The 505,979-nt window shown below is 40.6% G+C and overlaps 4 protein-coding genes and 1 long non-coding RNA gene across 18 annotated transcripts; 3 read left to right on the top strand and 2 right to left on the bottom strand.

Annotated features, from left to right (window-relative positions):
* Positions 1-18,856: 18,856 nt before the first annotated feature.
* Positions 18,857-23,971, top strand: NKX1-1 (NK1 homeobox 1). The gene is made up of 3 exons (XM_038135543.1): positions 18,857-19,322; positions 23,175-23,303; positions 23,361-23,971. The coding sequence occupies exons 1-3, from the start codon at positions 18,857-18,859 to the stop codon at positions 23,969-23,971; spliced, it is 1,206 nt and encodes a 401-aa protein (XP_037991471.1).
* Positions 23,972-32,572: 8,601 nt separating this feature from the next.
* Positions 32,573-79,901, bottom strand: UVSSA (UV stimulated scaffold protein A). 2 transcript variants are annotated; one of them, XM_038135524.1, is made up of 13 exons: positions 79,645-79,901; positions 79,078-79,408; positions 75,462-75,582; positions 73,858-74,283; positions 72,668-72,777; positions 71,923-72,051; positions 59,345-59,462; positions 50,886-51,063; positions 49,824-49,973; positions 44,999-45,182; positions 44,057-44,168; positions 39,446-39,629; positions 32,573-36,333 (listed from the first exon to the last, which is right to left on the bottom strand). In XM_038135524.1, the coding sequence occupies exons 1-13, from the start codon at positions 79,740-79,742 to the stop codon at positions 36,240-36,242; spliced, it is 2,235 nt and encodes a 744-aa protein (XP_037991452.1). In that variant the 5' UTR covers positions 79,743-79,901; the 3' UTR covers positions 32,573-36,239. The 2 variants fall into 2 exon arrangements, with proteins under 2 accessions (XP_037991452.1, XP_037991451.1); XM_038135523.1 differs by lacking the exons at positions 32,573-36,333; positions 39,446-39,629 and having other exon boundaries at positions 41,124-44,168; positions 79,598-79,806.
* Positions 79,902-95,319: 15,418 nt separating this feature from the next.
* On the bottom strand, positions 95,320-144,521 carry MAEA (macrophage erythroblast attacher, E3 ubiquitin ligase). 4 transcript variants are annotated; one of them, XM_038134204.1, is made up of 10 exons: positions 144,356-144,451; positions 136,728-136,825; positions 126,640-126,822; positions 122,963-123,166; positions 109,868-109,990; positions 106,840-106,916; positions 100,808-100,916; positions 97,811-97,944; positions 96,931-97,126; positions 96,250-96,528 (listed from the first exon to the last, which is right to left on the bottom strand). In XM_038134204.1, the coding sequence occupies exons 3-10, from the start codon at positions 126,745-126,747 to the stop codon at positions 96,433-96,435; spliced, it is 1,047 nt and encodes a 348-aa protein (XP_037990132.1). In that variant the 5' UTR covers positions 126,748-126,822; positions 136,728-136,825; positions 144,356-144,451; the 3' UTR covers positions 96,250-96,432. The 4 variants fall into 4 exon arrangements, with proteins under 4 accessions (XP_037990130.1, XP_037990132.1, XP_037990133.1 ...); XM_038134202.1 differs by lacking the exon at positions 136,728-136,825 and having other exon boundaries at positions 95,320-96,528; positions 144,356-144,476; XM_038134205.1 differs by lacking the exons at positions 136,728-136,825; positions 144,356-144,451 and adding an exon at positions 144,503-144,521.
* A 635-nt stretch (positions 144,522-145,156) lies between these two features.
* CTBP1 (C-terminal binding protein 1) lies at positions 145,157-383,207 on the top strand. Of its 10 annotated transcripts, XM_038134196.1 has the most exons (11): positions 317,196-317,464; positions 340,939-341,027; positions 342,487-342,703; positions 346,045-346,199; positions 355,825-355,969; positions 359,885-360,091; positions 365,866-366,080; positions 369,734-369,864; positions 372,008-372,135; positions 375,403-375,520; positions 381,729-383,207. In XM_038134196.1, exons 3-11 carry the CDS (start codon positions 342,697-342,699, stop codon positions 381,913-381,915), a joined length of 1,293 nt encoding a protein of 430 aa, XP_037990124.1. In that variant the 5' UTR covers positions 317,196-317,464; positions 340,939-341,027; positions 342,487-342,696; the 3' UTR covers positions 381,916-383,207. The 10 variants fall into 10 exon arrangements, with proteins under 10 accessions (XP_037990121.1, XP_037990119.1, XP_037990120.1 ...); XM_038134193.1 differs by lacking the exons at positions 317,196-317,464; positions 340,939-341,027; positions 342,487-342,703 and adding exons at positions 145,157-145,289; positions 199,667-199,814 and having other exon boundaries at positions 381,732-383,207; XM_038134191.1 differs by lacking the exons at positions 317,196-317,464; positions 340,939-341,027; positions 342,487-342,703 and adding exons at positions 145,158-145,289; positions 199,667-199,814.
* Positions 383,208-419,911: 36,704 nt separating this feature from the next.
* LOC119700013 lies at positions 419,912-421,555 on the top strand. The gene is made up of 3 exons (XR_005256631.1): positions 419,912-420,076; positions 420,186-420,246; positions 420,393-421,555. It is a non-coding gene; the product is annotated as an uncharacterized LOC119700013 (long non-coding RNA).
* Positions 421,556-505,979: the final 84,424 nt, after the last annotated feature.

Genomic DNA, 505,979 nt, shown 5'->3' with positions numbered 1-505,979 from the left:
ACATTGCTGGGATGCAGCCCAGGGAATATTTGGTGTTCCAGGCTGTGAGCACAAACATGTAAAAGCAGAAATCAGTCCCAGCTCCACCCTTCAGGGCTGCCCTTTCTCCACACTCTGCCCTACTTGATCACCTATTGATCAATACCCATTATCAGGACTGTGGGGAGCACTCAGGGAACAGGGAACCTGCTCAGAGAGATCCTGGCTTTTGAAGTAAAAGGATGCAGATCCCCAAATGTTCAGGCTACTTATGGAGGGCATGCAAGGACTTGAGGTTGTAGCTCGTGTTTTAGGAATCACCTTGGATTCTGAACTGAATGAAGCCCAAATTAAAAGGAAAAAAAAATCTTCCATGCATGAGTTAGAGAGGAAACAACACAAATGTCATTTAATTTACATGACAAAGTGCTGCCATTATTTCAGTATGACAGAATGCCACTAAGGGCAATTTCTGAAAATTATTTAAACAACGTAATGAGTTAAATGTCAACATCAGCTAATTATGTTTATGCTAATTGTTAATTAGCCCCATAATGGAGACAGTCTTAATTAACAATAGTTATGTGTGCATATACGTGTGTGCAAAAAGGAGTGTGTGCTGTGAGAGGCTATGAAAAAATGTTGTAAGTAATTTCATTTCCTGTAATCATAAGTATTTGATTTCAGACACTAACAATAATTTTTCAATATACTTTGGAAAAGATATGATTAACTTACAATGTATCTGTAAGCAATCCATTCTATGCAGCATCTATTTTGACAGAATAACAGAATTTTTTTATCTTTTTTTTTTTTACCATGAATTGTGGAAAGCTGGTTGTGTTTCTGTGCTACAGATTTCTCCTGTGACAGGGGAAAGCATACACTTTGGAAATATAGTCAGGGTTATGACAGGTAGGTCAGCATAACTGAACCTCAGGACAAAGAAGATCACTAATTTCCAAGATAGCGAGAAATTCCTGTTATATTTCTCAGAGAAAAGGTCATAAACAGATTGATGTTCTTATCTCTATAAAGAGTTGACACTTTTATAACAAAAAGAAACTACCTACAAGGGCGTCTGTTCTAATAACAATGATCTAAATTTAAAAACCAGTAATTTTTTTTTTCTTATATAACATTGGAAAAAAACCACATCATGACACAGCTTGCACTCTCACAGCCTATGGGTTTAGAGCTCAGGCTGGTGAAATATTTAAATGCAGGTTTTGGCTTAAAGAAGATACTTCAACCTATCCCTACTCTGCCAAGCAATCTGGAGGATCTTAAAGGCTTTGTTGAGTTGAGACCTTCGTCCCCAGCCTCTCACTCCAGCTTCAGCTGGGGAAGATCACATCAAAATCTTCCAGAATTGTGTGTGTTTAGGATGCTTAGACAAGCCCAAATATGCCTTGGAGACACCTTATAGGAAAAGCATATACAGGAAAACTGGAAATATCCCTTCTGGAGTTTGCCAGTCCCACTTGGAAGTAGCTCTCCACCTCCACAGCAGTTCTGCCTGACCTTGGACAGGACTTTTGGAAAGGAGTCTTTTTGAACTGGAGAAGGTTGGACTAAACTAGGGGAGAGGGGCACCTGCTAGCTTGAAAGAATTTGCAAAAGAAATTTAACACATTAAACAGTCATTAAACAGCCCAGGCTGGAAAGGACCTTGAAAGATCACATGGTTCAAATCCAGCCTTTTGTGGGAGAAGAAGCCTAGATGCAACCCCAGCTGTCCTTTGGGATTGGTGTGAATTACAGGCTTTCTAGTGCTGAGAGGAGGTCATTGAAGTGATGGAGCCAAATGCTTTATAAAATTTTATGGTGGGAGGACGAGGGATAAAAGGCACAAGAGGAGACAAGATAGGCTGGAAATGATCAGGAAATTTTTAACACTCAAGCAGAGGGACAGATACCCTGTTAGGGAGATTGTGCCTCCATCCTTGGAAGTTCTCAAAACAAGTCTGGATAAAGCTGGGAGCAAACTGGCCAGATAGGGCTCTGATCAGGAGGTAGGACTAGAGACTTTACCAGGTCCATTCTAACCTGAATTACTCTACAAGCCTATGTTTTGCACAGCTCTACTCCACAGGCCACAACTTCCACTACTCTCTCCCAAATTAAACCTAACAGTGCATTTTTTAAATCTGAGTTTACGTGGAGCTGAATGACAAAACTCATCTGTGAAAAAAAAGAAGACAAACCCATCTGTCCTTGCAGAGCTGCCCAGGTGTAACTGAGAAGAGAGGCTGGCCCTGACTGTGTTTCTTGAATCCCATTAAATGTCCACGATGCTGTTAATAACGTCAGGGCTTTGATTTCACTTACACCACCACTAAATATAGACAGAGCCAGCAGTTCAGCGGCTCGCCAAAAAATAACAGTGGCCTATTAGTGACATTCCAGTTCCTCAGGGCTGGGAGAGCCTCTGGGAACAGGACACCAGTACCTACAAGCTACCCTCTTTGTACTCTGCAAATCTGTGTTTTGGATGGACCTTGCAGAGTCAGCAGCTCTTGGCTGTGTAAGGCTCCCCAAAAGGAAACTTAAAACATTTCTTCAACTCTTTAGGGGCTTTTGTAGGGGAAGGATTCTCACCCAGCCATGAGGGTGAAGTAAGAGTGCCTGGAACAAGCACAGGAGTCAAAGGGTCTGTGGAGCTGAGGGAAGCTTGTAAAGCCAAGGTCATCTACACAGCTGATCCATTGCCACAGCCATGGCTCTCTGTGCCCCTTCTCAAATTCATCATGTCCAGTCCCAGAAGAATCTCATTGAATTTGGCCCTGAGTAGTTCAAGACATATTTGCAAATGCATGACATAAAACTGTGAAAAAAAATAGTAATTTCCCACCCAACGTGCCAAATTGCTGCTTTGATGCCTTCATTCTGTGAGTGTGAGCGTGAGAAGATCAGTACTTTTAATGGGCTTAATTAGTGTCTGAAAAAATTACTGTTGCCTTAGAAATACGGTTCTGCACTTCAGTTCTGCCATATGTATGCAGTAATGAGTATAAATGCAAATGATTAAACCTAGGAGCCTGCAAAATTACCTTTGTAGCTACTTGTATATAACATAAAAGCAGCTTTCAGTCTCTGAGATATCAGTTTATAATTACATTCATAAAAATAAATTAAAAACATCAATTAATCCTACAATAGTTACATAAAAGAAACCAGACTTCCCTTTCACAATCACATTCTCCACTTTTTAGCCTGTACTCAAATAGTGGATGTTATAAGTTTGTACCTGAGCTTTTCTAACAGCAAACTCTCAGCCTGACCCCTGGCAAGGAAGTCAATGAGAAAATTCTCCAGTTCTGGGTGAGGTCAAGGCTAAAATGTGGGAAGAGAAGGTGGGAAATATGTATTATTAACTGATTAACACACATGTTGTGAGTCACACCTCACAAGTGCTTTGGTTCAAATTGAACATTTCATTGTATTTTCCCCTGTTTCTATTGTGTATAACATGACACTCACTTCTCAAAATGAACAATCATTTCAAAAGTAAACTTACAAATGAGGAAGTTCTGTGCAGGGATGCTACATTTCACCATTGCCAGGACATGGCTATCAGGAGATAACTCATACTGATGCTGTTTTGAAAAGCAGTTCAGCGGCAGTCAGCAACCTCCATCAACAGAAAAATGGATGTTTCCCTTACCTGTACACTACTTGCCCTTCAACACACCCATTAGCCTATGGATCAGTCTACTCCCAAATGAGTAATATGGTCCTCAGCTGGGTTTTTCAATCTTCACTTCTAAGATGTTCTGCAGTTCTTGAGCATCTTTCCAGTGCAGACTCAGGCACTGCTGACAGCCCAGGGAGTTTGCTTCAAGGGTAGGAGAGGTGCAGCTGAAGTACCTACACTGAGCCAGGGCAAGGAAAAGCCCAGGATACAAGTGCCTGTGATGGGGACCCTGTCATAATCACCTAGCATGACCCACTGGCCACAGTCTATCAGATCACAGAATCACAGAATTTCTAGGTTGGAAGAGACCTTTAAGATCATCGAGTCCAACCCATGTTCCAAGGCCTCAACTAGATCATGGCACCAAGTGCCACATCCAGTCTTTTTTTAAACACATCCAGGGATGGTGACTCCACCACCTCCCTGGGCAGATGGTTCCAGTATTTGACCACTCTTTCTGTGAAAAAAAGAAAGGCAGATCCTCAGCCCAGGCTATGGCACTAAAAAAGCTCCAAAATCTCCCTTTCTAACCCAAGGCCATGCTTGAGCATCAATTATGTGCAGCTGCGTGATGCTGGACAACTGAGTCACATCTGTATTTACACATCTGCAGCCCTGCGTGCTGTGGGTGCTGCTGGGGGAGCACAGCAAGCACTGGCCTGGGCTCTCCACAGAGGACATCTGCCAACACATCATTCCCAAAGGAAAAGAGAGACTCTTCCACATGTGCACACACAATCCAAGTGGCCTTTTCTATTCCAACACAGAGATTTAGTCACAACTTAGGGTACCTGGGGCAGATAGGAGAAATTGGTCTTAATTAGCTAAACACACTCTGTGTGCTATTGCTCCCCATTGATGTGGTTAAGGGAACATATGTCCAAGGAAACAATTTTGTTGTCGCTTCCTTTGTGCGTTGGTTTCTAAACAAGTGAGTTATTGTTTTATTAAGGCAGAGAATTCCCTGATTGATGGCTGCATTCACAGGATGACCTTGTCATTGTTTTCTCAAGTACTTGTAATTGTTACAGTGGAGAACATTGGGCTTTAATTATCTGTGCAAAAAAATTCATACACCCTGGTTACACTCTGCTGATTGTATTGGATTCACCACGATATTTATTTGCCTGAGAGGGAAAAATGGCAACGGCAAGTCAGTCTAAGGACTTTCACAAGAGAAAGTAATGGTGGATATTACAGGTTCCTAAAATACTGTAATAGCAAATAGTAATTCAGGCAAGCCTGGTAATCAGTTGACTCTCAGGTTCAGTACAGATTAGCTGCTATTATATCAGGCAGTCTCTCAATCTTGAGAAAATATCTGTTAAGGTATAAACATTTAAGCCAAGGAGGTACCGAATGTAAATACCGCGGGTTGGCAAACGGTGCCTGCTGCACAAACATCACCACTTCTTCCCCGTTTTTGAATATAATGTATTCATTTCACACCCCCAGCCAGTGGTTAGCATTACCTAATTACCAGGCATGCTCATTATAAATAATTTCATTCAGATAGCCCTTCAACAAAGTTCAGTCCCCTGGAGGGCTTCCCACCAGCAGCCTGAGACCAAACTTCTGAACTAAAGTCTGTCAGCAGCTACAGTGGGGACAAGACAAAGAGCAGAGCTATGAATCTGGGCTAAATACACTAAAAAACTTAGAAATATACATGGAAAAAAAGTCATCTGTTCAGAAAGACTTTGAAGAAATAAAAGTGTATATGTATAGATGGGTGTAAATTGGAGAAGTGCCATGCCAGACCCCCATTATTATAACAACACTAAAGCATCAAGGCTTCTGTCACCAACTTAATGCAGAAAACAGGCAGATAGTATTCAGAAACAATAATTCCATATAAAATATGCCATGAAAGTAAAGTTGAAGGAAAGTTGTCAGGTGCCAGAGACCCGTTTAGTCTAACAGAGAAAAAGAAAACCTGGGCCACTAGCTGGAACTGAGGCAAAAACACCTCAGGTCAGAAATAAGGTTGGCATTCCCTGCTCTTCTTCTAACAGAGGGTTGGCAACTCTTGGAAGGAGCTGCTACTTTGAGGAAGGACTCAGATGCCATTCTCAGAGACAGGCTTTAATCACACCCTAAAATATGTTATTTGTTCAGGGACCATTTTTCACAGAAAGTGGCATACAAAAGACTAAAAAATAAAAAAGTCCTCTAATGACTATCTTACTTTCATTGCTTTGAAATAATAAAGAGGATAAGTTTCTAAAGAACAGCGGGCTGTGGCTGAGAGCTGGTGGCTCTCTTTTAGAAAACCACATTCATGTGTATTTGTAACACCAGAACACAGCTTTTTTTTCTGTAAATCCAAAGCAATATAACCCATAAATCCAAAGAAATGTAACAGCCAGAACCAGCCAAGAAACACAGAGTTGTTATTACTGAACTGGGATGAAGTACAGAAATATTTCCACATGGAGACAGAGAATATGGAAAGATTTGGAGTGTGTTGAAAGATACACCAGCTCGAAGTCAAGCTCTGAAGCAGCTACAGTAAAACATCTCATGAAGGTGAGTCTCTACATAAAAAGACAAATTCTATGGCTGCATGTTCCCTCCATGGTGACTCATTACAGGGATATTCACAACCATAATATTATTGATGCTCTTTGCTATTTTTCAATAACTTTGAAGCCCGTTTAATTTTCATGTAATTTTCTGCTGCTTTTCATTATATTTGGTAGAGTTTTGAGCAATATAATGGGTTGGGTTGGAAGGGACATTTAATGACCCGTTAGTTCCAACTCCTTGCCAGGGGTAGGGACACCTTCCACTATCCCAGGTTGCTCCAAGCCCCATCCAGCCTGTCCTTGAACACTGCCAGGGATGGAGTATCCACAACTTCTCTGAGCAACCAGTTCCTGTGCTTCACCACCCTCAAGGTAAGAATTTTTCCTAATATCTGATTAAAACCAGCTTGCTTTCAGCTGGAAGCCATTCCCCCTTGTCCTGTCACTCCCTGCCCTTGTAAAAAGTCCCTCTCCCTCTTTCCTGTGGGCTCTCTTCAGGTACTGGAAGATCACAATTAGGTCACCCTGAAGCCTTCTCTTCTCCAGGCTGAACAACGCAATTCTCTCAGCCTTTCCTCACAGGAGAGGTGCTCCATGCCTCTGATCACCTTGGTGCTCTCCTCTGGAGTGGCTCCAGCACGTGGATATCACTCCTGTGCTGAGGAGCCCAGAGCTGGATGCAGCTCTGCAGCTCTGCAGGGGGAATCTCACAAAAGGGATGTAGGGAGGCAGAATCCCCCACCTTGCCCTGCTGCCCGTGTGCACCTGGCTCATTTAACAGCAGGTGCCACAGGGGTGTCATAGGTGAGCAGGAAACACATACCATGCTTTGGAGGAACCTAACTCCTGTTTGGATTTTATTACTGAGTTCATTTCTATCCTAATTCCTACATGTCTCCTATGACTGGGCCCTTTTCAAGTTCATCTCCCAAATACATGTATTGAATAAAAGATTAGTATTGTTTATGGTGTAAACATCATATTTTTTATTAAAAATTATTTCACAAGCCCACTTTAAAGTTGCTTCAATCCTCAGCTAATCCATCTAAACTTACATATATCTGCTAGGGATGACTTAAAAGCCATCATGTCAGCATTGTAGTAGAGAGAGAAATGTTTCACATACAAAAACACTGATGCAAAGTGACTTCATAGTTAATTCATTTCAGTTCTCAAAATACACATTCAATAGTGAGAAGTGATTTGGGAATAACTGGGTTTGTTATTAGGTTTAACATATTAAACAGTGGCAGTGTTAAATAAAGCACATATATTCAAGCTAATTCTTTTCATTTTAATTCCCTCAATTAAACTGAGGATGTATTACAGTGGGAACTGAGCAAAGCCACTTGTGCCAAATTCTCACCAAAAGCCCACGAAAAGACGATGCTTTTATTTTGCACCCCTTCCTATATCAGCCTGCCACCTCCAACTGTGGAAAGGAAAAAATAGCTGAAAGTTATTTAAAATGAAAAATAGGCATAGTCACTGCCAGTGTACACACTTCAGAGTGATCTGTATTTTTCTACTAATGTGACAGACACTTAAATGAAAGAAGTGAATTCACGGCTACAATAAAACAGTAGCCAAGTCTCCCTTACCCTTATTTTATTTCTAGCAACAGTAATAAAATGGCTGTTTATTGAGCTTTTCTTCACTCTTTCTTTTCTCTGTGTTTCACAACCATTTCACAAAATGTTGTTTTTGAGAAAATAAAGTAACTCATTTTATTAAATTATTTTTCTTGTGGCTCCACAGTAAGTGATGGCAAGATTTTATGTATTAACTGGTGCTGATAACAGCATTTTCTGCTTTGAGAAATGCTTGGATTCACCTAAAGGGCTGAGGTTTTGCTCAAGCATTTAGGATGAAAAGCAACACTGTAGAAGCACCATAATCACTGAGCACATGTTAATGATGACAAGGCTATGCTAGTTAGTTTAAAATACCCATGAAATCTGAAACACTAACCAAATAAATAAAGCATGTGCCTATGCACGGAGTTTAACATGGTTTGACAGTGTTTCTCCATCCTTGTGAAGGCATGCAAACAGCTTCAAATGCAAGACCAATATAGGTGCATACAGAATATATCTGTACACATCTGACTCCCTGGGGCTGCCAGAACTTGGGTGTCACTGAGAACCTACAAGCCCTCCCCAAAATCAGTGATGGAAACAGATGCTCAACGCTTTGCCCTGAAAGCCAGCCCAGGGCAGGCAGTGCCCCTCAGAGCTCCCAGCCACTGCAAACACACAGGGGCAGCCCCTCAGTGCAGCTGGTAGTTATTCAAGGACCAGGGGAGAAACTGTGTCCTCAGCAGTGTCATTCCAGGAACACCCTGGTCCCTCAGAGCTCTGTGTGTGTCCTTTGGCTGGACTGCACAGCTTTGTGGTCCTGGTGCTGGACCAAACGCTGCATCTCTGCTTCCCTCCCTCACGTGTGAATTCCCATCCCCTGCCTGAATCCCTACACGCATCAGCCGTGCACAACTCGACCCATTTCCACCAGAGCCCTCTTCCTTTAATCCTTCTGCAGAAAGTGTCGGCTCAGATATTTGTTTCAATAAAGTTATTGATTTCATATCTTCACCACTTTTGCTACAGTATTTTGGGTCAGTAGGCCATGTGGCCCTGCCTCATCCAATAGCTGCCTGGTCGATAACTTAAAAAACCTCAGTATTGACTGCTGGAAGAATGATCACACACAGAAATGGACCTGACATCAGTCAAACAGATTGTGTTTGGCAACCCAAGGGGGTACAAAGTGAACCTGTACTGATAACTGGGGCAGTCTAATAAAGATACATGTGTCATCAGCTTTACAGCAATTGATTCGCTTAAAAATTAAATGGGGATGTGAGGGAAAGAGTCTTTGAACTGAGCCTGTGTCCACTAACACCAAGATTCCCCTTGGTTTCAGTGAGCCTTAAAATCAGGGGGTAGGACACAACTGATGGCTCACTAAGAGGGACATGTATCTGGTACAAACCCATCATCTTCACAGTTTGGAAATAAAAGTAGGACTAAGGCAAAAAGAACGTGTCAGAAACATCAATTTCAAAAATACTCCTGCCCTTCACTCAGTCTCTCAAAACACCTGGGAAATGGTTATGTGTACCTGTGTGTTTAAACAGCAAGCTGTAACCAGAAACCTGGGCTGGTTTCTCTCCTGAAAAGGCAGAAGGAATGGTGTTTGTTATCACCTGCATGATTTTGCTGTGTGCCTTGGATCCTAAGGAATCCAAGACAGGTGGAATGAAATACCCCATGGGAATCTTTTCTTCTAATCAAGGTGGCAGCCTAGACAACTTTGTGGCACAGACAATTAAGTTTTGGACGGCAGAACTGAAAGATAAAACTTGTAATTTTGGGAATCTTTCCCATGTCAATCTATTCTGATGTACTTTTCATGCTAAGTTCATTATGAGAATCTGAGGGCTGGGAATTTTGTTCCCATTCCTTGTTCAACTACAGGTACAGATTGTTCTTCTTGTCTGTGTCTGCAGTTGTTTCAATAGCCAGAAAAATAGGAGTTACATCATTAATGGGAAAGAACCATTGTTCCAGACAAACGTATAGATCTATTTATGATTTCTTTTCCTTTGATGTATGATATGCTTATCAAAACAATGTTACATATAGAGCTGTAGTTATATTCCCATCATCCAGTGATAAAAACGAGTAAGTGCTGCTTTCCCTGAACAGATGTTAAACTGGAGCAAGGACTCCAGGTTTGACACACAGCTCTGCTTGGTGGAGAGTGATATCATTTACAGAATGATACTATTTTCTAAGCTAAGCCCAGTGCAGTGCCGTTATAAATAGCTGAGGGTATAGTTCTGTTTGTTATTTCTGTAACTGCAATTACTGTACTGGCTGACACTTGTTTTTAGTGTTCTGGGGATTGTTGATTCACTACAAAGTACAATAAATACTACTCTTTTAACTACTTTTTTTTTTTTTTTACATGTAGGCACAGGATCATTTGCTACTTTGAACTTCAAGCTGTTAGCTTTACATCTTTTCTGCAAATAATTTCCCTGATTCTCCCTAATCTTCACAAACTGATGCCCCACTGATATCAAAAAGGGTACATTCCAAAATGTCACATTATTATCAGCCACTGACTCACCATACTTTATGATGGTTTTTCTTCCCATTTAGGATTCCTGACCAATGGATTCCACAAATTTTTCATCCTGCAGGATTGACAATGCAGATATCATGTGTCAGGTGTCACTAATTTTCCCAACACATACACATTGTTTGGATCTTCTCCAGCAATCAATCCAACTGCTTGATGAACATTACAGCTTTTAATTTAAATAATTATTTTTAAATTAGTTTTTAATTTAAATAATTAATAAACTACAAATCAGTCTGATTCAGACTCCACAGTTCCTGGCTGAGAGTCCAGGTCCAAATTTTCGTGTTGAATAAACAGCTAAAATGTGAGTCCTAACTTGCATTTGGCATCCAAATGCCTAAATTAAGAAACATTTCTGTGTAGCACAGCAATTCTATTGCTTCTTACCTAATGCAGTTTTTTGCATCTGTTCTAAATGCAGAGAAAATGGTTGCAAAATGCCTCAATATACCCACTTGGTTTGGCTATAAATAAGAGAACATGTTTTCAATCTGCAGTTAGGCAGCCTAAAAAATTTCCTTCCCTCCTCCCCAGTATGGAACTGAATAGTGAATTACCACCACTCAGCTGGGACCACAGTGTGAGAGAGGAGTACCTGCATGCCAGGTATGCTTTAAACCACTCCAACTCAGTTACAAAAGCACCCTGGGTAGTGCCTTCAACACTCTAACTTGAATATGCAGGAAGTTTCTCAGTACTGACAGGAGCAGGATTTCAAATATCAACAAGGTCTCACAATAAAAGCATCAGGCAATTTTGCATTCAGCCCCTCCTGTGTAAATCAGCTGACACAGCCAGCCTAATTTGCACCAGTTTATAGAGCTGCCCCTTGACTTAACTCTCTAGATTAGATCTAAAAGGGTAATCTTTGTATTCTCAGTGTGTCTCATATCTTTATCACCTGCATTTCTAAATGCTTTAATAATAAAATCACAAGAGACAAGTGCTGCTCACCCATCTGAGGTTGTCTTTGACAAGAGGGATTCACTTCATAGCTGTGTGAACAACCTGTGGGCCTGCTGTGTCCCTTCTAAACCAAATCTCACCACAGGCAGTGTTTTGGGGACATCAGTGAAGTTCTGCAGCAGATGGGAGAATCCTGGGATGTTGCAGAACTCGGTCAGAAAACTGGGACCTGACTGTGTAAAGACCCTGGCACCATTTTCTGTAGCTCAGAGTATTGGCAACACAAGCACCCTGTCAATATGGGCAAATTAGGGATGTGGCAGCTGTCATGGAATTCACCAGGTTTATCCTACTGAGCAGTTAAGTTGTTGGGCTGCAGTTTTGGCTTCTTGCTCTGCTCCTGACCTCAGACACTTGGGCACTTAGTGCCAGCTCCCTCCGACTGCCCCATGCATGCTGCTCACACTTCCCAGACTCTGGCAGTGTTTGAAAATCACACAACCACTGACAAGAGCTGGAGACGTTTCCACAAACCCATCACAGCTGCTAGGTCCTGGCAGCATTGCTAACCTCTTCTATAAACATTAGGAGTAAACCTTTAGGTCTTCTTATTAGTTTACTCTTACACGTATGAAATAATAAAATAAATAGTAGGGTCTCTTTTTCTCCCTTCCCTTTTCAGACCTTCATCTGCCCTCAGGGCTGCTCCTGCCTGAGGAGCTGTGAGCAGTGCCTGCAGAAGCTGTTTCCCACGTCCATCTAGCAGCTTCTCAGTTTTGCCTTTGATCGGCACCTCATCATGCTATGACAGCCTTGGTTAGGCACTGGCTGAGGAAAAAGAGGGAAATATCCATGTTGGATGTAAAGGAGACAGGGCATCTTATTTAGACTTGGCTTTGGGATTCAACCAACAACAGAGGTAACTAGGGAAGGAGTGAATCCTGTGGAACTGTGTCAAACAGTTGCCCCAGAAAGATGTCTGCCATTGCAAGAGGTTTCTTTAATACTTAGGGGTTTCCAGTCCTCAGCAAGGACTACCTTATCAATAGAGTGGTGAGAAAAGTACAACTAAGAAAGGCCTATTGAAAATTATGGAATTAAGATGTAGGGAAAAGAAAGGATTAGTGCCCTAGCTAATCTAAGCATAACTAGAAAATGTGGTTTTCATCTTTCTGTACAAAAGGATGTTGTTCGACACATCCTCCTGTAACTAATAAGGGTAGAACTAATATGAAAAATAATACAGCCCTAGAAAAAGGATTATCGTAGCAGCAGAAGGAGCAATTTTTATAATCGATGTAAAATAGGTAAAGCCCTGAGTGTCACACCTAGAATATTGGTTAGTAACGCTGAGCAAGGAGTTAGTTTATAATGGACAGGGTCTGGCTTGAAGTTCGTTTGCAGAGAAGGGAATAAAGCCATTTTATGTTTGTGATGCAGGCAACACACATTAACACTTTGAGATAGAAAAATAGATGTATTTATAGATGTGCATTACAATGCAGTCAGTTTTTACTCCTTCTCATGTTTATTTTCTGTACATTCCTATATAAACTTCTGTATCTATAGAAAAAAAATCCATACATTATATTATATATCCCCATATAATATATTCACAGACACTGATATTTACCCACACACGGATGTGCCATTAGTGCCATTGGGATGTAGAGATACATCAGAAGCCACTGCTTGAAGGCTGTTTAGGTGCCAGGGATAATATCAGACCCCACCTGTGAGCAGGGGCAGAACAGTATTTGAAAGGAGGATTGCACTTCATGAGCTGCCTAAAGTGTCCCCACATCCCAATGTTAAGAGGAATTTGCTGCTAGGGGCAGGGGCAGGATGGACACAGATGACTTGTCAGATTGTTTGGGGTTTTTTTCTAGCATTAATTCCTTAATACACATCCAATCTTTTCCCTTCTCTGCCTTCCCAGGGAGCATCCCAGTGAGAGCCAGGCCTCTTCCAGGAGCGGTGGGTACCTGCATAAAGGAGCAGGGGGAGATGCTATCGGGGCAGCACCTCTGGCTGGGAGATGAGCAGAGCAGAGGTGTGTGCACTGAGTCTGCAGTAGCCCTTCTCCTTCCCTCTCGCTCTATCTGAAGTCTGTTGTATATTTGTTACTTCACGGCTCCTCGTCCTTAGATTAGATTTCTCCTTTCTCATTACCAACCTTAATAGACCCTTCAGACCTCATTCCAGCCCCAGATATTATCTGACCCGTATAATTAATTAATTATAGCCCAAATATTATAGATTATTAAAAATAGCATAACTAATAGTGTAATATCTCAAGCTGTCGACTTTAATAGTCAACATTGTCTTGGTCTCTCTTATCAGGCTGGGACACCCGGTGAGAATATTGATTTCTGGTAATTTTAACCATCATCTGCCATCCTGATGGGTAATTGTCAGATTTTCACCAGAGTCAGAGCTCATTTGAAATCGTTAAACCGTCGGCAAGGCTCACAGTTGATCTTAATGTTTCCTTTTTCTCCCCCTTCAATATGTTTCAGCAACAGAGAGGAAAATAAATAGAAAGAGAAAGAGAGAGCTGCGTGTGTGCCGGCCATCTGATTTCTCTTCTATTTTATTTTTCCCTTTACGTGTACAGCCCCCGCGATACAGAGGGGCTGTGTGTGCCCCTCCACCGCTGCTTCTCCCCCTTTTTCAATTTTCCCTTAGAAATAGTAGAAGTAGTAATAAAAATAATGTTAAATAACACTAATAATAATCGAGCTGCTTGTCCTCGCAGCGCCTGTGGGTCCCCGGTGCTGCAGCACCCGGCTCGGGAGATGGGGGCAGGATCGGGGGCGCTCCCCCAGCCGGGAAAGGCGCCTCCATCCTCGGCTGCTCTCCACGCGTGTCACGGCTGTGCCAGGGGCTGGAGCCGCGGGAATGGGAGCTGGGGTTGGTACCGGGGCGATCCCCCCCTCGTCCCCCCTCGCTGCCCCGCATCCCGCGGGCGGCCCGGGGATGCTCTCGGCGGCACCTCCAGCCTCCTGCCAGCAAAACGGATCGGCTCCCGCGAGGTGTGCGAAAAAGCCCCTGCAGAGCCGATCCCAGCCGCGATAAGCGACAACAAGGCACTTTATTAGTATTTTATATAAACTCCCGGGTGCTGGGAGATAAGCGCCCAAATTAGGAGGCGGGGGGGCGGGGAGGAGCGGCTGGTTAAACGGGGATCCACCGGGCTGAGGCTTGAAGGGCGAGGAGGGACCGTGAGTGCGCTGCCCCTCTCTCTGTCCCCGCGGTGACACTCGGGGGCATCTCCCCCTGCGTCCCCCTCCGGCAGCGCCCATCCTCAGCCGCCCCCGGGCTGTCGCGGAGCAGGGACGGAGCCGGAGAGAGAAAGAGAACTGTTTAATAGATCCTCCGAGGATTCCCCTAGAGCATTATTTAAACTTCTAATTATGATTCATGTGTGTGATAATATTAATTTAATAATCAAGGAGCTGTGCAGGAAGCATTAACCTCAATTAAGCTCATTACTACTCTAACCTGGAATCCCCAGGGCTTTTAAATCTTCTACTATGAGGACCTGACACCGCATTGATAGAGGGCGAGATCTGCTTCAGAATCTTTTTTTTCTCCCTAAATCATTTGCCTCCGTGGGTAGAGTTAATTAATTCCCTGATTTTAGCTCGGGGGTGTGTGTGGATGGATCCCCACTTTCCCGAGGAGAGACGGGCATCCCGAGGTGAGCGCTGCTCCTCGGTTCTGCCCTGTACCCGGGGGGCACAAAATCAGGATGAGACCGAGAGCCACGTGTGAGGCTCAGGGGCTGATCCCGCGCCTGCTTGCGGCCCCTGAAGCAAAGGCAGCGGTATATACTAGTAGTGGTAATAATAATAATAATAATAATAATAATAATAATAATAATAATAATAATAATAATAATAATAATAATAATAATAATAATGTAACCCGCTCAAAGCAAGATGAATCTTGGAGCCCGGTTGCTTTTGGAAACAATATGAGCAAGTCAAGGAGTCCAGGGGTCCAAGGGAGGTCCTGGCCCCCCCAGCCGGGCAGACACGGCCGTGGAACCCCCCCGCCCGCGGGACCCCGCTGCACTGGGGCTGCGGGCAGCGCCGAGCGCGGAGGGACGCGGAGCCTCCGCGCCTGGTGCAGCCACCGGAGTGACCTTCTCGGCTCACCGAGGGCTGCTAAATTGTTTTACCGCGGCGATAAATGCCTTTAATTACCCGGAGCTCCAAACCCCAAGGGACGGGGAGAGGGATGGCTGGAGAACAGTCAAAAAGAAAAAAAAAAATAAATAAAAAAAGGTTGTCCGTTGATCCGGAGGTCGCTGAAATATAATTTGAAAATCGGTATTAACTAGTAAAGTTAAAACAAGGGGGCACCCCGGAACCCGCAGAGTGCCCGGCCTGGCTCCCTCCTGGTGTGAAGGGTGACCAGACACCAAGGGCAGCGGGGACAGAGCCCTCGGGGGGTCTCACCTGCCCTGCCCTGCCCCACCAAGACATCGGGTCCCGTCCTCAAACGCGACACCCCGGGGACACACGGGGCTCGGGGTGGCCGAGGGGCTGGCGGCACCCGGGAGATGCTCTGGCCACCGGTGCCTTCAGGCTCTGGAAATATCACCTCCCCGCAGGTATAATTCAGCCTAACTACGGAGATAACCATCGCTGCGGCGGGGAGGCTCGTAAAAACGCGAGGGTGTTCCGTGTGATTCCCTATTCATTTCGGAGAAGGAAACGTTTCCGTGGGAGCTTTCCTCAGCAGGGCAAGGGATTCGGGCCCAAAATTCGCGGACCTGGCTGTGCACGGTGTCGATGCCGCCTGCCTGGGGGTGCCCTGGCAGCCCCTCGCCCCCAGCAGCCTCTGAGCTGGTCCCGCAGGACAGCGGCTCTCGGACGGGCGACTCAGGAGAGGCTGTCGCTCGTCCATCCCGCACGAAAAATGGAACGAGAGGAAGATGGGACCGGTCACCCGGCCCGACCACTGGCGAGATATTACATGTCACAACTCATCTAGGGCCCCATAATCAGCGCTAACTTTCTGGTGAACAGATAACCAGAGATGGCAGATGGATGGAGATTGCACAAATGAGGCTCTAATTGACAATCAATTGTGATTAGGAGCAATAGAACATCTTTATAACACTCGCTTTAAACCGCCGACAAACAAAAGCGCCGTGCGGGCCGGGGGGCCCGGCGGGCCCTGCCCAGCATCGCTGCGCACCCGCGGCTCCCGGGGCGGGGGTCGTGGCTGCCGGTGCCCGGCGGCGCCTGAGAGCCGTCGGGGCGAACAGGAGGGTGCTCTGCTCGGGGCTGCTCTCCAGGGATGTGGGTCCCTCTGCTCCCAGCAGCCAGCGCTAACCCGTGAATTCGAGCTGATGCCGCCGCTCTGGGCCCCGCACGCCGGGGAGCGGCCCCTGCCCGGGCACGGGAGGCAATTACAATTTGGATAGGGTTTTTTTGGTTTTTTTTTCCTAAGATGAATATATTAAAAAAAATATTCCTGCCACTGCTGCCCCCAAATAACCGCATTCTCTCTCCATACCAACACCCCCCTCCCCCCCCCCCCCCCCAAAAAAAAAGCTACAAATAATACAAATACAGTCGAGTACGACCGCGAATCTGATCCAGCCGAGTCACTGGCATCTACCTGAACCACCGTCTGTTTTTCATAAATAATATCCCAGCGCTGCGGGCAAGAGTGATGTGAGGAAATTTACCCGAAAGAAAAGATGGGACCAGGGGCACGGCTGGAGGAGGAGGAGGAGGGAGGAAAGAGAAGCTGTTAACAAACAAACAAACCAACAATCCCCAGGGTGTGGGCTCTGTGAGTGTGTGCACACGCAGATTAAAACTTCGCTCTCGCTGTGTGTTCGTGGCAGCCCCGTCGGTGAGGTCAGGACAAGGGGGAGAGGTAATTACCTACACATGATCGGAGATTATACATACCATTTCAGCCCAGGAGGTGATTTATAATTTAAAGATAAAGCATAATAAAGTCATAAAAGAGAAAGGACACTGTTGTGGTGTCTGATTAAAATCTAAGGGCTGGTGTATAATATATGAGCGGGGGCTGTGGTGGGCTCCGGCTCAGCGGGACTCCCCTGGGCCCAGCCCGCTGATGGACTAATCATGTCCAAGACCTACCAAAATTACAAGCTGATTGTTTTACCCATTATTTCTCCCAACTTTTAATTTCTGCTTTCTAAAGGATCATTGCCCGCGGTAATTGCAAAGGACCTGTCCTTGTATGTGTCACCAGCCTCAAAGACAAAAAAAAATCTAATTTTCCTTTTATGCTTTCTCTATTTTCCTACCGCCCCCCCCCACACCCTTTTTTTTCCCTTGGCAGCTAATTCAAACTGAGTAGCGACTGGAGCGTCCAAAACAAGAATGAAATTGATATGATCAAAGAACACACAACTATACACGAAAGGGAAGGAAATTAGGTAGGGGGTGGGAAAACGTGTTGTATAATTCACTGACAATTTTATTCCTATGTCTTAATTTTCTACAATTAAAACCGTTTACAATAAGAGTATTTTTCGAAAGTGGAACTTAGGTCTGGTTGTACCTTTACTCCTTGCATAGGAAGGAATAGACCTTTTCTCCCAGCTACTCAGGATTTATTTATCGTCGTGTTTTGTCTTGTGCCGTTTGAACGTATTAATTTTCTTCTGGCACTTTCCTGGCACTTACATTTGAGATTTAATTTTAATTAATTAGCTAAGGAGGAGAAATAAGCGTGTGAGGGTGTGTGCGTGTCCGCGGACACAAGCTTCGCTCCAACTGCTAAACCTCCGTCCATAATTTTCTCCTTTTGTTCTAATTTAATAAACCCAGCAGGGAAGGGAAACAGGTGCTGGGGGCTGACACCTCTGAGCCCACACACACACACACACACACACATAATCCCCTTTTGATCATCTAACTCCACTATTAGGGATGGAAGACCTTACGTTCCCATTTTCCGTGTATAATATCTTCTTTATATTGATCCCGCAATTATTTAAAAGAAAGCGTCATCTCCTCCCACTTCTCCAAATAAGGCTATTTAGATGCTTTCCAGATGAGTGGAGGTGTGCTGAAACAGAGCTGACAGCCAAGTATATCACAGCCAAGACCATCCTTCATTCGCTCTCTCCCTCTCTGCCCCCCTCCCCCCGGCACACACTTTCAGCGCGTCTCTCTTCCAGTGATGAAGATTACAGACTATTATGGGCAAGGGATTAATTTGTAGCCAATTACAATCCAGTGCTAAATATGAATGCATAAATAAGATACAGCCTTGCCTCTGCGTGTGTGAGCGAGAGAGAAGGGAGGGGGGGCAGGAGCGCCTGGGCAGCCTGGCGAGGATGATGAGAAGGAAGAAGGAGCAGCTGAGTGGAGGCTCTGAGCCGAGCATCACCTTGTGACTCCCTGCCTCCCCCGGAGGCTCCCGGCGGCTGGACCCAGCGCAGCCCCGGGGAGCTGAAGGCAGCGACTCGTCCTGAGCCGGAGCGGAGCCGGGGAGGAGTTTCCAGATCAACTTCACCGGAGGAAGGAGGGGGAGAGCGAGAGGGGAGGGCAGGGGGGAGAAGTTGCAACCGAGAGGGGCTCTGCAAAGAGTCATGAATGTGAGCAGAGACAAGGTCGGTGACATCTCCATCCCGGCAGCGGCAGCAGCGGCGGTGACAGCCCCCGCGGCCGGCATCGGCGGGGAGCCCCGCGGCTGCCACGGGGAAGGCATGGACAGCCGCGGGGAGCAGCGGCTCTCGGCCGGCGGCGAGCTGCCGCTCTACTGCCCTGCCAACCGGGACAGGCAAGGGGACAGCCAGAGCAACACCCCCGGACAAGAGGGGGCAGTGGCCGCGCTGCCCATGGTGCACAGAACCACCTCCTTCTCCGTGCTCGACATCCTGGACCCTAACAAGTTCAACAGCAAGCGGCGGCAGTGCGCGGGCTTGTACAAATCGGCGGGGAGCGAGTTCACGCTGGGGGCGGAGGATAAGCCCGAGGACTCAGGGACGGAGCTGGCCGAGCAAAAGGCTCTCGCCGAAGATTTCGACGCGTGTAAGAAGTCCGCAGAGCTGATCAGTAAGTAGGTCTGGGGGCTCGGAGCCCCTCCGAGCCGGGGGCTGCCCCGGGCTCCCCCAGCAGGGTCTGGCATGCTTTGACATCGCATCCTTCCCCCGCCGGCAGCCGGCTCCGGGAAGGGACAAACGCGCCCCGCGCTGCTGCTGCTGCATGTGGAGAGGTGGGATTCGGGGTCAGGATGCAGGGGGGGAGCCGGGCGCATCCTCCCGGGACAGGCCGGAGGCGGCGGCGGGCCCCGGGGCTCGGCACTGGCCGGGCTCCGCTCCCCGCGTCGCCGAGGAGCTCGGGGACACCCGGAGCTGTGCGTGCCGTGCACCCCCGGGAGCGGCAGGACAGAGCCCAGGGATGCCGGCCTGGCTGGGCTGGGGAGGAACCCCGCCATCCTCCTCCTCCTCCTCCTCCTCGCAGGGACGGCCAGCGCTGGCTGTGAGCTCCGGCTCAGGCAAACTTGGAAGCGGTTCCTCTGGCTTCGGAGGGCCGGAGTCCCGGCCCCGAGGGTGCGAAAAGCCTCCCTTGGTACTCCCACCTCGCCTGGCCCCCCCCAGGCGTTTATGACTTTGTGTCTCCTCTCCCCAGCCTCGGACCCTCTCCCGTCCTCCCCCCGCCGCTGCCGCCCGTTGCTCTGGGCGACAGATTCAATTTTCTCTCTCCCCTTGGCTTTTTTAGGACAAATCAGACTAATTGTGACAAAATGCTGGTTATCTCTGGAAAAACAATTAAATTCCTTCGATTACATTTAAGGTAAAATGTGCTTAGCAGCGTAAAGAGGCTGGATAATGGGGAAAATCGCCCCAGAGTGGCATGTAGGACTGCTTGGATCGATATCCTATTATCGAATTGTGCATATCTCTTTCAAGCACCTTGCAAACTCTTCCCTAACATCTAAATTATAGGGTCAAAATTCGGATAATTACTCGATTAAAACCTATTACACTTATTAGGGCTCGCTATTGATCGGGAATTGCATTCGACCCAAGCTCTAGATTGCTTTTTCTTTCTGGGTCCGAATATCCCAACTTTCTCACCTCTAAACACCGCGACTCTGGGGATCACGGAGGGTTTCCGGGGAAAGGCTGTCGTTGTGGAAAATATCTATAGTTATTCCATGTCCAGGGAGGGGAAAGAAGAGGCAGCGAGCTACAGGGGATAAACTTCTCGGCTTAGGAAAAATAGTTTGTGTGTCTGGGGAGAGAGAGGAGGACTCGGAGGTTTCCAACCCCGCTATAGCGGGACTCTGTCAAGTAAAATTAGGCAGCGAAAGAGGTCTGGAATCTGCTCCAGTCCGAGGCATGACGCATTTTCCACCTGTAAAACAAAAGCAGGAATGGGGCACTAATAGAATTCAAAAGAGATTTTTAAAAGCAGTGCGGAGCTGGAGTAATTATTCCTCTAAACTCATCTGACTTTCGCCATATTAAAGAGATCTGGGCGATCAGAAAGACTGACGAGGTTGACCTATCGCTAATCTCACACTTTTATCTCCAGACAAGGAGAGAAATGTAACCCCATCTCTTCTCTCAAAATAAATACGTTCGGAGGCATCGCGGCGCGGTGCGCTTCGCCCGCTGACAAGTTCCCCAGACACTCCACACATGGACTCCTTCGGTCACATCGCCTAAACGTTATGCCGGTGGCCAGAAATTGATCTGGGACTGCTCGAAAATCACGAAATTTAATTCTTCTCTTTCCCCATTGTAATTAATATTAGTTCAAGTGGTGGCTAAGTCTAGGAGAAGTGTTCTGAAAAGTAGCTCTGTCCAGAAAAGTACCGACCCCTGCGAGACAATGCAAAGGCTTTCCGGCCAAAGTAGAGTGAAAACAGCGCTCGTCAATTGACGCTCGTAAAACTATTTTAATGTTAAAAATAACAGTTTAAACTCCCCGTTAAATTACCATTTAACCTATACCCGAAAAAAAAAAACAAACCCAAACAACCAAAAAAAAACCACCAAGCCCGGCGTCCATCTCCCATCTCCGTCGCCAATTCTACTCGCGGTGCATTTTTTTTTATTTTTTTTTTTTTTTTTTTTTTTTTGTCTTAAAAAAATTTAGTTGACCAACGGCTGGGATTTCCTAGACGGAAAATTAAACTCCAAAATGCCAGCTGCAGGTTCCCGGTCCGGTCCGTGTGTGGGTGCTGCGGCTGCGCTCAGCCCCCGAGTCTGCCCGTCAGGCGCAGCCACGCGCACTTTTTATAAATCGTTGCTGTAAAAAATTACGCCCCGCAATTTCTAGCAGGTGCTACAGGTTGCAGGACGCTTGTCTGCACTCACTGGGTCGGGCTCGGAGAAAAGTGACCCGGTTCTTTTCTGCCCGGCGGCAATCCCCCGCGTTTTCCATGCTCCGGACTGAACAGGAAGCTGGAAAGGGTTCTTAATGAACCCTGAGTTATTAAGGGATATTTCCGGAGTGACAAGGACAACAATACTCTGCCCTTATTCTTCCTACTGAACCAGCCATATCCGAAATCGGCGCGTTGAACAAAACACACTTCTAAAACCATCCCTAATTTTACACGCGGGAGTTAGGGGGTCCGGCGTGAGGATACGGAGAAAATTTGAGGTGTGTTCAGGTGTGGGGGCGATTGAAAACAACTAAACTGCGGCCAGGATAGGGGTGACAGACCAGCGATTCATTTCCTATTTGCGTATCTCGGTTAACCAGGTTAAAGGAGTCCTTGACTAGGGGTTCCCGGAGCTACAGCCCCGTTGCAGAAGTGAGAGGAGGGAAGTTTAGGAGTGTCTGAAAGCACCGGCGAAGAAGGACGGTACCCACGGGCCTCTGCCCCCGACCTGCCCGCGGGGCCTCCCCCAGCCCCGTCCCGTGGAGAAGGATTCGCCTCTCGCTCCCCGAAGGAGCCCGGGCCCGGCCAGGATGAGGAGGAGCCGGTTCTCCGGAAAACACGATTTGCTTTCAGGCTTCATAATGACAGAATCGTCAGCAGAAGTCCAATAGCCTTAAATATCGGATAATTACCCTGTTCTCCGATGGAGACCCGTTAATTGGAGCGTAATATAAACCCAAATAAATTAAATGACCGTTAACTAGTTTGTACATTGCACAAAATGAGTTTAATTAAGTTTGTATCTGCTCTGCTAATCAATACAAGTATTTACTCCACTTTAATACTTCCATCTCGGGAAGTGACAAGAGGTCAAACCAGACGCAGGAAGGGTTAAAAATGCCAGAGCAAAACCCAGCAAATCGCCCATCGATTCGGAGATTCCCGTCACTAAAATTGTTAGAGGCTCTTTGACATCCCTGCTGCCCGCTCCCCAGGCACGGCTGGCTCAGCCCGGGCAGGGGCTTCTCCCGGGCCGCTCCTCGCCGCTGCCAGCGCCCCGCTGCCCCTCCGGGCACCACGGGACCCTCGCCCTGCTGCCCTCCCAAAGGCCCTTCCAGCCCAGGGTGTTTGGTGGGCGCGCTGGCCGCCGTGGGAAGGGGGGTACCTCCCCTATCCCGGCCACGTCTCGGTACCGGCTCTTGCCGAAGGTGGGTGGCTCGGAAGGGGCAGCGCTGGCACAGCCTCCCCTGGCTGGACAGCCCCTTCCCGGCCCCAGAGCTGCATTTCCGAGCCCCATCCCCACCGCTGCTGCCCTCGCCCTGTCCCGCAGCCCACCCCTGGCTCGGGGCGGCCGGAGCAGCCCCGCACCCGAGGGGCCCGGACCGGGCGCATCCCCGCGGAGGGCGGAGGGGCCGAGGGGGCCGGGAGGGGCGGCCGCGCTGCCCGGGCAGCCCTGTCCCAAGAGCAGCGGGGACTCCGGGTGGGGGAACCCCCAGGGCGGACCGGGGGGCTGGGGGCCGGGCCGGGCCGGGCGGCGAGCCCTAACAGCGGCTGTCGCTTGTCCGCAGAGGACGGGGAGCTCTACAAGGCCGAGGAGTGCGACCTGGACTACAGCAGCCGGCCGAGCCGCAGCCCCGACAGCGAGCTGCAGGACGACGAGGAGCTGTGCAGCGAGGAGAGCGGCAGCACCAGCGGCAGCAGCGGCAGCTCCGGCCCCGCGGCGCCCGGAGAGCCCGAGCCGGGCCCGCTCCGAGCCGAGGCGGCCGAGGCGGGGCTCGTCCCGGCCCCGGCGCCCCCTCCGCCGCCCCCGCCGCCGGCGCCCGTCGGGGCGCAGCCCCAGCCCGGCCCGCAGGCCAAGCCCAAGAGGAAGAGGACGGGCTCGGACTCCAAGTCGGGCAAGCCCCGGCGGGCGCGGACAGCCTTCACCTACGAGCAGCTGGTGGCGCTGGAAAACAAGTTCAAATCCACGCGGTACCTGTCGGTGTGCGAGCGCCTCAACCTGGCGCTGTCCCTCAGCCTCACCGAGACGCAGGTGAAGATCTGGTTCCAGAACCGCCGCACCAAGTGGAAGAAGCAGAACCCGGGCGCCGACACCAGCGCGCCCACGGGCGGCGGCGGCGGCGGCGGGGCGGGGGCCGGGCTGGGCGGCGGGGCGCTGCCGGGGGGGCTCAGCCCCCTCAGCCACTCGCCGCCCATGGGCGCCCCGCTCTCCATGCACGGCCCCGGCAGCTACGCCGGGCACCCGGCCGGAGGGCTGGTCTGCGCCGCCCAGCTGCCCTTCCTGCCCAGCCCCGCCGTCCTCTCGCCCTTCGTCCTGGGCTCCCAGACTTACGGCGCTCCGGCTTTCTACACCCCGCACCTATAAGCCCGACGCTCCTTCCTCCTTCTCCTCCTCGCTGCCGGCTCCTTCCCGCTGTGCCCGCCGCCCCTGCGAGGATCACCCGGCCGGGCCCTGGGGGCACCCGCGGCCGAGAGGCGACACCGAGAACCGAGCGGCAGCGACGCGGGGGAGAGGGGCAGCCCCGCGTTCCTGCGACCCACCCGGGCGATGAAAGGAGCGCCCAGAGGCTCCCCCGCCCTCGGGCCTTTCTACGACCCTTTTTGTACGCGATGTGTCCGGACTGCGCTGCTGAGGGAAGGAGGAGGAGAAACCTCCCTCCCCCGTGTACATACGAGTAGATGTAAATCATCGTTACCTGTATTTTTATTTTCACCGTCCCTCGTTGCTATGTGGGTTTAATTAATTTAATAATTATTATTAATATTATTTGCCTTTGTTTTTATTCTGGTCTGGCCACTAGCGAAAGACTTTAAATGAAAAAAAAAAAATTAAGGTTATGTACCCATTTGACTCAGGGTAAAACGGAGAACTATCGGTCCTGTCCCTCGACATCGCAGAAGCAAAGAGCGCCGCTCCCTTCCCGTGACCTCACGGTGACGAGGGATATTTTTTACAAACGTCACTGTCCATCGACCCCCGAGCGGGGCCGGGGGTCCCGCCCGGGAAGGGGCGGCGAGGGCGGCTCCTGGGGTGCAGGGCTGGTTTTTTACGTTAAACATTTCTGTATATTTCTGGTTGTTACAAAATTTTAAAAAAGTTTTAACTTTATAATTAATGTATAAGACGAGGGAGTAAGAGCAAGAGGTGATAAAGAGAGCACTTTGTTTGCTAAACACTTTAAATCAATCAATAAACTCTAAAGAAACGGCGCTTTCCGTGGTGGCGAGTCCCTGGTTTTCGGGTGAATCTCTGAAAGACAAGTTTCCTCTGGAAAACGCCTGCCTCATGAGACGCTCGGATGGATGTCTTGCATCATCCTTTTTTTCTTTTCGTTTACTCTGAGAGCGTATTTCTTATACGCAAATAAACTTTATTCTTCTTGTACGAGGGAGGGTATTTCCCTTCTTAGTTTCCTTGTTTGCATTTTCTTAATTGGCTTTGCCGATTTGCGCAATATTACGGACAAAATAAATATCATATATAGAGGGAATCCGACATCTCTGCCATGTTTCCCCCCATGGGAAGTCCGATATTTTTGATTTATGTAAATTTAATAAATCGGCTCCTCCATTCAGATTGCACAGCTTTAAAAATAAAAAAAAAAATCTTTTCATCGCCGTTCCTCTGATTACTTTTAAATTCGTATCAAAGTTGGTCTTTTATGATACTTTATTTTTTTCACTTTCAAAGAAAAAGTCTATAACTGCCGTCAGCACCCCGACGTGGCTCCGCCGGCCCAGCAGCTCCCAGCCCGCTGCCGCAGGGACGCGCGTTTCCCACTCCCTGCGTGCATCCAAAGCTCACGCCGGGGAAGAGCTTTCATTTTCCATTAATTTTAGGTGTGGGGGCTTTTTTTGTTGTTGTTGTTGTTTTGGGGTTTTTTGTTTGGTTTGGTTTGTTTTTGTGTTTGTTTTCCCCTCGGGGGCAATTCTAAGACCCCGCTATTTTTCGGAGGGATTTTTGGGCAGCAGAGCATCCTCCTCCTCTCGGCACCCGCCTCCGCATCGCTGCCCGGCCGGGTGCCGGGGCTCCCCGGGGTGTCCGGGCTCCTCTCCCCGCTCAGCTCCTTCCTCCAGCTCCCTCCCTGTCCCCTCAGCCTGGCTCCGATCTGGGATTGTGCACGGCCGGGCGCTCCGCAGCCTCATCCCGCTCCCTCGCACCGGCTCTCGAATGGAATCCGTGGAATCAGATGTTGCAGCCCTCCCGTGGAAACAAACTCTGCCGCGACCGCCGGTGTTGGAGACGGGGGCTGAGCTTTCCGTGCGGGGGCCGGCAGCCTGCGGGAGCCGCGGGGAGGATGCGGGATGCTCCAGGTAACGCGGGATGCTCCGGGGTCTCACTTCCCCGCGTGCCGAAGCGTACGAGCACCAGAAGTCTCTGACCAGACTCATTTGCATTTGTGGAAATAAGATCTTTTACGATGAAAGGTGTTCTGAAGTAATTTTTCAGGGAAAAACATGACAAGTGGTAGTGCTTGGAGTACTGCTCTGCACAGCTCTTACCGGTAGAAGAAAACCAGCTAAACTGGGAAACAGGCACTGGAGAGATTCTCTCACACTGCGCCGTTGTGCACCAGGTTCGAGTAAGTGCCCCTAGCAGCCAAACTGCTAGCTCAGGTGAGGCATGACACAGCTGAATAAAGAGATAACTCAACCCCTGCCTGCACTCCAGGAGCTCCAAGCTCCAAGCATGTGGGGAATAATTAGGCTCCAAAAGGAACTGCCCAGAGCTGCAGAGTGCACGATTGCCCCACTCCAGGCTGGTTAGTGTCCTGCCAGTGAAACCTGCTCATGTGAGTATTATTACTCACAGCTGCTGGATGAAGGAGTCAGTTAGCCTGAGATTCCCAGTCATTAAATGCAATTTAACAAGGCTTCTCACATTTTATGGCAGTGCTGAAAACAGAGCCGCAGGTATCTTTCTCAGCATAGTTTAGGAAGTTATTGATAACCCTTGCTCCAGTGCCTCATGCAGAGGTCTGAGATGATAAAATTCTAGAGCAGAGCTGCACAGCCTCAGCTCTAGTGTGTGTCTTCCCCAGCATGCAGCACCTGCAGTGGTGTAGGGCATGATTTACACTCTCCTCACAGGTACTGTCCGTGTCCAGTTGGAGCACCAACCCCAAAGAGCCAACTCAGATAAAGCTCCCTGGACCAGAACTCTGCAGCTGGCTCGTGGTGCTGGGTCAGTGTGGGGGTAAACTTGTCAGCGAGAAGCATGATGGTGTCGACACAGGGCAGCTGCTGAGGAACATCTCAGGTGTGAGTGCTCAGCCCCTGGTGCGCTAAAGCAAAATGCTCTCACCTGCCTGAACCTCCCCGCTCCATCCCCCTGTTCCTGCCCGCTGACACTCTGGCTCTGCAGGAGAGTCAAACAGGGCTTGATGCAGCATTTGAAGTTTCCCCATTAGGCAGTCACAGAAAGCCCCCAAAGCTCCCACAGTGAACCCCCAGCAAGGCCCAAAAGCCAATTCCCACGTGGTGCCTGTCTGGTGTCCTTGCTGCCCTGCACACCACGCCTGGTGCTCCTGCACGGGGCTCCTGGAGCCCATTGTCCATGAATCATCAAGGAGCCCTGGAGCAGAGCAAGAGGAACATTCTTACTGAGGGGATGAAGGTTATGACACAAGCAGGAGGTGTTTGCTCTGGTCCATTCTGTCAGTCAAATTGTATTTTTAATTACTTTGTTATTCACACATAAAATTTTAAGGTGTTAGGGGGTACAGGACACGGAACACATCCAAGGGGACATTGAGCAAAGCATTTGCCAGAGGGCAGAGTCTCAGCTCCGACAGACTGAGCAGCACATTCAAACCCCCATTCAGTGTGTTCAAGTGATGTCTTTGGCAGGTACCAGAGATGATCTGGGACATCAGCATATTTTTGAGTAATTCCCATGAAATCAATGTTAAATCCGAGGGTGCAAACCTGTATTAGCAAGAAAAGTTTCAGAAATTAAGTGCATCTTCCTATTGTAAGATAGATGCACTCACTTTGTGAGTGAATGAGGTGAAAAAAAAAGAAACTGCTCTATTTTACTTCATATACTTCAGCTTATACTGAACAAGTTCCAGTTGCTCAGTAAAATGTCTTATAATCAAAGCAACAGAAAGAAGCACATAAATACAGACAGTTACATTCCAAACAATTGAGATAGAACTGAAAAATATTTCAAAATATTTTGTCATTGATTTCACTCAGCAGTCAATGATGTTTCACAAAGTCATTGCAAACCAGTTCTGTACTATCACCTGCAGAAATTCCTTGAGTTGTTGCCACTTGAGCAGGATGCAGTGAGTTACTTTTCTAATTCTTAGAGATTTTTGACATGTATTTCAGACCTTCTGTTTCAGACTGAACTCAGTCATGTTACACATTTCTAGTCTTACACTACACAAGTGAAATGTTAAAAATAAAGCTTTGTCTATATAAACTTAAATCCATTTTCCAAAAACACACCATGATGTCTGCTTGTAGTCTGCTCTATTAACAAATATTAATTCCTGTATTACATGACAAAATAATTCTGCTCAAACACTTGAATTTAAATACTCAAAGGAAAATTATTTGACAAGGTTTGGGCATTTCTGGTCTTCAGGTTCTGTTTCAAAGATAACCAAGTAAATATGGTTGTTGTAGAGCCTTTCTTAAGAGCAAATAAAAGAAAGTTTTGGTGTTTTTTTTCTGATATTGGAAGATTTTGCAGACTCTGGGAGGTAAACCAAGGCAGAGAGCAGAGGGACGCTGGAGATGAAGGGGACAGACAAGTAAACAAAGAGGATCCTAATCAGTTTGTTGCTCAAAGTGGGCTCATAGAAATGGTTTACATAAACCACATTCTTCTCTATCTGGTGGGTTTTTCACTTCTTTTTCTCTTGCTCACACACTCAGGTTCTGTGCCACATGCTCACATTAAACAGACATCTCAGGTGGACAGAATGGGGCTGTCACAGTGAAAATAACCCTGACAGGAAGAGCTCCTTCTCCTTTCCTGATGCTGTCTGGCAGAGATGTGAATTCATGATACAGAATAAGCTTTAAAACAGGTTATCAAAGCCTTGGAAAACTACAGCTATGTGCCCACTCAGGAGAAATCCTGTTGATGCTGGAAATCCTATGGATGAGCCTTGTATCAATAGAGAAGCAGCCAGAGCATGGCCAGAACATAAAAGTCTGGACATGCAGGGTCAGGCAGTATCTGCATATGATTTACTAATTTATTCTTATGATGTGACACAGGTTCAGGTAGCTAAAACTAGCCAGGCTCGCCCAAAGTGATAGACTTTATTTTAGAATACATCTTCTAGATTTTCTTCTCTGCAATGACACAGAAATATTTTACAGTGACAATGAAGGAGAGATGACACCAGAGCAAAGAACTGAAATATTGTCACAGTAACATTTATGTGGGGTGATGGTTTACACTGTAAATATTCACCCCCTTCAGTAAACTGCTGCTTTTTCAAGAAAAGCAAAATAATTCTACTGAAGTTAGTACAAACAAATCGATTATTGCTCTTCTTCTTTCTTTGTAATTTTTTTTTCTCTGTAACCACACACATACAATACAAGAACTTATCCTGCACATACAGGGACTCTTTCCCGCCTTTTCACTGGAACACGGGTAGGGTGACAAGTTTATTTCCTGTTCCTTGGTTCCCAAAGTCTTCAGGAGGGGGGGAGAAGTGCAGGAAGAGACCATTTGAATGAGCAGACGGTTGGGCTCCTCTGACTCCTTGTGCTGACCAGGAGTTCATAGCACCATGCTGCACTCTCTGTGACCCGTTAAATGTTTTGAGACTTGTGATTAAGGATGCTCTTTGGGACTTCAAGCACCAGCATTATGCCTTGTAGGGGTGATTTGGAGTGAAAAACTGTGTTTGCCTTGAGCACTCTCTGCAGCACACCTGATCACACTCACCTCTGCTGCTTCTGCTCCAGCACTGAGGAAAATAAACTCTCCTGCACATCTGGAAGCAGCATTTAATTTCTGCCCTAGAGAAACCATGTGGCAGACTCTCCTGGTGGTGCTGTTAGCCTTCAGCTGCCAAAAATACTATTACAAAAATTCAAAGATATCCAAAAGCAATTTCCAAACAAGCAGGATCATATATTATATTTCCATATACCTTTTACAGCACATGAGGATAAGAGTGGCTCCATAATGGCATTATAAATACAGCAAATTAATGGTGGATGCACTGCCAACACCTTGTCATTATGCAAATTGGAATGTCGGCAGAAATGGTTATTCAACAGCCCCTTTCAAAGCCACCACAAGTCTAACGCTGCTCATTACATCTAAACTAATTAGCACCACATTTAAAAGAGTTTAATAAGATTTTCCTTAACCCCTTAACCCCTCAACAGAGAGGATTCCTCATGACAATGGAAAAGCATACGAGCACTTGGCACAGGAGAGCTGGGTTTTTGCTCAGGGCACTGGCAGGCAGAAAAGCAAGGGGAAGTCTACCCAGAAAGCCAAATGATGGAGAAATAGATTGTGCTGACATAAGCCTAGCTCACTTTGCCCAGGCTCTGATGCAGCCTGTCCCCAGCACAAACACCCCATGCCCTCCTCCATGGCAGATCCTGCTCCTCCACCACTCCCCTGAGCTGGCATTTAGGCTCTGGATTGCCCAGACCCAGCTGATAGGAAAGGCTCAGCAAGGACATTAATCCTTTTCTTTCTCCATTCAATCAGCTTTGAAGAAGAGGAGGGAAAGTATCAACTCAGAAACATGGGTAATTAGGGATCTTTCTCCTTTCTTTCCTTCAGGGGCAGCATCCCACTCCCACACCTGGAAGAACAACTTCATCCCACGGGTCACAATTTGTCTGGCTGCCTGGCAGCCCTAGCTCTCATCCACACGTACTTTCTAGGGGATGTGCTAAGTTTTGGGCTCTTTAGCATCTCTCCCAGCTGAAGGGGTGGGGAGGTGCTGCTGGATGGGGAGGGGTCAGACTGGTCTGACCTAGGCTATTGCTGGAGGCTTTTCCCTCTTTCTTAATTCCTTCAATTTCTGTAGAGGATTTTGGCAAAGGACCATCACCACATCCAGTAAGAGAGATGCTCCGAGGGCTCTGAATGTACCGGCAGGATCTAATTTCTCTCATTACCCTCTCACCACCTTTGCAATCCTCCTGCTGTCCCCATCCCACACCCCAGCAGGTGCTGAAGCTCTGCCCTGATGTGGCACTGCTGCAGCACCTTGGGTCAGGCTGCCATGAAAACAGCTGAGCTGGGAGAGAGCCAGCAGGAGCCTCCTCTTGAACCCTCCAGCTGGTGGTAGGGGAGCTGCATTTCAGTGGGGTCTTCTGCCTGTGCTGTGCTTTGCTTGGCTTTGTAGCTGACTCTCACCCTGATCTCTCCTTGCTGGCTTGGCTCCAGACCTGCCTTTTATCTTGGTGGGCCTTCAGGTAACTTGTGGCTGACTCTGTTCCTGTTATAAAGATTGTTTTCTTGTTTGGGGGTGTGTGATGGTGCCCCTGTCAGGAAGGACATTGCCCTGATTTTCACCTTCAGCTCCTGGCTCACCTCTCCCTGACACCTCCAGTCTCTCCTGTTTTTTTCTTTCTCACCTGGCTATGGACTAACTTCCCTCTGTACTCCCAGCACCATCGAGTTTTCCTTGGGCACAGCTTGGGGCAGAGCTTGATTGTTTGCAGATGCAAGTTCAAGTGTTATTTTCACCCAGGAGCAGAATGCTGTTACCTGCTTTGGGTATATTTGAATGCAGCTGTCCCAGAGCATCCTAGAACAGACAATGGAGAAATTGCTCTGCAGAAGTTACCAGAGTAAAACCCTTCTCCCTGGCTTTGGTGTCCATGGGGTCCTGAGGGTGGATCTAGCTGGTGATGGCATCCATGAGGAAGCTCTCTCCTGAATCCATGAAATTCAGTGGTGTTTTTCCTGGCAGGTGTCAAGGGAATAAGCAGATCTAGCCCTCCCTTGCCCCAGTCAGGGACTGTAATCTGCAGAGATCTTTTCCTCTCTGTCCAGTTTCCTACATGAAGCAGTTTTAGCCTCACGGGGGTTCAATTCCAGTCCCCACAGGAAGCAGGCGATGTGAGCAGTCTCCCACCAGCTCTCCTGCTTTTAAGTTGCCAGTGGCTCGGGCTGTCCCCTGAGCCAGGACACGGGACTGTCACCTCGATGCTGAGAAGGGACCTGGGCTCCACCTCCTGAACGTGTGCTCCAGCAGGAGAGCTGTTAAGTGCACCACGACTGCCACTGCCTGTGCAAAACCAGCGACTTTGCTGAAGGTGCGAGGCATTCCAAAAGGCGTGGCTTTAAATTCTCATCTCTAAAGGACTGCTGTAACATCCTTACCTCTTCTGGTGCACAACCTACAGAGACATTCACATCAGCTCTGAGTAAAAGCATTAATGTGGCTAACAGCACTGGATTAGCCCCACAGGCAGCCGCACCACAGCCAGGCATTTGCAGAACGAGGGAGACCACCAGGTGACCATCTGCCTCTGCCTGTGCTGTGACACACCTGAACTGGGTTTGTGCTGGCTGGGCTCCTGAGATTCAACACCTCTTGCTTCTGGCTGAAGGCTCCTTGTAACTAGTAACACCCTTATCACCCATTTCCACAGCCACTTTAAATGGAACAGGTTTTACTTTTTGTTTTCCACAAAACAAAGCTAGTTTCTTTGTTCTTTTTTTTTTTTTTTTTTCAATAATGCCCACTTTGATTAACTGAAGCCTTTCCCCAAAGTGCAAACTGTTCTGTGTGGTGTGATCTACTGTCCATGCAGAACTGCTCACAAATCCCATTTGTATGTTTTACATTTTCTTATTGCTTACCAATAAGAAAAGAACCACAAATAAGCATTTTAACCATGATTTCTAGGGACTTTTTAGTGTTACGGTTTTCTAATAGAAAAATTTCAGCCATACCTAGGTTGATAAAGCCAAGCCTCAAGTGAGTTTAGAGAAAATAGAGTCGCAAGGCATTGTGCAGAAGATGAGTATGGGCTCATCACCCTGCCCCAGAAACCTTGGATGTGCTGAAGGGTGGCTTTCATTCAGAAGCCCTGCCCACAAGGTCCATACCAAGCTCATTTATGCCACTAAATGCTCTGTGTTTGAGTGCCAGACTACATGCTGTGGTCTTTTTTCCTTCCAGGCTTTTATTCCCCAGGTGTAACTGTGTGCTCAGGTAAGAATAACCATGGAGAAGTCTGCTTACAGTTCTTGTTTTTCCCACTGACACAACCCTGGTTAAGACAGGATGATTGAGATGGACCAGCACGGCTCACTTCAGCTCAGAGCCCCTCCAGCCACACAATATTCAGCTGTATTAGAACAGTTCACCTTAACAACCCTCCAAGGGCCAAACCACCTCAAGGTGTGCAGGTACCTGGAAATCACACACAGCATCCCCAGTAAGCACAGGTACAATTGCAAAGGTGCTGGAGTGAGTTACAAGGACAAAGCCACACACAGAGATTATGTGAATGATGCCTGTATTTATTCTTTTCCCCCAGAAGCCCTGAGGACAGGAATAGAAAAGTTCCAGTAGAAATGTCAAAGGGACAGTTGAGGAACATTTGAACCAGTGAGCCCAGCACCTCAAATACGTAAACTGACACACAAAAAGTGTGATGTATCAAAAAAGCTGATTGATCTATTTTGTATTTTTGAACATAAAAGGATTTCTGTTTAGTGAAGATATACTGCATCTCTGGAGAGAGATGTCTTCTTAAATTTCTTCTTCCAGCACAGCTACAGGTAAACTCAGGAAAAGGAGAAAGCTCCCCCAAACCCTCTGGATTATGTCTGACCAGGTCTAACAAGAATGCTTAAGTGACAACATCCAAGACCTGTTGCATGCATACATGCTGAGTGGCTCTTGTAGAGAAATAATTGAATAAAAAGTGTCAGTAATAAACATGGGTTAAGGGAAGGGTTTGTCCCACACTGGACCAGGGGAACAGAAAGACAGTGCTACAGGGGATGTGCAATCCACACATTTTCCTATGAAGGGTCAATGGTTCATCTTGCCTCAAGGCAAAAAAATGAAGAAAAAGATGGAGAGGAAAAACACCAAAGAGCTTTAAAAGAAGTCATCACTGGCCATCAAGCTGTCCCAAAGTCCAGGAACCTCTGTCTGAGTTGGCCATTTCTGAGCCACCTGCCAGGGAACCTCAACTCTGAAAATTCTCCTTCTGCACAAAAGCAGCACTTCAGGAAAACTTTTTTTTTCTTTTTTTCCCCCCTCCAAGCATACATGATTTTAATAAAGGAAGGGGGAAAGCACAGATCATGTGATAGGATCAGGTTTAACTGATTAACTGTCTGGATCCAGATTGGACAATTGGGTCCAGACAGGAAGTTTTAGCTGATAATTCTAGAACTGATGTGACTGAGTATCATCATTAGAATCACAGCATGGTTTGGGTTAGGAGGGACCTTAAAGACCACCTATTTCCAGCCCTTCTGCCAGAGGAAGGGACACCTTCCACTAGACCAGGCTGCCCACAATGGAATGTAACTGACTAACCAAGCTTTTCTTTTTTTTTCCCGCTCAGATTTCTGCCATTTCCATTCCCAATCTTGGTCTTTGGGATCCTTATTAAAGGCCCACAATGGGAACTCCGTGGGGTCAAGTGCAGCTGCTGTTTGCTGGGGACTTTGTAGTGCTGACATTTCATGGCCCCAGCAAAGGAGGGCTAAGAGTCACTGCACAATATAAATTCCCTATTCTTCTTACAGGGAGAAAGCGTTTTATAAAGGAACACCTTCAGCCTGTGCAGGCTCAAGAATCTCTGGAATATTGGCACAATGACCTTTGTGGCTCTTTGAAGGTTAATCACCAAGTGTCAGTTAAGTTTGGACTGTCTGGGAATCCCAGCAGCCAGTGATTACTATCATATTCTAACGTGTGAGGTGGTGGAGTTGTTTGGTTTGTGTGATTTCTGTTTTGTGTATGTTTTCTATTTTGTGTGTGACTTTGTCCTTAGTATGAAATCAAATCAGTTTAGCAGTTGATTCCACTGACTTGGTGATGAACTTGGTTTGTCCTTATCCACATTTTCACCTGAAATCTTCACTGCCACATTAGCAAGACTAACAGCCAGTAGACATAGCTTTACTTTCCAGTGCAGTCAGTAGATATTACCTGAAATTCTGCCTCTTTATTGTTTTATTTTCAGTATTTCAGAAGTATATCAATTTGTGTTGAAGAACAAAGTATGTCTTCCAAATTACAGAGCTCTTGCAAGATAAATTATCAAAAGTCAGCATTAATTGTTTTCTATGCAGTACTTGTGCAAGAAGTATTTGGCAGAACTGTAAATTAGCTTTTGTCTGAGGCGGTCAGAAGCTACACTGAGTTGTTAAAATTTTCCCAATTTTTAATTCTTAGAGGCTCCTTATACATGAAGAAACACCTCCAACAGGTGAGTAACTAAACCCATGCTACAGAGAATCCATTCTACTCTGTAATGAGCACTTTATTGGAGACTTTTGCAGGCCACTTTGAAATTGATTTTCAAACACAACCCTCCTGATTCTCTGGATTTTCTTTACCCAGAAAGCTGTATGAAATCTTGCAAGAGCACAACTGGTCACTGTTTCATTCTTTCTCCTTAAGCTTGACTATAGCCAGCAAACAAGTTTGGGAGATTTGTTTAAGTACCCAGGCAAGAACTACAACCCACAGTGGATCCAGCTGCACATTAACTCTCTGGAGTAAGAAGATTCCAGATACTTGTGTTTATAGCTGGGTCCTTGGATCCACTCTGGGGCTTTAGCCTGATGCAATTTTATCTGTTCCAAGCCAGGCAGTTCACTTGTGCCACTTGAGTGATTTTCTTAAACTTCTTCTTTTCACCTCATACTGGAGCTTTTTTGAGTGCAGTTCAACTGGAGCACATCCTGTGTACATGTACAGACTTCCACAATGTGCTGTCCAGGAGCAGCTCTGAGAGATACTGGGATACCATCTTGGGAAGAAGCAGGCCAGGATGATCTTTGCCATTTCAGCTTTCCCATCTGTGCCACAGCTACCAAGACTGACTTAGCCCCTGGAATTCAGTTTGCAGAAATCAAACTCTACTCCATTTATCACTTGAAGGCACCAGCTGATTTGAATTTTTTACTGTGCACCAAGGTGTTTGTAGAGGTGCTGCAGGAGCTGCTGTGCTGCTGGTGTGGCTCAGTTTGTACAGTAGCAGGCTGAGAAAATGCTCTGTGCACTGCCATCCCTGGCACCAACCAAATTGTTTTTAAAGTATCTTTTTCCCTGAAGGCCTGAAAGTGGAAAATTAAACATACATACTGTCAAAGGAAGTATAAATTACATGAGTCCCTTAGGAAGGAAAAGAACCAAGCCCCAAAACATGAACAGTTTACCCAAATTATGTACAAGTCATGAAACATCTCTATTTCATGCACATTTCAAATAATTATCAACTTTTAAAATGCATTCAATTCCACACCACGACATCTTTTCCTAAATTAATCTTCATTATCAAATAAGTTAAACTTGGAAACAATTGAAAAATGGCACCTATAAAAATGTGCCTAGCAAAGTATTGTAGTGTAAATACAAATATCTTTGATTAAGGGTTTTGCAGTTGCACTCTTGTAATAAAGAAAGGCAGAGGTAATTAAATATTTAATTCAGTGCATAGTTAAACTGGTTGGCAAACTTCTCGTGCTTCCTTTGGTCCACCTGGTTCATGACTTTCATGACCCGTTTCATGGCCCCTCTGAAAGAGAAACAAAACAATAATAACATTTTTGTTGAGTCTACTCAATCTCAGAGAACATTTATGAATGTTGGGGAATTTGATTAATCACTACCAGGCTTCTGACTGTGGTATTGATGAGGCTGAACAAATTTGTCTTGTTAACTAAATTAGCTGCAGCAATATAAATAGCTTAATTCAGCAATGATTTTATTCACAGGAGTAAACAAATTCAAGTCTTTCAGTTTAATGGCTGTGTATTCCACCCTTCCAGCATTATTTCTTAGAGCCACATAGAGCAAAAGTTTGATTTTCAAAAGTACCTAAGTTCTTTTTTCAAAAGAACCTAAGTTCTCAGGGAAAAAAACCCCCTAAAAGTATCTAACAAGAACTTAAAAAATTAATACTCAGAAAGCCTTATGAAATCAAAGCCACAATCCAGAATGTTTCTGTGAGGGAAGGGTTGGCTGTTCAGTTCATGTGAACTTCCATAGGTTACAAAAACTCTGTTTCATCAGATGTGGGCTGAATTAGACGCTCTTGCTCACACCAGCAGCATCCCCATTCCTGAGCAGCAGCTTTTAATCCACAAGAAGAACTCTAGTTTAGGAAGACACCAGAGGTTATTGTGTATCTCTCCAGGACAGGCTTCTGCTGCAGAAGTGCTCAGAGTTCAGCACAGGCAGGACACTATGGCCAACACCTCACTCACACATCATGTGCAAATGGGATCTCTGCTGCCTTGGGATGGGCAAGCACCTGAGCCCTCTGCATCTCCAGCTGTGCCTGAGGAATGCTCTGGAACATCCTTCAGGTTCAAAAAGGAAGTGAGGGAATGAACTTCAGCACTGTTAAGCTTCCTGGCCCAATCCAGTGAGGGCCTGTCTGTCTCCCTGTTGCTGCTCCATTGGTGCCATTGCTTCCTGCCAGTAAAGATGTGCCCAGAGATTTCTCTAGGGAGGGGCTGCAATGCTTCTGGGCTGGGAAATTCAGACACCTCCTCTTTTTAGCCCTCCACAAACTTCTGAGTGAAGATTCCACAGCTAAGATTTTGAGGGTGAGGAAAATGATGAACAGCATGAACAGGAATAGGAGATTGTCATAAAAGGCAGAGAGAGAGAGAGCAGGCTCCTACATCCTCCAGCTGGTCAGGCAGAGGAATGGGTTCACAAACCCAGAACAGTAAGAAGCAGCAGAAGCAGTCAGGAAAATGTTCTGCTGTGAACATCTGCCCCCTCAGAAACTTAAAACAGCTGTTGTGCAGAGTTGAGGGCACCCTGCCTCAGGAATTTTGTTCCTCACTGGATTCTAAAGTTCCAGTTTTTACTGGTCTCTTCAGATGCCTCTGGAACAGAAGCTCAGCTGCCTGAGGCTGATGTTTGCAGGTGTTCTCAGCTGTCACCCTGCCTATGAAGGCTGTTATCTCCTCACACATCTCCAGGAAAACACCTGGCTGCTCTGCTGATGTGTGAGGTAGAACAGCTACAGGCTTGGTTTGAGGGACTGTCCCATTCAAAAGCAGGGCAATGACTGATGTGTCCTCTGACTTCTACAAATTTGGCAAGTTCCATCACACAAATAGATGGTTTCAAGGCCTGTGCTGTTAAGTCTCTACATTGTCACAGTCTGCATTTATCACTTCTGTGGATGTTCCCAACTGTGCAGGAAAATGCAGCTAAGACATGCACCTGGGCAGTGTTCCTCAGGATCAGCCCTTACACACTATTCCAGCTCTGCTTCCAGGGTTATCTCCAATAAACAAGCTGACTTCTGGCTTGGTAACTGTTCTCTGTAATGGTTTCATTTTCAAAGCCATTTTGAAACATCTGAAAGAGGTTTCTTCTTAATAACACTCTAAATGGTGGGATTAAAGATTTTCTCAGCAGCAACGGCAATGAAAACCAACATTCTGAAAAAACACCCTGGAAGAGGTATACTTTTAACAAAAGTCTGCCAATAAAGTTACCAGAGTAAGGAAAATGTGGTCATGGTTTTGCACTTCAAATATTACCTAATTGGTAGGAGAAAAGTGAGCCTTTAGCAGTGCAGAGTGGCCTTGCCACTTTCATGTCATGTAGGGTTTTACATTAGCACCAGTGGATTGTGTGATACTGTAAATGAAATGAGATCCCACTTTGATGATCTGTGTGCAATTTCACTTAGCTTTATTGGCAGACTAGAGCCTGGGTTTATCACCTATACATTTCAAGTAATTTGGGGTTGTTATAAGGAGCCAAGGTTATCATCTTGTTTAGTGCTGCAAAGCATGAAACCTATTAAAAACTTGACAGGTTTGATTCCCTATGCCTGGCACTAACACACACTCAAAATCATTAGCACAAACCACAGTAAACCATGATATGAAATTCTAATCACTAGAACTGTATGCCTCTGACTTCTAACTAAACCAGGTGACATGAGAAATTCACATAAAATGGGCTATTTCCATAGCCAAAAATAATGTGGATTTGGCTTTGTATTATAACCAGTACATCAGAGTAGGGAAAATTGAGTTTAAACAAACATTGTGTCCTCGATGCTGTTGAACTCATCCAGTATGCTTAGAGAATAACCCACCATTAATGATTTTACAATAATAATTTGACAACTTTCCTTTGACTACTTAATTTTTGACACGTGTAACTCTTTAAATAGCTGCAGCTGCTTCCCATTTGATAAAGACCAGAGCATGCTTAGGCAAATTTATGTTGTAGCCACATCTAAGCAAGAACAGGCATCAAAAATGGTGTTAATAGTGGACAGATGGAGCTACTGTATGTTTTAAAGAATATTTGGGAGTGGCTGGCAGGTTCCCACAGCCACCTGAGATGCTGTGCCTGGCCAATAAAAGATCATCCAGAGAAGCCAATCCAGCAATTAAAGTTTTAAAAAATTGAGACAGGATGAAAAAAGTCTTTCATAGGGAAATTTTGCAAATTAGTTAAAAATCACTCTCGAAGAAATAACCTTGTTTGTCAGTACCTGCTCTTTTTTACCCTCCAGACACATGGAAGATATTCTTCCTTGCAGTTAGCCAAAGAAGATGTTTAGTAAGTGTATGTTAATGTAGAAAGTACTGTTGAATCAAACAGAAATAGGAATTAACAGGCTTTAGAGAATGGAAGTATCTTACTTATTGAAGACTTTCTTCTCAAGCCGGGATCGAGACGTGTTAGCCTGCTGCTTCAGGTCTGTCAGATTTGGGTATTTTTGCTTCTTCCCTTTCTTCTTCTGTCCTTTTCCATTACTTTTAGAGGAACCAAGATCCAGTCCTGTCGCAGCTTCAACTTCTCTCACGAATTCTGGATCTCGCCACTCTGTTCCAAAGACAAAACATGAACTTTGAAAGCCCAAACCCAGGGAGGATTTGCAGTCCCCTAAGGAAGAGGTTCCTGTCACCAATGGGTGAGGGCAGAGCCACTGTGATCTAAGCTGCACACACAAAGGAAAGGGAAGATAAAGCAGTTTCCCAAAATGACAGATCTGGATGAAGAAGCCCTGCCAGTCTGGGTTAGTAGGTATGAGTAGCTGCTATGGATAAAACTGTTCTGCAGGAAGACCTAAGTCAAGGTTTTTCAGTGGCACAATTGCAAAGTTCCAAAGAAACTATTCCATGTAGGACAAGTGAATAAACACAAGTGATTATTATTTAGAAATGAAAATGCCAACAATGTAGCTGAGGAACTTATCTGCAGAAATAAATTCTGCATAAGCTTAAAAATAAACCAAAAGAATTGAATATATCAACCTTTTAGCAGAGTAGGGCTGGCAACATTGTGATTTCTTTCCATCAGTAATATTTACTTTAAAACATGAACTGTATCTGACATCTACATAAAATTCTTGAGTAGGACAACACAATCCTGTTGCCAAGACACCCATTTTGCATCTGGAAAAGATACTACTTTTTAAGTATCCCACATTGCCTCAGATTAATTATCTAAATCAAGTTTTTTCTCTTGACAATGGCACAAGTTAATTTATCTAAACAAAATCTTGTTTTACGTTTTTTCAAAACCTTAATGCTTCAGAATCCAGCCACACACTGTGAGTGAATCCTGATCCTAAATGCCACCAGAGGAAAAGGCATGAACAATTTAGACTGTGGACTGTTTGAGGAAGCCACAATTTTTCACCTTCAGTGTAGTCTTGTGTATCAAAACAAGGTAGCACAAAGTACAAAGTAAAAATGAGGCTGGAGGATGGACATCTGCCAAGGGGAAATTTAGAAAAATTTCATTTAATTGTAAAGACTTTGAGAATTTGGGTTGGAAAAAATTGTACGAAGTACTACTTCAAAAAGAACATGGTCCACACTCAGCAGAAATGCCAGAAGTCTGCATTTTAACAACAGTAATTGCCAGTCATTTGTCATAGTTTCCCTTATGTCAGTCAGCCTTTCTTGCCTGCAGAAATTCTAACACCAAATGTCTACTCCTCTTACATAACAACTTTGTAAATATAGAGAAATAAACAGTCCTAAAGGACTCTATAACTTCATTTATACAGCAAGATGGTCACTGAGTGTGACAAATGCTGCTAACAACATTTCAGGAAGGTCAGAGGCAATGTCCTCACTTAAGAACACGGTGTTAAGGAACAGCAGAGCAATTTTCCAAGGAAAGGTTAGATCTAAACTACCATCACATATGAAAGCAAGGACTGATTAAAATCCATCACACCAAAAAGCATGAGGAAAACCAAGCTGTTCAAGAGTTGCACAGGAGAGTTACAAAGGGAGAAAACAGAACACATATACTTGATAGATCATAAGACCTCATAGACTTGATTTTTTTTTTTTTTTTTTTGAGGTTAGGGAATACAGAACAGCACAATTCAGATACGGGAACGATTAATCCAAGATTAAGGAAAACTGTCTAAACAGTTTATCTCCCAGTAATAAGAAGGCGTCACAGTTTAGGAACCCCATGAATGGAGCAATTGTTTAAACACAACGAAAAAATGCCGGCATCCAGTAGAGATGAAATGAGCATTTGAGTAAAATGAAGGAGCAATTTAAAAGCTTTTGAGAAAAATCAATAGAATGCCAGGGAAGAGCAGGCTTTTTGAGCATTGATGGGCCCCTAAAGCTCTTCATACATTGTTACTGAGTTTAGCAGCAGGGAAAAGAAAATTACACAGTTTGCAAGGGTAGGCGGGAATCAATACTGTAGTTAGTAAAGAGATGCTATTTCACATCTGAGTGGCCAGCGGCCTGCCTTCACCAGCCTGTCCTGATACCTGTTTGTTAACAAGTCACTAAGGGCTGAAAAACCAGATACTCTTCAGGGTTGACACAAAAAATAGGCACTTAATTTGCTCCTGTGTGTGAACTATGGGAAAAGGATGAACGCTGCAGATTAGCGGGTCAGCGTAATCCCAACTGATTCCCTGTGCCAGGACTGAAGAGCCCAAAGCACCTTTCTGTGGACATTAGCTAGAGTTTAAAATTTTGTACTCAGATACCAAATGATCCATAATAACAACGACAGTGTTGTCAAAACACAGTCATTAGCACACAAAGCATATGACTTCTATCTACCTGTTTCCCCCTTAATCACACAAAGGTAGAAATAAATCTACCATTCAGTAGGAAAGAGATGCAAGAAGAATTTTGGTGCAATTTAACTATACAACTGATCCCCAAATTTAAGTGTTTTTTTTCCAGATTTTTTAAACTGCCATCATTAATGATGTTGTCAAACAGTTCCTGAGTGTCCACTAGGTTCCCAGTTGTGTATTTCCATAGCTGCACTGCTCAGAATTGCTTCAAGACCTTCGTAATCAAAAAAACCCCAAAACCAAATACCACTGAAAACCAACCAAACACACCCCTCCAAACCACAAGCCTCAAAACAAGCAAAAAAATTAAAAAGTTGATGAAAATACTCTAAAGCAAATATAAAAATACCAAGGCAGAGCAAAGAAGAAAGTGGATATAAGTATTTAGTGACATCTGGTATATGTATGGGTTAAGAAACATAGAGGATTTTGTCCAAATTAGGTGGCACAACTTGTGCAGTATGTCCCTAGCCAGATGGGATGGACCTTTGTGTGACATTTCAGCTTAACAACCACACTCAGTAACACAAGGAGCAATGCCAACACTGGTTTGGGACTAACAGACACATCCTTGTGGACCAGAGGTGAGAAGCCTCTAACAACACTGAGCTGACACTGTAATAAAAATAAATACTATGTCTAGCCTCAAGCAATGGCAATTTCACAGGAAAAGAAAATCAATATTTTTCAGTCCAAGTGATTTTTATACCAGAATATTGGTTTCCAGTTTGAGATTTCAACACCACCTATCAGTTTAATTTGCTAGTTTGAGTTTGTCATAACTAAGCTGGGAATTTTCCTTTTTAACACAACATCCACACTCCTGTCCTGGTTTCCCTGTGACAGTCCAACAGTGTCTGCTGGCTGAATGCCAGTTTAGAGCCCTAACTCTACCTGAACAGGGATGGAAACTACCTGCAAATGTAGCACTTTGACACCTGCAAATACCAGAAGGTGTTCAGTAATTGCTGCACTGCTGTGCTGCTGTAATCACCAAGCACTGTCACTCAAAGATGGTCAAACAAGTATTAAAGGACTCTGGGTGGGTCAATTCTATGTTTAAATGCACACTCATTCCACAGAGACCTTTTTGAATACAGATTCCTGTTCTGAATACAGGTAACTGCTCCTCAGGCTCTCAGAGAGGTTTCACTAAAGGTTTAGTAGCTTCTTTAACAATATGCATAACAGTCAAACACCAAGCCAGCCAAACCTGAAGAGAGAACTCCTGCAAGGGAATATAGTACAGGATATCCAAATGCTAATGCCTATGGGTAAGTTTAATTAGAATGCAGAATACTCACCTACAATAAATAGCTCAAACCAGAGAAAAATAAGACCTGTTGAAGGAAGCTAGCTTAAAGAAAAGCTGTTCCCTCCAATTATACACTGTGTCTTTGCTGGGTAAATTCCTCTCTCTCATCTTCCTCAGCAGTCCATCAGCTGCCAGTAGCATCCTGATTGTAGTCCACCTGCCCATCACTAATAGGGTTTAGTTGTACTGTTGCAAGAAAGTATTTTATTCCCCTTGGAAGTCTTCCTGCCTGTGTACTTCCTGCCTGCATTTCTCACCTACCAGTCCAGAGCTGAACCTTGGCTAAAAATGCCCAAATTATCTTGGGGAAGAAGGAGCCCTCCCCTCCACACCTGAAGGCTGCAGCCAGGATACAAGGGGAAGGCCAATAGTTTTGTTGCCCATTCCCAATTGTTTAAAAACAAAAATCTAGCATGCCCTCCCAAAACTGGTGGTAACACAGTGATCCTAATAATATTATCATTATATTGCATAAATCACAACTGTCAGGGAGCAGCAAGATTAGACATCTTCTTTGCAGAAGCACGGGAACAGTTACTGCCAAGCACTTCCCAGGGAACAGGTCCAACCATCCTTGATAAATATGCTCCTTAAGACAAAGGCTATAACTGGTCTGCCTGAGCAGTGTTGGAAACATTACAAAATCCACTGGAAATAAAGCACAAACACAACGTTAACATTATTCTGTCTACCCATGTATCCATATTTATCACATAAGCAAGAACCACTGCAAATGAGTTGTAATTTAAAATCAGTAGGAATGCAAATGGAGAACATGGTTAGAAGCAAAACAGGTAACAGGTATTTCCCACCTCTGCCTGGTATTTTTTTATTTTTATTTTTTTAAGATGCTATGCAGACACAGACCTGGCTGGGCTGCTTGCTTCTCAAACTTCATCTTTTCTTCTCTGGCTCTGTCCTCTGCATTTACAGGAATCCCAGAGTCATCCCGAGGAATTATCTTTCCATGGAAAGGGCACTTGAGAAAGAAAGAAGGGGAAAGAAAAAAAATCTCACAGTTTTTGAATGAAAAGAAAATTTTATTCAACACAGCTTAAAGCTGGAAGCTGGAACTGAGCAACAAAACTACACTTGACTCCCAGTCCTCTTTAGAAAGCATCAGAATCCTGTAAACATCATGTGTTTAATAATTCCAGAATGTCAAAGAAATAACTTGTTTTTGAAACAAATATCCAATTTCAAGAGACCAAGTCCTGTCAAGGCTGGATCTAGGGCACCAATGCTGCATCATATATTGCTGTTTATGCCATCTCCCTGTCCTGCAACAATCCCATTAAAAGTACTGAAGTGCATTCAGATCCTTCAATCTCAGATAATACAGGAAGAACAGAGATATTAGAACCAAGTATTTAAGCAAAATAGGTCTGCTCAACAGCACTCCTAATTTGAGGTTGTGCAGAGGTTAGGTTTCATAAAACTTAACTTGTAAATAAAATTTTTTTGCTCCTCAAACATGTTCTAGAAACAGTTAATATCAAATATGCCTCTGAGGAAAAATTTTCAGCAAAGAACTATCTCTGCCTTACTGCCAGGTTAAGAGTAAAAAATAAAATCCAGATAACCCACAATGAATGCCAAAAAAAATTTGACAGTTCTTTAAATGTTTACAGCTTCTTTACCAAAAGGATGTTTCCCTTACGAAGCACATATTAACAATGAACTTCTCCAACACAATGTTCTTCCACTCCCTGAGCTATACTTACAATATGAAATAAATTTTTATGGATGTTTTAAGGAGATCTTCTCCACAGAGCACAGATCTTGGAAGTGATGTAACTTGGTGCCTACCTTAAAGCGATCTTGTCTTTCACACAGAGTTCCATCAGGCATAGGTGCTCGACATTTATGTTTCACTGGCTCGAACTTGCCAGCAAATGTTATATACCTGGTTTTTAACATTTCTGTTATTTCTTTATTTTCCACCTCTTCCTCTACTTCACTGGGTGCCCAAAATCGATGCTCAGAGGTAAATCTGCGAAAAACAACAAATGAAAATAATTCACACACAAAATTGTAAGAAAACACGTGGAGGTGCCATTATCAACCTGTGCTAAACTCACATGTGAAAGGAAGGGAATTACTAGTGAATTTAAAACCCCTAGGAATCTACCAGTCTTTCTTATGGCTCCTGTATTATGAAGATATTTTTAAAATACCACCAAAGCCTGGCAAGTATTGATTTCCTGTTTAACCTGCTAAGCTATTTCAAGTCTTAGCTTTAGTTCATGATCTGACATCCAGAGTCAGTTATCCAATTTCCAGATTCAGTGAATAACTTTGTAATTCTGTACTTAACATTCTTCATAACAAAATACTTCTATGATTAAACACAGATCATGGAGGAAACAGCTTGATCTTAACATGTCTGATCTCATTCCTGATAGCTGGACTCCTGCAGCAGCAGAGGAGCAGAAGCTGGAATCAGAGGATGCTGCAATAAACTGAGACTATGGGAAAGAGCAAACAATCAGCTGAGCCTTACAGATTCTTTCTTCCAGGTTCTCCTACGCAGTGTCCATAAACCTGAGAAATTAGCAGGTGTTCCTCTAGGAAATTAAGCTAATCCATTGAAAAGCTATTTTAAAATTAGAGACCTTATCTACATTTACAAACAGGCAAACAAAGATTTTCTCAACAGCATTCATATAATTTCATATTAATATTCACATTATTTCCACCCTAAGCTGCCAACAGTCTGCAGTGAAAAACAGGCAACCCCAGAGAGCCATTACCTGACTCATTTTAAATACTAATCTTAGAAGACAATGACTGTCCCTCTGATGGTAAATGCTTCTTTCTCTTAACCATGAGAAGAAATTAAGGTAACCAGCTTAAGCTTAGGTATCTGACTTTTAAGATATCTGAAGTTAACAACAACAATCCCGCCCCAAACTTAAGGAAATATGAAGCTAAAGAGGAAAAAAATACAGCTAAACTAAGGGAAAAAATGTAGCCTGCATGTCAGTTGCTCATGACAAGCAAGATGAAGATACCTCGATGACAGATGTCTTGATAAGGACATAAAATTCCTAAAGGAAGCTTACAATCCCTTTCTTCCACATAGTTCTTCGACCCAATCAGTTCCAGAATTATTTGAGAGGATTTTCTCTATCCATATCCAATCCCTCTCACTCACTAATATCCTTGGGTGTCATTCCTGCTTTGCTTTCTGTGGACTGCAGAGCCGTACATACATGAACACTGGCTTCACTCATCACACCAGTCACAATTTGGCAAAGCACATAAACCAATACTTGAAAGAATTACTTTAGAGGGCCTGAAAAGTTTTGATTAATTTTATCTGACCAAGTTTTCAGTAGATGACAAAGGAAAAAAAAAAAGTAGAGGAAAATATCTGACCATAGCAACCGACGACATATCTAGCTGCTGGTTTTAATGCAATAGTTGGGCATTTAAACTATGTGAAGAGGTTAGAACTAGGTTAAAAAGGAATTAAGGGAGCTCTGAAACATCTCTGTGATTCGCCATCATCAGAAAAATGTTCAACAAAATTCTTGTTAAACAGAGTGATTCTATCTGTAATTTCTCCATCAAATACGCCTCACAAGTGCCAGAGAAATGCTAACCTGCCATAAAGGACCAATAACTTTCTTCTGGTAAATTAGGGGATAAAGGAAAAAGGGTTCCAGTGGAAGCTAGTTCAGCCATAAACACAGTAATGTATTTCCACAGTTTTTGGTTAAACAAAACATTTTTGATTACACACTTCTGCAAAAAATAGCAAAAAACCCCAAAAGTCCCGAGAGTCTTTCTAACAAATCCATATTATTTCAGCCCAATGTTTGAACAGTACAATACTTCAGCTTCAGAAATTATGGGGCAAGATTATACAATAGAGAGTAAATAAAATAATGACTTATTTGCTTATTTTAATGCAATGCTGAAAGCAAAACTGACTGGCAGCTCTGTGTCACTAATCTTGCAGCCACGTGGAGGGGAAAGCATTCCTAAAAAAGGCACCATACAGGATTTTCACATGCATGACAATCTTACAGAATCTCCTAGTAAAATTCTAGTGTCCTTTGGTGATCTGAACTCCCCTCCCCCTCTAAATTATCAAATTACAGTTACATGAGAGTGAAGAAGCTTTTAACAGTTTAACAGCATGTCAACCCTTCCAGTTAGAAATAGTTCTATTTAATAATTTCTCTGTCTCTCTTCCCTTAAATATGCACCTAACAAATGTCAAGAATATTAAAATTATGTTTTGTCCTATGTATAATTGACCAGTATTTGGGAACTGAACTTAAAATAGCATGATTCCTACAAATATATTAACCCATATTACTGTTTATTACAAGCAAGTAACTTATTTTCTCCCAACATGACTTAGAAGCAGGTGAGAGAAGAACAAAGCAATGGCAGTTCCCAAAGTTTTCTGATTTCTTGTTGTAAGTTAAGCAATATTATAAACAGGCAGATACTTGTTTGAAAAAATGATGCATGTGACAAGTAAAACCTGATTGTAAGATGGATCAGAAGAGGAACAGATAATCAACTAAAAGATGAAAAAGATCAACACCTCACTCACATTTAGAGTGCTCCTAATTCAGATAAATAACAGAGGGTTTAATGGCAATGGCACAGCAATGCATGAGGAGGAGGAGCAATAAAAGTCAAGTAATGGTTAACTGAAATCTAAGAGAAAGCTCTTGGAGAACTGCTGCACTCTTTCAATAAATTTATATCATCCTAATTTCTAATCCGACAGGAAACTTATAAAAACATTGTATAAATATAAATTCTAACCCCAGATGCTTGCAGAGATCCTGAAGCAAGTGCAAAAATGGGCTAATTCAAACATCCTAGTTATAGTGAGTGCTGCACCAGCTATTTCACTCTGCTCCTAAGAGTGAGCAGATTTAATTCAAGGAGGAGAGTAGATGAGTCTGGAAGGTCCATGCTATCCACAACGAGTCTGTTAAGCTGACATAGCAGATTCTACACCATTCAACACTGTGCAGCATACACTACCTTCTGCCCCCCCTCAAAAAACCCAACAAAACTTCTTTAGAAAATCTTCCTGGTAGATACATTTTCACTGTTAAAATCTTAATTGATTGTAAATGCTGTGATTAAGTAAACGCACTGCTAAATGAAACGGAAAGACTTTTCTCCTTCAGATTTTAAAAATTCAAATTCCATACATATCCCATATGTGTTGTCTATTTTTAAGTCTGCTTTTTTCCCCTAAGAATCTTACAGAGCCAGTATGAGTGCATACAGAAATGCTGAAGGAGTTGACTGATAACTACCTTAATTCTTCAGCAAGTCTATTTTATGCCTGGGGTCAATGGTATTGTGTGTGCAGAGTTACTTAAATTATCTTTAGTTAGACTGGCACATCTGTAGTTATAGACTGTATGGTTCAGAAGTGTGCCCTCTATTTTATGGGGAAGCATAAAAATAAAACAGTACAGCACGAGGCAGACAGGCAGTGAAATATGCTTCTGATTTCACTTATGACTTGAATAACTCATTTGCAATGTAAAATAAGGCCTTACTACCTTTTTGGCATTATCACAGACAAATACTTCTTAAAGCCCTGCTGAAAATCTCTTCATAGGCTTTGGAGAACCTATACCACATGAGATGGAATCCACAGCCTGGAGTGACTGTGCTAAAGACCTTTTATGCATCAAATTGCACCAGTTTTCAGTAATTTAACAGATATTCAGCATTTTATGAATCAGGTGTAGGGACAGAAATTTCCTTTTGTTCCTTTCTGCCAACACTGTTTTAGCACTGTGACTACAGGCTGGGTTTTTTTTCTGTTTTGGTAAGAAAACAAACTAAGTTAAAGTAGTACTTCTAAGACTATAATAGCTTCATTTGCAACCCAGCCAGCCAGTGATTTATGCCTTTTTCAAGCCAGGTATGGTACACACTGATACTAAAGTTCTGGTGGACTTAAATGAAATTTATACATAGAGGGAGGACTTTGCAACCCAACTTTCATTTTAAAATAGTAAAAAGGGTTTTAAAAACTGACTGGTAGAAATAATTCTGATGTGTACCTACCACCTCTTCTCCCCAGCAGTGCTAAAGCTTTCCCTAAGTCAGCATTACTGAAACACAAAACCTCCCAGAGAGCAATGGAAAGTGAAAGATCCAAATCCAAATCCTGGAACTGCCACCTTTCTCTTGTGTGACTGAATAAGCCTAGCAGTTTCCTCAGTTACCACTCTGAAGTCAGAAAAAACACTTCCCCAGCCTTTCTCCTACCTTGTCTGCTACTCATTTAGATCTTAAAAGTCTCCAGCTCAGGGAATGTCTATCACACACTTGGCAGAGCCCTTTGCATAATGAGGTACCAGCTTAAATTGGAGTAACTGATGCCATGCTGCAAACATAAAAAGAGCAGAAAAAAATGTGCTTTGAAGCATCAAAGGATATTTAATTAGTATCACATCTTCTCAAAACAAATAACATTAAAAGGTAGAATTTCTGACTTTGTTTATGGGTCCTACAACACAAGGTAAAGAAGAAAAGTAATTATCAGAAGAAATAGCAGTCACTCCACTGCATGACCTCTGAGCACAAGTAAATCTATTTATTTGTTTAATTTGTCTTAAAAGAAAAAGAGCATTACTTGAGAATCTTCCCAGCACTTGGCTGATCCTGTCCCCAGTAGTGAAGATCTAATCCAAAAGGCATGAGGGGAGCTTTAGCTCTTTCTTCTAGTTTTCTCCTTTTGCTGTCAGGATCTTCCAAGTTTTCTGTCTCAGAAGTTGCAGATTCACTGGAGAAAATTGATGAGAAGTCAATACAGAACACCAAAGACCACAGTAACTTTTTCTTTTTTTCTGTTTTCAGGAGATTTTTTTTAGACCAACACTAAACATTACCTCACATGTACAATTACAACCACTTTTCAAGGTTGTCCCTTTTTTTTTTTTTTTTTTAAGGAAGACCATAAGACACAACACCACACACTCCATGCAGCTCACTGCATGTTCAGCTAGTGCTGGCTAACACATACCAACTGTGGGGGCAAAAGCCCAGAGATGTGATGGGGGCAGCAGTGGATCATGCATACTGCACTCCCACAGGTGTGGTACTGGAAATCTCAGATTAATTCCAGTTTGCTAGGTTTTGGGAGGTTTCCTGGCCCATACACAAGAGTCTTTCCAGGAACATGCTGCTAAACAGATGACTCCAGCCTTATCCTCAAATGACAGCCAAATGCTAGGCAAGGCTGGAGTGTCACCAAACTTGGAGCAGGATTGATAACAGATATGTCTTTGGAAGCAATGTAACATGTCCAGGCAGCACTGACAGCATAAGTCACTGGGAACAATGAGATGTTGAACCTACTTGCTAACCGAACATTAGGATAAACTCTGTTCAGCTGCAAACAAAATTTACCCAAATAAATGGGGTAGGAGGTGTTGTTAGCAAAGAAGGAAACAGTGTCTTTTCATAAAGGCCATTTACACCAATTAAGATCTATATTAACTGAGCAGTAAAAGGTTCCCTAAGATCCTGATGCAATCACCAACAAAATCCCAAACATTAAGCAATGAATGTAACTTCAAAATGAGATCAAGTCAGCCTTGTCAGCTTTCCTGGCTCATGAATGCTTTTCTGTATGCTGTCATGACTAATAAACACAAGAGCAAGAGGTTTATACAAGAATTAAAACAAAGATGACCTGGCACGAGGAGATGGTAACTTTGGTAGTTTGTCTCTGAGAAGTTTCAGGGTGGCAGCTGCACAGGTTGGATCGAGCTCATCCTCGTTCCCTCGGAGCTGAGTGCGGGAGCTCAGCGGAGCCGCTCCTGTGGATGCCTTTGCCACCGGGGCTTTTGGAGGTGACTGGGGTTCAAGCCCTGCAAAAAACCCTGTGATGTTTAGGAGTGATTCACTTCTCCCACCCTCACAGTCCAGCCAAACAGTTCAGGGTGCTGTCTATGTCTTCCTGCTTTCAGTTTGCAGTTTTCAATCCCACTCAGAGTGAAACAGAATTTTAGAGCACATTTGTCTTTTGCAGATACTAAACCACACAATTTGCCAGGAGAAAATATCTAAGTGCTGGCAGAAGAAGGAAGTACACCCAGAGTCTGTTCCAGAGACAGGAAATGCCCGAGCTACACCTGAGGAACGAGCACTCTGCAAGGCAGGACCAGGCACTGATGTTCAGCACCAGCAGCTCAGTGGTGGGGTAACTTTGATTACTTTATACAGCCAGATTAGAGACTCAGCATGCACTGTAAGGATGCAATTAGATAGGCTGAGCTGTTGGACAGCACCTGCCTCTACTTGCTGAGCTGGAGGAGCAACTCTATTAGCCAGTAGTAGCTACAAGAACTTTTCAGCCAATGACAGCTAAAATTGGAAAGATACGATCCCTCACGCCAACATGATCTGTCCCCTCAGAAAGCCTTTTCATGAAATAATTTATTGAAATGCAAGGTCTCATTCTTCAAAAAAATCCCTACATTTTATACAAGTCATAGTTTTACCAACCTAAAATTTTCAGCAAATTATCTGAGCCTTCTTATGAAAAGTAATTAAAGTTTATGTAACATGTTTTGGCCATTACTTAATTGTAACTTTTAGTCTTTTGCCCAGTTCTAACCAGCACTGAAGCTGCATTCAGAAGCATTCTTGCTTTGCTAGTCATTAAATGTATCATAATATATTAAGAAGAAAAGGAAAAGCTAATGTTGTATCTGTGACCAGCCATCTGAGTAGGAAATTGCAAGACCCACAGTGGCAGGGAGACTTGGTACAAAAAATATTTTTATTTGAGAGAATAATGTATTTTCCAGGAAAAAAAAAAATAGAACAATTTGCTGTGACCCATCTCACCACCTTACAAGGTCTCCCAGTAATTCATCCTGACCTGGACTGGTTTGCATCACTCATTCCCTTTAAGCCATGGGGTGTCACTGCACAGATGGCACTGCCTGACCAGAACCACAGGCCAAGATGCTGAGGTGGCAACCCCTGAGATCCACCCCTGGGAAAACATTTTCCAAGTATCTACATCAGGAGCTGAGTCCTTGTGCAGGAAATGACATCCAAACCTGTTTTCCAAAGCTCCAAGCTCAGGTACTAAGAAGGACACCTGTTTAACCTAATTCCTGGACAGCCTCCCCCCAGAGACAGCAACAATCCTCATTCAAAATCCAGAGTCCATCCTGCTGCTGAGCACATCTGGCACTGCTGCTCCCTTACTCACTCCTGCACACACCATACACCAACAAAAGCTATGAAAACTCTACATTCTCCAAAGTCAACAAGCCTTTAAAGAACATTATCATTATCCAAAAAAAAAAACCAACAAAAAAAACCCCCAAAAAACCAAAAAAAACCCCCAAAACCAAACCAAACAAAAAAAAAAAAAAAAAAAAAAAACCAAAAAAAAAAAAACAAAACCCAAAAAACCCCAACCCCCCCAAAAAACCCCAAAACAAAAAACCAAAAAAAAACCCCACCCAAAACATTTAAAGGACCAATCTCTGCACTAGAAAACAGTCTGCAGAAGGACTAGGAATAAAAGAAATGATAATTAAATATAATAGGGTGGATTTGATCAGATATCTAGGTTGAATAGCAAAATAAATTATTTCATTACACTGATGCCTCCACAAAAATGTGCTTTTAAACAGTACTTCAGTGGCATAATAATGCAGGAATTTTGAATTTATGTCTCTGGAAAGGGGACAGGGCAGGACTCCATCTCAGTTCACATTACAGGCTAGAAAGGGAAAATGCCTTTCTCAGGTGCTTTTATCAAAGTGAAACAGAATTAACCAAAACCACTGCTGTAACCACACTTTAGAATCATCAGTATTTGGAGAAGTAAACTTCCTTTAATAATAGAAACAGTTACAAACAGGGACTTTGGCCCTTCTCAGTTAACCTGGTTAAGAATATATCATAAACTATCTGTAATGCAGAATTGCTCACGCTGTATTTAGCACTTAAACTGCTTTCTTTTTCCTTAAGGACCCTTTCTGAAAAGCATTATTTAAAGCAAATGTTTTTTCCATTTCTTTTCCTATGGTGTTTACAGGAAGCATGATTGCTTGCTCACAACACTGATTTAGTTGAGGAGGAGGGGAACAGCAGGGACAAGCAGTCAGCAAAAGACAGGAAAGGCAAGAGAGATGAATGGACAATGTGACATTTAGACAGATAAAAATCACACCTGGAAGATCAATATAGGAATTCTTAAGAGTTACAAGAACAAAATATTTTCTCATTGATTTCTTATTTTAAACTATTAAACAGAAAAATAGCTAAAAATAGATACACTGAGACATCAGTAACATCACCTCCACTGTGGAGTTTTTCAAAAGTATTTATGTATGACAGTAGGTTTTGCTAATGAGATAAAAAGACAAGAGTGACCAGGCAGCCCCAGCTGAATGGTGTCCAATGTCAGGGTGGGGTTGCTTTGTTTTGGTTTTAAAACATAGATGGGATTAAGTACAGTTTTAAAAGTAAAATTCCTCTTCAGAATTCTGCTGTTCTGTGTGGTTTATTTAACCAGTACAGTACCTGGGTTCAAATTGTGCCAATAGCAGCTTTGAGAAAGAATCATAAAAGTGTTTAAATCCCCCTTTTTGTTTAAATTGACCAAATGGCACCTATTGCCTGAAGCAATAAAGTAGCCCGTGTTCACAAGATAAATCTATAGCAGGAAAGAGAGAGGCTGGGGTTTCAGCTGAAGTTAGGCTGCTGAATGCTGACATTATTGATTTTAGCTAGTTCAGCTGGCCTTGTAATTAAAATGTAAATTTGAGAAAGAGATTATGTCCTGACAGAAACGGTGGGATTAGGGGGAGATAAAAGCCCCTCAGTGAAAATTCAGAGAAAAAGCAAGCCCAGGTTTCCTCAGCTGTGTGGATTTAGACGAAATCAAGCTACTTCAGATTCACTGAAGTTTAATTGAAAAAACAGAGATAGAATATAAACAAGTATTATGGACTTCACTTTTCCTGAAAAAAAAATTAATAATTTCTGCTCCCCATTTGTTGAATCTTAGTCAAGCCAAGTGGATGTGATTTATAATAGTACAGACACTGTCCTAGATTGTCAGGAAAATCCAGCAGCTCAGGTCCAATATTTCCCCTCTCACTCCACTGTGCTCACAATGCAAATGCCTGCTGGTATTTTACTCAGGAAGCACAATAAGCTTTGGACTTTGCAAAGCTTCCCAGTGCCTTTGAATGTAGCTATGCTCATTTATGTGAAATCTTGGAATCCCCCTTTGGAAATTCAAATTAAAGAAAAAAGATAACTGTGGTAGTTAAGGAGAAGAGTTCACCAGCATTACATAAACACTTTGGCTTACTGGAATTACAGAATATGTTGATATACTGTTACCTCTCATTAATTAACCCCACTTATTACTGCTTTACAATCATAGTTAAGAACAAGAAAAACACAAATATACAGCACTTATATCAAGCCCTTTCTATACCTTACACCCTCACCTTCTAAACTTCTTCCTTATGATTTTGCATCCCCTGGCCATTGCATAGATCCTCTGAGGGATACTGCTGTGGAAAACTACTCGAATGTGTACCATGTGTTAGATTTTCTGGGAAATTTTTATTTACATAGAAGGACCTCTCCTGAGAATGAGGAAAGTCTCCATGACCAGCTTATCAGGATGCATCAGAAGAAGTATCTACAGTCAATACTTTTACATGGATGTTGAAGAATTTTGTTGGAAGGGATAATCATGTTTTTTCATAAATGTGAAAAGTTAATCTTCATTCCAAATACTGCATTACAAACAGTTTTACTCATCTATTGTCCTAAGTGTAGCTAGGTCTCTGTAGGTTCAAGCCATGCTAAAGGAGGTTGAGGTTGGATATTAGGAAAAATTTCTTCACTGAAAAGAGCAGTTAAACACTGGAAGAGGCTCCCTGGGGAAGTACTGGAGTCACCATCCCTGAAGTATTCAAAAAATGAGTAGATGTGGCAACTTTGTGGTTTAGTGGGCATGGCAGTACTCAGTCAAAGGCTGAACCTGATGATTTTAGAGGTCTTTCCCAATCTTAATGATGATTCTGTGATTCCATACAGGACTTGTGTTTGTGCATATACAGGTGTGTCAAAACACACTAACATAACACAATCAAATACTTCTGGAGTTTTAGATCCTAAGAGAAATGGAGACCACACATGCATTTGATTACAGAAATTCTGGTCTGGGGTTTTAACTTCAATGCTGAATATCTGTTTTAATACACTTATGATAAACCAACACATGCTATTTACATCATTTAACAACTACCTCTGATTTTTTTAAAGGATTCATAGTATTACTAACAGAAAACCTATTCTAGATCCTAGACTAGTCAGGCTGAGAAATAACTGTGTGTTACTTGCATTTTCCAAATTTAGGAAAAAGGAACCTGAATTTCAAAGAGGTAAATAAGTAATTCTGCCTAACATTCCCCCTGTAAAACCTGATATGCTTTTTCCCCTTAGAGAAGTCAAGTAAAAGCCTTATTTAGCTTAGACAGTGTAATTCTAAGTCTCAAACTCACCCCCTGACAATGGTGCTTTACACACTCTGGAGTTTGCATGTTTGTTTCTGCTGGGGTCTCCACTGAGCTGTTTCTCTACATAAAACTGTTCTCTACATCCTTCACATGCAGGGATAATTCCCTCAGAAGTTCCTGAGGTATGAAGACCAGACAAATCAAGCCTGACTGAAAAGCTAGACTCAGACAAACTGAGAAATCACTGCAGGAAGGAAGGAAAAGACTTAGGTATAATTTTTAATTTCCATCTAGCCAGCACAGGTGTGTCTGTTCAAGGATTCAACAGCAGCTACTTAACACACAGGAAAGTATGAGTGAGATATCATCAGATTAGGAAAGGCAGTCTGGGGACATCTAACCCAGAAAAAGCACATCACATTGTGAGGAAAAGAGGGAAGAATTTCAGAAATGGATAGAACTAACTCTTGGGATTTTAAAACTGTAGCTTTGATTCCCATATGAAAAAAATCTCAAGCAGACTCTAAGATGCAACATAAACCTGTAAAGTAGCTATCAGAGACCTAAAAACATTCAGCTTAAGGCTCAAATACAAGAGAAGTAATCTTATTAACCAGAGTAGAAATAAAGGTTTGTGACTGCAGAGTCATTCCTAATATAATTTTGGATAAAGATGAAACTTGATAACCAAAAGATTGCTTTCATGCTAATAGTCCCAAGTCAGATGGTTTCCTCTATCACCTCCTGTAAAACAGCAATAGGACTCCCCTGTCCCCAAAGCACTACTGCATGGTAAGAAATGCTTGCAATGAGACCCAGACAAGAACTGCCAGCTAAAGGGGGTGCTTTGGACTAGAGCTGAGAACTGTTCCATTTTTGTGTGGGAAAGCACATCCCTCAGACAAGATCACTTCCCATGCGGGTCAGAGCTCAGCTGCAAGCCAGGCCAAGACCACCAAGGGCAGGAAGGAATCTCTCCTTCTTTGGCATCAGCCAAAAATTCTATTCTATGCAAGAAGAGCAATGGCAGGGGCTGCACAGTTCCATCCCTTTCCTCATCCACCCGAAGGCTTTACGCCAATGGAACCAACAGCTGACCAGCAAAGGCTGGAATGTGGAAAATCTCCAGTGGAAAGATTTTATTTCCCCCTAAAGTTTTCCTTTGAATGAATAATGGCTCCATTTTGCAGGGCTGAGCAATGCCAGCCATACAAGGGCAGGTCACTCAGCAGTGGTATCAGCAACATCAGTACCCAGTGATGAGATCTGAGCAACCGTACAAAAATTATTTCCAGTGTTGTTTCTTTTTCAGCCAAATATTCCTCTTTAGCACCACAGAGTATTTTAAACGACCCTGTGGTCCCACAGGAGAGCTGGCCTCTTGTCAGCTACAGACATCAGATGCAAGTGTAAATAAGGATTATACAAATGGGAGGTCATTAAAATTCTGGTAATGCTAATTTGGCATGACACCTCTAATGGGTTATATCTTCACACTTCAATTATCTAATCACCTAAATTCTTTTAACAAATTTACATTTCATTTTATACATCAAGATTCAAATTGGCTCGTTCAATTCTACCTCCACCCAAACTGCACCCATGCTCAATTCAATTTCTATATTTAATATCATCACCAATTTTGACATTGTAGTTATTAACCACATAAACACACAGATAATACAAGTGCATGTGTCTATAGACTTATGCACAGAACTTGTCTTTCTAAATAAATTTTCATTTTTAACAAGTTTTTCAGCTCTCAGGAGAAGCACAAAATTTACCTTGTTGGTAGGATACATCTTTGTGAGAGAAGTGAAAGGAAATAAAGTGACACTTAAATCAATAATTTACATGTCACATTTCAATCCATTTCCACAGTCATGTTTTACAGCTTTGTTTTCTGGTTTACTGTATCAAGTTAATCTGGCTTGTTCAGGAAAAGTAAGAACAAAAGGAAAAACAGCTTTTAACCATTTACACTTTCCATGTAACACTGGGATTTTATTTTACATGGGAGGTTTAATGTTCCAGTTAGAACATTCCACTCATGCAGACTTTCATTTTCTAAGCTGTGATTTTCAGGAATTCTGAGTTATTTTCAGATCATTTTCTAAACTGGGAACTTACATAACAGCTTTAAATGACAGTAAGTAAAGCTGAACATCTTCAGAAGCATCAGGAATGATTAATTTCTTTCAAAATGTTATTTTTTAATGAACACATCAGATAAAGAACAGCCAAGTGTGACCATTAGCTCCTACATAACCACAAGTATACAAAATGAGAGGTTTTGTCTTCTGATTGATTGACTTCTTCACTATAATGTCTTTTCCTATCAGTAATAGTTTAAATACAACTTGGAAATGTCTTAATCCATTTTGATTTTTTAAATATCCCTGAGTAGATAGCAGGCTTCTTTTATCCTTCCCAATAAGAAGGAATTCAAATAGCAGCCAAGTATTGTGTTAGTGTGATACAAAGGGTGGTAAGATGCTTTATTTTTGAAAAATATGTGTCCATGAAGAAGATGGGATAAAAGGGAAGAGGTGAATACATTTCACTTCCAGCAGAAGCTGGCAAGTACAAACAGAACTTGTGCATGTTAGAATTACTTAGGCTGCTGCTAAAGATATGAAAAACGAGTTCCAGGTGGTAGTGGCAGCCTGACTTTTGTGAGGTAAACTGCAGAAATGGGAGAAATAAGCATCAGGTTTGGAAGCATCACGGTAAGAATCCATTCCAGGATTGAAAAAGCCACAGCAACAGCACCAGTCTCACACAAATACTCACAGACAAATGCAGGAGCATAAGACACTGCTTACAGGTTTTTAACTTAAAGCTTTCTGATGGCAGCTACCCTTCTCTACAATGTACTGAAATCTCAGGAGTCCCCAGATATACTAAGTTACACAGAAGTAAAGCTGCAGATTTACTAAGCAAGAGGTACAAAGGACAAGGAGCAACGCACTCAAAGTTGAATTAAGATGAAGTTTCTTCAGTAACTCCACTCTCAATTTCACAAGAACACAAGTAAGTATAACTTCATTTAAAAATTATCTACTTTCACTATGAATGCAAAATTATAGTTTGTCATCTGGTATGTGCTCCATGGTTGTAATTCTGCACTTGAAGGCTGAGCTGCATTTAAAATCTTCTGACAGCAACACCTAAACAAAAAGAGCCACCCTGCAGGGCTCTAAGCTGGCCATTCTCTGGGAGGCAGTGGCTGTGCACATCCAGCTGCTACTAATGCAGGTGATGGAACAGCACCTTATCCCAGCTCGCCAGACTGGCACCAGCGTTTGTAATATTCAGGCTCACTGCCACCTTCACTTTGCAATCCCTTCACTCCAGTGTGTGTTCTGCACACTGACAAGCACACAGGGTGCTGCTCCTGGCTCTGAACTCCCGTGGAAGATGATGGAATGGAATAAGCTGCTCGTCTCAGTTGCTCTTGCTCCTAAAAGTATTTGTTTATCCAGAGCCAATCACTGCTCTGGCGTCCATGTAATGACTTCCTCAGAGCAGGCAGAGATTACCCACACTGCTGATCACTTTATTACTCGAGAATGGCTGTTTATTTACCTTGGTGCAGCAGCAACATGCAGGGATAAAGCTTGTCACAGCTGGGCAAACTCACCATATTCCTTACGCAGGTGGTCTGGAATGTGGGGCTCATAACCTTCCTTCTCAGGGACCTCCACAAACTCATCTTCATCCTCATCCTCATCATCATCATCATCATCCGAGGCTTTCATCTACAGAGGTATTTTTATAGGGGTTATTTTCTCTTTATTTTCATGTGAAGACTGTTTTTCATTTCCCTTCACACCGAAAATATTTTGCAAACATCCTGATAGCCCTACTGAGACTTCTCTATGTCAAATGTATTTCCCTAATTATGTATTTAATCTTTATCTAAGATTAGGCCTTTGCTTAACATTTTATCTCTAAAGCCATACTCTATCCTAAGGGCTTTTTTAAAGCCCCTTTTATCCATTAGAACACATCAGAACACAAACACAGTTGGGGAAGTCTGAGAAAGTGTGAAGCTATAGAATAAGACCAAAAAATCTTAAAATAACATCAAGATTTTGACTTAATGAGCAAATTACAGTCTTAACTCTTCTAATTTTGATGATTTTAGTTATTTACCAGCACTCAATCTGTGGCACGTTAAATGGCATCATAGATTGTTTAAGAGTTCAAAACCACAGCAGGCAAACAGGAGGGGAAGCTGAAGAATGGGTAAACTAATAGTGACCCAAATAAGAATATTCAGATCTGTTACTACAGTGGTTCAGTGTGTTTCTTCACAACAGCACTAAGAATAATTTCACACATTCATTCCTTAACTGATTTGGTCCCAACCATTTATACCACCAGACAGCACACACTACTCTGATAAAGACCAACAAAACAGGATTTTCTTAAGTGTGCACTTGGTCTGTCTTGCAGTCTGAAATTGAGGATCTATGAGTAGGTGGAAAAAAAAATGGAGTTCCAACTAACCAGTGTAATTCATCCACATAAGTGGCTTCCTATGTAGAATCTTAGCTAGCAACTGCTGTATATGTGCCATCAAATCTATACTTTTTCTAAGCTTGTTCCATACCTAAAAATGATTTTTATTTTTAAACTGCACATAAGCTAAAAGAATCTGTGTCACCAGACATGGCCTGCACTATCAGAGCTTTAAAAAAGCAAATGTCAAGTACCCTAAAAAGGCAACAATGATGGAGACTTTTCCTTTGCCCATGTTCAGAGTCACCTCATTCCCAACAACAGAATTAGCACTTTATTGTATGTTTGCCATGTGCTTTTACAAGGAAATAGTAAAAGGTATCCACTAAATCCAACCTTAGCACAGGCTATCACTTCTTCCACTTCACTGCAGCAACCCAAAGCAACAGACAAGGAATAGCATAAAATTCACTATTTGCAGCTGTGTTCTTTACTTCTATTAGTGCACCTGGCTTCTGTTAATATTCATACCAACTACTCATTGTTACAGGCACCAGAGGATACTGCAGGTTTTGCCTGCAGCAGAATTTTCCCAATCTAATTCACTACTCTAATCTTGTGTCACAGCTGAGTTCCTTTAAATCATGCATATACTCTGAAGCCAAAAATCTAGCAGCTAACTTTGGTTTATCAAATGTGGTTAAAAAATTAAAATAAACAATAACTTTAAAAAATCCCACAATTTCTTTTTGGCCATAATTAATTTTAAGTTGGATTGTATTGATTTCTAACAAAGAATGTTAATTGATATCAATACACAGATATACATTAACACATAATGGATGGATGGTACAAGTTAAAAGCAAAATTCTACAAGCAGGACATTATCCTAATTTTCATGTTCGGGTTCCATTTCTTACCTAGCCATTAAAAAAAGTTCTCACCAAGATAAAATTTGTCATAGATGATCTTAGTCTGCAACTCTGTGCCATAATGTACAAACTGAAAACCTTTCACATCATAAAACAGGGAAAGTAAATTCAGTGTATTTCCTTAGTTTTCACTCAGTCTGTAAACAAATAAAGAGCAACAGGTTCAAGGAACAGAGAAATAGTGTCAAACTAACAAGAGGAAAAAACTCAGTCCAGCCTGATCATTTAACTTAAATTGCCAGATTATACCTAAAATAGCAGGGATATAATACCAGCACTTCCTTGCATGTCATATCTGAGAGGACTAGAGGGAAAGCAGAGTACTATCTTTAATTGAAATTTCACCTAATTTGTTCATATCACTCGAGGCACATATCTCTCTGTATGGTAATATTCTCAAATTCAGTGGACTTCACTAATCCTCCACTTGAAAACTGCACTGGAAGCAACTTTGCTCTATTACCTGCATGATCTAAAACTTTAAAGCACATGAAAAGCCTGACAGAGAAAAGGCATAATCAGATGCAAATTCACTTTGTTTAGGTACAATCCATGAACTGTGCATTCAAGTACTATAGAAAACATTAATCATAGGAAACTGTAATTTTTGTTATCAGTCTAACACTAATCAAAAGGGAAACCTGTCACTACCACTGACCTGTGAAACGTCCCAATTATACTCTTCAGAAATGACAGGAGCACTTAACTTCCTCACTGGGTAAATGACGACAATCAATCAACTTTGAATAACAATGAGCCACGGAGCTGAAAATTATTTTTTGTATAGAATCTACCCAGGAATTTATGAAAGGTGAAAAGCAACCCAAGGTTTTAGGGGCATTATGGCTTTCAGCTAGTGCAGCACATATCAAACACTAAACAGAATTTATGTGTTTTAATTTTCTAAAAGGTAGATGTGGACTTGGTGCTACAATGCATAACATATAATGCCAGATTTTAAATATGGGGGTCATTTTCATAAAATATTATGCGTATTGTTCACACCCTTGAATCTCCCTGGAGTCTTCTATTAAATTTAGATTTCCTGAAAAAAAATTAACTGCTTAGCTAACTATCAGGAATTAAGCCTTCTTTTCCCTTCAAACAGACATAAAGTCTACCTTGATAAAATCCTTAACAAGTTAAATAAGTTATCTTTTTACTTTAAAATATTAAAGTTGTCACTGTTGGAAATTCAAGAAGTTGCACAGTAATAGCAGGTAGTTATACCTCTATTTACTTCATTCCAGTGGTACTTTATCAAAGCCATCCCATTTATGTATGTTTGCTCCTTTTCCTTGCTAGAGAAAGCGGGAGAGCTCACGGAAAAAAATTATTAGTTAGAAAAGTATGTTTTGTTTTTTTTAAAAGTTCCAAAAAGCAACTTCTACAGAGGTAGCAGGAAAGCTCAATCACCTCCTATCCATGTTTCCACTACAGGAAAACTTTTTCAGCCAATTAAAAAATAAAAATAAACAATCCACCATTAAATCAGGAGAACTAAATATTTAAGACAATCGTTTTAAGTGGCTGGTTAAGTAAATTACAATCCTTTTAGGAATGAGGGGTTAGGGTACTTGCAACCATGAAAAAGGAGACTAAGATAAAAACAAGCAATATGAAATTTCTAGTGTGCCATGGCAGAAGGGGAGTAAAGTACAAGAGCAAGTGATAAATACCACAATGTAAAGCTTCTCTTGTAGTGTGCAAGATTAAATACCTCGAAGATAGGTAGTCACAAAACTGCTTGTTTCTCAATCACCTGTCAAAGAATGTGAGAAAGAAGCTCCTGGTTTCAAATCCATTCTAATTATCAGGTGATAAGAGGAAACTCTCTAACACAGTCTTATCACAGATGGAGGGTGAAGGGCCCCTCTCTGTCACTAGAGAATGGTCCACCAGATCCCCAGACATCAGAGGCTGCTTGCACCACCACTGCTCCTCAAGTTCCCAGGGAAAGGGAATTTTTAGCCTATTAATCTGCCCTAAAATGCTGATATTTATTTTTGTATTTATTTATCTAAGTCATAGAACGATGCGTTTGCAAAACTATGTTGGTTGTTGGTTTCTTTAACGTGGTAGGATCACGGACTAGGTAGCTATGTTCCTGTGAAAAGAAATGGGATTTAGCTAGGCAGTTTTCAGATTCTTGAGCTGGACTTATTTACATATAAGAATATGGTTTAAAAAAAGACAGAAAACATATATGCATTATTTTCACTGTAATCCCTTAAACCATCTTCACAATTCTCCTGATTTTTCACTAAAAACTTAAAATAGTGCTGACTATTCCAACTAGACAAGTGCAATCAAACCATTTCCTCCCTAACTCATTTAAAAAACCTTGAAAAAACAGATGTTTCCTTATTACTCTGCATTATTTAAAAAACCTGGAAAAAAACACTGGATGCCCGTAGAAATGCAATTGTTTCTTTTACTTTGCAGTCAATGCTCCAACAGCCTCCATCTGTTAGTGCAGCTCAGTGCAACCAGAGCCCCAGTTAAAGGCCTTGTTCGCCCATCCCAACCAGTAATAAATGTGAAAAAAGCCTCCACCCACCACACAACACTTGGAAAGATGTGAAGAAAAGCCCTTGAGCCTTCGCTCACTTTTATACAAATTGACTGCTACATTCTGTTAAGAGGATTTAAAAACCCGAGCCTCTGCAATCATAATTAAAGCAAGCAATAAAATTACTGAAATATACAATGCAATCAGTTTATAGGACTAGATGTACAGCCACTACTAATTATTTTAGAAAAAGAAGGAAGAGAAAAGATAGCACGTGAAGAAGTCATATCTACTCACTAAAACACCACTTGCAAACTACAGCTGGGACCATTAAATAAATTTTGCATGGTCTAATTAACTTGGTTTGCAATCTCAATTACTTTTCACCCAAGAAATCACTTTTGTTCAGTTTTATGCGTGCCTGTTTCCCTTTTCTAAAAAAAAATGATGTAAGGCATCCTCAGACAAGTGAACTCTAAACTTCATTTGTCTTTCAGCAGGCTTGATGGCTATGCATTTAAAAACCCATTCTATCTTATAAACTAAAAATTAAATGTACTCAGCTGTGATGGTCGTCATTGCATCTGCTATTTATATGCTAATACCCTCCCTGAAAGATCTTGCAAATTATTCCACCATGCCAATATCTCATGTGCATCTACTCAAAGCCAACTAAATATTTTTCTAGAAGATTTTGGTTGGGGAACCAGAATATTTATTGCTGCAGAACCTAGTTAGAGGGGCAATCTTAAGCACATGCATTTTTTATTCAACCACAACACAAAACATACTTCAGTCACGTTAAATAAAATTTGGGGATATTCTATGTAAGGAAACAGTGACTGGGGTAAAAATCTTCAGTGCCAGTAACAGAAACTGAATAGTCAAACAGTGTATCTTTATATTAAAGACACATTCCTCCTTTTCCATTCTTTTATATCATCCAACACAGGGTGACATGGAAATAAATGCTGGCATTTGGACAGATTTTAGAACCATGCCTGAGTTTTCTCATGTGCAACACAAGGAAAACACAAACTACTAACAGAGCTGTATTTATAAGAACCTCCCACACAGCCTCCCTCCCCTTCACTTTGTGATATGAACATAAATTCAAACCCCATGACTGCAAATTAGATATGTGGTCCAGGCAAAGCACATTTTATGTTCACCCGTAAAAGTATCACCATTCATTCTATGTGTAGTTGCTCAACAGCACATAAGCATCTTGGCCAGGCTGACTTTTATTTAGGAATGCACTTTTCACAGTATTTCCTAATTTCCAGGAGTTAGTAAAAACGCTTGAAGGGTTCCAACCCAACACTTTGCCAAAGTACACTGGAAAATGAACATGCCTTGCTCCAAATTGCTTTAGCAATATAACAACTACCTGATGAACGAGTTTTTCCCTAAAGCAAGAGTCTGTGAGGATTCTCACAATCCTGGAGAGATAAGCTCAAAAACCAGTTCAAAAGACTCTGCATCTTTATGAATCCTTTCAAAAAAACCTGGTATGTCCAAGAGACCCAGTGGACCAGCGTGTGCCTTCACAGTTCCAGAGGACAGAAAATAAAAGCAGTCTAGAAAACTGGTACACTGGACAAAACTATAACCTCAGGAAGATATTACAAGTCAAGTTCAGTATTTCTTTAGCAATAACCACTCAAGATATGTCCTCAGTTCTATTTTCATACCTCACTACTTGAGCCTCTACCATCCTCAAAATCATGGTTGCATAAATCACCTTAATCCTTAAGTAGGTATATAAAAAAGGCCAAGTTCTCTTGCAATCCACATTTTTCAGAAAGTAAGTATCACATTCAGGGGAGATGTAGCAGTTTTAGTTAAACTAGGGAAGGTTTCCAAGTCTAACAATAACAGGTAAATACACATCTCAATTAAATAAACCTAATTTATTACAGATAGGTAAAAAATTCTCTGCAAATACACATAACATCACCTGTATTTCTGATTGTGTATTTCTGGTACAAAGACATTTTAGATGTGGATATATGTACTTCCATATTGCTCATCAGCTAAATTTAAATGCATTAATATATGCTTCAAGCCTAAAACTTTTCTTCCTTTTCCATTTTTATAAATACACATTTAGCAATGTACTTCTATGAACCTCACCAAAAAAATCACTTCAATACACTATTTCCCCTTGTAAGGTAGGACGGATAAAAAGCAGGAAGCAAATTTATACCTCCTACTTAGAGAGTACACACTGCTCAGTATTCACAGATGAATCAAGGGAGATGACCCTTGGGCCTGAAAAACTTAAGTATTTAACATAAGGGTTAACCTGATGATGGAGACATCCTCCTTTATTTTACACTCTATTAGAGGAGCTCCAAATTGCATTGTGCGACCTGCGAGTCACACAGGGCTCAGAGGTCGTCACAGTGACAACCCCAAGAATTCATGGCTAGATCTGCATAACAAGATATTTTTAATAACTTCATAGCAGTGGCAGGCTGCATGTCCAGGGCAAAGCATAAAACACACCACAGCAACATCCAGCTCTTGGGAAGAAACAAAACCAAGCGAACCCATCACCCAGCTGATCAGACACTTTAACAAGGGAGTGCTGTTCTGAGGGCTAATTTTACAGTGTTTTGTTTTATATCAGCCCTACATCCTAATAAAACTCAAAAAAATAGAAAGCTCTTTTAGCTGAAAAGTGATCCTTTAACAGAAATAATAGGAACATGACAAACATGACAATAAAAATAACACCAATTAAAATAGGAAGAAGAGAAGAGGGAGCATTAAGTATCTGCATGACCTATTTAATATTGTGCTTACTTTTACAGTTATGGTTGACCTGGCTTTTTTGATAAATATTACCTAGAAAATAATTTAAATGTTGCCTGGGCTACCAATTTGGGCTACCAATACAAAAAAAATAATACATTTTACTATTCTGACCACATTACATGCTAACAATGTATAAAATCTGGTAAAGAACATCTTTCAGTATAATGCTGATATAGTGATCACATATTCCTATATTTCTCTAGACAACAATCAACATCAAGTTATCATTTAAACCTTAAAATTAAATGCTTCCAGTTTTCATAGGGCAACTTCTTGTTAAGAGTTGGGGTTTTTGTTAAAAAGCAGCACCTGGGGAAAAGACTTCTCTACAAAGGTGTCTCTCTTGCTGCATGGGCTGAGCATGTTTTAGTAAATGTGCTTTCAGGCACTGTGAGGGATCACTGAGGACAATTACCTAACCCCCAGAAACAACTTCTCTAAAATGAACAAGAGAAAAAAACTGTAAGGATGTGAGTACAGGAAGCTGTTATAGAGAGCTGTCACCAGGACTGGATTCGCTATGGCTACAGAAGCAGAAAAAGAAATCTAAAATTCAAGTGCAGCTTTTTTTTTTTTTTTTTTTAACCTAAAGCAGGCACTAAATTAACAAAAAGACAGACTTGAAAAGAGCTGGTTATAAAGCTACAAAATTATTAGGTAGAAATAACTCATTAGAATTGCTAAAACACCAAACTGTAGTTGAAGACATGGGGAAAAAAAATCAGCAAGTGTTGTAACCAAGTAATTAGCAGAACTCTTAGCTTAATTTATACCATATTAAAATTTAAAGCTTTTAATGTATTTTAGGACTAAATAATTTGCAGCAAATATTTAAAGTGTAAATTTGTAACAATTTTCTGATATTAATCTTTCTGAAAAAAATCTTACTTGTATTATAATGAGGTTTGAGTATCTGGTTCTGGACAACACAAGGAAAGGCTCCTCCAAATCTAATTATTAATGGCATTATTGAGTTCAACCAGATGTTTCACATGGATAAAATTAAGTACACGAATAAATCAAGATCCAAGCACATGCTTAGATTTGACAGAAGGAAAGGTGAAACAAAAAGTAATGAATAGAGTTAATGAAAAACTATATATCCCTGGCTGTTAATGTAATTTGAAATTCAAAATTCAAAGTGTAACAGGTCTGTTAAATGATCCCTCTGCTGACAGACACATGAATGGGATGTTTCTCACATCTTTCCTCCTGGATTCTGTCTGCCCAAGTTTTAGCCAGCCTCAGTACTAAACCTTCCATGGCTTCCAAGCTAATCACATAAGACAAAAGCATACTTTGAGTGTACAAAATCCAGCTAATGAGCTGCATTTCCATTAACAATGCCAGGATTTCAAGTATTATCCTAATGGTAAGTCTTTATGGAAAGGATGTAAGTGAAAGGTAGCATGCATGATTTATAATACAATACATACTCGTGCTCTCTACAATTGCAAGATCATTTGCATCTAACCAGCAGCAAATCAGACATTAAACAGGAAAAAAAATTAAAATACAGTATTATAAGAAAAGGAAGAAGACATTGAGAAACAAACCTATATCTAACCAGAAAAAAAAAATTAAGAACAATTTGATGGCAAGTTATTCCTGCAAAACAATGAAAAGTCTACAGTAGTGTTTATTTAAACACCAACCTAAGCCATTATTGTACTTTTATAATAATTCATAGAGTCATGAATTAACTTGAAATGTCTCTGGTGTTGCTGTCATAGTAAGTTTACCTGAAAACACAGACTGAGCAGATGGCTGGCTCTGGATCAAGGTGGCACAGAGAAAAATGTGGAGCGTGCAGTTTGCACTCCCTCTACTGGGCACTGGAATTATCCTGAACAGGCACTCGGAGAAGAAAGGTTCCTGCCTGAGCACCCTGCTACCGTGAAATAAACGCCTTTTTACAGCTCTCTCTTCACCCAGATTCAGCCAAAACATAAATGCACAGAAAAATGAATTTCAAAACCCTCAAAATGCATTTCCTGTCAGAAACCTGACACTCCAAACAAGGATTTAACTACAGTGAACATAACCCATGTAAGCATAGAAAAACTTATTTGCCTTTGACCTATACAGGTAGTCTGTGATTTTTTTTGTCCACCCTCCACCCATTTGAAAAAGTTACAGCTTGAAAATGCCTTGACTTCTGATCTACTGGGGGCACAGCAGTGGGAATGGGGAATGTGTGGACTGGGCAACTGGGATGTATTAATAATTATAAAATCTGCTTCAAGGGATTTGTTTCTAGACAGTTAAAGCATAACCTTCGTTTTTTCTTTTCCCTCTCCTCCCACGTCTCCTGAGAGGCAAGCACAAAACACAGGCTGCTCATGCTGGCAGGGTGTAAGTGTCACATAGAAATGATGGCCCTCTTTGTAATTAAGACTCTCTGATGGTTTGTGTTCTTCACTCTCATGGAGGAGAAAAGTAGAAGTGGTTATAGCTCATGTCACTATAAACCATTTTAAGTCAAAGTGTCTCACTGTATAAAGTTCTGTGCTTTCCCTCAAGAGACTTTGTATAAGGGAAGTTCCCTAAACCTCCAGGAAGTTCTCCTGTGGTTTGAAAAGCAGTTTGACATTTTCATTTTTCAGTAAAGATATAGGTAAAAAAGAACTTCAGAGAAAGTAACTTGTGCTAATTGTGTAACAGGCTCTGACTGCCAAAGGCACCTGCCTTGGAGGCTTGTGCTCTGTGATATGGAAAATGAAATGAGAAACAATGGAAAGCATGGATGCAATAATAAGGATTGCCAAAAGCACACACCTTGTGAACCAAGCAAATATTTCTTCTGTGGAATCAGGCCAGGTAACCACCAATTTCTTGCTCTCAGTGTAATTTACATCAAGCTACACTGCTGGTACATTCATATTAAACAGCAGCATCAAGAATTACACCAGATATATACCATTATTTTCATTTCAGCCATATCCATGTGTAACTGATCAGCTAAAAAGAGAGTAGCAATGACACATGGCACCCCAGGACCTTCCCTCTTTGAAGTGGCAATTTAAACCTCTGTGGGATTGACAGTTATAGTAGAGTTCACAGTAATAAATCTCCAGTTTCATTGTCTCTCAATAAACACTTCTTTTTATCAACTTTCTTGATCTCAGTTTGAGGATGGGTAAAGCCTTTATCCCCTCTGTTCCCAGGCAGAAAAAAAACCAAAACACAGAATAGAACAGATGAAAAGGGGAGAAATCAGTGACCATAGAAGCATGGAGATTGAGCATAAAGAAAAGGCAAAAAGTCCCAAGAGAATGGGCAAGCCCAAGTCCCCAGCCAAGCTGCCAAGTCCCTGTCACTCTGTTTTATACTTGCTAATTAAATAAAACCCCTCCCTCCCTGAAAGAATGGCTTGCTGTGGTGCAGGATCATAATGCCAGTTGAAATGAGCAAGTACACAAACAATTCACCTTCCCATTCTCCAGTTAAGGATACAGCTACCTCAGAGGGCAGAACTGCCATCCTATCCAAACACAGAGATGGCACAGGCCCCCCACAAACCAATCTTCATGGGACCCTCTGCACTCAGCCATTGATCCACACTCTCTCTGCTCACTGAACACTCCCCTTCATCTCCAGCTGTGCTCATCTGCACACATGAGCAGGTCCAGCACTTGCTGGTCCCTTGTGCCAGCAAACCCCATCTGTAAAGCTCTGGAAGGACAGGGTAGCTGGGAGCCAGGGCTGTGCAGGACAGACAGGCTGTCACTACTGCTTCTCTTGGCTTCAGAGATACAGAAGACAGCAAAACTGGCATGGCAAGAGCTCCAAGGACACGAGGACACCTGGACAAAGCCACAACACCTAACACAGGCAGCAGTGCTCAGCTGAAGAGGAGATGTGTGCAGTGTTTCACATGCTGACACGTAAATACTTGACAGATGGGGATTCAATAACCAGGGCCTAAGAGATTCTGTTTATTTTGTTCTACTAGACTCCCAATTTGCCATGTTTTTATGTTTCAATAAAGTCATCTGACACATGAATAAAATATAATTTATGCAGTTTCCTTCTGCTGTACAAAGCTCTCTGTGTTCAGGTTATAAATTTAAAATAACTCAGCACAAACACTAAATTCAGTTCTTTTCCACTGGAGAGAAACCCTAGGAATATTTATATATTGTTTTCAATGCTTAAGTTAACTCAGTCTGCATTGCTTCATTTTGAAACTATTGTGAGCATTATGTGCTCCCTATCTTTTTGTCCTTTTAGCAATGGAATTTATTAGCTTTCAAATAATATAGGCAATAATTCTAAACATGCTGTATAAACATACAGACAGCACTGGTCACTCTCCTAAGAGGTAACCATACCACTCTAAACACACACATCACATTCACACACACACACACGAAAATCAAGGCTTGAATGTCTTTTATATCTTACAAGAAATATTACAACCAATATTCCATGCAGAGGTGCAGCAAATGAAGTCCTGTCAAGCAAATGGCAGGAATGACAGCAGATGTCTGGATTCCTTCATAGCTGGTTGCATAAAGGTAGCACACATATTTCACTGGAGACAAAAGCCTCTGACAAGACAGTCTTTCAGCACTTTTCATTCAGAGTTGGCATTTTTGACTGGTGTGGCACATCAGGAGGTGTTAAGATGATGAACCAGATTAATCTTGATTTAGCTTCATTTGTACAATGAAGGAAAGTCTACAACACTCAGTCATGGCTAAATGAGGCTACACAATTTAGCTCAAGGTGTTATGTCCAGATCAAATTCTTACAATCCAGTAAATCCAAACCAGACTCTAGTCTGGACTCTGACCCAAAGCACTTATTTTCATGTCAAGCTATGCAGTTATTTCATTTCATCACAGCCAACAGAAATTAGTATGATGTAGCTCTGCTTTTTATCTACATAAACAGGCCATAAACTCCTTTCTGGATCTGAATAATGTATTTGATTTTTCAGCCTCTGTATACTCACAAAGTCTACCTATTTCACGAGAATTGTCATAAGTAGTTAAACTCTGTGAGGTAAGTTTGATGCTCTAAACTTTCCCATGACAACCATAATCACATTACCTGCCCAGTACAGAGCAAATGTTACAAAGCAAAGAAGCTACTTTCCTGAACTGAGAGACTCTCAGAGTTTAGCAAGCTGTGAAAGAACATGAGCAGTACAGTGTCTAGTGAGAAATATGCACAAAAGAAGCTGAGGACTTAACAGTGTTATACATACAGCAACTAAGAGTAAATAAAATCTGCACTTACCCACTTCTCTATTCTAAACAACAACAGGGATGCCTTAAACAGTTTTGGTCTAATAACCAGGCCCCTGGAATATTATACAGGTGTTTACTGCCTCTTGAGGGAAGCTACAATCATCTGAATTAATGTACTTTATAATAAAACCTGCGTTGAAAAGTTTCCCAGGTTAAGAGCATTTTTCTGTATACAAGCTAAACTTTACTAATGGTCCTCTCTAGTAAAACAGAATTTTAAGAAACTCACCACTTTTCTTTTTCTTGCTTTAAAGGAAATGTGCATTTCCTTGTATTTCTTCATAGCAGTCTCCAATTTATTCTTGAGTTCAATGGCACATCTCAGCCGATCATCATTGACTCCTGCTCTGGTAAGCAACTGCAAACCAAGAAAACAACAACCTTATTCTCTTCTAGAAGTCTGAGCCAAAAAAAAAAAATATTTCCAGTTTTCCCTCATAATTAATGAAACAACATCACAAATTCCTTTGTTGTACAAGCGACAATTAGTGAAGCCAATTAATTTTTTACCTATAAAAATTAATAGCAACTAGTGAAGCCAAAACAGCTGTAACAAAGCTATAACAGCTATAACAAAGATCTTCTGAGAGTGCCCTCCAGTAGGCCAAATTCCATGCAGGAGGCTCCATGATATACTGCTAACCTGATAGAGAGCTGTCTAACAAAAATAAGCTGTGTTTTACTTCAAGACTTTGCAAAGAAGCCAAGTTTTACCTATCTTAAAAAAAAAAAAAAAAACAAAAACAAAGAATTGCCTGTAGGTACCACACCCAAGGCTGAGAGCTATCAAACAAGCTCCTGCAGTCTCCTTTACTCCACCCTTACCTGAAATGGAAATCTTCTCTAATTGTTCTTGTTTCTTCAACCTTCATTTCCTTTTGGTTCACTCTCCCTCAAGCTTTACTGTATCCCAGACCTTGTTTCACCATCTTTTTATTAAAAAATGAAAAAAAAAAAAAATCTCTTTATCCCACCTGAATCCAGGACTGCACAGAAGGCCAGAACTTATTTCTGAGAAGTTTGTGAGCGTCCATGACGCTGTTTATGATGGCAGTATTATCTTCATTCTCTTGCACTTTTATATCTGCTCAAAACAGGGGAAAAGAGTTAGTGCATGACATTTATGGTATCGTCACTACAGGAGCTAAAGAAGGCAAATTACTTTTTCTAAGACATTTAATCACTTCAGGGAGAGTTACAAACATCAGAATGCTTCTCTGCTCAGTATTAATTATTCTATTACTATCTCCGCACTCAAAAAATCTGAGGTAAATATGAAAAGCATTCAGTCTGACATGCCAGAAAGAGTTGTTAAGCCATCATTACTAAGGAATGACCAAATAAACCACAGACAGGTTCAGTCTTACTATTTTCATTACATCTCATCCCAAGTTCAAACAAACTGGGCGTTATTGTACCAATTTCTTCATAGTCAACACAAAATAATCCCTACCCTGGTAGTAATGGGGACTTGATTTCCAAAGAAGCCAAGTATGCCATTATCCAAGTGAAAGTTGTTGTCACCCACTGTTGTCAGCAAACAGAGCAGCAGATATCACCCTTACTGTCTGCACATGGAATTCCCTTAGGACAGGAATTGTAAGAAACTTCCAAAATACAAACCATCCTGATTTTTCTACAGGCAACTCACACTAGCAAAGTTATACAAAAATCATGTAATCACTTGCTAGCAAAACTACTTACTTTCTTGCAAGGAAAAAGTTTCAGACACACCCAATTGTAAGATTTTTAAACTAGCAGCTTATTCCCCAGCTACAGAGAGAAAGAGGCGAATAGCAAAGAGAAAGAAAACTATATTTGATGAACAGATTGTCTTTAAACACAAAAGACTCAATACAGATACCATGAATGGGCTATAAGCTATAATGGGCTTGCAACAACTATTACAAAAGTTCAGTCTTAGAAGGTAATTAATGAAATCTGCTAATCACACACAAGAACACCCAAAACTAAGAACAGTTACTAGAGGAACGAAAAGCAGAAAACTAAAAAATATAATAAAAAAAAATCAAAGTGGTGTCCAGGAATCTCAAAGCAAAATGAGGTCCAGTAACCCCAGCATTTAAATAGCACAAAACCACAAGCACAAAGCACTTCAGAGAAAGGCTGCCTCCAGCTACATGTCAGAAGTTTTTCCAGGTACCTGTGGAGATTTCAAGGTCTAGAGTATATTTATGTGAAATAAGCCCATGGTTCCTGACAAAAGCCTGGTAATCATCATCACTGAGATCAGGGCCACTGTATCGAACATCCAAGCGTGTGCCTCCATCCAGCTCCTCTTGCTCAGGCTTCTCATCTGCCTCTTTGCTTCCATCAGCTGGAACACACTGAGAAACAGGAAGGATGTCCTTGCTGCAGCATGGCTGCTCATCATCCATGCATCCCAAAAAGGATGGGTTAACTTCCCCCTGGGAGGACAAGGGGAATGCAGGTCCAGCCTCATCAGCAGATGTTTGTTTGCTGAGCTCCAGGTCAATCTCGTTCACCCCAAAATTGAAAGGATCTGGCATCAGCAGCTGGAAACAATTTTCCATCTCTGTCAGTGTATCAGCAATCTCTTGGGACATTTCTATCAAGACACAATTGTTTTATAAAATTGTTAGATACTGTAAAGTGCTAAAGTCTCCAGAGCAGACACAGAGGCACAAAGCAAATTTGACTGCCAAAGGGGGAATCCATTTCTCCAGTGACAAATGAGCCACACAGATCTTCCTCTTCTGCAGAAATTGTCCTTATAGAAGTGACAATCCCTAAGCAGGAAATCTAGAATTTCAGAATCTACATGCCAGACATGTAGAATCAGGGCTCCTCCTTTCCTCAGCCTCTCTAAAATTTGACTATGTAAAGAAGACTCAAGTGTTTCATAGAATTAGAAGGAAAACAAGATTCAATGAGATTCAAGATTCAATATTCTTAGTGATGTTGGTGGGTATTCATTTCACAGCCATGAATTTTATAGCTGTGTGTAGGAATAGCCATGAATGCATGTTATTGCTCAAACAGATGCTACTGATGCAAGTTACTTTAAAAAAGTTAAATCTCTTTAAAATTCCACTCTAGTGCAGGAAAACATTTCCAGCATGCAGAATAAATGCAGACACAATTGCATGCATTACACATACCAAAGTAATTTAATTAAATAACCCTTTAGAACTGCAGCACAATATACTTACTGTCTCTGTTGTTCTTTGGGTGACAGAAATCTGCCTGCTATGCAAAAATTGCTCAGAGAGTCAGGCCCCAGTTAGGTTTTCTAGCTGCACTGTGACACTTTTCACAGTTACCCTACACTGCATCCAGGATTCTCGTGCAGACCATTGCCTGTATTTCTGGAACACAAGGACTGTACACATAATATAATAATTCCATGGGCCAACAAGGCATTGGGAAGTCTGTGCCTAACAGAAATTAAGTCACCAGCTCCAAAAAGTCCCATGATTTGTTTACTTGGGGTGATGCACTCATACTTTACTGAATCAGAGACCAGATCTCTACTTGATAACATTTTCTTTCTTTTCCATCTCTTCCTACTGAACTCTCATGACAGTCACTTCTTTCCCCTGGTATTCTTTAGGTGAGAGAAAGGGAGGGTTGAGCTCCAACAAATGCAGTATTTCTGCTTTCTGTGGTCAGCTATTATCTGGATAGCTACTCCCTCAATTTATTTTGCATAACCCTAAAAAGGTTGCTTTAAAAATGAACAAAAAAACAAACCAAAAATGCACTAAAAGAAGCAAAGCAATTAACCTTCCATTTCTTTCTCAGTTCTTTTGACTTTTTCTTTGTAAATGTTCTCCAGTCTTTTTTGCTTCTCCTCTTCCCTCCTCCTTTCAGCCACAGTTCTGGCATGCACATCTTGAAAATCCACCTAAGGAGGAAATTAAGAAAAAAAGTGTAACATTCCTCGTAAGAAATATATAGAAAATCCATTTCCTAAGATCCTTATCTGTGGTGAAAAATCCTGTAACATCAGCCATCAGCCAGAAGCTGAGCAGCATTTCCTTTTATCTCTTCTCCCCCTTGAATCAATAACTGCAGCAATTGTGAACGGAGTTTTTACTCCTACTAATAAAGGACTGCTGAGAATCAATGGCTTTCAAAAGGAAATCATAAGGCAGAAAAACAAACCCCTGAAACTCCTTAGATTTTCACATCCAGAGTGCAGGAACAAACAGGGCTTTGGGAGACTTCTGTCACAGCACTGGAGACAAGGAGGTAGGGAGAATGAGCAGGAAGAGACTATGCAGGGGAGATATTAAGAGTATATGAAAACATCACACCGTGTCCACCAGGAAATTCAGGAAAATTTGTAAGCATTATAACAACTAGTGTGTATATATGTATATATATATATATATATATATGTGTGTGTGTGTGTGTGTGTGTATATATATGAGTGTGTATATATATATATATATGAGTGTGTATATATATATATATATATATATATTACTTACAAAAAGAACTTTGTAAGAAAGGAAAGTAAAAGAGAACACCTTCAAATTTATTAAGAAATACCTAATTTGTGATTTTACAATTACAGTGCTGGATTTTGATATTGAGGAAAAAAACCATTCAGTCTCACTTCCTTACGGCTGAATTATAAACATTAATCTGAACAACTCAAAATGCTGTTTCTTATTAACAGTATTTGGGTTTTTTTTTTTTAGTTTGGTCTTAGAAGGGATTGAAAACACACACAAAAAAAAATCACTCTTGTTTTAAAGAAGGGAGGCTTGATTGCATTAATGTGGAAGGAAAGCCTTTTGAAAAACACAGAATTTCCTTTGATTGCTTTTATGACTTTTATGAACTGCCAGACAAGCAATGCTGAGTAAGCCTGCACTTGGCTGATTCTGCAGCCCACAGACTCTCTTGCAATGCCTCCATCACAAGCATTCAGTGAAGATTTGCCATTCTTGCCACTGCTAGATATCAAGCATGTCAACATCCACGAGTGGCTCTCAACAACCTACAACAAAGTTCTGGAGTCGCACAAATGTTTTTATCTAAAAGCTGTCAGAGAACCTGGCATGGAGGGTCTCCATCAGTTTAGGCAAAAGGCACACTCACCAAGCTGGTTTTTCAGTAGGGAATGGATGGGCAGAAGGGTGGCAGGGAAAAGATTTGGTTTCACAACCTACTGCATCGTGCAGATCACCAGAATGAGCTTTCTTGGTTTTCAGGACCTGACTTTTCTACAGGTTTGCATAGCTCCCCACACAGAACTGGGAGAAACAGGCCCACCCAAAGAGCAACACTGCCCACAAAAGCAGAACAAAGATGCAGAACCCAGGAACTGCAGCCACCATTTGCTGCCAGTCAGACTGGACTGCACAGAAAACCAGGCACAGCTACAGCCTCCTAAAGCACAACTGCTGCCTCATGCCAGAGTACCTGCAGTGGAGTCGTCTGCCCATTCCTTCCCATTCTCTGCACCAAAAGCCACGAAGCCTTTTACTGCTGGTCTGCAATTATGGAAGTAAATGTCTGAGCAGCAAAAGAACTGCTCAACTGAAAGGATGCCAAGCAGCAGGCTGAGACAATTACTGCCACTTTTGTGGAAATATTGGAATACAGCAGTACCATACTCTGCGTGGATCTGCCTGAAATCCTGTTCTGTAATTCCATCCATGCATGCCTCAGCCACAAAGATACTGCAATATGAATCACGTGCCCAAATATGCAAACATTTGGAAATATATGAAATATTTTTCCTCGTTCTTCTTCTTTAAAACTTTAATATGGGAGTTTGAAAACAATTGCTTTTATGTATACTGAAGCATTATTTGTCCTTGAAGTCAAACATTTATAGAGGCACCTACTTGGTACCTATTACTATTGACTTAATAACAGAGTGGGGAGTTCTCTAGCCTTACACCCCAAAAGAGCAGCAGCTGTCATCTTCTGATTGTTTATAAAGTGATTTTGGTGATCACTAAGAAAAACCCAACCAAAACCCAACTGTGGGTCACACACAGAGCCAACACTCCACCCAAGTTGCCCCAAACTACTGTGCCAAACTAGTAAAACTCAACAATATTGTATTTTACTACCAAAAAAGTAGCAAAGGCCTCCTCAAAACGTTTGGTTGCTTCTCACACTTCAAGCATTAAGCTGGCAAAAGGCCAGCTGGCTCATATCAAGTCTTTGAGTACAAGAGTTACCAAACTACTTGAGATTGCTTCTGTTGATATTAATGTTTGTAGAGGAGCTCAAACCCAGCTGCTCTAGAAAATAACCACAGCTTGTTCAAAAGGGATCGAGAGGGATCCCCCAGTGGGGAGCAGCCACTGACCCCAGGAGCACAGACAGACCTGCCACACTCCAGCAGAGCTGTTGTACACTTGTGTTCAACTGGCTGAAACTGTATTACATGTTAAAGCCCCCTGGTCTCAGTCTCGCACTTCTCATCACTGTCATTTAGTTTTCTTCCTTTCTTAAACAAGATAAGAAAGGATAATTCAAAGACAATCATCTCTTGTGAGCAGATGCCAAAATCTGTATATAAGACCAGCACAGCACAGTTCAGTAGGGAACACCATTAGCTTACTATGGAAGCAGAACAACAGGAACACTTCACTTATCACAAAAGCTTTTCACCTGCTCTTAGGAATCTGAATCTGTCTTTCTAAAGAGAAGGAAAATCAGTATGTTTACTGAAAGCCTGTTATTATCATTGTAGTGAGAATGCTAGAACAGTGTTGCAGATTTCCCTGTTGCACCTCAGAAGACAGACTAAAGCAGTAGAGTGTTCCAAAGACTAAAGCAGTAGAGTGTTCCAAACACAGTAACTTGAAGTGACATCTAAAATCTAAGGTTTACATGAAATTTCTCTTTCATAAAAGCCCAATTCTGGCACAGCAATGCTGCAGCTGAGGGTGGCAGGAACATACACTTGCAAAGTTGTACAGTAAAGGGGACCTAGAACTGGGCAGCTCAGTACAGAAATCAAGCTAGTTTAAACTGGCATAGAAAGATATAACAGCTGTTTAAACTGTAAACTGTTTATCCTCAGTTTAATGCGTGACCATTACTGCCCTTCCCAAAAGAGCTAAACCTTGGGGCTCCAGTCAGGAGTCAGTGGGTGAAAGCCAGCTGGTGAGCTCTACTTGCACCCTGAAAAAGCCAGAGCCCAGCCATGAGTACAAGACCAGAGTTTTAAAAACCTACAGTACTGCAAGATGAACAGAAAGCCTGGGGTTTGTTTTCCAAAGGCCATGCTCAACAGGAGGTCTGCTACAGGCACCGTTGTTTCCTACAGCTTTCTCTTTTTTTTTACATTTATTGTTTTCCTTACTTTGAACATCTCCTGGTGATCACCACCTCATGCCAAAGAGTGGGGTAAAAAAACGCCGAGTACCTTCTTGTTCTGCTTTAGGAAGTGGTATCCCAGGGAAAGCTGCTTGTAGGCCTCGCCGTATTTCTCGTGCCAGTCCTGCACCGCCTTGATGGCCGCTTTCCTCAGCTTCTGCGCCACCTCCTTGGGCGGGGGAAGCGGCTGCTCGTGGTCTATCCCCACCGTCAGCTCCAGGAACTCCTGGAAGTTGGAGATAAGCAGCGTCCTGAACTGGTGGGACCTGGCGAACAGCTCCTGCACCACCTGGAAGGCGGAGAAGCGCATCTCGGCGTGCTCCTCCCGCAGCCGCGTCAGCAGCAGGTGGTACGCGTGGCCGATGTGCTCCTCCGACGACCTGAGCACGGAGAAAACGAAGCAAAAGGGAGGGGGAGATATTTAAAAAGACGCTCAGCACGTAAAGACGTAAGCTTGGGGACGTGATTTATTTTAAATTTTAAGCGAACAGCTTCTGTGCTGGCAGCAGCCAGTCCCCACAGTAGGCCCAGGAAGAGCGCTCGGGGCTGCTCCGCCCGGGACTGCCGACCTGGGGACAACAGCGGGGCCCGGCTCTGTCCCTCCCTCCGGCCGTACTTGCAGATCTTCTTCAGCTCCTTCATCCTGCCGGGCTCCAGCTGCGGCTCCCCCGACGTGGTGAGCTCCTCCACCAGCTCAGCCAGGCGCTGGTCCATGTCCGCCGGCACCGGAACTGTCGGGACAGCCGCCCCGAAGGTCCCTCAAGGCGGGGGAGCCCCGGCCGGGAGCCACCGGCACCGACGGGCCCGGCCGCGACTGCGCGGCGCCATCTTCCGGCCCTCAGCGGAGCCCCGCCCCCGGGAAAACCCCGCCCCTACCGGACACGCCTCTTGCGTAGACCCCGCCCCCAGGGGACACGCCCTCGCGGAGCAACGCCCACGTGGAGCCACGCCCACCGAGTACTGAGGCAGCGCCCCTCCCCGGAGACCACGCCCCCTGCGTGAGCCCCGCCCCTTTGGGGTGCTGCTCCCCCGCCCCGGCGGGTGGTACCTTCCTCCCCCCCTCCCGGCACCTACCATCTCCCCCGCCCACGTGACGTGCCGGCACCCGGAAGCGCGGCCGGGGAAGGGCGGGGGAAGCCTTAAAGGAGCCGCGGCCCGGTTTTGTGTGAGGGGATGCTGTGTTTAACCCGAGCCCGCCACACAGCGCCCTGCTTATCATAGAGTCAGTTACACCCCCGAGACCATCGGCACCAGTCTTTCCTTAAACACCTCCCGGGGCAGCCAGCCTTTCTGTGAAGAAATTCCTCCTAATGTCAACCTAAACCTCCCCTGGAGCGCCTTAAAGCTGTCCTGTCGTGCTGTCGCTGTTTGCCTGGCGGCACAGCCCGATCCCCTCATGGCCTCCAGCTCTTGAGAGGGAATTGCAGAGATCCAGACGCTCCCTCCGAGCTTCCTTCGAGCCCCCTCAGCCGCCCCTCACAGCTCCTGTGCTTCAGCCCCTTCCCCAGCTCCGTCCGAGCTCTGGACAGCCTCCAGCACCTCAGGGCCCTCCTCATGAGGGGGCCGACAAAAAAGTGTCACAAAAGTGTCCTTGTGTGCCACCCGCACAGGTGCGGTTCTGTTGCGGAGCATGGTGAGGGGTTCAACCCGGGGTCCCGGGGCTCTGCAGACCCCCGGCTCTGCAAGGGCTGCTTAACCCCTGGGAATGAACCAGACCTTGCAGGTGCCCCCGCTTTGAACGTCCTAAAGAAGGCAGAGATCTAGACTGTGTGTTCCCGTTTGAGGATGCCAGCTAATCGGCAGATATTTCCATTAATGCACGGTTCAGGCGCTGTGGGAAGGCGTTTATGTGGATCGGTGTCGCAGCTGTGCCTGCTGGCTCCTGGTCGGGAAAGATGGCACTGAACAATTTTCACTAGGAATGGGCTCACACCTTCAACCAGATTTACTGCTGTAAATGAATACATACATTCTGCAGTGGCTCTGCTGTTTCTGACTCAATGCATGAAACCAATGACATCCTACTTTTTAAATAATGTTTATCTTTTCCCCATTGCCTTCCACCAAGCACGGTGCATTTCCATGTGAAAGTCACACAGAGCAGCACAGCTCATCCGTAAAGTTTAGATCAGTTTACTCTTTCACTGTTTATATCTATTTCTTTTCTTCGTTTGATTGAAAGTGCCAGAACAACTGCTTTCTGTTAGGGTATGACTTGCAAAAGGAGCATTGCTGTGCTATCAGGAAATGGAATTTCAAAATGAGCCTCAAGCAACAGACTTAGCATCTACAAAGGCACTGATTTCATACTTTTGCATAATGTTTAAAGAAATCCCTGCAAGGAGCCATATGGTTTTGCAAAGAATCAGTTGATGAATGAGTGAATGAGTGCTGACTTGTGTAACTCATTCATGATAGTCCCTTAGGCAAATCCCAATGAGAGCCAGGCTATTTATTTATTTATTTATTTGTTAAAATCAAAGACAATTATATAAAATTGTGTTGGCTTAAGTTGCTGAGTCTCCTTTTCCCTTCTACTTTTTAATGAACATGGCAAACATCCACCATTCAGCCATTCCATACTCTCATCATCTGGACCAGCCTGAAGAGAGCCTGAACACTAAAAAATTCATTCAGCTGCAGAGGTCACAAACCTTGCACCTGCACTGATTTTCCTCAGCTGGTCTGGGCTGTTCCACAGAGGGGAACACAGAACACTGTGGAGTGCAGAGGCAGGGCTGAGCACAGAGTTCAGTGTTGTTTTTTTTTTTTTTTGTTTACACCTGCTTTCAGCAAAGCCTGGCTCTGTAGCTTCACGTTATGGGGATGGTTGAATCCAGGAGTTGCATTTCTTACATCTGTACTTAGACATCAGCAAGAGCAATGTGGTGACACTTTGTGAGTGCTCCAGAGTGAGTGACACCTTGCAGGAGCACAGACTCTTCAGAAGCACTGTCCTGTGCACCACCTCTCCAGGATACCCAGTGCTATCACTGTTGGCAGGAGGCATTTGCGATGGGGATGTTCTCCTACAGGAAGGTATCTCCAGACAGGACCATTTGTTCCATGCAGAGGTCATCTTCAGTTTGTCCAGTACCTTTAGCCAAACACACAGGCACAAAGAAAAACTCTGGAATTTTGTCCACTGGCAATGATTTGGGTCTGGGTGTTCTCACATTAAAGAAGAACCATTTGTTCCATCACAAATTTAAAAGGTAAACCTGTTGGCTCAAGGAATGATTATTTCAGACTTTGTGCAATACTAAATTATCTGGTTTAGGTTTTTTTTTGTAAAATAAGCATCTCAGTAGGATACAGTTCCACCATTTCACTGGATGATTCTTTGCCAAGGGTTGTTTTCCAGCTTTGCAATAAAGGAGAATGTCAGTCAAAAAGAACCCCCCCATAACTTTTAAGATAGCTGTATTCAGCTTAATTACATGAAATTAAAAAGGAGGATTTCTTTCCCTGCCAAAATGGAACTTAGGCAAAGAAAAGCTTCCCTATAAATAATTTGGAGCTAAAATAACTTTCATTTCGGGTCTGAAGATACAGAAACATGATAAACACTTACATTAAATTGTCACAGTTTGTGCCAATTGGGTTGTAAAGAAAATGACCTATGTGAGCTGAAGAGATGCTGAACCAGCAGTTTGAGTTGAGCAAAAGGGTGACAGATATTTCAGAGCTCTGAACTACCTTGTAAGGGGTAAAGAGTACATTTGAACAGATGTTCTCAAAGGAGAAATAGCCTATTCATGAAACCATCAATAATGCAAGGCCAAAGGTGCTTGGTGACCTCCTCTAATTATGTGAAATAGTGACTGTGACAACACTTCAGCCTACTGTAACATTTTATAATGCTGTCATAGGAGGAGATGAATGAACCTGCTCTCTGTGGTCTAGATCACTAATTAAATATCCACTTGTGGGTTGGATGGAGCAGCAATAGCTGTAGGAGAACCATCACAAATCAAGCAGCACCTTCCTACACATAGCTCGTATTCATCTCTTGAATAATTTTAAAAAATGATCCCACAGCAATTCCTGAAACTGCACACCAATGTGGATGCACTTGATCAGTATCAATGAAGGGAAATTGTTTCTTTCTTCACTGGAATATCTGTGCAGACTCAAAGTGGATCTCAATGAGCATTTGTCTGTGTTAGACAATATATATTCACACCAGGAGTTAACATTTGTATATGAATGCATCCAAAAAACACCAAGGCACAGCCCACTGCACTGCACAGGGGTGTCTGTGGGGGTCAGGGGGATACCAGCCTTTAAGGCAGGGCTCAGATCAGATGGTGCAGAAAAGAGCAGCTTGAAGGTTGTTAACAGGGAGAAAGGGAGACTGCAGAGGAAAAGAAGACACCCCCCCTCCCCCCAAGGCTACCAAAAGAGCAAGTCCAGCCCAAATTCTACATGAAGACCCTCTGATGCTAAATCACACAGAGACAAAAGTGACCTTTTCCTGCCTGTGTAAATACTGCTTTCAAACATTTGGTGTTAGCAGAAATTCCTTAAACAACCTGCAGAGACTGGTTTGGGTGGCAGTGGCTCGCTGATGGTGCTTTTAGAAGCTCCCTCAGCCTGGTGGATGCCAGAGCTGCACAGAGCTGCAGTCGCTCAAGCTGGTTTCTCCAAATGAGAGCCTGCATGGCGCAGTCTCAGATACCCAAATGAATTCCTTTTCTCTTTTTCCCCCAAGGATGTGGAGAGGAGAGAACTGCTCTGAAGCTGCTGGGAGCTGCAGTGCTGCCTCCAGCTCAAGGGGAGTGAATCCCATTCCCGATGAGGAGCTGCTGCTGCTGTTTCAGACAGGGATGGCTGCTGGGTCCGTGTGTGTCACCCACCACTGCTCAGGCACTGTCTGCTCTGGGCTTTGCTCTTGCAGGTTCCTCTGTCCTGCTCGTTCCCCAGGCTGGACCCACAGTGCCGCTGCAATCGCTGGCTCACAGCAGTGAGTCCTCAGCCATGCATCTCAATCCACTGTCCCCTCAGCACCAGGACAGTGCCCAAAGGAGCCTGCTCTCAGCCTTCAGCCCTGTTCAGCATTTCCATCATCTTTTATTTGTAGTGAGCAAGAAAGCCTCATGGATCAAAAGGAGCTTTTCCAGGGAATTTCTTTTACTGTTATGATAAAAGAATGTCTTGTGTCTATGGAGAGATTATTTATACAGGTCAGCTTTGGCAAGCAGGAGGAAAGTCCATGGCTCAAGATTATATGGTAGTTGGGACAAAAATAGAGTGCAAAGACCACATTTTGAGAGGGAAGGAAACGTTGAGGTATAACTAAAAGGAAGAAGAAAGTGTCTTGAAAAGAGGTGGCAAGTCTTGGGAAGCGTCTGTAGCTATTTCTTTATGCTTTTAAGGAGGTGTGTTGCACTTCTGTGGCTCAATACCTAAGCTGGAGCAGAATGGGAAAATATTTTTTCCTATTTCATGTATTGGACCCCTTTGCATGCTCTCAGTTTCTGCAGGAAGTGCGTCACGACAGTTCCACTGACCAACATTCTTTTAGATTTTGCACTGCTAGGATTCCTAAATGTTTCACAATTTTGGGAGCAATTGAACCTCGGTAGAGCTTGGAATGAGTCCTGCAGGTACAGCCAGCACATGTTATCCCATCCCTTGGGCAGCAGCACCTCCTGCAGGGTGACCTCAGCGTTGTTGCTCATGCAGCCACCCCCATCCTGTGTTTCAGCTTGTCTCACCTGAGTGCTAAAAAACCTCTTAAATTAATAATTCCCGCTTTTCCTCTTTGCACAAGTCATAGTGGTAAAATTGTAACAAATACTGGAAAAGCAGTATTTGTGGTGAACATTGAAACTGTACAAAAAAATTCTCTTGATATCCTTGTTCTGCTCCAGGTGATGGAACCTGAATTCTGGTTAGGTATGGGGTTTATTTTTTTTTTGAGCTGTAAACAAACCTGGCAGGCAGTAGTTTCAAGGTATATTTCTAGGGATAGTAGAGGAAACTGTACTGCCAGGGCTGCTCTGAGCTGGGTGGCTGTGAGAGCCTCTGCCCAGCTGAAATCACAGAAGATACCCTGTCACTGCCTTTGTCCCCGCATCCCTGCATGGCCACGAGAGGCACAGCCCCCGAGAGACACGGCCTCCTGCTGCTGGGGGGAAAAGCTCTACATTTATCGAGAAAATGTTTTATTTATTTAATAAAAAAAACCACAAAAATACCCGAACAAACAAAACCAACCAAAACCTTAAAACAACTCCAAAACCCCTAAAGCTGTGTCTTTTTTGGGGAAATGTGCCTAGTGAATGGCACACACCATAAACTCCATTTATTTCCCCCTCCAGGAGCAGCCCGGGCCACTTCTGCCGCTGTGGAGCCACCCGAGAGGGGCCACTGGAGACTCCTGCAGGAGGGGCTGCGAGGTGCGGGTGTCCCCGTGTCCCCGAGTCCCCTTGTCCCTGTGTCCCCTTGTGCCCGTGTCCCCATGTCCCTGTATCCCCGTGTCCCCGAGTCCCCTTGTCCCTGTGTCCCTGTATCCCCCTGTGCCCGTGTCCCTGAGTCCCTGTGTCCCCGTGTCCCCGTGTCCCTGTATCCCCCTGTGCCCGTGTCCCTGTGTCCCTGTGTCCCCATGTCCCCGTGTCCCCGTGTCCCTGTATCCCCTTGTGCCCCTGTCCCTGTATCCCCTGTGTCCCCTGTGTCCCTGTGTCCCCGTGTCCCTGTATCCCCTTGTGCCCGTGTCCCTGTGTCCCCGTGTCCCCGTGTCCCTGTATCCCCTTGTTCCCGTGTCCCTGTATCCCCTTGTGCCCGTGTCCCCGTTTCCCTGTGTCCCCGTGTCCCTGTATCCCCTTGTTCCCGTGTCCCTGTATCCCCTTGTGCCCGTGTCCCCGTGTCCCCGTGTCCCCGCCGGGGCCGCCCTGGCGCAGCCCCCAGCAGGTGGCAATGCAGGAACACCTGTGGCCCGTGCAGCCGGGAACGGCTGGGGCTGAGAGCGCTGTGCCCGGGAAAAGCCTCGCCTTGGAAATCCTGCTCCATGTTTTCAGCGTCAGCTCAAAATCCTTTCCACTGCCAGCGGGAGATTTTATTTTGCTTTTAACCTGAAGGATTTGAGCTTTGTAGCAGCAGCCTGTGGCAATGGGGTGGATGTGCCAAAACCTTGGGGGGGATCACCTGGGAAGATCGTGGAATGATTTATGTTGGAAAGGATCCCCAAGATCATCAAGTCCAGCCATTAATCCAGCATTATCAAGGCCACAAGTGACAGATATTTAAATGTGGCATGTTGTACTTATCTATAGATACGTACACACAGACACACAGACACACAGACACACAGACACACACACACATATATATATACACAAAATGTCTCTTAAGAACCCCACTCTCAACCCTTTTTCCCATATTCTGTTGCATCTTCCATCCCTGTGCAAAGCCACGCTGTTTCCAAGCCAGGAATAAATCTTGAAACACATCTGAACCTTTAAACATAACCACAGTCTCACAATAAAATAGGCAAAGAAGATATTTTGTTTGAACAAAGCATTCCTGAGTATCATATCATAGAAACAATTTTAATGACAGTTTAAAAGAGAACACATGTCTCTGAGAAAGCACTGAAGGTGGGGGCATTTTCCAAGAAGAATGACTGTGCTTGTAGAGGTAAATAAATTGAGTAAACCAAAATATAGAAACAGATAAATCCAGAAGCATTAAAAGCGTCTAGTGGTACTCTGCTACCCTGCCTTTTTTCTAAACACATATGCACACATGAAAATACCCACCCGAAAAAAATAAAACCAACCCCACCCCGCCCACAAAAAACCCAAGAAAAACACCCCCTCCTCCCCAAACTCTGAAGTCAGTTTAAAAAATCAATATGGAAGATATTTGAGCTTGTTAAGAAATAAATGCAAAAAGCTTAATTGCACCAAAAAGCTGCTGAAATAAATTATTCTCCCTTTTTATTATAACTGTGAAACCTGTTCCTGTCAGAGGAGTGACTCTGCCTTGAAAGGCCAGTGCTGGTGAACTGAAATCCCAACAGAGCTGCCAAGACACTGCCCTGGGCACCAGAACCACAGCTTGGTTAAAGTGGCTCCAGAGGAAACGATGGAAGTGCTGAGAGGTTCCATGGCATGTGTCAAACACAGTGTAACTTTGCTTACTACAAACAAGGAATCCAAATTATCTGCAGTCACTATGGTTTTCTCTCATCTCCAAATGCTCCTATCACTGCTTGGACTCTGTTTTAAATGCTGCAATAAAAACCCTAGGGTACAAAATCTATCTGACACAGAAATAGTCTTCATTGTCTCTTCAAAAGTATCACAAATCTTCAACCGCACAGGAATATTTTAATGTCAATCCATATTCTGCATTTGCTGCATAGAAAAGCAGCAGTTCTTGCTATTTCAGAACCATCAGCAAATTTCAACTAGGTCTCTATTGTACAGAATCACACTGTGGGAACAGCAGGGTTAAACAGTTTCAGAGCAGTAACAAAAAGCACTAAGCAGTTTAAGCTCTGTAAAATGTGTAAACAGCACAGCAAATACTAAAATAATATGCATTTTATAAAGTTCTTTAAAAAATTCTGTGACATATAGGGAGGGTACAAGAGCAAACAGCAGAAAAGAAATAGTTGCAATAGTGCCTACTAGTAAAGATTTAAATCAGTTTCCATTATTGCTGGGTAACTTGTTCATAAAATAAAATTATCTTCAGGGAAAAATATCACATTAAATGGTTCTGAGTATAGCAGTGAAAAACACAAGGAACAAAAGATGAATTCAAACTGGAAACCAGGCGCATATTTTACCAGTGAGGAAACAGATTCTCTGTGTCATGATGATGTTTTTCTGACAGATGTGCTCGAACCAAACAGCCCTGGATTGTAAATAGCTTTGAGACTCGACATCCAAAATCAGGACACTGGAGATCTGTTGCCACTGGCTCTTTTGGAAGGCATTACATTACAGAGAAGATTTTTTTCCAAAACAGAGATGGCAGGACATGAAACTCCTGGTGACTCAGACAGTAACCGTTAGAGCAGGACCTGGCTACTCGTGGAGTTATCAGTGGATCCTGGAGAGGGGGCAGCACAGAGGGACAATGTTGCACGAACAGAGTGTAAGAAAAAGGGTATTGTGTCTCTTTGGAGCATCCCTGATTTAAAAGTGACTACTGGAAGATTTCAAGAATGTTCCAAATTTCAGGACTCAATTACCCAAGGACAGAGAAGGGTGATAGAAAGGTTCCTCTAATGGTGGGAGCAGCCCCTCTAAGTGCTTGGAGCAGATGAAGCTGTCAGTTGGCATTTTTAGTCTTTGGTATTTTAACAGAACTGATCCATAGTGGTGTATTTAATGGGATTTGAACAGAGTTTTAGATCATTCCAGAAACTTGTTCTATGAAACTTCATGTTTTAGCCTAGATCTTTTAGTATCTCTTCACCTGAGCATGATCTTCACCTATACCTTGAGGTGTTATTTTGAAATAAGATTTTTTAAATAACCACCCAAAGTTTCAGTGTTACCTTCACCAGCCCAAAGATTCTTGGCTTCTTTGGCCAAGACAAAACTGACACCAGCACTCTGAGTTCTTTTCATGGTGTTCCTGCAAATAAAAGATGTGGAGGGAAAGAATTAAACCAAACACTTTATTCAGATAAAATTTTACTCCAGCATCTCACACCCAAATGCAGAGATCACAGGTGATGTTTTTATGGTTTCCCAGTGCAAAGAAAGCAGTCATTATCCTCTGCTAATTGGTTTAGAATAAGGGAGGTATTTCTGGATGTGGCAGCTGCTAATCTTACTTCAGTGAGGAACTCTTAATTTTACCTCCTCAGAAGAAAGTTCCAGAGACACAGGGAGTATGTTTTGGCCGAGGGTAGGATAATTTCTCTCTTAACAGGGCAGGTGACATTCTTTCCAATTATTATAAAAATGAGGTGTGTCAAAGAAGGTCTGTTACTCACTGAAAGAGCAAACCAGCAATTCAGCTGTAGCCTCTGGGCTGTTCTCTACACCTGGTATTAAACTGAATCATTAGCTGTCCTGTAACACCAGCACCCTGTTTACTCACTGTTTTTTGAAGTAGGATAATGCTGCACTGAAGGCAGAAAGCTGGCAATGGATGTGACAGTGACATTCAAAGAAAACAGATGCCACAAAGCCTGGATCATCAGAGGGTACGTACATCTGAGATCAACATTTGCAAAGTGCTGCTGGAAAAGAGAAGCCAGCAGATTTGCATCAGCAGCATCAATTCTCATCTATTCTTCCCTGTCTGACGAGATAGGATCACTCACTCCGTGGTATTTGTCCCACTCCAGGGCTGTTCCTCCTGGAGCTGGCTGTGGCTCAGCTCCCACACACCAAGGCTGGCAGCTCAGCTGCTCCAGGCACCTTCTGTACCCAGAGGAGGGGCAAGTTCAAATGCTCTGAGGCAAGATCCATTTACAGACTCCAAGTCTGTTTGGCTCAAGCCTCATGCTGACTCCAGGAAAGAGGCAGGAAGCGAGCTGGAATACTCCTGAGACAGGGATGTGACACTGCACTCAGCTGATCAGAGCTGGGGGATACCCTCCCCTCCATCACAGACCTCCCCATTCTGCTCGGGTGTCTGCAGCTGGCACAGACAGCACGAGATGCTGCTGCTGCTGCTTCCCTCGCTCCAGCAGCCACCCACAGAGATGCACCCCCAGTGCATCCCCCAGCACCCAGCCTGAATTCTTCTGCATTTCCTGGTGGAAGTCAGCCCTGTAAAGGGATGTTGCTTATGGCCACAAATAGGAACAAATAATTTCATGAGCTCCTGTGCACGAAGCAGGACAATGAGACAGCGCCTTGAGGGTGCAGGGTTAAAGACAGAAAATCGTGTCATGATCCTCATGGAGAAAGAGCCTCTTCCCCCATATAGCACTGAGCAAAACAGCTGCCACCAAGGAGCCACCTCAAGAGGAGGGGGACCAGCAACAAGCAGGGTTCAAACCCTGCCGTTGGGTTTCTGCTGTCCCAGAGCAGTTCTGCCAGCAGGGCACAGAGCTGGTTCCAGTGGAGGTGTTAGCTGGGCATTGCAGCACCATGCCAGGATGATGCCCTGCCTGGCAGGAATGAATACAAGGTTTTCCTTAATGACTGCATCCAGGGCAACTTGGGCTTCTCTAAGATAAATTTCCCCCTGACCCCTCTAGTATTTAATAAAATATTTCTCTGGTTTGCTTCTCTAAAGCTGCTACTTGAAAGAGGAGACATCTTCATAAGGGGCACGCGTGGGCACCCTGAGGAACTTCCCACAGCTCTGCTCCTGGCTCTTCTGAGCAATTCGTCTTGCTGTGGTTTGCAAAGAAAGAGAAGGAAATTGTCTACTGGTTTATTATCTGTTTATTTCCTTTTGGGGAATTTGTCTATATGATCCTGCTTAATCTCCATGGGTGGGGAACAAAATATTTAGGTTAGTTAAAGATCTTTTTATCCTGAAGTGAATAGACCTTATAATCTTTTTCTCCTCATTCTTCCTTCTAGCTCTGTCAGGAAAAAGTCCTGGCTGGGAATGCAGATGATCTCCCTGGGAAAATTTGCTCCTCTGCTCTGTGGGGTAGGGATAACTATTTCCTTAAATGCACAACATAAAATTTAATTTTATGGGATAGGAAATAGTGTCAAAGGAGTAGGTACAGATATTATCCCCCACTTAACCAGCTTTAGTTTTCCATTTTAGTTTGGGGAACTGAATAGCTCAGTGATTTCTCTGCTCCAGCTGCAGTGTAAGAGATAAGACCTGGACACCCAGGAGTGCTCCAGCATCCAGCACAGCAGCACCAGGCTCCTCTGCAGCCCCACCACCAGAAGTGCTGGAGCGAGGCCAGAGAGGGCCACAAAGGTGACCAGAGGGCTGGAGCCCCTCTGCTGTGGGGACAGGCTGAGACAGCTGGGGGGGCTCAGCTTGCAGAAGGCTTTGGGGAGACCTTCCCGCACCTTCTGGAACCTAAAGGGGTTACAAGGAAGCTGGAGAGGGACTTTTGACAAGGCCATGGAGTGACAGGACAAGGGGCAGTGGCTTCAAACCGGCAGAGGCAGGGTTAGATTGGATATAGGGAGGAAATTCTATACTGTGAGGGGGGGAGGCCCTGGCACAGGGTGCCCAGAGAAGCTGTGGCTGCCCCTGGGTCCCTGGCAGTGTCCAAGGCCGGGCTGGGCAGGGCTTGGAGCAACCTGGTCTAGTGGAAGGTGTCCCTGCTGATGGCAGGAGGTTGGAATGAGGTGATCTACAAGGTCACTTCCAACCCAAACCATTCTGATTCTACATGATCCAATTCCCAGACTGGACACTAGAGCAGCTTCTTTCCATTAGAGCTGAACAATTAACAATCCCCCGAGACTGATCACTTGGTTTCTATAAGAGGCACAGTCTTTTTTCTCTTCCATGTTGCTGAGTTATTTCTGGATTTCTGGTTTCCTCAGTGCATCTCCCTCTCCACGCCACCCACCGATGTCGCACATTCCCATCTTTATTAGGAGCAGGCAGCAAGGTGCTGGGTGCAGTTTTGTAACAAAGTCTGGACCTCTGTCACACAGTATTTCCATGTTAATTTTTTCTTCTTTCACTTTTAAGAGCTTCAGTTATTTTAATCTCTTTGAAAGGTAACTGGCTGATAACATTTCTTAGCTCTACCCTGATGCTTGACCTCATTTTTGATGAGTCAAACCAAACAGCTTTTCTTGTTCAGCAGTCCTTTCTGTTTCTTGTTCTGCTATTTCCTATTGTTCTTCTTGTGGTGCTTCTTATCCTACAGCTGATTTCCTCTAGCTTAGCATACAGATCTCTGGTGATTGTAACATGATCAAGTAGCAGGATTTTATGGTGTAGTTAAAAATACCTGATTCACAACTGTGAGCTCCTCAGTGAAATCAACTTGTTGCCAGCTAGCAATGAGGACTAATTTTATTTTTGATGTTAAGAACTCCCATGTACAGTTTTAGAACTTCAGTTCAAATTGAGATCAAGATTACATCTCTTAGGATTTTTTTTTTCAATGCCTAGTTCTCACACAACTTCTCACAAAAGCCAGCTGTAAGGTAGAATTGCTTTGTGCTGGCTCCACAGCTGCTGTGCCAAAAACATCTTCAGCCCTCACACCCAACAGTAACTGAACTGTAACTTCTTGCTCCCTCTTGCTGGCCTTGATTGCAAATTTCTTCCCCCTGACTGTGCCAGAGATACTTCTACATACAGAACCCACCTGGCTCTAAGAGGATGTGTTAGTAAAGAGTTAAGAAATTCTGCTGTCCTGCTCTGCCCATCCTACATCTCCTTCTAAAACAAAGAGAAAGTTGAGCTCCTGACTTCTCAGAGCTTAGCTAACAGGGACAAGTCTTTAAAATAAATTACTAAATTCAGAAAAATGCTGCCTTTCAGCGTGGCTGATGCATGATGCAAAACCAACCAGACACTGAATCTCTGGAAAAGCATAATGGCAGGGAGATCCTGGTGAATATCTGACCCCCCCCCATCATCAAACAAGGAATAGATTCAGTGACTAGAGGAAACCACTAGAAACTAGTTTATCTGTTCAAGGATGAGATGAAGATCACACTTGACCACCTGTCACGTGGATCTGGGCTGGGCTTTATTTCGTGTTTTGAATAATGAGTTCAGAATACCTCATTATGGAACATGAAAATGCAGGATGGAAAAGTTTTAAATACTCATTTTGTTGTATCAAGTGACCTCTATTGTGCAGCAGGACACCCAGCGCACATTGTCACAGTGTGGGTCTCAAAGCACCCTCAATAAAAGTGTTTAGTGTGCCTTCCAATACCCTCGGCTCAGGCTACCTGAGGCTGAAAAAAAAGCAAGTCAGAGTATTCCTTTTTTTTTTTTCTCTCTGAATAGTGGTCCATTATGCATGTTCAAAGGCTTCTTTTTGGCAGATTTCCAGCTGTAATTTTCTCATTCTTCCTGTCCCAAATAATATATTCTTTTGTCTTCCCAAGGAGTAATTTTATTACTGAGTAGAAAAGGCCATGCTTATATCAAAAAAAAAAAAAACAAACCAAAAAAAACCCCCAAAAAAACCCAAACCCTTACTACTGCATCAGTCTTTAAAGCTTGCAGGAAAATGTTTTGCCAGAGTTTGTTATCAGCTTTGCTATTTCCTACCTACAAAATGCTGTGACCTCAGCATCCTGAACCCTTCTCAGCCTGGAAGATAATGGAAGCTGAAACAGGTACCAAAAACCCCCAGGGCACTGTGAAGAGTTCTCTTCACCAGTATCTCTCTTTTGCAACACTGCAAAACCTTCAGCATTTAGAGCAGGGCTTCGGACCACAACAAACAGAAGGTTAAGGCAATTCTCATCCTTGGTGGAACTGTGGGAATAAGAGTAACCTGTCCTGATCACAACTGGGACAAACTGCTGCCTTCAAACAGGAGCACCACAACCAAAATCCAGAGCCTCATTATCTAGCAAGTCTAAAAAACATCCCAGTGAAGGATAGTGTTCATTTCCAGCTCAGCCAGATCTTGAGAGGAAAGAGTCTTTGCTTTACTAGAGAGCTTCTGCCATCTCAAATAACTATATACTTACTCTGAGTCACCTGCTGCTCTTGGATTGATGTCTGGGGCCACCTGTGAGATGAGCTGTGAACCAGCACCTCTGTTGGATCGGGAGCTCAAGGCTCAAGCAGGGAATGCAAACCAGAGCTCCAAGCTGCACCAAAGCAGAACAGACTGCCACCATTTCTGACCCTCAGACAGCTGTAGGCTCCCAGAGCCATGGCAGAGCAGGCCTTTGAGCAGCCCAGCAGTTCAGGAGGCCAGCCAGGAGGCTACAGCTGCCTGTGGCACTCGGGCCTCACTGCAGCCACAACGGGCTGTGTCTGCAGATTTCTAAAGAGAGCAATCAGAGCTAACCAACAGCTGAAGCTCCCCTGCGCTCCTTCTGGAACCCTCCCTACTAACAACCATCAGGGACTGAGTCCTCCTGTTGGCACCCGGCCCTCTGCAATCACACCTCCCAGAAACAGAGGCTCTCCTTGTAGGACAGCTGTTCTCTTCTCCTCCCATCCCAAACCAGTTTTTTTTGGAGAGTGTGGGTTTCTCCACCACTCTGCTCAGGTCACAGAAATCAAAAAAGGTTGGTCTCAGGAAACCACAGCTCTAACTGGTATTTAAGAGAAGCAAAACCAACAATTTCCATGCCCTACAATTGTTGCGCATTTACCACACATTCCCTCAGGTCCAACAGAAATCTACTGCTTCTTTCTTGCTTTGGTTTTTTATGAATTCCTGTGAAGTAGGGAAGTGAGGTTGCCATGCACAAAGCTATGCTTGCCCTTCTGCAACGCTGCTGTGAAGAGTGCCCCAAAGAAACAGAGGTACTGTTCCACGAGGGTTTGAGTAACACTGCTCCTCAGGGTGACATCCTCCCCCTCTCTGAGTTGAGGGCGCTCCAACTCTTGCCCCAGGAGAAGAGAGCAGTTACTGCATAACTGAAAGTAAATTACTCCAGTTACTAACCCAAGTTCTCTCAGTATCTCCACCTACTCTTGGTACACTGCATTTGTTCTAAGGATTTGTTCTAACTCTGCCACTTCAGAAAACGCCCAGAGAACAGACCCTTCCTTTGCAGCAGTGAGTGCAGAGCACTGCCCGTGCCAAGCTGGCAGCACTGCAGTGATCCAGACACAGCGGTTCTGAAGCATCAATAATTGATGCCCACCGAAAATGGAACCTTTTCAGACACACCTCCCTGGAAATCCCATGTATTTACAGTTTCACAGTGGCTAGTATCAGCAGTTTAGCAGGATCTGTGACCTTTAAGTGTTCAACATGAAAAGAAGTTGTGATCCTTTGTCTGTGCTTTGCTAGCATTCTTTAAAGCATGAAAAACCTACACCTAACATTACCCACAACATTTTATTAACAGGAAGGCTCTAGGACATGAGGCAGTATTCTAGGAAGAGACAAAAAAACCCCTGGAGTATACTGTACATATATGAAAAATTTCAACCAAAAATACTTAGACTGAAATGCTCTGAAGAATGACATTTATGGTTGCTGTGTGGCATTTTTTTGGTTTGCTGGGGAATTTTTGGGGTTTTTTGGTTTGGTTTTTTGTATGCGTGTGTGTTGTTAGTTTTCTTCTTTTTCTTTTAAATCTTGCAGAACACTGAAAACCAACACATGAAAGTTCCACTGCTTTGAAGAGAGGCCACTGAGAGTTAATTCTTTTTACATTTAAACACAAAACAGCTTTCTAATTTTATATAATCAAGAAATGGAAAACAATTTTTATTAACATGTCTTACATTTACAATCTTTTATTAGCTAATCAACATCAACATGCAAAAATAAGCGCTAAATACAAACCTCTACAATATGGTTTTGTTTAAACTACAATGGTTTAATTCTTTTGAAAAGTCATAAGGATGTGTTCTGCAGTTGTTAAAATTGAACTATTAGTTTCAGTAATGAATACTATTTAGACCCTAAAATTATGTAATCATCCTGCAAGGCATCTTCAGAAACTTCGCCCAACACTTAAGAATACCAGCTCATTGTCATGTGAGTACATTCTCAAAGCAAGAAATAAGGCAGTAGCACTAATGATTTCATATTGAACCCTATGCACATAACTAATAACTTTAGAAGGACTTTAACACTATGGTAGACTGGAAAAAGAACATTTAAACAAGCATTGGATTTTGCCTGAAATGTTCTCAGTTCTTCTTGATACTTATGCAACCTCCTTAAAAGATTTGGGTTTGGAAAAAGACTCGATACTCCTTGAAACCAGTCCCTATTTGATCCTCCAGAGAAGCCACCTTGTGTCAAAGACATCAAAAATATCTTCCCATGGAAATAAGTTACATCATTCATGTTCAGGATTACTTCACCAGAGGATCATAAAGAAGGCAGAGGAGCTTAAAGGAGAACACGTTGGTAGTACTGAGATCTTTGATAACAAAAGGGTCTTGGACAATTGTGAAAAAGAGGGAAGAAAAATGGATTTCATTTCAAATCTGTTGTAAGTTTTCCCCCAGTGCAAGTGTCCATCTTTAAAGAAAGCTATCCTTTAGAAGATGAAAGTACTTTTCTTTGAGAAGAGTCCAATTTTTGACCTTATGTTACAAAACCTTAACAATCAAAATTTGTTTTTGTGTTTTTTATTCAAGTACAAACTTAAGTCATAATTCCTCTCTTCTTTTTTTTTTTTTTTTTTTTCCTTTCAAGAGTGTTTATTGTTGCTCATTGATCTTTGGTCGCAAGAAACAATAATGCCACCGACAGGTCTGCTCCCCAAGGTGGCAGCTTTTGCTTCTTTGCCACACATTAAGGCCCCCCCCTTTACAGGGTATGCCAAGATACACTGTGTCAAAATTCCAGCGGCACTTCATCCTGTGGTTTACAGACCTACATGATGTAGACTTTCTCAGCTTGTGAGAAGTTGAAGACTTCTTTGGTTCTTGGGCAAATTACTTTGTCATCTTGACGAATAGAAAGCAGAGACTGAAAAACAGTGAAACCAAAAGATAATATTCACAACAGTTATTCAAAGCACTATTGAACTGGTTAGGAAATGAACTTTAAATTTAAAAAAATGTTGTGGTTTGAGGTCAAAATATCTTTGCCCCCAGAAGTTACTTATTCTACATTATTGCTCTCTGGAGGGAAAGATTTCCAATGCCATTTGATCTTGTGTTATAAATTCACATAGTTAGGTATGTGACCATTAATATGTCTTCATTAAGAGCAATTTAAGCAGCTAAATATACAGTCCTTAAAAAAACATTACCGCAAGAAGCATTCTTCTAGCTTCTGAGTGAGTTTATAAGCTCTAATTTTGATCTAGCAAGTTATTCTAACAGCTGCTATTTTAGCCTTCAGCAAGTCATTGACTCCAACACTTACATTGTATCCATAGACATATCCATTTGGTAACATCATAGGAGGATTATTTTCGTTCATTACATCCCCCGAAATCTTGCAGACTAGTCGGGAGTTGGCACAATGTGCCATGGGCAGGGGCTGAGCCAGCTTGTTCAGGGATTTGCTACACACAGGGCAGTCGGGGTTTTTTGAGCTCCCATCCTCTTTATAACACTGTCTGTTAACAGCAAGTTAGGGAACAATCGCCACAATGAAACCATAATTAGCTTCCCATTGTATGGGAAACCTTAAAATTAAAAGATCGTCAGCTGTGCCGGCAGAGCCCAGGTGACAGAATGCACAGGAACATTTAACTCAAGTTTAATGCCCACACAAAGGAATCAAGGGCTTGCTCTGTTTCAAGGAACAAGAGTGAATACAACGTATCTAGCACTGGAAAATCTTCCGAGGTGCAGCACTCCAGCAGCACCAGCCTTCCTCCAGCCCAACAAACCCCATGAAGTTTCAAAAGATGCAGCTATTTTTGAATATTCACATAAAACCTGGCAGGTTAGTTTGTGTTTAGGTGCTTAAAAACCAGTATTTTTGACCCAGCTCAGTAACCCTTGCAGGCATATTCACTAATTTCAAACATTAAAGACAGGCAAACAAACACAAGGTTACATTTTACCTTAAATTTTTTGTCTGGGCATGCCTTCTTTTTAAACCATAATGCTAGTTATTATAAGCTCCCCTTAATTTAATAGCGACCAATTTATACCCCATTTGAACAACTCGTGAGCAAAAATATTGAATTGTCATATATTTCTTATTTGAGCTCTCTGAAAAGCCTCTATAAACCAAAAATAAACCCCCACATGGCTTTTTTTCCACTCCCAGTAATATCTGCTTTAAAGGATACGGTGTTTTTATAGCTGAAAGGCCTGCCTGGAGTGTTATAGTAAAAACAGAATTGTTTCCCAGCTGATGTAGTCTGTAGTTATCATATCTAAACTGTTGGATCAGCATTCTCCATCGAGCAGGGTCCAAGAGATCCTGTTAAAAAACAACACAACTATAAGTTGCTTTCAATCTAATTGTCCCAGGGAGCAGAAGCCTGGGAGTGACAAATTGTGCCAAACTCACTTGTGCAAACCTATCACAAACCAGAAGTGGACACCACAATGCATAGGGCTTAAAAAGTACCTTTTAACACTACATTATTAGAACACGTGCTATTTAAAAGAGCTGGAGCAATATTCAATCTCCATCATCTACCAAATGTTCTAATCAAGGTATGTAAATCCTGGAGAGGTTACTTCTTCCATTTAGTTTCCTACAATGCTGGACTACATAGGAAACAACATTAGCACTGTGGAATGTTTCTTCTACAGCCTCTGAACCATTAATATAAAAAAGTCAGAAGTGTTTTTTAACTTAATAATCAATTGCAATACATAATATTTACAGAATTTTGTAAAAGGACTTCAGTTTCAACAAGATGCCACAACCCCGGGTTAGAGAAAGCTTGCATAAGCTACTCATTTAGAGACAAAATTCTTTAATGCTGTGTGTTACCTGAAAGACAGGATTTTTCTTTTCATGGATGTAAGAACTAAACCCACAGCTCAAGGATACACTAAGCTTTAAAAGTGATGCTGTTGAAGAGTCATGTAAGAAGTGAAGACCTTTTGAAAATATACATAGTGTCATCTATACAGGCAGACACCTAATCCTTTCCTTCTTACCCTTGTATCCATAACCTGCACTTTGGTCAGGAGGAGTGACAATAATTATTTATCTTTATATAATATTTATCATATAGATATTATATGTATGTATTATACTGATCATATTGCCATCTCTGCATGCTACACTTTGAGGGAACTGGGAGAAACAATTTGGGGACACCTTCCAGCACCTAAAGGTGCTGCACAAGATCTGCAGCAGGACGAGTGACAAGGTCATGGAATGACAGGACAAGGGGAATGGCTTCAAACAGGAAGAAAGCAGGGTTAGACTGGGCATAGCAAGAAGTTCTTTGCTGTCAGGGTGGTCAGACACTGGACCAGGCTGCCCAGGGAGGCTGTGGATGTCCCATGTGTGGAACTTTGCACAGCTGAGGCCACACCTCAAAGCCCTGTGTTCAGTTTTGGGCCTCCCACAAGGACATTGAGGGGCTGGAGTGGCTCCAGAGAAGGGCAGAGAGCTGGGGAAGGGTCTGGAGCACAAGTCTGATGAGGAGCAGCTGAGGGAACTGGGGGGTTTAGCCTGGAGAAAACCATGTGGGGATAGGGCAGATGGTTCTGGGTTGATGGTTGGTCTGGATGATCTCAGAGACCTTTTCCAACATTTACAGTTCAAAGATTCTACTGTTGGAGACCAGGATGGACTGGGCTGCAAGAAATCTGGTCTAGTGGAAGGCAAAGGGACATAAAATTGTTCAACTGATTACAAAGAAAACAGCTTGTTCTGCCACAAAAGTGAATGTTTTCCTTCAAGTCCTGACAGAGGAAAAGTCAGAGAAAGTTCTATTCATTGGTTATAGAAGATGCTTCTTTCCTTGGATTAATAAAATCAGTTGGTTAGAGATATGATCTCACAAACTTCATCACAGATTTAAAAAGAATTTACTTAAAATGCATTTTAGGAAGCCATTTATGCACAGAACTCATAGTCAAGATACTAAAGGTAACTCCAAACAACCATGTGCTGTAATTGTGGTGAACTAGGTAATTATTAGAGAATTCAAAACTTAACTTCCGTAAACTAGAATGTTTTATGTCATATCCATGAGTATTAGGGAATTTGCTCTCATTGTATGGTTGTATGTGGAACAATCCCAGATATTTCTCCTTGTTCTCCCTCACTGAAACACTCCATCCAAACCAGCCCTTAGAATAAAATACAGGATTCTTATTTCCTACCTATTTCTAACTACTAAAATATTGATAAATTCTATCTTACACCCCGTCTTCTAACACATCTATAATTTATATTCATAACTTAGATCAAATCTAGCATGTAAAATACCAGGATCCTTCCAGGACTCTGGGATGAGCAAAGAAATTCATACTGATTCTGTGGGTTGTTCATTTCAGGGTGTTTTTTGTGTGGTTGTTTTGTTAAACCATGATTTCATCATCATGTTTAGAAAATGTGTTTATACTGGCACTGCCACATATTGGCTTGGCATTTCATGGAAATCTTGTCTTGCTTTGACAACTCAGCTTTTCTCTACCTTCTGCCTCCAAAAGCAAGTTAAAAAGAAGTGAATTAGCACATGACCACAGAATTCAAGTCTGTAGAAACAGTAGCTATCTGTGAATTTTGCTTGATTTAAATTTAGATGTAAATATTACCACTAATATCTACATTAATTTGCATTAATTATCTACATAATTCAAATAAATGAAAACTTATTTTAAGGAACAAAAATACTGCTTTCACACCATTCGAATCATCCTTCATTTCTTCATCCCAACCTCTGCAACAACAGTAATGTGAGAAGAAGAATTAAGAACTGCTGCTGGTGTATTAAAGCCACGGTTTTGTATGTTGAACAAGATTCTATTTTTCTTTTCCCCCTTTGTACTTCCCCATCTTCTGCTCTTGCTGTACATTTAATTATTGTGCTTCCAGCCACACAGATCTCTAATGCTGGGTTTATGGTAAGCCTAACTCAGTGTGAATCCTTGTTACTATTACAATGCAACTGAAACAATACAAATACTTTCTGGATTAATGCGCAATGACTGGTTACTAAAATTAAGAACTCTTACAAAGGTGGAATTTAGGAAGTAAAATTAAAAAAAAACCCTGTATCTTGATATTATCAATGCATTTTCCTGTGCTGAAAAAAGAACTAACTGAAACATCTGTTTTAATATTGCGCTGCAGCACTGAATTCCAATGTTACCTTATAGGGAGAGATATGAGTGTCTGAAGGAAAGGCCAACATTCCCATCACCTGTCGAACCTCATCCAGCTGGCTTCCCTCAGCCTGACTGAAGTGCTTTCTTGCATGTCTGAAACAGAGAATTGATACTTTATTAGACAGCCTTGCTTGCAAACCAAGTAAATTCACTTCACTATGGAAGATTTCAGAGGAAACCTATAGATTCTGCTCTCAATATAGTGCTCTATGTACGCTTAAAGGACTTGAAAAAACGCATCCTGCAAATGGGAATGCAAGAATGACTAAAACTTAGTATTTTTACACTGCAATTTCTTAGAAACCAGAACCTTTTAACTGTAGTGTGAAGTCTTGCCTCACCTAGAACTAAAACAACCATGATTATTAGCAGAAATGTCTCTGCTCGTGCAGGCTCAATGTTTGACACTCCTCTGGCATACACTCACAAGTGAGATAAAGGTGGTCTGAAAGTCAGCTGTTCCAGACCCATTACACATCAAGAGTGTTCAAGTAACTGCAATGTTTATTTTGAATAAATGATTTTTTGGGGGGCAGGGGTAAAGGCCTGAAGACAGTATGACTTTCTGTGCAGACAACAAGAAATTGTAGGGCAATGTAACAGAAAACACCTTGTTAAGAACATCTTTTTTTAGCCAGGAAAATAAAAAATTAGTTAGAACTTCAGGATAAATTTTTGTACTTTAACACATACAGATTGTAAGGGATACACACATGGCTGAAAGCCTGGATATTTGAAATAAGTGAAAGAATTACCAGAAACATATTTAAATAAAAAATACAAACGTTACTGTTTTTCAGGAAGCAGTAAGAAACCACAAAATTATTACCAGATTACAAGGATATTCAACTACTTTAAAAGCCTATATGAAATTTCCCCTACTCTAGTCTTCCTAAGATCAGTAATTCTCAAGTTGAAGTGTAAGTGTGCAGGAAGACCCTTCAGCCTTTAAACTGGGTGATTAGTTCAGCATTTCTGCTAAAAGCTCCTGTTTTCAGTGGTGCACAGATGCAGCACAGCAGGCTGGCTATGGAACCAGCATTATACTGAATTTCTGGCATTGCATAAGAGTAGGAAAATTTTTCCTATGCTGTTACTTCTGCACAGTTTGTGTTGCAGGAAGGATACCAAGTCATCTTTCAAGTCCTCCACTAAGAGTTTGCTCTTTTTTAACTTTTGAAGAGTCTTTTATTAATTCCTAAATTACTATTAGGAATAGACAGTATTTCCAAAATGCCTATTTCATGGCTTGAACAAGAAAACCTAGGCAAGTTGTTTTGTTGTTTTTTTTCCCCCAATTCTGAATTTGACAACTACACTGAGGTCATCAATACCATGAGAACAGTCTCTTTAGCAGTGTTTCAGTACTCCCACTTCCTCTCCCACCCAAGCCAGGAAGCAATGGAAGTTATGTAGGACAGAATGTTTCCACCCAATTTCCTATGCTGGGTGAGCAATTCAGGAATGTAAACATTGTTCCCCAGGTGATTACTGTTACGAGGGCAGAAGCACAAACCCCCTGGCTCGAGAGAAGAGCCTGGACACACTGGAAGAAAGCTAAAATAACTGTGGAGAGCTGCAGATGAAATTGAGAGCTTTTGCAAACACAGATTAGGCAAACAAAAAAAAAATCAGATCTACCAGCTGAGATTATCTGTGCATGCATGAGAGAAAAACAGAGGGAAAAAAATCTTCTCACAAGAACTGATCAGAGTGCAGTTGTGTTCTGTGATGGCAAAACAGAAGTGACACTTCAGTTTGCACAGCCTGGTTAGGGTTGAGGTTCTCCTCCCTGCCAAGCCATCAGCCCTCCACCACATGCAAAGTGCTGAACACACTGGGATGTGGTGGCTGGTTTGGGTTCAGCCAGAATGAGTTACGTTTTCCAAAGTGACCTTGTTTAGTCTTTATCTCCTGACTTTCCCCCTCTCCTGTGTTCTTTACAAAAAAGAACAAAAAAAAAAAAAACAAAAACAAACCCAAGGAAGGTTTCCCACAAGGTCTGCATGCTGTGGTTGAACTTCACCCACTGAGAAATTAAAATGGAGCAAGATATCTTTCAAAGGTGAAGCAAGTTCATTAATTCATAGCACTCAAGTCTTTTTTAGATTGGGAAGGAAGACACAACACTCTTAAGTTATTTGGGAATACTCAACAGTGGAATTTGCCCTCATGCCATTTATTTGCCCCTTTCCTTGTCATTCCATCTCTGTGCAAGTGTTGGTTTGCTCCCGAGGTCTATGTGAACATTACAGAGCTTAATTGCAATGTTTTTACCACCATTAGCACATACGAGTCTCTATGGCTAAGGCAGGGGGCTAAATTTTTCAGGAAAATATTTTAAAAATCCTGACAACAGACCATCTCTGAAGCCACTAAATTCCTGTGACAGATCTAAGTAATAGAAAATTTTGTTTTTCAAACCCCAGAATGATCCTGTAAACTCTGCAAGGACAAAGTTCATCATCTTTTGTGTGTCCCTCCAGCCCACACAGGTACAGCTAACATATTTTACTTGGCAAGTATTTACAAATACTTACAGTTCACTAAGGGTATACACTAAATTGTTACAAAAGGATCCATATTTGCAACGTCCAGCTTATATGTCTACATATGCCTGAATATAAAAATGAACATATTTATTGGGCAGTAGCAATAACTGAACACCAATATAAAGTGTTACCAAGAGAGGACTCGTTTCTACACAGTTTTTTGGCCAATGCCTGAATGCCTTTATCGGGGACCCTTATGACAACCAGGAGAATTTATACTCAAATGGCTCAAAAGTGCATTTATACCCCTGTTCAACTGCCCTCCACTAAAAAAAATCAAGTGTTCATTCATCCTTGTAGGAGGGAAGTTGACTAAAATGATAGACTGTAGCCATTTTCTCCTAACTTTGCCCACCATCAGCTATTATTTACACCTTTTTGTCCTTCATATTCCCAGAACGAGAAGTGCACATCATGTTTTGTTAAGCTTTTAGCTGAAAACTTTGTGTATTTCTGGCATTGCATAAGAGCAAAATATCAAAATGCTGTCAGATTTCCCAGAATGAAATTAGTGAGAGCTCTGAAAGTGTGAAATTGGTGTCATCAGTCATTCATTGTTACTTTAGTAGGTACAAATTTGACAAAAAAGCCTTAGAGACTGAGAGTCAAAGGCTAATGATACTAGGCAAGAAACTGTGTTATATTTAAGGTTAAGAGATTTACTCTTTGTATTCAAGAACAGTTTTTTACATTCTTGAAACTTGCACTTTCAAGGCTACTCTGATAAAGTACCTTAGAGGAAAGTCTGTTTGTACTCATTCTAAAAAGCTACACTTATTAAATAAGATGTATAATTTTAAAGTTCACATCAATTTTAATGTAAAAGCAATGTCACTTCAGAGGTTCTCAGCAGGCAGCAAAAGCTTTCAAACTTATTTAAACACCAGCTGCGTTTCAACAAAATGTCAGTTCCCCCAGTTCCACTCATACAGGAAACTCCTTGGTAAACAGCCTCTTTCTCTGCTTTCTAATGGATGCCTGACCTATTTATTGCACCACAGACACAATACTGAAAGAATCCTGCTGCAGGCACTTAACAGAAGCAAGCTAATAAAACCACAAGTTGCAAGGGTTTGCTAGAAGCAATGAGATTTATGCCACACCTCTCCAAAGGTACTCCCTTATTCACTACTTATTTACTTTGAAACAAAGTGGAATGCCATGGTAAAAACTCACAGTTTTTAAGCCACATTAGTGAAAAGAAGCATTGAGATGCTGAAGTCCTAATGTACAAAATAATCAAAACTCATCCTCCTAGAAAGGAGTCTATTAAGATATAGAAAGACTTCCATAGCTCCTTTTCCTTTTACAATTGGTTATGAAGTTAAAGCAGCACTGCCGTGAGTGGCAACTTATAATTGCCAAGTGTAAAATGTATGTCAACCCTGAATTTCAGCAGGTATACAGAATATACACACTTCACCCCAACAACACTCAATATGGATGCCTTGTTTGCCATATAGACAGGAGCTTTAAGTTGTAAACCTCAGGTTACTCCACACAAAGCATGCTGTGTCCTCCTGAGGGCTGACAGCTTGCAAATTTTACCACTTCTGATGTGGAAAAGGGATGAGAGGGAAACAAATATCCAGTAACAATAAAATACAGAAGGATCTTATCTGCTCTGTCCCAGTTCTTATTCCAGCTCTGTGACTGTCCTCTGGTTTCCAAGCTACATAAGAAAGCTGTAGCTCAAAGAAAATAGTTTTTAGAGCATGGACTACTCATTGTTAAGATGCATGACTGCACACTTGGCAAAGAAACAAACTGAGAATAAAGCTAAAGGCACAGTATTCATTTGGTATAAAGAGCACCATGGGCTTCAGAAGACATAATGGAGTTGAGTCTCTTTCATCCTTTTCTTAAGTACTTGACAATTCCCTAGGATTTGATAATTCTATCAAAGGGTAAGTGCACATATCTAAATGCTAGCTTGTAGGTTTTGTTTTTAATTATGTTTGGTTTTAATTATTAACATTAAAATTAGCTGGAGTTTATCAGATTGCACATTGGCTGGGACCAGAGCAAAGATGATTTAAGTGTAAGTAGGGCAAAGCAGGAATGATATTAACGCAAAGCCAGCCCCACATCTGAATGAAATTAGAAATAAAACCTGAAAATAACCCTAAAACTTTGCCCTGCAGGAGAGCTTCTCCATCTAGATTGGGGAATATGCTAGAATGTTTTCAGTCTATGCATACATTATGATAGTTTTCTATCACACCTCTGTGCTGCTCTGACCAAAAAATCAGCTCTGCCACAAATAAAAGTTTCAGTTTCTGAAGCACCTAGTTTGGGTTTAAAGGCAGCAGAACTTGCAACTTCCTTAACACAGAAATACTACGTGGCAACAGTATTCTTATCAGGATATATCAGCAAAGCTTCAGGTTGGGCCATGAACTTCTCACGTCTCTTTTGGTTTAAATATTCGTACAAAACAGAACCTGCTGAGAGTTCTCCCTCCCTTGTGCAAATGTAAGCTCCAGTAGCTCTGCCACCTGCACCGTACTTGGGTACTGGCAAGGTCATTGCTTATCAAATTATTGATGCATTTCTTTCTCAGTATCAAAACTCTACTTATTTCAGCAGGACTAGTTTCCTGTGTTATCCTGGAACATTATTCCACCTTCAATCAGGACCATTAACTTGGATGTATAAATTGCTTCATGTGCTGGCACTGAAAGCATTGTCAAAAAACTCTCTTGTGGTTAAGTCAAGCAGTGCTGAGGTGTGACTGCACTTCTGTCACTGATTCACAACCCCACTGGGCATTGTTGCTTTCTCTCTGTAGTCCCCACTGAACTACTTCAGAACGGGTAAAAAATGGATATTGAGTTGGTTTCCTCATTTGGAGCCAGAAGAATGGAGTGAGGAAAACCTAACACAGCTCATCCCTCTCCCATGCACAACCACACAGAACTCTAAATTAGGCATCAATATAGGGGGTGAACACAGCCTTGCAGGTAACTTGCAGAACAAAAAGTTTAATGAAGATAGCAAAGGAGAATCAGTCAAAATTAAAATGTTAAAGCTTTAGATGAAGGTTTCATTAACCTTTTAGTATTTCTGGTGATTAAAACTGTCATGAATTGCCATGAGAAGCTGGCTGTACCTCTTGAAAATTAGTTAAGGGTGGATATATATTTAAATATTACACTGTATGCCACCAGAAAATCCATTTATTTTTAAAACAGGTTAATATTCTAAACCTTGATTTTGAAGAATAAGAAGACAGAGTTTCAGGGACAACATCAATTCTTTAAGAAGGTGCATCTGTGGAATGACACTTTGCCTTTAAAAAAAGTCCAAGCCCAGCTCAAATCCAAAGACTGATGACAATACCAGAGGAGACCCTTCAAGGCTTTACAGGGCTTCTGGGTGTTGCAACAATAATCACATGTTTCTAATGAAGCATAATACCATCTTGTTAAGAAAATTGTTTGGAAAGCATCCTAATTTCATACCTCACAGCATCCAGTCTCTTGTTCTGTCGAATGAGTTCAATGAACTCCTGAATCCTTAGGCTGAACTCCAGACAGCTCTGAGATTAAAGACAAGACAGGGTCTTAGATGGTGCCAAAGTTGCACCGCATGGTTTGTTAACGACTATGTGTGCACAACAAAAAAGAAAGTGTTAATAACATGCAACCTGGTTTGCTTGCTTTTAGGCATTCATGCAAAAAAAAGTTGAAATGCTGACTCTACAGACAAGATCAGCACAGAATTCCCTAAAAGCAAACAAAATCTTCCTCCTCTTGCCTCCTTTAAAACCTCGGCAGGGATGAACTTTTTCCTAATGACTGAAAGCCTTGTTCCTTGAGACACGAATGAGAGTAACGGGTGGTTTCCTTGTACTTTCTCACAATTTAAAGTAGTAGAGTCAGCAGGAGTTTGGGGCTATGTAATAATTTAGACAGGTCTACCCAGAAGACTGCAAGGAAGAAACAAGCCTTTGAATGCCTTTTGAAAAACCCCAGTATTACCAAAAACCAGCACAAAGTTTAAGTTGCTGCAATACCCTCCCTCCCTTTCTCCAAGCTTCTATCCCAGTCCTCTTGTCAAACATCTAAAAGCCATGCTGGAAACAAGTCTCAAACAAGAAAACCAAGTGGCATTTACCTGTTTATGGAAAAAGGTAAAATTTGAACTCTAACGAAGTTGAGAGTGTCCCTTTAAATCAAATTCCATCACCAGTTCACAAAATCTATAAAAAAACTTTGAATATGTGGAATTAAAAAGAAAAAGATCTCCCTCCACCCCATTAAAGAACAAATCACTATGCTTCTTTATAGGGACACAGTCAACTGGTTTATTACCTTATGAAAATAAGGAAACCCCAAAGTGCTCTGAATCATGTAAAGAACTCTATTCCCTGTGCTCCTCTACTCCACTTGCTGCGTGTTTTTTCTTCAACCATGTTTCTAATGAATAGTTGCCTTTTGTTTATTGTCCATCAGCGCAGTCATATCAAAATTCCTCAGTGGCTTCAGTAGGAATTTAGGCAACTCCAAATTTCTATCAGTTAGCTGCCTAGGGTGACTAATGCACACATTGCAACAACTGCTTATTAAAGACTTAAAGCCATAAGGCATTTGAACATAAAAATGATGCATTCTTTCATATGTTAAAACTAACTTGTTTAAGGAACAGAAAAATTATTTTCCAAATATGCATCTTCCTGTATTTGAGCCCAGATTTAGCAGAAAATAACAATTTCTCCTCTTGAGATTTTCAATAGGACTATTTTAAAATACCTTGTTAACCAAATCTACACAAACCCCTCATCTAGAATTTTAAATAAGCTTGTTTCCACTAAAAATCTGATCAAGCTTTTTAATTGTTAATGATACTAAATCCCAGGGCTTCCTCTTTTGCTAGGACGTTTCCATAGCAAAACCCACATGTTAAACAAATGAATTTTCAAGTAAGGTGCAAGCCAATGGCCCCAGGGGCTCTGCAGACAAGTGTAACTAGAAGCAGAGAGTCCTAGACAATCAGATGATGCACATTCCAACTCTGTGTACCTTCAAACCATCCCACAGCAGCTCTTCACAAGATTTCAGATAGCTCACATCTGTAAAGATTACATGACTGCTTTCCCAGGCCACTAAATAGTTTAGATTTTAGATAAGGCTTGCTTTCAGGTAGGTGGTGGCTGGGACTTTAGAACATTAATAGTGATGAGTAGCTAAGCAACTAGAAGCAGCAGAAGTGTTTGTGTTTCAAAAAGAAGCATAGTAATTTCTCTTCTTCCAACTCTGATCTCTCATAGCCTTAGCTTTGGTTTTTGTTTGATTAAAAAAGAAACAAAAAAGGAAATGAAAAAAGCATAGGGCTTGCAGAAATAAATTTTTGTTGCAGTTTGTTTTTCAAAAAGAGGATGGGGAAGAGTCTTCCTTATTTACTGCTTGCTGAAAATTGGTGATGCAAAAGTAAGACATTCAGATTATACTTCTTAACATATATATGTTCTTAACATTTTAAGATTACACATGGGGGGATTTTTTTAGCAGTGTAATTATGCAACGTGGTCTACATACCAATTCTGGTTTTCCTGTAATGGATTCCATAACAAGACCATCATTTTCTCTAGAGTAATCACTGGCTGATTGACTTTTGCATCCCCTCTTCAGCTCGTTCTCAGTTTGGCACCCGAGCGACAGGAAACGTCACTCTTTGCTTATTGTTGAGTGCACTCAAGCATCTTTGGTTAAAGAAAGTGTTAGTTTAAAAAAATAAGACAAAAACTTCTTTAAGGTAGTCAGGGATTTTGGTTAATATCAGTTAAAAACAGATTTCTGCAAGCCCTATAAAAGATTACAGCATGTTTTGAAATGCCTAAATTAAGAGACAAGAAAATTTAAACGGACTGCATAGCAACAAGTCCACAGCATGTTCAGCTCATGGTACTCGATGGCTTGAGAAGACTTTTTGTGTTTAATGCTTGATTAGATTCCAGCTTTTGTTTTTGTATTTTCTCACAGCAAGTGAATTCTTTACTCTCAAGTTCTGTCTTCTTATATTGGATAGTTAAAAATTACTAAAATCTGCATGAAATTTCTCTCAGACATTTTAAACCTGAGGGCAGAGATTACTAATTAATTTCATTCTTAAGACACCTTCACATATAAACTGAGTTAAAAGTCTCACCAGGATGCACAGAGTTAGAAATTTAAGTTTACATGCATCAAGACACTACATATTTCTGCCTTTGCTTTCAAAAGACACTAAAACCAACTGAGTATTGTACTTTATTTGAGCATAATTTGTTGAGACAACACTGAATCCAGAAGATGACCTGCCACTCACTTCCAGGTCTGACATTTGTGAGCCTGTTTAGCTCCAACTACCTATGCCTTTTAAGAACATTTTTATACTTACTGTCCTTACTTTTATACAAGACCTGTAATTTTAAACATACTGACCACATCCAGCATCCAAGTAGTTTAGACAACAGATTAAACAAAATGTGAACATGTTACATTTTCATACCTTCATTTTTCTGAGTCTGGATTTGTTGTCATGACACCAAGCCAAACAAGTCATAGTCTCTTGTCTTTCCAATGATTCTTCCACTTCTTTAGCAGTCAAAAACATCTCAATATTTACCAAATCCTTCAAAAAACAAAAAAGGAAGGAAGGTGTTGTTATATTGTACTCATACTTTACACAGCAATTCTTCAACTTAGCTGGAATACAGAGATACAAAAGACTTTGCTCTCAAGACTTCTGGATTTTAGAACTGTACTTTGCAAAAAGACATTACAGGATATTTCCATGGACTGGAATGTTCTGATAGTGACAATAGTTCTCTGAGTCTAGTTACATAACAGAACTAGAACAAAACAAAACCAAAACAAAACAAAAAAACCCCAAAACCAAAAACCAAAACCAAAACCTATTAAAGATTAAACCTAGAGTCTTGCAGACTTTTATACAATTGACATGCTTAATATCACAAATATTATCATAGCTCTAGTGAACAAAACCACTCTCAGAAATAGCTGGCATTTTCATCCGTCAGAAAGCTGAATATACTTAATCTTAGAAGTTCTACCTTGCAAGAGAAAAAGCTGAAAACTAGAACTAGCATCAGCTATATATCACATTCACATCTGGCATTTCATTAGCCAGCTTCTCCTTAGAAATACAGGAAGTCTAATACTACTGGGAAGTGAACTGAATCATGTTAGGGTTATCAGAATGGTTATTTACAGAAATTTAAACAAGCCACACATATTTCTAAAGTGCAGCAGAACTTGCAGCTTTTACTAAATCTTTCTCTCATTACTTGAATTTTAAAACCGAAACATTAACATTTATTTTATAGGTTGTATGACCAACAAAACCATTTACCATCCAAAGAATAAAGGGCCTCCTGCAGCTCAACTGGTATCAAATCCATGTAAGTCAGACTGAGCTCAGAATTCACACAGCTACAATTTTACAGAACAACACTGAAACTGGACTTTAATGGACTCTTCCCATACCCTTAGGGTTAAAAAAAAAAATAAAATCTATCTTATCAATGTGTTGGCAATGAACTGAAAGAATGACAACCTGTTCCACAACAGTATTTTTAAAGTATTCTTACAAGAACATGAGAATAATCTTTTTGCTGGTCTGAAGTTTTGCTGATTACATGCTCAAGTGGAAGGAAAGTGCATTACTCCCCTGTGCATGATACGGTGACCATATAAAAATCTCTTGCCCATTAACTCATCTGTGTAAGTAGCTTGACACATAATGCAGCCACATTAATTATCCTGCTTGCCTTCCATACAGCTGCTGAGTGGAAAGACAATTCCATTTAAGTTACAAACAATAACATCTCCATATAGCTCCTCAAGCTTGTTTGAGTTATGTGCTCTTAGTGAACAGCATTTGCTTTTACATCGAATTAAAACAAAAGCATTTGCTTTTACATCAAAAAAGGGGTGATCTGCTAAGCAGAAACAAATCACTGGTTTAATCTCCTTTGTTAGCTTTTTATAGTTTAAGCTTCATTACAAAAAAAAAAAAAAAAAAAAGCAGCATTTGTTATAATGCTGCTTATAAGGCAGCATTTGTTATAAGCCCATGAACTGGTGAGAGAATCCCAGCTATCTGTATTTATCAATCAGGTATAGCAGCCCTCTAATAGGAGCAAAAAGACTGCAATTGCTGCTGAGGCAGACAAAACTCTTAAATAAAAAGAAAATTTCTACACTGTGTTTGAAAATTTAAAATGAAACAGGTTCTATGTAAGAGAAATGCTAATTAGATTCGTGGCTGCCAAAAGAAGTCAAAGCTTGGCAGCCTTCTCTATTAAATAGACAGTATGTATCCAGAAAACAGAGGAGAACATTTTAAATTAAAAGAGTTTCTTTCAGAACCAACAATTACATTTAAATTGCACCAATAAATAGGATTTTCTTCTCTGTTGACTTGATAGAAAGTTAAGGAACAATATAAAAAAGGCATTAAGAAATTCTTTTGTAGAGACAGGAATAGCTTTTGCATTTGATTAAAAGTAGTTATAAGTCTTAATCATGCAGACTGATTACCACAAAAATACTAAGATACAATTAGGCAATAAACCTTTAAAAATCCCACATGCCACACAGTTTTTTTTTAATCCAATCATACTTTCCTATCTTTTCTGGTGGTGCCTGCTCTTGGTACTTATTCCTTAGCTAGGACTAAGGAAACAGAAGAAAGGAGTATCAGAGGATTTATCAAAACTAGCACAGCTCTTCTACACAGGCCAGTCAGGAGTACAACTTGTCTGCCTCATCTTGGATGGGCAGGAACCCGTTCAGCATCTGTAACAAGTTTTCTCATGTTCCAGTCAAAAAAAATCCCTGTTAAAATTCCAATCCTGAATAGCTTTCTGAAAGTACTCTGCAATTCCAAGATGTTCAGGCTGCAGACCATACAGAAACATTGTCTTTCTCAGCTCCCAAAACAGGATTAAGATTTCACAGGCTGCTACAAAGTGCCTCTCTTATATAATTTACATATAAAATTGAGTAAATGTAAATACACAATTTTAGAGAAATACTGCCACTTGATTTTGCAGGTGCAGAAAAAGCAGAAGCAAGAAATCTGTTGCCACACACTCCCCTTTGAAATGACACAGTATTCAGCACCATTGCAAATGTTTTCTGACTTGTATATAAACTAAAAAGGAATTCTAAACTCTTTAATTACCCTCTTTAGAACAGTAAAGTCTCCCTTCATTTCACACTTTCAGCTTTCACACTGAAATGGGGGCTGCAATACTTTCCTGCCAGTACTGCAGAACTAAGGAGAACCCTACCCCACACACTGATTATTTCAGTGCCAGATCAAACCATAACTCTTAGCACAGACTTTCCAGCCTCCTGTGCATTGTCATAACTTTGCCTAAATCCCTTGATTACAAATACACAATACCTGAGGTTGGGCAGGAAGACTGATTTACATGAAACTTTCATTTAATTCTGTACTGAAAAATAGCCTCAAATGTCTCAAGGAGGAGAACACACTCCATTAAGTATTAGCAACAATTATCCAGACTCTCAAGAGGGGGAGCACAGTACAAACCAGGGAGTACCACCTGGATTTTATAATCTCTGCTTTAAAAAACTGGCATTGCACTAAAGTGAACTAACTTTCCCTTCCATACAACAGTCACTAACCAGGTTTTAGAAGGGTAACTATCTCAACACTGGGTGAACTTGATAATAAAAAAACTATTTAAATCCATTACAACAGTGAAAACTCCAGAGAAAGACATTTATTATTAGAGAAAACTGCACACGAAGGCTGAAGACACTTCAGTGAAAGCAGAGATACTTATTTAAACAAGAATACAGCTATCCATCACCCTGTGCTCTGCCTGATTTACATATATATAGCTTTTAAAATATCACTGCTTCTTTTTAAGCTGCAAGTGCCTCCAGGGAGGGAGGTTACCAACCCTATGATTCTGCACAGAACTCCAATTATTAGGTATAAAATACTATGAAGAACGAGGATGCCTTCATGATGATGATTACTAGATACATACTCCTGGCCAACATAAAAGCTGGATCCCATTTGCTCAGCTGGGTTCTCAGTAAGAACATCCCAAGCATGTTTATGCACATCCCCTCCTCTGAACAGCTTCTGGGCTCTCTGGGGAGCGTGAGCAGGAGCTGATGGGCTGAACTCTCAGGGCACCTCATTCCTTGCCAGGCTGTCCTCCTCAGCAGGGCTGTGTTTTCTGGAGACGCCAGTGCCTGCCCTCACTGGAGGGAAAGACTGCAGCAAAAATTGAATAGTCTGAAACACCAAAACTAAGAGAACCAGGAAAATGGGCCCAGAACTTAATGAATTTACGTGGTTGTGTCCCATAAAAGTGATTCACAAAAATACAGTGAAGGTAGTAAAGAATAACAGCTGTGAAACAATGAGAAGGTATGTATAAAGACAGTTAATTTTGTTTAACTGACAGATATATAAGCTTCACATGAATTTAAAATTAAACACAGCTACATCTATTTTAAAGTTGTGAACCAAACTGGCAAATATATAAAAATGTGAATTTAAACTGAATTTAAAGCCAAACAAAGGCTGTAACTTTAGACTGTACACAATTAAGAGAATTCAGCAGTGAGCTGGAAAAAAAACAGAGCTCTACATGTGTGGCTCTAAACTCACCAGAAAGCTGCTCAGAATTTTCAGCATGCAACAAAAATAGCAGCTTTGCATTAGATTGTATGTGAAATTACTTAAAAAGAACAAAACCATCTTTTCTGCACTAGTAAAATAACTACAGAAATTCATGTAGTGTTCACATGAGGATTTTTATGTAACATTTTAAAATTTGGAGCAGTCAGGTCAAGTCATTCCTCTCCACTAGTCTCCACTATGCACATGAGCTGAAGTACTTTTACTTTATGAGATCTCCAGTCACAAGTCTGGAAAGCTATCAGAAGGAATGTGTGATAAAATCCCTTATAATATGAACATTTATGCATTAATATAACCCCCAGAATATTTCACATTAGAAATGTGAATCTTTAACAGGGCTCAAAAACAACCAGAAATGGGTACTAGAACACCCAATACTTGATATTTTCAAATCTCCTATAAGCTATTTTCAAAACAAGATTAATTCATCAAAAAAGAAATGTTAGGCTTAAACAAGATAAAATAAAATATTTGATTCAGTGAGAAAAGGCAGCATTTCATAGAAAAGTCAGTTTCCTCAGTGGAAAAAAGTATCATAAAATAGGCTATTTGTTGTATAAAATAAGCAATTCATAATATCATAAGATGCTGTTTATGGATTTTTTGAAAAATGCAAATTGTTTATTTTTAATTGCTTACTAGCTTCAATATGAAATTGAAAATAGGCCAGTATGCCTCAAGCTATCAGGGGCTCATTGCCAAGAGTATGTACCAATAACAGCTTTAATAAGATTGACTATCTATCTATCTATACACATTACATGCATAAGAGCACTACCCTCATAAAAAAGCCTTTGCTGATGCACTTCAGCGTTCAGCAGCATGGTAAACTACTTGTATATGAAATACAATAAACACTTAGATCACTCAAACAACAACTTCAGAAAAAGCTGTGTTAAGCTTTTAATGACTACTCTCATACTCTCCACAGCAACACAGCCTTCAGGATAATTTAGTTCTATGGAAGTGAAGTAGAAATGCACTAATGAACAGTTACAAACGAAGAGGTCAATTTAGTCTTCTATATTAATATAATATATTCATTTGTTAAAATTCCCCCTGTGATGAACACACAGCAAACGCAGGCATCGTGTCAGGCAGTGACTGCTGTTACACAACTCGGGGAGAAGGCAAACACAAGGATTTACAAGGTAAGACCACAGGAGCAGCTGGGAAAGAAGAGATCAGTGTATTTCCACAGCGGGAAACAGTGAAAGAGGCATCCCTTGGCAGGAGCAGGAAGCCTGGAGAACACCACAGTCACACTGCCTACTTGAAAACAAGTGCAGGAAGGAAAATTCAGGTGCAGGTGAAGGGGGGACAGTGCAAGTGGTTGAGATGGCAGGAACAGGAACTGGGACCACAATCCAATTCCTCTGCCCCTACACAAGGGCAGGAATAAAAGGCTGCTGGAGTAACAGTTTCTTCAAAGTCAACACAGGGTGTGTATGAACTGCACTAACATTGAAGGGAGACAGAAATTAAGAAAATAATGGCTTAGGTGGTGACAATACAGCAACACCACAATTACTGCAGACCAGTTAAAGTAGGGCACAAATTAACAGTAAGGGGCCTCCCTACTCTCTGCTCATAAAATAACATTGCCTGAAGATCATTAAGCTACTATTAAGTGTTATAATGTTACTCACATTTACAGGATTAGAGAGAAACTAAACAGAGTAACTGACAGAATGTCCTACTCAAAGCCAGCTGCAGAGCTAGTTATTGGGGAAAAATGCAAAAACAGACAGCCAAACCACAGATTCATCAACAGAAGAGCCAAAAATGTTTTTGTCTACAAAGTAAACAGAGTACCCATGGTGTACAGTCAAGCTTTCACATGACAGCATCTTCCATACCCTCAGCTTTTATTCTGCCTGGTTGTTTTTGAAGGATCCCAGTATTTTACATCTAGTGCCTGTCAGAAGAGCATGGTCTTTGTAAAACATTATAGGATACTGGTACTTTTGTTAATTAATTCTAGTGATTAATTCATGTTCTAAACTTGTGTCCATTTTTTCTGACTAGATTACAAAATTCCTTGGTATTTGACCTCTGCTTTCACACCTACCCAAAGCACCCACCCATAACACTTTCCAGTCATCCTCTCCCTCCATCCAGCTTTTTCAACAGCTCTCTAAAATGTGGTCACCAAAACTATACATATTCTGGCACTGGCTGCTCCAGAGCCAAGCACAAAGAAGTGTTTCATCCACCTCCTTTCACTCAAGGACACAAGCTGCTTGGAAGAGCCTCAGCGTTGGAGCAAGCACTGAGGTTGGTTATTAGCAATCTGTTTTCCCAATGCATCCTCTGCTCCTGCCTCAGCAATTTTTGTAGCTCAGCAAATGGCTGCACCTTTACCCATCAGCATATTATACCATGCTAAGTACAGTAATAAATGACTACACTACAGTAGTGTGACAAAGCTCTGAGCTTCAGATGCATCATTGGGCAGAAAAAAAGGGCCTCATTTTCTGTCATAGCCTCTTCCAGCAGAGGAAAGGCACCCAATCCTTTGCTAGTGGAGCACAAGCCCTGCAGCTTTTGTCCATGCAGGATCAGTCTGTCTTAGCAGCTACACACATTCTCTAACAAAACATTATCCTGTCATCTAATGTAGCAGTAAGAGTGAGTGTTAAATGTGAGGTAAGATTTATCCTTTGAAGGAATGTCTGGCAGGAAGAAAGGACAGTAAGAAGAGGCATAACTAAACCCAAACCTCTTCTGCTCCTGGGTAGTCTCCAGGTGATAACACCATTCCTCATTTTGATAAAGTTTCAATTCAAGAATTTTTCTTGCATCACCAGCCTTCCAGGGTAAGTATTTTGTAATAAATTAGCTCAGTTATGATACACTACAGGTAACCCACTTTGTCTAAATGGACTAAAAAAAACAAGACGTTCAACATCACAGCACAATTCATGTTGTTGGCTTTTGAAGTGTCAAATGATTTGTAATGAGGAAGTTTGTTATTCTGCTTCAATCTTGACTATTTCACATTTACATAATTCTAATTCCTCAAGATGCTTGAGACAAACTGCAGATGTAAGGCTGTGCAGGAATTGCAGCACTTTGAAATTCAGATGAACACACCCAGACATTCATTATACCAATCTACTCAAAGTTGCCATGCCTACACTAGGTACTGCCAAAACACATTTAAAGGAATTTCCAAGCAGCTCTCTACAGCCTGGTACTGCAGGTAATTCCAAGCAGCACAAGCTAAAATCCTGGCACCTTTAAATCAGTTATGCCAGTTTAGGAGTTCCTTCATACATAGTTTTCTTTTAACATCTCCAGTGTGGGAACAGCAAGTCACAGGAGAGGGACACAAATAGCTCCTGGCAAAAGACACCTTTTACCATTCAGCCTGCATCTGGAAAGTCAGCTTGGCTATGTTCTGCATGACAGCAAAGTAAATAATACATTCAAGCATCATGATGAATATTATTTACCTATTTGAAATTGAATTGTTATGAATATAAATGTGTTTTGATTAATTACTTTAATACATATGTGTGTGTTTGCCTACAAGCCATTCTCAGACTATGCATCTTAACAAGAAGGATTTCCAAAGGCGCATTTGTATGATTGTTAAAAAATGAGTTTATTTGGCTTTTAACTGAGTTTTTTGAGTTAAGACTTAATACTGCTCCTTTTTGCGATTCTCAAATGCGCAGGCTACTTTTCATCTCCCATTTTCTGAGAGAGTTATCAAGCAGAAACAGTTATTCAGGGAACGGATTACTTCAAAAAGAGCAGCTTCAGGAAGATTTTGCCCCGCAGCAGACAGAAATCCTTCAGCAGTATTCTACTGAGGTGTCAGCTGAAGGATCCATATCGCAGTGCTGAGGAACGCTTTTCTAAAGCAAGGAAAGAACATTCAGCTTTGGGGTTGAAAAAAGGAACACTGATATAGAATAGGAAAAAGAAGAGATCAGATACTTGGTCGAAAGCCATGAAGCTTGACTTTAAGAATTCAAGTTTCTCTTATACCACAGGACATCAAATAAGATTTCACAGCTTTCTGTAACAAAATTAAGAGAGTGGAACACGCTTGAATTTGTAGCATGTATCTTTTCTAGTTAGGCCAATCCCTCCACAAACAGTTTTACAAAAATTGAAGCTGCAATGATGCAGTAAAAAAGCCTAACTGGACCAAACGGGAGGGAGAGAAGAATGGAAGATAATCAGTTTTTCCAATGACTACTACTCCTTATTAAAAAAAATATTTTTTTAAAGAAATATATTTATTGTTTTGAAAGACAAACACTTTTAGAATAGCTTTTCAGTATCTGCCCTGTTTTGATATTCTCCAGTGAATAACCATTACCACAGATGTAGAAGTTCAGCTCAGGAAGGAAACCATTGAAAATAACTGGAGACCTGAACTCCCACTTCAAGAAAATTATTATCTTTTTGGGACTGTGTCAATTGTCAATACTTCAAGTGTCAAGAAGCCCTTCTAATACCAGTCAGTGTTGACAATGGTCATATGTCTAGACAAACTCCTCAAGTCAATGGAATACTCATTTCCCCCACCCCCAGCTCTCAAAAGCAAAAAGCACACTGTGGTATGAATGCAAAGGGCTAGTTAAGTTTCTTGAGGGATTATGCATGTACTTAATTACTGATCTAGGAACATTAATTGGCAGAATTTTAATTGATATACACAATCCCCAATTTAAGGTCAAATTAACAAGTTTTAAGCTATTTAAGAGTTTTTTCAACTCAAGCATCTAACTGCCCACATTACAGTGTCACTGCCCACCCTGCCCAGGGGTGCAGTAACTCTTCTGTTCCTCAGCAAATTATACATTTTTGAATAATTTGCTCCCTGCCCCAACATACTAAGAATTAGGTTGAATTTATGCAATCCTTCATGGAAAAAACATAGCCACTTGTACAGCTTTTGTACAGCTTGAGCAGTAAGGCAATGAGATACATTCTTTTACTAAAATAAGCTAAGCAAAGATGGAAAGAGGATTTACAGCATATGATAAGGGAGACTGGAATCTTCAGAATCTGGGTTTGTTTTCAATCCTACAGGCAAAAATCACTACAGCTATACATAATTAAGCAAAGAACGTAAAGACACTTAACATGTTTATTTTTTCTTCCTAGTCTATTAAGGAAAGGGCTGCAAAAACAAACAATTTTAAACCCCACCACCTCCAGGAACAGTAGACTAAGTACCACATACATAGCTTAATTATAAAATTTATCTACAAACAGAAACAAACTTCCTACTGGAACACCAATCTTCCTAAACTAGATTTGCATATCAATTAATGGCACAGAAATGAGATAGCAGTACAGCAGAACATGAAATAAAGTTGAAGTTAACAGACAACCTTGCCAGCTAGCTGAAAATATGAATCTGCAGATGGAAATAGGCATTTTTATATTGATGTGGTATTACACTGCAATAATGACCTTATTTTGATTCTATTTATTCCAATGAGCCTATACTGATGAGTTTTATTCATATGCAAGAAAAAACCCCATTACATCTAGTTTGTATCTTCAATGCAAAATGGTTTTCACATTGTTATGGAGCCAGAAGACATCAAGAAAAAAGTCCACAACAGAATCCCCTCTACCCCATATTTACTTTGGCACAAACATTTCTGTCTTTGAGTGTCAGCTTTTATTTTAATCTTACTCACATTCTGGTTTACTTTCCCAAGCAGCAATACTTTTCTTTAGAAACATATAACAAATTTTTAATGTTTGGATTTTATTTCTTCTATTGCTTGTATTTCTTATACAACTTTATGCTGTATAAATGCCTTATGCCCAAAGTTATTCCTTACTTGAACAAGTTCTTAACTGTGATATTTAAAATTTCCCTATGATTTTTTACATCCAGCATTGCTTTCTATTCTGTTTGCTTCCTAGTTCATAATCATGGTTTTTGAGCACTTATCTTCTATTACAAGATTTTATAGCCTATCATTCCTATGGAGGTAATTAGTTTAGAAAATAGCCTAAAATTTGTCACAGACCATCAAAAACTACTAGAATTGTACACTATGGCACACAGTCAATCTCTGCCAATAGCACACAGCAGCTTGCTCAAACACAGGGATGATTTAATGGTTTTCCCATTGGTCACCCATGAAGCACCTTGGCAGCTCCACAGGTCTCTCACATTCAGGAGCACACAAGAAACTTAAATCAGGCAGGTTGAGACTTGCTCCTAAGACTGGTCTAACAGCTCCTGGAAAGTGTTTCACCTGGGATCCCCAAGCTACAACTGAATTGGAAAAAGCTGCTTCCTTCAGCCTTCCCAGAGAGCAGCAAAAGGCACCTCAGCCATTTGCCCCACAGAGGAACAGAATCACAGAATGGCTGAGGTTCAAACCTCTGGAACTTGCGCAGTCTCCCGGCTCAAAGCAGGATCACCTCTAACAGGTTACTTGGGATCTTTCCCATTCCAGTCTGGTTTTGAGCATCTCCAAGTACAGGGAGACTCCACAAGTCCTTGTGTCTGCTGGGGAGCCCAGAACTGGGTACAACACTCCAGCTGGGTCTAACCAGTGTTGAGTAGAGAGGCTGGATGACCTCCCTTGTGCTGCTGCTGCTGCTTATCCCAGTGCAACCCAGAGTGCAGTTGAATTGTCTTTGCCACGAGAGTACATCAGTGGGCCATGCTTAACTTGTCCACCAGCCTCACCTGCGGCTGCTGGACAAGCTGAACACTAAACAGTACTTTTTTTCAGGTTCTTACTTAGGGTATAATGTCTACCCAGTGGTAAGAAAATTAAGACAAGAGTGGTGGTGGGGACATTAATCAAAATGCCAGGTGAGACCACAGTAAACAAAGATTACTTGGGATGAGAGAACGTGGTATTTTGTAATCTCTACAGCAAAGTTACATTAGTAAGCATTAGAGAACACTTCAACATTCACATCCTTTAGCAAGAAAGGAACAAAAAAAAACCAAAGCTGCTGTCTTACTAAACCAACAAAACCACAAATTGTGTTACAAACAAGTCCCAGTATCATACTCTGTAAAAGCTGTTCATGAAGAAGATTGCCATACAGTGAGACCAAGTGCAAAGCAGGGGAACTGAGGGAAGCTAAACCAAACCGTAACGCCGACCAAAATGCGTAATTTGAGTGAACTAGAACAAAAACAGCCTCAGTGCATTCAACACGCAACTATGTTCTGTGTTATTACTCTGATGTTATGCAAATTAAAAGAGTTAGGCTTGCAGGCAGAAGGTAAATAATCTTATTTAAAACTTCCTTTTTAACACAAAATTTTCTATTCAACTTACAGAATGGAAAGCTTTAAGTATGATGCTTTTACCATAGGGTCTTGCTGTATGTCATGAAGACTTCCACACTCATGTCCAAACCAAAGCTGAGCATTACTTAATCAGGCATAACAGAGCTTGCAATATTGAAAGTGAAAATATTTCCATAGTGCTTTTTCAGCAGACCTAGTAGGTACAGCAACATGATGATTCAGCAGAGATGAGCTCCTGCTCATAAGAGAGGGAAACATCTACCAGAAGTGGGAGAGCTGCTGACCAGTCAAGCTGCAGTTATCCCAGCTAATTGCCTTGGGTATTTTTGACTCACATGCACAGGCTATTTCACTGGTGAGGCACAACAGCCTCTTCAGTTGATTTTTTCAGGACTATTTCCTATTAATACTTTGTAACTCACTTCCCCTCTCACTTCAATTCAGCCTTTGCATACCATTTCCTATTTGGCATTTGCTGATATTGCTGCTGGCTGAACAGGATTAGACAGTAAAGCAGCCAAGGAATAAGAGACACATGACAAATAGGTCCCTGTTACAACGACAAAGAACAAGTACATATGCTCTAATTTGACATCAGTAAAAAAAAAAATCTTTTTTCCCCAACAAAATGAGAGAGATGTGTTCAACTATTCCACCTAAGAATGGCAAAGTACACAAGTCATGTAAGAGAATTCAACTTTCAGCTTCTTTATAAGAGTAAGATTTTAACTAGAAGAGTTGCATACCTTCTAGAATCAGGACTATCAAAAGAAGATTCAAGGATTACTCAGGATCAAATAGCAAAGGCTACCTAAAATCCGCAAAACATGATTTCTCTAAACAAAGAGCAAATTCTTAAAAAATCTGTTTTCATGTCCTCATGGCTGTCAGAGGAACACTACCAGGATTCACTGGTCTGCATAAAGTAGTTACACCAAAGTACACAAACTGCAAACACCTCACAACCCACTGGGAGCCCAAGCAAAACCAACTAGCTAACCAGTTAAAAGGAAAGCGACACTCACAAAATGGTGAAACAAGCAAACCAGCAAAATGTTCTTAGGATCATGCAAGATATAATGGCTACTAAAAAAACCATCATGCAAGATATAATGGCTACTAAAAAAAATTGTATCAAAATTTCTTTTCCCAAGTAAAAGCCAGCATTCCTCTCAGTGCATTAAACAGTCAGATGATACAACAGAACAGTTGTTCCTGCAATCAGCAAATGCTGTTCTGCTCAGTCTGGTCACCTACATGTATCAGCTGAGTGGAGCTAGACAGATGGGAACCTCCACCACCTGCTTAATCAGCAGCCTAAAGGCCTCTAACAAGAAATTTTGTATGACATTTGAGCATTAATCTGAGTTTTAACAGAGAAAGGTGTTTATCTAAAAGTATTTAATTTGTGACTAAAAATGATGCCTTCAATTTTGATTTAATACATTAAAACACAATTTATGCCAAGTAAGCAGAACAAACTCAAGCCTATTAACAGATAAACATTAGCCAGGAAGGCACACCAATACATAAAAACAACAGCTACAAGGCTAAAGCAGCTTATTCTCATTTTCCAACTTCCTCTCTACTACCATTTTGTTAGCAAGTTAGTCCACACTGGCACCCACCTCAATCCCACTCTGTCTGGCTAGTTTGACAGCTGTGTTGTAGTAGCCACAGCGTAGGAGATGCTCCACCATCATGCGATCCATGCGCTTCTTCTTCCACATGTTGGCAGCAGCTGGCTGGTCACTGCTGTGCTCCTTCAGATGCTCAATCCTGCGCTTGCAGAGCTTGGCACTTTCATCTTCAGCCTGGATTGACTCCACGGCCTGAAAAGTAAAAGCTAACAGTAAGAGCTACATGTTTTCAATCTCATTTTAAAGCAAAGCACAATAATTATTTGCAAGCATTCTTTATTATGCATATGTTATACAGCTACTCCCAGCAGTGTTTCTTTCGTTTAGAAATATTTCCTATGGCAGTGCATAAGCTTCTGCATGGCTGGTCCAGTTCTGAGATATTCTTGCACAGAAGTAAGTTTTGATATATTTGACACTATGAATATATACATTTTTCTGCTTAATTTGCAGTTTATCCAAAACCAGAAATGTATAAACTACAGCAGCAACTGCTGTAATGGCCTGCAAAGAGCTTTGTGAAGGTTTGCAGTCATCTGATCCAAACAGGTGAAAAGCAAAATTTTCACCTCTAACCTATGCATGGCTTCTTCCTCCAGCAGCTGTCCTGTTGGATTAGCTCTGCTGAGGAGAGATGCAGAGTAAACCCACATTACTTCTAACACACTGGAGCCATTTTCATCAGGCATGCAATAATGGAAATTTTACAAATGGTTGGCCTCTTGGCACCTGTAATTCAAGGATCTAAAGGCAGTTTTTCAAAATCATCAGTTTTGTTAAACTGGTATTATTTTATGTAACTCTGCTACTGTGGGAACGTGCATCCCTTGTTAAGGAGCTTTACTTAGGAAAACACATTTGTCCAGAGGAACTAAATTGATGATTTTAAACCAACATATTGGCATACCCAGCAAAAAAACACACACCAGTCCCCCGAGGAACTGCCACAATATTTTTTAATTAAAACCAAAACACTCAGCTCAGTTGCTTTCCTTCAACCTTAGAGCCATCATTCCAAGCCAGCTGACTCAGTACACAGCATGTGACAACTCTGGGCCAGGTCGGGCTACAGAACTCCAGAAAGCTGGCAGAACTTTTATGTGCCTGCTAAGGTGAAGGCAAACCAGCAGAGGATGGCTAGTACCTTTCCTATCTGCAACATATCACTGGTGATGCAATTGCAAGTTAGGCTGCCCTGTGGTGACTTTAAACTTGCTGGCTTGTGTTTGAATGACTGCACAGCTCTGGCAGCTGGAAGGCACAGGCAGAACCTGGCAGGCTTTTGGCAGCCCACTCTGCACTCCATGCTGACAGAGACCTTTCCAGAATTCAAACTGTAGTATCATATATGGTACAGCTCCAGCTCTGGAAGCACAGGTTGGCTCTAACTGCATTTACCATGCCTGCCCATAGACAGACTTCTTCTGGAAGGATCAGCATTTGAAAAGCAAAGTGAGAGAAAACTTGCAAGGAAAGCTCACTGAGCTTATTCCCCCCCACCCCCCATTAAGCCTGACTCTGATCTGGCTCTTGATACCAAATTCAAGTCTCTAAAACACTAGTCACTATACAAGAGTCTCTTAATAACATCCATGTAAACATCTGTAGCATAAGTTATTTTTATTACTGAAGTCAGAGTTACTTGTGCTGCCGACTTCAGCTTTATTTTGTAATGTAGTTTGGAGACAAGTATTTTGTTTAAGTTATAAACTGGGTTTCTTCCTATTCAGCAGGCAAACACTAACTCAAGACAAAACACACTTTCACTTTTTAGATATCTGCAGTATTATCAGATGCAAAGGCAACCTTAAGAAATATTCTGAATACAACTAAGAACTTGAGGCAACCAGGCACAAAGGTTAGACTCTTTCTGCTTCCAAAGGGCTTTTCTTATATGGCTTTGTATCTGGACCTATACAGCTCTCGCTGGTTTTTTGATCCTTCTAGTTTGTTCAGAAAGGCTACAGATTCTTTTCAAAACCCTCTGAAGCAAGTCTATCTGGACTTGCCCTGCTGGACGTTAACAGAACTCGAGGGAACAAGCATATTAAACAGGATACAAAAGGGAAAACAAAGACCTAGGTTTCCCCAGGATCATTTTCAGAACCTAAGAAACCTGCTGTGTTTTAAAGCTCTCTTTCAAGAGTGAGTAAGGTGTTAAATAAAGGAACCATCCAATTCTATTATGGCCATCTCAGCAGTTCATGAGATCCTTGTCTAAACACAGGAGGCAACAGAGATCCCACATGGGTCCAAAGGCTCTAAAGAAAACAATCATTTTGCTCGGGGCAGAGATTATAGAGAAGACAGTTGGTAGTTGAGGGTTTGGAGCAGAAACAAGACCTTTGTATTTCAGAGATCTTTTACTGTTAAATATTTTTTTTTGCCTTTTGTTCTTTCTGAGTAGCTATTCCCCAGATTCTTTCAGGCAGTCAAAACCAAATGAGCAATTAAACTAAAATGGAGCTTTGCACCCAAAACACTCAGCAATGCCTTCAGACACACCCCCACAGTCAGCAAAGCTTTAACAAGTAAATAACTTTTACTCCTCCACATCATTACCACACACCTACAAGCAACATACAACACCTCTTTCAGAGACAGCTCCTGTTTTTCTGTAAGTAACAGACAAGTGAAGAAAACATATCCTTTAAGACCTCTTTAGGTCTCACAATCCAAGGATGAAAAGAGCAATTAATTTATCAAGTCTTTTGCAGAACAGCTTTTCAACACCTAGCTAACTTGCTCAAGCAGAAAACCCCAAATCAACACACACGACAGCGTTATTTTCATGTTGCAAACCTCCAAGGTATTTTGATGCTTCAGATAGTACTGTCACAAGATTTATATCTGTTGGTTATTTCATTTAAGTTTCGATGAAATGACTCTGCTTCTATGTTCCATCTATTTATTTTTGGAGAAGCACTGCTCTCAAGTCAGGTGACAGAGCTATTTCCATTTTTCTGCAAGACTTGTTTCAAGTAAGTGCTCTGATGACTCTAGGGATGAGTAATATTCCCATCCAAAATAAGGATGGCTTATACTTCTTTTTCTGAGAACATATACATCTTTTTCTAAGAAAGATGTGGTAAAGGCATGAAAAGCTGGTTGTATTTTGTTCAAGCTTAACAGCTAGAAGCAGGTTATCCTGACAAATTTTGTTTTAAAAGCTCTTAGTATTCCCTAGGAATCTTTCAAATTGCAAGTTGATTGTTTATAAAAAATTTTCAAGTAACAATCCAGGACAACCTGCACTTTCTTCTGCAGAAGAAGTCTCAACACTGCATACAACTATTCCTGCACCAGGGGTTTCACATTTTTCAGCTTCATCTTCTACCTGTTTTGCTATTCCAGTGATAAATTAATTGAATTACACAAACCCTTCCATTAGACAAGCAGGAATTGATACAAATCAATTAATTCTGCTACTATTTCTTTTCTATTAGTAAAGAAAGACCTTTTCAGGGACTACAAATACATATTAATTTTACCTCTCAACAGAAGTTTGTTACACTTAGACAAGGATCGCCAAATTGTGTTTCTTAAGCACAGTGAAGCAAAGTTTCACTGTGCATTCCAAGGCTTTTCAAGAGCCAGTAATGCCTGGTATCTTGCAAAGAAAATCCAAGCCAACGGCACTGCAATGAGGGTAGACCAGCACTCACCTTGCGTTTCAGAACGCTGAGTTTTTCAACGACTCCATCCAGGAGACTGACAACTGAGTCCACAGCAGGACAGCTGCTCAGCGTCTTCTCCAGCTCCGCCACCACCATGGTCACGTGGCTGGTCTCCCGATCAATGTTCTTCTGGGCAGCTCGAAATCGTTTGTTCAGAGTTTCATATGGCACCTGAAGGAGAAAGAGCAAGTCATCAGAACTTCTGTACTTAAACAGTCAGGTCCTCTGGAGCTTAGAAAGACTGATGATTTCATCTGATGCGGCCCAAAGAGCACATTGGTTCCAGGGGGCTAGAGGTCAGTGATTGAACTTGAGTTCCCATACCAAAACTCTTGTTTACACTCTCTCAGCAAGGAGCTCACACTTCAAAGATTATGAAAAAACAACAGGAAAATTGCTGCAGTTTCTTGTCTGATAGCAGGTTCACCTATCCTGCTTTGACTGTAGGAAGCACTGATGGGAACAACCCAGGGACAACAGAATATAAAGACAAATTTGTACCTACAAAAGGGAAGCTACAAATTAAACCATTAAACCACAACTAAGAGATCACCCTTCAGACCATGACTTTCTAATTTTACATTTCTTCCCTTCACAAAGTCATTTAAAAAAGAGAAAGTTACCTTTGAGAGAAAGCATGTATAATGCATATTGGCTACTGAAAAATTTATACATAGCACACCAACAGTTATTCAGGAAATCCAACAAGTCTCCTACATACCTCTACCCATGAAAGATTACTTTTTAGGAAGTAATACTAAAAAGTAGTATATACTTTGTATATACAAGGACTATAAGGAATGCCAAGATAAACCCCATGGAAATTTTCTTTTAGTGATAAAAGCCTACAATATAGGACTAAACTGGTAATTTCCTCTAATGCTCCATTCCTGAGTTAAAGAGACTTGCCAGTCTTGAGGGTCTCCTGTCCTACTTGTCCCACACTTTTGTGGAACAGCTGAATCAAAACTACTACTGATGGCCATTAGGGACACATGGATGGGAGCTGTCTACAGCCTGGGGAATGATTTGGGGAAAGCTTACAGTACATGTTAAGCTGCTTCCACTACAGTGGCAGCAAAAACAATTTAGACAGGAAGTTCTATTACTTCAAGAAACAGGAATTTTTAAAAGCATCATAGTGCTATACACTTAATTCAGCCATATCTTTAATCTTTAAAAAGTCCATGAGAAGTTCTTTCAGGTAGTTATGATAATCTTGATTGCTTTTCCATTAATCAAAGGCATAATTTAGATAGCAATCAGATTATCCATGTTAAAGGTAAAACAGGAAGCACAAATCAGTGCTCTGTTTGGTACATATCACGTATATGTTTGATTACAAATCTTTCAAGCATATAACTTCTAATCAATTATATCAAGGTCTCAGTTTTCCTCCTTCTAATTATCCGCATGCAAGGAAGTATCCCCAGGGGTCACACCCCTTCTGGGCTCTCTTAGCAAAGAGGTTCCTACAGCACCACTGCAATTCCCCATCAGAGAACAGTTTGGTTCAGAGGAAGGAAGATGAGCCAAAGCATTTGCTTTCCAAGACTTTGCATTACCTACAAGAGGCTGTGCTTCTTTGTAGTAATAAAAGACAAGGAAAATCCTGATAAGACATGAATGGCCTCCTCTTCTCAAGACTGAAATGATCTATTTAATGGCTCCTGGTTCCTCAAACTAAGACCTAAACAAATGACAGGACAAGACTCTACCACGGAAGGCACCAAGCCAAAATAATTATTTTCCTTATACATTTTGCCCTAAAATCCCAGCAGTACACCCACCCAAAACTCAAGCCACATAAATCATGACAAATAATAGGCTTCAACACCTACTTAGTTGCCTATGTAACAACCTTTCATCTCCAACCCTCTTTTTTTTTTTTCATTTACACAAAAAAAGATTAAACATTTTAGACACCCACAGATAAAACGGATGTTCTAGGAGGCTATTATTTTGACATCTCGTGTTTTTGAACATGGAAACTTATTTCCAACTCTAAGACCTGATGCCAGACTGCATTAAGTCAACTTCTTCCCTTCTTTTTGCCCCGCTGCATCTTTCTTACTGTTCAACAAAAATTATTTCTGCAAGTATTTTGCTAATCAGCCTTCCATGCCATACTGAAAATCTGCATCAATAAAGACTTTCATAAGCTACTATTAATTTGAGGTACCTTTTTTAGTACAGAAAGTGCTTTTGTTAAATTTTGAACAGTCAGCTGGACACAGATCTAGTCAGTTGGGAAAAAAGTCTGTGTTTAACCTTCCTTTTCCCTAGCTCCTTATCTGCACTCAAGAGCAGTAACAGCACCCATTTCCTGTGCTCTGTCTCTTCAGCGTGCAGACTTCTGGCACAGTTTGTGTTCATATGACATTCAGAACAATAGAACTTTCAATTTCAGCTGGTAACACTATTTATCATTTAGAATTACTAGGTGCAATAGGTTTTTGAATCTTCTCTTATATTTTTTCCCCTACCATAAAAACAATCTGAATGCGTTCTGTGGAAGAGACTGAGTTGAAATGTTTCCACCATATACTCTGAAAGTAAATTAAAGTAAACATATTGAGAAACATAATTTAGTGTGTCATAACAAGGGAAATTAAAGGTACAATGAAATAATTTGCATAACTGGAGCTGACAGTAAATACACTTTACCAGAGATTTTTGTAATTTGCACAGGCACTTGTTTCTTACTATAGAGCCAGCAATTTTCATGAGAATATTTGTGAATCATATCTAGGTACAGATTTTACACTTACTTTACAGGGACAGAGGCTATGAATGCCAAAATTTAGAACTACATTCCTTACAAAGCAGGATTTTATCTTGAATTTTCATCTTGATCTGCCAGTTCTTTTATTACTCCTACAGCTCCAAAGCACCAAAAGACCCAGCTCCCCAGCACTAGCTTGCTTTACTGCAGAACCCTTCACAAGTTACAGGCACTGTACCAACAGGAGCATTTTTTTTCCACCAAAAATGAAAGTTAATGGAAGGAGAACATATAAGAAAGTGTTCTGAACAATGCAATTCTAAACATTTTTAATTATAATTCATTTTGATTTTCAGGTCGTTAGAATATTGTGAACATCGTTTGAACACTGTGAACACCAACGTTTTCAGACTAAGGGACAGATGCAAGATTTATATTTCATTAATTGCCATAAACCTACTAGAGACTTGGAATCTTTCCTGCCAGTACCATTCTGTGACCAAACCTGGATTACACATCATTATTTAGAGACAAGAGTAACCTACAGGACTCAGCCTAGGGAAGCATCACCTTAAGAAAAAAAGAATAAGCTTCTAGAAAATTTGAAATAAAGCAGCAAGTACTGACCAGAATGTATTCTGTATAAGCACAATACCAACTTGTCCTACTCGTTAGAGCTTGAAAAACCACACCCAGTTGGCTCATACCATGAGCATACAAGAGGATACAAAGGAGAGTTGTAAAATATTAGTGGGCAGCACATTTAAATCCAGTGGCACTAAATAGATTCTGCTCCTTTTGTTCACCAGCTTCCACAGCTGCAGACACATTATTCAACCTAAGCATGTACTAAACCAGGTCAAACTTAAACCTAGTGAAAAGGAATTTGACTGAAGTTAGATCAACCTACACAAGGGGTAAAATTCCAGTAACACAAGTTTTTCCAAGATCAGAATTTTGTTGTGATGTGAAGCAAAGTCTGCTTGGCTGGAGGCTTCTGCAACCGTAGCGTGACTGTTTCCAGGTGCTAAACACTAACAAAAAACCAGAGACAACTGATTAACCTGATCCCAACATTTTCTTCATTTCAGGAGTTACTTCACTCTGTTTTCAGAAAGCCAAAAAAGTGGTGTGCTGTCCCAGAACATGCTCCAACAACCTCTAGCTGTGAAGACAACACTCAGAAGAGGATTGTTCTGGGTGTACAAGCTTGAACTGGTAGAGGAAGAGGAGGAAGGGCTGCCAAGAGAGCTACACGTTGATCACTCAGCTGAGAGCAAGGAGTAGAAAACTGCAGAGCTAAGGATGTCGGGGGAGTTTTTAGTGCACACTTGGGAACTCAGCTGTGAAGTTTACTACCTGGCCTTCAGCCCAAACACAGTCCTCTTCCTGCTCATGAATGCAAATAAGGTACCAAAGCAAGGCAGAGCTCTCAAATCATGAAGTGGCTAAAACTACTCAAATTGGACAACTGTAGGCAATCTTTGTTTCCATAAGCCATACCAAATGTAACTCGAAATACCCTTAAGCAGAGTGAATTTAAATATATTTTCATAAAAATAAATTTTTCAATAAGCCATTCACTAAGTGATTCTATTTTCTTGAGTTTTTTGAAAACACTTTAAAAATAGAAAAAAACCCAACCAGTATTAAATGATTGCATATGTTGCAACCTGATATTTTGCAAACTGTATACACTTCTCAAGTGTTAATTATCATCCTGCAAATAAATATTTAAAGAAATATAAATAATTTTAAGCCAACTGTACACAGGGGTGCATCAAAACAAGTGTGAGCAGCAGGTGAAGGGAGGCAATCTTGCCCCTCTACTCTGCTCTTCTGAAGCCCCACCTGCAACGCTGGCCCCAGCTCTGAGGCACCCAAATAACAAGAAGGATCTGATCCTGCTGGAGCAAGTCCAGAGGAGGCCACCGAGGTGATCAGAGGGCTGGAGCCCCTCTGCTGTGGAGACAGGCTGAGACAGCTGGGGGTGTCCTGCCTGGAGAACAGAAGGCTCTGGGAAGACCTTATGGCACATTCCAGTACCTAATGGGGCTACAAGAGAGCTGGAAAGGGACTTTTCACAAGGGCATGGAGTGACAGGACAAGGGGGAATGGCTTCAAAATAGCAGAGGCAGGGTTAGATGAGATATGAGGAAGAAATTCTCTACTGTGAGGGCGATAAAGCTATCCAGGTTATCCAGAGAAGCTATGGATCCCATCCCTGGAAGTGTTCAAGACCAGGCTGGATGGGGCTTTCAGCAACCTGGTCTAATGAACATGGCAAGGAGGCTGGAATTAAATTATCTCCAAGTTCCCTTCAAAGTAAACCCTTCTGTGATTCTAAACCAGCTAATCCTTTACACAGAATCCTACAGTGCATATTGCTTTTACACTCATTATCGAGATTTTACTGAGATCAATTCTTTTTCTCAAGGTTTTCTGAATGTATCTACGTGTGCACACTTTGTACTCTCTCCACAAATCAAATATATAGAAACAGCTGCTGAACACTCCCACCTCAGCTCTTGCTTATCTCTACAGACTCACAGAAAAACGCCTTTAGAAAACCTGTGATAAGAGCATACCATCTATACAGCCTTTAACAATATGAAAAGGGAGAGGAGAATGCAGACCATTTGCCCCTCATAGAAGTTTATTAATTATAGTGATCAAAGCTTAAAAAGCTTTGCTACTTCAATGGCATTTATGCTGTTGGAAGTCAGACATTCAGACTGGACTTATGCTCATTGCAGCACCTTGAATTCTATTAAGCAGCTTAATGGCATTTTGAGAATGTGGCGAAGTTTCAGCCTCTTGCACACTTGAAGCTTCTGCAACAGACACAGTCACTCACTGAGCACCTGGGGTTTGCAAACAAATCCAATACAGACACTGCTGAAGGGCTCTCTGCTTGGGATAGAGCACAACATTACAAAACAAACATGAACTGTAGAAAGATCTTTGCAGAGGTGTTGTAGTTGTCTGGCCACAAAAGCCTTCTGAGTTACAGCTAGAAATGCAGCTCTCATTACCATCACAGCCAGCATATACATCCACTTAATTCAACTAGACTTTAAATAAGTAATTGCAATTACCAGGGCCTTACAGACACCAGCAGCTTAAGGAAGATGAAAAGCATCTACAGAATTGAGTTTGTGACCCAACTACCAAGGACAACAAGGTCTCACTTCTAAACGCCTTCTCTGGCTTTACTGGTAAGGTCTTCTCCTAAGCCTTCCTGATGATGTATGAGCAACTGAGTCTGGGGAGAGAGGGACTATTCACTCATGTAAGAAGCCCAAAGCAAGCTGAAGATACAGGAGCAGAAGAGAGGAGAGAGCTCTTGGATGACACTGCAAACCTGCTTCCATTGCTGGAATGTCACAGTGAACAAGAAAAGGTGTCTGTGACTGAAAAGGGCAAGTTTTGTGCCTCTACTCCAGAAAGAGAACCTGGAAGATCACAAAACATACAGGCTGGTCTGCCTCACCTCAGTTCTTGTGAAAGTTACAGAAAAAAAAACAACAAACAAACCAACAAATAACCCCAACCATTTCCAATCTTAAAGGTGACTAGGAACAACCAGCCCAGATTCATCATATGCAAATCAAGCCTGACAACATTGCTTGCTTTCAGTGATGAACTGTCTCTGAATGGCAGAAGCACACTGGCAGCCCCTCATGCCACTAGCAGTGAGGTTTTGGACATTGTCTCACTTGTGGCCAAACGGGAGACATGGACTCAATGGCTGAACACAAGACAGGTTAGGGACTGACTAGTCAGGCTCTAAGAATAATGGTCAGTGGTTCCAAACCTTCCTGGCGGCCAATTCAAGTACTGCTTGCCTCCCCAGGAATGTTACCAACTCCAACAAACATGTCATCCTCAACCATCTGCACTACAGAACATGCAGAAAGCTCACAGAGGGCAAACTGGGGGAGTGCTTGATAAATGGGTGACAGAGCTGCCATTCAGAAAAAATGACAAACTGGAGAAATACACCAAGAACTTTATGAAACATAATCAAGGCAAACACCAGGGCCAAATATCTGGCACAAAACCACTCCAGCCTGTAGCATTGGTTGTGGAACAACTGGCTAGGAGCACTACTGCAGCAAAAGATGCAGAGGTCCTGATGGATAGCAGGTGGGACACGAATCAGCAACAGGCTCTCATGGCAATGAAAGTTAACCCCATCCCAGGCTGCATTAGCAAGACTAAAGGCGGTGGGTTGAGAGCAGTGATTGTTCCTGCTCAGCACTCATGCAGACTCATCTGGAATACTGAGTCTGGTTTTCAGGTCACTCCCCCTCTCCCACTAAAAAAGAGATGCTGACAACCTGGAGAGAGTCCAGAAGGCTGCCACCATGACAGTGAGCTGGTTGGAGGATTAAAAAAAAACCCGAGAGAGGCTGAGAGGGACAGGCTTGTTCCCGTTGCAGAAGGGAAGGATACGGGGAGCTGGAAGCGGCACAATCTGATAGAAGCTTTCTGCCACCGAAAGGTGAAGGTCACAGATAAGAGCCAGCCAGACCTTCCGGAGTTACAGAGCAAAAAGGAAGGAGGCAGAGTTGACAACTGTCACTAAAGAAAATTCCAGCTGGACATAAAAAAATATTTCAATCAGAAGACTTGGTAAGCACTGGAACAACAGCCCAGAAAGGTGACAGAATCTCCACCCTCAAAAACTTTCAGAACTTGGCAGGACTCTGAGCAACTCAGATTAGCTTTGAAGTTAGCCAAAGTTCAAGCAGAAGCCTGAATTTAACACTGTCTGCAGAAGTACTCTCCTACCTTAATTTAATGAATTTATCTCTGCTAACTTAGCCATCAAATACATTTCCATATGAAGATCTGAATGACCATACCAGATAAGACCAAAAATCACCTCTCTGTCGCTATCTTTTCTCTGATGATATCCAGAAAGAGGATGGCACTTGAAAAAAGGCAAGAACAAAGTTACTAATCCCAAAGTCTCACTGGACTTCTTGAGCCAGAGATAGGAATTTAACAGTAGGTGTTTCTCACAGGGTGTTTCTCACTCATGAGCTCTGGTTGCTGCTGACCTGAGTTTTAGCACTGCAACATCCTGTTGAGATATTTCACAGGCTCACAACTATGTGAAGAAATATTCTTTGGCTTTGACTTTTCAACTGACTTGAAACCCTTTTGTTCTTGTTTTGGAAGCAAAAAAGGGAACCCTCTCCTTCTCCTACATATTTCTCACATATCTTGAGATTGGAGAGACTCTTTTTGAACCATTCCTTGAAGACAGACATTCCATCTCTCTAATCATTCTCGCCCTTCTGTAGCCATTTTCCAGTTCTACTGGAACTTTCTCAGGATGAGAGAAGGGATAAAATAACAGTAACTCATACTACTTGAGAGAAGAAGAAACCATGGATTTTAACCACTGTGTATTGAGTTCTCCATTCCTCCCTTTGCCAACACTTCTGTCCTGTGTTTGTTAACATTAACCTGGGCACTCACACAAAACATTCACTATTAGCCCTGAGATCCCACTGACCAATGATGATCACTTCCAACTCAGTTATTATACATATATATATAAGACTAGGATTCATTTTCTTTCCACCATACCTAAAAACTGTATCAAACTGCACTTGTCTATACTGAATTTAATAGATTTTAACACCCATTCAGTTTCTCACTATTTTTTCTCTAATGGTTCACACTCTGGCTACATCTGTAATACCTCAATTATTTTAGTATCATCAAGGAAACTGCTTCCTCTCAGCACTTACATTTTCTTCCAGGCTGTTCAAACAGCTGAATATCACCAGGATGCCAGCAGAATCCTAACACCAATCTTCCTCCATTAGTGAAGCTGACTACTAAATCTTGATGTTTGTTTTTTATCTTGCCCAGTTCCTTATCTGCGTAAGAACTTCAGTCTTTCTTGCAAGAGTTCCTGGTAAAGCTTATCTCCAAAAAACATTCAGTACTATGAATAAACTATCAACCTAGTCCACCTCGCTGCCCACTTCAGTTTTTTCAAAACAACTCCAATATCTTTATATGGAATGCACTTTGGAAAAGTCACATTAACTGATGTACATTATTGCATATTTGATTAGTCAGGATACTGTTTCAATGGCATCAATAAGCCATTGGCTGGAAGGAAAAAAATCAATTACATGTATTAAAAATCTCACTAAAATTTTACCTAAAGTAGAAGCATGGAAACAGTCTTCTACATTGTCTTTTTTCCACAGCTATCCACCAAAATCCCCAGACTAATTCAACATTTATCCGAGAATTAAGAGGACGACTCAACACAAGAGAGAGGGATTTCTCCCAAAACAAAACAGCTTTTTATAACAAGTGTTACATGCTGCATTTCTCCTCCTTTGGAGCTGCAGGATGTTAGGCCAAAGTCTAATGGCCATTGTGCAAAATTCCAAATATCACCATGATGCTGCCCACAAGTTTTTCTAACTGGTACAAACCAATACTGAAAGACTAAATGACACATTTCTTTCATGACTGAAGTTTTGAAAAAATACAAGCCCTTATTCTCCTCCATATCTTTAGCCTTACATTAGACTTTCAGCACACCAGTTCTCACACTACAACACTGGCCAAAATCCTTCTTTACTTATACAGATTCAACTCTAAGGAGCTCCAAATAAAAATGGAAACTAAGACACAATCACTTTCAGATCACAAGATTATTCCAAATGTTTCTAGCCCACAGGAAGTGCATGGATGAAACTAGTTCAGATGCAGCAGAATAAAAGTAAAAAACAGTTTGCATAGCTATCATTGGTTGTTGGAAATTACAGAGTAAAGGTGAGACTTCAAAAAAGTCAGTTGAAGGAACAAATTGAAGGAAAAAGTATTTGGTTATATAAGTACAGTCATTAGCTATTCTCCAGACTCCTGTTAACAGAAATTTCAAAGTTTCTAAAACCTCATTTTCATAGAAAACAGTATAGACAACAGAAACAAGCATCTTTTACATAGGTTTGCAATTCTGTAAAGAACATCCATTTTCTTTCTGTATTTGATATAAAGTAGTTAATTGGGTCTAACCGGTACAAATTCCTACAGAGGGAACTTTTAACTATATATCCTGACTTGACAGATCTCTGTGTGCATCCTCCGTGTTAAAGTATCTTGACTGAAAGTAACTCCTTCCCACATAAAATGTGATCTTTTAAAAAACATAAAAACCTACATTGTGCATCTTTTAAAATTAACTCAGTCATGAGCAGAAGGGAATTAAGAATGGATTTGTAAAAATCTTATCAAGTACATGAAGTCACAAAATTAGGGGGAAGAAAAAAAAAAGAGTTTCAAGAAATATAAAATAAAAGAGTCCTACCCGATTAGGTGGGGGGAACCATTACAGAACTATGCTCTCCTTTCAAGGGGCAGAAAAATGGTGTGCTTCCTCTCCTCAACTGTGTTAGCTTATAACACCTGAAAAGCACCAGAGATTTGTAAGAATCTACAGGTCTCCAAGGCAATTCTGTAGAAGACTCTGAGACATAAATAAGCTTTTTACAAATGCCCCTACATGAAATTTAGCCTGGCCAGACAGCTAGGGAAAACAGATGCAGTGATGAAATTGCCTCTCAAAAAACTAGAAGACAACTTAGCACCACTTTAGGCAAGAACAAGGAAATACAGGAACATGTAAGAAAAATTAAGCATCTCCAGAAGAGTTTTAATAAACAGTGTCAAGAGAAAAACTAAACCCCATAAAATCACCTTCAAGTATTCAGCTGTTTTCTTGAGACTAAATTAGAACACCACACTCATTGCTTCAACAAAACAGGAAAGTAGAGGACATCTACTACATATGATGCCATAGAAAAATGAGGCAGGGTACAATAAACTACTGAAAATTTTCCCTCAAAGAAGTAACAATTAAGAACTTCCATGCAGAATTACTGAAATTCTGTATTTTTATATGGTTCATTTTTTCCTCAACGATTCTTGGATTACTTTAGACCAGAGTCAGCATCATTATTTGTCACTGGACTTATCCAAAATGTAAATGATACCAGCACCTCTTCAGCGAGCTCTTCTGATGAGTAGCTCTTATCAATTCCTTAAAATAGGAATAGTTTTTCCATGTTCTAGGCAAAATCACAAAAGGAAAATAAAGTTAAAAGAGTAGGAATGGATGGGTTAAAATAATGTCTAGATTTCGGTTAATTAGGTAAAAGCATTAAAATAAAATCTTGGAGATATAGAGCCAAACAAAGTAATTTCATAAGCCTAAAAGCAGTTGGAGGTAAATTGGATTATTAAGAAACAGTTGTTTTTAAAAACAGTTTCCGTGTTTTGGAAGGGTAAAGCCTAGTAGCTTGCCTTAGTTACAAAGAAGTCAGTTTTCCAACTCAGGAAGACAGTACTGTGCATTCCAGAGCAGCTGTGTCTCGAAAGAAACCATCATTATATTATTCAAAGCTGCTACTTCAATACAGGAGAGAATGAGCAGCAAAAATTCTTGGGCTATCCATCTGCTACACACATACTTAGTCAACAGAAGCAATCACACTCCTTCAAAACATTACCCTGTTACACAAACTGCAAGTAACTTATTTCTGAATACATTATCAACTTTTGAACAAGGCTTCCTACAAGAAAATTAAGTGCTTTACAAAGCAATTTTACAGTTACAGAAAATTGCCTTACATCCATATATAAGGAAGTTGACAGCCATTTTAGAGCCCTGTCTAGAACCACCCTGAGGACATCAGTCCTTTTCAAAGCACTTGTTTATAGCTGCCACCCTGGATGTACACCTCAAAAGAAATGTCTTTGCTTTTCTTCTTTTAGTAGAAATACTGGAGTACTAACAAGAACCTGAGCATTGCTCTCTGGCCAAAGCTGAGTTGCAAAGCTAAGGTCACTCAGCAGTTTTGTGTCCTGAGCAAGTCCTTCCATTTGTTTTGATCCTTCTTTCTTCTCCAAATATTTGTTCATTTTAATCACAGCACCACCTCTTTACCTCTTTAAATGAAAGAGGTCGTTGTCCTTCTGTGTGTTTACACAGTCCAGACACCATGATACTGGCTAGAGATCCCATTTCTGATCAAATTCTCCCAAAATAACCTATTCCAGCCAAAGTGACAGCATTTCTTGTAAGACAATTAAGCATTATTGATTCAACTTAGCAAACCCATATCAGACTATATGAATGACCAAAGTTCTACTCAATGTATTATCTGTTTTACTTTCATTTTCACTGATTTACAAGTCCAGTTAATCCACAGAGCTCTTAAAAAAGCTGAAGTAAATCAAAAGAAATTGAGAAGTAGTTAAATTACCGAAAGTATTTTAAAAACGGCTTTATTTAAATCAAATATCACATATTTTAAGTAATCTAGTACATTGGCATATTTCACATTCTGGGTTAGGAAATACTTCCCACATAGTGTATCTTCAGGCTTTAAGTTGTGTACAATGCAGGCAGCTTTTTGACTTAACAAGGACTGATGGATGCTGTCAGTGTGCCCTTACAGCACATCTGCCAGATCAGTACTTCCCTGAACCTGAGAGCCCGAAAGGCACACTCTGATGCTGATTACACAGGATCTACTGATTTGAAAGACAATGGGAAGATGCTTAGGGAGCACACCAAGAAATCATTTTCCTCCTATCACAGCATCTAGGAAATGTTTGGAGCTCATCTTTACTTAGTTCCCAGCTCTTGAAAAACACTCACTAGGCTAAGACTCAGATCTTGTCTTATGGCAACATTTAAAGATCCCAATGTGCTAGCTACCATGCTAACATACTATTCCTACACCAAACATACACAAACCAAACTCACAAGATCACAGGCCACTGTCCTGTGAAAACACTACAAATCAAGTATGGTGCAACTAGCAATTGCAACATCAGGTGAGTGTTCACTTGGAAGATACTAACAGGAGATCTTCTGTAAGACGTTTGAGAATACCTTTCTTCAAGTATTATCCTACAGGCACAGTGGGGTACTAATAACCAAGCAACAGCTCTAGGTCATGACCACACAATGTTACTGCCTTTTACTGTGTTTTCTTCCTTTATTAATCACTTTAAAATGTATTTTATAGTGAGTGGGCAGGGGTGGAAAAGAGACCAATGAGCCAATTTCTTCAGCTGCTGTACAATGTCAAACTTCTTACAAAGTCCCACACTGTTAGCTTTTTCTTAAAAGAGTGTTTTTTAGAACAGAGTGCAATGCAGGAAAACAACAGCAGTAGGAAAGATTTCACACTTGTTTTCTGACACACACACACCATGTGTCAAAACAGGAAATGCATTATTCAGCAGCACAGGAACGCTGGGCATGGACACTGAACACACGGGTGAGTCAGAGCACCCAGGTTGAAGACGGATTTAGTGTGAGATAAGTGTTCATGACGAGTTAGTGCAGAGCTGTCACCAACATCCAGGCTTAGCTCATTTTGCCAACCTTCTGTCTGAAAAGCGCTTAGATAATCCAAAAAGGGGTCTATGAGAGAGCTGGAATGGGACTTTTTACAACAGCAGGTAGCGACAGAACAAGGGGGAACGGCTTCCAACTAAAAGAGGGCAAGCTTAGATTAGATAGGAGGAAGAAATTTTTTCATTGTGAGGATGCTAAAACACTGGCACAGGCTGCCCAGAAAGCTGTGGATGCCTCCCCCCTGGAAGTGTTCAAGGCCAGGCTGGATAAGCCTTTGAGCAACTTGGTCTAGTGAAAGGTGTCCCTGACCCTGGCAGGAGGGCTGGAACAAGATGATCTTTAATGTCCCTTCCAACTCAATTCAATTCTACTATTATTCGTATTTTCTTACATTGATGTACAGACAGTGAACTAAATGTTACAAGCTGTTACTTCTGTCTTAAGTTCTGCTTGAACCACTTTCCTGAACAACTACCTGATCAAAGTTTTGACAAAAGTACTCTTGACTCTTAAAATTAGGTTCAAAACCAACTTAGAGTAAAGCATATAAACATGGGAAAAAAATAAAGTACCACAACCAGTTATGCAAAAAATTAATTGTGCACTTCTTCTGCCTCACTGGGTAAAAAGTTGATTGTTCAGATGTTTGACATCTCCATTAGTGACGTGGATGATGGATCAGAGTGCACCTCCCCAGCCAGCAGAGGAATGAAACCAGGAGGAGCAGTTAACATGCCAGGTGCTTGTGGTGCCATTGCTACAGATCTCACTGGGCTGGAGAAATGGGCAAACAAGAACCTCATAAATTCAACAAAGGGGAATGTAAAGCCTTACACTTGAAAAAAAAAAACAACCCTTTGTACCAGGACAAGTTGGAGACAACAGCCTGGGAAGCAGCTTTGCAGAACAGAGCCTGGGGTCCTGCTGGACAAATTGCCCCTGACAGCAATGTGGCCCTGCAGCAAAGGCTACCAACAGCACCCCAGGCTGTGTTAGCAAAAACACTGCCAGGAGGTCAAGGAAGGTGATCCTTCCCCTCTACTCTAACTAGAATTTAGACCCACCCAAAACACCATGTCCAGTTTTGGCTCCCCAGTCCAACAGAAACATGGACACACTGGAATGAGTAAAGAGAGATCACGACCAGACTGGAGAATCTGACATGGGAAGAAGGGCTGAGAGGGCTGGGATTGCTCAACCTGGCCCAGGGGAAGCCTTGTCAAGTGTGGGAATACCTGACGGGGACAACAAAGAACATGGAGCCAGACTCCTCTCAGCAGTGCCCCACAGAAGTACAGCAGACTATGGGCACGAACTGAAATACAGAAAATTTCCTGTCAACAAAAGATTACATTCTTTTAGTACCACAACAGCAGTCAAACAGTGGAATAGCTTTGCCAAGAGAGGCTGGAATGCGCATCTCAGGAGACAATTGAGAACAGTCTGGCCATGGTGCTGAGCAACCTCTCCAGCTGACCCTGCTTGGAGGGCAGGCTACTGGACCAGACTGTCTGCAGAGGTCCTTTCCAACCTCAGCTGTTCTGTGGACTCAGGACAGAAACAACATGCACTTCATATAAACCCAGTCTCCTACATGTTTCCAAAAATTGCATTTCCATGAGAAATTAGTATCTTATAAAATCTGCTGCCAGTATTTTCCCTGACAGAGCTGCCAACAAAAGAAACCAAACAGTAGCTCTGAGAAGGCACTGACACGTCCTGTGCTTCTACAACTCTCCTGTTGCAACTTTTGTTTAAAGCAGCAGCAGAGCAGCTAACCCGAACTGCTTACCAGCAAACAGACCAGAATATTTTCAAAAGTGATCATTCATGCTTTTGGATCTTCCATCTTCCACTTTTGGGGTCTTAGCCTATACGGCTTGCTATCACTTTAATAATTATTCCTACTCTAAAGACATGGGTGAATTATCCAGCTTCCTGTCATCACTTGTTTATTATTTTCAGCAAAGAACTCTGATAACAATGTTTGCATTCATTCATTTTCAAATTGTCAGCTTTCATCTTACATGCTCTCATCTGAGACTAGCAGAATTCCCCATCAGTAGGATTAAAAAAAAAAAAATTCCACAGCAGTTTGGTAGAAGAATAGCTGACAACCTTCTTGTCCTTGAGAAGGGACCGGAGGGGGCGGGGGGGAATATTCAAGAATTATTTTACACTTAAAGAGCTTCTCCACATTCAGCTGAAGAACTGTATTTACTTCCCCTGAGCTGAACTGCTGAAGTATTTCCACTCCAGCAGCAACCACAATTTAGCTCTGGAGCAGGGATTTCCCTCTGCAGTCTGAAGCACTCTTTCACATGAAAAGCGCTCTGTGGAACACACTGCAAATGTAGAACTATTACACAACTATTATCTAGTGATGCTGGCATGAGGAAGCTAGAGGGAGGAAACAGGAAGGGTATAAATAAAAGTCTGCAATCTTTTATATTTTACTCACATAAGGGAAAATCACCAGTGTCCAGAGCTCCAAGAGATACATCTGAGCTACTGTGTTGATGAATTTAAAAAAGACCAGTGGTACACATTCATTTTACAAAGCATTTGAATAAACTGGAAATAAAAATTCAGATTCTAAGTCCCACAGAAACCTGTAGGCATCTGACTTCTAAAGATCAAATGAAGATTTCATATCAACTTACTTTAGCAGACTTTAGCCTTAGTGTTCATTTCTCTGTGCTGCTTTTTCACCTCCATCAGTAAAATGTTTTGATATATGACTCACAGCTGAGAACATTTCAGAGGACACATTCAAAAGATTTGAGCAGACACTGTCCTGGCAGGTTTTTTTAAACAATGAAAAATGTTACTAAAGATTACAGGAACAACCCAGAAGTTGAATGGCTGCTGGGAAGAGTCAATAAACATCACCTTTGCTTGGAAATTAAGAGTTTCAGTGCAAGGGTGTCTCACCCTCTTACTATTTACCTTGCTAACTTTACAAACAACATTCCATTCTGTTATGTATATTTTTGTTGAGATATTTTAGGGGAAAAGAATGCTTGTGAAAATAAAATAATTAGTCCAAAATATTTTCTACCTTTTAAATGGCTGGCACCTTGACAATTCATCTTAAGTCATAAGCACCAAAACAAAAAACTCACTGATCCTCACCGCCAGTAATTTCTCAGGAATGTAGCAACCAAATCTGTGGTAACAGCTGGAATACACCGAAAACACAGTCTTAAAACGATGTTCTTAATATCAAATGTCTTCACATTGTTCTGGCTATGGAAAGTGCCAGAGAGCTCTTTACAGCTATTTTAAAATTTAAGCCTGATGCTGTCAGGTTTGAAGTACTTGTGGGCGACAGAAAGGAGCTTTCACATGTAAAAGGGGAATCAACACTTGGTCCTTCTGCTTCGCAGACCCCAGCAGCGTGGAGCTGGTGGAGGAGGACATGCACAAGAAGAACATGGCCAGAGAACCTGCAGAACCAACACTGTAAAGAGCACACAATGCTCGGCGTGTGAAGGACAGCATGATCTCAGCACAACAAAGTTGACTTTGCATAAACATCGCCTATAGACGGCAAAATGTGGACACGCTGACACGAGAGATGTTTAAATAAGCATTTTGCAATAGAGATCCTTCTCCCGGGTCCCTTCCACACTTGCTGCTATTTATGTGGTAAACCTCCTGTATATACAACACGAGACTTCAAACAAAGGTTCCCGTTGATTCCTATGAGCATCATCCTCGCAGTTCAACAGTTCTCGGAGGCACTGAGCGTTAAGGTCATCGCTGAGTCCTTCACCTGCCTCAAAGCCCTCTTGGGCTCAAAGCCCAGGACCACCTAAGCAGCCCTGGGAGACCTCCATCCTGCAGGCAGACCCAGCACCTCAAGGAACAGCTTTGACCAAACTGCATTTTGCTTATTCGCCTCCACAGCCCTCCAGTACGTCTGTCCCTTTTTGTATTTTGAGCTCATCTCCATCTTCGGGGGACCAAGCAGCCAGGGAACCATATTATACTGCCACCTCCACTCCCTCCCCTTTAACACGTCTCCTAACAACGCCACGTAGATCCAGATAATCATCTGGGATGAGCACTTCAGGCAGTCCTCGGTGTTCCTGAGGGAGCACATTCCACTCACACGCCCCAACCCCTCTCCCCCAGCCCGGCTCCGTCCGAGCCCACTCCCCCCTCACACCACCCCGCGAGCACAAGGACCTCACTTCTCTCCCAGCTCCCTTGCAGCTCTTTTTGTGTCCCCAGCGTGGCCCGGGGGCCTCCCTCGTCCCCTCAGGGCACGGAGACACCAGGGAAGAGCCGCATATTCCAGGCACGTCCCTCTCCCTCCGCGGAGGGGGATGGGAAGAGCAGCAGCGGAACGGCACCAGCCGAGACGTCAAGCGGAGGAAAAAACGAGGACAGGCGGGAACTACGCGATAGGAATCGCTCCCAACCTCCATCCCACAGCCCCGGGGCTCCCGAGGCGGTGAGAACGGGAGGGGAGAAGGGGCTCCCCCTCAGCGCTGCTCGGGCGGGACGCTGAGGGCGTTAACGCGCTCCCCCCGCGCCGGGGGCGGCCCGGCACCCACCTTGAGAGTGGGGTACTCCTGCACCTTCAGAGTCATTGAGAGCTGAGCGGCTGATTCCTGCACCGCCATCTTGGATCGGGCACCGGCCTCCCCCCCTCCCTCCTCTCCCTCCCGCCCTCCTTCCCAGCGCGTCCCGGCGGGAGCTACCTACGGCGCGCGCGGCATGCCGGGAAACGGCGCGCGCCCCGCCCCGGCCCTCATGGACGCGGGCCGAACCAACGCCGCACACTCCCCCCGCACCACCCCGCGCCGCCGCGGCTTGGTACGCTCCGCGGGGGCGGTGACGGAGGGAGAGCGACGGCGCGGCGGCCAATGAGCGGCGCCCTTCCTCACGTTCCCCCGCCGTGAGTGTTGGCGCCGCCCCAGAGCTCGGGGAGCCGCGCCTGAATGGGCAGCGGTGTGGGGATGGGCGGGGCCGCGGCGACGCGCGGACAAATCAAATGGGATTACGGCATCGGGATAGGCGGGATTTGGGGGGGTTACGGACAGCGAGCCACTCAGTGGCGGCAGAGAGCGGCTTCCTACGGCCCAATCAGAACGTGCTCTGGGGCTCAGTGGGCGGGGCCTAAAAGTAAATTTTGCTGGTGACTTCAAACGGCCGTTTTAACACCCCCGAGGTGTCCGGGAAGGGAGGGGCGGGGCGCTGGGCGGGACGTTCTGTGATTGACAGCACCCCCAGCCAATGCTGTTGTGTCTCACGTTGACGGGCAGGCTGCTGAACCAATGGGCGGTGCGGCTGGGGCGGGCGGGCGGAGCGGCGGGCGGCGTGTGGCTGTGTGTACATCGGGAGGGGCGGGGCCGCCCCCGTGAGTTCCGCGGGGCGGAGGGAGCGAGTGGCAGCCAGTGAGGCGGAGACGGCGGGAAGCGGTTTAAATAGCGGAGACGGCGGCAGCCCCCTGCCCTTGGCTCCCCGGGCCGGCGCCGAGTTTCCCCGGTGAGCGGAGGCGCGGGGCGGGCGCAGCTCCCGCCGCAGCCGGGCCGGTCCCGCCCGCCCCGCGGGGGACGGGGTGGGGAGGGGGGCGACTCCGTTCGGCCGCCGGGGTCTCCGGTGGCCCGTTCATGGGTGCCGCTGCCCTCGCAGCCGCGCCGGGAGCGGAGCCGGCGCCGCCGGGCGCTACAGGTGCGCAGCCGGGGCCGCTCCGGCCGGTGCCGGGGGCGCGGGTCCCGGCGGGATCCCCGGCGGGCTGTGGATCTCCATGGCTGCGCTCAGAGGCTTTGCGTGACCCGCTGACCTCTGGCCGGTCCCTCTAAGGTGACAAGCACCGGTTTAGGCGAGCAGTAATTCCCCTGCGGGACGTACGTGAGTGTTTCCATTAAAAAAAAGAAAAGGGACGCGATCCTGCAGAGTTTCTACTTGAGTGCGCGAGGGAATAAAACCACTCTTGGCGGGTCAGTGCTAACACAACAGCTGCTTTCTGGGTAGTGCGTAGAGGGCAGTGTCTCGATGCTCGGCTCCTCGCTGTGGGCACCTCAGTGCGAGACACGGGGCACTGGGTCAGACCCTGATCGCAGCAGCAGCGGGGAAATGTGCCCATGGGACCCGCTGTGCCATAAATACAATCCTCATTCTGGTGCTGAAGTCCATGTCAAAAGTTGAGTTTCTTGATGCGCTGGCAGCAAATGTGCTTCAAGCAGTGTGCTGCTTGAGTTTGAAGCTTTAAAGAGACCCCAAACCCTGTATCTATCAATAACCACGATGTTTCTTTTCCTCTCTAAACATTGGGGTTATGTTTTTCCTGGTCTGCAGAAGACTAAGGAAAAATAATACTCCACCAATGCTTCCAGGAGGAGTGAACACATTTAACTTTGATGGTTTGAAAGAGCAAATGTGTTTCTGAGAATATTTGGTGGCATTATTTCTGATGTGCATAGACCTCATTGCACTGAAAGTATCTGTCCACCGCAAAGGCATGGGGATATATAAAAGGGAATGTGGGAAGTCAGGTAGTTGAGTATTAGATTCTCTTTGGCTCTCGACTCTTTTGACTGATATTTACTTACAGCTGCCCTAGCATTCAGCTTTATGCTGACCATAACCAGCAAATGTATGCCTGAACATAATTTACCAAGCCCACACCAGGTGCAAAGCCTTTGTTTGAGAAGTGTGTTAGTAAAACTTTTGTGTTAGTTACACCTGGGATTAGCATTCATGCCTAGACACGATCCTGGGACCAGATCCTGCAAGAGGATTTTTATAAGGGGGATTTTGACTCCATTAAGGCTCTGTGCCGGGAATGGTTCACCCTGAGCTGCTTGGGTGGAGGATCGAAAACTTTGCTCAATTGTTGCTGTATTTACAAACATAATTATGTGGCATTGTAAAATATTCCTGTTCTTCCTGTCTGTCTTAAGTATCCTGTAAGCTAATATTTAGAAGGAAATTTGCTCTTCAGTATTCTCCATGATTAATAGTACTGAGCAGCTTGAACCTGGCATACCTTAACTCTGTGAAGCTTACAGGGATTGAAGAAGTGTGACTTGCCATGTAATTGATCAAGTCATGTAATTGTCCAAGACACTTATTTGCAACGGGTTTTGTTTATATGTAATCTCTTAATGGTCCTTTCTGATCATCCAGTAGCTAGTTTAATGTAACACAGCTACTCTGTGGATACAGGTTAGGTTCTCAGACTGCATCTGTCTTTAAACTGGAGGGTTATTGGTGCAGCTTTGTTAGACATTAGTAGCCAGAGCTAAAGGGGTTGCTTGATGGAACAGATGGCCAAGCAACCATCGTGTCAGAGAAAACAGCATGCATTCGTGTATTCTTAGTTTAACACAAGAGGGAGCATGTCTAATCTTTAACCTTTAAATATTGCAACTTCAGGGAGAAAGCTTCAAGTGTTGAGTGTCAACTAATTTATGTTCAAGGCTCCATGTGCAAATATTGATACAACCTATGCATATTGCTGGCATGTTTTCAGCTTTGGGCTGCAGCTGTGGATTTACAGTGTAAATGTTGGCATGATAAATGTGGGGATGAGAGCTAAGCTAATGATCTTTTGATGTTGTTAAAATGTGTAGTTTCCTGCTAAATTAAACAAAATATTTATGGCTATTGTTATTCTTGGGTATGGTCATTAATGTACTAAGGCTGTACTTTTTTCTTAAATATTAGGTTAATATATGTCTTCTGCTTAACCTACCATACAAACTTATAAAACCAAGTCTTAATTTAATTAAATTTAGTTTAATTGCCTATATACCTTTGCTTTAAGAGTTCTTATAAATCCTACTACATCATTCTTCAATAGGAAGTATGAAGTTGCATCTACTAAGAAGTTTTGTACTGTATCTTCTTTATTTTTTCCTTGTCCCCTGGTGTCATAAAAGGAGGGTGAAAAATCAGCTTCCATTTTGTTTTTCTTGGTATTGTCCAGTTGAATCATAATGTGTTAATGTTTTTCCTCGCTCAGTGTCTTGTTAATGTGAATTAGCAATTAGTTTAACTTAAACAGTGTGCAGAGAATACTCCAAACCTTTAGGAGAGCTTCACTCATTTGTTTCCAGAAGCCTTCCACTTTGCTCCAGATTAATGATCAGAGAAAAACATCTGCCTGCCATTAAACACTGCATGCAAATGATGTATCTTTCAGGAACATAAACACCCTGTGTGTTATTTGGTGGAGCAGAGCAGAAACCTCAGTGCTCTGCTTCCATACACTGAAGAAAACTGCTGTGGATCGAGATTTTACCACGCTTGCTTCTCTTTCCTCTCCATGGCCATTATAGCCCCAGTGCCAGGTGGCAGAAGTGTGTGTGACCATCGTTTCTTGTGTTTGCAGTCCAGACTGGCCTGAATGTGAAGGCCTGTGCTGGGTCAGGTGGGAAGGAGCACAGGTTGTCCCACTGTTCAGTAGAGTTCTCTTCCTCCAAGCAGGTGGGTGTGGTAGTATTGTCAATTCTCATGGATTCTCCTCCTCCTCGGCTATTCCTTATCAGACAAGACTTATACTTTGGTTTTCTTGCCCAGCAGGCTTAGGCTGCTGCACAGACTTTACAATAAAGGTGTATTTGTACTTTAAAAGAAAGTAGTAATGTGACTGTATAGTTCATGGTTGGAGTTTTTTCCCTTCATTTTGTTATTGTAACTTTAAACATAACTGAAAAGCGTCTTAGTGTATGACTTGTGTGAAAGGTTTTATTTCTGTATCTGAGAGGAAATTGCCAAGAGTAAAAACCCAACAAACAAACAAAAGGAAAAGCCCCCACCACCAAAACCCTGCGACTGACAACAGCAGCAGCGATTGCCCTGATGTGTCACAGTTTAGAGCGTAGTTGTAAAGTAGTAAATGCAGATCAAACACTTTGTTTCCTTATTTTAACATGATTATAAGGACCCTTTCCTTATCCGGGGAAAATGCAGATGCCCTCAGCAGTCTGGGTTACCAAGTTATCATAATGAACTGGGGTTGAGACCTCAGTAGAGCCTGTGCTAGATCGTCTGTGGGAGCATTTTCGTATCTCTGGTACCAATCTGGCACCTTCCAGGCAATGTGCGTGTAGAACTTACTTAGAAATTATCCCATGTTTATATAAACCTGGTTTTGATGTAAAGGTATGTTTTATATTGCTTTTATAAAAAAAAAAAAAAAGGAGGGGGCAGTCACAATGTAGGTCAAATTCTTGTGAAACCTCTTTTAAAAAAAGACTTGCATTTGCATAAAAAAAGGCATGTGGGACTGCCTGATGAAGTGCACAGACTCCTGTAACTTTCTGAATGGTTTAAATGGATGATTTAAAATGCAAAGGGAAGGGGGTTTACCTGCTATATTTTTGGCCATAAGCATTTTTTTCTTTTTTTTCTTTTTTTTCTTTTTTTTTTTTTTTGTCCTTTCTGAATTACAGCCCCCTGAAAATGGGGGTGTTTAGAAAGAAAGTGCTGACACAGCCTTGACTACAGAGCAGTGCCCTGCTTGCTGCTGCAATAATTGTCCAGGCAGTGTTTTCTGCTTCCCTGCCATTTTGCTTTACATTCCTCCAACCCATTCCATTTTTAACTTTCCGAAAGTTTGGTTTTATTGCGAGCCCCCGGCGTGTGTGCAGCCGCCGGAGGAGCGAGGTTGGCAGAGTAGCATGGACTTGTTAATCTCAGCCTGATCTTGTCAGCAACAGCAGAGCAGAGGGAGAAGGGAGAGAGAGAGAGAGAGAGAACTCCGGCTGGGGCAGCGCTCCAAAGGTTCGTCTCGTGTTTTCCATGCCCGAATCGCGGCTCCGGGGGCAGGTGCGGGGTGTGCGGGGCGCGGGGGCTCCGCGGCGGGGCCGTGTGCGCCTTCGTGTGCCTTCGGCTCCGAGACCGCCGCTGTGTGTCTGTCTGTCTGTCTGTCTGTGTCTGCGTGTGTGTGTGTGTGTGTGTGTGCTACGGCCGCGGAGACGCCGAAGGAGGAGAAACCCTGTTGGTTCTCCATGCAAATGACCGCTTTGGTTGTAACAAAAGCCTTGATGTCGGGCTTGGAAAAATGATCTGACAGTGTAACAACCTCAGGCCACTTTCGCCATGTTTTTGTTTATTCATGTTTCATTCCGTTTTCCGTAGCTATCTCGCAGATGTTTCCAATTTGACTGTTTGTTGTTGGTTTGTTGGGTTTTTTTCTTTTTCTTTTTTTTTTCCCCCCTCTCTCTTTATTTACACCGTCGAGCCTTTTCGGAGTTAGCAAGAAAACGTGTGAAAGAATGTTAACAAAACAGAGAGGTGTTGCAGATGTTTATACTTTAGTTCTTGCGTCGCGCCTGGCGATTCTGGCAGAGGGATTCAGTGCATATGAAGGAACGTAAGAAGCATCTGTTTTACCCACCGAGCTGGTGCTTTCGAAATGTGCCCATTGTAACTTGAATATTTACATAAACAGATGAAGCGAGCACGTTCCCGGTGCAGATTCTCATTTGTTTGCTACTGTTTTTGAAGGGGGGGAGGAAAAGGGGGGGAATCCAAAAGAGCAAGGAAAGGAATATCTGTGACACACCATGTATGCTCCTAGATAAACTCCTGCCATCTCGGAGCGCCCTTAAATATTTGAACAGCTTCCGTTAAGCCAAATAAAATTGGTTACCATGAGAAACAAAAAAAGTCTAATGGAATAGTTGAGCACGCTAAAATCTGAATGTAACATTGTTTCAGAATCATTCAAAGAACTGGATTAGTCAGAAAACCTTGTCAGTAATGTGGCATTTCAACATTTTTGCTCCTGAGATCCTGGAAAACAGCAGTACACAGTACAGAAACAGCAGAGGTGGATGGTATGTTATCTTACAGTCACATAAATTGAAATGTAATCGTCTACTAACGATATTAAAATCAGTCTGGTTGTAGGATTCTATGCTTGATGAATGTATCGAGGCGTACACAAATAAAATCTGAAATCTTAAAGGACAATGATTCAATGTCCAGAGCCAGTGGTTAAATCAGATGTGGTAACTATGGTGAGAGGTAAAGTTACTTAGCTTCCCACAGACCGTGCATATGTGGGTTTCTTTTCATATAATGGAGATTAAGGAGAAAAGGATTAGAAAATCTAAACAGAAATTTTGAGTAGGAGACCTGTAGCCTTGCTCTGGGAATTAACACTGTGGAGGCTTTTAAAAGAGAGGCAGGGTGGAAGTAAACACCCTCGTGTAATATATATTGATGATAATTCTAGAAAGGAGTCTTTCTGGTTGGGAATATCAACAGCGGCTCATGCATACAGGAACAAAATCAATCCTCTGCATATTGAAATAATCCTCCTACTCCAGCAAAACAAAAGCAGAACCCTGCATAGATTTTCACATTACGAAGTGGCAGCACAAAATCAGGTAAAGTCTGCTATTCTGAGTGAATGAATTTTCGGTTTTTGCAGAATGAAGCAATATTGATTTATTTGGATCGCTTCGCATTCCTATTTTTAAGCATGTCTATGATACGTGTTTAGGATTTTTTTAAACTTCAAAAATGGTGGTCATAGGAAGTAGGAAACAAAATCAGAGCTTAGTGTTCTAGCTGGTAAATATTGGGGGAGTTTGGACTGCAGCCAGAGAGACTTGGACCACATTCCTGATTTTCCTTGAGTCGAGAGGCTTCAGTGTTATCCTGAGCTTCTCAGGGAAGAATTTGAGATTATGCTGATCAGCTCCAAGGGGCATGGGAAGGATTGTCATGCTTGCACATAAAACTCTGGTGTTGTGAGAGAGCCACCAGAGATGCTAATTAGTGATTAGCAATTTGAAAGCTTAGGAAACAGAAAGGGGAGAGGTCAGGTTCAATTTCCAGCATAGAGGGACCAGTTCCCTGTAATAGTAAAAAGTACATTTACTGTGGGAATGCCGAGACATCTGGGGGACATGAGGTGTGTTCAGCTTTCTAGTAATAGGTGCTAAAGCATACTGGGGTTTTGGCAATGCGTTAGACACATCTTTAATAAAATACTGTAAAGTTTTGGGTTTCCCCTCCTCCCTGCCCCCACTGAGGCTGTAAAACACTTGTTTTATGAGAAGTTGGCAGGGGAGCTGGTAGTTGAGCACAGCCTAGAAGCACGGTGTTGTGAGTTTTAAGCTGTTTGTGGATTTGCTAAGAAACACTTTGAGCTTTTTGTGGGTCATAATCCCTCAGTTTCCCTTCTCAGCTGCTCTAAGAGGGTGTTATCAGGTACCTGTTCAGGAGACTGGGTTCACTATCACTGTGCTGCACTGCTGGTTAAACCCATGAATGGAATGTATGCTTCTGGACTTCAGGCCAAATCATAAAAAATAGACCCAACAACAGTGAAGTTCACATTTGTTGCAAATTGTTTTCACCATAGGAATGGTCAACACATTTTACTGATTTTTCAGTTTAAAGTGTCACTTTTTCAAAGGTATTAAAAGTTCACTAATTGTATTCTCTGCTAATAAGGAGGAAGAGGAGGAAAAAGTATTGAATTGCTGCTATCAGTGGACAATATTTTGCTTTTTTCTTCATGTTGGAGTTGACATTTATGGAGTGGTACATTGTTATTGCATTAATAATGGATTATTATTTCACAGGAAAATTTTTATTTATATAGCGATTGCTATTTTAGATTGAAGCAGAAAGCTTCCATATCTAGAGCAAAACTCAGATATAGCTATTGATGTGTAACAATTAATTTCCTTTTCAGTGTATTTTGAAAGAGTTTTATCATCCTCCTTTATTAGGATGTATTATATTTAAGAGCAATCTACCTGATACTTCAGGCACAGGTTGCTGTATAACCTAATAGATAGGAATAGTGGGATTGGAAGAAATGTTTTTCTTTCTTTGCCATTGGATTAGGGCAGATCAATTCACCTTTCTGTTTTCCATCTACAAAACAGGTGTAATGGTAATTCCTTCAATATCTACTGATGAAATTTTGAGATAAGCAACATTTTGTCTTACAGCAGCACACATATCAGATACTGACATATTTGCATCAAAAGTCCTAAAACATTAAAATAATTAAAATATTAGTGATTTGATAATAAAATGTTTGCAGAAAAAAATCATAGTTAGTGCTGATGAGGCTTTTTCAGACACTTGTGACTAAGGTGGGGTTTTGGAGGGTAGCTGAATATCAGCTGGCTGGTTAGTACCTTGAGAGTGAGAATTGATAGATTGTACGTGTCTAGTTTAAATCTTGAACAAAAGGCAGCAGCTGACAGAACCAGAGGACACAGTCTCAAGCTGCACCAAGGGAAATATAGGTTCGCTATTTAAAAGTTTTTTACAGAAAGGGTGATAAAGTTCTGGAATGGTCTGCCCGGCGAGGAAGTCACCATCCCTGGATGTGTTCAAGAAAAAACTGGATGTGGCACTTGATGCCGGGGTTCATTTGAGGTGCCAGGGCATGGGTTGGACTCAATGATCTTTAAGATCTCTTCCAACCCAGTGTTTCTGTGAATTCTGTGAAAAGATGGGCTGTTATTTCTCTAATCTGATCAGTTTATTAAATTGACAGAGAAGAGCATTTACACATAAAACTTGGTGACAAAATTTAGGAAATCATAGTCTGAAGTACAAATTGCACCTTAAGTTTCCACAGCTTTCCTCCATGTGTGACCCTGCTTCAGTTATCTACTCATATCTTTATCTTTGTAGACAGCAGAGTCAGTATTTTGTTACTGAAAGTGATCACTTGTTATGGTTTGGTTTGGGACACTGGGGTTTTTTAATATAATTGAAATAATCTCTAACACTTTTAAAAATATACTTTTATTTTTCTATTGAAAGGACAGGATTGTATTCTAAAAAGAACTCTAATTTTAAAAAAAACCAATTTTTCCTACAGTATTCCCTTTGAAAGAAGCATTTTTCTTCATGTGCACAACAAGACAATATGGCTTAGTTTGTAAAATTTGTTTATACAATGGAATTTTCTGGGTACACAGTGCCTAGAATATGTCTTAGCACATAAAAAATAGAATAAATAAAAGCTTTTGTATCCAAACAGCTTCTGTTTATCTTTCTCAGTAAGAGGTGTGTATGTGGAGAAGCATTCTTGTAGCTTTGAGAAACTGAGTGTGTGCTTTGTCTTGTAAATTATGTCATTTGTTATCTTGGTAAATCTTAGAGCAGCAAGTACATGACAGTTTCCCTTTAGAACAGTAAAGATCAGGTGGTGTTTCTGTGGAAATCATTCTAACTTACGCTGTGTTCTTGAGGTATTTCTCTACCTTTCTCAGGTATCTGTAGAGGAAAGTTAACCAGGGATAATGTTGTGATCTAGTAATGCCTGTGCAAACTGGAATATATTCCCAGTGTTTTGCAAGGAGATAATGATGGTTTGAAAGCTTTTGCATGCCTTTATTTTTATTTTTTTTTTTGTAGATCTTTCATAAAATCCCTGCTTTGCTTACTGATATGCTTCCAAAAAGAGTATGGTGTGACATTTTCTCATATCCTCTTTCAAACTGTAAAATGTATGTGTATCTTTTCTGGTGCTTTGTTTATGCTGTGCTGTGACAGACAAGTAGAGATAGAAAATGCTATACTTAAGAATACTTAGAATAATATAGTCTTTAAATAACTTCTAAGATCCTCTCTTCTTTCTTCCTTCATTTCTGCAGTGAGGGAGTGGTATCAGGGAGAGATAGTCATTGTGACTTTTTCATATTAGTGATGTGAATTTGATCTAATGCACTTATTATATCATTCCTCAGGCCCTCTAGTACAAATAGATACAAAAAACATCCTTGATATCATGAGCTGAGAGGTGACCAGTGGAGTTCAGACTGTGAGAAGCAGGCAAAGAGATGTGTTACATTTAAATTGCTGTGCCCAGGATGATGTGCTTCCTTAAATGTTGGCACAGAAGTGAAAGAAAAGATCCTGTTTACTTTTAAGGTCAAAGTGTCTGGGAAGGATTCACTTGAGAAACAATTCACAAGAAACAATTGCCATTTCCCATTTTACTCTATGACTGTGGGACAGGAAATGGATTTTGCAGATTTTTACCTCCTGGGAAGTCAGCTTGAAGAAAGTAAAGATTGTGGTAGAATCGTTGGGCCATAAAAGTTAAGCAGATAAAACTATTTAATCTGTTTGGGATAGAATGTATTACTTTCAGCCCTATGTAGTTAGACTGCTGAAGATATCAAAAACCAGGGTGTGTTCATCCCTGTTGGAGCAATTACAAATGTAACTTTTCTAATCCTTATAGGACTATATCAAAATCAACCCACTTGCATCCTGGCTGTGTCAAGGTTTCTGCACCTTATTGACACTTAGTTTGAATAAGACTGAATTAAGTCTATGTCACATTGCTTTTAATTTGAGCATCTCTGCTCACCTAATTAAGGGAAAACTTAACCTGTGGAAATGCTGAAAACTTGTACAGAAAGGATTGTCTGCTCCTGCTTGACGGGGGGCAGCAGTATAAACCTAGAGAGGATAAGAAGTTAGCAGTAGAGTGCACAAGTTGAAGGAATAGATAGTTTCAAGTTTCTAATTAGCATTGCACACCAAAGTTAGTAGATGCATACGTAAGTAGGGCAGGTATTTCCAGCAGTCTTTAATAACATTCTAACTTTTATTATACTTGCACTTGATTTTGTTCTGTATTTGACTACATCTTTACCTCTGCTTTGCATTGTTAGTTTCAGTGTTTGAAGTTGATTGATAGTGTTTTGTCTTGCAGTAATGTGTCCCAAATGCATATACATCATTTTCTTTTTCTGATTTAGAGCCCATTGGCAGTTGCTCTGTCTAGTGCCAGTCATAGATTTCGCAGAACTGCAAGTGAGATTTTATGCTCCTTTAGATGTGTTTCTAGATGGAGCAATGTCAGAATTGGGTAAGGAAAGGCACAGCAGTCTGGTCTTGAGTCAGTTTGTAGATTGTGGTTGTTCAGATCCCTCTTGGGAGAGAGGGACAGTCTATTAGCAAGCCTGAAGATGTAACTGGGTGTTTTCTGTAGAGGTCTACAGGATAAAATGCTAAACTGACCCTTCTCCTAACATATGGGCAGCATGTTCTAATGAGAATGATGAGTACAGTCTGGGAAGTTCCTCAGTGTGTTTATGATTGCTTCTGCCTCAATAAACAACTCCTTGCCAGCTCTTTTCTATCCCGGTGCTTTGATTTTGTGGGCAATTTCCGTCTGCATAATATCGATGAGTCAGAGTATTGTCAGCTGGAGTACCTCAAATTATGTGAAAGGACATAGAGTACAAAATATTTTCTAGTGTTTTGAGAAGAGATGATGACATTCTGACAATTGGAAGGTAAGGCTGAAATGTGCAGGGCACCATGCTATGCATTTCTGATGTATGTTTTGGGAGCAATATCCTCAGCTGGTCTGGAGTCATTTTTGGGAAGCCACTTCTCTGGTTGACAGCCATTTCCACCATGTTATGTACAGGGATTCTGACACTGTCATAATTGGAAATTAATGTTTGATAAGAAGTGATCTGCACCTGGAACAGTAACTTTTTTAATACCTGGTGTCAATTTTCCAATGCTTCCTTAGAGTACCTCTCCTTCGTGATATTTTTAATAGCTTTTGTTATAAAAAGTGAGGGCTTTTGTGTAGAATCTCAGCTGTTGCTTTCTAATTGAGATGATTTTGTATCCTGAAAGGTGTTGTCTTAATGTCATAATTTAAATTGTAATTACTATTACTGTTAGTAATTACTATTACTATTAGTAATGTAGTTACCATTTACCATCCAGTAGATGCACTTTGATCTTTGTGGATCTCTTCCATCTCAGGGTATTGAATAATTCTGTGATCTTTCTTACCAAAAAGGTTCACAATGGGCATTTTTTAGGGGTGCAGGCACTAATTTTTGAGTGTGCTCACTGTAGTTTCAGTCTTCTTTTCCTAAGTTCATAATTGGTGTAAAATTGCTCCGAATTTGCAGTGACCGGGTTTGTATAGTTCTGGAAGAAATCTGTGTGCATTGCAGTCCAGGAAACCAGTGTACACCTGAAGCTGCTCCGAGGGCTTTCTGTGCACCCATGGTTATTTATTGTAACTGTAGAAGGTCTTTTATGTTAGTAGGCTGTTACCCAATGCTAATTAAAAATGACAGTCACTGTTGTTGCAAATGGTAACCATTGACTATGCAGTAAAAATATCTGAAGAAGCCTATTAACTGCAAAATGGCTAAAAAATATGCAGTGTGGATATTAATTTGCCCCATCATCCTGAGAAGTTTGCCTACAGTAAGGAACCTATCCAGTGTTTTTCTCTTAAATTAGTTTTTTTTGTTATTATCAGTCTTTGCATATGTTTTATAACCTTGAAATAAAAGGTGTGATGTAAACACTAGGTATTAAAAGTATCAGATAATTTTAATGTGATTTTAAGAGGTATTTGTGGAGTTCTAGCTTTGACTTGCTGCACTTTGATAGCAAAAATGTTACATATTTCATCAGCCTGAGACTGCAGTAAAATTTAAAGTTAGAAATAGTGTTATGCCCAGCTACTTGTTAAAATAATCCTGTGTATTGGTTTCAGTGCCATGAAAGTTTTACACAGTTTCCAGTGCAGTTCAGTATTTTTTCAGGTTGGTGTTCACATTGATGTCAAGACTGACAGTAAAAATGGGTCTCACAAAACGTAGGATAAGGCAGCAGATTGTAATTCAGCATTATATTTTTTTAGTTGTTCAGCATTGATACATACCACTGGATAGGACAGTTAACTTAAGATTAAATTAAAACTAAATTCAGTTCAAGTTCTAAATGAAATAAAATACTGGCACATTAGCTATCACTATGCAGTAAGAAAGAAATTGTCTTTTATTATGTGTGTGCTGAGTCTCTAAGGAAGAATATTGTTCTTTCATAAAACCATTATGAGTAATGGAACCGTTGTCTGTACAAAATGAGTCTATATGGGGTTTTAACAAAACAGTGATGTATCAAAGAAGGTGGTTTCCAGCAGTATTTTCTTGTCAAATGCAGTGCATCTCTTACGCTTTATGGGTCCAGCATGTCAGCAGAATAAACAAACATCCTGTGGCTGTTTAGTTATGCTAGCAAAATAAACAACATGACATTCAACCTAAAGTCTTGTGCATTGTCCAAGACAAACATCCACGGCAATTGGCAGTCTCACGTCCCAAAGCACACTCTGTGATGGAGGTTTCCCTCTTCAACACCGACTCGTAAGTGATTGGGAAGGTTATGCTGAACAAACATCAGGGGGAATTCCTGCTGCAGTTCTTTTGTGGGAAAAGAATTTGTCATGGTGTCAACTGCAAAACCTAGATCCAACAAGAATCTGAAATTTGAATTGACAAGCCAAAAGCTTCCATTGTTTGAATTTTCAGAGATCCTGGTACAATCCAAAAAAAGGGTCTTGAAATTTTTCTGTTGTCAGAAATGTGTGATAGAACTCTATGGGAGATTACCCAGCCTGGTTATAGTGCCTTATTAAACCAAGTTATAGACCAGTTTCCTATGGCACACTGTGTCAGTATGGGGGGAAAAAAAGTGTATCCTGAGGAGTCTGTCAGAGCATGGAACAGGAAACACAAGATGGATTCACACCAGCAGTAGTTAAAGAACTGTGAGAGTGAACAGAAAGTTCTCTGCAAGCCTGACCTGTGGTGCTGATGGATGCTGGTGATGCTTGAACAAACAGTAAAATGGCAGTGATGTGCTGAGCTGGTTGTAGTGAAAGGCTTTTGTGGGCTCTGAGGGATTAAGAGGTTGCAGGTAAGGTAATACACAGTGGTCTCAGAAATATCTACCATTTCTTTTGTCATATTGATGAGAAAGAAGGCTCAGATTCATCAATGTCTCTGTATCCTGCTCAAAGTGGAAGCTGCAGTGTATTTTTCTTCTCCTTCAGAGCAAAAAGTGTCCTACAGCAAGTTCTGTAGTCACCTGATGATCTAGATATGAGTTATCCTCTTCTAGAGAAAATATCTGGTATCTTTTCACCAACTGCACTTAGTGCTTAAACCACAACATTTACAGTCTTCATCTTCTCCTTTCTGTGTGGCGTGGGGATGGATTCTTTGCCAAGACCTAATACCCTATTCAAGCAGAGCAGAAAATTCACTGAACCTGGAAATAAAGTCATGCATTCAAAGAGTTGATAGAACCCACATCCTCTCCAGTGTGATAGAACCCACATCTCTCCAGTGAGAAGCCTTCCCTATTCATTATTTGCATTGCTTTTCCCTTATTAGTGATGGCTCTTTGATACCTTGTAAATCCCTTACCTGGGGAGGATTTGACAGAGTCATTTAGATTACAGTGCAAGAGGGAGTGTGAAATTGCCACCTTATTTTTGTGGCTGCTGTTTGTCAAAGTAGGCATGATTCCATTTTACTGTTCTTTTTGACTGGGGATTTGCTGTTGCAAGATCTGAAATAAACTACTTATCATTTGTATTTGCTCATTTTTGCTTTCCAAACTCAAGGTGTTGTAAGTCACAGGGCACTGTTTTTCTAAACACAGCAATACTTCCTGATGTAGGCTGTTTGGAGATGCATGTATTATAAGATGAATAATGTCATAAAGCATTTTAGACACGTTTAGGTTGTGTAATGAGAGATGTTATAACAGATGTTTCACAATTAGGTGTGTAAAAAAATTGGTGTTGACCCAAACTTTAAAAAAAATATTCTTGATTTGGGATGTGTGGGGTGCTGTGATAGCAACAAGACTGAACATAAGTACCTTTGTTACTTCATATGTGAAAGCACAAATAGCAAAAGAGGGGTGCTGTCAGATTTCAGTTCTCTCTGTTTCAAAGTGTGGCACCTTCATTGTGGGCTTGTGCATCCTTGAGAGTCAGGTGAAGAATTATGCTGTGATATTCAAATTATTAAGCAACTTTGTGCTTCAAGTGTTTGAATGAGCTTAGGAGAAAGAATCTGTTCCCTCCTCTACCTGGTTTTGGGGGATAAGGCTCACATGTGATTTTATAACATTTGAACAGCTGTTACATTTAGTTCTAATTCCAGTTAATTTTTAGGAAGATGGTTGGTTGTGGGCATGCACTTTAGGCAGAGGCACACTTCTGTGGGGGAGGTATTCTTTTTGTAGTGAGGAATTGATGCTGGAAATGCTTGGATTCTTTGGTCATTGAAAAAAAAAATCAGATGAACCCCAGGGTGTTCCAGAAATTTGTGTTAAAACAAGACTCTGATATTTCAGGCTTGTGTCTCCTGGGTGAAGTGGTTGCTGCTTTTCTGAATTATAGATCTCCACACTTCAAGGCAGCAGAAAGAAAATGTGTGATTTAAAGACGACGTAGAAACTTTTATTGCTCTAGATTCAATTTGTCGTATGGAACTATTGTTGTATCTGATGCTGATCAAGTCATAGGTTAAGGTGATGGTCACATTTATCCAGTGTTTGTAGCTCTCTGATAGTCTGATGTGGCTTTAATGGATTTGGATTATGGTCGATAAGCTACAAAGATGACGTAGGCTTGAAAGGTAAGGCAATAACCAGCACCTCTGTCTTGTGTCTTAGTCAGGTTTACAGCACAGCAAAACCCTGCCAAGCAATATAAAACCTTGTTAACATCTGTTGGGTATTAAAACAAATCACTGGTACTGTAATGCCTTGTTCCTCTTAAAGCTGAATATTGTTTCCTCCTTCCACCTGCATTGGAATCACTAGGGGGTAATCCTGGTGATATAGAAATGGGCTGCAAGTCATGGTATGGCCAAGCAATTACCAGGACAAAATTAAGATAATGCCTTTAGGATTCCTTTGCATTCCTTTTTGGTTTGTGTACTAGATTTTTTTGTTCATTACTTCTTGTTCTTTGTATACATTGCATTTTGAAATTGTCTGTTAGTGTCCAAAAATAAAAGGCTGAATATTGGTGAGAAATCAACAAATAATAAAAGTCTGTCTGACATAAAGTCCTTTTCTGAGCTAGAACAGGCAATAATGTTATTTAGAGACTGGATTTTCAATGTTGAAGACCTAAAGTTTGGAAATAATCTAAAAACCAAAAAATTTCACTTTCACTCTAAGGAAGCTTTGTGACTTTTTCTGTTTCTCTGTGATGGATTGCTGGAAGAATTCTCTTGGGAAAACAACAGCTGCTTTCAGCTTTTATTTGGGTCAGATGTTTTTGTAATGTAGCATGCTTAATATTGAGACAAAAATGAATCTGTAATTATAGAAATGCCTTTCTGTGAAGTGACACAAACTGATGCAGCCAGTGAGAGCAATGTGTGAGCTGCACACCAGTCTTGTGTTGTGGTCCTGGAGCTGCAGAGGTGATGACACAACTGTTCCTAGGTATTTGTTTTCCATCAATATGAGAACTGTAGGAAAAGGGAAGGCAAACAATCCAATAAGAAGGAATGTGCCAGTGTGATACTCATATGAGAAAAAGCATCTGGTTTGTCAGTTTGCTCATGGTTTTATCTGTGAAAGTTACTGATAAAATTGTGATGTATTACTTCACCTGCAGTGATACTGAGATTGGCTACAATATTGAGACCAAAGAAACCCTTTCATTTCTCACATTCAGCTTTTTAAAATGTTTGTTTGATGTGAGGCTGTTCTAGGATTATTTCAAGATTTTTTTGTTTGTTTGTTTCCCAGAACTTAATTTTATGCCAGATTTCATTGCCAAGATATGAAATTTTACTAAATTATATTATTTTTAAAATTGTATTAAATTGTCATGTAGACTTAAGTCTTGGAAAACCTGACTTGGAATGAAGAATAAAAGAACTAATTAAAGTTTAATCTGAAGAGAAGTTTGCTCAAGATCAATGTAACAGATTTTAGGTGTGCAAGAAGTATTTGCAGGGACATGATGGGAGAGTACAAGAAATACTGAACTTGGATCAAAGCAAGAGAGAGTCAGGCATTTTTATTACCATCTAACCAGAAGATATTTCTTGTTTTAAGCATAATGGTAGAGAAACTCTGGGGTGCTCTGCGTGGAAATTCTACACAGTCTCTGTTACCTGAGACCTTAATCTCCTGTTTAGACAACTCTGTGTGGATTGAGGGAAGATGATCTGGGCTAGGGAAAGGAGCAGGCCAGGTGACCTCTTGAGCTCTCCCTTCCAGTTACTTTTTCTACGAACCTAAGACTAGAATAGCAGCACAACTATGAGAAGTTTCAGTACCTCTCACTTTTATTTATTGTGCTTTTTGAAGAAGGGATCTAACTCTGTCTGCATGTTTTATTTGTTTTTTGGCATCCGTGTTCTGGGGCAGTCAGCTGTTGGCAATGACTACCATATTTAACCAATTTCCAGTGTGAAGCTATGAGTGCTATGAGCTATCAGTTAGAGATTCAATCTGTCCATTTAATTAAAGTGTTCTTCAACACTTCCTGGTGTGTGCAAGGACATGGGTAGGCAGTTCTTTAGGAGCACCAGGCAATGAGCTCGTGTGATCTGTGTTTTGGTTTTCATCCCTTTTCAAAAAATCTCTCTTCAGAGTGTGCCAGCTTTCTCTATTTCACAGTTTGGCTTTAAAGATATGAGATGCAGCTCTGGAACATTTTCATCCTGTGGTTTTATTTTTTTTTTTTTAATCTGATGTGGCCTGCTATTTTATGAACTCTCTGAGTGTGTTTGTGTAAATGCTTATTCAGCCCTCATGGGTTTATTCATGACTATATTGCTGAAGCATTTGGGAGTTCATTATGGTCCAAAGCTCCACATGAATTAAGTTGTTTTCTCATAAACTGGAGTTTTTAAAGAATTTTCTTCTTGATTTCCAGAGCTGTTTGGCCAACTGTTGTGTTATTGTGCCATTGCTGCTTGGGCAGTGAAAGCTCAGCATTTGCAGACCTTCTCCTTCTGCCCAGGCACTGATTCAGATGCTGAATTTCCTGAATTTCCAGCACAGGTGGGTGGGAATTGGGCTGCATGGGTCAGGCTCCACTCTCATTGTTTGCACCCCTTCATAGAGTCCTCTTCTGGAGACCCCCCTTCTGCCTTCCAAAGAAGAGATTTAATGAGAAAACCTTAATGTCCTCCTAGCACAGGCTTAGTCACACCAAATGAGTGAAGCTAATGAGCCTCTTGAGGAGAATGGTGTATTTACTGTTCCACCTGAAACCTGTGCCCAGCAATGTGATGATTAGATTTATGTGTTTGTCCTTAAGGGCAATTCTGTCTACAGTTTTAGGGCTGATGGAATTTTTTTTTTTGCCATCTCATATGTCTGGCCAGACAATTCAAAGTTATGCTGGAGAAACAGTAACTTTTCTTTTATTCTCATGGCTGGAGTGTTTAGTGAGATTTAATTATCTGGATCTTGAGAGTTCCACCTGGAGAAATAGTGGGATAAAATTGGTCAAATGAATTTTTAATTAGAGCACATACCCACTAATGACTGTATTTTTTAATTTTAGGTTTTATCTACTGCAAATTTGTACTCAAAGGACCTGAATTTTTTTCTTTTAGAGCTGATTTGTTTTAGTAGTGTCTGCATGGAACTGCATTCCCTTGCTATTTTAAGGGAAAAAAAATCAAACTTCTGATGTGGAAATACTTAAATGTTGTTAGACTGTGCAATTTGAACTGTTCATTAATCCAAAGGTTTAAGAAGGCTATTTCCCAGACTGTTTTCAATGGCTGATTGACAGAAAAATTCTTGAGCTTTACCATAGGACTGAATTTTTTTTTTTTTTTTTTTTTTTTACTTCCAAACCTGGTTCTTTTTGTCTGCCTCTTTCTCAGCATCAAGTTCTTGAAACTTCCTTTTGGATGATTTAAGAACTGTCTGCTTTGTGCTGCTGGAGCAGCCCATGGAAACATGGCAGTGCTTCATGTGGCTCTGAAATCAAGAGCAAGGCTGTTGGAATGTGCCATGTTGGTCTAGCAAGGACTGAGATTTGTTTGGTTGGTCCTAAATTAAACCTGATTTATGCCCACAGAGGTCACCAAATCTTCTCTCTTTTCCTCCCCTTCTTACTTTCAAATGTCTGTAGAAGAAAGTATGCTTCTGGATATTGAAACAGGTGGAACCACTTAGCCAAGGAACTATAAAAGTAAATTAGTAGAATATCTGGTATCTTCCCCTAGAATCATGTGGGTTTTCATTGCTGGAAAAGTCGGGTCAAGTTCAGAAAGGAATCTGGGCTTTTAATCTTGTATTCTGTTGAGGGTGAGTGTGTCCTATTGTTCTCCAGATCACCTTGAGTGGTGCTGTTGCTTGAAAATGGAGTTCTCATTGAGCCCTCTGTATTATGTTTTACATTTCTTTTGGGCCTCTTCCAGAAAATGGCTCCATGCTGTAGTAGTACATTTGTGATATTTATTAAAATAATTAGAAAATAAAGCATGTAAATAACACTATATCTGTTTATCTATGCAGAATTTCTCATGCTACTTTTGAAGTCGTTTGACTCACCAAAAGAGTCATGTTTGGCTATCAGAATGATTTCTGAAAATATCCCCTGTAGAAAGAATTCATATTAACTTGAACCTGTAGAAAGAATTCATATTAACTTGAACCACCATGGGTAGGTGGTATTACACTGTTGTTCTCTTTGCTTTTTCTGTTACTTTTTATGTTGCAGCTGAACCTCTCTAGTACACTAAAAATTAACAAAGAATATCTATGTAGTACCTAAATCTTAGATTATAGCCTATATGGTTTTACTTTTATTCTAGAGGAGTTGGAAAGAATTTTGCAGACTGTTTTGTAAATGTGCTTGCATATTGTAATTTAAAATAATGGTATCTCATTGTGTTACTAACATTACTCATAAATTTCCATTCCCTGTTCTTCATTCTCAGTGTGTACATTGATACAGGAAAATTGCAGGACCAAGTATGCTGATTCTCAGAAAAGTTTATTAAGTTTTCCTTTCTGCAATTAAAATTTGTCTCATTCCCAAGTGCTTTAAATTGAAGTTTGAAATTACATTTTAGTAAATATATTTTTGTGGGATTTTTGAGTAAATTAGGAGAATTTTAAAGAGCATACTAGAACTTTTTTGTAGTTTTAAGTGTTTGTAGTGTGCAAGTATTTGACACTAGAAACCCTGAGAGTTAGCTGTTTTTAAAGGTGAGGGGAAAGCAGGAAGGTAATAAAATGCTTTAATTTATCTTGAACTTTTCTCTCACTTTGAAATATTTAGGACGGTGACACTTCTATATGAGAATTACATTTTTTTTGCTAAAAAGGAATTAAGAAAATAAACTTATGGTATTTGAAAATGAGAAATAGAATTGCAGAATCTCTGATCTTTTGATCTTTTGGCTAGGAGCTGGTTAGAGTCAGCTCAGCACAACCAGGACAGAGAAGTTAAATACACCAGCTTGTCAAACTTTGCACTACACTTGCTGCTTTCTGGAAATACCTAGAGCATATGAAAAGCACTTGGATGTTTAGTTCTGTAAAAGCTGGCTAACAAGTTGTGTGTTTCATAATTTATTTTATTTGCAATACTTAAGTTACTGTTTGATTGCTCGTTATTTTAATTACAGCCAGTAAAGCAACAACAAACTGCCAAAAATTATACAGACTTGAATACTGTTTATTGATTGCCAGGCATGAGCATAGGAGCTGATCTGATTTGCAATACCAAAGGTGGAACAAAGAGATGGAAAGAGCAGAATAGAATTCTTTCCAGTATTTCAAACAAACATCTTTTGTTTGTAATATAGCTCAGTCAGGGATTTAGCTAGTTTAAAAAAGTAAATGAAAAAGGCTCAATTTGATTTAAAAAGAAGCTTTGCAATTTTCTCATTAATGTCATTTTAATATTGTTGGAACATGCAGTTTGTGACTAACAAATCCATCAAATGTATTAGCCAAGTGTTAATTTTATACTAGTGTGGGATGTTGCAAATAGAAAAATAAAGGCAACTTAAAAATTGGCATTAAAATGAAATTGCATGTAGCATTGAAAATCTCTACAATATTTTCAAGAATTCCATAGAGAAAGTTTTCTTCCATCTCAGAAAAGGTTAGGAAGAATTAAGTGGATCTCCAACTGGGGAACATTTGAAAAAGGAGGACAGTTATTCATGCTTTCCAATGGTTCTTGGAAATTTGGAAAGATCACACTTGGAATTTTATCTGGTTATTGGTTTATTGGAATTTGCTCCAAGTGTTTTCATCAAAACCTGAAAATAATCTCTGGATTGAAATAGAAACCTCAAAAAGTCAGTCAAAGAGGTTCTGGCTGTGAACCTGTAGTCCACAATAATGGCACTGCTGTCAAAATAAGAACAGAGGAGTTGAAAATGAAAATAACAATATGGACTATTGAATTCCTCAGTTGTTTAACCCTTCCTATTCCCAACGAGAAGATCACATGCTGAATTGAGACCAGGGGAAATGAATCACATGGTGGCAGGACAAATGAAACACTGTTCTGATGTGTCATATGTGAAAACACAGTTTGATATTCCCTCCTCCTTTATCCTCTCTTGAAGTCTAATTCCTTTTGGCTCTATAAACTTTACCAATGACGTAAACTGCGCTTTAAAGGTGGCTGGAATTCTTGTGGTCTTTTGTTTGATTGTTTGTTTTCTCTTGGATTAAAAAAACTCAACCATTTCAGCATTGTGTTGCGCTGTGCATTCCTGGGAACAGTTGCATCAGCATAGCTGGGAGTATTTATGGTGTGAAGCCCTAAGGCCTGGTCTTGTTGCCCAGAGACAATTTATATCTGTTTGTTTTGTAGTTCTCTGTCCATCATTGTCACTGCCCATGTGGCAGAGCTACTGTGGCAAATATGAAACTTTTCACTATCAGTAATGTTCCGTGTGACAGAATTTTTATTCCTTCCATTTAAAAAAGGGTGCTGGAGGGCTCAGTGGATGCATGGTGCATACTAAAATAAGTTACGAGGTTTCCAGAGTAAAGCCCTCAGAATGCGGTAAATGGATATGCTGTTCACTATGATGACATCTTTTATTATTTATCTATATATTCCGTTGTCAGCAGGGTTTCTGCTTGAGTCAGTGTGCCGGAGGTGTCATTTCTTGTTTGTGTTGATTTCTGGGCAGCCTGTTTTTGGCAGCCCAGCACTCCGGTGTGTGGATGGGTCAGTGCAAAACTATGCTAAGAGAAGTCATGGCTTATGAGCTCTTTTACCAGGTGATGCAAAACCAGGGATGTGTATGGTTTTCATGAAGTGGGTATTTTCCTGGATGGATCTGTTCCTTAGGATGCAGCAGTGGTGGGTATCAGTTAAAATCAGAAAAGCTCTTTTCAGGGGGAATGAGACAGATGTTTATTCTGTTCTTGCACTGCTAGAAAGGTTTGTGACGGCTGGTTTTTTTTTCTTGGGTAGTTGCCAGCTTTGGCAATCTGTTTTTGAGCCAGTCATTCAGCTGGGCACGATGTGTAACCTGATCCAACAAACAATTGCCTCCAAGAGGGGAAATCCCACTCCCCCTCCTGAAGCTGTCACTTTTCTTCCTTCACATCAAATCTCCTGCTTGCCAAACTGGTTTAGCTCACTAAGGCAGCAGAAGTCAGTAATTTTGTGGTTACCTTAGTATTATTTTTGTTCTCTGGGATATATTGACTTGCTGGATAATCAAATACCAAGCTGTACAAGTGAAGAATGAACTCTCTTGTCTGGGAGAATTGAAGGGAGACGCTTGAAAATGACCTTCCTTTAGCAGCTGTGGCTGACCATACCTTTGGGGTGGTGTGATGGACCTTAAGACAGGGCTTGCATATTTGGCTGCATGAATCATGGCCTTTGACAAGTCAGGTCTAACAATCTCATATTGGCTATTTGAGTCATTTAATACCTCTGAACTTAACCCTCTTGTGCCTTACTTTCATTATTTTGCAGATTGCAAAAGGTGCTTTCTTCACAATACATATCCTATGAAAATAAAGGGATGTATGAGTATTATCAGGTATTACAGTTGAAAGTGCCACAGAAAAACACACTAGGATTTTTGGTTTTGGGAGCAAGATTTGAATAGTGTGCAATAAACAAATTCTTGAGGAATAAGGTGGGATTTCTCTCATAGGGTTTCTTCCTATTTAGAAAAATGCAGAGCATGTTACTTTCTAATTTTAGTGTTTCCTAACTTTGACATGCCTGATTTTGCGCCCTTAATCATGTTAATTTAATCTGATTTAATTGTGTCAATTACATTTTCTGTACACTGAAATGTAACTGATAAGGCACTAAGAACAAGCCTTAAAAAGAGAATTTGGGATGCATGTACTAACCATGCTTTTTTGCTAGTTAGTAAGTTTAGCATTGATTTTAATATAAAATTACAGAAATATTTTTATTAAATTAAATTATTTTATTAATAAATATTATTTTATTTTATGAATAAATTTATTTTATTAATTAAAATTACAGAATTATTTTTAATATAAAGTTACAGAAAATACTGCTGGTTCTTTGGCTGAATATTAAGTGTTTACTGAGTCTTTAAACACCTTATTTCCCTCATATATAACTGCTAAATATGAGAGCTTTCAAAAAACTAACCAATATAAAACTAGAATTAATATAACTAAATATTTTTGCTATAACCAGTGGTAAAGTAATTTTAAGTAGACGTTTTATTATCAGGGAGCTATCTCTTGGTTGCTTACCAGAAATCATTTAAGAAGTTTTTAAAGGATTTTGTAATAGATGACAAAACTGACACTAAGTCGGAGAGAGAGTAAAACCACAATCAAATTTTGTGCTCACTCTCATTCTTTTAGCCCCTCTTTCCTGTTCCCTCACTGTAATTTTGATTCTCATGCTCTTAAACCTGGCACTTTTGCCTCTTTTCTGTTTGGGCTGAGCCAAGCTCCAGGCTGTAACCACAGCCTGGGATGCTCCTTCACATCCCCTGACCTGGCTGATGTGCAAGTGGCAGGCCTTGCATTTCTAGGAATCTGGAAGCCAGGGACAATCAGAGCTATTGCTGCTAACCAGATGTTTGCCAGCCTCTGAATGTTCTCTGGACAAGAAGTTGTCAGGAACCAACCAAAGCTGCTGCTTTGAAAAGTGACCCTAAACTGCCTTTTTGGGGGCTGAACTGCCTAGAATATTTTTGAGCAGCTTCAAGTCTATCAATAAAAGTTGTAACTTCCTACTTAGAATTGACTAAAGACATTTCCTGTTGCAAACAATAAGTTTAAAGAAAAATTAATTTCAGCTCTTGACTTTCTATGGTGTGTAACTGCTGTAACTGGAGACTACCAAGGGACATTGTAATAAAGAGAGGATTACAGCCAGGGAAAGCAAATGCTCACTCTCAATGCTGCTTTTTCTGCAGTGTTCTGAAGACAAATCTGTGTTTTCAGAGCCCACATATCTGGACAGTGGGAGGATGTTTGATCATGCTGAGAGTTTAAATTTAATTTTTACTTTATTCACTGGAGAAATTGTAATTCATGTTTGAGGTTGACAAAGTAAGAAATTTATATTGCTGGAAAGCATAACAGATAGACTGATACAGCAATTCAGGCATAAGAGATGGCTGAGTTTCAGGAATGGAATGAAAGTTGAAGTGAGATTATAAACTAGGCATAAAGTACATCCAAAGACCTGATGCAAGAGAAAATACTAAAAGCTGCTTCAAGGATCACTGTTGGGCACATTTAAGAGTTTGTTTTTTCAAGCTCTTTATAGTCATATGATGATTATTCTGTAATTGTATTCTGTGAGTTTAAACTGTATTGCTTTGTGCTGAGATCCTGGTTGGTATAAAACAGGTAATTAGTGAGAGGCTGGAGCACTGGTGGGCTCCCCTGCAAAGAGAAACAAGGTTTTCTGCCTTCAACTCTAATGCCTTCAGTGAGTTACAATATCATACTGTAAGTAGAAATACAATAATGAATTGTAGAGTAGAACAACAAAAAACATGTTTACATGGGGAATACTTTGAAATAGAAGTCCTTGACTAGCAATCCCAATTATTTTTTGCACAGCTGCTCACATTCCAGCAAACGAATGTCTTGTTTTGAATTTGCTTCGTGTAGTTCAACGGGGAGTCTTATTTATAGATCAAAAGTATTCACATGGATCTAATCAGGAATGACATAAATTAATGTCTCATCATAAACAAGTGCAGAGACTTGTAAAGTTTCCCTAATATTCTCTTTGCCAAGTTAGACAAGTAGTTTACAGCTTCTACACATGGCCCAAGCAGCTTTGCACTGCCCTCTGCACAGTGCTGGGAACAGTTGTCTCCTGTTTCTAGCAGGTGGCAACATGTATTTGTTTACTGGCTTAGTGGGATACTTTTATGAGAAATATTTCTGTAGCCTGAGAATAAGGCAGTAGGAATGCTGGCTTTACAGTAATTGTGTGCTGTGAAGCTGGGAAATGAACACTGCCTCTTTACCTTTAGCAGTGTAATCATCTTGAATAACCTGCTTTGGAAGTTGAGCTGACAAATTCGCCTTTTTTTTTTTTTTTAATATCTTGAGTGCTTTCTACTGAATGTTGAAATTAATTTCAAATGCAGATAACCAGACCTGAGGTCTGCCTCAGCTGGGTGTCCTTTTTTCTTACAGAATAACCTCTCGTACTTTCTGTCCCACCCCTTTCAGCTTTGGTTTCTCCCCTGTGCTGTGCCTCAGATGTAAGCAGATGGGTAGAAGACAGCCTATTCTAGACTTGCTTTGCCCTAAACACTTTTGGTAGGTGAGAGGTGTGGGTTTTAATCCTTCAGATAAAGTAAAGCATTTTGGAATGCTGTATAAAAAAAAGTGGATGGCGCTAAATCCTTCTCTACCTTTTTTTCTTGTGGAGCATCTGCTTTAATAGTTGATCTCTGAGGGTGCCTACTTGGGCATTTGAGGGGCTCTAGAGTTTGTTTGAATTGGTATCAAAGTTATGAACTGTCGGAACTCAGAATGTCCCTCAGACATTCTCGGACGTTCCAGACCCAGGTCAAAAGCATCTGAGACCCTGGCATGCAGCCAGAAACCCCTGTGGCTTTGAATCTGACCCATGGAACAGTTTACCAACTTTGCAAGAAGAACAAGAAGTCACACAAGTTTAGATATTGTAGTAGAAGTAGTCACGAAGTGAAGGGTAGGATTTCTGAGTGCTGTACAGGGGGGTTTTAAGCCTTGTACGCAGGGGTCCAAGTTTTGTACATGGGGGTCAGGAATTCTAAGATGGAGGGATTTGGGTGTGCCCTGTCCTCCTTCTTTCTCCTTCCTAGCCTCCATGTCTTTGGTGATGTTGGCACTCACAGATTGGTTTAGAGTAGAAAGTCACCATTCAATATAGATAGTAGGTATTGGAGAAAAGTATAAACATGGAGTACGTAATATATGATATAAAAGATGGCACCAGCCCCCTGGGAGGGCAGTGTGCCTTTGTCTGAGCTGCTGAACGGGCCATAGCAGTTCAGGGAGAAGAATCTTTTAGATAACCAACAATAAACTACCTTAAAAACAGACAACAGAAGACTACTGAGTCTTTCTTCGAAGGCACGGGTTAGAAGAGGGACTTTTCCATCTTTTGGGGTCACCCCAATCCAGGGGTGAAACCCCACAATGAACCACTGTAGCTCAATGAATTTGCTGATGTTTGTATGGGAACTTGTCTCAAGTGTTAGGGAGACATCTGACAGCAGAAGGCTCAGGGGGGCTTCCTTGAAAATGCCACAGGTGTTTTGGTAGAGTCTGGCTTCATAGGTTTGGGAAAACATAAGTTAATTCCTTTCTGTTGAGTGAGAGGCAGGAGTTGTCATTGGGAAGTTTTACAGAAGTCTGCAGAGTGCAGACTAGTAACTTGTGATCAGTGTAGTGGAGAAGTGGGGGCAAAAAGGGGGGAAATATTCAAAAGCTAAGCCAACTTTATGGTAGCATGGTGGAGGCTATGAGAAGGGAATGTATTTTCAGATCAGAAAAACCCACACAGTGAAATAATGGAAGTGTCTGTTCTAGCTGGGACTGGATTTTTAGTTACAGAGAATTCCAAACCTTGGAATCAGCGTTGTTTAGACTTTGTTTGAATGTGAACACCTGAAGAAGCCTGAGCCTCAAATTGGCTCCAGTGTCACAAATGTGATGGTGTCTACTGTGACCAAGACTTAATTTTGTCTTTCATATCAGACAGATACATACTAATGTTCAGCTAAAAAAACCCAAAAAACAACCAATCCTGCAGCCAAGGTTTGTCCTCAGGAGACTGAGATACTTTGCTGTGCCACAAGCCAATAAATCTATTAGTCTAAGGTCAGCCTTTCAGTTAATGCTAAAAATTCTCACAGACAGAAGCTTTAGGGGAGGATAAGGAAAATTTGCAGCTCCTCTTTTTTTGCTTGGGCACGGCAACTATCACAGACATTTCTTTCACCTAGCAGCAATATTGGTTTGGATTAGTTAGACCAATTTCTTAACCGTTGAAACCTGGAGGTATTTTTTCACAATAACAGTGCTTGAAACAGTTAACAAGTTTAGTTTTAGCAGAGGTTGATTGTACTTGCATGAGAAAAGCTCTTACTCTAGATAAATTAGATATGAAAATAGACTTCTCTTGGCTAATACAGAGAACCTTGCTGAGGGAAAATGTCTTAAGACAAGGAAGAATTTTTGTAAAGGGGTTCTTGTAGATTAGAATCACAAGCCTGTGTGCTTTCAGGGACTTCTGCAGGGTGTCTTGTCCAGCCTCTCCATGAGAGCAGAGCTCTTGACAGCACAAGGTTGTGCCAGCTCTGGCTTTGTCTGCCTCATTTTGGAGATCTCTAGGGTACAGCTTCTGTCATCTCTTTGGACACCCCATTCCACTGCTGCACTGCCTGTGCCCTGAGGAAAAGGTCTCAGACCAATGTGAACCTTGCAAGCTGCAGCTTTGCTTTTATCTCTGTTGTTCTCTCTGCTGCTGAGATGAGTTTGGCTCTGTGATAGGTTTTTGCCTGAGCTGACTCTTTCAGGACCTCTCCAGCAGGGCTGCAGTCTGTTCCCAGTCTGCACTGAGGTGTGGGGTCTCTCTGGTCCAGGTGTGCAATTTTCTACTTCTAATTGAAGTAGAAGTACTTCTAATTTTCTACTTCTACCCTTCTGCTGGCCCAGCCCCCTGGTTTATCAAGGTTCCATTGAGCTCAATCTCCATATTATATCAATCCTCCCGTTTGCAAACTTGATTCTGTACTGGATTTGCTGTATATGCATTGTTTCTTCCTCTGGTTTGCTGAAAAGGATTTCAAACATTCATAACTGCTTGGATTATTATGTGCCACCAGCCAAGGCACTGATTTAATCTGTTTGGGCTGAGTGGTGCAGCCAGTTTGCAGCTCCTGCTCCCTCCCCTCCCAGCTGAGACTGCTACAAGATGTGGGGCTTTGTCCTTCCTGTGGGCTTTTGCATTTGGGCAGGTCAAGCATGATGTGGTCAATCCATGTTCATGGTGCATAAATACCTTCTTCTTCTTCTGTTTTTGAGCTCCTGTGTGAGATGATTTCATATCACAGAATCAGTAAGTTGGAAGAGACCTTTAAGATCTTTGAGTCCAACCCATGCCCTGACACCTGAACTAAACCATGGCACCGAGTGCCACATCCAATCTTAGGAAATGCTGAAATAATCAGTGTGTATGTGTGTGTAAGATCTCTGCCATATTAAATTCCTTCTTGCACCAGTTCCCCTTCAGTATAAGTGTTTTGCTTGATTTTCTAGGGGAATTTAGAAAAACAACTAGAAATTTTCTTCTTTGTTTTGATAATAAAATATTTATATGAACTAAACTGTAACTGAAGCAGAATTCATACAGTAATTCAAAATTCTCCTGCAGAAAACTGCATGTTAGTATTGAGTAGCTTCAGTACTGAAGTGGTGCAGTTTGTGATGGTTTGTAAAAGCTTTCCCTGGGAAAAAAAACCACAACAAACCCAAGAATTGACTCAAACTTTGCATTCTCAGGAGCTGGAAGAAGATTTGTGTGTATAAAATACGTATTACTGTGTGGGGAAACATTTTGGTAAAACTTAAACTACAGTGCTATCTGGCTTGGCTGCCTATTGTTTTATTCCCACTAAAGCAACCTTGAAAATTAGAGGAAGGCAGGAATTACATGAAAAGAGAAAGAACAGAGTTTGCCTCTAGCAAAACATGTTTACAGTAACAGCTGCTCTCAGAGGAACTGCAGAATGTTCACAAAATAGTTTATTTTTGTGTTTATCTATATTGCCGGTAAAGAATCAAATCAATTGACTTAGATATATAGGAATGTAGTATGAATGTTCTGAAAAACAGCTACATTTTCCCACATGAGGGTTTTTCGAATAGTTTATGAATGCTTTTGAAGCAGAAAATGTAGCAATAGCTAACAGAAGTCATCAGGATGGTATTTTCCACATAGTTACAGGGAAGAAGATTTATTTTGTTGCATCATAGGCAGGCACTTACTTTTGGAGGCATTTGCATGATCCATCTTATTTTGGTGACCTTTATTCTGTCTTATAGGACAAAAGGTGTCAATGATTCAAGATCTTGAAAGTTTATTGGTTTGGATTTTTTTTTAGCCTCTGCTTTTTTTTTTTTTGCTGCACAATTTGTCTGTTGTACCTGTCCTGTGTAAATGCCATCAGCAAAAAGCTTAATCACAGGCAAAGATACAAAGCTTTTATAAGTCATGGATCTAGAAATGGCTAGCATTGTGCTTCAGAATGAGCAGAGCAACATAAAATAAGCAGAATTGAGTAAGTCCAGTTCTTTGAACTATACTAAATGTTGCATTTCAGTTAAAGGCACGTATAGTATAAAAAAAAAAACCAAACCAAATAAAAAATGTTCATGAGAAAACCTCCTGGATGCAGCAGTTGATGCATGGAGCATCCTTGTGGTTATGTTTTTCTCTTGAATTTCCAGTTCCAGCCCTTACACTGCTGCTAAGTTCATAAAGGCTGCTGTATTGCATTAATCTCTGCTATTTTAAACTCAATAAAGCTGCACCACTTGGTCATGACACAATCTAATATCTCTGAGAAGTAAAAAAAAAAAGCTCCCAAAGATACAACAGTCCAGTGGCAGCTTGAATTGAGGTTGTTTTTCCTTTTTTTTTTCTAGTTTGTATGATCTGATTTTGCTCGGTTTTGTTCAGTTTCTTTGTTGTTAGAGGTTAAATTTGTGAATCCCAAGCCTTTTGTCAGTTATTGAATAAGGGAAATATCAGTCTTTGAATATACATTAAAAGTTCTTGTTCATGATAATAATTCATGTATTTTCAAGAGGTTTCAGGCTAACAGATATTTGGAGTATTTGCACTTTCACTTCTTGGTAGCCTTTCAGTGTTTCCAGAGTTGCATTTAAGGGTGGCTTCTTTTGTCCATCACTGTGTGAGAGTGCCTTTAGTGGACAGAGTTTATCTTAGAAGTTTGAGGTGCATTCTTCACAAAGATGTAGTAATAAACTTGTTTTTTGATGGAACTTTTCTAATGCATGCGAGGTTTTTTTGGGCAAAGTCCCATTCCCTCTGTCAGCATTGAACAACTAATTTGGCATTAATTTTTTTTTTTTTTTTAGTCTCCTGCCATGGACGGAATGTTCCAGGGGTGTGTTTATCCTATCAACTTACAAAAAAGAAACATTTCTCAACATCAGTCTTTGCTCTTCATACTGAACACTGAATCTTGTGCTTTCCACAAATGTTATTCCACTTTGCTATAATATGTTCCAGTGATATGTACTGGCTGCTGTCTTAAAGTCTTTTGTTTTTAGGTTTGTATGCAGAAAAACAACTTAGATGTTCTGAGTACTGTACTTCTTGAATGTGATGTAAAAGCATATAATGGGTTTAGGACCAGATTAACAGTTATTTAACAGCTATTTAAATTAAGTTGTGACAAACTGCATATGAAATATAAATAAGAACATTCTGAGGAGGAGAAATAAGATGGAGCTCTCATGTATCACCTGCAGAGCCCCACGCTGGGTGTAAAATAGCTTAATGTACTGTGGCTTAAAATATTCCTAAAATCTATAATAAAAGTAAGGTATAGAGGTATTTATTGTGTTTTATGCTGTATTTAATGGTGTATTAGGTTTTGGTGCTGCAATGCTTTCAATTTTCTCTAATAAATTCAGAATGTACATTCAGTGCTACATTGCATATTTGTTGCTTCTGCTTATGACCCTTTTACTATCAGAGTCAATGAAATGTATCACTTGCAGAAGACACCCCAGGGACAAGTTCTCTATTAAGATGACTTAACAGGTCTTTCATGTCTCCTGGTGGTACAATAAGAACAAGTCTAAAGTCATCTTGGCTGGGATTTCTGGATGCAAAGGGTGTCTGAAAACATCTTTGGAATTTTTTTTTCTTTTGAGTTTAATGATTTAGTGTGTTCTAACTATGAGAGAGAAAAGTACTTGGAATGATTCTAATAAACACTTAAGGAATTGATGCCTAGAACAGAGATATGTGGATTAAATTACTTTTTACTCAGACTGGTAGTAGCTTTCTAGGTGCATATACACAACTACATGTCTCCAGAACTGATTTTTTTTTTTTGTTCATCCATCGAAAATTGTGTTTATATGTAATAGATGTTATTAATCCATTAATGTTTTTATCAGTGATGTACAGCTATAATCAGTTTTTACTAACTGCACTGCTCTATAAATTTTCTAAATACAGGAATATGTCACTTTCCCTGCAAAGTGTAATGACTTAATATGTGCAGCATTCCCTCCTGGGAGTAATCCATTCTTACCAAGTGATTTAATTGGAGTTGATTGAACGAGTCACAGAAGTTAAACATTACTTTGAAAGGCCTTTGCTATTTGAGAATAGCCCTGCAATGTCTTGGTTTTTTGCTGTAAACACCAAATAGAAATTATACGTGGAAAAGGAGGACACAGTAAATGTGCTAGAAATGCTTGAATCAATAACTGTTATAGCTGGGTTTTTGTTTTGTTTTGTTTTTTAATTAAGAAAAACATCTGTTAATGTAGAGATGCAGTTTCCTTTGACAAAAAGGAAGTACTACAGGCATTTTTGGAGTGCAGTGCAGTTGTGAGCAATATTCAGTGTACTTTATAATGGGAAGCAGTGAAGAAAATCCCATTTTAGTTTCACAGTTACAAATGATGCTTTCATTTGTTTGTAGCTGAGAACAGGACCAAGGGGAAGGAAGCTATAACAAAAGGTAAAAATTAAATGTGGCTAACCTTTTTTTCTGAAAGGGAGGGGAAAAAAAATCACTGAAAATATTACAAATACATTTCTGAGGTCTTTTCTGGGGGGAAAATACCCTGTTCTAGCAGGCACAAGTCTGACATGTTTTTCAATAGAAGACAGCTGAGTTAGTGTGGCTGTCACTAGGAGAGAAGACAGTCTCTATTTTGTCTTCAAGAAGAAACACTGTCCTTTGGAACAACTCTGAGAGAATCAATACCAAACTGTAAGGGCCTTTTTTTACTGCTTTACTTGCTTTTTTCTTTTTGTACACTGAGACAATTTATGCTGTGGGGAAGCAAAGTTCTAATCATTGCAGGATAATCATTGAACTGGTGACCTCCAAAGTTTTTCATGCCTTGAAGATTCAGTTTCCCTTGTTGACAGTAGGAGTATTATCACACTAATATTTGAACATAAATGCTTCTTCAAGGGTTTTTAATGCATCTTATATAGGTGTCTGAAGCTCAGAGTTTCACCATCTTTAAAAAAATAACTTGAACTCTCTCTCCAGAGATAGCGATATAAATAAAATGTCTTTGCTCTTTTGTAGAAGCATTTAAAGCAAAGAAGTAAAATTTTAATATTTGGCTTTGCTCAATTCAAATAAACTTAAATCAATGCTAGTAGATACTGATACAAGGGGGTTTTTTATTATATATTTGAGACCTTATGTCTTTACAAAGGTACTGATTTTATTTTCATTTGTATTAGTCTGCTGAAGGGCTTTAGTGTCAGACTCAAGGGCTGGGAAAAAGGTATCATCTTCATCTTGTTACTTGAAACTGAAGTAAGTGCTTTGGGAGGAGACCTCAAGGAATCACAGATCAGAGGGCTGGCTGTCACATTCTTCAGAGCTCTTTTTGCTGGATGGTGTGAAACCAAGGAGTCCTGTGGTGCCTGTACTCGTGTCTTTTTTGAGTCTCTTTTCCCCTCTGATTTCTTCTTCAGACAAAAATCTTTAAAACAGTTGGAAAGTAAGATGACTGTAAATTATTCTGAATCAGAAGCATGCAGGCAGAATCACTCGAATCTCATTTTGTTAGGTATGGTGCTCTGCTTTAAGCTTGTGCAATAAATGTGAGATCACTTGAAAATCCACTGTACTGAACATTTCTAGAGTGCAATTATGCCTCATTGCTGGTAGGAAAAAAGAGGGGAAGTTGTCTGAGTCGTGTTTTTTCATAAATGAGTAAAGCTGTTTTTCCTCTGAGATTTTGTGAGGTTTTATATAGATTTTAGTGCTGAAAGCTAGACCTAGTTCTGCAAGTAATTTGTGCTTCATGGTGTTTAGGGTGGGTTTTTTTGGTTGGTTTTGGTTTGGTTTTTTGTCCCAAAGGTGGGAATACCTGATCTCTTGAATTATAATTCTGACCTCTAGGAAAAGAAGTTTTTGTGGTGTTTCTGGAAGACTTTGCAGTTTGCCCAGTGACCTCTCTATGTTTGCACCTTCATTTTAAGGATGCAGATGTTCAGCTGCATTAAATTTTTGGCAGCAGGTTGGCAGAAGGCATTACAAAAATTTTCCAAGAAGTCACGCTCCTGGAGTATTGTTGTTAAAGCTGCTGTTTGCTATAAACATGGGACCAGCCTTATAGGTCTGTGCTGGGGGTCTGGAAACTGCAGATCTCACCTTTTGCTTAACCTGTTGCCAGGACTGAGATGCAGGTACACAGGCAGGTGTATTGAGATGGCAGAGGCTAAGAGGAAATGGCCTGAAGTTGAGTCAGGAAAGGTTTAAGTTGGATATTAGAAAGGTTCTTCACCCAGAGCGTGGTGAGGCACAGGTTGTCCAGAGAAGCTGTGGCTTCTCCATCCCTGGAAGTGTCCAAGGCCAGGTTGGATGGAGCTCTGAACAACCTGGTATAGCTGAAAGTGTCCCTGCCCACAGCTGGAGGGTTGGAACGAGATGATTTTTAAATCCAAATCTTCTGTGATTCTATGACAGTGGACTTCTGAATTTCATTGGAACATTCCCAGAGGAGTAGCCTAAAGAGCTTCAGTTAGATTATATTTGGAGCTGTACAAATGTACTTGAGATTTGAAGATCAAATAAATGTCAAAAATGAAGAGTTCCAGAAGTGTTCCATGCCTCTTGGGAAGACAGATCTGACCTGAAGTAATAGTTCACTTTGGGTATACAGAACTCCATAGGTTGTTTTATGACATAAAAGCAAATTGCTTGGATGGCTTTCCTGAGTTTTCCCTGTAGCTGCCAGAATGTTCAGGGTGTAGTTCTAGACATTGCCTAAGCCAGCTGTGGTTGTATAAAGTGACTTTATTCTGGGCTGTGGAGTCCTGCAGCCTCTGCTTGGCCAGCAGACCTTTGGGCATACCTGTGACAATAGGTGGGCAATGGTTTAATAGCTAAAAACTTGGGAATGATAGCAGCATGTCACAGAGCAAGGTTTTGAGCCATTTTGCCTTATTCATCTGCTTATTCATTCTTACATTTCCTCCCAGGTTATCGCAGGTGCAACCTCAGAGCAAGAAAGCCTCTCTGCTTCTGATTCTGTTTGTTATAATTTTTATTGTAAGGACTGCAATAAGATCACTCCAGATAGAAATTGATTGCCAAGCTTATTTTAGGTCTTAAAACCATGAGAGATGCTCTCTTGTACATTTGTCATTATATATTGGAGAATTAAAACACAAAATATGTGGAGGAGAGATGGTTGCTAGTTTGTAGCTACAGAAATTCCTTTCTAATTTCTGATACATATGCTTACTTAGAATCTATACGCAGTGTTTTTTTAATATCTGTTTTTAGAACATAGACATTGGTATAACTTTGTTCTACTGCTTCAGTAAAAGGGTTGGAACAGATGAATTAAATGAATGCCAACATTTCCTTACTGTAATTTTATAGCTGGTTATTCCAAGTTATTTTGGAATTGTGAATGGTTCATTCTAATTTAACTTTCAGAGTAAGCAGCAGGTATGATAAATTCTAATCCAGTATATAGATTCTTCTTTTTATTCTCAGAGGAGAAAAGCCTCCTGTGCCTTATATTTCAATATTCACTAATACCGAGTATATAATCTTTAAATCATTTTTTCCATATTTCATCGTTTCTTCCTGAAGTTTTCTTATGCTAATTGTGTTTATCCTGATTATTTGTTCTTGCATTTTTCATCTTCAGAATGTTGAAAGTTTGCTTTAATTATAAGCTTTTTTTGGTAAATATCAGTTTTGCTAAGTCTTTTCAGATACGTTCCATTTCAAAGGTTTTGAGCAGTGATTTCCAAAACCAGTAACAAGAACAGCTGTAGTCTTTAAAGATTTAAACAAAAAGGATGTTTATAAGGGTCAGAGTTTGATGAAAAGCCAAGAATAATGCATAAAGTAATACTCGATGTAATACAGATGGTCTAAATTTCTCATCCTTGTAGGGCCTAGATTTCTTGTCTTTGTAGTTAATCTTTAGTGTACACTTTCAGCTGTAAAAACTTCTGAGAAATTAATCTTCTTTATTTCATGGTCCCATTTTTTAAACTCAGTAATCATAAAGTGGCATTAGAGTGAGAACTGTCTAGATGAATTACTGTACGGTTCTTTTGATAACATAGGATTTTTACAGTTATATTTTATATGGAGGCTTTATTATTTTGTCTCTTTAAAAAAACTGAAAGCAATTATTAATCTTGCTGTAGGAAAGTCTTTTTTCCAAAATTCATTATAGGTTTGCCTTTGGTTTAAATTTCAATTTTGCAATGGAACTGGAGAACTTTCCTATTAATTCTGTATTCATTATTTGTACCTTTCTGTTAAGGGATGTGCTACCTTAAATGCTCACTTATTTCCATAATGATTGTCCAGTGTATTTTCAGATTAATGTCTAGTTTATAACTACACTTTCCAGCACTAAAGAGATTAATAGTTGTTCCTCAAGTAACTTCTGGAAGCTATATTCATTTTCCTGAAAACAGACTTGGTAAAAAAATTGAGCTTTTAAGGGAATTGCTCACTGAAGGAAAACAATAGTGTAAGTAGTACAAATTGAATATGGACTTGAAAAGCAGGTATCTGTTATTTGCTTTTGTTTTGGGGTTTTTTTTTCCTGTCCTGTCTCTTGTGAGTAGCAGGTGTAACTCTAGAAACATGAATATGTTTGAATGAACTTACGAGTCAGCTGGTCTTACATCAGAATTAGAATGACTCTGCATCTAAATGGCAGTCAGTTTTTTTAAAGTGCCTATTGCATCAGCACAGTGGGAAGTTTTTTATGAAGATATTTGAAGACTTAGACTGTTATGTACACACATATATAAAATAAATATAAAACTAGATTATTTTAGACTAATGCAATAACAGCTTGCTTTTAGACCATGAAAAACATAAGGTAGTCAAGAGTCTTATTTCCATTAGTTCTTGATTTTTAATTGAGTATTCAATCATTCAGGTTCTATTTTGTCAGTTTAACTGCCTTTTTATGTGATGTTTGATTGATATGTGTCAATTATCCTTGTTGCTGCCTAGTATCATTCACAAGCAGAATTTGTGCACAAGCAAGATGTGATCTGAGCAAAGACAGTGTGCAAAATTGGAACACAAATGTTTTATTGCCCAGTAGGATTTATAGAGGATATATAGATTGTATATGTATAAAAAGTATTATCTCTAAAATCATAGAATCATTAAGGTTGTAAAAAACCTCTAAGACCACTGAGTCCAACCACTAACCCAGCACAGCCATTAATGTCCCCAGGTGCCACAGCCCCAGGTGCCACAGCCACATGTCTTTTGAATGCTTCCAGGGATGGTGATTCTATCTCCTCCCTGGGCAGTCTGCTCCAGCACTTGACCACCCTCTAAGTGAAGAAATTTTTCCTTTGTTTCGTAATGGCAGAAACTCAATGTACACCTTTAGTTTAAAAAGGTTCACTTCATCACACAACCCTTTATTTTGTGTGGGGTACTTATTGCATTTGATGAAAGTCAAGTTTGAAAGGGATGATATTTTTAAAATATACTTTTAATAATGTAAAATCTGAAGTTCACAATTTTTTAATTTTTTTTTTAGTTTTCCTGTGCAGTGAGAAATCAGTTTTGCTATTGATGTTCATTGATCAGGAACTGCAGTGATAGAACAAGGAGTAATGGGTTCAAACTGAAAGCAGGGTAATTTAGGTTAGATATTAGAAAGAAATCCTGTACTGTGAGGGTGGTGAGGACTGGCATGGGTTGCCCAGAGAAGCTGTGGATGTCCCATCCCTGGAAATGTCCACGGCCAGGTTGGACAGGGCTTGGAGCAACCTGGTCTGGAGGAACCTCTCCTTGCCCATGGTAGAGAGTTGGCATGAGATGATCTTTAAGGTCCTTTTCAAACCCATTCCATGATTCACTTAGAAATTATAACAGTATGTTGCATTTAGAAATACATATTGTGCTAAATGCTTTGATTTTTTTTTATAATCTAGGAAGTTGAGTACTGAAGATTTACAGGGTTTTTAAAAATAAAATGTTTAAATATAAATAGCTCCTATTGCTCTTGAGATGTCAGAAAGATGCATTGAGTTCCATATTATGTATTTAATTTTGATGGAATGACAATTGAGAAGGAAATTTCTTTGTAATTGAGAGTACCAACAATAGTTCTTATAATTGGTTTTAGGCATGGCTTTTAGTGTATAATAGGGGTCAGATATTGATCTCAGTAAAATAAAACTTTCTATGGGGATCATTAAATCATTTATTCTGTGCTGGCATTGGCCTAAGTTACTACTTAACTTGTCATTGTTATAGCCAAAATTTCCTTTGAAATCATTTACTGCTCGATGGGATTTTTAGCTGTGCTAATTAATATGATTATTGGTTACTTCCTAGTAATTAAATATCTAGGAAGACTGTTGGGATCTCGTGCCTTTGTCCATTAATCTGTCATTTACTGTAATAATATCCAAGATGTCAGTATCAATTCAACCTTTATAGACTCGCTATTATTAATTTATGGCATTGTTCTTTCAGTCCTTGGGATCTGCAGTAAAAGGTATCCCACCCTCTGTGATCAAAATTTGCTCACTTGAGCCATAGGCAGCCATTTGTTCTCAGGATTATAGGATGTTTTAATGATTCTTAATTTTCTGTTGGTTTTTTTTTTCCTTCAGTGTTGTCAAATTTTCTACTTTTAATAAGCAATAGAGAATTAAGTTTTAGAATGGGTCACGTAATCACTTTGGGAGCAGTGGCAGATGCTTTGCTGCTTTCTGAGCCTGTTGTGTTCGTGCTGTGCACTTCTCCAGCTGTGCCCTCTGGGGCAAGCAGAGCCAGTTAGAAATGGCCATCTAACATCAAACAAAAGGCAAAGAAACAGCAATTTTATCCACTGCCAAGTCTGACCAATGTAACATCCAGAATGGCATCCTTAGCTTATGTTAAACATCAGATAACCGCTTCTGCGTGGATGGAAACCAAAAGGAAATGTGTCAAGAAGGATTTCTTTCAAAAGAGTGCATTCTTAAAAGGTGATTGTCGTACTAACTGGCCATTTAAATAAAGCACTTTTGTAAGTGTGACTTATAAATGAAGTGAAATACCTGTCAAGGCTTAGTTTAAAAGGTCTGAAGTTGCTATGTTTGCCTTATACTGAAGTCAATGATATTGCTACTATTTAAAAGCAAATCAATGTTCCATGGTGTTTCAGAACAGTGTTTGGATAGTTGTAAAATAAAGAAATTATAAAAGTTGGATTTCTGAGGTTAATATTTCCATTTCCTTCAGATATATCTTCTGGCTGTTAAATCTGTCATTGCATAGAAATACTTGAAAACTGCATACTCTTGTAAAATTTCATTTCTTTCTGTTAACAAAAAAAAGTAATTTTATCTTACATTTAAATATGTATTGTCAAGGCTGATTACTGCCTAATTGTATTTTTTTCAGGGAATGTGCATCTAATGGAAAGGGAAAGTTTATTTAGTGGTATATCATTTTTGCTTTCTAACATATGGTAATATTTTCAGAGTTTATAAATACCCAACTGTGTAATTGCCAACCCTTATGTGCTCTTGCATATAGATTCCAAAGCATCAGATAACAAACTGATGCTTCAGGAGGGAAAAATTTAGTTTCAAGTTCTTTGGGGAATTTCTCCTGGTGGTAACTGCTCGTGAGGGTCTCATCACCAATGTGAATGTGGACTGGCTTAGAGGAAGTGATTTGGGGGAATGGATTTCGACACAGAGGACATGCCAATGGAAAGAAAATACCAAGGAGAGAGGTTGTTGTCATTGTTGTTGTGTGGCTATTATTTGCTGTTTGGTTTTCCTCAGTTATAGGATAACTTTGATATGATTTAGAATGATCTTGAACTTAATGAGCACTACTGAATTTTATCTCTTTCAGGCATTTCACTTTTCTTCAGTTGATTGCAGTTCCAGAATCTGTTTGTGCCCGTTTAAGAAGTGGCATGGCACTCCTTCCCTCTTGCTGGGACCATTCCCAAGGCAGGAGTGTGACAGGGACATTTCTCTGGGTGCTGAAGCTGCCCTGAGCTTCCTGGGGCAATTTGTGGTGGACTAGAAAGTTAGACAAGATAAATGTTCTGTTTTCAGCTGCAAGAGGGAAGAGGAGATAGGGACATTCAGCAGTGGCCCACAGGCAGAGGCAGGTCCTGTGTGAAGGACAAGGACAAACTCAGCTTTGTGACAGAAATGATGAGTGAACTCCTGGCAAGCTCCAGTCTGTGGAGGAGGAGGACTGACTCTGGATATTCCTTTGCAGAGCAGAAGTAACAGCCTCCTGTCACCCTTCCTGTGACTTGCTTTCCAAAGCCAGGCTGTGGAAAGAAGAGGCTGAACATTTGCTATCTGAGCATCTTAAACTATAAAATATATCCTCACGTGAGGTGGAGGGGACAGGGTTGAGCATTTCTGCACCTGCCTACTGCCACTATTTACTAAAAGCAAGATCTGGGTCTTATTTAAACAACTGGGAGAGGAGGTTTTTTTCCCAACCTGGAATTTTATTAATCAGCCAGAATGGAAATTCTTGCATAAACAGAGAACAAGCTTTCTAAAACCTTTAGCCATGCATTTTCTAATTCTCTTTTTTTTTTTTGCCCGATGGGCATTTTATAGCAAAATAATAGTTCAAAATTCAGGCCCTTAATTAACAAGTAAAGAACTGACCCAATGCCAGCAACAACTGAATCACTAGTATTTAAGGCCATCTGTTGTAGAATTGTCAGATATTCAGAATTTGACATTTTACTCCCTCTATGCAGATAATTTTCATCTGATCTTGACACAGAGAAGCTAACAATCTCGGTCCAGATATGCAACACTCAGATAAAACAAAGGCACATGTTGTACTTTGGTCTATTTTAAGACTTGATTTTTCAGGGAACAGTTTTTTATTTGCTTTTGATATAATTGCAAATATACTCATCTTGGAGTCTTGAACTTCTGATGTTATTTATTCAAGCAAAATACTTTTATGTTTTCAAATCTAATTATGTGTAGGGAGAGCTGTTATTCAAACATTCAAGAAAAGATTGAAGGGTCTTTATATTCTGGAGGCAGCCTTTGAACTACTGAAGAAATAATACCAGCAACCAAAGCAAGATGAGTATTATTTGGGCCCTAGTTCTCATGCTTTTTTCCCCACATGCATATTTCATAATTATTATATTTTACTTGGTTTAAAATTCATTTATGTACAGTAAATTGAAACAAAAATTATGGTGTTTATAAGACCACTGAAGTTGTCGTTTGCATTCTTGGTTCTCTACATATGAAAATTCTATAGTCCTGTTGTAGACAACTGTTTGCTTTTTGTTTACATCTGCTTGTTTTAAGAATTTTTTTTGAAAACAATGACTTTTTTTGTTGCCTACTTGCTTACTTTTAGAGCCAGAGCATCTCTAACAGGATTTTTTTTGGCATTGCTGCAGTTCTAACCATACTCCAGATATGGTTTAGTAGAGTTGGGCAATCTCTCTTCAGATCATGGAGGAAAAGATTTTGTTTCTTAGTAAAACAAGCATCTCCTAGTATTTGTTTTATAAAGAACACCAGGACTGTCTCTTCTGAAGTTCGTTTTGAATTTGCTGTTTAAAAAAGTGGATTTTTTAGTTTTGTCTCTGTTTTCTCAAGACAGGACAATATCAGCTGGCTATTCAGGGTCTAATGCTAAGCTGTGAAACAGTTCCAAGTATTTTGGTGGAGATGCTAATGCTATGGAAGGAAAGCACAAGAGGCAGTTGATCCTGAGTCCCTTCCATACAGGCTCCTATATTCAAAAGGAGCCCAAGTTTCACTCAGTTCTCACGTAACTGAGGGGATAATCCAGGCAGTCTGCTGGGTTTAGGAGCTTTCCTGTCCTCACAGTGCAGCTGACACCTATGAAGGATCAAGGAGGAATAAGCAGTACATGCAGAGTTCAGGAGTCATCTGAGGAGGGGATCAGGAAGCTGTAGTGCAAAGAAGATATGACAGCAGGCACTGTGATGCTCCAAAAGTAGGGAAAACATGAAATACTAAGGATTCCCAGCTATGGAACAGATTCCAAGTGATTCCTGCAGGTCTGCTGATGAACACCCTTTGAGTGGAACTTTTGAAGTAGCTGGCCAGTGGAGGAGTTATGAACAACTTGGACTGCTGATATTTAAAAGTAGCACAGTGAGGTTTGCTTGGAAGACTTCTATTTTTCCTCCTGGGTGCAAGGCTGCAAAACTGCTTTTCTCCAGGTACTCTGATTCTAGCCAAATATAATTCCTTTGACATTATTGGAAGAGCTCATAGTATAGCAGAAATCAATGGGAAGTTGATCCACTTTATGTAAATTTTTATCTAGACCTTTTAAAAAGTCAACACTGTAGCAGAGTGTGCCTTGGAGAGCAGCACAGGCCAGTGCTGAGGGACTGGCTGATGGGTGGTGAGTGGATATCTCATCTCCTTCTTGGTGACAGTGTGACATTCTCACAGGCAAGAAATGCCATTCTTCTCTCTGACAGGAGATCAATACAGTCAAATGGTTCAAGGGTTTCTTAAAGAAGCATATTCAGTATATACTGACACAGTCAGACACCTCCACATCTCCTCTAGGAAGGAAAAATTCTTCATTTATAGTCATCTGCCTGATAAGGGGTTAAGAGCTTTGAGGATGTGGAGTGGTGGCTTGGGTGCTGCAGATAATGTGCAATGCTACTTCTCTTGGCTCACACCTCCAGCTTCCTTCCAAAATTAAGGAACACAGTTCTTGAGGCATGCAAACTACTTTGTCCATGTCTAACTTCCAGTCTTTTTACAATTTTTTGAAGTCTCTAGTTCGATCTTGAAGGAATATTATTCACAGCTTTGGCCACGTTTTCAAGATGTTATGAACTTAGGACAGTTTAAAACTTCTTGATTAAAACTGCACTCTTCAGTAACAGAAGCATTTTAAATAATCAAGAAGAATTAACTTAAAGTTAATATGGATTGGAAATTTTATTTCCTAGTGGTAGTGTAGGACTAAAATTAATTTCCATTGAAGACTATTATGGTCTTATCACTTTCCAGACCAGCTGCCAAGTGCATTTGCTTGATCTTTCTTCTGTAACAGATACAAACCCAGCATATATGTTCAAATAAGGGAACTAAAAATAATCTAGCTGCACACAGAGTTCTCTTCCCAGACATGAGAGAAAGTATAAACTGTGGTAATTTATAGTTACATCAGTTGAATTTCAGAAAGATATTGAGATGCTGTCATGAACGTAGTTGCACTAAAACCCTTCTGGAATAAAACAAAAGTTGTGTGCATTTGAACTGCCTTACACTGCCAGGTTATTGGTGTGTGTCATGGAGGGATCTTGCATTCTGACACGAGCATGGAGAAGCTTCCTGTGATTTCTCACACCTGCCTAAGGATTTCAGTGCCTGTTTGTCCCACTCTGCAAACTTCAGAATTGCTTTACCAAGTAGTTTTGCATAGAAGTGGGTCTCAAAAACTGAGCAAGCTGCTGCTCTGGCTGCTCTGTGATGTTTGAGAGCTCTTAAAGGTAACTTTTGAATGCAGAGATGAAGCACATAGGTCCCAGGTTTTTAAGGTCCTTTCTCTAGGCAGTGACATCTCAGCACTATGTGAACAGGAGAGAGGAAAATCTCGTTCAGAAACTGTGTATCTGAAAGCAAATTTTGCAGACCTTCAGCTAAGCAGCCTGCAGGGACTTTAATTCTCTCCTCTGCCTTCCTACTGAATAAAAGAATGAGTGGATGAGCTGAAATGATGAGTATAGACAAAACAAAATCAGTTTGGAAAATGAATGTGTTGGTTACAATATGTTATATCATAGCAAACAGTTTTCAGCCAGTTTCAGACACATGAGACTATCTAATTGTACTTTTAATTCTTTGTTTCCCCACATTCAGTTGTGTTAAAGGATTCAATATTCCAGCCACTAACATTAATCTTCTACGTAAGCAATGCCTGTAACTGCAACAAAGATTGTATATAGAATTTAGCAAGGTGTGAAAGTGCACTGTATTGCTGTGACTGAGATGGGAGTGTAGTTGGCTGGAAATTTCTTAATCAAATGTCATGTCAGGAGATGGAGATTGACACCAAAGTGTGGGGGAAAGAATTGCTAATGAAACGATTCCTCTAGTTGAGTATGAAAGTTGATTGTAGAAAGATGGTCAGTGATGCCTTTGAGGCTGGATACCTTTGAGCTGTTTCCAGGAGTCAAAGGGTGGGAGCCACAGTGAGAAATAAACTGGTAATTTAACTTGTAGATATTTTTTTTGTAGAATTCAGAAGTATCTTCTGTTTTGACAAACAGATGAGTTTCTAATAGTTGGGGTTTTTCTACCAACAATTCATAGCACTTGCAGACTGTTTTGGATATATAAAATGCAACATCTTGATGTGGTTGTGTGGTTGTGGAGGGATGCTCCATTATTGGAAGTGTTGGATGAGGCTTGGAGTGACCCCGTCTAGTCCAAGGTGTCCCTGACCATCCTGAAGGGGCAGGGGTTGAACTAAATGGTCTTTAAAGGTCCCTTCCAAAGCAAACGATTGTGTGGCTGATGGGACTGTGGGTAAAGGTGCAAAGCTTGACAAAGGTGGCTTAAATTAAACCGTAAGGGCTGTAAATGGAATTTATCACTTTTTTGGTCTCTTGTCTTCTATTGCCTTTTTGCTTAGCAAGGAGGGAAGACATTTTTTCAATATCTAGTGGTACACTGGAAAAATCTTTCTTAATGTAGTTATACCTGCTCATAAAGAAACTTAGGTCTTTTGATTCCACAAACTTCCAGAGGATTTATGTACCAGATATCAGTAGAATTACATTTCAGAAATGTCAGAGAAATGTAGAAATGCTATTGCTAAATGTTATCAATGATCGTGTATAAATTGCATAATTTATAATGTTTTAAATATTGATTTATGGAAAATGCAAAGTAGATCCACTTGATCTTTACCATTTTGGCATGTTTAGGTGATAGAAATTGTCTTCTCATTAAAGTGGCAGAAAGAAGTGGTCCAGCATTTTTAATGTATTTAACAAACCAAATCAAAACAAATGCAAACACATGTAATTCATAAATGGCAATGTAGAATTTAAAAAAAAATACACTTTTAATTCAGGTACTACTAAAAAATTTAGTTTTACCCAGTCACCTGAGCAAGCAATAGATAAATACCCAGACCAGGTATCTTTTGTTCTGACTGGAATGAATTGCTATACTCTGAAGAGTAGGAGCTAAGCTTTATCCTTGGTATTTTCTTTTTTCAACCACAACATAATTGGAAACAGTCTCTGGAAGTCTAATCATGCAAAATGATCAGTTTTTTCCTTCTTGCTTTTTCTTTCTCCTTCTAGTAACTGAGTAAAAATTACAGAGGTAGTAGTTAATGGGTGAAACAGTTAAACTTCCTTTATTAAAATCTTTAATGAGTATTTTAATTAGCACAAAATATTACAAAATTAATTGATACCAACTTTAGGCTTAGAGATTCCTTAAGTGGATGATGTTAGGTGTATCCAGTGCTGCAGTACTGTACATCTTGATATTTTGAAAAGATGTGATGTTAGCTTTCCATAGGAAAAAAAAAAATTCTAATGTTTGTGGTGTTGTGATACTGATCCTGCTGTGGTGCTATGTTGCTGTCACAGGGCAGTAATATGGGCAAACAAAAAATGTGACCAACAATTGTATTTGCCTTATTTGTAGAAAGTTATTTCACTGAAATATCTTCTTGGTATAAAAGTAATATTGAAGAAATAATGCACAATCATAACATTTAAATATTACTCAGTTTACTTTTTGAGTGGAAAGTAAAGTATTCAATCTCAAAAATGTTTTCCCAGTACTTGATGTTCTTTTCTTACAGCAGCAAGGATGCACATATCCATAGGATCATAAAATGCTTTGGGTTGGGATGCACCTTAAAGATCATCCAGTTCCACCCCTGGCCAGGGGCAGGGACACCTTCCACTGTCCCAGGCTGCTCTAAGCCCCGTCCAACCTGGCCTTGGGCACTCCAGGAATGGGACCTCCACAGCTTCTTGGGCACAGAATTCACAGAATCACTGGGTTGGAAGAGACGGTCAAGATCATCGAGTCCAACCCCTGCCTTAACACCTCAACTAAACCATGGCACCCAGTGCCACATCCAATCTTTCTTTAAACACATCCAGGGATGGTGACTCCACCGCCTCCCTGGGCAGGCCATTCCAGAACTTTATCACCCTTTCATAAAAAACTTCTTCCTAATATCCAACCTATATTTCCCTTGGTGCAGCTTAAGACTGTGTCCTCTCGTTCTGTCACTGCTGCCTGGTGAAAGAGACCAACCCCACCCGACTACAGCCACCTTTCAGGGAGTTGTAGAAAGTGACAAGGTCACCCCTGAAGCTCCTTTTCTCCAGGCTTTTCTCCAGGCAACTTATTCCAATGTCTCACCACCCTCACAGTAAAGAATTTCTTCCCTATATCTATTCTAACGCTGCCCTCTGTCAGTTTGAAGCCATCACCCCTTGTTCTGTCTCCCCATGGCCTTGTTAAAAGCCCCTCTCCAGCTCTCTTGTAGCCCCTTTAGGTACTGAATGGTGCTCCAAGGTCTCCCTGGAGCTTTCTCTTCTGCAGGCAGGAGACCCCCAGCTGTCTCAGCCTGAACCCACAGCAGAGGGGCTCCAGCCTCCCAACAGCTTGGAGGCTTCTTTTGGACTCGTGTTATCCACCATGAGACTTGGTGTAGGGAAAAAACCACCAGGCCCACAGGTCTTTGTCTAAACTTAATTAGCTGTAACTAAATTTCTAACCTAAATGTCTTTAGATGTGATTTCTTATTTACTTTCAGAATAGAGGTTTCTATTTTCTCCACTCTTTCTTTTTCCCCTACTCTTTCTTTTCTACTGCACAAGCATATCTTTTTTTAACCAGGACTTTTAAATTGTAAAGTGCAGGTTTCTGGACATCCATGGGCTACTTTTAATAGTAGATCTGTGACAGATGAATCAGTTTCACATGTGGAGGAGGCACACAGTCCATGTGCCTGGCATTTTGATGTGGGTTTGTGTCTTTCTTGGAGACAAAAAAAAAAGCGTCAATAAATCAATAAAAGGTTAAAAGTAATCTTTTCTCCTTGCTGGTTCAAATCCTTTCTAGCAATAGAAATTCATGAAGTTCATCAGTAATTGTTTCCTTTCTTAGAGAATTCATTAACCAAGGCATTAGCCTTTTTATTGTCATGAGTGCTGACTAATTCTTTGCATCCTGTTGTGCTTTCTCAGGTGCATTAAAATATTAAATACATATTATTCATTTGAGTTTCTGATTCAAATAATGATAATTTTCTGTTTTGAGTTAGAGGCAGTTCAGTTTCACTGCTATTGTCTCTCAAAGTCCCCGAGATTGTGTTTCATTCACTTACACAGTTGCTGTCTCTTCTATCCAAATCTCCAAAAAGGAGGAAGGCTTCCAGCTCTTCTGCCTGTTCAGAAAAAAAAGAAAAACCTGAATGGAGATTGATCTTCTTTCAGTGTAACTTTCTTTCTTTTCAGGCTTTGAAAAATGCAGAAGTGATTAACGCTGGTCTAACAGCTGACTTATTTGACATTTCTGGATGGTTTTTATTTGGATGTTCCAAAGTACTTTGTAAAGCAGTAGTTGTGACGGGGCACTGGGCTGTGGATCTGTGCTGCTTTACAAACCAAAGCAGCTGTGGGTGAGGTGAAGGATGATCAGGTTCAATTCCTCAGGTCAGGAGAGTAAGAGACAAAGCCAGGAATTCAACGTGTGAATGAATCAGGTTCATAATGTTAGACCACACCAATTTCTTCATTTTCCTTCCTTTAAATCTGTTTATGACTAAGACTGAGGATTGTTACAATGCTGGCCTTCCTGAAGGAGCTGGTTCTGAATACCTGAAATGGAAGTTTTTAGAGATATTGTTTGATGAGAATCGTAGCTGCAATATTGCTCAATGATATTTTTCTGACACTAAAGAAATCAGTTCAATTTTACTTTAAAATGTGCATGTCTTAGGTCGCTAGCCTTTAATAATTTTCTAATAGCTTGAGTTCTTCAATAAAGTTTAATTCATGACCTAGAAATCTGAGATAGCAAAGATGCTTCCCATCTGTCTGTAGTCCTACACATCTGCAGAAATTCATTTTCAGCAATGAGTCATTTTTGGCTTGTGGACAGATGTATAATTGAGAGAGAATGCTGCTAAAGGGGCAAAAAAAAAAAAAAAAAGCTCTGGGAAAAAGCCCTTATGGTGAAGACAAATACCTCATGAAAAGCTCGTAATGACAGAATTACTAGCACAAACTCTTCTACTGTTTTCACCATATTCCCTGTCAAAAAGGCCATTTTACAGTCCTGTGCCATAAAAATAAGGGCTTATGATTATCAAATTATTACACTAAATTTTGGAAGGCATTTTATTTGGTGCTAAAGTAATTAAAAAGAGAGACTAGTCCAAAAGGGAATTCAAAGTATTAAAAATTAGTGGACAATATGTCAAAAGCCCATAAGCCTTGGTTTTAGTTGTGTGTTGACAAAGAGACTTCTTGGCCTTATTTTGAATATTTTTATCAACAGGAAAAAACACTCTCATTCATAAATAGAGAAAAAAAAATGCTGGTGATACCGAAGTTCTCTTCCAACCTGGATGATTCTGTGAAATTGTATTCAAATTTTGGGTCATAAATACAGAAGGAGAGGCTGTTGGCTGTATACCTGGAGCAGAGATCCCCATCCTAAAAAACAACTGGCTTTGCACCAGTGATGAAAAAGCTACTGGAGTGAGTGCAAATACTTTTAATCTCAGATGTGGTCCCTGAATGTATTCAAGGACTGTGAAAGAGAGTGGTTAAATGTTCTTCTGCTTTGGATATTGATGTAACTGCTCCTGCAGTTACAAGGTTTTGTCTTGTTCTAGCACTCACTAGCCAGGATTTTAGTGACTTGCTCTTGAATTTAAGGATGCACAGGTTTGACACAATTTAGGATCAGAAATATGACTTCCTAGGAGGGTATCAGGGAGCCAGGTCTCTTCTGCAAGTAGACCAAGGGATGGCTTGGTGATACCTGAGAGGTGCCTGTGCAAAGAACACGAGGGAGTTCTTCCATCTACCAGGCAAAGCTGCAAGAAAGATCTAATTCCTGGGAGTTTAAGCCAAACTGACAAGCAGAACCAGCCAGTAATAAAGGACACCTACTGCTGGAAGAGCTTTCTGTGTGCTAGGGTGGAGTCTATGGCCCTGGCAGTTTTTAAATTATGATGATTTTCAGATGTCTCTTAGGCTTTACATTGGAGACATGGTCAGTTTGATGATTCCAGCAATACCTTTTGAGTCTGTGTTAGTCCTAACTTGTTAATAGTACTAATAAGTAATAACTTACTTCAGTTTTATTTTGCACTTAGGATGTTTTTTGTGCATCCCTGTGAGCTGTGAGCCTCACACTTCTGCATTTTGTAGGTTATCTCTCCATTTCCTAAGAATGTAAGGGGTGCCCACGTGTCAGAAGGGGCTGCAGCCCCATCCCTCCATGTTCTGGCTCCAGAAGTGGCCACTGGTTTGTGCTTGAAGAAGGGATCCTGTTTGTTCTGCTCTTGCTCTTTTAATTCAACACCTCATTTCTTGGCAAATGCTGGATGCTGAACTAAACAGACATTTGGTCAGTGGAACACAGTGCAGTCATTGCTGACTGTGAGAACAAAGCATGTGCTGACATTTTCCCTGCCTTTGGCATTTACCAGCTTATGGATTTCTGACCTGAGTTGGTGGTGTGGCTGTTATTATCAGTGGCCAGTGATGTATTTTCCATAAACTTGTCTTATCCCTTTTAATAACCACTTAAGGTTTTGGCATCCACAATACCTGTGACACCAGATGTTACAATTTAATTACATACTCCGTGACAAAGCTTCCTGTTGTTTTTAATATTCTGGCTTGCTATTTCACTGTGTGCTCTCCAGACACTGAGTTGAGACATGGAGTGCATTTTATATGCCTTTGTTGAATTCTACTCTGTCATACTGTCTTCAGGCTGGGGGAGTTTTTCAGCAAGCTGTTTCATGCTTTGGACCATGCTTACTGCCTCTTCAAGCACTTTTTCTAGTCCTCCATATTTTTGAGACAGATTTGCCTTAGATTTGGGTAATGTCATTGGAATGGTTGGGGTTTCAGTCCTTTTAGGAGTAGCTAATGTGTGTTTTGGTGTCTAATTTGGTAATGGCTTCATTTTTTGTGATTAATTTATTGATCTTGAAGCTCCCTGTACAATTTCTCTTAGACTGTACTGACATCTAATGGTAAGGCAAAGTGGCTTAGCCATACTTAATGGCAAGATAAATTGTCTGACAGGCAAATATAATTATATATTTCCTTCTTAATTCAGTATTAGGTTTCATAAGACAAGATGGAATAACTTCAATTTTTGCACAAAAAGGCTGACATATACTTTTTCTTCTGGCAATCAATCTCTTTTTGTTCTGCTTAATGTGCCATACTTATTTTTAAGTGTAACTTAAATCTTAGCAGGAATATTTTGAGCACAGTGATAGTAATGTGATGGTTCCATACTGCAGAAGATTTCAGTTTAAGTCACAGGATCTTCAGGAAAGGATGTAAGAACAAAAGCTGCCCTGCAGAACTTCCAAAGAGGATGCTCCAGTGTTGTTGTAGCAGTCCCTGCTGCATTTTGAAGAAAAAACCCAAACAAAAGTCTTTGTCCTCTTTTAGTCATCCTTCTTTTTGAGGTTCCTCCATATCTTTAATTGGACATTTTTCAAACACCAATGGATAAGTACTAAAATAATACTTTTAATATTAAGTAAATAATACTAAATAATACTTTTATAAATGGAAAATAGAAAGAAAAAAAGTTGAGGTGTTTCTCTGTTATATTCCATGTTTAGGTGTAGTACACTGTGTAATTTTGAGACAAAAGCATTACCTGACTTTCATTATGAAACACCAGTACTCTGGTCCAAAATTTCTGTTTTATACAGAACTGATACTGCTGCTACTGACATTAGAAGGGTTCAGCTATAAATTGTAGAGCTTTTTAAAGTAGAGTGTTTCTTTCTTACATCATAAACTTTATTTGTCCTTTTCACAGAGCCCATAACCTCAGAAAGTTGACTGCTTTACTGAGTAAATACATCTTTAAGTTAATGTTCAAATAAAAGAAAATTCTCTTAGCATTTTTATGTCATTTTACTTTTGTCTCTTCATCAACACAGTAAGATCCTATTTTTTTTTTTTTTTGCCAAACATAAAATATTTTGTTTTGTACCACGGAAATATTTTGAAATTTAGATACATTTCCATTTCTTAGTAATAATGTTGAAATATGGTTGCCTTGAATATACAGGTTTTTTTATAGTGAGGGTGATGAGACACTGGAACGATTGCTAGAGAAGTGTGGAGACTTCCTCACTGGAAGTGTTCAAGGCCATGTTGGATGGGATTTGAGCAACCTGCTCTAGTGGAAGTTGTCTCTGCCCGTGGCAGGAGGGTTGGACTAAATGATCTATTTACTAATCGAAGCAGTTACTGCAAAACAAAATGTATAGTTATTTAGGAAAATTAAAGTATTTTTAACACAAGGAAAACCACTATGATTATTTATTGCTTCCAGGGCTGTGCAGAATGGCATTTCAGGGCTTGTGAGGTGTGATGGAAAATAGAGATGTTGTCAGTTTGGGTGGGAAGGAAGGAAAAGGAAAGCATTAGTCTGGCTTGCCTTGGGAATTTATCTAATTTTTGATCATCAAAAGTGATGGCACTGGAATTTGGAAAGTAAACTTACAGTGTTTCTTTTGATAGCCTTACATTATACTTTTTCATAGTTATTAGTAGAAAGAAAAAATATTTGAACAACCCACTGTAGCTTCAGACAAAGGAGTGTAAGCTAGAATGGCTGAGTTAAGTGAAGGCTGAGATTCCCAAGGGTAACACAGATCTTCATGGCCTTATCCTCTAATGATCTGTCAGTCTGTTCTGGGAATTTAATTTCTGGTTTGGATTTCTTATGCTTCTTTCTTATGCTTGTGATTTGGGATCACCTACAAATCTATGCCTGCAGCTAACAGTGTGGCAAAGGCAGAAATCAGCCTTCTGCAGTTTGTATCCTGTGGGTGGAAGTCTGTGCTCAGGAGTTTATTCTCTGGATCCCTTTGAGAGTGATGTAACTCGTCAGAGGTGATAGAGATTTTTCTGTTCAGGTTTACTTCAAACTGGCCCATGCCAGCCTCCCCCATCAGACTGATGCAAAGGAAATGGTCCAACACTGCATGCTGCAACATTTTGGGTTTGAGGGGAGTCCTTCCCTGATCTTGTGGAATTGCTCACAACCCACACATACACAGGGTGGGTGTAATAAGCCTGCTGTTTTGCTCTCTTAAAAAAATTAATTTCTTATTTGCTTCCTTTTTATCCTTTTTCTCTGGAGAAGTCATGGTTTTTGAATGGGCCTTCCTTCAAATCTTCTCACTAACAGCAAATGTTTATCCCTCATTCATTACCAGTATTATCTGTTTTGAAAAGTAAATTCAAAGACTTACTTGTTTACCATTTCTGTTTCAGCCTGTAGGATTTGCCCTCTCTGCTGGAAATATGTTGGAGAATCACTTTTCCTTTTATCTTGAAGTCTCAGTTTCCTTTCCTAAGAAAGAGCTGAATGCTCCAGCAATACCCCAAGACTTATTCTCATTAAAAATGCACTGGAATCATCTGATTAACTGAAGGAAAAACTCTAATATTGTTTGCAGCAGTGTGTATTTTGATCTAAAATGTGTGCTGCTCAAAAGGGTTCTGTGCATTGATGGTTTCTCAGATGGCTTTGTAGATACTTGACATATATGATAAGCCCTATATGTTCTTAAATCACTTGGATTCTCACTTAATCTTAAAATATTGAGCTACAGAAGTCTGGTCTTAAATAGTATTTGGTATTTGGTGTTCAGGTTTTTAGATCATCAGGCACTGTGTGTGTATTTTTAGTGAATTTCTCAAATACAAATATTCATGTTGTGGTTTAGCAATTGCAGTAACTAACCCTTCCACAATTACAAGGCTTTTGTTTTGCTGGGAAGTGCTTCCCATACCATCATCTGCTCTTTCTGTTGGAACATGATGTGTAATAAAACTGTATGAGGCTTCAACTTAGAATGGTGTTAACATGTTAATTTATTTTTTGCTTCAATATTTTTTAAACTTATGACAACTTACTATCAATGAAATAATGTTAAAACAATGCTTGAAAGCAAAAAAAAAAATTACTTGATTTATATGACACACTTTGAAGCTACCGTAGACAGATAGAAAACATCTGGTGACACTTTCAGTGGTAGGTCCATCGTTGCAGATGGTCTGTTCTTCACAGCTGTCATCCAGCTTTGTATGCAGAGTGACTACAGTGGGAAAATCTTTTGCTGAATAAACAACACAGCACAAGGAGGCCAGCAGGCCTCTGTGTTACTACAAGATGGGAAATTAAATAAGCTAAATAAATTTAAACTAAGATTAGCGTTTAAAATGTTCATTATATTCTGGTTTGGGTTTTATGCTTTAGATCTTTCTATGTGACAACTGAAGGAAGTAGATTATAAAACAGAAATGATAAGCAAATAAATTAAAGACCAGTTTAAGGCTGATCCTGTGCACAGGTTTGGGGTGTTGGCTTAAGCCAAGGCTGGTGGTTATATAGTTCCATGCTTACATAGTTGGTTTATAAGATTATAAAATCTATGTTAGATTTGATGGAATGCTTGTGCAGTCTTATAACACAACCACATTCAATATTAAAGAACATTGTATTTTGGACGAATGCCAATGTTGAGAAATGTAAAAGTGAATTCCTAAAATGGCAACAGTCTTTGTTTTTTAAAAAGTAAAAAAAATGGCATTCTGCATTCCTCATCAGTTTTTCTTCTCCGTTTCATGATGGGATCTTATATTCAACTGGAATCTATGCAAAACAGCAGAAGAGTCTTGAATTTGAGGATGAAGAGATATGGAGGGGAAGTGAAGAGGACAATGAGGTGGATGAAGAGTTAAAAGCATGATGAATGTTGTACACTAACTCCATTTTAAATTTAAAAAATTTAAAAATCTAAATTAAAAAAAACAAACACAAAGAAGGAACTTTATTAAAAGTCCAAATGCACTGAGCAGGGCAGTACTGGTAAAGATACTTAGTTTAAATGCAAATGTGCAGTTCTTGATACTCAAAATATTTTTCTTTATAATTTCACTCACAGATCATGAATCTTGATGATATGTTAATGAAATGTGCCTATGTTTGGTTTTAGTGCAGTTCAGCCTCTAGAAGGAAACAAGCAGGTTTCTAGGTTCAGTCACTTGTAAGGCCATTTAATCCTTTCCACTGATGTTGAAAGCTGCTGGGCAGGAATAAAAAGGATCAGGGAGGTGGAGTATTTGGCTCATTTTTAGTGTGCACAGTGCTTGTACTACAGTGTGCTCTGTGTTTGTTTCTCAAAGTCCACTCAGATATTGAAAGGTGAATAAAAGTGCTGCTCTGATGATGCTTTTTAGAGCATCTGTATCCATAGTTTTACCACATCCACTTGCTCACGTGCATTTTATATTCTACTGCTATGATTAGGTTCTCATTGAGGGATTTTTTTCCTCCTCTCTCCCCATCCCCCCTTCTCACTTCTCAGCGGTTTGGCCTAAAATGCAGCCTGCTTGTTGCAATGCCCTTATGCTGCCTTGCCCAGCTCCACGGAATCTGAAAAGTGCCTGCCTGTATCTGCTGCCAAAGAGCTTTGCCTAGTCATGCATAAACCTGCTCCAAATGCCATTTGGTTGATGGAGATGTTGGCATTCCCTCTTGTCACCAGGATGTGTTTCCCTCTGTCTCTGCCCCTTGACTTGGTTTCCTTCAACTTCCAAGCTTAAACTCTGGATTTCATTATCATCAAGGGCCTGAAAGCTAAGAGTGAAAGAAGTATTTTCTCTCACTGTGAGCTTTGTGATGCAAAGTTGTGGCATTCCAATTTCATCTCAGGTGATCATGCTTCTGTCACCTTATGGAGCTGTGCCTGCCCAAGGTGCCTGCATTTGCTGGTGGTTTGTTCAGTGGAAGGGCAGAAAAGTGTTTGAAGTGAAAAGGCAGAGAACAGCAGCTGTCCTGGAACATTTCCACACTGATTGGTCTGAGTTGTGCCCTGTGCTTTGCATCTCTGTGCTTAGAAGACAGTTTGCTGTGAAATAAATACCAGTTTACCTAAAATGATTTAATAACTTTGTGGGTTTTTTTAATTCTTCAGATTACATACAGATCATCTCCAGATCATCTGGAAAAAGGTGCCAAAAGTGATGTATTTTAAAGTTTATCTTTCTGTTCACAGCTCATAAAAGACTGAGCATTTCTGCCTGGTGGCTGGTGTGAGAAGAGCATCACCAAGCTGTGTGGGGACGTTCTTTGAGCTTCCACTTTTGTGTCTCTAATGGACAAACACAAAGTGAAGCGGCAACGTCTGGATCGCATATTTGAAGGTTGGACATTTCAATTTCTAAGGTTAACTGTGTTAGTTTTGTGGAATACTAATGTTTTCTCTTGGTCATTAATTGTATTTTTAATTGAGTTGTAGTTCCTGTTGAGGTCATACTGAATGTGCACAAATGCTGGTTTTTGGGTGGACATGGATCGAGACAAATAAAAGCAGCTAGTCTGTGACCTATTCTATAGTTGAGTTGGCTTTCATCTCAGCATTTTACAGTATTCTACCCAAACACTGTAAAAAATTGTAGGCTTATATAAAACAACAATTGCAAAAGGGCAAGATGACCACATAGTGCTCTCAGGAGTCCTTCTCTACAGGCTTGCTTCATGTAGATTCATTTAACAGCTTGTATCTGATCCTTGAAAGAAAGTAAAAAGTCAGATGAAAACAAAACAAAAATTGCAGGAGACCCTCAAATGTTAAATGAGTATTAATAAAAATAGTGTGAATTCTAGTGAAAGGACTTGTAATCATTTGGGTCTGTCATTTTACCTCAGGTCACAAATGACAAATTGCATAATCCTGCTCTTTTCTCCAAAAGGGCTTTTAGGGCTGGTATGAAAGCAGCTTGAGGGATAAGTTGTACTGTTTTTAAGAATATACATGAATGGTCTGGACGAAATGAATTTTTATATTAAAATGTTAGTTTCTCACTAAAAGGCAAGGGAATAGTTAATTTCTTTTTGACACAATGGGAGACTGGTGGGCACATGGTCCCTGCATGTCTAATGATGTGAACTGGGGGTAAAACCTTTGCCTCCTCCACATGTTGGTCTTGAGACCCTTTTCCAGCAGCTGTGTGGTGTGAAGAGTCCCTGGCAGTGGATTTTTTACCCCTTTCTTTGGGCCAAGGTGAGTGTGGCTCTACCATGAGCTACGCTGAGAAGCTGACTCGTAGTAAAACCTTTTGTTGGCATATTTTCTATTTGGGAAAATTCCTCAGTCCAGGTCACTGCTCAGCTGACAGAGCAGTGGCATGGAAGGGGCAGTTGGAAAAGCTCAGTGGGGTTGCTGGGGCTGTTTAGCCTAACACAGCCAGAGAAAGGGACTTTTCATCCAAGTATCAAAGGCTCCACGTTTGGTTTGGGTGATTAATCTCCTTGTCAGTCTTCCAAAACTGGCCAAGCCCACCCATGGGTGCCAGGTCCAGACTGTTACTGTGTCCCACCTGGACTGCTCGGCCAAAGGGCCAGAACCTGCTCACTGGAGACTGAGCCCTGCTCAGAGAAATGGGGAACTGACTGCAGAGGATGATGAAATTGGGAAGGCTGCCCCACTTTCTGTGCATCTCTGCTCTTAGATCAGCTAGAACTGACCTAGGAGTGTGCATGCCCCTCTTTGCTCCCAGCCTCACTTCCCCATCCTAGAGTTTCTGTATCCAACTCTTCAATAAAAAATGGAGAATATTAACTTTTCTTTTTTTTGGCCTGTGTTAGTCAGCTGAATCAGCAAGGTGTGAAGAAGAATGACAAACCTGTCCCTTTTGATGGCAGCCAGCAGTTAGGGCAGCTCAGCCCACTCAGTGCAATCTCAGCCTCCTTATGGGCTTATTGTGTTGAGCAACAGAACAACCTGAGAGGCAAGAGGTCTGTGACGATGTGGGAACACTGCCAGGGACAGAGGTGACAGACCAGCAGCCACTGGGACTGGAATAGCAGTGGCTGCCCCAGGCTTCGTGCTCACATCCAGTGATGCTGTTTTGTCTGGCTTGTTTTTCCCTGCCCTGCACAATTCACTGCATCCATTCTGTGGTAAAATCTGCTTGGCCATGCAGTGGAGGGAATTGATGCACTTCAAAAGTGATGTAGGGAAAAAAAAAGGGTTTTTTTTTAGCCTCCTCTCTGCTTCCTTAATCCCATTTACCAAATAGGCAGGTTGGGAAAATAGAGTGGGAAGGCCAGGCAGAAAATGATCAGGAGGAGAAGGGGTAAAACAGGTATGGAAACATGCCTGACATTTTTTAGCTGTGGGAACCCAGTTTGAGCCCAGTTTGGCTCCCAAGTGTTGGAGCTGTGCTCTGCTCTGTGTCTGTATGTTCAAATGTTCTTTGAGGCTTGTAAACACATTTCCTGATGATGATTTCAAAGAGTGTAAAAAGGGATAAAAACTAGGGGGATTGCTTTGTTTTATAATGGCTTTCTTTCTACATATGGTCCTGTTCAGGTTTAAAAATTAAGTATGCAGAATTGTTCTCTAATATATGTGCCTTTCATGACACAACCTAAATATTTTATATTATAGAAATACGTGTGATGTTTTGCAAAGCTTAGGGAATGTAATGAGCTGTGGAACTATTATAGGTGGTTTATCTTCTTGGTCAGCTTTTCTGTCCATCAGTTTGTGCATTGCTTTCTTCTCTTGAACCTTCCCTTAGAAGAGAATATCTTAAAGATGCACTTTATTTCTATTGCAAGTTCCCTTAAAAATAGGCTGCAGTAACTTGATAACTACTACTAACTACATATTTTTAATGAATTCTTGAATATAATGAAGCTTAATGTAGCTCAGTAAATGATTGAGTCTCTGAGGTACCTATGATTCCCTTTGATGATTTCTTAAATATAAAATTGAATATTTGCTTTTAATCCCAAAGCTGTTTGCAATTATATATTTTTTTTTGCACATTTCAATGTTCTGCCATTGAAAGTTGTCCCTTAAAAAAGCCAGGTATTAAATTCTGGTTTCTAACTTTCACCAGTATCTGTGAATTATGCTTAGGCATAAGGACATGATTCGAGGCACTCTGAGATGCTAATATTAAACTCACTTAATAATTTGTAATATAACATTTAGGATTCTTCCCTTGGAGATAAATGGTACCACGACATGTGAAAGATTAATTAGTTACTGATTATATTGTTCTTTGTCCCCCTCTCCGGTGCTGCTGGTGATTGCAAAGCATAATTATAGTAGTATACATTTGGCAGAACAGTTGGAAGTGTCACAGTGCAAAAATAAAATGTGTTCATTTCGTGGGTAATTTGAAAAATTCAAAATGTTTTTGGCATTTTGAAAAGTTGTTATCTCTAATTAAGGTATTATTGTGCTTTATATTGTAACAGACTGTAAACAATGCTGTTTATTTGCTTATGTTCTAGAAATCCTTAATTAAATGCATGTATGTTTTACTGACCATTGCTTGGCAGTTACCTTGGGCTGTCTGACCCCTCCTGCATTTGCTGGGTGCTACAGATAAAGCAGAAACAGAAGGTGGCTGCAGGCAGGGGGAATGTCTGAATTGTCTGTGAAGGGGCTTGGTGAACACTGTGGATTATTTTTAAGTACATTACTTTAGCTGCTTGAGCACTATATATTTATTATACACTGCTTTTGGTGGGTTTCCAAGCTTTAGGGAACAGGGGTGGAGGAGGAAAGGGGCTTCCCTCATTTCTTCTTGCTTGTTTGCACAGGTACTAGGGATTAAAGTAGAGCACAATGCTGGAAATGTAACTGGAAAATTGAGAGGACTTTCCCAATGAGGTGATTTCTTCCCAGAACACCTCATGTGATATTTACACAGCAAAGACTGCAACATGTGCCAAGTACAAGTCTGTGAAGACCCTGTCTGTCCCCAGACAGTTGTGGATTGTTGGTTTTTTGATTTTTTTTGGTCTGGTTTTGATCAAGCAAAAAGCATCTTATCACTCAGAATGCTCACACAATAATTTCTTTTTTTTTATTTATTCTTTTTTTTGTGCAGCACTAGTGTTGATGTTATTCTTTATATGCATGTTGCTTCATCTTTTTAGAAAGTGCCCAGCAGAAAAGTTGCAATGGATTTTAGCTATTTTAACAGTGATGCTTTATTACCTAAGAAATGAAGAGTTGGCCAGGATCGTAAATTGGAAAAGAGAGTGCATATTAATGGAATGAATTTCTGAAATTTCAGATAAAATCTCTCATCTTTCCTTTTATGAAGGGCAGCCTTTCTTTGGGAAGGTTTGATTACTGGCAAATACCCAAGTGTGATGCACTCTGAAGGACAGTAAAAGTGCATGATAAATGAATTGTTTCATTTCAAGGATATGGCCTGGGCTTGCTTTCTTTATAAGGAAACATCTGTGTTTTTAGAGCTTCTTTTTGCTGCTTGGGATTTAATAAGATGAATCTTCAGTTTGTAGTTGATGTGGAATATGTTGATGGTTCCAGGAGGAATGCAGAGGGAAGAAAATCAGATCAGAATTGGATTGTCATCCCAAATTGATAGAGAAACCTTGTAATAAAGAGTGACTTAATTGAAAGAAAAATGCATTCACTTTCCTGATTTCTTTTTTTTGTGCATGTAATAGCTTGGCTTTTTAACTAGTGGGAAGTACCAGGTTGACAAATACCAAGTGTTTTTTCATGACCATTGATGGATCCTGTCTAGTTGGTGTAAGCTGGATTTGACCCCTTGCAGGGACAGTTGAGTTTTCTTATATTAATAAGATGGCCTTCTTTGGCAAGGTCTGGGCTTGCCCTGAATTTCCAAAAGGATTTTTTACTCAAGTTGGTCTGTACAAGGTAAGTTGATCTGTAAATGAGAGGAAGGAGGAATAAATGTTTCCAGGCAGTGAGGGCCCTTAGCTCTTTCTGTAAGTGGGAATTGCAGATGTCAGGTTCTTTGGAGAACAAGAGCTACAGTTTTCTTAACATCCAAATTTGAACGTGTTCTTCATTGTCTCACTTGCTACAGATACTGGGGAAGGAAAGGAAATAATAAAATGCACAGACAATGGTAAATCAAACAGTACTTTATAGAGTTTTCTTCCTGTGTACTGATATTTGTACTGAGCATACTTAATATTCCAAATGTTTCTTAAAAAGGAATTAATGGGCTGCCTCATTTCTTGGTGTCTTTGACAGACCTTAGAGGGTGGCTTAGTGAAGGATTAGGGCAGCAGAGGGAGCTAAAAGATTCCTAATATTTTACCATTTGTTTCCTAAGTCAAAGTAGCTCCTTTATAAAGTACCAATTAACCTTTGCAAAAATGTGATTTTCTAACCTTAAGTGCCTTTGGCAAATACATAAGGATTTGATCTGGAGTAAATTCCTTTTCTCTGTAGCAATCCAGTATAAATTAAATTAGGAATTAGATAGTTAAAGCTACCAAAATCTTTCTGCAGGAACAGCCATGAAATCTTTCAAGTGTAGCAAATGAAAGTGTTTAAGCAAGCAGAGTTTTCTATGAAAAACCTATAGAAGAATATTCTGTAAGTAAACCAATTTACATTCAGCTACAAGTGTTTTAACATAAAAATGCATACTTTGGTGCATTGCATACAAGCATGTTTTAACCATTCAACAGTATTTTTCTGCATTTTGCTTGTAAAAACTTTGAAAGCATTTTTGAACATGTGGTAATACAGAGAATTAAAGTTGCCTTCAGAGAATGGGGAGCATATTCTAAGGATTAAGATGAGTTGACTTTAAAATAATAAAATAACAAATGGTGCTACCAGGAATCTCAACATAACGAGATGTTTTGCCTCTTTCCAAAGGAAAATTATCTGTATATATGGGTTATATTAACCTACTGCAAAAGCATCCTTTATCTCATTAGAATTAGAATTGAAATGCTTATGCACAGGCTTGTGTTTGGTTTTTGGCTTTGTCCTTTATATCAGTATTTGCAGTGCAAAGTGGTTTTTAGCTTTCTTTTGGCTTCCTGCAGTAGCCTGCATCTCAGTCTTCACCTAGACAGGCTTTGGGTTGGCATCCAGTAAGTACTGCAATGTTGCAGAGGTATTACAGTAACAAAGCAAGTTGTATGAAAAGGGAATTGGCTTAGAAGCCCTTTTTCCTCTAAGTGACACTAAATAGTAGCTGCTAATGAAAAGCATTGCTTCAGTAAGAAAATATGAGGGGAAAAAATCTACAGAAAAAGAATCTGAGATTTTTAAATTTTTCTGAAATGTTCTTGTCACTGATTTACGTTATGAATGTTGTAAAGAAAAACTGCAATGTTGTGGTGTCCAGCATCATGCATTTTATCTGTGTTGTCACATTTTGATTGGTATATTGAAATAAAATACGCTTAAAATAAAATACACTTGGTTATGACAGCAGCTATGTTCAGCTGTGATCTATATAGAAAGTTGCATCTTGACACTGCAGTAAAATCAAAATAGTTTCCCTTAATGTTAGTGCCAAAGACAGTGTTAAATACAGAAAATAATACAGCATGACACTGGTTTTACAGGGTTATATTAATTGTATTTGTAGTATCAGATATTTGAGTCAGAATCCAGTATATAAACACACATCATCCTCTAATTCCTGAATAATCTCCAGAGAATTTATTCCTCCTTTTCTTCTATTAATAAAAATATTTTCAGGCTAGATATTTAGCTTTTATACTGTGCAGATGCGTGGCTGGTAAAAATTTTAGAAGCTTTAGAAGTCTGAAGTACTTGATGGTAATATGTGCTTATTTCTGCCTGGGGTCAGGGAAGATGCTCTGATGTTACTTTGCACTGTGCTCTGGAAAACTGAACTGTGCAAAGATTAAGTGTCTAGGTAAACATACTGAAAAATTTACGTAGTCATCTAATTAAAGCAGTCATGTTCAGCTTTCACAGAGGCAGTTCCCATCCTCAGGGAAGTACAGTCTGAGATGCAAAAAAAAGGATTGTGTTCTGTTTCCTCCCTTAGTGCAGTCAGGATGGGAGTGTGATTATGCAAGTGGAAACAAGAAAATAAAAGTGGAGACAGTCTTTTAGTGCTGGAGGCTTCTGCTGCTCCATCCTTGTGTCCTCATTCCAGGAGGTCAATACTGAACTTGAAGGGTTCCTCTCCTTGAACAGGAGGAATTGCGTGGAGGCTTTGCCAGGGAGGCAGTACCTAGCAGAGATGTCCCTCCTCATTAGAGAAGGCATTGTGGTCTGATGGACAGGTCATTTGGAGTTAGGAAACCTGGGTTTTGTCTTGTTGCTCTTCTGAAGTCAGGTACCAGATAGAAAAACAAAAAGCTGCCTCTGCCTCTTCTTTTTCTGCGACAGAAAACAGTCAGAGATGTTCTGGGATATAAATAGCAGCAGGCTCTTGTAATACTCTTGGAATTCCTTTAAAACACGAGGCTTTGCTAATTGTGAAAATACCTGGCACTTGCTGCAGGTGAGAACACACCCTTTGATACCACTGGAGATGCAGAACTCTGCAGTGGTTTGTGGCCCTGCTCAGATACCTAAATAAAAAGGTTCCTTCTTTCTCCCTTTCCTGTGAGAACTAAATTTAAATTGCTTGTGACTTTGAGCAGATGTATTTGGGATTTTTTTTTTAAGCCAGAAATTAGCTGTTAAAAATTATTCATGTTTCTCTTTCCCCTGATGCTTATTTTTCAAAGTATCCTCCCATGCACTGAATTTTCAAACCTTTCATTCTGCCAATTAACTGGAGACACAGCAAAAAAACACAACAAAAATTACAGGCAGTGGCAGTAGGAGAGCAAAAGATGAAGAGTAAAGACTCTTTATTCTTTTGATCCTACCTGTATTTTTCAGAAAGTTTCCTTGTGTGCTAGATAATGACACTCAAATACAATTAGACTATGACTCCTGCTAATAGGTAATCAAGAATAATTATAAGTTTTAATTAAATACACGATAAATGCCTCTTTTTGTCAAGGAGTGCACATTTGAAGAAATAAGTTTTATTAAGTGCTAAGAAAACTTTTTCCCAGGCAATTTTATCACTATTTCTTGTTCCCTGCTGTTCCTTTCTGTCTTGAAGATTGCATCAGTCACACGCATGTGGTTTTTTCCTGGGTATCAAATACCACTTAGGCAGGTGTTGCTTAATTTCCACAACATCTGCCAGTCAGTTTTGGTTGTTGTTGTTAGTTTAGCTAACCTGCAGATGGTCATGTTTGCCAGTTTGTGCAGTGCTCCACAGGCTCCCATGCTTGTTCCCCGAGTGCTGCCCTGCACTTCCGTGCAGGCATCATCAATTTATCAAACTCAAATAATTTAGTAACAGTTACTTCTTCTTGCAATCAACAAAAGCAGCTGCGCTCTAGCTATCCTTATCTGCATGAATGCATAGATTGTAAAGGGCTTTTCTGACAAACAAGGCAGAAGTTTAGAATTTCAAACTGGAATTTAGGGCATGTAAGTCAGAATGAGTCGACACTGATGTTTAGAAACAATATAATAATGCAGAGAATGAATTAGTTACCATAGTAACTGCTTTGTTTTTAATAATTTGGTGGGGCAATGAATAAAAGGAGCTCAGAAAGAAGTAGTATCACTCTTAATTACATGTGCAACGAGAGAGGTTTTGTTCATTAATAGTGGAAATTAATTTGATTTTATAACAGATTGAAAAATGAATGTATAACTTTTACTTTGGAAAGGCAATAAAAATGATTTACAGATTTTTTTATTCTTATTTTTCCTACCCCCTGGGAAAAACATAATCTCATTTTACATTTTATTATGGCAATGCAGATTATTGATTTCTTAACAATAAAACATGCTCGATATATTGCATTGTAAGCGTGGCTTCAATCTGTGTGCTGTGATTTGTTGCCTGGCAGTTGCTGGCCGCCTAGCAACATGCTTCAGTCCAGATCTGCAAAACGATGCAGACACCCAAAGTTAGGAGTTACAGGAAAGGCAGGTTTCTCAGTACTTGAAAACCCATCCAAAATCATCAGCACCTTGAAATCCCTTTGTACTTCATGGGTGAAATTCAAGTACACCGCACACTTTCAAGATCACAGAATGGCTTGGGAGGGACCTTAATGATCATCTCATTCCAACCCCTCTGCCACGGGCAGGGACACCTTCTGCTAGGCCAGGTTACTCCAAGTCCTGACCTTCTGAATTTTCTTTCCTCTTGCAGATTTGAGCAGTTTTGTGTGCATTTTGTGACAAATGCAGGACCCTCAAACAAAGACAAGGCAGGATCCCCAAACTGGACGAGCTCTTTTGGAGGCAGATGTGGAATGAGCAGAAGCCTCCTGTGCTCACAGGCAGCACGGGTCAGCTGGAGCCTGTTCTGCAGAAAGAGGGAGGCACAGAAAGAGGTGCTTTGCTGCAGAAATTCGTGTGCAGAGCGTGTCCCAGCACCTCTCACAGCTGCCTGTGTGCTGATGAGGCCGTGGCTGGAGACTGGCAGCTGTCATGGAAGAAGGGATTACTGCTGATGTCCTACCGGAGCCTTTCCCAGGGCACAGCCTCTAATTTGTGTCTGCCTTCTCATCTGCTGCCCTTCTTTTAATTCTCTTTGACTACTGGCAGCTTTTGGCTAAAATTTGCTGGTGAGTTAAAGATTTAATTATGGAGGGCCCAGTGGGTAGATGGACAGACACAATTAGGTGAGCCTGGCTTCCTTTGAAAATCTGTCTGAAAGGTGCTTAGATATTGCAGACAGAAATAAGAAATGCCACCTCATTACTCCTTGGCGAAGGAAGTGATGTCTATCACCAGACCCAAATCATGTTCCCTCCCTAGAGCAGGAAGCCTTCAAGTTGATTCTCCAAGCACTGCTCCTAACAGGGGCTCCTCAATAGGTGAAAATGTCTTCCCAGGAACAGGGAAACTTTCTGTTCCAGGTTATCATCAATCCAAAGCTGATTAGTGTTTTGAAGGGAGGTTTGTTACTCTTTCTGTGTTGTTTCCTGCTGTCTATGTAATGCAAACTCAACCACTGTGTCAGGGGAAAAAAAAAAGGGATAACTAAGCTCAGTAGTGACTCAGGAAGGGAAATTGAAGCTTCTCTGTTTCCAGTGCTCCTGTGTGTGTAAGTTTTGGAAGGATATTTAAAACTCTGGACTGTTTTTCCTCTTTGAGGTGAGTGGCCCCATCACTGGGCTGTTCATGTCCTTGACACCTCCTCTCTGGTCTCATGAGAAACTTGCCCTAAAATAAATATTTCTAAAGGCAGTGTATCATACCTCCAGACCATGTTTTCTTCCTTCTTCCCTTATTTCTCAGCCGTATCTGAATAAAATTAAATTGTGATGTTTTTGAAAGGAACACTATCTTGGTTTGAACTTTCCTTGGTACCTAATCCTTCACTAGAATTCTGAAATGTTTGTTAATATTATCTTAAAGTTTACAAAATCCTTTCCTGTTTAATTTTGTGTGTCAGTCTTTGAAACTTCTCAAAATGTCAGATGATTAGATGAGTTTTGCCCCCATCCAAGATGCTGATGGAGGGAAGTGAAAGGAAGTTCATTCCAGAGCTGCAAACCTTCAGTGAAGAATTTTTTAGTTTTTTAGTTTTAGTTTTTTAGTTTTAGTTTTTTAGTGCTTCCTTTTATCTGTGTTAACAACAAATCAGAGATTTTATAGGTTCCTTGTGATTACAGTAATCATCAACATGACTGTATCCTGAAATAGTTGGTGTAAGAAACTTCACAGCAGCTCCAGAAAGGCACTGGTGTACCAAGGTGATGGCACTGGTGCATCTGATAGTGTGGTCTTGCAGTCAAAAATGATCTTTAGCTGCCTTTTCCCCTGCAATTCTGAGTCTCATTTTCTTTGTTTTTCTGCTTCTCTTTTCTGATGAGGGAATAAAATAATTTTTGTTTCATTCCTGGTTTTCTGATGTTTCTTAAATTATTCTTTGTGATATGTTTTATTTTGCTTGGTGATACACAAGTGGATTTCCACTGAAATTCATTAGCATTAAATGTTATTTTTTAAATTTAATGTTCAGCTCTGTTCCATTCACTCTGATTTTATTTGCATTAGCCTTTTATGAATGGAAGCACCTGCAAATAAGTTCCTAAAAATCATAGCTTTCCACACAGTTTAAAATTATTTAACAGTTTTACTAAAGGATCACTCATGAAAAACTCTCCTGCCCTACCTTGAAGTTGTGGATTAATCCTTTTTAAAAGAAATACCAATGAGGTTTTCATGTCAGCTCCACTGGTGGTGCCAAAGGCTTGTTGGATACAAGCTGTGGTCCTTCCTGAGCCATAAAGTGCTCCAGAGGGATGATTGGCTTGTACCTCCTGGAAATTTCCATCAAATTGGAAAACATATTTGCTAAAGTTGGTTGGATTCTTCTAGATAAAAACCTTGCATTTTATGCAGTTTTTAAAGCTCTCTTTTAAAATTATTTACAAGGCAGATTTGTAACTTAGCTGAAGCTTGCTTTAACTTACGGGCAGGTTTATACTTTTGCATTGATAACATTTGTCAGATCTTTCTGATAGGAAGATGGAGTTCAAAGTTAAAGGAGGCAGCCTAGCCTCACTCTACACTAGTCAGTTATGAATGCTCATTTTAACAGGAAAGATTTGTACCAATAATTGTGTTAATTGAGCCCTGCTGGCACGTACAAGAAACCACTATTACCTTTTGGAGTACTTATTTTTAATAGCTTCATGCATCTCTTAACACTCCTTTTGAGTATATGTGCCTATATATACACAACATAGATCACTCAAAAATGCAATCAAATATTTTGTATCCAAAAATGAGATATTTAATTTAAAAATCATGTTTAAACAGGTAGTTAGGTTATTCCTGCCCCTGACTCCTCAGTCTTGGAGTAGCTGTGATCTTTAATTTGCTTCATGTTTGTGTCCATTCTGTCTTTTGTGTCCCTTGTGCAGTTCTTTGTCTGGATGCAGTTTGTGTCTGTTCTTTTTTTTCCTCTTGATGCCTGAGTGTGGCAGAGCTTGTTGTGTTATCAAAGCTGGACTCTGGTTCCTGGAATTCTTTGCCTGTTTGCAGCAATTCCATAGGCCAGAACTGCCACAAGGTACAGAAATTAAAGGCTTATCAGCTCTTCTCCATAGGAGCACAGAGGTGTATTTTCTGTTGAAAATCTTTCTTTAATTTGGTGTTACAATTGAACTACATTACATCCAGCATAAAAGGATGTTGATTTATTAGTTGCAGTTACTTTTAAAAGGCTGCTGAATACTCCCCCCTTCTTTCTGCAGTATAAGTGGCTTTTTTATTTTTTTGGTAAGTTTTCAAATGTAAGTAAAGCATGGGACAGACCCTGACTTAGGCTGCCAGGTTTACAGATGCCAGTGTTTTTATAAACCTTAAATTGTCTTTTAAATAAAGACTTCATAAAACAGTAGAAGCAGAGTTTTCATGATTTGTAGAAAGTCCATAAATTTATACTTAATGTAGCTGGGGTACTTTGCTGTTGATGTAAAGAGGTTTACAAATTCGAATTGCTGTAAAGAAGTTTACAAATTGGTACAAAGTTTTTTTGGCAAAACTGCTGGAACCTCATATTTTAAGTAAACACAGTACTGGAAACTGTAAAGTTCTAAAGAAGTTATTCTATGCAGAATTCCTAGGCTGTGAAGGACAGAGCAGGGGGAGGAAGGGAAAGCTAGGATTATACATAGAAGCACATTCAAGATATCATCATATCCTTGACATTAGGATTATAATCTGAGTTGTAGATTGGCAGTAATGCCTAATGATTTTGCATCCAAAACCAGATGACCTTGTTCCCCCCATTGATATATGCATAATGCGTATGATATATTGATATATGCATAATGCTTTTTTTGTGGTTTCTAATAATGATGTATTTCCTTTTTAATCAATTACATTTCAATTACATTATGTCCTTTCAGTAGCATTAAAGCATTATAGGTTGAGAAAATAAAAACGAATTTGGTAAGAGAATGTGAGCTGGAAAAAAGGAGTTGATTTCAAAAAACCCCGCTCCAATATTCATCTACTGATGACCATTTAAGAAACAGGAGATGCTGACACTGCTGCCAATATTTTGTCTTTCATGACACCTCAAATACCAGGTCCTTGAACCAGTTACCTTCAAACATTAGTTGAGTGTTTGGCTGCACCTGCTCCATAATCTTTTGTGACCTGTGGTGCTATTTTTGTTGTAAAAGATGTTGTCCACAACAACAGTCAAGTACAAAGAAATGTCTTTTAATATTTAGCTCAACTGAGCAACACTGGTTTGGTTCTGTTTTACTTGCTGAAAGGTTTTTCGTGTGGCCTCCATAGAAGGTAAGGGTAAGCTAAAGCTTTTTCTTTCTGGGTTTATTTAAGAATAATATTGGTCATATGATGTTATCAGCAAGAAGAGAATCAGCATAGCTGCTGCTAAGACAAAAATGTATGTAGACTTGAGGTTTCAGCAGTTGGTAAGGTTATTTTAAGATGCACTCACCATTTGAAGATGTTCCATTAATGCTTGAGATTAGCATATTTTTGAAATGGCATGAAATTTGATGGAAACATTTAGAGTATGCTGGATGGGATGTTTTCAGAACTCAGTTTCTGTGAAGCTTGGCTATAATCCTCCCCAGTTTTATGTTTTTCAAATATGACAGTGTCTTCTCTAAAAACATTTGTCTGGTTGAAAACATAGTGGGAGAAAAGATTGCGTGGTAAACCAGGGTGTCATTCACTGAATTTGGTGTTAGTCAATTCAGAAGTGGTGTGGAAAAAAATGCATTTACAGAAGTTTTATTATGCTGGATAATAAACTGCAAAATACCATAAAAGCTTTGTGTAGCAACTGAGCATAAGCATGGTGAGCTGTCAGCTGGATCAGGTCATTAGGAAACTCCTCAGCTCTCATTTTCTCTGGCTGCTTTATTTTCTTCTCGTTCTAATTTTCATATTTTTTACTGTATTTCATAATAAGGGAGAGACCATTCTAACCTCGTGTTTCAGTCACACAGCGATGGCCGTGATATCTTAATTAAATCATAAATTGCTGACAGCAGATTGATTATTGGTCTTGTAGCTGCAGCCTGCTTTGCCACTGTTGGGCTCTCTGTTGTGGCCTCCACCAGTCAAATGAGGGACACAAGAATTCAAACTGCTGGTGTGGTGTAAAGATGAGAACTCCTAACAGAAATAAGTTATGCACTCAGGATTTTTTAGGTTTGCTGATGTGATTTGAAGGTGCTTTCCTTGGGTACCCAAGTGGCATCCTGTAAAGACCTGGGAGGTTGGTGAGGGCTGTTGGAGCTGAAAGCAGGTGCCTTCAGGAGGCAGTTCAGGACTTGCCTGAAGTTTGTGATCTTCTCCATGGCTGTGTGTGGATCCAGCTGGCAAGCAGGAGCGGGGAGCACTAACATTTCTCCTTGCAAAAGTCTTGATGAGCTGCGTCTGAAAAGTACCTGCCTCAGAACTGCACTCTATGCTATTGATACTCAGAACATCAAGTCCCTTTCTGGGAATAAAGAAGAAGATTTTGACCTACTTTAATGGAAGTATAGCACTTAAAATATTCTCTTCAGCCCTAGGACTGAAAACAGTGTCCTGCTTCCTGCACAGGAGTCCAGAACCCCTCTCCTGTGATCTTTGCAAACCTGTTTCCATTCTCAAAGCCATAACCAGCAGGCACCAAGTGAAACTGCTGCATGTAGGTGTAGGAAACATTTCTCCACACATCAGGTGAGTTATGAAGCTCTACTGTAGGATATTTTAGGTTACTGAATTTTCACAAAGGTTGAAAGAGTGAATAGGTTTGTGGAAGAAAAATCCACTGGGTTTGCTGAAACAATTCTGATTGATAGAGCTCTTCAATGGCAAATTGCTGGTGGCAGGGAGAGATTCTGAAATACAAGTCTTGCCCTTTTTTCATCTTCTTTTTCTCACTGTTCTTTTCCTGAATCTTAGCAGCAGGGAAAAAAAAACCAACAAACCAAGCACTATTTAGCAAGAAAAATCTATGGTTTGAACCCATGACAAGCTTTTCTTGCACCCTTGGTTGTGGAAGGCTTCTATCTTCCTTGCCCAAACTTAGTAGAACTTTGGAGGGTCCTTCAGTTCTTTGAGGCTTCCAGCCTCATTATTAGAGTCAGAAATTAGAGCTGCACTGCCCACCTGTAGTGCACAGTCCATAACCCAGCACTTCAGTGTCTGCAGCCTCAGGTACCTGCTGCTGTGCATTTCTCATTCTTCCCCATTAGCCCTGGCAGCACAAGAAATAATCACAAATTCAAATATCCATTCTATAGGTGTTGTAAAAAAAGATTAATTTTACAGATTCAGGGGTTCAGGGTTCAGGTTACAGGTTCAGGGGTTTGGGTGGGTTTTTTTTTATTTGTTTGGTTTTGTTGTTTGTTTTTTTGGGGTTTTGGGGGGTTTTTTGTTGTTTTTTTGGGTTTTTTTTTTGTTTTTTGTTTTTTGTTTTTTTTGTCCAGCTCAGAATGGCTGAAATATTCAAAGACAGAGAAGCAGGATATAAACAAAATAAAAAGTAGCTCCTTGTACTTGCAGTAATGCACAACATGGGATTGATTCATGTAACACATCTGTGAGCAGATCCCTACGAGAGGTGTGGTGTGTGATTAGAGGTCCAGGAGATCAGAACAAGGAGCAGCCAGCTGTGCTCAGAGTCCTTGTGGCAGCAATTTCTCCCTGTAGTTGTTTCCTGATGTGTGAAAGGATGATAACACTCATCTGTCTGAGGCTTAACTCATTGCTGGTTTTATAGCAAGGTGAAAAGTCTACGTATAGTTTAATAAAACCCCCTACAAGTTATTATAGAACGGTGTTACTTAGTGTTTAATTATTTGCCTATTCAAGCAACTGTCTGTATAAAGGAATAATTGAAACATATTTACAGAGCAAATTTGAAAGAAAAATAATAGCATTATCAAGCTAAAAAGCTATAGCACATAATTATTACACACTTCATGATTCAGCAGCTGAGCTGTTTTTGTGCATGTAAATGATTTTTACCTAATGGATTATTGCAGCAGTGGTGAGTGAGCACACAGGACTCTCCGAAGGGCGTACCTTGAGGACACTGCAGCAGCAATATTTTGCTGTGTCACGAGATTTTATCATGCATAAAGGACAGATTCCTTCATCCTCGGGAGTTTCCAGATGAAAACCACAGATACATTTCTGCTGCCAGTGCACAGGAATGCAAAACGTTCTTAAAAACAAACTGGTTCTGTTAGTACAGGGCTTTTTTAAAATTTTTTTATTTTTTTATTTTTTTAATTTAAATATTATCTCATGAATTGTCTAACTTGTAGCAGCAGTTATATGAACTACATCCAAAAAATGAAAAAAACTTATGTCTAATTACAAGAATTTTATGAGTGGTGTCTTTTATTTCTTATTTTTAAGCAGGAGCAATAAAAATATAAGTGGATTTTAGTTTGCTGTTAAAATGCTCTACATTTGTCAAGTTCTGTTACTAAACAAATAGTAAAAATACTGTGTTGATTTTATTGCTTTAGTAACACAGTTACCAGAACCACTTTACTGCACTTCTCCATGATTTCCAACATGTTTGAGAGTGGGTACATAGAGTGAGTACATAGAAGTAATTTCTCAGGTTTGGACTGCATCCAGTACATTATGGAAGTGATCTTTCTACACAGCCAGAGGTTTGGGCACTAGATAAGGCAGGTATAGCTTCACTAAGATGAGATTTATCCCCAGAAAAAAAAATGAAAATGTAATTACCAGTAAATTGCGTTGAACTGGGGATCTGCCCCAAAATAAGGGCAGTGATGCAAACATTAACTAGCAGATATTAACTAACAGGAATCTACAAATAAAAGGGGGTGATGTGTCACTTCTAGAACAGTTTATTAGTCCTGGGGATGGTCTCAATTACAACTCTGTGTCTGTGCCAAGCATTCTTTATACCCCTAAATGTGTAAATTCTACATGATGTGTCTGTGGGCTGTGCAAATACAGTATTGTGTTGATTTGTGGTTTTTTTTTTTTTTTTTGAAGAACATCTTTCTACTGCACTGATAAAGTTGAGGAAAGAATGGGGAAATGTCTGGCAAACTTTGGCATTTCTGATGGAGCCTTTAATGTCAGTCCAAGAAGTAATAGAGAGCTACAGAGAGATGTGAAGATGCATAGAATGAAGCTGTTAAAGCTGTTTGCTTTGGCCTTCCCTCAAACATCTATGTGATAACAGGAAACTTTTTGTTGAACTTGAGAGTCAAATAAATTAAAACAAACATTCCTACTTAAAGGAACCTCCTCCCCAGCCAGTGAGTAACTTTCTGGTTTATTGAAATGTAATCTCTCAGGTTGTTGAAATATTACACTAATACAAAATTGGTTGAAAATTCGTTGTTGATAATATTACACTAATACACACTGAAATATTACACTGATGCAAAATTTTGTAATATTGAAATATTTCACTAATTCAAAATTTTGTAATATTGAAATATTTCACTAGAACAAAATTTTGTAATATTGAAATATTACACTAATACAAAATTTTGGGGTCTACCAAGATGCTGTTGATGCTGATGTCTGCATTGCCACAGCCATGTTACTGTTTGCACTACCCTTGGCAGTGGCTGAGGCAGTGAGGTGGCACTACCTGAGCACCCTTGGGCACAGAACCTTTTAACTCCCATCCACAGAAGAAGGTTTAACAAATGCTGTGGAGATTTGCTGGATAAACTTTTCATTTCTGGCCTGAATTCAGAGTTCTGTGCCTGAGTTTTGCAGCAATGTGATGAGCCACAGTTAAGCCAGCGAGATCATGAGTGGAAGAAGAAAGGTCATCTATAAATTGTCTAAGGTTTTCCTTGAGATGACATGATCTGGAAGTTTCTCTCATTTCTAGTCAAATGCAAAGGAACTTATACTTTGGATAACACGCCTCCTTTAGGTTCTTCAGGTGGTAGGAAGGATCTGAGCTTCAAGAGGATTCAGATCAACTTCCCTGGATCTGAGGTTTAGATGGGAGAGCTGTTATTCTTGAATCCTACCCTGTTGGCTCTGTTTCTGTATCTTTACAATAAAAGTCACTCATTCCTGATGAGAGAGCATTTAGAAGCTGAAATGTATCTCAGGCTGTCCACTGTGCAGTATTTTTAATATTGAGGACATTAGTTTCTGGAGCTCTGAATGCAACACTCCTTAAAAGCCATGTGCAGAGAGGGGCACAGAAAAATATGTTGTGGTTTTATGCCTGTGTACTGAAGTTGTACAGTTCTGTTGATCTCTGTGTCCATACTGCAAACAACTTTTCAAAATTTGGTGTTGAAGCTGAACTGCTTTATATTTTAATTTATATCCTTGTATGTTATGCATTAATTTTCTCTTGGAGCTCAGTCTCTTGTCTGGGGGGTACAATTGCAGGCTTCAGTTCTGGTTTCTATGCCCAAACATTCCTAAATACAAGAATGTCTCCAATTCTGAAATACTTTCCCTGTCAACATAAAGCCATTCTTGTGTGCCTGCCTACCCCTGTTCCCTTTAGAGTAAGTTGTGTATCAGATATTTTTGTTCCCATTTATCTCTGATATTTTGGTGCCCTTTCTTCCTCCGTGTATCAGAATCCACTTGCATCATCTCAGCTGATTTTACCAACATCCTCATTACTTATGCTCCTTCACACACTAAATTAGCATTGAATTATGTGTTGCATGAATTTACTTGACAGAGAAAAGGAAGAACATTTCTTGTGTCTTGAATGAGGAAATGAGTACAGTTAAAACATTGTGAAGGCTGGCCATCTGCAAAGAGGGACAGTGTCTGTTTTCTGTGAGAAAGTGAAAAACAATGCAGTGTGCATTGCCTATCAGAGCACTTGCATCCTTTATTCCAGGCACAAAAGAAGGGCTCCCGAGTATTCCTCAGTTTTTCAGATAGAGACTTCATTTATTAAATTGGCACAAATGAAAAAAAAAAAACACAGTGGTACAAAAAAATTGCATGTTTGAAGGTACATGTGAGCAAATGTACAGAAACAATTCTCTGATAATTCAGCTCCTACTTTGGTCCTTAACTCAGACTCCAGAGCTGCATTCCCCATGCCATTATTTCTTCAATTATGTCATATTTTATATACATTTTCATCTGTGTGCATCAATGAGGCAGAATGCCTGCTCTGAGTAAGCACTTTGGATTCCATCTCCAAGCTCTGCTTTAATCAATATTGTTTGCAGTGACAGAGTGCTGTGTATAATCTCCTTTTCTTGTCTAACCTCAGAAGGGAAATACAACAGATGGGTTTCACCGTGTGTTTTTGGCAAGGAATAGCATGAAAATAGAAATAAACCTTATTGCATATGTGCTTCTCAGCATGATGCTTGTAATCTGCAATAAATATCACTAAAAAAGTGCAAACTTATTGCCAGTTAACCATTAATCAGGGAAAAAAAGTTTAATAGAATGAGCTTGAGAGCACATGTATCTTAACCTTTACATAAAAAACTGGTGGTAGGGTGTTTTTCCATCTCAGGTGAGATGACAGGATAACTCAGTGTGCTGTCATGAGCTGAAAGAAGATGCACTTACATGTTTTTCCAGAAACAGCAAATCCATTGTTGTATGAGCAATATAAAAAAATATGTAAAATATAACAGACTAAAGGAAGGAATATAATTAGAAGACAAAACTGCATATCTTTAATTTTGTTTTCAACAGTACATATTTCCACAAATTGCCAATTAATATTTTAAGTCACCTGAATTCTATTATTATGTGTAAATAACCTAGGTTTGGTAGATACTCAATGTTTTCAAGAAAACCATAGCATGTGTTCTGAGCTCTGGATGATCTGTTATCAGGACATTTGAGATGATAAAGGGGTTAAATCTGTAAAATTCTTGGAGCTGGAATGGAGGTGGCAGAGGTTGTGTGTGGTTGCTGTTGTGGGGTGAGAGTCTGGGGTACCTTGGTGTCTGAGCTGTGCATCCTGTCTCAGTTCCAGTGATGCAGCTGCCCTGGAGGCTTTTTGGAGGTCATAGATGAGGATGTGTGTTTATGCAGGACTATCACCAAGATTTAATTTTAATAATGATTCATCCAGCCTCTTGTGGAGCTCAGCTCTTAGACTAGTTTCTCTGTGTTAGTACACAAAGTTATTTATTTTTTAAAAAATCCTATCAACCAGGATAAATAAAAGCTTAAAAATGTTTTTAAATTTAGGGATTAATGGTTGCTTGACTTCTCTAGATAAGGCTAGATCTCTGGACTCTCTATGAGATGCACTCTGGTTGTTTCTACTGAGGGCTGGACAGTATTTCCCTAACAGTGATTTCCTCTTCATGTTCTTCTTCAAATCTCTTCTTCAAGGAGATGTCAATCCCAGGGCCACCTAGAGGGTGTCATGAAATTCTAAACCTTTCAGGTTTTTCCATTATATGTAGTAATTATATCAATATTTGGTGATGATCCTGGTCATTCTGTATTCCCCAATGGCCAATGCCACCTTTTGTGACCCACCACAGACTCATCAGCCATGTCAGCTGTTCCCTGAAGAAACAAAATGTTCTCTTTAACTGAAGACTCTGAAGGAAAAATGGATGTCACCTGTTCATCCTTCCCATTCAATGTTTCCATTGTTTCACTGATGTCAGTTCTGTGCTTCTACTAAAAACAGTGAAGAAACAGTCAAGATTCAACTGCAGCAATTCATGTAAGCCCAGAGCAAGGGAAGCTTTTACTTCTTTCTGTCAGTCTGCACAAATGTGGATTTGATACACATATACAACACCTTCAATTAGATATTTTGATACTGGTTGGTTGAGTAATATCAAAAGAAATGTATCTGTTCAAACCTACAGTAAATCAATAAAAGTGTAGCAGTGAAAATGAAATAAAAATGTTTTCTGCCCATGTGGGACTTCACAGCCCTCAGCAGCTCAGGCTTCTGGGTTTCCTGAGTGTCAGAAGCCTTAAAGCATTTGAGACTGAGTTGGATTCCAGAGGACACCTTTCATTTTCACTCTCTTCCTCATCTCCCATGGTGCCTGAGGTGTGAGGTTCTTTACAGACACACCTTGCTGCTCCTGCACAGGCTTCCAGGGCAGAGGGGAACCTAAAATAGCTTTAATTAATTTATTGCAATCTCTGTTTGCTTTGACTTTTCCAATTCAGCAGTAGTGTTTTGTGTGAGTAATAGGTAATGTGAGGCAGTTTCTAATCTTCAGCTTCATAAAAACCAGACATTTTTTGGAAATGAGTATTTTCTTTTTTTTAATCAATAAGTTTCTTCACGTTGCTCTGTTGACAGTCCCTTGAAGACAATGTGTTGGCATGGCTAGATCACAATGAGATCACAATGAGCCATAGCAAGTTGGTTTACATATTTTATTGAGACCACAGATGTTATCTTAAACACAGGCTCTGCATTCTTATTCTCCTTCTCTGACATACAATTCTCTTCCCCCACTTTCTTCTTTTTGAAGAGCTTCAACTGCACTAAAGAAAATTATAGGCAGATATTTCCATTGTAACAATATCTAGCTCATGAATAAAAAATTGCAAATCAGCATAGTAAACCTCAGATATTTTCATGTGACATTCCTATTGCTTCATGCCATGACTGTCTGCTCTTGTTCCCCCATCCCTTTTGGCTGACTCTTCAAATATGGAAAACCTACTCCTCTGTATCCTTGTAAAATCCCATTTCTCTGCAGTGTTATGTGCTCTAGTGAGCCATTTAATGTACACCTCAGTTGGTTTTGTTTACTGACGCTGTAAATTTTAGGCATTTCACTCTTCCTCACCCCAAAAGCCCAGTGGACCAAAAGGACAGTTTGATCTTTTCGGATACAGTCACTTCTAGAGAATGAATTTACCCTTTTGGTGATGGGATTTCCTCTTGTGGGGGTTGGGGAAATGTCAGATTCAAAACATACTGCACTCAGCAAAGGGAGTAACTGAACAATTTTAAAATGAGAATTTGACTAAAACTAGTTTGAGGAAAATAAGGGGGATAGCTTAACTTCTGACATTTTTAGTATCTCTTGATTTATCTGTTGCTGTATAACCAAATGACAGGTCTTAAATATTGGGATATAGAATTTTTTATTTTTATTGCACCCATTTTGTCTTTTTAAAAAAGAAAATACTGAAGTCCAGTTTTTGTAGCCACAATTATTTAGACACAATATTCATAAAATTTCATAATGGAAATAAAATTCCATTTTTTTGTATATTAATGCTAGCCTATTATCACTGACAGCAACACTGTTATTGTTTCTGGATACCTGAAGGATATCCATGGATATCTGATATTTATAGTAGGAAGAGTTAGTGCTGCATTTAAGAGAATGGAAAAGGTTCTTAGCAAGGCACTGTGGATGTCAGTTTGGGAAGAATTTGGTACTGTATGGTGCTCTGCAAAGATTTTTCCAAAACATTTTCTTTTCAGTGGTTAGTTTTTATTTTTGCATCATCACCCCTGTCATTAATAAATTCTTTATCTTTTAATTTTTGTGCATGTTTTAGGGTTAAATCTGATTTTTTTTTAATGACTCCTGCTTTCTTTTTCTGACATGTCCAACACTTTCTATGATTAAATGACTGTTCAAATGGCTGTGTAGTAGTTCTGTACACTTGGTGAAGTTTGTATGTTTGGAGACAAGTTATGTGGACCTTCTCATGGGTCTAAAATTTTATTTCTAGATTCTTCACTGGTGCAAAATAGGAAATAATACTTCCTAGTGCTCCCCAGAAAATTCTGGGCGCCCCAGACATGACAATGCTATGAAATGAAGCAACATTGTTGAAAATGTTTGTTTGCTTTGTTACTTTGGCTTCAAGTATTTGGGTTATTAAAGGGATGAGGATGTTTGCTTAGCTGGTGTAGGGAATTTCTACTTCAAACAAAATGAAACTCATTTCTCCTTGAATGGCTGTAGCTTTTCACCCATTTTTAAGTGCTGTCCATGCCAAGGACTGCTGCAGGGAACTTTGCTACCTTCTTAAATTACTTCCAGTTTTTCCTTTTCTAAACTGTATTGAGTTTTTCTTCTGAGATTAAATAAAAAGTAATTTTTTTTTCAAATAATCTAAGCATTGTAAGTGACACAAAAGTGTTACCAGTCTGCCGTGGAAGCTGTTCTTCCTCATCTGTCACTTGTATGTTCACTGGGGTGGTGGAGGAGAGATGTGTGTCTGGAGCAGGGATTTACAGCCCAGATTAAGTTACAACACTTGTATTTTTCCATTATGTATTATTCAATGCATTTTAGCAAAGAACTGAAATAGGATGTGCCAGGCTATGGTAGAGCTCAGCCTTCACTACAGGATCAGTTGCTGCTTTTTTTGAGAATTACAGAGCTTTGGTCTTCATAGAGAGAAGCCTCAAGTACAGGCAAACACTCTGGTTTGAAGCCTTAGTATATCCAGTACTTCTAAAAATGCTTAAGCCTTTCTTTTTGGCAGAACAATTTTTTTTGAGCTTCTAAAGGGTATTAAACTGTTCAAAAAAGGCATATAGGAACAGACAAATATAAAAATAAATGTTAAGCTGTTGTTTCTGATTTAACCCTCAAAATTGCTCTATTTTTACTCCTGTTGCAAGAGGGGCTGCAAGAAGTAGTCTCACTCTAGCAAGAATGTGGGCACAAAATGCAGTGAATGATGTTAGTTATGATGTGTGTGTTTTACCTGGTTTTATACCTTCAGTTGTTGTCTGTCTTTCAGACAGCTTTGAAAACAAACATATTCCTTTCAGTGAAAAATAGCTTTATATGATCCAAACTGAACAGTATTTCATTTCGTGTAGGCTAAATATGTTCTGTTATCTGCGATCCAAAGAGTTTATGAAGGGATAGAGAAGTAGGAAAAAAGTCCATCTTCTTTTCTTAAAGAAGATGTTAATAATAAATACGTGTAAAACCTCCAAAAACCTTCCTCATGCATGCAGGAACTGAGGTGTGTTGGCCTCCTTGTGAGCAGGGAGGGAAGCTCAAGAGAATTTTCAGTTGTGGTGTTCATACTTAAGACAGGTTTTTTAATCAACTGGTAGTTTCTTTCTGAGTCAAAACAAAAGCTGAAACCTAACCAAAGTCAGCTCTGCAGTCAGTTTATTATGGGATTAAATAGATCTGAACTGTTATCTTTAGACTATTATTAACTGTTAATTGGCATTTAATTCCATTTAGTTTTAATATAAACACTTTTCTGTTAGGAGTTTGTTTTGCAGGACAAAGGGAAAAGCATATTTGTGTACCCACAGAGAGAGAGGCAGGTTCAGTGGTGTCTGATCTGACACAGCATCAAGGGGAAACAGCTGTGATTTAATGAGCACCAAGGTGAATGAAGTTCATAACTAGGACTGCTTTATTGATGTTCTTGGAAGGGGTTGAGAAAACTTCTCTCCCTGCACGTGGCTTCAGAGTTTAACCACGGAGGGAGGTGGTGCCAGGAGCAGGGTTTGTGTCTTTGTGTCTGCAAAGCTCCAGAGTTGGTCGTGCAGCTCTGGGTAACTGCAGAATTAAAATGCAGCGTTTTGTGGAACACACCTCAGTCAGCAGAGAAGGAGAGAGAGGTCCTCCAGCTCCCTGGCGCCTCTGCAGAAATCCCATCCCACCCTTTTGGCCAGAGGTCTGAATCCCTGCTGGCCTGCTCAAGCCAAGGATCCTTTGGGAAGAGGGATTTGGGTTCTGTGCCTCCAGGGCAGTCCTGGACTGATCTGAGATACCATTTAACAATACTGTTTGATTGTTCTGGGGATAGGGAGACAGGTACAGGCAAAGACTCTGGTTTGACGCCTTGGTATTGGCAGTGCTTCTAAAAATGGTTAAACCTGCTTAAGCAGTAGCAGTTTTTGGCAGGCCCATTTCTTTCAGGGGTTCTGGAGGCTCCAGTGTGCCAGAGGCAGCCATGTGGTGTGCAGGGCAGCTTCTTTCACCTCTCTGCAGGAGTCTTCACCCTTCATTTCTAAACCACCACAGTGTTCTGAAATCCAGACATTATCTCTTGTTCAAAAAAAAAACAACAACAAAAACCAAACCAAAAAAAGCTTCAGCACAGCCCTCAGCACTTGTGTGTTTTACAGAATATTGTGGAGCTTATTGTGAATTAATTCAAGACTCTTAAAAATTAGTATTTACTGCTACTAAGAATTACAGGCTTCGACCTTATGAGCTACCAGGAGTGAAGAAACAAGCTGAGGTTTGGGTTTATGGCCTCTTGAAGGTCAGTGAGACCTTGGCTGTTGGAATGAAGCATCCACCAAGCCCGAGCGTGGCTCCGAGGCCGATCCCAGAACGTGCCCAGCGCTGTCCAAGGGCTGGACAGGACACGTCACCCAGGACCATCTGCTGAATAATGATGGGGCAGAGTCCAGGCACAGCCCTTGTGTAAGCAACTGGAGGCACAGCTTCCTTCTGTGTGTCCTAACTTTCACCATAACCATGGATGGAATGAGAGCTGAGTGGCTGCTGCTGGAAAATTGGGCTAAAGAATCATTTATTCCCACAGAAATTCATCACCAGGTGTTGTTCAAAAAGAACTTTTTTTTCTGAAAGGTGTGGTGTTGCAGGAGAGGTTACCAGTGGAGTGCTGAGCTTGGCTTGCCTGGCATGAGTAGAGGGGCTGTGCTAATGGCTCAACTGAAAGGCATCCTAAATATAACAAGGAATCAGGATAGATGTTGCTGTAGAGATTGTTTAGTTTTAACACAAGCTCACCAAATCAGTATGGGTGCTATACTTAAAACAATGGAAATAGCAGCTCTAAAACAGAGATAATCTACTGCACAGCAAGGGGCTAGAGAGCCTTTCTTACAGTTTGTAGAAAAAACAGCTACTAAGCCTATCCACAGATATTATATAGAAATAACTGAGATTATGCTGAACACTGGGCTAATAGAAGTAGGATCAAATTCAAAACATAAAATCAAAGGTCATATCTTCTAAGTGAGTAATGGCAGAGTTTTGTAAAATAGAAACTTGCAACAAGATTCTCATTATAGATAAATAGTACTTGGATGATCACGGGATGTGCTTTAGCAGCCCCTGTGATATGCATAAAAACAAGTGAACAGAATATTCTGCTCTATCAGTATGAGTTCATCATTTCTGAACAGTTTAATGAGGAAGGTGAAGAGGCTGTCATCTCAGAGTGAGACATGAGGAATATATTCATCTTTAGATACTGTGTGGAGCAAGAGGAAAAGAACTGAAAGCCAATGGCTGCAGAAGAAAAAAACGGTGCAAACAATGAATGAATTGAGGCTGAATTCTGAAGAGGATATTCCTGATGGGCAGAGCCCCCAGAGTCCACCACAGCTTTCCAAGGAGAGTGGTGGCAACAAAACAAAACAGGGATTTTCTTAATAAGGAAAGTTAAGTTCATGAAATAAAGTATTTTACGTCTCTCCTGTAACATCCCAAGGGAAATCTTCTCAGCCCTGTGCTTCTAAGAAATGTGTAATGCCACTGGTGCTCATAATGCTTTACTCAAACTATTTTCTTTATCTGGGCAAAGTGTGGATGTTATCAACTATACTTGAGACAACCCACTCTGGAAGTGAAATCCTGTTGGGATAAATGTTGTGATACAATTACCTTGATATGTAGGCTGAATGTCTAATAGTAAGAGAAGAACATATTTAAGTAATGTATAAAATAAGTCACCACAAAAGAATGTACAAATATCCTTCAAAAGGAGCTCAAAAGTTCCAAAACAACACTCCAGGGAAGAAAATCTAGGAGAAAGCAGATTAGCTACAGATACTCATTTCTGGATGTTTTTCTTAATAGTTGCTGATTTGAGAATGCTGATGGATTCTTAAAAGCCAATTTTAGATTTTAATGCAGTATCAACTGTTTTCTTAAATTCCTTATGGTCTCAAAATTGCACCCATGAAACATCAGCTATGTTTACCAAAATATTTTCAAATTTAGATGAGGGTTGCAACACAGGGAGATAGTTCAAAGAAAGAAGTGTGTATCTAGTGTTGACAGTTTTGCAAAATGATGTGAATATGCATTCAGAATTTTCTGTAACTGAAAAAAATAGATTTTTACTCTTCCAAAAAAAACCCAAAAAAACAAAAAAAAAAAACCAAACCCAAAAAATCAACCCACCCCAAACCCCAATCCTATCATTATAACACATTTTGACTTTAAAAATAGCATTTGTTCTTGTGCTTTAAAACAGAAAGTATCAAGGCTTTTTAGTGGAGCAATTTATTCTATCACCATTGAAAACAAATGTGGAGAAAGAAAACTATTGGGTTCCTATCTTTTTGTTAAGTTTCTCTGCAAAACAATAGATCCTATTAATCTGACTTTTAATGCCCTATAAGAGTGCAAAGAAGAGCAAGAAAAGCTTAACCAAAAAAATAATAACCTGAGTTCATTGTTGTATCATGGTAACTACATAATAAAAGCTGTAGCTGTGACAGTTTAATAAGTGAGTAAAAGAAATGCTCAGATCACTGAGAACACAGAGATTGCCTGGCCCCCAGCCCAGACCTGTGTGACCTCCCTGCCCTCACCTGTTGGTTTCTCTGGGTCTGGACTGAAGGCACTTGAGACAGCAGTTCATGTTCAGACTCAGGTGTTAAAACAGTCTCACTACTGTGAGTTCTGCAGCCTTTCATTAGAAGGCACAAAATGGCCAACAATCTCTTGTTACAAGGTCTTTTAAGACTAAACTGTCCAATAAAGAGCTGACACCTAGATTATTTTCCCTTTTAACCCAATAACTGATCCCAAGGAGCCCCAATGCAGACTCTTCTGCCCAATTACAAAATGTCACCCAAACCCATGAAGGAGAAGGAAGAAGAAGCATGAAGAAGAAACCCAGGATGACCCTGTGCCCTCCATCCTGCTTCCATCCACAACATCCTAAAAATCCCAAAACCTCAATTTCTCACCAAGTAATATTACTAGCACTACTCTGTATATAATCTATTTCACACTTTAGTGGATTCTAGTCTATCTTGAAGTCTAGGAAACTTCCTCCATGGATGAGGGTCAAAGTCGGTGCTCCCCTGGGGGCCAGGGCACCCCAGAGCAGACAGAGAAATATTCCTGGTGCCCTGGGTTTCCACACTCACCCACCAGGGGCTGCTTGGGGAACAGCTGGAGGTGAAGCCATGAGACCCCATCTGCAGTTACTGAGTCCAGCTCTGGGGCCTCAGAATAAGAGATTTGTGGATCTGTTGGGGCCAGTCCAGAGGGGCCATGAAGATGCTCAGAGGGCTGGAGCACCTCTGCTGTGGATACAGCTGAGAGGGCTCCTTCCAGAACCTGAAGGGAGTGACATGAGAGCTGCAGAGAGACAAGGGCATGGAGAGACAGGACAAGGGGGAATGGCTTCAAACTGGCAGAGGGCAGGGTTAGATTGGATATAAGTAAGAAATTCTTCCCTGTGAGGGTGGTGAGGCCCTGGCACAGGTTGCCCAGAGAAGCTGTGGCTGCCCCATCCCTGGAAATGTCCAAGGCCAGGTTGGATGGGGCTTGGAGCAGCCTGGTGTAGTGGAAGGTGTCCCTGCTCGTGGCAGAGGGTTGGAGCTGGATGATCTTTAAGATCCCTCCCAACCCAAACCACTCTGTGATCTTTAAGATCCCTCCCAACCCAAACCACTCTGTGATTCTGCATGTACAGACAGGATAAATGCAGCTGTCTGAGAGGCAGCACTTCACAGCATGATAGAGGTTTAGCAGAAATTTTGGTACTTTTGGAGACACAGTGGTCTGTCAAGACCTCTGACAACGTGGGAAGTGCTTGCTTTGAGCCAGACTAGTAGTGCAGGAGTGGACAAATTTTAATTTGCTTTTGAGTAACTTAAGATAGTCAATAATTTCAGTTTCCAAGAAAAGAATGATGCAATTTAGTCTAGAAGTACTTAGTGAAATGATTATTGAACTGGGTCAGGCCATAACGTGCCCTCTAGCCCAAGGTCCTGTATGAAACAGAAAGCAAAACCAGGCCAACTCTGTATGGTATTTCTAATATTCCCAGCCTTTAGATATTTCCAGAGTATGGGCTTCTGACCTGACACAGCTTCTGTGCTGCCCTCGGTGATACACAGATATATACATTGATATAGATATATAGATATCTGTATAGATAGATACATATAGATATATTCATTTGTCCCCCCTGGAAGCTGGTGGTCCCTTGGATTCCTGTGGACTTAGGTCCCTGCACTCATCTGGGAAGGAGGAAGGTGTGGTAGAAGAAAAAATGTACCAGGATTGAGTGACTGGCACCAGGTAAAAAAGTAATAATGGGCATTGCTGGCCACGGGAGTGGCTCACAGATGTTTAGCATAGAGATGGAATTTGGGTGATGAGATAAAGATGCCCTGGTAAATGTGGTTATTATACTCGACACTACACATTTCAGAGCAGATTAGGTATACATATCTGCATGTATGCACTCTTAATATCAGGGATATAAATTTGGGTAATTATAGCTCATGATTTTTCTCGTTGCAGCTATTTTTGGAAGTTAAATAATTGCTGATAGAAGGGAGTGGTAATTTATGGCAAGAGAAAATGCTCTCACCTCATCTTATGTGGAGGGTGGTGGGTGTAGTTCTGAAGCTGGTCCTGTTTGCTGCTTCTCTAAAATATGCACTGCTGCAATCTGTAGGCACGTTTTGGGGACTGAAAAGATTCGCAGCACTGTGGGTATTTTCTTAGTAAATGAAATGATCACCATGCAGAATGCTCATAAAATATTTAAATATTTAGATAAATGGTTGTCTGTAAGTGGGGATATGTAGGTATGTTTTCTAAGTAAAGATGCTTAATTTTGAAAGAAAATAACATAATACATTTCTGGTTGCTATTAATATGCCAGAGAATAGATTTTTTTAAAAACTGATCTAGATTGCCACAGCTAGGGAAGGCAGCAGCTTATTTAAGTAGTAAGCTGTTTTTAAGGAACCATGCCTGTTTATTAACTTAACAACGTTCAACAAATGATTAGATTGAAATGTGGATATTGCCTTTGAGAAGATGAATGTCATGAGAGGGAGCTGATGGGATTATAACTTCGAATATGTTCCTGTTTATGTGTTTAATGCATTATTAAATGTCATTTGTTTAAGAAAGAATTAAGTTAATAACGGATCTAGTATAAACAAATATTGTTTTTGTATCACTTAGGCTCTGTTTGAGTTTTGTTTCATGACAGCAGTTCAGAATTAAGATTCCATTATTTATTAGCTAGAAAGAAGGATGGGAAACAGCACATCTCATGTGCTTAGCTTGGAAATCTGTGGAAGTGGAGGAAGTGGCTGAACATTATGGATGTAAAATACTCAGAAGTATGAAAGTCTGCTTCCAGGAAATGCTGGATATTTTGCTATAAAATAAATATTTGGAAGATCTGACAAGAAATCAATCATGTGAAGACGCCCTGAAAGCACCACATTATCTGGCATTGTAGAGGATTAAAACTAACTTAGGACAGCCTCCTAATGCAGCTGGTATGGCATAGTTAGCCTGGAGAGACCAAGTACTAAGGAGTTTCAGGAAGTAATAACTGTAAACTTTAACAAACATGATCTTAGTATTTTAAATTCTTCATTTAGGACACGATTCAGAGCTGTGTAGGAATAACCCAACACAGACAGTGGACATTGAGGATGTGCTTAAGTATGTTCTTCCCAGTAGTGAAGCCTTTGCCATAAGAGATGCTCCATCTTCCTCCCTGAGAAAGGAAGAACTTCTCCATCACCTTTCAGAAGGCTGGGAAACCTCTTCTCACTGCATTCCTCAGCAGGGGGAAATATCCATGCAGGAAAACTTTATCATGTGTAAAACAACAAGACCTTCAAATTCAACAGGATTCATTGTGTTCCTACGTCCAAGCAAGTTCTTTAAACTTGGAGTTATTCAGCAGGCACAAAATTATGACCAGCAGGGTCAGTCTGTCAGGTCAGACACTTGCTTTGTGTATTTAAGTACATTTGCTGTCATCCCAAATGTGCTAAAAATCTTTGTGTACTCCAGTAATGACTGCTGAAGTCTGACTAGTTAAGGAACTAATTTGGTGTAAATATTCCCCTACGTAGGTAATCTGGTTTTATTACTTTTAACACCAAAATCAGCATTGTATTGGAAGGAATAAATTAAAAACCAAGGCGAAGTCTAGAAAGTAATTACTGTGAACATGGTAGTGAATTCTTGAGCTGCCACTTCACTATGGGGTTTGGTTGGTTTTGTTTTGGGTTTGTTTTTTTTTTTTTTTTTTACTTTTGGTTGTGCTTTATAAAACATGTTTCTAGACTATGTCAGCAATGTTCTTCCTCAGTTGCTGGTGCAAAGACTATTTTCATAGTTTATCACAAAATGCCAGATTTGCTCAGCATGTAATTTAATCTTATGCTTGGAAGCATCCACATTACTTGGTTATCATGAGGTTATTCTTTAATAAAAATGTATGCTTTGTGATCTATATTTTATTAATTTGGTGAGTCAGTTTATCGATTGTTGCAGATGCCATGAATGTATAATTTGTCACAGTTATTGGTTGCCTGTCAGCAGTTCACAGCCACACAGTGCTCTTGGCTCTTGGGGCACCTTAGGGAAAAAACCTCTCTTGATCTGCAAAAGAAAAGCTTTCTCCTGTAAATTATCATCAAACTTGGGTTTATATCAGGTTTATCACTTCACAATGTGTGTTATCCTGTACGAGCCAAACCCTGTGAATATATTTATAATGTGGCCTGCTCAGGCAAGGGCTTTGAGCAAATAGAATTTAGTGATTTTAAATGCTGGGGGTGAGGAAGAAGGAGCACAGCATCAGAAATGGGAGGTGCGGGCTTTGCCACTGTTTTACTTTGCTCTGAACTTAGGAATTATTGGGGTCATCAGACTGGAAAAACAGAAGAAAATTCTGAGGCATTTTTATCTCTCTTCTACAGCAGATAGTTTTCTGCTGTAATACAAAGCAGTCATGAGTTTTGCTGATTGAAAAGTTTATTTTCAAGAATGAATGTTAATGAATTTGATTTTTTTTTTAAAAAAAAGGGCTGTTTATTCCCTATATTTTAGCAAAGCAGGTATTTATACCCACAATTGCTTGACTTGAATAAGAAACTTTGCTAAGAATTTCGCGGTGCTGATACAGATTAGGCAGGTTTGCTTTGCTGGAGTGGAGCTGTGCGCTCGAAACATCTGCTGGTTTCGTTTTGTTATTTTTAAAGGCTGCTTCTGCATCCTGGGAGCTGGTGGAAGGCATGCACAGAGCTTGTGTGCCATGCCAAAACCAGCGGCTGAGCTCAGATTTTGGCTGGGCTAGTTCCAGTGGCTTATATCCCCTCATCCTTTTGGATTCTCTAAAATATCGCTCTCCGGTGCTTCCCAGCCATCGGTCGTGATTTAGGCAAGAGCATCCTTCCACACAGAGCAGAACAAGTTCCCTGGGGGCTCCCCAAGTTTTCGGTGTCTATAATTAATGTACACTGGGGGGACTAGATAAAAAAATCCGGGAGAAGGCCCTGCCCAAAACAAGAAGGGCAGAGGGGAAGTTAAAAGAGGGGAGCGAGAGAAAGAGAAGAGAAATAAGAAAAAAAGAAGGAAGAAAGAGGGTGGGGAAAAACAAGGCGGGGTGGGGAAGGGAAAGGCAGAGGAAAAAGGGAGGAAAAGCATTAATCGCGGGGGGCGGGCGAGGAGCGCCCAGCGCCGCTCCCCGCCCCCGCCGCTCCCGGCCGCCGCCGCCTAATGAGCTGCGCTCTGATTGGCCGGGCGCCGGCGGCGGGCGGCCGCCATTGGCTGCGGGCGCGGCGCTCTCCGCCCCCATTGGTCCGCCCGCCTGCCCCGTATTTTCAGCAGCGGCGGCGGCGGCGGCGGATTCCGGTGCGGAGCCGGCGGGATGCAAGGTGGGCGTGAGGCGATGCGCGCAGGGCGGGCGGCTCGGGGGCACGGGTGGATGGGTGGATGCTTCCTCGCTCGGTACCCGGCGCGCTGCCCCATCCCCGCGCACCGTCCTGAGCCACGATGGTCGATTCTTTCTTTCGTTCTTTTTTTTTTTATTTTTAAATTTTTTATTTTTTTCAATAATTATTTTTTGCACCGCACCCGCGGCGGCCGCTGGGCGGGGGCTGCGCCAGCGCCGCGCCGGGGGCAGCGCCGGCCGCGTCCTGCCCGCTGCTCGGGGGATGCGGCTCTTTGTGCCGCGGGCAGCGGGAGTTTTCCCGGGAGCGCCGCCGGGAGGGCGAGGGCATGGATGGATGGATCCCGGCTGGGCTGGTTCTCCCCGGCCCGGGTGCCCCGGTGCGCCGTCCCCGCCGCCCGTCCCGGCAGCGCCGCGCTGCCCGGAACTTGGCGAGCGCGGAGTTGGCGCTGCGGTGCCCCCGGTTGGGAAATCGAGGTTTGCGTGTGCTGAATTGCGGAAAGTGAATGGGAACCGGCTGGGGGATGTTGGCAGATCCCAGAGGAAAAGCCGGGATTCTTCCCATAAGTTATTTTTGCGGATTTGCCAAATATTAAGTACCTCCCCTTCGGTTAACTGGAGATCGATGTGGTTCGGTGCGGTTATCTGAACATGCTTTGGTTTGAGTTAAAAATAACAAATATGAAGTTAAATACTCTGTTTTTATCTTGCCTTGTAAATCTTTTATACGTTTCGTGGACGAATTTAGTTGTGTTATTTTGCAACACATCTCTTTTTAATGATCTGTTTTACAGTCAGCTGTATTTATTATATTTCTTCTGTATATTTAACATCTTCTGAAAACCACATCCACGTTTTTAAGTTCTGAGTTTCCTGGTGGTTTTCGTGGCAAAAGTTATTTCTGACAGAGATATGTTTTCAGACAGAGAAATCTGCTGACAGATCTTGCAACTTTTTTTCTCTGTGGCATTTTTCTCTGCATAAGGCTGCAGTTAGGACTGGGTTCTGTGATTTCTGTGCCATCTCGTAGTTAGCTGGGAATTTAAATACTCTCTGAGCATCCCCAGCTGGAGATGGTACTGGAAGCCGTAGTATACTTGTACAACCATTTCTGTAATGTGTGAAAAGCGGAGATTTTGGGTAGAAATAACTGATTATGGCCATTCAGAAATCAGTGCTTGAATGGTTCTTTGAAATAAAATTGCTGCTGAACCTTTAAGGTGCCTTATATAGAATTTGGGTTAAAGTCAATGGTTCTGACCATGTAGTCAGTGAGATTTACACCTGCATGTGTGATTAACCCCTTGCTGTGCATTGCAGAGGCAGAAGGATGCTTGTGGGGCCAGCTCTGTTGCTAGGCCTAAAAACTGACTGTTTTTGTTGCTAGCCTGAAGCTGTGAGAATCAATAGGGGTTTTTGCATGGAGTGATGGAAGAATTTGGCCCTACCAAGCAGGAGCAGCCCCTGCTCCTCTGGGGTGAGGGAAGTGGCCAGAGGAGCTGCACTGCCCCAGGCTGGTGCGTCCTCACCAGCACCCATGGGTGCACAAACATCCAGACTGCCAGCAGGCACCGTGACAGGGGCATCCGTTTGGGAAGAATGATGAATAACAGGAACGGCACCTGTTGCACCACCGGTGGTTTGTCATCTCCCAGGGAAAAACTGTGCACCTGTAGTTCTTTGATCATCTGCCCAAATCGTCTGAAATCAGCGACACCCAGGGAGTTTAACTTGAATTTATCAGTGTGTTATAATGAGGTGATTGTGATTACTTGAGTAGGTGGGAAGTTTAGAGAGTTATATATAAATTGTTATGATTATGATTAAATAAATGCTGTTTATACAAGCGATCTGTACTTCTAAAATGAATCCAGCTACAGTTCAGCAGCTGCTGTTTGAAAGTAGAACTACCCATGTGTACATTTTATGGCACTTTGATTTTGTTACATAATGGCATGCATAATTTTCATGCATTATATAAACTTCTTTCAGAACATCCCGAGAAAACAGACAAAATAAGGTCTATGCCTGTTTGATACCTAGTGAGGCTTTTTTAGCCTGAGTAGCAAATTCTGGTTTCTAATAGTGTGTAAACAAACTGCAGCCAGGCTGGCAGGCGTTGCCTGCTTGTGGTGGTAAGAGAAATATGAACGATGATGTGAGCACTGCAGAACTGAATTACCCTCCACGCCTCCTGCCTGTTTTCTCACCCAGGCAGCTGAGGGGGAGCAGATGAAGGCTTTCCTTTCCCTTTGGCACAGAACTGGATTGCTTCTCTGGTACCTGGTAGAGATCCTGCGACCCCATGGAGCTGCAGAAAACCTTCTTGTTTCTTACTCTAAGTGTTGCTAAGTGTGGACTTCATAGCTAAAGGAGATACATGTTACTAAAAACTAGATTTCCAAGTATGACTAGATAATAAACTCCTAATAAATTAAAAAAGGTCAGGTTAGAGAAAATGAAACCCTGTTAGTTGTGTTTTTTGGGGTTATATTTTTTCCTAATTGTATGAATTTGCTAAACATAGATTATTAGAGGTTTGGCACCAGTAATATGGATAAACCCTTCATTCATTACAAAACAGTCTCTGAATTTCTTGTTTTACCTACTTATGGGTCTGAAACAATCAAAGTTTTAGTAGGTGCTCCCTAGTTTTTTTGTAGCTGGTTTTTGTTTGCTTTTTTCCTTTTATCATGACCCTGATGGATGGAGAGAGAACATTCCCTTGGTGAAATGAGAGGGATTATAGTCTTCATGGTGGCAGTTTCTGTCTTAGAGTGATGTGACTTATGGTAGCACTTCTCCCTGATAGCAGCAATGTTTATTTCAGAAGTATAATTTTCATATTTAAACACATGCAGCGCTAGATTGGAAAACTTTTAATGACAATTGCATGGCATGTTTGTTTGTAAATGGTTATGTTGAATGACGGGAGAAAAATTAATTTGTACTTTTTAAAGATCTGTGATTTTTATATCTGTTATTTAACAGAGCTGTAATGTTATCACTGAGTGCTTCCAGTTGGGTATAAAGTGCAATGTGCAACATTTCCTGGTAGTAGAGTTGCTCTAAGTGGAGAAATAATTTAAGCAGTACAAGGAATTTTATAGCCCTCTTGTCACAATTAACTGTTTTGATGAAATATGAATTTACACAACATCTGCCTTCCGGGACCGGCGCTCCCATTGGAGCTCGCTGGCTTCCCACAGCAGCAGCATCCTGCCTGGAGCCCGGTGGCAGGGCAGGATGGGCTGGAGCCTGCCTGGTGGGCAGGAAAGCAGGGCAGTGTAGGACTTCTTCACTTGGTGCATCTCCCTGGGAAGCTTGGGCAGGAAGTGCTGCTGCTGGCTGCGAGTGCAGCCTTTCGGTTTCGCTTCAGCAGGGGCCTGGCGTGGGCACAGCGAGGTCCCTGACCTGCAGTCCCTGCTCATCCTCCTGCTTCCTGGCCTTGTGTGGAGGCAAAAAACTCGCTGTGTGTGTGGGGCCTGTCGGTGGGGTGTGGTTTGGGGTCTGGCACACAGTATTGCAATTGATTTTGGAGGGAACAGCACTCTGTGTCCTGAAACTGCAGATGAGGACTTGCAGTGAGATGGGGAATCCAGGTGGACCTTGCAGTGTCGAAGCAATGGGTTGTCCTCTCAAGACCCTTCTGCTCTACATCCCTGTAGTGGTCACCCTCTTACCGGAGGGGAAGAGCTGGCATTTTATGTGGTCACTTCTATCAAATCTGTCTCTTCATAGACCACTGTGTCTTTTACTGTTTTGTTTTCCTGCACCGTGGAGTGGAGGGTGCCTCTCGCCACTGCTGGCTAAGCTCAGAAATGCTCATTAATGTCCAACTGCTAAAATTTTTGTGTGCATCCGGGGAAAGGCAAGTTCACAGGAGGGTAAAGTAGCCAAAGGAGCACTTATGCTCCTGCTTGGTAAGGGTTGGCTTGGGAGGAGACATCAGGATGTGCTTTTAGGAAGATGCAGTTCCCCATCATGGACCAGCTTAGGGCACAATGAAAAATGGGCACGATGATGAGAGATTGTGGAAAAATGTTAAAAATAATTCTGTAGCACTTCTCCCACTTTTCATATATGGCCTATATTGACTAGTAACCATTCCAGGCTGCTGCTGTCCCTCAGGAAAGAAACTGCAAATGGAAGGTCTCAGCCTGGCACAGCAGGATGGGCAGCATTCAGTACACAGAAATGGTTCTGAAACATTGACATTAAGAGCTGTTGGCACAACATCCTGCAAATTTTTGAGGCACCATATTAAGAAATGAGTACTCAAACTAGAGGTTGTACAACTTGGAGAGTCTGGTGTGTTTGTTCTCTTGGGCTGTGTAAGAGATCTCGGTGCTCAATGCTATTTTTGCTGTCATGCAGGGCAAAATAATTGAGGTCGCTCATCAAGCAAGCTGTGGTATTGTGAAGACAGCAGCAGACTGTGCCCTGTGCTACCTTTGCATCCACGTTTTAGTAAAAATAGTTCCAAGTGTCATATCTTGGTGAAACCATCCAGCAAAAGCTCCTGATTCTTGTACAGATATTTAGTTCAGCCTTCTTCTGCTGCTGTTACCTGAGTATTTGCTTCTAATTGATCTCTTAATCAATAATTGCAAGTTATTACAATTGCTTGGTCAGAGTGAAAAATTATGTGTTAACAGGTTGCTGTTATAGTGGAGATCAATCATGTTACCTTAGAGCTAGTTTAATGTGGTGAAGGAAGGAGCCCAGACTAGTTAATTGTCTCTTCTTTGGATTATCCTTCTATAAAATGGGGATAATCATCATTATAAAAGGTGCTTTAGGACTCACTAAATATTTTTGAAGCACTTAGGAATCCTAGTTAAAAACATAATTGCCTAGTAAATTGTCTACTTAATAAAATGTAAAAATAAAAGATATAGAATATTTAGGCTTCATAATAATTTAAATAGATGCATGTAGTTTATTTACCTTCTCGATGAGAAGTAACAACCATTGAAAGCAAATAAGTCTTTAGGAAAACTATAGAGGCAAAATGAGATTGTTTAAATTAAGGTTTCCAGTTCACTAGTTTGAATTACTTTTACATTTAGGATTTAGGCTCTGATTTAAATCATACTTTGTACTGTTAGTGTTTAAAATTTATCATCAACATTGAAGCTGTGAACACAAAAGACGTTTTTGGCAAGACTTGCAGAATGCTATGTCAATATATTTCTCTGGAATACTAAAAATTTAGAAAACAAAAACTTTCCCTTGACACTTGCAACTTTTGATATATGGGGGGAAAAAAACCTTAAAGACAAGCTGCAAATGGCTGTTTTTAGTCAACAGACCAATGGGTGGCTGTTCCAATGGCCTGGAAGAGGGGCCAAGGGCTGAGCAGAGGTAGTGCAGGCACGTGGCTCTGTGGTCATTGGTCTTTTTAGAAGGGAAGGAGTATTTATAAAGATTTTCTTGAATAAATAACCTCAATCTTTTCATCAAATATGAAAGGACTGGTAATGCTTGCTGTTGTTTTTGTTGATTAAGAGACCAAGAAAAAATTGTTTTGCATTACCAGCAGAAATACTGCCGAGTGGAAAGGACTTCCTAGAGCTCTTTATTCATTTATTGTTCTGCTGAGCAATTAGAGGAACAAAATCTCTTTACATCTTTTTTGCACTTGACAGATTGGCGTTTGTTTTTCTCCCTGTTTAAAAAACCCCAAACAACCAACAAGCTGAGGTTTTCTTCCGTAAGGAAGGAAGTTTAGACCAGAAGTTTCCAGAATTTGTGACTCTTATTCTTGTGTTACCACAGCTGGGATTACGAAGGGGAAGGTGTGGGCTTCATGTGAAAGCTGCAGGTAGCCTTGTAAGCTGGGCAAGGCTGGAAATCCTCAAAACCACCTCTGGCTCCCAGCAGTTTTCCATGGATCCTGGAGCAGCCAGGGGGAGTGTGGTCCCAGGGGTGGGGGAGCCACAGGCGATGCTCAGGTGGGTGCCCTGAGAACATGGTGCACTTAGCTCCCTTGCTTGATCTCTTTTGGATGATCAAAGGGCATGGACTGCTCACTCTTCTCACAGGACCCATGTATGCTCAAGGTTTTTTCAAAATTAAATGCCTCTGAAGTCAGGAGCAGAAGTAAGTCCATGCTCTGGGCATGGACTCAGTAGCCCTTCACTTGCCTTTAGGAAATGTTGTAAACAGGGATCTGATTTGCATTTGTTATGAAATTGTAATTTCAGCTTTAAATAATGATGCTTTAAATTATGATTTGCATTTGTATCTTTAAGGAGTAAATACCAGATTGCATATGTAGTTACATACCTTCCTTTTTTCATTTTTCCTCGTAATATCTTGGAATAGAATAACCTCTGAGTTGTTACTGTGGCTTATTGGCACCTCAGTAATTTTCAAATCCAAGTTCAATAATCATATTTCCTATCCTCTCAAAAAAAAAAAAAAAAAAGAAATCCATTATTTGCTGAATTGTTCAAAAATGTTGTCTGGCTCATTTTGTGTGTACCCACTTAAGTGACCAGAATGTCAATGGAGGCTTTGTTTAAATGTTTTTCTACATTTTTTTTCCTTCCAATCCCACCCACACATACACCTGTTCATCTAAGTCTTTTGGGCCAGATATCAGTTTATTTGGTTGGGCTTTATGGCTTTTTTTTTTTTTTTTTCCTCCTGCTTCATTCAGTTAACTGCTTGCTGTCAGTTCTGGCACATCCCCTTGTTTTCTGTAAGTTGCCCATGGAAAAAAGGCTGGTTTCCAAAGGCAAAGAGGTAATCTGGCTGGGAGTTGGATTAACTGTTGCAGTGGCTCATGATAAACATCTGTTGCAATACTCCCAGATGAGAACATTGCTTTCAAAACTATTTACTGCATATTTTGAACCGTTCACTTTACTTGGAGTTTTATTTTTTTTTCTCTTCCAATTACTAAATTCTTTAGAAAGGACATAACAACCCAATTTCCTTGTCTGTATCATAAAATAAACACAGTCTCCGAGATGGACTCTATGGATTTGAGTTACTGTTCATGTGCTGGAGCCCCTGAATATTTCTGAGGAGCGCAGAAGTGTGTGCATTTCTTAATAAAATGCAACTGCAGAGCAGGCCCCTGGGAGTGCTGCTCTGTGTGTCCGTGCTCTGCCTGTGCTGGAGTCCTCTGGATGTTTTCCTTCTGCTCTGAATTTGGCAAGATAAGGCTGGTGGGGAGTGGAGTTTAACTTGGATCTGAATCCCAAGGGTGGGTATGTGGTTGGAAGGGTTTGGCCAACTGGGCTTGGGACTTTGCCATTGAGGAAACCTTCTGCTGTTTGTTTGGAATATTTTTAAAAGTTGGTTTGTTTGCTTTATACATTTTTTAAAAAAAGGTTTTAATTCTAGATTGAATGGATGAAATAATGACAGTTTCTCCTGCAGCTGGTTTTTGAAGTCAGGTCAGCCAGCAGCCACTTACTGCTGTAGCTGAGGATCAGCAAGCAAACAAAGCAAGCTTTGGTAGGTTTTCCCAAAACATCAGCAACCTTCTCCCCCACCCCACCCAAACCACAAAACCAAACCATTCTTGGTGTCTCTGGGAAAATAACATTGGAAAACAGTATGGAATACCTCAAATGGTGAGTGTTTTCCAACAAATCGTTTTTCTTTCTTAGGTTAATAAGGACGATGTTCAAAGTAGTTTCACCCATATTTCTCAGAAGCTGAAAAGTATTTTGTGCTGAATTTCATATCTAAATGTTTCCTATCACAATCAAAGACGTCATCTGGGTACTTTACATATGTGTTAATCTTTACCAGAATTAACTATCTTTGCATAATGGTCTAACAAACATGGACAAGGAAATGGAATTTCCAAATACCAAAGCTACTTGTGGCAAAATACAAGAGTTTGTAACTTTATTTCTTGCTGATTTTCTTAGGTCTGGCAGAACCCATGTTGTTTTAGCAATAAACTGTAAGAACAGCTGTTCTGATTCAGAGCAAGCACTTACAGCTCAATATCCTGTCTCTGGTGATCAGCAGGTACCTAGGGAAGCATACAAGAGCAGTGATAAAGTGATGGAATCTAAGGTGAGATTTCTTAGTTTACCAGTTTTATGGTAGCATCAGGATTTTCAGAATCTCTTTTCCTAATCATAATCTTGAAATGACAGGTGTGAGACACTTAACAGCCTCAGCTTTCTCTTAAAGACTCTGGTAGTGATAGGATGATAAAAAAAGGAAAAAAACCCTGAAAAGTAATGGATAGTATGTAAAAGAGAGAAATAATGGGATAGGTTGGGAAAAGGGGAAAAAAAAGGGGCTATAATTACTGGATAGTGTAAAGAAATGTCATAAAAAGGCTGGCTTGTTACCCAAGGGGTGGGACTCTCTTGCACTGGAGTTACAAAGACCTTGCCCTGGTGGGCTCAGCCATCACCTGCATCACATCATTTGGGCATGGGGGAGAGAAAGGCAAAACCAGGACATGGAGAAATAGTTGTCCTGAGGCTGGTTCGAGGCAAAAAAGACAGTGGAGGGCAGACAAATTAAATGTGGGAGAAGAAACACATGGGAAAGGGGAGCATGATGATGGGAGTGTCCAAGAAACCTGTAGAAACTGAATTATTCTCTGTCGGTAAATATCTGTCCATTCAAATTGATGAATAAGAAATGTTGTCTGTGTAGAAAATTTGTTTTGCAGGTTTGTACTGACACCCTTGGAGCATTGCTGTATTTTTCCCAGGCTTCAAGACACCCAGGTTTTATTTTTAGTGCTGTGAACCTGTTCCAGCTTGCTGCAGTCATTACTACTAAGACCATCTAAATAGCAACTCAAAAAAGCTATTAAAGCAATGTAAATAGTAATAAATTATTTTGGCTTGGAGTGGATTAAAAGGTACACTTAGGATGGACTTGGTTTTGGGTCAGGTTTTTTAATGCTCTAGAGCAAAAGCGTGGCAAGCCTTACTTACATCACTGGTGTGCAGAGGTGATGGTGCTGTACTTTAAATAAAAGACACGAGGGCGTTGTGACTGGGATATTTGCTGGAACCGTCGCTTAAAAGTAGATTTTGAAGGGAAGCTTTTACAAAGGTGTGTGGAAAACTGTTATTGACTATCTAAAGCAAATTCAAGAATAATATCCAGGAGGTGTTGCAGTGGGCGAGGAGGTGTTAAAGCAAAGTGCTCACCAAAATAAGTCATGCTGCAAGTTAGGATCAAACCTGACAAATCCAGGGTTTATTGTGTGTAGCAGGATGAAGAGAAGAGGATGCATTTGAGTACAAAAGGGCAAAACCCATCCTGAATTTAAACACAGTTTACATAATCCTGTGAGCAAGAAGGGGAGTTGGTACAACCAGCAACAGGGGCTGCTTGGTGGTACCTTACAGAAGGCACAGCTTCATCTGTGGGTAGAGACCAGGCAAAGGAGATTCATCAGCTCACAGACAAGGTGGGTACAAGATTTAAAAAAACCCATACTGGTCTTTAATAAGTTGATATTTTCATAATTAAATAAATAATTAATAAATTAATAATTAAATTAATTCATAATACTGGTAGTATTGTGTTTATATGATATTAGAACAAAGTTTCCCATAATTAAAGGAAAATAGTGCAGAAGCAGCTTCACTATGGGAGCGGGAGGGACTAAGACTCTGTGTTTCAGGATTCAGCTTCATTTACCTTTTTAAGAGGATTGTAGGAAATGGATCTTTTCTCAGTTGCCAAGAACTGAAAAAGCTTTTCCCAGCCTGGCATTCTCAAATCCAAGGAACCTGGAGTCTGGGGCTGGTTTTCTCCAATATCTGCTGTGGAAGATGCTTTGATTTGCACCCTGTTACTGTGGCAGGTGTGGACAGGAGAACCACAGGAGTGAATTGTGCTTTCTCTTTTTGCCAGAGAATTTCACCTTTTCCACTGATTATCCATGCTGCTGAAGAACCTGAGTATTCATTTGCTTTCTGTTAGCAAATAATTTTAAATGCAACTTCCACAGTTACTACTCTCAGTAGGAAAACAGGAGCTCTAACAAGGCATATATAAAATAAAATTTTCCAAAATCTAATAATCTTGGTTATGCTTGTTGTCCTTACTATGCAGCTTTTTATTGAAAGGTTTATAAAGGTAACATGTCAACCCTGACTTTTCCCTCCCATTGCAGCAATGTTTCTTGTGTGTTTTAGATGCTGTATAACCACCTTAGAATAAACAACATCAGCCTGGATGCATTTTTACAGCACACTCAGGAATTTTTTATGGATAGTTTTGTGTTTTCTCTTCTGTTACATACCTCCAGGTGTGCCTACCAAATCCTTTCTAAGCATCCCAATGATTTCATTGGCATGCACAAATAGATGTCTCTGTTATATACTGAACATAAAAAAGAATTTACTGTTGAATTTCAGCTTTCACTTAAATGTTTGGTTTTCCTATAGCCTTACAGGATTGACTTGACTTTCAAAAGGAGATTCCTCAGAATCGGGGAGGAATCTGATGGCAAATTTGCACATCAGTTTACAGTGACTTTTTTACACTCAGATTTGATTTAACTCGTATAATTCTGTTGTGGTTTCTTTAGTAAACAGAAGTAGCCCTACAGTTCTGTTTCATGAATGCCTCATTATGCTGAGCTGTTAATAGTTCTGTTAGTATTGTTAAAGTATTAACAGAAGAATAATAATTGCTCTGCTGTAATTGTATTGAGGCTAAAAAAGCATTCTCATAGAATATTAATGAGAGCCTTTTTCGAGTTATGAATTACTGTTCTTAGGACAGAAAATAAACAAAAAGAAACTACTATCCTGGAAGAACATAATAATAAAAATCAATAAGGCTTCAATTTAGTCTTGAACTCCCTTGCTCCTCCTCTCCTGACCCCATTGTGCTTCCTGCAGGTCCCAGGGATCTGCTCTGCACCATATGTGCTCCAGTACCTCAGCACCACAGGGGGCTGGGAGACTTTTAACAATGAATTTTTTTTTCTTTTTCCGTTTATCTGAGCCTTAAATTACTTGAACCTTATTTAGTCTTAAAAACTGTGACTGTGAAGCTAATATTTTATGCAGCATTGAGAGGAACTGGAAGTGCTTTTCATTGCTATGCAAAATGCAGCTGGGGAATAGTGCGGAATTAACGACAGGGAGTTGTGCTCTTGAGAGTGTGAGCAGTAGTTTATTTTCATTTCTGTCATTAAATATCTTATTACCATCTATTTGTTTTTTCTTTCCTCTCCCTGCAGTGCCAAAAAAAAAAAAAGTGATTACTAGAAGGTAGGAATTGTACAAGTGCTGGAAAATACCTTAAATCAGTGACCTTCAGTTGACCTCTGCCACTGCTGGTGTGAGCCCAGCCTGGTATTTTTTTTCATAGCTAAGTTAGTACCTCTACCATCTTTTTCCTTTTATCAAATCATACTCAATTCTGTATCGAGTTTCTGATTTGTAAGCAAAATCCAAATTTAGGAATAATTAAAAGAATGGTCTATTGCAAATCTGAAGAGAGCGTATCAAGACATAATGAAGCACAAGTGTTTCGTGGGACTTGTTTGACCATTAAAAATTTGCAGTTTAAGTTGCATAATACAATTTTCTGACTGTTTTTGGTAGCAGTTATTTGTAAGTAGGCAAATGAGCTGTCGTTGCAACACTTGGCTTTTTCCAGACCCATTGACCTGAATGAAAAAGACAGTGCAAACTTCAGTTTATTGTTTGTTTTCTGAGATTTGAAAGGGGCTTCCATTTATATTCCAAAGCATGTAATTTCTTTTTTCAGTCTCATGTACCAGCTCCTTGTCATCCTTCATTCTCCCTCGTCTGACATGAGTTTCTCTCTTGTCCATTTAAAACTGAAACTTGAAAAACTGCAGTTTTATACTTTATATTATTCTTCTACCCCGGAGCTGTTTTTAGTGTCTTTATTGCAAGTAGACAGATGGTGATATTTGGTTTCCTGTCAGTTTTAATGAATATAGATAGGAGTGATAAGAACATTTGCTTCATTTAGCAAACTTCCTTTTCTGGCTTTTAATTAATGAAGTGCTCACTGGTGTGCCGCTGCTTTTGTATGTGCTACAGTAAAATCTTTTATACAACTCAACTCGTAGTGTCGGATAATGAAAAAAAGAGGATGAGAATAACTTTTTTTCTCTCAAGATCCTTAAAAGTTTATTTACCCAGGCTTGGAGCACTGCAGGGATCAGCCATGGAACTGCTCGGACGAGCTGCCGGAGCAGCATCCTTTGTTGCTGCGTATTTTGGTAATATTTTGTTTTTATACCAAGAACCCAAAGGAAGTGGTCTGTGTTTGTTGTTCACTTAACCTTGGGTGAGGTTCAGCTCAGCTTTGGAGCAATTTGCTTCTCATGCGATTTCTTAAATAGAATATGGTCCAGAGCAGAAATTTGGTAAAATTTAAAAAAAAACCAAAACCTTGGTTTTTCAACCTTTTTTCCCCCCTGCAATTTGTCCTGCCTTAAAGAGAACCAAAACACTAATCTTTAACATTGATTTTTCTTTTTTTTTTTTTTTCAAATAGTTTGATTTCTGTGTTAGCTTAGCACAGGCATTATTTTTGATTCTTGTAAACTATTTTAGAGTCCATTATTTTTAAGGTCTTTCTCCAGTGTTTAACACTAAAAGGTTTTCCTTTATTTTTGTGTATATTGAGGTTTTAATATTGAGGCAGGATCAGTTCTTGTAGGCAAAGTTGTTTAAATAATTTCTGCTTTGCCATAACAGTTTGAGTTCTTTAGTGGTAAAAGGAACCATTTCTGTGTGTGTAAAACATTGCAGTGGGTAAAGTCTAAATCCTGGCTGTGGATTTAAAATCTCTGCTTTAGCTTTGTAGCTCTAACAGTTCAAGATCTCACTAGATGGAGAGGAGTGCAGTGAAGGACCAGACGGTGGTCTTTGGGAACATTATTTTCTGAAGCATCTGACTATTGCAAATTCTGAAGAGACTGATTTTAAACCTGTTGTGTCTTAATATTCCTGTTTCCCGAGTTAAAAAATGGACTAGATTTTGTACTTTTTTGGGGACTTTTGTTTTGCTCTAGCCTTATAAGGGTTGGATTTGGTTCCCTGGTGGCAAATCTGTTCAGGGGAAAAAAACTTGGTTTATTTTAGCAAAGCTGTTTTAAAATACTCCAACAAGCCTGGCAGGAGGCAGAAATAGTTGTTATTTTATATTATTTCTTAGGTCTTTCTGAAAACGTCACAAAGTGCAAACCCTGTTCCTATGGAAAACTCTTCTCCCAGTGAAAGATACCTCCATTTTAAGTGAGTTAAACCCAAACAAATTGTTTTCTCTGATGTATTTGGTGAAGGCAAATAATCAGGTATGTGTGCTACATTTATTGCATGGATGGTATCACTTCTGCAAACAAACAGCAACTGAGGTTTCGAACGCGTCCTTCCTTCCTTCCTTCCCAAAGGTCACAAGTAAGGAAACAAACCCATGAAAGGACATCTCAAGAGCAGCTCATGTTCAAATAAATCCTCACTTTCTGTGCTTGTGTTCCCTGTTGGTGGGTTTGCAGTTCTGGTGGCTGTGTTGGTTTGTGATGGGTGATGCTGAGGGACGTGTGAGCCAGTTCAGGGGGGTCAGGGATCTCTGTGGGCAGCTGCAGCACGGTGCCTTCTGCTCCAGGACCTGGAGGACAGCTCACCTTCTGTGGGGACAAGCCAGGCATGCTCATGTACTCTTAATACCATGGGGGTCCATTCTTCTGAGCCAGAAATTAGCCCTGCTCCAGGCAGCAGTGCACAGTACCAGGGCCAGTTTTAATCTATTTTCTGTGCAGAAATGAGTGTAAGCAAAAAATGCATGGTGGTGCCTCCTAATGTGTAGGCAAGAACATCTTAACTTTGTTAGTTGCAATATTAAGGTTGTGCTTTTATCTCTTTCTGGTTCCTTGCCATCCTTCAGGAAACAGAACTGCATGTCTTCTCTCTTATAATAAAAGAATGCTTTCTGATGCCTCTAAGCTGGTGTTGCTCGTTGTATTTGACATAGGTATTTGTGAATTTTATATGAAACCCACGCTTGAATTAATGGGAAAACTACATACATTTGATTCAGACTGAATAAAACTTTCTCCCTCTGTAAAGAGCCCATAGTCTGTATGTGTGGGGTTTATTTTTTCTTTAGCATTTGCTTCTTATTCTCTGAATAATTGTACTTGCATGTTCTCCTTTTCAATATTTGCCAAAATCTCCAGCAGTTCTTATTCTCTCATATCTCGTTCAGTCATGAGCCAGAAGCAAAGAAAGTCATCTGGAAAAGAAAACCCACAGGGCTTCATTCCCTTCCCACGCCCCATCATTTTCTCTCCACATATTTGAAGATGTGAAGCAATTTAGATCAGCGTTCTCCATCGTTCCTTTTTCCTAACCCAATTCCTCTTCTTGCAGAGAGAAACAAAAGGAAGATACAGAAGAGAAGTTGAAGAAGAAAGGAAAGACAGAGGAAAAAATAGTGGAGAAAATCAGAACAGAGTTGGCTTTTCTAAAAGGAGTTGTCCAGAAAGCAAAATGAGCAGCTTCCCTCCTTTTTTTTTTTTTTTTTTTCCTGTTTTTAGCCCATCCCAGATACTGCAATTCTGAGATAAGTGGGTCAGGCAAAAGGGCATAATTAATAGTGATTTCACAGTTGCTGTGGGTACATGAGAGCATAGTGGGAAGAATGGATTCAAGGAAATGTTGGCAGGCTCTCAGTGGAAAGCTCCCAGCTGAGCCCCAGGTTGCCATGCCCATCTTATGCCATAAGATTTTGGACTGTGCCAGCCAGGTGGGAGCTGGATCAGAGTGGGAATAGAGCAGATGGATGCTCTACTGGAGGCTCTAGTGGATGAAGTGCAGCACATCTTAAGTACACAGAATTTGGTACGGGACAGGATGCATTTGTGAGAGCAGTTGGGGAAAGGATGGATCAACCCTTGAGAAGCATTGTAGGGAAACAAAGAGCTAAGTACCCTGACCCGGGGGCATAATGGGACATATTTTTTTTCTGTCAGGTATTCTGAATTTATTACTAAGGAACATTCCTTGTTTCCCACATGCACCTCCAGTTTCTGTTACCTTGCAGTGCTTTGTTTCCTCTGGTTGATGGTCACGTAGCATCAGCGAGGCTTGTGTGGGATGTGCTGCACATGGTCCAAGGACAGCAATCTGTGCATTTCTGCTGAGAGATTAACTTGAGTTTAACATCTGGAGATGAGGAGAGACCACGTGCAGCAAGTTTCAGTTTGAAGGTGCTGCTGCAGAGAAGCTTCTTCAAACAGATGTAGTGGCATTGCTGTCATGGAAGATGGAAGGACAAACCACTTGCATTGTTCAAATCTGCTTTCTGCAAAGTTTAATTTTATTTGCTTTTCTTTTCCTGATGGAGCCAAGTTGCTGTGTCCTGGTCAGGGGATGGTGCCATGTTTTTGGATGCTCCTAAAGCCCTGATGGGTCTTTCTGAATTCTGGTGCCCCATCTGCTTTTGGACAGGAACCCCTTGGATTAATATTCCCAAAAGTCTCTGTGCTTGGATTACACACACCCAACATCCCCTGCTTGTGTTGTCACCAGAGCCTGCAAGAAAAGCTTTTCTTTTGAGGAGGAAATGCCTGAACAGAAGCTTTTCACATCCCTATGACACATTCAACTCAGCCACTTTGGAAATGTAGGTGGGAGCAGCATGTCCTGGTTATTCATAAAGATTCTCTTCATCCAGCTGTGGTCTTTCAGGGCCAGCTGTTGGGAGATCACTGACCTGCATCCCTTGCTGGAGATGAACTGTTTGTGAGGTTGGACACTGCTTGCAGAAGAAAGGCAGTGTATGGGGTGGGCTGTCCCTGATGGAGAGGGGGAGTGCAACACCTTGGGAAGATGATCTTGTTTCTTTGCCTCCAGAAAAATAGTAAATCCATGCTTTTAGATCTGTAAAAGAGCTTGTGGGTACCAACATATTGCAGAATAGTTGGCTACGTACATCTCGTGGTTTCAGCTCTTGAATGCAGAGGATGAAGCAGAAGCATCTGAAGGGTTGGGTTTTTATTTTAGATCAAGTCTGTGTTTCAGATTTTAGGACATATACGGGGATCTGAACTTTATGGTATTGAACCTTTGTCCTTTTCATGAAAATAAAAAGACTCTTCTCTCTCTGGTTATGTCTGTGTTATTTTGGTCAAATAGCTTGAGATCTTTATTCACATGATTTGAAATGTTTTGGGATTATTGCTAAAAAAAATCAACCCAACTTTCTGAAGGATTTTGAAGGAAAAAAATTAATTTCTCTGAAAGCAGTAGCTCAGTCATCAGCAGGTCTGTTCTGAGAATGAGTGTGTACAGCCCACACAGGGGCACATTTGATTGTGGGATAGACATTAGTAACTGGTATTTTTCTTCACAAAAGACCCTTTTGCTTAATACTAAAGATGTATATAGTCCATTTTTTTCAAAAAGAGCATCTGAAAAACTGCTTTAGAAATGTTAGTTATTATCAAACACAAACTTTGGAACATTTTAATTTTTCTAAATTACGGTATCAGTGCAAAGACAATAAATGGGAACTGAAGGATGCTTTCCAATTTCTCTGTGCTTTAGACAAAACATTTGTGCATCTGTATCTTTTTTATGTATGTTGAAAGTGCCATATGGAGAGGTCACTCTCTATTTCAACTGGCAGATGAAATAGGCTAGAAGTAGGAAGCGACTCTAAATCAAAGGGTTTTTAAGTGAAGGAAAAGCCCCAGATTTGCTTTTGTCCTGTGGTGGACATTTATACTGTTGACTAATAATTATGATTTGTTGTATTCTAACAAAGAGACATCAGTGGGCGATTTTTTGTCAAGGGGAAAAAAGAGGGCATATGTAGGAATAATGCTTCTATAAAAGGCAGAAAGCTTGAAGGCAAATAGAGTGAGCTGGAAAATGGTGATCTGTATCCTTAGTAAACAAAATGTAGGTAAGCAACTGCAATTACATCTTTGACACACAAATGGGGAAAAAAAACCCCTTCAGTTGTGTCTGAGTCACCAAAGCCAATTAAATAAATGCAGGGGCTTAGAGAGCTGATGAAAAGAATAAGGGAAGAAAATACCAAGTGTTTGGCAAAAGCCTGGTGGGGGAATGGGATTATCATAAAGGCCATTGGGGAAAAGTGTAGTAGATGACTTCATGGTCATAAGAAGATGCTGTTCCTCCTCAGTTTTGTAACTTGCAGGGTAGAAGCAGCACAGCTTAGATCTGTCCAAAAAGGCTCAGGAAGAGTGAGGACAAATTTCTGTTGATGCTCTGCTGTGAGGCAGTGGCCTGATGGCACTGTCTGCTCAGGGGGGAAATTATTGATGGCTGAGGTCTCCAGGGAGGATGGAGAGCAAAGGGATGGTTCTGCTTTGCTCTTAACCAATGCGTGTTCTGCACCTTTGCAAAACTTAATACCAGTTTTAACATGGAGAAACTCAGAGTGTGAGCTGTCACCACAAGAGTGATGGAGTTTGCTCAGATCAAGGAACAGGATGGGCAGAGGAAAGAGCAGGATCTGAACCTGGCTGGATGTTGGAGGAGGAGGGCTCATTTCTGGGAAGGAAAAGCATGTCAGAAAATAGACTTAGGAAGTGATAGCCTTGGGAAGGTCAGAGCTGGAAAAAAACCAGAAGTGGTTAACTGTGAAGGACACGAGTTTGAGGAGGATGAGGCTGTTCTGGATGCATTGGGTGAGTAGGAGTTTAGCACTGACCACAGTTTGCCAAGCAGAGGTGGTGAAAACTGGAATATAGGGCTGGAAATGGAAGTATTTTCTTCCTTAAAAAGGATTTCTCCTTCATGTTTTTAGACCTCTAATGGATTCTTGGTTTGAGAATAATTGTGGTTATTTTCTTGTTCTTTTTCTCCCTCTTGTTCCGGCCAAAAATAGAATTTTATGTACCAATCAAAGACACAAAGTTTATTTCTTGAAGGAGATGTTTAATGCTAACACGTCAGCACAGTGTTTTGGTTTTGTTTCTGTTCCGTTCCTCCAACCAGGAGAAATCACATGAAATTTATCATTAAATCAGAGGCACAAAACGTTTTCTCAGCAGAGCATGGTGTCAGTACTTTGACTTAGAAAGGAGTTGTGCAATTCCACGCTGTATTTTTCCTCTTGCAATCCACTTGTCACAGTATGTTGTTCCCATTATGAGCTCATGCTTCAGGAAATTGTGCCACTTTTTTTTAATTTTAATTTTTTTTTTATCACAGGATTTTCAAAGTGAATATATCTGCTCCCTATAATTTCAAAGCAGAGAAAGAGACTTCCTAGGGCATGTTCTAGCCTTTCTATTTCTGTAACAAAGATCTGCAACTTGGTGGTAGAAGACAAATGATTCATTTTGTCAGGAAAATACCACTTTTCTAAGTGGTTGTCAGGGCATGTCTGAAGCAAACACAGAAAGATTAAAAGCAGTCATCTTATGGAAATGCTCAGCAGGACTCCGGGAAGCAGATAAGGAATCAACAGTCAAGAAACTTTGGATGGGTTGCAATAAATATATTGTCCTATATATTTCCATAGCGGTGTGGGCTTGTAAATTGTGGGGCCAATTGCAAGGAAATACTGAAGGTTGTTTTTTTATGGGATTTGGATACCAATAAACAGATTTCTGCCTGGGTTTCGTTGCTTAAAGAAGTGCTGAGTAAATGTAATGTAATTTTTTTAAGCAAACTAGGTTGCAGTGAGAGGAAATATTACTTAAAACTCCAAGTGATCTCAGGAGTAGTGGAACTGCCATGGAAAGTCACTCAAGATTTATCAGCAATATATTTTGATGAATAAAATATGTGTGTTGCTTTATACTTTCATCATGCATCAGGAAAACCCCTGCAAGAGGCACAGGAAGAGCAACTGTATTTTACATCTTGTCCATTGTTCCCTTTCAGTTTGGCTCTTTGCCCTTCTAGTAAAAAAATTGTGTTTCCATAAATTCACATTATATACATTTACATCCCATTTATATATATGCAAATTATATCAAGATATCAAATGCTCTTGGAATTGTTCATTCTTCATGCCAAGATGTGTTCATGATAAGCTGTAGACAGTTTTTCAGAGATCTATTAGAAATACTTTCATGAGCCTTTTCCCCTCAGTTTTGGTGCTTTTCCAGAAAGAAGCCGTTGCCTCTTTTATTCATAATTTAATGTGATTATTTGTCATTGTCCCAAAAGCATTCTGACAGAAGGTTGTCCTAATATGAAAGGCTTTTTAGCTGGCAGAGGCAGGAGGCTCCTGCTGGTCCCTCAGGCTGCAGGAGGGGAGTGAGGCACTGAATTCCCACGTGCTCACAGTGCGATGGGAGCCTTTGGACTGGGCTTGCCTTGGATGTAGGTCCACTCTTCGGAAATTACTGCTTGAATTTGGAAACTCGGCCTTTTCCACCTGGCCGAGTGCTAGCTCTTCGTGCTTGTCCAGCAGCTTCAGCATTACTGGTCCCCTGGTCCCTTAGAAAATGTGAATTTTGGGTTTCATCTCAACACATGGCACACTAGGTAAGAGAAAAGGAAAACTGATACAAGGTACAATTCTGCCTTTTTTAACACCAGGGATGCACAGCTCAGGATGAGTACTGTTAAGTCAACACACTTTTTTTTTGGTTAGCTTTTTCACAGCACTGGTTTATTTTTGAGATGAAGATGTCAAGCCCTGTAGAGGAATTCAGCATTTTTTGCCCGACTCCTCTTTTCGTTTTAGGTCTGTTTGCAAATCTGTTTTTGTCTTGATCCAACCAGGTCTCATGGTGACCTATCAGGAGTTTGTCACCTTCTTCATCCTGTTTAATGCCAGCACTTTTTTAGTTCTTCAAGGAACCCACACTGGTTTATTTACTCATTGTAAGTGGCTTTGCATCTCTTGACTGTTTTCATCACTAGCTGTTAATAAATCTTGACCTCAGCTTGGGTTTGGTCTTCTAGTTACTTGTGTTGCAGCATCATTCCCTCACTGGTGCTACTGCAGCTTCACAGCATTCCCTGAAGTTCTTGACCAGTACATTTATTTCCCAAATCATTAGCAAGTAGTATTGTACAAACTGCATTTTGGAGCCCTCTTTTGAGAAGGAGCTTGGGTTGGACCGGATGATCTTGTTCTCCTTTCCAGCCAAAGTCACTGCAAGATTTTATGCTGAGGTTTTCTCTTAATCCTTTGTTGGCTGTTTCTCCTTCCCAGGTTATTGCCGTTCCACTGGTTATCCTTGGTGGTGTGAGGATCCAAAGCCACTCTTGGTATTCAGCATTGACAATTAGCTTAGTAGACTGGCATTTGTTTATTAATCACTCTTAATGTTTACTATGCCCTGTTACCAACCAGAGGTCTTCTCTGGTTATTTATCATGGACTTGACTGAAATCAGGGTTCTCCAGTGAGGTTCCTCTGCCCAGGCTCTGTAGATGTATCTGATCCTGCATTTCCTTAGCTCTGTGCCCTTGTTCAATGAGGTCCTTACACCTACATCAGAGGCTGAAGGTGGTTTCTTGGGTGATCACAGGTGAACCGTGTCAGGTTTCACTTTTTCCTGGTCTGTCAGTCCCAAGCATCCCAGCTCTTCACTTCCACACCTCTCACAGCTGGAGTTGGTGTTTCTCATGCATTGTTGCAGTCCCACAGCTTTGATTTCTTTGATCTGGCTGCAGCGTTTTATCAGAGAAATGGAATATAAATTTCAAATTTACACTTGTTTATAGAGTTTGTCTTGATAAATGTGCTTTTAGTTAGGTAAATCACTGTTCATTGAAAAGCTGTAATGCAGGAAATCTGCAAAGATGATGATGAGTGTTGCACTACAAGGCGAAAATGTGACTTTTAATAAGGGTGGACGTCCCTGGAGTGGTTGGAAAGCAATGTGTTGTCTCCCCAGTGTTGGAATGGGGATGGAGGGGGGAGTGGCTGCTGAGGGTTTGTTGAGGACTGAGCTGGCTGGTTCCTCAATTTTGCTGGCAGGAGATGCTGTCCCATCATTGTGCAGCAGTCTGGGGGCAGAGGATTTGCCTCTCAGGTGGGGAAATGGGTAGGGTAAAGCACATCAGGGGCTTAACAGAATGCTGCGGGGAAGCAGCATTAATTCCCTTCCCTTAATTTTCTACATCTGTTTTATTCTTAAAAAAATAATATAAGTTGACTTTGGCATCTGCTAGAATTTAGAAAGTAATAAATGCAAATGAAGAGACAGCTGCTGACAATGTTAGGTTGTTGTGTGCGTCCATTTTAGTAATATGTATAGCAAACCAGAATCTTGTATATTTTGTTCATATTTATTCCTAAAAACTGGATAATTGGTTGCTCTTTCTTAGAAATTGCTCAGTGAGTCACTCTTTAGTTTACATACAGTTTGAGTGGCTTTACTTGGTAGTAAATGTAATGTCAGAGCAGTAATGCCTCCCAAGGACAGGAATAAAGCTGTGTTTAAGTAGTTACCTTATTTTTGTGGATGCTTGTTTTCAGGGAGATAGAGAAATCTCTATTCGTCTTTTTCACAAAGGAAATGGAAAATCTTTTAATGGTAAATTTTAAAGGAAGATACTGTAAAAAAGAAATAACTCAAGAAATTGCAGATCCTTTTGCTTTTGTTGGGTGTTGTAAGCTTGACCTAGTTTTGAATATTATTGTGGCTTCAAATAAGGAAAAACCAAACCAGGAAAAAACAAAAAAGAAAAAACAAAACCAAACAACAACAACAACAGAAAAAAAACCATACCAAAAAACCCCCAAAACACCCCAAAAGTGAAAAAAAGAAAAACCCCCTCCTATCGACAGTTTAATTCTGGAGACATTCCAGCATGGGCTACTATTTCACATACATATTTAATACTCTTAATTCATATTGAGGGCAAAAAGAGCGTTGTTGTAATGGTACCTATGACTTAGATTAAATATGCTATTTAAATGGAGCACTCTAAAGGGTATGAAAGTGTTTATAAGTTTATTTTTATTCTGACTTGTTACTGAAGCTGGTTAAGAGAGCTGAAAAACATCTCATTTGCAACAGTTTTTACTGCAATTGCCAAATATTGTCATTCCCCCTCTTCCTCCCCTTGCCTGCAGGTTTTGAAAGGAACCAAAATTAACATGCCTATCCTCATTAATTATGCTTTCTATTTACACAGTGCAATATAGTGACAAAATGAGTTTCCTATTGTACCAATACCTTTATGTCACCACAGCTCTAGAAATATTATTGTTTCTTTCTCTACCTCCATGGAGTCAAACCCATTGTAAAAAAAAATTAATTAGTAAGGTGGAATCTGAGGAATAAAGATGTGAAAATATCTTTTTTGAAAATACAATTTTTTGAAGATGAGGAATCTTGCTCAATGCTTGCAGTGACAGGAATGTGAATGGTGCATCAGGGGCTTTGCTGACTGAGGTGGATGTTCTTAAAATGATGCTATTGCTGCAACTCAAGACACCTGGTTTCAGTGGTGCCCAGTTTAACTCTCAGGTTTAGCTTCAGAAGGCTGTGAGTAATTTTTTTTGTGTGGTGTAAATTACTTTCTGCTGATTACAACTTCTTTTTGCCTCTACTAATAGTTTGCCATGTTTTAAGAAAAAAACCAAAACCAACAGCAAGGCTTGAAACTGTAGAAAATTAAGTTACTTGCAGAGTTTTATAGTATATAAATTGTCAAACTGCAGGATCTTTTTATGGGATTATTTTTAATGAGGGTAATAATGTTGATTTAACAATCTAGGTTTCTCTATAACATTTGATTTTATACCGTACAACATATTAAGTGGAAAACCAGAATGATGCAAAATGAACACTAAAGATGAAGTAGATTAAAAATGGGCAGTTTGTACCAGAGTCCTGTAGAGAATTTTTTGCCTTAATCGTTGCTGACATTTTTATCCGTGATGTGGAAAAAAAACTGTAAAGGCATTATTGATGTTTGTTTGAGCCAAAAATGGAAATTAGTGAAGACAGAAGTCATAGGCACAGGTAGCTCTGGATCACCTTGGTTTTATGGGGTTGTTTTAATATATTATTTTATTAATTGGAGGGTGAAGTCAGATGCACAAAAGCAAAAGCTGCATATCCTACTTGCAGTGGGGAGTCAACTCTAGATGAACATGGACAACTCTAGATGAACATGGACAACTCTAGATGAACATGGACATAGACCAGAGCTGCTGTTGCAGAGCCGTGGCCAAAATGAGGGATCACTCCCATTTCAGGGAATTGCTGCTCCAGGGCAGCTGGGAGCTGGGTCCCTGCACCAGGTGGGAAAGTTTTGGAAAAGATGCACAAGGATGATTTAAAGGCCTTGTCAGTTGAGACAGAAGAGAGATACTTGCCTAATCCGAGATGAAAGCAAAAAATTGTCCAAGGTATCATAAGTTAGAGAAATTTAAGCTAGATATGAGGTGATACTGTTTAACCCTAAGAGTTTATCAGTGCTGAAGGGTGTGGAGAGGATGACTAACACAGCCTGGAGAAAATGGGATGATTGTGCAGGAGTTTGGGGATGGAGCCATATGATTTTTAGCTGTAGAAAGTAAAGGTCCTGTCACCTGCAGCTCCCTGCACAGGAGCTCTCCGTGGAGGAGCATCATCCAGTGGGTTCTGTGTGGGAAGGAGTGAAAATGCTTTGAGCTGAAGTGTATGTTGTAAATAAGAAAGATGAAAAAGAGTGAGTGAGCTGTGCAGTGGCAAGCAGGAGAAAAGGGCTGCAGGGAGATTTTCTGTCATTTTCAGACTTTTTTTGAAGGACAACCTTAGTGCCTTAAGAAAGAAGAAGCAAGCAAAAGCCTACAAAAATCACATGCATTTTAAATACTGCCAATTCCTAGATGAGGATAAAACCCTACTGGAGTTTCAGAATTTAACAATTTAGAAAAGTGAGCAGCCAAGGCATTTATCTTGTCTGTGTTGCCTGCTGTACCTAACTTTGGGAAGCTTCATGATTATTCCCCAAAAATCTTTACTATTCAGAAATCTCATGTAGTTTGGCTGGTATTTTACACTGAATTGCAGCAGCTGCACCCAACCTACTGTGCCAGTGCTGGGAGTACTTAATTGTGGAAAGCTACTGAATTCAGCTGCCCAGACACTGGGGAAATGAAATCTTCATTACAGCATCCTCAAATCTGCAGAGTTAAGAAAACACAATGGGAACAGATGAGCAGGATTCCCACAGCCAGCCCCTCCCCGGGGTCCACAACAGCATGGGTGGTTTGGCATGTGAGTGAGATTATTATTTTTATTATTGCTTTAAAGCTGATATTAAATCAAAGATTGTACAGGGTCTTCTGCCAACCAAAACAAAAACATTTATGATCCAAGTGGGGCCCTTCAGGGGTGCGTCAGAAATGAAAGTTTCCAAAATTATTCAAGTCTACATGAAACAGCTGGAACTGCTTTGGGTTATGTTCTTGGTGTTTTGAGGTAATGCTATGAAAATCAAATATGTTTATTAGTTTCATAAGCTTTGTGCAATAATTTCACTAGGACCACTTAATAAGCAGTTTGGAGATCTGTCCTTTTGTGAATGATATCTCACAGTTTCAATTTTTTCTGATGTCTATCACTGTAACCAAGTCTGAAATTAGAGATGGAATCTTCTCCTGAAAATTAAACCCCAATTAATTTCAATTGGAAGGAAACAAGTACTTCAGAGAACTGTATTTGGAGAATGAAGTGTTTATTATTGTTTGAAAGCTTGGGGATATCCTGCTTGAAGGAAGTCGGGAGTTCACTGGCACCCACCCACTTTCCATTCTCTTCTTCACACTGGGGAGTTTGGGTTTTTTTTTATTTTTTAATGCAGTCTTATAAAGGGATTTTTGCAAAGGAAAAGTGGTCCTCGGCATTTGTGTTTATTCAATGAGTAGTGATACCAAAACCTATCTGAGCATTGCAGGTAGGTGTAACCTCTGGTCTTTTGCAAAGAAGAAACAGGCTGGATTTCATCAGGCCCTGCCTCAGACAGCTCTCTATCTAATTAGGAAAATAAAACCCCAAAGTAGATCAGAAAATCAGCATAAAGATTGTCAGTGAAAGGGCTATAAAGTTTGGAGTTAACATTTTAGAAGGCTGATCAGGACCCGGCATTCACTGCAAGTCTCTGCAGCACAGGCAGAGATGATTTTTCACTTTGTGGAAGCAAACACCATCCATCCATTTCCTGAAAGCACCTTTCGTAGGTACATTTTAAATAATTGGAAAGCAAGAAACACAGTTTTTCCTCTCTTTATGGGTTTCCTAAAATACCTCTGGTGAGCTATTTCTTGTTGTCTTGAGGGAGGAGGCAGCGCAGGGGTTGCCATGGCGATGCGATTTCGGTTCCATCACCAGTCAATACAGCAGTGCTGTGCTACACGCTTGGCCCATCTGTTCCCCTCGGTGGAGACCCCATTCAGCTGGAGGTTTCTTTTGTATTCACAAAGTGGGGTAATAAGTGACCCTTTATTATGGGTGGAATCCCTACGTGGGTGGAAAATAACTTCTTTCAGATGCGGATGCTCTCTTTGTAAACCCGGCGAGGAAAACAGGCTCAGGATTTTAAAATTCAAAATCAAATTACCAAAAGCTTTTCTGATAGAATATTTTTTCAGGACTAATCTGCAGGTCCAGTGCAGAATTGCAAAATGCCCATTTGAGCCCAGTGCTTGAATGGGCAAATATGTTCTGTGTCACAGCACTGGTTTCACTGCCTTACTTTTAACTAACGTTGTTTTAAAGAGTGTCAAGTCATGAGGTTGGGTGTTTTTTTTTTTCCTTTTTGATTTTTTTTTACTTGCTGGTGGTGCTTGTAACTGAAAACCCAAAAAAAAAAAAAAAATAAAATGAATAATAAGGTTTTTCCCACCAATTAAAATCCCAACAGTAGCACCATTCATGGTTCCTGCTGTTCCCTGAGGCTTGAGCTGGAGAAGGTGAGCTGGAGAAGGGGATGGAGGCATTCGGGAGGCTCAGCCCTCCCTGTCTGGAGGGAAAATCAATCATGGCTTGCCGGGGTTATGTAACCCTGACCCCGTGTACATCCCAGTTATTGCCTTTTGGGGAAAGCCTTGTTTTCTTCTCTGCTAAAATGTCCCATGCTCCTTGCCTAATTTCCCAGAAAGGGAATCAATGCATAGTGGTGTTTTTTTTTCCTCTCTGCATTTGATACCATCATATGGTAAATATTAAGTTTCTTTGTTTTTCTGCTTCAGGAAAAAAAAGTGCTTTATTTTCTTAAACTTAGATTAGTTAGAGTCTGCTTAGTAGCGGCGCCATGGCAGATATCCTCCAAACAACTGGCAAAGTTTGGATCAAAGAAAATATGAATTCAGGCAGACCTTAAAAACATCACATGTAAAATACAGAGGAGGATGTGTTTTTAAAAACCATTTAGCTTGATGCAGGTGAAGGAAAAAACCAAAATTCCCCTGGCATTTCTCCATTTTTCAGTATCTTGCCTCTTTGTTTTATGGCTGAAGAGGAGATTGAACCTGAGTTTCCTGGATTGCAGCACTGAGGAGAGCAAGCAAGCCCTGTCTTCTGTAGGCTTGGATTTGGACCACGGTAGCACCTTCCCAGCAGAGGATGCACTGGCTGCTCCTGTCAGTGTGATCTGTAGGGTTCACTGTGGCATTCACCTCTTCTGGAAAAATCCCTTCACCCAGAATTTTTCTCATGGGAAACTGAGAAGCCTCAGAGAAAAAGGAAAACAATAATTATCTGATTTGCTTCTCCTGTGTTCTGCTCCTTGGAATGTGTTTGGAGGTTGTTTACCAACAGGTGGTTGTTTCATTGGATTCTGGTGTGAGTGTTTTGACTAAATCACCAATTGGGGCCAAGCTGTGTCGGGACTCTGGAGAGAGTCACGAGTTTTCATTATTGGCTTTTTAGCCTTCTGTAAGTATCCTCTGTGTATCCTTTAGTATAGTTTAGTATAGCATTCTTTATCATAATGTAGTATCATAAAATAATAAATTAGCCTTCTGAGAACATGGAGTCAGATTCATCATTCCTTCCTTCCTTCCTTCATCTGGGGAGCCAGCAAATACAATAGGTCACATGTCACAGAGCTACAGAACTCACTCTTCTGTCTGGGTGCAGATCCCTGTGGGATCCACTGGTGTTCTGCTGGATTAGCCCTGACCCACCCAGGACTGGGGGCCTGACAGAGGAGAGTCCTGGTCGTGGTCTGTGTGGGGATGAGGCTGAACAGGAGCGCTGTTACTTGTTACAGAGCCTTCATCAGGAGTCAGGAGCACTATCTCCGTTTTTAATGTTCTGATTTATAATAACAGAATCTGCATAAATGGAGCCTTATTGTACAACATCCTTACTCATCTAATTGAGCCTCCTGCTCGTAAAAGGTAATTAAATCCAGGCTGTGTAGCTGTAATTAATGAGTGAGGGTGGGACGTCATTGGCTGTGGATCCATACCCAGTTGTGTCTGCTCTTTCCCAGTGCTCCACTGGTGTCCCCATGGAGCTGCCCAGAGGTGCTGGACCCTGCTCACTGTCCTGCCCTGTGTCCAGCCTGGGTGTGCAGCTGTTTCAGCTCCATCATTAGAGGAGGGCACAGGGCAGGTGTGCCCATGACTTTGGTTTTACCTGTCTGAGCTTTACATCCTCATACAATGGGGACTCATGGAAGCACAATGTAATTTTGTTCCTTTGGAGATTTTCTTAAAAGTATATTTGACCTAAGTTACCAAAACCTTAACTTCCCTGCAAAGGAAAAATCCACAAAGCCATTTTATTCTTTCTTTTGTTAATTCATTTGGAAGTCAATAAAACCCCTGATTTCTTAGTTGGATGTGTAGTGCTTTTTGTTAGTGCCTCATTGGTTTTATCTCAGGTGAAGCAAGACTTGGCAACAGAAGTTTGAAGTTGATTCATCTTCTAATTTAATATTTGGTACTTTCTTTTTGTGGAAAACATACACTGCCTGCACAAATCTGAGTTGTTTAAATGGTTATGTAATGACATAGCATTAATTTTATGCTAAGGAATTGTCTTTCATATTTTATATATTTTATATTTTAAAAACACATGTGAGTGGAAAAATGCATCTCCTTATGTTAAGAGAGAAATGAAACTTGGTTTGTGTTCACTGCAGTGTTCACTCTGAGCTGTATTGTGGCAGGACTGTAATTTTTTGTTAATGATGCAGAATCTCTGTATTGAAATGGGTTTTGTATTACAGTTTCTGAGACAGTTATTGATCATTTGGTCATTGAAGAGGAGATTTTTCAAAAACTCCCCCAGCTCTGGGTGGATGATGCTAACTTCCAGTGATGTCTGTTGTTCTTAGACCTAAAATCCATTCAGTAACTGAATCCATACTAGTAAACTAAATATTCAAAAGACATGATCTTTTTCTGTAGCACTATCAAACCTGGTTATGTGGGGGTTATTATTGGTTTTTAATTATGTTGCAGTAAAAATTTCCAATTATTATAAAGAAATTCTGAGTCAAGAGGCATTTTTCTTCTCACGGTTCTATTAAATGAAGTTCTGATTCTCTTAGCTTTTTTAGAAATTGATACTGTTCAGTTTTTCTGTGCTTGTATCCAGGGCCCACCCAGAATAAAACTCTACTGTGCAGTAAAGTAGTGTTTGGTTTTTTTGACAGCTTGCCAGGAAAAGATTTTCTGTTTGTTCTCTTACGATTTTAAAGTTACACTTGTCACTCTCTGTGGGCATCGGGAACCAGCAGCAGCTAAATGCCAACCAAAAATACTCCTGCAGGCACTCAGGCACTTGATTTTCTCTCTCTTTCTTTAAATGCCATTATTTCTTTGTAGTAAGCAAAATGAGGCAGTGCAGGGAGTGGGGGCATGTTCAGGAGGGAGCCAGCTGTGGAGTTGTGCTACAGAGCTTCAGCCTGTCCAGCACACAGTGCTGCTCTGCACTGGACCCCTCCTACAAGAGACTTCAGCTGTGGTAATAAAAAGCACAGCAGCCACACAGGGAAATTGTGTATTTATTAAGACAGGTGATTCAGTGTGATTAAATGTGGACTTAGATTGCTGAATAAGGATGAACTGTAGGAATGAACTGTTTGGGCATCCTTTTAAATGTATTTTCCATCACCCCTTGGAGCTGGTGTGTTGATATTACCCATTCCAGGTGTTGCTTCCACTTTTGATGTGGCAGCAATGCCTGGAAGAAACACCTCTTTGGACTTTGTCATTCCCCAGAGTGCTAACAAATACTATTTGACACTATTATTTAATGGGTGAGCAGATAATTTATTATTGAAAATTACTTAAACCCCAATAATTTTCTAATTTTTGTGTGTTGCTCTAAGGTGGGTGTAGGTCTCTTTTCCCAAGTAACAAGTGATGGTACAAGAGAAATGGCCTCAAGTTGTGCTAGGGGAAGTTCACTGGATGTTGGAGGTTGATTAGACACTAGGAAAAATTACCTTACTTGAAAGGGTCCCACGGCAGTGGCATTTAGACCACCTTAGCTTGGCAAACACTTTGGACTGGTTGCCACTGTTTGATTTAATACTATTGATTTCCAGCTTGTTTCTCTTTAGGAAATGATAATTTGTTCAAAACATAAACCTGTTTTTTTCTCCCTATGTCTGTGGATTCCCGACCATCCCTGACTGCTGCTCAGGCACTGTTTGCCAATGACTTCTTTGTTTTCTTCCTAGAAAAAGTCGTAGATGTAAAAATTGCCTCAGCAAAAATCAATTTCAATTAGTCTCTGCTTAGTTACCCATTAGCACTTTCAGGGAAGAGGCTCAGCAAGAGAAGCTGGAGGTTTTTAGCTTTGTCACAGGATATTGGTAGAGACGTTTTTAATGGTCTCATCCAGAGGATGGGAATAGGGAAACAAACAAGACTTTTCATAAACCTGAATTTTGTCCAGACAATCATGTATGTTTTATATATGCCTGTTTACACAAAGAGAGAAATCATCTAGCTTGGGATCTGATGGAGAAAGCACATGGAAGATGTTTTTCAGCTAAGTTTGTTTCATCATATTTCAGCTCAGATGAACTCAGTGATCTGTTGACAGCAGGACAGTGGAGATCACAAAACTACTTCTGGATGGTAGTACAGAGTTTGATTCAATTTGAAAATAAGGTTGTTGAATGGCATTACTACAGCACTTAGAGAGTTTATAAAAAATGAATTACAGATCAGATGGGGGGATTATATTTGGAAAAGTGCACTTATGGTCTTGGGTGGTGTGGCAGTAAATACTTCATGAATGCAAGGATTTCAAATTAAATGTCTGGTAATAGCAATGTATTTCTATAACACCAATTCCTGCCATTGAATTCTAAGTGAGAGACTTCCAAATGCCTTCTTGTTCTACTCACTGTTAAGTAAAAGTAGCCTTTGTTAAGCGAGGGGACTCTTAAACCAGTCCAAGACATTGCAAGTCCTTTGTCAACCATACTCCTTTCTATATTACAGATGGATTTTTTTACAGGTAGTTACCATAGAATTTTACAAATGGCAGGGGTGTGTTTATGAATGCTAGATTTCATAGAACTTCTGTAAAATTTGTTTTAACAAGGCTCTGGATTTTGTATACTTCCCTCCAGTTAGAAAATCAGAAGTTTCAGTTGCAATTTCACGTGAATTGTTCTGCCAGCCATTTCAGCTGAGAACCTGAACTGTGAGTTACAGGGTAATAAATTTGTCTGGCTGCTGGGGACCCCACCTTTTGTGGCAAAGCAAGCCCAGATGCAGCTGAAGTTTGCAGAATGTCTGAATGTAGAGCAGAGTTTTACTTATCTAGCAGGAGATCTCCAGAGCACAACACCTTGCCAGGTAACTGATGCTGGCAGCAGTGAGGAGAGTTCCTGGGCATCCCCACGTGGTGTTTTTATTGGGTATTTCACAGCTCCCACAAACACACCCAGCTGGTTTAAAATTTACAGCTCAAATGGCTGGCCCTTGCAGGGGCAGTGCTGAGCTGGGTCTGAAGGAGCTGTGGCTGCACTAACTCAGCTTCTTGGGTGGCTCCTGCTGTCCTGGCACTGCTCTTCCACCTCCCAGGTGTGGCCCTCAGACCGAGGGGAGGATGGATTCTTTCTTGATTTATGATGCTGGAATCCTGTTAACGTCAGCAGGGCAGCTGGTCCTGTGAAATGAGCACCACAGGCAAAAGGGAAAGGTACTGAGCTTTTATACACATAGATATTTTATATATGCACATAAGTGCAGACACGCATATAAAAATAAATATTTTATATCTAGCCATTTAATACATACATACATATATATTTTTTATGTATATATGTATGTACATATATATATGTATATATATATATGCAGTCAGTTTAGTATAGGAAACAAATTACTATGCCCCAGAGCATGGCTTGTTACAAGTCCTCTGCAGCTGAATTGCTGCTCTGATTGTAGCTTGATGTGGAAGATAAATTGATTGGATTAATCAATGTTTTTATTTAGTCACGTGTAGAGTATGATGAAGTTGTGTCATGCCAGATTTTAAAGGTGGGAACTGCAGTTACCCGAGTTACCTCTATCAAGAGATTTTTTAAAAAATTATGGTTAAAAGTGCTCTTTTTCCAAGTCACCTAATTTAAAGGAATAGTCATGCAATTAGTCATCTAATTGAAAAGAGTAACAGCTCAGATAATAAGAAAAACCTGCTTTTCTTTTTGTAGAGTTTATAGTTAATATTGGCAAGTTTTCCCAACTTCATTGTTTTTTCTGCTGAAATATTAGACCTGAGTGGGGAGTCGATAGCAGCAGAATATCTGAGCAGTCCCAGGGGGCAGAGTGGAGTAGTTCCAGATGCTGAAAACATTTTTATATTTTCTTGTATTTTTTAAAAGCCCAGCTGCAGTCCTAAATTTCTTTTGTGAATTTTAGGAAAACTTGTTTTATAACTAACATATGCTCTTGTGGAATCTCTGCTTCTGTACCTTGAATAAAGGTGGGCTAGGGGAAGGGTTTCTTTGCTCAAAAAAAGCAATTAAAAAAATGTTAGTAAAAGGAGGAGAAGTCTCATGTTTAAGACCTTTTTGAATCTTCATAATCTTCAAATATGAATTTCACAAATGTTATCTTGTTATATCTGATATTGCTCTGTGTCAAATTTAATTCCTTACCGGATTGCTCACACCCATACCTACTGCTTGCTTTCTAAATCCCTGGGCAGTAATCTGTTTTATGTATACCATCCTCTTCACTCATCACAGCTCTTGCAAGTAGAATTAAGCTGCTGACTCAGAAGGATGCAGGAAGAATGAAGAGCAGCAGATTTTCCACAGCTCTCCCTGCCATGGGACCCCTGTGCTCCTCTGAGGCTCCACAGCTGAGTTGGGCTGGGCAAAGCTTTTTCTGCTGGGATTCTCCTTTCTTGTGGGGTGCTGGCACCTTTTCCACTGGTTGTCTCAGGCAAATACTTGGGCATTCCTGTTCTCCCACAAGTGCTTGCCAGTTCTGTGCGTTGTAGCTAATTTAGGCATTATCCTATATTATATATTATTATAGGTAACTCCTCAGGAATTTGGGTCAACACAAATACAGTTTTTCTTTGCTGGCTGGGAACAAATTTTTTAAATTAATTTTTGTAAAAAAAAATTATTAAATTGGCATGTCCAAATGCAAACTTCAGGTGTAACTCAGGATGATGACACATTTCTCAGCACCTGGATGGTGCCTGCTTGGAGGCAAGGCAGAGGGTGGTGCTGGTGAAAGCTGTTGCACATTCCCAGCAGAAGCAAGGAGGAATAACCTGTGCAGGGCTGTGGGAAGGCAGGAAAATGCAGGAGCCAGTGGGATGCTCTGTGCTGGGCTGGCTCATGCTGTGGATTTCTCTCTGCTCATGGGACTGTCCTCATTCAGGACTGTAGGTCAGACACACCTCCTTACCTTGTACCCTGGTGAAACCAGGACCTTGACTGCCTCGCTGGCATGCTCACAGAGGTGGAAATCAGGTACAAGCATTTTATAAACCTATAATTAACATTTTTGACACCTATAACCTCTGAAATCTGGCTAATCAGGATTTCATCTGGTTTATTAGCTGCTTCTTGCCTTTTATTTAGGTTTCCAGCTCTGTCATGTGAGCTGGAGCCTCTCTGATTAACCATCCTGGATGCTAATTTTGGGGGTTTAATTATCTTCCTAAAAGCCAGCATGTTGTTACCTTTTTAGAAACACATGCTCAGTTCTTACGCAGATGTTTTTCTTAAAATCTGTTTCTGTAAACATCTCTTTTTCTGGGCCAAGAGGTTTCTGATGGCTATATATAGCTGTATGTGATTTCCTGGGGGGGCAGCAGCAGTAAATCAAGCCCCATCAGTCAGGTATGCATCCCTCCTGCAGCTCCCAATTCTCACAAGAAAGTTGAAAGAACCATGAATTAAATTACACTTAATTGGTAATGAATTTAAATTCATTCAGTTTACTTCCATTTCTTCTGCTGCTTGGAAAGTGAATTTAAATGAAAGATGCAGATACTTGCAGAGATCACGATGTCTCAGAAAACACTAAAATGGGGATGTTGAATGATGCATTTAACTGATGATTGAAAAATTCGATGTAATCCTGTTGCATGAGTGGAAGTACTTACACTTTCTCCATCCATGACTTACAAAGCCATGATTGTGTTGTTTTTACAGCTCAGTGTTTCACACACACAGGTCAGCAGATTATAATTTTTCCTACCTGCTTGTGCCTTAATATCTGTGGGAGCCAAGATACCTAATTTTTTTCTTTTGGAGATGTATTGCTTCTTACTGCTGCTCAAGAAAACTTAGACAAAACCTACTAATTTCTCTTTCTTGCTTCCCAAATGTTTTTGTTAATTGTCTATGCTAAGTTGTTGGTTTTCTCCAATGAATGTGTGAATGCTATCAAGTGATATGGGATTTTGTAGGTGATAGCCATAATATATCTGTATACCATTCAGAGAACTTACACATCTGTAAATTCCAGCTGTGGAAGAGGAGCCTGGGGTTGAATCTTACAGGCATAAAAATTTCAGATCTGTAAAAATTTTCTTTAGTGCATGGACAGTTGAAAGGAAGCTCCAGAAGCAAAAGATTCCACATATAAATCTGAGAAGTGAGTTGGGTGTTTTGGGCACCCTGTGTACGTGGTGTGAGGTAATCCCTGACTGCTCTTTAGGGATCCATTCAAGTTGTGTGTTCTTCCAAAATGAGGTAAACTCTATAAAAGTGAAGCTTTAAAAAAGTCTGTCAGCCAGACATCAAGTGCTGCAGTGAGGATGCTCTGGGGTATTCGGAGAGCTGCTCTTGTCACGGTCCTGACTGGAGATCCTGGGAGGAAGGTGAATGCATACCAGTGCTGTCTCCTGTGTGAAATGTTGGTTTTTTTCTTTCATTGCTTGTTTTCTCCTTACTTGAGGTGGACCCGTGAGCTTTCACAGACAAGGGGAAGCTGACTGAGCACTTTTAACTCACACTTGGCAGTACTTGGAAGTCATACTTTTATGGTTTTATGCACCCCTTTCTTCTAGACTTTAATTTTTGAATCCATCTTTGTTTTTATTTTCAGTCACATAAGATTTGCTGGTTTATATAGTGAAAGTTGAAAGGTTTGAAGCTTTGACTCCTGAGTTAAGGAAATATTTAAGGTTTTTTTTTAATCAAGCAAAACTCCCAGCAGAGCCCAGCCTCTTCCCATCAGCTGTGCTCTCTGTTAGCTTCTTTAGGCTCCGACTAAAATGGAACAGGCGAATCAATAATTGCTGTTTATAATGTGTTAGTAATAATGCAGCTGCTGGACTGTGAAAGCTCACATCAGCCTTTTTGCCTTGCTGGAGCTGTGCAGCTTATGTGCCACAGGTAACTTCTGAGTGAGTTATCTGTTGAGATCTGCTGCTTATTTTATATTTGATGGCCAGAATCAAAGAGAAAGCTTTGGATAAAGGATGAGGTGACAGATTCAGAGATGTGCCAAGAGTTCATCACCTCCTGCATTATGTTATTTTATCAAACAGTTAACAAATAGTGGTACAAAGTATTCACATATTTAGGAAAAACAGATCATCCAAGTGGCCTTGCAGCTGGATGAATAGTGCAGAGCTCCTGCAGTTACTGAATCAAATTAATTTGGGCTTTTTAAAATATACCTGGAGACTTTGTGTAGTTCAGCATCAGTGCCTGCAAGTGAGTGGTGCTAAATGGGATTTATGTGCTTTTGGAGTGAGGTTTGGAGGAGGGTTTTGATTTTCTGTGATGTTATTCCTGAAAGCTTTTGATAGAAAAGCCTTTTTGACAAGGTGCTGTGCCAGCAGCCTGTGAGGCAGAGATCAGCTTCCCTGGGAAGGGGAGATTTTGGAGCCCTTGGCTGTGCCATGTCTCTGGTTGTACAAATTGAGATTCTTGTTCCCATTCTTGGTTGGAGTCTCTAAAATACAGTTTGGACATCCCCTTGCAAGGCTCTTCTTCCAAATGTGCTTTTCCAGGGCAGACCCTCAGGCTTGCAGGCATCATGAGCACCCTGAGAACTTTCCAGACGTTCCTGGTACCTGGATAACATGACTGGAGAATGGAAGGAATCAGTGAAGTACCTGGAAGTGGGGAAAGGAACGTTTTCTGAGGAAAATTTCCAAAAAACTTCCTAAAGGAAAGTCAAGTTTTTTCCAGATTTTAACAGTGATTCCAGGGGAAATGCTTGCACCTTGTGGAAAGAACAAACCTGGGTAGTGAAGTAAACCAGTATATTTATTAAATGCAGAAAATGATTGTGGGTGCTCAGTTAAGGCTGAGAAGTGAAACAGGTAAACACTTGTGACATCTAATGCTACATTACCATGACTAGTTAGTGTTTATATACAAGTAGATATAGTGGGTTAAATTTTAGTGAATGAAAAAAATATTGCTAAAAAATGCTGAAAATACAGCATATGTATGAAACAAGATGGAGTTAATCAATACAGAGGGTTAAAACAGTGAATGCAAAAAGCATTGCTGAAAATATAGCCTATATTAAATGAGATGGAGTTAATCTTGGTGTAAAAGTCCACTGCCAGGTGGGTTTTGCATTTCATGTATTGCTTTTTGGAAGCATGCCAATTATAAACTTAATCCCCCCCCCCCCCCCCCCCCCCCCCCCATTTATCCTGTTTCTTCTGTAAAGGTGATTCAGAGTATACAAATGCACATTGGATGTAATTAGAAGAAGATGAGTAATTTTTACAATACTGCTGCAGAACCATCAGCCCATGCAGCAGTAGGCTGCACTGAAGTACCCGTGACTAGAAATTTTTCATTTCCTCTGCTGTTGCAATGTTTCCCTGTGTTTATTTCCAACTTTTGACACCTCTTTCCTGAACACACTTTTATCTTCAGTGTTGTCTACATTAAAAGAAGGGGAAATGAAAGTTAGAGGGGAAAAAAAAAAGCTTGTATGAAGTGTGAAACAAACCCAGTGTAATTTAGCCAAGGAAGAATGGGGTAGAGGCTCCCCTGTGCTGCAGAGGGGTTTTTGTTCAAAGCACTGTGAAATACCGGGCAAAAGCTGTTTTGAACTTTTAGGTGTGATCTGGCCAATTGTCTGAAATTCTCAGCAATCATCCTTTTTTAGCAAGTTCTGAGAAAAGTGCAGTGTTGGTGGGTTTTTTTTTCTTTTTTTTTTTGTTAAGTTGAGCCACTCTCTAATTCTGCAAGCACTTTCAGTTGCAACACTGCGTTTTCATCTCTGTGACACCATTCTCTGATTTTATCTGGGGTGAGTGAAAATTACTTTTAAAAGTAGTTGGACTGATTTTACTCAAACTTTCCAGAGTGTTTGCTTCAGGTGAAGCTGCCTGCCCTCATCATCCACAGCTCCTCTCTGCCTGATGCCAGAAGGGATTGATGATGGTGAAACCACAGTCATGGGAGCATCCTCTGGAGTAGGAGCACAGGGCAGTGTATTAAGAGCATCCTCTTCTTCTACTCCCAGCAGGATGAAGGACACTGAAACCAAACAATATTAGGTCCTACAGTTGATTCTAAAAGGCCAAGTTTGAAATACTGGGGGGAAAAAAATAGTTTTCATCAAAGCAGTTGCAAAGTTGCAGCCTGTTTAATGGCAGCTTCTGCAAAACCACAGAATACAGCCTACCTACAGAGGGTAGCTTTAGTGGGATATTAGGAAAGAATTCTTCACAGTGAGGGTGGGGATGCACTGGCACAGGGTGCCCAGAGAAGCTGTGGCTGCCCCTGGATCCCTGGAAGTGTCCAAGGCCAGGCTGGATGGGGCTTTGAGTGACCTGGTGTAGTGGAAGGTGTCCCTGCCCATGGCAGGGGGTTGGAATGAGATAAGGTGTCTTCCGACTCCAACCATTCTGTGATTTATGATAAAATCTGGTGTTTGCCTAAGCCAGTGAACCTGTTTCTGCTTTCAGGTATGTGAGGAGCAGGAGAGGCGGATGGCAAAACTCTGTTGTCACCCACTGTGACCCCCCAGCAGTGCAGTTGGGGTGCAATGAGACTGGGCTAGGAGAGGAGAATCATTACAAGGAAAATCACAAAAGAGGCAGCAGCTCTGCAGTCTGTAGAAGCAAAAAAGTCCCCTCCTTACCTTTATGGTGGAGCTATTTTCCTAAAAATTGTTATTACTTGTTTGCAGCTGTGAGAGGCATTGAGCAGGATTGTAGCAAATGAAAGCAGCAGCTTGCCTGTGAAAGGTACATGGCTTAGAGCAGCGTGTTGCTGTCACTATCTGTGCTATCAGGTGTCTGCACTTACAGCTGTCATGTAAGTGGGGTAGGAAAAAAAAAGAGAAGCTGCTGTACTTGGGCTCTGCCTGTCACTTGTAGCTGAGGGTTTGGCAAATGATTTTTTTTCTTCACTTAAAAAGAATTTTCAACTTACTTAAAACAGTGTCATTGTAAACAGGGAGTGGATGTGTCAGAGGGGTTGTGGCTCCTGAGACTCCATCCTCTCTCCATCCTGCTGCCCTGCTCCACGGGGGTATGTGGCAGGATCTGGTGATGCAGGTGCAGACAGCTCTGCTGTGAGGCTCCATGTCCAAAAATTTTTGCCCCCATTATTTTTTGCTGATGTTATTGCCTGCTCAAACATGGCAGAGCTTTGGCCTCACAACATCTCCTGTGTCACAACTCATTTTTTATTTCCAGTGAACGTTAAAATTTCCCAAGCAGAAAGAAATGTTCTTTTTTGTTTTGATTGGTGTTTGTTGGGGTTTTTTTAAGTGTTCACTCTGGAGGTATTGTTATATCCTCAAACATCACTGACATACTCCCATCATCAGGCTGACTGACAGCTGAAGGGGCTGGCAGACTGAAGGCAGAACCAAGAGCAGTCTCTGAGCCTTGCATGTCCTGTCCCTGCACTTGGTGGAAGTGATGGATTTAAGGGGCATTGCTGGGCACCTCTGTATCTCTGGATTTGTACAAACACCCTCCTTTTTGGATGTAGATAAGATGCTTTCATGAGCAGCTCATATGAATAGCCAGCAGTGTAAAAATCAAAGGTAAATGGTCTGGAATGACAAAAAAATTAGAGTTTTCTGTGTACCAGGTGCAACTTTGTGGCTGGAGCTGTTGCAAAGATGTCAGCCTGGGGCTTACAAGTAAACAAGAGAAAAGTAATTCTCTGAATTTTATTTGTCATTTTTGTTACTGTGCATTGTTATACATGTATGTCTTCCTTACTCTCCCCTCTGCCAGGCTGGTATTTCTGCAAGTATTTTAGAATTTCATTTGTTTTCCAGGCTTAAAAAAGAGTTAGAAATATATCATTTAACCCTGTGAGACAGTTGCATAGGATTTATTTTCTTTTGTAAACTTCTGTCAGGTCCCAGTGCCCCTAAGAGGAGCAATACAGTTTCCCAAACAAGTGCTCTTCACTATGGCCTGGGGTCATCCCAAAGCTGTACCAGGTGAAGTTGTCATAGATGCTGCCTGACACGGGAGGGATGGCATCAGCAATGCATTGTGGATCACTTCTGCACTTAGGAAATTATGAAACACTTCTCTTGTAGTGTTGAAATGTGGTATTAATCACTTTGCATTGCTGGTACAGAACTTATCAGTCAAGTTTTTTACTTGATTAATAGACAGGGCTTTGGCTTGACTGTTTTTCAACAGTCTACCCTTGTTTGTCTCGATGACAATTGGTTTTTATCACATTGGTGCACATCTGACAAAAAAAAGCAGTCTGGATCATTGGTGGCATTAGTCTGGCATTGTCTTGCACTGCCTTTATTAAAACCCCCTTTGTCCTATTGTTGCTAAGTGATCTATCCATCTTAATATTTTCCTGATGTCTAAGCTACTGTCTGTTAATGGCATCCTAATGCATTCTGAATTGACATATTTCACATCATTTAAACTCTGCTTACCTATTTATCATGCAGAGGTCGTAACTTAGTAAGTGAAAGTCACTCAGAGGATTTTTCTTTGCTATTTCTCTAATTTTCTGTCACTATAAGGAAATTGCAGCTCTTCCACTCACTTATTGTACCGTTGTGATAAAGGCTCTTCCTCACTCTGGCATCCGATACACAGAGGAGCTTTGTACATTTGATTTCCTTTCCTTCCATTTGTGTCAGCGTGATGAGATATTAAAAACTGGAGCAGGGATGTTTTGTGCAGTCGTTCTTGGCCCTGGGAGGAACAAAGATGACCTGGCTGGTGTGGCATCCATCCTTGCACAGGGAGACTATCAACTCGGTGCTTGCTGGGGTTGGGATTACGTGTCACTCAATCTTGTCAAAAATTCTATGAATATTCAATGAGGATTTTAATGTATTGTCATCAAGGAAGCAATTTCTGTGTAGTCATATTAAGCATGTTGTCATCTCTGCAGTTTAAATACATTGTTTTGCCCATGAAGTGACCTTAGGCGATTTTAAAATGGTCTCGTTTTTTTTCTCCATTTGCCTTATACCAAATAAATTAGTTTTACCTAATAGGAAAGAACCTAATATGGATCTAACACATTTGTATAGGGAAAAGCACATTTTAATAAATAATCAGGGTATTATTCTACATGTACCAGGATTTATCTTTCCCACTTAGGCTTACACAGAAGGTTTGAGATATTGTCAGGTTGGCTACAGTCAAGTTGTTCTCTAACTGAGGTTTCATAATGAGTTCAATTTTTAAAGGGGGGCCATTAATTTATCTCCCTCCTTGCACTGCTGATGATGTTTAAATCACTGCCTGCCTCATCGTTGTGTGTTTAGGTGTAGTTTAAGCTTCACTGCCCAGGCGAGGTTCTCACTTGCATAGATAGTGTATGAGTGTATTTTGTTGGATATGGATTATTGTAGGAAAACCAAATGGGTTCTACTGAAGATTTTGAAGTTTCTTTTCTTGTGGACTTCCTAGAATTGCAGGTTTTTTATAAGTGCATATCTCTGTACATAGTGAGGATATGAACATTGTTTTTTCAGGAGCAGTGCTGTGATGATTCCTTATTGCATATGTCCTAAAGAACGTATTTTTTCTTCTGAAATCAGAATAAACTATTTCAGGATATGCAGAATGTGGCATTTTAAACTGAAATGTGAACAGCAGGGTTTGTTAGTCACGCCAACGGTTGTGCTGGGAACAACAGGTGTATTGTTGGATGGACTGGAACAGTGGGATGTCTGATGTGTAGTGAAATCAAGGGAGAAAGCATTAGGGTGTGAAAGTGCTTTGTTAAAATGCTGTTCATTAGGAAACCTGAAAATCCTGAAAAGTACAGAAAAGTACATTTTGCTTTACAGCAATTTAAGAAGTAGGCTATTTATTAACTCAGTTAAACAGTGTTTTAAAAGCTGGGAAGAGAACGGTGTGTTCAGAGCTCCAAAGTGTACCTCTGGGCCAACACTTTCAAAATTAACTGGAAAATTTTGGTACCTTTTATGTGTGTGTAAGAACATGAAAGTATCTGATTTTTCAGAGGATGGATTATCATCACTTCCAGGCCCAAGCAGCAGTCACTTTTGAGAAATACAGACTTTGTTTCTAAGGATACTGAGACACTTGTAAGAAAGTGATGGCGTTCCTGCACCGAATGGCCCAGCACTGGAGGAGAGGTTTTTGCCAATTTTGCAAGATGAGATTCACAGCCTCCAGCTTTGCAGCTAGACTTGAGAAAACTTCCCTTAGTACCTTCCCAGGATTGTTTCCTCTCTTCTATAAAAGCTGTCAAAGTAACTTACTGATAAGAACCCTCCAAAAGTTTATTTTCCTTGACTTACTTCATGTGTTAGTTATGTGTGTGAGCAGTAATGCTCTTTGGTCATATCCTTTGCACATGGATAAATGTGCTGGATATATGGATAAAGCTGAGCTGAGTTTATGGATGGATACATCTGAGGACTTTTCATGACAGGATGTGAGGTCTGTTTCCTTCAAAGATGCAGACATGGCCATTTATAAAGAAACAGATAATCCTTGGTGGAAAAGGATTGATAAAACCAATACTAACTGATTTAAATCATCATGACAATCCCTAATTATATTTCTTCTTCATTGACTCATTGAGATCATTGTGAAAATCTAAAATTTCTCATTCATATTCAAACTGGAGGAGGAAGAACATAACACCTCATGCACTTTGTGACACAAATCAATCCATGGTGTCAGTGGTTATTTTCTAGGAATTATCTAAACCTTGAAAAGCAGGAGCCTGCTCTCAGGAGTGAGGTGAGTTTGGTCAGGCCAGGAAGGGCTGACCTTAGCTGAGAGCAGTAGGTAGTAGCCTCTGCTACTACCTACTACTACCTAGCAGTAGGTAGTAGCCTCTGGTAGTAGTAGTAGCCTCCTTCAAGGCTGCCAGTTAGTCCTGTGCTGTGAACATTTGGAAAGATAAGTATTTTGTGTGTGTTAGGCCAACTCCCAGATAAGGATTAGTTGTGTCGTATCTGGGACAAAAGAATTTTAGACCATGTTTGCACTAAAAACTCACAGCCATGCCTGGAGATAGGAAAGGCCAAGAGCCACGGCAGGGAGGGAATAACTCCAACATAAATGATGCATCCAGCCTTGACTCGTGCATTACCTTGGCTCTGCGGGTGATGACTTTCCTCCCATAGTCCAGATATCAGAGACACAGAGAAAAAGGGCTGGGCTTTTGCAGTGGAAAATGCAAGGTTTCACTGGGAGCACTGGCACTGCTAATTTTCATCAATAGGTAAAGGGTTGGATTTTCTAAAGGCAACACATCCGTATTTGGTGCTCTTCCTAAGAACAGCTTTGGGCTCATGTGCAATGATGTGCTGAGTCCCAGGCTGTGTTCAGTGATTTTCCATTGTTTTGGGGAGTCTTCTCCACTGAGCTGTTCTCCAAATGGAAGTGGATTAAAGAAAAAGGAGAAAAATTGTTCAGATTGATCACGGCCAAACAAAATTGTAAGGACATCAAGCTTCTCCAGTTCCTGACAGGGGATATTTACAGTATAAAGCAATATGAGTTTTCTTTAAGCTTCACGTTTTCAATCTCTTCCCTCTTTTTCAACATTTCAAAAGCCCCGTGGTAAAGTCAAAGCAGACTAGTGCAGAATTAACAAATGTGACTCTAGTACGCCTGCAGGGCTCTGGATATACATACAAAGCAGTAATCCTGTCTGAAGTGATTTCTTTTGAGTTGCTTAGAAAGTCTTTTGACGACTTTGCGTGTTTAAAAGCATTTATTGTTGTGGTCAGAAGAAACGATATTTTTCTCATGATTTCCACTGAGAAAAGACTTTGTGATTTTCTGCTGTTTCTAACATCTTGCAAAGTCCACAAGCAATTAGCACTGAGGCCCAGGAGAAGGAGTTGTGCTTCGTGGCATTACTGCACTTCCCCTGAAATGTGTGTTAGATTTCAGTACTGCAGACATTAATTTCACATCGTTTTGCATTCTAACCATGCATTCAACTGTATTGTTTAAGCTGGCTGTATTACACAGTTGCACTCGGGTTTTAAATGAGTGCATAAATACTTGCAGGGAAGAGGGAAAAAATCCTTACTTGTAGAAATGAATTTTCTCTAATTAATATAGAATCTATACATGTTGCTCTTCATTTAAGCCTGTAGCTAATTGCTGTCTCGCTGACTTCTCAAAGCCAGACATCTATAATACCATCATCTGAAATTCTAGAGAAGGATTTTGGGGTTGTGCATAAATAAAAGTATTGAATAATTAGTAAGCAATGTATACGTAGTATTTTATAAAAAGTTCTGTGAGCCTTTCTTTTGCCTCATGAGAAACTGAGGAACAGAGGACAGACATGAAAGATCTTAATGAAGACTGGAATTTAACTTTTAAGTCTCTGTGTTGAGTTTTGGGCCCTGCATGAAAAGAAAAACTTTGAGGTGCTGCAGCAGGTCCGGAGAACAGCTGGGGAAGAGTCTGGACCATGAGTCTGATGAGGAGCAGCTGGGGGGCTCACCCTGAGGAAAGGAGGCTCAGGTGGGACCTTACTGCTCTCTTCAGCTTCCTGACAGGAGGGTGCAGCCATGTTGGGCTCTTCTCCCAGGGGACAAGTGACAGGACAAGAGGAAACGGGCTCAAGTTGTGCCAGGGGAGGTTTAGTTTGGATATTAAGGAAGATTTCTACACAGAAAGGGTTGGAACAAGCTGCCCAGGGCAGTGGTGGAGTCACATCCCTGGAGATATTAAAAAGACACGTAGATATGGCATTTGGGGACATGGCTTAGTGGTGGCCTTGGCAGTACTAACAGGTGGACTTCATGATCTTGGAGGCCTTTTTCCAAGATTTTCTGTGATTCTCTATATTTTTTGAAGTTTGTCTCAGTCACCCTTTGCTCACTCCCTGTCCTCTCCCTGTGCAGAATTGCTGGGCTCTGGTGGTAGCACAGACTGTGCTGCCCTGACTGCAAAGGACAGATCAAAGCAAACCCACACTCCCCACCCCTTCCCCACCACTTGTAATTTAATTTGCAGTTGGATTTGGGAACACCTGCACTAGGAGGTGCTGTGGGAATGCTCTTCTGGATGGAGCCCATTTTGTTCTCACACAACAGGTACCAGGAGGAGGTGAATTCTGCAGTTGTGCTGCCACATCCACGCTCGGTTATCTTGCTGAACAACTCCATTTTGACTGTTATTCAATACAGTTATTCAGTGTTCCTCTGGAACATTGTTCTGTTTGCAGTGTTCCTGTGTGACCTTAGATGAATAATGTGGGAGCTGTCACAGTGTAAAATTAGGCACATTATAAAAACATCAATGGAAAAAAAAAACCTGTTGGGGTTAGATAGTATTTTCCTCAGTAATAGCTTTAAAAAATAAAATTCAAGAGACTTTTGTCTCTTTAGAAATCACACTTAACTGACAACAGATACACAATTCTGGTTGCTTTAGATTTACGTTCCCTGTTATTACTTAGCTGCCATAGAGATAGATCTGTGATACCTTATACAGCCTGCATATGCTTTGAGGTTTGAGTTGTGCAGTCATCTAATAGTGTAATTTGAAATACCGCGTGTTTGTTTTCACTTTCCAAAAAACGTCATTACTGTTCTTTATATATTGTTTGGCAGCTTCTGCATCTTCAACTGCTCTCCCACAGGATCTGAGAGACCTTCTCCCAACCACTGAGAAAAGCATTGACTAATATGATCTGAACAAAAAAGCAGAAGCTTAAACTTTTAGCTGTATTTGAACGTTAAAATGTTATGAATGGCAGCACCATGTCAAACCAAAGTACTGACTGGTTTGGCTCCTTGCCTCTGAGAGGGATCAGGTAGTAAGGGAAGAATTTCTAAGCAGAGCAAGCATTTATTCCACAAGCCCTGAATTGTAAGGAGAGCTAACTTTGGAATAATACTGAGCTTGATATCATCAAAATTACTACTATCTCAGTTAAAGTCCTCTTGCAAAATGGATTTTATATTCTGGCTCTATTCCATCTCCTATTTTTTTTCTTTATCCATATTATAAAAGGAAGAAAATTTCAGCCTTACTGGAATATTTTCCCTCTGTCTCTCATTCACGAGAATATCAGAATTTCCAACCCCTACCACACTTTTATCTAGTCACATTTAAATGTGCTTTTGACAAGTGAAAAATCAAATTGCCAGACTCAAACAAAAAGTAGCAATCCCCTACTTACTATAGCTATGCATGTGCTTAACTTTCAGCAGCCAAAAAATTATCAGCATAGCCTTCACTTTATGTCTTCCTTTCTGCCAGAGAGATTGGCATTTAAGGGATGTGCACATTTCCACTGTGCACCTTCACCTGCTGACACCTGGGCTGTAAGCTGCAGGTGGCAGGAGGGTAGGACAGAGGTGACCTCTGCTCACCAGGGCTGCAGGTTGGTCCATTAATGTGCTAATGGGATGCTTCTGGTTTGCTGCAAGCCCAAGAGTTCCGTGCTCTCAGCCCCCTAAAAACACTGCATGTGTTTATGTGGTGTCTGCCTCTGAGTGTGGAACACTGTTCAGCTGTAGCTTTCACATTATTACTCTGTTCAGCAAATGTGTTTCAAGGCCTGGAGGTCAATTAGCTGGAATGAGTTGCTTTCGGAGCTCTACTGGCTTTTCAAAGGGGTGACTTGGGTGTTACTCTACATAGTAGATGCCCTAAGGATCCCTTTACTTCCCACTCAGTCCCAGTTTTTGATTCTGTGGTGACATATGATTCCCTCTAGGGGTGTAATAACAATATCCTGGGAAGACCCTTTTCCCTGATAGAATTTGATTTATTAAATAAGCACCTGTGTCCATGCAAATCTATATATGGATAATCTATTTGTGCACAGATTTACTATGATTTTAAGTGTAAGAAAATCCTTCCACTCCTTGTTTTTCATTATACCATGGAGAAATAAATTAATTTGAACTCTGAAAACTCTTCATACTCAGAATAACATTTTCTGTTGCTTAACAGTGTAAATGAGGAAATACATCTTAGGCTTATGGCATATAGCAGGGAAAAAGCCCCACAAAGATGGAGTAACTCATTTAAGTAAAAGACAAGACAGCTAATATATCTATCTATAAATGGAGAAGACCATATGTGGATAAAAGTTTGTGAGATTGACCCTGGTAAATATTTTTTCACTCATTTTTCATTTGGCATTGTTATTATAATAGGTGTGGAATGCATTGCCTGCTGCTGCAGAGCCGGCAGATGGAGCAAAAGAGCACAATAAATAGTTGGATAAAAATATCCTGAATGCACTCATTCTGAGCTGGGGGAGGGGAAGTGGCTTCAACCCTTTTTATGCTCAGTATTTGTCCAGTGCCATGGTTTCCCATCTGTCTAATCTTGCTCCCATTCTGCCTATAGCCATCTGCATCACTTGCTCTAACTCTTCACATAATGACCATTTCACCCCAAAAGGACTCAGGTTGACTTCACTTTTGTGTGTAAACATTTTGCTGGTCTGTTCTGTTTGACAATTCCCATGGTAAAGGATTGATTCAGTTTTCTCTTCCAGAAGAGTTTGGCTTTCAGAAAATTTGAAGTATAACTATTGTCCTGTGAATGTCTCAGTTGATTACATCAGTATGGTATCTTATTTTTTTATGTAATTAACAACAAACGTAACACTTTTTTTAGGAGGAAAAATGTATTTTGTTCTAAGGGGAAGGTTTAATTGTGAATCTGTTCTGCTAGGGCAGTGGTAAGTGTTCAGGGTTTTTCTGACAGTTTTTCAGCCCTATGGCCACCGATTGTGTAAAGAAATGCTAAAAGAAATATTAACAGAAACATTAACACCATTTTCAGTGGAATAAAAGGGTTTACTCAGAATAAGATTATATATATCCATAAAGGCAATGGAAGCTGTCTGCCACGTACATAAAATGGAGAACGGGAGGCTTGTTGAGATTTTTTAATGTAATTCGAGTCTGTTGTTGGGATTTATTTTAATGCACTGTGTGCTTGGACAGAGATGTCACTGGGTGATGTTTTATTGCTGCTAACCTGGGAGCAGTTAGTTCTGTATGGGTACACGTATGTTGTACTATAATTTGCTGAAGGCAGGTGGCTGAACACAGATATGCAGAGGACTTTCCATGCATAAACCATGACAAACACTGCACTTTCCTCCCCGTCTGTGAATTCAGGTTCTATTCTCTTGCTACACAGCTAAGAAATTACTGAAGCAGCTCTTGAGGTGACAGTACTGTCTTTTAGTCACAGGATTAACGTTTGATTTGTGACATTGATCACTTATAGATGTATCTATAACCTTACTACAAGTTTCACAGTCTTGATGAGCTCATCTTTTACTCAACCCCAGCTTGAATCACAGAGTCACAGAGTAGTTTGGGTTGGAAGTGACCTTCAAGCTCATCCAGTCCCACCCTGTGCCATGGGCTGGGACACCTTCCACTAGACCTGGTTGCTTGAAGCCCCATCCAGCCTTGCCTTGAACACTTTCAGGGATGGGGCATCCCCAGTTTCACTGGGCAAACCTGTCCTAGTGCCTCACCACCCTCACACTAAAGAACTTCTTCCTAATATCTAATGTAAGCCTATTCTCTTCTAGTTTAAAGCCATTCTCCATTGTCCTAGGTCTCATGTTGCAGCTGGTACTTTATAGTACCACAGCAAATTCTAGCAGGCTGAGTTAGTGTTTAGGAAAGACCCTCTGAAGACAGAGAAATTTGTCAAAGCCTTGCTTTTCAGGCTCTCTCCACTACATTCTCCATTTCTTTTAATTAATCTTTGCATTTTTTCTCCTTTTTTACACAAAACACTGCCCCTCATTCTGTGCCATTTGACACCCAAGCAGCAGTCTCCATCTCTCCCTACCTGAACAGAGAAAACAATTCATCAGGTTACACTTGAGATTTGTGGAAAATAGTTTTTGCTGTGTTAGCAGAGTGCTGTGGCAGTCCCCTACAGAAGCAGCTGTGCAGGATCCTGCTGTGTAAGTAGACACATCCCACCCTGGAGTTCATACTTTTGCTTTATCCTCGTTAGTGAGATAAGATTGCTGCTCCCTTGTAATTTATAACAGCAATCATGTTGACCCTTGACTTGAGGGTCTTTCACAGTCCTTTAATTTCTTCTGGCCTGTTTGACTGCACTGGAGAATATTTGTGTTGAATTTAGTAGTGTGAGGTCTTAAGCTCAGATAAAAGAGTAACTTGGTCACGTAATCTGGGCCCAGGTGCTTGAGGACTTGAATTTGGAGGTCAGGGTTATAAATGCCACTTGTATTTTGTGTTCTCAACCAAAGTGGAGATGGGTGGGCAGCGTTGAAAAGGAACTTGCAGAAGAGCACTGGGAATGAGCTGCCCCCATGGATTGTAAAAATTGGCTAAGCAGGGAAATCAAGGGCAGATGAGGAGAAAGTGGCATGTTAGCAGTGAAATGATTAAGTAACCAAAAAGCTGTGCTGACTTAATCTTGCAAAAGTAAATTTAAATGACAACTAGATGATAACAGAAGAAAATCTAAGTAGAACTGCCTTAATCTAAATGTGGGACTGTCTTAATCCTGGATGAAGTTGAGATTAATTGTAACTGGTTATGCCCAAGATGCCTATTTCCTTTCCCAACAGGCTGATTTTGGAGAAGATGGCTAATGACATTGAGGACAGAGAAACAGCAAATTCTCATTGCAAAATAACAATCACAATTTTAACAGGAGAAGCAAAGCCTATTAAAAGAGCTGCTGACCTGTTAGTCACGCCTTGCTCACATTCTTTGAAGGGGTTACAGGAAATAAATAGATTCTGATCTAGTAGATAGAAATGTCATAAAGTCTAGTCTGAGTTTACTAAAATAGGTAACTGATACTTCTGCTCAGTCTGGGCTTTAGTGAAGTGCTTGTTAAGCATCACTTCAGGAAATGATTAGTGAAACTGGAGACAATTAAAATTATTTAAGGGATGGTGAGTGTGATAGAGGACTTGATGTAAAGAACTAAGGCACAAAGAGGAGTCTTAGTGATGTGTGAGTTGGTCCTGGTGTGTGTTTCATTTAATATTTTCAGTAGGGATCTTGCAGGAGGAGTGGTTGAATGCAATACACTGAGATGGTGGAGTATGACAGAAATACCAGTGTGTAGTAAAGGATCAGAATATCTGTGAGGAAGGTCATGAGGATGGGTAAAATACAAATAGTTTTCAGTTTCATACCATGAACTGCAAGGATATGTGCTGAAATACTGCTGTTTGGGGTTTTTTAGCTATAAGCTTCTCAGCTCGCATTATTCCACTGTTGGAAATGACATAAGAGGAGAAGATACTGGTTGTGGTAGGTGGGGCAGGTTACCTGGCAGCCACTAATGAAATGTACCATGAGAGAGGCCAAGAGCAATGCTCTGTGGAAGAAACTTCCACTGAAGAGAGGAAAATCATAATGCCACTGAATAAGGCTTTTGTGCCATTTCAGACCCAAAGTGTTACTCTTGTCGTCATATTCACAACAGAAGAATTCATACCAGGACAGGGCAGGAAAATCTGCTAAGGTGATGGAGGAAAATGTGTCCTGGGATGGTTGGATGGAGTGGCTGGCAGCAGGCAAAATGTGAGCTGAGAGTGTGTATATGTTTGCTGTCTGCAAGGATATCAGAGAATTAAGGAAGGAGGGAGTGAGAGGAGTTCCTTCAGCTGAATGCCAGCATTAGCATAAGAAATAAATTGATGTAAACTGACAATTACTGCTTTCAGGCTTGAGGCTGGTAGGCTTCTGACCATGAGTGATTGCTCTGACAGAAGCAGTGGGTCTGGACACCAAGCTGGCTTTAATGTGATTTATTTTTTAAAAACTAATTGTGAATGGTACTTAAAAACTGGAGTCAGTCATTCAAAAGGCCCTGCTCAGGCTTAGGTGCCTCTAGTCCCAATAGTATCTGGATTACATTATAACTTAGACTGAGTTAATATAAACCTTTATACATTTATTTTATCCTATTTCTGGAATCTGCTGAAGTGACAGGAACAAACAGAGAATAAAACCCAAGCAGCGTTTCAGAGTTCAGCTGCCCATTACTAACTCCAAGTATGGTAATGTGACATTCTGAGGTGCATTTGGCAAAGGAATTGTGCTTTCATGCTTCTTTGAGCAAAGTTTCAGGTTGTCTTTGCCTTCAGGATATGGGATCTTTTTTTATTTTTTTTTTAATTTTACTTTTAAGCCCTAAACAAAATGGTAGCAAGGCCCAGTCTGTGTTAGGGTATGTCTGCACAGCTGTGCAAAACCAGATAATGGCGCATTCAGCTTTTGGCGAAGATTCAGTACTTTTCATCTGTCATCAGAGGTTGAAGCTGTAATGCAAAGTGATACTGGAAAAGCATTATTCTGCTACAGTGACAGCACCATTAAAATCAATAGAATAGGGCTTTTTTCTAATCCCTGCTACAGTGAAAGAATTAACATGCCCGTTAGTAGTACGAAAGCAGGAAATTATCTGGCTCTGTGCTTGTGGCTGTGAGTTTGCCTTTAGGAGGGTTTGCCTTTCTTTTAAGGAACAATATGTCCTGCCTAGGGCTCTGAGTTCTTAAAAACAATAATTTAAAGATCCATCCACTTTTTGGGAAGGATGGGTGATATGATTTTGTATGTCCCTTAGATGCACTGGTTATAAAGATAATTTTGACCACAGTTCACTACTGTATCTATAGTCATGAGTAATCTGCAGTTAAAATCCATGGAGAGCCATATCCTACTGGATAGAGCTGTCACAAGGCTGCTGAGTAAGTCTTCACCAATTGTAAGGTGCCCACTGTGGGCTTGGTTGTATTTTAGCAAGCTCTGTTTTTTACAGCTTTATTATTGAAATGTGGAAACTGGTTTAAGCTGAACATCTGACTTGTAACAATGTTTTTTTCTCCCTATTTCTGAAAGAATCACATTTTTTTTGCTCTTACCTGAGTTGGATGTACTTTTTTTTATTGGCCTGTAACCTATATTACCTGCTGTGAACCCGTTTAAGGAAATAATTTATACTTATATTATAGCATAGTTTATCAAAGAAAGTAGTTTTATTTAAACCAGACTTAGTAAAATCAGTGTTAGACAGGTATTATTTTCAAAGACTGGGTTTAATTAGCTTGCTTGAGATTACAGACAAAATCTATGGCGTAAAAGAGAATTGCCAACTTCTTATCTTTTCCACAAGGTTATAAAAATATTTTGTTACAGTTCTTCAAACACAAGTCTGTATTGAACCAAAACAATACCACGTTTATTACCGTAGTAATTCAGACTGTTGAACTGTGGTTTCCAAAGGTGAAAGGCTGATACATTAACCCACTGATCTGCAAGTGTATGACAGTTTGTCAAAAATGTTCCTTATCCTTCTCCTCCAAGCAGTGTGGCAGAGAGCAGGATAAAATGAGTGGGAACAAATGCTAGAGTTAGCTGAGCCCTTTTAGCAGAAAATGTGGTTTTTAATGTCAGGAGGCACACAAAGAATTGGTTGTGGGTTTTTGGTGGTAGTGTGAGATTTTCTGAAGAAATCCTGGAGGTCTGAGTTCTCCAAACCTGCCTCACTTACTCTGGTTTTTATTTTATAAAAATGTGTCAGCTTAAAGCACCTGAGGTCTGAAGAATGGATCATTGATTGCAGACTTTCTCAGTGGGCATTCTGATGGCCTTCATCATTTCCCCAAATCTATTTATTTCATTTTTAAAAGTTAATTTTTGATTCTCTGTAGACTCAAACTCCTCGTCCCAGGGCAGGGTGGTGACGTGCCTTGGCACTGAGAGCTGCTTTCTGTAACTGAGTGCTCACACTGGCTGTCCCTGTCTGCTGGATGTTGGCATTATTTTCACTAGCCATAACCCTGGCGGCCTCATCTGTGCTTCACCTTCCCTTTTATCTCCCATCCAATGCCTCAGGGCAAAACCACCCATCCTCCAAATAGTTCTAATGGGAGGTGGATAGAACATCAGAGCTTACAATATATGAACTTCTGGAACTTTGTGCAATCCTCTTTTCATATGGAAATATTGTAACTTCAGAAAGCTGGTTAGTTGATCATCAAAGCATATTCTTTCATAATTGCTGGTTTCGTGTGATTTGCCTCACTTTCTCTGTGATGTTTTCCTGTTTATTAGATTAGATTATAACTCTGCCTTAGATGATAACTTCTTTGGCAATGGATAGATACTCAGTAAGTCATTAGGTAAGAAAAATTGTGTTTGGAAGTCACCTTTGTGATAACCATGCAGAAATGAAGGAAGTGAGCAGAAAAGTAGTTTTGGTCAAAAGTGAGCTGTCCTCTTTTTTCTGATTCACTAAAGGTTATAGAACTGTTTTCTCAGCATTTCTTCCTCCTTCCAAGTAAAGTAACTTTTTCCGCCGTGTTTTTGTTTGTTTGTTTGGTTTGTTGTTGTTGTTTTTTGGTTTTTTGGGGTTTTTTTGGCTTGGGGAGGTTGGTTTGTTTTTGGTTTTGGGTTTTTCTGAGGGGTTTTGGGTTTCTTTTGGTTGTTTTTTTCTGTTTTGTTGTTTGGACTTTGGTTTGCTTTGGGGTTTTTTGTTGCTTGTTTTGTTTCGTTTCTTGTTTGGTTTGGTTTAGTTTTTTAGCTGGTGGCACTGAGATGGATACTGAGCACAGTATTCCTCTTTCTGCCCTGGCCTGCTGTGCTCCTCTGTTAACACCTGGTGACAACTGCTCTTTTGAGAGCTGATGGACAAATTCAAGGTTCACTGTTCTTTTATGTGTTGCTCAGTCTTTTCTCTACTTGGATCTTCACAGAGAGGTTTTGAAGCCTGGGCACAAAGTACAGTTGTTAATGACTTCATTAGTAAAATCAGATTATTTTTTTTTTCCTGGAAGAGTGCTGCTAAATGTCTGGATGAATTTGTTGTATAAAGGCACAACATTTGGCATCTCTGATTTATGAAGGAAAGGAAGTGATTTGTCTATCTCTTCAAGCTCTGAAACAGAGGAGCAAACAGCAAAGGAAGGTCTTTGTTTACACTGGTACTGACAAAAGGATCTTCTAGGTTATAATATTTCATAATACATAAAAAAGAGCTGATGCTTACTTTGTTCTCTGAGGGATGTGCTTATCATGAAAGATGTGACTGCTTTTGGGCTGGCACCTTAAAAATCTTACTGGTATATCACATCTCTGGAATCTCAAAAGAGAAAAGCAATTTAGATATTCATCTTGGCTCAGCTCTTTACTCAGAGAATACCCAGAAAGGCAGGTTTGTGCAGGAGAAGGTTTTCCTCGCTTTGACTCTTGTCTGACGTTACCTCAAGGCCACCTACAGGATTCCTAGAGTTGAAAGAAATGAGATACTCCCCTTTTTCCTCAATTTCTTTTCATTCTGCATTTCTGTATCTCAGTGTCTTCTCACAAGAAGAAGCTAAATAAATTTTTAGCTTCAGAAATGGACAAGAAATGCTTTCAAAGGATGTCAGATGCTTTATTGTCTTCCCATGGAAAATGATGTGCCAATTTTTTTCAAGATAAACTCAAGATCAGACGGTATCGTAAGACAGCTGTTTTTATGAAGCTCAGGACTGGGAGAAATTACTGATTTTCTGAATACCTGCTTCCATCTAGGTGCCTTCTCTGCTTGTAGGCAACAGTTTGTAGCTCCTGAAGGACAATTTCTCTAAATAAAGGTACCTGATATTTTTATGTCAACAACACAATACAAAATTGGTTGGCAGAGAGTTTTTGCAGTGATTGGGAAAGAAGCATCTAAATTTGATTGGTGTAAGTGCAGGTTAACTAAGGGATGGAGGGTTTGGAGCTGGTTAGTTATTAGCATCACTAAAAGCATTGATGCCAAGTCTTGAAAAGGACTGGGCTCAAAATGTAGCTGCTTCATGAGTGCCCATTTAGAACAGAACAGGTTAGAATTTACAACTGAATAATTAAACAGCATATGCAAATGAAAATGAAAATTTTAGGAGTGATAAAAGCCTCCAGTTTGATGGTATGAAGAGGACTGACAGTGCAAGTCAAAAGTAAATATGTTTTTTTCCTTACTTGCAGAAAATTTGCTCTTCAAACATCAGGTGCTTGGACAACTTCCAGAGTCAGGATGTGGACTAGATTGACCAATTTTCAGCAGATAAATCTTCCGATTCCATTTTTACTGAGTCTTCAAAATGTTAATGATTTGCTATCTGCAGACTTCAGAGTCTTTCTCAGGGACTGGAACACTGCCGAACTTATGCCGAGTCTGAAAAAATGATTCTTAAAGCATTTCAATTTAAAACCCCATAATTCATCTGAGTATGAGCTGGGAGAGTAGCCCATAGCACACTGCAGATGAGAGCTCATAGCTGTGCTGCTGGGGTTTCAATCCTCTTCAGCAGAGAAGAAATGGGAAATCTTTCCTTAAGGGTTTGACATCAGTAATGGAGATAAGAATTTAGAAAATTGGAGAGTGGGGAATTCGGTTTGCTATACTTAATGAATAATTTTCACCCATAAGGATGTGATTAATCCAGTTGTTTAAATGATGCATTTTGTAAGTATTTGGGTGTCTGAGGATGCAAAAATCTCTCAGTGGGAGATTACAGGTGAGTTGGGAATGAGTTGGTATTGCTAAGGCAAAATATTTATTTCCAGGCTACTTTATAAAAATAGCCAATTTGCCATAAAAGCAGCCAGAGCACTTCCAAGGATGGGGCATCCACATTTTCTCTAGGCAGGATCTTAGAGTGCTTCACTGCCCTTTGCGTAAAGAATTTCTTCCTGAACGCTAATCTAAACCTGCTCTCTTTCAGTTTGGAACCATTGCCCCTTGTCCTGTCACTATCTGCCCCTCCTTTTTATCAGCCCCCTTAAGGCAGACTTTGATGTTGTTGTACAGCTGAAATCTCATAAATCCATTCAGTTTATGACAGAGCTGTTTTGTCTGCCCAGTTTGATAAAGAGAACCTTTAGGGGCCGTACCAGGATGTGTTTTGGTGGTGTCCATTCTTGTAGTTCAGTTGTGCTTATTTATGTCTTCCAAATCTATTTCCAAGGCCAAATTTTTATGAGGGTTTTTTTGTACAACAGGTAATCAAGCCCATGGGAGTATTTAGGTGCAGTAAAAATACGGAAATGATGAAGTCTGTGGAGTTTTGTGGTCTGGAGATTTGTGCAGTCAGCTAAATGAAAAGCCTGGTAGTGAGCTGTGTGAGGCTGAGTCTGTGCCCACTCAGCTCCAACCCAGGCAAAACCAGGAACCAGGGACCAGGACTGCAGGGGAGTTGCCTGGCCACCCACAGGTGTCTGCAGCATTTATATCATAGCATTTATAGCATTTATGCATAGATATATATATATATATATATACACACACAAAACAGAATCATAGACTATCCTGAGTTGGAAGGGACCCCCAAGGGTCACCCAGTTCAGCTCCTGGCCCTGCACAGCACCATCCCCAAGAGTCACACCCTGTGCCCGAGAGCATTGTCCAAACACTCCCTGAGCTCTGCCAGGCTGGTGCTGTGACCACTGCCCTGGGGAGCCTGTTCAGCGCCCAGCCACCCTCTGGGGACAGAACCTTATCCAACACAAACCTCTCCTGACACAACTTCAGGCCATTCCTTGGGTCCTGTCACTGTCACCACAGAGCAGAGATCAGTGTCTGTCCCTCCTCTTCCCCTCTCGAGGAATTTGTAACTGCACTGAGGTCTCCTCTCTGTCCCCTCCAGGCTGAGCAGACCCAGTGCCCTCAGCCTCTCCCCACACGGCTTCCCCTCCAGGCCCTTCACCATCCTGGTGGCCTCCTTTGGGCACTCTCTGATAGTTTAATGCTTTTCTTATATTGTGGCACCCAAAGCTGCCCCCAGCACTCGAGGTGAGGCCGCCCCAGCCCCGAGCAGAGCGGGACAATCCCTCCCTTGGCCGGCTGGCCGTGCTGGGCCTGATGTCCCCAGGACAGGGATGTCCCTCCTGGCTGCAGGGCACTGCTGGCTCACGTTCAACTTTCCACCGCCCAGGAGCCCCAGGTCCCTTTCCCTGGCACTGCTCTCCAGCCCCTCATTCCCCAGGCTGTCTGCACAGCCAGGGTTGCTCCATCCCAGGTGCAGAATCCGGCACTTTCCCTGTTGAAGCTCCCATGGTTGGTGATTGCCCAGCCCTCACATTTGCTGAGGTCTCTCTGCAGGGCCTCCCTGCCTTTGAGGGAGTCAGAGTCCATCTGCAGAGGAGCACCAGCCCGGGGCTCGCATTTACAGCAGCCAGGGCTACACCTGGTGCCTCTGCAGATATTGAATATAGAAAGAAAAGGAACATTCATGTGTGCACAGAGAGATCCATTTATTTTGCTATTCTAATACTTTATTGACTTTAAATTAAAACAGATCTCCTACAATTTGAACTTTTAACGGACTAGTTATTGTCATTCTGCTGTAATTGCTCTTTAATGTCGTTTGAATAACAATCGGAAAGGGGAAAACAAAATTTATGTGCAGTTAAACAGCTGCAGCTGCACCAAACACAAATGTGTGAAAGTTTCCAAATAGGAACTTTAATTTGGCAGTGATTTTGGCAAATAATTGTCCTTTTAGTGCAGCTCAACATCTGTGTGTAGTTTAAAGTTTTGTTACCTCTTAGATAATTAGCTGCCTAGCTTTCATTGTGTTTTAATGTGGTAAAAGACCCCGGTATAAAATATTCCAGGTTTAAAAATAGCAAGCTGTGTTATACTCTTGTTAAATTTACGTGCCTTTCCACAGCCATCACTAACGGGTATGAAAATATCTAAGCTGTGTTCCTTATAAAGAGCATTTCAAGTAGTAGTGTACCAGAAATACTTGGGGGAAAAGCAATAGGCACACACTCCCTTCCCACACTTGGCTAGAAAAAAGGAGTCATTCTTTGAGTTGTCATTGAATCCCAATGTACCTGCAAATGTGCAGTTTTACTTGGACAGAATAGTGTATGCTTCTCCAGAGATGGATATTTTTGCTTGAAGAAAGCAAGCTGCAGTGATTTTGGGGTGTATGGCTCTGGGAGTCCCATGTGTGCAACAGCCCCTCTTAAAAACATTAATTTCTACAATATGAACTTTGACTCATAATCTGCAATTTTTATGGAGACACTTTACAATTCTTGGTAAATAAATGTCAGACCTGAGCTGCTGTTCCATCAAATCCTCCCATACTGAAGCAGGGGAGCAATTGAATGAATCCAATGGGACGCCAGTGTAAACCCTGATGATGAAATAATGAACTAATGAGTTATGCGGCAAGTGGTGAACATGTAGACATTGGTGCCTTGGGAAATTGTGGAGTTAGATTATATCTGCTCTACAGACTGAAAAAGGGGCAGAACAAGCTCTTGGACATCTGATCCATGGGCACCAACAGCAGTAGGTGGGGACATATCTTCCAATAGCCCCAAACCCAGCAGCTGTGGATGGTGGAACATCCAGAGGACTGTTGCAAGCTGTGTTTTGAGCACTGAATTTCCAGCTGCCTTGGTAGCCTAGTCCTTCTGTACATTAACAAACTAAATGCATTTCAGTGTCATGTATTTGTGAGTTTTAAAACATCCAACACCACCGATGTGACCTTTCAAATATGTAGGAAGTGCAAAACCTGAGGTGCCAGCCCTGGAGTCTTCCACTTAACCTTAATCAAACATCTCAATATTTCAATCTCTAAACCATTTTCTTTTAAATATCTTTGACGTTAATAGCTTGCTCTGAGAACACCTGTGACATTAACGCTGGGATTTTAGGCTTTTGAATTCATTCATCCTTCTGGGAGGTGGACAACCTTCCTTTTGGTTCTGTGAGTACAGGGTGAGGAGGCAAAGCTCTGCATGAAAAACAGCCTCAGATCTGGAGCTAAAAATGAGTAAAAACCTCTGTCAGGTTTGAAAAAAACTTTTCAACCGTATTTACGTCTGCCTTGTAAAGCGTTAAATCTCTTTGAGTCCTTTGTAAATCAAATAAGCAACTACGCAATCTACACAGAAATCTCTAGCCAGACCTTCTTTCTCTTTGGATATTTACTGTGGTCTAGCCAGAAAATTTTGGAAGAGAATTGCCTTATTCTTTTTTTTTTTTATGTGTGTATTACTGCCAGGTGAAGAGATTGTTGTCTTGTGCTGTGGTTCCTTTAAACCCCAGAGTAGAAAATGATTAAAGTTGGCCTTTCAGGCTATATGATTTTTATCTGTGTAGAGTCCTGCTCCAAAAATTGTTTTAAGCTCAATTAATTCCACCATTATTTAACCTCTTGTTTAAATGTGTGATAATGAAAAGAAAGAAAACAAAACAGACTCTAGTGAGAGACTTGTAAGAGGTGAATAATTCAACTTTAAAAAATCTGTTATAACTTGATTTCTTGGCCTTGGTTGTGCCTCATGTGTGCAATTAAAGTACCTCCCAGTCTGTCCTCCTGATCACCAGATAATGTTTAAACTCCTTATTTCTGGCCTAACTGTACATATTTCCACAACTAATCACTTCTTACTAGCCAAGGCAATTTATCTTTCTTAAATATTAGATATTAAGTATCAGACGTGCTGTGCTTGAAGAATCTGGGTCACTTCTTATGTTTTAAATGAAGGTAATTGGTGCTGTGTTTTTTCCTTGTGCTTCTGATGTATCATTGGGGCACCAGGAATGCCCAGCTTTCTGCCCCTTCTTTCACCTCCAGGAATAAAGTGTAAATTGTGACTGAGGATTTTTGGTGGGGCTTGAGGGTAGAGGAAGGTGCATCTTGGTGGTGATATGGAGCTCCAGACTAATCTGGCACAACTGGGGCAAGTAGAAGTGAAACATGTTGGGTACTATTAATCCCCCAGCCATCAGCTCTTGCTTTGGAGGTCCCTGAGCACAAAGTTATTCCATATTTAGAAGAATATTACAGTGTGGGTACTGTGATCTTCGTGCTGTTGTGAGGAATTCACCTTTGGCCATGGGCAGTGTGCTGGGCTCTGAGTCCTTGCTCTGGCCCAGGACAAGACTTTGTCCACTTTAATCAGAGCAGATACCAGCTGTAAGAAAGGAGGATTCCCAGGAAAGGAGGAAGACAAGCAGCAAAGAGTTCAGATTCAGGTCAAGAAGCACAACTGGGAAATATTTTGAAGTATACCTTTATGCTGCTGGGGTTTTTTTAACAAATAATTTATCTTCCCCTTAGATGCTTTCATAGCTTCACTTTAATTTCTCTGCTTCATGGCTTGATGGTTAATTTTCATATATTTAATTACAACTATTTTGCTGCACTTAATGTTTAGATTTATAGACCCACAATTTCTCAAAATTATGTAGTAAGTTCATTTTAAACAATTTTACTATTCCTCTAAAGGTTGAAATTCACAATTATATGTGCACTTGACAAAGTCATTTCATGATTTCACCACACAAAGATAGTTTTGTGATGGATTCATTGTGTGGTTTGAGTAATTTTGGACTAGAGTCCCATGGATTTTTATTTGATGTGTTTTTAATTTAAAAAATATATTGGATTAAATAGAAGATGTTATTATATATTAATGCATTTTTAAAGTATTACACTACTATTAAATCATAGCCTTTCTCACACACATATTATATAGACTTTGTAGTATCAAAAATGAAAAACAGCTTATAGTCTTGAGGAGTAAAGATTGCCAGCATTTATCTGGATGTGACAGAGATCAAAATTAATTGAAGGCAGCGAAAAAAGTGACAGTACATGGTAATATTTTTATCACACTCCAAGTCAGTAGATTTTCTTCATTTAGAGCTGGAAGTGTAACATATTCTGGTTTTCTCATCAGTTGTAGGAAAGACTGATTTACTCAGGCCTTGGTGATGTTGCTTTTCAGAGCCATTATCATTTCCCATCGCCGGGAATGGGCTTTCATAAATTATGGGAGGTTTGGGTTTCTGACACCCGGCTCCACTTCTCTGCCTTGTTCCACTCCTAAGTAGGCAGCAGCCCTGACATGCTTCCAGTCTGATTTTCATGGAGCTTGTACATTAAAGACACTTTCTAAATCTTTAATGTGCATCTCTGTGTGCTGTCATCGTATTTTATTTGCACTGGTCATGCCACAGATAAATTTGTGCTTAATAAAGAAGAGACCATTTTTTTTCCTTCTTATTTCTCTCTCTCTCATTAACGTAAATTATATTTCAGCAACTTAATTTTGCACTTTTCCCCTCTCCAAATGTGCCTTGGTCCATAATAGTAACTGAGAGAGATCCATAATGTTGCAGGGCTTTTACTTTACCAAGTTGAAAGGAGGTGGCTGGATTTTTGGGATGCTTTTCAGCTCTGCAGTTATGTTCCTGATTCACACTTCTACCAAGATCACCTGGAAGCCAACTCAGCTGTTTTCTTGTGCCACTGCTCTTCCAGTCCTCCCCTCCTTGAGCTGCTATTAGGACCAGCAGTGCCATGACCATTGCTGTTTTCTTTCTGGAACCATTTCCAGCAAAATGCAGAGGTCCAAGTGTGCCCCCTTGGGTCCCAGCATCTTTTTGGGGCTCGGGGCTCTGCGTGTGACTGGGCTCAGAGGGATTGCTGTGTGTCCTAAGAGAGCTGCCTGGTACAGACCCGCACTGTTGTGTGAGGAGTGCCATGATGATTAAAGGGTTAAGGATAAGAAAAGCACAGGAAATGTTATTGCTCTATGTTTTTTAAAAAATGCTTTTTATTTTCAGTTGAGTGGGGAAAGGAATGAAGAAAAACATGAAAAAATTGTCTTACCATTGGCTTCCAAAAACACAAATCAGGTGTTTGGCTCCTTGGTTTTTGCACAAGTGTCCTCAGGCTCTGGGGTGAGGAAGGTGTGGACAAATAAGTGTGAAGCCTAGATGTGAATTACTGTAAATACCAATTTGAGGGGTCAAATTCCAAACTGTTCTGGTGTCAAAAGCTGACTGGATTCATGTTACTGGCTTGGCCAGTGATGGATTTGTTTTCATCAACGAAGTGACTTCAGCTGCCTGTGCCTTTTCTTCCCTTTGCCTTATCTCCTTCATCTCTAATGGGAGACATTTGCTCATTCTGAGTTCAGGCCATGGGGCTGTGATTTCATCTGGCACATTTAGATGTTACCAGAATAGGGATAATAATAGGTTGTTTGGAAAATTTTTAAGATACCCTATCTCTCAGCGGGTTGATTTTTCAGCAATAAATGTAGGTTTCCAAGTTAATTTTGGTTGCATTGCAGTGTAAGTGCCTTCTGCTGCATGCAGAAGCTTCAGTTCTTTCAGATACAGAATTCATACACAGCTACACCTCCCAAAAACCTCAGTGTGCACATTTTTATTGGATGAGCTCTGGCTCAGAAATGGAACCATGCCAGCATTGTGTGCATGTGAGATCTATTTAATAAATGGGGAAAAAAAAACCCCATCTCATTTGGAGCTTATTTGCTCTCTTCAACTACAAAGTCTGTAGTGTACAGTTAGCAGTGGTTGAGTCTTGCATGTATTCACTGCAAGAAATCCTACAAGCTGTTGAGTTTCCCCGTTACTAAATATAGTACTCACCCTAGCACTCTTCAAAATATTTAACAAAAAGGAAAGTTTGTTTTAGAAGTGTTTGGCATTTTACAGTCTCATGATAAGCAAAAGCTTTAGTTGTACCTTAATACTGGTTTGAAAGTAAGGTCTGTAATGTGATTTGTAAAATAGATTTCATTGTTGTATATACAAAATTTCTCCCATTTCTTGTAAAGACAGAAAGTATTTACAGAGAGTAAAACTTGATTTACAGTTGTACTTGAAACTGCTGCTGTAAAAACATAATGTAAAAGTGAGGTAAAACTAGTATAAAAATATATATAACTGATATAAAACTAGTTTGGGATTAACCATCTGCAAACAGTCTATTGCTCTGAACATAATGGACCAACACCAGGACTCACACATAATGTTAACAATTAAATGTGTTTGAAAATACAGCAAATGTATTTTTGCGTACCCGTAGCAGTTTCAACATACACATTTTTCATTTTTCATATTAAATAAAAGAGAATAGCATCTGCTTTTAAGAGAAGGTGTTGTTACCAGAAAAGGAAACAAACTAAAAAGAGGTGAAATGTGCAATAGCAGCAAGATTTTACTTCTTACCGTAACTTTCCCTATAATCAAATAAGCTCCAACTGCCAGGACATTTATCTCATTTGTCAGGATGTCCAAGTTGTTCGTCATCACCCACCTCACATAAGTCAGCCTGTCCACTGCATTATGTTCACTACTCAGTTGGCCAGAAGAAAACCTTCTTGGAACAGACAGATGGTGAAGAGATAGTAGGAACTAAATAAGTAAAACAAAATCACATGTAAACTTGTTATTTGTAAGTACATATTGAGGTTTCTTCCAGAGATCATCTGGCTTCTTGCAGTTGCTGACTCCATTAAAAAAAATAAAATGGTTTTTGTTTATTCTATTAGATACATAGTGCCAATTTTCACTGTGTCTTCTTTCAGGGCTTTTTCTTTCTGATTTTTTTTTCTTTTCCAAACAAAAGAAGTAGAATTTCAGCTCCTCTGTCATTATTAAAAACCCAAAAATATAAAAAAAAAAGTCTGTAGAGAAACAGCCCCTACTCCTCCCTGAACTTGCTTGTGTTACAGTCCAAAATTATAACGACCCTTTTTGTGTCAAAGGGCTGATGAAACACCTGAAAGAATGCACTTCCATATAAATGACCAGTTGAAAACACTGTTCTCTTCCCAAGTTTTTATTTTGAAGATGTAAAGGTTTTCTAGAGTCATGCTGGCTATTGGCAGTGTGGAAATCAAGCACCAAGGGCAGGAGAAAGGGGTTTTGGAGGGAGGCTGGTGTTTCCACAGTGCTGGGGACACACTGAGCTCTTTGCAGGGAGCCCCCAGAGTGGGTCTGTGAAGGGGATGGTCCTGATTCATTTTATTGGCCATCCTTCAGTAGAGTATCTCAGCCTGGGCAGAGTCATCTTCAACTGACAGTGGCTCGCAAGCCATTTTTGTGGCTGTTCTTACAATCACAGAGTGGTTTGGGTTGGAAGGAACCTTCAAAGATGGTCAAGTCCACCTCCCTGCCCAAGGCAGGGACACCTTGCACTAGAGCAGGCTGCTGCAAGCCCCACCCAGCCTGGCCTTGAGCACTCCTGCAGTGGTAAATAAAAAGATGCGCTTGTCACTGATCCTTTCCCCCTAAATCTTCATGACAGCATTCCCACTGTTTTCCTTCTCTTCCCTTCCTCTTTCCTGCCTCAGCACCTTCGGATGAGTCTTTCTGGGGTTGGTGATTTTTGCTTTATTGACAATGGTGTGTTGGGTTGGCAGCGATCTTTGCTTCACACTTACCAAAATCTGGAGGGAAGAGTTTAATGGATCTTGCACTGCGCTGTAACAGTCAGCAGATTCAAGAAAAGAAAATTAATGACAAACCACTTTGCACTTCTAGAACTTTTGCCTCTGGCAAGGAAACCATTGATTATCTTTTTGTGATTGAATTGGTTTCTTTTCACATAGATACTTCATGTCAAAGTAGTCAACAGCTTGGAATATGTACAAACTCCACTGACTGACTTTTCTATACAACACACAAAATCCAATTTTAAAATAACTTAATAAAATGTAGATTCAATATTTAATTTTCGATTTCTCATTACCCTTTTAAAATACAGAAGTTACATTGTGTTGATGCTATTTACCCCATCTGTTTCTAGTTTTTAAAAATTGTTTTGCCTTTCATCCATTTTTATTTAATGGACTAAGTTTCTTCTCTGGTGCTCTCAGTGCTACTTTTCTTGAAATACTTATTATAAGCTCTTGAATTTTTATATTGGTGGACTGGTGGACCATGTAGGCCATTTGAAGAACTGAAAAGTTGAATACTAGGAGTAGCACTGGAGACATAATTAGGTGAAGCATTTGTAGCTTTGAGTATGACCTGTAATGAGGAATTCTCCGTAATTCTTATTTTCTTCAATGAAAAACTGCTTGGTTTTATGTGTGCAGGTCAATGCTTAACCCCCCACCTGCTCCACCATTTGAATATTGCTCAGATTTACTCAGCCTGTTGCCACTTTTGGATGTTGCAGATAAAAACAATATTCTAGAACCTTCTGTGCCTCTCATGTTGCCCAATCAGGAAAAAACTGACATCCTGGTGAGAAGAGATTCAGGGTTTGAATGTTTCAAATATGTATTTCAACGTTTCATTGTGCTGTTTGACAAGTTAATTGCATTTTTGTTTGCCACCTGCAATTTGTGTTGCATCAGGCCATGTATCTCCAAAAGACACGTGTTGAAAGGTCTGATGAATTACACTTTTCCAAATAACACAGCACTGACACCCCATAGGATTCCAGAGGGGAGAAGTGTGATATTTGTTTTGCAAACGCTGTTTTCTTCCTTTTCTGTGTGTTGTCAGTTTCTCTGCCTGATTTTCCCTTGGTTAAGTTATGGAAACAAAGATTGCAGCAGCAATAACACGGGCACATTGCCTCTCACAAGTGTCTTTTGTAAATAATTTAGGAAAAGAATTACTTCCCTGCATTCAACTGGAGGACAGCTTAGCAAGACTGACTATATTTGAATCATCACATTTGTGCCTTCAGTTGCTAGGAGTATTTTCTTACATGGTTATAAAGGCTGGCAATTAAAACATAATGCTTCTGCCTCACACGAGACTCACAAACACCTCTTTAAACATCCTGGCTGCGTCCATTGAATTTGGGTTTTGGCCCCCAAACATGGAGGGTTTTTTTTGATGTGTCACAGACACAAATGTATGCATATATATTGCTTGTGGTGTGTTCCACTTCATCTGCTCTGTGAGTTAGTGGATGTGACCTGTAGTGTCTCATCTAATCCAATATTTCATCTTCAGAAGGAAAAGCTGCTCAAATCCCCATGGATTCGAGAGGTACCATTTGGCCATTATTGTTTCACTTTTCTTTAATGTCTGAAGCAGGAGGAGCACTTCTAATTCTGCTTTATACTTCAGTTGCAAAGCTTTACTTGAAATACAAAATTCACTTAGGAATCACAGAATGAACCATAAAATGGTTTGGGTTGGAAGGGACGTTAGAGATCTCATTCCAATCCCCCAGCCATGGGCAGGGGTACCTTCCCACCTTCCACTAGACCAACTGGAAGAACAAGATACATCCAACCTGGCCTTGAATACTTCCAAGATCACTCTCCTTTCCTCCTTGCTTTCCCCAGCATCGAACACAATGTTTATGTTTTTGTTTTGGGGAGTGCTATTGTCCTGTGCCTGTAGAAAGCCACTATACGAATTACTGTTAGATGCCTGGTTATACCTTCTAAGCAGATACCTTTAAAAATCATTTTAGGCTCCAGACATGCCAGTTATTCAGCAGAGAGTAAATATTTACTTCCTGGAGGGTTTTTTTCCCATCAAATGACACACCTATATTGGCCTTCCCTTTAGTTTGAACATGAATTGGCCATTTCCAGGAAGAAATCTCCTTGTTCAACACTCGACAGAAAACTCCAGTAAATCCGATGACCTAAGGGTCTATTGTTTTCCTGCTGGTCCGTGTTGACATGAAATCTGTTCATCTTCTTTGCAGCCTTTGGTGTCAAAATATTTCTGCTGTTAAACTGAAGGCAGAAATGACAAAAATCCTGTTGATAAGTACATATATATAGTAAAAGCAAGAGTGGAAAGGTATGTTGCTGTTTTCCAGGAGATCAGTAAACCTCAGTTGCATGAGTTAAACGTGATGGTACAGACCCAAAATGTAGCAGGTCTCCAGGATCTTCAGCTTTTCCTTGTCTGGGATGTGATGATGCAGGAGGGGGAACAGTGGATGTGGGCTTGTCTGTGTGCTTTCTGTGGGAAGCAGACAAATCTCCCTCTGTAAATTGGTTTTATTCTCAGCTGGGCAATGGAGATGTTCTGCTGGTCCAGTGGTGCCCTGCATGAGCCTGCATCCATCTTGGACCCAAATGTTGGGATGAGGTGCACCAGTGAGGGGCTCAGGGGTCATAAATGCTGTTAGCTGTGCAGTTCTTCCTGCAGGATCTAGGAACTGTCTTGCTATGCTTAAAGGCTTTTCTGCTCCAGTTTTCTTGAGTGTGTTACAAAGTTAAAGCTCCATTTAAACAGCAGGAGGAAGAGGGGCAGAAAAGTTAGAAGCTGGGTTCCCTGGAGGAGGTTCAGTTTGAAATGTAGAAGCAGTGGTTTGTAACAGATCGGTGTGAGCAATCCCCACTGATACCAGCAGCCACCAAAGGATGGAGGAGAGAGGAGCCAGCAGGAGGTCCTGAACTCTGGAACTTGCTCCTTTCTTGATCAAAGTCCAGATATTTTTTATTCTTAAGATAGGCTTCAAAACTGGAAGGGTGTTTTTCTGAGACGACTGTGGTATTTTCTTATTATTTTGAGGGAAATCTGTGTGGATTTTCCAAAGTGACTGTGATGTCTATGATTCCAATTCATGAATTTGTTATAAAAAATCTACATAGTTTGTTGTTTTTTTGGGTTTTTTTTTAAGTGATCAAATCACAAAGTATGTAGGAAGCATAAATCTGTGTATGGAGTTATGAGAAATGTCATGGGAATTTGCAGTCTGATACTGCAGACCAGTACAAATGAAGCCAACTCAGTAACACCAGGACTTAACAGGTCTTTTGCATCAGAAGTAGGACACAGAAATGTTACTTTCCACAGGATGGTTTTTTTTCCCCTCTTGCATCATCTTATGGAGATGTCAACATTTGCAAAATTAGGTCATTTTAACCATGGAAGTTAAGAGGAGCAAACCATTAGAATTTCAATGTGGGAAACAGCAGGAGGGAGTTTGAGGGTCAGGAGAGACCAGCCGAGGTTACTCAGGGGAGGATGGCCAAGCTCACTGGCTTCTTTTTCAAAGCAGCCCCAATACCTTGCCTGGCCCTGCTGGAAGAAGGGGAAATCCTCCTTCAAATGTTTTCCTCTGAAGAGCAATCTCAGTAAATTAAAGTTATAAGTGTAGTGGTTTCAGGTACAAATCCCACCTTGGCACAGTGCCCTACTACATTCCCCTACTCAATTCAAGGATTTAAATCTGAAACCTTAGCTCTTTTGGGCTGCACTCCTGTGATTTGGTCCATGTGGTTTGAGATATGCACATCAAAATCACTAATGTTAAATGCACTTTAAAAAAAACTATCTAAAATAAGTGGTTAGGAATGAAATGCCCATATTTTTATGCATTATTTATGGACAAATATTTGATAACCTGACCACATTTTTCATCTCTAGGGCAGTTTAATTAAATAAAACAAAACGTAGAAAAAATAAATTAGAACTTTATTTAACCCAAGCAAACTTTTTACTAAAACAGAAATCAGGTTGCCATCTGTTATAATTGATGGAGGTCTAAATTGTCTTTTTTTTCATAGGAACATTTAGCAGACTGAGCTATATTTAAATCGCAAGGTTTGTACTTAGAACATCCAGAAATTAGGTTATTATTTATTAAAAGTCCCACTGCTTTCTCATTTCAGTAGTGATGAATGCAGGAAAACTTGTTTCCATCATCGAATTTTCAAGTACAATTACTTAGCTGTGCTCGTACAATTACTGCTAAAATGTCATATATATAAATGGCTGTATAATCACATTTACAAAAACGTACCACAGGATGCTATTTCTGTGGATGCTGGAAGAGAAGACTCTAGGAAATACTGCTTAATCTGGGTTGTTGTGTTTTTTAGTTGTCCAAACTGCACCTAAGATACTAAAAATTGGTATTTTTCTGAATAGTCACCTCATTGTTTGTAGTGATTAGTCCAGATAAGAATAAAGAAGAGGCATGGCAACAGTTAAATTAAATTTTAGAAGCCACACTCTTCTTAAGAGCTGTAATTTTGATCTCAGTAGGCCTTTAAATGCTACTCACATGCTGCCTTCTAAGTCCCATTATAGATGTCAGTGCTCCTTAAGTTTGGCTTTGTTTAAAAAGAAAAAAACAAAACAACCTTCTTTTTGAATGAAATGTGCAAGCAAATCATTAGATTAAATTGCTCAGGAAATGATATGTGTAAATTGGATCTGCAGAGTCGTCACACAGCCTCCAGTAAATTTGGAAATCTAAGGGAATGGTATGGGCGGAAGAGGGGAGAGGCTACAAAGGAGGAATTTAGAAATACTGCCCTGGCATGCAGGGACAGTGTTAGGAAAATCAAAGCTCACGTTGAGACTTGAATGTCAAATGCAAGGAAAATCTTCTACAACTACAGGGGTAGTGTGAGGATTGGGATGTGTTTCCGGGGACGTGATGCAGAAGAGGGTGACTGGGAAAAGTCAGCAGGAATTTAGATAGATAGATCCTGCTGTGCTGGCAGGTTCACTTTGGTGGAAACCTGGCTGCATTTGGGGATCGGGGGACAGTGCTGAATAATGTTTTCCTCAGTTTGAACAAGGCTTCTGGCAGTTCCACAGTGTTATCCAAGCTGGGGGTGTGTGGTGGGATGGTTGTGTCAGGTGGGCAAGCAGAGGTGTAAAGCTGTGGTTGGATGATGGGGCTCAGAGGTCATGTTTTGTGCCATCTACTCTTTATTTTCTGGAGACAACAGCAAGTGGAGGAGGATCTGTTGTGTTAGAAGATGTTGCTCATTTAACAGTAGCAGATGAAGGCAGACAGTGATACCAGAGTGGAACTGCAGCTTTTGACTACAACCAGTATCTCCAGATTTCAAAATTGTGTTTTTCACTTGTTTAGTTTAGAGAGTAACAGAATGGTTGGGGTTGAAAAGCCTGTAAAGATCATCTTGTTCCAACACCCTTGCCATGGGCAGGGACACCTTCCACTAGACCAGGCTGCTCAAAGCTCCATCCAACCTGGCCTTGAGCACTTCCAGGAATGGGGCAGCCACAGCTTCTCAGAGCAATTTGTTCAGTGTCTCACCCTTGCAGTTAAGAATTTCATCCTTAAATATACCTAAGCAAACTCCCAGTCAGCTTCCCTTGTCCCCTTGTCCTGTCACTCCATGTCCTTATCAAAAGCCCTTTTGGAGCTCTCCTGTAGCCCCTTTAGTCACTGGAAGGTGCTTCAAGGTCTCCCTGGAGCCTTCCCTTCCCCAGGCTGAACACCCCCAGCTCTCTCATCCTGTTCCCACAGCAGAGGTGCTCCTGCCCCCTGATCACCTTTGTGGCCCCCTCTGGACTTGCTCCAGCAGATCCATGTTGTCCTTGTGTTGGGGGCCCAGAGCTGGAGGCAGCTCTGCAGGTGGGGTCTCACCAGAGCAGAGCAGAGCAGAGGGCAAAGTCCCCTCCCCTGATCTGCCCACCCTGCCTTGGATGCAGCCCAGGACACAGGTGGTTTCTGGGCTGAGAGGACATGGCCAGGCCATGTGGAGCTTCTCACCTACCAACACCCCAGAGTCCTTCTCCCCAGGCTGCTCTCAGCCCATTCTCCACTGCATTCATGGTTAGAGCCCTTCACTGAGGTCTGTGTTGAGCCTGCTAAAGGAGAGTCAGAAGTGTAGCACAAAGCCAGTGGAGATTTTATTCTCCCCATTAAACTTATTAACACCCTTGTCTTGGAAGTTCTGTCAACATGCAGGGAAACAGCGAGCTTAATTGATATTAATCAATCATTAGTTAAGGTCTGAAATATGAGCAAGGTGTCGGGTTCTGCTAAGCCCTTGTGGAAAGATGGGACAAGTCCACACGACTGTGCTGCCCTCACCTGACCATGGGTAAATGGATAAATCCTGGTGGGAGGATGGCTGCAGGAGCAGCAAGCTCTGGAGTTTGGAAGGATTTTCCTGGAAAAGATTATTCCATGGCAGAAATCATCCCCTTCTGCTTTGTGAGACTGATGTCAGCAAAGAGGGCAATTTTTCGTCCTGTAAATAAATATCTTTATAGTTCACTTTTTTTAAAGTTTATAGTTCACTTTTTTTCCCCCCTGTCATCTTGCCTATAGCTAATTTGTAATGGGAGAGAGAATTTAGCCAAGAGAATGTGTAGTAAAAGGTTGTTCTTATTATCTGTATTTTGCTAAAAATCAGGATGAGTTACCAAGACAGTTGATTTTAAGGCAGGCATTATCCAGGGCAAGGTACAGTACTGATTTACATATTTATTTTATGATGGCATATGTTATTCCAATAGTTGTAGCAAGCATTTTAATAAAATGTGGATTTATTTTACTGAAAATCTTTCAAAGTTTCAGTACAGCTGTGAGCTGAGGTTTATTTTGGCACACTCAACTGTCCTGTCATCTACATTAAATGTTTAATTGAATCCCTCTAGTCTTTTAGTTTAACATACTTAAAACTATCATCTGAATAACAGTGATATTGTTGTTTCATGTTCATAACTATTTTGAGAGCTATGAAAAACAAAAATTAGCTTGTGTTAATGTCATTTTATGTAGTAAATAGTTAAAGAGTTAATTGGGAAATTCAGTCTTAGCATATGCAGGTCTTGCATACTTGGATGGCAAATCTTCATTGAGTTCAGGAACATCAAGGCTTGGTCCATAAATGAAAAAGAGACTTCTCAATTTTCCCAGTAGATTGGAAAACAGCAAAATTGATAATGGAAACTGTAGACCTATACACAGTTCCCACTTACTTCATGTACTATAAGTATTGCAGAAGTGATAAGTGTGAGTTGTGCTTTTCAGGTCCCAGGAAAATATTTGATCATTTTTTTAATCCAAGAAGTGTTTTGTGCAATTAATAGTAGCCCTGTGGGGGAGGATGAGGAGTCAACTTGTGGCAGATTTTGCTTTAATTTTGGATGCAGAAGATCTGTGTGTCTGGACCTGAGGGATGGGATGTCCATGGCACAGGGCATGGTGAGTTAAACACATGCAGGTCTTTGCTGGGTAAAAATTAAGAATGAGAGGAGAGCACAGGCAGATGGAGGCACTGACATCTATTATTGATGGCTATGGTTGTGATTGGAGTACAGTTACACAGATTGCTAAAAGCTCCGAGCTGAGATAGCCATCTCATAGGAAGCAGGATTGTCTTACACTCGCTGTGTTTAGTTCTTCTGTACAACATAGGTATATCTGGCTTTTAGAAATAAATGTATAAACCACACTGGGGTTGACAGTCTTTTCTTGATTCTAACAACAGTAGTTTTTCTGGTGTTGTAAATGCTTTAGCAACACATGAATACAATTTTTATTGATCTTAATTTCTCCTTTACGTATGCCATGATTAATTTATTACTGGTTTGGTCATCCTTCCAGGTTTTGCCCAACAAAATTCTTATCATAACTTTTACAGTTTAGCTTCCAAATTGGATTGTTTGTTTTAAAATGAAAGTAAGTTTTTTTTCTTAATCTTGACCTGCCAGGTTTATCTATCTTTGAAAGGACCACTCCTCTCTCATCAACTCTGTTCTTCATGTAATAGTAAAACATTCAGCTCTAGCAGAAGTCAACAAAAAATATGTCAAAATATGATTCAGTGGGAGGCTGATGTGATACTTTTAAAACACAATAGTTGTATTAAAACAAATGTAATTTTACAGACCTTCAAGTTTATATTGTATTTTTTTTAACAGAGGGAACTTAGTGGCCATAAAGGGGACCTGTGTTCATGGACATGAGACTTATCAGGGGGAGTGCAAACTGCAGGTTAGATCATCAGCCTCCTACAGATTGCTATAGGGTGTTTCTTTACAGGGAAGCACTGTCTAATCTTTACCATATCCACTGTGAAACCAGAATGATGCCACACTGCTGAGATCAACACCATGGATGAATGTGTGCCTGTCTTGGTCTCATTAGTCATATGGAGAATGACTCCTCGGTTGTAGTGGGATGTCTAAATATTTTATGGATTTGCTCTGACAGCAATCATGAGTGTTTAATAGGCAAATACTATAGATACTTTAAAGATGAGGAACCTGGATACATAGAAGGGAAGTGGTTTAACATCACAAGGTTGATAGGAGACTGGTGACAAAATCAGGAACTGATTGTATGTTTCCAAAATCTTCGTTGGTGCATTGATCCTTCTAATTTCTCCCAGTTTTGAGGTGCCCCTGTTCCCTTACAAAAGCGACTGCCAGCAGAATTCCTCTAGGCTCGCTCTTGTGCAACTTTTTGCAGACTTGAGTGGAAAAGTCTGAGCTGTGTCATCAGTTAGAATGTCAGCAAGTTAAATACCAAAAACTGATGGGCAGCATCCAGTTCTGCTTGACAGAATACAAGAATAGTCTTGCAGTGCTGAGAGCCAACGTGTTTAGAAAAGCACTGACTGTGCTAAAGCTGAGCAAGGCAGCAGTGTTGGTACCTCAGGAGTCATTGCCATTATCTGATGGAGGACATTTCTGCCAGCAGCATTCCCTGAGTGAGGTGATGAAGGTGCCACAAACTCCCTCTCATTCCAGACTGCTCTTGGAGCACCCAGCACCATGATCTGTTCATTCATCCCTGGTCTCCAGACATCCCATTTCAGTGCACTTGGATACACAAGTGCATGAGCCCCAGACTGTTTCAGTTATTGAATGGCAGTAAAAAGAACTCGTTATTAATTTACAACTGAAAGTCCCTAAGGTCAGTGTTTCCCATGCTGTGTGGGCCTTCCCACTGAAGCCCTGTAGAAATGTCTCTCCTCTTGCCTGTGGTGCTCTCAGTGGGATCACCACGAGCTCTCTCCTGGAAATCAGCTGGTTTATGGCAAGACATCTCTCTTCATCTCAACTTCTCAGTAGTAATTGCCTTTTGTTAATGGATGTCAGGAGCAGGGGGGGACTGATATCAGGAGATGATGCTCTGTGAGAGACAGCTCATCTGTTCTGTTTATTCCTGGAGGGACTGAGGCAGTGACCAACCATTAGTCAACTTCAAGTTTTTGGAGCTGTAACTCCCCAAAGTGCAGGATCCAGAAGGAATTACCAGGTTACCTCAAACCCTCTTTGTATCATGTGCCTATCTGATACAGTTCAGCCCCAGATGTTGTATTAGACTGCTCTTTCAGAAAAGCATTTGAAGTATTCAGGAGATAAAGACATGACCATAACCTTCGTAGTATAGTGAATAACAATATAATATAGTGTTCCACTTGAATATCAGCAACAAAGTAAGCTAGAAAACACAGACTTTTGAATGAGCATCTAAGCTGCTCGGTGTCATGATATCTTCCTTTAAGATTAGGCAAGCTATTAGTGTCTGGTATTTCCCCCTGCAAAGTGTAATCACGTTATCTCTCAGGGATTTTTTGGCAATCTGAGTGCATTGTGTTCTTCAAGGCATTTTTTTCTCCAGCACTGAGTTTTTCTTTTTGTAGCCTTTTGCCCATACAGAATATGGATGCCAGAGCTGGCAGCAACAGTTCACTATTTATAATGTTGGTAATCCTGTCCACAACAGCAAAAATTTCCTCCATCCTTGAATTTAAGGATTTTTTCAAGGAAACATGGCTTCCTTGTGTTGAGGTGTGGTTCTTGGAGCTCACAGAATTGCACATCCCTTTTAAGGCTCTAATTCCCAGCCCTATCAGCATGACAGTAGTCATTTCTAATGGCAAAGCTTTCCATCTTGGATTTATTAAAGCATGTTTTGTTTTTTTATTTATCTGTGATCCAAAATGACTGCATGATTGCGCTTTTTGCTATTACTTTTTAGTCAGTTATTATTGTTTTTTATCATGTTCATAGTAATTTTTGCTAAGATTTTCTATTTATGTCCACATTGTTGATGAAAATGATGACAAATACCCATTAGAAACATCTTTACTGAGAGAGTTTTTCATTGGCAAATGTGGCAAATGTGTAAGATAATTGATCATAATCCTTTAAATATGTGTTTGTTTTTATCAGCCTTGTAGAGGACTAACTTCTTAAACCAGAATGTCAGTAGTGCTAACTTGGACATCCTGCAAAGCTCTAATTTGTTGCATCTTCATGGTTGCCTTAAATGAATTTGTTAGATATTTATGAATCCTGATGATGAATGTATTATAAGAATTACGATTATTAATTTCTAATGAAAATAATTTGCTATTTAGTAGAAATAATCAACATTGTGTAAGTACAGAGTGTCTGGATTTCATTAGTTGTTCATTCTTGTTGGCCAGATCGAGTTTAGAAATAAATTTTCATGCCAGATGTGCCCCACGGCCCAAGAATTTCAGCAATTGTACTTTATTAATTAATTGAGACCATAATCTAGTATTAGGAAAAAAATATTTAAAAAAGAATTTAATAAAACTCCCATAAAGTAGCCTTCCAGTAGAGAAAATGGACTTGGAATGTATTTATTAGTATTTGGCTCACTCCTTCGAATCTGAATGTGCATGCACAACTGCTCACAATTAGAATTATTTTTTCTAATGCATCTATGTGGGTGAGCTTGGTTTCTGGAGAGAGATGTTGCATTTAACCGTGTAGTGAGTCATATATATAGTACAACTTGCTTGGGTCAGAAAGAAGTAGTATACTGTGAAATTCTTACATTTCTGGTAGTGTAAGCTGCTCAAAAACCTATTTTGCAATTATCTTGATTATTTAAGTTCTTTGGATGTCCTTGTGAGAGCAATAGACTGTTCTTTCCAGCTGAAATTATTTAGCTGTTTCTTTCCTCAGTTAATGCAGGGAGAGAAAATCAATATAGAAGATAATATTTTAGCATTAGTTGATCCTAGGGTCTTATTTGATTCCAGCATAGCAGGCTAAGTAGCAAATGCTCTTAGCAATTGTTTCTGTTAGTGGAATTTTGAAAGCACTAAGAGAAATCTTGATCCATGGAGACAGTACAGTAATTCACATTGACATATTTTCCCCATTTGCCACAGGGCAAGTGGAACTATTAATGCTCCTGTGCAAAACCTCTTTTCTCCTTTCCTCCTTTTTTTTTTCAAGAGCAGAACAGAAACAGTGTTGATCCTAACAGTGGATTATATGTAAAAATTTAGACTACCCTGCAGCCATCAGAGGGAAAAAGATTCAGAAAATTTGCCATCACTGAATCTTTGTTTTTTCTCTAAATAGACCCCTGTTCCATGAGTATACATTTATTGATTTACATGGTGGATTTCTGTAGCATTTCGGAGGTTTGATGGTTGTTTTAAGCAAGAAGGCATCTCTGGGGTCAGGGAGCAGGTAGCAGTGACTGTAAAATAAACTGTTTGAATACTGCATGTCCACACGAACTGACTCTAACAATAAAATATTCTCTGAATCCACTCTGTGCTCCACAATGTACAGTCAGCGCCCAATGGAGACAGCCGTTCCAATCATGTATACACAAGGAATATTTGTTATCCATTGTAGTATTTTGCCTGCAGCTTTGAGAGACCCAATTTTATCTTCCCTTAAGCAGTCAAAATGATGTCAGCATCAGCATGGTACTTTTTTTTCTTTGAGTGTTTCAAGAACCAAGAAATTGAGCTGTTTGTTGATAAATGAAGGTTTATGTAAAATACATACAAATTTAAGCAATTTAACTCAGTGCAGTAAAATGGCCCTTGAAATGAGATTTAAATGTGAGTTCTTGAAAATCTGGTTGGTTAGATGTGCAGAAAATAACAGACAGTTGACTGCTAATAATGCCATAAACAATAATTAGGCTGTGAGGAGCAGTGTGTGATAGATGACCAAGTATATATTATATATCTTCTCAATGTGCATCATCTTGGCTTTATCTTACCGAACTGCGTGTGTGCTATTAGATTAAAAGTTAACTAGAAAAAATTTCAATAAATTGGCAAACAATTTCTTTGGTGTCCTTTCCCTTCCATCATTTCCCTTCCCGCTGCCCCCACTTTTTTTTTTTTTTTCTTTTTTTTAAGAGAGCCAAGAGAGTAAGCTTAGGTCACAAATGAGATGAGTTTGATGACCTCAGCCTGTGGCCTCTCAGACATCTGTCTACATCTGAAAACATCCATGGGTTTATTTTAGTAGAGTTGGAAATCTCTTGTCAGGAAAGATTCAGGAATAGAGTGGGAACACTTAATTCTGCTTGTGATTGTAAAACCTCCAAAAACAAACAAATCATCTCCTTCATTACTTGGTATTTAGTAAAAGTTACAGCTATGATGCATAAAAGGAGAACTTTCAAAATACTCATTGAACCAAAGTAGGGTTGTTTTTCTTTTTCTCCTTAGACTTTTTATTATCTCCATGAATTATTGTTCATTCCTCTCTTGTGATAGTGCTTTCTGATGTGGGCTTCTCTGTAATGTTAATCATAGAGGTGCAGCCTCTGGGAAAGACACAAACTTTAACCTTTCCGGGTCACGGGTCTCGGAAGCCACTTCAGTTAGAGATCAGCACAGTACAGCGATACACAGTGTGTTCCCATTTGTTTCCAGGTCTTTCAGGAAAGGAGAATTAATTATTTATACCTTATCTGTATACATTTACTTATTATTACAGCTCAGTTGTCTTTAGCCTCCAGTAGTTAATTTAAAGTACATTTTTCCTAAGGTAACTTCATCATCTGTGATATAACTTGCACTGTTCATAAGGCGTATCAAATCATTTTAATTAAGAACCCAATCTGTTTGCATGGAAGTATTTCCCTTTTTGTCTATGCTGAACTTTCCTCTTACTGTAGTGATGTACAAGCCTGTACTGTGATCATTCTTCCAGATACATAAAATAATACAAATTAATTAGAGAGTATTGTGATATCAGTGACTCTTCAGCTGTTCATAAAATTATTCAGGACCTAAAGAAACCATAAGAATTTGGAGGAAAAAAATAGGCTTTATATACCTTAAGATCTTCCTTGGAATTATGTGATAAAAATGAAAACTTAAAAATTGCTGATTGCATCAGTTTTGCAGATTTTTAATGTTTATTGTGTTACTTGTGATCTTGTAATTCAGATGACACATCAGTGTAATGAAAAATAAAATAATGGTTCATTACATAAAAGCAGTATGAGATATCCTGCTCCATGAAAAGGACAGCATATGTTAAGAAACCAAGTAACTGTATTGATGAAATAAATGAGCGGAAAAAAAAAGAAAAAAGCAAGATATGCAACATGGTCTGCATTAATTGAAACTGCTTTCAAAAGGTACATAACGTTCCAAGTCCTCTTGTACTCGGTAGTCTGTTCCAGGAAATTTACCTTTCAAAACTGTCACAGAATTTCTTTTAATGCTGTTTGTTTTGCTCTGCAAGCCACTTTGTATCATTTCCCAGCAGTCCTGGCTCACTGGAGAGAGAGAGGTCCCAGGGGACTGGATGTTTGCAGATACAGCACCCATCCACCAGAAGGGCCTGAAGGAGGATCTGGGAGCTACAGGCCTGTCAGTCTGGGCTTATGAAAGGCAGGTCCTGCTGGACCAACCTGATCTCCTTCTATGACAGGGTGACTCACTCAGGGAAAGGACCTGGACAAGTGACATGGCAAGAGGAAGTGGCCTCAGGTTGTGCCAGGGAGGTTTAGATTCGATATTAGGAAAAATTTCTTCACGGAATGGGTGCCCCAGCATTGGAACAGCCTGCCCAGGGCAGAGGTTGAGTCACTGTCCTTGCAGGTATTTAAAAGCCATGTGGATGTGGCACCTGGGGACATGGGGTAGTGGTGGCCGTGGCAGGGCTGGGTTAATGGTTGCAGTCGGTGATCTCAAACGATTCTGTTTATAGCTCAGGGTGAAATCTTTGTGGGCTTTCCACAGTGCCATTATGAATCACAAATGCTGCAGATGTGTCAGCCCAGCCACCTTGCCAATGCCTGCCTGGCACAACAAGAGCTGTGTTTAAAATTGCACCAGTGATCCTGCTGTGTCGGGAGTAATGGTTGTTGTGAGATGATGGAGTTCCCAGAAGACACTTGTAGGACCAGAGTTGTGCTGTGCTGTGATACAAATTCAACAAAACATCCCTGTCAGATGGTGTTTTCCTGTGTAGAGGAATTGAACCGTTAAAAAGACAATGATTTAGCAAACATTTCCATGAGATGTGTTCTCTCTGCAGTATCTTCTTCATGTAATATGATAAGGCCTTTGGAAAGTTTATCCATTAATCTTTAAATAATACCATCCTATCATAATGCTCAGTGCTGCCTTAGTCTGTAAGTCAGGGTATTTGGCAGTACAGATCAGCTCAAATAGCAGTAAATCTGTTGATACTGATTATCACCTCTTTGAATCGCCTTTGCTTCTGTAGTGAAATTCCTGTTACATGACTAAGTAGTGTGATCTTTCTGCTAGGAGAACACGCTGCTCTCTCATTATTCAGCTATACAAAGGGAGTGTTTTCAATATATATTTTTTTTTCCACATCACTCTGTAAGTCACATAAACTGATGTCCCTTACAGATCTGAATTATATCTTGGGGAGTCTTGCATAGGGATAAGTTGCAGTTTACTTTTCAGTTATTCAGTTTGAAGTCTTGAGAATAGGAAGTAAAAGAGCTGCACAAGAGTATTTTGGTTTAATAAAAGCAAAAAGGTGGGCCTCTCAATAACCTTGTATTAGGAGAAGGTTAAAAACATTAGTGTGTAGCTAGGTATATGGAGGCAGAGAACATGGAATATGTTTCTTTGGCTAATGGGGTACGTGTTTTACACATGAAACCTTGCTAGTTTCTTTTTACTGGTCTAAAACCATCGACCATTCACTGTAATGGATTGCCTAGCCTGTATATTGTTCCGTATATTGTAAATATGAAATTGATTTTCACTGCCCATCTCTTTGCTTACTGTGATTCTCTACTCTAGTTTTCCTGTTTTCTTAGAGTGCAAAGATCACTGACATTGGTATTATTTTTATATATTTAATAGAATGTTTTTCTCCTTTTGTTTACAGATTTCTGGATATTTAATTTTAAAATTAAATTAAATAATTTTAATCTCCAGGTAGAGCTTGCATGCTTTATTGTCGTCCGTTAAATTACCTGGCAATTATCAGTGGGCAGGTTTTACTGTGTTGAGGCAAATGTGTCAGGATTTTTCAATGTGCCAGTGTCTTCTGTTGCTTGTTACAGCTGCTGTGCACAGTGTGGGTTACTGCAGGTACCTGAAGTGCTTGGCTGATGGGGTGCAGCTGCTGACTGGTGTTGGGGTGCAGCACGATCACATTTTAACTGCAGGGGGATGTGATCAGTCAGGGACAGCCAGGGAGGTGCTGTGTGTCTCAGGAGCTGGTGTGGGGATTCACTAGAGGTCACTTTTTGCTCACTAATGAACCACTCTCTTATCTTAGCAGTAGGTGATAGTTGAATGCTGGTAGTGCAGTATTTCATGGTGGTACAAAGCAGTGCTCAGTTTGGCAGAGGATGAAATTCAAGCCTGGTCACTTGTCATCATCCTGAGAAAATTTGTCAAAGCAGAGTTCATTTCAATGTCATAAATGTACATATTCCCAGTGTGTGGTTGTGCTTAAGGTCGTTTGTAGCAAATGGACAGTTTCATGTAACACTGTTCTGCCTCTTTCATCCTTTAGTATCCTTGCTGCTTTTTCAGATGGGTAAGACTTGTGCTAAGTTTCAGAGCAAAGTCTCCAGCTAAATTCTTAGTGCGATGTGGCTTTGATTTCATATGTGTTTAGTTTTTCTTGAGGGCATCCTCAGTCTTGTGGTGTGTGTTTGAAACAAGGAAGTATGATGCTTTTTATGCCACCTAGTGAATGAATGACAATCACAAATGCAAATATAATTGTTTGGGAACTTGAAAACTATCTCTGATACAACTTTTGCTTTTTTCCCTGGCTACTTGTTGTGCAGCTTTGATAAAAATAAGATGCCAAGTGTGTTAGAAATCAAGAGGAGGTGGAGGATAGTGGAGTGCAAATGACACTGCAGCTCAATAAGACACCCCAGTAGCAAGTTCACTCAGGACATCCACTGGTTCTGTTCAGGCCATTGGATGGTTCATTATTCTCCATATTACCTATGAAATTGCCACTGCCAAACAGGTTTTTGAATCTACTACAGACTTGTGGGTTTTGATCCCTTCAGTTGGCCTTAATATGTAGATCTCAATTTTTTGCATGCAGAATGCAGCATCATAAAGAGTATCTGATTCTCATTATAATTCTAAAGAGACAGATGTCATAACTATTCTGCATAGGCCAGAGCCTACTTCCCTTAATCATCTTAAAAACAGTACTTTGCTTCATGACCAGGCCCAGACTGATTTAAAACTTGAGAAGGAAATTACTACTCAATAATCCAGTTCTATAAAAGTAAATGCAGAATGTTGTTACACTGGTTCATTATGTTGAAAGCATAGTGCATTATAATTTTTAATGGCATGTGAGTGTAATGTATTCTAAATGCCTTCTTTAACACTTTGGGAGACAACTGGATCCGTGGTCTCACCAACTGAGGGATTCCCACTGTCGACAGAATTTTGTTAGTAGCTAAATGTAAATTTCTAAGATCTCATTAACAGCAGGACCCTCAGCTATGCCAGTTACGCAGTTTGAATGAGCGCTGTGATTTCAGACAGGTGAGGAGGAGAAAACCTTCCCCGGGTCACTAACCCATTTTTTGTCCTTTCATGTTAATTGGCTGTTCATTCCTGGGAACACAGATTGTGCTGCTTCTCCTTTACCTCATCCAATGTCAAATCCCCAAAGAAGCCCTGCCAGCGCAGAAGGGAGCGAGCCATATGGGGCAGGTTGCAATTGTTCCTTCAGGTCTGGATTTATTCCACTGTGAACAGATGGACAATGGCTGACATCCACTAATGGTTCTTGATAGGTTTCTTCTGCTGTTCATCTCTGTCTTCTTCTTCTCTTCAGCCAGAACACACACCATCCTGGAGATGGTCTGGTAACTCCTCCTCACTAGATGGAAAATAATATTGTTGTTTCACGACACCCAGAAAATGCAGAGGATTTAATTCCACCCTGGTTCTTATGTTTTTAGCACTTGTATGAAGAGGGTGAGAACAAGAAGAATATCCCTTAGTCACTTAGTACAGATAACATCAGAAGAGAGAGGGGGTTTTGTGTTCAGTGGCTTGAAGGGAATTTATTCTTCCATTCATTCAGCTCACTACAAGCTTTTTCACTTTGTATTTCCAGCATAGACCTAGTAGAGCTGTTCCAATCTGAGAAAGGAGCAATGCACATTTGGCATTTCAAAAATGACTTTGAATGTTTGACAGAGCTGAACTTCTTGTTCATTAAGTGGAACTTTAATCTACTACTTTCATCCTTCACCTTCTTTGTAACAGTAGATGAAGGTCCTCTATTTTATTTCATGCTTGCAATGACCACAATTTCTTAAAGATGAGGTGGTGCTCTTTGAGTCAATTATTCTTTTTTACCCCCTTTTCCTCTCAAAACCTGCTGAAGATTTTTTTCTCCAAAATGACTTTCACATGAACCAGAAAGCATTAACTTCTTGCAGTGGGAAGTTGCACACAGGGGAAGTTATAACTAAAAAAAAAAGAAGCTGTAATTGAAATACGCAATTGCAAAATCAAAGTAGGATGATCTGTGTGTGTGTGTTATATAAACAAATGCTTCTCAGGATCTAAGTGAAAGAATAATAGAAATATTTAAATCTAATCAAAGTTTTCTTTCCAGATTTTAAATAAATTGAATTGACTTAGTTTGATTATACATTTAAACAATCTATTTTAGGATAAAGGTTAAGTGTTGGGCCCACTTTATCCAACCATTCTTTTCTTCTGACATAAATCTCTCCTAGGATCTCATAATAGCATCTGCAGGATTTACTGTTGACAAAAGTTAAGATATTCCATTGAAACGTAATCTTGCATTTTGATTAAAAATGCATAAAGGTTTTAAATTTATGGCCTTAAAATCTGTTACAATGAATGACGTCTGTTTGATAACAAATCAAAATCATCCATGAAAGAACCAGCACTCATGGCTGTGACAAACCAAAGAAAATCTCTTAAGTGCACAATAGCAGTATCTTTGTGTAAGAAAATTGTCAAACCTCGCTATACACTTCAGAAAAACATTCAACATGTATCTTGGCTCATTGCTTAGGGGGTAAAACAGCAAAACTTCCTCTTTCAGTATCTTCAAAGTCACATCTGCTAAAGGTAGTGAACCCTAATGCACTGAATTTGTGAAAGCCCAAGGTCATGCCCTTATGATTGCCCATTCTGAGGGGAATAAAACTTGTACTTAAATTATACATGTGGCCGTTAACAGATCCACTTAAAGCAATGTATTTGCTCTGCAGCACATGTGCTCCTCCAGCTGACTCATAAGAAGCCAAGAAACAGTTTGGGGGCTTTGAAAAATGCCATAATTCTTAGTGCGGGGCACAGAAGGCACTCGGCTGTGTTACACTGCTGTTGAAAAAAGAGGTTGCAGTAACAGCAGTGCCCAAATGCAATAAGAGGATGGGGATCGTTAGGCTTTGTGAAAGATGTATTGTAGCCCTGTGAGCCATGGTGTAAAAGTTGTGAAGATGACTGAATGTGAGGTGATCCAGAGGCAAGCTGCTGGAAGCAAAATGGCTGGGGGCAGCCGGGAGCTTGGCTGGAGTCAGCTCTTCTGCTCCTGGATTTTCTCATGTCCAGTCCAAAACTAGGCCACTGACAGCCATGCGAGGGAGGAGGGCTGAATTTGGGGAAAAATGAGCTGCACTTTCTGAAGCAGAAAGAGCACTGCATTGTGTTCTGAAGGAAAACTTTAATTTCGCTGGAGTTATTTCATGTTCTTTTCCATCCTGAGAGTCTGCATAGTTTATTCTGTAGAGCAGGTGCCTTGTGGCAGCTGTCGAGCAGGGTGCAGAGACCTTTTGGATGGGGAGATGGGGTCAGAGAACCTCTTTCCTTCAGCAGGTGCAACTGGGCTTGCTGCTGCTGGAGGGAACACTGTTGGTCCAGTCAGCATCAGCTGAGGATCCAGCCCACGATGTTTTCCCAGGAAGCATGAACTTGTGATGGGTGTGCCAGGAGGGAACTGAGTCCCGTGTTACCTACAGCGTGTGTATTTGTTTGGTCTGTGTACAATCAGAAAAGGAAAAAGAGCAAGCATATGAATCCCTTCACGAAGTAGCGTAGAGAATACCAAACTGCAGTATTAATAACCTCCTGTTATTGAATCCTCCATCTGTTCATCATGCCAACTTATCCTCACTTAGAGCACTCCCCTTGTCATAATATTTTGCGCCACACTCCCCTCCCTCCCCGAAGCAGCAGTTCCAGTTTGGATCTAAACATTTGCCCAGTCATGTAACCCCACCGAGGACATGGTCTCAGTGCCTGGATCTGTTTATGTCTCTCTATTAAAAAATGCAACTGAATTCCTAATTTCATTTTTGATTTTTTCCTTTTCCTCTAGTAATTTCTTTTTTTCTGGAGATTTTCATATGCATATTGGTATTCACAGATATTTCTCTTGTGGTTTAAGTGTGTTTGACCCCCTAATGTTCATTCTTGATACTCTGCCACATGGCAACTGAAGCAGTGAGGGAGAAAAAAAATAATTATTTTCTCCTTAGAGCTTTGATATGTATGTGTTTTTATATTTTGCTAACATCTATAAATGGCAATAAAGTGGTTAGCCACTTTAAAGTGATTAAACCCAAATTTATTTATACAAACCCCACATGAGGCGCTTGGCTAGATGCTGCCCTAGTGATGCACAGTGAGAATTTAGGGAAGCTGTTCTTTGAGGGATGTCTGAGACGTCTGTGCTGAGCCACAAAAGGCTTTCCCAGGAATACAGGAGGAAAATGAAGATAAATCAGAGGCTGCATAAACTTGTCCTGGGAGTTACCTCCCAATCCCGGTGGATAATCCCATGAAAGGGACACACTACCTGGGAAATGATGAGGGAAAACAAGTTATTAGGGAGCTGGAGCCAAGCTGCTGAAGGCTGCCTGTATGCTAAAATCCTTGAGTTGTGCCCGGAACGGATTCCTGAAATCCACACAACTCGGAGGCTGAAACCACCCTTCATAACCTCTGGGTTCAAATATTCCCCTCACAGGCAAACCAACTCCCAGAAAACCCCGGGGAAAAATCTACAGCCCTGTCCGTTCTCCTAGTGAATTGCTCTTGTTTGCTGCCCAGGAGTCTCTGTCTTTATCCGAGAGGGTCCGGGTCCCTGAGGGATGCCGGGGCCGTTTGCTGACAGGAAACGATCGTTTTATTTCTGGAAAAACCCAGAGAAGGGATGTTCGCTGCCGGGCTGGGCTGGGCTGTGGGTGGGGACGGACGAGCGAACAACCGCGGCTCCGCTTCCCGCCCGCGACTGGGAAGGAGGAAGGGGCAGCTGTGCCAGGAGAGCGAAAGTTTCTGGGAGGGCTGGAGCGGAGCTCCGGGCGCTCGGGAGAGAAAAGCCGCGGGGCAGGAGGCGACGGGGCCATGGCGGCCGCCGCTCCCTCACCGCGCCCGGGCGGGGCCGCCGTCAGCCGACCCAGCGGCCGCGGGGGCGCCGCCGCCACTTTGGTTTGCGTCGGCCGCCGCCGCCGCTGTTCGGGCGGGGAGGGCATGGCGGGCGCGGCGTGACCCCGAGGGACCGCGGCCACGTGGGCGCGATGGGAGCGTTCCCAAGGGGAAGAACTCGGCCTTGGATTCATTGACTTTGGGCAAATCGCTGCTCTTTTCCTAAGAGCTGCCCCCCGCTCGCAGCGGTGCCGACCTTGCGGAGACCGCGGGGTTAGTCCTGGGGCTCTTCAGGGCGCATCAGGGGAGCTGCAGAAGGCACTGACCCTCACCGGGGACAAACTTCGAGCGTTATGGCTTTATTTGTTTTCATTCCTGTTAGTTCGTGAGGGAAAAGCCTTAGCCAGATCACAAATACAGCAAAACGCCAGACGTGCTGATGTTTTTGGGACGCCAGGAAAGGGCAGAAAGTGATGGGCAGAAGTTCCACCTGAACATGCGGGGGAACTTCTTTCCTGTGCCGTGACTGCACACGGGATACATTGTCCAGAGAGGGTGTGGAGTCTCCCTCCCTGGACATGTTCCGGACCCGTCTGGATGCGATCCTGAGCCACGCGCTCTGGGAAAACCTCGTTTGACCAGGGAGGTTGGACTCGATGACCCGCTGAGGTCCCTTCCAAAATGACCCATTCCGTGACTCTGTGAACGCTGTGTGAACGCAGCCGGCGTTAACTTTGCCGAAGTTTGAACAGAACAGAACAAAACAAAGCAGTGGCGACATCGCGTCCCAGGGCAGGTCCCGGTTTCGCTGCGCGCGGCCGAGCCAGCCTCGCCCGCCCCGCTGTCTCGTTCTTGTCGGCGCCCGCCTAGAACCAGGAGATCGAGCCTGGGGGGCGCGGCGGCGGCGGCGGCGGCAGCGGCCGCTCCCCCCCACGCCCCCCCTCCGCCCCACCCCGCCCCTCCCTCCCGCGGGGGCGGGCGGGCGCGCGTGCGCGCGGCGGCGGCGGGGACGCGCCCGGCGGCGGGGGCGCGCACCGAGGCGCCGCTCAGTTCGGGGGCGCCCACGGAGCGGCCGCCATATGCCGCGGCTGCCGCGGCGGCTCCGAGCGGCGCTGCCCCCCGGCATCCTCCTCGTCCTCACCGTCCTCCTCCACCCCGCGGCGGGCGCGGACGGAGCGCGGCGCCTCCATGGGAAGTTCGCACCTCCTGAACAAGGGCTTGCCTCTAGGTAACCATCCGGCCTGCTCGCCGCGGTGCGGGGCGGGCGGGGAGCGGAGCGGGGCGGAGGCGGGGGGGACACACACGAGCGGCCGCCGCCGCCGCGCTTTGTGTGCCCGTCACCGCCGCTCCGGGCCCCGCCGCCGGCTGCGGGGCTGCCCTGGCGGCCGCGGCGCCGGCGCAACTTTGCCCGGCGGCTGCTTTTTGAGGTTGGGTGAAAGCATAAAGGGAAATAAAAACGAGAGGCGGAGGGGCGGGGGGTGCGAGTCGTCCCGAAGTAGCAAACTCAGAAGGGCGCTGAAGCTGCGCCCCGGGGGGGTTTGGGGTGTTGGGTCCCCCGGGGGAGCTTTGGGGTGTCCGGTTCCTCCTCTCGCTGGTGGGGTGAGCGGTGCCGGCTCCGGGCTGCGGGAAAGCTGGGCCGGTGTTTGGATAAACAGGAAGTTTAAAAGCGGCGTTTTATTGCTGTAAAAAAGTGCTTAAGGCCTGGCTGGTGGGATGGTTTTGGCAGAGCTGCGGAAGGGTTGTGTGTGAGAGGTAAGGCTCTTCACCCTAAATCTCAATTTCTCTGTTTCTTTCTTTCCCTTTTATTTATTATTTTTTTTAAGCATGCATTTTTGGTGTTGTTTTTAAGGTAACGTGAATAATATGCGCAGGGTGATGCCTCCAGAATTGCTGGGCATAAATTGTCATGTTAATCTGAGGATGATTTTTTTTCCTGCCCCCAGACATAAGGAGACAGAATGTCGATTCTGTTTATAAACATTATCATTTTGTAAGCAAATGTTACCAAAAGAAGGCTGCAAAGCATAAAATAAGCCTGTTTACAGTGTAGATATGAGTCAGACTGCTATGCTGCTTTGTTTTCCTCTAAAAATTAAATTCAAAAGTCAGGAGTTAAGTCATAGAACCAAGCTGGACAGAATAATGGTAGAAAATATTGTTAGCAGTGCTGATTTTGGAAATTTCACGTGTTGTAACTTAAATTGAACAATTTCACAGTGCCTTCTATTTTAGTAAGCGTTGTCCTTATGAGGAAGAATGTTTGCTTTTAGGCCACGTTAGAGCAGCTAAAGATAATCATCCCTTTAGCCTCATTGAAAATAATGAGGCCTAATAAACTGAAGTGAGTGTGTACTTTCTTTTCCAGTGAATTAAAATCAACTGTCATATTTGCGATGTGTGTACGTGTTTCAAGAGCATTGCACTGATTCCTCCTCCAGGGTCTTAAAAGATGTAAATATTCTTACTTAGTATTCGAGCCCCTTGGCAAATAGCCTGATGCCCTTATTAAAATATTTTAAATCTCATTATTCTGTCCCACTAGGACGGGAGCAAGAAAATACTAAGAAAGAATAAAACGTTCTTTAATAATTTCTTATTGAGATTGCATTAAATAATACTTTGAAAATCTGTTTCTTTCATAAATAAGAAGGGTTAAAAAGCTGAGTATAAATTAGACTGCCAGCAGAAAGATAATTGTCCAGTGCATCTCTTTGTTCTGTGCTCTTATCTGTTTTATCTATTTTTAGCTGTGCGTTGGTGAAGCAGGCATGTAAAATTAGCAGCCCAAACTGCTAACTTTAGTGTCTTTCATAATGTTGCTCTTTATTGACCCCCAAAGGCAGCAAGATTTCAATATTGGAATTCCTTAATGTTTGACTGATAGCATCCTCTTCAGTTTATTATTATGTCAGCCATCCCCAGAGTGGGGTAGTGACAAAATATTTTGCCCATTGGCAATTCACTGCTGTATTTCAAACCTAAAGGAAACAAACAAGCCTCTGCCCCCACCCTGTCTCTTTTCCAGCCTGGACAAGAAATGGGTGTTTATGGGGTGACTGCAATTCATAAACAGAGGAGAGAAAGTGGGAGAGTTCAATTCTTCCCTCATTTTTGTCACTGTTAACATAGAATAATACTTGGGACGTGAATTTAGCTTCCCTGTGTTTGTTTGAGGGTGTAAATTGATGCAGAGTCAGTGGTGTGTTCTCTGTCCTTCTGTGAACACCCCCCCATACCCCCCCAAATAACAGAGATTCAGTTTTTCTCCATCAGAGATTGTGTTATTTTGTTACTGAACTGGCAAATAAAATAGTAAAAATCCCGAGAACTGCTGTAGTCATGCTCAGTAGAGGAGTTTACTCAATGAAACTGCTATTTTGAAATGAAACTCCTCCAGTCACCTTTGTGAATTTTGCAGTTGACTGTTGTCATGTGTAGTTAAGGAATAGCTGGAGCACGCAGCTTCCGAGCACGCCGTGCACTACATGTAGAAACGTAAATATTGTATATGCTGTGATACTTTGTCATCCTGTGGAGTTCTGATAGCATGATAAAACAAATTACAGGTGCCCGTATGCTTGTCAGCTTGGTTACCTCTTGACTTGTCCTTCTGTATCATAAAGATAAAATAGTGTCTGCCCTTTGTTAGAAATGTGGGATCCTTCAGTTTATTAATCTCTCTGTTTCTGAGAGCTATTGTTTTATTTGCCGTGTACACAGAGTGGGTTGCAGCTCTTAGCCAAAAGTGTGATCCGAGAGATTAGGATTGGGCTGCACACTGTGAAGTGCTATCATACAGATTCAGTAGTGCACTTGCCAGCGTTTTGAAACATAAAGTCAGTCCCTTGTTATCAAATAAGAACATCTACTGCAGATCGCTGACTAAGCTGGGTCATTCCTTGTGGGGAGAAAACTGACATTCTCCCCAAGTACCTTGTTTTATGTAGATACTGTAAATATGAAAAAAAAAAAGTAAAAAAGCTTATTTTACTAGAAAGCAGTTTGAACAGCAGTGAGTATGTACAAAGGCACAGATTTTAACGTCTTTTTAAGCAAAGATGCTGAGAATCAGGGTGATCTTTAATTCTCTTATCTGAAATACAGCGCTATTTCACATAAGAGAATTAAAACTTGAAACTGTACTGATGTTTTGGGCTAAAAGTTCTTGTTGCCATTTTGCTTTGACTTATGTACCATGTATTTATAATAACTGTATTTCTTGAAGTTTATCTGGAGTACTTGGCTGCTCGTGTGTGAGACCTGCCTTTAAGAGTAGTAGTCAGGTTTTTGCCTCCCGAGCCAGCTGGGAACATTGATGAGGTGATACTCCAGCATGTGTCAAGCTTTCAAATCCCAGAGCAGTTGGCAGTGCAGCAGTGTAGCAGCCTCCTCTGAGGCTCCCTCACCTCCTGGCCCCATAATTATTTATTTAGTGTGAGAGTAGAGATGAAGTTACACTTTTAATACATGTCCTAAAGTTTAAGGTGAGGATAAAAGTTGTAGTACAGAGCCCTTTAGCCTTAGTTCCTCAGCTGCACATGCTTTCTCGCTCCCAGACAGAGAAGCAGTGGATTTACAGCTCAGGAAAATAAATTCCCAGCTGTAGTTTTGGGTCTCTTTCCCCCTATTGCCTCAAGAGCAAAGATGATGATTCATTTTAGTCTATGAATTGATCAGGAAAGCATGCGTTGCAGATAAATCTAAAATTAACATTTCCTGCTGAAATGTAACCCTTTGCTCCCTCACCAGTATTCCTCTGGGAGAACTGGAGAAGTGCTTCCAGTTGTGGTGTAGGATCTCTGAGCTGTGATTAGGATCACAGGATCTTTGCCAGTGCACAGTAATCCTCAGCCCATCTCCCCAAGTGATTAACGTGATCAGGAGTGTTTGGGGGGAATCTGGCAGCGTCCAAGTGTTGGCTGTCTGAAACTGCTGTGTGACCTTGTGTGGTGGTGCTGTGAGGAGGGGGAATGGAGTAAGAATCCCAAATCGTTCATTACACGAAAATGTGCTGAGAGGCCCCACATGAGACTCAGTTCTGGTGCTTTTGGGGCCCTTCGGTGTTCAGCTTTGGTTTGGTGGTTGAAGTGGGTAAAAAACTTCAGATTGTTTTTGAACGTGACCAGAGACCTCTCTGGTTCCTCGAGGAACAGGAGGCAGTCCCTGGGCTCCTCTAATTTGTGCCACCCAGTAGCTGCAATGTGTGGTGTGTCAGGATGGGAGGATCTGGCTGGATTCCCCAGCCCCACCCGCAGGCTCTGCCTGCTGAAATAGCCCCGGGCTGCATGCCTGCCTTAACCTGGGTCCTTACCCCTATGGGTGTTCCAGCAGTAATGAAATTCAAATTAAAAAAAATTACAAGGTAAAATTAAACACCAAATTTAAAAAAAACTGCTCAAAAAAACCTTTCCTGAAAAACATCTGTGCCATAGATGAATAGGTTAATTGTTTTCTGATGTGCAAAACAAAGTGTTTATGTTTGCTATAGCAGAATGAGAAATTAATTTTTGAGGAAGATTATAATTAGCTTGTTCTCTCTTCTGGAATATTTTTGTCACTTCATTTCAAACATATCATGTTTCCTATATTATTATTCTATTTACTAATTATCCAGTTTGTTTCTAATCAACATAATTAAAAATTGACATTGTTTGATTTTAAATTTTTTTTCTTTGAACTAAGTGTAGCTAATACAATAGCATGTTTCATGCTGGTATTTATTCTGGATCACTGTTACTTTTCATTGCATTTTCGTCTTCTTTTTTATACCTGCCTTTTTCAAGGGGCTTTTAGAGGAACTTCTTTGCAGTATACCTTCCAGGGTAGTCAGCCAGAAGGGATCCTCTGCAGAAAGCAGAAAAAGCTGGCCCTGGGGACTGGGGGCAATTGTTCAGCTAATTCTGAAGTTGAGGTATTAATAGAAAGCTTTCATTTCTGTTGCATATGAAGCCTTTGTTGTTTCAGTATTAAAGCACGAGGCAATGCGATTATATAATTTTGCTTTACGTGAGGTATTTCAAGGCATATTTTAATAGTTCTATTTACAGGTCAGTGGATGTCCCTTATCTGTGCCTAAACCACCCTTCAGCGAGTTGTGTCACCAGCAGCAAAGTTACATAAGTCTGCAGTGAAAGTTGTTCACGCTTTCTGCCTGTGTGCCAGAGCTCACCACGTTACCCCTCCTCTCCTTTTGGTCTATTTAGGGGAGCTCTGATGCCAACTCACAAAAAAAAACAAAAAAAAAGGAAGGAAGCAGGGAAACATTTCTTACTTGACTTGAGTCACAGTTCCAGATTTGTGTGCAGTCCAAACTCTGTATTGTTGGATGTGCTCTAATGGTCTTCCTGAACAGCACCAGTATTTTTTGATAGATTCCATCTTCTGCTGTGGGACACAGGCACGCCCTGTGATGAGAAGGGTGGGAGTTCTGTCCTGGCAGGATGTGCTGAAAGCTTTAATAGCAATGAATTCTCACACTGCCGTGCAGAACATGACAAGAGCACAACTTCTGCTGCCTTTCAGAGCAGGCGTTGCTTTGGCACCTTCTGTGCTTGGTTCACGCGTGACCTTCTGAGGCGAGAGAAGTGTCTGTAGTGGGGGAAGCCCCAGTGGGCAGCCCAGTGTTGTGCACGTTCACCTGAATGTGTCTGGGTTTGTGCAGAAGGGATGTAGGTCCTCACCCACAGCTTGTTGGACAGTCAGGGCAGGGTCTGACCACAGCAGATAATGATTTAGGAAAGCTGAGCTCTTGGGGCAGCAGAAGAGAGTGGTCCTGCTTTCAGTTTTGCTCATGGCAGAGCCTCTGGAAGTGGGGCTCGCTGCTGTTGCTGCTGCCATGTGGCAGATTGTTCTTCTCTCCCACCCTGCAAGCATGATCAATAGGAAAATTAGCCCGTGGCTGCCACGTGATGACAGCAGGAATGGCAAGTGGGAGTCTCCAAGGCTGTCCCGGCTGCATTCCCATCAAGCTGTGTTCCTGTCCTCTGGCAGGAGCGTGCACCGTGTGCCAGAAGCCCTGTGTGCCCGGCCAGGCAGAGCAATGGCCAGTGGGCTGTCCTGCAGCGTGCTCAGACAGTGCACTGGCCAGGCTGAGCTCAGAAAAGAGCCAGGAGAGAAGCAGCACTGCAGGGGATTTTCATCATCTGCTGCTACACATAGATTTTTTTCACTCTGCAAAATGTCATCATAGCACTTGGGTGAGTCAGAAGTTGGGAGAATGAGCCAGAAAGGAGCTGTACCAGGATGTGTGCTCTCCAGTTGGATTGGGCTGATGTGCAGGAGGGTTTGTAGGAAGAGAGAACTGCCCCAGGCAGCTCTTAGTCAGACTTGCAGTCAGCAAGAGGTGCTGCTGGGGGCTGACAGACGGTAATGACTGTGCCATTGATGCAGATGCCTGTACCTTTAATTTATAATTGCAAAGTTTCCACCAGCTTCTGTGGTATTTTTACCTGAATATGGATTTTCAGGATTAACCTTCTATTTTAAGCCAAACAATCCAAAATTGATGTTACTTTTTGCATATTTGCAGCACTCTCAATGCTGCAAGGAAAATGTATGGCTTAGCAGAAACAGTGGTGTGGAGCAGTTCATCAAAATTCCCAGATGAGTCAAATTTCATTAGATGGTTGCAGTCAGTTTGTCTCTTGCTGAGTGCGTAGCTTCAGTCTTTGCAGAGTCATGCAGGACAAAAGTGTTTAGCAGAGATAACCACAAGCCAGTCTCCAAACTCTTAAACTGATGCTTAAATATTTTTTCACTTTAATGTGTTGTACCAGATATGTTAAACTGTTTATTTTCAACCGGGTAATGAGCGTTTTCACATTTGTGGTCTACCAACCATCTTAATGTGTGTCTGGTGCTTCAGTGAACAGCATTAATGTGTATCACAGCCTTTCTCATGTCGTTGATTTTCCCATTCATATAATCAGGGTTACTGAGAAGTGGTCTTGAGTAATTCAGTATTGTATGTGTGTGTTCCCATGCTGACTGGAGCTGGGCAGCTAATTCCATGTTAACACGTTATTTTTTGACTAAGAAAGGTCATTAAGGTGCTGATCAAAGCCACTCCAGCATTTTAGGTTTTGTTTTGCATCCCCACCAAATTCTCTCTTGCATACCATGTCTGCATACTGTCTATGCTGGTTGTAGTTTTTTCCCAGCCTATCCTGTGGCAGGGTTATTGTCTTTCATTTCTGCTACCAGCAGAAAGTCTTGTTCCTTTTGGTTGGCTTGTTTTAGCTTTCGGGATCCTTTAAGATAAAAAGTATGCAATATCAATTTTTCGTACCTCCATAAACTAGTTACTTGCACCTAAAGGACTTACTACCTTCACCCTCAATCAAGATATGGCAGTGAATACTGCAGTTTCTTTATCCCATGAATTCTGTCAAATTTTCATTAATTTTTTTCAGCTTCTGCAAGACTCCCCATGCTGATTTGAATTGTGTTGAATTTGCAGAGTTCTCAATATGGAGTCTTCTCTTGTTACCCTAAAACTCAAGTGGCTTCCTTCATCTGCCCTGCCTGAGATCCGTGGTCAGCAGTTTAGCTACCACAGCCCTGCTCCTTTGTGAACTCTAAACTCAGCACCACCAGGCAGCACATTTTTATTTTTTAGTTTTATGAGAGAAGCAGGGTCTAAAATGACCTTTTATCTATGTAGAACTCGATGTATTTTAGCCACGCCAGTCTAGATAAAAAGAATGTCTTGCATTTTTTAAAAGCTTGTGGGAGGAGGCCCACAATAGAGGCTCCATTGTGCTGTTAGTACTGAGCGTACAGGAAATCACAAATTAGCTATGACGAGAGTATTGCAGGGGAGTTTTAAGTTTACTTAATTCCTATAGCATTGTGTGGTTTTGAAAGGTTTCACAATACATTGCCTTTTGGGTCTGGTTATGTATGTTGTTTGTATTTGGTCGACTTCTGTTCAAGGCTTTCTCTTACCGTGTCTTTGTTCAAAAGATCTTGTGTTTTGAATCCTTGAATCCAGATGATTTTCCTTCTTACTGTAAATAGAGAGGTGTGTAAGTACTCTTGGCATTTGTCTCGTGACCACCCTGCAGCCATCTAAAATCTAAAACCAGCATAGTGTCTTCAGCAGTGAGAACCATCTCCTTAAAGGAAGAAATAGAAAAGGTTTTTAGTAGGAATTAGGAGAACAGCAAGCTGCAGGCACAACTTTCCCTGTCTGAACAGATTTGGATCCTGCAGGACATTGAATTATTCAGCTTCTGGTTGGTATTGATGGGAGTTGGAGTGACTCACAAATCCAAAGGATTCTGGCTGCATCCTGAGCACTAAACCTGAGTTATTGCAGGATAACGCTTCTACCAAAATGTTGTTCAAAGATTGGTTTGTTTCCTTACTTGCACTTGAGGAACGAGTTCTGCCACTCAGTTGAAAGACTCAGGATTATGGGAACTCTCCAAAATCATGAGTCTTATTTTCTTAGTCCTCTGAATTAAGAAAGTACAAAAGAGTGTCTTGCATGGAGCCAGTAATTGAGAACTTGTGAATGTTGCAGTTTTGCATTGATTTTCATAACTTTGCTACCATCTTCCATCTGAACTGTTTTTTAAGTCTGTTAAATTCTGTTAGTGATTTTTCTGAGCTTTGTGGCTTTGTTTAAAAAAAGTGCATTAAAAAAAAATCTGTTAACAAATACAGAAATAGAAACTATTTTCTTAGACCCACAGTCAGGGGAAAAAAAGGAAAGAAATTGAAAATGAAATTTGGGGTTTTTTTACCGCCCTGGGGATATTCTCTCATAGAAATGATGAATATTCTGAAGTATTTACACAATTCCAGCAGCTATTGAAGTGCCCTAAAGATTTATTGGCAGAAGGGGATTTTTGTTTTTTTTTTGTGCAGGAAAAAAATGAGGCGAAATCATCTACTTATCTCTGTTTTTCAAAGAGAATTAATAAAAGTTAGGTTTCATTTTAGAAGACTAATTCAAAAAAGAATATTAAACAGTGGTTGTTTTTATAAATAGTAAATAACCTCACCTGTTACATCTAAGATGTCTTTGATCACAGGAGTACATAGTGAAAAAAGTGAATAAGCCATATAATACCTGGGAAACGGCTTGCATCTACTTAAGTATGATTTGAAATCAAGTTAGTTAAGGTAGTGCAAGCCTGTTTGAACTCTTTTTTTAAGTAAGTAAAGTGGTACTAAGTGTACTAAGCTTATTTCACATTTGCATTAAGATATTTAGAAATCAGGAAAACCAAATTACTTTGTACTTTGCAGTGACATTGTTAGGCATGTGTGTTCTAGTTTTGAAGCACACGAGCATAAATACATCTGCTTTGTGTGGGATTTGTGCCTCTCTTTAAAAGGAACATCACTGGAGGACCTGTGTTAGGAATTTAATGTCCTGCATGAGAACTGAATCACCTTCCTAAAGTTCTTTGTTTGTTTGTTTGGGGTGGTTTTTGGTTGGTTTTTTGGTTGTTTTCTTTGTTGTAGAAGAAGTTTTGGTTAATAAAAATCTTAGTTGACTACTAAAGTCAAGTGCAGGTACTGACTGTCAGGGCAAATGTGATCTAATTATTGCTAGGGGAATCGGAAGAGAGAGGGGAGCAGAGATGTCAGTGGTAGCAGATGTCCCAAGTTGCTGTGGAATGGCCCAGATGCTCATGGTGGTTCTGTCACATTTGTGAGAAGCCTCAGAAGTGACCTGGGATAATTCACTTAATTTTATTGTGCCTATCCCACCCTGCATTCTGTGGATGCAATTGATGGTGACTTTACCTGTGGGAAAGCACTCTGGGATCTGTTGGAAATGGTACCAAATTAGAGTAAGATTCTTTAGTTAATGGTGCTCTGAGTAGGCGCTTGGTCGATCTTTTTGTGTCTTGTTTTATCACACAGAAACTGTTTGGGAGGCAGTGAGCTTTCATTTGTGAACTGGCTTAAGGTAAATGCACTTACTAGAACACAACCTGTGGCTTGACTGAACACAATGCTGTGCAAAACTTTCCACTGTGACTGAAGGGCTTCCTTTCTCCAAATAAAAAAATGTAATTTCCACCATTAAAGTGCTTCCTCTTCAAAGAGCAAAAACCCCTCCTGTATATTTGAATGGGGAAGTTGTATTTTGCCAATTAGCTTGACAGGACACGCATGCAAATGAACCAGCAGAGCACTGGTGAGTGAGGAGGCTGCAGCTCCATGTGCTGTGCCCTGGAATGTGGGGATGGTGTGTCAGCGCTGAGTACCCTTGCTCCTGCTGGGGTGCAAAGCAGAGACATGATTGGGAGCTATTTTTACTTAACAGTTGAACTTTGGAAGAGAAGAAGTAAGGGATAATTTCTTTCAGTTTGAGTTTGCACATTATACGACTTATTAAAAACTTCAAGATGACTGTTAAGTAAAGACAGCTACTTGAAGTGCCAGATGGAAAAGAGCAAGAAAAATGCCTTCTGTTTAAAACAGAAAGGGGATTTCTGCTCATTTTGTGTTGGGGTCTTCTCAAGTCCACAGTTACTGTGCTTTGGTTCTCTCCAGTTCCATTTAATATTCTTATTGATGACCTGGGTGAGGGGATTGAGGGCACTCTTTGCCAGTCCTCAGATGACACTGAGTTGGGTGTGAGTGTTGACCTGCTGGAGGACACGAGGGATCTGGGCAGGATGGATCAGTGAGTCTGAGGTTCAGGAAGGTCAGGTCCTGTCCTTGGGTCACACCAACCCCATGCAGCTCCAGGCTGGGGGCAGAGTGGGTGGAAAGTGTCCAGTGGGAAAGGACCTGGGAGTTCTCATCAAGAGTGGCTGAACATGGGCCACAAGTTGCCAGGTGGCCAAGAAGGGCAGTGGCATCCTGGGCTGTATCAGCAGTAGTGTGGCCAGCAGGACCAGGGCACTGATTGTCCCTCTTTACTCAATGCTGTTGAGGCCACACCTTGAATCCTGTGTTTCTGTGGGCCCGTCAGTACAAAAAATACTTTAAAGTGCTGAAGTGTGTCCAGTTGTTTATCCTGGAGGAAAGGAGGCTGAGATGAGACCTTACTTACCTTTACACCTACCTTATAGGGTTTAGACTGGATATTAGGAAAAAATTCTTCACAGAAAGGATTGTCAAGCATTTAAACAGGCTGCCCAGGGCAGTGATAGAGGCGCTGTCCTTGGAAATAATTAAAAGACCTGTGGATGTGGCACTTGGGACATTGTTCAGTGATGGCCTTGGCAGTGTCAGGTTGCACTTCATGATTTTGGAGGTATTTTTCAGTCTAAATGATTCTATGGCTCTTCCGTGTTGCAGTTTCTGTCGCGGGTCCCTTGCAGATATGAGATGCATAGCAAGATGCACTTCTCTCTTGTTACCTGTATGACAGAATGCAGGGTTCAAACAACATCTTGGTCACACTTTGCCGGCTCAACTTCACAGCATCGGGCTGCATTCCTGAAATTGGGATGGCACATTTTTTTAGTTCCTGCTCTCATTGTCCAGCAAGTGCTCTTATGGACATTGCAAACATTTCTGCTATTCTAGAAACGTACCTGCTTTCAGCAAAGCTGCTGTGGTTTGAGGAATACAGTACTGGCTGTTTGGTTTGGCTGTGAAGCCCCTCAATTCCTTTTGCACAGCAGTCCATCATCTTACTATGACCATTTTATATGGATTTAGTTCAAGGCCTATGTTAGTTTATACATAACTTGGAGTAATTGTAAAATGTGAAAAATGTCAAGTATTTTTCAGTTGACTAAAATTTTAAAAGGGTGTTTTTTCTGCCAGCATCTGGAAGTTAGCCAGGTAAAAGCTAACATTCCCACAATACCTTTTCTGTGGGATAATGGGCAAGTTCAGGGCAGCATTCTTTCTTTCAGTTATATAAACAGACAGTGCTGGCCAAGGCTAAGAAGTGCTGCCGAACATGAAATTGTTGCTGTTTGCCCTTCCAGTTGTTGCTCTGTTGAAAATGATTTATTTTTTTCTTTATGTCATTATTGTTTTTCTCTTCATATTTAAATAACATGGAGTCTTCTGCTCTGTTGCCTTTTAAGATCTTGCCCAAGGCAGTGCTGTGTGAAAAATCCGTGCACTCTGTGGATGATTTCATCTATGGTAGTGAAACGATGTCATCAGTAGAAAACTGACTTTCAGAAAGCTCCAAAAAATAAAAAGGTATTTGTAGAACAGAAGAGATTCTTTGACAATAGATAAAAAGAGGTGGAGGTTTGAGAAGCTGAACTGACCTTTCATCTTACTCAGCTTTGTCACTCCTAGTCCTTCCAAAACATAGCAGGAATTAATTGGCAGGGAAGCGTGGAGCAGGGAGTGCAGGTACTGTCAGCCAGCCACAGCACAGGCAGCTTTCAGCTGCTGTTTTATAACTTCTGTAATATTATGCATTGATAGGGATTTATTAAAATACATTTTTCCCTGTTGGAATTCATATCTTTGTACTTTAGGAGTTTCTGAAGAGTTGGCATGCCGCAGAGGTAATTGTGACGTCCCTGACTCTACCTGTGAAGTTTTATCAGTTGGGAATAGTCCGTGTCTTGGGCCTGTGTGTAGATTTTTATTTTCTTTTATTTTCTTTCTTTTTTTTCCTTTTTTTTCTTTCTTTTTTTTCTATAAGTATCCCACACAGGAATTTAGTGTATAAGCCTAAAAGCAGTAGTTTATACATGAAGCGAGATGCAGAAACCCTGGCCCCTCCACACAGCTGAATTGTCATTTTTCAGCTTGTACAAGAACTGCAGAAATGCAGTCAGTTGGATATGGCCAGCCTTAGGGAAAGTTTGGAGGGAAAGTTTGGAGAAACGTAGTGAGACCTAAAAAAATTCAGGGATGCCAAATGCTTACTGTATAGTTTTCTGAGCTGTGATGGGAGCATGGGTTGTATTAAAAAAATCTTGGTGACTTGAAAACTTTTCAGCTTAGATCTTTTCTACTAGAATGCATATATTTATTACCCTTAAAGGGCAAAGCTTTTCCTAGAAAAATCAATGCCTGTTTAAAAGGGCAGCAAGCAACTGTCACATCTAAAAATTCAGTTCTTAGTAAATTCTGAATAGACACAAGAAAAAAGTCTGAAGCCCTTAATCTTTCATGCTATCTGGATAAGCTGGAACATGGCTGTATAATTATTTTCTTTCATCCACTGATGTCATTGAAGTCCCTACACAGACTGAGGCTCGTAAATGAAACTAAAGATCATTTTCTGTGAACTTTGCATTTTTCCATGCAGTGTTTACGCCCATTGTCATGTAACAACCTCTGCTCACATAAATATGAAGTCAGTTGGGTGGATACAAGCACTTGTAATTTTCTGTTCTCTGCTTATGCAGAAAGCGACAAAACACTAAAATTCAAATGGACTGAAATGCATTAGTGGTGGTGTTTCCAACTTCCAGTTCTGTAACCATAATTTTTATCTGTTTTAAACCTCTAATGACTTTCAATATGTTTTTAAGTGCTAAATAGGAAGAAAAGCACTGTTGCTTGATAAAATAAAGACGTACTAAGAAACGGCAATTTATTGTCCTGTCTTCAGTTTGTATTCATTTAGAACACAGGGTTTATGGACCTTTTAGTTGGGGTTATTTATTTCTTGAGGTTTAAAGAACGTCTACTCAAACTGCTGGTTTTATTGCATGTAAATGTCAGTATCTTGGAACTGGCTATATTTAGATCAGTAGCATTTTTGTCAATTCAGTATTTCTAAGTTTTCTTGCTTGAATTTGAAGTCTAGTTTGTCCCTGTAGAAATGGACATGTGTGGACTGTATAGCCCATGATTTTATTTATGAACTTTATGAAATTCCTTGTTTGCTGTAATACTGTTAATGGTAGCACAGTTTCATCAGCTGTGAAGCTGAATTTTGCTCATACACATAGAAAAATTTAATTACATCAGGTAAATATGTGCACATGGCCATGTGAGCTGCTCGTGTGCAGATACATATCTGCTCATTTCTCATGTTCCTGATTTTGCAATGAACTCTCGGGTAGCAGCAGCCTCACTCTGCAGCCAGCTCTGCTGACTGACTGCAGGACCCCAGAACAAGTCTGTGAGTGAGGTGCAAAACAAGGCCTAAAGGACAGAAAATGAAAATCCTAATGAAAGATGTGCACTGAAAGGAACTTGGTGCTTTCATATGAAGCTTCCATTAGAGTTGTACAAATGTTCCCTCCTTTTTAATAGAAGTGTTCTGGATCCTGTTTTTCTTCACTAGAGACTGACAGCTTTTAGATGTATTGTAATGATGAAGTGCCATTAGCTGCACATCATTCATGTCTTAAATTGCAATTTAATTGTTGTGTTCTTTGCTATTCTTGTAAAATAGTTGGGTATGGTCAGAATCTTGATTTCCATCACTTCTGCTTGCTCTTTATTTTCTTGTTTAGTAGGTTATTCATTTTTTTGTTGAATTATGTGTCTTTCTGTTATCAGTTGGCATGGAAACAGGGCTCCTTTATAGGCCAGTTGCTTTTAGCATTAATTTGCAGGTACTTGTTTTTGAATGTGAAAATGGAAACTATTTATGTTCCTCATCATTCCCCATCATTAATACGTGCGTGCTTTCCAATGCAATGTAAATTATTTTGCCTTCTGTCTTACAGGGAAAAGTGTACTCTTAAAGGAAGAAAAAAGAAATACTGCATTATGTGCACTGTATTAGAAAAACAGTACCTCATATAAGGATTTTTATACATATAACTTGGCAGAATCAGTGAAACGAACTAAGTTGTTGTGTAAGTCTTTAAGCTCAGAAAGTACCAGAAACTTCTTAATAAGGCAAAATGACACCACCTAATTTTTGTTTCATTAATGTGTTTATTGACATTGCTCTGTATTTCTTTTTATTATTGGCAGAGTGCCCTGTTTGCTTTAAGAGTTTGCTGCATTTCACTGGGAAAAGGTTAGCGATTTGCTTTGATCAGTACTGACAAAAGTAAGGGAATAATTTCATTAATATTTTGTGATTTTAGTTAGTGGAGTTTGAAGTTCCTGAAATACCTCAGTACTGGCAAAAGTCACATTCTGGGCTTGTTTTATAGTTATTGGAGCAGTATCATGGTGCTGTGATGGTGACGTGCAGCAACTGCTGCTTGGAATAAAAACAGGTCTGTCTCACATCTTCACAGAGACTAGTTAGGCTATTATTGTTTGCTCACATTTGTAGAGATTTGGAACTCTATCCAAATAAATCCTGTTTTAACTATTGGCAGCCATCTAATTTAAGATCTGCTACAAGCAGTTGCAGAGTTTTTGTTTCCAGTGCAGTTGCTTTCAAGTTCTTTGGGATGAGATTTAATCTCATTCCTAACAGCTCCAGACCTTTGTCTGAAGAGCTTTGTACAGATTGGATATGCAGAATAAAAATAAGATTTGAGTTCATGTACTTTGGCTCATTCTTCTCCATCCTGTTCCAGGCTTCAGACACTTTGTTTCACTAACCATTTATTAGGGAGTGTGCAAAACAAATAAATTCAATTGGTACTGCTCATAACTCCATTTTACATGTTTAATAAACAATCAGTTCATCTGGCCTGTTTGGGTGTAGTTCTGAACTGCTTTTTCTTTATTCTCTAAGTCAAAGTACACACAGTTCCATTTCAGAGCCATAAGTCTGTGCAGCATTTAACAAATTTCAGTGAAAGCACTACAGACCTGCAGGTTAGAAATACTTTGTTCTTGCCACTTGTCCTATGTTACAAGTGTCATGGCATTACTCAGCATCCATATTGCTCACTCCCTCTGGACAGTTTAAAAAAATATAACTGTAAAACAAAGCAAACCAATCCCTCTAGGTGCAATCCCCATATTTTTGCATTTCATATTTTCTTTAGATAACCTTAGTGGAAAAGAAAGTTTGAACTTCATGTCAAACCCTTCTACCAAAACTGTTCTTGTAGTTACTTGCCAGTGGTTTTCTTGGAGGTTGAGAGAGTTGAGTACAGCAGAGGAGGGCTTTTTACAGCAGTTTACAGACCAGATTTTTCACTAATGATAATGCAGCTGTGAAAAGAAGTTTGACCCTGGGCCTTGATGCTTCCTGTGTGACAGTGTCTCATCATGCAGAGTAAAACCATTCCTTCCTCCCTTCAAGCCCCCACCCTCATCCTCTCAACGCATCTGTTGGTGGGTCCCACACCAGTCTTGGTGTACTGCAGAGTAACTGGTGACAGGATGTACTGAACCGATTTTTTCCCTCCCCATCCCTGCCTGCCATGCCTGATGGCACTCCTGGCCCAGGAAGGGATGCAGAGAACCACACTGAGGATAAAGCTCCCACTATTAATTCACTTAATCCCTATACTGAACTGTAATGTTTCTGGTGTAGATTGAACTCTTCTTTCATATTCTTTCTGGAACGAAGCTTTCAGTAACCAGCACAGCCTCTTACGTATTTTTCATTCTTTAACCAGATGTTGAGTGTGGCTGGTGTCCCTTCTGAAATTCATTTTATCCAGAGGTGGGTTGACTACTCCCTGAAATCAAAGGCTTCCCATATGGAGGAAAGCTCTCCCGTATTCTGCTGTGGGTCCTTGTCAGACCTCCCAGAGAATTAAGCTGCTAGTTACGTTGTCCTTTAAATATTTTTGACATAAAAGTTTAATTGTCTTTATGTGAACTATTTAACATAAGCTTTAAGGGGATGTATAGCTCTGATTAAATTGAGAATTTTATCTCAGCCTGAGGATCACATTTCACAATGTATTGTGATGGTGTAAACTTCATAAGGAAGTAAGGCTAATTCATTATGCAAAACAAAAAGAGCACAGGTGGAGTTTCTTCTTAAAGCATTAACTTCATTGACCAGCACCTGTTTAATCACTGGTTGAATGTACCTTATTCTAATCTGGTTTACAGTGCAGGTGAAATAAATGGCTCTCATCTGGACTACTCATGGATGTACAATTTCCATCACAAAGAGTTATTTTTCACATTTCATTTGTTATTCTCAGCACTTGTTTTTCATCTTCCTTTTGTAACTGGGTTGACAGTCGCGACCCAGAGGAACACAATGAATTAAAAGATTGATGAAAATGTTTTAAAAGCTACAGTTTCTTCTGAAATAATTGTTGTGCTGTCAAAATACCTGCTAAGCAAAAGGAGCGTGGCTGTAACCAAAGTTAGGGAGCAGAAGTAATAACTGCTGGTTTTTTACTTTTGCAGTGATATACCTGCACAAATTTGGTTTGCTTTATATCCAGAAAATAGGGAAAATAATGTGTTATGAAGACCTGTTACTCTGCCTCAATCCCAAGTTCAAGGATTCAAGCTTCATGTTCTTCTGTGATGTTCTGGAAAATGGTCACAATGGTTTCTTGGTTTCTGGGAGTTATCTGGTAGCTGTTGTATTGCACTGAGTAAGCTCTCAGCTGTCATTTTCTCCCAATTTTTCAGAAATCACAGTCAGTAGGAAGCAGTTAAACTTGTTTTCCAGCATCTTTCCCCATGCCTTGTCCACTTTCTGAACAACAGAAAGAGTTTCAAGTTTACTTTGCATGAACTCAGTGATGATTATCTTTGATAAAATTCAAAGTTATGTGTTTCCTGTTGGCTTGCAGAAATGGAGTGTTCCTGCAGCCTTTCAGCATGCTGCTGTTTATCCTGCTACTGACATCCCTCCTGTTTCTGGTTTCAAAAACCTAAAAAAATCAGAGTAAGGTTTCTTATTTTAGGATTTTTTTTTTCTACATCCGATCGAGTGGAAACCAGACCAATATAATTGCTTCTCCAACTGTTGTCAGTCTATATTTTGTTTCAGAAGAGGTCCATTTTTTGTAATTGTCTGTTTTTCACAAAGTGTGTCACTGCAGAAGTCTGAGGCTGTCACTGTGAGAGGGGGAGATGACATTTGTGTGATGCACAGATGTGCCGTGGGCAGATTTTGTAAATGTCTCTGCCTGCACATTGGCGGCCACACGAGCTGGAGCAAGTTTGTTTTTATGCTAAACCACACAGGCTAGAATAAAACTATGAACTGTCATGTTAACTGTATTTGCAGAGAAATGTAATAGTGAATGCATTTTCCAAAATACAAGCTCTCGATCACACCAAAAATACAGAATCAGAGAGAGAACGTGGCAAGAAATCCACGTCCAGAGTGATGAGTACCCTTTTGCCTTAAGATTCTCTGATTCTTAATAATGGATTCAATAATTCCTTTTATAATCCTTCCCCAGCTACTGATGGTTTTTAGCACTGATAAATGTTTTATGCAATTTACAGAGACAGAACATGATTTGTGCCCTGAAAAATTTATAATTATCTGCAAAGCATTTTAGTGCATGTGAACGAACCCTTTTCAAGTTGAAAATGGTTAAACTGTAGAGACTTAAAGAAACTATAAAGCCCAGTAAAAAAATGCAAATATAGGTCATTTTTGAACACTTCTGGCTTTTCACCATCAGAAAGATCTTTAAATGTTCAAAAACCTTCCCTAAACCCCTTCAGTATGTGGTATGTGTGGGAAGAAATATTTTGCTTCTCTCAACAAGTCATGGAAATAACTCCCAATTTGAACTGTTTTTCTGTGCAGCTTTAACTGTGATGTTGAGACCAGAGCCTTTGTAATTGAAACTCAAATTTCTACTTAAAGAACAGCTCGGTAGAACAGCTCTCTTACATCGTGTGCTTTGGTTATATTATGATTAAATGTAACATGATAACATAAACCCGGCTTTTGCCTTAAACTGCCTGTTTTATTTGGCACTTTGACTGTTGTTACTGGCTGCTTCTCAGTGAGCTTGTCATTTTTTATACATCCTGTTTGCTTACCTTCAAAATGAGTATCTTTTCAGAAAAAGCTATTTATTTAAGCTGCAGAGGACCTTGGATGGGAGGTGCACGATTTTGATTTCACTATACTCCAGATTTTCTCAGTTTTACTACTACACTGTGATCTAGTTTGTAATCATCATCAGCCGTTTTCTTAATATTGACAGAGAACAGCAGAGGTCAGGGGCTGTGGGAGGGACCAGAAAGGGAGAGAGAAAAAAGCTTTAAGAAGCCCTTTGCAAAGGTTCAGTGTTTGTCAGAGTTGCTTTGGTTTTCAGAAGAACGTAATGAAGTGTAACTGGAGGGATTTTATTATCCTTATTTACCAGAATCCTTACTACTGTGTTGAATTGTCCTGTTTTAATTATGCTCATCTTAGCAGTCTGGACTATGTATATGTGTGTATATATATGTATATTTGTTTTTTTAAGTTTTTAGCTCTCTGCCTTAAGGTTTCCAGCTTTCCTCCCTTCTTCCCATCCTTTAAACAAGTCACAGTATTTTGTTGTTGTTGTTTCACTATAAAGATTGCTGACATGCAGCATCATGATGTTCAGCTGAGAGGATAATGTATCACATTTGATGCTTTCCCAAAAAAAAAAAAAATAAAATTAAGGAGTTACAAAGAACTTGGCCAGTGTTCAATATGTAAAACATTTGCATACTGTTATTTTTAGTGTCATCTGAGGGTGTTCTACTGACCTTAAGAAAAAAAAAAAAAAACCTTTTGAAAATAATTTGGTTTTCCAAGGCCCACACTTGCTTATCTTCAGACTTTTTGATAAGGAAAATAAGGAGTGTCCCAGGTAATAGTTTAACGTTCTTGGGTCAAAGTACAGGTGTGCTGTTGGAGAAACTGCTTTTGGTGTTTGGGATCAGAATAAAGGAAGCCTTTGATGTTGGCTCCACTTGGATTATTTGGTTTCTTTCTCAGAGATACAGTCTTGTACAGCATTGAAAATCTGAGAAAAGCACAGAGTGTTGCCATTAGCACAGGCTACATTCAGAAATTTTACGTTGTAATAAATTCTTTGCAGTGTCTTTAAAACATAATGTGAAATTAATACTCTGAAAGCAGTTGTAATGACAAAGCTAAAAAGTGGTATTTTCTCTCAAAGAATATTTCCAGCTCAGGCAGTGGTTTTAAGCAAAACAAACAAAAACCTAAACCTGCTGGAATAAAATAACTTGCTATAAGAGTAACATTATTGGGTGAGAGGAAGAGAATTAGTTTTCTTCTTTTTTCCTTTATAGTTCAAATGCATATATCATGGGCACATCACGACTCATTCCTTGAGGGAATTCCATTTTAAATTAACACTACGTGGCTGTTGAACTTTTATCAAAACTGCAGCCGAGATGCTAGTTCTGATAACTTGATTTAAAATGGAAAGGTAGTGGTTGCATGCTTTCTAGTGAATACACAGGTAAAGGAGTGAGGATAAGAGCCGCTGATGCTCTTCATGTGCAGCACAACCCTCTTTTGCCAAGCTGGTCTAGTCTGGTGTTATTTATCCTCAGTATTGCTCTAAAAATCTCCAGTACCACTTCTTCCGTGGAAAGTGTTTTAGTAAGTCTTGGCATGATCTGTATTGTTACTGGAATGGCTCAGGGAGTTAATCATTCTGCTCCTAGTGCAATTGTTGAAACAGATTGTTTTTCCAGTTTCTGCCAGCAGAAATTTTCTGCCTTTTTTTTTTTTTTTTAAAGTCACACCCACCCACCAATAAAATTTATGGTCTGAAATATAAGCTCAGTTGTATTTTAAACCAGGGTTTGGGAGCTTGTTAGGGTGGGTTAACCTGCAGATGCCATAATCAGCCAACTCCATGGTCATTGTGCTGGGGGAAGAGGAAAGTGGAAGTATATTCTGATATATACCCAGCATAGGGTGCATTGTGGGAATGTCTGCAATGCAGGCTTGGTTCATGCCTTCAGCTCTGTATTTTGGAGAGTTTGGTTCATGCCTTCAGCTCTGTATTTTGGAAAAGCTGCCCCATCAGTAACTGGGAGATTGATATCCATAGTTGTGGGCCGACGTGGTTGCTGAGAGTTATAATTCTCAAGGTCATTGGGTCTTAATTTGTAGGTCCCATCCCCAAGTTCACTGCAGTGATTCCTGTAAGTGACCAAGCAGTTTGTTGTGGCTTTTCCCACAGTGTGTGTGGACAGGGACATTCCACTGTCACTGTAAAACCTGTGGGATAACTAACAGGAGCTGGCAGCCTTAGCCAGAATTCCTCAGAAGCTGAGATTGATGCGAGTGAACTCAACTAGGACAGCTCCACTGTTGCCAATTTATTTATCCTCCCCCTTCTTTCACTTATTACTTAATAAAGCTAAAAATATTTGAAACAGATAAATACTCACTGTGCACAGGCACTGAAATGTTTCACATCCAAGGAGAGCTCAGTCCTTAATAATGTTTTGCCTTTCTCTGGAGTTTGCTTTCATGTATCTGTTACTTGAAACCAGCACTGCTGCAGCACTGGTTTTTATGTGTGTTTTATTGCAGATACTTAGACTTTCTGTGTTTGGTACTTGATATAGTTGTTAATGAATATTTTCATTTGTTTTGCTTTTTAAATGGTGGTGGAAAATTAAAACATTTTACCATAGTGCTTGTTACTGCTTGTTTCTTTTACATTAAATAGGTGTGATTCATACTGTTTTCAGTCTTATTTTGAAAAGTATTAGTTAAGATTAGGCATATCTTTACAGCATACTCCAAATATGTAATTTGAGTAATTTTTTGACAGATGTGAAATACTTCCAGTCTTCACACTGATGTTTGAAGTACATGTGTAGTAATATAAAATATTGCCAGATTATTTTGTTTCTCCTTAACGGAGCATTATTTGTGATCAAAGGCTTTCAAGATGTGCCTTGTGGGATGTTTGTTTTTTTGTTCCCTGACAGGCACTTAGGATTTTGTGTGCACACTGACAGATATTAGACAAATAAGAGCCAAATTACTAGATTAAAAAAAACCCCACTGGTTAGGGATCTCTATTAAAAACCACAGCTAAACACCTGTCCTCATGATTGTCAGAATAATATCCTGAGAATGGCAAGTTTACTGGCTGTGTGAGTATGGAACAGTAATGAGGAATCATGATTCAGGTTCTAGTAACAGTAGGGGAATTTGGAATTTTCTAAACAGAAGTCATTGGCTTATTTTGTTTTGATTGTACCAAAAGGGAAAATCAAGCAAGAGAGTCTCAGATACTTTGTGCTGAGGCTGTTGTGTTGTCTGCTGGAGTGATTGCTTGGGTGCCCAGGCTCATTTCTCACAGGCAGTGAAATAATGAAGTGAAATGTGCAGAAATCTTACACTCATGGAGGGCTGTGGTCCGGGGTGTAATTACACAGTGGTGGTGTTGGGTGTATGTTTAGTGACAGGGAGTGAGCTGTGAGTGTCCTGCAGAGCTCTGGGTGCATTTCAACCTTCACAGTTAACAGGAGGATACAGCTGGGTGTGACTGCTCTGCACATCAGAGGGTCAACACAGCACAGGAAACCACTTGTATTTTTCTTGGTCTCCTGCAAATTAAAAAGAAAAGAAGGAAGATGACTTGTTCCTACTGAGTTCAGGTAAATAAAAAGCAAAGATACCAGCAGTATTCATCCACTGTGTGCTTCCAGTAAAGTCCCAGTGTGCTCAGCATTAACCTCTGAGCCCTGGGGACTTCCTCAGGGGCTGCACACGAGCTTTAAGTGCAGCTTATGCTCAGTTTGCTTTTGCATGTGTACTGGGAAGTCCATCTTGTTACTTTGAAAATCAGTTTGGGATTGTTCCTCTAAATTTTAATTAGCCTTGCAGTAAGTTCCTAAAATCTTAAGAAATATTGTTAGAAGCATTAAATGAGATGAGAAAAGGAGGAAATTAAATTTAATCTGCTGCATAATTCAGTCTTCTGAGAGTGGCTGTCACTTTTTTGTCCCTTGTTGGTGTTCTTTATTTTAAAAGTCTTCTCCCTTGTGCCTCACTCCAATCCTGCATCCCAAATCATAGGAAATTGCATCCTGCTCATCTTGAAGGCAGCAGCAAAAAGTGTTGGCTCAGATTCTGGTGGAATCATGAAATTTTTGTGTTGCATATTCAGCATATAAATATGCTGAATATCACAATACTTAAGGATGATAAATGTTCTTTTTTTTTCTTGCATCCATTTCACTGATCCTTGTACCTGAATTGTATTTTAAACTTCAAATTGACTGCTCTTAGAGTTTCACTCTACCTTGAATCTCAATATCTTGAACTTGAGTTCATGATGCACAGAACAATGAGCCTGCCAAAACAGTCCAAGATGTAAAAATGCATGATAGGTCAAAAACCTTAAAATATGTTTTTTAAGTATGGGGTTTCTAGGAATTTTAATAGTGGATATTGGCAAATGTAATTCATAACAGCTTCTGTGTTCATGTTATGAGGAGGATATTTTTTGTTTGTTTTGACAATTCATTCTTTCCTTGAATTAATATTAGCATTTATTTTTGAAAATAATGCAAATTTTGGTGAGGGTTTATGGTAAATAAGTGACAGCTCTCAGTGAATTTACACCTAGGTAAGAATATAAAATAAAGGTAAATGCCAAAGGGGTTAGTCTCATTATATGTGTGCAAGACTATAAATTAGTTGAATGTCCGACCTGTCATTTTCAGGTCTTGTTTTTGTAAATATTGATGAGATTTTTCAGTGGTTTGCATTTTGTTAAAAAAGTAAATCACTTTGATGTTTCACAGTGTATAAAGGAAGTTTTTTACCGCAAATTCTTTGAAAAGGATATTGTCTAGGGATTTTTCTTCCTTATTTAATCTTTGCACTTTTAAGAATCCTTAGTGACAGGAAAACTCTCTTGCCAGGCTGCTCTCCTCCATTTTATGTTCCTGTTGGTTTGTGATTATAGGGTTATTGATAAGTGTTGTGCTTTTTGGCATTGATGTATTTTTCAGAAAAAAGAATTGAAGCATTTGTTTTGAAAAAAGAAAAAGACATTTAAAGAATTACATGGACTTTGCAAACAGATTTAAGGAAATGAAAGGTAGGTCAAGTTTTGGGCCTACAAATCTGACAGTGTCCTTTACTTTTAACATTTGTACCTTATATGAGACACTCCTCAGCCTAATGATGTTAAGTTAATCAGCACTAGAAAAATGTGAAAATTGCATTGTTATTAATCTTGACAGCTTTGCATTGTAGTACATTTTCTGATGTCAGTAAACCATGGCAGCCTACTTTGAGATTTCTGGGATTTGGGCAAAATGATTACTTCAATTGCTGTCAGTTTGTACCATAAAAGGTTGTTTTATGAAAAGTTTGAAACACAGTTTAACAGCCTGGATTATGTCAGGGAGAGCTTTCTTACCCTGCAGTCCTGAATGTGCCTAATGGCATTGGCTTCTTCCCCCTTGGAGGGTAGCACAAACAATGCCCCTTTGTTCGAGGAGCAGGAGATGCAGGTTGGATTTGGGAGGGAGGAGGACACTACCCTGCTTAGGTAACTTCTTCCCAGTTTAAAAAAGTACATCTTGTGCTAAGGTTGGTCTGATCACTCCTCAGTCCCCATGCTCTCAAAGGTGTGGAGGTAAAATAATTCACGGCCCTTGCACTCCTGTTCTGGTTGCAAAGCTGCATGGTGAGCTCATTAATCCCCTTGTTTCTAGGACCCACAGTCAGTTGTGCACAAGGCTGGCCTCCTCTCAGGTTCTGCAGCTGAAAACTGGTTTTTCAATTCCCAAGTTTATTTCCATAAGAGCTGGACTAGAATAAGGTTTTGATAGGTTTTTTTTTCCAGGAGAGCTAGTCCAGACTGCAGCTGTGCAAAGGCACTGTGCTGTGAGCCACATGGTGAATAGCTGCTGCCTGAGGACAGCTGCTCTGTCTGTCTCTGCACCTTATACCTGGTATTAATTTAGAAAAATCCCAGCAGCCACTGGCACAGTAGCTGTTACTGGGATAAGAGCTTCCCCACCAGATTATTTCCACATGGGGGCAGGGCACAAACCCCAGACTAACAGCTGGATTAGAACTGTTGGGAAAGTGTTAGGTTTCTTCCTTAATACATTTAGATAACCTTAAGGGCCTGACTTACCCCCAGCAAAACCATCAAGTTCAGAGTTAAGGCTTCTCACTCCATCTCTGGTACCCACTGGAGTGCTTGGCCCTCCAGCAGGGGGATTTTGGAGGTCACACACTATGCCTGGATCCCTGCTCACCCAGGCAAAGCCTTGGCCATGTGAGTGGTGCCCACTGTTCCAGGTAGGTGTATTTACAATACACCTGCTGTCCTGAGCAAGGTGCCAGTGTGTCTTAACACTCCACTGGTTTCCCTGGAATGTTAATGGCCAGTGGCAGCACAGCAGGTGTGGTGGAAAGCCAGCAGCCATAGGGGGAAGGGTACAGATGCAGTGAGAAGCTTTAATTTTGAGTTTCCTGCCTTCTGTGAGCACGAGTCAGACCCTTAACGTTGTTTTAATGTATTGTTTGTGTTTAATTTTTAGTAAAAATTTGAACACCATCCAGGCTACAGAGGTTGCAGTGGATAAGAAGTATAAAAGCTTTGGTTCAAGATTACAGGAGGCTGCAAGAAAAATTAAAGACATGGAAATGAGGATGGAATGACAGGCTGCTATTTTGCCTCAGAATACTGAAGATTGTAAAGCATTGAGAAATCGAATTCATGATCCTGGAAATCAAGCTCAGATTAAGAAATGTCAGGTTGGTAGGAGTTCCTGAAAGTCTTGAGTTAGGATAAACTAAGATTGTTTTCCCATAACAAAGGTTATAGGATGTGGGGGTGGATGGTATAATTCTTGTTATCTGTGTAATGTGAAGTGCTATACCATAATACTTTTAAATAAGCCAGCTAAGTGAAATTATTTTTTTAACTCAGTTTCACGCTTGTTGTGTTGAGTGTCACTTCTGACCACTTTGCAGTCAGTTACTTCTCTCTGGCGCAGAGTTGCATTATTCACTGTAAATGCAGGCATGGAAAACACTGCTCTTAAACCCACGTTGCTTGCTGTTGCCTCTCTGGGGGTCTCGTGCAAAGCCAGAGGCACAGTGCAGTGTGACATTCCCAGATAAAAACTGAGCAGAATGTATCTAAATGCTGGAAGAGGAAGCTTTTTGTTCAAAAGGTTCTGATTCATAGTGAAGCCGTGTCTTCCCAAATGGGAACTTTAAACAGGGACTGCCGCTGGGATGGAGTTCCTGTAAGTTCACTTGAGTGGGGAGTTACTGCCTGCCTTCAGTGGCAGGATATTTAGGCAGAAAGATTGTGCAACAGGAAGTCTGTGCTGAAGTTCAGAAAGGATTTTAGCAGGCAAAGGTCTGTAGGGTTTTCATGGTCAAGGTCACTGGATGTATTTGAGTTCTGGAGAGTCTTAACAAAGCCTTAAAATCTCTCAGGGGGGGTTTCTTCTTCTGGGGTTTTTCTGACTCTGTTCCTCTGCTTTGGGGCTTGCTCTGGCATTCCCCTTAGCACCAACGTTGCACAAGTAACTTGGTTGAAATCTTAGATGTACTGGTGTGAGGGGAAAACCAGACCACACTTTTATGTGTTTTAGAGAAATCATTATCTGAAGGGGCTCTGTTTAGTGCTGTAACATTTCATGATTTTTTGAGCTAGCTCTAGTCAGAAAAGTGTTTATTTGAAGTGAGAGTTTTTAATCTTATCTACTGTTTTAAGTTTGGGCTATGTGCTCTGACAGAGGTGCTGTAGTTGTAGCTCTGAGGGAATCACCTGTGCCATATTTTTCCTCATTCATCTGCAACAAATTTAGTATCAAAGTTCTTTGTTTTTTAAATTTTATTTTAGCCAGCATTCAGGCTTGTTATTGAAGTTCTGGCTTTGCTGTACTGACAAGACCATGACATTTCAGTTGTTGCCTGAGCACAGTCACTCTAAGCAAAATGAAGAGGTCTTGCAATGTCATTTTTGCATTTGTTTCTAGACAAAATTGCATTTTATTAATGCTGTTATATACACTGTTTTTAAAAAAATGTGACTAAGTCTATAACATGCTTTATCCTAGGATGTTTTAAAGTAAATTTAATGTGGAGTTTTATAGTTAAATCCCCATTAAAGGATGGAATTGTTCCGTTAATAACTTAAGTGGTTTTTTGTTGTATATTCTAGTGTTTGTGTCCTTTACCACATTACTGGTATGTAGTTTATTTACTAAAAGTGTCTGTATGAGGGTTATGTGGCCATTTTTGGTTCAAACAAGTATCAATAATAAGCTATCAAGCTGCACATTTTAAAAAAAAGACGTATTACTGTCTCCCATTTAGTTTTGCTGGCTGAATATTACTGAAATAATGTGTTCCAGAAGCATTTCTAAGCTTGTCTATCATAGTGCAGGTTAGGAGTGGGTGTTTTTGCAACAGTGTAATTTCCATGACAAACTTTGCTGGTGGGTGTTTTTTCCCATCTGAAGAATGGTGAGAGTGCTGCAGAGTCAGTCAATCCATGGTATCATGAGATGTGGGGAGATGCTGGAAGTAGAACAGAAAAGAACCACATGTAGAGACTGCTTTTGTCAAGTCTTCAGGTATAAAAACTGTTTCAGTAGGTAAAGAATTGAAATGCCAGATCGTAGTGGTAGTGGGCTATCCCGAGTTGGTCAGGACATGGAATTGTTGGGTTCAGGCTAGGGCACTGAGAGGGACTGTGAGGGCAGCAGTCCCGGGAGCTGTCCTTCAGACCTCAGGCTGGTCCCAGGGGGAGGTCATATGCTGTTTTTGTCGAGTTGTGAAAATCTCTCTTCCCAGCAGCTGGTTTTCTTCACCAGATACCTTGTACAGCTGGGATCCTGCTGATTTTCCATCCACTTGAAATGCAGATACCAGTTTTTCAGGACTTGCTTTCTGACACAGGCTGGGACTTAAGATGCAGGGATTGCTTGTAGAAGTTAACTGGGGCACCTCAGTTATTTGCATTGGTGTTGGACCAACTTGGACTATCAAGCAAATAAGCAATGTTTGAAAATTGACACTGCAACAACAATGTGCGTTGAAATTTGTATACAAGAAATATCTAGCCTGATTGACTTTGCAGTGCTTAAAACTTCTTACTTTAAAAGAGGAAAAAGTGTACTTTATTCTTAGTTTTGTTTTTCGTTATCTCTTCAGGAAGTCTTTTTTCCCACCCATACTTAACTACTTTCTGTAAATGCAATGGTTTAATATTATTCCCTTGAGTACTTCTGTGTATTTATAGCATCTGTATTGTTAAAGAGATGCTCTCTTAATATCTTACGGATTATTTTTCATTTCCAGACTGAGGAGGATGTAAATTAAGTCTTCAGTTTGGACTGATTTTCCTTCTCCCAGATACTTGACATGAATTTCTTTGTCACTCCACAGTGTTCAGAGTGTGACATTGATTTAGGGAGGGACATTTTTTTCCTGTTCTGTAAGAGTTTTCAGTGGTGGATTAAGTATGACGTGTTTGACTAAGCTATATAGAACTGTTTGGTAAAACTTTTTAAGTCTAAGCAGACCTACATAGATCAGCAGTTTGCCTGTAAACTTGGACACTGGATCCTCAGTAAATGAAGAATTTTGCTGTTGTAGGCTTTTTAAAGTTAAATTTTAGTCTCAGCAGAATCATCATTATATATGTAAATTGAATACTCAAATCCTCACTGAGTTGCTTATTATATTCCATAAGCTCCACTCTTCTTGCAAGCCTGGGCAAGATATTTCTCACTCTTTCTAGAGCTCACAAAGGTGTGGAATCCAGTCAAAACCTAAAGGTTGAACAAGGTTGCACAGGCACTTACTAGTGCAGTGAGATAGATCTTTAAAAAACAAGTATACTGTTCCCTCAGTGGTTTTATCCATCTTTCAAAGTTCAGCCTTCTGAACCTCCATGAAATTTCTTTGTGAGGTCTTCTGGGCTTGGTTGACAGCTGAGTGTAAACTTGTTCCTGTTTTATTAGCTTCAGTCCTCGAAATCTTTTTCTGCCATCAGAATAAACCAGACTAGCTATAACCTATTTTTAATGCCATTTGCATGGCCTGAATAACAAGACTTCTCTGTTTCTCTGCAGGCATTCGACCTCCGATCATGAATGGGCCCATGCACCCGCGCCCTTTGGTAGCGTTGCTGGATGGCAGGGACTGTACAGTAGAGATGCCTATTCTGAAGGATGTAGCCACAGTGGCGTTTTGTGATGCTCAGTCTACGCAAGAAATTCATGAAAAGGTAATGTTTAAGAGAGGCAGCTGAGGTGTGTTAGGAAATGCAAGTATTTCAGTGATTTGGAGCAGTGTTGTGTCAGCTGTGATGTGTTACTACAATGCCTGTGGTGAGCTGTGCTTTAGTGTGTCCTTGGCTGGATGTTGTCCCTCTGCTTCCATACTGAATTAGATTCATGGAGAGAGTTGCTTCTGGGCAAAATAATACTACATGATATCTTGAAATGCTCCTTGGAAACATTTCTGTTGCTCAGCCTTTGCTGAGCAACTTCAGATCTCAAGTATTAGATTGTCTGTGTGGGTAACTTTCTGATTTCTTTGTTTAGCCAAGGAATTGTGCAAGTTGGGTTAGGCAGCCTTGTGCCCTGGGAAATGTCACTGGAAAAGAGTTTCAAAACAAATGCTAACCTAAAATTTGCATGGAAAATGGGGTGAATGTCAACCAAACTTGAGAACACATGCAAGGAATTGAAAGCTTCCCAGTCTTCATTCCTAATGGATCTGGAGAGATAATGTTTGTTGAGATTTTTAATAAAATAAAACTTAATTTATAAGGTTCAAAGAAAATACATGGGTTTTTTTTTTAATTTAGAGGAAACACAAGCTTTTTTTTTTTCCAATTCCTTTTTATTTTATTAAGAATTAAAATGTGATAGAATGCCTTTTTTCTGTGTATTTCTTTTTAATCATGTTGAGAAGTTGCTTTTGTTTTACTATCTGACACCACTGTTAGGAGTTAACACATGGATTCCATTTACAAGGTTTAAATGACACATGAAGAATAAGTAATATGAATGCTGTTCTATTAGTCTGCTCTCGGGGAGAACACTACAGCGTTGGCTACTCCATCACCTTTATAGTTTTATGATTTGCTTACTAAAATCAGCATCATTTACTTCTGGTGCATCAAAACTGGGGAATTCCTGTGTGCCATGAATGCCTTGCAAAAAGCAATGGGTGTTTTCTGGTAGCAGTGGTGTGTAATAAAGGAACTTTTCAGATCCTGAGATTGTGTGTCTCTCGAATTGCAGGTTTGGAAAAGTATTTGAATAACTGATGAGTGACATAGGTAATCTGTTGCTGATCTTCACAAAACTGCTGTATTGAGAGGATTATACTAAAGCTTGCATCCTTTGCTTTTTATTATACAAAAATAATTAATTCTCAATCATCTCAGTAATACATCAGGAAAATACATTTTCACTACCTATCAGTACAGTGCCATAATACAGATTTTCACTTGTCTAAAGGATGAGACAGTCCTAAAACATTTGGGTCTGCAAGGTAATAAATTTCTACAACAAAAGTCACAAACCTGAATTCATTATCATACTGTTGTATTCCTTTAACATAGACTGAGAGATCAGTTTTATGAAGTGTTAAGCACTGTTCACTTCTGTGGGAAAAGTGTTCACTGTTCATCTGCAGTGGAAAATGACTACTTTTCACTATTTTTAGAGGAATATTTTTATTTTAGTACTGTTTGAATAATACATTATTTGGGAATGGTGCTTTGCTAAATACAAAATACAAAAGGTTTTAAAATTAAGAGTTGCATATTTAAAGCAGGATCAAAACTGTTCATGTATTACTGAATGCACATTTGTGGCCATACTAAATGATGTTCTCTGTTAGTTGAAATACAGATTGTGGTAATAGATAGTAAGAAGAGCTACTGAATCCATAGGCTAGCAGATACAGATATGTTTAATGTGAAGTTGCAGGGGGAAATTCAGAGGATGAGAAGTTTAGATGGGGTAAGAAGGGTGATTGGCATTGTTTGATATTCTGAGGTTCTTGACTGTAATGGGGCAGGGGGGTGAAAGGCACCAGAAGGATTTCTAGAAAAGTAGGAACTCATATTAACTCAGTTTGCACAGTTGTGGAGCCTTGATCACAGGGGTGTGAGGAGTTTGAGAAATTAACATTTTGGAGCCTGCAGAAGGGATTTCTGCTGGTCATGAGCATTTCAGGGACAAGACCTGCTTTAAAATACTGTGTATTCAGCTTTTCAAGGAAAGAGTAGAAAGGAGAACTTATAGCTTGTGAGACGGCAGAGTACAAGCTAGATAGTTTTTCATAAAGGAGCAAACAGGCTGAGAGATTTTAACACAGAAAGGTGGAAAAGAAGCAAGGATTTGGATGCCATTTCTGTGCAGGGTCAAAACCAGGATTTTTAGCAAATACCTTTCTGTGTGTGCTCATTGAAGAAATTTTATTCCAACAGGGTAGCTGAGTTGCCGTTCTGTGGCAACTCCCTTCTGCCAAGAGTTCATTTGCCAATCATTTCTTATGGCTGAGGAGGTTAAACTGTGGAAAATAAGTAACAAGTTGTAAAGTTGCAAATAAGTAATAACATGTAGAACTGTGCTTCATCTCAGGTCAAAGCATTTGTTCCCCATTCCGCTGCATTGGAAAGTGACTTGGTTGGTGGAGATACATTTCCCTCCTTCTGAAAAATCGGGCTGCCAGTGCTTAAATGAATACTGACATTTACTGAGAGTGACCCAATGTTTTGAAATAAATTTGTACTAAGGGTCATTTATTACACTTCTTCAGAAATTTACTCATGTGTAAGGTTTGACTGTTTTTTGATTTGTCTCCTTGTTTCCCATTCTCCCTAGAAAAAGCAGTTTATTTTTGAGCCAGTCTGCAGGGCTGCAATAGATGTTTTTATCCCTTAACCCCTAAGTTCTGTTTTATTGTAGATGTTGCATGTGGCTGTGTGAAGTTGAGCATTACGTTTGTCAGACTCTTATCATGGCATAACTGGGAGTTCGGTTCATTGCATCCTATCAGAAAACTTCTGTCATTTAGGGTAAAAATATTTTAAGATTTCAGTGTTCAAATTTCTTATTGGTGATTACATTACTGTCTATAAAAGTTATTCACTGTGGTTAAATTGGCTTTTATTTTACAATTAATGGTGTGTAAATAAGTTCTGTCTGTAACTATCTAAGACTGCTTCCAAGTGTACACAGTGTTTTGGTTTGTTCTGCCAAAAATACAGTTGTTCATCCAAAAAAATTATTTAAAAACACTTAGCTTGCTTCCATCCTCATTCCAGGTCAACTTTCTTTTTTCACTATCTCATGCTCCGTTGTCTGTTTGCCTCTTTTTCCCAATCCCTCTTCATTTCAGTGCCATTCACAGTTTGCTGCTTTTCCTGGCTCCTTGGCAGCCTACCCAGCACTCTGATTCCTGCGATATTGCTGCTCTTTTCCACTTCTCTACCTTTAAAGGCATAACAGACTCAAGCACACCCTTGAGGTCTTCGTGTTGCCCAAGATTTTTTGAGTTCATGTTTTTTGCTTTTTGGGCTTCCTGACCTTTGCTGTGTGCTCTGTAACATGGAAGTGCTGTGTAGATTGAGAGGTATAAATGTAAACAATGTGCGAGAGTTGGTAATAGACATCTCAACCAAGAAGAGAGAAAATAGTGACTCTTGCAAACCCAGATGAAAAGACAGGAAGCACAGCTGATTAGGAATGGTCTTTAAAACAAAATGTACAGACTGGAAAGAAGTCAAGAGTTTATTTGAGTCTGAGTACATTTTTTCATTCTCTTTTTTTCTGTAATTATGTACTTCCCTACATCTTGTTGCAAATCAGGTAGAAGAAAAAACTGTATGGTTGACTGGGTTTACAGCTTCAAGCATTTACCAGTTGACCAGAACATTGATGAAAGCAGTGAGTAGTCCTTGGATGGAGGTGGGAACAGAGTCTGTTGGGTAAAGCTGTGCCCCAGCCTTAGCAGAGATTGATTGGGGTAGAATGTGTCAGATCCTTTGACTCTTGTATTCTGAGCCCAACATGCAATAATTTTCAAAAGGAGACTACATTTCCATATTTGTAGTTTTAGGTTAAAAAAATTTAAACCTGAACTTCCTGTTTAACGGAACTTGAAATTTTTCAGTCACGCTTTTACATAGGAATTAAATACAAAACAATTCTAGTGATGGCAGTTTTATCAAAGACCATTTCAAAGAGGAGCCGAAAAGCGACAAATGATTTGAAACTGATACAAACAAATTCAGGATGGTGCTGTTGTTCAGCTCTTTGATTTGTCCCTGTTACAGCAATGGTTAAGTGAGATAATTTTTCAAGCTTCCAATTCTTTGTTTAGCAGTAAAGCTTGTGTTTACACCATCAGTGCTGTTTATATTCATGATGCAGATGAAGCATTTTAGTTTTCCATCAGATTTAAATTCTCAAAGAACAGAGATTGAAAGGAAGCAGCCTTGTTCTAAACAATACAGTCTCTTTGGGAATAAGTTATCCCCTCGGAGCTGATCCAAAACTTTGTAAATGTCCTGAAACCGAATGAGCTTTGGATCAGACTCCTTATGAAGGACTTGGGAAAAAACTGTCACCAGTGACTTCCATAACTCCATAATATCCTTTGCTGTTCAATCCATTCTAGTGTCTGATATACTTGACCTGAATTCAGCCTTATGAATAGACACAATTCAGCCCTATTAATAGACAAACTAACACACACAACTCCTGTTCAAGATTTTTCATTGAAGCCTTTTATTCAGTAAAAATGTTTTCAGAGTCTATATTCCCAAATTGACTTCTGTCATTAAAGCTGCATGTAATGGTCAGTAAATCCTGGCTTGGAAAGACTGGCTTCAATACAATATTTAAAAGGAAGTTGTACATGGACTATACAGGTTGTTTATGCAGTTCTGTGTATGTATTTGTATGTATATATATATTTTAATGTTAATTTTTAGGAGACTAGAAATACGCTATCATATATATATGTCACCTGTGTGTATATATAAGTAGTTTATATAGTGTATGGATATATAGGCTTTTAGAGAGTGTGTTTTCAGGAGCCTGCAAGTAAGTTTTGTTTATGTTTGTGTAAAATATTTATACTTGTATTTATGGACAGTATAAACTCAAGTATTAATGTTTAGGGTCCTCACCAGAGAGTATCCTGGCTGAGTAAAGTTTATATTAAATAAGTGGGTTACTGACAGCACCATGGATCATAGGAACCTAACAGGGAGCTGAGAGCTTGTAAAGAGAAGCAAGAACTTGTAAAAAGCAACCCAATGTAACAGAGCTTTGGAGAGCCACTAAATACCACTTGAGCACACTGGCTTTTCCTTTTAGCTTTAATGGTGCTGGTTTCACATGGATCCTTTGCAGTGTTGTAGGGAGGATTTGAGAGCAGCTCTGAGTCTCTGCAGCCTTCCCCATGTGACAGACTATTGGTTACAAATTCAACATGCAGCTGCTTTTTGCAAGTTAGATAAGGCAAGGCCTACTCCTTTTTGGTAAAGTACATTTGTTCCATCCAAATGTGCAAAATATTTCAAGTCTGTTGGTGACACTGAAACATAATTTTTTTAGATGATACATGAAATTTCAAATCCAAGAAATGCAACACTTCATAGTTTCTAGAACTTGATTAAATACAGCACTTTCCAGTGATTTTTGTTTTTGAGATGGAGACTTTTTCATATTCAACTTATAATCTTATTTTTTTTTTTGTCTTTGCATTGAAGTAGCTTGGCATTTCATGTACTGTGTTATGTTTCTGTGCTCTGAATTTCATCCATGAGTGTCTGGGATCTCATAGTCGAATCTAGAAGTATCCTGAGATGCTCCAAGAAGAGAAGGCCTTGCTGTTTAGTTCTTAGTATGTTATAATTTATGTTTTTTTAGAAGTAAGCAAGATGGTCAGAGTTCTTCACCAGATAATGAGATGTGTGTGTCACAGTGATGACTGTGTGATGTTTGGCATGATGGCTAAAATAGTGTGGTACTGAAAGAAGGAGGAAAAAAATGTGGATGGGAACACATTTAGAAGTATTTAAACTAATCAGTACTCAGGATTTGTTAAATTATTGGAAATAGAAATGTCTCCTATTACTGTGTCATCTGTTCCCTGAGAGCCTTGGTGACCTGGCATGTTGTGAAAGCAGAGTAGTCATTTTGAGCTTGAAGAACAGCAGAAAGACCTGTCCAGGCTGCTGTGATGGGAAAAGCTGTCAGCTCATGGAAGAGGGAATGAAAAAGACTTTCAGCAGTGAGCTCTAGCTTCAGCTGGAAGGAAGTCTGAAGGCATAGAAATCAGGCAGGTGAGCTCCATATTATTTTGGTAACAGAAGGGACCCAACTCATGTCCCGTGTTTCAGCTTTTGCCTCGGATCCTCTCTTCCCAGAGGGAACAGTTGCAGTGTGATGGAAGCAGGAATGGCTGTTGGAGGAGCACAGCTGACTCTGCTCATTTTCTGTCAAGTTTTTCCATTGCTTTCCTTGCAAGAAATCATCAAAGAGCATGGTCTGACTGGCACATACTCAGTCTGGTCTGGAATTTCTGCCTTGCCTGCTATCTTGCTCACAAGTTTGATCTCCTTGTAATAAAATTGTACTTGAATTTGTTAAAAATTAAGTTAATTATGGAAAATTATGGAGAAAAATCACATATTCTCCTTGATTTTCTCAATGCATCCATCTCTTCTGTTAAATCATCAGTGAATTACTCCTATGCACATTTATTTTTTTCTAAAGATCATTTAATTTTCTGGAATTATTGCTATTTATGCTGGATGTCAGTGCCATGTGTTATATTTTACTCATTGAAAGACTTGTCAGACTTCCTTGTGTGCATTTAATACAGGTAATGACTGAGAATATAATTTATGCAAGTAATTCCAAAATACAGAAACTGTCACTGTTTTTTTTTAATCTAGGTGGCATTATTAACATTCACTAATGCTGAATGTTTCTAACTTCAGATTTTCTGCTGTTATTTTCTACCTTTTTGGCATATTTCTATCACATGTCCAGTAGCAAAAAGCAGTAACGTAATTAAATTATCAAATTAATGTGGTAAAACACACTTGCAGGGTATTACATTTTTAGCAGTGGATTTCCTTGCTAACTAGCCCATAATCCTAGGAGAGGCTCAGTCAGTGAAAATAAATTCTAAGAGATTTGTCACTTGCATTTGCTTGTTCCATATCCCATGTGATGGGTAAATAACTGCCTGTGGAAATGGCTAGTGTCAGCATTAAGCTATAGCTAGGAAATATTTTCCTTTTTATTGAACACATTCCCAAGCTTCCCAGTACTTTTCTGTCTCCTCCTAGTGCCAAGCTGTAACCTAGATGAGCCCAAGAGATGTGTCATGATGGGTCCACACCAGTGCTCTTAGAGTCCAAATGCCAGTCTTGACTGGCTGAGTTAATAAAACATGCATGGTTATGAAATGAAAATCTGCTTCCCAAAGTGAATCACTCTGATACTAAAACACAAATGTCTGAGCCAGTTCAGCTGTGCTTTAACCCCTGCTGGATGCAGTCCTTAAAGCAGTGGCAGATCTGTACCCCCAAAATACACCCACCGTGGGCCTTTTGCAGTCTGGGAGAGGAGGCTCTGGCTGTCACAGAGCCTTAGGGGTGTGTCCTTGCAACTTCTAAGCTTCAGTTTCTGCTTATCTGACAGCTGCACAGATGATGGTTTCTCCTGCAGCACAGGCGTCCAGAACAACCCTTGGGAGGGGCAGGGAAAAATAAATGATACAACACAGAATAGGGGACGTGGCTTGTTGGAGATAGCCAGGATATCATAACTTGACCTTGAGGCTTGAAGCAACAAGTGATGCAACTGAATTTGAAGAAATTTCAAAATCACTTTATTCCTGAACAATTTTATTTCAGCCTCTAGTGGGAGCAGCAATAACCTAAGGGCATTTTAGGTGGGCTTTCTGATCCTAAGAGGGACTGTTTCTTGTGTAGGATACCTCAGGCTTGTCCATGCCAGCTGTAATGTCAGCAGAGAAGCAAACCCAAAAACTGTGTTGGGTTTTTATTAGCCCTGCGTAACAGCTCAAGGTAACACATTCTGGTGAGTGCAGTCTTTCTGATTGGGAGCTGCTGGATGTAATCTCCAAAGGACTTGTTTGGACCATTAAAATCAAGGAGTTTTGTGTGTGTGTAATCATTTTATAAGATCTGGGCCTACAGCTGCTCTTTGAATTATGTTGTAGCTGCATTCTTGAAGGATGTGTAATTTGTAATTTTTTTTGCAGTTCTTAGTAGTAAATGCAAATTCTGCTCAAAGGAATGTAGTCTTTATCTGAGTTAGAACTGAAGTTCTCAGTCCAGAAACCATGTTGAAATAGCATAAATAATTTTGTGAAGTATTCAGAAATAAGTGCTTTTCTTTCATTTTTTATGGAGTTGGATTTTATTTTCTTTTAATTTTTTCTTTATGTATTTTTAAACACTTGCAGAACCTGAGTTCCAGCAATTTTAATCCTCTGTGTGCAAGACTCTGCTTTGCTACAAAGGTTTTTTAAAAATTATCTATGTTGATTATTTTTACTGACCTTGCATTACACTAGGAAGTGCCCATATGAGCAGAAATAATTCAGGTGACAGAATCTGTGCATGTACCAGACTCAAAAGTCTGAACAAGAAATTTAGAGCCTCTGCAGAACTTTTATGTGAAGTGTGTCATAGGAATCTCTTGAAGTCATTACAGCTGGCTTAGCTGCTGAAATGATTTGTGCATGTTTTGTGTCTTGTAGAACCATTAGGATGTTAGCTAGTGCATTGAGGGTACAAGCACAGGGAAGTGTTTTGAAGAAGTAAAATCGTGCAATTTACAGATAAAGAGGAAAATACTCTCTGCTGTCTGAAAAATAAATTGATATCAGCTGTGTGGGATGCAGTGTCACTGTTTGGTAGCAGAATTCAAAACTGCTGGGCATGTCTGGCTCCCTTCTCCACACCCCTTGTCTTCTCCCTCTCCTTACTCAAACCCCTTCGTTTTAAGTGCTGTTGTGTAGGTTGGATGCACTCTAGCATGATTTAATTTGTCAGGGGCTTCTGACTGTCTTTTGGTTTTTCTTTTTTGGTGCTCTCACAAGTTTTGGGTTTTTTCCTGCAGCATTTTTGCTTTCATGCAATTTCTTACTTCTCAGAGGCTTTGGATTTTCCTGGGTAATGTCAAGTTTGGCATCTCACTTAATACCGATTTACGTGACATCCAGTTTTCTGTCAGTGAGAGCTTATTTGCAGTGTCAGTAAACTGAGGGGCAAGCAGTTTTGTTCTTGTGTGTGAATTGACCAGTTTCAGTCTCTGTTGTTGAAGGGGTTTGTGATCACTGAGTGTTTTCTGTTCAGGTATCCAGTGGTTTAATAGGGCAGTGAGTGCCTGTACCACTGTGTGTGGTGAAGAGATACTGCTCTGTTACTCCATTCAAAGCTGAATATCAGCTGCTTGAGCATAAAATACTCCCTGTTTGTGGGGAGTGTTTGCTTCTGTGTGTGCAGATGCAGTCCAGTGGCTCTTGTGCTGGGGTCAGTATTGCAGAGCATTTCCTGGGGCATGAGGAGAGCTTCCCCTCTTATTAAGAGCACGAGTACAGATCACTTAGGTCTTCTGAAGCTGATCCCATCATGCTAGAATGGGGACTTCAGATGAAAAAGGCTTACCAAGAGGCTGGGAGATATTTGGAAAAATAACCTTTAAAAAAAAAAATCTCTGAATCTGTATTTAATGTTTTTACTGTCTTTTATGCTTGAGAATATGTGTACGAGATTAAGCTGAGATTCTGTGAAAGAAAATAAACCACAACTTTTTTTTTCTTCATTTTATTTCTAGGTACTAAATGAAGCAGTGGGTGCCCTGATGTATCACACTATAACTTTAACTCGAGAAGACCTGGAGAAATTTAAAGCACTTCGAATAATTGTCCGAATTGGCAGTGGTTTTGATAATATTGACATCAAATCTGCTGGAGATTTAGGTATGGCTCTTACAGACTTTATTTTGCATCTTATACTTGCCTCTAGAAATCTGATAGCATCTAAATCTTTGTATTAATGTTTTCTGTGTATTTTATACTAGCATCATATGTAAGCTGTATAATTTTCCCATCAGAGTATAAAACTCATTATGGAGATACTAGCATTAGTTAATTAAGTGATAATATTAACAGCTTTGTGGCAGGATGACAATCTGTCTGCTCAATATAAACCCAAGGAGTAAGGCCATAATTTTTCATCTCTTTTCTTTTTTAACCCAATTGTATATTTTAACTACTACTGCTGTAATCTAATTACAAAATATAATTCCATCACTGTGGCATACTACTTCTGTTTGAATAAAAAATGAGATCTTTATCAACTGTCTGAGACTTATTTATGATGCATGAGATTTAGTACTAAACCAGCCCATAAAATAGAAATACGAATTTGATAGGAGAATCAGTTGTTGCTTCTTTGGAATAAATTCAGCTACTGGAACTATGAAGAGATGGTGCTTGATGTTTGACTGTAAGAAAAACAGCTATCTAATGTGTGCTTTTCTTACTTTAGGTTAAACTATCTCCTACCTGTAACCTAAAGGTCAGCCTACCACTTGGAGTAAAGATTTTCTTTGTTTCTTTTCCAAGATTGTGGAGACCGGGTGTGTTTCCCATTATGCTCTGGAAAGATCTTGGGAACATTTATTTCAACGTGGCAGTGCTTAGTGCTAGCAATAGCCTCAGTGATGTAGTGAGGAGCTGTAGTTTGGTCTGTTTATCAGCTAATGGTAAAAAATACTCACCTGTTGTAATGGTGGCAGAGCCTTAACCACTCCTTGCTGAGTTTTATAAAGGTCAGGCCAGGGCTGAAGGTGTACAAGGCTGTGTTTTGCCTGCTTTAACTGGTGCCACAGTCAGACACGTGTTGTGAGCCTCAGAAAACCTGTGTGTGTGGAGAGATTGGCCTGGAATAAAATCCTAGATCAAAAGCCAAAATGTAGGTGCAGATCAAAGGCTCAGACCAGTCAGGAGCCCAGTTTGTGGAGAAAATCCCTGATAAGAGGAAGATCTTTGAAGGTTTGCTGGCTGTCTTTTCTGCAGGTCTCTATGCTGGATTGTTACCCAAGTTACAATCTAAATGCAGCCGCATAATTCTTCAAGCCAGAGTATACAGCAGATTTGGGAAATTCTTGTTGATATGAAATGTTAAATGGCCACCTTCCTCATAATTCAGTTCCTGTCTTGTGATTAGAATGAGTTACAAAGTTAAGGGTCCAGCCTGGTTGTGTATCCCTTAATTTGCAAAATATTATTGTCCACTCTGTCAAAAGCCGGTAAATGGTGGAAAGATTACTGATTACAGTAAAATCTCTGATTTTAATATTAAGTTTGGGTGAAATGGCTGGAATGAAATAGTGCTGAGACAAAGAGCTTTCCATTTGTTAAACTGGTGTAAGTAATACAGATCTTAAGGAGGTAATGTGAGAGTGATCTGCTCTTTATAAAAGGCTTTGATTTGCTTTTGAAATGTAGATTTAGACCAGAGTCCAATGTATTCCTGAACTTCTGTAGTAACTTCTTCAGTTGTTTTTTTTTTTCCATGGAGCTGGCACCTGGGGTTGTTACCAGCTTTTCCTATTAACCATTATTTTATATTAGTACTTTTAATCTTCTTGCAAAGTTTGAAAATATGTGTTTCTTGGATAAAACATGTTTTTTCTGCACTTTATTAATAGTTGACTAGAAAATACGTACAAGTTGTGTGTGTAGCTGGATGCAGGTGAAGTGGGAGCCCAGGTAATGCCTGTTGACTCCTGCATTTTTCAACATTGAACCTGTGTACGAAATCACTGAAAGCAGTGGGAAGAGGGAAGGGAGCACTGATCAGTAGATATGAGATGAAAGTGTGCTGTCTTTTCCCGTGTGAAATGTCTCTTCATTTCCTTGCCTCTCTCTTGCTGCTTTTTGTGGTTTGCTATGTCTCTGCCTTTCAAAAATGAGCGGCTTTTAGAGTTGAAGAAAAATTGAGAAAAATAAATTCTTGCCGTTCAGGAGAGAATTTATCTGACTTTTGTTCCCTCAGTTTCCTAAGGAAACCTATTAGGGAAGAAGGTATATTGCTCCTCTTCCCAAATACATAATTCTTTAAGCTCCTTTTAAAGCATAATTTTGTTGATGGCAGCTATTAGGAGGTGCATTTATTTAATTTACGTTGCCATCTAAAACCTGCATTGTTGCTCCATGAAAAAGACTTCTTTTTGTATAAACAAATGTAAATGTTAATGTGAGGTACTTAGAGGGATGTTATTTTTCAGTCTTTCACCTCTCCCTCCCAGTCAAGCTTTTTTCCCCCATTTTAAAAACGGTGAATTTCCTTCTGCCATTGATGTTAGCAGGATGCCAAGATTAGTATTCCAGCAAATGATGCTGGTATATCTTCTTGTAAGTCTTAAGGGCCGTGACTCAGCAGACAGGCTTATCTCTACAGCAGAGGAAAGAAAAATAGTTCTGTAAGTTCCTTGTGCAGGTTTTTAGCGATGTAGGGAAAGCTGTAAAAAAGTACTGGGCAGAAGAATAAAGGCATTTGAATGTAAAACATAGATAAATATAGCATGAGCTTATTATTTGTCATATTACTGTTGATGCTGGTTTTGGAGAGAATGTTTATTCTTCTTCTTTGCTTCCTAAGATACTCTGGTATTAGCTGAAGGCTTACTGAATATCTAGTTATATAAAATCCCAAACAGTAAAAGCAGTTCTTGGGTGTTTTTAGGATACAAAACAATTTTTTTTCTTCTTCACCATGAAATTATACTGCATACTGTTTGTTGTCTCAGTCAGCAGAACTGAGACACAAACATTTGTGGGAGCTGGTGATTAGAGAGAAAACATGCAGTACATGGAAAGACTGAAGAGAGACAAGTCAAAAAGGACACAGTTTTTCAAGCATTTTGCTTAACTGCTGTGTGTTGAGTAGTGCAAGGTAAAAAGCATAATGGGATAGCTGGCATGTAATTACGATCACTTGTTGCTTGATCTGTTTTTTGAAGTAAAATAGGCCTATTCTGAGTCTTGAATCAATAATCCACCTTCCACAGTTTTCTGTGGAAGTCTGTAACACTTTAGGCAGCTTGATGTTATGCTACTTTCAGCTGGTAACTTTTCAGCTGTTAGGAACATGGACTTATTTGGCATTACCTTTGCATGCTGTGCAGAAGCAGATTTTGCATTTTCCTATTGATAATTAGATGGGTTCCCTTTAGTGTGGGGGACCCGGAAAGGCCTGGGATGTTGCTTGTTGTGATTCTAAAAACCCCTGTGCAACACGTAACAGATTGTCCATTCCTGTATCAGGATTACCTACACATGATGTGGAAATACTAACAGTCATCCTGTGAAGGCTTTATAAGAGTTGCTGTCATTATAAATTATTTTAACCTTTATTTAACTTGCATAGATAGCTTTGGGAGAGTATTTGTCCAGTGGTGGAAAGCTAGCTCACACAACTAAACCTAAACTGTGATCATTGTCCACACTGTTGAGAGCAAGGCAGGTTTCTCTTGGCTATTCAAAACACCAAGCTCAGTGGAAATGTAAAATGCTTACCATGCTCTAAACTATCGGACATCTTCAGTGCTTTCCTTCTGTGGTTTCAGTGGCTTGTTAACTATCTGCCTTAGTTTGCAAAAAATAAAAGCATGATAATTAGTAATAAAAAATAAGAGGAATAAGTTGGCACATGGTTGTCAACTATTAATGTCAGGTATTCTGCCTGCCGTTACAGTCAGAAACTCAGTACTTGTCCAAGACACGTTGAAATAGGTGTGATTTTAAACATGATGCTCCTGTATTGCTGCTAAATGGGAAAAAGTGAGCATTGTTTGGCAACTGGCATCCTCTCCCCACTGCTTGCAGGGATCGCCGTGTGTAACGTGCCAGCCGCCTCTGTAGAAGAAACGGCGGATTCCACCATGTGCCACATCCTGAACCTGTACAGGAGAACCACCTGGCTGCACCAGGCCCTGCGCGAGGGCACCAGGGTACAGAGCGTGGAACAGATTCGGGAAGTGGCCTCTGGAGCTGCCCGGATCCGAGGGGAGACCTTGGGCATTATTGGATTAGGTACGTTGTCTTCATATGTGGTTTCATGTTCTTTGCTGTCCATTGCTTAAAAAACAAGTGAAGATTTGAGCTGTAAAAATGGAACATTTGTTCGCTCCATGTCAAGCATTCATTCCTGATGATTATATAACTCAAATGTTCTCCCTTTATACATAATCATTTTCCTCAGAAAACTTACTTTATTGCTAATGTTCTCTCAATTCTTTGAGTTTCTGTATGTCTTTCTGTTGCCATATTGCCTGCTTGTAAGGGGAGACACCATCACTTTTTCCAGGACAAGAATCCTGCTACTTCAGCCCAGTTACGCATGTATGTTTTTCCCTTATCCATTTTCATATCTGGTTTTGTTTGGACTTTCTTCCTTTTACAGTTTCTTACATAACTAAAAAGTCTTTGCTTCAGTAACACCCTGCAGAGCAGTTATTGTGTGCGTTTGATTGAGCTGAATCTGAAATTGTGTTTCAGCTCTAATGAGAGGAAGAATATATGCAAGAAATTTTTGAAGTGTTTCCAGACCTAATAGAATCACCTACTTACCTCTCTGAGTGACCCTAAATGTTTTTCAGCATCCAACAGATGGACAGGCTTGCTAGAGATGAATTAATTACTGTCTGTTACAGAAGTAGAGGAGAAAAACAAGCAAGTCAGTTTCTATATAAAAATTATTCAGTCATGTGCTTGTCTTACACAGATCTGATAGACTGTGGATGTAATTGCTGTGCTATTCATCCACAGGAATTAGTAATATGATTTTGACAACAAAGCATCATATTTAAATGACTCCAGTTACACATTGCTGTCAAGTAACTCCAGCCTCAAACTCTTGCTTTTGGAAGCTGAAAATAGCCGGGTGTTACATAGTACTCATTTAAATAAGCATGCAGTACACCAGAACCATCTTCACAATCAAAGAATTGCCTTTAAAATACTATTTTCAAGAAGTTAGTCATGAAGCTGCTTTCTCAAATCTATACTAATGTAATTATGCATCTCATTAAAACACACAGTGATTATTGTGCTCACAGTCACAGCATCTGTACCTAAATCATAGACAGTTGCCTGCAGTGTTTCCAAAATGGAAATGCATACCTGGTTTTTGAAATCTAAGCTTTGGCTCACATGCAGTGTGCACATTTGCTGGAGATACCTGTATTGTTGTCGTTCAGTTTGGTGTTTTTACTGAACAAATTCAGACTTGAGATTAGAAAGAAAAGGTCTTTCATCACTGACTTCCTTAAGTGAGTTTTGCTGGTTTTGTTCTCGATGACTGAAAACTATAGAGGAGTAAATGGGTAATCAGATTGCCAGTATGTGTATAAAGCTTTACAAATTGCTAGATTTTCGTTTTAGTTTTAAAAAGCAAGACTTTTATGTGCATGTTACATTAAAAAGGCTAGTAAAATCTGATTTTTAAGGGCATGCTTCTATTGTTGTTTTTGACCCGTCATTATCTCTTGCCTTTTGTTGTTCCTATCTATTTCCTACCATAGAATATGCAAAATTTCAAAAAATACTAAATTGGAAAGTCGCTTTTGAAAACTTCCACTCTTCCTTCTTGTGCATGAGTCTGAATAGGCACGACAGTTTGAGTCAGACCTGTTCTAACAAACTCCTATGAATCTATGTATTAATGGAGAGTAAAATTGTAGACTTAGAAGAACTACCAGAATTTCTGTGTGAACACTTCAGGCACTTAGGCTGTGATGTGCACCCTTTTCTAGTAGAGATTACTGCCAGAGGTTAGCTGTCTTGAGTTTCAGACTCAAACATGTATTTGCAACCAAAGATTGTTGTCTTTAGGTTGTGTTTCTTCACTAGTGGCCTCTCCCCATATCCAGAGTTTTGCCTCAGTTTGTTATTCAGACATGTTAGTGTCAGAAGTGATGATCCACCCAGATGCTATGAAGTGGATGTATTACACACAAAACAAATAGTTCTCATCATCTGTTGCTGAGCCCTTTCCTCTGTTTCTGTGTCGTGTCTCAGTTTCTGTCCTTTGTCATCGACGCGTGTCTGAGATCATCTCCTCTCAACTACAACTGTGTTTCTCTGTAATGTTTCTTGTCTTAAAACTTGTGGTCTCTTCAGCAGTAGGTTGCTTAAATTTATCACTGCTGCTGCAACAGCTAACTGCAGACCTTCCTAACATCTGCTCCTGGGCTTTACTCTTTGCCAAAGAGAAACACCCTAGCTCTTGCCTATCTCTGTGCTAGGGAATGACTGTCTCCAAAGTTTCAGCTACTCACTTCCTTATCCACTGATCTAGCCAAGTTTCGTGACTCACTGCCTTCTTTCCATCACCCACTCTCTTTCCCTCCTCTCATGCATATTCCTACTTTGACACTTGGTCTGTCCTGCTTAATCCTATTACTCTGTGTTCCTCCTTTAAAGTTAACCCCATCTCTCATCCTCTGCTTGTATTGAGCTTGAAGATAAGCAGAGACTCAACAGCATAATGCCTCCTCCATGTGCTTGTTGGATCCCATCCGTCATTGTTGTGTTGTTTGGTTAGCCCCTGAGCTCCTTAGGGCGCAGCCTCTGCCTCTTTCTGTCTTTGTGAAGTGTCTGATTCTTTGAGCCTTACATAAATAATAATATCACATCATTTAACAGCTGTCTTTGTCTCTTTCAATCTTTATTACTATCCGGTGTCCTACATTTTAAGTGTGGATAATAAGCCCCTTATTTAAAAAAGAAAAAAAGCTACCTTTTCACCTTATATCTAGAAATGTAGGGGTTTGTGGGTTTTTTTAAGGGGAATATTTATGAGCAGCAGCACGTAAGTACTTGGATAATTAGACATCTGGCCCTGGTTCTGCTCTAATGATAATTTTACAGCAGTGAAGTCGCACTCCCTTTCCCTTCCTTCTCAGTGAGAAATGCTGAGACTAATGACTAATGCATTTCCTCACCCAAGAAAGGTGCAATTCTGTTAAATAAGTTTGTCTCCACATCACAGGGAATGTCATCACTCAGTTTGTCTTTCCTCGCCTGCTCTGTTCTCTCAATAGTCCCACTGCCCTACCTAGATGCTTGGCCAAATTACTAACTTATGTTATAAGTAAATAAGGCTTAAGAGCTGGGTGGTATTATTCTGCAATAAATGATCTACTCTTAGCAGTCCTACTGGCTCTCTTAATGTGCTCAGCAGGAAATTTAACAGAACAGCTCTCTCCACATTTCAGAGTTCTCCAAGGAGGAGGAAAGATTACCCATATTCTCCACTGCTGTTGCACAGGCAGGGAAGAGCTGCTAAGTGAAGCACTTTTTCTTTCCATGGAAGTCTTGAGGCAGGTCATCATCATTTCTGTGATATCAGGGTCATTTTATAAAACTTTGCAATACCAGTATAGGATGAGTGTGCATTGCCCAAGGGCTGAGCAGGATCCTTGACCTGCAGCTGCTGTACTGTCACACTCAGATCAGGTCATTGGCAGGGTCAAGGTCAGACACGCCTATAAATAGGGACATTTGGGTTTGGGTTGGGGGGAGTTGAGATACTTGTGGGGAAGTGAAAGGATGAGGCTGTAACAGGAGACTTGGGTGTTTGAATCTCTCTCCTGAAACGATGAATGGACCATGCTAGAACTTTGATTTCCTTGCAAATATGCTTTTGTTGCTTTCTGCTTTTTTTTTTTGCAATTGTATACAACATTCATGTTCTGCATTTTTCTCACACTACTGACTAATAAATTAATTTAGGATTTTGAGCTTTTGAGCTTAAGATTTTGCCCTCCCTGGAAGCAGGCATGAATATTCATAACGATTTGATACGCTCTTAACATAGGGTTGTCCCAAAAGTGGGATGCCTTCTGTGCTGTATTGTCCTGTGTTGAGGTAGGTTTTGAATCACCCCTCATGGCCAGGAGAGTCTTACATAATAGAAGGTTTTCAGGAGAGGAAAAAAGGAGGTCATAGTTTTGTGGCTGTCCTTTATATCAGATGGTAATTTAAAAAGAAATTGGCAAATTCCTTGTGTCCAGTTGTTTACTTGTTTAATGACTAAGACTAAGTACAAATTGTCAATTGCAGAAGAGTTTTATCCCATAAAATATTTGTAATAGGATAATTCTTGTTAGAAATAGATGTGATTCCCTAGTGTTCCTGAAGGAAACTTCGGTGCCCATTGAAGAAGGCTTTGGTTTATTAGCCTGGGTGGGGGTGGATGAAGTGTAGCTTTAACTGGAGAGGCTGTTGTAAGAGATTTTGCTGTTGTGAATCCCCTCAGGTATTAGTGTTGTAAAGAGTGTAAAAAAAAAAAGAACAGATGACAGAATGTTGCATGTGAAAATGAATGGAGCTGGAGTAACAGTTATGTGCTTTGTTAAAAAAAAATAAAAATATTTACAGTTGTGTGACTGATTCCTTGAGCTGTGAACATGCCAAAATTTGGAAACAATACAGTGTTTGTGTTGAAAATTTTCTAATTCAAATTTATAAAAACAGCTTGGAAAGCAAACAAATAACATGCATGCAAGTGTTGAAATGAAAGATTTTGAGGAGTATTCTAACCTGGTGTCCCCAAAGAAAAGCAGGCAGCCCCTGTCAGATTGATGTACTGTTTAATATTCCAAGCACATCTGTCACTAAGCACTGCAGAATTGCTGTGTTCACATTAAGTGATCAGCAAAAACCTTTCTTCCTGTGGCTTCTGAAGTTTATTCAGAGAGAAACTGAGAAGCAGAGGGAAATCCCTTCAAGCACAATTGGAAGGAGATGGGATTTCCCTGGGTTGATTTGATGCTTCTTTGAACAAACTTAGATGTTACAAAGGAAAACTTGTTGACTTTTTTTTTTCCCCACATTAGGCATTGTTGTGTGTCAAGTGATGCTTTTGAAACATCTTTATCGAACATTTGTCGTACTCTGATGTGAATATCTGGTCTGTAAACTTCTGACTTGAAAAATGTGTTAGTTCTCCCTCTTCAAAATGCCTGTAACTCATTAGATGTACTCAGAGGTTTTTCCCCTCTCTGTTTTACTGGTAGTGTGTCAAAGGGAAGTACATGCCTCCTGGTACATGTGGTGTGGAGTCATGCCCATACAGCACTTTTGGGCACAGCTCTGAAATATGACAGTAAGGGAAGTGGAACAAAAAAGCAAAGATCAGTGTCAATTCCAAGTGGGACTGCAGTCCTCTTTAACTAGATACCATATGATCAACTGTGTTTATTTATCATTCAGGTAGCTGAATAAAATTTATTTTAAAGCCTTAGACGACTTAGGATTCTTGTAGGCATTTTAATGCTGGAAGGATGTTACTCAAAATGAAAGAAAATACCAGAAAGGAGATTCCAGGTATTGAGAATGGTTGTGCTTCAGATGAAACAAATTATCTGTTATTGCACCCATTTTTGAGGATTAATTTTATAGCTTTTTATTAAAGCCAGCTGGTTTGACATGGGTAAGGATAAGCCCTTGGCAGGATGTGTTCACAGGCAGTGGTGTTTTGCCACAAACAGGCCCAGCAGGCAACCTTGCGTTACGCAGATTATTGCAGATTACGTGACATCTTCTGGCATTTCACATATCTGCTGACAAAAGGTGCAAATCTCCTGCTTTGTTTGCAGGCAGTGTGAAACAGTCCAGATGTACCATTTCTGATCCCAGTGATGATTCCGAGTGGGATGGGACACACCTCCCTTTTCTGCCCTTCCAGTTGCTGCGCAAAGCGTTACGGTTTGATACAAGCGTTCCCATTGGGCAGGAGGAGGCCACCTTACACCCACCAGCTGCTTCACATCTGCTCTCATGGTGTGTTTATCTTGTTCTAGGGCGTGTTGGGCAAGCAGTAGCTCTACGTGCCAAAGCCTTTGGCTTCAGTGTGATTTTCTATGACCCATACCTCTCGGATGGCATGGAGCGCGCTCTGGGACTGCAGCGGGTGAGCACTTTGCAGGACCTGCTGTTCCACAGTGACTGTGTTACCCTGCACTGCAACTTGAATGAACACAATCATCATCTTATTAATGACTTCACCATAAAGCAGGTAATAATCTCTGTGGGTGCCCTCCACACCAGTGCTGGTTGCCAACTCTGTATAGCATTTATTTCTGTAAATAGGTAGATTGTCATTTGATAGAAATCTTTTTCTTCTGCTATTTCAAGATCAAACAGGTCTATAATTGATTAGGAACTAGCTGGTTGTTTATGTATTGTTGCTTTTACTGTCTTTTTGGCTCAGTAACATTGCATTTGTGGAAATAATTCGCTCCTCTTAATATCATTCAGATTTAATGAAGTGGCATTGATGTAAAAGCACTTTTTCTGGGTCTTGCAGTTGCTTCTTCTTTTACATGAGTATTTTCAGGTAGCAGTTCTGCCTTTCATGTTGTCCCTCAGTTTGAGTCCCTTTGATGCAATTTAAGGATTATGACTAAATGGCTCCCCCCTGTGCTCAGTCCCCATGCTCGCAGAGCACTTCAAGGATGGAGCTCATTTACAGCATTGCATTACTGGGAAAGATAATGTTTCTTGGAATTAGTACTAACTTCTCCATAAAGTTGTAGGTAATACGCAAAATAATAAAATATTTTCAATATCTGGGTGTAGTAACTGCTCCATTGTTGAAAAATTTGATAATGGAAGCCAGACAATTTATGAAAAAGTCTGACTCCAGCTTTAGTGTGGGTAACAGCCAGAAGTAAAACATAAGAATGGAGGCAATGTAGAGGAAAGAAACCCTAAGATAGAATAGTTGATTTGGCTGTTCTTTATATACATATATATATATATATGTATATATTGAGGGTTTATAGTTGGTAACAATGACAGTAGCACTCTTTTGCAGTAAAATCATTGCTTGTCTTCTGAGAAATAGTTTGTACCTGTTACTCTTGAACTTTAGAACTGAAGAACTTACTGAACCTGTTCCACAGTCATGTAGGATCATGGCAGAAAACTGACTATACAACACACTTCTTGATTTGAGAATTTAGGGATTTTGCAAATCCATCACAACATAAAATCGGGACTTGGGATTTCAAACTCTAGAAAATTAAGAAGCTTAAAATGAAACCAAAGAGACAAGAGCTCTGTCACCCTGCCTTGAATATTGTCTTCTGTTGTATGGCTGGGTACATTCAGTGGTTGTTACATGGTGAGATGTCTTTTCAAGCAGACAACTAGACCCAAAAAGCTGAATTCACACTGAATTCCATGGGACCACTGAGCATTGGTTGCTTTTATTATACAGCAGTTGTGAAACTGGGGCTAATTTACCACAGGAAGTTTTTGAGTGGAGCAGAGAAATGTGTTGAGCTTTGGAAAAGGCACAGCACAATAATCAGAGAAACAAACAAAAGACAACATGTTAAAACTGAGTAATGCCATCTGAAATTAAATGCCTGTAATAAACTCTGTGCTGGAAAGTATCTTAAGTAAGCATTTATCTTCCTATTTGTTATCCTTCATGATCAAAGCAAGGATTAATTAAAGTGTTAGATGGTAGTTCTTGCTTTGGGTAGGAGTTCGGGTGAAGCAGTCTGGATAGTAAAGTGGATGTGAAACCCATGAAATTGTAACCCCTCTGACTGCATAGTTTGTGTAGAGCATATTCTGATTTAGGCTGACAGATGTTGGAGTTGGCCTAGAATTTCTAGAGAGCATTGCATACCCTTTTTGTCCAATACTGCATGCTCATGTCCTAACCAGTTTTTAAACCAAGTACAGAGAAGCATGGTGCATCTCATTTCACTGAAGGCTCACCCTGAATTTTGTGGAGTCTGAAATGACATACACTTCAAATGTCTTTGAAAATTTGGTGTCTGTCTTCTCTTAAGTAACTTTTCTAGTGAATTAATCATTATTCTGTAAAGCCATCCTGCTTGTCCTTGTAGTCCCTGAGTAGCTCAGAGAAGTGTTTCAATGAACTTGTGCTCTTAAGAGACTGAGGTCATCTTTAGTTATACAGATTTGAGAAAAAACTGCAGTTTAAACACAATACTTTTATAAAGCAGCTCTGCAGGTTTAGTGTAGGTGAATTTGACCGACGTCAGCAGTTCCAGCTGTGAAGCTCTTTCAAGCTTCCACCCATTGTTAAGGATCATCTCCAGCTGCATCCACCCTGACAGTTTATCATGAGTCACATAATTCATTCCCTCTAGAATGCTTTTATGCAGACATATTTTGTTTGATTTGAACGTGTCTTAGTGCTAGTTCTGGAGTTCTGTAAATAGTCCTAAAATGAAAATTCAAGCAAGGTTGTTGGGCAGATTGGACAGAAGATTTTAGCAGGGTTGACTTTAAGTAAAATGTTCATGTCCTTCAGAGGGCCTGTAAATACACCAAGCTGTACTTAGAACTCAAATTACCAGTTTGCACAGAAATGGGAGGGGTATATGTGCTCCCAGAAGCCTTTGTGGTGTGTCTGCACAGCTGTGCACAGGTGTGTATGGATGGATCTCCTGTAGGCCCAGGAGTCTGAAAATGGAGAAAGGCAGGGCCACATTAAACCTAGAGAGCTGGCCAGTAAAAGATGGTGAGTTCTTTATAAAACACTGCAAGCATGTGCATATTAATATTCTGTATGACCTCATTTAAAAAAACCAGCCAAAACTGACTTACTCAAACCTCCTTGCTGTTGATGAATTTGGCATTTTGAATCAGTATTTGAGCGTAAAAATCCATTTACCTAAGGTTTAGTTTGATGTGTAGGTTTCATAAAATTGACTTGGTGTCAAAATGTTGGAGTTTGCTCTTTTTTATGTCGGGAGACGGAGTCAGTACAAAATGAGATTTTCATTATTCATCTTCACCATGGTTCCTGCCCTTCATGTGCTTTCCTTCATGCACAGAGGTGTTTGAGAGATCTGTCAAAGATGAAGTACCGGGATGGCTGGAAGCAGGATGTTGTAATTGATGTTTATTTCAGTACCATTTCTCTTATTTAAACTGCCACTTTGTTTTCAAGTTGTGGATGTATAACAGTGTAAATTGTTGTAGTTCTCCCCATACTGATTGTAGTGTCATCTACAATGGTAATCTGCACAATGCACAGCACAGCTTCTCTCCTGGGCACGCAGCGTTCTCAACCAAATTCATTTTCATGCCTTTTAATTGAATAATAGTTCTAATTCTTTAGACCTTTATTTGAAAAGTCTCACAGGGGAGGAGGAAGCTGAAGTAACAAAAATAAATAATGCATACATCTACTGTGTTTTGGCAACTAAAGGGAAAAGTGTTTGAAAATCCAAAAGCATTGATTTTTCTGAAAAATTCATGTAGGCTTTTATTTGTGTGAAAGTTGAAAGCCACAAAATATGAATTTGTTTAAGAATGTGCTGTAGTTTCTGTCTCATGCAATTTCACAGTGAAATAAAAAGGCATAAAATGATCTGTCACTTTCATATGCACAGTTGTATCTTTTGATCATGTTACTGCACAATATCTGAAACAACGCTTCTATTAAAAGACACTACTTACAAGAAACAAAAGGTTATTAAGTGCTGTGAAATAGCATTTTATGTTAGAAGCATCACATTTGATGGTACTTTCCAATGGAAAGGGAAGACAACTGTTACAGTTTAAACCAGCTGAATAGCCTTTGTTGTAATGGATGCTTCTTTTGAGTAAAAAATAATGCCACAACGATTTTATTTCATTTATTTTTATTTCATCATTCTTGTTTTTAACTTTCCCTAGATGAGACAAGGGGCTTTCCTGGTCAACACAGCTCGAGGTGGGTTAGTAGACGAAAAAGCACTTGCACAGGCCCTGAAGGAAGGAAGGATACGAGGGGCAGCCTTAGATGTACATGAGTCAGAACCATTCAGGTGCTTTTCCTTTTCTTTTCTTTTTATTTTGTTCACTTTCTTCTTTTTAAGTCTTAGTGCATGATACAATCTACAGCAACAAGTAAATTGAGTTTTCTGTTCATTTGGTAGCTGAATACTCTTTAGCAAAGCAACATGAATGTGTGCAGCGCTGGACTAATGCAAATGTAGATGGAGTTTGTGTATGTGGTTAGAAGTGGAAAAAGTGACATCAAAGATTTAATTCCTTAAAAAGAAAAAAAAAAAACCAAAAAAAAACCAAAACCAGTGGGTTTATTTAATAGAAATATCAGGATCAGGAACCTGAGTTCAAATCCTGGCCATGGCTTTGAGGAGAGTGCATCTTTGCCACTGATGCAGCTCTGGAGGCAGCTGATGCCTGAACACAGGCTTTCAAAGGCAAAGAGTTTAGGTGTGGTGTGAGAAGTGCTTTATGAGACCTTTCTGAAGGAAAAGATACTTGTCCAGATTGCCTCTGCAGGAAAGCCATAAGTATGTAAGAGGTTGAAAAAAAGGGTTCAGGAAGGCTGTCAGAGTGCAGGTTTTGTTTTGTTTTACACTTTATAAGGGGAGTAGTCACTCTACTGTCAGTAGCAGGGCTGGTAGCACAAGCCTGAGTTTTTGAATTGCTAAGTCCAGTGTTTCAGGCAGAAATGCACCACTCCCCTAAGTGGCATTGGCATTAAGATATCAGCACTCCTCATCAAAATGAGCCTGTTTCATACGTCCTTGAGGCTTGAGAACAGAATGCTGTAGCTTAGTCCTTGCATGTGACAAGCCTTTTTCAGGCTGGGCAGGGAAAATGGTTATTTTTGACTGGAACAATCCACACAAGTTTTTGAAGAAGAACAGATTCAGGGCAGGTTGCAAAGACTGGAGAGAGGACAGTATCTCTCATTCCAGCTTGAGGGGGAAATAAAACCTTTTAAAAAAATAGAATAATATCATTTTAGTCAGAATTTTTATATCTACTGAGGCATGATGCCACATCACAAATACTTAATTGTATTTATGCTTACCCTGGATTCATTTACTCCTAAAGGTAGTCATTACAATGCAGTAGTGCTGTGCAAAGCCAGAGTGTAGCAGCTCAGGGGACTTGCAGCTCCATACATTTTTCCCAATTCCTATCTGGGATCTGCACAAGCAGCCCACTGCACTTCTAGGAAGCCCCATTTCCTGCATGGAGATGCCATGTGCAGAGATTCAGCTGCAGGATTACAGCCACAGTTTCCTTTGGCTGCAGTGCTGCATGTCTATCTGATTGCAGCATGCACTCTTTATTCAAGAGTTTTGCCAGATATTTTGATGTTTATTGAACTACAGATGAAATCTATCATTTTATGAATTACGACCAACTCTTTTGTTGGACAAGCACGCTTTTGTCTTAAAATATTTGCTCTCCTGTTACAGTTGGCTACAAGATGATTAAAACTGGAAATGAATAGGAGGAGCAAGTTTCCCTTATTTTCAGTTTCTCTACTTTGTATCTGTGATAACACTTTTACACAGATTCATTGCTTTCCCTAAAAAACAATCTGTGAAATGAATTTCCTTCTTTCTGTGGAGTTTTTGTAAAGGAATAGGAAAGAAAAAAATGGTTAAAAATAATTTAAAAACCCCCTTGAATTATCCAAAAAGCATTCAGGCTGCTGATGGACACACTTCTGCTTTGGAAATAATTGTAAGATTTTTTTTCGTTAAATGATTAGATGTCATACTGACAGAAAGAGAAGAGCTTTGTTAGTTAATGCAATAGAAGTAAAATTGTGATGACCTAGACAAATGGAATGGCATCCTAAATTAATTTGGGTTTTCCTTCATGGATTTCTGCCCCAGAACCGGAGTGGCAGTGACTGTAGTTACAGTAAGTGCATTGGACAGAAGCTAATGTTGCTGCTATACTTAAGTTCCACCCTTTGAGTCTATAAAAAGTTATTGTTGCTTATTTATACTCTAAATAGTACATTAAATTAACAGAATTATAAACAAACTCAGTAAGGAATAGAAATGCAATTCTTTCATGTTGTAGAAATTAATCTGTGTATGTACAAATCCATCTGGATTCCCCACCTTGCTTTTCCCTTTGCCCCCCGCCCAGTATTTTTTTTGTCATTTGATCTTGTTTTAAATTTTCATTTAGCTTTAGTCAGGGCCCCTTGAAGGATGCACCAAACCTGATCTGTACCCCACATGCAGCCTGGTACAGTGAACAAGCCTCAATTGAGATGCGGGAGGAAGCAGCGCGAGAGATCCGAAGGGCGATCACAGGTACTGACTCACATTGCTGTTATTGTTAGCTCCTTCACTGTGTAGTTCTTTTTAAGAAACCTATTTCTTCTGTCTTAAAAGGTGCCTAAAAGCAGCAGCCTTGGGTTTTGTTTCTAATATTTGGAACACAGAAATCAGCAAATGCTCACTAAGTCTGTTCTCAGAATTGGAACAAGTAATTTTTGACGTTCTTTGCAATTACAAAGGGAAGGCAGGCATTGCAGAATAAGTACTTTTTCATGTATAGAAAATGTATTTATATGTGAAAAATCATCTGCTTTTTTCTTTGTTGCATATAAGTATTACCCATGGATGGATTTGCAAGTCCTCCTGGTATTGCTGATATCTTCCTTAGCTTTTCTTAGATGCTCATTTATACTTGTCATGAGCAGTTCTTTATGTAAAGTTTTCAGTATTTTGTTGGAAGGTTATTCTATTTTAGATGTTCCCCTCTTTAAAGCCTTGCTAAAGAAGTCTGGCATTTTAAAGGGCAGAGTGTCTTTGTTATATAACTGCCATGTAATTGTAAACTGCTCACATAAGAGAAAACAGCTACGTCTCAAACATGCACTGCTAATAAATAAAATGAGAGGACTGAGCCATTTGGCATGGGTTTGAATCCCTTGTAGCCTAAAATAAAAGGAAGGATTTTCATACTGGAAAATGATTCATTAAGCACTAATGTTTTCCCTTTAGTTGGACTTTGCTGTGTCCCCCTTGGCGAAAGCGTCTGAATGCTCTGCAGACATGCAGGGCCATCTGTGTCACCTTGAGAGTAGTTCAGTGCCAACACATTGCTCTGTTACACAAAAAGCACTGGCAGTAGCCTTCCCTCTGCCTTGTGCCTAGAGAGGCCAGGCAATTTAGTTTCATTTAGAGCCTGTGCAGAAAGAAGATTCTCTTCTGGATGCTAATTAAAGGCACCTCATAAACTCCTGAGCTGAATTGTCCTTTACTGGACAATTTCACTCTGTTTTAGAGGTGACCTGAAGAGCCTGACCATCCTTTTCTTGGAATTGGTCCTTGTGGCTGTACTCCAGAACTCCAGTAGTACATTTGTTTATTTGTCAGGGTGTTCAATAACTGTTGCCTGCTCCCAGATAGCTCTGGGAGAGATTGCACAAACCAGCATCCAATACCTGCATGGGGGAGGACTGATGTGCAAATCAGCATTAATAGGCTACTGTCTGAAAACTAAGGAAGAGCCAGCTATCCAGAGCTAGTTTTATGTTAAATTTGTGCAGTAGCCCAAGCATATGTGCCTAGGAAGGCAGACCTACAGCTCCTTCAAGTGTGTGATGGTGCTCTCAACGATCTGGATCATTGATTTGTATCGAAGCTGTCAGCACTTCAGTGTTTGCATATGGTTTTTAGTAAGATCAAACTGAGACCAGCATTAAGGAGGTGAGAATGACATTGAATTGCAGTGAAACAAATGTAGGAAAGATACAGGAAATGTGGGATAAAGCTGGATGTATGGAAACCATAGGGGAGAGCACAAAGAAGAGAGGGCGTAGAGAGGGAGAATAATTGGAAAAAGGTGTGAAGTGTAGGAAGGAAGGCTGTGACTACCATCTGACAATAAAAATGTTAAGTGTTTCTGCTGTTGCTTAGAAGTCAATGATGTTGTGATGTGTAAAACACAAATAATCAGCAGAGATTAAATACCTTAAAATACATTTTTAAACTCTAAAGCATTCAAAATATGAAATAAGGAGGACCACTTACATCCATTCCTCCTTCCTAAGGAGGAATGGATGTAAGAGAGAGGCATGGCAAGTGAAAAGATCATTAGAAGTTTAAAATAAAAAAAACTACTGGGTTTTGAGGGAAGACTAGTAGAACATGCCTACAGAAGTTAGCAAAATGAAGAATGAGGTGGGCAAAGAGGAAGAAAGGATTGAGAAGAATGAACATCAGAAGAAGAAAAATGCTGTTTAAATTTGGACAGTTCTGGCAAAAGTTTAGATGGATGTATATTTCAGCTACACTTTGAAGATGATTTCTAGATGGTTGAAATTCACCTATAATGGGGCATGTACCTCACCTTGTTCAGTCCTGAGCTAAAAGCCCTTTCAGGTAGTGCACAGGAAACATGACAGGTTCAGGGACATCAGCTGAAGTCATGGAGTAACACCTATTTGATGGTATCCATTGCACAAAAAGCATTTCTGTGAAAAGACTTTTTTTACAGCCCCCTTATGGCCAGGGTGATAGAAAGAGCAGGCAGAGACAGTGAAGTCCTTAATCAAATATCCAGTAGGAAGCTGGAGACAAAAGGCTGAGTTCTTTAATGATGGAGCATGGTCAGTTTTTGAAAGGGTTTCTGGAGTACCACTGCCAGCAGTGGCAGTGGTGGACTCAAAATTATCTCTTTCTGCCCCTCTGTGCAAATGCACTGTAAGATTGAACTTCAGTGAAGACACATTAAAAACAGATGTCAGAAAAAAACACATGCTCCAGTTAATCTCTCTCCTGTTAAAATAGGTGGAAACTTTCCTATTGCTATGAAGTAAATCTGTGTTGGATCTCCTCAGGTCATTTGTAGCAGGGCTGAAGGTAGTTCTGCAGGAGACAGTCACAGGCTTGTCCAGTGTGTGCTGAATCAGGTTGACAGATTTTCCAGTCTTAAAACTTCAGTTGTACTGCAGAGGTTAAGGAAGGGTTTTGAAGAAGTGAAGAAAGGAAGTTCTGGTGTATTTTCACTTTGTGTAGGAATGAATGGCATGGCTGAGGATTAATACATTGCAGTGAATAAAAGCAAGGAGCAATTTAGATAAAGAAGGGAAAGTTCAGGAGGAGAGGGAATAAGTGTTGGTCATATTCAGGTTTATGGCACAATTCCATTCAAAATTCTGTATTTTTCATTAAGTGTTTTTAATTGCTGTTACAGGTGGAAGGAAAAGGAGGAAAGTGATGTTAAGGACAGAAAGCAGGGGGCTAGATTACTGAATTTGGTTGGTAGCTATGCTCTATATCCAAATTACAGCTTCTTGGAAAGATGACTCCTACTGATTTTGGTTTTCCTGAGATTCTGTATACAAGAGATAAAGAGAGACAGGAAAATCAAAATTAAGCAGAGCATTTCAGCCATTATTGCCTAAGTCCCAGGCAAAAGGCTACAGCAAGGATCAGAAAAAAGCTCTTAGTGTCATTTTATGTATTGATTTAAATACACAAATATTTGTAAGTATTTTTTAACATAGACATACTGAGAGTATAAGGCACACAATTTTAATACGTTTCCTCTTCCTTGCTTCATCTTAGGTCGTATTCCAGACAGTCTGAAAAACTGTGTTAACAAAGATCACTTGACTGCAGCTACACATTGGGCCAGTATGGACCCTGGAGTTGTTCATCCAGAGCTTAATGGTGCTGCATACAGGTAAGTGTGCTGAAGAGGTAGAAGAAATACCTCCATAATTCAGTGTACATATTCAAGAATAGATGAAAGACCTTCCTATTAATGATTGAAGTGCTTTTGCATTACACACCAGCTATATGGATTTTGTAATCGTTGTGTTCAGGAGAATAATCTTGTTTTGCTAATTGATATCACTAATTGATATCACTAATTGATATCAGTCATGCTGTGTCTGACTATAAATCATCTTTTTTTTTTTTTTGGGTTAGTATGTGAGCAATATGCATTTGTTTGTATATTCAAGTAAAATAATTCTGGTCTTCTCCAGTGTTGCAGTGGAAGTGTTGTGGTTTTTTGCTGAAGGTAATGATGCAGCTGTAGGTTACAGGAAGACTTTCAGTGATAAACTTACATTGTTTTGTGGCCTCCAGACACAAGAGAGAACAAGTAACTCAGTATTGAAAATGGTGCAACAGCCTGTGGTGATTATGAAAATATGTTTAAAATAGCTTTTTCTAAATTATATGCTTAATTTTTAAGCAGAGGCATTTGAGAGACTTGATCTATGTGTTCTCAGTCAACTGTGAAAGCAGGTCTTAATATTTAATAGAAGAGGGCAATTTTTTACATCTAATATGCACATTCCTTAGTTACTTTGTTTGCTCCAGAGTCTTTCTCTGTGCCTTTATCCCTAGCAGCTATTCTAGCAGCAGATTCTTCCTAGTAGCCAGCTTCAGACAATCTTTATTTAGGAAAAACACCTGCATTTTTGTATTTTCCAGTATGATATTTACACATAAGTAGGATGAAAGCGGCAGAGAGCTCCAAATGCCAGCTTCCCTCAATGCCTTGAGGAAAGGGGCACTGCAGTCCTCTCACTGTTTTGTCATACCTCATTATCCTAATCCTCATCCTTCCACTGTCCTTCCTCATGCATCTACTTTACCTTTGTTGCTCTTTAGGAGGACTCCCCATACTTTTAGTAGAGGAGGGATTCCTGATTTTGTGTTAACTCCACATGGGAACCCAGCTGTGCCCTGCTGAGAAGTGAAGCAAAATTATCCTGTCCCAGTGACTTGGAGCAATCTCATCAGAAAAGGGATGGAGGGGGATGAGTGTTACCACCCTCTGCCACAATCTCCTCATCAGGAGCCATAAGTGAACAAAGGGAAAAGAATAACTTGGATTTGATGATCACATCATTTGATGTTTATTTCTGGAAGTATGCCCATGGCCCTGAATATCTAAGAAGGGTATTTTTATTTGCTTAAATGAGAAGCTCAGGCACACATGTTCTCCTCCACAGAGCATCTGGTTTCATGGACTGCAGTTTGGAGTAGTGAGGGTATGGCTGAATGTAATTGGGGCTTAAAGGCAGGTGTTGCTGGACAGGAGGTAATAACTCCAACCCTGTCATGGCAGTTAAGAACAGGGTCCATGCCCAAATAAAATGCAGCTTTTTGTTCTCGTTTTGGGGGTCGCAAGTCCAGCAGAAGCAGGCTTTGCAGCCAGAAATTAATTTTGACTTAGGAATGTTTGGGGGAGTTAATGATTTACAAGGTAAAAACCATATGTATTCAATTTAAGCAGGATAAACACAGAACTGAGTGGCTTTTTTAATACATTGTTTCAGTCCATTTTTTTTATAAAGAAAATTTATTGTAAAATTCTGATTTAATTATTTTCAAATGCAAAATAAAATTTAATTTTAGGAATTTTGAGGCAGGAGTTAATATTTATACAATAAATGTTAAAAGCTTTTTGGAGGAGAAATAGAACAGTGTTTGAATGTGGGTAAAGGTAGTTACTACTGTGTGAAGTGCAAAGTATGCATCACTTGAAGCTCAGGTTTTATGAAGAAATTGGTTTCAATAGCAGTGTTTGCTGACACTTAATTTCTACCTGGATTAAGTACAGCATTTGAATTGATAGTTCAAACCAAGTTTTTCCATCTTTTCTTTGCAGTCCAAGATGATGTTGAGCTAAGTGAGTTCTGGAGTCTTTCACAGAGAGTACAATGTGCTAATAACTGTATCATACTCATGTAATTGCATTAGAAGATAAGACCTGGGATAATAATTGATATGCTAAAAAATACAGATATCTCTTTTGGTGAATTAAAACTAACAAGGCTGTTTTATTTTGGAAATATAATTCACTTGTATTTTGATGTAGGACAGAAGTCTCAAATTATCAGATATTATCACAAGCTAAGAACATGGAGCATTAGTCAGCAGATTGTAGTCTAGATCATCTGAATATCATCATAATCTGGGGAAAACAAAACCATTTACTGTGTGAAATGCAAGACACCCTATCAACACTAAAGGTCATGCAAACAGGACCTATCCCATGAGTAAAGATCAACAATACTCCTGAGAAGGAATTGTTTGTAGTGGTCTTGGTGAAGCAGCATACCATACCCTGATCTTGTGTTACCACTGTGTATTTGTTGCTGAGCTGCCTGTGCTGTAACCCCCTGCCACTTCCTGTGTCACAGAGCAGCCAGGTCATAGGCACAGGGAAATTCAACAGCCAGGAACAGTGGTTGTACCATTTACAGACATTTCCACACCTCTTCCTGCCTCCTAACAGGTAGAGGATAAGGCTGGATATGGCTCTGAGCAGCCTGGTCTAGTGGAAGCTGTCCCTGGCTGTGGCAGGGAGCTGGAACAAGATGATCTTTAAGGTCCCTTTTATCCCAAACCACCATTCCATGATTCTGTGAATACCTAAGTACTGAAGAGGTACTTGGATGAGCATGGCTGGATGTTGGTAATGCAGGAGTTATTAAAGTTGAGGTGCTTCACTGGTGATTTTCAGATTCAGTGCATGACAACAGAGTGCACTTAAAAATTGCAACTCTCCTAGGACAGACTCAATGAGTTCAAGGTGCTTCTGCCTTTTAAAAGACAGATGAGAGTAAATTAGAAATTAAAGTTGCCCATCTGTTGTAATTCACAGGGCTAGTGTATTCTTCCTCCTAAATTAAGACTACACAGGGGAAGGAGATGGAAGAGTACAAGTTAACAGAAGAGGTATAACTGATAGCTCACTTTTGCTTTCACAAAAATTTAGTTCAGTGGATATACTACTTGGAAATCATTTCAACTTACTGCTGCCAGAGTAGGAACACAGAGGAGAACTTCATGAAGTGCTGGAGAAGATGTATTTGCTGGTTAAGAATAGAAAAAAATTGAAAGAGTGGAAAAGTAATAAATAGCAACAAAAGGGAAAGTTATATAGAATACATATGCTCATGGATAGAGGCTTGAGTTTATGTGCCCTTTCAGAGACTGGATTTGAGCAACACTGATGATTAAAAAGGGACAAAAATTACAGAAAGAGGATTGCAAAGCAGGGTTAGGAGTTGTCAAGAACAGTGCAGTTTCTATGGAACAGTATGGTATCTGTATATTGGCTGCTGCCACTGTGTAGCTTTAGGACAAGAAAAACAATTACAGGGCCTCTGGGTGTTACTAAAAGTTTGTAGGAAGCTTGTACCTGAGGTGAGGTGCTGGCAGGTAGAATCCTGGTGGTTATGACTTGGTGTCCTTGGGAATGTCATTATATACAGAAAGACTATTTGGAGTCAGAGTAGAATTACAGATGTGCAGTTTGAAATGTTTAATGTGCTCATAAGGTAACTCTTAGTGCTTCTGACCCAGCACTGTCCATTTTCACCAGGGGAGGCTCTGGCTTTTCTTCCTGAGGAAAACACAGTGCAGAAGTTGCTCTCTCCTTGACTTTTTTCAGACCAGACAGCTCTGGTGTGTTGATACTGAGGGAATATGTTGTTAGAAAGGAGAGATTGTGTGTTGAGAACAGCTGCAGTGTTGGACTTTTAAATGGAAATTTGTGTCGTGTTGTGTGTCTTGCAGAGCACCTAGAATAACAGAAAAGCTGTTTCAAAATTAAATTTAGGTAAAACAATACTGTTTGACAGTTTTCATAGGCATTGAAGCAAATTTGATTAATAAGATTCAAATGGAGTTACTGAAACAAGCAACTAATTCCATTAGCAACTGCAAATTAATTCCAAGAAACCTCTGTGGAGAGGGAATTAGCATAGGAAGCCCTGTAAATATGTGTACAATTGGGAACAAAGTTATCTGGCCTACAGGTGGTGTGATCAGTCACAGCCTCGTTACCCATCCCACATTGCAGTCAGTGTTGTGAAGTGTAGGAGTCTTTGCCAGGATGAACAGACCAGTGTGTTGTGTCCCGTTGTCCCTGTGCCATGTCAGTCCTGCTGAGCCCCTCTGGCTCCGTGTCTCCAAAAGTGGTTCCCATGATGTTTCTGTGGTGGAAGAAAAAAACAACTCAGTGTGCTTGTATCCAGCTTTTTTCTCCTGAGTCTTGCCTAAGTTCTGCAGTCATTTTCTGCCAGTTTGAGGGAACTTGGGATGAGCAGCACAAACACCTATTACCGTGGAAAAGATGCAGAAATGGGGTGAAATTCCCTGAGCTGTGACGAGAAGATCCACAGCAGAATAATGTACTTGAAAAAAGCTTGACAAGTGCCTTTTGTCCCGTGTAGTTCTGGGTAAATACTTGGGTAGCAAAAGCTGCAGTGAGTGGTGTTTTTTTGTGTTTAGGCTTTCAAATGGATAATGCTCTTACCAGGATGCCTGGGTGGGCAGAGTACAGCAGGAGAGAATGAGGGATGAGTGTGCAACTTTATGATGAGGAGGGGAGGCAGAGGGTCAGTGCTAAGTGGCCAGTGTGACATAACTTGCAAATAGATATTGAGGTGTTTGACTAAAAGAACCCACATACTTTTATTAAATCCATGTGTAGCTGTTTTTATACAGCACTGTGAAGTACCGGTGTTCATCTGTTACATCTGAAGTTTGTGATTGGAACAGTAGATTTGCAAGATTTTTTTTAGCCTGACAACATCAGAGCCATCATAAAATCGAGCTGAATCAGAGGGTGATTCCCTTGCTGAATGCATAAAATATTTAGGCCTCAGTGTTTGTCCAGATAGAGGAAGAAATCTTTAAAACCATCCATAAATTTTGTGTTTGCATTTCTGTTTCTTGTAGTGTGCCTAAAGCAGTTGTCCTTGTGTAACTGGCACTGGTTCTCCTTCAGACAAGTGCAGTGGCAAGTTTGCTGCTGAAAAAGTTACTTAGGTGCAATAGTTTGTCATCTTATTAGTGTGTGGGTGTCATGGCTTTTTGGGAGAGCTGTCAGGAAGCTAAGACTGCAAAAATAGTGTAAACAAATATTTTTTCAAACCACAACAATGAAAATTTGAAACTCCTACATGAGAATGAGAATGAAAGAGAGAAAAAAGGAAAAAAAATCCAGATCCAGCTGGAGTTACTTCTTGTTGAGGTTATGCTTTGAGAGGAGCAAAACTTGAAGGTGGTTTCCTTTGCTGTGCTGTTACTCCTGCTCTTAAATCTGAAGAAACAATCTGGCAAACTTTCATGTCTCATTTGGTTAAAATACAGCATCCCTTGCTTTATGTAGCAGCATCTGCATGTGGCATCTCACCTGCAGCTGAACCCCCGTCTCTGTAACTGGTCTGAAAGCAAAAGAAGCATCTCTGTAGCTCTGGAAGGAGGCAGGGTGGGTGTGGAAACCCAGGGCACCAGGAATATTTCTCTGTCTGCTCTGGGGTGCCCTGGCCCCCAGGGGAGCACTGACTTTGACCCTCATCCATGGAGAAAGTTTCCTAGACTTCAAGATAGACAAGAATCCACTAAAGTGTGAAATAGATTATAGGGAATAGTGCTAGTAATATCACTTGGTGAGAAATTGAGGTTTTGGGATTTTTAGTATGTTGTGGATGGAAGCAGGATGGAGGGCACAGGGTCATCCTGGATTTCTTCTTCATGCTTCTTCCTCCTTCATGGGTTTGGGTGGCATTTTGGAATTGGGCAGAAAAGTCTGCATTGTGGGCTCTTTGGGATCAGTTATTGGGTTAAAAGGGAAAATAATCCAGGTGTCAGTTCTTAATTGGACAGTTTAGTCTTAAAAGACCTTGTAACAAGAGATTGTTGGCCATTTTGTGCCTTCTAATGAAAGGCTGCAGAACTCACAGTAGTGAGACTGTTTTACTGACAAGAAACAATAAACACCTGAGTCTGAACATGAACTACTGTCTCAAGTGCCTTCAGTCCAGACCCAGAGAAACCAACAGCTGGTACTGCCCCAGGTGGGCTCTCTGCTCAGCCAGCTCCTGGTTTTAATGTCTGCTCTGGTTTTCTCCTCCCAGCAGGTATCCCCCGGGCGTGGTCAGCGTGGCTTCCACTGGCATACCTGCAGCAGTAGAAGGAATAGTCCCCAACCCCATGTCTCTATCACACGGCCTCCCTGCTGTAGCCCACCCGCCCCATGCTCCTTCCCCCGGCCAAACTGTCAAACCAGAAGCTGATAGAGACCACCCGAGCGACCAATTGTAGCCAACAACAGCATTCCCAACATCGGAGACTTCAGCCGCAGCGTGGAAAACAACACAACACAAAACAAAACAAAACCCTGGATTTTGATTAAAGGCAAAACCATGAACTTACAGGAGGAGACGATTATTGGTTTAGAAACTGGTCCAATATACAGTATAAAAGGAAAAGGTGGGAGACAAAAAAGAAGATTTGGAAACATTTTTTTCCTCCGTATAAATTGTAGTTTGTCCCTGTCCAGTGGACTGATTCACTGTTTCTGTGTCCTATGGGTTCTTTGTTAAGCAAGAGAAGTTAGTAGTTAATTATATCATGAATGTACTTGTCTGTGTACAGTTTCTAGAACATTAAAAAGGGTTTGTTTGCTTAGCTGTCAACAAGGAAAAACATAAGGGAGGCATTCAGCAAACCAGTTTTGAGATTAAAAATCCTTTCTTTTATATTTTCAAACATGCCCAAAAATGAGGCAGTTGGCAAACTTCTCAGGACAATGAATTTTTCCCATTTTTCTTTCTACGCCACACAGTGCATTGTTTTTTCTACCTGCTTGTCTTATTTTTTAGAATAATTTAGTAAACAAAAGAAAAACAGTTTCTCCTAATTTTGGCATGAATCCCTTATTTCAAAATGAAGACAACCTTGCAAAGAGATTTTGAGGAAAACAAAAAGGTTTTGTATAAATGAGCTTTGTGCTTTTTGTCACCAGTTAAAGTATATATTATTGGTGGTATCTGGAAAAGGCACTAGACTACTGAAAAGTAGCAGCATTTCATTGCCTACATTGATTCCTTCCTGGTAATGTGGTAGGCTAGCAATATTTTTGGTTAAAATCATGTTTGTGACTGTAACCATTTGTATGAATTATTTTAAAGAAATAAAAATCCCAGACAAATATCATATGTGTAAAAATTTTTATTTCTAGTAACTGTTTATTCAACTTTTATTAGGTTTCTTAGCTGTAATTTTTAAACAGATGCTGTCAAGTATTTCATTTCTAGCTTTACTTTGCTCTCTGTTGTTTGTAATACTGTCTTGGAAGCTTGAAAAATAAAAAAAAAAAATAATTCTTTCCATACCATTTTTCCCTTTACATTTCGTAAATGTTGATCTTTTTTCCTGTGTTTCTAATGGAGTTTGAAATTAAGATGGATTTTGATTTGTACACCGGCATCATCAGCTATAATGTGGTAACAGCATTTATGCCACCACTGTGGGCAGAGCAGAGGAGGTACAACAGCAACACAACAACAGCAGTAATAATAATAATAATAAATGTCTTTTGCCGAAGTCCAACACGAGAAGTGTCCATTGTTTTATTTGTTTCTGTGATGATGGAAGGCTGCAGCAGGATGTAATTGTATTTGCTTTATTGAAGGAGTTTGTTTCTTTGAGCACAGGCAGAAGTGTGTTCCAGGCAGGTTAGATTCCAGCTGGATGCTGTTCAAACCTTTCCTGTGCTCCTGGGTAAGACATCCTTCATCTCTGAAAATTTTTTAAAAAATCAAAAGTTTAGCTGCTTCAAGAGGGAAATCCATAGTGGGTAAAAGTGAGCCTGGACATGAACCTCCTTGGTGGTCTGTTGTCTTTTTTTTTCACTATTAGTCTGTACAGAGAATCCACCTAAACTTGGTGAGCTGGTTTTAGGGCATCTGTGAAAAGTTTTGGCCCCAATTCCTGCAGGTCTGCAGAGCAGCCTCCACCTCAGTTCAGGAAAGGGTAAGAGGCTGCAAATCACAAAACTCTGAGATTTGTGGATCTCTATGCAGGGAGCACAATGTACAGTGAAATTTTATCTGTGGAAGAGAGGAAGTTTTTTGCCTTGAACATCTAGAGCTAAAAATGTCATCTATTATAATTTATTTGATGGTAAAACTGTTTCTGTTCCCTCTGTGAAACAAAACAGAAAACAGCCCTAAAGCTGCAAGTTATCCCAGCAAAGACACTTCTAAGAGCTTTGAGGCCAAAAACTTGCAAAAAACCAAATGCAGTCTCCTTCTGTTGAAGTGAGATTTCATATTTCTTGGGTAATTCATATTTTAAGATGCTGCTTTGTCAGACTCAAGTTGCTTCTTTAACATATGTAAAACAAACATTTAACATCTGGCTGCCAAGAATTGCTGACAGCCACATTTGCAGCCCCATTTCCCAAGGAAAAACCAAGAGTGTTCCTTGCATCGTTTGGACATGGCTTGTGTAAGTACATTTTGTTCCTAGTGAATCAATAATTGAACTAGAAATGGTATTTATTGTGTGCACTTCTTGAGATCAGTCCAGAAGCACAAAATTTTCAGGATTTGAGCCTGAAATGCATGTTCAGTGTTTTTATGTTGGTGTTTGAGGTTATCTCTTGGTCTGACTGGAGCAGAGTAGTTTCCTGCTTCAGAAAGGAAAAGCCATCTGGGCAGGGACAAGACTGATGGACACTGACTTTGGGCTGTGGTCTGAAAATCTGAAAAGTAGTGAAAAACCAAACTTGGGGTAAATGACTGATTGGAAAAGTGGCTCATAATGAACAGAAGATTGTTAAGCCAGAGAAACCTTCTCTCTTTTATGCCTGCTTTTATTGGGTGGTGATGAGATTTCTCCTCCGTTTGGTGAAGGATGTGCTGAATAAGTGTAGACAGCAGAAGATGCAGTTAGTGGGGAAAATACAGAGTGGAGAAGGTGATGGCAGCAGAGGCTACAGGTGACCTGAGGCAGTGCTGAAAAAGGAGTTTGATCCATGTGCCTGCCTTGAACATGATCTGCTTTTGATGGCATTATTTGAATTGTGGGTCTTGACAAAGAATGGGGCTAAAGATGACAAAAATGCTGCTGGCTCGAAGGCTGCAGGCAACAGCAGGATGACAGGAGGCTCTGGGGCTGCACAAGAATTTGGTGCTGTCCAAGAACAGGCAGAAAGGTGCCAGTTGTAGAAATGCAAAGCCAGGTGATTGCAAATCAAACAAAAACTTAGCAAGAAAAGGACCCAGGGTAGGACTGGTGGATTGGTGCTGTGGGAAGGAGCAGTGTGGTGGCAGATTCATCTGGCACGGTGGTTTTGGTAGGTCTGAGAATGGATCAGAGATGTTACACAGGTCTTGTTACATTTGCTGAGTAATTTTGGTCAGGCATTTTCAAAAGACTGAGCTGGAGCTGAAGTCATAGGAGAGATGGGCTCTCAAATTCACTGATGGTGTGCAGGACTCATGGGAGAGGAAATCTGAGTAACTTGATATTTTCAGCTTAAAACTGAAGGCTGAGTTGGGGAAATGGCTGTAAGTAATGTGCTGTGGAGGAAGGAGAAATGTTAAGGAAATGCTGGTACGTGACAGTTTAAGTGGGGTTAGGAACAGTTCTGTCAACAGAGAGGTCCTGGGACTCAGTCCTGAAGTCTCTGCAGCTTAGGTTGGGGTTTTTGTTTTGTGTTTGGGTCCTTTTGGTTTTTTATATAACTTTGTTACTATAATCCAGAATGTGTGAACGTTGTTTAAATGTTGTACAAGATTACAACCAAACCAACAACTAGAGGCTTTTTTTCCATTCAGGATGAAACACTTTAACTCCCTTTTTAACAAGCTTCAAGGCTTTTTCTCTTATTACAGAGTTTTGGTTTTGTTTTTTTGGTTTTTTTGGTTTTTTTTTTTGTGAAAATGCCTTATTTTCTTGTCTGGTTTCCACCTCAGATGATTAAGGCTGGCTTTCCAAATGACCTTGAGTGCTGCAGTCTCTCTGTTCCCAGCTTGCTCCTTGCCCCAGACTGAAGGGTTTTCTCCTCTCGTTTCAGTGGATACATAGTGTTGGTTGTTCTGCTTGAAGGAGTAGGCAGCACTACCTATATTTCCTTTATTCATTTTACTCCAACCTTACTATTTTGTAAACTGAAAAAAAAAAAAAAGTCAAAGTTTAAGGGCAGAGTGTAGTCATTTGTCTAACCACTGAGTAAAGCTGTTAAGTGTGATATGTGATATGAGTCTTCCTTAAACCTGATACCATGTTTTGAATTCAGTAAATCTTTCTGAAATATTTCTAGTATTTATGTGAAAATGTCAAGTGATGGGCGTTTTTTTTGCTGTTTCCTTTAGTAGCTTGTTTAAAAAAGGGATGACCGTCACTGCAATTTTTAAATGGCTTTATTTAATTTGGCTTTCCCTGCCTCTAAATTCCAGTTATTGTTTCATGTTAAACATGAGGTCATGTAGGCTGGCTTGAATTTAGTGAGCATGTCACATTTTAGCCACATTTTGCCTTTGTGTTGAGGTCAGTGACACATCTTCCAGGAGGAACAAACTGTATTATTCATCTGTTTTCTTTTCCAGTTGCTTCCATTGCACTATCCAGCCTTTCTTTGTGTCTCTGTATTTTTGCCCTTTGGAATGACATAGTCCAATATGGTTATCTTCTGCAGATGGAATTCCAGGGTTTCTGATCTCAGTCTTTCTGCTGTTCTCTTCTTCCCTCCATCAGCTTTCCAATTTCCTTGGTAAACTATTTTCCTTCCAAGTCAGAAGTGCTTGAGGAAATTAATTAATCTTCTTCTTAGTCTTTCTTTGCCCAGGTAGCACCTCATTAGCAGCCAGAGCTCCGCATTGAGTGGTCCTGCTCCTTTCATCCACCATCTGCACACTTTGTGTGTCTGCCTCTTGCAGAATGGACCTTTCCTGGGTCTCACACTTCAGCCCCTCAACATCTGCCTCGTGTCCTTGTCTCTTTCTAGCCTTTGGGAGACCTGGAATGTTACCCCTAGAATTCTTCCCTTTCTGGAAGGCAGTTCCACTTTCCATCTGTGAGTTTCAGCTTGACACAAATTCAGCTCTCCTTGGCTGACCTCCTTGCACACCACCTCACTAAATCCATGTCGTATATTACATTTTTTGTATCCGGTTTGGGGTTTGGGATCACCCAGCTGCTCTTTTTTTTTCTTTTTTTTTTTTTTTTTTCTTTTTTTTTTCTTTTTTTTTTTTTTTTTTTTTCTTTTTTTTTTTTTCTTTTTTTTTTTTTTTTAGTGCAGATCCTCATCTGGAGTTTCCTTCCTTCGTTTTCTGTACCACAAAACCAAATCAACCTCTTCATATCTGGTCTCAGCACTTTGCTTTGCCTTTACACTTCTGCTCAAAGCCATAATGGAGTGCTTTTTTGAAGCAGCACTGTTTGTTTGGGGGGGGTCATGATGGTGTCATGGCCACCATAAACAGACTAAAGTATGTCCTTGGGATGATTAGAGGCATCTGGGACATGCCCGAGATGACGCAGATGATTCTCTGAGCATGCCAGTCCCTTGAAGATATTTGTTACTTACACAGTCTTTAACTACACATCTACCCCCCTTCTTTCATATGCTGCCTAAAAAGGATAAAGAGTTGCTGGCTCAAGAAATAAAGCAAGGAAGAACCCCAAAATCAAATGTTTCAAAGGTCAAAGATTTAAAGCTTTGAAGTGGAGCAAGATCATAGCCTCAATTTCCACAATAACCTTTTGTTGTGTGTCGCATTTGATGTATTAGAAGCAGACAATTATGTGTCAGTGTGACAGTGCTATTTATTTGTCTGTGCTGTGTAAACAGAGACCTTTTAGAGTTTGGGAAAAGCTGACAGAGCTGGCTCCCTGGATAAACTCTAGGAGTTAGGGCAGCAAATCAACATCTAAAAATAATTCTGAGGAGCTGACATCCCAGACTTGTGTTTCCAAACCCCTCCAGCCATTTTCAAAGTGTCCCACCCAATGCGATGTGTTGAATTCTCAAGCTAGTTGCCTCCAACACAGCTCCCTGCTCCACAGCCTGTCCCCATCCCTGGGACCTCAGGAAGCAGCAAACTTCCTCCTCAGCACACCTAAAAGCACCAGAGTAAATCCCATTTAAGTCCCTGCTGCTGTTCAGGAGGATTTTGGTTAAGCCCTCATGTAAAGCTAAGTCCATGCTGTATTTTACTGCTCTTAAACCACAACAGAAAGAAAATCTGCTGGTGGTGTTTTCCAGTAACACATTTGCAGTTATCAGCACCAGTGGTTTCCATGTGAAAATGGGGTCAGGGGATTTCCAGCCTCTTTTTGATACAAGTTTTAGTTCATTTTGTGGTTTGCTTGCTCATGTTTTTTCCAGGCCTAGTGTATGTGAAATGTGTTTATTGTGTATGATGTTCTGGTGCTGGATTTTTGTCTCTTAAGTTGCAGCACTTCGTAATTAGCTCCAAGGCCATCACTTCCCATTCCCAGCATGGAGTGCCTGTCCTTTGAAACTGATGGCTGAAACAAGGTTTTCAAGTATTCATATTCTGAACAGCTGTAGTTTTCTTTTTCTTTTTTCTCTTCCTCCTGCAGACCAGCCATTTTCAGTGCAGGACACAGCCTTCATTTTGCAAGAAGCACAGGTAAGAGTGAAAAACCTCCACTGTGACTCAGAGCTCATTTCAGAGGTTTTCAACCTCCGTAAATTTAAAGAAAAAAAAGACATGGTTTTGCATCATGAAACTAGTGGCTGAGTTCTTATCCTATTTTACAGAAAAATAGAAGTCTTGATTCTGTTCAAAGAGCAGTATTAAATTGTTCCCCCTTGGATTGTGGCACATATACCACTTGGATTTTTAGATGTCTCCTGGAGCAAAATGTGTCATTCCAGTGAATGCCTTTCTAAGTGACACAGGGTCTTGACTGAACCTCATCATTTGGAGAACTCTCTTTATGTGTTACATCCAACTTTGCTGGGAGTAGGATAAGAGCTCTGATGCCACAGTGATCCCCAAAGCTCTTTAGTTTTCATCTGTAATTAATTGTCAGTGGAGCTGCAGTGGCTCCCAGTAGTTTGTGATGTTTGTGTGACACAGCAGAGTTCAGAACTAAAGGGACACCACAGTGTCCTTTTGAAAAAGGCTGTTGAGCCATTAGATGGTGGCTGCTCTCAAATCTAGTTTATACTGTCTTGGCTCTCTCTTCTGCTTTTCTTCAGTGACCTAAGTGAAATCCTAAGAGGAACAGCTCCTCATGTATGGAGTTTTTCCAGTTAAGTGCTTGAGTTTACAGTGGAGCAAACCAGGGAGAGTCTCTGCAGATCTGAGTGTGTCCAGAGTAAACCTCTCATTGTAATTCTTTAATTTTTTAGTTTCAAAGTTGCTTTGCTACTTAGGAGATGCACAGAGCAGAAATAAAATGTCATCCAGAAGAGGTGCCTCTGTGTGCTGCTCCTTATCCCCTCTCTCCCTCCAGGTGTAGCCCCATCAAATCTCTCCCCAAAGGACACAGAAGGATGAAACTTCTCCAACCTGCAGAGCTATTTTTGAAAACCCGCTTTGATAATCCACATCTGATAATTCACCCCCAAGATCTATTGTTGAGAGGTTTAAAACTCCAGATGTTGGAAGCACTCCTAAACAGCTGCTTAGGCTCAGCTCCATCAGCCTCTGAAATCCCTTTGGGGATGTAGATTCCTGGGTAGAAGGTTTTGTTTGTGATATGTTGGGGGGTTTTTAAATGCTTTTTCAGTGTGATCATTCCAGGGGTCTGGACTTTCAGAATTGCACGGTCTGCTGTAGCCTTCGCTTGGCAAAACACGTCAGGGGATAGAAATTGCTGCCTGGCCCTCTCAGCAAGTTAAATACGTGAAAACCCAGGAGAAGAACGCGGGGGAATCGATGTCTGTCCTTCCTTCCCCCCCGGCAGCCCTGGGCTGGTGGAGGGGCGGCTGCCGCGGTACCGACCCGAACCTTTGGCCTCGGTCAGGGCTGATCTCAGCTCGTCCGTGCCAAGCCCTGCATTTTGCAGCGGGAGCGAGCTCCGGCGCGGAGCTGCTGCTTTCCCCAATTCCCTTCTCAGAATTCCTCCGCTCTCGCCGCTGCCCGCCAGGATCACGTCCTGCTCTGCAGCACCCGGGCCGGGCACACCGATTTCCTACTGATTTCTCGGCTACATTTCAAACCTCCGGGCGTTCTGGCTTGTGCCTGTCATATACACTTTATTTTTTATTTTTATCTTCTGCTGTTTCCCTCCCGAGGGGTGGCGGCAGGTGGTGACAATGGCCCCGGAGGTCCCTCCGCGGGAGCCGCTAGGTGGCAAAATGCTCTTTGCGCCTGGAAAGGACGGGGGAAGCCCCGGGAAAAGCGGCCGGGCTCTCCCCGCCGCTGCTCCAAGGCGCCCCCATCAATGTTATTTTATTTTTATAAGGGATTTTGGCGTGTTTAGATCCTGCGCATGGAGCATCTTCCCTTGGAAAGCCTGGAAGTGCTCCCGTTGCTATGTACGGGTTGGTCATTCGAGGTTGGCAACAGATTCTGCCATGGTGTCCCAGATTAACCAACCCGGTGGGACTGCTAAATTCACAGGATTCACTGTTAAAAAGCTGTGCCCAGATTGGCTCCCCCGTTAATCACAAATAAGGTATCATTTCCCTTCTTAAATTACAGATGGGATCTCCTCAGGACACGGATTTGGTAAATGATTTATTTATAAACAAATAAATGAATATTGGATAATTCATTCTCCAAATATTTTAGAGGCAAAAATATGGGGGGAAAAAATGAAAAATGAAACAAAAAAAAAAAATCTAAGGAGAAACATAGGCACCCTTGGCATTTTCCAAAGCCGGGGCATAGATTATGCTGTTTGCTATCCTGACTCCGTGAGATTTTGTCCTCTGTGGAATACATCCTTGTGCTTTTGCCTGCTGGAGATGTCTCAAGTTACATACTTCCATCAGAGTCTGGAGGGGTTTTTTTTGTTTTCTCAACAGCTTCCAGGGGCCCTCGCGGGGAAGTTTCCAGTTCCCTCTCTGTGATGACAGCAGTGCTTTTGGCTGCTCCTTTCAGACATCTCACACACACCCAAGCCTGTCCTACCCTTGTTGTCCAATTCCCTGACAATATCCTTGCACCTTGCCCCTCACTGCCCTGCTGAGCCTACCTGGATTTGGGTAGTGGTACCTGTTCTTCAGCAGTGCTGGGACATGGAATTCATCCCCTGCACACCTGGCTCCTGCAATGGCTTCTGGGGCATCTTCACTGCCTCTTCTTTGGTTTTGCTTGGAAAGGCAAGCCCCAAAATAATGATCTGATACACTGTGTTTTGGAATGTGGTGGGAATCTCCTGGGCTGGAACCTTGAGAAACATGGGCAGTGTTTGGTTTATTTTCTTTCTCTGTATCTCTGGCAGACTGGACATTAAAGTCTAGGCGTTAAAATTAGGCACAATAATAATGCCAATAGATTGGGTCTAGGAAAAAGCAGCAGATGTGAAACAGCTTTTTGACCAGTCATTTATTAATGGAGCACTGGTCCACTGATGGAAGGCTACTGGATTTCTGAGTGGAAGGCTCTTACAGTCCTATGGAAAATGCAGCATGGTGTTGGTCACTTCAGCATCGTAATGTTCACACGGCCACACTGATGTTCGCAAAATATCACAGGTTTGGATTTGCTAATTTTTGAGTACTTGCCTTCAGAATCTTGGTGCTGATATTTTAAGATTTGTATTCATGAATTCACCTCTAGTTCTTGTGGCTTCAAAGAGTTCTGGCTGTTTTAATAGTGTGATTGATCAGGTAAGATGACAGTTTTCAGCTAACTTCCTGGGATGCCCTTCAGCTTGCAATAATTTCCTTGAGGCAAAAGAAAAAAAAAAAAAAAAAAAAAAACAACAAAAAAACCACCAAAAACCAAAAACCTGCTAATGGACTAAAACCAGGATTTCCAAGAATGCTAAATATAAATATATATATATTTTGCTGGAATTGAAATAGCTTGACAACATGTATTTGTCTTTGATGGACATGAGAAGCATGAAGAGCCATGTAAAAGAACCTGGTGGTCCCAGTTTACAGCAAGGGTAATGTATTTGTTATTTATAAAGGGTTAATCAATGATTAAGAGGCATTGCAATCAATAGTTAATTGATTCTTGTAGGCTTGGTTCCCACATGGCTTGTAGCTATCTGCAGCATTGCATTCACACTGTAATGTATTTATTAGTTATTAACCACACACTAGTGGTTTATAAATGTTTTAAGTGTCTTAAATTCACTTTATTAGGGGTAACTAAATTTTCAGTAGCACATCAGTGAACTTGAGTTCTTCCTTCACATTAGCATAAGGAAGGGAGTATATGAGAAAGCAGATAATTTGGCCTTGCTTTCTTTAATTTGAGGAACTCATCAGCTGCATACATGGGAGGAACTATCACATTATAAAAGCAATTTTAAGTAAAATACGCCATTTATGGAAGAAGCACTCTTAAAGATTTTTGTAATTACAAATATTTGTACTGTTAAGTGAATTGCATTGAAGTATTTGTTGTTGTTGTTTCTTTATTTCCCTGGAGGACTATTCTGTAGTGGGAGCTTTGTTATGTTGATAAATGTGCCTGAAAGCTTTATAATGTACTGATGCATTGTAATGATAAATAGAGCTGGTTAAGTAGTAAAGATCAAACACACAATTAAACAAACTGTAATATACATCTTGCTGAGCAAGGGAAAACAGTAGTGGAATCAGTAGGGATGAATACAAATGGCTTTATTGAACTAAGCAAAAAATATATTCTTATGCCTACAGAATAAGGAAAGTTGGCCTGATACTTGCATGAACAGACTAATAAAGTGCTTAATCAGATATAAAATGTCTTTAAGCTGCTCAGCATTTGCAATCAGCAGATAGGGCTTTCTCTTAGTAATAGAGATGTGCAAGAACCCAAGGTAGGACGGCTGGGAGAGGAGCCTGGCACAGCAGGCAGGGCTCACAGGTCTGGCACAACAGGAAAATTAACAAAAACATGTCACACTTGACAAAAGATTAGAACAGAATATTGGCAGCACCTGCTCCTATTGTCCAGAATGGCCTTTCCTAGAACCTTTCCCAGCAGGGAGGCTGGTTCACACTTGGCAAGGCTACAGAGGTTTCACACTTGTTATTGCTGTTTGCTCTTCCAAATGCCAGGAGGAAATGTGATTCAGAAGGAGCACACTGGAAGAGGGAAATACGGCCATGCATTATTGCAGAGGCACAAAAAGGAAGCTTTGACACAGAGGCATTAAGAGGGACTTTCATTCCCCTCTCAGAGTAGTACCCACACAACCTGCTTGCAGATTGTTCTTGTCCATTCCAACCTTGAATTTCTCTGAAGGGTGTTCTAAGTGAATTTCCCTTGCAGGGGTACCCATGGCCAAGTCAGCACAATAGGAATTTCATAGCTCATTTTACAGATGCTATGGTGAAATAACTCCTTGAGGAGTTAGGCAGGATACAGCAGCCAGAAGAAATACTAATTCTCCTGGATCGACTTTTTGTGAGCTCCTACCCTACACAGTGCTTTGCCCACCTGGAATACCATAAGCCATTTAGATTCCTTTGCATATCTGGGTATTAACAAGACTCAGGGGAAGCAGCCAAATCCTGTTTTGCTGGTGCCAGCAGTCAAACTCCTTAGCCTTGTGCACACTGGCCAATTATGTGTAAAATCCCCGCTGGTGCTCACCAAGCTCTGCTCTACACCACCAGGAAGTACCCAGCAGACAAAAAGCATCTGCTGATGATGTGGTGTGGACTGCTGGAAATGTCCTTTCCCAAGGATGCAGAGTGTGAAATGTTCCAGCAAACCCGTTAGCGCTAATTTGCTGTGTGCTGCTGACTGCTGAAAGCTTTGCACGGCCTCCAGGAAGTCGGGCTTATTTAATGAGAAGCAGGAGAGTAATAAATACATTTCTCTTAAAGATCTTTTTTTCTTTAGCTCCAACTTCTGGAGCTTAAGAGAAAAAGGAGTGGCCAGGGAAGGTGCTGTGGCCCCTCTGCCTCTGGCTTCCCACAACCTGAGCTACAGGTGTTGCTCAGCCCGGAGCTGTGTAGGAGTTCCCAGGAATATGCATGGGAATAGAGGTGGTTTCTCCTCTGTAAAAAAACTACTTCTGCCCCAAGAGCTGCATGTCACTTCACAAAGATATTTAAATGTCCAACTACCACCTAAATACCTTTACAGATTTGGGCTTTGGTCCTAATTGTGCTGCTGCACTCTGTAGTGTCGCTGGTTTTGCACAGCGGGCACCGGACCAGAATCGACTGCAGAGAGAAGCACAGCCCAGCAGCCACAGGGTTTGATTTAATTGGGTTGGGCTGGTTTGTGGTCCCTTGATAAAACTATTTCTTTCCTTGTTGAAAAACAACGTGTCTGCCAAGGCCAGCAGGAAAGTGGGAACTGTCTGGAGGTGAAATTGCAGACTGACGGGGATAACCCTGCTCAATGGGAAAGAGACTCCAAAGGGTTTTGTGATGTCTGTCGGTTTATGCCATCTCTTCGTCACTGAGTTTGCAGCCCAAAGATTATTTTGGATGCTTGCCTGTTCCCAGAAGCTCCATGTGCTCAGAACAATTTCAGCTCTGCGTTAAGACAATAATTATAATCAAATCTCACACTCTGTTGCCTCGGCCAGTCACCTCCATGGAGCAGATGGGAAGGGGTCTCACATCAGTGAGGGTTTTCCCTCCCAGTGTACAACTGGCCTGGTGTCTTCAGAAAGGGCTTTTTTGTTTTTTCCTTTGGCACCCCTCTACTTCTCCCATGGCATCAGGGACAGGCTGCAGCTGGAAAATTGTGGGCAGGGTTGGAAGTGCAAGGAAGGAGGAAGCTGTTTTGTCTGCTGCCTGCCTGCTGCTCCTTGTTCACGCCCCAGGCTGGGAGCTTCAGGCAAAGGAAACTGTGGTTTTGGTAGTCCCTCTGCATCTGCTGATCTCCTGGGTCACGTCTGGGACCTGCCCCTGGGCTCAGCCTGGCTGGTCAGTCCAAGTCCTGCTTTCCCAGAAAGCAGAATCACAGAATCCCAGAATGGGTGGGGTTGGAAGGGACCACAGTGGGTCACCAGCTCCAAGCCCCCTGCTGAGGCAGGTGCAGTGGTTGAAGAGCAGCCATGGCCCTGCCAGGGGTGTTGTGCTCTCCTGTTGTGGCAGACACGGCTGTGGGCACACGCAGAGGTTGCTGTTGGTGTTGGCAGTGCCACACTGAACTGATTGATGACCTTGAACAACAAAAACACAGGGGCAGCCACAGTCTGAGTTTGCTTTGGAAGGTTGTCCCTCAACACATCCATCCCTCCAGCTTCCTCTGCAGGTCAGGCTTAAAGCCAGATGTGACCAAGTCTCTTTTGTTGGATGCACTCTGTGCTGTGTCACCTCAGTCAAAAAAGCAGAAAGGTCCCTGCTCAGCTCTGGTGTAATTTTGACCACCAGATAATGTGTTAAGTCTTTAGAAAAGTATAAATTGAGGAGAAAGGTGTCTTTGGGAAAATTTCCCCAAAGCTGCTGAACTGACTGGGTGTTTGTTTTTAAACCAACACCTCCAGTGTCTGTTGAGGGGCTTTCCTTAACAGCCCAGCCCGTGCTGCATCACTGGTGGCTGAGATGCTGGAGATGGAAGAGCACCTCCTCACATTCCCTTGTGTTTTGTTTCTACACAGAGCTCCTAAAGCAGGCTGGGAGTGAAGACCCTCTGGTTACCAGTGCTGGTCTGACTCAAATAGGGTAATTAGAACTCATTTGCCTAGAGCTAGTGGTGTGAGACTGGGAGGTGCTTTCAGGGAAGTTGCAACACAGCCTTAGGACTGGCATGTTCCCTTCACTGCCCCCTTGATGAAAAGTCCTAGGGATTTGATGTTTTATTTTATTTTCAGCAATGGTTGATGATATCTCTCTGGTACCATAGCTCCTTTATTTTTTTTTTTCAATTTTGGCTTATTAGAACAGGAAATTGCCTATAAATGTTAAGTGGAATCGCTGCTGAATGTTTAAATTTTTACTGCTCTCTCATGTTGCATCTTAGTGCTCACTGATATTTCCCCCCCACACACATTTTTTTTTTCTTAAAGGCCAATGAAGCTGTTTGTGGCTTTCTGCATTACAGTACTTTCTGAGGTTGTTACTGCATCCCATGAGAGCTGTGAATGAGATGTTTGTTCTCCCAAAGGTGATTGCAATGATTGATGTTAAAGTACAAAAACCAGCTCTGTGCAGACTCTTTTCCCAGATTTGGGATCTTCACTAAATTTATGATTGTGTTTTAGATCTGGATCCTTGCTTTGTTCACGTGGCTGTCTGATTCACAAAAAGCACCTCTGGGGAGTGCTTAAGAAAGGCTTTACCTTTACAGGAAAGGGTCAGGCATCATCCACATGACACCAGGGGACTGTGGTTATCCAGTCACTCAGAAGCCCTGACTCGGTAAAATCTTTGCAGACTTTGCAAGACCTTCAGTGGGGAGCTTCCCTTTTAGAAACCCAGAGAACCTCCAGCCCACCGCAAAGCCCAGGTGGCCACCAAGGTGATGTCCTCACTCCTGGCTGTTTTCACATCACCCAGGTTACACCCTGCAGTCCCAGAGAGGTGACCAGCAAGCCTCAGAGATCACAGAAGCACAGAATGGATCAGGTTGGAAAGGACTTTTAAAGGTCATCTGGTCAAATCCCCTGTAGTGAGCATCTTCACCAAGGTCAGGAGGCTCAGAGCATCAGCATTGACTTGATGCCAACACCTCCAAAAGCTGCTTGCACAGGGGTCTATAAACCTCCAGCACTGTTAGCTCTCTTGGCTCCATGGCTCAGGAAGAGCTTGTGGGATCTGGTGGTTATTCCAGCGAGGAGGGGAAAATGATGACACTGAGGAGGAATGCAGCTCCCAGCCAAGGCGGTGGGCACGCTCCCGGCTGCTCTGCTCCGGGTCACTCTGGGCTGCCAGTGCCTCCTCCTCTCCCAAACTCCCCGTTCCCTCTGCATTCCTCATTTTTCCCAGCTCCACGGGTTCACTGGCACATGTGCTCCCTGTTTGTTTGGGGTGCTGCTGCAGGAATATGGGGAGAGGGCTGGGCTGGTGTAGCTGCTGCCTTCAGGGAGGAGAAGAGCAGCTCTTGCTTGTTCTTTCCTTCCCTGGTGTGCAGCAGGCTCACACCCACTCGCAGAAGCAGCTGCCTTGATGAATATTTGCCCAAATCATTTTGCTTTCTAGCAGTTAGCCTGCAAAAGGCCCAGCACCATTTGTATGGTAATGGAAGGCTTTCTCAGAAATGTTTTGGAAGCAATCAGCTAAACTAATAGGATTTTATGTAAACCAATCTCTTTCTTTAGATCAGGGTGGTTGTTCTTTTTTTCTTTTTTTTTTTTTTTTTCTGGAGAGGAGGGTAAGAGCTTTTTAATAAATGCAAATTGATATTTCAATGAAAATGGAAATGAGAGAAAAAGTTCATCAGCAGGGTAAAATGCTGCGACTTTGCTCCAGCAGCAGCTTCGTGTCTGATTCTCTGCACATTCCCCAGCCACAATGAGTTTCTGAGGTGCTGAGGGAACAGGGAAAAGAGCTTTCTTCCACCTTCACACTAGAGTGAGACATCAGCCAGGCTGGACTTTTCATCACCCCATCAAAGCTGTGATGTCTCCAGTCCTGGACCTCTGCAGAGGGTTATGTCAGAAGTGGTCACGGAGAAGAGGCTGTAGCAGGAGGGGGTCAGGCAGTTGTTATGAGTGAGCAGGAGTTGCTCACTCCTGCTGTGGATCAGCAGCTCTAGTACTCTGTAACTTGAGCTTTCTGTACCCCTCCAGCAGGATTTGAGAAAAGTAAGGGATGAGAAGCACTCAGAATACTGATTTATGCTGTGGGCTCAAAGCTGTGCTTTTAAGATAAGTGCTTTGCACTGGGAATTGTTCACTGCATTCACCCATGACCAAGAGCTTTTGCTGCAAGCCCCAGATGCTTTCTCACTTGGGACACAGCTGAGGTAACTTCCTTGGCCCTGCTCCTGCTTGTCTCTCTGTTAAAAGGGCATGATACATGACAGCAGATTTTTTGTGTGGACCATGAGCTGGCTAGGATTGCTGCAGTCAATCATTAAGCTGTTTTCTTGTTTATATGTGTATAAATATATCTGAAATTAAACTAAACTCTGATCTGTAGACGTGGTGGCACTGCTAGAAGTGCTGTTCATGGAGACTCAGGCCAGTGAGGGTCAGGCATCCAGCAAAGTTCAAGATGAGAAGTTCTCACCCTGTGAGGCTGAACCTGTATTTGGAACAGTGGGGATTTTGGCTTGTCCATCTGGTGTAGTGTGGCATTCACATTCTCTGGAAAAATCCCTAAGCCCAGGATTTTTCTCCCAGGAAGCTGAGAAGCCTCAGAGAAAAAGAAAACAATTCTTATGTTATTTGCTTCTCCTGTGTTGTGCTCCTGTGGAATGTGTTTGGAGATTGTTTACCCACAGGTGATTGTTTCATTGGATTCTGCTGTGAGTTGTTTTGACTCATTGGCCAATCAGGGCCAAGCTGTGTGGGGACTCTGGAAAGAGTCAGGAGTTTTCATTATTAGCTTTTTAGCATTCCGTAAGTATCCTTTTTGTATTCTTTAGTATAGTTTAGTTTAGTATTTCTTTAATATAATATAGTATAATAAAGTAATAAATTAGCCTCCTGAGAACATGGAGTCAGATGCCTCATTCCTGCCTTCGTTGGGGCATTCCCAGCAAGTACAATAGTGTAGCAGGACAGGAAATGTACATGGTGGAGAGGCAGGATGTGCCCCCAAGGCCTTGGAAAGCAAACTTCAGCAGCACGTGGGCAGAATGGACTTGCTGAGCGTGAAACCTGGTTTTTAGAAATACCTTTCTCCCTCCCACACTTTCCTGACCCTTCATTCATGCCAAGGCAGCTGCTAATGGTGCAGTCATGTAAAGGGATTGCTGAAATGATTTGGGGTAAAAATAATTAGAATAAATAAATTTGAGGTTTTATTTGTAGGATGTGTCTCTTCAGTGTCATAGGCTGCCACAGAATCCCACCACAGTAATCCTATCTCCTTTGAGATAGGTTCTCTCAGGACAGAAAGACCTTGCTCGAGCTTTGGTCATGTTCAAGAAGACAAGGTCTAATCAGAGCCTCATGATGGGAACAAAAACTCTGACCTGCAAATATGCCTGGTGGGTTGTTATTTGACTTGCCTGAAAATATTCAAGTTTAATTCTACGATAGAATCCGACTTTACCACTAGAAGTGTAAAATCTAAGATATTCAGTAAGCATTTATTTGAATATAATTTCATATTTGGAACCATGTGGAGCAGTATCAGCAACATCAGAAGAAAGAATGTGTGTTTTTAGAGGGTGTGATCCCTTTCAAACCTCCCTATCTGAAAACTGTCCCAAAAGAGCAAGAGAAGAGCGTGCTGATTTGGTGTGCCACATTCCTGCTCAGATGCTTTCCAAATACAATACTGCTTTTCCAGGCATTGCAGTTAACACCATCTAGAGTATTGCACTGAATATTCAAACAGTTACATGGTTTAAATGCTTTGCGAGATTGTCTGGGCTACATTCAGTTTATATGAGTAAAAATTCCTTCTTGAATTACAAAATTGACTAGTTTTTGCTCCTCTGACATCTCAATCCACTCCTGGAGATGCATTCACTGGGCCTTGGAAAGCTTGTTTAAACAATTCAGACTCTGGAATCTATGAGGTTTTTTTATTTATACCATATATTGAATGTTATAATCACAGTGTTTAATCAAAGCACTACTGAATTTTCAAACTGCATCAGATTTTATATCTTTAAGAGAGAAAGGAAACTGAGTCTATCCAGAAACCTCTCCTGATAGTCACAAAGGTACTAAAAAACAATTTAAAAACCAATCAGAAATACTCAATTAAAATTTTTTGATGGAAAAAGCAGTACCTGCAAAAAAAAATTCCAGCTTTGATTTGTGCAATTGAAGTAAAATCTTTTGCTGTAGTTTGGATCTACAAAAATTTCTTTTTACAAATGAATCCAAGCTCTTCCAGGAGTGGCTGCCTGTTTAAGCTGTTGAGCTTCAGTTCTCTCCTGTTAGCTGTGGATCAATGCCACTTATAAATGGGGTGTGCCAACAAGATGTGGGAAGATCTGAAAATGCTCCTTTCCACTGCTTTTTCCTCAAGTCTCTAATTTCCTCCTCTTGGGATCTCTCTGCTGGCTGTGTGAGTGGCAGATCTGGGGAGGGAATTTTCAGTGAGTTACTGATGGAAGCACCTGAGCAGTCAGTGCTTGTGCTTTTCACCATGGCAGGAATTTTGGAAGAAAAGCAGCAATCCCAAGTCTTCCCATTGGAAGAGAGAAGCAAGGAGGGGGTGATGTTCTCCAGGTAGAACAAGCTGATAATGTACTAGTGAGGTTTTGTATTTCATAGCAAGTTTTTATGCCTGAATCCAGATATGGCTGTGCTAAAGATCCCAAATAACAGGAATGTGTGCATTCTCTGGTGCTCAGAACATCTCTCTTTGAAATGTTGAGATCTTTTCCTTGATTCAACATCCATTTGTGTCCCTTTGAGTTATTTGTCCCTTGTCTAGTTTGCCAAGTGCCCCGGAAAAAAAAATGTCTCTCCTGGAGCAGGATGGTCACAGTGGTCCCAGAATGTCCTGAAGTTATTCCAGCAGATCCAGCTGGAGATGTGGAGCAGCCCTTCCTTGCTCCTCTCTGCCAGTGGGAAGGCTTTTGTCACAGGTCAGATGGAAAAGAGACAAGATACTCCTGCAGGATGGAGAGCCTGATTTTTAAGGAAGGAATAACTCAAACCAGCAAATCCTACTGACCATGAAAGAAGCTCCTCTTCCTTGCTTTCTTCATGAGCTGTTGAAGCATTTCGGTAGGTGAAAAGGCAATTCCAAAGGCTGCCATTGTAAAATCTTTCAATCCACTTAACTCCTACCTACCTTTCTTCTGCCCTAGTCTGAAGTTGCTTACACTTGTGATGGCTGCAGCTCTCAGAAATTTACACTCCTTTTATGATCAAAGGAGATGAAATTCATGTCAGAGCGCATCATCCCATTGTTAGTGGGTGCCCGAGGGTGTCCTCTTTGGCCAGACACGTGTACTGCAGATATTGATGTCTGCTGATGAAGACATTCTGAAACTAATTACAAGAGAAATGAATGGGTCTTTTAAATTGTCTACCCAAAAACTACCAAGTGAAGTTGCACATTTCATCACACTTTTGTGCCTTTCTTCTTGTAAAGCAATTTCCCCCTCTTAGTTAAATTGTCACAGACTCCAAGGTGTGTCAATAACTGTTTTTCAGGTTGACATTCATGCTCTAATCATCAATGACTTTCTCAGATGTCTGTACTGAAGAGTTTGCCTCTTTGAAATATTTTGGAATCCATCCACTTCAGCTTTTCTCTAGATTTTTCATGGCATTGGAAAGCACATTTGCACCCTTATCCTGCTTAGTTGTTTCCACCTGGAATCACACTCCAGTGCTTGTGGGATAGTTCACTTGCCCTAAGAAATTATTATGGAATTGATCCTCTGAATTTGGTGAAAATCTACGTAAGAGTTTGATCACAGTTTCAAAATCTCTTTTTAGGGTTTGGTTTGATTTTGTTGTTGTTGTTGTCGTTGTGTGGTTTTGTTGTTGTTTTGTTTTTTTCCAAGAACACAAAGTTTCATTTGAACTGTGTTTAATTAAGTCATGCATAATGGACTTCTGCTGTTTGTTCACTGAGCAGCTCCAGCAGGAGGGACCTGTACTTGGCCCCTGTTCAGAAGGGACAGGGGTCAGGAAATAACTCTTCCACTTTCTCTCCTCCAAGCCACCACATCAGAAATATTCATGCAGGCAGTAGAGCCTTGACAGCCTGTTCTTGGGACTGGTTCATCTGCCCAAGCCCAGCCCTGACCCACTGGCTGAGTGTGCGCAGGGCTGTACAATGCCATGTGTCATGTTAGGTGAGTGTGAAGTTCTCATACATATGTTGCACTCCCAATAGTCCCTTAGTCTTAATCTGTATTTGAAATGTCTTCTGTCTTACTGGTTTTGATACTGGTGTTTCAAGACGTTGGGATTTAGGGGTGTTTTAGTGCCTTTAATAGAAATAAGACTAATGTGCAGATCACTCATAAAGTGAGCTGTATTTAAGTAGGAAAAACTGTGATGTCTGTCTAATCTCAAGTGCTTATATGACTATTAACATTCAAGGCCATCCCTAATTGCTATTTTAAGTAGACAGGAGCTGTACACAGAGGGGACAGAGCAAGGCCTGACTTAAGTGTTGCATTTACATTCTCTGGAAAAATCCCTTCACCCAGGATTTTTCTCCCAGGAAGCTGAGAAGCCTCAGAGAAAAAGAAAACAATTCTTATGTTATTTGCTTCTCCTGTGTTGTGCTCCTGTGGAATGTGTTTGGAGATTGGTTACCCACAGGTGGTTGTTTCATTGGATTCTGCTGTGAGTTGTTTTGATTCTTTGGCCAATCGGGGCCAAGCTGTGTCAGGACTCTGGAAGGAGTCACAGTTTTCATTATTATCTTTTTAGCATTCACTAAGTATCTTTTCTGGTATTCTTTAGTATAGTTTAGTTTAGTATTTCCTTCATAGAATATAGCATCATAAAATAATAAATTAGCCTTCTGAGAACATGAAGTCAGATTCATCATTCCTTCCTTTGGGGGCAACCCAAATACAATACTTAAGCTGGCTGCTCTATATCCCATGGCATCATGTCAATGAAACAGCCTTGGCTCCTTCCTAAAGGCTTTGACACAGTGAGCAGAGATGTGGGATATCTCTAGGCTACTGGTGACACAAGGACACGGTGTGGCCTGTGCTTTATGCAGCCTGAATGTGGTCTTCTCAAGTCAACAGGATCACCAGAACCCCAGGAGTGCCTTACCCCACTCAGTGCACCTCACACTTCAGGCCTCTGGAGCTGGTCTGAGAGAGTTACATTGGCAGGTGTGTTGCCATAACCTATCAGGGCTCAGTTGTGTTTGCAAGGCTTTATACAAGATGTCTCTTCTGCAGCTGTTTTGGCTTTTACTGCATTCACACACCCCATTTGTTACTTTTCCTGAAGAAGAGACTTGCATGAATCATCTGCCGAGCATTTTGGAAAGGCTGTGGGACACTGCAGTTTGCAGAGCAGGGCCGTGCTGCAGGGATATATCACATCAGAGTGATGTCAGTATTTCACACAGCTGCAGCCCTCTCTGCTGACTGCCACAGAGGAGTAATGCAGTGCTCTGGCATTTCCATGGACTTCCAGGCAGAATCCCAAATGCTAGACACTGAAATCTACCCTTTGTGCTATTGACATCTGCAGTGCAAGCTCCCATCCCACTAAACTCCAAGCCTAAATTTCAGAGGGGCTGGTTAAATTGAACAGGCATTGAGATGAGTAGATGGGGAGTGGGAGGTAGAAGATCTCTGGGGTGTTGCAAATGGTCCACAGTTGTCCCTTGAGCATGGGATGGCCTGTTCTGCACTGCAGAGCTGTGCTGGATCCAGTGTGGGCAGCTCCAGCTGGGTAGCAGGTGTGCAGCAGCACTGACCTGGTTTGGGAGCAACCTCTGCTAACCTCCCCAGCATGCCAAGATAAAGATTGGCCATGTGTTCCCATGTACACTTCTGCGCCAAGAGGTTGTCTTCCAAGTGGTTTTAGAGAGAGGCTAAAAAGAGAGAGAAAAAATATCTCGAGATATCCCAGGAAAGAGAAAAACACTGCTCAGGCACTCTTCACCATGGACAGATAATGTAATACAAAGCTGTTTAAATATCAGGGATCATTGAGTTCTGCTCGATTCCTTGCTGTGCCAGTGAAAAGCATAAAAGCATTTGGATGCAAAGGGAGGATAATGAAGCCACTGCTGAAGGTCCCTGTCCTGCTGAATAAACCAAGAGACAAGACATCCTGTTGCCCTGCAGACCTGTTTGAAGCACCATTCTATTTTGAGGGCACTGAGATGTGAGTCCTGAGAGGCTGTTAAAAGTCCTGGCTGCTGTGGTACAGGTGGGAAGGTGAGTTTGCAGAGCCCATAGTGATGTTTTGGGGCTCTGTTTTTAGAAACCAGTTTTGGATCTTTAGGACCAAATTTGAAGAGCATTGGTACTTAGACTCCTAAAACGCTGGTACAGAAAGATTATTAGTATCTTTTTCCTCTCTTAACAATCCCACTTTGATTTTCACGAGTATTGGTGAAAATTGAATGCCTTACCAGAAGTTAACTCCCAAAGCACATTGTAGATTGAGAGTCAAGTCATATCTGAAAAGGAAAGCATTCCTACCTGACTTACATGCCTTTGGAAGTGTTGCTATCATCTGAGCAGTGAAATGTCTTGCAGGCACTTGAAAATTGCACATGGAAGAGGACCTACTATTATATTACTCCCAATTTCTGCATAGCTGAAAGAGACACCAGCTGATCCCTAACTGCAGCTGGAAATAAAAACTACATGATTAAAAAGGCAGCTAGACACTTTTCTGCCCACTCTTTGGAAGCAGGGCCATCTCTTCAGTGCTGCCATTTATTCTTTCTTATCACATTTCCATCAATAAAACTCCCAGTCAACTCCTTATCTTCCTCTTACAGAGAGAGCACTGTTCTATACCTCATCTTTCCTGTGTGAGAAATCTGCAAGCAGCCTGAAAAGATTTTTATAGGCTTCCCTACCTATTCATGTGGCTACTCACACCACTCTGAACAATTTTATTATTCTCTCTGTGATTTTGCGCTTGTGGAGCTGGGGCTGAGCACACACAGCTTTTGCTGTGCTCACATCAGTCCTTGGCAGAGAGCTTGCTGTACTCTTTTCCCCACAGGAACATCAGCTGCCTGTCCCTGCTGCAGGGGTGCAGGGATCTGAAGCTGTGGCTGAGCTGCTGGCATCAGTGTACACATGCTTCTTGCATAACCAGCCTGCTTGAAAATGGCTCTGGATGACTCAAAATTCTCAAATGGTCATTTGTACTCAGCAATCTTAGTCATCCTGAAAGACAAAACTGCCTGCAGGGCTCTGGAGTGGCAGAAATCTCCCCCCTTTCCTCCTTGTGGTCTGGTGGAGAGGGGATGAATTGGAGGGGGCAGCTGAGCTGCTTGATGTGCCTTGGTGACCCTGTCAGGCCTCTGCTGGTGGAGCTGCAGCAGCAGAGGGGAGCTGGGAGGCTGTGGCAGAGGGATGAAGAGCACTCCTGCCTGATGACTGACCAGTGGGGGAGTCACAAAAAAGGGGGAGACTTCAGCAAAAGACATTTCTGAATTGCGTTCTGAGTTAACCACTTGGTCAGTTATACTGTAAAACCTCAAAACTAAGCCAGAAGGTGACCTTGGTCTGAGCTCCAGAAAGGGAGCAGGACCCAGCACCATCTCCTGGCCCATCTTTGCTGGACCTGAGGTTTCATTCATGGACTCTGGACACATCAGTGCACCACAGCCCCTCCACAAACAGATAATTCAAGCTTCTTTTAGCCAAAGTGCAGTGCTGGATGTGTCAAACTGAGCTAAAAGCCAGCAGTGAGTATCACAGGGGCCCTGACATGCAGAGTGTGCTTTTAAAATTTTAGGTTTGTGTCCCTCTCAGCCCCTGGCACTGTACTTTGAGGTGCAGTGGAGGCCTGGGATCATAATTGCTGAAAGGCCACACATATCTGTAGTTTTTTATCTGTGTCTCATCTGTGGACTCAAGTACCTGACATGAAGGTGTCTGTAAATGCCTCTGAACCTCAGGCGAGGTAAAATGAGCCTCATTTTGCTCTTGTGTGGAGGCATTTTATGATCCCAGCTTAAATGCTTCCTGCTGAGCTGGCCACACTCTCTGAAGAGAACCAAGTAGAACTGGAAAAGGTCCAGGGATTGGTAATGGCTGTGGAAGAACAAGGGCCTTCTCCCAAGGCCCTCTCAGGGGTTATGATTTGGTCAGCCAAGAGATAATTTTGACTCATTGCTGTTTTACTCAAGGCAAGAACCAGTAGCATCAAAATGATTGGACTGCAGTAGTTTTAACCCAGGATATGGGTCAGCTGAGGCCACATGATCAGCTTGGCACAGGCTGTTGAAAAAACAAAGGTGGATTCAGAAAGGTCTTTGGCAAATGGTGAGGAGATCAGCACATGGTGACAATCAGAAAAATAGGGGTCCAGATGCCACATCCTGCTCGAGCTGCTGCTCTTCTCCTGGTTTGGCCAAGAATTGCATTCTCTCCTCCTCGTGCAAGTCACAAGGTGCTGGGCTCTGAACGGACCTTTGCTCTGACTAATGTTCAGTCTCTAAGCCTTGGAGTTTACCTTCCAGCAAGTCCCAGTGATGTGGGTTAAAATTGAAGAGCCAGCACTTGTCAGGGATGTGACATTTGTTTGGATTGTCCTGGTTAGTGGAATTTTTCCCCTGTATATTGAGTTATACACCCTAGTATTGTTTCTGCAGTAAAACAGTCACACCCTGCTTGCATTTTTGTGGGCTATGGATCTTCTATTTCCTTTCTTCTTGCTCATTTAAGGTCATGAGACTGAGCAGTGACAGCTGGGGTTTAAAAAAGCAAATTATGATCTTTTGTGTGTGTGTGCAGGAGGAGAACTTCAGCAAAGTTTCAATTTCAGAAAGTACTGACCTTCAAAGCCTTTTTAAGATTAGGATGGTCCAGATAGCTCAGAACAGAAGGATCCAAAATCAGTCACTTGAAAATTGGTGCTAAAGCCACCAAAAATAAATCAACTCTTGCACAAAAACTGCTGGTAATTATTACCTCTGTAAGTATATGATTCACAAGTTTGTTTTAATCACTATGCAAATGAAAGGTAAGCCTTCACTCACAGTGTGATAGATTTGATGGCATTTATCCTCTATGACAAAACTGATTCATTAAAGTTTCTCGATATTTGGCAATCAGCAAAGGCCTGATTTTTCCTCTGTGATGAAAAAACTCAGGACATAAACAGAGTTTCTTGGTGAGGATGATGATGCTGGTGTATAGATCGTGTTTACAAGTATTCTTCTAATTGGAGAGAAGCAAAATACAAAAACTTGTTGTAGGCTTCACAATTTTCTTGTTGAAGATCACACAAAATGATAGAGTGGTTTGAGTTGGAAGGGACATTAGAGCCCATCTCATTCCAAGCCCCTGCCATGGGCAGGGACACTTTCCACCAGACCAGGTTGCTCAGAGCCCCATCCAGCCTGGCCTTGAACACCTCCAGGGATGGGAAGGTCAGAAGGAACCTCTGCCAAACACATGGATGGGCTGCTGGTGCCCTGTCCTGCAGGGCTGTGAGTGCTGCCTGGAGGTATTGACAGCAGTGAGCTTTGCAAGCCTAAGTTAGACACCTAAGACGAGAGCTTTCAAGTCCTTCGAGGTGCTTGGTGTGCACATCCCTCCATTGCAGGAGAGGTTTTCCTGCCCTGTATGTCTGGCAGAGTAGCCTGGAGCCTCCGGGAATGCAGCAGTAGGTGCCTGGATGCTCACTCACAGCTGAAATCCCAGACTGGGAGGGAGCACAGGCAACACCTCCCAGGGGAGTTGCAGGTGCTGTGGCAGAATTCCCTGCCCATATTGGACAGTCCCGTTTCCAGCCCTGGGCTGGTGAAGCTCCATCCAGCTGTAATCCCAGCAGCTCCATCCAGCTGCAATCCCAGCAGCTCCATCCAGCTGCAATCCCAGCAGCTCTCAGAGCTCTCTGGCCGATTCTCTCTGTGCTGTTTGTTTGAGCAGGGAACTCTTTGGTTGCTCTATCAAAGCCTTGCTGACATAGCCTGCAGCTATGAACAAATGTTGTGTGGCTGCAAGCAGAGCGTTGGAGAGACAGCAAGCGTGTGCAATATTGATAAAGAGCAGAAAGGGGCTTGTTTAAACTGTGCACAGACAACTTTTCCATAATGAAGGGAGCAGCAGACACAATCCTTTGCCTACAAATGAAATGATGAACAAAAGTAGGAGACACACAGGGCATGCAGCCTGGCACACACCTCTGAACAGAAGTGATGGTGAAAGGCACCTGAGATGATTTCCAGGCTGCACATGCCTGTCATTCCTTTTTTTCCAGCTGGCAGCATGGGTATGTGGAAAACCTCATGCTGTGTTCTCAGCAATTTGAGTGTGCCATGAGTCCTGTCTGGGAGTGGAGCCCCCTCAAATGAGGCCCAGTTCCCTTTAGAGAGCCCCTCTTCATGCTGGAGTGAATGGAGCAGGTGCAGAAAGGGGTCAAACAGAACAATTTGCTCAGTCCTATTCACTGGGGCTAATGGGATTGTTTCCTTCATACCTGCAGCTTTATCCTATGTTTTTTCTAGGGAATGTGGGCCACCTTTGTGCCTTAATACTTTGAAAAATTGAAGCTTTTTTTGCTAGGCAGCAAAAAATGGGATTGGCACAACTGCTGGGAGAGGAAGTTTGGATGTTGTTGGAGTTGTGTGTGAGCTTTACTTCCAACACTTGTGGGTGTCTGAGGCATGTAGGTTACAACTGCAGCATGCAGGCACTGGCACAGGTTGCCCTGAGAAGTCATGGATGCCCCATCCCTGGAAATGTTCAAGGCCAGGTTGGATGGAGCCTTGTGCAGTCTTGTCCAGTGGAAATTGTTCCTGCCTGTAGCAGGAGGGTTGGAACTAGATGAGGTTTAAGGTCCATTCCAACCCAAACCATTCTGAATCCATGATCCTATGATTAGAAATGTGCCCACCAACGAGCCATCCTCTTCCAGATGCCACTTGCTCTGCATTCCTTTCTTCCTAAGGTTTGGGTGCCTTTCCCAAGCAGAAACTTTAAGAAGAATCTCCAGACCCTCCTAACCACACCAGGCTGTTCTGAGTCATGATCCCCTGGTCCTGGCCATGCTGATGAACAGTTGTTACATCCTCATGTCCCGATGAAGTCCTTGGGGGTTTTGCTTCCATGTTCTCCTTGTTTTTTTCTCTTAATCAAAAACCAAGCTATTTTCAAACCACCACACTCAGTGAGGGTTCAAGGCTGCTGATCTGCTCACAGGACAAGGTTTAGCATGGGCAGCCTGTGCTCTGCACAGCCCTCACCCAGCACTGTCTGAAACAGGCACAGGCATCCAGGTCTGTGCCAATGTTGCAATTTAGCAGCTGGCACATTTAAATGATTGCAAGTGGGATCAATCTTTTTTTAATAACTTATGTTTAGTTATTGTTTCCAGATAGATCTCTTGGTGTTTTACTGCTAACAGGTTTCTAAAGAACACTTTTAAAGCTTGAGCTGAAAAGCTTAATGCCACCCAGCAAGAAGGAGCTTCACTTAGGAGACTTCTCCCATGCTTGGAGCTCTTGGGAAGGTCAGGGGTTGAATTCCCTGAAATATTTTTGTTGGAAGATATCTGATCTGATTTCTGCTTACAGCTGGGCCATCCTCAAAAGAGGCTGAGGTTGCTCAATACTTGTCCAATGAAATTTTGGTTATTTCCAAAGATTTCAGAGCCCTAGTTGCAGCTGTACTCTGTATAGGGTTATCCCATCCCAGGTACAGGATTTGCTATTTGCTGTGCTGAGCTCCACAATGTTCCTCTCAGCCTTTTCCTTCAGCCTGTCCAGGCCCTTCTGAATAATTGTATTTTAATCACAAGAGTTGTGTTTGCTCATGGTGCAAATATGTCCCAGAGCATTTGCAGGCCTCCCCACACAACCCCACACTTTGCAGGGATGCAAAGTCAGAGCAGGATCCCTGCTCTCACCCCATGGGTCATGCAAGGTGGCATTTTGTTTAATGATGACTTTGGGTATCAATGTTCAGTTGCAACATGCGCTTCCATATCAGCGTCCGTCTACTGAGAAATGAAAAATGAGGAATGACAGCCCTCCCTTCACTATTCAGAGCATGAAGGAAGATGATGCTGGTAATTGGGTGTTTGCTGTCTAAAGGAGGAAGTTTGTAATCCATTGCTGTTGCTGACATGATGCCTCTGCAAACCCCCAAGCCACGATTTATCTCAGCCATTTAATATCTGTGTGGAGAGACAGAACAGCATATTCAGGATGAGCCATTATGGCCTGTCTGATTGGGAATACAGAGTGTTTTATAATCTTCTGTGGACATTTTTTACTTTAAATGAAGGAAATTAATGGCTAATATCTGCAGAGAAATAATGCCTGATGGGAAGCACTTCTTGAAGGACAGTGCTACATGAAAGCTGGAACCGTATTTCTCTTTCAGCATGATATCTGGTTTCTTTTAATCACAGGTATGAAGGACTAGAGTTTCAGCCTTAACTGTTAATTTCCTGTCTATTGTCTATTCAAACAAGATCCTGCAGTGTCGTTTCTAACAAATACATTCAGAGACAGGGCTGGAACCTGGGCCTGCCCTTCTCCAAGGGCTGCTAATTCCTGCACTCTGGGCCACCCTCTCCAAGCACTGCAAGGACCAAAGCAGCCTGCTGAGTACTGAAAAAATGGGGCTGAAGCATCGAGGAAAGGGCATAAAGAGGGCATAAAGGGCATAGAGAATAAAAATGGGCAACAGGGAATAAAAATGGCATAAAGAGCCATGCAAAAATTCAGGTGTGAGAAAGATCATAGAACCACAGAATGGTTTGGGTTGGAAGGAACCTTAAAGATCATCTCACTCCACACCCCTGCCATGGGCAGGGACACCTTCCACTAGCCCAGGTACTCAGAGCCCCATCCAGAGCTTAACATTTCCAGGCATGGGGAATCCAGCACTTCTCTCTGCCTAGACACATTTACCGAGTGGCTTGAGGAGAGGACCACAGTGAGGGGCAGCTTGGGTCCTGCCAGCAGGGCAGGGCCAGTGCAGAGCCCTGGGCACAATCACTGCAATAAGTGTTTTGGCACAGCTCCCACACAGGCTGCATTGAAAGAGGAATTGAGAGAGATTGTCTGAAAAAGGGTATTTATAGTAGCCAGAGGGTGCCCAAGGCTACCCCAGCATTTTGCTCTTATGCCAGACAAAAATATTTAGGGCAAATATTTGAAAATTGAAAAATAAAACAAAAATTTAGGGTGATGCCTATTTTTTATTTCTCATTGAATGATCTGCTGCCTTGTGGTTCATAGATATTTTAGAAAACTTTAGCTTAAAGCAGTACTGGTTTTGGTCTGACACACCTACATGTACTCCTGTGAATCATGGGAACTACAAGGAACATATTTTTTTTTTTTAAGATGAGCTAAATACATGTATAAGGACTGATTTTTTTGGGTTTTTTTTTTTGTTTGTTTGTTTGTTTTGGTTTTTTTTTGTTTTTTTTTTTCTTTTAAGCTTACAATTCTGGAAAAAAAAACCCAAAAAACCAGTGCTCTTGTAGGAATCCAAATCTGTGATGCTGAAGCTCTTGAATTATTCATACAATCTTATTCATTGCACTGTGAGTATTTCTGATGCTTCAAACTCCTGGATAGCTTTTGATGCCTGTATTATTTCTATGTAAATCCCAGCCATTAGTTGGTGTTATCAATAAGTTTCAGATTAAGTCATGCCTCCTTGGCAAATTAATACAAGACTTAGGCAAATGCAAGAGAAGATTCAAACTATCAAATCACAGACTGTGAGACGTGGGTTTAGAACAAAAACATGTATATGTTATTTCAAGCTTTAGAAGGTGGTAACTGAAAATATTAGCACATATAGGGACACTTAGCAGATTGGTACACAAGGAAGAGTGAGCCAAGCTGCAGGCTTGGAAGGCTTCTGGGATGTATGGATAGACTGAGCTCTGCCACAGCCTCAGTCCTTCACTGGGTCCAGCCTGGAGAGCAGGAGATGTTAGGCTGGCTATTGACTTATTGTCACCATAGATAATTAAACCACAACAATTGTTTTCAAACAGACTTAAAGATCAGATGTAAACTCATAAAAGCAGGAAGACCAGGCTAGGGCTGAAAGAGCCTCTCTAATTCCCTGTGACGTGCCTTTGGGCTGTGTTTAGCAGAAATGCCATGTGCCATTGATTAGAGCTGCCCAGTGCAGGGGCACCCTGGGAATGGTGTGGCACTCTGAGTGCTCAGCTCTCATGCTCTTCTGCACAAGACTCTGCCTCTAATATAATTTCATTTCATTATTGTAGTGTTAGTTTCTCTCAGATTACTATTTTTTTAAATTGCACTTTCTTTTTTCAGCAAAGGAGGGGAAAAGGCATGATCAGCTTTAATGGATGGGATTTTTCTTGGTGGAGCACAGTCAGTGCAGGGACTGATTCAATTCTGCAGGCACCCAAAGTTGTACCTGCAAGACTGGGCAATCAATTTGTTCCCCTAAAGAAGTGATAAAACTGTTTTAATAATAAAAAAAAAACTGGTTTACTAATAAAAGCTTGCATCTCTCTGTGCCAGTAAACTGTGAGAAATGCAGTTATGGAAAGCAAAGGAAATGTAATTTCCCCTGGTATTGACCCTTACATTGTCTCAAAAATAAGTAGTCAAAAATTTAAAAGGAAAGCTGGTACAGCAGAGGCCACTCTGGATTGACAGGAGGGGCAGTGTGACCTCTGAAAATAGAGGACAATATTAAGATCCAGGCAGAATCTGGTCTCTTACACAGAGGATATGTTTAGATCCATTCTGCAGAGACAGGTTACACCTAGCAGAACCAGAGGCATCCTTAAAACATATCCTCCTCCTTCTCCCTCATCTCCCTCCTTCTACTTATCTTTTAATCAGATATTTAGTTTTTCAGCATGCTCCTTCCCCAGCTGGACCAGGAGCTGCTGTGGGGAGTGAGCAGTAAAGAGATGAACAAGTTTATGAAATTTGGGTGGAATGGGGATCCCTCACAGGCAGCTCTTCCACAGGCTCCCTGCAGGATTCTCCTGCATTGCACAGGACTGCACTGTTGACAAGAACAATAAAAAAAAGGGGGTGGGATAGGGAAAGTGGCTTCCAAGTAATTGCTTTTGCTATTTTTCACAGATTTCACAGTGTCCCACATGCAAATACCCCACAGTTTGTGGAAGATGGGGTTTAAGTTATCCCAGCTTAGTTTAGGATTCATACCTGAGTCGCAGCTGAGTAATTTGGCCAGAGATGGCAGAGTAAAGGGAGTCACCATCTCTTCTAGCTGGACTTTGTTCAAGAGAGACCATTTGGTGTCTGGGTTCTGGGGAGAGTTGCTGGATTCAGTGGTGGGAAGGAGGGACAGGGGCTTCACCCATTTCTGCCCTGCACATTCTCCCATTGTCAGTGCAGGCAGCTCTCCCTGGAAGGTCTCAGGTTTGTTGTCCTCTTAACATCTGGTCCTTCTTGCCATCCCCTTCCCAGGCAACATCCCAGTCTGATGCTGCTGGACCACAGAGCAGACAGGGGCAGGGAAGGGAAAGCAGAATATCACCTTACAATCTCCTGCTGTGCACTGACTGGACTCATACACTTTTTTCCCCTGCTTGCTGCTGCTTGGAAATGCATTTCTTTGGTCCAGCAGGGAAAATTTTTGGCTGCAGAGATGAATCTTGCAATCTGGTCTGCAGGCCAGCAACCCCTGGCCAGCTTCCAGGCACAGGATCTTTGTGATGTGGGGATTTTCCATCCAGGGTATTCTGCTGCCTCTTCAAATGTTGAGAGAATTGCATCGTAAGAGTGGTTCTCTGCTGATAATCACCACAAAAGCCAGAGGAAAAAATGCATGCAGGGCTGAACACAAGGGCTGCTCCCAAGCCCTGCAGAAGGCTGAGGACAGAGGTCAGCCCCTGGATGCCTTCCCAGAAATGACTGGACATTGGTGTTTTGGGGCTTGTCTGTCCAGCCAAAAGGGCAGCTGTTGCCTATATTTCCACAGGACAGAGATTAAAATATTAAAATGTCTAACTGCAAAAGAAGAAAAAAAAAAAAAAAAGGAGAGAGAGAGAGAGAGGAGAGATATTTTCTCCTAATACGTTTTATATGTTTTTATGTTTTTGGCATATTGAAAGGCTGATGCTGTTTTGCTCTTCACAACTCACTTATTGTTTTACAGGCATCTGAAACACCCCACCACTGTTTCCCCCTCTTTCTCAAATTTCATAAGCCTTGTGTTGTTGTGTTATAAGGTCTGAAACAGGCATCCATCTCCTGTAGTGCTGAGGGCACTCCAAGACCTGTCCCCAGGTGTGTGCAGAATGTTGCTGGAACACTCTCCATCCCCAGTCAGCTCTTCTGGCTGGCACCATCTCCATGAGCATCAGTTGCTGCAGGCTGTGCCCAGCCTCTGGCAGCCTCCAGAAGTTCCATCCCCAGCAGCCCCAAGGGTCTCTGAGCAGCACCAGGAGGGGACATGACCACATTTAAACAATTAGGGTCAATCCCACATGTAGAGGGGAATATACAGAATAGCCACAGGGTTGTTGGGATGTGTCTTTCTAGGAATGAAAGCTCAATGAGAAGCTGCAAAGTTCCTTGTGAAGGTGACAAAGCTCTTTCACTTTCTATCCATGGCAGCAGGTCTGGGAAGGGAAGGCTGGTATGGAGTAAGTAGTGTACAAAGGGTTGGTGTCAGTGCTGATTTCCAGGATTCTTGGTCTTGCTGGGTTATTTTAAGCATTGGGGGGATGCTGTTCCAAACCCACAGTTGTTCAAATATCTACTTCCAGGCAGTTATGAAATTCTTTTGAGTCAATGGCTGATTCAGATTAATTGCCAATCGCTGCATTTATTCCATTTGGGGTTAATTGCCCCATCGGGGAAGCTGTGTCTTGAAGCAAGTGCTTAAAATCTAACGTGCAACTGGTGAATGGCACCTCAAAAGAGACCTGGATGAGCTCCTGTTCTGAGCTGGGGCACGGAGGAGAAGTTCAAGATTAAAACTTAAGCTTTGTCTGCAGAAGAAATTGAAAGCTGTTGATGGAAATATGCGCAGAGATTGTGCTGGAATATGGTGCCACTGCTCAAGGAGGGGTGTCATGCTTTCACTTTCTGTTTTGGTCGAACTATTGAGATTATTAGGGTGTTTTGGGGGGGGTCATCAGGAGAACAGAACTTCAGGACTGAGAGGGTACGGCTCGCCGAGTCAAGGATCAGAACATTTCTCATTACTTTGGATGGAGACCATCACAAACCCCTCTGAAACTCTCACACGACATGAGCACATGATGGTAGATACTCCTTTCCATAAAGCTTTCCCTCCTAACTCCTGTTTTGTCCTACTTGGCAGCTGAAGTGCTACGCTTTTGTTCCTCTGCATATCCAACTTTTCTGTCATTAAGAGATGGGTGACTGTAATCGCTGGATGATTTCTAGGGTTTTTTTTTTCTTTAATTGCCTAGGGACTTCTGTATCAGAAGAGAAAGGTAGGAGAGATCATGATAAAAGCACTGGGTTTCAAGAAGACAGATAACAATGAACCCAAATGTGATGCATAAGAACTCCTAAGAGGTGAGACTAACAGAGGATAAAGTCAGGTTTTCAGAGTAAGCTGAGGGCTGAATTCAGGCTGTGCAAATGCAAGAATGAAGGAAATTCAGTAGGTGCTGAGCTGGGTAGATGATGAAGGGTTTTTCTGTAACTTCAACACCAGACAGAAACACACAGGAAAAAAAAAAAGATGAGGTCAAATTTCTAAGAATAAATCTGAAAAAAAAGTACAAGTATTCAGGGATGAAGTCAGAAGGGCCAAGACACAAAATGAGACCTCAAAGATAACCAGAAATAATTCTGTAAGATCCTTTAATAGAATGAGGAAGATCAAAGGGAGGATTGGTCTGCTACTCAATGGAGAATGAAAGCTGTCTGCAGATAATTAAAATAAGCTTGAAGAATACTGGAGAAGGGGAATTTTTTTTTCCCAAAGTAGCTTGGGAATTACAGTCCAGTCAGATTAACAGTTCCAGAAGAAAATAAAATCAACCATAACAAATTATCTGTAACTTTTGAAAAAATAGTTGGAAGACAAGTAGCAGTCAATATGAGTTGGTGAAAAATAAGTTGTATTAAACTATTTTAATTTCTCTTGCTGTGAAAAAACCCTTGTGCATTGGTTTGGGGAGGCACAAAGGTCACAGCTTGATTTGGAAAAAAAAAATAAAATTAAGGTTTGCTTGGTAAGTTCATGGCAGGCATAAAACTAAGAAGGACTGCAAGCACATTGGAGGAATGGGTTATATTTGTGTGATACATGATACAAATTTCTGAAGAAACAGGGCTAAATTCAGTGCAGGACAAGTGAAAATTATTCTTAACCAGACATAATTTGCCAAGAAAATAGGCTGGGAAAGAACTGGCTAAAAACATTCTCCTGAAAATGATCTTTTGGTGAATAGATCAAAAATTACCTGTGAGTAGGCAAAGGCTTGGTGTTGTGAGCATGACAAACATCCCACCATCAGGGTCAGACAGGAGGGCTCTCTGCTCTGATCAGCATGGGAAACCAATGGCCAGTTCTCATTAATGAATTTTTAAGGGAATTGTGGATGTACAGGGTAGAGTTTAATGTCCTCTTCTGATAAAGGGTGTGAGGGGTTTGCCTTTTTTATTTCTTGAATCTCTGATCTGTGAGTACAAGTTGAAAGACCTGGGGTTATGTAGTGCCACAAAAAAGCCATTTCAAAGAGGACAGGAGAGTTTTCTGTGTTCATGATAGTCAGGACAAATAGTAGTGTTTGTAAAATAACACAAGGGACACTCAAATTGAGTATTAGGAAAAGCTCTTGAAGGACAAGGGCAGTAAGGCTGTGGAATAGATTTCTTGGAGAGATTGTAAAGTTCCTATGATTGTAGGTCATTAAGAACAGATTGGGCAAACCTTTGTCAGGAATGACATATGCTGATATGCCTTCAAGTAAAGGCATCTTTTATTCCTTCCAGGGCTATTGTTTGATAACTCTGTCCAAATCTAGGGATGGAACTGATTTACTGAGAGAAATTCTCCTGGCTGTGTCATTATTTCCATCCTGAGAGGGTACTGCTTTGAATAATTCAGTTCATTTATTGCTGTTCTCTTATGTGAAATTAAACACCTGAGGTGGGCAGGGAGAGGGCAGTTGTCAGACACTGCTATGGGAGGGCTTGGCTCCAAGTGATCAAAGATGCCATCATTTGGATGTTAGACATTCTGTTAAGGCAACATGATGCTGCTCATCACTCTTATTTGCTGCTCCCTTCTCTAAATATGTTGTCTTTATCTGAGAGAGCCTGGGGAACTGTAAATCTTTGAAGAAATTCTCCATATGCTGGTGATTTTCAGGGAACTCTGCCATACATAATTTCTGATAGCAATGTTTGAACAGAGAATTAATTTACTTTGGGTCCTTGGTTAATCTGTCTTGCAGTAAGAAGAGTATTGGCACCAGGCTGGAAGTCAAGCAAGGTGCTAGTTTCCCTTTTTCTCTCTCTGAGCTTCACATTCACAGTAATGTTGGAGTCAGGAAGCAATGTAGGATAGGATGTTCAATGATCACAAAAAATCAGTTTTGTGTAGCTGAGGTAATCTTTTTATTCCAGGAGCTTTTAATGAGAGCATGTTTTATATAACTCCTGTTAACATGGCAACATATGAGCACGCATCCATCTACAAGAAGAGGCTTTAATAACACACTAGTAAATAACCCCCCACATTTCTCTGTGAAACAGCAGACTTAGGGCAGATAAAAGGATCAGACAAGGGTCCTGCAGATTGATAAACAGCCTCATAAAGAGGGGAGGAATGACATAATCAAAATCATGACACTTGAAATGATTTAGATTCATGGATGCTCAGTTCAAAACATGTAATGAAATTCTAACAGATCACAACCCTGGCCATCAACTATCACCCAGTGAATCCTTTCCCCATAACTTCTGACCAAAATTTGTCTTCACTGGAAGAGGCAGAATTTACCATCACTGGGAAGCTTCTTCCAGATGTTTGAAGACATGTGTTTATAGTGAAGATAATTATTTTGATTTGCCTTGTCTCCAGTTTCTAAGCGGTGAATCTTTCTTTCTCCCTTTTGTTTCTCTCTCTTTTAAAGCAAACAGCTTGGTTAAATTCTGTGCTCACCTTTTCCTTAGGTGATTTGGAATACTGCAGGAATAGATATTTTCTGGGCTTCTCTTATGAGAAGCTCTGCAATCTCTGAAGTGGGAATATAGTGTCACCTCTCAATCTGTCAGACTTGATTTAGCTTCAAGCACTCAGCAGGTGAAATACAACCACATGTAGATGAACCATAGGTGTTATCCACATCTGGAGTTTAAACACATGAAGCAAAATGTATTCAAAGGCAGGGGATATCAGGTTTTGCCATAATTTGGCAAGCAATGTGGCCAATTGTATTCATCAAGAATTACAGCACCTTTAAAGACAATCCAGCCCATAGACTGCTTTCAAAGGCAATACAGATTTTGTAAATACTCCAAAATAGATCAGAGTGACCTCTTAGCTATGTTAGAAAATATTTAGATATCATTTCAAAGGAGCTGCTGAATTTGGCTATTCAATGAATGTATAAATCCATGCGATTTGTCTTTGCCCATCTGGAGACTGCAATGTTAATGAGTTAACTGCTGAACACAGTCTCTGTAGAGTCACTTGGATAATTTGAAGCAGCGTCGTTTCACACCAAGGATAAATACAGCTTTGTATAAAATGGGTTCTTGTCCCAGCAATAATTGCATGTGTGCTTCATAAGATGGTCTTGAATCACCCCATCAGACCCATTCCCAGAGCAGTAAGTGATGCAGGCATCCATAAAGGGGCAGAGCATCCACAAGTAGATTCACTAATTCTGGGGGGGAGTTGGCACATGGAATCAATTTGCTTTAGGAGTCAGAGACTCTTTTTATGGCAGAGAAAGCAGTTAGCAGAAAAGGAAAATGTACACGATTTATATGGTGCTTCTATGTTTAGGGACCAGCAAAGCACATTTCCCAGCACAGCTAAGGTAATCTGTGGGTATTTTCATACCATTGTCAATGACAACTCTTCACAAGAAACAAATTTTTTCTTATTGAAATGAACTGTTTCGTACTGTAGCTCTCATTCTTCATGCTTGTATCAGGTCTGTTTTTATAATTCTCAAGGTTTATCCAGATTCACCAAGGATTAATCTGACCAAAACCAGATATCTCCACTCCTGGTGCTGTTTGTGTAGATCTCACTATCAAATAAAAAAGGGTACGTTAGAGATGGAGGTATCTGATTGCTCTGTGGATGACCAAGGAAAATATTAATTTTTGAGTTTTAAAGCAATGTATTGAGAAATTAATAATTTTAAAGTAGTACTATTAAGAAAACATCTGAAATAAGAAATTATTGAACTGATTAATCATTAGCTGGCATTTAAATCTGATCAGGAGAATTGTGTTACCCCACTAAATCTGTAAAGAATAACACCTGTGCTTCAAAATGTTTGGTTGGAGGAATTCTGTATTAAGGGAATTAAAGGGAAATATGTATGGATGGAGGAATCCTGTATTAAGCTGCCAGTGGGATCTAGCAGCTCAGACAGAAGTAAACTCTTCCCAGCAAATAGGGAGAAACTGGAAGATCTTCTTGGTAGAAGGGCTCTTTTCTTCATAATAAAGTCAAATGTATTCTGGGGCTGAGATCTGGCATTAGAACCTCCAAGGTAAAATCAGATAAATTGCCACTTCCCAGTCTATTCAGTGTTGTTCCAGCTGGGTGAACCTCTGTCCTGGTACAATCCTGGGCAACTGGGGAGCAAGAAGGTTTTTCCTCCATATTGTTTCTTAATCCCTACTTTAATTATTAACAAAAATCAAAGAAGGAAATGTCTCACCTGCAAGAAATGGGGCTTGAAGTATCTGTTCCTCACGGTAGACATTGTAAAATATGTGAGAAGTCAATGAAGACAAAACACAAATGGGGTATAATGCTCCTCCAGGTTGGAATCTCTCCAGAAAACTTGAAATCAAAGCTCGTTGTTAGTCAGGACATGTTATGGCAAAATGCAACTAATAAGTGAAGGAGGCAACCAATGCATTTCATGTGACAGCACCAGTGGGGGCCTTTGCGTCCGTCTTAAGAAAGTTCTGCTGAGTTTGGATTGAGCATTTAAATGACAGGCAAACCTGTGTGAAACTTTTCCATAAACTGACAGAATAACCCTTTTGTCTCCAGCTAAAACCACCCCTCTTTACTGAGCCAAGAGTGAATTAAGCAAAACCATTTTCTGTCAAAAGTAACCATGACGCAAATGGTTTTATCTGCTTGTAACCAAGGCAAGAAAACATTAACCAGCTGGTCCCCATTCAGAGGCATCTGGAACCATCTGGAGGGAGCCCCCGACTGCAGTGCAGAGGCTCAGTGTGGGATTGAGCATGGCTCAGTTTGTGCCTGCCAGAATCAACACTCAGTGACTGGAACGTGTTCAGAACCTCCTTGTAACAATTCTCCAAATGGCCTTTAGCAGGCATTAGCGTGGCCTCGTTTCCCTGAGCCATGTGGGAGCTGTGTGGTTCTGGCTGGCAGAGGCTGGCCTTGGGTGGTCCTGCGACGTTGGTGGTTGTGGCACGTGGATTTCAGTCCTGGGAAGAGCTGATCTGGAGATCCATTTGGCTGAGGTTGGGTGATACTGACATTATGGGGTCAGAAATGAGAGAACTGCCTGTGTGCATTTGTACTTGTCCACTTCCATGCTCTCATATTTTCATTTCTTATATTATATTTCAGGATAGGTCTGTGGTCAATCCAAGTGGATCCTGTTATCTCTGAGTTCATGAGGATGCTGAAGGTATGTTGCTTTGGCTTTACTGCTTGGTAAGGGTTTTCTTGTTTCTTTTTGGACATGGAGTTTGTTCACCAAATTAGTAAAATGGGATTCAAACATTAGCAGACATGGTGAAGTTGACCCAAACATGTAAAATGATTCCGTTCCAGTACTGTGTGAGATCTGCCTGCTGTCTCATGTGAAAGCAAGAAGCCTTGGAGATACTGTGGTGACCATCAAGCACTCAAAGGATTTTAATGCATCTTCCCATCACAGAGAAGCCCAGACTGTACTGACTTCTGCAGTATTCCAAATAATCTCAGAAAAAGGTCAGCATAGAATTTAACTGAGCTGTTTGCTTTAAAAATAAATTTTAAAAAAATGAACAAAAGGGAGAAAAAAAGATTTTGTGAAGATAGATCAGAAAATACAGGTCAGAATAGGAGTATTGAAACAAATGCTGGAGTCTTTGTTTCTTGGAAATCCAGCATCTTAACATTTATCCTATTTGCCTAGTACCTTTAATTAAACTGTGAATAGAAAAAAGGTGATAAAAGGCACAACTTATAGTTTATAGAATCATATAATGGTTTAGGTTGGAAGGGACCCTAAAGATCATCTCATTCCAACCCTCTGCCATGGGCTGGGACAACTTTCACCAGACCAGGTCACGCAGAGCCCCTTCCAACCTGGCCCTGAACACGTCAGGGGTGAAGTATCCACCACAGCTTCTCTGTTTATCTTCTGCTAACTCCATTCTGATTTAAATGAAGAATGTTGAAAAGACTATGCACTAAATAGCCATGGAAAATGGTAGAATAGAGGTTTTCTTCAAGAACAAAACCCTGTGGTCAGTTCAGTCTTCTCTAAAAGAGCTAAATTAATCATAAATTGTGGGCTTTTAATCATTAAATATCCTGTGTATCTCCTTTCAAATTCAATTATTCAAGACCTCTGTGTGAAGGACTGCATAGCAGCTTGTTATATTAATGTTCTTTTCATCATGCCATGGAGTTTAAACAGCGAAATGATTGACTCTAAAATGTTTGTTTCCTTTTGGATTTTTGAGTCATAAACTTGAACTGTCTCTGTTTTTGCATGAGTCTGAAATAATATAGACCAATTTATCTGTTGCTTAGACGGGCTTTTGTAAACCTGGACACACTTGGTAAACACTGGACCTTGTACAAAAAATTGCAAAAATTGTGCTGCAACCTGTAATCATAGAAGAATTCATATTAGAGTAGGATTAATAATGCATGTAATTATAATATACAATTTTCTTTAGGCTTTTCTAATTATAAAAAAATTACAGATAACATCAACAGTGTGATTCTGAAATGCCTCTCATTTATTATGTAGCTCTCTTAATCAGTGCTCTGCCACTGGAAATCAAGTCAGAATGTTATTATGGTCTCTCCTTCTGGATTTAATTACAGTAGTAACTCATGGCTCAAAGTCTGAGCAAACACACCGTGCAGTTTATAGCTTTGAAGAACAGCCATTAATCCTGCCATCTACCACCCTGTGCAGGCCAATGAAAGCTTTTAAAAAACTTTATGCCTGAAGATAAACACACACTTGCACACGGGCTTAAGGTGGGGGAGTAGAGAGCCCAGCCTCTGTGTCAGCTCTGCACACGCACAGCTGAGCATCCTCTCCTGGGAGGTGATCTCAAGGTGTACAGATCTGTGAACTTTTTACTACCCAGACTCAAGTTGCACCCTTGAAATTTTAAAGTATGATTTCAGGATGTCAGCTCCTGTCTGATGGCAGCCTGGAACCAGGACAGGGCTTTTGATGGGATGCATTAAGCACAGCATCACGAGGTGGTGGAGGGAGGGGATTTTTTTGCTCTGCTCTGCTCTGGGATGGACTTGAGTGCTGGGGGCAGTTCTGAGCCCTGCAACATAAGAGAGACACTAAACTATTAGAGAACATCCAAAGGAGGGCAACAGAGATAGTGAAGGGCCTGGAGGGGAAGCCGTGTGAGGAGAGGCTGAGGGCACTGGGTCTGCTCAGCCTGGAGAACAGGAGACTGAGGGGAGACCTCAGTGCAGTTACAAATTCCTCGAGAGGGGAAGAGGAGGGACAGACACTGATCTCTGCTCTGTGGTGACAGTGACAGGACCCAAGGAATGGCCTGAAGTTGTGTCCGGGGAGGTTTGTGTTGGATATCAGGAGAAGGTTCTGCCCCCAGAGGGTGGCTGGGCGCTGAACAGGCTCCCCAGGGCAGTGGTCACAGCACCAGCCTGGCAGAGCTCAGGGAGTGTTTGGACAATGCTCTTGGGCACAGGGTGTGACTCTTGGGGATGGTGCTGTGCAGGGCCAGGAGTCAGACTTTGATGAATCTTGTGGGTCCCTTCCAACTCAGGATAGTCTGTGATTTCTTCTATGGTTTTGCTTACAAATGGCCTTGCTGAAGGTGAACATCTGAGACCTTTGTATTGTTCTGGAATCAGTTTCCATGATGAATCTCTAACCTGACAATCAGCTGCAAATGGGAATAATGCACTGTCCCAAGAACTTGAATTAGTATCAGGAACTGCTTTTGGTTTTGGCAGCAGCCAGGAAGGATGTCTCTTTCTTCAAAGCAAAAATGTGCCCAGCCACATGCCAGCACCTGGGAGGACAGAGCTGGCAGAGAGGGCTGGGGAAGGGTGAGAGGGCACGTGTAGAAGAGTGAACATTAATATGGATGCTTGCTTTTTGAAGCTAACTCATTTTTTAAAGAAAACAATATCATCCAAAGACAAGACAATTAAAATACCACAGACTACTATCTGCCAGCGTGTCTTCCAAAAAACAATATAATCCCTGATTAAAGATTCACTATCCCCTCAAGCCACCATCTTCAGCACCATCTTTCTAATATGCTCAATGTGTAGAGAAAAGTAAATTGAAGAATGGCCCTCCTGGTTATTTTATTGTGTGGTTTATTTGGACTCAGCAGGGATGCAAGGACCCCAGGTCATCTGCTCACTTCCTGGGCTGGGTGAAGGGACAAGCAGCCATTGGGTATGTGTCATTTGGGAAGCTGTGGGAAAGAACCAAGGCAATATTGGACTTGATTGATGCAGCTTACATTTATGCTTATATTTATGCTGCAGTGTGCTCTGCAAGGTTTTCGGAACTTGTAAGAAACACTTTTTTTTTTTTTTTTACCTAAATATTTTTTCCTCAGGACCTGCCAATGGTTTGAAATGAGAAGTACTGGCAGAAAAGGCTAAGCTTCACTGTTTGAAAGACAGTGACATTTCAAAATTGATATTCTGAAGTTGCCACATCCCTTCTGGAAACAAAAAACAATAAAAGGTTGGTATTTCAGTGAACTTCTCAGAAACACAGAGACGAAGTGCTGTGACTGACCAGCCTGAGTTTTGCGTGTTTTTGGTTTGCTCATTGCAACATTTTCTTTTTCACAGAACTAGTCTCTTTCTTGGGTTTTTTAAAATTTCTGAGAGTTTTCCTGAGAGTTTTTTCCCAACCCTGGTTTCCAGCTTCTGTTCCAGCAGAACCTGTGGTCCTTCTCACCCCAGTAAATCAGAGAGGAAGGGCTGGAGGCACAGCAGGACTAGGTACAAGATGTTTTGTGTCAAACAGCAGGGAAGAGTAGGAAGAGTACTTGGGTAGGAGCTCAGAATAAGTTCTTTGTAAAAACATCCCTTTACTTTCATCTAGCATTAGCCTTCCAAAAGCAGGATCTCTTGTCAAACATCTAGAGAGGTGATGCAAGCTTCACTGCACTGCCTCTTCCCAGAGGTGGACTCTGTGCTGCCCTTTTAGGATGTCTCCTTTGGCAACAGGCTGAGCTCTAGGAAGACTAAATCTCGTGGATGATCAAATGCCATGAAATGTGGTAGGATGAGCACCTTTGTGTTCTTTTCTTTTGTCAGTCTATTAAGCTAAGGGAAAAGCTTGAGAAAATAAGGCTAATTAATCCTGACTGCTGTGGACAGTGTAATTTAAATTTTTTTTGAGGACTGACAGTGCTTAGGCTGAAATGCCTCAGAACCCTCTCAGCTTCCATCCCCAACACAAGAGTATTTCATATTTTTTACAGCCAATTGTATTTTCTAAATTTGCTTTCAAATGCATCACAGGAAAGAGGCCTTACAGGAAAGAGAGGAAATCAATACCTCTGCCATATTCCAGAAAAGGATGTGGAAAGAGCCTCTCACATTATGGACTGAATTAATTCTGCTCTCTAGCACTAGGAATATGGAAAATCCCCTCAACATCTCCTTCCAATGTTCAGTCTGCTGCTGTAGGAAGCTGTGTCCTTGATGTCAGCCTGGAGCAGAAGAAACTGGGCTGGAGGGAGGAGGAGAAGGATCCTGGCTGGAGTGGTGTGACATTGACACATGAGGCTTTAATTTCAAGGGAGGAAGTGGAGCAAAAAGGATTGCAAAATCTGGTTCCAGAATGGTGTGGGATTCTGCTTGCTGCGCTTGCTCTCATATTTGTGGTCTCAGAGGAAAAATCAGCTGTTCCTTCTTGGTTCAAAGTGAGATTGAAGGGGAGGTGGGTGGATGCAGCCTTAATGTGAGAATGGGGGAAAGGGGGGATCCTGGCTGTAACAGCAGGTATGTGAAGAGCCTTTTTCTATCATCCTGATAAAGAGTAAAGCATTTCTTTGCATTTATTTTTATTTTTATTTTTAAGGCTCCTCTGCATTTGCCTGTAAAGACAGAAAACTTTTGACATTTATTTTGCAATATGCACACAATGACTTACACACACCCAGGGCAAGACATCTCCAGGGTCTCAGCAGACCTCAGCCTTGAGCCATTTGGTTTCAGGATATCCCAAAAACTTCACATGGAATAGCTGGGAGAGGCAATTTGCTCAGGGAACTGAGAGGAGATCAATCCATACAGCAATCCGAAGTGTAAAGGAGCACAAAGAGAAACTATTGCAGAGTGATTGCTCTTTCATTATCCTCCAGGCTTGCCTTGACATAGCACTGTGCATGAGATCTGAGCAAATCTGGAGGCTTCTGTAATTCCCATTGCTGTTCTCCAGTGTAGAGGGGAAGGTTGTTTTCATGCAAAGGCAATCACTTACCCTTTATTTACTGTGAAGGATGAGGATGGGGGACTCTGACTCCCAAAGCTTTCCACAGTTGGGTTTGTTGTCTAATTATTCCATGGAAGAGCTTTTCCCAGCCGCGCGGGGCTGCGTCCTCTGCAGCAGAGCCTGGGGGACTCCTGCCCTTGCAGAAGGTCTCTCCAGAAACCCAGTGTTTTGTGGTGGAATAACACTGCAGCCCACATGCCTTTGTCACTTGGTTAGTTTATCTATTTTTAATGGCATCATATGAATAAAGAAATGTGCCTTCCCCATTGTCTTTTGAAGGCAGATAATTGTGTTGCTGTTGCGCTCGCTATCGGCTTGTCGTGCCCAAATGAATTTACACTTATCCATCTTTCTCTTCAAAAAGCAGCCCTGCTGAGTTTTCCCAGTTGTTCAGTCAGTCACAAGCCACTGTTGTACAGCAAGCACTGCTTTATGCTGTCTAAATAGATGTGGTTCTTCTCTTGTTCCTGTTGTCAGTCTTATTGTTAAAGTGCTTTGAATTTGCAGTGAATTGAAACTCTCCATTCCAAGGAGAAAGACATTATTACTTGTAATTAGGATTAGGATTATTGGATGGTAGCACTTTTCAGTTCAGAGTTAATGAGCAATGATCAGAACATATCTTTTCATTAGTTTAAAATATTCCCATCATTATTCTGATATTGTGAGATAGGGAAAAAAAATCTTAAATAGCAGTTCACTTAAAACAGCAAAACACACACATTACTTCAGAGGCTACATAGAGTTTTGGATGGCTAAACATGAGTCTGTCACCACTCTGGCTGAGAAGGAGTCCCAGTGTGATGGGACGGATCAAGGTAGAAAAACACACCGTAAGATCAATTCTCATTAATTATCAATTGCCCAGAGAGGCTGTGGACTCCCCATCCCTGGAAGGTCAAGGCCAGGCTGGATGGGGCTTGGAGCAACCTGGTCTAGTGGCAGTGTCCCTGCTCATGGCAGGTGGTGAAATGAGATGGTATTTAAGGTCCTTTCCAACTCCAACCATTCCATGATTCTGTGATCCTGCAGGATGTCTGCAACCAAGCTTCACTGGGGAATTCCATCCGGAGTTGACACTAAGTGGGCAATCAATGTGGCAAACTGAATTTCCTCCACTCCAGCTACAACCTGGAGATATTCTTCTCTCCCTGTCTTGTTTTTGCATCGTGGAGTGCCAGCTGTGACTGAGCAGAGGGAGAGGCACCACATTTAAAATGCATTTAATCAATGGTGACATCAAGGTTGGCATTGGGCTCATGTGATCAGGAAGAGAAGCCTGTAAAGGTATCATACATAGCAAGCCAGGATGTTCAAGAAAAACTCTTTCACCTCTTTCTAATTTGGGAAGTAGATTTTAAAGTGGTGAACTTCAAAGACTAGAAATTATTCTTTGATCTTACAAAGCCTGCAAATGACAGCAGTGTCTGCTGGACACAGCATATGTCCAAACAGTCATAAGAAATCTAAAAGGGGATTTGAGGCAGCAAAACTCTTAAAATAAGAAAGGAAAAGGGACATAATTCAGACAGTCAGTCCAAATAACAGCATGGTTGCTCAATGTAGGCATTGTACAATCACTTATTACCAAAAAAACCTAAAAATTAATTTGAATTTCCAGATGAATTCCTGAAAAATTAGGAAGGTGATTTAAAAAATAGAAAAAGAGGTGTGACCTAGAATGAGAAAGATTTTAGTGTCTGAATGTTTCTGAGAAGGAAGATTGCAGCCTCAAAAACAGAGGAACATTTTTAGGTGGAAGGAAGTAATGAAAACACTCTGAAATGTTATTTGTTGTGGTTTTCTGACCTTTAACCAAACACTCCAGGCCTGCATAAAATGTCAAACTATGTGTATTTGTTTGTGTGAGTGTATTTGTTTGCACTTAGGTAAAGCCTGCTCAGAGAACATCTCCATGACCACAGCTGTGGCAGACAATGCTTGGAGTGCTTAGGTCCACGGCCAGCCAGCCTTGGGAAGACTCTTCAGGATGACATTGGACTTGATGTACAAATCCAGGCTCAGCTCTGCGGTGATGCTCAGCTACCTAGTTCCCAATGGAATAGAGATAAAAAGTTAAACACCTCAGTAGCTTTGGACCTGAATTAATGGGAATGCTGGGCAGGGAGTACAGAAGAGCAGAATACGCGTGTTCTTTCCGGAGATGTTTTTGGTGCATCAAAACCAAATTGCTGAATTGATTTTAGTATCTGCTTGCCTCAGAGTGCAGCATATGACTGGAGGATATTTGCTAGTCAGTGGTGTCTTTCCTTCCTAATGTCTTATTATCAATTACAGCATCAGTTAACTCTATTTTCTATTTCTAAACACATCTGGAACTTTGTTGTTACTGAGATGGAGACTTATATTTTAACAGTTCTTCTGAATTGGCTCTTAAAAATCTTGGAGTCAACCTGTGACAGCCAGATGGAAAACAGGACTGGACAAGAAGTCTGTGGTGTCGAGGAAGCAGTGTAAAGAAATAAGATTTAGTGTTTGCTTCTAATGTACTGTCCTGGGGTGTCCTATTGGAATTTCGCAAGAGAATTGCTTTTTATAAACAGGTTGTGACAAGCAATTGCACATCTCTCCAAACAGCTTAAGAAAGGAAAACAGAATAATTGAAAATAGGGCTGGGCGAGCTCTTGGGAGGTCACCCAGTCCATTGCCTCACCCAGGTGGGGTTGACTTCACACTAACTACTCCTGGCATATGTTTACTTCACATGTTTTCAAAAATCTGCAGTGACAGAGGTTCCACAACCTTCCTAGGAAATGTTTTCAAGGCTTATCACTGGTTAATGTTACAAACTTCTTTCCTACTGCCTTGCTTATGTCCTGCCCGGGGGCCAGTGTGATACTTCTTTCCAGGCTCCCAGGGATCACAGGAGATGGGCATTTCCTTTCTTACACAGCTACAAGTCCCTCTGTTTAGAGACTGCTATCATGATTCCTCTTAATTGTCTCCTTTCTAGACTAAACAAATCCTATCCTTTTAATCATTCTTCATAATTTATGGTGTTTAAACCTTCCTTCATTCTTGCCTGGACTCAGACTAATTGGCCTGGGTCCTTCCTGAGAGCACTGGCCCAAACCTACATTTCAGTGGCTTTATTTTCCCATCCTGATATTTATTTTTCAAGTCTCATTGCAGCGAGGATTTTCATGAGTTTTTGTTAAAGGACCCCTGGGTAAATTCCCAGTCTTGGGTCTGGCCTGGAGTTTGGGTAGGCAGTACCCTCTAAGGGAGCTTCCACGTCTTTGTTGAACCCTGACGAACCCTTTGTTGAACACTAAGGAGTGCTAGATTTTAAGAAGAAAAATGGTGAAAATACGTAGTGGTACCATTCTCAAAGACATCTAATTCTAAAAAAAACTTTTTACTGACCTATATTTGTTTCCAGCTGTTCATAGCAGCTGAAATTTCTCAAGCTGTGCAAATTCTGGGTGCTCAGCTTGCTGAAGAACGAGCTGTAGATGCAGATGCTTGAATATGTATTTAAAGTGAAATTTGGGCTTCCTGTTGTTGCTGCATTATTGGGGTTTTTCTGTGTTTTTGTTTGTTTGTTTGTTTGTTTGTTTTGGTGGGTTTTTGAGTTTTTGTTTGTTTGGGGTTTTTTGTTTGTTTTTTTTTAAATAATTTGACCCATACATAATTTCCTTGCATTCATAACATCTTTTCTAACATAACATCTTTTCACAACACAGTTCTGTTCTGTGAATGTATCAGAGGGGTCACTGTTCAATTATTACATCTTCTTATTATATTTTCTATAATTAAGTGTTAAACTTTCATAAGATACATATCTAAACTTTCTAAGATACAATCTCTAAACTGGTGGTGTTGCACAGAAGTTTCATTTAATGTGGTTTTCTTTTTACTTTTTGCTGTTAATACATTGGCTTATATTTTGGTCTGCTTGGCAGTGCTGGGTTAATACTTGGAGTTGATGATCTTTAAGATCTTTTCCAGCATTAATGATTTTATGGCTCTATTTACAGAAGTTACTTCTCAGTGTGAGCCTCTGGGCATGAGAGGGGTCAGGAGAAGCAGCTATGATGCAAACTTCTTCTGTTTACTCCTTCAAAATTTGTGGTCTATGCATTATGTGGTTGGTCAAGGGGATTGGCCCCTCCTGGGACAAATACTGGCATTTTTGGCTTGTATTAGGCTACTTTAATCCTGAAACCCTCATTGCTGGTGACAAAACACTGATTAATGGTCACATCCAGGGTGTCATACAGAAGGTTTCTATCCCAGTTGAGCAGGGTTAGAAGGAAAAAGGGTTTCTCTTTCCAAAGCAGCTGAAGGACTGGATGACTTTTCCAGTCATCCAAAAAAGCACCCAAAGCCATTGGGGTTAGGTAGCACAAAGATCATTTTCTGAGTGGGATCAAAGATAATTTTTTTTCTGGGAAAAGATGTCAGCAGATAATGCATTGATTTGATAGGAACTTTATCAATTTGAGAAGAAAAAGAAAACATTGTTCTTGGCTATCCTTTCCACTGATACTATGAACTGGGAGATAGAGAGCCCATAAAAATCAAGCCATTATGATTGTATGAATATAAATTTTTAGGTCCCCAGAGCTTATGCTGAGAACTGAGCTGACACTGTGGCTCATGGTGGATATCTGGAAAACAAAATGTAGGAAATAGACTTGCCTTGAGTATGTGAGGTTTAACTTGTTGCTACTTTTCTCAGTGAGGGAATTCTGTACCCAGTAGATTGACATGCTTTTAAGTAATCAGAGTTCCAGTGTTTTCTGCAAGATAGTGTAATACCACATAAAGCAAGGGAAAGAAAAAGGAAGTTGGCCTGTGTTGGAATTGTTCTGGTGTTTTCTTCTACAACAAAATGGTAAATTGTTTGCTTTGGCTTTCTGGAAAATATCTGACCTTGATACTTCATATTCAATTTATGTAAACAATTACAAAAAGCATCTGAGCCAAATAGAAAAGGCTATTTCTTGAAAACCTGCAGGGAATTCACATGGGAATTTCCCACATGCTGTGGCAATCTTAAAAATACCTCCTAGTAACACCACAATATTAATGATTAACTCCGGAACTGTGAGTTTTTCCAGACTTCCAGTGAACTCAGTGATTTGTATGTTCAGCTGCATGTATCAGGAGAGGTAGTAAAAAAGAGTCATTTACCACTTTTAGTAGCTTGCATTCAACAAACAATCTGTCACATTTTCCCCTTGAAATTCAGGGATTGTTGCAGATTGCTCTGCTGACAAATATCACAGGATGGGAAATGTTTTGTGGCTAAGTTCTGTGCTGAGATGCTCTTGCAAGAATGAGCTGGAACCAGCTTTGTTCTTCACAAATTACCCAGAGCTGCTTTGCTCAGGACACTCCACCCACACATTGCAGCATGAACCTTCAGAGGATGTGCTCAGATCTTGTTTATTTACCTCTGACATTCAGTGTTAGCGTGAGCTTTGTGAATTGTTCCCCTCACATTTGCTGAAGAAGGGAGAAGCAGCAGAGGGCCCCTGGGGAGGTGATTTCCCAGGGCAAGCAGGGATTCTGTGCAAGGAGATTATCATCACACAAAGTCTGTTCAGCCTGTGGCGTGGTGGGCAGCAGTGCAAGTGCAAGCTGGTGCAGGAATCTCTCCAAAGACTCCAGTACCTTAAGGGGGCTTATAAAAAGGAGGAGAGAGTATTTATACAGGCAGCAACAGGACAAGGGACAATGGTTTTAAACTGCAAAAGGGCAGATTTAGGTCAGACTTTAGGAGGAAATTCTATACTGAGAGTTTAGTCATTATTCATTTTGAGAAACAGGACCGTGACCATCATGAGTGCCAAGCCAATTCTCGTCTTTACTGGGCTACAATAAAACTAGGTTTGGAATTCCCCATGCACAAGCACATGTCCATTTCAGAGTGTTCTTGATATCTCTATCATCTATCTCTATCTCTATCTCTATCTCTATCTCTATCATCTATCTCTATCTCTATCTCTATCTATCATCTCTATCTCTACATAATTGAATTTTATGTATATAATTTAATCTCTTATCACTTACCTATCTATATATCTATCAATAATCTCTTTATAGAGTGGCTCCTCTGGATGCTTCTCGGGTCAATATTTGCCCTTTTTTTCTCCTGGAGGGGCAATCCCAGAACCCTAATGACAGAGTCAGACACAATTCATAATCAGAACTTTGCTTCAGTGGACTTTGGGAATTTACCTGCCCGCAGTCAGAAACAATAAATATGTCTACAATCTGGACTGGGAAACCAGGCAGCTGGAAGCAGATGGTAATAACAAAAGAATCAAGAACTAAGTCATAAGAAGTGACCTGGAAATCAGGCTCGACTACACCAGAAAGATTCAAAACTCAGAAAATCATGTAGGAAGAACAGACACCAACTCTTTAAAATCAGGATGTTTCAAAACCCTCTCACTTTTAACAAAGGATGGGATTCATTTTTTCACTAAGAGTGTCCTGGATTCAGTAGTTGTTCTCAAGATAGATGTTGGTTATAATTTTTGGGGGGATTGGATTAAAGTTCAGCCTGTGCTAGGGCACATGGGGTCAGGACATCTTGCCTCTGAGGGCAGGAAGCAGATAACCAGCTGGTCAGTACAGTACATCTCTCTGTATCTGCTTGATTAATGCACGATATGGATCTGCCACAGCTTTTGCTTTCAGATCTTGGCACTTCAGTTTACTCATGCTTTCATCCTCAGAGAGCCTAATTTTCCTCCCAGATATGATTTATTTCACTCTTTTTTTTTCCCCTTAAAAAAGCCCCAATACCTCCCAACAAAACCCAAACAAGCTTAGAAGTAACTGATTACTGGCACCAAACTCATGAACTTTTGCCCCATTCAGGGTTTTCCATTTCCCATTATGTTCACTTTGACTGAAGCCACATGCTGTCCCCATTCCTAAGCTGGCCATTTCCTGCTGGAAAAGGCAGGGAAAGACTCTGCAGTGATTGGGAAAGAAATAATAGCTGCATGTCTTTCTGTAACCTCTTTGAATATTATATTAATATATGTGTTACTAACATTTGTAAACACCTGGAATTTTAAAAAAGTAAGGCTTGGAAACTCTTGTTTGCATCTGGCACTCACTGTACCACGGAACTCTGGCTTATTGTTACGAAATTATCAAAGTTTCACCTTTCTGTCAGCTGATATGAAAAGTCCTTATCATGTGCAGCCTGGGCTTTAGCAACTGGATTTTGTCCTGCACCCTGTTACAGACCCATCTCCGTATGTTTTATTTCAGTTGGGATAATTACAGATATAAATTTAAGTGTCTGCCCTCTTTAAAGTTGTTGACTCCTTCTTCCCTCCAACATTTTCATAGCTGTTAGGCACTGTAGAAAATATTTCTTTGACTTGTTTAAGAATTTTTATGGTATAACTACCTAACCTATAGGGAAGTCTCTAGAAAAAAACTAAACACCTAAATTTGCCTTATTTGTCCCAAGTGTTTTTTTTTCTGTTACACCTCTCTGTTCTGTCCCTTTTTACTTGCTTCCCTCTAAATTGCAGGCTGTTGTGCTGCCTTAAATCTCTCTGCCTATGGGAGTCTTTTTAGGCTGCTGAACACTGTAATTAACCACTTTGGACTTTCCAGGTTTCAGTGCATGCATGCTCTGCTGAAATTCAAGCCCAGGTATGGCAGAGAGAGTTCCAGATGAAGGCATGCTGTTAACAAACATAATGGCATTATTCATCCAATAATGTTCTATGTTAATGACTCCTTTTTTACACATTTTGGCAAAAAACAGGCATTAACATTGAAGATCAAGGTCCTTGAGCCCTTCAGGTCAAGCATCCATTTTATGAAAACCATACCAGTTACATGACTGCGAGTCTCCAAAGGGCTGAGGAATCCCCAGTTCACCTCTTAAATTTGTGAGCTGTTCCTGTTATTCTTGGGAGGGACTCTTGGCTAATGCAGCCGGGGTGGCCTTGGTCTTCCTCCTGGTGGCAGTGGGTGGAGGTGAGTCCAGCTTCATCCTGTGCCACTGACCTGGACCTGAGGTTTGCACAGTGCTGTGGATATCCCCAGCTACAGAGCAACCAGTCTGATACCTCTGTGCACCCCAGAACTGTGCTTTATTTGGAGATGGGGCCTGTGGATGGCACACTTGGGTAGGGAGGTGGCTTCAGGGGGACATGGGACATGCTCTGCTGCCATGGCTAAATTGGGCTTTGTTGACACAGCAAGAAATCATGAGCTGAGACTGGCGGTGTCACAGCACCATCTGCAAAAATATGCTGCATTACACAGGGACTGTAGCAGAATAGGGCAAAGGTGTTGCAAACTGTGATAAAGTACACACTGTACTCTGGGAAGGAATCTAGTAATTCTTGCTGAAGGACTCCTGAAATGATCCACCCCGCCAATGGCTGAGATAAAAACAGGCAGATAAGACACTGGGATGTCCTACGAGGTGGCTCAAATATGTGTTTGAAAAAAAAGAGTGGTGCTGTGCCTGTGCATGGAACACAGGCTTGCTAGGACTTTATTAAAGTGTTCAGTGTTTGCTTTTTTGTGCTGCAGTCAAGGCCATGAATCAGTGAATGACTTGGGTTGGACAGCTCAGCCAAAGGCAGCCACCGAGATTTCAATTCTGACAACATTAGCTAAGGAGAAAACCTGAAATGATGCTGGCATTAGTCACAGAGAAATCTCTGGTGACGCACAGCAAGTATGTATGAAATTACAGGGGATGTGGAGTAATCAGCACAGATAGGAGAAAGGGATCATCTAGGATGGGGAACCACCAGATGTAAACCCAACACTTTGATGTGGAGTGCACATCCAGACCTGTATTAAAATTCTCCTCCATCCATTTGTGTGCTGAAAGATGTCTTTTCCCTTGAACGAGCCTGGAGGGGCCATGCAATGCCTAAAAGTTCATGATCTGTAGCTGTCAGAAGAGGCTCTGACTTTTAAATAAGCCAGCTGGTGATCAGATGCTGTGACTTGCTATTTATTTTGCAAATCATACTTGCGGACATGTTGCCTTAGCAAAGTCACCGATTGTGACAAATGTGTGTAACAAGTGCAGTCTTCTATTGATTCTCACATTCTATTTTCCGCTTCTGGTGGAAACAGATGGAATTCAATTTTCTCACAATTACTATTAGCCAAGAATAACATCACTTAAATCGGTGCGGGGGAGGTGGAAAGTTGCAACTACAAAAACACACAGCCTGAAAAGCTGGGTATTGAAATGTAACTTGCAAATAACCCTAACGGATGTTATATCCAGGGCCCAATTCAGAAACACAATTAAACATTTTCTGGACTCAAAGCTTTATGTCCTACTGATATTATACATGTCTGCTAAAAAATGGATCATCCAGATTGTTCTTGTGGGTTAGTCCCATGGCATGACTGATGCTTAAAGTGTAAAATCTCAAGACAGTTTCTGCTAAAAATAAATGTAGGATGTTTCCTGTAGCTAATCCTAACCTAGGGATATGAAATCCTACAAAATTATTGCTTACCATGCAAAACATTAAAGGCAATTCTTAAGAAATTAAAATAAGAGTCTGTTGTTAGAGAAGAAATCAATCATTAGGCACACAATAAAGCAGCTCCCAATATTCAGGCTGTTTCAGATCAAAACACTGTGAATTTGGAAATGGTGCATTGCATAGCTAACACATGAGTACAAGAAAAAATCCTCCATTCTGTGAATTGTTAATTCATGTAAGTGTTTAAAGGTTAAGAAATAAAATAATCAAGGATTATTTTTTAAATCACAGCTTTACACTGATTCTTTTACATCATGCTGAACTCTTAGCTGATGTGATCACAGGAATTTTAGTCCCATAATTAAGTGTTGCCTCTGGCTTTGTTTAGTAACTACTATGGGATTATTAGTTTCCTCCTGGACTTCCTTCAGTCCTTCTCATTGTTACAGGATCTTATCAATTCCCCCAAACAACTACATTTCTGTTCATAAAGGCCTTGTAAAGAGGCATTACTAGACCCATCACATAGGTGCTGAGTGGAGCCAGACTCCTCTGTGCCAGAAAGACACCAAGATAAGATGATTATGATGTTCTGTTTCAGAGCCTTTAGTATTTTACAGTTCTTCATGTGCTCATAGCAAAGATAAATGGAAATTGTAGAGCTGGTGTCTGTAGTAAGGTGTCTGAAAAAATAAGATGACCTGCCAGTCATCAAGGGAAGACTTGTCCTGTGATGCTGGGAAACCTGTGCCCATAACCCATTTCTGAGGGCAGCTCACAATATCCAATTACCCTGGAAGGCTGAGTAACTCCAGTTCTGTGCCTACAGACTGGAAGTACAGTTCCACAGCTTTTTGGAAGTAGTACTTTTACACCTTAACAAGTTCATTGTAAGTTACTGTAAGTATCACTCTGTAAGTTGACATGGCTGTTTTGGCCAAACTTAGGCAAATATTCATAAAAGCAGCAAATTGCCTCTACTGCCCCTGAAATGATGCCCTGGAAATATTGAGGTGAGATGCAATATTGCATTTTGCCTTTTCACGTGGCCAAACCAATACTTTTTCTTTAGGAAACATCAGAGAAGCTTTTGATAAAGGTTTTTCACCAGAGATGTCAAGGCAAAAACCTCCCAAAACCCTACTATTTTTTTATTGAAAAAAATAAATTAAAAAAACTGTGAGTTTTCAATGCTATTCAAGCTACCTTGTATGAGAAGCCATGTCTTGCTCACATGTAGAAAAGCCCAAATGTAGAAAAAATGTAAATCTATCCTCCTCTGTGCAGCATTTACTGTTTCTAGAGGCACTCAGCCAGTACAAGTGATTCCTCTTTGAAACTGGGCAAGGAAAGCGAGAGTGAGGCAGCTGCTCAAAAGCCACGGGCACCTCCAGAGCGGGTGTGTCATGGGGCAGGGGCTGCTGGTGTGACAGACCCTGGGTGTCCATCTGTGCCAGGCAGGGGCTGCCTTTGCCTGGGACACAGAGCACTCACCCTCGGCCAGCCTTGCAGTGCTGGGGAGGGTGAGTCAGGCTCTCCACACCTGATCCCCACGGCCATTCCACCCTCCAGGGCAGGACTGGCTGCATCCCCAGCTCCCACTGCCATGGTCTGATTGCATGCCACCCCTTTGCACGGCTGCTGGCACCAGCACGAGGTGGCTGCACTGGGGATGGGCTGCTGTGGCCCCCAAAGCTGGGGTGGCACTTCAGCCTTCCTGCACCCTCTTTGTGCCAGCGGTGCTTGTGGTGACAAGTTTCCTGTCCTGCAGCAACAGGGACTTTGAAAGGCTGTAGCTTAAGCTCTTTGCTCTGCCCTCTGTTTTCTGTCACTGGAATGTTTCCTAAGAATTACTTTTCAGGCTTCAATTTCTGCATCTGATGCATATTTAAATAACTTTCCAGTGCCCTTGTTTAATTTTGTTTAATTCACAGTTCTGAATATTCACTGAAGCCAAATTATGAAACACATTAATGTCTGGATATTTCCATACCCCCCTTTTTTTTATTTTAAATTTTTATTTTCACTTGTAGCTTCCAGTTTTAACCTCCCTGTTGGAAGAAGCAAAGAAAGGACAAAAGAATTTGAACACTTCTTCCTGGGCTGGTATTTCTAAGCAAAGAGGTAACAGGTTCTATGTACTCAAGGCCTGCAGGAACGGAGATGTTAAAACAATCACAAACCTAAAAAATGAGACAGAAGCATAACTCTTTTACTGCTCTTGGCATTGGTTAAATCTACAGAGGAAATTGAAGATTTTTATGATTCTATTAAAATTACTGTTCAACGCATTCAAAGAGATGATAGAAAAACATAAAGGGCAGTGTCTCATACGTTAATGTTAACCTGACAATATCATTTATATTGAAATTTGACTTGACTTTCAAGCACCATTTGAAAGGTTATTGCATGTGAAACTGAATTAAACCACATGGATGAAGTTTGCCCTTTCGTAATTTAAAAGAAGAACTATATTTTTCTTTCTGTAAGTCCATTCTCAAAAATGAAAAAAATCCAGGTTTTTGCCTTATCCTACCTCGCACCAGCACAACCACTAGTTTGTTAGGGGTGGAGAAAAACAAAAGCAGGTGAAAAAGGCATCCCCCAAGGGCAGGCTGTGATGCCAGAACTGGCTTATGCCAAAGTGCACATTAACAAGGCGATTTCACCTTTACACCAGAGTGCCTGAAATTAGATATTTCTCCACTCTCTAGTTCCTAAGTCTTGTGTTTCCATCTCTGTTTTTATTAGTTTTGGGCTGATGAAATCCTTTCCCATGTCGTCCCAACATTTACCTCTTAGACTGCTCTAGTTATTTGAAGCACAATACCTTGTTTAGCTAAGCTGGCCTGCTACCTACATATGAGCTGGATCAAATAACCCTGCTTCAGTCACCTCTTTAACTTTTCCAGGAATTCTGTTGAAAACTAACATCCATCTCCCCAAGGGCTGTGTAGTGCACAGTCTCTGCAAGCCTGTGGAATTTTGGTAAGTAGCTTGGAAATGCTAGGATTTGCATGGAAACACTCTTAACCAAGTGGGACCCCAGGGGGAAAAAAAAAAGATCCCAGTCACCCTCATCCTCAGATGACCCCGGCAAATGCAGCTTTTAAATGAGGCGAGTTCAACAGAAACCATCAGGCTTTTCTGAGAATTTCACCACTGCACTCCTGCCAACTCTACCACTCTGGGCATGAATGCAGCAGATTTGCAGGCAGCTGGAAAGCACAGACAAATGGCCACTGTGCTCCAGCCATGCCTCTGCCCAGCAGCCGGGCACGCCAGCGACCTGAAACTGTGAATGTTGGCGTGTTTGTGCCTGCTGTCGCTCACAGGGAGGCAGGAACACTCCAACTTCAACACAATGCAAAGATGGGATGGGGATAAATGCAGGGATTTATGGTCTCTACAACCTGAATGTTTAATGGAACAGGGAGGAGCTGTCACTATGAAGAATGATTTTTATTAGGCTGGGAATGGATTTTCCTAGCTGAGGTGTTCGGCGCAAGTGGAGGGAAGATTTGGAAGTGGGAAAGAGTTTCTCAGAGGTTTATTTTTGTGGCTTTACCTATGTAAACTATTTTGCAAGGAACAGGCGCTCTTTTGGGAAGAAAAAGAGAGCACAGCCAGGAAAAAGTTGTAAGAATTAGGTAAAATTCTTCTTTTGCCCCTAAATATGCCCCTCATAATTCAAATATTTGGATTTGTGAGATAAATTTGCATATTGGGAGATACATTCATGGAGATATATTTGTGTATTGCTACTGGGACATAGATTTGTGTCCCTGCCTGTGGCAGCAAGGGTGGATCTAGATGATCTTTGAGGTCCCTTCCAACCCAAATTGTTCTATGATTCCAATTGTGAAAAGAAAGTAGAGACAGATCAAATGTATTAAATTGTCTACTTGTGAGCTCAAATAACCATGTTGCCATGGCATATATTTTTAATTTCAAGTTAGTATAAATTCATCTGTCTCTGTTCATCTAAAATTTTTTGCACAGAGAACAGTCCTGTCTCCACTCCCACCAAAGTCAGGTTTCCTGTGATTCCAAAAGCAAACAAGTTCAGAGGACATGAATGGCAGCAAACAATGTAAACAGGAATTCTCATGCTAAATGTACCCATGTTCTGCTATACTTAGAAGTGGAAGTCAAGACAGTGTTTGGTGAAGCAAATCTCCTGCAACCAAGGAGGAAGCAGAAAAATAATCAACATATGGGTCAGTCAGTTCGCAGAGGAAATCCGAGGTGCAGTTTCACAATGCATTAAGCCCAAAACAATATTGGTTCAAAAGTTCCCTTTCTGCCTGACCTTGACCTTTTGGGAAGGGTTGGAAAGAGGAAAGGGTGTGAGAAAAGGGTGTTTTAAAACCAGATAGTCCAGGAAACTGATTTTGCCTTATAAAAATGTGTGCTCATACAATTGGGGAGGTGATACAGAGAGGAAACAAGTCTGGGCATGGAAAGATCTCCACGATAGAGCCATGTGGGCAGAGTTTGCTGCCAGAGCCAGACGGGTGTGGAAGTAAATACCAAGAGTAAACCAGGGAGACAGACATCGGAATGTTCTTTAATTTCAGATACCATATTTAGTGAGAGTGGGTAGAGCCAGGATTTGTGGACAGCCTCATTTCTAGAGGGATGGACTGATTGTTTCATGGTGAAACAGTTCTGGTGTCATCTCTGCTTGCTCCTTTCCTGGTGATGTGCAAGGACCATCTACCACGCTCATGTGTTCATGAGTTTGGTCTTGTAAAGAGGAAAAAGGATTAGAAGTAGGTGGCAGCAATTACCATGTAGTTCAAGTTTTACTTCTTACTGTTATGGTCAAATCACACTTTGCTATGCAAATTTTTATTGCCCTTGGTTGCGTGTTATTTGTCGTGGATTTTTTGTTAGACTTGCTGCATGGAGCCCGGTGTTCTCAGCTGCCCCCACGGCATCTCTCGAAGCCTCAATGCAGGTGAGATAATAACATTCAGCAACACTGACATCTTGTGGCTGATGAGAAATGGCTCAGACACGCCAGAACAGCCAAAACCACCTCTTCGTCCTGCGTTCATCATCCCCTGAAATATGCTGATGCTCAAAGGGATGGATATCAGAAGTGTGGAAATCGGGAGGTTAAAAGGCAAAACATGTATAAAGGTGCTGATTTATTAGTTGGCTGAGCCGTGTGTGTGGATAATCCGGCTGCATGCTAATCCTTTGGGCTAATCTTCTCCATGTGAATGATTCCCTCCAGAGGACCGGGATAGAGCCTGGCATGTTTGACGTGACAAACGAAGCTGACGCTCCCTGCAGATGATCCTCTTTGTGTTTACTTCCTCCACTGGGAAGCTGGGAGAGAGAATACCTCTGGAAGAGGCCCCAGGAGGAATCTTCTCATTACCTATTGTTGCTGCCAGAAATAAGACCAGCAAAGCCAGGCTCTGAATTTCTGCCTCTCAGCCGGTGGAGATTTTTTGGGAAAAGGGGAGGTAGGGAAGCCTGTCTGTATGAAAAGATGTGTAGGAGCAAATCCTGGTTGGCTGGAAGGCTGCAGACGTTTCTGCATGCTTAGAATAATATTATCCCCAAGTGCCACATCTGTGTGCCTTTTGGATGCTTCCAGACCTGTCTTAGGCCACTGAGACTTAAAGATATGCAATATGAAATGGCCTTACTCTTGACATATGGGCAGAAGGAGAACATCCAGTTTGGATTCCTATGGATGGTGGAACAGTCAGATTTCTTTTATTTGGTTTAAAGAGAGATGCTTGTGACTCTGCAGCACGTGATGGTCAGCCTTGGACTTTGCAGTTGCAGCAGCTTCTTGGAATGCTTCTTTGTTTGCCTGCGTTCCCATTGCTAATGAACATCTGTATCCACTTTATCATCAGAACCCGCTGACGAAATTATTACTGAACACTAAATTAAGTGTTATGCAATGGTCTTTTGCAAGTATCTAGAGAACTTTAATACTTCCTTGAGGATGGTGGGTCTGGGACTGCAAGGAGTAATGACCGTATGTTCTGCTTACAGCCTGTGCTCCTTGAAATTAAAGCAGTTGTCTGATTTGGGGCCCATATTGCATAAAATCCTTTATGAAATCTGGGGAGAGAACTGTGAAATGCCACACATAGCTAGTGGTTGGGACTAATTTGATTAGGAAAATATTAGAAGTCCAAGACTGAAACTGATTTAAGCTTGGGGATCATATTTGCTAATTGTCTTGGGAAGTGGAAAATAACATCCGTTTCCTAAGGATTCTGAAATGCCTTTTCTTTCCCCACCAACCCCTCCTTGCTCTTGTTTAGTACTACTTTGGTTAACTTTACCTGTGAAAACAAGCAATAGAAGTGAATGATTTTGTGCCTTGGCAGCTTTGAAGTCAGTGTATTAAGTAACCTCAGACCACTGACATACACAGAAGCTGTAGTTTAGTATACAGTGTAAAAATTCCAGTTGAAAATGGTTGATACCATATATTGATGAAAAAATACCCCTTTACCTGCTCTGTTGACTTCACTTAATAATATAAAAGATTATTCTTTTGGTAGGAATAATCTGCAGAGAAATCTATTATTCAATAAAATTAAAAGTGCCGGAGCTTGCAAGAAGCGTTCATTCATACTGATGTTTTCCTCTAAAAACATCTTGTTGTATTGTCTAACTATACTAAAATCTATCACACTGAATCACAGATGTTTGTTTCAAAGAATAAAAAGTGCTCAATTCAGTAGAAACTTCAGCAGTATGCTGAGTTAGCACATTTCAAACTTCCAGCTAACTTGATGTGAATTTTGTTTCCTTAGCCCTTGAAAGTATTATTGTGACTTTGAGAGAGCAAAGATCTCTACTTCCCACATTTCTTGAGCACAATTTTCATACACAATTTTCAATATATCTTCCTTTTCATTGGTTACTGGCAAAAATGAAAGCTACACCAGCCTTTAGCACTTGGTCTTATGTAAAGCAATATCTTCACTTCTTATTTTATGCGTAAAAATAACTTTTTTTTTCCTAATGCAGTGGAGGTTTTGGTTTTTTTTCAGCCCATACTGTAAGAAGGGCTGAGTATAAAAAGTATAAAATTACTATGCCTTCTTGTGAACAGCAAAGGAAGGGATTTTATGTTTATGACCTCAACTTTGACATTAGCATTTGAAAAAAGGGCATCAAACAGTAAATTATGAGTGAATGGAGGGCTTGCCATGAATTTGAATGGATGCATTGTTTCCAGAGCTGTAAGCAGGGAAAACTGGGATTGCTGTTGAAAATTGCAATATGCCCTTATTTGTTCTTAATTACTCACACAGTACTCACTTGAAGCTTGGTGAAACAGCTGAAGGTACAAACATGGAACACTTTTGATAAGCTGTAGGCATTTGTAAACTATTTTTCTTCTCATCATCAGGTGAAGGAGAGGGGTCCCTGAGGTTTTCACTAATATTCAGCCAGCAGCTCAGCTATGTGTTGGTTTACAAGAGAACAACATTTCTGCATTGCCCAACAGCCCTACATCACTCATCCCTTGTTGGAGCAACATCAGTGACAGGATTGGACTTGTGTTAGCTTTGACCTCTCCTCGTTTATATCAGTCTACAACTGTCTTTTCCCCTCTCACACTGTATTTTTCATAACATATGGTCTTTCAGCTGTAGGGCTAGAAAGCCAGATGTCCTCGGCTCTTTTGGTCAATACAATCAGTTATGCTGCCAATCATGAGCCCTCTAAACCCTGCTACACGACATTACAGTGAGTTTGTGTTCATATCCTTAGTCTAAACCTATTTACCAGACTCATAATGATGCTCTAAAACAATATCCGTGCCTCGCCCAGTCATACACAAACTGCTGTATTTCAGTTGTTAAGTAATGGACAAGCAATGAAGCAGCTGTTGGAACATCGTGCTGGATTTGTCTCTCTCAAGCTGAATGACAGAATTTGCCAGGTCATTTAATCAATTTCATACTGATTTAAGCTAGATAAAATCAATCATCTTAGCTCATGGATTTGGTAGCTGGAAAGATTGTCTCATCAGCATTGCAATGCCATACTTGAAATAATTTTTGGGTTATAAAGGAAAAAATCCTTTCCAGAGTTCACAGCATAGCAACTCAAACCCTGCTAAGCTGCTGCATGCAAGACAGCTAAAACTGCAATTCTGAAACGACCAATTTGTAAACTAAGAGGCTTTGTGGAGTGATCAATCAAAATATGAATCTGAATGGCCAGTTTTCCTCAAAAGTGAGGTAAAATAATCTAATCGATAGGGATTTGATTATAATCTTGTTAAACAGGGAAAAAAATCCATGTGAGTTCACAGCTGATAATTTTTTGTGTCTGTTTTTTAATAAACCATCTGGTTTCTGTATTTCACTGGCAACCCATGCATTGAGAAATTAAAACAAAAAAAAAGGGAACTTTCATTAGGGAAGTTTCATTCTCTATCTACAATGTGAACCAAACTCAATCTAGATTATATTTACAAGAAGACATTAAAGCATTTGTGGTGTTTTAAAAGGAGAGTTGCAAGCTTTGATTTGCACAGGGGATAATGAAGGTGTGAGGAGAAGGACGAAAAAGTAACCTGCCTAAATAGTGTGATTTTGGGAGCCAACATCTGTAGCCTTTCACTGAACAGGGTTTTCTTTCTGATATAGTAAATTTTGCCCAATTTAAAACTTAAAGAACAGCCAGAACAAATGTGCCCTCACTGAAGATAAAAACATTATGCTCATCAAAAGGGGTCAAGACATCAAGGAGGAATGCACTTGTCTAATATTCAAGCACAAGACTGCGCCCTTAGGTGCCCAGCCTCCTTGCCTGTGGTTGGCAGAAGTCACATTTGCCTCCTTTGGTTGCCTTTACAGTGGGAATTTGTGGGGATTTGTGTGCCCCAGGGTGACTTCAGCAACAACTCAGGCAAGCAGGCATGAATTTCCAAGCCACATATCAGAGCTTGGTGAGCTTTTCCCATTTAATTTGATACTTATCCTCAATGTGGACTTCATAAAGTCTGTACTGCCTCCTGCATGCTTCATAAAGTCCAAATCAGGGCCACACTCCAGAACAATGGAGTGCACTTTATAAAGTGCAAATTGGCTATGCAAACTTTATTAAGTATACAAACCTGCTATTAATGTCTAATCACTCCCCAACAAATTCATCGTGCTACTCGAAAGCATTGTTTTTCATCATGTTCAGCAGCTTAAAATCATTTTTGCTTTCCAATTTCAGCATTTTAATGCTTCATGAGCCAAATAAAACTAGGAAAATGTCAATGAGGTGAGAATACCTCTGTTGTTTGACTCCCTTGGTGAAAGTATTCAAACACATGGCTTGGTTTACCTCAAACTGTGCAGAGAATTCATATCATGGTGTTGGGACTAAATCCACCTAGAATTTGAGGCACATAGATTTTGATGAGTTGAATCAGGGGATGGGATTTTTTTTTTAAACATACAATTCTGTAGTGAGGAGGATAATGCCTGCCTAAAGATTAACACCTGGCACTGGATTCCCAAGAGAATGTAAAACAAATTAAATCTTCTACTCTCAACACCTTGAGGACACATTTTTCTTGTCCGTTGATACTGATAAATCTTTCCTACAGACATTTCACAGGCTTACAGACATTTCCTTGTAGCCATGTAGAGAATTGACTCAGTCTAGGAAGAGAGGCATGCAGTGAAAAGAGTTTAACTCAAATGTGAGCTTTTGCCATCTCAGACAAGTCCTCTAACCCATCTTGCTGTAGAGTAAAAGTGATAAAAGACACAATTCTTCCAGGCTAATCTTGTGCTAAGCCCAGTATGGCAGATACATCTGGAGAGTGCAACCTACATGGGGCCTCGAAGCCAAGTTAAAGGATTGGATTCTTCTCATTTTTCATTGTTGCAAGCTCTGTGCTGAGTTTCTTGGCATTTTCCAGCCTTAGAAAACTCTTAAGTGTCTTCAGTAACAAACATTCAGATAAATTTGTAAGTCCTAGAAAGAACTGTGAGTTTTGCAAATCTCAGCATAGATCCATAAGAAACTCCATAGGGTCTGCTAATGTCTTTTTGTAATATATTTGTTTTTAAAATTTTATTATTTGTAATAAATTGGCAGTGCCAATTTATTTTAGTTTAAAAAAATTATTTGTAAGACTGGATGGCATACGGTGGTACTTGCAATTACTGAATTGTTGGTGTTTGAGTATCTTCAGCTCCATAGTTTTGGGTTTCCATTCCACAGGACCATTTAATGTGCTCTGGCTATCTGGAGCTGTTTCTTTCAAGTTGACAACCAGCATCTAAGGCCATTCCTTGCTGTCTGCTGCTTGCTCCTTCTTCCAGTAACCCTTAATTTTTCTGTTTCCTCTGTCTTAGTGCTGAAGGCTCGGTGCATTCTGTGGGTGTGGCAGCCACACAGCCACAGCAGCATTCTTGGCGTGCAGCTCTGGCAGTTGTACTCAACTCTGAGGCCCTGGTTACAAATATATTTGAAGGAGAGGAAAATCTTCAGGTAAAACATTAGGAGAACCTTGAGAACATCATCTTACCTGGATGGCCAAGAGGCTGGAGGATATGCCAGAGATGGCAAAGGGAGATCTTGCTTGAACCTAATGGAGAGGACAAACCTGGAATCTTGTGCCCATGGACTTGAGCTGAAAGAGAAGAAACTGTGATAAGATAAAAGGAGAAGGGTTTTCACCATGAGGTGGATTATTCAGGAGCACAGACCTAGAGAGGTTTGCAAACACCAGCTCTGGATATATGCAAAACTCAAAAAGTCTCTGTATAGGCTGCTCTAGCTGGACCTGCTCTGAACTCTTTCTTTGGACTAGATGATGTCCTTTCAACCCATATAGTTTTCTGTGGTTGTATAAGGAAAAAAAAAAATCAGTATTTACCAAGTGCAGAATTACACTGAGTACCCTACAGAGAAAAGTGTTTGTAGACTGAAGAGTTTATGCTCCAAATAAAAACAAAGTCTTGTGTATGTGTGTTTGTGTAGGGACTGGGGGTGCACTGAAATGAAGTGATTTGCTGATGTTCTACTGAAATTCAGTGATGGAAGAAGAAAGTTTTATCTCAGTCTCATTCTTTCCACTGTTAGGGTTCAGACCATGGTGAGCAGGAAGCACTGTAAGGTTACAGAGGATGGAAGGATTGCAAGAGTCAAATGAATGTTTGGGTTCTTTCACTTACAAAATATATTTTTGGCAATGACATTTTGCAACAGTTAAGGAAAAAGTCCCACTTGCAGCAGTGTGATACCCAGATAGACACCCTATCACTGTTACAGGAACCATTTCTAACCAAGATGCAAAAAATTCTTTTTATTTCAGTAATTTCCTCTGATCACCCCAGGCCAGTTCTGGGCAGTGGGTTACCAGTCATTTTTCTGTGAAATCTCTAAATATCCCTATGTTTAAGCAGTTCCAGTGTTACAGCATGTGAGAATAAGTTTGTTTGCAAAAGTTATTTGAAAAAAGTAGATCTCTCTATATTCTCTCTCAATGGACCACAAATTAAAATATAGTGAGAATATTGAATAACCAATTTCAAAGGAGATTCACAGTGGCTTGCAAAGGAAGACAAATAAAAAATGACCCCTTTACATATATGATTCATTCTGATTCCTCCACACTCTCTTTAATAATTAGAAACATGGTTTCACTGATACACTTTAGAAAACTATTCTGGGGATTCATGAATTTAAAAGAAAAAAAATAAACTAGATGTGAATAATTCATAGTTAAATAGCTCTGGGCCAAGATATTGCTTCAGTATTTTCAAGTATGCAGGTTTTATTATTCTCTTAAAGTATGAATAAAAACAAGGTTGTTTTATCACACTTGGACTAATCAATGATATGCCTGAAGCACAGTTGGCAGTAAATGATCCGTTTTAGTTTAAAACATTATTTAAATCGATGTGTATTGTAAGGGAGTCATAAAAATCTTCAAATTAAAGGGTTTTGAGCCATAAAAATAAGTAATATTTTTAAAGGTTTTTAAGGCAGTAATGTTTCCAAGTAAATAGGAGATGGGCCAAGCAGTTCCCTCTGAACTACCCTTCATCAGGTTTTCACACCCTATTAAGGTACCCTCCATGAAATATCTTTACATTACACTTCATGATGTAATTTGAATGTATTAGAATTAATTTGCCAATAAACTGCAGGGAAAATATGGAAAATGCTACCCCCAAAGGCTGATGAACTCTCTCTGTTTAGCTTGGGCCACATACATGAGGGTTTCCAATGTAAAGTTTGCAGGTAAAAAGTGACCCTTGCAACTACAGTGCTTTATTCAGGAGTGAGCTCTTAGCCCAGGGAGGTAGAGCTGTAGGTCTGTACTCTGGAGTCAGGGGTTTTAGTTTGCTCCCTGAATGCAATACACTGGGATACCAGCGATTCAGTGATGGCTTTGTAGACAACTTAAAAATATTCCTTTACCACCAAAGGCAGGTTCCTCCATGTCTTTTTAAGCCAGCCAACTTTCAACACAGTGTGCTCTGGTGCCAGCCCACCACTGAGTCCCTGTCTAAAGCACGGGTTACCTGTTATACAAGATCCAACATGGCCCTTGGCATGACCCTATGGATGAGTTTTAGGCAATGTGAGCTCACTTAATGGCATCAGGTATCTTGGAGATGTGAGAAAAGATTCTCAGGGCAGTGCCTTTCAGGACAGGGATTTTTGCCTTGTCCAGTTTTGTATACAAATATTTAAGGTTGCTTTTAATACCTGGCACTCTGATATCCACAGATATCAGAGCTGATATCCACTGATATCCACTGATATCCATGCTCTGATATCACCACAGCCAGGGAATCACCCGAGAGAGCAGAGGAGAGAGGTTTTGAAGTTTCCTCATTCTTTACTTCCAGCTCTCATTCCCATCTGCTGGCAGCTTCTCTGTCTGCAGTTCTAGAGAACCCCTCCTTGCAGGTTTTGGTTCAAAGGCAATGAATATTCCATATGTGTCATGTCAGACATGCCATGCTGAGGCTTGGCGTCCATCCACCGAAGGTGAGACTTCCAGAGTTTATTCCCACTGCCTTTGATTATAGGCAATGAGAGTGAATGGAAATACTGACAACAGGATGTATTTCATAGTGGAAAGACTGGCATGTGTCATCTCACAGTCTTTATAACCACTATTTTCTTTTAAAAAGTTATGTAAAATATATGAGCTAAGTACATTGAGAGCTGAGTTCTTCTAATCTTCAGCATTTTATGCAAACTAACTGGCAAAAAACCCCCCAGCTCAGCAAGAAATCTTTCTCACTAAGTAGGACCAGAACTGGATGCATCCAAACATCAGGAGGCAAAATTCCATTTTGTAGGATTTCCATTCATTAGTGGAAAGAAAACAGAGAGATCCTCAGAACTAGGACTATTCTCACAAGATTTCTGACTTATTTACAGACTCAAGAGTTCTGCATCACCAGAATGGAGCTTGAAGTCTGTCTTTTTCCTACAGTGCATTTTCTACAGCTCTCCTACAGCACAACCGATTCCCATAGGACTGAAGTCTTGCAATATCCTGTCTGTAAATGGAGATAGTGAAGGCCTGGCAAAGCTTCTTGGCATTTGTTGCTTCTCTGTGCTTGAGAGCCATCTCTGATAGCCTCAAAGCCTAAATTTAGCCAGAGCCAAAGTGTTCAGGACTGAGCTCACCAAACCACAGCAAGCTGACCTGTCTTACTGTGCTCTGAGGGTGCTGGAATTTCCCAGCTTTGGTGGAAACCTGGCTTTTACCACTTGCCCAAGGTCCCCCAGGAGCTGATGGTAGAACTGGCAGCTGAAACTCAAAGGAAATTCAATTATGCTGCCTTGGGCAGAGCTAAGGGCTGGAAATGCAGAACAGGTTAAAATTTGAATGATGAGGTGAGGGACACTTGGAGTCACCCACTCTGCTCTTTTCTAGGATGGAGTTTTGCCACTGTCTGTCATTTCACCAATAGGTTTGAGAAGGAAGGCCAAATTTTACTACATTTGTGCAGGTTTTTTTCCCTCCTGCTGAGGGCAGAAAGAGAAGAGAAGGCAGGACATATATGCAGTGTTTGGAGATGTTGCAAGGGGCCATAAAGTGAGGATCTTGACTTTTAATCAGGCCAGTGGGAAATGTCAATGAAGCTGCTGCTGTGAATATCTCCTGGCCAGTCTCACTTTGGTTCTTCTTCAGGTTTCTTCTCCTATCCCCAGTTCTATCCAATCACTTCCTTATTTTACAGCTACAGTCCCCTTATCTAGAGGATGCTCTGGAGCATGAGAAGGTCTGGTTTGTTTTGGATTATATTTTCCTTAAAAATAAATAAGTCTGCCCAGAGTAGAGACCTGATTCTCTTATCCATTCTCCTGTTCCTCTGGCAGAAAAACCTTGGCACTATCTTGAAGGAACATATTATGTTTCCAGTGAAAAGAAATAATTCCAGTCATTCTCAAGTAATCCCTCTTATCCACTATTGCATTAATACTACAGGTCCTTAAAAAGAAACCCATCTAACTTTTTTTCTTGGCTAAAATGGAGTCACTGAATAAAGAGACAGGAAATTAGAGATTTTTTTTTTTTTTTGGATTGCAGGAGAAGCTATCTCCTCACACTTTCTGCCAGAAATCCTGAGAAAAATTTCAAACTACTAAATAGTATTATTCTTATTGAAAATTTTGCAGACATACTTGGCAGTAAAGAAAGACCAGTCAGACTCTTTAGAGTATAAGGTTTAAAATGGAAAGTCTGACACATTCTTCAGCTATAATAACACAAATGGGATCACTGTAATTTTCAGTTCTGATTATATGTTACAAAATCACTGCCAAATACCCATATATTCACGAGCCTGCAGAAAACAATCTTCAAAAATAAATATGGAGAACTACTGAAGAAAAGTACAGGCAGCTGTAAATGTAGGAAATATAATAATAAATCCAAACCTAAAATCAAGATACTCTTGATAACTAGTCAGAGGAATTTCACTCATACCCTATCAAATTGAATTTAATCACTGACAATTTCCATTATCTAAGAATACAGTGATTTATTTGCAGACATTCTAAGACAAAAAGCTTTTCTAAGATGGGATTAATTTTGAGAAGATAAGTACTAAGCAGGAAAGAAATTATAGGGGTGTTATACCCAAACTGCATAATATAAACCATGAAAATTCAGACTCAAGGTTACATCAAGGAGAAGAAACCAAGTTCTAAAAAATTCATTAGTTTCAGTCACATGAAAATTAATAATTTTCCCATTGGAAAAGAGGTATTTTGTTGACAGTGCAGTTCAGAATACTGGGATTAAACAAAGATAAAGAGAAGATAAGGAGAGCTGGTTTAGCATGAATGCAGAACAATTGCTGATGATAATATCTATCTATCACTTCATGATGAAGTGATTGATTGTGAGACTGCAAAATAGGAGTAGTAAATGGGCCTTTTCCCATGAGGTTTCATATTCCTTTGTGACTGCTTGTAGTTGGAGTTTGCAAGAGTTTTGCTGAGAGAGAAAAAAATGAAAACCTGTTAAAAGATGGAGCCCTCGCTTCTTTGTGGTCAGAAATGCACAGTACACTGCTAACACAGATTTCTGTAAATTGAGATAAATATCCTCCCAAATATAACAAGACGCATAACAAAATATAAGGAGAGAAAAATTTTCCAGTGTGAATGGGCAGAAATTAGTGCTTTAAAATGCAATAATTACATTATTTTGAGCAAAATTCTCTCTGGATTGCAACTGTCCTTGAGTGCTTGAAGTTTCCTCAAGACAAATTTGCATTTCATATTTTTCTTCAGTCAGCCTGTAATTTAATTTCAGTCTGTATTGGCTTAGCAATGAGCATCCTTAAAGAGCTGCAGGAATGTGGGCATAGGAATGTGACTCATTTAGGACATTGTAATTTTGCTGCGGAACCATTGCCTATGCATTGGTGGCTCTCCTGATTAGAGTAATTAGTAGAAAATACAGACTCGAAAATTAGGGTGAGGACCATATGAGTTATGGTCATCCATTTCTCCCTTTGTGATAGCTGTGGTGAGGCTTGAATTAAAATTATTAATGTCTCTGTGGGGTGATTTTCTATTTGTAGGTCACGCACAGGGTGTGTTTTTCACTAATAGGAATTCCTCTTCCTGAACCTTCCTCCAGCCTAAAAGCCCATTTCCAAAATTTCCATTTCTCATTCCTGCATGACTGACTGTGTCTGCTTATATGAATGCTGTTTGTAGAAACACCAAACACTGAAATCCTTAAGAAAAATATGTGTTTTAATGGCCGCAATTATTGCAGAACTATAAACTTTGGTGGGGCTCTGCAGCTGGAAGTTTTTGAATTTTCCAAAGAGTCAAGTTGAACGAATTTGTGTCTGATGGGTAAAAAGATCTCACTGTTTTACAGGGTAAAAGAGAAGTACCAAGGAAAAAACTCTCATGATTCTGAATTTGGGGACTTGAAAGGTTATGTTGGCATCTAAAGAGTCCTCCTTTCTTGTTTCTTTTTGGAAGCAGAATTGAGCTTGTGGCTCCAGCACACTTCATTAAAAAGGCCCTCAGATTTTCACTGGAAGGTGAGGAGCCTGCCAGATGCTAGCATAAAGGCATCTCATTTATTTTAGTAAAAGTGGGTGTTGCTGTTTAATATCAGATCTTCACGTGGTCTTGCAGTGAATTGCCCAAGGTCATTCAATGCCTGTGGGAAAGTCCCGAGGTGTTTTTGACTCACTTCTTCCCTCTGCAACACAATGAGCCCAGCAAATCACTGCTGTTTGGGAGCCAGAAGGTTATGCATAGAGAAACTTCCTCCTGAAAAAACCCACCAAAAAATGGAATGTGCACACAGACCTGGAGGATGATCTCTTTTGGTTTTCCCTGGCTGCTTTTGAGGCTGCAAGTATTTTCATGCAAGTAATGAAATTTCAGAAACACCTTGAGTTTGATTGGCATAGATCCTTCAGTGCCCATTTTTTCAATACATATAAAACTACTGGAGAAGCCAGACCTTTCCATAGTCCTTTTAAAATAGTAGTTTTTGGTAACCCTCTGTTTTAACTTTTTATCTTGCACGTTTTTCAGAAAAAATTGGAGGTGCAAATGCTAGTTCTGTATCCTTGACCAGTCTGAAGCACAAGCACCCTTCCCTCTCTCTACTGTGTTGTGTAACTGATGGAATATTCTTGTTTCCTGAATGTCGGAACTCAGAATGTCCCACAGACTTCCTGGATGTTCCAGACCCAGGTCAGAAGCATCTGAGACCCTGGCATGCAGCCAGAGACCCCTGTGGCTTTGAATCTGACCCATGGAACAGTTTACCAACTTTGCAGGAAGAACAAGAAGTCACACAAGTTTAGGTATTGTAGTAGAAGTAGTCACGAAGTGCAAGGAAGGATTTTTGAGTGCTGTACAGGGGGGTTTTAAGCCTTGTACACAGGGGTCCAAGTTTTGTACATGGGGGTCAGGGGATCTAAGATGGAGGGATTTGGGTGTGCCCTGTCCTCTTTCTTTCTCCTTCCTAACCTCCATGTCTTTGGTGATGTTGGCACTCACAGATTGGTTTAGAGTAGAAAGTCACCATTCAATATAGATAGTAGGCATTGGGGAAAAGGTATAAACATGTAGTACATAATACATGATATAAAAGATGGCACCAGCCCCTGGGAGGGCAGTGTGCCTTTGTCTGAGCTGCTGAACGGGCCACAGCAGTTCAGGAGAAGAATCTTTTAGATAAACAACAATAAACAACCTTGAGACCAGACAACAGAAGACTACTGAGTCTTTCTTCGAAGGCACGGGTTGGAGGAGGGACTTTTCCATCTTCTGGGGTCACCCCAATCCAGGGGTGAAACCCCACACCTGAACACTGGCATAAAATATGTCCTACCAGCCCTCTTCTAGTGATAATAATACACAGGCTGTCTCCTCTTCCTTTTGGGAAGCAGAGAAGGAAAAGAAAGATTTCAAAGTGAAGAACAGGGGATTTTGTGAGGGGCAGGTGATTCTCCAGAGACAGGTGCAATGAAGAAAGTTGTGCCTGCAAGAAGATGGAGGAGGCTCCTCTGCATGGCAGAATGTTCATCTGAGCTGATGTGGCTAGAGGGGGCATCTGGCCAGCCTGCTGTGAGGCTGTTTATTGGCTAGTCCATGAATCTGGACTTGAAAGTGATTCTAAGATAGACCTAAACACAGAGGGGATTATCACCCCTGCATCTATGATTTCATGAGGTCGTAATCAGCTGAACAAGGATGGCACCTTCCATGGAATGGAGTTAAAAGCTTCTGGTTATTAGATTTGGGACATTAAAGCAGAGAGCTTAAACACTGGCTACACTGCTTTTATCTCTTGACCTGAAAGGAAAAATCTGTTCTCAAGAGGCTCATAAACTGGCATGTCAGCTGACAGACCAAATTCCTTGGTCTGGCAGCAAAATTGCCATGGGAGGGAAGAAATGCCAACATTTAGATCTGGGCAATGTGTGAGCAACCAGTGCTAATCCATTCTGGAGGGAGTGGTGTGTAAAGGTGTGAAAAGCTTGCTGACAAATCTTCCCAAAATACCAGATTCTCTGTGATTAATCTCTCATGTGTTGTCTCTCCTGCAAACCTAGAAGCAAATGAAAGATGGTGAGGAATACTCATATGATTTTTAAATTACTATGAATTTTTTTTAAAAAAGTTGTAATTATCTTAAGTTTCTGTGAGTTCTAGAACGATTAAGTCTACCATCAGATTATCACTTCAAAAGCAGTGTGTAGTAGAGGGTTGTGTTTGGTGTGATTGGGTTTTGTGTTCAGACTCATCCCATTGAGTGAAGAAGGGGAGACCAAGGGATCACCTCCAGCATGTTTATTAACAGATTAAAAAAAGAAAAAAAAAAGAAAAAAAGGTGTGAATTTTGAATAAAAAGATAAAAAAGAGGGAGAAATATGTCCCTTCCACCTTTGAAAAGGCAGAGAGAGATGGATTAGATTGGATTTTCTGAGACAGAAGAGGCAGGCTCAGCTTACCAAGTTAGTTTTGGAGGACAATCCTGAACAGTAACACTCAGGAAATGAACTTTTGCTGCTTTTGGTCTCAGCTTGCAGAGTTGGATGCCGGGGGAAATCCTGAACGACAGCTAGGGGAGGAGACTGGTTTCCATGCCCTCTCTGGGTCCTGTTTCCAACTTAATCACCATGTATTTCACTGTTGCTTCACAGAGATGAAATTTACTCATTTTTAAGCTGCTTGATGGTAAGACTTGTTAGAAATTATTCTCAGAAGTGCAAGGCACTTTTTTTTTTTTTTTTTTTTTTTTTTTTTTTTTTTTTTTTTTTTTTTTTGTGGGAGTAAAGAATGCCAGTAAAATGATTTGCAAGAATAAAGCCTTCAGGTGTTTTAGCTCCCTGCTGACATCTCCCACCTCACTGCAAGGATCTGTTTTGGGGCTGACTTCAGGCAGCACAATATGATAATATGATGCTGTATCTTTCTAACTTTACAAATATAAGAACATAGTTTTGTGTGCTGTGTTACAGCCAGTACCTCCTTAGCAAAGTGCATGTGGTGAGGAGAGACCCTCAAAAACTGAGTAACTTCCAGTGTCATGGTTCATACCAGCAGGCATTCAGCAACAGCTGCTGCTGCCATTTTTCTTTCTTTACCCACCAAATTCCTGCTAAAATAAAACTTGTGCTTGGCTAACCTGAGCTCTCTGGATTCTAGCTGCCCTCCAAAGTCATTCTGAGAGTTGCCCAGTTCACTGTATGACATAGCCTTTATTTAGCTCCTGCCAAAATTAACTATGTTTGATTTTGTGTAAATCACAGTACTGCCTCTGAGTTTTTGGGGACTGTATTTCTTGACACCTTTTCCAAATTCTAGGTCTGCACTGTGGTTCTCTACCGAGAAAAAGGAGACAGATGTAAGATGAAAGTACTCCGGAGGGGAAAAAAATTGAAAATATGATGGATATCAAAAGATGAGGGAGCATTTAGGAGAGCAACTGGGCATCTGAATTCAAAAACGATACAATCCTAAATAAAATCCATCTTCTGTTTTCAGTTATAAAGGAACAAAACTGGTAAATTTCTTTTGAACCTTTTTTGTTTTTCTACTTAGAGGTGCTATGTTTAGGAGAGGAAGGAAGAAGTGATTTTATGTAGCCTCCAGCAAAATGCCATGTTTTTTCATACAATACTTTCCTATTCATTCTTATTTGCATATTTTTAAATGTATTTTAGTTTTGGGCTGCTCATACAAATGATTTAAAAAGAAATATTCTTCAACAAATCTCAGCTGTTTCTGTATTTCCTAACATTTTAAACAGAAAGGTCTTCTGTTTTGTATATTTACATACAGCCTGAATTCCAGATTTGGAAGATGTAATAAAAAATATGCTTTTCTGGGATTAGTTCTTCGGGAAAGAGAATTCCCCATGACCAAAAATACCCCAGTAATAAGCATTTGCTCTGTACTGGCACCACTGTGACCTTAAATTATGAGCTTGCCCCCATTTGTAGCCAGTTTACCCTCTTTAAATGCACTGTTAAGTCATTTGTAAATATCATAACTAAATCTGGAAGTGTAATTTAGTGACTCTATTTGAGGATTAAGAGGAAGAATAACATTACTTAGAACCATATGCAATATTTTCTGCTTTGTTTAATTTAGTTTACTCTATGCAAGCCTTATCTTACAGACATTCTTCACTCCAGCTTACTTGATATATTTACAATGCTGTTGATAATGCTATCAAAAAAATAGCTAATTTTTTTTCTTTACCAAAAAAAAAAACCCAAAGTATTTACTGTGGAGTGCACTGACTAAGCATTAGTGATGTGGAATCACTGTCCCTAGGAAGGGCAGAAAGGAAAAAGGTTTGATTTATATTGTTTGTTTTCAAGGTAGAGGAAATTTAAAATTGTAGAAAGAAGGTATTGGACTCAGCCATACTGGCTGGCTTTATTAAACACTTGGAGCAGCACTCTAGTTTCCTTTACCAAGGATGCCAAAGAATTGAAATTTTCTACTGAATACAGTCTGCATTGTGGTCTTTAGTTCATTGAGGCTTTATTCACCTTTTCTTTCACTGGGACTACCTCACAGACTCTGTGAGTATCTGGTGTTGTATAGCTTATTGTTAATTACAAGTTTCACAAGTTTTATTCTTGCTGAACCCACCTCGTGGTCCCTCATGGTAGTTGAAGTCACATTTTACTTCCTTCAGACAGTATGGATGGTGAGATAATTTTAAAGTTCTGAACAGCTGCTTTTGAAGTTATCCTGACTCCTTTTTGAATCAAAATGGCTTAATTTCTGCCTTTTTTTTTTTTTCATGAAAGCTTACCATTTCCATATGGACATGCTGTGCTGTTAACAAGCATAATTCTCATACACTTGGAAGGAACATGGGGCAGATTCTTGCCTGGTGCAAACACTCATAATTCTGTTGACTGTGAAGCCCATTTCAGCCTGGAGGGAAATTTTGCAGAGACCACCTTCACTCATTGCTTGGTGGGGAGACAGGCACACAAAAGGAAGTGTCTGAAAGATTACTCTGAACTGGGCAGAGCAAGGACATCTCCTGAAACAGTGCAGTCTCCTGTCATCGACAGCTAGATTTGGAAAATCTGAGTGAGCTAAAAGGGAGACTCTGAAAACCAGGCACTGGAGCTCAGCAGAGCTGACACAAAGCTGTTCCCAGCATTCCTTACCTCCCAAACTGCTCCTTCAGTGGTCTAATCCAGTGCCCAAAACCCACAGACCCATAAATCCTCTGGCTCAGCAAGGCTGAGGAACAGAAATAGCTGTGTCTCAGTTACCACAAGGACAGATCGTCAGCCAGCAGTGGCCCCCAACGCAGAAGACAAATTGAATGCAGAGAGACAGAAATGAAAAAGAGAGGACCATGATTCATTGGGGGGAGGAAAGATCAACCATCAAACAACAGCTGTGAGAAAAATGACTGGGAAATATATATGCCACATGCACACACACACACACACATCAGTACATGGGACCAATCAGAGTAGAACATGAAGTATATATAACAAATAGTTTACTAAAAAGTTTCAACCCAGTATAAAGTCCAGGTGATCATTTCCCACTGTGAGACCAAACAGAGATTCATTGTCCTAACGTCTTTGATTTTCCATATTATTTCCTGTGTTTATTCCTTTATGTCCCTTTTATCCCTGTTATTCCTTCATCTATCCCACACTAAAACCAGCAGGAAGACCCACACTTGGACCTGTGGTTCAGTCTAACAGATTTAAGAATCTTTACTTTATTGAAAAGGAAAAAACCATGATGTAGAAAAAGGCCTTGCAACTTGTTCTTGAGTGAGGAGAATTGTAATCAGGATTGTTATAATCTTGCCATGTCTGGAAAACAATTTGAGAGTCACTGGTCATTGTGCAATTAGCATTGGTAGTTACACTCTTAAAACGTGGAAAATTGCAGTGGTTGAACTGGAAACAGGTCTGCTCTCTAACAACATTATCAGGGTGAGGTATCTGGTGTTCGATATAAAAATTAGTTTTGATTAAATTTAATGTTGACAATAAAAATTAATTGTTTCACTGGCCACAGGACTGAAGAGCACATTGTCAGGACTTGTAATCAACAGCAGCTCTAGCCCTGGAACTGGCATATGGGGAGCATTTGTCCACAGGTAATTAGAACTCCATCCAACCCTCGTTGAAATAAACTTCCCATTGCTTTTAATAAGAAATGCATTAAACTCTGGACACCACAGTTCATCATAATGTGGTATCTCTTCTTTTAAAATTTGGCACCGGATCAAATTCTCTAATTTGGCTTACGAGTTTGCTACAGGGAATGACCTTACTCGTATTATGTGGTATGACAGCTACAAAACAGCTGCTACCAGCTCTGAAGAATGTGAATTTTATGAGCTGGGAAAACAGTTTTTCATGATAGATTGTTACATTGAAGTCGTTACAAGTTCAGGAAACATGGCAAAAAAAAAAAAAAAAAAGATAAAAAATAAATTGCCCCCCAAAAGAGCACTGTAATTCTTTGTTTTCCTACCTGTGCAAGAAATCAGCAGTTTCAGTGACTGAATAGACACTCTGAGGAAACTTTTCAAAGTACTCATAATGACATAAAAATTCAAAGAGAAGTCTTTGAAGATTATTCGTTCCTCATCCACATAGTGATTGATATCTCTGAAATCACCAGATAAAGCAGCTCTTCTAATCAACAGGGAGATATCTCTTTCATAATCTTTTTTCAGCCCAAGTTTAAAAAATGGCTTATTTTCAGTAAAACTACCCATTGTGCAATCCACATCTCTGCAAATGCAACAACTGAATTTGGGAGCTCTTTGCAGATTTTCTGGAGGATTGGCCACTCTTCCAAACTCACTGCCTAATCCACTTCTTGTCATTTTTGATGCATGGAAATGAGTATCTGCATTAAAAAAAGGTTTGTTTTTTGTTTTTTTTTTTTCCCCAGGCCACCTACAAGTACATCCTTCAGAAAGTCATGGTGTTTCTGCAGCACTTAAACATCTGCTGTGTGACTGACACTGGCTGCCTACCTAATTTTATTAATGCCACTGAATATTTTGGCACATTTCCTCTCAGACCATTAAAATGGCAATCACTGGAGACAGCAGCCACAAGGCTGATCAACAGGAAAGGGTTGCACTGCAGATGTGTGCAGATGTTGCAAGAGCTTTTTTAGAGGCAGTGGGGAGAAATGGGCACAAAAGATATCTAAAATAAGGCAGATGAAAAACTGTGCAGTGACACAAAAGGAGCTGAAGCTGACTGCCTTTGATAGAAGGGTTCACACTGCAGATGGATACAGTCAAGTGAGATGAATCTTGTCCTGCTGGAACAATTTTGACCTGGCAGCACTTGGGATCTCTCTGTGATGAAAATCCAAGCATAGCATGGGATTATTATAAAATATTGTGTTTCATATTTCGCATACAGGGAGAAGATTTAAATTATTTTCTTGCCTCATGATCTGCTCTAGGTTTGAGTCACCAATAAAATCTCCCTTACTGTAAAAAAGTGCATTTCTGAGTTAATAAACAAAGTGCATTATTAAGTAATCGTTTGTAAAAATGATCCCTGTAAATAAGGATAACACTATAAATAAGGATATAAATGGAAATAAGGATAACTGCTGTTTCTTGAAATAACTTATTTACCAAACCACCAAATAATTTAAACCATTTACCTGTTTTAGGGACTGAGCAATTAATGCAGAATTAGCAGTTCTATCTAATCTTGGTGTGGGCTGGCTGGTGGTGAATGTGTTCTTACTTTATAGCCACACTGCAGCGTAAAATGCATGTGAGGAGAAATCATTGCTGCTCGCCAGAAGTACCAACAGGGTCTGAAGAAGTGAGTTTAGAGCTGGTTTGGTTGTTTCTGTATTATCCTTTATTTATAATGAAGTTGGAGGCTCCCTGGAAAGAATGGGGTACCTGGGTGTGCTCAGACAGGAAAGATGTCTCAAATATGGACTTTTCATGGAGTGGTTTCAAATGCTGAATGATGGCGTTTGAAAATAATGAAAAAGAACCCCAACAAACCCCTAGAAGATAAATATTCTTGAGCCATGAAACTTGATTGGAAGAAAAGCCTTTTTGCCAACAATCAGGTGCTAGCCACGCTCGTGTGAAAGCCCAGAGTGAACAGATTTGTGATTACTGGGGATGGTCAGCAAGAATTATGCAAAAATTCTGTCTTTAAATGAAGAGTGGGTGATCAGATTCGAGCATGCTGGGAGGAAGTGTTTCTTACTCATATATACCTGTTGGTGGGCTGGCCTCTCCCTGATTTGAGTAGACTCTAAGAATAAATTTCTATCTGTGCTCATACTGGTTTCCTGTTGGAAGTTCAAACCATGCATAGTTCTCAGATTTATAGGTGGAAAATGAATTTGAGCTTGACAATGGGCTACAGCCACATTTGGCTGTCATTGCCACTGCAAATGTGCTCCACAGTGTGGTTGATGCCCCAGTACTCACAAGGGTTTTCCAGGGCTTGCCTTTTTCTTGTAGGATTTGGGCTTTCCCTCTGGACGTTGCACTGCCACCTGATGAGAAATGGTAGCAGCTAAATGAGCTTTGCAGGGGTTAATGGTATTTTTAATCGACCTGCCTCCTGTCTAGGTGCCTGAGAAGAAAAATCTACAGGAACTCAAGTGGAATTGAGAGGGTAATCCCAGAGAAGGGAATAGAAAGATCTAATTAATAGATTGTAAAACTGAAAACACTAGTGTGGCCATCTGATCCTGTGTAACAGAGGTCGTAGGTTCTTCCCTGATTTAATTTATATTTGAACTTTTTTTCTTTTTAAAAGCTATCCAATGCTGATATAGGAGTTACTAGTGATGGAAAATCTTGCAGACACCTTTAAGCTGTAGCAGTGATTAATTTTCAATGCTTAAAGAAAAAAAAAAGGAGAAAAAAAGAGGCAGAGCTTTATTTTTGGTCTAAATTAGTCTGATTTCACCTTTCATGAATTTCAATTGTGAGTTGTTACAGAACATATTGAGTCAATTTCCCTTCTTTTGCTCCTCTTCCAGCAAAAGATATGGTTCTGTTTTCCTTGGAGCATTATTTTAAGGTCATTGAGAAAGAAAATGAGAGAGAGAAAAAAGAAAAAGAAGAAAGAAACCAATGGTCAGTGCCAGTATGAGACTTGGGATTTCTTGCTCTGACACTCTCCACTTCACCCAGCTGACAGGAATGATTCAGAGCCAAGTTTTGGAACAGTGTTAAGCATGCATGATGCAGCCAGCATGCAGGGAACACTTAAAAGCACCTCTGCACACAGATTCTAGTATTTCTCATGGATCCAGGCACTTCTGAAGACCCAATAAGAATGCTTCAGTGCTGAACAGTTCTTTCCCTTTTCCCACCCACCTGCAACTTTCAATCTCTCTGCCTCAGTTGCCCAAAGAATATAGAAATGGAGAAAAGTGCTGTAAGGTTGAACACTACAGGACTGGGAGATATCTGCATGCAGGAGGAAAAGGGACCATATGAGCCCCTAAGACAGTGGCAAGTGTTGGTTGGATCACTTTCATATCACACTTAGAATCACAGAATCACAGAACAAGCTGAGTTAGAAGGGACCCCCAAGGATCATCCAGTCCAGCTCCTGGCCCTGCACAGCACCATCCCCAAGAGTCACACCCTGTGCCCGAGAGCATTGTCCAAACACTCCCTGAGCTCTGCCAGGCTGGTGCTGTGACCACTGCCCTGGGGAGCCTGTTCAGCACCCAGCCACCCTCTGGGGACAGAACCTTCTCCTGATATCCAACACAAACCTCCCCTGGCACAACTTCAGGCCATTCCTTGGGTCCTGTCACTGTCACCACAGAGCAGAGATCAGTGTCTGTCCCTCCTCTTCCCCTCTCGAGGAATTTGTAACTGCACTGAGGTCTCCTCTCTGTCCCCTCCAGGCTGAGCAGACCCAGTGCCCTCAGCCTCTCCCCACACGGCTTCCCCTCCGGGCCCTTCACCATCCTGGTGGCCTCCTTTGGGCACTCTCTGATAGTTTAATGCTTTTCTTATATTGTGGCACCCAAAGCTGCCCCCAGCACTCGAGGTGAGGCCGCCCCAGCCCCGAGCAGAGCGGGACAATCCCTCCCTTGCCCGGCTGGCCGTGCTGGGCCTGACGTCCCCAGGACAGGGATGTCCCTCCTGGCTGGGGATCTGAACTCCACAGCTCTTTCTGAGCTGCTGCGGCCCTCTGCTCAACCATCCACTTGCTCTCTGCAAACCCCAAGGAAGAACATGACCACAGCCTGCTGATCCTCGCCGTGGGTTTGGAATCTGCTCTGTGCCAGCAGAAGGGCGCTCCTGTGTCCCAGCAGGCACTGGGTGGTTCTTTCCCCTGGCAGGTTCCCCTGACATTCTTCCTGCTGAGGAAGGCTTCTAGCAGCTTATCATCAGGGCAGGCTATGTTTCTTGGCTGGCTGGTGCATATTTGAACTTCAGTTCTCACTCTTGGGACCTGCAACCACAGCTCTCTTCCAGTAGAAATCCCAAGTCTAAAAGCTGCGCTACAGATGTGACTATTTTTCAGTGAATGAGCTCAGGTGTGACTAGATTGTTCCATTCAGGTTTGCTAATTTTCTCTCTCATTATCTTTGCCTCTTTTTTCCTCTCTTTCTCTTTCCCCCCCTCTCTTTCATTCTTCTGAGTAAAACAACCTTGCTCTTGGATTTGAAGAACTCTTTTTAAAGTTCTCTTCAATGAAGCTCCTGTTCTTCTAGCGAGAAATAAGAGCTATAATTTTCAATAGAGATTTTGTGATTCTGAAAAATACTTCCTTGACTAATCTGACAATATGATTTCCAATTTAAAAACCAGAAATAAAGACATTTGTATGACTGCTAGATGGCAGACATTTTCAGAAAGAAAGAAGTTTGATACAAAATATAGAAATAGTTTAGAACAAAATGACCTTAGTATGAATCTGGTAAAAATCCAACATGAATGACGATTAGAAAATAATTTATTTTTCTTTCTTTCTGTTTTTTAGTCTGAAGGGAATGCTGCTTTTATAGGTTTCAACTTAGCTGCTTCATTTATCTGAGCTGTGCCACCGTGACAAAAATAAGGAAAAGGATGTTTCAGCTTTTTTTTGGCCAACTCTTGTTGTGAGCAATCTTTGACCATGTAGCAGAACAAACTATTGATTTTTGACTGTACTGGTTTGTCAAAAGCAATGCATCTATTCTGTTTCTCATCATACATTTTAACCCCAAATTAAGTTTGAGGTTAGTTTTGTGGGCCCAACTAACAGTTCTCTGTGTACTCGGAGACACCTGAAATCCTTCTTAATTTTCTTAGTCCCTCTTGATTACTCAGGAAAAGGTCTTGTTTTTCTTTAATGGGAGCCTTGCCTGGGAAGCAGTTTTAGCATGAAGGTCTGTCTTTTTATTCAGCTCTCAGCTGGAGACCAGTTGACTAATACTGTGAGGCAGTATTAATACTTTGTTGTCAGAGCCTGTCAATCCAGAGAAAGCAAGTCTGACTCACTGGAAAATATCCCCATGAGAAAGAGCCTTTCACAACCTCCTATCCCAATGCATGGAAAGATAAATGCTAGGGTTCAGATTTTCCCTCCAGAGACTGTTCTTCAGGAAAAGTCAAAACAGACACATGCTCAAAGTAGGCTCAATAGATTTTACAAGATATGACATAAACGACAAAGAATTTCTAGCAGTGGCTCTCTGCAGACAGATTTATGGAAGATTGAGGGTTTGAGGATTAAACTCTCTGTTGGCTGGTGTGAGACAACCTGATTATTCTGTCCAGCTGGAGAAGAGACGAGTAGCAGGGTCCATCTCAAGAAAATGAATCTATTTAAATGATGCAAGGCTGTCTTCAGCTGGAAGTGTCAGGGTGACACTGAACATAAACACTCATGGATTGTGGCTTGCATTGATATTCTTAAGTGAACAAGAGGCCTGAGGAAAATGGTACCAGGTGTTAAATTCATCACCTCAGAAATGGAACAAAGTGAGCAAAAAAATAAATTGAAGGGATGACTGTATAGTAGGGAGCAGGCCTTCAGTGAGTTTTATCCAATATGAAAAAAGAAAATTAATGCTACATTTAATTCAATTAAATATTTTTTATATAAAGGTACATTGGGATACACTGCTGGCTTTTATTTTTCATTTTCACTGGAAGTCACGCAGACAAACAGATCTCTGCTGGCACTTAGAATATTCATGTGGAGAGGAAGGAGGATGGAAGGAAAGGATGGGAAAAATTATGTGAGTAAAAATAAAAGGGGAAAAATCTAGTATAATGGCATTTTAAAAAGATGCAGATGAAATTTAAACTTAGCTTCAGATGACTTGCCTTTTTCATTTTTTAAATTATTTAAAGAAAACCATCCTGGAAAACAGGAATTAATTCTTTGTACAAATTTTTTAAGTGTCACCTGACAGAATGTCTAAAGTATAATTAATTCATGCACACAGAACCAGAAGATGCTAAGGAGAAACACATTTTCTAAAAAGTAATGCTGTCATGTCCTAAATATATTTGTACATCTTTTTCTGTGTAGCACAACTGCAGGCAGGACTGACCTAAATCAAAATCAGGATGTTAATACTGATAAATCTTGTCTAATTTTTGCTTCTGTGAGTAGTCCTGATGGCTTCAGTGTAGCTGTCAACACTGGTGGCGGGCAGTGAATCTGTTTTCCTTCTCCTAACCATGCAGCTCCTTAAATGCAGGTGTGGACTCTTCTCCCTGCTGTTCCCTCTCCTGCAGATTCCCCAGCAGGGACTGCTCCTCCAAGGACATTCCTGGAGGGCACTCAAGGGCAGCATCATCATGTGATGCAATCTGGACACGCCTTTTCTCTGGCCTGTTCCTAGGGTGGCAGCACTAAAGGTGATGTGCATGGTCCTGTTCTCCCTGTCCCAGCCTGTCCCTCTCTGTCCCATGTGTGTTTCCATTTGGCAGCTGCCTTTACCCCCTAAGAGATGGAAGAGTTGCAGATTGATGGAAGAGCTGAATTGTTTTTGGACAAGATGGAAGGGTTGAATTGCTTTTGGACAAGCTTAAAAACTCTTACAGTAATAATGTCTGTTATTGTTTTGGGGGGCTTAGGTGCCTCTAAATACCACTGTACCCCCAGGCATGACCATACTTCTAAGGCTGAGAGGCAGCCTAAATCCCAGAGTTTTCACTCTCTGCTGCTGGGATTGAGTGTCCTAATGATGTGTAAAAGGCAGCTGTCCCCAGGTCAACTTTTCTCTGCAGCAACAGGGGAAATGTAATGTGCAGGATTTCCTCCATGTACTTATCTGTGGGGAATGATGTGGAACAAAAATAATGAGTAATTTTTCTTTGGAAAATGATTTACTGACCGTAATTAAAATGCTTTGCTGTTACCTACTGGTTTTCATCAATTAACCCCAATATCCACAACGAAAAAACATTGGTATTCTTGTCAGCACTTTGTAATTCAGATATCAAGGTCTGGGTGTCATATAGGCAAAAGTATTTGATTTTTTTAGCTGGAGTTTAGGACTGCAGTGCTTCAGAGAACTGTGTCCAGCAATATGTAACTAAGGCCAAAGGCGAGACACAAGCTGTTTTAGGTTCATAATAAAAATCTCCAGATTTTCAACTCTTTGCTCATTCCACTCAACCATGCTAGCCCTCTGAAGTGCTAGTGGTGCGGAAGGAAGAGGATGCTTTATGATCCTTGATGACTATAATGTAGCATATAAAGCTCTAGGGCGCTTTCAAACTCACAGTGATCTTGTGGGGTGGAAAATTAATCACGCTGCAGCTACTGGGAGAATATATTTTTTTTGTACATTAGCTGCTTGGGTCTTTTTCCAAACCAGAAGATGATAAAGTGCTTCCCACTGCTGGATGGAGACAAAAGGCAGTGTAATCAACACAAGCAGTAAAATAAGCTGAATAAGCTTCTCTGAATTTCTGATTACTAATGTAATTCTTTTACAATCATTTTTGGCTCCAGAAATAAGAACCATTTGCAAAATAAGCATTTTTTTAAATGCCATGGTCAGATTGTTGCAAATGTTTGATCTCAAATCCTGATCTACTCTCTCAAACTTGGCTGCCAATCTTTCCTTTCCTACAGGATATTGATATATGTAAATGTATAGACAGCTAAATTTTGGAAAGTGCACGGAAATTGTTCCCTGCAGTCAACATGTATCAGCAGACGCAACTAAAATAAAATACATACAGTGGTTTGAGGTTTCTTGAGACTCCTGATATTCCTAATGAGAAAAACCCCTTAGTCAGCTTTCTTTCTTCCACTTTCTTGCAGACTGACTTTGTCTTCTTACAGCAGAGATATTTCCAAAGACCTTATTCATACAACAAATTTTGAGGGATTTTATGGTCCTGGATTCACCATGCATAGGGTAAATGCTGCAGGTTCATACTTGCAGGGTTTATCTTCCAGCTGAAAACTTGCCCTTACCCAAATGAGGCCCTCTGGGGTTTCTGATATGGTTGTTGTCTCCTTGTAAGCTCTTTTCACTTCCTGTTCCAGGGCTGCAGCACTGGGATTTCAAATGCTCTGAGCAAGGTCAAGCTTTGCATTTTCCACCTTGGTGTCACTGCATCACTGAAGGGATGAGAAAAGGGAAATTATGTAGTTGTGACAGTAAAAAGAACTCTCTGGTTCTGTAGTGCAGCCACCTTTTCCTCACACTGCACATCTGCCACCTTCTTGTAACCTGTGGGTCAAAACCCAGGTCAAAATCTGATACTGAACTTGGAGGGGAAAATAATTTTCTTTGAGTAGTAGCAGTCTTCACCTAGCAGTCTTCACCTGTTTCTTAAGACAAGAAAGAAACCAGCTGCAAAACAATTGATATTTACCTGTTCTTTAGATTTCAGCAATGGAAGAATCTTTCTACCCTAATTTAAATCAGGGTTCTGTAGTATCCAGTATCTTCTAATTGCAGCTTTTCATTTGGAAGAAGCTGCTGCACATCATCATCTCTCTCCATGCTCTGGCACCAGACCACTTCCACTGCAGCCTCCTACTAAGTGGGAAAATTGGACATTCAACAAGAATAACTTAAAAATAGAAGGAAATAAATGATCATGAAATGAAAGCAGTACTGAAAATGCACTCAGAAAACTCTGATGTTCATCGTTAGGCTTCTCAGCTCTTCCTGTGCAAAGCTGCAGCATTTGCTAGAGTGTGCTGAGAAGCTGTGTGCAAGAGAAAGGTCAAGTATAATTGTGAGGGTTGGCACCTTCTCAAAGATTCCCATGAAATATTTTGTCTTGCAAGTCTGCTGTTTCCTGACAAAATCTGGGCACAAGCCTTGCTAGCCCACTGCTCTACCACAAATTTAATTTGGAAGCTCATTATACAGCTTAGTAAGGTGAAAAAACCCTGAATCATTGTAGTAATAATATTTTATCGTAATTTTTTATTATTTGCAGAATGGTTTAAGTTGGAAGGGACCCTAAAGATCACTTGTTCCAGGACCCTGCCATGGGCAGGGACACCTTCACATAGATCAGACTGCTCCAAGCCCTATCTCCCTATCTAACCTGACCTTGAGCACTTCCAGGGTTGAGGCAGCTTCTCTGAGCAATCTGTGCCAGTGCCTCACCATCCTCACTCTCAAGAATTTCTTCCTTATAGTCAATCTAAACCTAATTTCTTTCAGTATAAATTCATTACCGCTTGTCCTGTCATTATGGTGCTAGGGAGTCTTGAAATTGCTACTACAGGGCTTATTTTTACCATATGTCAGGTCCTGTATGCTTTTCAGAAATGAAAAATGGTCTTTAGAGTTTAAATATGCTGTAGATCATTGCCATCACTGAAGTTTTAGAAGTAAGCACAGTGAAAGTGCAGAGCCTTGTCCATGGCCTTATGGTTACCTGTGTTTATTCCCATTATTAAGTATAAGTGAGTCAAATGAAAGTCTCTGCCCCAGTGCCAGCTTATCTGGGAAACCTCTTTCATTGTGGAATGTGACCCCCTAAGTATTCAGACCCAGATGGAGCAGTAATACCCTCACTCAACCCTTCATCTGCTCACTGAAACGTGGTGGCTTGGGTAGGTTGATGCAACTGAGTTCTCACTGGGGTAAATTTCCAGCTGTGTGTGGTTCCTCAGCAGTTCCCAGTTCTCCCTAGGAAGTGGTGCCCCCATTTTCTGGTGTTTCCACACAGAAGTACATCTCCTTGGTCAGTCCTTAGTGAGGAGGGAGGGAACTGCCAATTAGAATGAAATCCTGGGAGGATTTGGTGTGAAGATGACATTCAAAGACATTAATGCAAGTGCAGAGGATGGAAGTTTCCTGTGGCTCCAGTGGTGACTTCTGTTGCTCTCCTAACAAGTGTTTAAAAACCCTCAAACACAGCAGGTTCCATGGATAGAACAGCGAGGGTAAAGCTCATGGGGGAGTAAAAAAGCTTTCCTTACCAAGCTCAGTGGTGAGTGTCTGGACTCATGCAGGATTAAATCCCGTTCCAGATGCAAATCAGTGTTTTCATGTTGCCATTAAATGGTACATCCAAAAGCACAAGGAGCATAAAAGAGATACTGAGCAGCCTGAGGATGGATGCCCAAAGATGAAGATGGATGCTGTGCTGTGGAAAATATTTGTTTTGCTTGAAATGTACCTCATCAACATCACCCTGCTCTTCTCTCCAATCAACAGTTTTACCTGTTTTCCCTCCAGGTATGCACTGAGAAGTACCAACAGTGATGCTGGAATGTGAGGCAGAGAGAAACTCGAGTGTGTTCTGCTGTTCTCCTGGTCCCATCCCTGTGGCATCTTCTGTCTCTTCCCTTTACTCCATACAGATGCACAGATGTTGAATGGTCCTGGAGATAGGATTGTGGGTTAATGGAGTTTGTCACTAAGGGCTCTGTAGAACAGAAAGGAAGACTTTGAGACATTGCAGACCATCTTTTTTAATTTCTGCTGTCTCCTGGCGGTGAAGCAAAGTAGAGTGCCAGTAAATAACAAGATTTTGCAGCTATTTGTATTTCAGTGACACAGAACTTTTCCTTCAGAGTTGCTTAATATGCCATTTTCTTTCCCCTGCTTTTGCTGTGACAGTATATTGAATTTCTGTTCCTCCCCACTTTCAATTAATGCAAGATGAGCCTTTTTTCAAAGGCCTTGTGGGAGTCAGGCACCCATCTTTCATCAATTTTCCATCTGAGCTGGCACCAAATTTACTTAGACAACTCTTGAAATCTCACCCGTAGAGTTTGATGGTTAACTACAGAGTCCTTATTGGAAACTATGATTATTGCAAAGGTTACTGGCAATAAATATTACTTTGTTATGCCTGTGACGTGTGTGTGCAGTTGATTCATTACAATAATGACACTCTTCACCTAGGTAGCACTTTTCATCTGAACTGAAGGCTCAGAGTCAATATTTCCATTTTGCTGGTGTTTCATATAAATCTCTGCATTTGTCATTGACAAATGAAAGAACTTCAGAAATGTTTTCCCCATCATTTGTCTCCTGGAACATAAAACAAACAAGGAAACCTCGTGTTGTATCACAAAGAGTAGGGGAAAAAAAAAAGGTGTTTTTTTGGCTCAGAGAACTTAGTGATGGCAGATATGATGAAATAGCTGGGGGACATGCTGGGCCCCAAATCACTGTGGAGGGAGGCATCAGTGCATGGACCAGGATGCCCTTTGTGGGTCCTGGGGCATTGTGTGTGGGCCTTAATAGCATGGCCTGCCCCTCGCCTTTGCAGGGCTCTGGTACACAGATAATGGGGTTCTGCTCGTGTGCTCTCCAGCATTCACTCAAAATCAGCATGTAACAGTGAATCATTGTGACATGATGTTCCTTTTTTCAAGCACTGCAAGAGAGAGATTTTCCAGATAGAGTTCAGTTTGTTTTCTTTTATGTGTGATGGGAACCACACTTGGTATTTGCACAGTTTTAACACTTCCCTGCAACCACAGCTGTTCAGGCTTTCATTACTTGTGAATCAAACATGTCTGACACACTCCTTTGTCAGCCAGAATGCAGGTAAAAGAGGGAGTTCTTTGGGTAAAGATTGTCAGATGTACTTCTCATGCCACCTATGCTGAGTTTTCCTTTTGCACAGCAAAAACCACAGGATTTTCATTATGGGTTACTCTGTAAATAAAATTAGTAAAACTTTTTATTTTTTTTTTTTTTTTAAGGCATCAAGCAGTCAGTGCAGTCAGTTCCTAAGGACAACACATAATTTACAATTTAATCTGTTTGTTGATGTGTCTAAAGCTGTTAGAACTGCATGTGCTGGGAAGTGCACAGATGCACAGTCCAGAGACAAAACCCAAAAGTCTGAGAGGAAGGCAGAGCACTTTTTTTTATCTTTAGGAACCGTATAGAAAAATAGGTTGCAAACTCTGGAATTAATACGAAAAATGATTCCCAGCATTTCTGGCCAGTTGCGTCTGTTTTCCCTTCTGTCTCTCACTTTCAATGTAAAAAGAAAAAGTGATGTCACAGAAGTAAAAGCTAGAAGAAAACCACAAAGTAAAGTAAAAATATAGATAATTAAAAGCATGCCAGTGAATGGCTGTTCTGTGGTTTCTGTAATGTGGACCCCATAGGAGGATGCAGTGTGTGAGACTCTGAATGCAGCTGCAACTTCGGAGTTCTTTTTCCCTAACTCCAGTGATGTGTCCTCAGGGCAAAAGATATTCTTCCCAAGGATGATTTAAAAACATTTAATGGAGTTTTTCCATGAGAAGAGCTACAAAAAATACCCTTCAATAAAATGAGCATAGAGTTCATGATGGGATGCTCTTACTGAAAAGAGCCTCCAGCAACAACAACAAAAACTGGCTGTAGAGTCAGCGATGAATAGAAGCTCTTCAAAGACCTAGAAAAATAAAATCATTCAAAGACTAATGGGTCATATGAACCTTAGCTGCTTGCCATGAACTTGCATTACATGTCTGATATTTTAAAAAAACTACTGCTGCTGTTGCACTGATTCTGTGGTCGTAGATCTCTTCTTCCAGCTATGCTCTGCAGAAATTAGATTTGTACCTATCTAATCCACACATTGCCATTGCCACACTTACTTCAAGGAAGAAAAGTTGTAAATTCTATTTAGTTGCAAATTTTCCTCATTTTAGTCACAGTTTTTAGAACAAAAGGAAAGTGCTACAAGAAGACTTGGGTGCTTTCTTGCAAGGTATCAGAAGTGGAGAAGGGACATGGTTTCATGATGGCTTTGGCGTTACGGGGTTAGCAGTTGGACTTGGTGCTCTTTGAAGTGTTTTCCGTTGATTTCCAATTGATTCTATGATTCTATGCATGAAATGTGGGAATGCACATATAAATACAAATAATATGGATGTGGAAGGAAATTCACCTTGATCCTTGCTTTCAGGCCACTCTTATGCCAACCACCTTGCAGCTAAAAGGGCAGGTGTGACCCAATACAGAAAAATGCTTTTTCTGCTTCAGAATAAACTGAGGAGTAAACAACCCAGAGAGTTTATTTTCCCTCCTTGATTTTGGTTATTTTCTTTTGAGATACTATGATAATCAAGCCACGTTTGGAACAAAAAATGGGAAAAGGAATATTTCATCTTTTGTGAAAAATAGTGGACTTTGAATGAAAGGGAGAACCATTGTGGGATGGTTGTCCTCTGTGAGATGACTTGCTGGGCTACTGCAGCTTGTTCTGCCAATGATCTACACAATGAGGCTGGACCAGCAAATGGTCATTTCTGTGATGCTTTCTTGGGGGGGGGAGTCATGATGTGTTTAATGCTCTCCTAACATTGTTTTACGCTATTGGATGGCAGTTTTTCTGAAAAAAATCCAAAGAAATTTTTTTAAAAGTAAATATAATTTAGCTTGAATGGAAAGGAAAAATATCTAATGTCCTGGCTCATTCCTTTTGATCTGCCTGGGCATCAAAGGGCAGAAAATCTAGTTTCTGGCCATATGTTACACACGTAGTTTTCTGATGTTAGGGGTGCCTGTGACAGGGAAAAGAGTTCATCTGCCTCCATGAAGGCTATTGGAGGTATTGTTGTGCAGATCTATTTTACCTGGAAAGCACATTAGTACATGGGTGGAGATAGCTAGAACTTTTGGAATCAAATATTCAAACAACTGAGTTTTATTCGGAACTCGTTCTTCTTCTGCATATTGGAATATTTGAAGTTTTATTAGCATATTGCCTAATTTCTCCAGCATATACTCAAACACCCTGCATGAAATGGAAGCTGTCTTTGCGTTTCTTTGCCTCTGTCACAAGCACTGGCCTCATGGACACTGGGTGAAAGCTTTGGCTGTTGTTGCTTAGATGCATATTGCTCCGTTTTTGTTTCTCCTAGTTAGTTTTGCATCTTCTGGTATCTTTCTCTGCTCATCTGAAAAAGATCTTTCCAGCTCAAAACAAGCACTGTTGTGCAATTTCTTGAGAGTTGATCTGTGGTAGTTTGGAGGGGACAGGGAGCAGTTTCACAACATTGACTAGAAACAAACATGCACATCTTTTAGCTTTCTGACCCCTTTATTGGAAAAGTTAATCTCATCAGAAAAAATGCACAGTATCTTTTCAAAATAAAACAAATGTTCCTGAGCCTGTTGTTGGGTTTGTTTTTTGTTTTTGGAAATGGGTGTTACACACAGAGTTACAGAACTGAAATGTCTTATGTGATGTCTGATGCTTTCAGAACATTTGTGAATAGAAGACAACATGTGTGTCTACTTTGCATAGCAAACAGTTCACAATATATTGCATTTACAGTTCAAGAAGCAAATAAAGCTTCACCAACAGCTCATCTGGATCTTGGTTATGGATTTGCAATAACCTCCAAGCCGGTGAATGATTCTGACTTCCTGCAATGCCATTGAACTCTTGTCAGTTCACCCCATCCCACAACAAATTTTAGGAGTGCAGGAAGTCAGCCGTGGCTCTTCTTGAGCTTTTTATCATTAAGTACATGTTTCCTAGAGGGATACATGAGTGCAGCAGGATTGAACTCTTGTGACATTTTCCTTGACTTGTGCCATCTTTTGCTCAGTATTTGATAATCCTCAGTTTTTATCAGCTACAAGAACTTCCTGTGGCACTTTCACAAATAAACCACAGTTCAGTGGTAACTGGCAGATGTGGAAACTCTGTGCTTCCTTAAGTACTCTTTCCTTTACATTTCTTTAAGATTTTGACTGGTAGACTTTTGTATACAGAGAAAGCTCCAGGTACTATAATCAACATTCTGTGAGTGTGGGTTTCTGAAACAGCTGTTTATGTGGATAAAGTGTTTGATTAGTTACCAGGGACAGTTTATGGGTGGTGTTTGTGCTCTCTACATGTTGTGCTGTTCAAACAGCCCTTGTATTCCAGCCAACAGATGGGGAAGTCATCAGCCATCAGATTTGAAAAACAGTTGCTTTCTGTTTACAAAGCCCTCCCTGCACACTATCTGTTTGTAGACAAATTGTAAACTGAGTGGGAAATGTCTGATGTCTTCTGAATGCAACTTATGTAAAACAATGCAGGAGTCAGCCTAGGGTTAATTTAAAATGCTGCAGGTCTTGTCCAGCACAGGGCTGAGGGCTGCAGCAGCTGGCTGAGAGGGGGACAGATATGTGGTGAGAGAACAGGAGCCATCTGGAACAACAGCACAGGCCACTTTGTGACTAGGACAAAAAGTACATCCTCTAAAAGCACATTTCCCAAGTCAATAATCTTAATAGGTGTAAGAATAGCACCCCAGGTACATAAATCTCACTAATCTCCAGTCTAATTTATGAATCCGTAACACGTAATTTGTGCTCTGCTCAGACTTGGCAGAGTTGTTGGGATAATAATTTCTCAGAAGGAAACCATTGTGGACAATCTCTAGAAAGTGTTCTGATGTGTTATTGACACCAAGTTTGGCACTGCCCTATTTTTTTTTCTTTTCTCATTGCCTAGATTCCTCAGCACATAAACACATCATCAAATTAATCCCAGCATTAAGGGCTTACATTAGGAATGGTATTGGCTCATTATTTTTAATTTATGGGTAAAGAGTCACCAACAGTTTGCAACATTTCCCTGTGCTGTAATAATGCATTCCACTTTCTGAACTACAGTCCAGAGGCAGAAGCTGGTTAGTGCAGAGTCAGTGTTGTGTCAAGGTATGCAATAGGTTGACTTGGTAGAGGTAAATCAGTTCAGATAAGAATGACTTCATTAGATGCTTTTAGTTATTTGCCTAGTTTTACATATAGAATTATTTTTCTATTAAAAAAAAATCCTTGAGAGGGAGAATTTTTAAAATATTTCAATAGGTCAGGTAATTTCCAATGTGACTCAAACATCTTATTGTTCCACTATAATGTCCTTTATAGTGGAAATATACCCACAGATGTGACTGTCTCAGTCTTTTTCCCTGCCAGGATCTCTAGATCAGGTAATTAGTTGTGAAAAACATAACAGAATGGTTGGCTGAGGCAGGTACAGTTGGGAGACTCAAGTTTTAGGCATCTTCCAAAGGGGCATTTCAACACTAAAGAGGTCACACATGGTGCAGCCTGGCTTCGAATCACCACCAAATAACAGAATTGGAATTTCATCCTGCTCAGCACAGAGTCCACCCAAAATACCAGGCAGAAAACAGCCCGGGATTTCTCATTGGTCTTAGAAATTTTTTTTGCAGATATTTGTGTACCTTCCAAGCACAGTGTACTATGAATGCATTGCAGAAAACATGGATTTACCTTCTTCAGATAAACTAGAAAAGACCATTCTTCTGCTTTTCATGGGTGTTACAAGTTTGATAAAAGGAAAGTAAGTCACAAGAAAAAGCTCTTCCCTTTTCCCTTGATAGTTTTTTAGGAGCAGGACCCTGCCACATCTTGCAAAATGTCACCGAGCCTTACATTCTGAGTACAGTCATATTAAGAGAAATCGGTGGGCATGATAGTCAATTAAAATCCAGAAAGAACTAAAATATTACAGAGGCAGAGATGTATGCATAAAATAATTTTCCACTTATTAAAAAACCGTATTTTCTAAATGTGATTGTCAGAAAGTTTGATCCAGATATTTCCCTGCTGAGGTCAATGAGTACTTTTTTACTTGACACATGAGCAAAATCTCAGTCAGAAACAATCAGTCTTTTCTCTCTTCCTCTCTCCATAAATATACATACACAGACTTACCTACCCACACGAAAGGGATTAAGAACACAGATATTTAATCATTGCCTTGGACTCTTAGTGACATGACAAAAGTTTTGAATATCTTTTTTTCCAGTCAGAAGCACAACCCCAGATATGCACACCCCATTTTCCATTCAGTCATGAGCCATCATTTACCTCTGAAAAGTGAGTGCAAAATGGTACCAGCATGAGAAACAAATTTCTAATTTCTTCACATAGGCATGACATTACGAAGCATAAGGAAGTGGAAAAGCAGGCCCTCTGTGCAGAATGTTTCTAGATGCTGTTCCCTCTTGTGCCAAGTTTTTTTTTGCTATATTTCTCAGGTAATTAAGTTTGCTTATAGGAAGCCTTGTTCCTTTTTTCTCCTGTCCCCCTTTTATAGTGACTGTGCCCTGAAATCCCACACTACACAGAAACAGGTATCAGGACTGCTACACCTCCCTCACAAGGGAGTGAAAAATACAGATGTTTGATATCCATGTGAGTTGAATTTCTGGTTTCATGCTCATGACAGCTCCTTAACACAGAGCAAAGGACTTTCTCTGACTGGTCATAAGTGGTCTCAGGGTTTTGGATCTGTATCTTCAGCACCTCTTCCTTAATGTACCCTGTGGCTACAGGCTGACACATCACATCCAATTCTGCAGAAATCAACGGTTGGAGGACTGGCTAAGGCAAAATTTTTAAGTCAAAAGTGTTTATTTATTTAATAAAAGAGTGTTACATGGCCATATTTCCAAACTAAACTTCTCACTTCATGAGTCTTTCTACCCAGACCTTTGGAGTCAACATTACTTTTCTTATACAGCTTAAACAAACATGCCCTAAAATGATGAGAAGTTTCTGATTTGGACCTGTTACTAACAAGACACAATCTGCCACCATTTTTTAAAAAATAATTTTAAAATTACTATGTTTGGAAAAATGCTGTTCATGTCTCCTTCCTCCTCCATTTCCTCCTAAACCTCCTGGTTCAAACAGAAGAGCCTTGTGCTAATCCTTGTGTTGTTTTATAAAGGAATTAGGCCATTTTCTGTGGGCATAAGAGGTATAGGAAATTACCCAGATCTTAGTCCCACGTAGTGCTGAGTGTTTCAGCCATTATCCAGCAAAGCACTTAAGCACATATTTAACTTTCAGCACCTCAGGAGGCTCATTCATATCAATGGGTTTACTCAAGAATTTGTGGGGTTAGGGCAAGAACTCTCAGCATCTTGCTGAAGGAGGAGATCAGGATATGAGAAACTAAGGGCAGATTGAGAGCAAAGACCTGCTTATCTCCTGGTCTTGGAGGTATTCTGATATTTTATGAGGAAAAGTGAGGGAGCCATGAAGTATAAGCCTAAATAATTTGCTCCCTTTGATTAGGAGTTGTGCAAGGGCTAACGAGGATTATTACTGCTCCTGGGAGACGCTGCTACACATAAAAATGGCAACAAAGAGAAGCCTGTATTTGAATGGCATTGACTTGGAAATACAAAAGGAAAAACTGCAGCTCCACTGAGCAGGGTGGGGTAAAGAATTGAAAAGAATAAAAAAAATCAACTTTTTTTGACGTGATATTCAACTGTATTTTCCCAAGGAAAAATAAAATGTAATTTATACAGACTTTTGAACAAATTGAAACCATATACCAAAAATTGACTTATGTTTTTATGGAAAGAACAGAACACATTTAACAAGCACTACCTAGAGCCAGCAGCCTTTCACTATGTAACTTGCAGGGTGTTTTAGTTATACTGAGGTCAGAATGTCTGTTTCCAGCTTTAATCAGCTAATTCAAGATTATATTCAGTCTGAAAAAATCTAATAAGTCTTTTCTTCTTAGACGGCTTGTTATTTTCCAAATATGAAATAGAAATAAACCATAATATATCCCTTGATTTTTAAGAAACTAGGTTATATTTTTGAAAATATCCTTGAGTACATTAAAAGAAAAAAAGATAAAACTACCTATTTGGGTAAAATGCATATTTGAATTTTAGTGTTTTGCAAATTCCTTATTCTTAACCACTGTATTTGAGCCAGTATTTAAGGTAGTATTTGGTTATTTTTCATTACAAAGAGATGGTTAAAAGAGAAGGCAGCAGTCCCTTAAAACCATGTGTCCAGAGGGGGTTCCTCATTGTAGGACCTGAGCTATATTCTGTCAGTTGTTAGTGGTTATTTTTATTGTGCATTTTCAAATATTGGCTCATTGGTAGCAAAAGTGAGAGAGTTAGATGTAGGTGACTTCTGTGGTTTTTTCCATGCTGCTTCTACAAGCTGCTGTACTTGTGCCTGTTCCCTTATATGGAAAATGAATTAATAAAAGAGAAAACTGAATGGATTCTTTGTTTATATAGCAAATGCAATGTGAATTCATAATGGTAAATACATTTTACTTGAGGCAGGCATTGGATGAAATGCAGAAGCAGGGTTTGACATTGGGACTGAAACTGGACCATGTTCCCTTGCTGTGTTGCACTAGGATGAAGAATCACTCTTATTTTTCGCTTTTGCAGTTCAAATGCATCGTGATTTTGTTTGTTCAGTCTTGAGCAATAGAGCATTTTCAGCCAGAAGAACGGAGAATGCAACTGGCTTATGAGTGCTGATGCCCTCCAGAGAAGCTGAAGGATTGGGTTGAAACATCCTCAGAGGGGTGAATTTGAGCCAGACTCTTCCATACCCAGGTCAAGGAGAAAGGTCAGGCTTGCACTGGGGGTTGCAGTGTGAGGTGAGGGAGGAGTCATGGTGGGGTAATTTGGACAAAAAACAAGAAAATAATATTCTGTTTGTCCCCTTGAAGAACATGTGGTGGTACCTATGTTCAGGAGTATCCCTTAACTCAGGTGGTGCTTTTCTGCAGGTTTGGAAAAGAAGAAAGATTTAGGATGTGCTCTTAGGCATTCCTTTTTTTTTCCCCTCAGTTCTAGACGGTTCCCACTTCAGAAACTTCACTCTTTTGAATCTCATTTTGAGATCTTTAATTCTTCCCTGGCATCACTTTGAGACTCCAGTCATTAATGCAGGGTTGTGAATGTGGCTCGGCCAAAAATTTTAGATATATGATGCTTCATTACTCTAACTCATAAATCATTTTGTGGATCTAGCTCAAATACACTACTTTTCTCTTTTATGTATGGTGGTTCTCTGAGCTGAATGTTATTTAAGAGAAGCAGATCGGGCAAAATACCTCCTAAGAAATAAATTCAATCCGAGTAGCATTTGAGAGTAATGAAGATGTCCAAGAGTGTTTTATATATTGTAATTAACATGTGTTTGCTCAGGTTAGTCCCAAGGTATCCAGAAGGATTGGAATATCTTCCAGTTGCTTTCTGCAAATCTGAATCTTCATCAAATGTTTGAGCCTTTGTGCTGAAGACCCTAAATTTTTTTTTACACACTTAGGTGTGGAGAAAGTATAACAGCCCTTGCATGCTTAGAACAACAGCAGCTGAAGCACACCTACAAATGTGCTCCCACTTTCCAAAAATAAGGATTTTGCTGTAACTCAAGGGAGACTGGTCTCACAGAAGCCCCACAGCCATCACTCCATGTGTTTACATCCCCAAACTATTAATAATAATTTCCATTATGTGACTGGGAGGCAGCCACTTGGCTGGATGTCATTCAAATGCAGGGAGACAATGCAGCTTGGGGAAGCTGGACTTGAGACAGCAAAACTGCCCAAAACACCCAAATATGTAACTTGAGCATCCAATTATGTTAGCAAATTATAATGGCTAGAGCTTGAGATGGTGGAAAATAAAATTCAGACCAAATTTTCTACCTTCTAAAATGACACTCTCCTACTTCATGTTACATTTTTCCCACCTTTCCTTTTTCCTTCTCCTTTTACTTCTCCAAGTAGTAAAGCCTTAAAAGGGTCATTGAAGTTAAGCCTTATCAGTCTTATCTTTTGTGCTGTTGGATGGCTGTACTGCTGAGCCTCATCTCCACAGATAAAACCCTCTACTGCCACAGAGATGATTTATTTTCATTTTTCTTCTGTCTGAAACAAATTTTCTTCTGTGGCTTTATCTCCCACCTTTGGAACATGACCTAAGGTGCATCACACTTGAAATTAATAAAGCCTGGTTCAACATAAACTGTAAATTTTGGCTTAGAAAAAAAAAGAAAAAAAACCAACAAAACACAATAGTAACAACAACAACCAAAAAAAAAAAAAAGAAACCCAAAAAAACCTGCAAAACCAAAAAACCCATACAGACAAAAAACTATCAAATTGTTCCCCCTACAAACAAGAAAAGGGCATTATTGCCAGCTTTATTTTGTTACTGTGACTAGTATGATTTTCATTGTCCATGCTCCAAAAAGGAAGGAGATAGATAAACTTGTGTTAAAAGAGATTTATTTATAGTCTTCCTGTTTGCTCAAAAAGTCTCAAAATTTGACCTCAATATGCCCTAAAGACTTTAGCCCAGGAAATGAAGTGTCCTCGTGTATATATATTTTTAGATTTCATAGCTTTCAGCTTCACTGCAGGAATTTTGGGGTTTTGCTCAGAGTGTTTGAGTGCTTGAGGTTAGCAGCACTACAGTGACTAATAAAATCATGGGTTTTTCTAATCAGCAAAATATAAGATTACATTCAAACTAGAAATCCAAGTGTAAAGGATAGAGAACAGATGTATTTTACATACTATTTTTTTCCTTCTCCCAAACCATATTTTAAAATACTTCACAGAATTAAAAACACAGAAGAAATTCTACTCACAGCCCCATTTAACTGAGAGCCCAGGAAAATAGAAATTAAAAAGACAAGACATGTGATGACTTCTGAGGTTAGAAATGTGATCAGGGATCATTGAGACATAAAAATAGAAAGAATATGGATGTAATGAAGTTATATATAAATACCTAAAATATATATTTAATAACAGAATAGAAGATGTTCATTTCTAACAGTGCCTAGACTCTACAAACAGGGAGAGACCACAGAACTGAGGTCAGAGAAGGTGACAGCTACATCTGTGAGGAAAGCTGCAGGCAGTCAAGGCTGCTGGTTTGAAAGAAAGGCAAATAAAAAATGGGATTGGCAATTGTTACTAGATCATGGGATGCCTCCTTGTGACTGGGGTGATGCAGTCACAGTGTTGTTTGTTAGACAAAATGAGTTCAAAAACCATTTTGCTCTCGTGAGTGAAGACATGAACTGATACTGCTACAGCCCAGGGATCCTGTCACTGTCACAGAGCTGTATACTGCAGGACATACCTGGGCATGTGGACATGTGACACACTCTCTTTACCCCAAGCAAAATGCAAGAGACAACGCACAAGCTCCAGTCTTGCTGAGGCAGGGGGAGATGACCTCCTGCCTGCGGGAGCTGTGTTCCCTGGTAAAAGAACCACGGGAGGGGGTCAGCAGACTGCACAGCACCAGGGACAGCCAGGAGGGGGTTAATCAGACCTTCTCATAGGTTCTGCAGGGAGAATAACCTGAACCCCCAGCAGGGACAGGCAGAATCTGTGTTCATCAGGCTGGGAACTGGAGATTCTCATGATGCTGAAGGTCTAAGCTGATGGCTTCTGGCATCAGGCGGATCACTCATGTTCACTTGCAGATCTGAGTATATTCAGAGCCATAACTTCAGATGAGGGACCAGGAGACCCTCAGGACCTTGCTCTTTCCAACAAAGCAGCCAGGGATGGAGCAAGGAGGAAGCAGCAAATGAGAGCAGTAGGCAAGTCCTGCTTTAGAGAGGGGGATGAATGTCCCATCTGATGACCAGACCTGCTGCCTAGGGATGTTTGCTTTATTGCTGGGAGTTCAGGTCTGGGACATTGTAGAGAGGCTGCCCAGGCTTGAATGGCCCTTGGATTATTATTTCCTGCTGGTCCTCCAAAGGGGCACCAATGATACTGCCAGGGGAGATCCTGACTGCTCCAACATGACTGACTAATCATCTGGAAAGCAGATTTGCAGAAAGAGACCCTGGTAAGAGCTGCATTAGGAAGATCATTGCCAGCAGGTTCAGAAAGGTGATGTTTCCTCTCTGCTCAGCACTGGTGAGACACATCTGGAGTCCAGGGTCCAGCACTGTGCTCCCCAGTAAAGGGAGACATGGGCATACTGGGAGTGAGTTCAGCAAAGGTGAAGAAAAGTTCATTGGGATTGGGACATCAGACACTGAAGAGAGGCTGGATGAGCTGGATTTGTTCAGCTGGGAGAAGGCTCACTGGGTGATCATTTCAATGTGTATAAACACCTGATGATGATGTAAAGAAGGTGGAACCGGAGTCTTCAATTTTCAGCGCTGCACACAGAAAGGAAAAAAAGGCCATGGGAATAAACAGAAGTATGAGAAATACCATATAATTCAAATAATGTTCAGGGTTTTGTAGATTGTGAGAGCAGCTGAACACTGGAAAGCGTCCAGAGAGGTTGTGGACTCTTCATCTTGGAGAAATTCAAGACCAAATTGCACATGGCCCCAAGCAATCTGCTTAAGCTGACCCTGTTTGAGCAGGTTGGACTAGAGGATCTCCAAAGGTCCCTTCCCATCTCAGCCTTTCTGTGCATTTCAGTCCCTGAAAATTACATTGATGACTGCAGCCAAAGATTTGTTCCTTTCTTAGTGTTCAAGGCCAGAAAATTGAGCATAATCTGTAATCAGCTAATGCAAGTTCTTCAGGATCTGCAGGTACAAATAAGAGTTTTCTGGGGCAAATTCCTAATTTTTTAATTGGAGAAGGTAATAAAAAGACTTCTTCAGTACATCACATTCAGTACTTTCACTGTGCTGAAAGAAACTGATGGGAAAACTGATATTGATAGAGAGGAAAGGGAGTGAATAAAGCTTCAGAGCCTCATGGGGTGATGGAGAGTGAGGATTCTGCTTTGTTTTTAATGTTTTCTCCAAATAAGAATTCAGGCCAGATGTGTGCAATGTGGACAGGATCACAGCCTCAGAATGATCCATGGTTTTGTGTCACCAGTGCAGAGGGGCCCTGGCTGCCACTGCAAAGCATCTGCTTTCGACCCATTCTGTGAAATCTGTGCTATTTCAAGAAAGCCTTAAAAATCCTTCATTTAGTTGTGCTATTTTCCCACCACAGCCATTGTAACACGACAAAGTGATTAGAAGAATATTTAATAGTCCTGGTCCCCACTTCTATGGTACTAGCTATGTCTCACCACAAATTTATTTTTATTTTGTACACAATGGGCTACAGTTTGACTGAAAATATCTTACACCAGAATTTCTCTTGGATTTCTCATGAATGAGCTGAAGTATATGAACAACAGAGTGTCTTTTGAGGCAAACATATTTTGTCAATTTTCAGCTGACATATTGTCTCATTCCTTTGCAGAGTACTGTCTCATGAAATCTGAAATGCTGTTGCTGATACTGACAGATGCCATAAGAAAGAATCAGTGGATAGACAAGTCATATGGATGTGGTTGCTATAGGGGAAAGAATTATAAAGGTCTTAGCAGTCTGTTTAATTCAGTTAATTGGGTTGAGCTGAGAAGAAAAAAATGCTCCAATTGAGTAACCTCATAGCATTTATAGAGCATGTTTCAAAATACTGATACTAGAAACAGACCTGTGCTTGATGAACTCCAGATGATACCACTGATGTTAATACAGAGAAAAAACCCAGTATCCTCCCTCCTCCACCTCCCTCTCCTGCCAGAGGTAATCCAGAGATTCTTGCACTGTTAAAGCCATTATGACATATTTTGGAACTAGCCAATGCAAAAATCATTCTTCTTCTCTTTCCTATGATGTTTACAAATGTATTTTGCAGTAGCTCTAAGTACAAGGCAGCTAGAAAACTTTCAGCAATTTAGATAAATAAATATTGTAGGAAAAATCTTTGAAGTAGGAGATCACAAGTGAACACATCTGCTTAACAGAACTGAAAGCACAAAGGTTTGAGACCTTTCCCTCTGTTCTACTAAACAAAATTTTTTTAGAAGTGCTTTGTTTTAATGTTTTACTCATCAACTTTTTGCATTGTTTTGTATTTTAACACTCACATAGCAAAAAGAATGTGTAGATAAACAAATATCTAATTTTTCTAGGTAGCAGAAGTATCTTGGCTCTTATTTATTGATGTAGCTTAAATGTTACCTTTGATAGCAAGGGTTTCATTTACTTTTGACTGTATAAAGCCTTTAGGAGAAAATGCTTAAAAAAAGATCTTTGGTTCTTTAGTTTCAGTAATGAAAAAAGCTTTTGAAGGTATTGTGGACAAGAAAGTTCAAAATAATACCCAAGAATTTTACCTTGCTTTACAAAGAGCCTCTCTTGATCAAAAGGATGGAGCACATGAATTAAGAAGTCTTTTCCGTCTTAAAATACTAGGATTCTGCCATTCATTCTATTCATAGCACAGCCTGAAACCCTTTTCATTATTATCCAGTCAGTAATGCTGAAAAAAACCATCCTTAAGCCTAATGATCTTGCTTAAATATTTTTTTTAGCTGAGGAAAGGATGAAATAGACAAAATCAAAGAAAATTCAGACTTCAGCAAAGATCTTCTCCATAGAGGAAATAAAAGAACTATTTTATAATAACTTTTCCTCCTTTTTTTTTCATACAAATGTGTCTTTTCTTCAGACAACATGTAAGTGCCAGGCTGTTATAGGGTTTTCTACATCACTGCCTGTGAGGGAGCCAGGGACTGTTACTCATAGGAAGATTTCTCTTCCAAACTGACAATGGCCATGACCAAACACTGGTGTTTCTGGGCAGAGAAGTGGGCAAACTTCCTTTGTCTCCTGAATGTTGTATTGAACATGGAGCTGTGGTGTGGTAACCTGGCTTTAGAGAGTGCCCCACTTGGAGAAACAAAAATTTACTATGGGCCAGATCAAAAAGACAAGCTTTAGCAATTGGTAGAGTTTTAAAACACTTTAAATTTGCTTACTATAAAAAACAGAACAAAGTTTAAAATGTAGCTGTAAGCAGATTAGAAGCAATTTTAACCCACTAATGGTAATAGTATGTCTTAGATATCTCATCTAGGCTGTGAAATGGGCTGCCTTTTGCAATTGGTGTTAAATTTGACACATGTTGGAGACTCATGGTGCTACATTTTCCTTACCAGAATCACTGATGGTAACTGCAAAAGACACTTCTGTAGTCCAAAATGGAATGTCTGCAAACTGGAATGATTCAGGCAATTGCTCTTCTTGCAATTCTTGTGTTTGGTTGTTGGAGATCACATAATATTTCATTGCCTTGCCTTTTCCTCCCCTTCCTCAAGTTTTTCACAGGAAATGTTTCTACTATATGTTCTAATTGGATTACATTTTCAGCTTTATGCTGCCTTTGTTGTGACAACAGCCTCTTTAAAACACTGATGTCTAATGTTGCAAAATATGTATCAGGAGAAATATGAAAGCTGCATTTTTAAAGATATGTAAAGTGAATTTTGGACTATATTGTTTAAACACAATTGACCCAAGAATAAAGTTACCATGATTACATCGCGTTCCTTTTTCTGAGATTGTAAGATTAAGGAACCCTAGAAACTGTTAAATTCCTATTATCTTTTAATACCCATCTAGACTTTAAAGGTCCTACAAATATATTAATAAGAGGGCATTTAATTTTCTAGCCTTAAATATTATGCATTAATAACAAGTATCTATAAATAAAAATCTCATTTATATGTTTTTCATGATAGTACTGCACATCTTTTGGGAATATGTTACTTCCTATTGTGTCATTATATTGACCCTCAAGGTTTCTGTATTTATATTGACCCTCAAGGTCTCTGTATTTCCTAATTTTATAGCCTCTTATTTTAGATAAGAGAATTGCAGTCAAGAAAATGGTGCTAAGAACTTTTCCTTATGCCCACTAATATCACTATTCTATAAAAACAGAGGTCAAGATTAAATAATAAAAGACGTTGCCTCTTTGGAATATAAAAAAGGCACATATTTTTATTCCAGTTGGGAAGATGAGAAAAGATATAATGATAGAATGTGCTTTGTTGCCCTGTGACAAATACCATGCAAGATTTGTGTATGAATTTTAGCAACGTCTACAACTAATATTTAGATGCTTTAAAATAATTTAGTTAGAGCAAGAATAAGACTAAAAACTGCACCAGATCTCTGTTCATTATTTTTTCTATCCTCTGGATAATCTCTAGCTCAACTTCAGCCTTCTTGATCTGTTGCAGCCAAAACTGAAAGCAGTGCATGTTACTCTATTTCTTTAAGATCAAGGTACAGAGGAATAAACTACTGATGCATCCATAAAGAACCAATGTGGCATGAGACATTTATGACAGATGTAATTTTGATGCAGAAATCAGTGGGATTTAGTGTGCTTCTATTATGCATAAAACTTGTTTCTTTTACAGTTGACTCAAATGTTCCTGACTTTTTGCAGTCTTCAACTTTCTTTTATTTTGAATTTGAAATGACACTGCGATGCCGTACAAAAAAAAGAGTAGTAGTAAATTGGAAACTGAAGTTGTTTTGGAAATTCAGAAATTTAATTCAGAAAGCTCTAAGTCCAAGAAGGATATATTTTCCTTGCTTTATTTAAAAGAGCTATGGTTAAGAAACTTGCACTAAGTATGTCAGGCACTTGTCCAATTTTCTGCTCCAATAAACACTTATTTATATAATATTTATATAATGTGTAAGAGCTGCAGTCAGGAGAAATAAGAATCCCACTCTACATAATCATGGTCTTGGTGACGAATGTCCACTTCAAATAGTGACTGAAATCATGTAAGGTTTGATTGGATGCAACACAGGAATCATTTGACAACAACTCTTCTATTATCAATCTCACACTCTACCCCAGAGATGGACTGCAATAAAAAGTTAATTGATTAAACTTATACATTACCAATGAAGTTCAATTTTCAAAAAATCTACAATTCATGGTAAAAAAACCACAAAGCAATGACAAAACTGTTGCTGATGAACTGTTTGGATTGAATGGAGATGTGAAAGGAATTGAGTAAGAATTCAGCAGATCTGGTGAGCTGTAAACCTCTTCAAAGAGTGACAGAGGATCACAGAATCATAGAATGGTTAAGGTTTGAAAGGACCTTCAGAGATCCAGTCCAACCCCTCTCCCATGGGCAGGGATACCTTAAACTAGACCAGGTTGCTCAAGGGCCCTTCCAGTCTCACTTTCTGCCTTGTATCCAGTGAACACCTCTGACCCTCATCCTGTCACTACAGATCCTGGTAAAGAGTTTTTCTCCTTTTTTTCTCATAAGCTCCTTTTTATTTTAAAAGGTGAGTCTGGAGTCTTCTCCAGACTGAACAGCTCCAGCTCTCAGCCTGTCTTCACAAGAAACCTGTTCCTGCCCTCTCACCATTTTCATGGCCCTCCTCTTCACCCCCTTTAACAGATCCTTGTATTTCTTAAACTGGGCACTCCAGAAGTGGAGACAGCATTTCCTGTGGGGTCTCATGAGAGCAGAACAGAGGAATCACCTCCCTCCTGTGACCTGCTGGGCTCACTACTTTTTTGTGCAGCCCTGGATATGAAAAGTTTTAATGTAAGAGATGAGTTGATACAGATGAGTTGATACTTTGGATGCAAATAATCTCACTCATTTTCAGCTAGGCTAATTTTTAGTTTTACAGGGGGTTTACTATGTGCATGCTACTCACTAGCAAGTAACTTGCTAGTAAATGAAGTAAATAGAGCATTGTGACTGTGCCCAATCTAGCAAAAGCATCAGCAAACAGAAAAATGTTGTAAATGGAAAAAAAATCAGCACTGGAAACAAAGATATGAGGTATCAGGGAAAGTATCAGATGCCAGAGAATTATTAAGTTTGAGCTAAAATCTTACTTCTACAAGCAGCATGAAAGCAAGTAGGAAAGAAGGACTGGTGTCTGGTCCAAAGTCAACGAGGGATAAAGACAGGAAAATGATGGAAAATACAAAAAGGGCAACTCAGCAACGTGCCATTAATTGGAAACACACCTAAAAGTCCAGAAAATGCAGGTTTATAGGACTTTAATTTCAGTTATCTATGTTTATATACATCTGTACTGCAACTAAAGAGATTTTCCAAAGCTGTTCTCAGCCTAGGCCCCATGTCCACATCAGTGAATTTTGAAATTTGCCCCCCAGTGTGGATGCAGCACAGGTAATCTGCAGGCTCACTCATCTAATACTCTGTGAGTACACAATCAGGTAATTCATCATTCATTCCTCTGCTAGGAATTAGCTGAAAAGTCCCTCACCTTTATTGGATGTGGATCTAAGACAGTGCCATTTAATAATACATACCTAATAAGAGTAAAAAGGAATACTGGCCTCACAACTACAACTGAGGAGCTAAAAAAAAAAAAGGACTTCTCATTGCTGAGAAGTCCAAAATACAAATGTAACCTCAAATACATTAAAAATACTTAGCTAGGGGTAGGACTGTACACAAGAGGTGGCATTCCAGACAACATGACATTAAAACCAAGCCAAAATAAAAGGATCAAGAAAATGAATTAATACAAAATGAACATTAATACCAGCATAATTACATAGATAATAAATTTAAAATACAAGTGTTCAAACCATGACAATCAAGGAGGAAAGCAGGAGACCTGAAATACAGGCATGTTTGTCATGGTGCACATTATGTGGAGAACAATGTACAGAAAGAAAGAAAAACTGGTTATTTTTAGAAAATAAAGCACAATGTGTAGAAAAGAGAATAATATTATCCTGTAAAGTTATTCTATCTCAAGAGGGAAGAAGTAACAATCAACAAGTCTGCAAAGATATCTAGTAAAGGGAAAGAGACTTTCAGTGTAACTTTAGAAGATGAGGAGATGCTGAGGATGAAGTTTTGCAGAAGAATTCCATTTCTATGATTGCAGCTCTGCTGTTAGACCAGTAAGTAAATTCAATTGCTACTGGTTTAGGGAGCCAGGCATAATTTAATATCAAGTAAACAGCAACATTAGACTGAAGAAGTGAGGCCAAGTGTTGCTCATTGACAATTAACTTAGGAGCCACTGGACAAATGCAGACTCTTGGTGAGAAGCCCATGAACCAACAGAGAATGAAACCAAGGAAATGGCATGCTTAGAGGCAAGATGAAGCTGGAAATATTTCCTCACAGTCTGCAAACCTACAAGAACACAGAATGTCTTCAGTGTTGTAGCTAAGAAAGATGGATGTAGCTGCCTACAATAAAGGCATCATTTCAACCCTTGAAATTTTCAGCACAGCTGCCTAGAACTGGTAGGAAATCCTCCAACAAAAAAGTCAAGTGCTCAACCCCCAAAATTTTAAAGAAAGAACAGAAACCAGTATCATGACTAAAATGCTACTATCCTGCAAAAATTACTAGATCAAAGATGTGACTTTCAATGGTGAATTAGAAAAAATATTCACCTAAAACTAGGAGGCCATAGATATTGCTAGTAGATACTTAATATACTTAGAAAATGCACCTGGAATAGTTGAGTTACAATCCTGTCTCAGAGTCATTAGAAAATGGCTATAAAAAGCACCATCAACGTGTGCCTGAATGGTTACAGGACATGCTTTGGAAACTTCTGTGCTGTGAGGCAAGATTGAAAGTTACTCAGAAAAATTCATTTTTGGTGGAAATATAGCATATGGCAAAATTTCCAGGACATGGAGAGCAATGGATCCTGCGATAATGTTATCAACACTCTGTAATGTCTCTGCAAGGCTGAAAATCACAGCAGAATAGTGGCAAGCAGCCAGAGGGCCTCAAAAAAGGACCAAGAAGAGTCTCAGATACCATTTGGCTTGTGCAGGAGAAATGTAAAAGTTGATGTCTATTAAGAACTACTATGATCCCACCAGACACTGAGGACATAAATAATTGGGGGAGTCCCACTAATTTCACCACTGACACGAGACCCTTTGAGGATCATCAGGTTGGAAGGACTGTGATGGCCAAGTCCATGCAGTGTCAATGTGGTTCACACCATCCAAATTCCAGTCACATGTAGTCCCAACAGTTTATTAAAAACATGTGAAAAAAAAAAAAAAAAGAAACACAAAAAGCAATATTTAAAAGGCAATAAAAGAAACCATAAGAAGCCTGGATACACATCAAGAGGTTTAAGTCTCCAGGAGGCAGCTGGAAGTCAACCTTAATTTTACGGGATTAATAGCTAGAGTTGTAACCCTGTTGTAATAAAAATTTTTGTTTAGGCTTTCAATCATTAGTCTTTGTGTGATATTTATCAGCCCATGGCCCACAAATTAGGTCAGATTTTTTTTTCCGCCTCCTTTTGTAGAAATAATTATCTATCTTTATTCTAGCAGGAGAAACAGCTGACGGGGCCAGGGAGATTTGTTTGTTTTTTGGGGTTTTTTTGTAAGCCATATTTTCAAAGACTTGAGAAATTTTCCAGAACCTGCTCCAGGATATTCTATTGATATTTCCAATTCCTCAGAGGTTGTAAGAAGAGATTAACTGTTGGACAATATCCACGTGAGAGACCATGAACACTAGAAGTTGACAGCTTTGCAGCATAATAATCCATGGAAATGTCATCTGAAAAGCTGAGATAATGTCTGAAATTTGCCAATGGGCAAGAATAGTGTAGCTGGGGATGTAAAAAAGATAGGCTTGAGCTTGATCATAAGAATTCAAGAAAGATGGAATTGAATCTGAATAGAGAGACTTGTGGCTCTTTGAATTAAGTCTCACAGGAGATAAGCACTTGCTGACATTCAGTTCCTCAATGTTCATCTGCCCACACTTCTAGTGTGCTTGAATGTTTGTTTCTTGACCTTCAGCCCCAGCAAAGCAAAGAGGTTTAGAAATACTTGAATTGGATCAGTTGTTATGATGATCTTTTCATGAATAATTTTTTGGCAAGGTTAGTGTAAATTTGGATGCTATTCATGAGCTGTTAGTATTGCAAGGTACAGAGGAAAAATCACTGATTTTATAAGAGGAGCAAATGGCAATGAGCTGTTCTCCTCTGCAGGATGAAATTTTTAATGAGCTGAACATCAGCTATCTTACAAGTCAAGAACTGCAGGAGGATATTAAGGAAAACATTATGTAGAATTTCTGTTCCTTGTTATCAATTAGAGATAATTATGGTTAGAAGACAATTCACACATGTAGTATATTAGCTGTGCTTTCTTTGGTGTTGGGCACTGAGTTTCTAAAAACACGTCAGTGTAGCTCTGTGTCCAGTCAAACAAAGGCCAGAGAGCTCTGTCAGGAATCAGAAGTAATGTGGCCTCAAGATATGCAGTCTTGCTAATCTGTAGCTTTCTTGAACTAAGTAAATCTGGGATGGGATGCAATACACCAAGTGAGGACTTCTCAGAGTGTTTAGGCGTGGGAGATAATATTTTATTGGTCTTATATGTTCTAACATAATGATTGCTATTATTTTGTGATTGTGTATCATTGATTCCAGTCTGCTTTGTGGTTTGAAATAACTCAGCTTTATTTCTGAGGAGCTGCTACCTAACCAGTTCTTCTTCCTCTTGCATTTTCACAGATGACATTTTCTTCTGTGGAATACTTTGCTCATATCCTGATTACTTTTTGCAAGCAGAGGTTTCCTCTATTTCCAGTGCCAACATTTCTCTCTTCCAACTCTGTCTATGTACTGAGACAATTTTTGGCTCATCTGAAAAGCAGTACCTTCAGGAGTGTTGGGCAAGTCACTCTTAAATGGTTATGTGCAGAATAACGTACCTTGCAGCTCAAGATATTTAGAGGTTTTGGGTACTTTGTTCTTTTGATATGAATTCACGCAGTCTGTACTATTTTTTCTCTCTTTTGTATTGATGTTTCTAAAAAAGAATCTAAAGCAGAACAGGAAATTTTTCACTCTTTTTGCTTTGGTAATGATGCATTCAATTATGTTCCCGATGATTCATGAGGTTTCGAGTAGTGACGATTATTTGTCCTGCACAGCCTCCCCAGGGAACACAGGGTGCCCAAAAGTGTGACTAAGATGGGTTAAATGCCATATGCTCCAGTCAAAGTTGGTTATGTTTCTAGGAAAATCTTTCACTACTTCTGAGCAGTCTGGGTTCTGCTCAATTGCAGGAGGATCCTCCTGTTCCTCTGAGTCTTCCAGGCTACAACCTCCCAGTTTCCTGTGTCTCTTCCTACCTTCATTCCAAAGCGTTCCCCAGGCTCAGTGTGATAATTTTTCTTCAAGTATTTAGAAATCTGCTTCTCCTTTCTGTGAGCTCTTTCCAATTCAGTGTGTTTAGGTGGGTTAAGACAAACAGGTCATTACCCATCCTGGTCACCACATCCTCTCCAATACAGTATAATATTTACTGTACACACAGCAAACTGTGATCAAAGAAACAAATCAGTAGCATTTCTCACTCAGAGCCTGATGAAGTGCATGTCTTCAACACTGCATTTGGGGGACTCAGAAACTGGTGGGTTATTTTTCATCCAAACAATAAATTTGTCTTAGAGAGGACTGGTAGCAAGGTGTCAGATGCTCCATCAGGGGCACCTGGAGCACTGGTGCTTCCAGGTGTCAGGAAGAACACTTCAAAGAAATAACACTCTGCCCTCCAGAGGCTTGCCAAATTTTGTCTCTGTTTTGTATGTTGTCAGTGCTGCCTGACAGCAAAAATAATTCAGAAAATGTTTAGGTCATCAATGCCATCACACCACAGATATAAGGCAGGTACAGAGACACCTCAGCTCTCTTACATTCTGAGCACTTCAGCACAAACGTTGCAGCTGGAATTCCATTAAAAAACAGAGATGTCTAGGGAATGCCAGGGGAAAAAACCAAACCAAACCAAACCAAACCAAACCAAACCAACTAATCAACCAACCAACCACCAAAAAAAAAAAAGATATCTGAATTTTACAGTGATGGCATTTTAAAGTTTCTTAACTTAAATGATTCCCTTTACTAAGTTCTTCCTTCCAGTTACAACTTGGCCAGCCAGCACAGTTCTGAAAGTACCAAACTGCATGCTCAGAAGCTCCTAAGAAGTGTTTAGATTAATTTTATGACACTTGAATAACCCCCAGATTTTATAGTGTTGTGATGCCAGGATCTTAGTGATATTCTTATCATCTATGCAGAGAGGAAGAACCACTGTAATTTCTTTTCTTCTCTAGGAGCATTTAAGAGTTAGTTACCCACCCACAAACTTTCTATTGAGGGGAGTAAAGTGTGACTGCAGCACTTCTCCAGGGGAATGGGTTAAGATTTCCAAACTGTGTTGTCATTCCCATGAATTTCCTCCAAATATAATTATGAAATTTAATTTTTTTAAATTATATGTCCAATATTGAATATATAAATCAACATTTATTGTTGCTTGTAACAGAAAGCTTTAATATAACCTCTCATTGTAAGTTGTATGTGTTGTGCACCAGGTGCTGACATTGAAGTTATGAAGTATTTTGAGAGTGTATGTACTTTTCATGCTGGCTTTCTCAATTATCTTTGCTCCTGAAGGCTGATACAGGGCATTGTAAAATGTTTTAGAGTGATGCACATTACAGACAAACATCAATTGTCATAAAAATTTTGCTGGTTGATGTTTGAAGACTTTAGCAAAAGCTGGGGGGAAAATGTATTTTCAGGTCACTGGATGCAGTCAATGCTGCTGAGTCTCATTTCAAGTGACTGAGACATTACTGACAAAACCCAGAGCATAAGATCTTATTCTATTCAATCTAAATAAGTTAATTAATGGACTATACCAATTTTTGAGTACACAGAGAACAAAAGGCTCTATTTGGAGAGATTTGTGCAGATAAATACTTTTGGTGCCCAGCTCAAAGTTTTGAGTTGCAGTTTTGTATTTCAGACCTAAAGTTTGAACTCTGGTTAGGAAAAAGAATAGCAAATATTTTAAGGACAAAGAAAAGTTTCTATTCAGATGACTTTCAGTGCTTAAAGTCTTCCTTTTCCTAATAGAATTTTACTGTTTCAGTTTTTCTACTACTTAATTGTTTTTTAAAATTATTCCACATTGTCAGGACCCTGAGGACACCAGTAGGAGTTAATGGTCCTCAGCAGTCTCCTGGGACCTGGGACCTCACCCATGCCCCATCCAAGGGCTTAGGACTCCTCTGCTCATGGGGACCCTTCCCTGCTCCCAGTGCTCAGCCCAAAGGAGTGACTGGCCCTGCTGCACCCTGGCACCCATCATCACATAACTAAAATCAGAGGAGTATATGCTAATTTTGGCTGTAAACCAAACAAATATTCCTCCACTCATTACAGTTCTGGGCTGCTGTGAATCCTAATACCTGTGCCTGTAAAGGATTTTGAAGCTGAATTTTTTAGGACATAAACTGTGGAGTAGATTGATAAGAAAAATGTAGCTTTGAAATATCTTGGCAGTTGGAAAGTAATACTTGAGCAAATAAATGCTTTACTGGTCTTATATTTAAATTTGTTCCATGAAACATTACCCTCATCATTTTTTCTTAGAGATTTCTGAGATAAATCTTACTCTATAGTTGCTCTTCAAAGCAATAAGCAAAAATGTCTCTGCTTTGGCTAGGTGAAAAGGTTTCATTTTATAAAACATTTCTGAATATTTACACAGGCTTCATTTAATCACCTGGAGCCATCATTTTTACCAGTAAGATACAGAAAAATGAATTTCTATTAAACTTATAAAAAATGTTATTGCTTTCAGAAACAATCTGTGGTGCAATTCTATATTACTGTCACTGTTTAGAGTGTTGTTACTCTTTAGAGAAAAGAACAGAGTGTTTATTTATGGTTTCTATCAAGCCTGGAATCAAATGAAGCCCTGACTTTTCAATGCCTATTGAAGGGGTGCTGACCACTCCACAATTAGTCTTGCAATACTGAATCTTCCAGGGAGGAGGGAATTTCCATTTGCATAGTTCAGAATCTGTCTGTACTTGGATTTGTTTCTAGATACCTCTGGAAAGCAGGAATACATAGGATGCTATGAGTTTAGGGGAGGAATGTTTAATAGGTAAACAAATAGCTTTGGTTTTATGCCCATTCACAACATCACTATTTTTTGCATTAAGGACTGGTATTAATCCTTTCATTGTTCATCCTGAAGCTACTGTTTGATTTTAAGATCACCCTGTCCAGAGCAGACCCTGGAGAAGTAGGGATCCTGGCATGCAGCCTGTATCCATAGGGCCCCATAGACTTTCAGGGGTTGGACTCAGAACTGGGACAACCAAGACCCCCCCCTTTCAAACCCCCCTGAAGCCACAGTGCCAAGGCATTCATTGCAGGCCATGTAATAAATCAACAACATTTTGCCAGCTGCCAGAGGATTACAGTTTTCTTTTGGGAATTCTGCAAATTTTGAGATGCCATCAAAGTATTTTTGCTCTTACAGAATCCAGCATTTCTCATCAGAGGCTCTCAGTGTGACTTGAAGACACTAATTGAACACAGGTGTATAATGAGTTTGAACCAAAACCAGTTAAATTTTGACTTGAATTAGTCCTGTTATAGAATGATAACAGGCTTGTTTCACATAATGTATTTTTAATTAAGTATTGAACAGTATTGACAATATTTTTGGTCTTTCTGGAAGTAACCTAATACACTTCATGTTGCTTAGTTTTACTTTTATAAAGAACCACCATCCAGGAAATTATCTCAAATTTGGAAAAGCACAGGCTCCAAAAATATAGTTGAATATGCTTTATCAAAATGGAGTAAGTGATATTTGACAAAACCACAACATGTTCTCTGATATAGAGGGATTTCATGCAGCTGGAAATCTTCAGTTTATTGCATGATTACTGCTTGAAAATGTTACTTATGTGCCCCAGAATGTTTCTACATATACATATACACTATAAAAAGGTCTACATAAAAAACCCGGTAGCTTGTAGTCAAGCTCAGTGAAGTTCAAATATTTGAATTTATGGTGGAAGTTGCTGTTTTCCAGGTAAGCATGGAACCCCCAAATATGTCACCACGCAGAAACTCTAAGCCCTGTGTGTGCCAGCTGCAGGACAGGATGAGTACCACAGTTTCCTGGTAGAGCAGAATGGTTTGCATTGGAGCTCATGCCATTATAAAATGGGACATTGAAAGCTTGTATTTACTTATGCTGCAAGAAAGACATGTAACACAATCACAGCTTTAAAACTGTCAGGGTAGAATTGTTTTTGGAGAACTTCAGAAACCCAGAAGTCAGATATTTAAGACTCAGCTGGTTACCCCTTAGTTCCCTTTGTAGTCAGTAGGTAGAATCAGAAATGAGCTGTGAGAGACTTTGTTTTATATATCAAATTTAAAATAATTTGAAACAAAGTCTGCTTTTTTAGAAAATCAAAGCGGAAGGTATGCTTTTGATGATTAACTGAAATATTTGATCCTAGCTCTAAAATTATTACACTAGGATATATGACTAGATTTCCAACTCTCTTGATTTTTATACACTTTCAAAAATTAGCTCTTATCACTATCCTATTAAAATAGTTTATGCATACCATGAAGAGACTGTTTCCTTAGTTCATCATGTTCTGCTCTTTGGGGTTTGCTTGTTTTTCTTTGCTCATTTCTACTTAAAAATTAAAGATCATACTACATATAAAATTTTGCAAATGGTTTCTCTTACTGTAGTACCAAATGTCATTACCCATGCCTTGCACTTCAGTAATTGCTTGGATATTTGACAAAAAAGATAAAAACTTATCCACTAATTTATAGAATGTACTGTATAAATTAGGTAGAAGCTATGGGGGATATTAGACATTTATTCATGGCTTTGTAGCAGGCTTGAGAAGATACAGATTTGGCAAGCATCAGAGTAATTTGAAAAGAGGAAATCACACAACGTTATCTTGTTCCTTCCCTTTTTTAGTTTCATGCAATCCAGGAGACGAGGCTCTTGTCACCAACTGAAACTCCCATTATATGAAATTTAGTTAGTGTTTTGTTTTAAAATAAACTTGCAACCTTGTAGAATGGATTTGCCTTTCACTTTTTTCCATTTTATGCTAATAATATTCATGTGTGATCTTCTAAATTGAGCAAAGCTTTAATTTATCATACAGGCAGTTTGGAGAGCAGAACACTTTTCTATCAAATATAACACATTCATATTAAGCTACAAAATTAGATATTGCACAGCAGCTCTTTTTTAGTAGCCTTGTTCTAAAATACCTCAAACAGAAATTGCCTTTGTATATGTGAGTATTTCTCAGGTATTACTGGTTTGTGGAAAAAAACACTTAACTGAACTATTCTGTCCTTAAATTCTGTTTCCTCCTTGCCACAGTCATATATGGCAGACAATTCTTGATACAATAAATTTGCTTGGAGCAACCTGGTCTAGTGGAAGGTGTCCCTGCCCGTGGCAGGGGTTGGAACCAGCTGGTCTTTAAGGTTCCCTCCAACCCAAACCATTCTGTGATTCCACAATGTGACCTTTTCAACCTAGCACCACCCCTAATAAATTATTCTACATTTTGTCACAATTATATAATTGTATGAGTTACAAGGCACTGCAGTTTTTAATATAATGAATCACTGTCAGTGTTCTTTCATTGCAACCAGATATGAGCACTACATATCCATATAACAAGTTATAAATATATGTAAATACACACACATATCTATTTATATGAATGTGTATATGCAATACAAGCTTCATAACAGATTCAGTATTGTTTTCTACACAATTTCATTTGTAACTATGTGTTTAATCATTATCTTTTGAGCAACCTCTAAGTATGATGGAAAAAAATTTGGTACTCTGATCAAAATTACAGAAACATTTCCTTTCTGAAATTAAAAAAAAATATATAGATTTGGGGAAGGTATAGGAAAACCCAAAAGATTTATTTCACTTAATACCAGCTTGACTATAACAGCAGTGAATTTTCTCTGAAAGAAACTTATGCTTTTTATATTTTATGTCCCTTTAAGTTCTTCACATTACCTTTAGCTTTGATTAACCTAAATGGTTATATCCTGTGTGTGCTTTTTGCCTCCCTGTTGCTCATTCATTTTCCCTACAGATAGATAATGAACATAAAATTAATTCTAATACAGACTGAACACATTAACAGGCTTATTGGGCTTTTGTATTAAGATGAAAAAGGTTTAAAATATGTTTTTAATGCAGAGAACAATACAGTAATGAATTTCAATATGCAAAACTTGCTTATTCAAAGTATTTCTAAAATGTTATTTATAAAAGTCTTTTCTGCTGTAATGTGAAGCTGTAAGCTTCTACATTTTTCAACAGTTAAAATTCAGTGCAAATGAAGAAATATCCATTATTAAAATTATATAAAGAAGGTGCTTTTATTTGTGCATGTGAATATCCTTTCTGTCTAGGAACACTGGGAGTTCTGAAAGGACTGCAAATTTTAATTCTATTATTTTTGCTTTTCCCATTTCTTTCATAATAATTTTGTATTGAAATGCTTATCTGTGTTCACTTCTCCCAGTCAATACTCTAAGATTGTAAACTTTTCCTAAAGGTCCAATACCTTTCCCTCTACCCCATAAATTACAACTCCATTGTAATGAGTTAGTGCTATAACAAAGACTCACTGGCAATGCAGTGTATTTTAATAGACAAATTACTCTAAATTAAGCTCTAACCATCTGCTCCATTCTCATTTATGGCTCTAAAATGAACGTATTTTAAAATTATATCATTTAAAAATAATGCAAATGATTGAAGTCTGCAGTAAGGCTTCTGCATATTTGTTCATTCAGTGTAGCATAGTTATGGTAATAGTGATGTTTCTTCCTTGCTCCAGGCATGTATGAAGGAGAAAGTGGTTAATGCTTGATACAATAAATTTGCAGTTATTATGAAGCATTAAGTATGTCAAAAAAAGATATTTTACTCCTAGAGAGTTACACTGAATGTAAATCTCTGTATTGGAGCATCCTGATGGGATACCTGGAGGCAAAGCTTTAGCTAATTCTACAACTTGTAGGGGGTTAAGGATATCAGAGACATTAAATGCTGACAACTGTAGTTTTAATATGCTGGGGAAATGAAGCTGTTCTATATCACTTTCTGTATTTGTTAACTGTTATGCCACCACCAGGGATCTCACTAGGATTTATAGAGAAAGAGCATGCTGATAGCTATTTAGAGGGAAAACAGTAATTTTTTTTTCTCCAGTAGTAAATTTTGGTACAGACTGATGGAGCAGCAAGGAGGAGAAAAGACATGATATTCTCAAAGGATGGAGCTGGAAGTCCAAGTAAATCCCATTTCCTCTCATTGCCTCTCTGCTTTGTTTGTGTCTTCCATATTTTAAAAATATTGATTAAATGCCTACATTGATCTCATAAGTGAGATAACTTTACTATTACTTTTGATTTCAAAAAAAGCATCAGCAGTCTAAGAACATTTATCTCTGGCTCCATGTGGAGCACTCCCCTGGGAGACCACTTGTGGAAGGTGCTAAATATTACTCACCACGCAGAGACACCTTTTCTCCTGCCTGACTGGGGAGGCTTCTCATCTTACACAAACATAAAACAAGATCAGCTGGAGCAAAGAAGAGAATCTGACCTGCAGATTTTGACCATATTCAGCTGAAAGATGGCATCAGTTTTACCAGCTTGCAGTTTCAAAGGTAGCAATTTTGAGTGGGCTAAATAATTGGGCTGCCTGCAGAGACAGAGGGAGGAGTGTCACAGGGCTGTTTCTTCCATGTGTTTCTAACCAGGGTGAATTTCCTTCTGGAAGTATTACTGTCTGTGGAGAGAGCCTGGTTGAGCCAGGCAGGCCAGATGCTTCCCTGTTCCACAGCTAAAGTTAGACAAGAACACCAAAGTTACCATTCACTCATAGCACTCCAGCAATGGCTCCCTTTCAATCATTTAGGGAATGACATCAGTGATTATAAAGGAACATCTGCTGATGGCTTTAGGAGGTATTAAGTTTGGAATGACTAATTTAGTCATATAATTAACAGAAATATGGTTTGTTTGGCAGAATAGGAAAAACACACTATAGAGATACTGATGATAATTGTGAGGGCCAGTAATAGAAATCAAAATGTATCACTTTAGTACATTACATCTCTGAGTCTGTCATTCCAAAGTAAGTGCCTCTTAAAACCAGATGCTCCCCCTGCAATATTTGATATGTGTTTATAATGGATGAACAAAGGAGGTATTATATCTTTTGTTATCACTAAGCACCAAGGTCAAATTTGGTAAGTAAGCAATGATTTCAGAGTTTTAATTATATACAAAATAATTCTGTTTAATTCCTGCAGAAATGTGTCTGCCTCTGGGAGATGTTCTGAAAGGAAGGATTTAAAAATTGGCCATCTTTTTTCATCCTTCAGAAAATATAAATTTTAGTGTATGCTTTCTTTTCTTAGCCTTGTAAATATTAGGAACATAATTCAGATCTTCCCTGTTTGATTGAGGGTGTACTGGAAGGACAATGCATGGGACTTTTCTTCACACTATAACATAATAAAACTAACAAAAATGTATCTTCTCTAGAATATTAATGCCTGGAATTAAAAGATGTATTAATACAGGATAAAATGTGATTTTACTCTAACTAAATAAAACTTACTGACCTTTCGTTATTTAAGCTATTAAAATTTTTGATTCCAGAGTCTTCAGAATTTATTATTTTTCAGTGGTTCATTTATTATTTAACATATGATTTCATTCTATTCCATTCAAATTTATAAACGAAACTTGTAACACTGAGAATTTTCCAATACACAGCTAAGAGCTGTGATTAAGGCTATTTATCTCTGTTCATACTTTTCCATTCTCCACCCTATTGTTTGTAGTATTTTGTTTTGCCAGGATTTTAAAATTTATTTTACTACATGTGTTCTACTTAGGCAAAAATGTTAAGAAATGAATCTTGCATCTTTAGAAAAAGAAAGGCAGGAGTCTTTCCTTCCTTTACTTTTCAAAACTTCCCTATAGATTTTTTTTTTGGCCAGTTACTTTCACTTAGGAAATAAGCTTTTTGTTCAGTCTCACAGAACTCCTGCTTTTGGCAGATTTCTGAGACTCTGGTACTGTTCCACTGATCCCAAGAGGAATGGATTCATCAGCAGGGCAAAGGTGAGGAGTTGAGAGTTCACAATAAATGAACATTCTTATATGATTCCATAATTCATACTGTGGATGTTCCTGCAATCTTGATGGAACCTTTTGGTACACATGTGTACATGTTCAAAAGAATTCTTTTTTTTCCTCTGTGGGAGCTGAATTTCTGCTCATGCAGCTCTTTATCAAAAGATTTTTTCCTGGTGAAAAGGAGAAAAGTGTGTTTCAAGGGAAAAAAAGAGAAAATTCAACATTCTCAATATTACTAAAAAAGTAGTTATTTTCTATTCTAGAATTTGGTTCACTAACATTGGTCTAACTATATAAGTTAATGTGTTGGGGGCTTTTTTGGTGTTGTTTTGGGGTTTCTTGAAGCTTTTTTACTGAACATTTTTTTACTAGAAGAGAAACCACATTTAATTTTCCTCCTGTCTAAATTTTCCATTTGTATTTAGGAGGTGATAAGTTTGGGGCCATAGTGGCCATTACTGTTCTTTCTTATGCCCTTTGAGAGTTCTAACTATGAAATGAAGCCAAAGCTGCAGCTGCAGCAGCAAACATGCACTTTTTAAATGAGAAACATCTTGCTCTTTTCCCCTTCCCCACAGTAAAATTTTGCTTAAGATGAAAAATTAAACATCATGTTACAATTAGGCCACAATCTATTAACACTTAATTTGGTAGAGATAAAATTAAATACAGGAACAGCAGATATTTTAATAGATTTTGGGTTTCACACATATTATCACACATGCACCATTGTATGTAATACCTTGCATTTAGAAGAAAAAAAATCATCTTTTGTGTTTTCAGTAATTTAACTTATTCTTTAGTTTTACATTAATATTCTCAATTGAGAGCAATTTTATATACAAACATCATCCTGACATGACAGGTTCTATTTGATGCAATACTATCTGTAAACACAAATTAGATTCAGTGCTCAGAATCGAAGCATTTTTCAGTGTGTGATGTCAGCTTCATGTACCTTTAAAATATTACTAATTCTAACATTTGTCCTTTGAAGGGGTAATGATTTCTTGTGTGGAAATTCCACAATACCCCATTTTGCTTTGACAGCTGTATTTATTCCAGTGAGCTAATTAATGGGAATCACAGTTCTTAAGATGGTTTTCTGATGTGTTGACAAAACCCAAATAAACAGCTGAAAATGACAGACTTTAGTTTCAAGAAGGAAAAATGGCTTCTTTCCTTTCCTTGCCTGTTCTTCAGGTATAGAATACAAGGACTGTCCATTGGAAAGGAAAATTAATCCAGACAAATCTTTCACTTTAAAATGAATTTTTGTAATAGTCGCTTTTTAGGATTTGTCTGTAATATTTCTAAATTAAAGTGAAAAAAACCAAAACAATTGAAGTGAAAATAATTCTATTATTTTCTTAGTTATTGGAATTATTTCCCACAGTGACTTAAGCAATGTGATTAAAGTGACTACTTTTCTTTCACAGTCTGCTTTATACAGCAATCTATGATCTGAGATGTAGGAATGTTTAATCTAGCAGTTAAAGGCATAACAAGATATTACTGAGGCTGAAAGCAGAAGTCAGAAACATATAAACTGCCTATTAAATGCAACTTTGGAAAACATAATGAATCTGACCTTATTTTTGAGCATCTTGCTAGATGGAGGGCAATTAGTGACTGACATTTCTTCTCATGGGAAGTGACAAACTCATAATCATTTGGAATCTTGAAGTCAAAATTATGTATCTTCAAAAAGGATGTTCAACAGCCCAGTAAAAAAATTAAGAATTATAATGTTACTTTATTGTAAGAAAATTAATAATTTCCCCACTATGAAATAGCAAGTTTTAGGTCCTTATTATTTAGAAGCTAGAAAATATGATTACAGTGGATTCTTCTGGTCTTAAAGGTCTGAGGATCTACAAAAAGCTGTTGAAATAACTAATGATATGAGTGCAAGGAGGAGATAGAACATTTTGCAATGAAGGATGACATTGGGGAGGCAGTCTGGTTTAGCAATTAGTGCACGGATTCACAAGTCAGAAATTCTACATTCTATTCCCATACCTGACATTGATTAGCAAGTCACATTAGGACTTATTATCAAAAGTCAGATATGCAGCTGATCATCTAATTAAGATCATCATGCTATTAGCATAAATGCATTTGCAAATCATGTATGCAGAGCTTTAGCCTTTGTTTAACCTTGATCTCTGATATGAAAGCAATCTATGATTCAACCCTCTCATTTCATAATTTGAGCAGCTCACATTTTTTTAATGTATTTATCCTCATTAGATCCCATCAAACTGGATATTATTATTTATCCTTATTTTTAGAAAGTGGAAGTGCACCACAGAAATAGAAGGTTCTGAATTTTGAAGATGCTTTAGCATTTAAAGATGCAGATAACCAATTAATGAAATTTTCATAAGTCCCAAAGATGATCATATCTCTAAGTCCTATATACATGTTAATGACATTTTAAGTGCCTAAATTGTATTTGAATTTGATTCTATGTCTTGTGAAGGTCTATGAAATCAAAGTCCATTTAAAAACAGTGTCCACATGTGCAAGTAGCACAGACCAATATAAGCAAATTAATAAAATGAAACAGTTTGTAAGAAGGATCTGGCTGTCACACATATCAGGAGGCTTTATTGCTGAGCTAGCCCTACTCATGCTTACCAAAGATCACCTCCTGCTCATTTTCATTCCAAAATTCAGTTTGTGTGGGAATCCAAGACCAGTCAGTAAATACAAAAAAAAATTATTAAATGGGAATAATCAGGTAATTGTCTTCAAAAGATGACAACCAAGCTAAAATGTTGATGTAGGCTCACCCTGTGATTCTTAGAACAATCTAAGAAGTGTAAAAATAAAACTCTGAAAAAGTAGAGAATATTGATGTCCTTACTTGAAAATTTAGTACTAGTAAGCAGATCTGGTCATCTGAAAAGTATGGTAAGATTGTTTTGGAGTAGCTCACTAAAAACCTGGACAGAAAATGTTAAAACAAACCTTGGAGGAGATATCCTTGATTTATGGAAGGTTAGCCAGCTTAACAAAACAAAATACTTAGCACCTGTCCAGTCTGAAAATATTGTTGTATTCTGGGATTATTTGAGTAAGCATTCTCCATTTCTTGGCCAAGTTTATGAGAGAAAGCAATAATTTTCCATCCACTGCAATGCTCTCACACTTTAATGAATTTTCCATACTATGAGAAAATGGAAGAAGAAATGCATCATTTCAATGTTATTAAGTATATCAGTAAAACAAAATTAAACTTTCATGCAATAAGGTGAAAGGAGATTAAAATTTCAAAGAACAAATATGGTTGAGAGTTTCATTCATTCTTTTGAATAAATTCATTTTGCCACTCTTACACAGTCCAGAGAAATATCATGGACGTATGAGAGGTGCTCTGTAATGTGATATTTCTAACTTAAATGTTTTAATTTTTCCAAAATATGAGATGCTATGCCTGTATATGAAAAAAAAAAAAACCACAAAAAAAAAACCCCAAAAAACCCCCCCAAAAACCCCCAAAACCAACAAAACAAAAACAAAATAAAACCCATAGCAAACAGTTGTTTTGACAACTGCATATGAGCAGCATTTCCTAAGCTATACAGATCTCCTCCCTTCTTGTGCTTTGGTAATGCTGACATACTTAAATAATAAACACACATGAGCATTACTCACGAGAGGTCAGCAAAAGGATGCTGGAGAAGAAGGAAGGTTCATTGTTACCACAATAACCTTTTCATGCTCTGAAATATTACATCAGAGTTAAAAATGCAGGATGTAAACAACAGCTATTGAAAACAGCCAAGTGAATTGAATAGGGTCAGATGTTAGTAACTCAATATAAAAATCTATAAGACAACAAAAAATACTTCTTTTTATCCGAATTTTATGTATTTATGTATGATTTTTAAAGATTTTCTAGGACTTCAGTTATGAGGTAACTACAATAAGTTTCCAGGCTTTTCGTGGCATATTCCCAAGTGAAAATATGTCTTAATCCACATCTTTTCCCTATCTTTATGTTTGAGTGAAAACTAGAGCATTCAGGACTTGTACCAAACACTGTGGATGGCTCCAGAGAGTATTTTTTCACTTTAGAAAATGAAGCTCCTTCTAGAGATTTTCCTTATGTCATTGCCAAAAGAATTTGTGATATCCTAATATGCCCTATCACACTCTTCTAGTCTGATGCATAAACTGAAGGAGGTAGGTTTATAGAAGTATACTATTCTCCTTTTCTTTCAATACTGTGTATGCAGATACCTTGGCTACCTTTTTAGTATGTCTGTCCTTATAATGTATTTTCATTTGCATTGTTAGTATAGGTTGGTAGGTAATTTACAAGGTCCAAACCTAAAATTCCACATTACCCTGTCTTAAAAAATACTTCAAAAAATATATCTGTAGTTCTGATTTATAACTAGTGAGAATGCTCAAAGTTTAATTTGCTAATTTTATAAGATTTCCTAGAAATTTTTCCCATAGGGTCTCTTTCCCTCCAGTTTTAAATCTGTGAGGGCTTTCAGACTTGGGGGCAAGATTAATATATTTTTAATCACAGTTGTTTGATTTCTTAGCTGCATTGCCTCTGCTGCTATGCAGAAAAGAGGATCTCTAGACATCTTGGAAACAGAAGGCCACTTAAAAAGAAAAATCTTCCTAGTATGCTGATCTATATACTAGTTATCTTGGAAGCTACTTAAAAATTTAAAATTTAAAAGAGAAAATATAATTTTTTTGTTCTTTTACCACAAGCTTTTATTGTAATTTTGCTAGAGAAATACTGTCTCCCTTTATTGAATACTAACAGGTGGGACATATTCTATGTTCTCCAGTTTGATCTCTGAAACCTCTGTCTTGGATTTCCCTTAAGAAATGGGAAGACTGGGAAGTGAAATGAACATGTCTACAGATCCTGGAAACATCTACCTATGGGGTTTTAATTTTATTTTTTGATAAAAGATCCTTATCCCCTCAGAAATGTATGAAGTTTATGAGCAAAAAGGGTAAAAAGCAAAGGTTGGAGTTGGAAATCTGTTTCATTAGAGGCTGGTAGAAGCTGATAAATACTCTAAATGCTCTCAATGGCTTCAGAATGGCAGAACCACAGTGGGTTTCAGTGAAAAATCACACATGTGGCATATGGAAATTCTCTGTAGAAAAATACATTAACCTTTGACATTTTGAGCATGAATGACTTGGTGTCTGCCAAGATATTTGCTACAATGGATTAAAAATACTAGGTCTGAATGGATTTTAAAGGTCACTTCAGAAAGAATTTACAATGTACCTGAAAGAAACATGAGCAAGGAAAAAGCCTTTCCACCAGAAAGGCTTTAAAGACATGATGTGTCTACTTTGAGTATTGAGTGCATCAGGTAACAAGAAACAGACAGAAACCTGAAGCAGTGAGGAGGAGAGTATGGACCAGCATCACACAGGCCACGGTGAATTCCAGCAGAGGTAAGGTCTCTCATGTTAATCAAAGCTGATAAACTACAGAAAATGGGATTTGAAATTCCTCAGTTTTGTGCAGATTATCATAACTGATACAGTTCTGGAAATCTTACAGAGACCATGGAGGCTTCTCGGCTTACAAAAAAGATAAGGGATGGTTATATAAGGGAGCCATTCTTATTTCCAAAAGGGTTCCACTCCTGGTTCTTGTTTATTTTCTCTCCCAACATCCAACAGACTGCTCTGGCACATCCCAGAGACTGTTCCTGCTTCAGGTGAGAACTTTAACTCATACAAACTCCTCCAAAATGCTACATTTAGTAATAGCCACCCCTTTCACTGAGTTTTTCTGAAGTTGAAACTTTCTGAAGTTACGCTTTGTTTTCCATGTGCACAGATTAGAATCAATCTCGTATTTCATTATTTTAGGGTGCAGTCAGATGCCATGACAACAGGTAGCAGTGCCTTGAGTTGGACAGACAATAAATCAATAGCTGTGAGGGGTGACTAAAAGATCAGACAAGAGGTAGGCATATTTTAATTATTTTGTAAGATCTATCCATCTGCTCTTTTCTGTACTGCCTAATACCAATTGTCATAGCATCCTTATTCTAGACTATGACATTGCAATGCACACTCTGAAAGATGAGGATGAGCAGAAGCCTGAACCACTCTGGCTCGTGTATTTGCATCTTGTCTCCCCAGAAACCAGGGCCTAGAGAGAGCTGATGAATCCAGGTCTCACCTCAGGGCTTACTCGAGGTAGGGAAATGAAAAGGATGCACATCTGAGGCAGAAAACCAGGAAAGACTTTGGATGGAAGCACTACAGACTGCCTCCAATTTTGACTGCTTTTTGCCTGACTGATGACAAAACCGAGCTTTTTCTTGTCTTAGTCTCTATTTTGTGGTTGTTGGGTTTTTTTTCTTCTTGCTTTGTTTGAAAGGGTGTGGCAGAACAGCAGAAGGGCTGCCTCTGATTTTCCTGGCTGCGGCAGTTTGGGTCAGGTGGACTGTGGGGAGGAAAAGGAGGAGATTACAATGTCTGCATGCACATGGAAAGACTCCTGACAAAGCACATGTCTTGCTTGGTGCAAAGGAGCAGATCCAGGCCAAGCCTCGGAGGTCA

Source organism: Motacilla alba, chromosome 4 (assembly GCF_015832195.1).
Source record: "Motacilla alba alba isolate MOTALB_02 chromosome 4, Motacilla_alba_V1.0_pri, whole genome shotgun sequence".
NCBI classification, from domain to species: Eukaryota; Metazoa; Chordata; class Aves; order Passeriformes; family Motacillidae; genus Motacilla; species Motacilla alba.
The sequence above is the reverse complement of the archived record's forward strand: the minus strand, read 5'-3'. Positions and strand labels throughout refer to the sequence as shown.

Excerpts from the sequence above, each read along its gene's own strand:
- NKX1-1 (XM_038135543.1), top strand. The coding sequence starts at position 18,857 with ATGAATGTGAGCAGAGACAAGGTCGGTGACATCTCCATCCCGGCAGCG. Across the intron at positions 19,323-23,174 it reads GAAGTCCGCAGAGCTGATCA|AGGACGGGGAGCTCTACAAG; the intron begins GTAAGTAGGTCT and ends GCTTGTCCGCAG. Across the intron at positions 23,304-23,360 it reads GAGCGGCAGCACCAGCGGCA|CCGAGGCGGCCGAGGCGGGG; the intron begins GCAGCGGCAGCT and ends GCCCGCTCCGAG.
- UVSSA (XM_038135524.1), bottom strand. The coding sequence starts at position 79,742 with ATGGACCAGCGCCTGGCTGAGCTGGTGGAGGAGCTCACCACGTCGGGG. Across the intron at positions 72,778-73,857 it reads AGACCTTGAAATCTCCACAG|ATATAAAAGTGCAAGAGAAT; the intron begins GTACCTGGAAAA and ends TGTTTTGAGCAG. Across the intron at positions 49,974-50,885 it reads TTACCATCTCCTCGTGCCAG|TGAATCTGCAACTTCTGAGA; the intron begins GTCATCTTTGTT and ends AATTTTCTCCAG.
- MAEA (XM_038134202.1), bottom strand. The coding sequence starts at position 144,424 with ATGGCGGTGCAGGAATCAGCCGCTCAGCTCTCAATGACTCTGAAGGTG. Across the intron at positions 126,823-144,355 it reads AGGAGTACCCCACTCTCAAG|GTGCCATATGAAACTCTGAA; the intron begins GTGGGTGCCGGG and ends TTTCTCCTTCAG. Across the intron at positions 106,917-109,867 it reads CCAGACTCAGAAAAATGAAG|AGCTGTCTGGAGTTCAGCCT; the intron begins GTATGAAAATGT and ends CTTTAATCTCAG.
- CTBP1 (XM_038134191.1), top strand. The coding sequence starts at position 199,766 with ATGGACAAACACAAAGTGAAGCGGCAACGTCTGGATCGCATATTTGAA. Across the intron at positions 355,970-359,884 it reads CAAATCTGCTGGAGATTTAG|GGATCGCCGTGTGTAACGTG; the intron begins GTATGGCTCTTA and ends CACTGCTTGCAG. Across the intron at positions 366,081-369,733 it reads ATGACTTCACCATAAAGCAG|ATGAGACAAGGGGCTTTCCT; the intron begins GTAATAATCTCT and ends AACTTTCCCTAG.